Source organism: Zosterops lateralis (assembly GCF_965231275.1).
Source record: "Zosterops lateralis genome assembly, chromosome: 7".
Classification (NCBI taxonomy): domain Eukaryota; kingdom Metazoa; phylum Chordata; class Aves; order Passeriformes; family Zosteropidae; genus Zosterops; species Zosterops lateralis.
Genome location: NC_139767.1, coordinates 32,634,507 through 33,211,222, shown reverse-complemented (window position 1 = coordinate 33,211,222; position 576,716 = coordinate 32,634,507). Strand labels below are relative to the sequence as shown.

Sequence of the window (576,716 nt, the reverse complement as noted above, 5' to 3'; positions counted from 1 at the left end):
ACTGCAGAATTACACTGATATACTTACACAACAATATTGCACCAAACATAAAAATGTTTCATATCTGATCTATCCTTTATCAGGTGACTTAACTGCTGCTGGTTTATGGCCTTGAGGTATGTGAATCTTTTTTCTCAATATCTCTTTTCTCTCTAATATCTGACTTGCAATCTCAATTTCTCTAAGAAAAGGAAAGAAACTAAATTGTATTTTACAGTTAACTAGTAATTAGGTGATTTTTTTACAAGTAAATAAAGCATTTTTTTGATTAGAAATGAGCATGTAGCACTTAGGATGTTGTATAAATGACAGAGAACTGGATCCCTGACATACTAATTAGATGCCATTTTAAACACTGAACATTGAAATGCTGTGTCCACCTTCCTTTTAGTCCTTCAGCACACCATAGCAATTTTGAATTTATTTTTTTTTTTAAAGTCTTCCTACTCCCTTCCTTCCCTTCAGCAAGTTTGGCAGCCTGATTACCACCACAGAAACCAGCATGTGCGAGCTCTGTGCTATATTAGCAGAGATTTTTGACAAGTTGTTTATTTTATTTTTCTAAACGTGGGAGAGGAATGTTTGTTACAGTCCTTATACATGGGAGGTTAACAGAGAACACGAGACACAGTGATCAGCCAGAACTAAACACATTTGCAAGCTCATATTGTAAATACCCTTTTTGAAGAGATGCTGTTTGGGGTAACTAATTGCTCAGGATTTTCTAGGAGGAAGATGATCAGCACAAGCACCTCCCAGGCAGGCAGCAGCGAGCCCCATTAAGGACACACAACTCTGTGTGGAGCTGCTTCAAAGACAGCAGAGATAACTAGACAGATCTGCCTTGGAGGCAGGTTATCAACAAAGGGCTGTCTCCCAGACAAGTACCTGTTCTTGTCTGCCTGGAAAGTGAGTTATGAGCCTTTGTACAGCACCTTTCAGGCAAGCAACTCATTCAGGTCTGCCTGGAAGGCAGGTCAGCATGCAGATATGTGCCTAACAGGCACAGAACTGTGCATGTCTGCCTCTCCACACCTTCAAAGATCCCAAGACAAGTCAAGAATTTCATTTTAATGATCTCAGCAGAAAGGCATTATTTTCTGTATGAAATAATTTTCAGTTTAGTTGATGGATGTGTCAAACTGCAGTTTCTTTAACTACACTCTCTTAATGCCAGACGCAAGAACAGAATTGCTTTTTACAAGGTTCTGGTAGTATTCTTGATATAAAAGGAAATGTTGTTTTATAAGATTTGGCAGTGGGTTACTGTAGAGAGCAAAGTGTCCAAAAGAACCAGCAAGAACAGCTGGGAAAATGAGAACTGACAATACACACACCAAGAAATTTTATATACTCTACCCATACAAACACAGTTGGCTTACTGCTCTCCCTGCAAGTAACATCAATGATTGCACTGGAGGTTTAGATAGACTTGACAAAAGGAATAAATGAATTTAAGTGTCATTCATTTCAAAAGGATTATTTTTTTTTTTTAATCTCCATTGAAGAGTGGTTTTAGCCAAGCCATAAGTTTGATCACTTAACTTGAGATGTTTTTAACAAAGATGCAGACCCATAACAGAGGTGTGGTGTATTTGTGCATCCAGGCAGATCTCCATCAGGCATGCTCAAGGCAAGAACTCAAGTTTCCTTCTCTTCTGTATTATCTACATTTCCACTGTTCCCATGGAAGCTGAGATCACACACAGGCTGCAGATCTGGGACAGTGTTGGAAACACCATGGCCATGTGTGCTGGCCCAGGGTGAAACAGGAATCCTGGGCAGAGAGTGGGTAGTGACAGTCTGCAGTGAGAAAGGACAACCTGTGACATGAGTCCATATTTCTAGCAAGGAAAGGCTGGATATCTCTGGGAAAGATCCAGCAGCAGCACTGGGAGGGAAGAGCACTGGTCTGCACAGTGGGCAGTGGTCCATTCCAGCCTAAGGGGGACCTCACAAGGCAGCTTGGAAATTCTGGTTGTTTTAAATTAAAGAGAAGCACAAAAGAAGAGTTCTACAAGACTACAAATTGTGCTGCAAGGTCGAGAGCAGATTGGGCAAATTCCAGGGAGGCAGCATGGCATGTGCAGAAAACACAAAATAAACAACTCTTATTGAAACGAAAACAAAGAATTTGGTTTAATTCAGAGCACCAAGAAGCCACTTCATACCTGCACAATCTTTAAAGACTCAGGATGAGAGACCCTGCACTTGTCTGTTTTGTGTTCTGCAGGACCACCTGGTGTCCCAAATGTCAGCAGGAATCTTAATGAGAATTATTTATCTTTCCCAAGCGATATCCCCACAGGCACCCCAAGAAAGGTCAAATAATCTTTATAGTGGGTTTTCCGTGTCTGAGCTTGATCTTCTGTGTGCAATCTCCAATATATGTAAAATACTTACCCTATAACAGGATCAAGATAAAGATTCTGTGGGTATAAAACCACAAAAAATAAAGATTTATTCATATACTTGGAGTAGACATGAGATTGTTTTGGTCTGCACAGGTCCCTAATCTAACTAGCTTAGTTAGACTTATTTTATATGATACTATCTACTCTGACAGAGCTAGAAATTAATTCTAAAAGCATAATACTGGCATCATTCCATGTTTGTTTGGCATAACAGAATATTCTTTTAAGCTTTCAGACTGTAAACTCTTTGTTTGCTATAATTCACCTATTATTTATTAAACTGTATTAGTTCAGCTCCAAAGAGCCACTGAATACATCTTTACCAACAGCTGTGGATTTAGGCTTCCAAAACACTCTTTTCAATTACAATGTTTTAGAGTAAATTCTAAGTTGCTTTGGTTTTAATTTTTCCAACTTGTGAAATTATCACATAAAAACTTTCAGGTTTAATTAGTGATTGATTGAAGGAACTTTTTAGAAAACTTTCCACATCTCTGTTTGAAGATAAAAGTATCGACTCCCCCTGCCTCAAATGTGAGTTAAAGGTCAAGGATGAGACAATTTTATGTAAAACTGTAGGATCACATGGCCCTGAAAAGTTGGCTGTCTTCTTTACAACACACACTTGAAACTTAAACAGCTTTATGTTTTTATACACATACATATATTCCACTTCAACTTGTCTGGCAAAAATTGAGAACATGAAGGAATTTACCTTCATGCAGCCTCTAATAGCAATAATTCCCAATAGCAGTTTAAAGCTTATAATTGTTCTGATGATACCACCACTACACTGGTGCAGGGACAGATTAACTCAACTGGTGACAGTGGAGTCAGTTCTGACCTGCACCTAAGTGACTGAAATTGAATCTGTCCTTTAATCTAATTTGAACAATGGAATCATGATCAGAGATGTCTTTGCTAACAGAAATGCTCCTGTGGAATTGAAGCACTAAGGAGAACAAAGTGAAGTGTCTAAAGAATGTCAGATTTTGAGTATCTTTATAGGAAAAGACTGGATGCAGAGAAGAGGGACAGAAACCACACAAACAACTTTGGTTGCAGTGATATTGCAGAAGCTGTGGTAATTATACAATCAATTATATTTCTTTCATGGGCTTTGGGATATCTTTGGATTAGTCAGCTCTAAGCACTTTAAAGATATTGTTGGAAATCCATTCTTTAAAGTAACTACAAAATCTTGTGCAGGATAGTGCTCTTCATAAGAGGATATTGTAAAAGTAGGAATATGGAGTGAAAAAAAGTGCTTTTTTGGCAGATGTAACTATGATTGGGAGGGGAAGATGGAACAAATCAAACTGCAATAAGCATTCTGAAGTGTCTGCAATAGTTGTTCCACACAACTGCATGATTCTACATCTCATGTTCCTGTTCATGATTACAATAGCTGAGTATTTTTGACAACTAAAATTCAGTTGGATTACTACAGCAGCATTCCACCTTTATTGTGAAAAAAAAAAAAAAACCAAACACAAAAAAAAAAAAAAAAAAAAAAAAAAAAAAAAAAAACCAAAAAAAACCAAAAAAAACAACACGAGTCTGTGTGAAAATTTAATGCCTATTTAATACTATACATTCCGCTTCTCAGTGACCTAGAAAACTCCAGAAGTGCTGGATTTCCATCAGTGATCCAAGCTGGTAAGCCTGGATCATGAGACATTGTAAAACTGATCCAGCAACCCTCAGTCTCTGAAAAGGCAAAAACATGGGATGTGGGGTAATAAAACACTACACAGACTGACCACCACCTGACAGCATCCGGAAGTGGACAGAGAGCACGAGCGGTTGGTGCTTCGTCGTGAGAAGAGTTTGAAGAGCACAACACTGTTGGCAGGCACCCCACACCCCCAGCAGGTGTTTCCAAATAGGGAAAGGGTTTCAGTTTACCTTTAGACATTTTAGGAAGTTTACCTAGAATTTTCCATGCCCTCCTTTCATGTGCCAGCATGAAAGCATTGGTTGGATTTGGAGAGTGTAACTCAAAATCTCTTCCTGCTCTCATTGGACCGAGAACCAAGTAGCCCACCTGAACTATGGAGTACTAAAGAAGGAGAACAAAGCTTGAGGCTTTTCAAGGTGTTGTAGCAAGTAGACATGTCTCTATACTGTGTTCAGCTTTGCCTTTGTTTTTGTGTTATTTTCTTTCTTTATTAAAACCTTTTTGATTTTTCAAGACACACTCAATCATGCCGTCTTGCTAATTGATTTTAGCCACTTCTCTGCCATGGGCTGGACCCTCAGAGGTTTTAGGAAAACCCATACAACACCTTTATGGGTGGTGCTCCCAGTCCCTTTTCCCTATAAAACTAAGCTGAAAACCCTTCTGCACTGTGTGTTTGAGGCATGGATTCATGTTTGGGGCAAAGTACAGGAGAGTGGGAGAGCCCCTCCTGGCCAGCCAGCCAGAGACCCATAACGAGACCCAATTTACCACAGCTTCATCTAAGGTCTGGTTGCTCACCAAGTCAGAGATTTCCAAATGGATTAACAAAGGATCTCAGCTCCCAAACCATGCACAACAGCTGAAAGTTCTAGACAACATCTTCCCAAACACTAACCAAGCTCTGTCAGGATGGATTTAAAAAGCAGTGAAATAAGGCAGCAGGCAAGGGAGGGCTCTGGCAGCTTTAATGAAGAAAACAGACTCTGCAGAAATACTGCTTCCAAAACATTTTGTTTCTAAGGGCAGGTGTATTGTCCTTGCATTGCTTCAGCCTGACAGAGAAAAGAACATGCCTTGTCATCTTTCTGCTGAATGCAACCACAATCAAAAATTACTTCTGAGGCAGTTAATAACAACTTTGAGAGTATCAGCACAATGGTGTAAAACACCACTTAGACTTGGCAAGTTTAAACGGTTTTGAAATAGCAGGTGAATAATATATTTGGATTTGCCTCTGTGGGCAGCTGGAGCAGAGAAAATTACAGTAAGACAAATTTTTTTGTCAAAAACTTAAAGATAAACAACTCAGTTTTTTTTTGTCAAGAGTAACAGAGTGGGTGTATAAATAAAATGCAGTAGGCAGGATGTCCCTGGTGTTTAACAAGGCCTCTAGCACTCCACCACACAGAAAACTCATTAACACACCGGAGAATCGTGGCACAGATCAATTCAGATGAAGAACAGAGATTGTAAGTGAAGAGATTGCAAGTGAAGAGATAAGTGTCATGCTAAATCTGGCTGGCTGGAATATCAAGAAGGGACTTGTTAGATCCCACATTAATCAACTACCAGCAGTGCAGGGCAGAGCTCCTCCTGCTCCTCCCCTGCCTGGGAACTTGCACTGCAGTAGCAGACTGAGAGCTCAAAATGTGTGCAGGATATTTATTACAATCTGGAAGGTTCAACATCCCACCTGACAGGATTTTAACACATGAAGCCTTAAGTCCACCTCTCAATTAACCTTCCCTCATTTAACATGCTCTGCGCAAGTCCTCATTCTCAAAAAATTCTCTTGCAATATCCCATATTTTGACTACTCCTCAATATTTTCTCCTTAAAATCACTCCCTTAATAAACCTGTATAGACTAAAATGCTGTTTGAAAAATTCTTCAATCAACAGGTATTTTATGGCAGTCACATTCATTAAAAATTGCAATAAAATGACAACTCCATCATCCTGGTTTGTGAAGGACAGCAGTAGTTGTCACAGCCAGCCAAAGTCTGAGACAGACAAAAAATTGACAACATTTTGTCAAATATATTATTATTTGCAGCTCTGTGGACATTTCTAGCCATCAACATCCTGTATTTGTTTCTCTTTGTTAGAGCGGGACTCTCCCTTCTGACGAATGGGATTGAAGCACAGCCTGCACCTGCTTCATCAGGTAAGCACTGCAGAAATATCCTGGTTAATAAAACAGTTAATAACAGTGGTTTGGAAATCTGCACAAGATCTGTGCAGCTTTTGCCTACAACATAGATATATCTTCTCATACGTGTGAGCAATATTGTTTGCAGAAATAAAAAATACATGTGTATGTGTAATGGCTTTGATGGAGAAAGCAAACAGAGTATAATCCTTCAAAAAACACAGCATGTGGCAAGAAGCACCATGGAGTGAGGCAGAAAAATATGAACAGTTGGGGAAAAAAACCCAAAAATTTAGTCCATAGGATACTGCCATATTTCTGCTCTTGAATAAACAAGTGTCTCACTGAAGTCAGTGTGACCTGCAGGCACAGAATGAGGCTGCAAACATTCAAGTACTTCTTTTTAAAAGCCTTTTCGTCTCTGAATGTCTTTTTTTTTTTTTTTTTAACAAGTGAACAATTTTGTGTTATACTCCCTATTTAATGGAAATACATTTGGAAGGCTTCTTGGCTGTGACCAGAGACATTCAGCGTTGCTAATTTAGATTTGTTTCTTTTGTTATCCTCTAAATAACTTGCTCTTTTCATAGGTATAGCTTTTCCAAATTGCCTTCTTCTGAATTCTTCTTTCTTTTTTTTTTTATTTCCTATTAATGCTGTTCTTCAAAAAATAAAGGCAAATTAAAGAAACACCAGCCACTAGACTGCAACTAATCAGTGAGATACTTCATATTTCCAGTCTTTTGAATACTGCTGAATGCTTCCTTACAATGGATATCAGATAACGTTCTCCATGTAGCACGAAGGCAAATTTCAGGCAGAACCTTATCACTGCACATAAAATATTGCCCACTCTTCTGTTTTGCATTCATGCAGCCCCTTTCTTGCTCGCTATTAGCGATTCAGCAAATTGTAAAATAACAGCAATGCTGCTGCACCTTCCTTGAGGAATATGCTCCCCCTAGCACTTGCATAAATATTATCCCAATCAATAACCTAGTAATTAAAGTCACCACCATCTTGGCCTTTTTACAAGCCTCCTTATCTAACAAAAAAAAAAAACTTATTTCTTGCATTACTATTTCCAACTGCCTTCGAAAGAGAATAAGAATCATTCAGCCATTCCTTTGTCCTTAACCCCCAAATTAGCCATTGCTGTAAAGTCACAGAAAATCATTCTGGTTTTCTCTGCAGACACAGCATCATTTTCTTCCTTAGTATGGCTTATTCCTTTTCTCCTTCTTGGTTTATCAAATAACCTAGAAATTCTGACTTTGAGAATACCAGTTTTAGTTTTGTCTCGGGGTTCTTTTTGTTGAAGGGGGTTGATTTTGTTTTGGTTTACCTTCAGTTAAAAAAAAAAATAATAAACTGAGATGCTAAGGACAGGAAAACACTGGCAAGCAAATGAGCGAGTCTGACAAAGAATCAATTGTCTCCACTCCTCAGCTACCAGAACATATCAAGGATGAAATCCTGCCTCCATTAAAGTCAATGGGAGCTTTTTCATTGACTTTTTCTGGTCAGGAATTTCATTGTAGAAATATTGGAGGTGGCAAAAAGGAAGAAACCTGCATGGAGGACAGAGCAGGCTTACCTAGAGACTTCAAAAAGCAGCACTTCTAAGGATTCAAATTCGACTCCAGAACTTTCAAGATCATTTATTTTTTGAATGGTTAAGCAGACAGAATATCCTACTGTGAGAGTAGGATAAGGTTATATTCATAAACTTTAGGAAAAATGCATGACTTTGAGCACAAGTTTCTTCAGCATCTGATGATGAAGGACCACATCCTGCTCTCACCACAAAGGAATTCCTTTGGATCAATGGCATGGCACACACCTGCCCATCCAGCCTTTAATTTCTTCAGCCTTTGCTATCAAACACCTCAACCTCAAGCTAGTTTTATTGCAGCAATATTTTGCTATGGAAATCACAAAAATCTCCAAAACATCATCCAATGGGAAATCAAAAGACTTTCCCCCTCTTTCTCCCAAGTATAAAAAGGAAAATCACATGAAAGAAGTGTTGCTCATTAACAGGCCAAGGCAGATACTGCTGCAACTGGCTGGCAGAGCTGTTTGTCCATTTTTTCCTACAACTTCTGCCCAAACAGAAAGTGCAACCAACATAAACCAGCCCTTTGCCATCCCAGCAGAGGAATGTATGCAGAGATGCAGCCCTGCTGTTGGTACCAGCTGTATTTTGAGAGGGCACGAGTCCCAGCCAAACATGTCTAAGCAGCTGCCCACCCTTAGTGTGTACCCCATGATTAGAGAGATATGACTGCTAATCCAGCCCTGATTTGGGAAGAAGGATTCATATTTGGGCCACCACAAATAACCTTCCAGGACCACGGAGGGAGAGTCAGTCAAGGCTGCTTAATCAGGTAGAGATGATTCATTTGAGTAAACCTGTGCCATGACCTTTCAGGAGTCTCTGAGCTCAGGCAGGATGTCAAATTTTTATGAAGAAAAGAGGTGTAATCAATTAGTGCTCATGATGACCTTTTAATAAGTAAATGATTGAGGCAGACGCTCATTCTGAACAGAATGAGAAATTGGATTTGTATGTGTGTCTAGTGATGAAATCCACCTACATCTATTAGCCCACTCCAGCCAAAATATAACCTCAAAGGAACTTGTAGCCAGGTGGGGGTCAGTGTCTGTTCCAAGGCAATTAGGGAAGGGACAAGAGGACACAGCTTCCAGGCTGAGGCTGGACATCGGGAAGAATTTCATCACATGAAGGGCTGTCAAGCATTAGAAGGGGCTGCCCAGGGGAGTGGTGGAATCCCACCCTGGAGGTGTTCAGGTGGAAACAGCTGGACATGGCATTCAATGCTGTGAAGCCAAGTTGACAAGGTCATCATCTTGTCAACAGGTCAAAGGTTGGACTCAATGACCTCTGAGGTCTTTTCCAGCCTGAATGATCCTGTGACACACACACACACACACACACACACACACACACACACACACACACACGGCTGGAACAGACATGGAATACGGGGGCACAGAATGGGCAAAACCCGCATTGGATTGTCCACCCCACGAGGAGCCAAGGACCGGCCACGCCGGTGGATGCGGGAGCGCCGTTCCCGCGGGAACAAGGCCCCCCCTGGCAGCAGGAGGAGGAGGAGGAGGAGGAGGAGGAGGAGGAGCGGGGGGTTTCCGCGGAGCCGGTGCCGAGCCCGGGGCCGCGACAGGTGCGGCGGCGGCCCCCGGCCGAGAGCAGCCGCCAAGCGCGGCCGGCGGGGACACGGGGCGAGCAGGGGCGATGCGGCACCTGCCGCGCATAAAAGTGATGGAGCGGCGGGGCGGCGGCGGGCGCCATGCGGGGCGGCGGGGGCGCGGCGGGCGCGGGGCAGGCGCGGGGGGTCCCGGGGGGCGCGGGGCGGCGGCGGCGGGCGCGGGGCGGCGGCGGGGGGCGGCGGGCGGCGGCCAACGCGCGGGAGCGGGACCGCACTCACAGCGTCAACGCGGCCTTCGGCGCCCTCCGCCGGCTCATCCCCACCCGCCCGGCCGACCGCCGCCTCTCCAAGGTGGAGACGCTGCGCCTGGCGGCCAGCTACATCTCGCACCTGGCCAACGTGCTGATGCTGCAGCAGCGCCGGCAGGACCCGGCGGCGGCCACCGAGCAGCCCTGCCCGCAGCCCTGCTCACAGCCCGGTCCTCAGCCCTGCTCTCAGCCCTGCTCTCAGCCCTGCTCTCAGCCCGCTGAGCCCCCACAGCCCTGCTCGCCACCAGGTGCCTCCGCGCCCCGCTCCATCTGCACCTTCTGCCTCAGCGACCAGCGGCAGCGGGTAAGGGCCGGGGTTCCGGAGCTCTCTGATGGGGAGGGTGGTTATCGGTGTCCCCCGCAGGTTTGGGATTGAGCCAGCCAAGGGTTCGGTGCTGTCCTTGGTGCCCCCTAACCTGTGCTTTTATTCATGGAACAGCGCCGAGAAAGAGAGAAGCCATCCCCCGGTCCAGCCGTACCCGGGCTCTGAACAGGCTGAGAGTCCCGCAGCGCTCTTGCTCTGGCTGTGCCACTGCCCCGGGTAATATCGCCTCACTCGTGCTGCATGTTTACATTTAGATAGCACAGTCCTAAAAGAGTTACTTTTTCAGCTTACGCACTTTATTTCACATTGCGAGGGGTTTTTTCAGGGTGTTTTGCAAATGAACTTCACTGCCTCTGTTGAGACAGTTGCACCTGGCGCGGCAGCGGCTATTTTAGCTCGAGAAACGTTAAACCTCAGCGAGCCAAACCCTGATCCTGATGCCTCCTAAACCTGATGTCGCATGATGAAACCTGAACTTGCAAATACACAGTGTGCCCTGCCAGGGGAAGCTGCCATGGACACGCCGTGCCCTCCGCCCCCAGCCCAGCGCCGCCGCCCACTCCGGCTGCACTGCTGGGGACAGGGGCTGTGCCGACAGCTGACAGACATGCTGACATGCTGACATGCTGACATGCTGACATGCTTCGGAGGTCTCAACGACGCTGGAAGATTATTTTGAGGTGTTCACAGAAAGTCGGAAAAGTTCCAGTGAAAGCAGCACGGTGGGCTGTGCACAGGGGCAGCAGCACGGGACAGGAGAGGAAAGGGGAGAAGTGCCCTGTAAACGATGCTCTTTTCTTATTAACGCCGCCAGTCGTGCCAGCCCTTTAAATAGCACCGGAGACTCCTAAATCTGTCTGGCACCGAGGGTTTCCCAAGGGCTTTTACCCATCACCCAGGTCGTTCCATAACTGCACATCACTGAGGTTGTTTATCTCCCCTCAGTTTGCTAACTTGTATATTTATTTTTTTCAGAAGTAAGTCTAAAAGGCAAATAAGCATTTTCTATTTTCAGATTTGGAAATTTGTGAAGCAGCAGGCTAAAATCTTAAACCCCAGTAATGCTGGATCCTAAGAAACACAGGGGCAGGTTAATTTTACAATGTTTTTATAGCCATTTATAATACAATTAATTAGGATTTAATTAAAGTTGTTACTTTGGGAGGCACTCTGTAGCCTTTAAGAATTTGGTAACTGTACCACTCCAAGTGCTGCAAGGAAAACTTGTCTCCCTTTTCCTCCCCTGTTGCCATCTGTGCAGTTTTGCTGCTCTGGCCAAACGTGAGGGCTGAAGAAGCAGCACTGAGTTGTTCACTCTCTTTTCTGTACAGTTTTCTCTTCTTGCCCTACGTAAGTGCAAAGCCAATTCTGGCAGTTGTTAAGAAGGACTTTGCAAGAGCAAGATCATGGTGTACTCCTAAACAACTTCATTTCTTAGTTTCCCTTCTCCCCTGCCCAACACACTCTGGTCACTTTTTCTGCAGCACAATGAGGAAGAACCTGCTCTACCTACAGAAATGCAATGAGCTCTTCCTTTGAATTCTAACCAAGAAAAATATCCAAGCAAAGTTCCAGTGAGTCCATATCACATCAGCCTCTTCAGTTATTAAAAGCTACAGGCTGTGTTTTCCTAGATTGAGAGGAGGTTTTTGTTTTTAGAAGGTTTCTATCATTAATCTTTATTTTTTAATGGGGACGTTTCAATTGCTGCCAGATCATGCTCTTTGTTTGCTTTGGCACTGATTTATGAAGCTGGAGCTCTTTACAGCTTTGTACAAAGTGTTTTTTTATTTTTGTGTTGCGTTGGCCTCTGTGTGTGGGTATAGAGTTCTACAGACATATCTTCCTGGATTTTTTTTAATTTATTTGAAAAAAGTTGTCTTTTAAAAAGTTATTTTCTCTACAATTAAAGATGATTTTACAGTTAGGCCCTACATTCTTATGAACACATTAAACCACAGCATCTTTATAGACCTCTTTATAGACAATTAACATTAATTTACTCATTTAGCTGTATCGTTTCATATGATACACTAAAATGGCAAAACACGATGCATTTTCAAACAATTTTATGAAAACTTTGCATTGAGTATGCTCTGAATTTTGAAATTTGTAAGAAAGACAATAAAATTATTTATTTCAAGTTTTCAAAATGCTGTGATTTTATTGCAGTTTTAAGAGTTTTTAGTGTAGGTCTTGGTAAATGAAGTATATTTAAATTTAATAAGATATTTTTATACTTAGTTATTAAAGGAAATGAGTACAAAATGTGAGGTCCACTTTTGTACCACAGTATGAACTGAAATGTCATAATTTGAAACTCTCATGAATAATTTCTACAATCCTATAGGAATTTGGTGTTCTCCTTTTAAATGGGATTTTATCTCCCTAGTTTTGTAAAGGGTTTATACAAAATGCTTTTCAGTGGCAAAAGCAGGAGCAGGCCCTAACAACCTGGCCTTCTCTCCTGTTTAATATGGCTCAGTGTAACATTAAACTCTTCTCTCTTTACTCAGGATAAACCTTTGAATTCAACTGGGCTTGAAGATTTTCTCAGGGTTTCAATTACTACATAATACAGGAATTTCAGTAGCACTGATTGATCGTGGCAGAAATCAGACCCCAGAGCTCTGTGGCTCAAATATTTATGGTATAGACAGATAATGTCTATCCAAAGCAATTATAACAGTGATTGCTCTGAGGAACGTTTATTTATGTGTAATTCTATGTATTTAAATGAGGAAAACTGGGGACAAACCCTTCACTTTGCTGAATTTATTTGTAATGTAAAACTCCTCTAACCCCAAGAGAAAAAAAAAAAAAAAAAAAAAAAAAAAAAAAAAAAAAAAGATACACAATTGAGCTGTTAATCTGTAACGGGTTTTCTATAAATCAAGGGAAAAAGAATTTAATTTCTGGAGACACAGATGAATTGAGGGCTCAGATTGCACATATAAAGAGCTCATCATCATTAGGTGTTTTACTGAGTTTTTACTGTACGAGCTTGTGTGTCTTATCAGTCCTATTTTTATTTTTTTTAATCATGGAGCAGCGTTACTCATGGCATGCACAAATACACAAGTCAAAATCTTGAGGGTGTCTGAGAGCCCTCAAGGAATGATGTGAGTTTTTCCAGAGGTGTCAAACAGCCTCTTGTTCTGCAGGTATTGGGTGTTTGACTTATTTGTGAGTGCATTCTGCTCTGTATGTATGAACAGAGGCATGCCTGATGTCAATCCCAGCTTTTTTTTTCCTGTAAACACTTGGATATTCAATTTACATGATGCATGAATAAAGCAGAAACAGTGAGACACACACCATTTGGTCTCAGATCCTATTAAATTATTGTTAAAATAATCCAAGCATAGTACTTTGTATAAATCATTGTACTTAGCCTGCTACATCACTGGAGAAAAACAGCACCAAGCAAAGTGAATAAATCATGTTGTTTGATTTTACTGGTTAAGTTTAAAGAAGCATTTGAACATAGTTCTTGGTTATTTATGAATTAATCATAATGTAAGTCAAAGTAGTCTCATATGTTAGCTTCTATTTTCACTTCTGTTCTACAAAACAGAAGCTTCCTTTCATGGAAAATCTGCTTCTTTACAAAAATCTGTATTTGTTTGCAAAATGTGATTCTATTTGCTAAAATAAACAGTATTTTTGTTACTAATTTAAACAATAAACTGCAAAGACTAAGATGGAAGTTCTCTTCTATAGCCCTCTCAACATACAAGTGTTTAATACTTTTTTTTACCTTTTTCAAATCTATCTCTCTAAGATTTCAGCAGCATATTGATGTATATGAATGCACCATGTGTGTGCACTGGCAGGAGAGAAGGGAAGAGGGTGGAAAGCTTGGGAAAATGAAAAGTGAGCTCCTCTGCTCAGGGCCTGCACAATATCCTCAGTGCCAAACACAGGAGGAGATGGAGGGAGGGAAAGGATGGGGGAAAATGGAGGCAGAGAAAGGAAGAGGTTGATTCATCAGTGGAAGTTCATCAGGGCAGAAAAGCAGAAGAGCCCAGAGTGTGAGCAGTCCATATTTCTGTGCTTTGGCCTGGTGAACTGTGAGATTGTTGGCACTATACTGGGAGAATATAAACAAAATTTACATAAAACCTAAAGTGACTGCCTAAATAACACCTTCAAAAAGAGAGAATGATGTCTTGATTCATAGGAAGAGCTACAGGATTATACAAGATGAGGAGAAAGAATTTATATAAAATTAGCTAAAATAGACAGCATGCTACACAGGCAAGAGATCTGGGATATCTCTCACACCAGGAATCCTTTGAAGGTTGAAAAAAAAATGTTTTTAATGAACCAACATGAGGATTGTGGGGGAAGAAAAGAAAATTATTACTGGGATAGAAAATACCATAGAATTTCATGAAAGCTTAGTGGGGAAAAAAAGCCATTTCTTAATAGTGAGAAGAACTAAACTGTCTGCTCTGGACGTATTTCTTCAAAAACTTTCTCAAAATTTGAATATACATTCACATCCAGGTAGCCCAGGTTCTTATTTCAAGTGAAATCCTTTAGCTGTTACAACATAATACGAAATCTTAGAAACCTTGAAGATTCATCCCACTTTTGATGCTGTACAACAAGGAACACAGGCTTCCTCAGAAAAAGAAGGAGAAAGAGAAGGCATGCATGAATAAAGAAGAGTAACCAGCAGCCCACCACAGAGGATATTCCCCATGATGCCAAGAAATCTCCCTCTTTACAAGGATTTGACATCTTGATACAAGTAAACTATGGTGCACCAAAGAAAGTGATCCCTGTTTTGGTGACAGATAAAATGTAGCAAAATACTTAAGACATAAGTAGCTTTAGAAAGGCCTTATCTCCTCTCTTTCATTTACTACCTTCACATCACAGTAGTGTTGTGAGGTTTTAATTAAACATTTGGAAATTGCTATGTGTTCTTCCAAAGGAGAAGCCAATACCAATAAGACAATTACACTGAAATGGGTGATGGAACAAGGAGGTGATAAAAGCAATTCTACTTTTTATGGCATCTCTCTCCAACATCTCATTGTATTTCCTTCACATTATTAAAATAAGCCCTACTTTCCAAGCATATGTATGCAGATCATTTTTAAATGCAAAGATTGCAGAAACAGGTAATACTTCCAATGAGACAGTGGAGCTTGGTGGGAAGGGTAGGCATCAGTCAGGCCCAGATAAGATCAGACAGCTGTGCTCTATCCTGAAAGGATGCCATGAAGCTCAGTTTTCCAAGGGAAATAACATCTTTGGTGTGAAAAACAGCAAAATGAAGTCTCCAAACAAATAAGTAGAGAAAACATGAACTCTCAGAACTCATTTTAATCTAAAATACCAGCTCTATATCAAGTGAAAAGATGCAGGATGAGAGAAGGATAGCATCTTTATCAAACAGTAAAAAATAAAGGGCAGGAGGATCATTTCACTCTGTAGTTTCAAATTAATCCTTTATATTAGAAACAAAGGTGATTTTGGCAACAATAATCACTGGAGAGAGCCAGTGGCAGTGAGAGGGTTGGAGCACAGGACACCCAGCACAGGCTGTGGGAAGAGAGGTGGTTAAAGAGACAAGAAAGCCAAGAAGGTGGAAATCCAACAATAGGCTCACAACAGCTGCATGGGATAGTAGAGTCAGGCCTTCCCAAGGGACACACAATGAAAGCACAAGCAGCAAAAATCACAGGTTGCAATAATTGAATCTTTATTTTCTTTTACTTAAGGAAGAAAGCTTCTCACCACAAGCACGGTTAAGCACTGGAACAGGTCACCCAGGGAGGCAGTGGAAGCCTCTTCCTTGGAGAGCCTCAGAACTTGACAGAGGAAGGGCCCAGTTGGGTCTGACTTTGAAGTCAGCCTTGCTTTGAAAATGGAAGATGTATCAAATAACTCAAAGGGTCCTTTTCAATCTAATTTTCCCATGATTTTATGAAATGATGACCTTAGGGCTCTCTGGAAAGAAAGTTTGTAGAATAGAATAAAAAGAAAAATGCAAAGACTTCATAGGAAAAACCCATACTTTTGGTCAGTGCCAGGATCTATTATGCCAGACAAGATGAGGGGCAAGATCCAGGTATGCATATCAAGAGAGGAGCAAAAAAGATTCCTGGAGAAAGTAGGAACTCAACAGGCCTATAAAGAAGATTTACAAAAATAGAAACAGTCAGAGGCAGGGATCTGTTTCTCAGAAGGACCTTCAAGACTCAGAAGGTCTTGAAGGACTCTCAGGTCTGAATTAGTAAAGAGTTTCTAATTATTTTTTTGGATGATGGTTAAATTTACAGGTGACAAATTTGGAGGGCCGATTAGAATCAGGGATTAACTCATAGAAAAATAAAACAAGAAATGCTCTTAAAAATATGTGTTTCAATGTAGAAATGTTGGTAGTACCACACCTGGCAGGAATAATGCACCACACAAACATATGATAGAAAATGACAAGCGGGAAATTATTTTTGAAGTGTTTCATATCACAGACATGACAAGGCTTTGCAGGAAAAGCAAACCCCACACTGGATGCAAATTTAGCCAAGATTCCCTTTGACAATATTTTCTATGATTCTTAGAACTTCCCTGAATTTTGTCTGAAACATCTGGCTGGGTGGAAAATCTGTCAGAAGTTGTAACTTAGAAGAATATTGAAAGTAGAGAAGTACATAGTCTTAACTACTGTGTGTGTGCAAACGAAATGATGGAGAGGGACTTGAGATTGTGAATGCCAAACTAGGTAACAGTGAAAGAGGATATCTGTATCTTATTAACTAATAAATGTCTCCCAAAGACACCAGCAGCAGTGTAAAAAGAAATTACGAGACCCTGAAGTTTTCAAGGGTAACATTTAAAGAACCTGCGGTGCTGCTAGTGATTGGAGCCGGAGAATATACTAAATACATGAGTATACAACAATTAGAGTATCAGAAATGCACAATAGAAATTCATGGTAAGAGGTATAAAAAAAGAGGAAAGAGGGAAAGAGGCACCAGGCTGCAGGGAGCAAGGCCCTACTGTGTGTTGTTTTGTTACCACTGCAACCGATTATTTTTATTTGCCACACTGCTCAAAGAAAACCTGAGTGGAAAAGACAGGCTTTAATAACAGGTGCTGTGAAAGATAACAGTGTAAGTGAGAGTTTCTGGCTGATGTAAGAGGCAGTCTCTGGAACGCTCAGTATCTCCAGCAGTGTGAAACACCAACCCTGGAGCAGCCAAGCATAGGTCAGGCCCACTGAAGCACAAGCAGTGGCCAGCAAGACAGACCCGAAGAGAAACGGCCAAGAGCAGCAACCCACAACATTCCTGCACCGCACAAAACAGAGCTGAAACCAGCCAGGGGCAGGAGGAAAATCAAAGACCACTTTTCTGCTACATAAAACATGTTAGTGCTTATTTTAGCCTCTGCAATGAGGTGGAGCAGAAACAAAATGTACGTTATGGGGAGCCTCTGCATTCCAGCAAATGCCGCAACATTGCCATGTTCTCCATCACACCAGACAATCCTTTGGCACATGGCAGCTGTCACCAACATATTGTAAATTAGCAGATCCTCTTCTCTGCAGGAATTGTTTCTCTCTGCCATCTTGGTGGGTTTGCCTCTCCTCAACTGGCCCAGTTTTCCCCAGGATGGGAAATACACAGGAAAATTTACTTGAAGTATCACTACTGTTAGGAAAACACTGTTGCTCTTGAAATGTTTTAATTAAGATGGTTAAACTGCTTAATTAAAACTATTTACAGGGCTATTCTCATTTCTATAATGGACTTTAGAGATCTTATGGCCTCAAACACTGCAAAGGGGTCCAAAAGTCTCCATAAGGTAAATAAGAATTAGTGAATTTATTTTCACTGGCATTATTTATAGTTAGTGATCTTCTCATGTTGGCTCAATTATCATCTGATTCTAAAAGGCTAATAATTTCACTCCATTACCCTCCAGATTTTCTTCTCCTTCACAAGTAGTTTAACAGATTAAAAAAAAAATATTAGGAGTCAAAGTAATGCAGAAAATCAAAGCTGTTAAAATACAAGGTTAGGAAATTGCTGAACCACTGATTCAGAATTCGTTGCTCACCACCTCCATCTGGTGATAGTTTCTGTCTGTACCAGCAGAAACAGATCAAATCTTGTAGGTACCACTGCTCCTGGACTGAGAAAACAGCTTAAAATATATCAGAAGCATTTTCAAAGCATGCATTAGACAGTTGGTTCTGGTGGGTAAGGCTCTGGTTCCTTTTGCCAGCTCTGTTAATCTCTTACTCTACCACAGGCAAAGACAATACCTTCTAAACTGTATTGATGGCAATTGCTGGAACTTACCTCTCAATATCCAAACTCATCTGATTTTCAACAAGATTTGGGTCTTTGAAAACAAAACTAAGGCTTTATGGGGGAAAATTTGCTAGGATACAGGTGGTGAATAAAAATCACAATGCATACAAAGATCAATATCTACACACACACAAACCCCCTTCTGTGCAGGTACTTCCAGATCAACCATTACCTGAACAACACAAGAACTGACCAGTGTGGAAAGGAGCAGAAACATCTTTGTGTATTCCAAATTGAGAAAATGATCAAAAGAATGCAGAATTATTTGAAGGGGTGGACATAAGCTAGAGAATTGATGAGCAGAGAATATGTGTTTGCTACCAGCTTACTTCCACAAAGACCCTGACAGATTATCTTTCTCCATCCCTGCTGAACAAGACCAGCCATGCACAGGGAGAAGGTGCTGGGAAAGACACTCTGCTCAGTGTTTTTGTTCCTTTTTCCACTCCCAAGACATAGAATTGAAATGCACATTTCAATAACTTAGCTGAAAACAGCACATTCTGCAATTTCCACTCAGCTGGTCCCCAACACACAACTGCTGCTCCACAACCAAATGTGGGCAGAGCAGCTGAGCCACACACAGGCCTGGGAGAGAAAGGAAGAGCTTAGGAGCCTGGAAAGAAAATGAAAATCTCAGTGCTGACCAAGGAAAATAACAAAAATCCCTTCTGTTTGGCTACTTGATGACATATGGTACATGGTTTGAGCTTCCTTGTGAATCCCTGTCAAGTCAACTACCAAGCAGAATTGGAATATTATAGCAGATAATGTCCCAAGCCCAATCTTTTTTCAGGACTGGTACTCCATTATGCTCCCACTTTAGGAGGAAATGAAACCTACAGCCCACTTTGCCTCAATACAAAAGGATAGGTTTCTAATAACTCTGTGTCACCTTGGAAAATTAAAATAGTGCCTCTTGTTCTGATTGTATATGAAAGTATGGCTAAAACAAATTTCATGGCACTGATTAAGTGTCTTGTTCACTAAACTTCCCAATCCCATTATGGATCTTTCTATATTGGTGTTTGCGGAGGCTGCACGGTGAGTAAGAAAAATCAGATTTCAGGTGCTCACAAGCATGACAAATAGGCACTGAAGTGGCCTTGAGCACTGTGATGTAGTAACAGAGAGGAAATTGAAGCATTCAATATTCTGAGGTGCCTGAGCCCTCTGCAGATGGCTCTTGGACTGTTGTTTGGAATCTAGCAAAAAGAAATCATCTAGTTTTGTGAGGGCTTGTTGTTTGTTTTGCTTTGACACTGACAAAATAAATAATTTTAATGCAGGCAGCATAATATGAGTAACAATAATACACACACTAACTTGCAGCTCTTACTTTAGGTGCTCATCTCTAAAAACCAATGCAAGATTTAGCAAGTCCTTCATACAGTAACAAATCTTCAGTTCCAGGAGGCTACTGTACATTTCTGTGTTAATTAGGAGCTTTGCGGAATTTAATTCAAGGTTGCTGACAGAAAAGCTTGTGATGAGGAGTATTTTAAACCCATGACTGACAGTAACAGCAGTGCTGCAGTCTATTGCCTTAGTTGGACTATGTGTTCTGCCCATCTTCATACCTCACCATTTCATTAAACAACTTGATGCATAGGAGCTCATGAAAAAAATATATTTCTGCATGTTAAGCTTTGTATCATTCTGGATTTTATAATTGGATGTATAATTAAAATGCAGAAATTCAATTTTATGCTTTTATTTTGGGGCCTGTTTCTATCTGGCAAGTAGACATGTGGAAAAAGATGAATTCATAGTTGAATAGATGATCTGAAAATATTTATATATTATATAATCCATTTAGACACTCACTTTCAGTGAATGCAGACAATATCTGATAACTAAGTGTCGTTAGCACATGCACAGAGATAAATTTTAGTGTTATACTGCACTGAATTTATCAAGGTTTAATATTTTTAAATTAAGAGCTTCACTGTTTTAGATTTTCATATATATGGAGGTGCTGCAATTCTGAAATAAATTTTAGTATTAAAAAAGTCACAAAATAATAGAATAGTGATATTTCCTCTTTACTTTGTCAGGCACAGCAATTTTGAGTCCCAGCAAAAATTTCTGATTTGTTAACACAAACCTCCCTGATCTTCCAACAAAAATAATTCTCTATCTTCAAATAAAATTAACTCAGATTAGCTTGTAGGTTTAATCAAACATGTAGAACACAGATCAGAGCAACAAATTGGCTATTAGTCAGTAATATGCACAGGTGTGACCCTGCAAAGGTCAACAGCCAGGCACTTTGTGCAAGTATGGAAAGTTAAAAATAGCCTGTGCAAGTGTAGTTTATATAAATTGGTGATGTGCAGTAGCCTTTGAAGGCAAGTAAGAGTGAAAAAGTGTATTTAATTACCTAAAATTTAATTGACCTGTACAGGAGAAAAATATGAAATATGAACAATCCAGCAGCTTCATGAAAGAAATGAAGTGGTACTTTATAAGACTATTAGAATTTCTATTGATTTTGTGAATAATCGTGTCCTTGATTATTTTATCTCTCTTTCCACACATTCAGCCATCCCCTGCAAATGAAATTTAATTATTGTTTAGACAGAATCTGAGCACATCCTCAAGCAAAATAGTACAACCAGCAATGGCACAACAATTCGACAGCTCCCTGCAGCAGTACACAGAATCCATCCCGAATTGGATTGTGTCCCAGCGTGCTGCAAAACTACACTTTGCTGCCTCTCCTTGTATCATCAGACAAAGCCAAGTCAGCCAAAGGATGAAATTAGGTGGCTGTTGGTGGAATTCCTGTTTCTCCCAAATCCAGCATTAGGACCAAGCCAGATTCCTCGCTGGTGGCCCTCTCCTTCAGGAGCACAGAGGGAGGGGAGGTCTGTGTCCCTCCCCATCAAAGAAGAACTGAATTAACTGCCAGAAGAAAAGGAGAATGTGGAGGATCAGTGGCTTGGTAGCAACCAGGACACCCCAACATCACAGGGCTTGTGCAATGCAGGTCACAACACTCAGCTGATGTTTCAGACTGGCTGAAGACTCAGGCCAGTATCACAGCACCAGTTATGCCAAGATCTGGTCCAAAATGGGAAAACCCACTTAATTTTGAGATATTCTTCATGCCTCCTTTCAGGGGAAGAAGAGTTCTTTCAAAGGCACCAAACACTGTGCCCAGCCATGACATTTCTGTAAAGGTTGCAGGAATACAAACAAGAGCTGGACTCAGCAGCTGCCTGTCCTCTACGCAGCTCTGGATGCCAGCATAGAAGACTGATTTAAAATTGCATGATGTGGTACATTTAAAATGTACATCAAAAACCTGAATTTATACAGGCTGGATTCATCCCTAATTTTATGAGTACATCTTGTCACATTTTCCAGGCAGCTTAACCTTTTGAAACTACTACCTATTAGTGGCCAAAACCATCTTTTAGGTTTAGAAGGGCTTTAAATTCAAAATATACTTGGCACTTCTGTTTCAAGTAAAGATTATAAGCTGGTAAAAAAGAGTCTCATACTGAGCTAAACCCATCCTCGAATGGTGTTATAAATATGCAGAGGCTACAGGGAATAAAAACAAAAAAAGACCTTTCTTTCTGCAAAGAAAGCTGCTTCCTTCTCAGGATCAAATGGGATCCAAGAGAAAATGGTGAAAACTGTAAAAAAATTACAGAGAAGGAGAGAGTCTGCAGCAAAATATAGAAATATTCTTTTGTAATATGTAAGAGAACAAGGAAATAACCATCACTTTATAGCTCTAGATTGAGACACTCAAGTTAATCTCTGAATACTCACCAAGATAACCATACTCAAGGTCTGAGTAAAGATATCAAACTGCAATGAGGCTGAGGAATGGATGTTTCTGAACCCAAAGGGAAAGCAAAGCTTGATGTTCTCAATTTGAACATGTCCAACAGTCACCATTAATAAAGTCTGATAGCATGTTTTCTCTGACAAACCTAATTCAGGCTTGAAAAGAGAAAATACAAGAGTGTGTGTTTTGAAAGGTTGAACGGAGTCACTTGGGAACTACAAATTCACAAGTACGACCTCAGTAGTTTGTGAGTCTTTAGAACACACTTTGAAAGGTTTGATATCATGCAGATAAATGGAGATAAAAAGGATGGTCCTGTACACTGACCAGAAGAGCTTTTACTTGTACATTTTCTCAAGAGAGAAAATACAAAGGGGAAAAAAGAAAAAGAGGAAAAAAGAAAACCAGAACAAGACTCTACTCATATTTGTAGGCAAATGAGCATATGCAAGTGGAAGCCAGAGCCCTGGTGTTTTGTGTAATATTCCATGTGCAGCTGTGAATGCTTGCACTAATGCCAGTTAATCTGCAGAGCTACAGGCTGAGGGAAGGCAGTGTTGGCCACAGCGCTGGAGTCATCTACTACTCTTCAAACACTGAAACCCAATCCTTCACATCCTCCTGGGCTCCACCAGAAGGGAGCAGATGGAGCCTCACTAAGCTGCTCGTTCAAACACAAATGCATAATAAAGCAGTAAACATTAGGGCTTTGACACCATACCAAAGCACAGGAACAGCAACAGCTTTACTAAAAGTGCTTCTCACTTAAACCTTTCTCTGATGCTTCCAGTAGAATGAGAGTTCATGGCTTCTACCAGGACTAGCAACAACTGAGTAAACCTGGTTTATATTAAAATATAATTAAAACTAAAGAAAAGATCCTTTGCAATGGCATGGTCTGACTCTGCTTTTATTTGATGCGCCAATTTCAAGCAGCTCTGCAATTTATTGTTTGCATCCTTGCAATGAAGGCTCACTCCTGACATCCTGCACTAAGAGAATGCCTTTCAGCCTGCTTTTGGTTTGGTTTTTTTGGAAAGGTCTGACAATGTTCTCTTTCATTCCTACTCCAGATGAAATATGGATTTTTTTTTTTCTCTTTCCAGCAGTCTGAGCTTTAGAGAACAAACAAAATGAAGATGAAAAGTTCTTCCTGCTCAGCTTTTTAAAGGTTTTCCTGCTTTAATTTTCTTTCTTTCTTTTTTTTTTTTTTTTTTTTTAATTCATTGAAATCTTAGGGTCAGTAGTAAATGTGCCATTCAAGCATCTCTTTTTCCTGAATCCATGGCAGAAACCATCCATCCCTTTGGGATAAACAAGCTGAAAGAAGACTTTCTTTTGTTCTCTTTCCCATGACTGAAGTGAAATTGCTTGCACCACTGGATTATAACTTCATTTTAAAAGAGTTCTCTTAATAAATTCAAGGTAGGATTCAGGCTACACAGAAAGATAGACAGGACAGAAAAGTATAAGGAATCCACAAGAAGAATAAACCTCAAAAGAGTTTTCTCCTACTTTGTGGATATCTTACTCTAATTCTGACATCCTTCCTCCTCACAGAACAGTTCTGACTGCAAACCTTTCCAAACCATCTCTTTTGAGTTGAGGAACATTTTCACACCATTTTGTGATCTGATGCATTCCAGCCACTCACATGTGGCCTTACTGTTTTGTCAGGATGCATTCCTGTCTCACCTTATTAAAACACCTTGAGAATAATATGTGTTCCAATACAGTTGGGCAAAGGAGAGAATGTGAAACAAAGTCTTGATTCTGAATTCCCTGACCAATCTTGTCATTCAAATAGAAATAAAGAGTATGGAATAAATCCAAAGAGGAGAAAGAGAACACAGTTTTCTGTGCTCATTCAAAGGATAATGATGTCCTAGGGGAGACAATAAAAGAAAATGAAATTGTATGAAGGACACCTCCAGTACATCTAGTGAACCTTGTAGGAAAACACAACAACAAAATCAATAATAAAATACTATTTGTGAGGATGCTAAATAAAGCAAGCTAGGAACAAGACCTTTGAAATGCATATATTGTAAACAGAGTTCTAATTCTTCAAATAATTATTCATAATCCAGGTTGAAATTCAATAAGGATATTTACCCAGTGCTTACCTCTTCTTTTGTGCAACCTAAAAATGATCAGGGAAAGAGAAGCATGACAAAGCTCTTCAGCATAGTGCACACCATGTACTGTTCTGCTCAAAACAATGCCTGCACTTGCCCAAAAGTTGTGTGAGTGTTTGAGGAAGATCATCCATGTGCTGTTTTGTTCTGCATGGATGGTTACTCCTGTTAAACCTTGATTTTTATGTAAGAGGAACAGCAAAATGAAAGTGCAGAATGCCAGAGTCTCATGCTGCCATTTCATGAATATACTGGCTACATTAAGTGCAGCAGCATCCCAAAATCAGCCTTTTGTATCAGGTATAATAGTGTATTTTATATATTCTACTCATTTAAAAGAGATAATCAGATTTTCATCAGATTATAACAATTATCTCTTTGTGAAATGAAGCACAATGAAAACAGTCTAAATGGATTTTGGAAAGAGTGGGATGGAGTCATAGAGTGAACTGGAGTTATGCTTGACAGAATGGCAGGAAAGAATCTACAGATTTGCTGTAAAATATATGTATTAAAAAGAAAAGAAACCAACAAACCAACCAGAATGGACACATACTTCTATCCCAATACTTCAGCACATAAAACAATATTCATTAATGATCACAATACACTCCTCTCAGTTTTAAGAGACAAGTTCCTAAATACTTATGCAGTGCTTTGAACTCTGAAAGTCTTTTAATTGAACGAGACCTGCACATTTCAGCAGTACTTAAATGTTTTCAGGTAATCCAGAATTCATCTGAAAGTTCAAAGAGGTTCATGTATAAAGTATTGGCATTTCAAGTGACCAACTCTTAACCTGTCAAATGATATATCTTAAAAACTACAGCAAAAAATCTCTTTTTAGAATACTTTGGTCTGGTCATATCAATAGCAGTAGAGCTTGGCAAACACAGAGGCTGTGGTTGAAGTTCATGTCAATATAGTACAAGGTCCAGGAAAGACTTGCTGTCTCACTAAAAGCTTTTCTAAAGATTTAACTAGAAAAATGCTAATGCTATTGTAAGATTTCTCTGCACTGCACCCACATTCACCTTGCAAGAGCTTCCCGTACGCTGTCAAAGGTATTAAACATAAATGTAAGTAATGAATATAAAACAAAAAGCGCTTTTGCACTACTGCAATAAGCACAACATTTACATTTCAGGAACTGCTGAATGATAACAATCATAACTCTGAAATTATTTACTACAAAATTTGGGCCACTAAACTCTAAATATACAATTCTCAAGTACAGAAAAAGTTCAAGGAGAAAACTCCTTGGTTCTTACCCTTGCATTATATATTATGAATTAAAAATTAGCTGTATCCAAGTCTTAGAACATTTAATAATTACATTTCTATCTTCTATTTTTCCCTTGAGGTTTTCTTCATTACACAGGTGCACAACTGAGTAGGGATGCTCTGACTGACCTCTCTGTTCTCTTAAAAGTCCAAGATGAATTCCCACTTACTATAAATGATCAAAGTTTTATAGACTAATGACAGTTTAAAATACTTTTTCCCCCACTTTTACTGCAGTCCTGTCATTAAGACTAACAATCTAAAGTAGCTAAGAGAATGAGTAAGCAAGATGATTTACACAGATGATAGTGCAATGGTAAGAAGTGGGGAAAGATCCTTTCAGACTTTTTTTTTGTAGCTGAAGCATTAAAAAGATTTACACCAAGGTCTTTAAGTGAAAAGAGAGCATTGCCAAAGAGGTCTGGCAAGCTCTTCTATCAATAAAATACTCTGCCCCATAAATTTAACCAAACTCTCAGCTTAAAACCTGATTAGCACTTCAAGGAGTTGCCTTGTTACCAGAGAAGCCCACCAGCCCAGTATCTGATAAAAATCAGACAAGATAGCAACACTTTTTCCCCATCATGGCATCTCTCATACTTTTTATCTTCCCATGATGCCACATACCAAAGTTGAGGAAATATTTAGCATGAGAAAGCACAGGCTCTAATACAGAACAAAGTCATATTGAAATTATTTAGGGCTGGGCACAGCAGTAAAACCTTGTATGTTTTCTGTACCTGGCTGATCTGTACTTTTATAGCAAGACTTACAAAAATCATGGCATAAGGTTTCACTTCTTTCAGAATGTTCTTCAGTAAGAGGTCAATTTAGAACAAGCTTGTATCTTTTTCACAATCCAAGTCCTACTATTTTTGTTCATCAGAAATAGCCTGAATCAGACCTGAGTTCAGGTCTAGGGCAGGTTCAGATCAAAGCCCAATTTTATGACTGTACCAGTACATGCATTTGACATTTGAAAGCAGCAGTATTTGATACAGTTCACAACAAAATTTAAAGACAAAATCACAGAAAGAAAAAAGGAGGTTTGCTGTTGCTCAGTATAACAGAATGTTATTTGTTTGGTGCTAAAAATGGATTTAAGGTTGTAAGCCATGAGTGTTTTGACAGTCCTTGCTCCAGATCAGCTGTTCGTGACATTTCCATCAACTATCAACTTGGATTGCAGCCCATCCTGATCTAGAAAACAGGTGCCATCTAGTTTTGGACTTCACCCAGAAAGAGTTGGGAAGATACTCATATGTCCTCACCCTCACCCTGAAAGTCTGAATAAAGTGATAAGTTTTATATAAGGAACTCCAACAGTCAGATTGTAGCAGAAAGAAAAGCAAGGGTCCAAAGGGGTGGACAAGCAAAAGGGTCCGTTGTTTGCTTGGCCTTTTTATGGCACAGCAATGCAGACATCTCTGCTGAGGGCAGCAGGTTGCCCCCATTCAGACATCTCTGAGCCAAATTCTTTAACCTCCAAACAGATACAAACACATAGAATTGTACTGGGATGGAAGCCAGGTTTGCCTACTGACCAATCTACACATCCTGTGCAATTCTACTCTGAAACTGAATCAGGACACAGCCTTGGATAACTGGTCCATCATAGCAGTGCTGAGTTTCTATGGAAAAGTTTGATAAGCAGCTGGATATCATTCAGGAATTGTTGTGCTCCTTTAGCTAAACAAGGATGGAAGAGAAAGCCACCAAAAAGGGAGGAACCTTCCATAACCAACACCTTTCCCAGATCACTGCTGTGATTTGACAGGCAGCCAGAAGTGTCAGGAATTTAAACAATTCTGGTTACACAAAGGTTACAATCTTGCTGGCAGCATTTACAAACACAGAAAGAGGCAGATCCCATTCCTCTTTCTGCTCTGCCTTTCCTCAACCAAACTTTGAGCACTTGTAGGTCCAGTTTCCAATTCTCCAATTTCCAATTCTCACCCAGGTCTCAGACTACATATTATCAACACTCAGTGTCACAAAATCCAGGCATTGGCATAGTAAAACAGCACCAAAAACATTAATAGGGAGCCAACATGCATCAAAGGAAAGTCAGCCTACAAGTCATACTCCTAATCTTTTATCTGCATCAAAGAATTTACTCCTCTATCCAACCACAGATATTACCTACTCCTGTCTAAAATATAGTTAGTGTTTCTAATGATATTCTGATTGAGATGAGGAAAAAAACACTGAAGGTTACTCATGAAAGTGCTTGCCAGTGTTCCTCATTGGTCAGAATTATAAGTTTTACCAAATAAATTCACTGTTTCAAATTATAGGAGAACCTGTGCCAGCATTGCATTTATTAATTCAAAATCACACATTCACATGTGCACAGGAAGCTCCAAAAATGGATATGTCCTAAACAAGAAACAGGACAGAATGTGACCTTCATGGCAACAAGTATTCAACTGAACACAGAGATTTTAAGCTGTTTTAGGAAAATGCTTGTTTCACATTCACCAGCTTGCAGAAGGATTCCTCTTCTCCAAATGCAAATACATCAGCTCTCCAAAGCAGATGGCAGGAGTGACCATAAACAGAATTATTTTACTTTCTGGTCAACATCCAGTTGTCAGGATTTTTATTTAGGTTCCTTTTCCACTGAAATGAAGGAAGAGCTGCATCGATTTCTTTGTTCACATATAAAAATACTTAGAAAAATTAGCAGGAAACTCTCATAGAAACACAGTATCTTCCCTCCCACTCCCTGCCTTAGCATCTTGTACAGCAGCCTGGGAAACCAAAACAGGTCATGCATTGAAAAACAGTTTTCAGAACAATTCATTAAAAGCACTGAAGAATCCATGTTGTTTTCATGTTCTCCCCAGATGATGTGTTGACTGCACATCATGTATGCAAGCCCTCATTCCTTACAGCCCTGGTCCCAAGAGAGAGTTGAAAGTGAGAAGACATGTTACTCAGCCAAGTATGAGAAGTTAGAAACGTTCAGAGGGGATTACAAATGTCATTTTTCCCACTGAATCTCTTTCATGCCAAGTCCTGTTTGCTGCACACATTCTCATCACCATCCCCTTTGGCTGCACAATTGTAGAGCCATCTCAATTTCAAGTATCTTCCTTGAGGGAAATGTAGAATATTTCTCTTGTTTTCAGTATGTTGGGAAAGACATGAAACTTACCTCTCACTTGAAATACAACTTTTACATCCTCCATAGAGGAGTTGTGTAGAATTGTGATTAATAGCACTTGTTTCACCCACTTCCATTACAGTTTTTTTTACTCCAAACAATTTTCTTTTTGTTTTGTTCGACTTTGTATTTCAATTACTGGGTTTTCTCCTACAGTATATGAATTTAAAGAAATGATGAAATTTTGTGACACTGTTGCAGAGGCCTGTTGTCAGTAGATGGCAGCATGTGGCTGCTTAGAGCACAGACTCTGCCAAAATTCTTACAGGGGAAACAAACTCTCAGACAGAAACAGTTGAGTCTTTGTAAACCCCTATTCCTACATATCTTTCTCAGCAAAATACTGCAGTCCTGTCTCTTACAAAATCCTTCAGGGCCTGAGTCAAACTGTGAAGCTTTCCTTGATTCTTAGTTTGGTGTTTGGTTGAGATTTTTTTTCCCCCAAACAGAAGTGCAGCAGAAATTAAAAGATTTCTGCAAAGCAGAGATAATCTGGATAAAGTCTCTTGGTACAGATACTCAAAAAGGTTTGTAAATTTGGAATTCCAGTCCTGTATCTGAAGTTCAAGACATCAGTTCTATCAACAAAACCAATTCTTGTATCCCTGCCTCTTCACAGTTCTTGACTACACAGGGTACTTTCCTGCTCTCAAACAATACACACACATATATAATATATTTTCTCTTTTTTTTTACCTGTATAAAAGGATGCAGCAGTGTATCCAGGAGAGTACACCTAACAAAATTTAAAACAATGCACTCCAAAATTTCACTCCTCTCCCGACTGGTTTTCATATGATAATTTAAATGGAAACAAATCCCAATTTAGTACCATGTACATATTTCATTCATTCTAAATTCCTAATTCTTTACATTCCCAAAACCAAAATGGGCTTGAGAAAATGTACACAGCTATTTGCACTTGCAATCGACAGTTTGCTTCTCTGAGTAAGTAACTATATTAAATGCTGTGGGCAACATAAAAAAAAAATGTATTTCAGTGTGCATGGTTTATTTCAATTTATGTGATGTGGTTCTTTCAGGTCAGGAAGTTTAAGGTGTATTTGTAACAGAGCTTTCACAGTGGATAGAAATCTCCTGTCTCCTACCTAGATATATCCATTTCACTTTCTGACAATATAGAAGCTTAACAATGTATTTTTCTGATAATTTTATAAAAGTGCTAAGAATCCACAAACAGCTCATGCATCCCCTGTGTCGTGTTGGTTCTACAGCCAGAATGACTTGGTCATTTCAAAACAAATGCTAAAGAAACAAGAACCTCTTTTAGGTTGCTGCTGTGCTTTTCTTACCTGACATTATTTCATTAGCCTTATCCTGTCCCTCAGAAGCAGCTAAAATTCCACTTTTTCCTCGCTGCAAGTAGGAGCTGATTCAGCACTGTGGGGAAAGAAAACCCTTTTGTCAAACAACATAGGGCTTTTAAATTACAACATATCACACAATTGATCTTAATAAAACAAGGCCTCAGAAGGGCCTTCTGACATGAGAGCTCATAGATGTTTTTAAAGCAGCAAGTCCATTTGTTCTGGGCCTGTGAGGGCAGTGGAGATGTCTCCCATGCCAGAGGCAGGATGGCTGGAGTGCCCAGCACTGATGGAAGCACTGCCTGTGGATCCTGTGCTGCTGAGGATGCTCATGTGCTGGAGCCACAGGCTCCCTTGTTGGGAAAGATGGAACAGGAAGGACTTATGGATATGATTGTCTGGTAAGAAATACTGCAGATGTAAAACCTTGTGAGTGAAATAGAAATGAAAGCCAGGTTTGAGATGTAGGCATGGGAGGCAGGAAAATGGTGATGAGCTGGAGATGGGTTGAAGGACAGGAAAACAAAAGGACTCAGGATTGTAGCCCCTTTCCACCCTGCCAAGGCATCAGGGAGAAAACAGATAAGAAAGTATTCTTTAGAGTTTAGAATATAAAACGACATGGTAATAGAGTAGTTCTTATAGGCTGCATGCAAAGTTTGTAGGTTTTGTATCTTGCACAGGTTGGTCACTGTAAATTAGAATATTCAACACAGAAAGAGATGTAATGTATTGTAACAAGGTGATCGCTCTCTTGGTTTTTACCTCCTCTCTTGTTTCTCCCCTCTCTTCCCCTCTCTCTCTTGCTCCTGCTTTTTCCCCATGCTTTTTCTACCCTCTTTTCCCTTCTCTCTTGCTTACTCTCTTCCCCCTACACTTACCCCGTTTCTACCCCTTAGATCTACCCCATCTCTCTCTCTCCCCTTTCTCTTTTGGGGCTTTGCTTCAGCCCAGGCTGGTGGCTGAAAGCAAAGCCCTCTTTACCCACGACCCTTGTAATATAGCCATTGTGTTTCTAGAATATCTCAGGTCTGCAGTTCCTTGTCCCTGCCATCCACAGATGTTACTACACTTCCTCAAGCCTCTGAGCTCTGGGCACCCAGATCAGGCTCTCCCTACCCAACTCTGCTGCCCCAGGACTCCCAGGGTCTGTCAGGAGGAGTATGTGCTCCCCTAAGCTTTCCCTGGCAGCTCCTCAGATTATTTAATCTCCAAAAGTCCATCTGTCAAGGAACAGAAGTTGAAACCAGCTGCTCATCCATGGAGATTTTTTTTCATCCAATTATTGCCACAGATTATCTCAAAAAGTCCAAATTTCAATATGCCTTTGAAATTCAGTGTGCTTTCAGTTGCAACAGATGAACTACAAAGAAGGCTGCAAAAATCCTTTGTATTGCTGAGCAGTATTAATGGAGTAAAATGATGATGGGATTTAAAAATCCCAAGGTAATGACAATTAAAATGACATCAGTTATAGTGAAGAATGGCAGTAAAAGGTCTGCATCAACCTAATACTGTAAATACAGGGAAAACAGGACATTTTCCACTTCTCCGGGTTCTAATGCTGCCACAATATTTCCTACTTGCAACTACTGCTCTGGAGTTTCTGAGCACACCTTACAACCAATGTGGCAACTGACAACACAATTCCTTATGTCTATGATAAATATTCTTCCCATCCTTTGATTTCTTTTTTATGACCTCTTTTTCCTTATTACCTTACCATTAATCTCTATTTCCTCCCTGACTTCTTTCTCCAGGTGTTTTCTCCTGCATTTCTTCAGATCTTAATAAATTTGATGTGTAATAACACTGGGTGGAGGGAAGGATCTTCTCTGAAGCAATATTTAACAAAGATAAGGTTAAAAGAGGGGCAACAGGATCTAATGTCATTATATATTTAAATAGTGCTAATAGTGCATGAGCAGGCATGCCAGAATTCACCAGCTGTCCCTAAAGGTACAAGCCAGCTTTCTGCCTCCTCACATTATAGCCCAGTTTACCCTCTGCTGGAACATAGCTCAGCACAAATAGATTGTAAAACTTTCTTCACTACAACCAGTCTAATTTATCTGCCTTCAGAAATGTTCAGAGTTTTTCTGTAGAGTTAGAAATCCAAAGGTTACACTCAAAGTTACAGAAAATTAACAGAGCAGAAGTGAAATAGTGGAGTTAAAGCAGAGTGGATGAAGTAGCATAACAGAAGATTCTTCATAGATATCTATATGTATATGGAAGAGATATCTGTATATTTATATGTACAATCTAAATACTATAGATATATATATAGCTATATATATACATATATCTATATAACAAAACTGATATATAAATAATATTTTCTCCATGGACAAACTATGATACCATCAAAATAAGCAGAATTTGGCATAAGTTTGAATGGGAATTCATACAGGGTACATAGCTCTGGACACAGAAACATGCATGAAATTAAGGCACAATTTAGCAGAGGCAATAAGAAAATTGTGCTGTGTCCCCCCTAAAAGAACAGTCATTGAGTTGCAGGTAATGATTTCTGATCAAGACAGTTTCAAATGTTTAGGTTAATTGGCACCTAAATGCAGGTGGAAAAAACAGATCAAAATTCATGAGGAGTCACATTCTCACTCTCTGACCTCACCATTAAGAAATATAGGACCTACAAATGAGAAAGAGAATGAATTTCTAGAGAAGTGTGTGAATAGGAAGAATATATTTAATTTTGGCAATGTTCGTATGGATGTGCAACTTCTAGTGTTTGCAATCAGCTTTTTCAGGCTACAACATGTAACAGTTTTCTTGATTGAGTCTGTGTCAGGAAAGTATTTACTCTTGTCTTGGATACCCTTCTGGGACAAAGTGCTCTCTGGCAGCCTGCTCTGCCTGTATCTCCCAGTTTTCTTTCAGACCTTTAGCAAAAGGAGTTTGGTATCACAAAAAAATTAAATTCTAGTCAGACAAGCTGGTATCCAGTTAAGGTTTTTATCACCCCAGAGAAATTATATGACTGCTCACTTATAAGCCTCCTTTAGCTCCAGATCCCTTATAATTTGTTTAGGTTAATAACATTTATCGTGTACCACACCTTCAGTGAGCTTCCATAGAAGCCTGGTTTGTGTGGCAGAGCTGGAGGTGGAAATGCACTTTACACTTCCTACACTATTTAGCCAACATTACCCCAGCAAGAAGGTTACAGCTGCTCCACATCAAGAACAAAATAACACTTCACTCTTCTGTTTAAGCCTTCATAATTTTACAGTTCAATAAAATGTCTCAGGTTTCAGCCAGTCTCTCATAGTGTATTTTCTGACACTGCCTGCATTAGGCAGCCCTTGTCCTTATGCAAGTTCCTGTACCTACAAAAGTATTTCATTTAACTGTTTATAAAACAACTTTTCAGTTCTGACACTGACAGAAAAGTTTCAAATACAGCACCTGTCCCTCTTGTGCTTTCCCTGCAGTCACCAACACTTAGGAAAAATGAAGCCACATCTCAAAAATGAGGCCTGGATTACAAAGAGGTAATGCAGCTGCAGAAGCCAGTGGTGATGCACTGAGCTTCAAAAGCACAAAAGGTCTGAAGATTATTTTTAATAACCTGGCCTCAGCTTGAAGGAGAAGTAGGAATTTAAAAGGAAAAAAAAAGATGAGGCATGAGATAATCAGCTTAGATAAACCAAAGGCATGATTTGATGCAGCTTGTTCTGCAGTCAAATTATTGGGTACACGACACTCACACTCTGGGCCACTTTAGGCAACTTCAGGCACAGAGAGATTTAGGAAGCAGGGGACACACCATGTAAGAGTACAAACCAGTTCATTACTGTCCAATACACAAAAAACAATTGCTAGCTCATTATGAGCTACCAATCCAATCCTTAAGAAGTTCTCTGCTCCAGAGGTGACTCCAGATGACTGCTCCAAACAGCGTTTGCCAGCCAGGAGGATCATGTGAGGAGGCTTTTCTTTACTTGTCCTTGGGACAGGTTGAACCTTGGTGCTGCAGAGCTGCCATCTTAGATCTTGTTTGCTTCTTAGAACGATGTATTTTTCTATTTTTTTTTATTTTCCTTTCGAATCCTTGAGCTGCCAATTATGCCCTTCTCACCAACCTTATCTCTGCAGTTTCACCTTGTTTCTTTGCAGAGCTCTATTCTGTGTAGGCTTTTCCAGCTCCTGCCATCAGGTCAGCAGGTTTCTCAGAAGTCTGAGCTGGGGCTGCACAAACATTGCTGGATCTTGGATCACAGACAGCTGAACCACTGGGAGGAGGGTTACACGGACAACAGGCTATTCTGGAAAACTATTGGCATTCTCTTATGAAGAGCCATCGCTTTTATTGTCAGATCACGTTGCTGCGAGGGAGCAGAGAGCAGCAACACACACTTAATAAAATAAAAGAACCTCTTTGCATCTCATTCAACTCTGACACGGCAGTGAGAGCAGCAGAGGATTCACACAAAAGCAGACAGAAGTACATAACAGACCTCTTCATTTGCACTGAGAAGTTAAGCAACAATAAGCCTACTTAGGCCTGCAGATGGTTCAGTGCCTATAATGCCTGGCTTGGGTTTTAATGCAGAAATATCAAAAGCTGTTAGTGGCAGTGCTGAATGACCTCCTGCCTACAGTCAGTGATTTGCTTTTAATACTGAACACGATCTACAGAGTGACTGATCATATTTTGAGTCTCATTAGGCAGTCACAAATGGAAGGGAAGAGGCACTAGCTAACTCTCTCTGCCCTGCTGAGCAATAGCAGGATAAAGCACTGCCAGCCCTGACAGATAAGAACCTGCACACTCTGGGAATGCAGCAGCAAGGAAAGTTTGGTGTGCGCAAACAGGCCAGGCAACGTGTGCCAGATGTGACACTGCAGGAAGATCACAGGAAACAAAAAAGTCATCATGGATATAACAACCTTATGTGTGGCACTCTGTCTCTCTTGTGAGATGAAGAAATTTCCATATCCTACCAGGCAATCACATCTAAACGGCATGACCCCACTGCTTTGTTCAGTTGAACAGCTAAATAAGTATTTTCCATCTTTTCTCAGATGGAAGGCTCTTAAATTGTTCCAATATTCCAACACAGTAAATGTAAGTCAACTTATAAATAGTTTGTTATCCAAGCGATTCTTCTTAACCCCTAAAAAGAAATCTATAAACCTCTGGATGACAGGCCAGACAAACAGAGCAGACATAACCTCCTCACTGTAACTATTTTTTCTCTTTTTAATGTCCCAGCCCACCCATCTACTCCTTACATAAGGGTTGTCTTGCAAAATCCATTCTGTTAAGCACTTCGATTCTATCCTGAATATTGGTTGAAAATTAACTATGGTAAGTGTTTCTAGAAAACTGTCACAAATGTGGAAATTGCAATTACTGAACAAGGATCCCTGGTAACTTCAAAGCTTTTGGAAGAAGAAGTCTGGGTATGTCAGATTTCACCTGTCTATATTTATGTCCACTATTGCCCTGAAACGACTGGAGCATAATTACTGATGAGAAAGAACAGCATATACCTGTTTATACCAATGGGATTGACTCCTAGAATGAATTTTGAAAACACTACTGGAAAATTTTACTTGCTACACTTAGATATTTGCAATCTGGCTATAATGTGCCTGATGTGATGTGAGAATAAGGAGAGAATTATGTGATGGCACAAAATCCCATCCTTTTATAAATTACTTAATCCCACAAATCCTGTTTTCCTTAATTCATTACCTTATTAATGACATTGGCTGGCTGAAAAGTTACAGTAGCACTTGCATCCACTAATCATCAGATCTAAGAAGTCTGTTAAGGTTTTAATTTTGGGAACACTTCTGAAGAATGTCTTCTGATTTGAAAAACTTAACTTTTCTCATCCACCTAGATATTTTCTTGTCTTCTTCCCTCCTGATCCCACACTCAAAAGAAAAGAAAAATTGATCTGTCAAATCTTTCTTTCTATAACTCTGGAAACTTTTAAAATTGGCAGAGGCTTTCATGGGTCTTTTCAACTTAGTTTTACAACCATAAAAAATTGACAGATCTCTGCAAGAAAAATGAAAGCATGATGGATTTGTCAAAGACTCAGTGGATAAAAATGAATGCAACAAGACATATATATGCCTCTTTCTGCTGTAAGTGAAAGGAAAGCTCTTCCGAGTCACCAGCAGGAACACTCTGTTCCTCACCCCCCAGCCACACCAAGTTTACAGCTTTGTCTCCCCGTCAGCAGAGGGAGGATGTCTCCTGTTCAGTCCAGCAGCACCAGGCCTGGTGATATTGATGATACCCCAAGATGCAATTTTGGACTCCTGTACTCTCAAGGCTAACCTAGGCTGATTTCTACCACACTTTCCAGAACTGAGGAGACTTGCTCTGTTCCAGTTCTCTCAAAGGTTATGTGACTTTCCCTGCTGTATTACAATTTACATACAGGTATCCATGCCCTGAGCTGGATTCAAAAGTATGAGGTCAGCAGAGAACAAACTGTGGTGTGACCTTATACAGGAATTCAGCAGGTGCCTCAAAATTCACTGCTGCTCTCCTTAGATAACCCAACTGGCCCCACTGCACCATTTCTAGACATCCTGCCCTTCTTGAGATGGGTTTCAGGGCAAGAGGCAAAGCTAAACAGCACTGGCTGGAATACATGGCAAACTTAATTGCAAACTCCTGCCCCTGCCCTGAGTTTCTGGTCAAATAAAGAACCAAAACAATTTCTCCAAGCCAGGCTTCTTCAAACCCACTCTTTTTTTAATTTATTTTTTTTCAAGCACCTGGTCTCCAGAGATCACCGACATCTTAAAAAATATCCCAGCAAATGAAAACCAAAATACAACAACATAAACTACCTTGTTCCAGGGAAGACTCCTGAGACCGTCTGCTTTATTCCAGTGCTGAACAAACAGAGCACCTTTGCAGCAGCTATGCCAGCTCTTCAAAACAACTGTGCCAGAAACTAAAGTTTGCCTTTTTCACACTCTTCATCCAGGGAAGACAGGGAAACTGTTTCTCCAGAAGTTCAAAGCATTGCTTCCAAGTTCCTCAGTAGTCCTGGTCTGGGTTCCAAAGAAAAAGAGGCTTGTGTTGGTTTCCCCACTCCTGAACAAACCTTCCAAAGGCAACCCCCTTCTCCCCCAACAGCTCTGACCCCACCTGGGCCACAAGTGAAAGAGAAGGTGGAAAAATTAAGCTTACTCTCCACCTCAGATTCCTGGTGACAAGATTACAGGCAGCATCTGGGAAACCCAAATTCCTTCAAAGTGGCCTGACATGAGGAAAGCTCAAAAACTTCCCCATTTCCTTGGGATACAAAACCAGCTTGTGAATAATTGCTTTGGTTTTGTGGAAGACGATAAGGAAAATAAAAAAATTGTGTCAATTTTCAAAACCAACCAATTATGTATTTAACCCAAGAGCTCGTGCATTTGTCAACCTGCTCTAATTGTTCTGATAACAGAAGGCACATTGTGGATGTTTTATGAGCAATTTTATCTCTCAAGGCACCAAAGGCCACTGAGACGTGCTGTGCTTTAGCCTGGGTAGATTTAGAACAATAAAAAAGGAGTAACATGATCTGACATCTGCTGATAAACAATGTGAAAAGAGATGTAGAGCACAACGTCTTCATTGGTGATTCAAGCCACTTATGTTGGAAATTATGTAAATAAAGACATTCTTATTTTGGCCAATTTGGCCAGAAAAATGGTGGGTTTAAAAACCACATGGGGCCTGTATGTTTCTATCTCTGAAAAAGTTCACTTGGGCACGTTATCATCCCTTTAGGCTATTTATATTCCTACCTTGCTGAAAATCTATTAAAAATATTATATTGGCATTGTCTTTTAAAACTAGCCAGAGTTCATCTTGATATTAGTAACTCTACATGTTTAATACAGATATTTTCTTATCACTCCTTATATGAAAGGCGACAATTTAAAAAATGTACCTTTTATATAAAAATTATGACTTGTAATAAAATGAAAGGGAAATGGATTTGAAAGCATCTGCTGAAAAGTTTTTTTTTTCAGTACTAAATGAATGCAACAGCAAATTTAATCTCTAATCACAGACAAAATTTTAGCACAGCTCTGAGGCGTTCTGTTCCCATATTATAAAGTTGGATTAATTTATTTTTTTTTAATAGAATTACACAGCAAGTATTTTTGTCATAATGCAGATTTGCATCTTTTTTTCTGTTGGTTAAATATAAAGCACATGGTACACATTTATGGTTTATACATATTTTATGGGAAAAGAAATAGTTAAGAAATTAGATTCTCAAGAAAAACCCTGAAAACAAAACCAAAGCTTAAAACTAAAGCAGTTTTAGGACTTAGAACCTTAGAGGTAAATTACACAGGGTAGCCACAGCATAAATGAATCTCACATGAGGGTTCATTATAAACGAGAAAATGTTCCTTTGCAAGAAATTAACTGATTAAATAATGTATCAATTTCTGATGAGCAAAACATATTAAAAATTTTTAAGGTAGGAAAAAAAACGCAAGGGTGTTAATGCAGTCACTCTGCCCTCAAATGCTGTGATTGCTCTCTTTGAATGTTTAGTTCTGCAATAACTCTAGCTAATATGACTTTTAAAAACAATTTTATCCAATAGCTCTCTTTAACCAGTTACAGACAACCAATTTTCCTTGAAAGCAGATTTTCATCATTACTTCTCTTTAATGTACCTTCCAAAATCTTTCCCATTTTCTTATTTTGACATTTCTAAAATAGTTTATAAACTTTGGAAGTTTAACTTGGGTTCTTAATGTCTCAGTGCCAAGTGTGTTGGGACTATGAAGATAAAAAACATCTTAGCATTTAAAGATAAGCACAGACCACCAAAATAAGGTAAAATATTGGCAATCAAAGTTAAAGGATCTGTTAGAGGTCAGAAAGTGTAATAAACTGAGAGTCATAAAAGATCACCTGAAAAAGTAGCCAGGACTCATCAGCCTCACCCAAAAGTACATGGAAAGGAAAAAACCCAAGGGATTCTCTCTTTGGAAGGAAATCAATCTCCCTCTAATTAATCTCCTACTTTAGCTTTCAATGTGAATGAATATCCTGAATCTTAGGGCAAATATTACTAATCAAAGGGCAGGAGAAAATGGAAGTTGCAACACCCTGGGTAAAATGGAACTCCAAAGACAAGTAGAGATGTGGAAGTGGACAATTCTCACTCCTGAACTCTGAAATAACCAACATGGGAAACTGCAAGGCAGAGAAAGGAGATCAGTAATAAAGCTGTGAAATCAGGAATGATATAAATGTAGAACAGCAAATGCAAATCTAATTCCTAAGAATATGAAGAGAAACACAGTATCAGCAAATATGAGTTTTAGAAATATGCAAAGCTGTTGGAAGCAACCTGAAGGAAGACAAAAAAGGCTTAGAAACACAGAAAAATAGAATAAATTCATCTGGGTTTTGGTTTGTTTTACAGTGGGTGGTTTTTTTTTTTTTCCAGAAAGGTAGATTTTTCTAGGATGACAAATATTTAATTACCTGCCTTTGATTAGGTTACTAATTTTATAGACAAAAGAAATAGAGTCATTTATCAGCACTTCATTCAAAATATGATTGGATGTCATGGAGGGAAATAAATAGGCTGGAGAGGGTGATCAGGAAAAAGTTGTGAATAGAGTAAGGTTTGGTTTAACAGACTGTGTTCAAGGTCTGGGAGGAAATAACTAATAGGGTTTTTCAAAGATTGATCTTTGGGACCACTGGTATTCAATAAATTAATTAGTTATTCAATATATTAATTAGCAATTCCAGCATTGCTATTGAAATATGCTGCTCACACAGAAACAGCAGCCACTCAGTAGTGTGAAGGATCTGCAAAACACATTGGAACAACTGGAACAATCCAGAGAAAATATAATGGAGATGCATTCTAGACAAGGAAAATCCAGTCACATCATGTATCAAATACTCTTTTCAACAGAGACAAACTCAGCACTAATGACGTTCCACAAGACTCCAGCATCTAAATTCAAATGCTCACCCACACGAAAAAAAAACCAAATAGATTTATTCCAATGGAAACAGACAAAAGAAAAGTTTTACTAGACTAATACAGGAAATGGAGTGCTATTTCCTGAGAGACTGCTTGGCTCACAGGATTAATAAAATTTGAGAGGGAATCTGTACCTCATAAATTTTTGGGGCTGCACGATATAATTAGGAAGAAGAGCTCATTAACATAAAGCAGTTGACTGTAAAAGGATCCAGCTATCAAATACAGTAAATTTCAAAATTAGAGGTTAGGAAGAGGTTTTCAAATGCCAGAGGTGTGAATTTTTGGAGCGTGAAACTCCCCTACTCCTAACTGGCTAATTTAAAGGCAGATCTTGAAGAGTTTCTAAAAAACCCACATTTCACTGTCTGCAGTTAAGGGAGATGGACTGAATGACACGGGCAGCTCTTTCCACTCCACTGTTCACAGTAGCTGGAAACAGAGAGAGGAGTTTTAGGACTAAGAGAAGTAAAAGTTGATGTCAATGCTTTGAATTAACACAGAGGAATGAGATTTGAGACTTGAATTGAGGCTGAAAACGGATTGGTTTGATGCTAACTATGGGCATCAAACTTGTTTGTGCAGACAAATTACTTGATAAAGGAATAAAAATTACTACTGACTTTTTGCACAAGCATTAGAGATCATCTGTTAATCAGGTATTTTCCACTGTCTTGTAGCAGCCAAGATGGTTTAGCAGGATCCTGAGCTTTTAGTTTATTTTTTCCACAGCTGGTTCATCAATCCATTTCTAGAGAGATCAGGATTATTTCCTGCAGTATACAACCATTATTTCCAGAGATGAACCAACTATTAGTTATTGTGCCTTAAAATTAGACCAGAAAATTTGCCCATCCCCATTTAAATGATCTTTGAAGATCATGCTAACACAGCAAAGCAAGAGAATGCAAAGCACAGGCCTTCAATTCTCTTCTTAGCCAGCACTACTGTGACTTTTCTGGCAAGTAATGCAAATAACAATAATACTTAGCACTTACTGTGCATGATCCTTCTCATCTTCAGAGCGCTTTACAATTATTTACTGCTACTTAATCTGGAAAAAAGTATGATTTCAGGCCGGCTTCTGGTAGCTTGGGTGACAAAGCTAATGCCATTTGAATCAACACCGTTTGTATTTAATTGGATAGAACTGCAGTAACTTTAGATTCAACACTATTGTTCCATTAAAAGCCAATTACAGAAATTGAGCTTTCCGTGAATTTATAGAGAACATGGGTTTTTTATTATTATTATTCTTTTTATTTTAATTTATTTTACTTTGTTTTGTTTTGGTTTTATTTATTTTAATTATTTTTATTTTAAAATGTATTTTTTCTTTTACTTTATTTATTTTATTTATTTTTATTTATTTATTTTAATTATTTTTATTTTTAAATTTATATTTTATTTTATTTTATTTATTTAAATTATTTTTATTTTTAATTTTATATTTTATTTTATTTTATTTTATTAGTACAGATGAGGTCCATCTAAATCCTCCATCCGAATTCAGCCCTCCCAATTCTGACTCACTCTGGGCTTTAGGAGCCTCTGGAGCCGCTGCCCAAAGCGATCCGCCACCGGCGGGGCCGCGGTACCGCCCGCGGGCGGCAGAGGGCGCCCGAGACGCGTCCATTCGCCACGGCAAAAACCGCAATTTCGGCACCGCCGAAAGTTCCATTTGTCACTATTAAACATAAACGGATAGCAGCGTTAGACTGTTTGCCGTCCACGCAACTTGTTTGGATTTGAAATTCCGCTGCGGGTAAATCCTAACGTGTTTTATTCTGATCGTCCTGTATTAAACTGGATATCAAATAGTGGCACTAAAGTAACGTCAGGGCGATCACAAGTGTAGAGTGGGCGGAGAAAGGATCGAAAGCATCCCCAAGGAGAAGGTTGATGTGAAGCTCAACATGACCCAGTAATGAGCTCTGGCAGCCCAGAAATTCTCCTGTGTCCTGGGCTGTCTCAAAAGAAGCGTGAGCAGCAGGTCGAGCGAGGGAATCCTACCCCCTTCCACTCAAAGGACATGGACCTGTTGGAGCAAGTCCAGAGAAGGTCACAAAGATGCTCTGAGAACTGCTCTGGAGCCAGGCTGGGAGAGCTGAGGGTGTTTCGGCTGGAGAAGGCTCTGGGGAGACCTCAGAGCCCCTGACAGCATCTAAAGGGTCTCCAAGAGAGCTGGAGAGGGACTTCAGACAATGATGGAGTGACAGGACAAGGGGGAATGGCTTCAAACTGACAGAGAGCAGAGTTAGAGATTAGGAAGAAATTCTTCCCTGTGAGGGTGGGAAGGCCCTGGCACAGGCTGCTCAGAGAAAATGTGGCTGCCTCATCCCTGGAAGTGTTTGAGGCAGGTTGGATGGGGCTTGGAGCAACCTGGGATAGTGAAAGGTGTTCCTGCCCAAGGCAGGAGATAGAACAAGATGAACTTTAAGGTCTATTCCGACATAAATCATTCTGAGAGTCTATGATTCTATGAAAAAGAACTTTTGAATACTGCTACAAGAAGCAACTACATGAATACCACTATTATTCATTGGTGACCATCACTATTCCAGATTTCCCTGAATCTTTGAATCTACTGCAAATGAACTCATTTTAAGTTGTTCCCTTTATAAGTAGATTCTTTTGCTATAGATAAAGCATTTTGTCTAAACTCAAATGAGTGATTCTGACTTATGGCTCAATCACAAGATACTTTTTACAAGACACCTTGCAGCAGAGCTAGGAAGGGAACTAGTGGAATGTAAGCAAACAACCACAATCACTATCTGGTAAAATCATGGCTGCTTTCAAGTACCACAAGAGGCATTTCAAAGCTGTTTCGATTGCCAAGGACTTTAGCTGTTGAACGTACAAGGGTTGTTGACCCTAACCCTAACCCTAACCTGAACACAGACGTCGTAAGAAGATGAGGCAGAAAATTAAGAGGAAAGTAATCTGCAAATGACAGGCAGGGTTTGGAAACTGAAACCACTGCTTGCACTTCAGCCCAGTGGCAGAGAGCTCATATATCACATCATGGAATTACTGATGGGCAAACACAGGCACTGCCAGACCCGACACAGGTGTACCTGCTGTACCCGACACAGGTGTACCTGCTGTACCCGACACAGGTGTACCTGCTGGACCTGACAGAGGTGTAACCTGCTGTACCTGACACAGGTGTAACCTGCTATACCTGACACAGGTGTAACCTGCTGGACCTGACACAGGTGTAACCTGCTGTACCCGACACAGGTGTACCTGCTATACCTGACACAGGTGTATCTGCTGTACCTGACACAGGTGTAACCTGCTGTACCCGACACAGGTGTACCTGCTGGACCTGACAGAGGTGTAACCTGCTGTACCTGACACAGGTGTAACCTGCTATACCTGACACAGGTGTAACCTGCTGTACCCGACACAGGTGTACCTGCTGGACCTGACAGAGGTGTAACCTGCTGTACCTGACACAGGTGTAACCTGCTATACCTGACACAGGTGTAACCTGCTGTACCCGACACAGGTGTACCTGCTATACCTGACACAGGTGTATCTGCTGTACCTGACACAGGTGTACCTGCTGGACCTGACACAGGTGTAACCTGCTGTACCCGACACAGGTGTACCTCTGTACCTGACACAGGTGTACCTGCTATACCTGACACAGGTGTATCTGCTGTACCTGACACAGGTGTACCTGCTGTGGCTTCAGCCCAGGCTCTGTGTGTGGTACATGTGCCACACCTGGCTGGGGTCACCATGCCCCAGCCTCCCGCACCCAAAACTTCATTCTCCCTTTTGAGGTTGCCACCTTACCCGGATGTCACTCCTGCAGCTCAAAAAACACAGGGACAACTGCTTCAGCCCGCTCACGGCTATCTCAACAACGGATCTGGCGAGTATTCATTAAATTGTGTTATTAAATGGAAATTACCCCAGGGGCTTCTTTGGAGGTCGGTCCTGCAGGCCTCGGGGCTCCCCACAGGCTCGGACACCATCACAGACCCCGCGGCCCTGCACAAGGAGCCCACTTGAACATGACCCTGTGACACCAGCCCCAGGTGACACGTGTGGGGTGTCCCCAGGACGGGCTTCAGTGTCCCCGGGGCGGGCTCAGTGTCCCCAGGACGGGTTTCAGTGTCCCCGGGATAGGTTCAGTGTCCCCGGGGCAGTCTGAGTATCCCCAGGGCGGGCTCAGTGTCCCCGGGACAGTCTGAGTGTCCCCGGGCCGTCCCGCCGTGTCTGCCCACAACTGGGAAGCACAAACACGTCGGGTTTCCCCACAAGGACCGTGGCTGCCCAGCCATCCGTAGGTGCCGGGGGGCAGATCCAAAGAAAGGAGCTGTGCCCTATAAAGCCGGGAGCGGGGCATGGCCGTCGAGTCTCTCCACCTGCCTCTGTTCCCTCCAGCGGCGGGGCCGGGCAGCCCAGGGCGGCTCCCAGAGGCGCCCCCGGGCTCGGCGGGGCGGCCGCGGGCGGAGGAGGGGCCGCCGCCTCTTTAAACTTGCCGTGAGGGCCGGGCCGCCCCGCCCGGGGCAGCGGGGTCCGCTCGGCGCCCGGCGGGGACGCGCCGCCCCCCGGCACCGCTCCGCTCTCAGCCGGGCGGGTCCCTCCGGCGGCGGGGCTCTGAGGGGACCCGGGCTGTGAGGGGGCCCGGCCCTGGGCTGTGAGGGGGCGGCTCTGAGGGGCCCGGCCCCGGGCTGTGAGGAGCCCGGCCGTGCCCCGCGGGGGGAGCCGGGCAGCGCCGCCGCCTCTCTCTCTCCCTCGCTCCCTCCCTCCCTCAGCCCGCCTCCCGCCCGCCATGGCCGCCCGCCGAGCCGAGCGGCGCCGAGCCGAGCTCCGCGGCAGTGCCGGGCTCTGGCCGCTGCCTGGCGGCGCCCCGTGAGCGGGGACAGCGGGCGGCGTGTCCCTGCGCTCGGTCCTGCCCCCCTCGCCCCGCGTCCTCCTCCCGGAGCGGCGATGAGCGAGACCCGCGCCGGGGGAGTCGCCGCCTAGACCGGCAGCCAGGATGGTGCCCCTGCAGCCCCTGCCCCTCGTCGTGGTCCAGGGCGTGCTCCAGCTCGTAAGTGTCGGTCCCCGCGGCCCCCGGACTCTCAGGGCGGGTTTGGGGGACAGCGATGCTTTTGCTCCGGGGAGCGCGGCGGGTGCGGTCCGCTCTGGAGCCGAGTTCCGAACAGCCCCCCAAATCTACCTCCCACAGCCCCCCTAACATATTCCTGGTTTCTTTTTCCTTTTTTATTTTTAAATTTTTTTAATTTTTTTTTTTAATCTTATTTTATTTTGATGAGGGGGGTTTGCTTGTGTTCGCCCCGTTTGGGGATGCGGGACTCCGGGGGCCCGGGAGATGCTCCAGGAGCCGCCGCGGAGCTGGAAAACAGGAATGGGAGGGATGTGTGTGTGTGTGTGTGTGTACACCGAGCATCGCCGAGACTGCCCGCTCGGAAAGTTTTCTGCTGCCTTTAAGCGCCTTTTTTTTCGCGTCCAAGCCATAGCTGGGTGTGCAGGTAGAGCCTCCTGCGCTCGGGAAGCTCCCCCGTTAGTTTCGGCTTTGCTGCAGGTGTTTCCTTAATTTTTATCAGAATCCGCGGGACGCGCCGGTGTTAATGCTGAATATTCCGCTGCATGCGGTGGGGGAATGCGGGGCCTGACGTGGCGGCAAGGTGAGATGTAGAGTGCGAATTTGGGAGCTCTGAAAGGGAGGGAAAAGCGAGATGTGCGGGCGAGGAGCTCAACTTCTCCCGTGCCTCGCTCCATGGTAGGAAACAAATGAATTGATGCTCGTGTTCGTGAGGCGGGAGAGGTCATAAAGAGGGGGAAAAAAAAAAAAAAAAGTATTTGCAAAAGGGTTTGGCCATCTTCGCTTTTATTTCTGAAAGATTTTAACTGAGCTCTCTGTTTTGTGGGGAGTTTTGGTGTTGCTCTGGTAAAATACCTCACCAGCAAAAGTTCTGCCTCTGTTCTTCCCCAGCTGCCTTTGGACGCGAAAGTTTGTCACGAAGCAGTCAATAGGGAGTGTGTAATAAACCTTGAAGGGATTAAACACCCTCCTTAAGAACTGGAGTCTAGTATTACAGCGTGAGGTGATTGATTAGTTTTTGAGGAAGCTTATGCCAAATTCTAATCCGGTTTTGGATTGTGCTTGTCGTGTAATGTTTTTTGCTCCAGCACTTTATCATAGCAATGAAGTAGCGAGCTGCAGCCCTGCGATAAGGCGCGCATTTCTTTCACACTCCCATCCTTTTGGACAATAAAAGGCTGTTTACATTCTTCACATTCTTGCAGCCCAGTTTCCAACTAAACAACGCGCAGGGGTGAGAGATGGGAAAGGAGAGCAGCGAATGGATTACAAAGTTGCTGAGCTGAAGGGAACTAAATAAAAACTCCATCCTCACACCTGCAGCCTCTCTCACTCACTCTCTCCCTCTTTTTTTTTTTTTTTTTTTTTTTTTTTTGAATTTTTAAAAATTTTTAAGAGCTACCAAAGGGATCAATTGAAACTTGTACCTTCAGGGATGGGGTTTGTTATGCAGTGTTTTATGGATGATGTTGGGAAGTTGCTTGCTGTGAGTGGAGCAGAGTTGCTGCCTTTAATCAAACAAAAATCATAAACAGCCACTGCAGGTTCTCAGGTGGATGTGGCACTCAGTTCACCCAGGAGGATTCATTTTTTTTTTCTGCATTCTTTAGGTACAAACCAACAAGGTTTTGGAGTCAATTAGTTTTATGGCTTATATCAGTTCATTTGAATAATAAAGTAAAGCAAAATGACAACATGTGAGATTTTTGAGGCATTTTAAGTGCACCTTTTAATGCTGACCTATTGCTAAAAAGTTGTGTAAATGCATTTTGGCGTGCTCTTACCAGAACATCTGGTTAAAGTTACAGCTTATAAGTTAAGGAATATTTGATGTTGGTGGTAATGCATTGAATGCAGGTCTGTGCCACTCTTTGTTCTCCAGGCAGAATTTGGAGGGACTGGTGGTTTCCTGGAATCTGATTAGCAGGTTTAGAAGAGAGGCGTTGGTATTACTGATTCTTGACTTTTTCTTTCCTTCCTTAACTAAAAATCGATGTGGATAATATTAATACTACAGTGAAGACTCAGCATTTCAGCCAAAGGAAAAAAAAAAAAAATCCTGGATTTCAGTGTTGCAATACAGCAGCATTTTAGCAAGCCAGAAATGCTACTATCAAACCCTTCCTGATGGGGCAATCTTAATTTTTAATAAAATCAGAGGTCTTGGAGTGGGAAATATTTTGGCACTGCATTTCAGTGAAGGGAGAAGTGCTTTTTATTTTAATAGGTTGAACTTCAAATGCTGTCTTGCCTTTGAAATACCGAAGTGTGCTGTCTACTTACCTACTTCTTAAAGATGCATAAATCAGGATGAAATCCATGTGAAACTTCACAAATCTGAGGAGATTATGGCAGAGTGTCTCACTGAATTTCTGAAGGCAGTGTTAGATGATTCTTTTTTTGCTGTATCTAACATTGTTCAGTCAGAAGTTCGTGTTTAGGACTTTTAAGATGTATTTTTGTAACATGCTTCTAGATTATTATTTGGATTAATAGATGGGGGTACCAGTATGCATGCAGCAATAGCACATACATATTTCCTATAATATAGTTCATATTTGGATATATTAAGCATTATTGAGTCAGGTTCAGGTGCTAACTTGCTCCTATATAAATACATTAATTTTTAAAGCCAGGTTTACCTTCTGTTGACAATATGGAACAAAACAACAATTTGCAATGTACAGTCAGTGCATGTCTGGGCTATTATTGATAAGAAGATGAAAAATTGCTGTGTTGTGCTATCATTAATAGGTACTCTTGCTTTACTATTAATTTTCAGTGAGCTTTTCCAATTGTCACATAATTGCTGAATGCCCTGTTAGTTATCTCCTCGGAAGCAATGGAGTTCTGCATGTTGAGAATTGAAGTGAGTGAAGCATAAGGATAATACAGTTTACACAATCCCTGCTAGTGTTTTGTTAAGTCAGCTTTGAATGTTTCTAAGGGGGGGTGGGGGAATTTCTACTTCCCTGTGAATATGAGTTTGTAGTTTAAAAAAAAAAATATTCTTGGGGAAAAAAAAAAAAAAAAGCTGTCACTATTCCTTTGTCTAGGCAAGGTGCAGTTACACACAATCCCAGGCAGGACCTGTAGTTCAGGCACTGTAACTCTTGGTTTATTCTGGCATCTCTGTGATCTGAAATGAAGAAAGGACCACAGCAGCATTTTCCAGTCCTTATACTCAAAGTTGCTTCAGTGTTCTATCAATAAACTCTCTTCTAACATTAGCATTGGGCAGAGTTGTTACTGCATTACAAATCTAGGAATCAATCATTTTACAAACCCTTAAAAGCAGTTGATGTTTTTTCCCCAACACTGTTTATATAGATCAGAAATAATGAGGAAGAAAAGAGGACAGAGGTTGTTAATTTAAGATTTTTCTCCACCAAGTTTGAAGTATAGCATTTGACATGAGTGAAATTCAATGACAGATTGTTTGTCTTGGAATTTCAAGGGCTGAAATTAGCTACAACCAAAACAGTTTTTGACAATAAAACAAGATTTTTACAGAGGTTTGGGGTTTTTTTAAATAGAATTTAAAGTTCTTAGCAACTGGAGCTTGAAAGAATATTTGCTATAGTACAAGACACTGCTTCATAAGAAGAAATATATTAAAAGCTGAGCTAAAGCTGCCTTTCCATTTAAAATATGCATATCCTGTGAGGTGTAGAAACACAGAGATCTGGCTACTTTAATTTTGTCTACTTCCTTCTGGCTACTTTAATTTTGTCCCCATAGCCTTGCAAATGTGGTGCAGGTAGCATGCCCTTGCAGTGAGAATCAGAAATAGGCACCATGCGAGACTCTCAGCACCATTTCAGAAAGGTAAATGCTTCCCTCTGGTCATCTTGAAGTGCAGAGATGAAATTCCATCCCCTTTTAATTTCAGGGAGAACTTTGTCATAAAATGTATTGGACCCAACCTTTAATTTGGCTTCCTTTGGTTTTTCGGAGGGTTTTTTTTATGCTGTAGGCATTATAAGCCTATGTCTCCTTGTGTAATAAAGTAATGTAGGTAACTCAAGAATTGCAGGTAATTTGGAGCTAAAGACAGATCAACAAATGCTGGTTTCAGCAGATTGAGAATTTATTACCCTGAGTAAGGAGCTGTGCCTTAAGGTGGATGGGGCCAGGTTTAGTTTACACAGGAGGTTCACAACTCAACCTGTCTTTACATCACATTTTCTGACCTAGTTCCATCAAACTGGTAACTGATATTTCTCAGTTTATTTGCAGGTTGACCAGGGCACAGAAAGATTACAGATCCTGTTTAAAATGTGTACAGCAAGACTTGTTTGATGTCCAGTAGGCCACAAGATACCCCAGGCTTTCCTAGCCCAGGGCACATAAAATCCAAGTCTCAAACTTTCCATCTGTAAAACACAAGGAATTTTTTCTGCCATTGTAAAGCACTTTGAGAGCTGTCAGAGCTGTGCTGTAAGTGTAACAGACAGGGAAATGAAATGGAAAGATGGTGAAGCCCCACCAGTGAAGCCCCAGTGCTAAAATAGGACACTCTCATCACTCTCACCTTTCTGGTTTTCCTCCTGTGCTTTGGTTTCTACAAGAAGGGAACTCAGGGATGGGAGCTGAAAGGGAGCAGCAGAAACCACTCACTGACCTGGACATTGAGAGCATCACAGAGGTGCAACTCTGTTCTGGGTACATGAAATTCCTGTACTGTTAAAACTTTTACCCTTAATCAACACTTTACAAACAAAGCTGTACAAGAAGCAAAAGCTGCTTGGGAAATCTGCGTTTGAGCAAGTTGCTTGTGGTCTGTGGGTGAGGTATTGATCTTAATTTGGTCCAAGTGTTGAATAAGACAACGATAATTCTTGGGCAATTCTGGTAAAGAGCTGCAGTAAGGAAAGATCAGTGCTACTCTGTGCTGAATGGTTTTAAGGCAAAAGCTGAGATTCCATAGGTGAGGGTTGCATCAGAAACAGAGCGAGCTGTTCGGGTGCTCAGAGAAGCCTGTTGTACCTTTGGATCTTTCACACCTATTTGTCAATGTATCAAAACCACAGACAGCGACCAGAAAACGTAGGTTTTTTTGGGTTCGTACTATGCACTTAACAGACGGTCCATTTGCCCTGCTAGTCTGTCTTTTCCTGATTTCTGCTCACTTTAACACACTGCTTCACTGTACCTGTTATAAAGCACAAACACGGGCTGTAAAGTCTTTGCTGGATCAAATCTAGCCGAATTGGAAAACAGGAAAGTAGAAGTTCCCATTCATGTGGCTAATATAAATTCATCCTGAACTTGACTTCCAGAACCACCCTATTTTGAGGCAGCTTTGGCCTTTCACTTCTAGTCTTAAATATGTTCATGTTTATTTCACTGACCCCATTCATCCTTCCCATTATGTTTCCATTCACTCAATTTCCCAGTGGTTTTGTAGCTATAGTTTGTGTGGTGTGTTTAGATACTTAAAGGATCAATCTGAGTGAAAATAAGGGATGGACCTGCTAGGCAGTTTTTGCTTCCAGCAGAGCATTGCAGGTCAGGACTTGGAAAACAATGTTAATCCCTTTCCTGTGGGGAATCTCCTTGTGGGCTGGTGTTCTGGTGTTCTGCTCTAAGATCAGTTGTAGTTAACACAGAGGTTCAAGGAAACAAATTAGGGATGGGGAGGAGATGACAGGCTATGAGGTTGGGGCAGCAGTTAAGACTGAGTAGTTTTGTCTTTGCAGCAGGGATTTCAGAGCTGGTGTGATGCTCTGCTCTCTCTGGAATGGCAGTGCTTACTGTAAATATAGAATTGGAACTATTGACTGTAATTTAAGGTAGATTTAAAGAGCTGTAAGAGCTGTACTTCTTGAGATAGGTTTTCTCTTTGTTCCAAATGACTGGTAGTAATAGAAGCTATTATTAGGTGGGAAGTGAAAATGAAAGAATAGGGAGAAATAAAAAAATAAAGTGAAGAATCTAATGTCTCTAAAATCAGGTTTTATGTGAATTGGGGCCAATTATGGTTATTGTATCATTACAGTATAGATTTGAGGCTACTCCAGAAGCCCTCATTCTGCTTCTCCAGATCCAGCATGTTTGGTTTATATTTACCATCAGTTGTGAATTTCTTGACATTATAGTACTTGTTTTAGGTGATGACCAGGTATTTCTAATACCATCAATCACCAGAATAAACACAACCTTAATTTCTTACCCATTATCTAGGAAAATAAAACACTATGCATAGAAGTGCTTCTATATTTGTTCTGCTATTAAGTAGATTTAAGGGGTTTTAACGGAGAAGGAGCTGGCTGTGCTTGAGGCTGACCTGGAGGAAAAAAAGCCCTGGGACTTTGCTGAGGGAATAAGAGGTGAATATGAGAGAAAAATGATGGTTGTAAAAAAGCCCCATGGGCAGGTGGAGTCAGCCTGAGAAGTTACTGCAGGCAGAGAAGGACAGACAGACTGACAATGACCAGGAATATTCCCACAATAACAGAGCTCTACTTGTGCATGAAACCCAGGTGGGTGAAATATGGGACCTTGAAGTTTTTTGTCCTTCAGTGCTGCCTGTTTCTCTTCTCCTTGCAAGCACCTGGTGGTTGAGTCTGTTGTTCATAACATGTTTGAAAAGTTGGAATTTCTGTTCCCAGTGGGAATTTAAAGGTCTCATTTGCAGTGGTTTGTTCTCAATCTTTTGGCTGTAGGTGTTACTTGTGAGTGTTTCTCTGCCATTGGGAGCCTAAACCCAGGCAAGGTGTTCCCAGGTTGAATTTTCTCCTTACCCCAATCACTTGGGTGGTTCCTAGAAGAAAACTTCTGAAATTGTAGTACAGGAATAGGCACATAACAATAATTTTATAGTGCACTGTAATTGGAGTTCATGGCACTTTACAGTCAAGATGTGTTTACATGTGTATCATCATTATTTTGGGAAACTAAAGAAATAAAACAGAGCTTAGAGGCAATTTTTTTATCTTCACCGCAGTAGACCAGAAGAATATTCTGCATAGTTGACTCTCTTCTTCCCTGGCCCATCTGCACACAAAGGCAAAGAGCTGCTGAATATGATCTTGACTGGCTGACAACAGGGGCAATTTTGGAGTGATGTCGTTTGGATCGAGGCAGGAGTGAAGCCCGGTCCTTCAGTTTCTGGAGCAAAAACAGAGAGCCAGGGAGAGGGTTAAAGCCTTCGGTGTTTTCCGCTCATTAAACTAACAAAATGCAAATCAGCTTGGTGGAAAGGTTCGCAGTGGATAATGTTACTGTGGCACCACTGACTTATCGGGTGTATTAACCTGGGCCACTTTAAAGTAGGTGATTGAAGCACCTCAGTCTTACTTTGAAACCAATTCAATATTGCCCATTGACTACTTTCAGTTCTGTCACCATTCCAGGCAAGGAAAAGACCGATGCTAAACTCCTTGTGGGGTTGGGACAAATCCCGTGGCACAGCTGCTGTTGTGTGCCAGCCTCTGCTGCCGCCCTCTGCTGAGCTCTGTGTCGATTTCCAGACATCTAATTACTCTTCCAGTGCTGGAAACATCCATTTTTTGAGTTAATTCTGAGTCAAACTGCACTGTCTTTTGTGCTGAATGACAAATCCATCAGTCTTCTTTGCCTTCCCCTGGCTTGGGTCTGCTCACTGCTGTGAAGAAGTTTCTGACCCTCCAGGGAGCTTTTCTAAGCTGCATTCTGCTGTGAGCTGCCTGCTTGCTCCCTCTGTTTCTCTCTCCCTCTGTGCTCCATCTTCCCGAAGTTTTTTTCCAAGCAGAGGATGCTCAGTTCCTCTGGGAGAACCAGCAGCTTCCTTGCTTTCCTCTTCCTCCTGGAGATGCCCCTCGATCCAAAGTGCAGCAGCCCAAGAGCAGGTAGAACAACTGGCTTCCTTTCTGTTACTCAGCTTCATTTTTTAAAAATAAATATTTTTTTAAAACTTTAGAAACATTTTATTAATTTTTTTTTTAAGGAAACAAATTGTTAGAGCTACTTTTTTAAAATCCAGTGGTTATCCATTCACCACTTGCTGATGGCTTCTGTCCAAGCTCTCTGGTAGCAAATCAATCCAAAGGTTTATCAGCTTTGGGTCTTAGGTTGTATAATGTATTTCCAGAGTGTTTCCATTTCAAATTGTCAATTTTTAAACTCATTTGTCACGATTCCAAGTCTTGAGTGGGTATCCACTTCTAAAGCACATGATTGGAATATGATGTGAGAATTGGTTTTTAAGGGACAAGTCTTACGGAACTGTAGGTGTTGTAGATTCTGGCCTAAAAAGCATATTTTTCCCCTCTGTATAGGGACACCCTCTGCCTGTGAAGGTCTTATGGTGGCTCTGAGCTGTGTTGTGTGAAACTTTGATCCAAGAGATGCAACCAGCTGCATTTCTACCACATTACCATCCTGGGGCACAGAAGGTTTTTAGTTTCTTTATGCTTTCTCTCCTTCCCCCTGGAACCCATAATCCCAGATTTTAATTTTTTTTTTCATCAGTTTTGGTGAAATCATAGTTCTTAAAGAGTGGGAAAGCCATTCTCATCCATCTCACTCTCCAAGTCTTTTCTCATTTTTCTTCTGACTAAAATTCAGTATCCAGTTTCTGGCACCAAGCAAAGCTAGCTTAAAATAATAACAATGTGTTGAGTGTCTGACAGGGGAATAAATGCATTGTAGAGTTAGGACCTATTTGATTTAAATTAAATAAAATGCCTCTAAATGTAAGGATGAACAAACATGACATGCCTCATACTCAGATCCATTTTATGGTGTTCACCCCATAATCCTCTCATTCAGACATGTGTGACCTGTGTGTTATCAGCAATGGGCAGCCTAACACAGCAGTAACCAGGGAATTTAAACTCCATAATTTATTCAACAAAACCTCTTTGTGAGTATTGGATGGGATCTGTTACTCTGCTTGCGTAGACTGAGAGTTCAATGATGCTGTTTTTAATACTTGATGTTGAACAATGGAGGAGAGAATAAATTTAAAATAGCAAACTTTGTATCTGTGCTGACTAAGGACACCATTCTGCAGAAATTTGCCTTTTGGTGAGTTTGCAGTATTCTTTCAATGAACAGCACAGTTACATTTTTGGAAGAATAAGAAGATTAATATGGGGACAAATATAAATATAATGACTATTGTATTTTTCTCGTGTTTTGGTGGATTAGATTGTCTTGTTCATCCAGAGTAACTGCTAGATTTATTTTTAATTTTTTTCAATAACTACAAGGGAGATGGAACTTTGTTCTGTTCAGATGTTGAAACTGTAGTCCTGATAATACAGCTCAGTAGTCATTGACTGACTTGTCCTACACCAGTGAAATCCTTCTGTGCTTTCAGGGAGTATTGGCATAAACTCAGTCTGTGATCAGTTATTAATAAAGCCCTATGTCCCTATTCCTGTCTCATCCACTGCAATTATCTAACAGAAATTTAATTATCCTTGGGATCATCAGCTTTGATCCAACTGAAGTGCACAGAATGGTTGAACAGTTCTTGCAGTGATAGGCAACAGCATCATAGGGAGCTTGATTTTCTTAGGAAATGGGCTAAAATAGAATTTGAAACAGAAACAGGTTTGAAAGCCAAAACACACCTGCAGAGCAATCAGAAGTTCACCAGGATTTCCAGGGGTGGCCACATTATGGTGTTTTGGACAGACATATAGAGACTGTAATGGAAACATGGGCTGTTGTGAAGTTTGTTTGGTTCTGACTCATCCTCAAAATACTCACCTGGAAAGGGACCAGTGATCAATTTTAGTGGGGCAAGAAAACCTACATAAATTCAGCTGGTTTGTTTGTGTTATTTTCCTCGTTTCTTCCATTTGAGGATTGCATCTTGACTAAATGTGGTCAGGAGTTTTCTACACACGCTTCTGGAAAATTCAGTCATTAAAAGATAATGCAGAGGTTATCGATATCATGACTTTGAATTAAACACCTGCAGATTGTGTCTGGTACCTGAGAATGAGATTCAGCCAGCACCTCACACAGGAGGAAAGATCCAGATCAGGGATTGCAGGGATGCCTGCTTCCACTTGGACTAGCAGACTTTTTAAAGGTAGCTGGGTGGTTTAAGGTAGGATAGAACAGCTTTTAGTGACTAATGAATAAACAGGTGGTATCTCCATTCCCTCTGCACAAATAAGTCAGTGCTTATCCCCTGGGTAGGAAGGCAGAAGGGAAAATGAGCTTGGATCTCTCAAGACAGTATCAAATTTATCAGGAGAGTCAGTATTCTACAGCAGAGTGCTCAGTCCCTGCCTGAACAGGACTGAAACTTGCTTGGATCTACCTTGAAGAGACACAATAGGTGCAAATGTGTTCATTTATTTGGGTGGGAGGTGGAATATGTACAAATTCAGTGAGAGCAGGAAAGTAGCTTTCCCTGCACCTACCTGAGGATATTCTTGCTGCTGCAGAGACACTAAAAAATAAAATGTGGTAGAAGCATCAATGCAAGCATTTTTCCCTCTTTTCGCAACCTTTAGTCAAAGGTGTGGGAAAACCACATCCTGGATCCGTCAACAGAAATCAGGGCAGGAATGTATCCTGGGTTGTATCCTGGGAAAGCCCATCCATGGATTAGCAGCTTGGATGCCTGGTGAAATGTGCTCTTAAACAAACTGAAAGGAATTTCCAGCCTTAAAATGTAAGGACCACTTGGTTAGTGTGTCTTATTGTGTGATTTTAGAGATTATAGATTTAGGCACTGGTTATGAAACTGGGCAGGAACTGCATTTGTTGTCTGTCCAACTCTCCCTGCTTTTGTTGTTCTCCTTATCAGATGGATACCTGGAAAACTACCCAATACCTTTCTTGATGTAGGATTGCTGATGATAAACACTTGCTAGTATTCTTCCTTAGTGGTTTTTAGAAAGTCCCATGATAATCCCTAGGAAATCTCACGGCTGATGCTATCATATTCTTTAGTTTTTCCTAATACTATGCACAAAGTTTTCTCAATTCCTTCCCTTTATGCTTAGCTATCTTCTTTTCTATCACTCTTGAGACACTTTGTTCAGGATGAATTATTTGCTTGTTCCTGGGCTCCTTTTCCTCCAAGATCTGCAGCATTAGCACTGTGAGTCACAGCAAGTTTTGCCTCTTTATTGATCTTTTCCTCTGATTCTGAGTGTTTAGAGTAATTTACCTTTTTTTTTTTTTTTTTTTTTTTTTTTTTTTTTTTTTTTTTTCTTCCTCTTTCCCTGTTGGTCTTCACAGAACCTCTTACTGGAAAGATATGTGCTGACCCAATTTGCTTAGACAGTATCTTTAAACCCTAACACAGAGGAGTCTTGGAGAATGTGGCAACTTCTCAGATGAAGAAGATAGGCTCGATTCAGGAGGAAGACATCATATTCTGAATAATTCTCTTGGAATATTTTTTTTCCACTTCAAATTATGATGCTTTCACTGCCTTTTTTTTTTTGGTTTGTTTTGTTTTATGGGCATGTGATGTAGCCAGGTTGAGTTTTTCCTGGACATCTGCAGCCACAGCCCCTGAGGATGGGACACTGTGTTGTTCTGTGGGTATTCTGAAGATGTGAACTACGTGACTGTGTTAGCACCATGCATGAGCTCACAGGCACAGCCACAAAAAGGAGGGTGAATACAGCTGGGAGGTTGTGGTCAGCTCAGAGCTTAGGGAGAACATTCTTGTATCTACCAGAAACATTCCCAGTCTCTCCCATGAAGTATTTCCATTGCAAGCTCTTCAGGGGTGTCAGTGCTCTGAGTTAAATTGATAGTGTCTGAAAAGAAAAATACCAGCAGGATATACAGATAAACAGATTGTACACCTAAGTACTTTGCTCAGTCCTTAATTTCTTATTAAAGGAATATCCCATGAATTCCCAAGGGACACATTTCTTTGCAAGCAGTGAAAACCTTTGTTGCTGTCAGTGTGTAAGGAAAGCTTCTGTTGAAAGATGCTATTAAAGAATCACATGTTCCGTTGATATAAACCTGATATTGCTTCAAATTTCCTATTACTGAAAGAAATACATTTAGAGTAGTCTGTAAAATAGTCCTTTTGCCTGGAACCACCACCTTTTCTCATACAAGTCATCATCTTTAATAGATAAGCTTTCCATTAAGAGCTAGAGAAGGTGCTAGTTTTTCTTTCAGCAGTTAGAAATAAGAACAATAAATGTGTGGGGGAAATGCATCAATTTGGTTTAGGAACATCAAAGTGTGTTCCTATCTGAAATATAGACAAATCAGTTCAGAGAAGGCTCCAAGTGTAGAATTATTGACCCTGGAGGATGAGATACAGAATAACCTTCCTAGGCTGTACTTTGTCAATTTTAAGTAGCGTTTGCAAGGTGAATAGTTTAACAGTCTCACCCCCCACCCCCTCAGCAAAATATTAATAGTAGATTGCATCACAGCTTTTTCTAAAAGTTTTTTTCCCCTTTATAAATTATACTGCTGTAGGAGTATATTAATGTTCTATAGATCTATTAATCTTCTGTAAGATAATATTAATAAATCCAAATGATTGATGTAATTCATAAAAGCCCATAATTGTCTCTTTCTTTCTGATCTGGTTGCTAATTTCATGATTCTGGGGCCATCTGGTTGAACCCTCTCTGTGGTGTATCAGAATTCTGAAAGCAGTGGGGTCTGTGGGTGCCACATCCAAGTGAAAGATTAAACCAAGAGATCACAGGGTTAAAAATCACTTTAAAAATCTCCTTAAATATAAATACAAATCTCCTAAATTAACATTTGAGATTAAATTTTTCTTTCACATGTTGCTAAGTGTATGTCTGCTCCATGGTATTTTGAAACCAATCAGGCAAAAAAATATTCTGTTTTATTCAAAATGCTTTTGAGCTATCTACTCCAGAAATGCACTGTCTTCCTGACAACTCAAATAGGAAGCAGGTTCTGGATGTATTGCTAAGCATCCTGTGACATATTCAGTATCTATATGTGAGACAACATCCTGGGAAGCTACCAGGTGAATTCTGTCCTTTAAGTTTACCACACAATACAAATATGACTTTTTTCAAGAAATGTGTACATTAGAAACAAGGGGGAAATATTGCTGAATTCAATTAAATGCCAATCAAAGCCTTGAAATCATATAATCACCTTTGGTCCAACATCAACACTGTCCACAATACATTTTGAAAATAACTTTTTTAATGAAATCTGAAGCAAACAAGATTGTTTAAATCATCTTTGGGAAGATTATTTTCCATGGGGGAGTTTTTCTATTATGCTGTGATTTCCAGCAACTACGTCAAATCTCTTCAGCAGTGATGGTGATTATGGACAGAGTGATTCAAGGTCCATCTGTGACTTCAGTCTGCAGTCTTGCATGAGAACAAGACCCCCCCTTGCTCCTGAAGTCTGCTTAGAGTGTGACTCATTAAACACTGCCTTCTGAGCCTCAGTCCAACTGCTTCTCACTCAGTTGCCTCCTCATCAAGGCAGCAACATCCCAACTTGGAGGCAGAAGTGCTTGGGAGGCTGTGTCAAAAACCTGGACAAAGTAGGTGATGCTCCTCTGCTCTCTCCTCACCCACAGATCTAGTTTTTTGATAAATATTTGGCAACCAGTTTAGTCAACCATGGTAAATTTAGTAAATCCATGGTAAATCTACTCTGTCTATTCCCAGTCATCATCTTCCCCTTCCTTACCATGTCAGACTTTAGAAAGGATGTGCTCCATGATTTCCCTGGGGGCTGAAGTGAGTCTGAGCAGCTGGTAATCTCCTAGGTTGTTTTTTAGCCTTTTTGAAAACAGTTGGGCTCTTTCCTGGTTGTCAGGATCCTCTCCCAGTCCTCAAAACCTTTCAAACCCAATAGTGAACAGCCTCACAATAACAGCAGCTGGCTCTTTCAGCACACTTGAATGGCACCCACCCTCTGGGCAGTGTTTGGGTTCAGGTTGCTCAGGGGACCCCAATTCCCTGCTCTTCTCTGACTGATTGTGTAGGGACTGTGTAGGGAACAGTATAAAACTTCAGAGGACTTGAATTAGATGTGCAAGAGCCAAATGGATTCCTTAGAGTTCAATTTGATATCACTGAGACAGGCATTGTTGGTTTTGTTTAGTGATGGGTGCTAAATGATCATCAAGCCAAAATTTAAATAATCATCTGCATACTTTTCATTCACATTTTTTGTCTCTAATTTAGCTAGAAGGATGTGGATGGTTCACTTCAGGTCTCTTTAGGAGATCTAAGCTTTACTTAGAGGGCAGGTCTTGAGTTTGGGCTTCTACTATCAACAGAGAATTGCCCCACAGAGGCAGAAATGTTCCTTGTGGACAAGGATCCAGGGTGGGGCAGAAATGGGCACTTGGTGACTCTGGGGCAGTCCTGTAAGAGCTGCCTCATTCCCCACCTTTCCCTACAGTTTGAATGTGGGATAGTGTTCCACATTAGCAGTGTATGAGATTCAACAAAAATTTGGAGAACAGCATTAGTGTGGGTTAGCCTCATTTTTTTTTCTGACTGAAAACTCAATGGCTTCTTAAAATACTGATTATTAAATTCTTTGCTGTGTTACATTTTAGCAATGCCTACAGATACAGAAATAATACATGCTTAAGGAAGAAGATGTGTAATGCTGTGAGTCTCATCCTTCTGAATTCAGTCAGAGTTTTATGGAGAGCAAACACAGAGGTAAAACTCCAGCCTGGTCTTTGACCAACAACTTTTGCTCCTGCAAAAGTGATTCACATTTTAGTTAGTGTCCTACACATTGAGGGCTTGTAGAAAAATAATTTTAGAAAATTTAGATAGGCAAATGAACCTCAAAGCAGTTATAACACCTGAAAAATTTATCAGATGTAGGGATGTTTTTCAGCTGTGGAAAGAAATTATCATTAACCACAGTTGAGCACTTGCAGTTTTCTGCCATACAGGAACTTCGTTCTCCCCTCAGTCTGTGAGCTGATGTAGTGACAAGCTGCAGAGAGATGACAGATTTCGCTAAGGATTTGGAGTCTGAACACCTGTGCAGTGTCATGCATTTAAAAATAGAATCTGACAGCAAAACACATCAACCTTCTAATGTCCAAATGGAAACCATGGGTGTTTTTTCTTCAGCTTTTATCCAGAGAAATCACTTTCAGTCATCACTGGCCAAGTGAAAATACAAAGCAAGGCTGTTTTGTTGTGGTCCAAAATAAACAGGAACGAGTCAGAATGGTAAGCACAGGTGCACAGAAAATACTCAGTAATGCCCATTTCTTCTCAGTGCTGTTGTGCATCTTATTAATGGTCCAGAAAGATTTCCTCAGGAAACCCTTGGAGGTGGGTTAGGAGAGAGCTGCCAACCAAAGCTGCTTTGCCTACCTTGACTTCTGCATGAGTCACTCAACACTCCAATGAATGCATCAGAAAAAAAAACAAACAACCAACACTTTTTTTTTATTATTTCCTGTAATCTTCTCTCTGGGAGCAAAAGCAGCATTAAGCAAGGGCAAAAAGATAAACAGAGGCTTGCTTGATTGCAGGGTTAGATGTGTGCATTCTGCTCTCCTCTGGAGGAGCCTGCGTCACTGGCGGTGGTGGAAGGGAACATCTCTGCTGCCCATCTCCCTTAATAGTATCCTTGAGACGTTAATCAAATCGAAAAGCACATAATCCTTTTTTTTTTTTTTTACAGAGGGAACGAGGTTTCCCAGTCTGCCAGAGCCTCTGAGCCCTCTGCCAGGCTGCTCTGCTCTGCTCTAAGGCTGAACATAATTATTGGGCAGCACCATGGGCTGCCCAGGAACCCAGTCCATCCCATTTTTCCCATTGTGTGATGCTAACCTTTCAGCAAGTGTTCTTTCTTCAGCAAAACCTTTGTTTTCAGAGATGGTTTTTCTTCATCTTGGGTGCAATCATTTTGAGAAGTGGTTTTGGCCTCTTTTCTATTGCAGTCCTATTAGCTGTGTTTAAAAGGACATTTATTCAGTGCTTTGGGACAAGATTTTTATGTGTTTGTGTGATGGGGAATTAAAGAGGGTCCATATTTAGCTCTTCTGTGCTCTCATTTATGGATGAGAAAGACAGAAATGTACTTTAAACTCAGACAAGAATTAGCATTTTGGATGACAAAAGCTATCACACATGAATGGGTTGCTTCCTAAAATCAATGAAATAAATTAGACTCCCTGTTTAGGAGCATCTGGCACCCTTAGAACCTAGTTCATATAATGATGTCTCTGTTTGTTAAAAAGAATTATGTAACAATATGGTTGATTTATTTCAAGATGATTGGCTTAGCAATTTAATTGGACTATGCAGTATACCAGAGCACAAAAAAAAAAAAAATTAATTAGCTCATTTGTTTGTGGATGACTGCAAGCCCTGCACATCAGGCTCAGCTCCTTTGGAGGTGAGCAGTCATTTGATCCTGCGAGGAGCCTACCCCTGTCAGCTTCCACGGAAACCATGCTCACAGCCAGGGAACAGCAGCACCACACTGCTGTTCAGGTGTTGTCAGAGCCCACAGAAACCTTCCTTGGACTCCAAGGAGTTCTCTGTGACTCCTGGCAGGCTCAGGAACCTTCCTGGAGAAACAGTAAGGCAAAAATGTGCCTTGAAGAGTAAAACTCGTTTTTCTCCCTCTGTGGCCTCTCTTTTCTCTTGATCTGATATTCCACCTTCCAGCTCCCAAATACTGTTGACATCCCAGAAAATTAGCGCGCTGCATCCAGGTTTTATATTCATCCTGGTGCAAAGTTTTATGCCCTCTATTTCCAGGATGGCTACTCAGACATGAAAACCAGGCATTTGCAACACCATTTGACTCCTCCATGAGGTCACCACCTCCCACCTGAGACAGAACAGTACTATTATTGTTATCATCATTATCATTATGGTTATTATTTTTGTTATAAGAATAAAAAGAAACCTCTTAGTAATATAAGAGTAACATTTATTGTAATGTGTTCAAATTACTTAATATCCAAGTAGTATTTTCAGAATAGCACTTGACGGTGGTTCAAATAACTTTCAAGATCTCTCCATTTTATTTCAGTTCCAGATGCAGCCAAGAGATTGCTGACTTGTGGGCAAATTTCACTTAAGTGTTTATTAACTTGTTTCTATACTCCAATTTTATACCAATTTAAATAAAGCTAGAGGTGTGGATGTTGATTTCTCTTGTGTTGTTAAGTTAAAACGCTCTGTCCCACATGTTTTCCTTTTTCCATTACTATAATTGAACAGCGAACTCCCCACTTCTCTCCCACCCCACAAAGCACACAAAAAACAAGGAAAAACCTAAATTCAAATCAGAATAAGGATTTGACTTAAAACATAAAAGGAGAAATAGGGCTGAAATTCCATAGTTATCGCACCCTGTAGTTCCTAGATAGAGCTGCACATCTGGTGTGCGAGATAATGCGCTGTTTAGAGACCATGGTAGAGCACACAAAATTGGAAATGCTTTTCAAGTCTTAACACTACGTTTCTTCACTACTGGGAGCAAGTAAGGCCCTGCTTTTCACTCTTTTTGTAGGTTGTGTGATTTGATTCCCTCTGTTTTTTTGCTCTGTAAATAATATATGCATGAAGGAAATCAGGAAAGGAGTGGTTCTGTAAGAAGTGTTTTGTGCAGAACAGCTGAGAAGGTTTTTTATCAATTCTCAGACCAGATACCAAAGTTTCATTGTGATTAAAAGAAATAAGAAATGCTCAGTTGAGGACATGGGTGGAGCAATAAAAACAGCATGTATCCTGTTCATTTATTTACCACATAATATAAATCATTAAAGCCAAAGGCAAAGATGGTTTGCCATTCTCTATAACAGAGGATATTCTCAGGGCTACAATTCACTTTTGCTACAATCACACCTCTCAGTCATTTGCGTGTTCCTAGGCTGTAGCTATCAGACAAAAGTTAAACCTGCAGCCAACATGTTCTCCTGTTACTTCCTGCTGAAACTTGTGCATGTCTGCATGGGTCTGATTTCTGGCAAGGAATATTTTCCTTGTGCAGTCATCCAAAATGCAAGAGTATTTTACAAAAGAAATACTCAGGTGTAGTGCATTAACTTTGGACTTACTGTACAGGAAATCAAATATATCTCTAAATGTAGAACATCAGATCTGATCTGACCTTTTAGTACTTCCACACAGCGGTGGGAGCATCACAGCCCGGCCATGAGGCCAGGGAAGCAGCATCCCAAACCAGAGAAGAGCAAACTGGGAGTGTAGTGACCCTTCCTCTCCCTCCAGCCTGTTTATCCCATGTAGTGACTGGAGAGGGAGAAAAGCAGCCGAGTTGGATGTTGTTGGCACTCCAGAGAAGACATCTCCTCCCAAGTATTGAGCAGCAATGATCTGCACATCAGAAGTTTTTAGACATTTTGATCCATATTCAGCTGTCAGAATTTTTGCACAATTTTGAGCAATGTCAAACCAAAGCTTATCTCATAAGACATACAACTTATCTGCACTAATGAGGTGTTGCACTGTGCTGGCTGGACAGAGATCTGCTGAGATCCTTCTTTTCTGGAGCATCATGTGGAAATAGTGACTCTGTTCAGTGAAGTAACATAATCAACCTCCTTGTTCCCCGAAGGTGGGTGATAACAATCCTTGTTTCTCACTGAGCGCAGCCATCCTGCTCTCCTCCACAGGAGAAGCTACTATGGGAGCTGGCAGGTTCCCAGCCTTGGTAAAATGGTAAATAAATCTGAGGAAACCAGATCTATTTACCAGTTTCTGAACCAAAATCTGTAGCAGAGTACCTTACCTCACTCTGGTGAATTTGATGGTTGTGACTGGTCCAGATTAGGTTTGTACCAGTGGGTGATCCAGGCACACAGGGAAGTGGCACAGGGCTCTGCTCTGTTTATCCTTATCCCTGCAGTCTCACAGGCAGGTAGGACAGGCACACAAAGCCTTCCTGAAATGGTTCATCACAAGAACTGGCACTCCTGTAGGTGTCAGAAGCTGTGGTGTAATTTGAGGTAACAAGTTTATTGGCCTGATCATGGAGACTCAGAGACTTATAAAATCACATTTTTATTACTGATTCAGTCACGCACATACATATTTATAGCTTTGTAATTGATCACATAGGGCAACACATTAAATTTTAATACAGGGAATTACTTCCTGTCCCTGTAGAACCACCTTTTGTATCCACAGGAGACAGTTTAAAGCATTTACAGCAGTTGCTTTTATGTCTGTCATACACTTATTACCAGCTTTGGTCTAGGCAGTTAAATTTAGATTTGTTTCCTTCTTTGATCTCCACAATCTGTGGGAAAACACGCATTAGGAACAAGAAGGATTGCGTGACTTTTGAAGGCTGGCATCACTTACACATCTCCACTTCTTGTAGCTTCCCTTTATCAGCTCACGTCTCACATCTCTTGTTCTAAAAACTTGCTCTTCCTACCCCCTGAACGCTTAGGGTTTGAGATTACTTGTTGACACTCATTCCCAAACCTATTCATGACCAGTGCTTAGGTTTCTTATACAGACTCAGAATTTGACAATTTAATGAAAAACACCTCATTTTGTCCTGTTCAGTCAGCGTGTGAATTAAGCAGTGACTGTAAGTCTTACTAGCAATTTTGGGTCCTTCTGAACTGGTTTATTCAACTTTTAAAATAGTACTGAGATCTGACTACTTGGTAATTTTCAGAGTAAATCTTATATTAGCAAAGTCTGTTTTGGAAGCAAATTCATTATTTGTCAGGGAGGTCAAGACTGAAAAAAAGAAATAACCCCAAAAGAAATCTGAAAACTGAAGTTTTCAAGGAACACTTTGGTTTTGTTACTCTGCATGGTCAAGTCCTGGAGCAGGGAAAAGTCAAAGGGGTTATTAGGGGAATGTGGATAGGAGTGTCCATGGAACCTTCCTGGCTGAAGATGTCCCTGCCCATGGCTGGGGTTTGGAACAAGATGGTTTTTAAAATCACTTCCAATCCAAACCATGTGATTCTATGATTATCTAAACTTTTGAGGAGGGGAAAAAAGTCTGTAAGTGTCTCTAAGTGAAGACAGACAAGCCAATAGAGCTGAGATTTCTGACTGGGCTTGTCTAAACTGACCTCAGGTTCTGGCTTTTGGAGGTTTTGCAGGTTTGGGATTCAGCTGGCTGGATCCACTGATATTTGCATTCCAGTTTGCATTATTTGTGCTAGCACAGGAAAGATTTTTTTCAGATTATGCTTTTATACAGCCTTTCCTGTAAATCACCACTAGTGTGCTTCTGAAGAGAACACTTCCCCCTGCCCTTTTTCTAGGATTGTACATTTTCTGGGGTATGTGTTTCAGACACTTGTGCCTTAAAAGCCTCATGCTACAGTGCCATCCCCTCACCCCCAGCACCCCTGGATGATTTATCTGCTGTCAGGGCTTGTTTCACCAACTACAAGCATCCTGCTAGTACAGTTCTTTTACCCAACCTGGAAATGTTATTTTTTATATGCCAATTGGAATACATCAAATGCATAGTGAAATGAGGCCAAATTAACACTGGGGGTTATGTACACTGTAATTCACACTAAAAGAAAGATTGGAAGATGTAAAGATGTGTTGAATTTGCTCCCTTCTTGTTTGATACAGATGTGGAGCAAATAGGTTTGAAATTATATTTTTGCATGCAAATGACAGCAATTTGTATTAACTCCTATTGTGCTAGAATGTAACATTTTCATCTGATCTAAGCCTTTCTGTCTTCAGATCCTCTTTCTGATCTTACAGTGCATTTACAAAGATCTTAAATATTAATTATCTTGGTAAATTCCTGCAAGGGAACAAACCAGGCACATGTTGTGACATTCTTCCAGGCGATCTAGGTGTCAAACTCATCTCCCTTTGTTAAACACAAGTAATGGATTTATTCTATCAGGGCAGATGACTGACCAACTTCTGATTAGGCCCTGTTCAAACTTACATGATGACTGGATTTTGAATTTGAACCTTGTCGTTTTCAAAGTGTCTTAAACCTGTCATTTTGTTTTTTCCAAAAAGGAATTCTGATTTTCCTATTCTTGGGGACATAAAAAAATGGCTGAATAAATGAAAAGGGATTAAAATTGGGTTTAAATAGGACCTTACAGTATGAAGTCACTGTTAGTACAGCATTATGAAGAACACAATGGCTGCAGGCGTGGCTGGCTCATGGCAGGCAAAAGCTAATATTGTTTCACCTTAAAACTTAATAATCAGGCAGCCTCAGTCAATGATTTTCTCTTCTTTAAGAGAGTAATTCATTTAGGAAAGCAGCATGCATGCCTGTGTGTAGGCAGCAGTGGAATACCTCCAAATGCCCGAGTGTGCTACCTCAAGCTAAGTGCTTTGAAAAGGAAAAAGAATTTTAATTTAATTTAGAAAACTGCTGTGGCCTTCCACGCATTGAGCGGGGAGGACACCAGCTGTGAGCAGGCGTGGGGACAGGCAGCTCCAGCACAGCCCCAGCTTCCACACCGGCTGCATGGTGGGGAGGAGGACAACCCTGAGCCTGGCCTTCATCCCAAACCTGTGCTGCCCTCTGGAGCACCTGGGGAAAGGCGGTGACAAAGGGCTCCCCCAGCAGGGGACAGGTTTTGGTGCAGCCCTGGGCTGGTGCTGTGACACTGCCAGGCTTTTCCTGGGCCTCCATCTTACTGAAAAGATTCAGTGGAGGAGCTTCTCCCCAGTGTGTGACCCTCACATCCCTGGGCTGCATTCTCAAAGCCCTGTGGTTTGCCCTGCTGTGCTCCTTGGACAGCCTGACCCACAACAGCAGGCACTGTTTGAGCATTCATGGGTTCCCCTGTGCCTCTGTGTCAGCACCAATCCAGCTCCTGCACTTCCCACCTGTTTCTGTCACAAAGCTTTGAAGCAGAAATATTTTTCTTAGGGAGATGCCACGAATGCACTGAGCAGCTCCCAGAGCTCGGGTCTGACTGTGCTGCTCAGGGTGCATTAATGACACAGCCCGTGTGGGCAGCAGGGCTTCCAGGAAAAACATCATCCCTGAAGAAAACAAAAGTGTTCTCTGGAAGAGAGCTTTTAACCTGATTGATTGGTCAATCTCCCGTCCCTGCCCAGCTGATGGACTCTTGGATACATCCACACACTTCCTTCAAACAGCAGGAAGATTGAGGAGGAATTCAGGAGTCACTGGATAACCCCAGTTAGCTGGTTCTGTAGCAGGAGCTTGCCCAGGAACTTGGGGTGACCACAGCTTTCCTGAGATGTCAGTGCTGAAAGCTCTTAGGGTAGCTCTTCTCCACTGGGAGCTTTCCACACTGAGCTCTGTGATGACCCTGCCTGAGCCAAGAGTGGTGCCAAAAATCACCTTTTATTGCTTTAAACAGAGTGTTGTTTCCTTCCTAGCCCAGCTGAGGGTCAGGAAAGAAGTGCACACTCTGACAAGATGCACTAAACTGTGAAAGCTGGGGCAAAGTCCAGAAACTTGGGCTTTATTTCTGGTCACTCTCCCCTGGCTGAGTTGTCTCCCATTAAAGGCACTGGAAACACAGACGCTGTTCTCCAGGAATGGGATCTTTATCTCCAGCAGGTTGTTAGAAAACGCAGCCTTGCAGTGAAGCAACACAAAAATCTTACGCTTGATTTGAATAATGGTGTTCGTTGCCTATTAAAAATGTAACTTCTTACTTTAAAAAAAGATTAATTAAAATGTACAAGAATGCAATTCAGTTACATTTAATGCTTCAGCCCAGTGCTCACTTTCCATCACTCATTCCCAGAAGTAGTATTCAGGGAAGCACAGCATTCCCAGTTCTGCCATTAAAAGCACAAATGACTATCAAACCTGTTCTTTTCAAAACCCTGGCTCAAGTATACCATTGTTAGATTTTTCATAACGTATTACTTCGGTCATTACTGTTTTGCAAGATAATTGTATCAGTGATCTAACTTTTGACAGGATCCAAAGTGGCTGAAAATAGTTCACTGCAGCACCTTTGTCTTTTAAAGGCCATTTGGGGCTTGTTATTTTAATCCTTGTGCAGCCTGATTTATCACTTCAAACATCTGTCAGCTGTGCTTTGTCTTGAAATTGATAGTGATAGTGTTACTGATTTTTCAAGAGCAGCTGGTAGAGGTTCATTAGTTAAGCTCTCAAAGGGAGTAGATAACTGTAATATTTTTCTTTGTTAATCATCTCTTACGCATTGTAATAATACAGAGCTTGAAATCTGCTAGAAATGCATGGCTTCTCTCTGTTTCTAGCTCGTCAGAAGCATCCTTTCATTCTTTTAATCTGGTTCGATTATTAAAACTCTCCTCTTCATAATGCAGTAAAAAATTGAATAATTGCACATGAGTGAGGGGAGAGAGAAAACCCAGCCTTTGCTGTGTCGCATTTAGCACTGAGGGAGGTCAGCGGGGTCTCAGAGTTCACATCCAAACATGAAACAACTCCAGAGAGGAGATTAAGGGCTCTTCCATAATTGATTTTTAATTTAAACTTTACAAGGCATAAAGAAACCTCATGACAACTTCAGCAAATTCAGGTTCGTATCTAACAGATACAGCAGTTTTCTGTTCACCCGCTTTCCCCGCCACACAAAACAGCCTCCATGGTTAACTACGATTCTCAAAACATTTCCCTTCACTGAAATCTTTTCCAGCCAGGCTCCAGCTGAGCATCACGGTGATTCCTGCCCAGAGCTTCCAGGGACATGAGCATCTGGGAAGTCTCCTGCAGCTGAGAGCGGACCGGCAGCGCTCACACACAGATAATTACCGCTCGAAATTAGTATTTTAATGAACTGATCCCGCCAAACGTAACGCGAAATCTCCCAGGCACTGAAGGAAATAAGCAGGAGGGGAAATGATTAAGTGTAAAGTTCAGCAGACGGCTGGTCTGGCCAGCAGGTGCCGGCTTGGCAGAGGGCTCAGTGTCCCTGCTTCCCTTTGTGGGGTTGGGGTTTGGTTCTGAAAGCTGCTGTGGGTTTTAGGGACAGGGTTTAGTGGGACTTGGCAGTGCCAGAGCAGTGGTTGGACTCGATGATCTTTACAGTCTTTTCCAATATAAATGACTCCAGGAGCTGCACCTGCGAGCAGCACTTCAGTGTAGATGGAAAACACCTGGCACATCTCACAGGGTTTCCAGGTGAATAGGATTGTCTTCTAAATGTCTGCTAAAAATAACCAAATGCCAGATCTCCGCCCTAAAAAGTCAGTACATGTGTCCATAGTACCAGTGAAGCTCAGTGCAAAAAATAGATTGTGAGAATTCAGCCTGAATTTCAAGAAAATGCACAGAGTGACTGAAAAAGCCACTTGGGAATCAGTGGGGATTATTTGGTGCTAATATAATAATAATAGAAGTTTTCTGTATCTACTCTATCTCCATATTTTTATACAAGATTTTTTCAGACCCTTCACAGAAAGGTTTGCATTTCTGTTACTTTCCCCACCCTTCCAGAATGCCTCAAATATAGTGAAGAACTAAAACTACTTAGTGGTATCTGAGAAAAAAAATTAAAAGTTGCTTCCCAACAAACACACAAATAAGAGACTAATTTTTATCTCAGAGCTCTCTAATTTAGATTTAAGGCAGGGGGTGGGGAACCCAAAGAGTCGAAGTCTTCAAGAAGAGAATTGGTGCACATTTTTTTGGCAAGAAACATTTCTCAGAACAAATTTTCTGTTCTCTCAGCAAAAAGGTAGATCAATTCAATGCATGGATATAATTTAAAAGCAATCTATGCTCTGAGCAATTTATCCGATTGCGGCTGGAGGGAACACTTCAGATAACCTAAAACTACTTGTCAGGGTTGTGAAAAAGGCACATTTTTGCAATAGGAAATCTTTGCAGGCTTTATTTTTAATTTTCACTCTTTTCTTCTGCTGCTTCTTCCCCCCAGTTTTGTTTCTTTACTGAAGTGCTGTTTTAGTAAAATAGTATTTTGCTTGCCTGCACAAATTGGAGAATTTAAAGTGCTGGGGTTTTTTTCCCTGTAAAATATTATACTGAGTTTGAAGTGTCAATTTTGTTTAAAAAACAATGAGATTATATCTGGGATTGGAAATTTCTCCCAACATACCCCTTTTACATTTGTATTTTTGTTTGTGAGTTATTTGGATTTGTGGGTTATCATCTTATATTCTCATTAAACCAAAGATTTCTAGCTGTACCTTTGCTGGCCTTTAGGTGGATGCAGGGGTAGGGGAAATATGTGGAGCACCAGGAGTGGCTGGGGGAGCCCAGGGGGCTCAGCCTGGAGAAAAGGAGGCTCTGGGGACCAGAGTTTTTGCTCCCAGGGAACCAGCAACAGGATGAGAGGTCATGACCTTAGAGGTCTTAGCTGTGCCAGGGGAGGTTCAGGTTGGACATTAGGAGGAATTTTTTCACAGAAATGGTGATTAGACACTGGAATGGGCTGCCCAGGGAGGTGGTGGAGTTACCATCCTTGGAAGTGTTTAAGGAAAGCTGGATGTGCGGTGCCATGGTCTGATTGAGATGGTGGTGTTCACTCATAGGTTGTTCTCAGTGATCTCAGAGGTCTTTTCCAGCCTTAATGATTCAATGATTCTGTTTATGAGCAGAAAATGTAATGGGCTGCAAGGTTCAATCACGAAGGCTTTCTTTTCTGCTGAAGCATCTTTTCATTGTGTTTTTAACTACACGAGGCTGGGTGAAATTGTTAAAATAATCCAATTTTGTTAGTTATTAAACTGGGATTTCTGACTACCCTTAATGAAAGAAATTTTGCAATATCATTTAAAGATTTCTAAATTGTAACCTCCCTGACTTGTCTGGTTGAGAAGTCTGAGTACTCTGCCCCTGTCCAGCTGGAGATCAGCACTCCCGGCTCTGCTGTTTCCCCCATAATGGGTATCTTTGCTGGATTTGGCACACTGAACCCCACAATCCCTCTGTATTATTCCCTTCAAAATGAAACAGAAATCAAGCAATTGAACTCTGAATTTGTGACTTAATTTCATCTTTGCACCAGAGTGTTTTGAAGAGTCAGTCATTGCCTCAGAAGAGAGAAAACCAGGCTAGTCTTTATTTACTTACAGTTTAGCTGGGAGGAGGCTGTAGAGCCTAGAAAGGCTTTTTAGGTGCCTGAGGAGTGGGGGCACCCTCAGTTATGAGGTTCAGCCTCTCTTCTGAATAGTCACATCCCACGCCCCCACCATCTCAGTGCTTGGTGGATTATAGAATCACAGAAGGGTTTGGGTTAAAAGGGATCTTAAAGCCCATCTCATTCCATGGATGGGCGGGCAGGGACACTTTCCACCAGACCAGATTGCTCCAAGACACATCCAGCTCAGCCTTTCATTGCAAAGCAGCTCCACAGCATCCTGAAAAACAAGGCTGTGACTGGATGGAACAAACATGGCACTCTTCTACAGCCCTGCTGAAAGATGTTGTTTAACTCCCAAATTCCTCGCAGCATTCCTGACAGCAGCCACATCTGCAGCCATAAAACCCTCCACAGCCTCTGTCTTTGAAAAAAAAATTAATAACCAGTAAAGTTCAAGCTCAGCTTGTTGTGATGAATTATTAGAGCCCATCATCATTTTCTTGGGGGAAAAAAAAAGACTAAAAGACTATAATGGAACAAAATTTTATAGTTTTTTTCCATTTAATTGATGATGGGCTGAGTTTTTATTAATATTTCTGGGCTCCAGTGTAAGATGCTGAAAAAGCTAATATGAGATCATTGTATCTGGTTAATGTGGGTGCTTTGCAAAATTGATAAGCCCTGTCAAGACATAAATTATTTAAAATTTGATAAATGTGTTGAAATCACTGAATTTTCAAACCGATAAAGCAGAGTTATTTCTCTTCCCCACCACACACACCCCCCCTTCAAACTGGGGCTTTTGTGCAGCCAGTCAGTGGGGCCACATTATCTCATGGCCCCTGAGGCTCCAAAATCAGCACAGGGAACCCAGAGAGGTGTCACCCATGGGACACTTGGCTATGGAAGCAGCAGGGAATGAGGAAACCACTGGAATCCTCACCCAGTAAGAATTTTTCACTGGTGAATCTGGGGGCTACAGGAGTGGTTGTATCCCTCCTCTCTACCAGTGGGATAAAAAGCTCCCAGTGAGCAGCAGAATGGTGCTTCAGAGCTGTTTATTCCAACAGACCAATTCATTTCAGCTAATTGCTGAGAGTTTTTAAATGATTCCTGGCAGGGGTGAAGCTAAAGGAATGATTGCCTGTGATTGATGAATAACCTGGATAAAATTCCCAAAGCACCAGAACTATTAACTCTTGCGTGGGGACACCTGCTTTTATTTAGTGCCTTGCCCACAGAGAAAGGCACTGGAGTGAGCTCCAAATGAACCCAAATTTGGGCAAATAGAGAAAACAGAGCATTTACTGATACCAGTGTCTCATCAGTGTCAGCTCATTTCTCAAAAACAGCTCACGGGGAATGTTATTTAACCCTGTGCTTCTCTGCCATGGGCAGGATCGTGCATGGAAGGGGGAGATTTTGAAGAGCAATCACCATATTTTAGAGGAGGGCACAGGAAAAACCACAGGTTTGAGGTTTAAAACTCCATAAATATAAACCACACCACACTGGTTTGAGCTGTTCTCACATTTACACAGCGAAAGAAAACAGTGAGACGCACTGTGGATGGGGCCAAGATTGTGTTTCTTACTGGAAAATATCTACAGGCTAACAGAAATTTTAGGGTAACTGGGTGCCATTTTACAGTCTCTGTAATAGGGGAAAAGATTAGGTGATTTCTGTTTGGAAATTGATGGTTTGGAGGGGAATGGGAATGGGAAAACACCGGTGCAGCAGAGGAGAACTCCAGCAATAGCCATCTGTTTAAATGGATACACTCACTTCCCTAAGCTGGTATTTTTCAAATACCCTACCAGCAATATTTTTCACTATAGCGATGCATTATAGTGAAATGGAAAGATGCTGAGGAAGTAGTTTTTTTTCCAGCATGTGCTGCATTCTTTTAATACAGATTTTTTTTATTGCCCGGAAATTGCTAACCAATGTGAATAAACAGCTGAACAAAGCCATCGGCCCTTCCTCACTAACAGCAAAATGCAGCCAGTGAGGGAAGGGAAAACCAAGTGTTAGAGCTGAGTTCTCTTATATTGCAGAAAGCTTTATTCAAAACAGGAAAAAATTCTGCATGCCACAAAGGTTTTACATTACAAAAGCACAAATTCACGTTATTCACGTCTCTGAACAGTGTCCCCTCATTCTGCTGCTGCAGTGGGCACTGAGCAGAACCAGGCAGTTCTTAGTTAAGCACCTTTTTTACTGAATATTTGCAAAACACCACCAATTTACCACCCCGAGCCACGAGTTCCCTTCCCCACAGCCCTCTGAGCTGACAGCTCTGTCAGCTCCTGAATCTCACCCCTGTAATGAAATCAGTGGAACAAGACAGCACTAGGATGGAGCAGAGTCAAGAATTAAGGTTGTGCAAGACTGGAGAATCCCACAGCCTTTTGCAAAATGCTTCAAAAAAGAGGAGGAAAAAAATGCTCAAGCAAAGTGTAAGGTACAGCTTTCTGCAGTGCCTGGGGATTGCTGCCTGGGCCTTAAACAGGAGTATTGCATCCTTATAGTTCGATTTATCAATGATTTCACGTTGCTGTGTTATGAAAGCTGTTTTGTTGCCACATGAAATAGCCCAGGTCACTAGCTTCAGGGGTGTGTTTCATTATCCCATGAGTAAACCTCACTTGGTGTAACACATACATAAATAAAAGCAGCAGTAGTCTAGCAAGGTGCAATTCTGTGATTTCACCATCATGGTCTTGAAATACTTGTGCCCTGATACGTTATTGATGTGGCAAACCCGCCTGGCTTTAGCATTTGTTAATGTTTCCCACCCTTCAGCCATCCCCAACCCTGTACCCACATATTTCTTCTTTTGCTGTCAGAGCCTTCAGCAAGGCACCCCTGGGAGAGCAGCACTCTGCCATCTCATCTGGTGTGAGAGCCCCCAGAAGAGACATACACTGAGCACAAAGCTCAGTGTCCTCTGGATCTCCTCATAAAAAGCCAAACAGCCATTGCACAGATTTCAATAAGCATTGCAGAAGACAAGTAGCCCAGAAGGATGTTTGAGGGTGTTCATGTGCCCTTGACAGAGGACAGTCAGAGCTGGGTGCAGACACCAGCAGAGCCAGAATCCCCTGTGAACCAACAGCTTCCTTTCCATATATTTCACCTTAAAATATCCTTTTCCCTCTGACTCAGTTACTAACAGCAATACCAGCTGTAGGTGCCCATGGTTTGAGTGGTCATTAGCATTTTAAACAGCATTTAATTTAGCCATGCAAATGAGGAAAGTTTCTGGTATTCCAGCCCTGCCAGGCCCCTGGGCCCAGCTGTAATCTAGAAATGCACCAGAAAAGCCTCTTTTTTGTGCTTCTCAAGGCCTCAGGTCAGGTTTGGGATGGGTGAACGTGTGAGCAGAGTCACTTCTCTGCAGCAGGGGAGTGATTTCCCTGGCAGTGGGGATGGCCAGCATTCTCAGCATCACACAGCTGATCCTGGCTGAAACCTGACAGGCTTCAGAGTGGCTGAAGAACCACACATAAACATGACAGAGCTTCACCAGGAACTTTCCATCACAGCAGAAGTGATGTTTCCCCCAGCATCATTATGACAGCGCTATTTGGGCTGGTGCAGATCAGCATCTGTCACTGTTTCCATTAGAATCTCCTATTTCCCCGGGTTCGTAGCTCAGCCATAAAAAAAATATAAGATAGAGGCAGAAAGTTGACGTACAAGGTCTTGGGCTGAGAGTGATCACTGTTGTCTTTTCTTCCCCCGCTTTTAATCTGAAGAAGGAAATAACGTATTTCTGCAGAGATACACCTGGCCCACTGCATTTCCACCCAGCCATGGATTTATTTCTAGTAAAAAATAAATGATAGGACAAGTGGAATGGCCTTAAGCCGAAGGAGGGCAGGTTTAGATTAGTTATTGAGAAGAAATTCTTTACTATGAGGGCGATGAGGCGCTGGAACAGGTTCCTGGTAGTGTTCAAGGCCTGGTTGGAAGGTGTCCCTGCCCATGGCAGGGGGTTTGGAACTGAATGATCTTTAAGATCCCTTCCAAGCCAAACCCTTCTGTGATTGTATGATTTAGCAGTAGTGATGGTCACCTTTCAACATTCAAGCTGTGAATGTTGCTGCTGTTCCACATTTCATTTTAATTACTGCATTAGGGGTGATCAGGAAGGACATGTGGTAGTGGGTTTGGGCTCTGGTTTGGAGCCTATTGCTACAGAACAGGCCCCAGTGCAGATTAAAGGCTTTGGAGTTTCTAATCTTTGCCAGATGATGAAATGAAAAATTGCAATTTATAGAAATAACAGCTGGATATTGTGAAAACAGAACCCTGTGAGGAACCAGAGGTGTAGGAGACCCTTTGGGATCAGGAGGGAAAAGCAAGCCCAGCATTGAAATGTCCTTCATGAGACAGGAAGCACAAAATTCCACCCCACACACTCCACATCTGTGCTCCGTGTTTTGGCTGCTTTAGACAAACTTCCACCATGAAATGTTACTGCTGGAGAGTGAAAACTCCCCATCCCTGCATTAGTTTTACTGGGATCCACCACCTGGATCCTGGCACTGTTGGATCAGTGATGAAGCAACACCAGCATTTTGCAGGAGGAAGGGCCAGCAGCAGTTGGTCACCAGGGACACAGGTGGGACAACAGTGTCCTTCCTACCTCCCATTTTAAGCATCTCTTTTTTCTCTTCACACATTTTGTAGGAATAGTTGCAGCTGAAAAAGTTTTTCTTTTGTACATTAGTACGATGGTGTAAGGCAGCTCTAAACAGAACAGACCCTAAAAACACCTTCTCCAAAGCTTCTGCTCAATATTTAAAGGACCTAAAAAGTCAGATGATCATTTCTGTCCTGTTGAAACACAGATTTTGCTTCTGTCCTCTGGATCATACACTCAAGTTCTTCATTTCCAACAGGACTTATCTGCCAGAGAGAAGATGAAGAACACACTTGGGAAAACTGTGTCTGCACTGAGTTGGGAATTTTACTGAGACCTGTGTGTTTGACTCTGGCCATTCTGTCACTACCAGGAGGAGGTTTTGCTTTCTGATTGCAGACTCAGCTTGGCCTTATCACAGGTCTTGAAACTGAGCTGTGCTGTGTGGCTGGGAATGCTCAGCACTTCTGGAAAGCTGGGCCTTGCTAAGCATAGGCAGATGAAACCAGCACACCAAAATGGGGCCATGTTCACTGTGTCAAACTAAGGGCACAAACTGGCAGACCAAGTTTGGAGCAAATGGAAAAAGCAACACTAGAAAAGACAAATGTACAATAAATGGCTTAGAAGACAGTTACACCAGCAGAACAGGAGTTTAAGCCTAAACCAGCTAGTAGGTTGTGGGGAGAAAAAGGAAGGGACTGGAAAATAGTGCTGTTCTATTTCACTCCATCTTAGAGCAGAGGGCCCACTTTGGTCTTCAGGGTTTTCACCTTCCTCAGTCAGATATTCATCTAACAAATCTGTGAGCATGAGGCATCTGCCTGCTCTTGCACATCACAGCCATCAACCTGTCCAGAGGTTTATCCATTTGTCCCTGTGGATGGCTCCTGTTGAGATTTTTGCTTCTTTAACCTATTTTGAGTAAAATCCTTGAACTTTCATAGGGTGTCTCCTTGATTTTTCAGCCTTCTGATATTGTTTGCATATTTTTGCTGGAGATTCCCACACATGTACCATGAACAAAGTAGATTGTTTACATTCCTTTCTGTGATGGACTTCTGAATTGACCACTGGGGTCGGAGGGGTCTTCGCCTCATCTCCCAATCCTTAATTGAATTCCAAATCCTATTTAAACCCCCAATCATAATAAATTTCCCTTCTTTTCCTCACTTCAGCCTGATGGTGAATGTGGTTCGTGTCGTAAACTGCGACAATAGGGCAGTAGAAATTACTCATTACAGTGGTCCTGGTGACTGATTCTCACCCTGTGGGTATAAAAATAAATATGAATGTGTCTTTATGTGTCTTGGCTGTTTAATTTCCACCCTTGACACTGCTCTCCCTCTCTGTTCCGGAGCAGGTGTTCTGTGACACCGGTCGGGTGGCACAAGCCGCGGACGTGCTGGACTGGGAAGACAAGGATGCTGCAGAGACACTGGTGGACAACGTGGTCCATTCCAGGATCATCAACCCTTTACGCCTCTTTGTTAAGCCATCTCCAGTGCTGAAACACGGCCAGGTGTCCTACTCGGACAGCATAGAAAACTTTTGGGATTGGTTGTCCAACATCACGGAGGTTCAGGAATCTCTGGCACGAACTAAGCGCAGGCCTATCGTAAAAACTGGGAAATTCAAGAAAATGTTTGGATGGGGCGACTTCCACTCCAACATCAAAACTGTAAAGCTGAACCTCCTGATCACGGGGAAAATCGTGGATCACGGCAATGGCACCTTCAGCGTTTATTTCCGACACAACTCCACGGGTCTGGGGAATGTTTCTGTCAGCCTGGTGCCGCCTTCCAAAGTGGTCGAGTTCGAACCTTCCCCGCAGTCCACGCTGGAGACCAAGGAGTCCAAGTCCTTCAACTGCCGCATCGAGTACGAGAAAACAGACCGTGCTAAAAAAACTGCCTTGTGCAACTTTGACCCTTCCAAGATCTGCTACCAAGAGCAGACCCAAAGCCATGTCTCCTGGTTGTGTTCCAAACCCTTCAAAGTCATCTGCATTTACATCGCTTTCTACAGCGTCGATTACAAACTGGTGCAGAAGGTCTGTCCCGACTACAACTACCACAGCGAGACGCCGTACCTGTCCTCTGGCTGACCCCAACTGGGGGATCACTCATAAAAACGAGCATTCCCATCACCAACCTTTTGGAGAAGAATATGTTTTCCTATCAGGTTAAAAAGTCTCTACAAACTGTAGCTGTGTTTGTGCTGTATCGTAACCTATCCAGCTGTTTATGTAAAACAATTGTTTTCGTTCGAGGCCGTTGCGTTTTAGCTCTCCCGTCGTTTGTAAGGGAACTGCCAGGCTGGCATGTGACAAAAATCAAACAAAGTTATGTCTGGAATGAACATTGATCTTAAAAGTCACTTTTTTTAAACAACTCCATGGCAGAGAGGTTGTTTTTTACTTGAATTGGACAAAACATAGCAGGTCCTATTTCTCATTAAGAACTTTGGGTGACAATAGAAAGGAGAAATGATAAAGCAGCCTCAAAGCTGTTCATACTTCAAATAAACATCTGTCCCACTGATTTCTTAAAGAATGTTACACAGAGGGCTCAGGTAGTCAAGTCCAAATACTAAGAGGAAGTGCTAATTCTTTGAAAAAAAAAATCTGCATTATTATGAGTTGTAGTAGCTGTAGGTGTTCATTGAAGTGAAGAGTGAGTAGTTCTTCCTTCAGATCTCCTACCCATGGATATGCAATGATGTAATTAGACCTCGATGAGCTTTAGTTTATTTGAGCCCACTGGTGTGCACATGTGGTGTACATTCCTTCCTCCCATGCCCACCACTGGGTTTGAGTCCTCTCACACAAGCACACCCCAGTATTAGTTTTGCAGCAGCTCAGAATCTATAAATACCTGGGAAAAAGATAATCTCTGTTTAAGTCAACTTGGTCTAGTGGAAGGTGCCCCTGCCCATGGCAGGAGGGATTGAAACTGGATGATCTTTAAGATTCCTTCCAACCCAGACCATTCTATAATTCTCTGAACTGTAACAGGGGCTGGCTTCCAGGCAAAGGAAGGAATTCTTTTGCTATCCAGCCTCTGAGCATTAAAGTGCAGCAAGGAAAACACATCACAGCACAAGGATGATACCTGAACAAGCACCTTTCTCCTTCTTGGCACCAGTTGTTCCTTTAGCACTGCACTGCACACCTTAAGTCAAAGTATCAGCCATGACAGAGAGAACAACAAAAAATCTATGCACCTTCACCTCATAAAGCAGGTTTGAAACTGTTAATATAAACACTCAGCCAGGCTTTCCCCTAGTGCAGAAGCAGCTCCCTGCACTGCAGTCATAGCAAGGGAGGATCCAGCTGGGGTTGCACTTCACCAGGTGTTGTCCCACTGCAGGCAGGAGTGGTTGGCTCTGGCCACAGGTTCCAGCATCATCCCCTGTGCTTTCACTGGGTATTGATCTGCTGCTGCTGCTGCTGCCAGTTTGCTCTCCTGCTCCATGTCACAGGCCCTGTGGAAGGAGCTGGCTGAGGAAGTGCTGATTGCCTCCAGTCAGACTCACACACAGGGCTTGAGAAGTTACACACAGCTGAAATAAAGCCCTATTGAAATACTCTGTTTGGTGATGTGCACACAGACAAGTGATGTGGCAGCTCAGAAGGACTCACTCGTGAGATTAATTCTGATTTCCTTGGTAAAGACTCACACAAAAAATTACTCTGTTAAAAATATACAGTAAAAGTAAACTGGGTGATTTATTTTTCTCTTTAGGTGACAAATTTAAATGTGTGGTTTAGTTTGATCAATAATCTAAATGTTTTCCTTCATCTTATTTCACACAGAGTCTCTCCTGTTCTATAATGATGTTTTTTAGTTTGCCTATTCCTGTCAATCCCAACAAGTTGGTCTACTTTGTATTCTGTATAGCCTGTCCTCGCCCCAGCTGTACATGAGCTTGGATTTATTGCTAAGAGTTCAGTGGTTGGTGCTTTTGTAACTTAGCTGTAAGCCATGATTTTATTGCCATGTGTTTTTACTCAGCACTGTAGGCAATTAAAAGAAAACCCTACATGCTATTTATTGTAGAGTATGTGCAAACCATGTATGTATATACACCTAAATATGTGTACATATACAGAACATATGTGTACATGTATTTGTATGTAAATAAAGAGAGTTTATTAAATCTGGCACTTGCTTGTGGCCTATTTGATTTTAAATGTTGCATGTATGAAGACACAAAGGTAAAACTAAGCACAGCAACATCTCACTGAACATTTTGTCCAGCTGGAATTTGTTTTTCCTAGGAGATATTTAAATGTGTGCTTTAGTGAAATGTGTACAAGCCTAGGCAGAGTAGGTTCAGCAGCATTCCATGATATTTGAAAAATGAAGCACATGTTTTGACGAAGACAATCATTAACTGTTTATTAATTGCACAAGGTACATTAAAAGTGAAGGACTGGACAACATTCCCAAGCAGGAACACACTGGGAGAGAGGGCAGCTCGCTGCTGATTCAGCCCTTGCTCAGCTCCTCATCAAAAGGGGAGCTGGGTTCTTCTCCCCCCTGGCTGTGGCACTTCCCAGGCTGAGGGAAGTCAAAACCATGGGAGAAACTCACCCCAGTCTCCTCCCATCCAGCCCTGGCACAAGGAAGGAGCCTGGCAGCAGAGGGAGGAAGCCCTGATACCAAACCCAACAAGTTCCCACCGCTCTTCTTCCAACCACAATACTTTATGAATCAGCTTAAAAGTGGGTGGTTGGTTTTTCTTTTAGAGCAGTTTTGAAAACATCATGGCAAAAAAAAAAAAAAAGTTACATTCTTACTGCAGTCAAAGTCTGATTAAGAAGAAATTATTTACACCCAGCAGGGTCAGCAAAATACAATGCAATGATGACAGGCTTGATTAGGTCAAATGTCATGCTGCCCATGTAAACAAAACTAAATGTGATTTCATTTCACACAGAACAGGCCATGTTTTCAAAAACATTTTCCTGTGTAGCAGGTGACTGTTTCAGACAAGTTTCAAATTGTTACTATTATGGCTCTTAGTCAAAGGATTTTGAAACAAAAACTTGAATGATTAAATGCCATTTTTAAAAAGTGCCTTGAGTGGGCCACTACAATTTATGACTGCAGCAACTTAAACTTTAGGATTTTAATGTACAGCCTTTATTTAATCTCAATCTCCACAGGATAGTTTTGCATACATTTATATCAATGCAAATGTCATAGAATCATGGAATATCCTGAGGTGGAAGGGTCCCATAGGGATCATTGAGTCCAGCTCCTGGCCCCGTACAGGACACCCCAAAAATCCCACCCTGTGCCTGAAACACTTCCTGAACATTGGCAGGTTTGGGGCTGTGACATATCAATTATATAAACTTATTGCTAAATACATTTCCTATTGTTCTCCCCATCCAGTGAACACACATTAAAAAATTCCAATAACAGGCTCATTCATGACAAACGTACAAAACCTCAGCTTTTTTCTTTAGCCATCCCTCTGTGCAGAGCTGCAGGAACCAGGCACATCCAGTTGTTTTACTCATTCCAGCCTAAAGAAGAAAGTAACAGTTTGGGAGTTTTCTTCTCTTCCCCCTGAAGAATTTTGTCCTCTGTCTCTTCAGATTTCTAATCTCCCTGTAGCCCTCACCAGTGGTCACATCCTGGTCTAAAACTCTCAGTGCCCAGGGCTCCAACATCATCCTGCTGTGAGTTCTTCAGCCTCGTCATCAGCTCCCCAGTGCCAGGACCATGTGGCAGTGCCCAGGCTCTCACCAGGAGCAGCAGGAGAGAACAGCAGAGAGCTGAGCACTGTGTGCCATGAGCTCCCTGGGGTTCTACATTTGCTTTTTAGGGTGAATTTACCGAGTAGTGGCAAATGAACAAACCCCTGGATGATCCTGATGCAAATGGAAAGACTCTCACAGCAACCAAGCAAAGGGTGTTCTGTGCAGATCAGCATCCTGTGCTGCTTTTCTTTCCAAATTGTAATTCAAGGACATTAGAATTTGCTATTTGTTTTATGCTCTGTTGACCAGCATAATCTGGATAATGTTTTATTTATAGTATAATAATGATTCGTCATTAGCACTGTCTCTATTCAAATTTGCACAGTCGAAAAGACAATAACAAGCTGCTCTACACTAAGTAGCTCAATGAAACACACATCAATCAAGTAGATTTTTAGCTGTAGGGTGTCTAGTTTGAAAAACCAGACTTTGCCATTCCCACCTCTCCCTCGTGAGCACCTCCTGCACGCGTCCATCGGGAGCAGTGTCCTTTGTTTTGGAGTAACAAATCAAGTGGGTTTACAGAAGAGGAGCTGAATTATCATGAAATATCCTACTTGATGTCAAACCATCCCTCCCTTGGGGGGTTGTTGAGCTTGGGGCTGCAAAACCTGTTCAGATCTGCAGCCAGGAATGATGGGAACTGAACAGAGGCCACAGGACACAGCTGAGGCTGCTGCCACCAACTCCATGGCACAGCTCTCCAGCCCCAAATCCCAGAGGGTTGTCAGTCAGAAGCAAGCCCAGAGCTGTTGGTATTCTCAAGCAAGAACCCCAGCCATGGAGACTGAATTTTGAAAGGGAAAAAAAAAAAAATCACACAAAAAAAGCTTTTTCCAAAGATGTAATTCAGTCTCCAACTCAGCACAAATCCAGCACCAGCTGCAGCCCAATTAAAAAGCAATCACAGTCATGGGAAAACAGTTTAGTTGGAGAAGAAAGAAAATCCTACCTGCATAAACAGTGGTGGGATTCTAAAATAGACTCCAAAAGAAATATCAGCACCTTCCTATTCCGCAGTAATAGAACAGTGTCTCTTGCACTGCTCTCTGCTTTTGTCCTCAAGCCAGAACAGAGGGGAAGGAGAAAAAAAAAAAAAAAAAAAAAAAAAAAAAAACCTCCATTGCTTCAGGGACTCAGGGACTTTTAAATGTGTTTTCTTCATTTTATGGAAAGTGCACACTGAGATCAGCTCAGCTGATCAGAGGAGGGTGCTGATAACACCCAGGTCGTGGGTTGGACCCCATATGGACAATTCACTGAAGAGCTGGACTCAGTGATCCTTCTGGCTCCCTTCCAGCTCAGAATGTTCTGACATTCCTCACCCAGACATGAGGAGCTGAGCTCTACCGAGGGCTCAGAGGTGATGAGAAAGTCCAAAGCTCAACCTCCTTTCCCAGGCACCAGGAAAGGAGCGAGGTGGGAAGCACAGAGCTGGCACTTGGGGACACCATGGTCTCTTTGGGCTTGTCAGGAGGCCAGACCTGGAACTCCCCCCCAGAGCTGGGCCATGGCACCACAGGACAGGGCCTGATGGCAGGAGTGGAGCAGCTGCCCCTGGGACACCTTCTCACACACCCCAGTGCTCTCCTTGTCTCTCATGTAAACCATCCTTGGAAAATAAGGCAGCTTTTTTCCAGCCTGATCCCAGACCAGTCCTCACCCTGCTCACCTGCCCTTGGCAGCCCTACATTTCTGCCCCCTCGGATGCAAATCCCATTTCCTTGTTCTCTTGCCTCATTCCCAGACAGTGCGTGGCTCTTTCATCATTAGGACCCAATTAAGCCTTGGCTACCTTATCTCAACAGCTCCAAATAAGCTGGTGATCTGCCTGAAAGGTGATATATTATAATTGGTTCCAAATTGACAGGAAAGAGAATGTGTAAGACGAGACTCAGAGGTTATTTGAATTAGCCCCGAAGTTAAAAAAGGCCAAAAAAAAACACCCCCACCTAAAGCTACCAAGATGTTTGCTTTGAACTTCTAGTCGTTGCTTCTCAGCAAACAAGACTTTGCATCTGTTGTGCTGGAGGTCCTGCTTGGAGCAACCTGCTCTAGGGAAGGAGTCCCTGTCCTTGGCAGGGGGTGGAATGAGAGGGTCTTGAAGATTCCTTCCAACCCAAACCAGCCCATGGTTGAAATGATAAACACCTAAACGAGAGAAACATCCCAACGATGAGGTTTTAGATGGCTGGAGAGCACTTACATCTCAAAAGCCCCCAGTGAAATGCAACTCACACTGAACTGTGCTGGAGAATTAAAAAAAAAAAAATAAATCAGTTCAGGTTTTCAAAACACATCACGTTCATTTAATTTGGCCTGTAGAACATGTTCTGGCTTAGCAGGAGAACTGCTCTGAGAGGAGCTGTCAGTCCCCTCTAAGCCAACAATACTTAAAAGAAGAAGTTGTGGGACTGAGTGTCTGAAGCAGGTGATGCTGAGGCACAGCTAACCTGGGAGCACAGAACATTTAACACAGATTTCTGAGCAGGTAAACTAAAGGATTAAAAACTATTTCAAGTTGCCATATTGAAGATGATAAGCAAGCCTATTTATTATATAGTACTTAGAGCTACTTAATTCCAATCCACTTCTCATGTCAGATATATTTAACTGAGGCGTTTCTGACTTCAGTCGGGGAAGATTTGGATTAGCCAAAGTACCCGGGGAAAACAAGATGCCTGCTCACCCCTCCTTCTTGAAGGCAATGCCACACAGGGAGATTGATCTGCCCCGAGGGAATAACCTCTCTCTTCCACTTCCATCACTTGGTTTTAAAGTAAAAAATACTACAAATACCAGACCTACAGTCTTTTGTCACAGCCAAGCACAGCCTGAGTGCTCCAAGCAAAAACAGCAGCACAGATGAAGGGTGTGCAAGGCTGCCCAGACCCTCGAGGTCAGCCAGGCTCATCAGTGTCCACACATTAAGGGATATTTATATTTGACAAAAAGAGGGGAGAGAAAAATCTATTTTGAGTCACCACCTCCGTTATCTTTAAAACAAGCACAGCCCCTTATTTAAAATGTGAGTATTGAATTGTGTTGCCAGAAGCAGATTAATTGCAGCTTCCAGGAAAAAAAAAAAAAAACAACTCTGAGCTTATTTCACAGTGACTTTATTCCCACTTGAATTAAGTTCCTTATGCTACATCAACTCATTTGAATTTTTTGAATTGGTTTTGCATAGTATCATTTACTGATGTACTATCTTTAATTACATAACACACATACACTCTCCAACTGCATTATTAATGAAAGTGTTTTTAATTAAATGGCTCTCAGCATAATATTCAGTCATTAATTTCACATGCTCAGGATGTGGAGAGATTCTATTCCGATGGTCTGGGGAAGCTCTGTACTTTAGATGAGGGATACTTGCAAAGCGATAGTTTCTGAGAGAAGTTGGAATCATTATGAGCACAGAATTACCTCCTCAGCAGCTGCTGCTGCAGTTCTGCTCTGCTGGGCATTATCTGTTCTTCAGCTCAAGTGCTCCTTTTGCTCTGCCACACTTCACCACTGGTAATTTGAAAATGCCTCTCCCTGGACTCGGGGAGATTCCAGGGTGAATAATCTCCGAGTTATCTTCCAGGAACAATTTACACTTAGACAATGGCACTAAGGCTGCACCCACTGCAATAAAAAGCTTCGCACCCTCCTCCCCAATTACTGTCGCCCACCTGTCTCCACTCTTAACCTTTCAGTGCTCTCAGAAGTGACAAAGAACATTCACACTCCTGGGACAGGAATTTTTTGTCCCCACATGGAGACACAGCCACACTGGCACATCACACAGTCATTGCTCTGAGCATCCTTCACGCTCACCTGCTGCAAAAATTGCCAATTATGGCCAAGAGGCACAAAACCAGCATTTTTTTAATATTCTTTTTTCCTGCAAACTAGCACAAATTTACCATTGCTTCACGCAGAGACGGCAGGAAAAGCTCTTTTCTAGTCCAGAAGGCCCACCAAGACAGTCCTGTACAAACTTTTCCCTTCCTCAAAGTCTGCAGGAAGGATTAATTTTCACCTCAGTTTATGTCTTCTATTTATTGATGAAAAAGAAATTCCATTTAAAATTAAAAGAATTCCTAGGACAATATTTTTCAGGAAGACTTTGGAAGTCTTGGAATTATTTTTTTTTTCTTTTTCTAGAAGAGCTCAAAGGGACTTGAGAGAAACAAGACTGCACACTATAATACCTGTTTCATCTGTGAATTACATGGCAAGTTCTGTCCATCCTCCACAAAAGCAACTGCACATAAAACTGGTTTTGGATAGGATTCTTTGTGGGACTCACCATTTAATTCGCCTCTAGTTTAGATAGTCCTGGACTTTTGATAAAGTAATTATCTTAAAAAAATCTTCTAATTTCTTAGGCTTAAAGGCCTTTTCCTCAGTGCTGATGCACACAAGGAGGGGAGTGGCTCCTGCCCATACCATTCTCCCAAAAGCACAACACCCTGGGCCCATCTCACTCACCAGCCCCATCTCCTGCTGTCACTCACTCTGTCCTCCCTGAGCTCAAGGCTGGCTCTCCCTGCCCTGCTCCTTCAAAAGAAAAAAAGGTGAACACAAAAAACGTTACTCTGTCAAAAAGATCCTAAACCTCCAGCACATTTCCAGTGGATTTTTGAGAAATTACTAATATTTTTATATGACAAAATTAATGATAATATCTGCCCACGTTCCCAGCGCTTCGTGTCTACATAAAACATTGTGCCATAATGAAGATAATTGAAAGTATGACTTCCATCAATATTTAATTAGCACTTGGTGCTAAGTCATTATTTTGGTGCAATTAATTTGGCATCTTGCTGTATGGCCTGCACAGATTCCCTCAGAGGGTTGTTTTATTGGTGGGACATAAGTGACATAAGACACGTGCAGCTTCCCAAGGCATTCCAGGGGACTGTGAAATATGGAGAATATGACTGACATTTTAATCTACTGCAGGATACAAGAGCTCAGTAAAGCTCACAACCTGCATGTGCATTTGGCTAAGGCATTTCTGCAATAAGGGCAATATTCTGCTAAACCAACATTTCTAGAAAACAAACTGTGCCATCACACCAGCCTCTTCCACGTGTCTTTGTTCAAATCCCTTTTCCAGGCTGCAAAGGACATAAATGATGTCAGCACACAGCTCTGGGGGCAAGGACCAAGGAAAGATTCTCTTCTCTTCCAAACGATTTCTGCAGTTCCTCCCAAAAGCAGTGAGAGCAGCTCTGCCCCCACCCACCCAGGAACAGGTTACTGAGCCCAGCACTCAAAGCACAGCCCAGAATCTCTCCCTTACCGTCATTTCCCTTCACCTGCTCCCAGCAGCTGGTACCCAGGAGAGGGGGACAAAATAAATTCTGCAAGGTGCAAATGGGAAAGAATACATGGCCTACCATGTGAAAGTGACACCAAGTCCTTCCAGCTCAAATTCACTGGAAATAAAAGCACTCATCACTCTCTGCTCATCGATTATTTGATGAATCTTCTGTTCCCAATACTGGACAAAGATGTAAAAGAAGATCACAACATAAGCAAACTCCAATTCCCTCATTGTTCTACTCACTCCTATTGCCCTGATGGAAGACACTGAGGTGGGCAACACAAGTGCCCTCCTTCATTTCACCCCCAGTTTCACTATTGAAGCCAAACTTGCTGAATAAAGGGTTTTTACAACCCCATACACGAGTCCCAGCTGCGGGCAGGTGAGCAGTGGTGCCTCGGCTCCACCCCGCCAGCCACGCTCTTGGGAAGAAAAGCAGGTAAAGATTACAAAGCTACGACAGCACTGCTGATGGTTCTGTGGTAAGAATCTCTACACACAGCAAAATAAAGCTTATTTTTATTACTGATGCTGTCCCAGTGGCACTGAACATTGCTGAGCCAGCCCAAAGTTCCATTCTCGCTTCTAAAAAACGAAGAAAAATATTCACGCCAGATGAAAATATTCATCTTTGTAATTCATGCAAAAACAGAAACCAGGTTTATTGTTAAAGACAATCTCAGTGCAGTAGCAGCTTCCCCAACATATTTTTATCCAGGGGAATCAGGAACAAATGTTTAGTTTGATCTCTGCAAACAAGCAACAAGATTATGGATTCTTTTGACAGCACTGACAAAGTAAACACAACAACTGTTCGCAGAATGACTACAACTAGGAGTGTAGATGTGAGTATTTATTACACAAAGTGGCTCCAAATTCAAAATGCTCTTTGTTTTACACCACATGGAGCACCCTCAACAGCTGATTATTTAAAAAACCCTGGTCCTTTAAAACTTTCTCCTATAAAGTGATAAAATACCTGCACTTTTTACCTCTGCTTCTTCTAACTGCCCAGATTATTCCAATACCTTATTGGAAAACTGCAGCCTCCTGCTGAGTGTGTCCCTGGGTTACCAAATCAACACATTCTGAACACCCTTACTATTTTTTTTTTTAGCTTAATTCTTCCATAAAGCCAGTTTTATACTCTGCTTAACTACTTCAATTACAATTTGTGCAGAATATTCAGAGGCGAATCTAACTGGGGCACACTGCCCCAGTAAACACCACATATATAACGGGGGGGGGGGGGCAAAACAACTAGAATGAAGTTTTTATTGATTTAAAAAGTAGCTGAAACTGCCAACACTCCATTTCTCTGATGAAGTGTATCTAAAGATTTCTAGAGCTACCCAGAGATGTTAATTGCAGACATAGAGACCTCACCACTCTTGCAGGCTCCCAGAGCTGGGGCAGGTTTGGGGTTTGTTTAATGAGTCAAATGTTGGATACCTGCAGAGCAGCATGGAAACCTGAGCTCCTATGCAGACAAAAAAAAAAAAAAAAAAAAAAAAGGAGTGCTTTTAAAAATCTCATGCTACTGATTTTAAACACAAAAAAATGTATGATTATTTATCTGGATAAATCCCTCCATGTGCACATGGTAAAACAAAATTAATGACAACCTAAAGGGGGCATATAGAGACTCTAAAAATGAAATAAACAAACCAAACCCAACCTCTGAAGAGCAGATGCCCCCCAGGATTTACTCAGTTTTGCCAAATTGCAGCTGTAAATGTTTCCCAAAGCTGATGCAGATGAGTTGAGCTCCTGACAATAACTTTGTACCCCTACATTTCCCACCTATCCACTAAAGAGAAAACATCTTTACAGGAAAGACTGAAGCCTTGGGTTATGCCCAAATTATTTATTTGGAAAGACCATATAAAACTCCCTAATGCATCCATCTTTTTCTCCCTGTTCAAGTGGAAATACAAAGCTGAAAAATCTGAAAAACCGCAGCACCCCAAAGAAATAACACACAAACCAGCCTCACCCACATACACAAATCTGTATTTTTTTAGAAACACTGGAGATTGAACATGCAAATTATAAGAATGTATTAATTATCATTAATCATTCCTTCACAAAGACTAGAACTAATTGGAGAAATAATTTGAGAAAATTGAAGTACATGACAGAAAGCATTAAGATTCATTAAGTTTCAATTCTCTGGTCTGTCAGCTTGTCAGAAGTAGATCCCTGGTATTCCAGCACTACTGGTAAAACACTGAGTATTTTCCTAATCTAGTACACAATTTAACCCCTTTTATAGTTTGTTCTGAGATTAACTACATCTGACACCACACATTTTTTTGCTAAAGGCACTGTCACAAGGAAATTTGCATCTCCATTTCTTTAAATCAGTAAAATTGAACTTGCTCAGATTTCACTCTAAAGCATTTGCAGGTTCACTAGGTGTTTTGTATTTATTTACATTATTTGAGAGATGCCAGCACACAATCAAAAAACCCACAAGAGATGAACAGCAAGGCATTTGAAGAAAAAGCTGCATTCAAAAAATATCCACCCTGCTCCATACCCACGCCTCAAATTCAGCTTGACTGGAACAGCCAATAAATATACAAATGTTTTATGTCCCTTATTTGTGGTCCTGCAATAATCCTCCTTGTTTGAGTTGAGTTGGTACAAACTCTTGATCCAGCACAAGAACCCCCAGTCCTGCTGAGGGGGAGGAATGAGGGCCTGGTAGTGTAAGAACTCCCTGTTTTTATCTGGCAAGAGCAGCCCATCTGCAGGAGGTGACAGGGACAAGATACGCCATTCCATTGACCTTTTATCTCCATTTAAAAACATACGGTGTGGGCTTTACAAAAACCACCACAGCTCTTAATCTAGAGATGGCACAAGTACCAGAGGCAAGATTAAGTCTTTGCTGGAGGCAAACATTTTAGTTGCACACTTCAGTAGCAAGTAGGTGGTTTGTTTTAAAGTTTCAAGACTCAATAAACACAGCTGGGGTAGAAAATTGTGTACGTAACACATGGAATTCATTTCAAAGCTGACTGAAAAGTCACCAACTTAAAAATTGGAAAATATAAATAGCTTATGTGGCAATTAAGGTTAAAATAGGTCAGCCTGGAGTTAGAGCTTCTATGCTTAAGATTTTACCCTATTAGAATGTTTTTGCATAGGCTTCAAAATTTACCTTTTTTAACTGAAATGGCTCAGTCAACTGTGCAGGGAGAAACGTGGGAAGTCAAAAACTGTAACTGCTTAAAATGCAGCACTGGTTGTCTCCATTCTGATCAGCAGCACCAAGTCTGACATGGTGTAATTTATTTTCTGCATGACTATCACTGCCAACGCATGAAACATGCATAAGTTGGGCAAAGCAGAGATTTCCACTCATTATACACCTACCCTTGATCGAAACACGGCACCTGCACGAAAATATTGTTATGCTCCAAACTCCGCTAAGAGTGCAAGACAAAAGTTGCTGTCAGTAACATTTTCAGAGAAGGATGATGATCACCAGGTATTGCTGCAGCTCTGAGGCTCCTTCAGAACATTTTAACCAGGAGCTGGAAACACTCCTGGTACTTTCTCTAGAAGCCAAGGCCAGGAAAACTCTGCACAAAGTTGGTTTCTTTTTTCCTTCCTGAGTCTCAAAATCACAAGCTTGTTTCTGTTCTTTATACTTGACTCATGAGAAGTCTGATTTTACACTTAGAGCACCAACTTCACCTCCTGTCTAAATTATAACTTATTGACACCCCCTGGAATGCCATTCCAAAGCACTCAAGAATTCTCTCAACTGAGCCTGGGATGGGTTTTTTTCTTGGTGCAGTGCATGTAATGGAAAAAGCAAATCCTTTGCATCTCACATCTGAAATGCTTCACTTGACTCCTTGTATTTTTTTTCAAACTTTCTCGGAGAGAACAAAAAAGGAATCTTCAAAATTGACAACAAAATACATGTTCTTCTAGTGGAAAACTGCCAAGAAGTTTGCAGAAAAATAAACTGTTCAAGACTAATTTTAAGTGGCAATTAATAGCATTTCCTGTTAGCACACTATCACAATGTTAAGTGCAAAGTTATTTGTGTGTAATGGAAGCAGCTGCACCATTAATCTAATTTACTTAATAAACATGGCAAATAAAATTTGTAGTGCAAAAAGTAATATTCTACCTTGAATAGTAATTGTAACTGAAGCCATCTAAAACACAGAAAACCATTAATACTATGAAGTTTAGAGCAGTGGCACAAAGACTCACTTTAATCAACTTTAATTTCTCACCTGACTGCTCAGGCTGCATTTAAATACTTCAACATCAAACCATCCCTTCAAGGCAGGGCAGGAAATTCTGTACAGCAAGAGATAGTTTTTATTCTATCAGCCTCTATAACCACTGAGATTCAATATTTGAGCCTCTCCCTTTTTAAATAAAGAGGACATACACAGGACTGCACCAACACTGTAAAATACTTTCAGCTCAAAGGAGGGAAAAGCTTTCTTCATGTGCTCAGTTTCCACACAAAAAACTGGAATTTGCTACAGAAAGAAAACAGGTGGTTTTTTAAATCAATGCTCATTGAATCAATTTTGCTAAATAACAAAGACAACTTTTTATGATGACAAGAAAAACAACTGGGAAGAAAACCATCTTCAGAAAGGAAAAAACTATAGCCTTCTAAAAAAAGAAATAATTAAGTTTAATATTCTTTTTTTTTATCTGGAATTTGAAGCTCAGATCAGACATTTGGATTGCATAAATAGTTCTGGTACCACTGACAGTGGTAACCAGTCCTGTTCCCCTCAGAGGTTACTGACTTGTGTGTGGGGATGTGAGTTATGCCATTATTGACATAAACCCCACAAGGAACCTCACACTGGGATCATTGTGGAGTTAATTAAGGGATGTATATTTTAAGCACACCTGGAGAATTTTGCATGTACCTACCCAGACACACCCTTTTTATAAAATAACTTACCTTGACATCATCATGTGCAGGAGTTCAGCGTGTCCAAAGCCACACACACAGAGCAGCCTATCAACAGCCCCACATGTCACTGTAAAGTATTTATAACCACATGAAACCCCTGCACTCCCCATACAGATTCCTCTTACTGCTCCTGTAACAAATGCCAACAGCATTCCTGCTGGATGTGCTCATTAGCAGCCTTTACTCTTTGGCAGACAAAGGATGATGGGTTTTGATCGTGGGTGGAAGAAAGAAAGCAGATTTCAAACCCACCAATCCCATTTTCATTATCACAGCATCAACTGTTCTTGTCCTGACAGAGTCTGTGTGAAGGGAAACACTTCTCAGGTAGGCAAGTTAAGCTCACCAGAGCTTTAAAGTGTCAAAACAGAAAAATAACCAAGTTAATGGAGATCAGAGCAAGGCTGCAAGATGATCCTCCCCAAAAGAGGTTCCCAAAAGCACAGCAGCATATTTGACACTAGACTGGCAGTGCTGGTAAAATCCCTTTCTCAAAGCAAAGGTAGCCACTGGGAACAAATGCAAGTACAGACAACAAATAAAGACAGACACACTGTGTATAAGTAACAACTTTATTGTAACTTGATGTGCTGAAACGCAAAAATATTTTCAGCAACAAGGTACAAAAAGTATTTCACCATTAACATCAGCTGATAAAAAAAGGCTGGATGGTTTGATACGACTGTTTACATATCTGAATTCTCTTTATCATTTCCACCCCAAAACAGGTCCAAGTCATTTCACTGGTTTAACTTCTAAAATAGGACTCATTGATCTTAAGCCTTCAAAAACCAGGTTACAAATACAGTGAAGTTCCTTGCAAAACACTTGAAATAGTGAATTCCCTTTACAAACATAGTCCATTTACTGTAAGCAGAAGCCAAGATATGAGACTAAGTGTCTTGGCTAGCCTAGGAGCTAAGCTCTGCACTAAACACGCTACTGACACCAGACAAAGAGGACAGGTAACATTCCATTTGTCAATTACAAAAGAAAAAAAAAATTAAATCAATTGAGCTTAGGAATTTTAATCAACTGGAAATTCAACAATAATTCAGGTAGCAGTACCTCACATTTGCAATTCACTGCCTTCTATGAAACACAGTTTCAAATACTGTACATGGCTTTTATTCTCCCAAAGGAGAAGCCTTGCTGTGAGGATTTAAAAGGAACACAATCTCTGTGTAGGTCTTCTACTGATCTCCTGTGCAAAGGTGAATTTTATACTAAACACTCAATGTTTAGAAAGACATCAGAACTAGAGTAACCTTGTGTCCATGATTATTACACTTTGACACACACTTATCTTGTAACAGCAAATATTATCACAATATCACAAAAATATACCATTACTCAACTTGTATCTGTAATACTTATTCCACTTGTTTGTGTAGTTTGTACCTCGGTGAAATTGAATTTAGGAAGCAAGAATCAACATGCAACAGAGGTCAAATGCAACTTGAACTTTTCCATCCCAATTGTATAGCAAAGAGTATTCTTCTTCACCTTTAAAAATATGTTTTACAAAGGCCTTGCACCCTGTTAAATCATCCCTTCATTGCAAGAGTTTCCTAAAAAGGCACAGTGTGTTCATACTTCTGCATGCAGTAAATGGACTAGGAAATAAGGTTTATTTATTGAAGCAACTTCCACCCAAAGCATCTCCTTAGGAGAGGTCTGAATGGAGAAAAAAAAATAATATATATATAATACATAATAGCATTTTAACAGCAAATTGAGTCCTTATTTTTAGAAAGTCACCCTTGACAAAAAAACACCACACAGTCACACACACACACACGCACACACACACAGGACACATGCAGGGTTCTCCCCAGAAAAGCATGGAAGTGGTGGTTCACATCTATCTGAGAGAGTAGTGTTGGCAAGCCAAAACATGGCACCTTCATACGGCATATTCCTAACCTGGAGGGAAAACTAGGAAAAAAAAAAACAACCCAAGATTTCAGCCTGGAAAAACCTGACCATTGATTATTGGATCGTTCCTGATCTGCTGCACTTCCAACTGAGGCTTTAAGGGCAAGTTCTTGACATGTGGGGAATGGAACTGAGCTACTGAATCCAAGGGGGAAGGTTGTAATTACCAATGTCCAGTTCCAGTGAGAACACTGCACGTAGGTAATTAAAGAGGTGAATAATTAGTGCACTCACTTAAGAGTACAGCAACTGCTTTTACCTTTTCCTCAAGATCTGACAGAACTTGAAAACATAAATAAATAAAGTCCAATCTGAATAGATGGATCAGCAGAGGGCTCTTTCCTGGTAGTGTTAACACATGGTTCACACTGCCTGGCTCAAGGAGAGGACACTCTATGAGGCAGGTGATATTACAGCACAGTGCCTGACATGTTTTTGGTACAAAGTGTGCTATCAGGCTTAAAAAAATAATAATGCCTAGAAATCCTTTAAGTTTTCCATCTGATTACTGTAAGTTGTTACTTTAGAACAGGCTGGCCTGGGCAATCATTACAGCATGAAATATTCAAGTCACTTTGCACGTGGGCGCTGTGAGTTTTACAGGGATGAGGATGAGGAGCTGTAGTCCCAACACATTTCACAGTGCAGCAAAAACATCATGATTTTGGAATAAACACCTTCACCTCCCTGTTGTGGAGAATGCTCATGAGACCATATCTTAGATGAATATTTAAAATTCGATAAAGCTCTATAAATATGTAATTTGATGCCTTGCATATTATTAGAATTTCTGATTTTACACTTTAGCCATTGTAAAGATTTAGTTAGAGGGTAAGAAAAAAATCATGTTTAGAGGTTTTAGTCTTCTAAATTGGACTGGGCATTTTTTTCCAATTTACCTTTGTAAATGGTTTACTAGATGCCAAAGTATAAAATGATATATTCTTTCCTCTAAAAACTTTGTTCAGAGCAAGTCAGATGAATCTCAGTGAAATGAGGATGGAGAAATGATCTGAAATTCTTCCTCTCTCCTCCCTGCATGACTTTTTTTAATAGGCAAACTCAAACCCTCACGCAAAGACATTTATAAATTAGGTGAGATCTCCTCCCATTCCCCACTGCAAAACCCAAGTCTTCCCCCCCCAAAAAAAAGAAATACAGCATATTATCACTATTACAGTAAACTCAATGCAATAACTCAGGGAACATTTAGAGTGTGCACTACTGCAGACTTTTCCTCCCAATTGTAAACAAAGCTATCAAACACTGAGGATGTTGATATTAAAGCTAAGGTTCATATAATAAAGAACTGGCCCGTGACAAGCAGTTTACAAATGTTTCATCCTTTTCACATTATGCAGAATTTCAATACCATCCACAATGCTAGTACAATAACTGAAATGCAAGACTGAGCAAGTCTCTGCTTGCAGATACCATCTGACATTTCAGGGAAATACTCCTCGATGTGTGCACAGCCTCCCCAGGTGTTGGTGGGAGCCACGCACGTACGTCAAGATGGGAAAAATCCCCTCAAAGTTTTTACCATTCACATGCCTTTTTCAAATAAGCGAAAATATTCTGTTACTTAAATATGAAAGCTCGCAATAGCCACCTTCAATTGAGTCTTAAAAAGACATGCCTTTCTTTTCTAACAAAACTAAATCCCATGTGGCTGTGGGCATCTTAAAATGTATCTAAAAAGTTAAGCCACAATTACCTGTACCTCATTAATTCATCAAAAGCAAAATATATATGTACCACACAACATACAAAAGTTACACATGAAAAGTGCATATTCAAAATCCATTTGGCCCATTTCCTCAATTTACATTTGGTCATTCTACGCATCCTTGACTTTTCTATGCAGCCATACACCGGGATATATTTTTTCCATATACAACACTATTCCTTTTCACATTGAACTCTTTCACCTCTCGTTCAGTTCTGCATTAAATGTAAACTAATGATGGACCGTAAAGAAACACGAGCAAAAGGTTTATTCTGTGTTTCTTTTCACCACTTGGACAGCTTTGACACACACACAATAAGCATTACAAACTGTAATGAAAATACATTTTTGGGCCAAACCATTGCATATTTGCCCCCACAATGAAAAATAAATTATGTTCAAAGCAGTATATTGCCATAAATAGCCTGTAGGCATTTGCTGAAGGTAAACAGGCTCTCCCTATATTTAGCACTTGCCTAGGGTACATGATGTGCCTCTGGTTCAAGTGCTTTTAATGAGAGGCCAGTCAAAACCTTCCAGTTAGCACAGGACCAAACTATAATCTTTTCTCTTTTTTTTTTCTTCTGAAAATAATGGAAGATCCCTTTCAAAAATTAATCTTCAGTTATCAACTTTACTGCATTATGGAGCTAGTGCAATCCTGCAGAGCCTAGTCAAAAAGACAAGGCACATTAAAAAATAATAATAAAAAAAATCAAGATACATTAGACTATATGGACTAGAGAGTCATTGAAGATAATTTAAGGCCTTTCAGTGAATTAGAGTAATCAGTCTAATTTAAAGCTGAGGATTAAACCATAAATTATCCATCTGAAAAGCAAACAATAGGCTTTTTCAGCTTCTGTTCTGTGGACAAGGATAACAAAAACTCTTGTTATGGTTTGTGAAAACACCTCTGGACAAAGAGGAGTGGAGTCAGTCCAATTTCTCTAGAGTTCATGGAAGATCTCAGGACTGTTTTAGCCGTTTGCGTGGAATGCCAAACTGTGGACACTGTGCAGACGCCAGAGCGCGAAAGGCCTCGGCTACTAAGTGAGGGTGGGAGTGGATCATGGACTTCCAGCCTGCAGTTTCCATTATGTCTGTTGCTTGGCTGAAAACAGAAGCATTGAGAACAGTCACACAATTTTACAAACCAAATGCACAGAGGAGAAGAGCAGGCAAGGCAGAAGTGCTGCAGAAGGGCAGTGAAATATTGTGGAACAGACTGTGGATGCCAGTGAGGGTGCCAACAAACAGAAGCAGCAATTTGGGTATAGAAATATGATCAGATTTGGGACAAAAGGTACTTGGTTCTGCTCTACTCAGTATCAGCCAGACCTCAGCTAGAGAACTGTGTCAGAATAACCACCTGAAATTGCTCAGGAGAAACAATAAAGAGGAAAACTAGAAGAAAATGAGGTCTAGTGCAGAGTCAAAAAGCAAGGGAAGACATGATAATCTCATTACATAAAAGGGCATGCTCGATTTGGGGAGAGAGAAGGATGACAAGATGAATCAGCTAAAACTGCAGCAAAAATGATGTAGTTCGTCTCCTAGAAAGAGCCATGAAGGCAGCTTAGCTGGCTGGCTCCAGACCCCTTCACTGGGAGCCTGCAGCCTCAGTACCAGTGGAGCACACTGAGAATATTCACTCTTTATTCAATGAAGATGATGAGCCACATTCAAAATAGCTTTCAATGGCCACTGTTGATTTTTAACTAACACAAAAGCAACAATGGATTTCAGCAATATCATATTGACACTCAGGAGATTGAAGAGGAGATTATATATTTACTCAATGTATGTACTTAATTTTTTGTGAAATAATATAGAAAAAAGGCAAAAAAATCACTTTGCACATGAAGAATGGTATATTAGTTGGGCTGCATGTCCACTGACACAGGATAAATCTGTAATTTGGAACTAATATGCATCGATCCCAAGTTCCCATTGCTCTGCATTTTCAAAAGCCTTTCATGAGCACCCTCACGTTGCTTCAGGAACATTATCAAGCATGAAGTTATCAGCTGACCTCTACAGTACATGATCTCTAAAACACCTTTGGCAGATTTCTGATGCAAGCTTTAATCTGCTGCTGCAAGTCAGTGAAGGTAAGCGCCTTGAGAAACAATACCAAAGTTCAGACTCCCTGGTGCCCAGAGTCAGTAAATTAAGCCAGGCCCTCTTGTATTATTTCCCTGAATTACTGTGGATGTTTTAGCTGAAGCAAAGATGACCAGCATGTTAACCAGCAAACATTCAAGACAGAAGTCAACTCAGGAACTTCCAAATCACTTGAGAAGAAATACATCAAGTAGTTACAGTTATGATTCTGAACTTATCTTTATTACTGGCATTTTACTATTTACCTTTCACCACCCACTTTTCCACATCATGCTCAATCATTATGCCTGTGAAGCCTTTTTTGTTTCAAGGAGAAAATTATTTTAAAAATAATTTAAACTAAGTGGTATAACACAGCCTTTAAGTCCACTGATGGTAAGAAGTAAGTGCTCCATTGCCCTTGACACTGTTTGAGCCTACCACCAGCTGCTCTGCAGCTGGCTGCCTTCCACTCTGTGATTCACCTGAGCTGCTGCAATCACTGCCAGAGCCTGAGCCACACAGTCTCAGCCTATTTCCAGTGTAGGCAGGAGCCCTCAGAGTCAGAGGGACCTGACTGACGAGTTGTGTGGCCTCCAGAGCACTTGTGCTGGCATGTGGGAAGGTGCACGAACACGTCCCCAAAGGCAAAGAGAGCAACTGCCCTCTTTTCTGTGGAAATACTGCAGGCTCAGACTGACCCAAGCAAGTCTCAAAAGCACACTAGGGTTATCACTCCTCCAGGCACAAACCTGGGTACTCCTGAGAATGGTTTTCTCTATAAAGGCTGCTTCCATCATTTCACAGCACTATGCCCCTGGGAGAGGGAATGAAAACCAGCTATTGTCAGGATCTCACATTGGAGAGCAGTTAACATTCCCTGTCATTTAAAGGAGGAGTCACAATCGTAACTGGGGTAGCATCTGCTGAATCCTACTTTACTTACAGTCAGTGACAGGCCTCAGTAGTGTGGAAATGAAGCAACAGTTCTTAAGATCTGCAGTCTACTTAGCAGTGTTTGTACAGAACATCGTGGGGCAGGGAAACTTACTTGCTATTCCAGTTTTTCCCATCTTTACACCCAAGTTGTCTAAGAACACTGCACCTGCAAGAGAGAAGCGTGCTAATATTGAAAAAGCCCACAAAGTATAAACACAAACATATTTAGAGTCTCATTAAATATTACTTGCCTGTTAATAAAGTCTATTGCTTGTGCTTTTAGCTGTTCAGCGCTGTGCAAATCTGCGAGGATAAGAATGTCAGCAACATTTTCTACCGAGAGGTTACTACAGAGTGCTTCCTCACACATCACCTTCAGCCGTTCCAGTGCATACTGGAGAGAGAGAAAAACTGCACTAATCATTCCTCAAACTCATTCTCATTCCTTCTGTCCTCATCTCTACAGTTCTTAGAGACACTTCCAGCCAGGCTTGGTGCCTCCCAAGTGTAACATCAAACTGCTTCCCCACAGGTACTGCAAAGCACAACGGGCTGCACTGAGCAGGTCTCAAATGTAACTTGGCACAAACTCATTGCAGACCTTGCTGACAGAGTTTTTATCACAACAACAAAAATAACTCATTGAGAAGTTTTCATTTCACTTCTTCTTGGTGAGGGAGGAGAAGCAAGGAAGCAAATCAGCATCAAATGGGTTCACATCGCTAAGTGAGGGGCAAGAACTGATACAAGGGGTTTCATCAAACTACATTGTTGAAAACAAATCTAAGTTTAGCCCCAATCCATTCTCTGATTTTCCTGATACCTTTGATACAGCCTACAAGAAATTTGATGGAAAATAACTGTATTCCCATATTATATTCTGCATGAATAAACTGTGTTTCTTTTTTGAAGGAAGTCAGTCTGAACAGGTTTCATTTTTATTTTCTGGTATTGCAGACAATCACATAACTCTACCTTACAAAAGTCTCCACATTTATCAATTATGGCCTAAATCAAGGCCAGCATTCAAAAAAAAAAAAAAAAAAAAACAAAACAAAACAAAACAAAACAAAACAAAACAAAACAAAACAAAAAAAAAAAAAAAAAAAAAAAAAAAAAACACACTTTAATTGTTGGGCTGCTGTAAGTCCCTTCATCTCAAAAATCACAGTAGAAAAAATATTTCAAAGAACAACAATTTTAAGTGTAGACAAGATCTCCACAAAGAGATGAATGATCAGAACTATTACGTTTGTTGGGAATACAAAAAGATTAAAGTTCTAAAGTAGCAGTACTTTGGGGAAGCACAATTAATTTAAGAACATGGATAAATCTTCTTGAAGGATACAAAGATCTAGCATACATTTTATTCAAAACCCAGTTTTCCAAATCATATTAATCATCTCCAATTTCTAAAAAAACCCTGATACTAAACTGATACCTGAAACACTTCTCTTTAAAAAAAAGATTTATCAGCCTTCTACTGCTAAAAAAGTATTCTTTCCTATTTTCCTTTATTTCTGATGAGAACTGCTTCTCATGTTTTAAAAAAGCAAAATATATATCAAACAATCTGAAAATAAGATTTATTTTTTTAAATCAACATTCCCCAAGCAAACACCAGGTTTAGGAACTTTGGAGTCATTTACTTACTTTGTCTGCAGCTGCCAACAAATTGTCAGCCATTTTTTCAAGGTTTGGTGCTTTTCCTGTGTAAATGAATCTCATCATTTCTTTAAAAACTTCAGGGTCTACATCATTTATTTCTACACGATTCTGGTAAAAAAGAAGAATCAATAAAAATCTTGGGAATTTAGCTACAATTTCAAAGTGAATATTAAAATAAATATCATATGCATGAACACTACAAGTTTTTGTTCACTATTCATCATACAAAATCCTTACAGATTTAAGGTAACATTCAACAATGTTAAGCCAAAAGCAATCAAAAAATCTCTTAAAAGTTAGGTAAAAATCAGCTGGAAAAGCTTCAGCAATAAAAAGTAATTGCATTTTTTTTCCCTAGAAATGCATAAGAGTCTGTCACACAGACTGTACATAAAAATCAGGAGAGTTGACAAGTTCAGGAATAGTTAAAAAATGCTTCTGAGTTTCCAGCACAAAGACAATATGTTTGGAATATCAGAAGTCAGAGCAGCAGACAAAACAAATTGAGCCATTCTTGGCTCAACTTAAACAGAGTCAACACAGCCCAGGTTTTGTTGTGAGAATCCACTGAAATGACATCACACAGCTGAAGATTGCCCTAATACAACAGTGGCATTGCAAGCTTGACCAATCCTATTACAGTATCCCCTATAAGCAACTAATGAAGTAGGAAATGATGTCAAAGATGCAGAAGCAAACACCAGATTTCTGAATGGGGTATAAAACTCCCAGTCACAGGAGATGAACATGGTCTGGTTTTCTATCAGTATTTAGGAGCACTGGAAATCCACTGCTAACATGAAGGCCAAGGCCTGGCATGGCACATCACTCAAATTGTGACCTGTCTGGATTTCTGTCAGTTCAGGAACCTCAATAAAATGCTCCCAATATTCCAATTCCACCTGTGGCAGTTTCCAAACTGGAGAGGTGCTGGGAAGGAAAGTGACCCTCAGTTGTACCACAGCACCACGTTCCCCTCCTGTATTGGTGTACACAAGTGGCATCCTGCAGTTTTCCTGACCAAATGATGATCATCTATCATAACCCTTTTGTGAGGTGATCAATTCCTCACCTTTTCATGGATCCTGCTTATAACCAATCCATTTTTGATAATTCTTCTTCAAGAAAGACACAAACAGCTCCTTGCTGTGGGAGACATCAAGTGCATAAAAGCAGAAGCAGAGCTCTGCTGATTAAGTAACCACCCATCAAAACACTTACACAGGTCAAGTGCCTGCAGAAGCTGTGAATGAAAAGAAGTGTTCCACTGCCTGAAGGCTTAATTCCAGTCATAATTCACCTCTTGTTTCTTGGTTACCATAAAAAACACTTCAATACTCCACAGCAAAACCTTAGTAAAGTCAATCAGCTGATAGGATACAAACTGAGGCAAAAAGGGGGCAGAGATTACCAGGTCAATCACACCAGTAGCTAATGTTTAAAAACATTATCTAGGGCAGGTGCAAGTACCTGAAAAAATCCAAGTCCTCCAGCACTTTTCCATTCTTTCTACATAAATTCCCTCAGAATTCACCAGGAGAGGTGCAGGAACTGTCCCTCCTGCCTTCATGCACCATAAGAACCCTCATTCTCCTCAATCTGCTCTACTTCAAGTTTTTCTCAATGTTTTCCTCTTTCACAAGGTACAAATATTTACATGTAACATTTTCAGTGAAGCTTACCTTTTTGCTTTCCTCCATTTCATGTTCAAACATTGCATTGAAAACTGGAGATCGTGCTGTATCAGGAAAAGTAAATATTAAATATAATCACATTTTAAACTTATAGCGATTTAAATTACAAAATAATAGCAATACAAAAGTAGAAAGTACCTGCAAGGACAGATTTATGAGCTTTGAATTCTTGTCCTCCTACATAAAAACTGCAATCTGTAAATCTTGTTGTTTCCCAGAGATTCCCTAAATCTTCTGCTAGTCGACATTCAGGTACCTTCAAAGTGTTTGTATTAGACTGTCCTGATATATTTACTGAGTCTTGGACCACGCTTACCTAACAGAAAATCACAGCAAGACAACTCCTTCATTACTGAATGCCAACAATAATTAAATCACAGTACCTATTGCTAGAATTCCAACAATTCCAAAGCAAATCAAAAAAACAGTGGCATTAGGCCAGAACCATAAACTAATGCTTTACAGTTTACTTTTAAGTAACATAAAACAAATAGGGCTTACTTAGAGACTCTAATATTGTGTACTTATCCAACCAAAACAAAAAGAGAGAGCACAATACTACATGCCACCTGACACAAATGCCAAAGTAAGTAAGGACAGATACAGTTCTTGGAAAACCAGTGGGAACAAAAACAGGTTAATGCCATTTCAGAGTTAAATTAACAGTTCAACACTTCACGCATCTGAGTAAAATATACACAATATAAAATTCTATACAGATCATCAGAAACACATGGTCACAGAAAAGTTTCATAAGAACAATCCACAGAATTTTTCAATAAGATATCCCTTATTGTACTGACAGTCAAGTTTATACATAACCTGCAGTCTGATAATGCAAACTAAGTGCAAGTAACAGCTCCTTCATTATTTCATTTTACTTAATCCAGGAAGGAATCACAAGTAATTGTTTTCCAAACAAGATTAAAAGCCATTATTTTCAAAATACAAGGTGTAGTAGGTAAATTCAATAATGAAATGCACGCTCACAAGATGTAATTTCTGTACAGAACCAGTTAAAAAAACTGGAATATGTGAATTTGAAGTGAAGATTCTGCCATTATTCCCCATGTTTAAGTCTTTCATACAGGAATTAAACAGGACAGCAGCATTCTGCTGCTTTTTCAGTTACCTTCACATACTAAGTCTTTATAATCAGTGTGTTAGGAAAACAGAAGAGCTAAGCAGATTTTGCTTCTCTTGTCTGAGGGCACAGACCTGAGAATAAAACCTTTTTAACAAGCCATACTACAGGATCTTGATCACTCCATCTCATAAATACAGAAAATTAGGATTAGATCTTAAGAGAAAATGCTGATACTGTTCGGATCAGGGCTTTGGTTGATTTCCAAAGGCATCTGAAATAAATCTGGCAGAAAGCAAAATCAGCACAGCTCAGCTTCACAGAAAGTTGAGGCACTGCAAGCCAAACTCCAGACCAGAAGAGGAGGAGGATGATCCAATTATGACAGCAGCTTGGGGACTTGAATCACTGCCTAATTCCCTGTATCATCTCATACCCCCCTGTGAATACAAGAAATTTCTTTATATTCTTCCACCTTAAAAAAAAAAAAAAAAACAACCCAAAGCACAGCAAAATTTCCCTTTCACAGTTACACTGTACATTTACAACACAGAAAAAAAAATCTATAGAGCTATTTCCCAGTTTTCATACACACAATGACTTCAGGAGATATACATACACACAAAGGAAGTTTTAGCTTAGCCAAGTTCATCTTCTGTTGCCAGAGGAGAGTTCTGCTTTTCCAGAGCCTTGACTCAAAGTTCATGGTCCCAGTTGTCCACACAGCATCCTCCTGTTAGCTACAGACAGTGCCTAGAGAAAGTCATCTACACACTCTTAATGTGCACTTAAACTCATCTCTGACCTTCCAAACTTCTGTTTTGTAATGGTCTCTAATACATATTGAGAGTTGTGCAACACAACAATTTGCTATATGTCATTTTTTGGAGATATAACCCAAGCAAAGTTTTAATTCAAATCTCCCCCACCTGAGTGACCTCGCTTTGTATCGTCCTTTAAAGATTCTAAACATAAAGGATTACAGGGGTCTGATATGTGATATCTGACTTGTCCCAGATGGCACACCATAAATCAAGTGAATCCTTTTATTATTTATAATTTATTTAAATAAAGCTGAAATCCAATCAAGTTCATCCCACATAACTATTGAAAACTTGTCAATTTAAACAAGTTCTGTGTGATGACACTTCACAAGGATCATGTCGTGATTTTCTTGGTTTTCAATCTGTGGTGATCTAATGGTAAGAGTGATATAAATGACTCAGACTACTAAGAGATCCGTGAAAGCAGAGAATATGCTATTCCATTAGCAAATGGAACATCTGCAAGGCTTCAGTACTTCTAGATTATATGGAAAGGGAGAATTGAGTGAAACAGAGATCAGTGTGCCCAATAAACTGAGGTTGTATTTAATCACTAGGTCACTTGCTGGTGGCAGCACCAGATTTTACAAAGTATTAAATTTAACAGCCCTTTGGGTCCAATCCAAGGGCATATCCAGCTGATCTGGAGAATCTCTGGCAACAAAGAATGACCATCTTTGCCGCCAAAGACAACCAAATAATCTTCCTGCAAGCCAACAGGAAGAAGGGCTAACCAACAGTCAGTAATCAGTGACCTGCACTAACTACCTGCTAGATCTGACAAGCTTTATCAAGACAAATGAAATAAATATAGGCTTAAGAAGTGGAAAGTCAGTTTTCCAAACAGGAAACAAGTAGGAAGGCAAACATGGAAATTAAAGCTTAACAGTAAAGTCTTAAAAGGACAAAAACTTCAGGCTTGTCTACAGAAACAGGTCCTTCAAACAACACCTGTCATTTTTAAGGACAGCTGAAGAGCTGGTATCACACATCCAAATAAAGAAATTCCTAAAATATTTGGATTTCCAAGTTTTTCCTTCACCCTGAAACAAGCCAGAAGTTATTTTAACATGCTCACTGTGAACAACTAAATGTTTTACTTCCTTCCACATTTATAATCAGAGTAGGTCCAACATTTCACCAAAGCAACTCACATTAAAACATTTTGTATGGAAACACAGCTAAATTCAGTGATTAGCATCAAAATTTAAATAACAGTATTTCTCTGTGGAAATTCAGTACATCTTCTACTTATACTTTTTAAACAAACTTAATCTCTAAAATTAGAGAGCAATCTATTCCAAAACCACATGCTACTTTTAAGAGCTGCTCATTTACATCAAAGTGTTCATTAGGAGGACAACTTAAGAAGAGAAAATACACTAAAGTATCTTTACAGAACCATAAAACATTTGTTATATCTGCTTTTATCACCCAAATAATTGTATTCATAACAAATTTATCATGCAGCTAATTTAACTTGTCTAAGTGAAAATAAGATGCACTGTATTTGCAATATCTAGTCTCAAGGGCCACATTTCAATTATTCTTCCAACCCAGCATAATGACATATAATTAAATTGTAATCTTGCCAAGACAATTTTACACATTTCCTGTAAATACACAGATCAAAGCAAATTTATTAGCAGTTAGAGCATCTATCATCCTCCTAAGTCACTAATCACTTTATGGCAGCCCAGATAACCAGCCAATGTATATTCAACATACACTCCACTTACACTGCTACTTTCTCTACTTTCCATTTTTAACACTGAATAAGCTTTTTACTGAAATTTAATAGGAAAATTTAGGTTATGAACATAAATGATATTATAGAAGAAGAGACTCACAATACACCATGAAGTTAAATTTATACCACAGCTCTCAAAATTAATTTTCAGTATCAAGCACACCTTCTGCAAGACACTTGTATTTGCTCAGAAAACAAAGTGTAACAATTAGTCAAAAAATAAAGCATTTAATTTACTAGAAAGACCTGTTCATTGATTAGCCATCAATTAGGATATTAAAGGAATACAGATTCTGACAATCAGTTGGGTTTTGTTTTATAATGTGAACCAGTATGTGAACATTTCCTTCTGCTTATCCAGTGAAAACCAATCCTCTAATTCCAAACACAACTTCTGTAAATAAAAGTGACCTCAGTAAAAGAGCATTTCTATAGACAGCTCACACAGGCCACCTCTGCCACAAACAATTCTACAGTCAATTCTGATATAACTGTGGCAAATTCATTGAGAAGTCCAACAGTTTACAAATTATCAATTTAATATTCTACACTTCAGTGTACAAGCACCAAAAAACAGAACAAAATGCAATGCAGACAAAGCAATGTATATTTACAGTTTTCAGAAGACAATTTTAGAGTATGTTACTGTTCAAATCAACATAAATCTCTATTTATTAGAGCAGGAAACATTTTATTTAAAATGTTATTACTTAAAAATTAATACCCACCTCACAAAATAATGTAAGCTTATCATCTGGTAGAAGACCATTAGCTTCATCTAGTAAAAAATCTCTTCGGATAAATTTCTTAAACCCCCAGTCCTTGCCTTGAACAAATCGATACGCTCTTTGGCTTTCTGATAAAAAATTGTGTACAAATACAGCAAGTTAAAGGAAAATATTAACAAATAACACCTAATTCCACATAAAGACTAAGTGCTAATAAAAAAAAAAAAAAATCAGTTTCACACATTTGGATCCCTTGTCACGTTTCCAGAAAACACAGGACTGATTAAAGACTTTTAAATATTGTAATAGAGTTATTTTATAAAACACTTGACAGAATTTAGTGGAGCACAATTTATAATTTAAACCATCTCATCTCCTTAGATCTCTCAGGCACAAGGAGTTTTGCAGTGAGTGTTTAAGAATGCCAATGTGTCAAAACAGGAATTGTTCAGAGGGAAGCACCATTACAATGAATTTGTCACCACAAACCCATCCTGACAACGCTCTGCAGTTGTCATAACAATCTGGTTTGACTTCTTCCTGAAATGGAAAATCTTGTTTCACAGGTTGAAATTAGTTTGAGTTACAGTAAAAGCATTAAAACAGCAAAACAGAAATGGAAGCTTTCAACTACTAAACTGTTTGTTGGTCCTAAAAGATATTAAATATATTTACCTTTTGGCCCTAGTTATAATAATTTTTTTAAAATCCATCAGATTTGCTGTGATAACTTTTTTCTGATGCTCACAGCCAAAAAAAAAATTCCCACAGTCATCTCAGTGCAAACACATGTAAATTCAGTAAGATCACACATTTTACATGGCTGGTTGACTGAAAAGTGGCCACTTGTTGCCCAAATTAAACCACAGGAAAGAGCACCATATACTTTAAGTAAAATATGGGAAAGAGGTTATTTGGGAATGGCTTTGAGAATCTAAGTAGAATAAAGCACATTCTGAATTAAATTTAGAAAGACTGCTCAAAATGAAGACAGCAAGAAAACTGAAATAAGAGCAGAGGAGGATGTGGGGAGGGATCTCGCGAAGAGTTCTTTGAGAAAGAACTTTTCTTTCATTCCAAAAAAGCTGGGTAAGAAACACGTCACCATCTCATTTGCTGTATGTAGAGATACCTCAGCCTTCCAGAGAGCACTTTAGAAGTTTAAATTAGAAGTTTGTAATAAAAGCAAAGTGTTTTTCATGACAGAATCTGTTAAAATACCATCCCTTCTACAGCCTCCAACATAAAGCCAGACTTCCCTACACTATTGACCTTGGCAGCACCACTGGAACAGGCCTGAGCATGTACCACAGAAAACACACACTTGTCACGCACCGCCCTCACCTCCAAGAGCTGGAAAAATTATATTCAGAGCAGTTCTTCACTAAGATTTTATTAAGCAAAATAACCTGTAGAGATTTTCACTGTATTTTCAGAATGTATTGAATAGAGTCACCCAGGAGCTGACACTGCAGGAGGTGTGAGGTCTCTATCCCTGTCACCTCATCACACTCCTGTACCAACAACCCCTCACCCATGCAGAGCACAGCAGCAGAGGGAAATGCACTTGCTCAAGTGCAGTGTGGCCTTTGAGGGCAACAGAACAAACACACAGCACTGTTCACATCTGAAAATCTGTATATCAAGGAAGAAAATCACGTTTTTAAAAAACATTGTCTAGCTTTTTTCAGCATCTGGATTAGTGTTTTCACACTTACCAACTTTTAACCTCATTACGTTGAATTTAAAAAAAAATAGGAAATCATGTTCCCAAAAGCATTGAAAATTTTTTTCTCTAGATTCAGCCAATTCTTTATTCTTTTTTTCTATCAGACTTTACTCTTTGCAGCAACAACCAATGTTAACCCCCAAAATTAAAAACCAAAACAGAGCAGCACCAAAGTCCAAATGTATTTTTTTTCTAATTAAGTTAAAATGTTAGTTTGCTATCTGTTTCATACACAGCTTCATCCCTTGAAGCAGCAGCCTATGCATGAATTATCAATTTACAAGGGATATTGGAAGAAGGGTATCATTTCCCTGTCCCAGTAAATACACAGCATCTACAGAAGCAGATGGCAAATGGCTGGAGAGTCCAAGAAATAAGGCTTCCATTGGTAATTTCCCAAAGTGAAAAGATATTTATAACTCCTGTGGTGCCAAACACACCACAGCTACTATTGCAGAAGCTGAAGACACACCCACTCATAGGATTCTTAGCACTGCAGTGGATGATGAACCAGCAGAGAGCTGATGGCTCAGGATCTGGGGGTTTGCTACAGACCCACTGGGTCAGGAACAAACAGGACACTGGAGATTGGGGTCCTGGGGGATAACAAATCAACAAGAACCTACAATGAACCCCCAAGACAAAAAAGGGCCAGCAGGACCTGGCTAAAGATTAAAATAGATTGCCCAGAAAAGCTGTGGAGTCTCCATCCTTGGGGATCTCAAAGCATCACCAGTCCCAAGCAAACTGTCCCTGTTTGGGGTTTGGGGCCAGCCAGCCTCCAGAGCTCCTGTGCAAACTCAACAATTCTGTCCTTCCAGGATTACCTCCAAACAGTTTTTGATGCAGTTTCACATTCTATTACAAATACCAATCCTCTCCTGGACTGTGTCAAGTCCAAATGATTCTCCAAATGTACACAAATGGAGCTTTGCTCAAATAAGCTCCAGAAGAAGGGAGTTTGCAGGGATTGAAGAAACCATCACCATCAATAAAACATATATATTTACTTTCCTTCCAAAGAGTCCAATAATTTAATTTTTACATTTGAACCCAGCTCTCTGGATTTAAATTGAAAATTACAAGTGGGCTTAGATACTCAAGGAGAAATAGTGTGAATTTTGGGTATAAACACTGCAGAACTACAGACATTTTGTAAGAAATGCAGAACTTGCAACAAAACAGGACCTGAAACATCCCTTAACTCCTGGAGTAGAAGAAGGGAAGAAAAATAGATATTCTTCATATACAGGACTTGTAGCAGAACAAATTCAATGCAGATCAGCATTAAATTATTCACTTCCACAAGAATTCCAGCTTCCCCAAAAAGCATTTCCAGTGAAGGTTGTGCTCAAAAGTTTGAAACAAAGAGCCTTCCATACATTTTTCATATCAATGCAACAATTAAATCAAATCACCAGTTATTTCAAAGTCTTCTAATTCCTTGGGTACATGGCACATACTTTAAAAGTGATTACAGTACAAATCAGCTGAAATGGACCAAAATATTGTAATGGATGCCAAAAAAATCAACCATGTCTGCTTATCCAATTTAGCAATGGAAATCAAACATTTCCACTGCAGCTACAAACAAGTAAATACACCTCTACTAACAGGAAACAAGAATAATCTGCTGGAAAAACTAAGTGACAAGGACCTGGAGTGACAGCAGTTGGCAATGTGCTGTAATTTATACTGCTCAGGATAGAATTAACATAGCTCAGTGATCAGAAATGTGTGAAACATGAACAGGATTTTGTAATTAAGTTCCTGAAAGGAAATTAAAAAAAGGTATTTTAAAAGTTTATCTCAATATTAAATTCTGCTCTCAACTGAAAAAAATTACATTGCTGATGTTCTTACAAAACCACAGTGATATTCCCTTACCCATTGCTTTTGTTTCTTCTCTTTTAGCATTGAGTAGGGAAAATTTGAATTTTGCTCTGACTTCACTTTTTGGACAACTGACTAAAAGCAAATACAATGACAAGTAGTCTTTGCTTTCATCATCTAATCCCTTTGGATTCACTCTCAGGCACCTGAAAAAAATGAGAGAAATTGTAATTTTTAAATGGCACCCAAAATAAATTCAGAAATACTTTTACAAGACACAATAATAAGCGCTACTGAAATAAATGGTTTCCTTTCTGATTGCTGACATTTTGAAATTAGAACCAATCCATACCTACAGTAACCCTTCAAGAAGCATCCAAATTTCAATATTTATTTGTAATTTAACTTTACAATTTTTGTGAGCAAAATAACCCCAGAACAAAATCAAAGCACTTGCTCAAATAAAGACCTTACCACTTCATTTTGTCATTTGGCCCTGATGAAAATGTAGAACTCTTTAAAACTTCACCCATTTCTTCACGGCAAAAACTGAAGTTATTAATGGTCCACATGTATGAAAATTTTACTACTTTAACCTGAACAAAAGATCAGAAAATGTTGAGAAAATTTAACTTACATATCAAGCATTGACTGTGAGAACTACTTAGTTCAGCTATATTTTTTCAATATGTCAATCATTTCAATTTAGGGTCTTTTAATGATTATTATGACAATAATGAAAATAAAGCCATTGGAATTTATGTAGATTACCTGTGTGTAACACCAGCTTTCAGCCACAGGTCCACTGGACATCTCCCCAGGAGGAGGTGGGGTGGGAACCCTTGACATTGCCACTTATTGCAGGTTTATAGGATCAAGAGAGCAATCCAAGCTTCAGTAATTTTCCTAAAAAAAAAAAAGTAATTAATACATTTCATTCACCCTTTTTAGGTGTGGGAAATACAAAAACTCATTTTACTGTGTTTACTAAATGATGTATCTGAAAATTAAACCTGAAAAGAGGACAATGGTTCTGCTGGGTGTTACACATCAACAACCACTGGTGCTCAAAACCTGCAGGCTGAGCCCTCACACAATAATTTACAAAAATAAGCACCTCTGCATCACACACCACCACTAATGACAATATTTCAACACTCCTTTAGCAAATTACCACTTTGGCCACTCCAGAAGTGTTATAACTTTCTTCAGGCTCTCCCCCTTTGATTTGCAGAGTACATAGAGCACTCAGTTATTAGTGCACTGCCTTAGTTTTTCACCCAGACATAATTCACAAGAACACTCAGCCACCTGGGACTAGAAGAGGTTCACACAACCCTGAGATTTCTGAATGGAGGGTAAAGAATCAAACCTGCATTTCAAGCAGTATTTTTTTTTCTCACAGATGCTTTCTATCTTTAACACCAACAGATACAGCTGAAGAACTATAATCACCACAACCACGTGTGTGATTCCCCTTGAAGGACAAAGCCAGAAAACAGTTTCAGTCAACTCCCAACAACAAATAAAGTGATTTTGTTATGAACTACCACCACCTAACAGAGCACTACAGCTCCTCCTGCCCATCAGGAGCTGAGTCACTGCCCAGATCACTCACACCTGGTACACAGCAGTAATTGGGCCTGGCTAATGAGAGAAAGGTGGGCAATGAGGGCTCCTGGCTGCCTCTCCTTTAAGGGAGGGTCTGCTGTCAGCTGTGGACAGATCCCTGTCACAAGCACAGCCTATCACTTAAACCATTTCATTAAATTGCTCAAAAGTGAAACGAACTCTAATCAAATCAGAAAAAAAAATAAATCAATTATTTCTGTCACAAAAACATTTTCCCTTAGTAGAGAAAGTTTCTTTCAACATATCCTGCTATCGCTTAAAGGCAACCATCATGCTGCAACATTTGTCTGCTGCACTGTACAGCTCTTTTTAGCTGAGACAGAACAGCACTAATTGTGTTCCTCAAAAGATGTGATTGCACATCACTAATCATGAAGGAACTCTCCAGGGATGGAGCAACGCTTCAAAACAAGGTTTTATGCAAACATTGGTAAAAAGATACTGCAAGAGCACACAGAATTCAGTCAAGATGTGAACAAGTTCATTATTCCCATGGGAAGAATTCTGCTCTGTGAAATGCTGTGATCCTCAGTGGATGCTTTCCCCTCTGCCTTTCTGGTACTGCTTCTCACTCATGGTATGAAGCAGCCCTTCCACATCAAAGTCTGCTGACAGATGATTGCTGTGAATCACAGAAGTCTAAGACCTTGAAAAGAAAGCTAATTTTCAATTTTTACCAGATGAAGAAGGAGATGCCTTATAATCATATCCCTTAATGAATCTCTACCAAGAGATCTACTATGACAGGGCAAAAACAAAACACTGAATAGATAGGTCTCCTGTAAGATATGAATCCCTGAGACATTGAAAACTAATCAAAAATATAATTCAGCTGTCTTTAACAAATGAGTTTTCCCCAAATAAAACTTATATTTGCAGCAACATTCAGTACTTCATTAGTACTTTCCATAAATGAAAAACAAACATCATCCCTAAATTTAAGATAACCAAACTTATTTCCTTCTTATTTTTTTAAGCAGGAAACACATATATTTGTGCATGCTGTGTTTACATAGTTTTTGATTACTTGTTTACAATTGGTTTTGATTCTCTGTACAGAACAACCCAGAATAAAATTCCTGGGAAGGATACACATGAACTTTTGCTTTCATAAGCAAATATTAGCACTTATACGATTATTTCTGGAATCACATCCTATCCTCATGATGACAATTGAAGCTGTTCCCCAAATGCATTGGATTTTGACACAGAACCATATCCTGAAAAGGGTTAGAATAGCTTACCTCAGCCTTACTGAATCTGCTTGCTGCTCCTCCAGATTCTCCAAAGCTAAAAGCAAGAAATACAGCCCATCCCTTATTCTGTCATTTGCATGAGATGCACAGGACTCTCTCATCTGTACCTCAATTCTTCAGCCCATTAGACCAGTCAGCTCCCAGTAACCATGAAGGAGCAGCAGATCTGAGCCAAAATTTGCTCTGAAGGGGTTTCTAAATTGGAAAAGCCTGAAAATAACTGCTGTACACAATCTCTTTTAAGAAAGTGTTCAGTGACCTTGGGCCAGCTACCAGTAGTTATCTGCCCACTCCTGTCTCACAGCTAAATCAGCTTGATTCACTGAGAATTTAACTCTAAGCAAAGGTAGTTATTTGCAATTACTTTCAGGTCCATCTGTTGCCTCGTGTCTGTACCTGTTCTACCCAAGGCATCTGTGCTTCAGAGGCTGCTTCCACCTGCTGCATGGCCCTTATTTAAGGAAGGCCTGATTTTACCTAAGTACACTTCTCAGGTCCTTCTGAACAGCCTCAGCTTTTTCTAAAGTTTCCCCTTTACTGAACTAACACCAGACAACTGATTTTCATGATGCCCTCTCTGAGGACAACTCTCTGAGGAACAGATTTACACCTCACTTTTTTTTTGCATGGCTCTACTAAGCCAATCACATTTTTAGACTGAGAAAACTGGCAGAAAGCAGTAACTTTAAATCCTTCATACTGAGAGTCTGTGTTGAGGAGCTGTCTGTATTTTTTAGTATGCCTGAGCACACAAGAAAAACAAAGGACCTACCAAGACAAACTGAATAATGGGAGAATGAATAAACAGAGCTTCTGATGCTCTGTGTAAACATGTACCAAAAGACAAGGTACAAAAGAAGGATGGAAATGGTTTAGCAGTACTGCCCTTCCCTTTACTTAATCAATTAATTGGGATTTGGGTGGGGTCATGGGGATATTTACCAGAGCTTTCAAGATGCTGTCCTGAAGTGTAGAGGTGTTTGGAGAAGGACTTTTGACTGACAGCCAGACCACACTGAGTGGCCACCAATGGTCACCAAAGTGGACCCTGCACAGGCAGCCTGAAGGTAAGAACAGAAATACAACTCCACACTCATCACCCTTTGTGCACTCTGCAGGGAGCAGACTAAATACTACTCTGAAGAAAATGTTTATGAATCATTGATTAGCCACTGTCATCAGCTCTGACAAAATGGTTTTCCAAGTACCAACCCCTCATCACAGCCTATTAGACCAATTGGTTCGGAACAGAGAGAGGTGGAGTTCACAAAACCAGTCGGAGAACGACTGGGTGGAACTAAATCAGTGAAGTGCAGGAAGACAGGTCTGCTATCTGCAGGATGGAACAACTTAGAGGGACAATTTTCATGCTAGAACCTGCATTTATTACTCTGCAGGCTATCATGAACAAAGCAGCAGAAATGATGGAGCATTATCAGACAATAGCTCCAAGTTTTCAGGCAATGCTGTGCCTGTCTGGACATGGCCCAACAAACCAGTCTGTGTGGCCGTTCTGCCAGGCAGAAATGTCTGACCATCAGGGCAAACAACCTTTAATGGATGGGGTAAAAGAAGTTTCTGGTTTTCAAAAGGAAGATGAGATGTATTTTTAAAGGGTGTCAAGTTCCTTTGTTTGGGGTTTTTTCTAATGAAGTTATATACTCATACTGAATGTTGTACAATCAATGCTGATTTAATTCAGAGTTTGTGTTGTCTTCCTTAAAAAAAGAAGAAAAGGTCAAAAGTTCTTTGCTTGTACTTCCAGACCCCAAATATGATGGGCTTATCACTTCTTCTACTGCTTCATCTGATAATTGCTCAGCAAATAGACCAGAGTCTGTTAAATGAGGATCTTCAAGGAGCTGATCCTCCTACAGTGAGCAAGCAGGCAGAAATAAAATGAAAAAAAGGGGATTTCTCAAAGCACATTTTATTTATGAATTAACTGAAGTGCTGTCCTAGTCAAACAAATACTTCTACTAAAAGTATAAAGGCATCTGAAATTGATCATTGTTAATTAATCACCTGCACACACAGTGTCAAGAAACCACAGGCTACCTTCCAAAAAATGTTATTTGTGCAGGTTTTCATCAAAAGCTGGATCAGATCTCCATTTTCCCGGATCTTAAGATCCAAAGTGACTTCCTACACCAATAACATGATTCTCAAAAATATTATCTTGTTACCTCCTCTCTGAAATGGAGTATTTATCAACATTATTCTAAACAAAGTTACTTTTCAACCTCTCCGAGCTAGACAAGAGCACATTCCCAGCCTCTTACATCTTGTGCTGGAATTATCTCAACTGAAAGAGTGACCAGCTGATTAAGAAAACACCACATACATAGGAACACACAAAGAAAAATTTTCTGTGCCCCCAATAATAACCCCACAAAACACTTGATAAAGCTGTTTGAAGAGAAGAGCTGCTGCCCTGTTAGGAGGATGCTGGGCCAGCTCTCCCCTTAGGAGCAGCCAGTGGTTTCCCTTGGAATTTGTGAGGGATTGCAGGCAGCACATTGCTGGCAGGAATGGCTGAACCAATTGTCTCCTGCAGGGTACCCAACACACCCCAAAGTCAAATCCAGCCTGCCAGAATCCAACCCAAGGATCGTTCCCAAAGCAAACCAGTGACCCTGTCCTGCTCCCTCGAGAATGAGAATTGTGAACTCAGTGATCAGTTCCTGCTGAGCCTCTTCCTTCCAGCATCTCTTTTTTCCAGGGCTCAGCCTCCAGGATCACAGTGGTTCCCACCAACAAATTCCAACTGCATGTACTTCATATTCCACTCAGATGGTGACAGTTTTTTCCTGAACAGGGCTCAACATTGCACAAAATGCAAAGCTGTTATGAATTAACTTTTTGTCCCCTCTCTGGAAACGCTGATATTTCATCACAGGCTGAAATAAAGATTCTGAAGTTGAACATAACTCCAACTTTTTATTCCTAGTAAATACATAATTTAGAAACCAAATGTAGTTTGTGAAATTTTGAGGGTTTGGCTTAAAAAAAAAATAAATCTGAAGTAAATCCTTCATTCAATAATTTCAACTCCCAAAAACCCATTCAAAATAAACATGGTGTAGTTCCAGAGATACTTGTTTAATTTCCTCTTATTAAATGATTACCAGTGAGTAAAGTATTACTTAGTATTATATAATTCATATGCAAGTATTATATATAAAACTACCAATATTTGTTAAAGGAATCAGTTTTATTTTTCAAATTACAGAGAAGGCAAAATCTTGGGAAAAACACCATCTTCTCACTTCCTGGCTGAGAAAGAATACATTTATGAATATAAAAATAAAGGAAACAAACAAACCCGATCAAAACAGTTATGTCTGAAGTGAAAGATATTCTAAGGCCAAAGACACAGTTATTTCTGCATTGCTCCACCTGGAGCAGTTCTAGGCAGCATCAGCTTATGGAGGCCAAACTATCTAAGAGTGAAAAAAGCCATGTCCCTTTCCCATTGATCACAGAAGGATTTGTGCAACAGCCACCCACCACCTGGGTCACACTTATTTGGTGGCATGAAACACCCATGGCTTGATTTTCTTTTTTTCTGTTTAAGATTTTGTGTTATAAGCCAATTAAGCTTACAGAAATTCCTACAATTTTTACTAGTAAGTAGAAAAAAAAAAAAGAACTTTGCAATAAATAGGATTGTTCCCTTAATTAGGAGGATTTCCAACCCTTCACAATTGATCTTTTTGAAAGATTTGCTGTTATATTTCCTAAACAGCCAACTATTAAACTAAGTTTCCTGCTGGATGATCCACAACACAATAACAGATGTCTGAAAGGTCTATTAAGCTCAGGCAGTTTTCCAATTTGTTCAGTTATTACCTCCTCTGAAAACACACTCAAGATATACCTACAAAAATTTAAATACAGTGTTTAGCATTTATTGATTTTAATCCCCATCCATCACTGCATCATTTGAGTGAAGAGAATTACTCATACTTACACGATTGCAATAACATATCCATTCCCTAAGTTAGAAAACTTACAGGCTAAGGAGGTACTACACTTTACATTATCTGCAGGACTTTTAACATGAAAATTTTCTCCTTTTTGGGGCAAAAGAAGGAAGCAGCAGTTGGGCTACACACAGGAAACTCCTATGACACTGAAGAGGCAGCCTGTAACAGTTAGAAAGGTTTGAGGCTTTTTTAGAACATGATATTAAAAAATGCTTATTTAAGTATATGTTTGCTCTGGAACCACGCAATAGCAACCAAATTTATACAAACCCAAGCTTTGGGGTTTAAATCAGCAGCTCTGGCTGCTCCTGTGTGCTTCATGCTTAGCATCTCACTCACCCCTGCCATGCCACAGCTCTGCTGGAAGCCTGTGCCCTGCCAGGAGACACAACCAGCAGCCACACCACAAGCCAATTCATGACTCTCTCCACACTTTTCCAGTGAGAAAAAAAATACTACCATGGACTGGGCTGTGACAGCTGAGAAACTCCTGCCCAGGGACAGTAAACTCCAGCAGAGAGAGGGCAGGCAGCTGGAGTCACAGACATCTCAAAATAGCTACAACTAAGACTCCAGAATTTAAAAGCACAGCCTCATGGTGGTTCCAGCAAAAAAGCCCCAGCAAGGCAAAACCCAGCACATGGGAAATGCCCAACTCTTCAGAAGGATGATGGTGTACCTATGACTGATGAGACTGTAGTCAGCAGCTCAAAATTAGCAAGATAATACCATTAGTTGTAAAAACTGTAAAGTTGTGTACATGCTGTTTTCAGGCTTTTCTCTAAATTTTCTTTCCTATCCTAAGGCTTTGAAAAATAAAGTTGAATTTTACCTCAGCTGTGAGAAAGCCCAAATGCTCAGCAGAGCTGGAGCTAAAACTGTCTAGTTTACATCAGCCAAGCTCACTGATAAAAATCCCTCAGCATTAGCCTTGCATTATTGTTCTGTAATACAGGAAACCCACTGTGCTCTGTATTAGATGTCCCAGACCATTCCCTACAGCACTCATCTATGCATTTCCCTGGAGAAGAAATGCAAGATTATTTCTTACAGCATTTTTCATTTTCATTGCCCAGTCTAGTTTTACAGGACCCAAAAGAGGGGTATTTCCACCACGATTCCTCTTGGGAAACTATTCTATTTGAATAATCTATTGCTGTCGGGGTTTGTTTCCTGGTATACAGCCAAAGTGATCTTTTCCCCTCCTTAGTTTCACTCCATTACTCTTACTCCAACAAATCATTGCCATGTGAAAGTATATTAAATGAAGACATTTCTTCCCTAAATGCTTCAGTTACACACAATCAAGAGTCCACCAAATGGAAAATGCTTATTTTAACTTTCTTCCTTGCACTTGGAACAGGAGTTTCTATAAGCCAACAGAAAGTTGATTTCAATTGTAAAAAAAAAATATCTTTCTTTAACAGATCCACAGCTAGTCTAGGGTGCTTTGGGTTGTTTTGGTTTTCTTTTTTTTAAAAATCCATATGATTCGTGAAAAGCACTGGCCTGTACTCTGGAAATAGATGCTTTCGTTTGCTGCAAAGGAGCTGTACCAAGCAGCAAAACCTACTCATTAACTTCCACAGACCGGCATCACCTGCAAAGTTCACATCAAATTGGTACAACAGCTCTCAGCAGGCAAAAGCTCATACTCACAGATGTTGCCAGGAGGGGGTTGATCAGTCATTTGTTGCCCTGTTACCTCTCACGGCAAAGCAGTGGTCACATTTGGGCAACAGCAGCATCTTGGAGATTCTGAGAGTCACAGCTCATTTCAGGCCTCTGTGCCTGAGTGTCAGACCTTGTGCAAAAAACAACTGGTACTTTAAAGCTAGGAAATTGAGGAAAAAAGCCTAAAACTCAATTCTGCCAGAGGATCTAACTGCATTTGATGCTAATTTACCCCAACAGTCTCTTGAAATTGAACTAATCCACAAGAGCTGATAGACACATCCTAGGAAAGACAGGCAGGTCAAGAGGCAGAGCTGCACACACACTTGCTCTGGTGAATATGAAGCAGTAATCTCTAAAAGCCATCAATGCAAGCAAAACTTGACATCTCAGGATTGGACTGCAGCTAAACTGGTTTAGACCCACAGTGATAAAGAAAATCCTAAAAGTTCATAAAATAGCTTGACTTGGAAGGATGATTGAGTCCAGCTCACAAATCAGTCCAACAGAAACAGGATTCTAAAATTCAAAGACAAGTAGATGACTTCTACCATTCTTTTCTTCAAAAAACATCCAGGTTTTGCTTATACTTCAGGATTCAAGAGCCATTCTGATATAATCTAAGACCCCTTTTTCCACTACAAAAACAACCCAAAGCTTGGCAGTTTCCTGTAAGTTTCCCCAGTTACTCAGTCTTAGTTGCTCAAGACAGAAGAGAATTTCCCAAGTAAGTAGCAAGGCAGAGAGGCTGGCACAGGCCTGTCGGGGTGGCCTGGCTGTGGAGTAAATAGATTTGGTTTCATCTTTGGGTGCTGTCAAACAAGGCAGACCAGAAGCAGATCTGAGTCTGCTGCTTTTTGCCTCCGTCCACAGCAGACACAACCACACTGTGAATCATCCTGATGAGGTGGCCTCACACACACGGAGCAGAAAAGTGCTCCCCCACAGCAGAGAAACAAACAGCAGAAAAAAAAAAAAAAAAAAAGCAATTTACTACCAGGAAATCAAGAAGTCAGCCAACACCAAGTGCCGAGCCCCTCTTTACAAGTGACTCTGGAAACCTCTGAAAGCTCAGACACTGTAATTTATGAGTAACCCAGACTAACACTGGATGATGTTACTGCCATATATCTTTCCCTTCAGCACTCAGTGAGCAGAGGCTCACACTTGTTGGAGGGGATGGCACATTTCCAAACACAACTGCTATTTAATCATTAAAAATGATGCCTGGCCTGTAAAACAATATTCAAAACCACTGACTACAGAATAAAGGTGGATTTTGTTTGATTAGTTATTAATATAACTAATCATAGAAACTAACTCTGGGTATAAAGTTTGCCACACACAAATTTTGAGCAGATTATTGTCCTATGGAAGCTTTTCTTTCATTCTAGTTATAGCATGCTTTCCTTCTCTCTTCCCTTTTTCTCTTTTTTTCTTAAAAGGGAAAACCCCCACTTCAGCAGAATGTTACTAAATAAGCCTTTTTTTGTCATAAGCAAGACAGGAACTCCCCTAATCACAAGTCTCTCATGAGATGCAACAGTATTAATTCAAATCTTTCAGATTTATTTACTGTATTTTTTACCCTGGATCAACCACCTGCCCAGTGGATTTTGCAAAACTCACATAAAATGTATTTATGCAAACTTCTTCAGTATAAGAAGTTTTAGTTTCTTAGAAGCTCTATCATCCATTGTAACACAAATACTATTCTGCTGCCATTTTTAATTTAAATTTGCTCACTATATGCACAAAAATAAACAAAACAAAAAAACATCTACCTTGACATATTCTGCAGAGATCAGAAAAATCCACTGAAAATAGATTTCATACATTTTATTCCTCTGAAACCACCATAAGCCAAGTGCCAGACCCAAGAGTGAGATCACACCCACTTGGACAGTCAGTACAGCAAAGCATTACATTAACCTGCAATCACACCAATCAGCCAGAGATTTCTGACAACTTCGTCCTCAGAATAACATTTTCAGAAATTAAATAATACGACTTTAAATAACTTTGTATAGATTCTATGAAGAACTTTCCAAATTTATGAAAAAAAACATCCAAAAAGAGGCATAAATCCATATGTACACAAATAATTGCTGCAATTAACTTTGCACACAGCACAGGCACATTAGTTAAAATGACTGTTTTGTCCTGTTACAAGAACAGTTACTCAACTTGGTATGTAAATACCAGTGTGCCCACTGGTACATCTGATACTTACAACAAGAAGCTAAAATTTAAAATTTTCATTATATATTGCTCCATCACTGAAGCAAACTATATTAACTGCTCGTTACATAAACTCGTTACAAAACAGTTCTGGTTTTATCTTCAAGAGTTTTAAATACAAACAAGCAACTCTGAAATTAATCTCAGTTAACAAGGAATCTATCTGGTTTAAAATTTCAGAAAAATTGCCACTAAAGAGGGATAGTTTTGTTGCTGAGGTAATGTCTACAGATGAAGTAATTCAGAGCCCTATTGTCTTCTGTGAAGACAGTCAACATATGTCTCCTCTAAAGAATTTAGAGAAATTATTAGCTAATCTGAATTACCAGATTAATTTTTTAAGCGCTTGAAACAACAAATAACTCGTGTTCAGATTTTACTTCAACTTAACCCAGTGATTTTTAACTTAAACTCTGTGTACTGAAATTATCTGTCCTTCACAGGCTACAGGCCACGCTAATGGAGAAAGCAGATTCATCAATTAGAAACCGAATATGAATAAAGAAAGCCAGGAAAATGAAAGTTTTTGTGAACTTTTCCAAAGCAAAAGTCAACATGGAACAGAGAACTAGAAAGTAGGACACCAGAGGAGAAAGTTATTACCACCTATTCCTCAGGCCAGAGTTCTGCACCTTACACCTTATTTCAGTTGTTCACTGATGGAACCACCCCAAACCCTTTTAGAGACACCCAGTCTAATTAATTTGCTCAACATTCAGTACACGAGAAAACAAGGCATTTGAAATAAATCAAGTGCAAGTCATCGCTCCCCATTTCCTTCATCTCCACTCGAAGCCCTGCTCATGAACCGATTTTGCAAAAGACTTGACCAACTGGTAAGTGAGCTCCTGGGAGGGGACGAACATTAAAGGAACCAGCAGGAAGGAGGCCAAGAGAAAGCTTGGCTCCCGAGTTTCACCCAGTGATCCTTCCCACTGAACAACAATACGAGGTTCCCACCCCATGAACTTTGGAAGTTTCCCAACTGCTGGAGACATTTACTCCACCAGCAGCAGCAATGCCTAATGCCAAGAGCTACTCTGTTGCATTCTCCCTGGCACACAATTGCTTTTCCTTTCTGTAAAGCACACAGGTAAATTACACATCAAGTGATACTTCACCCTTGAACTACTTAAGAATTCAAATCACAATATAGTGCAAGGAGCAAATGCCACATGAACTGAGCTGATGCAGACTGTTAAAATTAAAAGTAGAATGTGTAAAAATTTTCACCAAAAAAAATGAAGCAGTAAATGGCTTCTGGGAGATGCAAGGCAGCATCAAGGATAAGGAATCTAATTCAGGGAATTTGGACATGTGAGCTCTCTGGATTATTCCATGCCAACGACTTTCTGAATCAGCTGAAAGAGTATCTGACTTTCCACTACATTTCCCAAATGCTATATGCAAACACTCATCACAACAACGTTGACAGATACATGCATGGCTGCAAAGTGATTCCTTGTACAAAACATAAAAAAAACCCCTGTAGCTGATCAAGAATAATTTTAAACCAGGCCACCAAAAAACACGTTGGAAAGCTATTAAATTTGGATAAAATGGAACCAACAGGGTTGAGGTTTATAGCTGAGGGGTTTTAGGTTAAGCTCTTTCCAGTACTGAACATACACTCCTGCCAAAATTCCACCACACAAGTTGAATAGCTAAAACATCACCAAAACCTCACATTTATGCAAAACACACACTCTGTAACACAGTTACACACACTTCTTAGGACCCCCACTGAACTAAGGCAAGCCACTGTCTCCTCTCAATTAAAAACTACAACATCCAAATTGCCACCACTAAAATACCTCCACTTCTCACAGAGCTGCAACAAATCTCCACTGAGTACCAAGCACAAACTGAATGAGAGATTCCCTGCTTTGATTTGAAGGGACAATTCTACAGGAAGGTTTTTGATATGAGTTGGACAAGAAGCAACAGAACGTCACAGGAACATGAACTGGAAATTTTCTCAAGAAATCAAAGGAAGGATTGTCTTTTGTGAATATGCATGTATTTTATAGAGGGGAAAGAGAATCATGGAATGGTTTGGGTTTGAAGGAAACTTGAAGATCAATCCATTCTAACCCCCGTTCCATGAGCAGGGACATCTTCTATTATCTCAGGTTGCTCCAAGCCCCATCCAACCTGGCCTTGGACACTTCCAGGATGGGGCAGCCACAGCTTCTCTGGGCAACTTGTGCCAGTGCCAAGAGCCAAGGTACAAGAGGCTCTTTGAGACCACAGGCATCAGTCAAGCACTGAGGCAATGCCTTCTATTTCATCCTAAAAAATGCAGGACAAAATGCACAGTCTTCATGCTTTGACTGCAGCACAGTATTTTGAAGATCTCAGGATTTTATGACTACAAGTATCAGGTTGCTGCTTCTGGGAAGTGTAACAATCTCACTTAAGACTTCCTTAGTTTCCACCAGGTTTGGCTAAATACACAGGAAGCAGACTGCTTTTGACAAGGAGACAGAAATGCCCATAAGGAGCATATGAACCTGTCACAAAAACTGTGAGAAAAAAACCCACCAAAAATATCCGCTTGTCATCAACAGGAAAATATAACAAAATATAACAAAAAAAGAAAAAAAAAAAGCAGGCTGAGGTAGTTTTGTAAGGCAAGACACACAGAAGCCTACGCTTGGGCACACCACAGAGCCTGGAAACATTCAACAGGACAAATTTCTCATTACCACCTACGAGGCCATGAGATGCAAAGAGAATAAAAGTGAACAGATGTGAAGAGATTGTATATGAAAGGCTGGAAAAACAACCATTGCAGACAGAAAACCTGGGGAGAATGAATGAAGATGAGATTTACGTGCAAGTCAACTGTTTCCTACTGCTGTCCTCAGTTATTTCTCCTCCACTCTAACTAACGTTGATAATGACAACTGGTTTCATTCTTTCTCCTGTATATTAAGTTTAGATCCTTTCAAAGGCACAAAAATCAACAGAGAAACACAACCTATTAAAAAAAAAAGAAAATAAAGGGGAAAAAAAAGTACTTTTATGTGATTTTAACTGAACATGCAAAACTGCAAAAAGCATGCACTCACAATTGAAATCAGTGACTAGGGCCAGAAAGAAAATTTGGTGGCTTTTCAAATTCATTTTATATTTGTCTATAGCATACACAAGTTTTTAACAGCAACAAGTAGCTTGTGCCGCCTATGCAAGTACAGAATGTAATTCTTTATTTTCACTGACAGTTCAAAAGCAGGCTGCAAAGTACCAAAGTTAAAAGTTTGGCAGAAAGCTGTTTCAAGGAATATAACACCAGGGATATTTCTGGATATTTAAAATCTCAGATTTCCAGATGAGACTTTCTGCTGATGTACCAAAGCCTGAAATCCTGCACCAAGTCTGCAGCTTTATATACAAAGGCAGATTATTTAAAAATTACTTTCCCTTTCCTGAGTAAATATCCCCTGACAGAGCGAGGGGGAAATACCATGTAACAGACACACACTGGAAATCCTTCACAAACATTTATGGTTGTCCTGGCCACACATCCCAGAAGGCCCAGAGAGAGAAGCCAGGTTAAATACTTTCAGAAGTGACAGTAACTGCTAAGTACCCCTCTAAAAATGGATATTTCCAGAAATAATGAAACTTTTAGTAAAAAAAACAGAAAAGGAGGCTTATTTTTCTTTCAATAACCTCTTTTGCTTATGGTTAAAACAAAATGCCTTGGCAGTCATACAAATCGTTCAGCTCAAAACCACTGTGGTAAAAATTCCTGTAACCATATGGGATATCTATCAAATTGCTTTCTGCAGAGCTGATAAGAATAAGGAAGGACCCTGCCTGACTCTGTCACAGATTGTTCTTCCTGGCAGGAGGTTCGAGACAATCCTTTTTGTTCAAACACTATTTTTACGACTCTTAACACTTCTCTAGAAAAGAAATTAAGAACACAGCCACAAAGCAAAGCCACGCTTTTAAACAGATTGCTGATTTCAGTCTCCTGCAGTCACAAAAACACCGAGAGCTCGCCGACACCGCTCCCGCTGCTCCCTTTGTTTTGCCGTTTCCCGTTCTTTGCGGCCTTTCTCACCTAGTTCTGCCCTCCAACAGCCTCAGTGTGATGCAAATCCCCCCAGACTCCCGGGAATTTCAGCAGACGACATCATCAGGTGAGCCCCGAGCCTGAGTCAACTCCACTTCCTGACCACGTCTAAGATGGAGCGCGCCGCCGGCGAGCCCACGGCAGCTTTCCTCGCTCACCATCCACTCCCTGCCACAAACTTCGCCGCAGCCCAAACCTCCCAAACAAAACAACCTCCCAACCAACCCGTTCCCCCCATCTTTTTTATTTATTTTTTTTTTTTTTGGCTTTCTCACACGGCGTGAACTTCCCAAAACAAACTGCACTTGGTGGTGGGTGGGGGGGGGCGGGTAATGAGGGAATGAGGGCAGGGGCGGTAAACACGGCGCTGTTCTCCCCGCGGCCGAGCGGCGGGCAGGGCTCACCCCGGGCCTGCAGGAGCCCCAGGCGGGGATCGCAGGATCTCTGGATTCCCAGGATCTCTGGATTCCCAGGATCGCTGGATCCCCGGACGGCGCAGAGCCCACACCGCCCGCCCCGCGGCCTCACCCCGGCCCGGCCCTCCCGCAGCACCCCCCAGCGCTGCCCCCCGGGCCCGAGGGCACAACAAAGGCTTTTCCCCCCACCACACCCCGCACACCCCCGGCCCGGCCCGGCCCGGCCCGGCACGTACCGGATCGCGGCGCTGGCGGGGCGGCTCGGCGGGGCTCATTCCGCCGGGGCGGGGACGCTCTGACGGTCACCGGCGCCCGGCGGGAGGCGAAGGCGGCGAGCCCGAGCGGCGGCGGAGCCGCATCGCTGCCCGCGCCGAGTCCCCGCTGCTCCCGGCCGTGCCCGCCCCGCTCTCCCCGGCACCTCCCGGCGGCTCCCGCACGGCCCCGCTCCCGCTCCCGCCGCACTTCCGGGAGGCGGCGGTCACGCGGGCCCGGGACGCGCCGCTTCCATCCGGGAACGCGCGCGGGGCGGGGCCGGGATGTGGGGGAGCGATCCCGGGGAGCGCAGCGCCTCACCGGGACACACTGAGCTGTCCCAGAGCCATCCCAGAGCCCCCAGAGCACGTCCAGATGGTTCTGGAATGTCTCCGCTGAGGGAGACTCCTCACCCTCCCCTGTTTCCAGAAGGGAATCCTTACCCCGCGCTCAGGTGGAATTTCCTGAGCCTTCCTGTAGCCTCATGTTGGCGGTGTAGAAGGATGAGGCGCCCCTCCTGAGGGGCCGGGACAAAGGGGTTGTTCAGCCCGGAGAGGAGAAGCTTTGGGATGACCTCACTGCGGCCTCGCTGTACTTGGAGGGAAGTTACTGGAAAGATGAGGCAAGGCTGTTTACAGAGCACGTAGTGACAGGGAAAGGGGAAATGGGTTCAGAGGGAAGCAGTGGGGTTAGATCAGATTTTAGGGGCAAAAAAAATTGAAGGTGGTGAGGCCCTGGCACAGGTTTCCCTGAGAAGCTGCGGCTGCCCCATCCCCGCAGGTGTCCAAGGCCGGGTTGGATGGGGAATGGAGCGACCTGGGGTAGGGAAGGGTGTTCGTGTCTGTGGCAGGGGTAGAGCAAGGTGATCATCAAGGTCACCTTCTAACCCAAACTATTCTATGGTGCTGTTGCTTGGCAGCACCAAGAAGACTTTGGTGTCATCCTCTTGGCACCCCCCTGTAGGTATTTATACACATTAATGGGGTCCCCTCTCTGCTCTCTCTTCTCAAGGCTTAACAGGCCCAGCTCCCTCAGCCTTTCCTCATGAGAGAAATGTTCCAGTCCCCATTTTATCCTCATTGCCCTGCTCTGGACCTCTGCTCAAAAGAGTCAGCAGGGCTCCTCTGAAGACTCCTTATTAACTTATTTTTTTGTTTTGTTTTGTTTTCTGGATGATGTTGACCTGAAATTGACACTCACCAGCTCCATCTCCTCCCCAGCAATGGCTCTGGAAGATGAACCAGTCCTCAGTGACTGCTCCCCCACTCACAGGGCTGGTGTTGGGCTCTCAGCTCCTCACCCTGCCCTCAGATCTGCTCCTGCCTGGCACAAACATGGCCTTCAATATCTTCACAGCCCCTGACCAGGATTTTTCTGCTCCCTCCACAAGTGTTCCCCACCCAGCAGTTCTGAGAGCTGTTGGTCAGATCTACTTCCTTTAGAACCAGGTGAATTTCTCTATATCACTTGAGTAGTTGCTTCTAAAAATAAGTGGTGTGATAATTTGTAAATTACATGCACAGTACTGTGAAATTCCCCGTGGAGGTCTGAAAATAAAACTTAAGCAATATGTTTTGCTTTGTTTTTCAAACAAACAGGGCTTTAAAGAAAACATCCAGTATGGAGGCAATTAAGACCCAGTGACACCTTAATTGCTTCTCCTGAGAATGAGCGCTAAGAATACACACACAGAGCATTATGCTGTGTAAGGATACCCAGGCTAGCAAGGTCTCAAAATCGATACAACTGCATTAGTGAGGCTCAGAGCCCCAGATAATTCATCCTGCAGAGAAAAACTGCACTGACAGGGCCATACTGCCTTTGGTGGTACTAGTTCTCTCATGAACCTGTTCAGCACTGCACTGTATTTTCAGATGTCTCAGCACTTTTTGTTTATTTGGAGTCTTTTTCACACCAGCCCTTGTAGGAAATAGCTTTACATCCACAGCCAGTGCTTACTCCATTTAGTGAGCAGGATTACTGCAGGGGGACCAGGCTGCTCTTATGTGGCCCACTACTTAGAGGAAAACACACTATACATTTGTCATTTGTGAGAAAACACAAGGACAGCACAGAATATTCACAGGATGTTTGGTCTTGTGATCTGAGCAGTTGAGTGAAGACACTGCTGCAACTGGGAAGTGAAAGGTGACCATTTTTTTCACAGGGCAGGATTCAGTCACTCTTACTGAAAATGAGAGATGCATTCCTAGTTGTAACTGAAGAGTCTGAAATGGGAATGTTAGGATTTAAATAGAGTAACTTGGCACATAAGAAAATCAGTGAGTCAAGTGAATCTTTGTATCTCGTAACCATCATCTCCCTTAAATCCCACTGTAGAGAAAGTCTGCAAAGATGAATCATTAGCAGGAGTTGAGGAAAACATGCATATTTGCCGGCAGTCAAAAGGTGAGATTACAGCTCATGCATCCCTTGGGCTGCAAAGTTCCTTTGCTCACCCTCAGATATACAATGTTGTGGGGGGTGTGGGCACATGCCACAGCAGGGTGTGTAAGTGGTGGCCGAGCAGAGCAACTGCCACCTGCCAGATTTGGAGTTTCCACTTGGTTTTAGCAACAGTTTAACTTATTTTCCTGTAATTTTCATCCACTGCTTAGTCCTGTTTCCTGGTATTCCCCCTCAGATCCCCATTTTTGCACCCTTTCAGTGCTAAATTAAAGTGCCCCACGTAGTGCTGGCCTGTTGTGTAACATTCAGGTGAAATTCTGTCACATCAGGAGGCATCGGTGTGATTTGCATTTTGGCAGCACTTAGTGGGTTAATCGAGGTAAGTGATCCTTCATGCCAAATGTTTTTCTAAACAGAGAGTTTGTAATCAAATTATGACAGAAATGGTAGAGAACAACAAGGCAGGGTGAAGTGATTAAGCACACTTCTAACAAAGATTTTGGCAGAGACCAGAGGGAGGACAAAACTTTCCTGGGTCCAGAGTGAATGCCCTGGATCAAGAAGCTTCCTCAGGCCAGGCAGGAGGACTCACAGGAATACACTCTTACAATATACACCATTTTCTGGCAGGACCTTGGTGGTATTGATACTTTCCAAAAATTTTCACAGAAAGATGCTATGCTGCATTATTTTCCTAAATAAAATCCAATAGTAAATGTATTTAATTTCCAAATTACAGCCTGGGAAACTGTATTCCTAAAGACACCTGAAGAATGGCTGTTGTAGTGGAAGCACAATGGCTGTAGTAGTTGTTTTTAGTTGTACACACACCCAGCTGTACTGACTCCTCTATTTAGACTTCCCATCACTTCTCATTATGTAAAAGCTCTCATTGCACACATTGTGTTAGGAAGGGTTGTTTAATGTGAAAGACCTCTAAAATAATTTTACTTAAGAATGCTGCTAGAAAGATTAGGAAAGCATATTAACATAAATAAAAGCTACACAAGGATTAGTATGCAAAGATTTTAAGTGTTCCAGTCTGGACAGGCAATACAACATAATCAAGTTTCGGGCTGTTGGGACTTTCACCTTAGATTAACGCTTCAAAATACAAATTCTGTCTGCTGTAATGTTAAACATCATATTTCCGTGCTTCTATGTGAAATAGAGAATTTATTCTAGGTTGTTGATGAGATTTCTTCAGCCTTGTTTTGTGATACGAGGTGAGCTGAATTCAGCTGCTGCACATGGTGCTGTTAACTCTCAGGGCCTGTAAATAGATTGGTTTTAGTATTACTCCCACAGGTTTAAGGGAAGTACTTGCATATGTAAACATGAATTGAAGTGATTTGCAAAATGCAGTTGTGAGTGGAAGCCATTCTCTCCCAATAAGTAGCCACATTTCAATGGTGAAATTATATATCCTAATTACACACTCCTTATAAATCTCTGAGATATTTCTGCTGAAAGGAGCCATTTGTACACATGCATGTAAGCACATTGCTGCAGTAAGTCCACAACAGGATTATGTCACTAAAAAACATATATGAAATAAATTAAAGACAGGAATATTAATTTAATCTGTTTTCTTAATCAGTGTAATTATTTTATTAGCATATTCTAGAAAAATCCATTGCAAGCAACCCAAGAGAGGGCAACTATTATATGCTTTCTGTTTTCTTTTCCTGTCTGTTGTCCAAATGTGAGCACTTTCTGGAGGAATCATGATAAATCTGTAGCATCTTATTTCATTCAACCCTATTTACTTTTAACAGAGCCAGCAGACAACACTGCAAATGTGCTGCCAAGATGTATGGGTGACATTGCATTAAGTAAATGCAAAGGCAGATCTAGCTGATATAAATCACTATTTTATGGGCAGTTTTAAGAGTGAAAAATTTCAGCAGGAAAATTTTTTGTCTTTTTATAATATAGGGGCTTCAGAATTGAATTGTTTTTTGGAATTTAAAGTTTCAGGGCATTAAGATACTATTCAATTTAGAGTGACTTTCTCACCTTAAATTATTTTGATCTTTTTCTGGACTTCCTTTCTGAAAAAAAAAAAAAAAAAAAAAAAAAAAAAAAAAAAAAAAAAGAATAAAACTGTTAAGCCACGACAAACAACTAATTTCCTACAAGGTGGTGATACAGTCCTGAAATTATTCAGTAATGTTTCAACAGAAATGGGTCTTCACTTGAAAAGGTCAGTATTTTGAAGCCAGCACTCTTCACTGTGAAATATATGCTGGTTTTAGCAGGAAGGTTTTAGCAAAGATGCAGTTTCTCCTGAGAGAGGAGGGTGACACTGGAGGAGTGAAGTGTTGCTGCCAGTGGCTGCAGCACAGAGCCTGACAGTGAGGGTGAGTCACAGCCAAGTCTCTGTTTTTCCTGAGTCAGTGTGAGTTTTGATCTATCTTTCACCGCAGATAAAAACCACCAAGCTACTGTAACCACCAAGTCTTCTCCGTTCATACTTTGTGTAAACAAACACTGATTTTAGCAGAGGCTTGAACTTTGCAGAGACTTCCAAACTTTGCCTGAGCTCAGCAGCTGCTGGGTGTGAGCTTCCCTTTCTTCTTCCATTAAAACAAATAAATAAACACTGAAAAGATTATCATTTGAAATAGGAAAATATTTCAGTTTTCTAACTTTCACAAGACAGGCAGATGTTTCCTAAATAGTTTCAGTCAGTTTTTCAACACATTTTATTTCAAGAGGTGCTTATATGTTATTAGGGTTAAAAAAGAATTATTAAATAGAATTTGCTTTGTATCGTCATGTTCCTTTCCATCAGTTTCTGTGTTTGCTCTATTCACTGTTCTGCCTTAAAATAGAGAGTAAGGACTTTAAAGCAGGTATCCTATCTTCCTGAGGGTATTTCTTTAATTCATAATGGCAGAAAACTTCCTGGAAACTGGTTGCAGCACTGCATGACAATAATTTTTCTGCAGAATGATGAGCTGCAAATCACTGACCATCTTTGTTTTATTCCTCCTCAGTATTTTTCTAATGTAGTATCATCAGTTCCTTGTAAAAAAAAAAAAAAAACCATATGCACCTCAGCAAATCTTCTGATCTTATTCTTAGTTTTTCTTCATTCATATTTGCCAGAACTCCACAGCCATGATGGCTGTGTAACCATGTGCTGTGTCACAGGCTTTTTGTCCTTTACTCTCCCTTCACTGCCACTGCTGGGTCACTGAGGGTCACGAGTGAGATGGCAAACCAGGGGTATTAATTGATCTGCTCAGTAAGTCACAAACCTAACAGCCACAACTGGGTGTGCTAACATTTTTTATAATAGCTTCTTCAAGGAAAGATGATTTTTTAATTTTTATTTCTTAGTAAAATTAACAGTCTCTTTTCAGATCTTGCTAAAGGATGAGAAAACCTCTTTAAATTTCTTTGCAAGTAAGCATTCCTCTCCTTTCCAAAAAAAAATAAAAAAAGTAAAGTCGAACCCTGTGGTTTTAAATGTTATGCCAGATTTGTCCTTCTGTACTTCCTTCTGCTCTCCAAACAGCACTGAAACACGAAGGGGCTTCCCTTCTGCAGACTTTAGAGAATGTGGAAACTTCTTTTAGTACCAGAAAGCAACAATAAAGAGCAAATGTTGCTTTGTGGCTTATACTCATAAATTTGATAGTGAAGCCAAATGCAGTCTTTTCCTCATTTCAATATCGAGTAGCTTTTAAAATGTCTTTAAAAGTAACTTCTATAGAGAGAAGAACAAACACGAAGTTCTGAATTTTATGAAAGCTCCAAACACCATCATTTATAAATGGAGATATGCACAGCATGTGAACACGATTCAGTTGGCTCAGAGAGCCTATGAACAGACTCTCAGAAGAATCCCCAGTTTCTTCACTGAATGAAGATCAAGCTTCTAAGGCACATTTAGAGGAAAACCCACACCTCATTTCAGTTCTGTCAGAAAGATAAGTGGTTTTGAACTTTATTACCCTTTTTTAGTTGTGAGGGTCTGTGGTGTTGCCTCATGAAACAGACTCCTGGTTCCCAGTTGATAAACAAAATCCTTAATTATGCTGCTCACAAGAGTACATTTCAATATTAATATTCCCCAAATTCTCTTGAGTTTCATGACAGGACTTGGTGTAATTGTCTCTATGCATGGTAAAACCCCCCATATTCCTTCTAACATAGCATTTTATAGGACTGAGCTCTTCTGCCATACTTTGCAAACCAAACTTTTTTAGCATGGAGCACTAAATACATAACTTTTAATAATGACTGAAATAAAGCAGCATTGTCATTTCAGTAAATGCCCGTTTTTAGACCTGCCAAATATGCATAACAGGCAATTGGATATTTACTGATTGTTGCACAATAATTTACCCATGGATTTATGAGTTACACATGAAATTGCCTGTTTTGTTCAGTTCTGCATATTCCACCAAAACATCCTGTATTTTCTTATTCTTTTTTTCGCTATTGCACAATTTTTTGGGTAGGAAATCATACACTGGGGAAAAAATGGATTGGAGGGGAAATATTAAGTTTAAAGCTCATGCCTTTAGGTTTCACATGTGGTTTGGCCTCTGTTAATTCAGGAAGTTAATTAATCCCTAATGAAACATGCTTTTACTGTGTATCAAACTGCATTTTTGTTTGATAATAAATTATTTTTCATAATTTTTTTCTGGGCAATGAAAGCATTCTACTGGCTGTTTTTCCTAATTTTTCAATTTCACCATCCCCACAAAAGACGTAATTTACACAACTTTATTCACCACTACTATCTATAATTAATCTGGTCATATGGTTTTACTAAAATTTAATTAATTAGAGTGTAAGACTGTGACTATTCTCCAACAATACCTTCAGTTGTCAAAATAACATAAACATAATGCAGTAAGTTTGAGTTTTTGTAGGAAAATCTCCCAAGCAGAATGATTCCTGAATTTTACTGAAAATATATGGGGTCACTGAATTTCATCTTTAAGAAATACTAGAGATTTGCATAAGATATTCCCCATTCCCTGTGAATAGATGTGAGGACAAATGGCATATTCTGAATACCAGAAAAAATCACCAAACAACTTGCAGGATTATTGGAAGGATCCCAATGCAAATGCTAAATACCAAGCTGGGAACACAGAACAGCCCCGTGGTGATTTCTAACAGAATTATGCCAGATATTGGAAATTTTGTTGAAGCCAACCTTTTCATTTTAAGACAATACAGGTGTTTCTGGCTTGTTTTTTATTTCTTTTGGCATCTATTAAGATTTAACACCTTTTTACCTATCAGTGTGTGCTGTAAGTGCTGTAGTTCTCATTAGCACAGATTTTTCACTATTGATGTTTTCATCCAGTTCGTTTCTCCTTGCTGGCAAGCATTTAATGTCTCTAGACATATTATGATTCATAAGATGAATAGTTTCCCCTTACTCTGGGATTCAAGGGACCGGCATGGAAGCATCCTATTCCTAGAGCAAAATCTCAGATGAATAATGTAGTATGACAAGTGTATTACTCACTGATGGAGATCTGCTGGAGTCTCTTCAGCAACTTAAAACTGCTGGTCAGGAAGAGGTAGATTGAGGCAGATAGAGGTCTTCTGAGTCAGATTATGTAGTGGTAAAACACAGCTAGAACCATTTTGCAATAGTGTAATTGGATGCAAAGTTCATTTGAGATTTCAGCTTTCAACTGCTTTACCAAATTTACATAAAACAAATGCTAATTAGAGATGAATATTATGCAGCAAACTCCTGTGCACATTATGCTTAGGTTGAAATTCCACTTAAGATGAAAGTAGCTTCCTTCTTTTTAAAAAAGAAGTTTATTGACACCTTCAATTTGGAAAGATGTGATATTTTCATATTTATATGTGGGTTCATTCTGTATCTCTTCATGAAAAAAGAATTTTCCATAGTTTTCCCAAGCATAAAAATTTAATCTTGGGATTTTAATCCCAAGATTAAAAGCACAACTTTCTTGTAACCCGGAATTCAGGTGCCTAATTGCTCTCAACTCTTTCTTATTTTATACTTTGAATACTTAAAATTAAACACTTGAGATTTAGAAGCAGATATTTTAATATCTGTGGCTGTTTTATGCCTGAGTATCTCTATTAAATTCAACAGAATTATTCACAGTGGTACAGAAGGTGACTCAGTAATGGTCATATCCAAAAACCAGGAATTCACTGTGGAACAACTGCAAGATATTGTGCATTAATTCAGAAAATATAAATAGTAGCTCCCTAGTGAGTCTTGGTGAAAAAGACCAGATAGGTACAAATCCAAACAGATATATTGCATTTCAGTTGTTCAGCAATCAAAAACTGGAATGTCCTTTGAATTTTAGCATTTCAAGGTGTATCTGCTTTCAGAAGCATATAAGGTAGATAATTAAAAAGGAAGAAGTTAAATATGATCATCCTGGATAACTATCGAACTCTCTTTGAGTGCCAACAAAACTTGAAGTGTGTTATCTCAAAGCCATTGACAGCCATGGCTGCAACTCTAAAAAATCTCTTCTAAGAACACAAGGATCAGATTTGTCATCTAAACCACCTGTTTGGCCCTGCAGGTTTTAAGATCAGAGAAGATGACAGCAGCTTCTCCTCAAAATGAAGGGATTCACGGGAAGCTGTGATCTCGTGGAATACCTTGAGGCTTTTCTCTGAGTCATCACTCCCTGATGGCAATTTTAAGGTCACTCCTGAATACGGACAATTTATTCTGGAGACAAGAAACAATACTTGGCAAGAAAGAAACAGAGATCAATTGGTACAATGCATGACTCTAGTCCAGTTAATCAAAGTGCCTTTGAAATACTTTTGATTCGTAGCTTTGGTATTTTGTTGTTTTAGAAATCAGTTCTAATTTTTCATCCAGTACTTTAGGAAGGATTCTGAATTCCATAACATCTGGATGGAGAATGATTTCGTTTTAGTGCTTTGATCAGTCTTTGTTGACAAAGCTTCATCAACCATTACTGAGATTATTTAGTTTTTATTTCAAAAATTTTATGCAAGGAAGACCTTTCACAAAATGTTAATTCCTTGGAGTTACAGGCTAACTCAGAAACCGAGACAGAGAGGGAAATTTCCAACTGTTAATCTCAGTTAATATCACCTCCACTTGCTTCTGGTTCCTTGGCTGCTCATGTGCAAGGAGGTGGATGGCTCTTATCTCTAAACTGTGTGCACCTTGTCTCAAATGCTTTTACCAAAGCTTGGGAATTTGGCTCTTTTCTACCTGAATGAACAATCTCAAGAGGAGCTTAAGAAACTGGTTCATGAAAGTTCCTCATCAGTGGCAAACATATTTACTTATGAGAAACATGGGTGGTGATATTGTGTTTTTGTTTTATTTAAAAAGATAAGTCTATCAATATTTTTCTTTGCAATAAATGGAAAGCTGTTTTCCATTCAGCTGGCCTCTTTATCAGAGAATTAGTTATTGAATGGTCAATATTACTTGTTCTCCTCTCTGCACATTGGCTAATAGCGTGCAAATACACAGCAGGGCTTTGAGAGCAATGCAAGAAGAGAGGGAATTTGTGCAAACTCATTTGCACAGATAAGGGAAGCCTCTGAGGACTTGAGCCCAGGGCTTCATGGTACAGAACTGCCAGGATGAGTCCTGGGAGCAGTTTGGGACAATGCTGAAAATGAAAAAAACTTGTGCTCCTGACCTTACAACATTTTATTCATAGCAAAGTTGCAGTTGTAGAGTATGGCTTGCTGGTTGAAAAAGCCTTAATTAGCTCTTTTGAGTCTTAAACAACTTTAGAAGTGCAGGCCCTGTTTGTAACTATTGCTGACGTGGTGCCTCACCTGAAAGAAAGAAATTACCGTGGTGTTAGTGCTACTCATGAAGATAAGGCTGAAGTCAACTTCAGCAATTATGGCTGAAAACCTGCAGCATTTGAAGCCTTTTCAATTCCTGTGCTGTAAAGAGTCTTTCATGCAAGTAATAAATTGGATGGCACTTAGATGAGGAATACAAGTTGAAAGACAGAGGAGTGTAGACCAGACAGTACAAATCTAAATGCACGGCTCAGGCGTTTGCCACAGTTCTGGGATTTCTGTGAGCAGCAGATAAAGAACAATTTGACTGTAAAGCTCGAGCTGTTACTGTTCAGCATTCCCAAGATGAAATTTGATGTCACTGAGCAGATTTATGGCATTCACAACATGGCAGGAAATGCCATTAACAAGGCACAACTGTAACACCTACAGAAAATGGTGATGAAGAAAAAATGAAGATAAAATTGTTTTTCTTTTTCATTTTTCTTATACTTTTATTTCTGTACTTTCCCATTGTGAAGCAAGGACATTAAATGATTGACACTGTTACTAGGGATAATGCCTGAAATACTGGAATAAGTATTTAGTGTCTGGTGAGAACTGTGACCTGAGACAGCAAGAGGCTTTAGAGTGAAAAGGATCAAAACCTTAATAGCCATTAATGCACAACAATTACAAAAGTTCAAGGTAAAGGAACAGGGAAGCAGAGCAGGCAGGCACTGTCTGAGAGAGCAGACATTGCCTCTTAAGGCAGTGAAAACACACCAAAAGCAGGAACTAAAACACTTAGCCCAAAATACTACTGAGTGTTTTGTGGGCAGAGGAAATATCCCAGTGTTTGTTCCCTAAAGAAAATGGAAACTGCAGCACGTGCAAGAACCCACAGAGGCTACCAAGAAACACAAGTTGTGAGACAAGATTCTCAATTGGACACTTTTTCTGCAGAAAGTGACTTCCTGGATGTTCTTTTGCCACTTTGCTTTAAGACCAAGTTGGGTTCTGGCTGACCAGCAGAGCCACAATCTCTCCCCAGCAACACTGATAAGCAACTGGTGTGTGACCATGAGAAGAGAACTTCATCATTGCAAGACCAGTGGACTGACTATCAAATTCATCACAAGATGATCCATTGTTGCCTGAATTTTTAATCAACTGGCACAGAAATACCTTCTCTTCTAAGAAAACTGCCTACCGAAACAGCTGAGTAAATCTCAGATGAGCCATTAACTTGATTTATCATAGAAATGTTTCACCATTTTTTCTAAAATGTAATTGAGTTCAATTTTTTCTGCGTTCCTCTTTTACATTGCAGTGACTTCTAAAATGTTTCCTAATGAAAAACCAAAATGAAATAATTCTATAACCTAGACACAGAATATTTCTTCTAAAATGTATTGACTTCTCTCATTACCTGCCATTTTTGACACTTACCCAGACAAAATGTAACTCAAATTCACAAATAATTTGGATTCTCTTCAGTATTTTGGCAAATAAAAAAGTATTTGGCCAAAGGAATCAAGGAACTCGTGCCACAATAATGAGAAAGTGTGCACTGATATTGAGTAGCAGGCAGAATTCACTGCTCTGGAATAAGGAAATGGTTCCACTTTCCACATGAGAGACAGGACAAAGCCCGAGTTTACAAATCTGTGCAGGAGAACCAGAGAGTTTGCACGTCCTCTGTTTGGCAATTTTGTGAATACAAAGCTTTCTGTGAATTCCTGTGTTACGTTCACACCTCACATTTTTACAAACCCCAGTCTTTGTTCTAACAGAATCTCACAAGTGACACAATTACAGACATAGACTAACAAACATTAAAACTGACAGAACATGGAATGTTCTCAGTTCAGTGGATTGGATATAAGTTAAAAGCGAAGAACACAGCACATGTTTCTGCACTTAAAAAGCTTCCCCCAGAATCTTCTTTCAGGGACAGCTTGAAAAGACAAATTGTACTGGAATTTTCCAATCTGTCACAGTAGAGGAAAGCTTCTGAGCTGTAGAGAGATGCCTGCAAATTAAAAATATATCATTTCATCTGAGAATGTATAAACCTTTCTAGTTCAGTTGGGTTTCTTCTCTCCCTCTGAGTATCTGACAAGATGCACATAAAATTGAAAAAGAACACTCTTTTCTGATCAAGTGATTCCTATAAACACAACTTCCTTTGTGGCTGCCTGTTCAAGGCTCATCAATGATCATCTGTAGAGCTGTATTTTCATATGAACTTTGTTTTAGCATGATGTCATGGGTCATAACCTTTACAGTTTGGTAAAGTTCTTAAAAATTATAATTTAGAGTTCATTTTCTTCTTGCAGTTCTTCTTGTTGGGAACTACATCAACTGCAGGTTGTATTTTCTTTTCCTCAAGGAAGGTTCATACATATTTTTCAGTTAAGCATTTTGATTAAATGAATCATGAAGGTTTTCTGTGAAGTCAGTCACGACATTCATGTTTTACAAATGGAGAAGATGAGGAACAGAGAAGGAAAGTGACTTTTATGGTGATACCGTAAGTGGCAAGCTGGGAGAAAGAAGAAATTGGAGATCTTTGCTGCCAAACCCATTCTATTGAATGGAGACCACTCCCTACTACTACTTATTTTTCCATAATTTGCTTTTTTAAAGTCATTATCCTGGTGGGTTTGCAGATAGTATAAGTGATGTATTAAGTCACCTTTATCTCTGTCATACAATTTTAGTGCAAAATAGTAAAAGGTGATACTCTGGCAGTGTTTTTGAAAATTTATTTTTAAAAAAGCAGATCTTAATTATGACTCTTTAAAATTTTCAAGAATTAGAAGAGAGTTCAAGGAATAGACTTGTAAATTACAGGGAATTGTAAAAAACATTGAAAGAAGTAGTTGTAAAAGTGAGAGTGTAGAAAGTCTGTGATGCCTCAAGGAAAAGGAAATATGTAGTGGATTTGAGGGTGTAGTAAATTAGGATTTTGAACTCCAGTTGCCCAGTCAGAAAAGTCTTGTGTTCCATCTGCAAACCATTGTCTCACATAAATTTAATTTGCCAGTTAAGGTGCTCTGTTTTCATGTCATGGTATAAAACCTTTCTATGCATCATTGTTGTTCTGGATAATTCAACAGGAGTGCAGTTTGCATCTGTGGCTGGTGTGGAAAAGTTTACATGGCAAAGTGTTTTGATCCTTCACAGATCTGGTTTTGATGTTTGCAGTCACAACCTGAGCCAGAAGGAACAGTAATGACCAATCTGGAAACAATCCCAATGTCATCACTTCTTCTGCTGTGGTAAAAGACTCACCAGACGTGATTCTGTTTTCATTCTCTCTCTGGCTCATTTCTTTGACCTGTCACTGAACAGGGTCATTCTCTGATTGTGTTTAAAGATTTAGACAGAAGAACCACCTCCTGAGCTCTTACACCATCTGCCCTTGGACAGACCCAGCTGTTTCTTTTAAAAATACACCCTTGTAAATTTTACACCTCAGCTTGCTGACCCCTTACCAGCAGGTTATGTTGAGGAACCCCACATCTGTTAGTCTTAAGGCTGGGAGGTGAGCTGGGTTGTGCAGAAAAGCTGCATAAAACCAGTTCAGACACTAAATAATAACAATTTTCAGCCTAGAGTAAGATTTCTATGCCTGAATTATGAGCCTCCTGTAATAGAAACTGTAAGGAAAATTCAAACAGGCTATTAATTGCAGCAGTGCCAATATATTAAGATGAGTAAGATTTTCTAAAGGTATATACTAAGCAATTTCAGTTCTTTTTACTTGGTTCATTAGGAGGAAATTCTTTGCGGATGCATTTCCAATAAATGTGTGTGCTGATTTAAGAGCTCCTGTATTGGAGTCAGTCACCCCTGCCAAGGCTCAGAAAACACCACGTTCCTAAAGCCAGCAGGGTTGTGCTGTGGTTACATGCTCCTCTCTGCCTTTGGCTTTCTCTAATCTTCATCTGACCTGTGGTAAATTCATGCTGACTGTTCTCACCCTCAAGGAAATGAAGTAAGATTAAGGTTTCTAAGAGTATAAAGTTCTGAAAATGAGTATCATGGTCCTGAAGCCTCTTGGCTGTTTTAGGAAATGGTACAAGTTCACTGGTCATGATATTTTTTTCAGTTGACAGAAGTGGAAAGGCTGAAACTTGTCTTTTGAGAAGGGCAGTTTCAGTGATTCTTGGCCAAGGAAGGATTCCCTCCCTTGGGGAATTCAGCCTGAAATTTCAAACACAGAGGGAGAGAATCAATCCAGCATTATCCATGGCATGGTGACTCTGTCACACAGCAAGAGAAGAAAGCTGGCTCAAGTCCTTTCTCTGACTCAGGTCAAGGATTTGAGTCTCATTTGAGATCTTTCGTCATAGCACTCACTTCACCTGGTCCATTTGGTTTTTAAAAAATATTTATATGCACTAGAAAGGTTCTTTGGAAAGACACTGAAAAAAATAAAATAAGGATGGCCTTCTAATTAATAAAAAAAATTCTCTGAGTCAGAACTCTTTTATCCAGATCTCATTCTTCAGGAGTGGATTGTGTGAAGTTCATAATATAAGTGTGTAAATACGTTGGCCACAAATCAATGTGAGAACTAGAGAAACTTTAGTGTAAAAGTGAGAACTCTAAGCACATTTACAAAGGACACACAGCAGAGTTCTACGCTGAAGCAAGAACTGCATCTACAAAAGTCATTCTTGTCATTGAGAGAAGAGAACAATTCTGTTTCTATAAAGAATCATCTGCACTGGGCTCCTTCTAGCTGTGCAGGGGATAGTAAGGTTATTTTATTCCATTACTGGTTCTCCTCTGTTTTTCCTGTGCCCAGCCTCTGTGTATGCTGCTGTGAACACACATTTGTGTTATATCACTGTAGAAGTGCTTGCCGTTGTGTATCTGGATGCTGAGGTGTATATGGGGAACAAGCACCTCTGCCAGAAACAACTGAGTCAAAAAATATCTATCAGCTTAAATAGTCCCTTATTTTTTCCTGAATATTCATATTCTCATGGGAAGTATTTCCACACACTTCCTTTAAAGGAATGAAGTGTTTGGAAAGCCTAAAGGGACAAAAACATCATTTCCTCTGACTAAGCATCCCTAAAATGTTAAACATATTATTCAGAATACATGAAAATATCTGTTACTTCATTTGACTTGCTCAAATAAAAATTGGTTTTCTTCTGGCCTCTTCTTTCCTTAGCTTCTCTCAAAAAGATATTTCCATTCAGAGACAAGTTGCAAAAGAAATTAAGGAATCTCATCAAGGAAATAAAATCGACTTTATAACAGATGAAACTGGACTGTCACAAAAGAAAGAAAATTATTTCTTTTCATATTCTTCAGTATTTAATGCATATTTTTATTGAGGTAAATCCAGAAAAATTCTTATTTCTGTCTGTCCAGGAGCACATTCAAGACAGTAACTTCTCACTGTTTTCAGCTGCAAGGTACCTGCAATAGCACTTTGAGCTCCAGGTGGCTTTTCCCAAGATGTCTAAGGACTGGGAAATAAAAACTGTGCTCTGTAGGTACCAGGCTGCCAGGATCAGTGAAGCCGCTCCAAAATACACTTTCAGCTGAGGCTCTGGCCTGTGAGAGGCAGTGGTGTCCATCTGTACCAGAGCACTGTCAGGAGGGTTTTACACTGGCACCAGCAGAAAGCACCTCTGCTTTCTTTTCTCTGCTCTGAAACTCTTTTTCTTAACTGCTTTTCATTACAGTTCTCTCTGGAAAAATACCAGTAATTTAAAGGTTAATAGAATGCTGATGTCACTGTAATTAGAGCAGAGGAAAAACATTTCTGTAATTACTGCTAATGCTTTCCTGCTGTTCAGCCAATAAGATATGGCCCCCAATCTGAGATGGAAGGTGGGAGTAGAGATCTGTGCGAGCGAGAACTTGTGACAGGGTGATCAGACTGGTGCAGAAATGATGCCTGAGTCACTGTGAGCATGTTGGAAATTGGTCATTAAGCAACCCACCTGGAAAAAATAGAAGTCAAAGTGTCAAGGATGAGGATGTCATAAAAATGCAGTTCGTGGCACTGGCTAGCTAGAAAAATTCAGGACATGCACTTAATCAAAATTCATGTTTTGATTTCACTACACAGCATTACAAATAATCCCATTAGTGTAGGAGTTCTACGTTTTCCAAAATAGCTGTGATGCTGCAGAGCTGACCACGCACAGGAGCCTGTGGGAGTGACCCCTGGGACTGGCAGTCAGTCGCACCCGGATCATTATCCCTAAAGTTGGTTTGTTCTGTGCCTGGTCACTCCCCATGGAGTGAGTCTGTGCCTAGAGGTGCACGGTGAGCTCTCTGCTCTGCCTCCCGAGATGGGGAATGGCATTTCAGAGCTCACTGGGATAGCTGTGAGCAAGCAGAGCAGCTCAGCTTGGGAGGTGTTCTGTTCTGCTGATGGGAGACCTCTCAAAATTAAATTTATAGTTATTCAAATTTATGCATTGTCAAAAGACCATAAAAAAAGAATAATTGCTGCATTGTAGTTGTTTCAGGAAATGTCAAGAAATTCTTTTTCTCGTTTTCCAGCAGAAGTTCAAAATTGGTGGGTTTTTACTAGAAGAAGCATTTGTTTGCGTGCACCTAAGACCTTAAGAAAAAACCTCTACAAATAAGGCATCATGTGAGTTTTGCTAACTTTAATGGAATTGCATTTGCTCAATTGCTAATGAAATTCTACACTCTGATGGATGCTCTGATGAAGACACACCAAATTCCTTCTCTAACCCTCCTGGCAAGGCACTGGGCTCAGGCTAATTAGCTCTGTCCCTCAGAGCTGCTCCATCCAGTAGCATCCTGTGTCCTGTAGTATTTTACAGTGCAGAACTGCCCTGACAAACTCATCAACAAAGATTAAATTCTGCTGTTGCTCTTTCTACTATCACGTATTTCCCAGATTTCCTTTGGCAGACTTGTCATTAAGTCACCTCATTGTCTCTACGTGTCACAGTGGTGTGGATTTTAAGAAAAAAAAAAAAAAAAAAAAAAAAAAAAAAGTTTATAAAAAAGTAGCTATGTGTTTCAGAGCAGAGCTGGCATCCCCCAGAGGAGCCTGGGATGAGAGAAGCAGCACGTGCAGGTGAAGGTCAGAAACACCGGAGGGGAGTTGGAGAATGTGATAATAGACAGGAGCAGATAACAGGAGGAGTTTCACTGCACCGAAACGAGCAGCGCAGATTAGGAGGAAGATAAATAGGCCTTTGAAACTTCAAATCTTCCCCTTTCCAATTTAACATATGAAAGTGAATTAGATCTGAATGCTTGTGGGGATCTAAAACTGAGAAATAGCCAAGGTTCTTTTCTGACTTCTTTTCAATGTTCCAGCAGCTCCGTTTTCACTTTGAAACACAAGTGGCAAGCCAAGTGCTCTGAATTGGAGCTGTACAGCTCCAAAAGGCACGGCCTCCAGAGAGAATCATTACAACAGCAACTGCTCCTTTCTTGTACCATCTCTGCAGTGATCAGGACTCTTGTACAGGCTCTGAATGTTGTACCAAACTGCTCCTAAGTGATTTTGGTGATTTGGAATTGCAAATAAGTTATAGTTCAGCTATAGTACCTCAAATGTAATACTGAAACTGCATCCTTGAGTATATATCTCTGTGCTACTTTTCAGTGGACTAAATTATCTGGCTTTTAGCTGGTACTGTGTATGTATTCTGCATTCAATTGTGATCATTGTGAAAAGCTGAAAGACCTGAGATCTTCATGATCACAGGCTTAGGACAGGCTTTCATACAGGCCAATTTGATTAATAAGAATTAAAGCCTGAAGGCTTAGCATAAATTTGTTATCTCTAATTCTTTTCAAGCTGTTTTCACTGTTCATGACATGAAGTCTGGACCAAATAGGTTAGACATTTCAAACAAAACCAGAAACTGGAGGAATGGATCTCTTTTATAGAGCCAAGAGTTCTTGAAAATTCAGGTAATAAATGCATAGGCGTATGAAGGATATAATTTGTATCTTGGATTTTCAGACAACAGGAATCCTCCCCTTCAGTTAACTGTAATTGCAGTGATTAAATGCAAATATTAAATTAATTTCTTTAATACAGTGGGAAGATCACTGTTCAAGCAGTGGCTCATCCCCTCACTTTTAGGTTCAGTTTCCAGCTTTTTCTAGCTGTCACTTCTATTTAGACTGCATCAGGCTAAATTGAAACTAATCACAGACATGCAGTGTGGCAAATCTGCTTGACCAGAAATTTCTCTTCACTCTTCTGGTAGGATTAGATCCTAACACTGTGTTGATTCAGCCAGGCTTTTCCTCTGATCAACAGAGTGACTAATGGACCTGACTGTGGTGTTTGTCTCAAGGGCAAAGCGGACCAGGCAGGCAGGAACTGAAGCTGTCATGTTGGACAGTGTTTGTATTGCTGGGACACTTAGGGAAGCTGTGCCCATGCAGAGGTGCTGCTGGAGGGGAGCATTTCCAGAGGACCTGTGCTTTGCTCAGGCTCATGGAAAGTAGTTGGCTTCTTCAAGCTCCAGAGGAGCATCCCTTGGATGTGGAGAATGCTTATTTAGACTGTTAGGGACAGTTTGCCAGTGAGGTGGAAGCCATGTTATGGTGTCAAAGAGCTCTTAGGCCTTTTTGAATCCTTTTTAAACATGTATTCCTTCTCCTCTTCTTACTGCTGTTGTCCTCTGCTCCTTGTTCCCCTTGCTCCCATGACCTGAGATTGGTGAAGACACAGTGATAATACACAGCAACCAATTCTTTCTCAGAAAAACATGCACATGTCCTGTCCTCTTCACCAGATATTTAATTTTCATTTGTTACAGTATGGGAAACAGTGGTATACAGAAACCATATTGACTGACATAAGCTTCTCAAAGGAAAATCTGATATGGATTTCATGCACATATTGATGGAAAAGAGCATTTCATTTTTTCAGATAGCTAATGGCATGGAACATTCAAGGACATTTAAAACAATGAGATAGTTTTGTAAAAAAATACGTGAATTAATTCACCAAATATCTTTAAAACCAATAAGTGCTTGTTCTGGTTTTGGCTGGGATCGAGTTCATTTTTTTCATTGCTTATCCTCAGAATCTGTGAATAACATTTTTACTTCATTTTTAAATGCCCACACTGTATTGCATGATTACTTCAGTAACTTCATGTGCAGTTGTTTTTTATTGAGGGGCAATTTGCCCACAGCAGTTTTGGCACTTTCAAAGTGAGTAAGAATAGTAATAAGGCAATAGTTCTGCTATTGCAATTAAAGGTGAAAATTATGCCTTTTAAATTTGCAAATACTTTCAGTAGATACTGGACATAAACTTACAGCTATATAATCACTCCAAGAATCTACACCAACTTTCAAAGGTCAAAGCACTAGAATAAAGAAGGAAAATGAGATGCAATGTACCAGTTTCTGTAATTGCTACTTTCATAAGAGTGCTATCAACAGCTATTGTAATAGTATAGTAATGAAGAGAATTATCAACACAGACAAAAAGATTCTGTACCTTCTATTGTAATATCAAATTCATTTTCATAAGTATCTTTGCATGCACACTTGCCAAATGCAATAGTGAATCCAGCTGAAATGGTTTTCTCCTTTACTTTTTCCCTTATGTCTAAGTACCTAAGGAAAAATGTGTTTTCATTTGTTTCTGTCTTAGCACAATAGTATTTTTCATTACAAACTCACAAAGAACCCTAAAACCACAACAAACCAGGAATACAACAGAAAGAAGAGAAAAAATTAGCAGAAAATGTGGGATAAAAACCCGTTAATAACACTTCTGCTATTAAGTGAGGCCTTCTACGCCTTTAAACTTGCACTGTTTCCTTTGCCAAATGGCTGCTCTTTTTGCATGTGCTGGCTTTTGCTTCTCCAGATAAAAAAATTCTGCCCTAGTGGTATTAATAGTGCAGACAAATGGTTTAATCGCAGGAAGGGACAAGAACTTTTCTTGTAATTGGATATAAGAGAACCTTGGTTGAAAGTTTAGCTTGTGGCCATTTATAACCTTTCTATTTCCAGCTGAAACCTGAATCCTTGTTCTTTACATGGACAATGCTGCTTTCTGATAATACTGCCCTATAACTGAGAGGAGGGGTTGAGTGTTGAGTGTGTAATTATGGGTCAGTATCAGGCCTCTAAATTTCTCAGGGAAACATTCACTTCTGTCAAATTCTTTGCTGCAAATACTGAATATGCAGCTCTACAGATCCCCTGACATGACTTAGCTGGCTAACAGTGACCCATAGTCCACACTTCAGGAACAATTACCCAAAACCAAAGAGCATTATGAAAGGCAAACTGTAGTAGGGATTTCCATCACAGCTGTGTTATGTTGTTCAGTACTGTAGTATCATGCTGTTTCTAGCCCCCAGTTTGAGAGAATTTTCTTGTCTATAAAATAGCAGTAGAAATGTCAAGTACAACCACTGTACTTGGAAGAACCATTTTACTCCACACCATGAGTGTTACACTGAGAAAAAAAAAGGTGACGAGCCATTTCATATTTTTCTAGGCACCAGTGGATATTTGTTTCCACACTTTCCACTGCAGAAAAATGTTTTTTTCCTAGTATACATGGGCTTGTATCTGACTATTACAAAATAGTTTTTGAATTTATGTTCCTGGTGTGCTTATTTATTATATTGCAAAGGTTCAGTCTGTGTCATGACATTGCAGCCTCTGTCTCCTCAGTTTAGTGCAGCTAAGAAGGGGCAATTAGGCTGAGGAAATAAGCGTGTGTTTCTCGTGAAACTGCAGCAGCTTGAAGTGCCCTCTGTTCACAGTCTCTTAACTAATAAGTTTTAATTTAGGGAGGTTGTATTGGGTGACCAGCATGAGCTTATATTGTATGGAAGTGTCCTTGTTTGTACAGGTTGTGTTGTGTAAATATGCTCTGGTTTTAAGATGAGATCGAAAGTATCAACCTGTGATCAGATCCTGTGAAATGGTTTCATGTTATTTAGTTACAGATTTTGGTATTTGCAGTGCATTGTTTGTATTTTGCCTATGGCACAGCATGAAGTAAGAGAGCTTATTGCAGAACCTAAGTATAGTGCACATGAAACTTGTCTGGGCCTTAATTTCAGTAACAATTCTTTGGGCCTTAATTTCAGTAACAATTCACATAAACCATGTGATTACTTTTCCAATGCAAAGTTGTACTCTTTCACCCAAATGAGTTTTGTACTTGAATTGAAACTGTTCCTCAAGACAAGATTTGCTTTAACCATCACTTTCATTCTCTACTTGCGTGTGTTGGGGCTATGTTTTTTGCAATGGCACCTGGCTACCTCTCTCACTAGGCGTTTAACCTTTTTCTTTTTTTTTTTTTTTAAATAGATGTGTGAGAAGGCCTTCTGTGAGCTACCAGAGCTTGTATTCAAATCTCAATGAGTTCCCAGTCGTACTCTGCAAGATTAATTCAAGTCAATAGAGGATTTAGAAGTGAAAGGGGAGAAAAATCAGGTCAGCAAGAAATATGAATAGACTGATTAAATCAGTGGGAAATGCTGTGCTAAAAGACAGAGGATTCCAATTCCATTTATTATAAACTGGGAAGCTGAGATAATAGCAAGGAAGGACAGTATTGCTTGAGAATTGGGTTGAATTGGCAGAGTACATCCAAACATTCTCCTTCCAACAGAATGACTGATTGTGTAATCTGACTTGGTACAAGTGCTCGGTCTTTCTGCTTTTTAATAGGAGGATTGTGAATGTAACTCCTGAGGAAAAGATCAGTGGTGTTTCCTTCCACCAAGTGAATGAAGTAACCAAGAATGCATTTGATACTGTGTGGTTTTATGGTTTAAAATGGTGGTGTCAAAATGTGGGTGGACCTAGTTGATCACGTCCTATTCAGAAAGGTCAGGATGAAGTCCTGATCCAGTGATCCCTTCCAGAGTTCTTAGCACTAGTTACACACAACTATCAGTACATTCCAGAGTATGGTTTGCTGTCCTGTAAGTCCTAGCTTTTACTGTAGTAAAAACATTTCCCACTGCACTGAAAATGGATGCAGGCAAGAAGGACTGTGTCTTGGATACTCTAGGAAAAGTTAATTTTGAAAGAAAAATCCTAGCTTTCCTTAAAACCTATTTATAAGAGAAGCATCCAGTGTTGCTAAAATGTGCTGTTGTGTGGGTTTTGGATCATGAGAGGGAGATGTTCCCTGGGATTTTGTCATCTCCAAATGAGATAAATATTTTAGGCCTGTGATTGACTTGTTATGGACATGTAAAAAATCACAAACACAACAGAACCTCAAACTTCACTGGGGAATCCAGTCACTTGTTCTGTATAAATATTCAGTGGTAGGAGATGAGACAGAATTTCTCACTATGGCATTATGCATGCACCCAGCATGATGGCATTTTAATTCTCTTCTTAGATGGTGCAGTGCTGTCACCCCATAAAACTAGAAATGAAAAAGTCTGTGCCAGCCTGCACATTCCCCATGCTACACAGAAGAAAAGCCATCTGAAATAACTGAGGGCTCAGAGGGGGCAGAGAATGTCTGGATTAAAGTTTGATGACAAAGGTACACGTACCCTGAAGATATGACTCTTATCATTGCCATCTGACACTTCAGAGTGCTGCTCAGCAGAGTGTGAATTGATGACATGCTGTTTATTTCTCCTTATGCTAAATCCCTGTGTGGGCAGGGCTTGTGTGTGTATATATATATATATATATGTATGTATGTATTTTTATATATTCAGATATATATGTGTGTGTATAAAAGTGGGCTCAGCCATCATCATTACCTGGAAGTGAATGTAGAGCCATCAAAGATTCAGAAATTCTTAGCCCAGGTTTGTGTAAAGCTTCTTTATGTGCAGAGACCCTCCCCAAGCAAGTTAAAGGCACCGATTATAAGTTCCCACTGAGTGGTTTCCTGAAGTTAAATAAACTGCAGTAAACTGTGTCAAGTTTCCCATTTTTCCCTCAGTAGGTGAGCTCAAAAATATCTTCACCATGTTTTCTAACAGCCTTCCCAAATCCTTCATGAGTCCAATTTCCTGATGTCAGAACAGGACTGGGATCTGCAGCCACATCAAAGTTAACTTGTGGGATTTTGCTTTGCTTTTCATAGTTATGGATGCTAAGCTTCAATAATGTGCTTAGTGCTGTAAGAGGCAGCAAAAATGACACTCGGTGGCCCAAGGAGTGTGCAATCTAGTGACAGACAGACAGTGCAGAGTGTGCTGGGAGACCTGGGGAACATGCTTCTGAGAGAAATGGTACTTCTTGAAATAATGGTTGGGTGCCTGACAACATTTACATTAACACTGGTGGGTATTCATGGCTTCAAGAATGATGAGAGTTTAGGGAAGGGATTTGTCTTCAGCAGATTTTATTCTGCCACATGCAGAGGGATCAGATCAGTCGACCATTGATGCTAGAGTCATATACGTTCCTTCCTTGTTTTTTTTTTCCCTCATGTGGTGTTTGAGACTGCTTTTTGATCTGTGCCCCTTACATTCTGCACTCTGACTAACAGGCTGCTCACAAATGCAGAGGAGTTTACGTCCTGCCAAATGTGTAATTACTGCAGTACTCCAGGCACCTCACTGCATACTAAGGAAGTTTCACTGGCCTTACATTGATGTCAGATATTGCTGTACCGAAAAAATCATCTCCAAGAAAATAAGCTTCTTTAGTCTATGATTTTTAGTAAGTCCTTCAAAGTAAAATTGATATATTTGGGCTCGTACTTCCTTTTCCTTAGTTATGTGGATATGTGTAGGATTAAAACTTCTTTCTGTATTAGTGATCTCCTCTCTTCTGGTTAAATAAGTGTATTTATTGAAGGGACAATTCTAATAGTAGCAAAAAGTGTCTGAAGACAAAAAGTGAGGAACTTTTAAGCATACTAACAATGCAAATTACTAAGCTGTTTTGGGGCTGATTTTAGAACAGAATACACATGAGAAAATAATTTGTCATATGCTTAACTTGTATTTGGAATAGATTAATGAGCATGGTGTCTAAAATCTGGGTCATGCAGTAAAAGTGAAAAAAAAATTGACACACAGCCCAAGTGAAGTCAATGAAATTCTCAAGTTAGGAACTGGAATAGGCCTTAAGAGAAAACAAGAGGATCTTTAGGGTAAAGCTGATGGATATGACACACTTCCCTTTGCTCTAATTCTTTTGCCCTGCTTGAGCTTTTGTTCCACGTATAGATCCCAGGCTTGCTTGTATTTTAGCCTTCGATTCTAGAAGCAGCTGAAGGCTCATTGTTTCCCATTGCAGATATGTGAGAAATCAGTTCTCAGCACACAGTAAGTTAATTGTGATTAGTCTAAAGCAAATGCATCTCCCCATTATAGTAGTGATGCAGTCTGCCACTAAGCCTGACAGGAGTCATCCAGTCCAGGCTCTAACAAAGGAATGTATTGTTGTGTAAGTGGCAAATTAGCAGATCTATAGCTTTACTCAGACAGCAGTAATTGCTGTAGTCATGATTTGTCACGATTAGTTTGTGAATATTAATTATCAGCTTCTCAATCTATTTCCTCTAAAATAGGCACTAACCACTGATGATGACCAATTTCTGATGGGCTGGTTTGGGTTACCACTTTTTCTCATGTTACTGTCATTGCCTCAGGCCTCACCTGCACTGGGTGGCTTGACAGAAACACTCTTGTTCTTTCCCAAGAGCTTCTGTAACTCGCCTGTTCCTGGTTCAGAGTCCTCACAGAGACTGGTTTTACCTGCAGATGTTGTGCAGTGTTGTAAAGAGTGTTTCCTTGTCTCCTCTTCAATGGGTGAGTGGGAGCTCATTCACAGTGTGCTGGTGGAATGCCTCCCTGGGCTTGTGAAATCCTTAGCACCAGTGCGCTTGTTCCTCCCCATCAAATTTTGTTTCACAAACTCAGTGATTGCTTTAAACTTGTGTATTGGCTTCTCTTTAAAAGAAAAAAAAAAAAAAGAAAAAAAAAAGCAGCGCCTGTACAGTTGTCTTTTTGTTTCATGCTAAGCTACACTTTCTTGTGATTTTTGACTTGCTTTTTAGCAGAATTGGAAATTCTTTGGAGACTGTGGTTTCTGCTTAGCTCTAGAAGCAGCGAATTGAATTTAATTAGAGGTGAGTGCTATCTGATGATGTGACAGGCAGGCTTTGCCCAACACCACCGACAGCACAACTTCCCCAGCTCCAAAACAGGTTGGGCAGAGGTCAGGGGACACTTTTTCCCCAGCATCCACACGCCTCAGCTTGTTGCATTTCACCTGGCTGTGCCTGTGAGTGTCTCAGCAGAGTTTGCAGGTGAGGACTTGTTGGAGCTCTCCCTGCGCTCTGCGGATTTTCCGTGGTTTCCACACTCCTGCACATCCAGCACCAACAGCCCCTTTGTCAGCAGAGGCCAGAGAGAAAATATAGAGTGGGAACAGAGCTGGTGGCTCAGCTGTACAGAAATCAATCACCAGGGTCAGCCCTTGGCAGGGGCTGTGAGCGCTGATAAGGCAGCAGCATCCTCAGCTGCAGCAGACGTGCCTCATTTCAGCGCATCTCAGCTGATACCCAGAGTGGGGCACTTCAGGCTTCCCGTGACTGCATTGCTGATTCACTACGAGAGTGCCCTGGGTTATGTGGAAAGGGGAAGTCCGAGGCTGTCAGAAGAAAAGGAGGAGTCTTCATGTTTGGAAAGTGGCAGGGAGGACAGATTTTGAGATGTGGTAATAGAAAATAGAAAGAAAAAAATGCTGCCTGCTGTGACAAAATGTGGATCTTCACTGTTCTCAGTTTGTGAGCCTTCATTTGAGAAGAAATTGAGAGATGGGATTTGCAAAGTGGCTTATATATAGATTGTGGTTTTACTAAATACATGCTATTGTTGACCAAGCTTTCTTATGTCATCTGAAAAAATAAACAAATTTCAATCTGTAACAAACCAAATTCAACATAAGATCAGATCACTGCAGCTGCTACAACTTTGCCAGGTATATTCACAGAGTCTAGAGCTGGTGCTTTAAAAAATGCCTATTTTGTGGTTTCCTTTCATCTTGAAAATCAACAGGATAATAAAGATAGCAAGCACTTTTCTAAAGTAATTGTTGACGTCTAAATGGCACAGAGGCAGGCATTCCATAATTAGCTAGAGAAACACATATATCTTTATGTTTTGACTCTTTAAAGTGTTTTATTACAGTTTGACAGCCGTATTGGGATGCTGAGTAAAGGTGTTTACACCCTCAGCCTTCATGGCCACACCAAAGCAGGAACCAGCAGGAGGTCCAAGAGCTTAAGGTGTTGCAAGTGAAGGCAAGTAGTTTACAGCTGAGTTGTTTGTTTGCTGTGAACATTTTATTTTCCTTAATTCAGAGATCATAAAATGGTACTGCAGGTAAAATATTTGATGTGTATAAAAGATTAGGTTGGAGACTGCAGTGTGGGTCAGTCTGAAACATAACTACAGAAAAAGATATGGCTGGATGTGGCAGTAATAATTTCTTCTTCTTGGATTCTGGTGATCCTTACAAACTTGCCTGGACATTTTGTGGGAAAGAAAAGAGCTCTGTTGATGTGAAACCTCTAGGATCATGTCTCAGAGCTTCCCAGATCACCTGGAGCCGCAGTGGATAATGAATGGGTTATTATCTTCTCCTCTCCCTTGTCATTGATTTGCAGCCTCTGCCTGTCCCTATGAAAAAAAACAACCTCAGAGTCTCACTTTGCTTTTTACTCCGCCCCAGAGTGGAGCAAAGTGGACAGTGCAAGTTGTTATCTGAGTGTGTTTTGTTTAACCAGTTGGTGTTAGAGGAGATTCAAGCACCCCAGTAAAGCTTCCATCTGACTACCCCTCACAGTTTAAGGAATCCCGTTTAAATGATCCATAAGCTACCACCATTCTGTACAGTTTCCAGCAACAAGTAGGTAGAACTGTTAGTGTGGCTGCTATTCTATTACATATCCTGCAGGGCAGCTGGTCCCTGAATTTTTTGGAGGCTGTGCAGATGGAACTAGAAAAGTTGGAACAGCTTCTGTGCCCAGAGGAGCAGCCAAACTTTTGATGTCCAAAACCTCTCTGTCCCCACCATTAAATTTCTACAGTGGTTTCCAGAATCCCAAATTGAGCACTGAGACTCTCTGCTGCATAACTGTCTCCACTGAAAATCCAATTGATGCTGGAAAGTGCATGTGCAATGTACTATATACCTGAAAGAAATGTGTCTATGAGAGAGACAGTTGTAAGCTTTGCCTTTTGAAAAGCCATTATCAGGAGAAATGAAGGGTGCTGATTTTACAGCATTAAGAGATGGGGCTGAATGGAGGGAAAGCAGCACGGCACGAACCTGTGAAAAGCTGGAAAGTTTACAAAGGACTGATCCCCCAGCTCCTAGCGACAGCAGCTGTGCTGTGACACACAGACTGATGTACCAGTTGTCTGATCCATAGGTTTCACTTCTAGGACTATTATTTCTTGGCAGCCAACCTAACGTAATTACGTATGTTTTCCTGCAACAAGCAAACACTTTATGTGGCTGAGGAAACAGCTGCACTACACTGAAGAGCTCATTTGCATAAATAGGAAAGTATAGTCGCAGAATTGCAAAATTACATATTGTGTAGGGTTACGTGGTAATGTCAAGGATTATAAACACCAATAGGGATTATAAATACCTATAATGCCCTTTTATTTAAAAAGAATTAATATTTAGCCATTTTGAACATTGAAAGACACTTTGTCATCTGACTATTTGAAAGTGTGACTATTTAGTCTAAAAATAACTTGGAATGTGACTCTGAATTGGAGATCTTTGCATCTTTCCTTATACTCTGGTTTGAGCTGCTCTTCAGAGATGGAGAGGCAGAGAGACACCGTCAAAAAGGATTGCCAAGCCAGATAAAATTTGCCTCATTTTATTTGAACTTAATCTAGGCTTCTTTTTTGTAAATTCATAGATAAGTTTCAGAAGGAACCTGGTAAAACTTCTTGTGTATGAACTACGTAATACAGGAACTAAACTCAGGCTGCAAGGAACATGACCAGGGGTATTCACTGACTCATAACATGGAGTGTTTCCTAGTGACAGCACAAGCATTTGTGCAGATGTGTGTCTAAAAGAACAGATTTGGTGGAGTAAAACATAAAAGCCCCTTGTTTCAGCCCCTCACCTGCTTCACTTTGTGACCATACAAGTGCTCGTGCTGTACAAGAAAGATGCAAAATCAGAAAAGGAAAGCTAAAAATGTGGAGGGTATGGACACAGCACCAGCCCTAAATGATATGTGGAATTACAGGCTCACACTGGGACAGCTCAGTTCCTGCTCTGTATAGGGGCAGCTTGGCAGGAAACCTTGTGAAGAGAGCACATCTTAGGTGGTGTTTAGCCCAGTGCTTTAGAAGAGATTTGTCACCCATTCTGTGTTAGCATAAGGCAGGGAGGCTGTAAACTGGACACACTTTGCACTGGGACAGACACCCCTGAGAACAGAGTTCCACGGGCTGCTGGGGCCATCTCAGCCCTCTCTGCCTCTGCCCCCAGAGCCCCTGTGCTCACAGCACAGTCAGCACATTGCAGTGCTGACACAGTGAAATGGGTCCAACCAAAGCGCTTGGGACCAGCCCCAGAGTGATGTGTTGTTTTGATTCCTTGGGTGGTTTTATGCAGGTTTGATTGACGTGGTTGGTTTCGGCTGATGGATTCAGTTGTGCAATTTGTTCAGCTTTTAATGAAGTAAGAGCAGAAAAATGCTCCAAGTGTCATGATAGCATGATGAGATGAGCTCTAACTCATCTTCTCATGATATTTCAAAATATGTTGCTACATTTTTCCTCCAGCTGTTTATTCTGCCCATCTGCTGGATGTTGCATTTCTTGCTGGCAATAGAAAATCTGGTCTCAGTGCCCAGAGGGTGATGAGTTTTTTTCTGGGTTGGTTTTTGCTCACAGTTTTAATGTTAAGACTTGGCACTGAAGCAGCTCATGAACATGAACATGGACTACTGAATTATCATTTCTCCAGAACCTGCTGCATTTCTCAGAGCCTGCTGATCTCCAAGAGGAAGCCCTTCTTGGTTTCATTCTTTTCCTTCCACCAGCCTTTGTGAACAGATCAACATTAACCAGAAAGAAAATTAACATTGTTTTGGCCAAAGCAGCGTGGGCTCAGGGGCTTGAGAGCACAGTGAGAAGCAGAAGGAGAAGGAGGAAGAGGGAGGGTACCAGCCCTCCTGTGGGCAAGCTGTCAAATTAACCTGTTGGGATTACTGATTCCACAACATGACACCACTGTTACCTCCAGAAAGAAGATGGAAACCCAAATCCAGAGGGTGGGGATGTCTTAAGCTCTCAGGGTCATCTTTAGCTTTTCTGGCAGCAGATTGTTGTAGATACAGAATGATTGGTTTGAATCAGCACTTTGGGCCTGAAGAAGATAAACTATGGACTATGTAGCCAATACATCCTTGTTACTTTGGGAAGAAGGCATTGGACTGTTACCAAAAATTCGGTAAAAAACCAAACACCTTAACACCAATGTAGCATTGAGAAGCAGGCATTCTTTATTTGTTCCAGATGCACAACTCCTCCAAAATATCATAGAAATATTCATAGAATGCCTGTCCTCTCTAATATCATTCTCTGAGCACAAAAATCACACAGTTGGAAGAACATAAGAGCGGTGCAGGAATGCATAGTTTGAGGGGAATAGGAACTTTTTTAACTGGCTTTGCTATTAAGAAAGGGCAAGGGTGAACATCCACATCGGCTCACATTCCTCAGCTCTGGGCCATGCCCTCCCACCCATATATTCCTTACCTCTTTCATCACCAGTGATGCACAGGAAGCTGATTCATCTGAAGTTTCCTGTGGCAAGAAAAAAAAAGAGTTTAAGGTGTGATGGAGATGCTCCTTCATTAGCATGTGAGTATGTGATAAGCCAACATTTCCTCTAAGCACTGCTGATACCTCTGAGACAACAGCAAGTGGATGAGACAATCCATGGGGCTTTTGATTATTTCCTTAAACCCGAACTGATTTTCTCACCATGTGGTTAAAACGGGAGGTTACTGGGTTGATTTGGAAACCTGCAAAGCATCGTCCAGGTTTGGTTTTGTGCTGAAGCAGAAATACTGGAACCAGTAGGAATTTATAATAAGCTAAAAATAGCTGTTGTGGAAAGTAAGAGACCAGTAAAAAGATGTGGAATTAAAGAGGACAAGTGATAAATACAAGAAATGTGAGTTGGAGTCACATGTATGGAAGGTATATCAAATAGCCCTAAGCATAATGCCAGTCAGTTAGTGTAGACTAATCAAATGTACATATAATGAGGAAAGGTGAGTGAAGTTGTAGCAATATTTTTGTTGCTCAGAGGAGCAGAAATCTGTATCAATATGCCTCCTGGGTACTCTTACAGCTCTTATAAGCTTCAGGGGAAGTGTCTCCAGCTTCAGAAGAGGATGTTTGTGCTTTTCAGGCGATCTTGCTGAGATGAATAAACAAATAGGGCCAGGAAATGGTCTTTTTTGAATTTAAACAGGTGTATTATTCAGTATGGGAGGACTGTGAGAATTGATGGAGCCCTGTGGACTTGCTATAAAGACTGGATGATGAAAGAATGTAACACATGTGAGAAGAGAAGCTGGAAAGGCATGTCAGTTAAAAGTGAGGCTGGAAATGCAACAGGACTCTGTCTTGTTCTCCAAGTTGTTTGAAATTCTCAGGCATAAGCCTCTTAACACTTGCTGGAAGAAGACATGCTAAAGATTACCAGCCTGGAGGTATTAGGGTATGCAAGGCATTAGGAATGATAATTACCATGACCTCATACATAAATAATCATTTAATAACACAGCTGATTTCTGGAGACTTAACAGGGTGCTGTCAGTGTAGAAAACACAAAAAGGAAACTTCTTGAAGCAAGAGATGCCTTCAGTCTAAGAACTATAAAGGAAAGAAGCTTTGAAAAACAAAAAAGCAAACATTATCATGTTCCATAAAAAGGCAGTGAAGCTGAGCAAGAGATGCTGCACAAGAACCTGTCGGCAGGTTTTCAGGTTTGCAATGTGAAATGCTCATGATAAGCTCCTAGAGAGAGCAGGCCAGGGCTGGATGATACTGCAAAATATCAGCTCCCACTAGACCAGCAGGTTTTTGATACCTTTTCAGATCAGCTGTTTTCCAGTTAGCTGAAATAGGAACATAAAGCCTAATTTATATAAATTTGTGTTTGAAAAGTGGGACTTCATCCATACAATTACTTAAAATGTCTGATTTGTTATCTTGTTTATTACTCTGTTGTCCAAAATCTCATCAATTTTATGGTTAGCATCAACTCTGGCAGTGTTTCCTGAACCAAATAAAACTGCACAACAACTTTATGGTGTAAGATGTGTAATAGCTTATAATTCATTGTGCAGTTTGACAATAATTATTCATAGAGTTAGCATTTGCAACGTGATAGCCTATTTTAACAATGCTGCAAAAAATGTTCTCAAATAAACATTTCTGTAACTAAGCAATTCTAATGGATTTAGATCATGTATGGTAAGTGCTTTTAATTTTTAATTTAAATGTACCTCCTGTTGGAATACCTCTGAAACCATTAATAGAAAGTCAATGAAAAGTCACGAATGCTATTAATTGTGAGCAGGAGACTATTTTTAGTCTTTGTTCCCCATGATCATAGAAGACTTGTTCTTAAAAAAACTTGGTTTTGAGAATGAGTCCTAGATCTGTGCTACAGATTTCTACAGGCAGAGATACTTTTAAAGGGGCAGATCATGTCCAGTTAAGACAAGAATTGAATATAAAATTTTAATACTTAATTGCAGTATGTCGATTTTGATTTTTAATATGTAACTTTTCTCAGTTACATAGAAAGATTTAAGCAATGAACTACTGATTATTACAGACATTAACATCCTGCACTAAATTTTTTCCCCTTTCCTCACCCAACATTTAAGAAGTGTCCTTCTGAGGGCAGTACTTAGCTAGAAATGAATTATCCAAAGCTGTGGGTTAGTTTGTGGGGATAATTGCTTTTGTTATTTACACAAAAGAAAATGATTGTGTAAACACATTCTCACACTATCATGGGAGGAGTTGCAATTAAATGAATTAAGTTTGTTAGATCCAGAATTATGAAATTTGGGCCACATCTAGTGCTAATAATTTCATAATTTGTTTCCATAAACTCTTAACTGAGAAGCCACCAGGAGGGTTGGTGACTCTGCTGTTTAAATCATTTTGTTTCAGGTCTCAAGCCATTCATGTCTGTTTAACACTTTACAAGAATTCCCCTGAGTTTCCTTGCAGGATACTGAAGTTTTTGAGGAACTTACATCGTATTGTAGGAGGACTTTTTTTTTTTTTTTTCTGAGGACACGATTTTGTGTTGAAGTGTAACTTCTTTATAGTTCCCATTGTTCACTGAATTTTCCAATTAATGTCCACAACAACTGAAGCCTGTGAGAATTCCTGTGAATTACAATGTTATGTGGAGCTACAGCAGATATGAAGGTGCTGTGTCAGAAAATATGAAGCACTTTCCCCTAGTATACACCTACAATTGCATTTTAAAACTTGAAAGAGAAGTTGAAATTGAGGTTTTCTTACAGCTTTTTTCTAATATGTGTTTTTCAATCTCCTCTCTTCTTGCCTGAGGATCGATAATATGTATTGTGCCCAGAGGGTACATTTGTTTGTTACAGAACATCTCATGAGCCATCATTTCCAAGCTGCTGGACTGCAAAGCCAAGCTGAGTAGATTCTTAGTTTTCTTTTTAAATGTCACTGACTTCATTTCAGGTTTGTAGAGGGTTTTTTTCCTACTATCTTGACAGTGAGCTTTCTCTTTGTAAGTGTCTCTTCATTCTTTTATTATTTCAGTATAACTTACAGTTTTGCACATAAAAATTGAAGGGCTATGCTCCTCTCACTTCTTCCAGATACAGAACTCCTGTGCTGTGATTCGGAGTACTCAGAGGAAGGCTGTTAAATAAATGACTGAAGGGGCTGGATGACTTCAGATGTGATCAGTGGCTTGTGAGTGACTCTGAAAACCTGACAATTGCTTCAGCTCCCACTGGCTTGAGGGAGGCTGGGTCAGAGTCTGCAAAAAGCAGCAGGATGAAGTCTCTGCACTCCTTCAAAATGTGGCAGGACCACCATTGTAACCATTCAGTAGGAAGTGGGCAGTTGAATAATCCTCCCTGTCCTCAGAACCCAAGTGACAGCTGGAAGAGCCTCAGCTTTGCCTGATTGCATGTAAGCCTTTCTCTCCAGGACAATTGAAGCACCTTAAAGGAGGACAGAGGGGTCCCTAAAGAGACCATCAGCAGAAAGTCCCTGGAATTTTTGCAGCCCTGTTTAGATGAGTCACACCAAATAGTTCCCAAAGCAGGTACTGTGTTCACATCTCACCTTTCTCTGCAGATTGCATACCATGATAGTGCAACTTGGTTCATAGTTACACCAAATTCTTTATCCTGTGTTTCACTGGAGCAGAAATAGATTAGAGGCAACCTACAAATCACAGAGAGCAGCAGAGGGAGTTCCAACATAGAAAAGATCAGAAGGCCTCTTCCTCCTCCTCCTCCATCAGGTATCAGGCACAATACAAGAACTCTTGAAATGGTATTTGTTGGTGGTTATTACTAAATAAGTCATCACTAATATTTAATCAGTTTTTAAAGTCATGAATGAGACTATTAATGTCAATAATAGATCATTCATTCATTTCAGAAGTACTAAATCAATTTTTCTGGTATTAAGCCTGCAGATGAGCAAATGCTAAACCAGCTGTAAAATACATCACTACAAAGTGTCAATTGGAATTCTAACCAGGATCCTTTGTCTTAACTGCTATTCGTAATTGATAACAGGGGAAAATTAATGGCACTCTTGACTCTAATCCAAATTCTCCTCAATTTGAGATGGCTGCATGATCTGACACAGCTGGAAGAGGAAGGGAAGAAGTTAAGTGATAAGGTGGGAAACTCCAACACTGTTCTGCTCGTCCCAGGTTTCTGGTTTTTCAGATCTGCTTTAGAAGGTCCTGTCCCCTGCTCTTTGCATGGGATTTTTCTAACCATGAAGGGCAGAATCCTTCACCAGTGAGTGAAAGGGGGAAGAAAGGTTTCTGAGAGTGAAAAATCCTTGCAATGCTAATACAAAGCTAAACTGATCCTTGTACTGAAAATAGTAAATGAGTCAATACACAAACTCTGACTTTTATCCTTTCCATCCTGGATAATGGATCCTTTTTTGAGAAATATCTTACCTTTGAATCCTGCTTAATTTAAACTCCAAGCTGTATTAAACCTTTCTAAAATACCACTCAAGACAGCTGGATTTTGTTGGTGGGTGAGGGAAAAGAGAGTTGCTTATCTGAAGACACATCCTAAGTACAAACTGTTTGAGTGAAGCAAATGGAGCTGAGTAGATCCCACTTTAGAAGCAAGTCTAGTTATCAATTTCCTGTACCACTTACCCTGAGAGAACTCTTGTTTTCTTTCAGTCCATCCTGAAATCACAATAACAGCTCGACATCCAGTGTAGAACTTAGCTGTTAATTCCCAGGGGCTGGAAAACCACTTCTCTTTAGACTTTAGAGGGACTGCTGAAATAGTTGATACATCTCTTTGGCACCTGAACTTGAATTCCTACAGCGTTCATTGACAGCAGCCTAAGACTGTGGAGTTCACTCCAGTCAGGTCTTGGATCTCAGTGTCAACAATGTTTAATTTTTAGATTGAGTTTGTGTTTAAAAGGCAGAAAATCACAATTGAATTCTTGCATTCAGGCTTGTCCAGTAAAGTGCTTTCTAATATCTATACATCATATTTGCTGTATTTATAGTATCTATCCATTTATGAACATGGCATCCCAAATAGTTCTATTTCTTCTAACTTCTGAAATTACTTGAGATACTTTAATAGGGTTTTGCCTTTTTTCTTAGTTTTAAGTAGGAACAGTTGCTGAGAAAACATCCAAAATCAGAAAAGCAAAAATTATTTTGTCATGAACCAGCATAATTTCAATTTAAGCTGATATTTGAGCATTATCACTTTTGATTGGGACCTTTTTTAATAGAAATAACAGAAAATAAGATCTATGATAAATTCATCCAGTTAATTTTTTCATATTTGGAAAAAAGATATTGAAGCAAACAGGATTATCTCTGTCCTTTAATAACTTCTGTGGAAATGAGTTAAAACTACTTTAGGATATTTAGCATTTAAAAGAGTTTTTAGTCTTATAGGAATACTAAAATACAACCAGTTTCATGCTCTTGTTTGGGAAGTTTTTGACCTCTATGTGTTAACTAGATGCAAAAACCTTTCTATGCCCTTGCATCTGAAACAGTTTTCTTTCAAACATGTATTGCAGTGTAACAACTCAAGAGTAAGTGGGGAAGGGAGCAAGATAAGCAAGAAATTAATTTCTTGGAATGGTTGTAGAATAACCTAAATAATTAGCTAGGTAGAAAAATTACTATTGATTTGAGCAAGTCTGGCTTTGGACAGATGTAGGCAGCTGCCTGAGGAAGAAAATCACAGCCTTGAGCTGCAGAAATGAATTTTGCTGTAGGCATGACTCGGATTGGCTCAGCAGTGGTAGAAGGACAGCTCCTTGTGTTGTGCTTGGCTGGCAAGGTTTTGGAACTGGGATGTTACAAGGGTGGCTTTTGTGAGAAGCTGCCAGAGGCTTCTCCCATGTCTGATGGAGCCGATGCCGCCGGCTCCAGGGTGGGCCCATTGCTGGCCCAGGCTGAGCCCAGCAGCAGCAGCAGCAGCAATGCCTTGGGATAATGTGTTCAGTGAGAGGGAAAAATGTGCAATGCAGCCAGAGGGAGAGGAGCGAGAGCAACCTTTTCCCACAACAAACTGCATGTGCTACCTCTTGACTCACCTGTCAGATCACAAGTTCTGCAAAGAACTCAGAGAAATGCCCATTCTTTACAATTGTTCAGTCTTAGGGAAACCATTCCTTGATGCTGTACAGAAAACTCACCAAAGATGAGATCTGGGAGTACAAATCCCTTGGTATCCACAAGTGAGAAGCCTGTTCACCATGAATCAGGGTAGAGATTTTAAGGCTGGGTCTGTTTCTGTTGCAGATCTGTTCTTACAGCTAAGCTCACACAGGGAACTTGTTGCAGTAGATCATCCTCTCTGTTAACATCTTTAGTCCTGTTCTGTTGTACATAAGAGTATGCAGTTCAAAACTGCTCGTTTTTATTATTGTAGGTGAGGAATGAAATAAGTTCACATTGGAGGTGTTCTTTCATCTTTCTGTTTTGACTCTCCAAGATGAGTCAGAGGACCTTAGCTATACTTAAATCAGATCTGCTTTGTGAATGCATTTGGACCATCCATTAGAGAGGAAGACTCCATAAAGGAGGCTGACAAACTAGCCAGGCATCTGATTAGGCACAGAATAATTTCAATGGCTAATCAAACGAATGAATCCTTACTTGATTACACTTCAGTTTTGTATCAGCTAATCATGAAACCAGAAAATACACTAATGGATGCTAGTTTCTGACAGCACCTGTTCACAGGTACAATTGCTGTAATTTGGGAAGAAGAAGGGAGGGGGCAGCACTAATTTTCTAATCAAGAGCTGAGACAAATATCAAGCTCTAATATTTTTAAGCAATAGTTTGTTTTTCTCTAGAAGAAAACTGGAGCTTTTCCAGGACTTGGAGACAAGTCAGCAGTGGGATGCTGGGATCAGTCCCCCACATCTCCTGGTGCACATTGTTTTATGTGTATACGTTGATCCTCAGTAGATCTTCTCTACAACATGGTGAAAAGAGACCTTCTTGGGACATTCTTTAAAAAATGAGACAATACAACCTTTCCCTCACCCCTCAGGTCTCTTTTCCTACTGACTGCTCAGCAGATATTAGCAGGGACAAGGATGGTCCCTGCAGAAAAACAGAAAAAGTTTGTTGTATGTATGTGTTTGCACAGGCTCACATTCTTTTAGTCCTCCTGGTGTCTCAGGAAATTTGGTCTCAGATATAAAAGCCACAAATTATCATATGGGGGAGATCCTTCTGAATTCTCTCCACCAAGGTCTTTGACTGAAAATGTATTAAAAGCTGTAGGAACTATTGCTTGGAGGAAATCTCATTGTGCTCTGTGATTGTAGAGAAAGCAGCAGTCCCTGGCCCAGCAAGCCTACTGTGTCAAACTGTATGTTTTCTCTTCATATAAAAAGGTAACAAAAGGGAAATATTGGAGCAAGAAAAGGAGATAAAGAACATCGGGTTCTGCTTTTAATATAGCCTGGACCTGTCAGTCCTTTGTTGTATGCAGAGAGGAATTTTGGTACCGAGTTATGAGCAAGATCTGACATCTACATTCACAATGAATCCCACAAGGCAAAGCCATTCTTGAAGCTTTTATTGTCACACTTCCTCTGGTGAAGTATCTCACAAGGAACAGACTGAAAATAAGACTGAGCCTGAATCCTGAGAAGTGGGTCCTGCTTTACAGAAGTCACCCTTCAGTTGCTGTGCAGTGTTACTGTCACCAGTGTCAGGAGAGCTCTGGGACTTGGGGCTTGTTTGCATTAGGCTGAAACTATTGCTAACAGAGCACAGTCCTCACAGGTAGGGCTTTAAAACCTCTGCCAATCAATACTGTCCAGTTCTTTGAAGAACTCTTAATTTAATGCTGCTTACCTGCACAGTAAATGTCTCTGAAGTCTAAGCAGAGAAAATAGAGAGACCGAGGGCAGCTGGATTAGCAGCATTAAGACATGGTCAATCTACTGCTTGCATTTTAATAGCTTTTGCAAAAGTGGAACACTGGGTTTGCTGCTGTGTGAATCAGTGTAGATCCACTGAAATTGCCAGAACTGTGCTGATTTGTACAGGCTGAGGACTGCTCCCAAGACTTCCAGCAGCAGCTGTTTCAAACAGTTGTGTTTGATGTGTCCTTTGAAATACAAAACCAACAGATAGATTGAATCTAAATTATCAGTGCTGATTAATATGGGTGATATGTCATGAATATCTCCTAAACACCATTCAGCTTCATTTCCTCATTGACTTAAAATACACTCATCCTGGATCTTTAACTTTTCATACAAGAGCCTAAGTTGCAAAAAAAGTCTTGGAAAAGATATTTCTTTTAAATATTTCATTTAAAAGGTATAGTGTTACCATTTGTCATTTCATTATTCATATAATATCTGTACCTGAAAATAATACTATTAATAATAGTAATTATAATAATAATCCTGAACAAACAAGCAAAAATGCACCATCTGAAGTGCTTGAAGTTATTAGAGGGTGAAAACTCAGTAGCTAGAATCACATCTGGTGGTGTTATTTAGGATTTTTTCCTACATCTCAGTTTAAAAGAGGGGAATGAAGGGTCCATCCTACAGTGAACTGAGCACTTTTTCAGACCTGCTGAGTGAACTTCTGGCCCATTTCAAAGACATTAAAGATTTCCAGGTACCTCAGAATAGATACTTGGTGTTTCTCAGGATCTCTACACCATACAAACAGAACAATAACTGTGTTCACTACCACAAACAGGGTTTTTTTATTTTTATTTTTACCTCTAACATGAGTTAGAGGTTAAGAAAATACGGATAATTTTTCCTATTGAAAAAGTAGTGATATTCTGGAGGAATTCCAGAGGTCTAGGAAGGAAAATATTTCTTTTCATGCTGTCATAGCTCATAGTCCTCCATTCATATCCCTGGCCTACTTATTCTTCAAGTGTGGTCTTTTGCCTCTTTTTTCACCTGAGGGAACACAACGTTCTGTTCTGTGCAGATCATGGCCTTGTGCATCCTGAGCTCCACACTTCCTCCCTGCTCTCCTCCCTGTCCTTTTCACCTCTGGATATCTCTTGGCATGGTGCTCTGGTCCTTGTCCCAGTACCAATCATCCGGTTTCCTCCAGAACTCCCTCATCCTCCAATACCAGGGATGATCTTTGAGGTCATTGCTGTCTCTCTGTTTCATTGAGTCTCCTCCATTCGTTTCAGGAGAGACTGGAGAAATAATTTTTCAGCTCGTTTTCCTAGAGATTCCTGAAACAACAAGGAAAGAAAGCAGAAAGGTAACTTATAAGTATTTATTGACACTGTTTACCTTCTCTCTCTTTATTTTCTTGTCTATTAACAGAGAAATGGGAAGCAACAGGAGAAGGGAATGAGTGCTAGTTGCAGATTCAAAAGGAATATGAAGTCCATGAGCACCCTCTGTTCCATATTTGCTCCATGCAGAGCAAATAGTCCACTGGCATGCTGACTGAATAATTAGCTTTACACAGTACCTAGCAAATGGTGGTCATGGACCAGAACCCCCTGTGCTTGCTGCACTGTTAGCAGAAGGAAAAAAAATTAGAAGAGAGTCACCACTACCAGAGTTTAAATCCAAGCTATAAGACAGGAGACACCAGATGGAGATGGACAGATGGTGAAGTGCAAAGCAACTCCTAAACAGTTGATAAGCATGAAGGCAAACAGTATCAGCACACCAGCTGCCTAACATTTGTCCATTAGAGATGTCAGGCCAAGGAATGGGATGGGAATGGTTCTGAAGGATAATGGGATAGCTCTGTGGATGCTTGGGGAAAAAAAATCCATCCCAAGTGGAGATACCAGCAGGGAATAGTTTGCCTGGAATCAGTGCTAACATCCAGTGGAGTCAGGAGTTGTTTGCAGTGAGGAGTAGGCTGTGGAGGGCATGAGAGAGAGAACAAGCATTTTACCAAGAAGTGAGACCTGTGAGAGGCAAAAAGAGAAGGGTACCAGGCTCACACTGAGAAGCTTGAAGAATTTTTTTGTAGATGAAATGAGGCAAAAGTTGCACTTGCAATAAAACAAAAAGAATAAAATTGCTGAAGCTGTAAGTCTGCATGATTTTTAACATCTCTTTAGAAAGAAAAGGCAGTTTCACAGTTCTTGTATAGAAAGGATCAAGGCTTTGACACATCTCAGGCTCCCTTCTCATATTTGAGTGACAGGCAAAACACATCACAAGAGGCAGGAAAAGGAGTAGCAGGGTCACATGTAGTGGAGTAAGGGGGCTAGCAGCAATATTTTAGTCATCCTTATTGTGACATAATAGTTAAATATTTGCAAGGAGATGCCAGGGAGAAAGGCCAAGATGCTGTTTTGGGTGGTTAGAGACAAGCACAAGCTGGAGAGGTGGATATCTGTGCTACATGGATGGCAGTCCATGTAAAGGCATCATTTGAGTCTTGCTCACAGCTCTAAGTACCCAAAGAGAAAGAAAAAGGGACCTTGGCTGGGTGTTGGACAACCCTTTGAAAATTTTGGAGCTCCAAGAAGCAGACCCTTTAAAGAATACCCTGAGTGAACAGAAGGCAGTGAGGGATGTTGGCACTGGGCAAGATTTCATGAAACGTGGTAACTTTCATTGTAATTGGCTAAAAAAGTCACGGAACTCCCTTGATGCTTAATGACTCCACTGGGAGAACCTGGCCTTTCACAGATGATGTGGGTTGGTTTTTGTTGGTTTTTTAATCCTCCGTGGCATTTTCCCTTTTTTATGAGTGACTGCATAGCAGTTAGTCCATTTAGCTGCAGCTGCTCACCCTTCTCCGAGGTGTTTTGAGAGTGGAGTAGATTAGGGATTTAAACACAGGTGAAAGCAGCATTGCCTGGAATGAGCAGAAATGTAATATTTATAACACAAGCATATTGGTCTTTGGGTGGATAAGTGGTTCATAAAATTCAGTGCAGCATGATGCAAAGTAATGTAGCCAATTACTAAAAGAATAAGCACGAAGATTGCAGTCTAAATAGGGACACAACAAGGAATTCATTGTAAGGAAAGAACCCAGAATGGACTGCAGATAATAGAGTAAACCATTAGCACTCCTTCCTTGTAACAATAACAGAAATGAAGAAGAGCAAGCATGTTTTTGAAATGTACTCTGGCAGTGTGGTGTATAAAGCTGCAGGAATTATTCTGGCCTGCTGCTGGTCTTATTAGAAAACAGTGCTCAGCTCCAGCCATTTGAATACAGGGAGAGATGGAAAAGGTGCTGCAGGGGCAGTCTGAGATTATTTAATACTAAGGCATGATTTATAAAGAAAGTTTTGATTTATTTTTCCTCTGTACCTAAGGGAAGGGAAAATTCTTATGCAAGTATGCAAGATCCTAAAGTATTGGGAATGGATCAATGCTGAATAAAGGGGCCATACACAAACTTTAAATAAGAGACCTTCAATTAATGTTAGGGAAGAAGATACAAGCAGATTTTCAAACAGAAGACAGAGCTTTATGAAAATGGTGATAAAGAAAATAACTTTATCTCAGGTCAGATGAAAAATATTTGAGGAAATGACTATAAAATTATAGAAGCGATTATTAAAATTCTTCCTCTTATTTTTTGAAAGAATAAATCCTGAGCCAAGTATTAGTTCTTATATTTATTACACACTGATGAAGAAATCCCTATGCAATAGAGACAGACAAAGAGATCTCTGTCAGCTGAGCACTTAAGACAGCAATTTCACAGGGACAGTTTACTCTCAGCTACTTAAAAAAAAAATAAAATAGTTAGCCTATCTCTCAAAGGAAGCAAGAATATAAAAATCTTCAACAAAATATCAGGTTCCAAATTTATTACAGCTATACATGTTCCAGTATAAGCACCTGGATTTCCATGTATGGATTTCTCTTCTGAAAATTAATCAGGTAAGAGCTCTTCTCTTGAGTTCTAATAGGGAAAATTGTCCAGAATACAGAGCCTGAAGACCTGAATAAATTTAAATATACATGACACTTCTGAGCTGTCATTTTTTCAGTTTATTCCCTCAGGCAGAACTTGCTGGTAGGCTTATACAAATACCTTCAGCTGACCAGATTAATTAGATTTTGTTTGTTTCCAGACCTGCACTTTGCTCAGATTACCTTCTTTATTGGTTTACATTGGACCTGAACATCCTCTGGCAAGAAGAAAGGGCAGGAAAATGTAGATATGGACACCTTTCCCATGTTGAGGAATGGTGCAGCTCCATCCATACCACTGCTATACCTTGCCCCTGGCCCAGCTCTGAGCCTTTTTCTAGTTAAGTAAATTCAATGGAGGACAGAGAAAGGTGTTCTGAAAAGGTGAAGGAGAATGTGGGAGGTGGTGTGTATCACCTCAGAGTTTCCAATAGAACCCAATAGTACAGAATCCGACTTCCCTAAATTCCTTTAGCAATGGGATGGCTCTCCTTCCTTCTGGCCAAAGGTACTGCCAGATAAATACAGCAACAAACCAGTGACTGACAGATCCTACCACGAGTGAGGAGAGACAAGCCAGTGGTATCAATAAATGTTAGGGGAAATGATACAAGACCACTTTGAGTAAAATGTGATTGATAACAGAGATTGAATAGATCTTTAAAGGACAGTTTTTGTCAGGAGAACATATTCTAGATTTTAATTTAATGAGCTGGTATCAATGGTTTGCATCTGCTGGTGTGAATTTAGGGTGAATGTAAGAAAATCAAAAGTATTACTCTGAAGTGAATCCACCAGAGAGGAGCTGACACAAACTCTGTGAAGTCTTCCCATGTGTTATATCCCATTCACTTCAGTGGAAGCCTCATGAAGAAAGGTCTGTAAGAATCATCTTGACATAACTCCTTAAATGCTCTCAAACTTTCCCTCTCAAGTTGGTAAAAGTTTTGTTTGAGTCACTGACTGCATTATTTAGTCTGTGGGTTTAGATGCAGCAAAAGAAATAGATTTTAGTGCTTGTATTATAATAATAGTTAAATGTGTGTTTGCTCATCAACCCCCAGACATTGTAGCATGGGACTGTGCCATGTGCACTCAGTGTTTCCCAAAGATAGTTGTGGTGACAGTGAACTTGCTTGGGCGTACTTTGAATGGCTGTGCACAGCAGTCTCATAGCCTTGGAACCTGTTGCCATTTATTTTATTGCTAATGCAGCAGACAGTTTTTCTGAGAACAAGGTTGGTTGCTAAAGCTTAAAAATTATATTAAGATGCATTATTAAAAAAGCAGACTGGGAATCTCTATTTATGGAAGAATAATGTTGGGTACCTGTTAGCACCTTTATGTCTGGATTTTTGTCTGGTTGTCTGGATTTGGACTATAATGTCTGCAGAACAGCAGCAGATCAAATATGTGATTGGAGAATCACATCCCCATGGGTTGGGCTTTAAATGAAACTACAACTCTCTAAATATTTTTGTAGCTTGGAAGTACCACCATAAATTTTTAATTTAATTTTTTTAAACCCATAAACCCTTTTTGCTACTATTGGTAGCTGCAGATGCCTACTTGCAAGTGAAATGCAACATTTCAGCATTTGGCTTCTCCTCAGCCCTGAATAACTGCCTTACAATCTTCTCCTCTTTGTTGACACTGCCAGAAGTGGGACCATTTACACTAATCTTTTGTTTGCTTGGAGTGGTTGTATTTCCCAGCCAAGAGCTTCCACAAGAGCAGCCAAGTTAAGCTCCTGCTGTTGAGGGGAGCTTCCTTACCTCCTTGGCAGGAAGGTTGTCTGGATGTAGCTCCAGAGAGCAAGGCACACATCCTGTGTGTGTGTGATCCCAAAGGATTGCCAGCGAATCAGGTGCTGCCTGAAAAGCTGCTGCCTTTCACTTTTCCTTTGGGATTGGGATATTGGCATGAATGAGTCTCTCAGAGTCTTCGTGACACTGGGCAGGTGGAGTGAACTTTTCTGTGAGATTATTAATCAAATGCTCTTAGTGACAATTGCTTACAGCACATGTTTTTTCTTAAGGACATTTACAGATTTATATATTTAAAAAAAAACAAACTTTGCCATTTTTGGGGGGGATTCACTACAAAGCAGCTGTGGTATGCTGTGTACTCATACATATGACATTTTTATATTCTCCTGGTCTTTTAACAGCTTTATGAAGGATATAGACAACATAATGAAATGTGAAATATACACTAAAACTACTTCTTCCCATGCAGTAAGATAATAAGATGTTACATTACTCACAGGTCCAATTTTAAATTTAAATACAACTTCATTTAATTTTACTTTGCAATCAGGTAAATTAATGAGAGAGAATCAAAACAATATGCTGTAATTACATTTGAAAATTATTCCTTCTGTCCTTCAAGAGTGTTCTTTCTGTTAAAGATATTGAAATTTGGTGTCTAAATATAAAATGCAGTAACATCTGGTTCTAATTGCTGGTTTAAATAATATAGACATTTAGGCAGATATTTCATGCTTTTGAAAGGAGGCTTTTAGTAGGATGTTCTGAGTCAAAGGTTAGAAAAAATTTCATGCCACTAAAAATAGCTGATATTCCATTTGTGTTCTAGATCCAAAGCATCTTTTACATAAAAGATTTTTTTGGCTAAAATATAGTTACTTTAACTTATTTTGTTTGGAAAAAAACCCCAAGGTTTTTATGCCTTTTACATCTGCTCTTCATTGGTGAGTGTGAACATAGTGCAGAAAAATGTTGGAACAGTTTATTTCTAGACCCAGAAATTGTTACCTCATCCTCAAGATCTCTGATTTTCAGCACAGAATCTTGTCCTTCCAAAATTACATATTAGAAATCTTCTATTTGCTTGTACCTTGCCACTTATTTTCCCAAGAAAATAAATCAGACATCAATGCTAAAGTGATTTTGGTGTCAAGCCACATAATCATATTGACTGCAAAGGTGCTTTAATTGGGCTTTAATAGAGAAATTAATTTAAGCAACATGCAGAACTCTCAAAATGTTGAGAACCACCTCAAATTTGAAAACTCTCAAGACTGAATTCATCTCATCTATAGAACTACTTTTCCTGCTTTTAGCATGGGAGGGCTTGGCTGAAAAAGTGGGTTCATGTTTTGCTGTGAAGGGATTGAATTTTGTGGCCATTCTGACCTTTCCAAGGCATGTGTTAGTTTGCTTCCAATCTGTTCAGCCACCTGGATAAAAGACTTACAAATTCAGCCTCATAGAGCCCACATGATTCATTGTCCCAGGCAGCACCATTTATTAGTATTCTTGAAAGAATCTCCTCCCTCCCCATCCCACTGACCCCAGGCCACCTTCATGCAAGCCTGCACTTCATTTATTGTCAGAAATTCTGAGGAACAAATCTAAGCAAAACAAGTTATGACCCGATCTCTCCCTGCTGCATAACTTTTCTACTTAGGCACGGGGACAAATTGGAAAACTAGAGGAATTATGGAATGCAGTAGTAGTGCCTCATGCACTAAAAAGTCATAAACTGATCAAAGGCTGAAAATATTAGAGCCATGGTAAAGAAATAAATGCACTGATCCAGATGGTACATGCACTTCAGCTCACTGTCCTTGAACACTGTGAGACTTCTCACTCTCTACTATGGAAAACTCTCCCAAGCCTCTGTGGCAGCAGCTCAGATCAAGAATGATTTTTCTTTTCATAGCCAAAATGTACCATCTGGCATCTACACATTGGGCATTCAAGGGAGAAGCTTATACTGTCTAACATGAAAATCCTGACATGAAATATTCACACCTTTCCTATCTGGGCCACCCATGCTCCAGTTCTGTGTAGGGTTTGCCTGGAATACCAGTCAGGAAATCTCTTTTTCCTGTTGCCTGGAGGAGGAGGTTGGAGATGGCTTTAGAGTTGTAAATGCAGTTGATGTGGTGTTGGTGCAGATTACTAAGAAACCTCTGTTAGAATTTGTAATTGTGCTGAACTTTAATACAGCAGTGGATACACAAGGAAAGAGCTTGTGAGGGAATCAGAACAATGTCTTGCATACCACTGTTACCACTTGATAGTTTCTAAGAATTTTCCAAAGGCTGTAACTTGCCAGGCCAAACACCTTCTGAGGACTGCAGTTCTAGTGAAGGTCCTTCACATCTTCAGGCCTCTGAGTAAAACCTGGATTATTAGAGAAGATAGAAAAAAATCCCAAACCCACCCTTCTTTTGCTTCCACACATTGTTTAACAGGACACCAGCAGGTGTATGATAGTTTTATATCTTCCTTTAGAATGTAAAATGCTTCTTCTTTAGCCAGAAGCAGGACCAAGAGATACAAGAATAAGTACCCTGTTCCTGTAGCTTGGGCCATTTCTCTGTCCTGATCATCTAAATTCAGAGAAATGAGATGGCCTCTTCTTAGGAGATATGAACTCATTATGCTTTCTGCCTTGCTAAATTTCCTGGGGAATCTGGTAAATGATATATTTTGTTTCTTCTGTTTCTTCTGTAAAATAAAACATAACTTTGAAAAAAGGAGAAGAAATCATAAATTGCAGGTAGCGATAACTAAATAAATAAAATCAATTTTTAAGTGCTCAGCCACCTCTTCTTATGTTTGTTTTTAATACACTTTATTTGAAATCTAATTGCTTAGGTGGTAGTACTCCTGTGGTTATTATTAGTTACCTGACAGTCATTCACATCCTGCTTTATTTTTAATGCTTGTTGTGTTACATTCTGCTAATACTATATTGTTTCAATTGTGGGGTTTTTTTCTACTTCTTCACAGAGAATATAAATTATTTTATTGCTTCACTGGGTACTAGGAAGGTCTTTTATGATTGCTGAAAATCTGTGTACAGAGCAGAAAATGGCACTGCATGTTTCAAACCAGTGATTTCAGTCGCTGAGGCTGTGGTAATGAATGTTGGTGTTTGAGTGCTCTGATAAAGATAACATCACTGCTGCAGGATGCACAAATCATCATGTATTCCCATGCTGTGGCATGAAGGAAGCATCCAGTGTCTTTCTGGGGTTTTTATTTCTATTTTATTTGCTTGAGAAAAGTACAGAGAATCCTGTACTTAAGGGCCATATTGGTTTAGATCCCTAAAACTTTGACAGCAGCAAAATGAAGTGCTTAAACCCCATTAAAGCCACTGAAATCTAAGCTCATGCCAAACTTCACTGCACTAATGTCTTGGATTGGTGACTTTGTGAATAAATTGGAGATGCTTAAATTTACACTCAGTTGTCCATTTCCTTCTCGCTGCCTTGAGCTTTCTGTGCTAATATTTTGGTTCTTCACATGACCCACTCTAATTTTCTTGATATCCAAGCCTCTGTGAAGACCTAGACATCATTCAGGAGGTATTTCAGGACAGTTTTAAGTTCATTCTTTCATAAGTCATTTAAGCTCCAGTGTAATTTTTATTAAATGCTTCCATCCCATTGAACACATTGCAATTTTAAGCACAGTTAAGTTAAGCAGTGTTGGTTAATGCTTTCCTGAGCTGGGGATTTAAGTGGTGGATAAACATCTCCTGGGAGCAGCTTCTGTCACTTACCATTCCTGGAGCCCAGTGGCCCACTCCTTCCTCTGCTCTGTTTACCACCATTCACCCATCAGAGGAGCAGTTGGGTTCATTTCTATATCTAGTTTAAGTCCAAGGCACCTGAATTTGTTAAGCAGTTTAAATGGTGGCTAATTCACTTGCTTTGATGGAAGCAAAGGCAGAAAATCTTTTTGAAGTGTTTAAACGGACCTATTTGCAATGAGGAATTGGCTCGTCTTGCCCAAATTAGAAGCTGAGTATTAGTTTTCTTCCATTTTGTTAAACCACATTTCTGCAACAGAAAAAAATTGTTAATGCTTGAACACCTCCATGCCTGTCCTGGCAAGAAGTTCAGAAGGTGATGACCTTGGACAGGGAGGTGATGGTGCAGGCTGGGATCAACACAGGCTGTACAGCTGTGCCTGGCAGGAGATGTATGGTCATAACTTCAGAATTTTCTACCTTGCAAGGAGTAATAAATGCTCTGATACTGGCTGATCAATATGTCAGTGCTTTGGGGACTGAAAGTAAATCTGTATTTTGTATTTCCAAGAGACTGAGTGCTGGATGCCAGATTTCTTTTCTGTCTGGTTGGTTTCTGCAGAACCATGCCTGCAGTGAAGCCTTGCACAGTGAAGTTTCCCTACACTCCCAAGACATGTTTTGATCTAAGGATTTCAATTTCTCAAATTAAGACTTGAGCACCATGTGAGTTTCTCGCTGTGAGGAACTTTATTAGCTGCTTTGAGTAGGTCAAGATTCAAATACCGCTTTTCATGTTATTTCATCTATTTGACCTTCCACAACTCATGTTCTAAAGAAAAGTCTTTCCAAATACATCTTTCAAGTGTAGTAATGTTTGTATCAAATTAATCTGAAGCTTCTGTTGCCCTGGAGGCTGACTGAAATGTGGGTCAAGTCTGACATCAAGTGGTCAGACACACTCCATTCCCAGTGGGACTATTAACACAGTGCTGCTCCTGGTGTCTTGTAAGAACCTGGGGCTTCACTTTTTTTCTCCATGTTTTTTTCTTCTGTTAACAGGCTTTCTCAGTGCTCTTCCTTCTCTGGTTTCCACCAAGGTCATGGAGTGTCACTGCTGACAGACACATGAGGAATCACATTAGTCTTGCATTAGATATTGCAGCTGCTGAATCTGTCAGCAGAATGATGGGATCGTGTAAATAAAGCCTCGTTGACTTGGCACTGCACATGAGACCTTTATTCACTCTGCCTTGTTTACCCAATATATTCTAACAGGATCTAGGTCTTTTAAAAAGCAATCCCAGCTCTTTTGAGGCACCAACTCCTCCACCTGTGCAGATTTCTGTCTTGTCAATAACTGCAAGGACATTTATCAATCACACATTTCTTCTTCTTGTTTAAACACATTGCAAACACCATTTCCATTCACTGCTCCTCACTCTGAAGAAGCTTAATAAAATTGTTCATGCCATGATATAGGAGAGGAAGTGGGGGTAGAGACCAGAGAGAATTTAAATCTTTGAGTTGAAACCTTTAAGTTTTCCCAGGTCTTGGGTTCAGTCCTCTGGCACACTGAGATATGACCTCCATGTTTTAATGGTATTTGTACCCACACTGACCCAGGAATACAAGGTTCAAATTCAGCTCCTCGTGCTCTCTTCCTCCAGGATGAGAAGGGATCCTTCAGTATCCAGAGGGACATTTTTCATCTCCATTTCCAAAGATCAGGAGACACAGTTTTTGTCTTTTCAGACAACAAAAGACAGGTCATAAGCTGTACAATATAAAATTTTTATCTGTGCAATTGATTCATTTGCAAGTGGAACGTTGGTGTGTTTCTATACCCTCTGCACAAAACAAACATCACAAAGGTCAGCGTTTTTGTATACCTTGTAACTGAGTCAGCAATGCAAATACAAACTTTCCATTTCTCCCATAAATGCCACAGCTTGATAAGATAAAACACCGTGTTTGTGCCTCTGGGCTTCTCAACTACCAGTTTGCACCTGGACACCTTTGTTTAAATTAATCTCAGAGGTAAAATCTTCAGTGTCTTTTTTTTTCTGCTGCAAATTTTGGTTTCTAGTCTGGAGCAGTAGTTTCACAGGGATCTTAAGCTGCCATAGACCAGTACTGATGGAAAATACAGCCCTTCCCCTGGTTCAGCATGGTTATTTTTGCAGTTCCACAGTGTATTGGACTGGGGAATTGTTATAGAAAAACAAAACTAAACAAACTCTACAAAAAACTACAAACAAAACCCCCTGCCAAGATTTCTGCACATCTGATTCAGAGATCCATTGTAATTTTTTAATTCAGTGCTTAATGATGGGTTAATGCTATGTGAGCAGAGCTCCCTGTTTGAACTGTTTCTTACAGTAAAAAGTTTTTCTGTGAGGTAAAGGATGACCTTTCATGTTCCCAGTGTTATCTGGGCAACTCAGGTCATTGAGGAGAAGAGCAATGTGGTTTAAAAGTTCTAAAGTGCCCTTACCTGGGAATGGTTCAGAAATGAAATTAAGTAAATGATTGAGCTCTGTACTTAAAAAGCAGTTCTGTAACTTTTTTTTTCTCAATAGCCTCTACTTTTATGTATTTGGATATGTTTCAGTTGCTATCAATCTAATTTTGAGTTCATTATCTTTAGTCTTCTATAGTTCCACTGGCTAGATGAAATTATGTTGAATATGCTAAATTTTAAATGCCTGCTTGTACATTCATGGATTCATCCTAGTAAAAATTAATGTCTACGATAATTATTATAATTTAGAATAGTTTCTGCTTACACAGTGTGTGACTTGTACTAAATCACACTATCACTGGAGTCCCAAACCACACTGAGCAGTGCCAGCATTAGTCTTAGGATCCATACAACAGTCAGAAGTTGGAATCCTTTGCTTCAAAGAGCTGGCGTTTTAGAGAAAATGGGGAGGATACAAGATTCATGCAGATGACCACAGAAAACAGACCTCAAAGTATCTCCCCAAACACATTTTCAGATCGATTTCCAAGTCTGAACCCCCAAGGGACATGAATGTCACAGCTGCAAATTCAGTTCTGGGTAAAAAAAAGTTCAGAGTAAACCTCCTTTCTTTTACATATCTATTATGGCTACTAATTCTAATATAATATTTCTACAGTCATGCAATAGGCATTTCAACCAGAGCTTTTCTATTGAGTAAAATTTAGTCTCTGCAGCAAATGCACTGAATGGTTCTGTGGAGTATCTGAAAAGGACATTTTTGCCAAGCACCTATTGATGCTAAACTGATGGGTGCATGGAGGGTCACCACAGAAAATCAGCTCAGTGCCAAATAGCAGAACTATGGCAAGCTACATCTTACAGGCTTTGCAAGGAATTTTGGCCAGAGTTCACAATTGTAGAGTTTATTGCAGCTCATGCAAAGTGTAAGGCAATTTTAGACAAATCTGGGCATTTTTATACTGAACAGACTATTCAGCATAAGTGTGTACATCTTTCAGCAAAACAAATCATTCTCTTGTTTAAAAACAAAAACAAAATGCTACATATGTTTCAGAACTATACTTGCCATTCTTTATTTTAAAGTCCTACACAAATGGCTTGTTCTGCTCTGATTAGCTTATTAGTTAATGTTGGATATGAAAGGCAGTTTTGGGGCATTGTCTGTCAACTTAGTGGAAATTAGGACAGTGAGTGCCTTCAATAGTCTTTGTTCATTAAACCATATCTCTGCAGATGTTCAGTGGTTTTTATTACTTTTGCTGTTCTGAAGCATTCTCATTTTTTTTCAGCTAATGAGAAATGTTTGACTTTATATATTGTTCATGGAAACAAGGTTCAAAAGAGTGAGGTTTGTTACTCAAAGACTGCCACCTTTCCTCTGCATTTATTACACCCATAGGTGTTAATGCACATTTACAAGCCCTCCGAGAGTAAGATGAGCAAGTTAAACAATCTGTAGAAATTTTTGCTCTCAGGAGAGCCCTGAGAGCGTCTTCTTGCAAGCCAAGAAAATATTGGCCCCATGGGGAATTTAGCTGTAGCCAGCTGTGCTTTTTGTCTGAAGAAAGGTTCAAACATGGGTTCCTGCTGCCAGATTTTAGCTTGAATTATTATAGATGTTCACCAAAGTCAGCATGTCCTGCGTCTGCAGACAACTAATGAAAGGACAGGTTCTGTCTGTTGGCTTAAACCTCTGATTTTCTGGAGTCAGAGCTAACAGAATGGGATCTGGATGCTGTTTGTAAATAAAAAGAGTTTTCTTGGTGGGAAAATCAACAGCCAGCTCTGACTGGCACTGTGCTCTCATCACCTACAGAAATGCTGTATTTATTTAGAAGTTAAGCAAAGGCTTTTGTATGTATTTCAAATGTAGTTTGCATTAATGGGCCTGGCTAGGGATGACAAATGAGAGCTCTATTTGATTAGCCAAGGAAATTTACTTTATCTGCTTCTTTTTCACAAGCTTCCTGTTGAATTGATCAACAAGGTGCAAGTGCTGCTCCTTAAGACTAATTTTTTTCTTCAAATCGTGCACATCATTAGTCAGCAGGATGGATGGAAAGGCAGTGAGGTAGTTGTTTGTGCTTCTAAATAGATATTCATTATGCATGTAACTATTTTGTTAGGATTCTTGATCTCCTTCTAACTCCAGGTTGTGTTTTTGACTTAAGCAACTTTCAATTTGGTTAGAAATTTGCATATGCATATGCACTGCTCTTTCTGGATAATATAATCTGCAAATGTGTATGAAATTTAGAAGTCCATTTTCATCAGCCTAATCCATTTTGAACCAGCCTTATCTCAAAAGTACAGATAATAACCAACAAGAAAAAGAATAAAAATATAATACCTTTGAAATATGTAGCTGTTTATGAAAGGAAGGCTCATATTTTTATCTTGCTGCCTACTACCCTGTAGTGTCTGTACTTACATATAACAATGTATTGCAGTGAAAATTAAGATAACACTCCAGTGTGTAAAAATATTACTTGGTAGTAATAGAGCTGGCTGCTGGTACAATATGCTCTTTGTGGAAACATAAAATAGACATAGGTTGATAGTACAAAGAAAGGGGCAGTTGCAGTAGCTCAGTATATTAAAAATGATAGCATATCAGATATGGCAATTACACTAGCCATCAATCTTCAATAGTTTGTGAAGAATGCTGCTAAAATGCAGTGAAGCTTTATAAGATTTGTGATCACAGAGTGTAAAATATAACAGATGCTACAATATTTAGATGCCTGCTGGCATTTACTTTTACCCTACACAGCTCATTTCAGTTATATGAAAATTTTATGTGCTCTGTAACCTCACTGAAATAGGAACATATTTATAAAGCAACCACAACGGAACAGAGCATTTTCAATATACACACAACTTGATCTGCTTAATAAGACAAAAAAGGGAAAAAATTACCAGTTAAATTAAATTACTAATAGTTTATTATTAAATCACTGTTAATGCAGCAGTTTTGATACACGTGATGCCTTCAGATCTGGACTCTCTGCCAGGGACGTGTCACTCAGAACTGGTTGGAGACTCCATGCAGCCTTTTGCTCAGCGCGGGCTGGAGCCTTGTGGGGGTGATCACTGCAAGGCAAAGCTAATGAAATGAGACAGGGAAAGAAAGTTCTTGCAGCTTTCAGCTGGGATGCACAGTGGACAGCTTCCTCTGCAAAATGTGAATCTTACGTAAGAGCTGCCAAGGTTGCTGCAATCTCTTGCGAGACTGAACATTACTGGAGGACTGTGAAATCAGGGCCTAGATGTGCTTGGTAATTAATACTGCCTCTTGGAAGGATGCCCAGCAGCACCTCCTGGTATCAAGCTGTGGAAGTTGCCATGCTTCTGCTCCTGTGGATGGCTGTGTTTCGTTGCATCACATCTCTACATTATTTACCTTTTCCTGGCTTCCCCTGAGGCAGCTGGGTCAGGAACATTTAATAGCTGAGTATTTGTGATGTGATTCTGCTAATCAGTGAACTGGCTGTTCTGAAAAATAAATGCATTAACTCGAGGAGTGCTCCCAAGGCTTGACCTTGTAGATGTCTGACACAGTATTTGAGTAGGAAGAAGAATTCACTCAACCCAGACTTCCAAAGGAACACTAAGACTCACAAAAGCATTTGAACTGGCAGTTTGTCCATATGGCATTTGGCTTGGTTCCTTTGCAGTTTAGGGTTCCATGAACTGGTTTCCCATGTGGTGACCTGGCAAGTCTACAAGTGTTGGGCATGTAGGACACCAAGAGGCTTTGGCTGTTTGTCAGGGAGGGATTATAACACAGCCTGGGTTAAAAAAGGCACAGTAACTCTTGTGTAGCAGTAAATTGCTCCTTTTTATCAAGAGAATTTTGATATTGTCGAGAGGAGTGTGGCTCTTTCTGAGGTTAGTGTCTGAAATGTTTCTTAATCCAAAAATTTGACCCTTCACCGGCACTGCTTATGACATGTAGACCATTTCTATTTTATCTCTTGCAGCAGCTTACTCTTTACAATTCCTGTTTACAGATCAGATCCCTTGTCACACTGGGAACCAAAATATTCTTTCTTCCTCTAGTAGCCCATAAAATGTAATACAGCAGGGAGCTCATCACTTCGGGTGAGTCACCTGGAAACAAGACACGCTGGGGCCATGGAGGATATTTCTCCTGTGAACTCGAGTTCCTTGAGCTTTAAAGAGCCTCAACAGAGACTCTTCCCCTCTACACAAGTGTGAGGTACTTCATTGCAACTTGACAACACACACAGTAACCAAGCTACACAATTGTTATTTGTTCAGGCTGTGTGTTGTGTGAATCAAAGCAGGATCTTGGAGTGGTGTCTCAAGAGCGGTGAAAAACAATTTTGTGGTGAAATTTCCCATCTATATCCCCTGCTCTACCCATACAAACAGCACAAGCATTTAGCCATACCTATATCTACTACATCTAAGGTCTGGCTTTCCTTTGCAAAGCAAACAGTTGTTTTCCAGCCTCAAAAACCGTGTTAGGAAGTCAGCAAGCACTATAATTCCATTTTGGGCTTCTGCAAATGAACCGTGTCCAGATCAAAGTCAGAAAGTTGATCAATTTCCCTTTGAGAAGACTTAAGTTGATTCTGTATCTATCAGAAAATATATAGGCAGGATATTCATTACAGCAATTTGGAAATGTAATCTAAGTTTATTTGAAAATACAGGTATTTAACAGTTGTTTGTGGCTCAGATATATCAGACTTAGGTCTGAAATTTGTGAAGTCTTTGATGTAAATGAACATGGACTGTAGATAAGCAAACCAACTCAGAGAACTTTCATCTGTACTGTTTCTTGATGAATTAAAATATTCTCAGATTATATGAAATACATGCAAATGTGGGTGTTTTTAATAGCCAGAGAATCAAAGTCAATATCTGAACTCATTTCATCTCAGCTGGCTTATGAAAAATACAATTATGCACAGAGATATAACATAGGTCAGAGCTGTCAATTGCCACTCAGCCATCTCTGGTGGCTGCAGTGTGTGTGACGGCTGTGGTGCAACCTGGTTGGAGTGGGAACAGCTCTGCCTGTGGTTTCTAGAGGCCACTGTGGCTTCAGGCTTGTGGGATGTCATCTCTGCCCTTCCCATGGCTGCTGTCCCTGGTGCTCCATCCAAGCGGTGATTTGCCCAGGTGGCACTGGCAGTGGCAGCAGATGGCATGGCAGGTGCTGGGCACAGAACCTGGACAAGCATTTTGATTTTCCCCCCAGGTGCCCCAGTTCCTTCACCAGAGCTTAGTCCAGTAAAGGTGGAGAAGAACTTGCCCTCTACACTATCCCAGCTCCAGGGGAATTCTCATCAAGTGGTGTCCCTGTCACCCTGACCCAGCTGTCTCCTGCCTGCTCAAAATACCACACACAACTCATCCAACTCATCAGCTTCCCTACTGCAACCAGCTACAACTAGTTTTATGTTTAGAAACTATCAGTAGTTGCTGTATGGATAACTGGCTATAACATACGAGTCTTATTATTACTCATTTTTAGGATCCCTCAGTCTGATGGAGTGAGATATCCATCTCTCCAGTCCTCAGGTTTCTTCCATCTCCCCAGTCCAGCCCCAAAGCCTCAGGATCTTCACTCAGTGTAGCCATTTCCTCACCTCTGCAAACATCTGCCTTGGTAGCTGTGCCCCAAGACAGGCAGAGCTGTCAGGGAGCTAATGCAGGATGTAGTGCTCTCCTTCTGGATCTGCCAGGCTGGTCCCCTGAGCACCTTCCCATTGACATCCCTGGGTTTCATACGAGGCCTTTATTCAGATAATATGCTGGAGTAAATTTGTTTCTCAGAGGTCACGTCCCAGGAGGCACAGTTTGCCCTGCTTCACATTCCATGACAAATCCATTCTGAATCCTTTTATTATTAATAATAGACAGCAAATTCTGATCTCAGGGTTCCTGAGGTAGAGTCAGTGATATCTGTGTAATTTAAATCAAACCTGCTCTTGCAGGTCTAAGTGAGTTCTAAAGATTGTATCAATGCAATTTCCCTGTGCAGCTGGGCAAGCCAGAGCATAATTAGAGATAAGAGCTGAGAGCCTTACAAGTGCAAGAGGTGTAACTAACCTTTGCTAATGAAGGATATCATGCAAATAGTATTTGATATTTGTGTGTATCTGACGCTACAACTGAACAAGGAGTAGCTGCCTGGTGTTTAATGATGGCTTCTGTGATCGTACAGGCATTTCTTATTGAAAATGTGATTGTGAGGAGTATTGCACAGATTCAAGGGAAAAAAGACTCTGCCTGTTGAATAACAGCAAACCCGCCCTCTCTTTAAGTCATCTCAACCTTTCCCACTCAGAAAAGTGGCATAATATCTAGAATAATAACAACTTCCTCCACAAACACAGTGGTGGAACAGAGAATCTTGTTCTTTTTATAAATTTCCTATGAGGCTGTGCATGCTCCCAAAATGCAAGTCAGTGGAAATTAGCAATTGTTTCCTAAAGACAATTTTATCCCAAAGTCCCTGAGAATAAGGGACTGTGACTGTGTCTGCCATTGTTCCAAACCAGCTCTCTGCTGCAACAACTCCAGTAATTTGAAAACTTCAAAACCTTTGTAAAATGCCTGTAGTTCTTTTTTAAGCTTTCTGAAGAGGGCACAAGGACTAATGCAAGTCTGCCTTAGGAGGCTTTGCTGCTAGTAGGAAAGCTGACTTGGTGAAGTTGGGCTGTGTTAGTGCTGAGGATTTTGATGAGATTGTTAATAGCATCCCTGTGATTCCAAAGGCCTTTGTAAAATCATTGTTACTCTCATCATACTGCAGATGTGGACGTGATTTGCATGAGTTAATGTGTACTTGAAGGTGTAAGATACAGAGTGTATTGCACATGTAGTTTGAACCATCAGCTGGCTCTGAAGCATTTCCCCAAGTTTCTATCTTCCAGTGATTATTGGTAGGATGGTGCTGTGCTAGGCCAAGGAGGAGGTATAAATAACTAACAAGCTGCTTGACACCTTTTTTTGACAGCTGTATGAGAGTAATTCACTTTGGAAAGGACCTCAGGAGGCCTCCAAGCTCCTGCTCGAAGTGGGATCAGCTCTGGGGTCAGATCAGTCTGCTCAGGGCTTCATACAACTGTTTACCAAGACCCCCAAGCCTGGTCCTCAGCCAATATTGTGTCTGGGGATTATTTGTGCTTGTCTGTGTTGAATTTTGTAGGGTTCCCTTTGTCATATTCCTTTGGCTTATCTTATTCCTGGATGGTAATGCTGCTGTATATGATCTGAATTTTTCTAGTTTTTATAAACATCTTTTAATTTATCTATCTCCTTTGTACTTTGCTAATTCTTCAGATGAAATCAGTTCATTGTTGCCAGAATTTTTCATTTCATCCCAAAGTTATGGGTTGTGTCCTGAAATGTGGGCATGAGATAAAGTTTGGAGAAGTGTTGGGTCTATGTGAGCAGGAGAAAGTCAGACCCTTAAAATTAGCATTGTGAGGCTGGATACAAATGTGTTCTTTGCACATTTCTTGGCTTTCCTGACTGCTGTCAAAAAGTAAGCTTCAATTTGAGCCCACCAAAATAAAGAAAAGTGAATTAATGACAAAGTAGCTAATGAGAAATGCCAGAGTTTCTAATAAATGTTAACAGAGAGGTTTAGCTTGATTTATTTTCTGATTTTTATTGAAAAATTCATATAATCAAAGAAGACTGCTTAAATTTGCTGTGCTTTTTGTGTATCATTAGTGGAATTTTGAGCATAGATCCACCTGCTCAAATCATTAACTCTGTGTGTGGAGAAATAACCCTCAAACACCCCACACATCCTCCACCACAGCAGTGCTTTAGGCAGGGCAGTTTGTCACCACCAAGAAATGGAAAGTCAGAAGATGATCCCACTCTGACCTTTTGTCTTTCTCATCCGTGGGTGCACAAGTAACAGCAGGCTGAAGAATCCAATCAGATTTAATTGCACTGATTGGTGTTATCAACCATTTCCAGCAGCCCTAAAATATTTGGACTTTTTGTCTTCTACATGTGCCAGCAGCCATGTTACACACCAGCGATGCTGCAGCCTCAACATGCCAAGCAGTCCAACATAGCCAGCAGTAAATTATTTAAAAAGCTTTCCTGAGCCCCTCTTTAGATCGAGGATACATCTGTGGACTGTCTCTTGGCCTTTTGAGGCCAAAAAAGCACAACCTAACCAAGAGAAAAGGAGGCCAAGTAAACTCTGAATTTGTTGTGAAATTGCATCATAAACCTGTTGGGTTTTTTTTCCTCAGCTCTAACAGACCTAAGTAGTTCTGGAAGCTGTACCCTCATATGCTACAGAAGTACTATTTCAGTAGCAGACTTGTTTGCCACTGAGAAAATTGTTAAGAAATCATATAACAACCACTGCTGATCCCTAAAGGGGATTGCTTCTCCCACTAGCTATTATCTAAATTGGATGTTTTCTGGAAAGACGAGCTGAATAAATAAAATAATGCCAGCAAGACTGGAGTACTAAGATGCAAAGATTCAGACTCTTCCATTTTAATGTTAGTGTAACTCCACTGAACTCAGTAGAGTTATTCTGGCTTTAAACCTAAGCCCTGGGGCCCAAAATGCTGCAGGGAAAGAAGCTGTCTGCTCCCATTTGAACAAGGGGAGGGCCACAGCATGGCTTTATTTATATAAACTGCCTACCAGATGGAGAGAAACCCTGGGGAAAGGCAGGCACTCCCTGTCCCATCCCTTCTGAAATGTAGGACAGGGGAGAAAGCTCCATTTGAGAAAAGCATCCACCTAATGTCTTCCTTTAGCACCTTGGCAGTCACTATATGGATTTGGGGATTGTTTGCTTAGTGGAAATAAACTCTCTAAGAGGGGAAGTAGATTTCAGACCAGGGAGCATAACCCCCATGACTCAAAGAGTCTTTGCACTGCTGGGCCTGTGCTGAAGGCCCTTCTGCAGTAGGGATTCATGATGGAAAGAGCAGAAGCAGAGCAAGGTCCAGCCCTCTGGCTGCTCCGTGCAGTGAACCATGACATCCCAGCTTGGTGAGGGCATAGAGTGTGAGAGCTGGCCTGGGATGGGACCGTTTCTCTGGGAGTGTCCCAGTCCCTGCACTGGGAGTCAGCAGGACAGGCAGGGAGGAGAAAGCTCCATGCTCAGTTTTGGGCCCCTCTCTCCAAGGAAGATGTTGGGGTGCTGGAGTGAGTCCAGAGAAGAGCAATGGATCTGGAGCTCAAGGCTCATGAGGAGCAGCTGAGGGAGCTGGTAGGGCTCAACCAGGAGAAAAGGAGGCTCAGGAGGGACCTTCTCACTCTCTACAACTCCCTGACAGGAGGGATGTAGTGAGGTGGGTGTCAGTATCTTCTCCCAGGGAACAAATAACAGGATGAGAGGAAATGACCTGAAGTTGCACCAGATGAGCTTTAGATCAGTTATTATCGCATGAAATGGGTTGTAAACCATTGGAATAGGCTGCTCAGGGAAGTGATGGAGTCATCAGCCCTGGAAGTGTTAAAAATGTGTAGGTGTGGCTCTTGAGGGCCTGGTTTAATGGCGAGCATGGTGGTGGAGCTGGGTTTGACAGCTGGGCTGGATGATCTTGAAGCTCTTTTCCAACATTAACACTTCCATGACTCTGCTCTGAAGTTTTCAGAGCTGCAGTTCTGGTGCTTCACCCTCACAGCTCTGGGTTTGGGATCAGGGTAACACATGGCTCTTGCAGCTGCCTGACCACGTTTCCTTTGCTCTTGTTCCCACAACTTCAGCAGAGGTCAGCAGAGAATTTTATATCTGATACAAATGTGGCTGCTTACTGAATTCTAATACAAAACTGTTAGGGGTTTATTTCTATTTGGTTTTCTTCCCATCAACTCATCTGTCTAGGATCTCCATTTCTGGAAAGAGGCAGAGTGAAGAATTTAGTCTAATACACCATTTAAATTCCATAAACAAGACAAAAATCTAGTAGCAGACTTGAGAATATATATTGCAGCAATAAAACTTCCCTGAAAGAATTGCAGCAGCAGCTAGAGAATGCTAATAAAGCTTTCTTTGCCTGTGAAGCAACACTCACAGGCCTAGGTTGGCTTGATTTTCATTTAATAAAAACACTACATTAATATAATCATGATTATATTGTGAAGAGGAAACACTCTGGAAACTTTTTGATTCTCTTCATTAATTACTTCTCTCTCCAGCAGTACGACTGCACCAAAGAGATAAAAGGAGAGTGACTGATATTGAGTTTCATTTTTAAAGAACAAAGTGAAGTTTTAATTGGGTTTAATATGTAAGCACACAGGTAAAATATGAGCTAAAAATATTTGTGAATTTAAAAAAAAAGCAATTGCAAACTGCTGCTTTCTGATCAGGCCTGTCCCAACCCATATGCAGACCACCTACAAGGTGCAATTAACTGATTTGATAATTGTACAGGGCAGTTTGAGATGCTCAGAGAAGTGGCTTGAGATGGACAGTGCTCTCTGGTCTGTATATCTTGGCCAGGTTTTCAGCTGGCATTTATCTTTCAAAGACAGGATCTAAAAATTGCTTTTAAAAATGAGATTTTTTATGTCTGTGAGTTCAGAATGTATAGGTTTGTAGGGAGCAGAGGAGTAATGTCAGCTCCTGCCTGGGGCTCCTGAGATCACAGAGGCTGGGGTGTAGGGCTAAAGCCAGCTGCAAATGTAGGGATAGCCAGAATTTTAGTCTCACCTTCCACCTACATGGTGAAACAAGTCACAGCAAAAATAATGTAGAAGCTGGAGAGCCAGCGCTGAAAGCAACACATACAGAAAAAAATGAAAGGAAAACAAAGTTCTTCAGTATGAAAAAGACTTTTCCCTATACTCCTCTTGGGGCACTTTATGGCTGAGAATATGTGGGATACAGTATGGGAAACCCTTGGAGGCCCAGTCAAGGTGATCAGGATCTGCATGTGGACCATTCATGGAGTGAGTTGCTGGAGGAGGCTGCAAGGCAGATGTCATTGTCCTGTCAGCCTCAGGTGACACTTCCACACAGTGAGTGGAAACTGCATCTCAGCAAGGGTAAAAGCCAGCCTGGAGGTTCTGCTGCACCTCTCACACCTCCTGCTCTGGGCCAGGCTGCAGCTTCTCATGGGCTGAGCTGTGCCCCAGGTCACAGCAGCATCATCTGCCTCCAGGCACAGGTATCTGTCAGAACTTCTGACTTCTTTGTGTCTTGGAAATGAGAAAACACAAAGAGGTTACTCAGGAAACAGAACTCAGCATATGGCAGGAACTCATAGTGACTGTGTCAAATAACTGTCTTGCATTCTATTGCTTCAACTTTACTCAAAAATAAGTTATAAAAAAAAAAAGGTATTAAGGCACAACAAATATGAGGAACTTAACGCTTCCTTCAATGAGCCTGATATTGATGCTACATGTCTTGCTCCAGTTAAAGGCAATAGCAGTAGCTTGCCAAAATGTTTTATCTTCTCTTTATTTTATATTTCAGGCTGTTGGTGTGTGTAGTATTAATTGTGGTAAGTTAGCAGAGAGAAACCAGCTAATCCATGTGAGAAGATTGCTTCCTTTTGGTGCCTTGTCTGCCTCCTTACTGGCAGTTTCATGCTTAAGCCACTGATTCATTTTTTACCTCTCTCTTGCCAGCAATTATATTTCATTGGTGACTGTTGTGGCATAGAGTTGGAGGCAAGGGCTGCTGCTTTATCTGAGAAGCAATATTTCATGCTGTATATCACTTCTCAATGTATAGCATCTGGAAATCTAGTAATTTCTCATTTAATTTCCAGCATAATTTACTATGCTGGAGGAATAGTCCTGACAGCTGCTGAGAATGGTATGTGGTATGTTTTGTATCTAAAGTGTCTTGCCTTGCTTCTGTGCCCTCTCTCAAGTAAGGCAAACACAGATTGCATTTCTGAGCCAATTCTGTAGTTCTTGGTCACTTCATTTTATAGCTTTGCCAAAATAGCAATGACTTACTGTTTTCCAGGGAAAAAAAAAAAAGTAAGCACAGAGCAATGTAGCTTCTATCAATGCAAATCTATAGTTTTGGGGGCTTTTAAGTCACTGAAACAAAACACTAAAATTAGTATCTGCAAAAATACTCTCACTTTGGCTCTTTGGCAGCAAACTTAAAACTACCAATTGTTATAGGTAACTAGCTGATATGTTAAATGGTATTGGCACCATGTAACACTTCTGTATTATAAAATGGTGCTGTGTGCAGTTATGGACTGTGTTAAGTTGGAAAGCCTCATAGTAGGAATTTGCTCTTTTACAATTAAGGAGTAAAAATTACAGTTAAACTTGTGAAATAGGAGGTTAAAAAGATTACCAAGTTACAACACTCCTCTGGGTGTGTTAGAGCAGCTGAAATATGCAGTGGTGATGAAATCTTGGCTGACCTGGAGAACTGCTAACCAAAAGCCCTTTGTGAATTGGGAATGGTACTGCAAAACATTTCTGACTAAACAATATCTGTACATGTGTTTGTACACACAGTGTTTATGACACATTGATCAGCTTCTCTGTTTAGCTCCTCTCTACCACTGTTTAGAGACAAGTAGTGTCTCTAAAGATTAAAAATCCTGTTATTGAATACAATTTTTAGATCCCATCTCTGACAATTGAAAACTTGGGTGAGATTAGATAGTACTGCTCACTGCTCCCTGGCACTGGAAGTCCATTTTATTTCGAACAGGTTTTCATTGCCCTTCTCTTCCCCCCTCCAGCAACTGGAAGCTTGTTTGGAAATCTGTAATTGTTTTGGCTTAAGACAGATTTTGTGCAAGGTGCCAGGCTTGGGACCCTGCTCAAAACTGAGCAAACTGCTGAATTATATGTGTCTTTGTGATAATAAGGTATTAATCCCCAAACTCCCTTGCTGCAAAGCTGAACATCTCAGAATCCAGCCTGCAAGGCGTGATGTGATGCGCAGCCTTGTGCACCCAGCACAGGAGGCGGCAACTGGTGGCTGTTAAACACTGCTCATATCTTTGAATCCTGGCACTCTGCACTCTCCTAAAGGGAAAGGTATCCATGGGCTTTTGGTGTCTTTTAGCTGACACATTTCAGTGTATTTTGTGATGTTTTCCAGCCCATGGAAGCACATCTCTCTCTGCAGAATGTGTCCTTATCCGCCTAAGTGATCCAAGCCTCCAGGATTTTGCTCACTGTCCATCCTGTTCAGGGAAGCATTGCAGATAAGAGCAGGACTGAGGTCTGGGGAGTTGCCATCACAGTCAGGTTTTTATTTCAGGAGAAAATTCACTTGCCATAAAATTAGAAAATCCCAGCTGAAAATGCAACAGAGATTTTTCCCTATCCATCCTCCCTTCACTTCCAAGAAGTAAGTTTCATGGCTTCTTGGCATTGTTGGAGCCTGTCAGGCAAATTTCTCTTACTGGGACACTGGGGATGGACCCAGGACTGACATATTTCCTGACCCATATTTTGGGAAGCCTCACATTTCTGGTTCAGGGTGTCTGGCTCTGCCGTGGTTTCAGAGAATTTAAGAGCTCTTGAATACATTTGGAAACATTGAAACAATGTGAAGTTTTGATGGTCAAAAGATGAAATTTCTGAATTTTAATTTCTTGTATAGTGGTGTCTCTCACTCCTCACTCCCTTGCTCATGCACAGTGAGTTGCTGCTTCTTCCTCCTGAGTCCTGGGAGTCCCTGGAGGCAGTGTCAGGGCAGAGTAATTTCTCAGGTTTTGCCAAAGTTGCAGCACCACGTTTTCCCCAGATCACTTGGATTTTAATGTACTGCCTTTCTGCTCCTGCTGCCATTACTTGTATAGAAATGATATGTTCAAGCATCCATAGCCCACAAATGCCCACACCAGACCCTGTGAGCACTCTCCTAAATCTGTTATGTAATAAAACCCCAAATTAGTGACCCCAAGAAGCCCTGAAAGCAATGTTCAGCTTTTCAATAAGCACTGCTGTGAGCAAGGCACACAACTCTGGCCTGTTTGCTCCCAAAACATTGAGGTGCACAACAGCAAAATTCCACCATGCAGAGCCAGATCCTTACAGGCACCCTGGTCTCTGTGTCTACCCTGTGGTAGCACTGCTCTCTTCAGCCAGCAAAGAAGCATAAGGCAATTTAAAGTAGATTTTCTTCTAGGGATGAGCTAAGTTCGTCATAAGCACAGCTTTGCTCTATTTGGCATGTCAGCAGTTTGTTGTGGTGATTTTAATATCATGCCGTTCACTTCCCTGTTAAGCTGGTGTAACGTAGCCTTGATTTTTGCAGGAAATGTCCTTTTGCCTTCTGGTGCAATTAAGAACATCACTAGGTAGATTTGGCCTTTTCTGTCAATGGCTGTGATTTGTATTTGTCATAGATTCCACTGTTTTTGTGATGGAAAGACACACCCTGTAGCATTTAGAGAAATAAATTGGAACCTCTCTTTCCTGTATGTGAAAACTCAGAATAACCCAGCTCTTGCTTTTCCTCTGTGGGAGATGGGAGAATGGCCATAGGAACTGCACATCTTAAGTCCCAGAGCCTGGGTGGGGCATTCCCTGCCTCATTTTGCTCTTCCCAGCTCTTGTCCTGGGAATATTCAGACACTGTGGCAGCAAATACACTGAGAGTAATTCAGGAGATGGATGGTGAGGCAGTAAGCAAATTGCTGCAGTAACATGTACACTATTTTCAAAGCATCCTGAATGGTCTATTAGGTGTAAAATTGGATTAGAGAGAGCAATTAAAATGGTAAACCTGTAAGAAACAGTTGTATATTGTTGCTTTAAAACTAGAATTGACCACTTCAATACTATGTGTGGGCCACATCTCTTGGCTTTTATTGAGCCTAGAGGAATTTTAAAATATTTCATTAGCATTAAACCTGATAGATCCTTTCCATTAAGCAAGGTGAAGCAAGTATAATGTAATATAGCTGGTGGCATTATAGTGGTGTGAATGCTAAAATATATAAGATGCTTCAGCTGGGGGCTCATTGTGCCCAGTTCATATTTTGAAAAGGTTTGGAAGCTTCTCATTAAAGATAATGAGAGTTGCCAGGTGTCCAGCAGCTCATGAAATGAAGGACTGAGTCCAAGTTATTTCAGTGATATCTTGTAAATGGATTTCTGTTGTCTTTCACACAGATTTCCAGTAAATAAACTAATACTGATTAACCAGATACTCTGGTTAGCTCTGATACTCTAATCCATATATTTGAATAAGCTCAGATATGTGGGATAATGCATTAAATGTGATTATATTTACTATGAATATACTATAGTTCATATAGGGGTGAGTTATGATCTTTTAAAGTTTACTTGATGAGAACAGCTTTTATCTCACAATTAATGGCTCTTGAACATAAATTCATCTGAACACTAAATCTAAATTAGCTGTTGTTTGAGGTGATTACATGGCTTAATTTTTTTTTCTTTCAACTGGACCATGCATTTCCCAGCAGCTTAGTTTGCTGATGTTTGATTTGTGGTGATACAGATCACATACAAGCTGGCTTGTTGTTTTTAATGAACTGGATGTGTTGTATAATAGAATTGCTAGGTTTGTGTTAAATTGCAGCTTTGGGACTCATTATTGTGAGATGTTATCTGCTTTGAACTGGCTTATTTTATCACAAAGAAAGAAATTGAATTTGCTTAAGATGGCAAATGCAGCAATGGATGGGTTTGTTGGTGAGTGTTTTGGGGCACCCTGTTGAGCTGATATGTATTTTATCTGATCTAATTCACATTCTGCCCAGAAGATGCATACACACCCACACATATGTTGGACTCCATATTAAAAAAAAAAAAAAAAAAAAAAAAAACACTAAAACAAACAACAAGTATTGCTGGATGGTTAAATGCTGCTTTTTAGCCATTGGGGTTTGACCATTTCAACTGTAAATTCATGGGATCCTTTTCTTCAGGCATTTTTGTTCCAATTTTCTTTACTGTGCATGCAGAAGCTAATGATGCATTTCTGCCTGCACATATTCAGCTTTTGCATGCACACATTTCAGCTCTTGCACAGAAACACTTTGCAGGCATTGAAGTTTAAGTAAGTGCAGCAGGATTAATTGTGTAAAACCCAGAAAATTGTGTTTCCTTTGACAGCTGCAGGTTTGGAAGATGAAGCCTCTGTGTGTCATTCTTGGCATTTCCATTCCTTTGCAAAACACTTTGAGCTTTCAGCCTAATGTAAGGATGATATATAGGAAAATGAAATAATTCTCTTTACTGCGGTAATTTTAGCTGTTTTCTGCAACGATGTATAAAAACACTGATTTGCATTGAGAGAGGTATAGGCACCTGAAAAATGCTTCTACTCAAACAGTTTAAATCAATGAGAAAAGGGGCTCAGTTCAGAGGTGATTTTAAGGAAACACTGAGAGAATATAAACTGTTATAAACTGGAGTGGTAAAACTTTCATCTGGCTTCTGCTGAGCTGCCTGTTAGAGCAGTGCCAGCTTCACTGAGTTTGTTTGGTGTGTGATATGTTAACATGTAATAAATAAACGTGTTAACATATAATAAATGAATATGTTAACATGTAATAAATATGTGATGCCTGTGCTGTGGAGGGGCATCTGGAGTTCCCTTTTTGTGCCTGCACATCTACCCAGAGCACATGTCCTGGGTTCTGGGACCACTGCCATGGCAATTTCAATTTTTTGTGTAGAGGCATTTGAACCACTGCAGTTACAGTCAGAGTTTTATGACAAATAAGGGGTTTTTTTGATAGCTCTGGGGACTCAGATGTAAAATATCACATCACAGGTTGTTCTTTGCAATGCAGCAGAACTACCCTCCCTCCAAAAGAAAGCCAATGAGCAGCAATAAATATTTTTCTTTCATAGTGGGCTTAGTAACTCATTTTAAATAGTTCTTCTAAATTCTCTGTGATCCAGCATCACGTGCTGTAGAGGTGAAAGAATTACTAGCTATTTGCACTTTGCATTAATGTTTAGGGTGGATTGTAATGACAAAGCAGATATTGAACTCTGCAGTTAATTTGCTTTTGTTGAAATAACCTTTTAATTATTCTTCCCTTAAACAGATGGTTTTTGCATACTGATGACTGCTCTGTCTCATTCCTACCCTGTATGCTGCTTTATGCCCTTTCTCACTTCATCTTGACCCCCATTATTTAACAGATGGGATAGTATATACCTCAGAATATGATTTTTTTTCCATCATTTTCCTCTCCTGGCTTTAGAAAGTTCAATTTTTGCATGACCTTGGCTCTGAAGGCCTTGATTTACATTGCATTAACAGCTTTATAGAGTTTCTTTATAGTTCACTCTATGGCTGAAAAACAGGACAGTTTTACTGACAGAATTTACTGTTCATTTTTTCCCAATTGTTTTTGGCATATGCTCATGTTTTGGTTTTTACATCACTGTTACTAGTAATTACCTTGCTTCCATTATTTTTTCTTTAATAGAGGATAAATGAGTGTGTGGTATTTTTCTTTAGGAGAGGCTGAGTGTATTGGAGATATCTCTTACGATGGGGAGAATACTGCAGGCATGATTAATGGCATCATCATTGTAACATAATTTAGTTAGGAGGACTTATACAACTGATAAAGTGTCATGTACTTCCACTAAACTGCAATCTAAGTGAACTGTATTTCAGGTTTTTATATCCTCATTTCTGTCTTCTGTAAAGATATTACTGTAAGATTCATACAAGCATCTTTATAGGCTCATGCTGTAAGCAGCGAAAGTTCAATCAGTTCTTCTTGCAGGAATCACAGTTTCTATAAAAAATGAGTAATTATAATTCAAAAAAGAGCATAAATTAGTTCACTTGATGCATTCGTCACAAACTGAAGTTATGACTAGATGAAGTCTTTTGTAGAATAAGGAGAAATTTAGTTTAAAATAAAGAAATCTGTCCTTGAAAGATGAGAGAGAAATCAGGTATTTACAGCAGTGCCTACAAAATCTTACATTGTAAGTACTCTATAGACCACATTTATAAATTAATCAGAGAAAATCAATATATAAGTTGGAGACTAATAAAAGACCTTTCCTTAGTAATTAAGAACATCTCTGTCCCCATCTACTCAATCCACCTCCTTGGGCCAGTTGAGATATTGCATTTTAATTTCATCCCTGTGTGTTTTTATATGAAATTATCAATTTTTTATTAAATAATTTCAAAACCTATTCACATAAAAAGAACATTTTTTCTTGATTTTCACTGATAACTATTTCTTTTCTGCTGGAGTGCTTTGTTTAGCTGAACTTCCCATTTTTTGAGCCTTGCATGTTGGAGGGGGGTTGTGTATTTAATTTCATCTTTCTTTATGTTTGAACCTGTTTCTCTTCCGCCAGCAAAGACAAGCAGGTTTTGCACTGGAGTCCCTTTGCAGGACTCGAGCACAAGATGAGTCCAGCATTTCTTTTCCCCATCTCCATCAGCTGGCAATCCTTATCTTCTTATCACCCCACTCTCTGTTTTGTCCAATTCTGATCACTTCCCTTTTTTCTGACCTGGTTATGTGCATTAATTTTCTTTTCCTTGTCTATCCGTGGTCGGTTGTACTTGTAGACTCTGACATTTCAGATGGAGTTGCTTTGCCCAGTGTGCAGCATGGTTGGACCTCTGTCTTTGTGACAGCCTTTATGGGCAGCAAAAAAAACCAGTAAATAGAGTCTCCACTAAATTATTGATTTTCAATACAGATTCTCGTCCTGGCACTCCAAGCAGGGTGCTAGTGAACAAATATTTCTTGTGCATATTAATTAGGGAAGGATGAACAAAAAAGAGAAATAAAAGATCACCCAAATACTTGTGCAGGATATTATCTGATCATTTTTGTATGGAAGCAGCTCTGTAAAAGCTATGGTTCATACTATTTCATCATCCTTCCACTGAAAATTTGAATGGGCTTAAAATTAAGATCCCCTTACATAATGGAAGTCGTAATGAAGGATATGGTTCATAAATTTCAATTGTTAAATTGTCTCAGTGGGAAAGGTGGCTTGACATTCCCATATTTTAAGGGTTTAAAATCCACATTTAACAACAATGGTAAAGGGTTTAATTATCAGCTTATATTAAGACTTGAATATGAGAGACATTTCAACTGTTCTCTGTGTGAGCCATAAGCTTTCAAGTGAAGATTTCTCTTCCCTTCCAAGACTTACATTCTGCTGGTATTTTTATGGAGTGCCTGTTTGTAAATACTACTCCTTATGGATAAACTTAGCCTAAAAAATAATATAAATTTAAAAAGACAGGAAAGCCGATTTAATATTCTTTTTAATGTTCGCATATACACAAAATATTTTCCAGGACCACAAAGCACGTAGGGCTTTTTGAAGTATTTAGGGAGGCAACTTAATGGCTCTTAGGCAAACCAGTAGTGCTCAGAGTTTGTTCCTTTCCACTCCAACAGAAGGAGCTTTCTGTGGTGCCTCAGGGCTCGGTGAGTTAAAGATGGAAACATCCATAATGGAACAAATGTTGCACTTTCCTGTTATTCAACACAAGGTTGAAGTTTGTATTTACCCTACTATGGTAAAAATCTCCCTGTATGGCTCTTCCACTTTTGGGGCATGGGGTCTGTGCTTTTCCCTAGGTTTGAAAGGCACTGATCACCTCAGTGTTGTTGTTGTTGTAATAAAAATAAATAGTAATGACAATAATAAAAGAAAAGTGATATTGTGTTTGTAAGCACCGCTGCAACAGAGGTGGTGAATGATGGCCGTGTTTAGCCAGACTGCTGATGCAGGAATACAGAAACTGGAAAGATATCAACCAGACTGATTTAAGACTTGGAGAGAGCACAGAGCTGCGAGATTGATAGCACGGAAAGGAATCTCTTGGTTGAGGTCCATGGCCTGCATCAGAGCTTTGGGGATTGATAGCACTCAGCACTATCAATCTCACAGCAGCAAATGGGATGACTACTCTCCATGAAGGATGGGCCATATTAAATACCCTGACATCCATTAGATTGAGAACTGCAAAATGAGTAAGGACGAGTGCATGTTTGTGGAGATAATACAGTGCTGATTTCTGTGCAGTTTGTTTTGCTGCAGAAACATCCTCGCTGGCTGTTCCGAGCTCAGCTCCTGGAAGTTGCAAGTCATGCTGGAAATAATAAGAAGAATAAAAATGCACAGGAGGTAGCAAATATGTAAGGGAGAATGACTTCTTAAAATTTAAGATTTAGTTTAATGGGGCTTTGAGAAACCTTGTCTAGAAGAAGGTGTCCCTGCCCATGGCACGGGGTTGGAACAGGATGATCTGTGAGGTCCCTTCAAACACAAACCATTCTAGGCTTGTATGATTCTGTGAAAGCTAAAGTGCAAAAATTAAGCAACATAGCTCATTGTGATGAGTTTAGTATTTTTGATTTCTGTTTTATTGAAATTTTTGTATAGTACATCATGGCCTTTTTTGTGCTGAATCTTCTCTTCGTAAACTGGTGGCAAAAAAATTTCCTTTCTTGTATCTTATGCTTTGATTCTCCTTGTGTTATGAAGCTCATGAAACTGAAAGCTTGAGGTAGACCTGTCTGGCTTCAGGTCTATGGAATTATCTGCATGAATTGGCTTGCTTTTATTATTTAATATTTTTATTTAATACAGCCTCCTTCAAGAATCTCATCCTGTATCATATTATTCCATCAGAAGAGTGTCATTTACTCACTCTGGCATTTCAAGGGATGTGGAAACTGCTTTTTTCCCCATGTGAACACAGCTCCCTTAGCAAACATTGCTGCTCAGAACACTGGGAGGTGCATTGATAAGTGAAAATAACCATCTCTTGTGTGAAATGATTCAGCAATCCAGAGACAAAGGCATTAAAGGACACAACACAGACAGTAAAAGCTGTTGTTGCCTCCCAACCGTAGAGAAATCTGTGAATAGTAGAGGACCACCCCTGAAATTTGGGAGTTGTTTTCTCCTCTAAATCCTTACAATTTTCTATTTTGTTCAGATGTTCAGCATAAAATTAGGGAAGTGTAGTATCAAACCTCTGTAAAGCAAAATGATTTTTAGAAGTTTTGTTCAGAAGTCTGTGGAGAAAAAGAAAATACTTTAACCTAAATTTATCTTCTGTAGTGTCTGGAGGCAAATAGAAATATTAATAGAGGGAAACAAGTATCCAATTGCAGTTGCTGGAGGGAATTTCCAACTTTGAATAATGTGGTACTAGATTTTAGTGTTCACACGTGACATTATGTCTGTGCCCCCTTTTTATATTTTTTTAAACTTTTTTAGTAATTTCCTCAAGTTTTACTTTAAAAGGCCTGAGAATTGCTTATCTTACAGATTTGTTAGGCTTGACTTTGATGGCAGGACTTGACTTCTCTTAAACACTTCTGGAAGATAAGAGGGATTTAAAATCTGGTGCACCTGAATCAAGGAAAATTCTGATATTCAGTGATTCGGGGAAGAACTAAAATTAAAGTATGGTCTTTACAGACTATCTCTTTTGTCTGAGAAACCAGGATTTCCCGCAGGAGTGATAAGCACTCTTAGATCACGCTAAATAAATCTGTTTTCTGTTTGGGCTTACTGTGTTATACAGACAGACTTCTGATTGGAAAATGTATTTTTAAAAATAGTCAATTTTGAATGTTTTGCAACATTTGAATGACTTTTATAGGCTTGCTGATAGCTAGAGGCAATTTCAAGTGTGCCCATGTCCATGAAATAGTCATGTCTCCCCCAGGGAAAAGTTTCTGGGGAGGGCTAACTGCAGCTCTAACCATTTAATAAGAAAAATAAACTGTTGCTCTCCTAGTCCTTAAGGAAGACTTGAGGTAATCACATTTAGATTCTTAGAAGACTTTTTGTAGTAGCCCAGAAGGGTTTTTAAAGTCAAAAGTGAAAACTAAATATAGCTGGAGCAATTCTAGTGGTTGTGTGTCACAAACTCAGATTTTAGTAGGGATGTTGTGGCAAAGTTTATGCCAAAACACAAATGTTGAATTAGTGTCAGACAGGTTGAAATGATAGTCCTGTGCAGAGGGAGGCTGAGCTGACAAGGGCAGAATATCCCCTTAATCTATACTGAATTTCCAAGTAATAACACTAACTAAAAATAGCTGAATGTGCAAAGAAGAAAGTCCCACGTGCACAGCACAGCTCATTGGGGAAAACATTGACATGATGGGACCTACCAATGACAAATGAAATTCAGCCCAGGTAAATGAATAAACAATGAAACCAAAAGCCATTCACAAACTGGAAAATGTGCTGATACCTAGACAAATAAAGCAATCTGGGTGTTTCTGCATTAAAATAATCCCTAAAGTATTCATCCCAATGTCTACTGGCAATGAAAAACAAATCAGGCAGTGGAGTGAATTGAATTACCCATCCTGTGCCCTATAAATCATAAGGAAACCCAAGCACTTTTATTGCTCCATATGGTAGAGTTGGGCATTGTCTAGAGTACTGTTTATAACTCTGCTCACATCAAAGCAGGAAAGTTAAAATTCCTGGAGAAGGTGGATCCAAAACAACCCAGAAAAAGGAAACTGTTAACCTAATCCTTAACAGAGAAAAATAGAATGGCATTCAAGTTCACAACATCCAAAGGGAAAAGAACAAAAAATACTCAAAATAATTCTAGGATCTTCTGGTCAATGAAGGAAATTTGTGCCTGAAAATACCGGAGAAAGGAAAACTGGGTGGGTGTTTAGGCAAAATTCCACATCCAAACAAATTGCACATTTAATTATATGTGTTATTCCAGTCAGAGGTGAGCTGATGGAAGTAGCACTACCTGGAGCTCTCATGCATGCCCAAATTCTGCCAGAGAGGAGGATTTTTTTGGATGAGGCAGGGAGCTGGATGCTACACAGCGAGGGATGGGTATAGTGTTGGCTCCAACATCAGTGTTATTAAAGAGGTTATCAGATCTCAGTCATCAGCAGTGATGCTGCAAGAGTTATGAATAAATGAATTAGAACAGGGTCATTTGTGAAATTAATGCTGATTTTGTCTATAAAATTATTTTTCTGCCCCTTGGGTTTCTCCATAGCAGTGTCCAACTTTACACCATATGTTGGCACAGCACTAAAAACTGGAGGTGGCTGAATTGTGGTGAGCATTGAGCTGGATCTGCTGCCTGCTGCAGCTTCCTGTGTTCATAATTCCAGGGATCCCCTCTCCCAGGCACAGCCCTGCTCTGCATGGGGAACAGTGCAGAGCACGTCCCAACCCATTCACCTCTCCACCTTTAAAGAGGCAGGTGGCCTTTTTCTTAAAGCACTCTCCAGGCATCCACTGTTTGGGTTCCTCTCTGGTTCAGCTCTGTATCTGAGGGAGGCAGGGCTGGTGGAGTCTGCTGATTGCAGCTTGCCTCAGGACTGCTGAGTTTGCCTTTTTGAAGTTATAACCTCAGATTTAGGAACTCGCAGGCTAAAATAGCTCATCAAAATATGCAGATGGGAAAGGGATTACCCTCCCTTCCTGCTGCATGGAGTGAAATTTGTAAAGTCTCCAGTTTTCTTTTTATGGAAGCATTTGGCTTATATGCATCTGTTAGAACTGGAATGAATTTTAAACATGTTTCCACGGAGCATAATTAAACATATTAGAGCCTCGATGAACTGTATTGTCCTATGCCAAACTGAAGACTGCAAGGAATAAAAGGAATTAAATGGATGTCAGAGTGAAATGAAGTTAACATTGAAAACCTCCATTAAGATCAATAAAAATTTGTTGTCGTTCGGTGTATTTAACAAGGTTCTGGAGATGTAAAATGAAGTGTCTCATTGGTTAAAATTAAAACACTGAATTGCTGCTAGGAGATCACAGGTAATATAGCTACCTGAGAATATATCACAATCCTAGCAGCAGCCTGATAATTAAACTTTTGTCTCAAGTGCAAAACCTCTTTCATGTAATAGGATCCTGGAACTTGTGTAGGTGAAATGATGAATGGAAGCAGATATTTTAATTCTTTATTTTTAGACACCGTGGTAAAGAAACCAACGTTAAAGCTCAATTCAGTGTATTGCTGTTTATTCCCAAAAGTAATATCTGTTTGGTTTTGCATCAATAAACGCATTAATCAGAAGCAGAAAAATAGAAAACATTAGTCAATGATCCAATAAAATTCTATAATATGAACCTAGTAATGAATAAAAGTTGATAGATGAATGAAGATAGTGATAACTGATAGAAAATGTAGCCTTCCAGTACACTGCTTATGGTGTTTGAATGAGTTTCAGAATTTAAGTATGAAAAATTATTCTAACCTACCCTATTTTTAAGGGTCCTCTGGAACTCTTACTATATAAATTTATAGAACAGTACTTAAACATTAGATGGTTTTATACAATTTTTTTTTTCTTACATGAGGGAAAACCCCTGAGTAAAATAACGCACCCTACATCTGGGAAAAGTATGGGAATATTTCCCCACCTTTATTAAAGATTCCAGGAATCCTTTTGCAATACAACATATCTGGAATTATCATATTAAATGTCATTTTAATGTTAAGGTGTTAATAAAGATGTTCCTGTCCTCTTTGACTTCTTCTCATGTACTTTGCTGACTTGATTTTGCTGTGTAGTCTCCTCAGATATTTTAATTCCACAGAAGATCAAGAGGTGTTAACAGGAGTATTTAATTCTAGGGGGTGATTTGCCTGATTCTTTTGCTTCCCTGTACTGCTTCAAATCTTCATGAAAACAGAACTGCAACCAAGAAACCAGAAGGTTTGTGGTTTAAAACATGTAAAACTAGCACCCAATTTGCTTTAATGTTTGAGGGAAGCCTTGATGTGAACTGCAGGGTGTCGAGCTGTGTAACAGGCTTGGATGTCACTGCACTGGAAGGGTGTTTCCTTGCTTCTAGGGGGTTTTTCATGTGTCCACCCGTCTGCTTTTATTCAATGATATTTTAGTTTAATCCTCTGGAAAAACAAAGCCTGGTGCAGTCCCCCTGTTTCAGTGAGCACCTGCTGACAACTTTTGAACACATTGTCCAACCAAAGCTGACAAAGAAATCGGCAAGTGCTCGTTTGTGAAAATAGGTGGGTAAGAAACGAGTGGAGACCCAGTCATTCTGAAAAGAGATTTGACTGTAAGACATTGAAATGCTTGTACTGGATCACACATCTGTCCCAGTTACAAGAAGACTTTTGGAGTAAATCTGAAATAAAAATGCACACACGGCCAGGCTTTCTTATTTCTGATGGCAATGATGCATTTTGTGGATGTAGAGACTTATTGGCTTTCCCTTTGCATCTATGCACATCTAAAAAGATGCAATCTCTTTATATTCAAGCAAACAAGACATTGTGGTGTGCTAAGGAGAATAAAATCTGCCCTGTAAGACTGAAACCTGTTTTACATGTTCTGACTCAAAATAATGACAAAAATCTCTTTAAATCAAACCCTCTCACTTAAAAAAAAAGATGCTGATCCAGTTCCTCCATCTCCTGTAAAATCTGACACACACACACACATCTCTTATTTTAAAATAAAAGATGCTGATCCAGTTCCTCCATCTCCTGTAAAATCTGACACAGACACACACATCTCTTATTTTAAAATAAAAGATGCTGATCCAGTTCCTCCATCTCCTGTAAAATCTGACACACACACACACGTCTCTTATTTTAAATTTTGACAAGTGTTTCGTAAGCATGAATTTTTAGACTACTGGAGCATAAGATCTTCTGGTGGATTTTGTCACCAACACATGTTCTCCTAAAACTATACTAGTCCTGAAAAGCTGATGCAAGGAGTTTACACTTCCCAGAAAAATCAGATGAAAAATTTACACTGTATTCAGCGTAACTCCATTGACTTCCATGGATTTTCTGTTGATTTATGTGAGAATGAATGAAATTAGAAAGGGCCCAGTAGAATAAGTTGTAGTTTACACAAAAAGGATTTATTGCAAGGACTTATCATAAGAATTTTTCAACGTAATTTATAAACTGTTTACTGACTGTAGCTGACCTTCAAAATTGCTATTAAATATTCACTCTAAAGACTACTCTGTGTATTTAACTAAAGCCTCAGTTTAGAAAGGTTGCCAGTACATTTCTACCTCATGTCTATGTTTTTCTCCTGATTTCAATGTAAGACAAAATTAATAGCTAGAAAAGGCACATCTTTTCCATTTGGAATTGACAACAAAAACTCCAATATTTTTGGATGAATAATCTTATTTTATGACTCTAAATGTCCACAGTATTAGTGTGTTGGATTATGAATATTTCATTCTTTCCTGTTTCTGTGATGTGTCCTCATGTCTCTAAGAATTCATCCTGCCTACATTTATTGAAGTACATAAGGCACTGTTAGTTTGTGTGACACCTGTGTGGCTGAAGTCTTCACCTTCTTCCATGTGCTGGAGTAGAATATCCTCTCTGCAGTGTTATTAGCAAAAAAGTTTCCTTTGACTGTGTTCCAGCCAGAGTGTGACACTGCTGCGCTTTTGTAGGGTACAAACACCCTTTGAAACAATGCTAGGAGGTGTTAAGCTAATCCTTTTCAATGATGTCTTTTTACAGCCTAATCGAGATAAACCCGAGGAGGGAAAGAGAGGTTTGCAAGATGGATCTGCGCCCCGTGTGGTTTTTCAAATGGATTAAAAGTCCATTTTATTAACAGAGTGCAGTGTAGTATGAAATAAACCTGAGAGCATATGGGTTTGCCCTGCCGGAGAGCCATAGGTTGGAACTCTGCTGGGATTTTCCCAGTCCCAGCTCCCTCTGCCAGGAAACTTCAGCAATGCTGGGCCAACATTTGAACCTCTCCTGCTGATCTGAGGCTGGTGGCAGTGAGGTGTTTGGGACAGTGGTGCCTGAGCCCAAACTGGTTATCCAAGGCTGGGAAGGGTGAAGTTGGGAGGGCTCCACTGGAGGTGGTACATGGCTTCGGGGGAGCCTGAGTCTTTACCAGTGGCCATTTCCTCTCTGCTCACCTGGATATTTGGTGTTCTTCAGGTCCACCTCTGTGATCACTGTGGATAATCTTTGGGTGGAGTGAAAGTTATCTGCAAAATAAGCTCTGTTAGGGAAAATTTTCATATACTTTTTTCCCAGTTGATAGAATAGATTTCTCTCCTGAAGAAAAAAATCAGAGTTTGATCTCAAGAGCTGCAAATGCAACTGCAAGGTAAGGATAAGTTCTGTTTGAACTACCAGCGTCCTGGGACATTTTCTGGCGCTCAGCCTTTCTCTTGAGCCTCTGATCTTTCCTCTGCAGCTGCCAGGACCATGAGGGATAGGTTTTGCTTTCTATGAATTGAATTGCCAAAATACAGCTTCTACAAAAGCCAGCCAACACCGTCTTCTACTCAGAGCAGGGGAGTGCTGACATGGACATCCATTCCAGCTCTTCAAAACATTCTTGCCCATGCTACAAACAGCCAAAAGATTTCCTCACATGCACCACATAAAATATCCCACGTAGTTGCCTGGATTTCCATTGTATTTCTTAATATTTCCTCCAAGAGCTTAAAAAACATTTTAAATTAAGTCAGTTGCAGCTGCTCTGTCAGGAATTCACTAAGCACTGCAGCCACCGAAGCAATTAAAAAAATGGCACAGAAGGTAATTAAAAGCCTTACTGATTCTTGCTATTAGACTGACATTTTAAATGCCTCTAGATGTTTTATTGTGCCAATAACCTATTTCCCTAGTCTCGAAGAGAAATACAACTGACATCAGTAATTTAGTAAAGTATTCTACAGGTATCATAATGTTCCAACTAGAAATCTATATTAAATCACTGTGGTTTTCCATTCTGCACAGTCCTCACCGCTCAGCTTAATGAAACAGTGGTTATTTGTTAATGAATATTAGAGCTTAGTCCCTCATTCTCATTCCCTGGAGTGAGCTGTGTAATATTTGTATTACTTGTGCACAAAGAGATGCTTTCTGGTTATCAGGAGCATGTGGGCTGCAGGGAGTTGGGCAGAGATTGTCCTTTTCCTGTGCAAGAGCAGAGCAGAAATCCTGGTTTGTTGTACAGGGCTGCACAAGTCGCCTTTCCCTGCCCCAAGGAGCTTTACTAAGGAGTAGTGCTGAACAGTTTGTGACTGGCTGCTGTCCACAAGCTCTGCAAGGACAGAGTGGGGCTTCCCAGTCCTTCTCTGTCCTCAAGTCCTGTGTTTGCAGACAGATTAACAGAAGGAGGTTCCTCCCAGAGACTTGTGTCAGTCCCCATGGCCAGAAAAGTCAGGCTGCTTTAGTATAATCCTTAATATAACTCCACCCTCAGTATAGCCCTTTGTCTGTCCAGCAAGGGAAGCTGGAAGGATATTAAGCATTTTTCTAGCTTGTCATTCAAGGGTCAAGAAGAGACCTTAAAAGGATACAGGGAAAAGATTTCATTACCAAATTTTTCCTGATAGCCTCAAAATGTGAACATGCAAATCCTTTTCATTGTGCCAGTGAACTACTATTCTTCATCCCTGATAGGAAGTTATAGGAAAAACCCATGACAGAGAGGAGGATAACTGGAGGTTGCTTAATTTTTTCACCTTGATTTATTTTGTAGATCTCACATGAACATAAAATCAAACCAGAATTCAAGTATATTGCACTTATCTGTAAAGCATGGAGAAGTTAGACTTTAGGAAACAGCATTGTGTTATAGGTGTTGTTATGTCTCAGGGTTTGACAGAAATTATTCTGATGTGTAAGCACGAGGAGCAGCATTAATGCTGAGCTTTCGGCTTTTATTCCATTTTTTCTCTCCTGGGTCACCCTAATGCTGTGTAAATAGGGGTGCTTTGGAAAGGATCTCAGCAATAAACAAACCCACACATATCCCTGTGACTCAGGAGAAAGCCCACACAGGCTTGCTCACAGTGACCTCTGTGGAGCCTTCTGATGGAAACCCTCCTGATCCACATCCCTACAGTCTGCATCAACAGGAATGTAAAACGGCAAAACTCTCTTGGCACTAATCTCCAAAGCCACATCTAATTCTTGTTTTTAATGAGGCATTGAATTATTCTGTGCAGTGAGATGCCTGTCAGTTTGGAGCACAGCTCCGTGCGTGCTGTTGTGCCACCAGAGATAAACAATCAGTGGGACTGATCAGGCAGGCAATCACTTAAACAAATCTGGGGGGGGGGGAGGGAAAAAATGCACATGCACTGCTCAAGATGAAACAGATATTTTGATAAAGTTGCATATTGAAAATATCTACTGTGTGAATACAGTGACTGGCAGTAACTAATTAATAGTGAGTTAGTTTTTTCATAAATGCTGTATTTCCTAGAGTTGCAATGGGAGGAAAGTCTAAGAACCACAACATGAAGATCCATGGTCAGTTCCTCATTTTGCCACAGGCTTGGACCTGGTCTCCATGTAGTTAGAAGGCTTCAAAGACCCACCACAAACCACAACCCAACTGCAGTCTCCCTGTCCCTGCTGCCAAGACATCCTGCTTGTATTTGCCATCACAACCATGAGCACCACAACAAAACAGAGAATAGAGGTTTGCTGGTGCCCCAGGAAATGGTTCAAGCATTGCTGATGATGTCTGCATTGCTGTGGAGAAATCTTTGCCATGATCTCATACCAGTAAGCCAGTAGTGATTCAAGCACTTTGGTCACACAGATCTGCTCTGTTGTTCATTAAGTCAGTGGGTTTCTATTGAGTTTGAAGGGCAGCAAATAAACAAATCAGACAATTTATCACCTATTTTCACTGCATCCTGGTTTAACTGTTGCTATTTAAGGCCACATGATGGATATATTGATTTCTGCATCTGCCTACATCCCAGCCAACCATCACTTCCTTTGGGTTTATTTTCAAAGGAGTTCTCGGCTGTTTTCCAAAATCTCTTTTTTTAAATAAATAGTCTGTCAAAAAAAATTTCATTAAATATCAGAATTTTATTTTTAAAAACCCAATCCTTGTTTTCTACTTGGGCTAGAGTGTGTTGAGTGCCTTTTAACAAGACAGAGTTCCTTTTTGGCAAAACCCTGCTAAGCTGGACTGCTGTGCTGTCATCTTTGCGTACAGAAAAGATCACTCTGAGAAATTCTGATTCTGTTTGAGCTCCATGCCATGCCAGAACAGCACATCTGAAGTCACTGCCCAGCTGCTAGTGATGGCTCTTGGTGCCAGAAGTTGTCCCCCTTCAGCCTCCTGGCTGAGCTGCTCATGAGACTCCTCCAAATGAATCATTTAGCACGGGCAGCCTCAGCAATGACAGGTTCTCATCAAGCCAGAGGGACAGCACAGGGATCCAGCAGAGAACACGTGTCCACAGCTCGGGGGAGTGTGGCTTTACAGGCAGCAAAATCCTCTGGAGCTGCAAAGCTCTTGAAAAGGTTTCTCCATCTAACATGAAAGCCTGGTGTAAAGTCTGATGCCTTAAAGCATAAGAACATTTTAATTAGGAAACATCTAGTTAAGCTTAACTGGGCAGTAAGCTAAGAGTGTTTGGGTGGGAAATGTTTAGGTGGGATTGGGAAGTGGGGAGGTAGTTCACTGGCAGCAGTGTGATTTGTGATTAAGGTTATCTGCAGTATCTAACCTTTCAGTAAATGCCAGCTGCATAATGGCTGTCAGTTTTCTCTCTCAGATATTACGTTGCAGAAGGTTCTATCTGACCATAAGAATCTATTTAATAAGACTCTAATGGGAAATGACCAGTTTCTGAGTATTACAGATTAAAAGTGACAATGCTAATTGACTGCAGAGGTATCTACATGAAGAGGGACCAGAAAAATCATTTAAGTCTAAATGAAATTGGACTGATTTGATATTTGAAAAAGCATTACATTCCTCTTGTGTTTGGCAGTGTGGATTAATTGCTCCCTGTGTCAGGTTCCTATGTAGCAATAGGCTGACATTGGTGGGGAACAGGAACTTGGGGGATTTAGAAATACATTCATTTACAAAAATTAGAAGTACATGGAAAGGTCTGTATTGTATGTAATTTTTATGGATGGGAATGAAATTATATTTTGTATCTGTAGTTCCTGACTGCTGGTGAAATAAATCAGGGGCACAAGCACATTTCTGTTCTGAGGTAGCAAATTTAATTACCTCTTTTTTCTTAGCTGTTAAAAAAGCATTTTGCAAATAGAACAGGGAAATAGAAAATCACAGTGTCATTTTATGAGGAGAAATTGATAGGAATCATAACAACAGGAAAATTATCACATGTGACATACACTTATCTCAAAAATTACTTAAAATCATTAGGTATCAGGTAAATGCATGTGCTTAATTTCTGTATACTTTGCTGTGCACAAATCCTTACTTTCAATCAGAGGCTGCAGTACAAATTCATTTTTCTGCATGATTTTTTACAGGTCTAACAAGGGAACAATTAGCCTTGATTCCAAGTAACATGTTATGTTCATATAAAAAGCAGCATTTTCATGTGTATGCACATAAAGAGTTTTTTAGGAACGAGATATCAGACACCCTTTAAAAGTCCAAAGATACTGAGAAAAAGTCTTTTTCTCAGTATCTTTGAGAGCCATATAGACCCACGCTAGTATTCTCTTCTAGCATGGCTCTATGTGCTTCAGTAAATAAGATAATTCTCTTTATCTTTGTGAAGATAAAGAAAAGAATTAGGGGTTCAATACATTCTGTCACTGCCTCTCCCCAAAAATTAATCAAGTTAAATGTTTTGTTTAATAAAGCTGAATATTAGCCTCCTTGAGAGATTTTATATTATATTTTATTTTATTATTTATTTTATTTTATTTTTAATGAGTGGTTTGGTTCTCTGCTTATTTTTGAAACCTACAAGAACACAGGGAAAACTGCTCATGAATTCCATGAAGAATTCAGAGTTAATAGGGAAAACAGTTAAGTATGTGCTTAAATTCAGTGTGTGAGCAATTCTGTTGAAGTTGGAGGAACATGTGGCATGGTTCAAACTTAATGAATCCATAAGTCTTTGCAAAATCATCTGCTTAGTGTCTCTGGTGGAAGATAAAGAAGGAGAGAAGCATGGTAATTTTACAGGAATATGCACTGAAATATGCTCTGCTTTTCACTGACCCTGCTGTATCCCCAGCTTCTACCTGGGAGTGTGTGCAATGTGCTCTGTGGGACACTGTGCCAGCGCTAGGAAGGAAATAAGGATGGGAAACAAACAAAAATAATTCTAAATTCTTTGAAATACAGCAATTGGGTTATTGTGCTATCTTCAGATTAAAGTCCAGGTAATTTATTTTTAAGGTAAATTTTTTAATGTTCTGCTTATATAATGCATAGGATTTAGGCAAAAATGAAGGCTTTTCCTAAAGTTCAGAATACAGGATATGTATACTTTTATGCAAGAATTAATAAACCTTTCCTATAGCTGCTGCAATGTAAAATAATCATCCACAGCTACTTACACAGCATGGAGTTGGGAAACATAGCAAAATAATCAGCATGAAAGTGAACCATAGAATGTGCTGAACGTAAATATATGGCCTAATTCTCCCTTTGTGTCAGTTTTAGGCCAATATAGCTGTTGCAATATAAATAAAAACACAGCAGTAATTTCAGTGATTTCAGTGCAGCTGGTCCTTAGATAAGTGAAAATGTTTAGGCTTTCATAATGCAATCCTTAGTTTGAAATGAAATGTACAGTGTTTCTCTTGGCTTTGATTTGTTACAATTAAAAATGCATCGGGATGGTGCTAAAGAAAAAAAAAAAGTGTGTGAATATTTATGTGAATACTGTAACTTTGGTTCAGTTTGATCATAATAGCCTTTGAGGTCTTTCTGTTCCACAAACTCAGAGCTTTTCGAAGCTGGTCTGCATAATTTGAATACAGATATCATATAGCTGCATATTTATATGTTATTCAACACTCATATTTGAAGCCATATCTCTGCACTCAGCTCACTGGTAACTTGGCTGAGCACAGCTTAAATATCAAACCTCAGTGTGAGGCTTCTCATGAGGAATCTGTGAACTGCCACTCGCTCACTCTGGATTTGGGAAGGAACATCTTTGAAACCTGGCAGGGCTAACAAGGAACGGAGTTGATTCATACATGCTCTGCAAAGGTCAGAACTCACCATGTTTTATCACAGAGTAATGCACTCATTCACTGGTGGATAACTTGGTGGACAGAGTTGTTTGGGTTTCTCTCTTCAAGTGCTCTGTTGCCATCACACAGTTTCTTTACCATGTCCTTAAATCCTGGCTTGCCTGGGATGGAGCTGTAAATTGTGTTCCATGTGACATTTTATGGTGAGCAGTAGCAGGCAGAGGTGCTGCAGAACAAAACCTGAGCCCCTCATCTCTATGCTCTGGTTAACTTTAGCACCTTGGCACCAGTTTAGATCAAAACAAGGTGTGCAAGCTCACCTGCTCTCTGCTGGACAAGGTGCTGCACATCTGGAATCAGCTGGGCGAATCTGCTCCCCTCCATGCCAGTCACACCCAGATAATCCCCAAGCTAAATCCTGGAATTTCTCTCTCAGTTTAAAGCAGAGATCAGTGGTTCTTGCATGTCTTGTTAAGCTTTAGTGTTAGCACAAGATATAATTGTTGAAACAAAAATAGACCAGCATGGGAGGGAATACCCATATGGAAGTACAAGGCATGGTTCCTCAAAGTTGTATTTATTAAGCTTTGTAAAGACTTTTAAAAAATGGCAGAGAAAAATCTTGAAATATTTTGCTTTCAAGAGTTTTAGTAATTTTTTTAAAGTAATATCTTAAACTCAATGTAAATCAGAGATGATATTTTATGTTTGTCACTCTCCACATAGTGAAAGAGCAAGGAGAGGATGAATGCAAAGGTAAGAGAGGCTGCTTTTTCTGGAGATCACCACTATGGAGAGAAAATTATGTCTACACATATTGCACAATTAGGTCCAGCAGACAGCATACAGATAAATACTTTTTAATACCAAAACCACAATAAAAAATAGCTCTCGTGGGTTTTCTCCAGCTTTCTTTTTTTATTCAGTTTCGATAGGAAAAATGTACATATCCATTAAAAACATTGTCTATTTTTTATTTTTTGAACATCAATATTGTGCCAGAATAATTTTTAACCTAACTGTAGAATCCATCACCGTTGATAGATATAAGAATGGCTTCCATTTTTTTTTTCTTTCCAACAACTTACCATTTTGACATGTAAAGAAGAGTCATTTTATAAAATTCTAAACTTTTACAAAGGTAAGAAATGGCAAAATAATAACAACATTTGTCTTCTGTCAAGAAATATTGACATGGTATTACTACAGCAAAATTGGTTTGTGTTGTGAAGTGTGTCTCATAGATAAATCAGATCTGAGACTTTTTAAAGCTAACTAAATTGTACTTTGGTGCTGATATATATAAGAATATCAAGACACATGATAGTGACTTTTTTTACCAAAGTGGGCTAAGAGGCAGTTTAGTTTAGAAAAAAAAATGAACACAAAACAAAACATTTCCTGCTCTTCATCTGCCTTCACTTTTACTGCACTTCTCTCTAACAGGATCCAATATGTCAGTAAGTGGGCAGTGCATGCCTCAGCCTCACATAGGAACAAGCAGAGCTGAGGTAACTCACACACAGATTTATGGAAAGATGCCTTTTCCCTGTCAGATTAAATAGTTATCATTCCAGCATTGTGCTGTGAAAACTTTTCTATTTCCACAAGATTTAAATATGTGTGAGACACTCCAAAATCTTACAGGCTCAGGATGTTCAGCAGGCTGAGCTGAAAACCTCTGCAGTCCTTGTACAGCTCAGTGCAGGACTCGCAGAAGGTTTGGGGAGTGCTGCTCCTCGTGGCTGTGCTTTGCTGGGAAATGTTGAGCTGACATCTGGCAGAGCATCTTCTTGCTTCAGGGCATCCTCCACACCGTCAGAGGAGGTGCTGGGCCACTGCCAAATGCATGGCTTGAACTGGTTCCTTCGTGCCTTGCTCTGCAGAACACCAATGGCTTTCCCCTGTGAACTTGAGAGGAACAGCAGCAAACAATTAGCAGTTCTTCAGTCCTAGAAAATATCCATCTGCTCTTGGCACAACTGTTTGTCAACATATAAATAGCTGCACTGCCAGCAAAAGGAGCAATTTTCTGCATCTGGCTCGTGCTTCCCTTCCTCCCTGTGCAAGTGGCATTTGCAGTTCAGTAAAAGAATTAATATTTTCATAAAAACATCCGTTCCTACTGCATAAGTTTAAAAGGAATAATAATTTCAGAAAATATATGGAAACATGGAGGTATCTTGAAATTTTTGCCTTGTTTTTTTGGCACTGGACTACCATACTCTGAGAGGTGCAAAGAACATATCTGATGGGTTGTGTTTGATTTTGCATTGTGTAATTAGCTACCTGCTGGAGTTTCTCACAGCTTTTCCATTTGCTCCTGTAAGGACTAATCCTAACTAAGAAAGAAATGAGTCATTCTGTGGCCAGTGGAACTTATGAAGCTTTGTTTCCAGCAGCTCCCTCCCATGTGGTTTCTCTAGTGTCTAATAGTTTGGTTGAGTTCACCCTGCAGGTTCTCCCACAGTAAGATACCCAGATTAGCTCCCTTTCATTTGACTTCCAATTTTCACAGAGCAAGGAGAAATTTACTTTAGAATTAACATAATGTGGAAATATATTTCATTTCTTTAAGAAAGAAAGAAAGAAAGAAAGAAAGAAAGAAATCAAAACACTGATGCTTTAGAGAAGCCACAAAACTGCATTTTACTTTTTCCCAATTAGCTAATGATCATAAATGCTGCCAGCTGTGTAATGGACACAGTGGTGGTGTTTACACATCTGGAGTTGCCCTTGATCCCACCCCTGGGCTTTCTGAAACACTGCAGTATTTTTGAGTATTTTGAAGAGGCAAATAACTCGTAATTTCCTCAAATATCAACAGATGCTGAGTGGGAAAACTACTGCTTTCTCCAGAATCTTTGCTGTTTAGGTTGTGCGTTTTCAGTGTAGAGGATTCTTAGAGTTCCAAGTCAAGGTCTGGAAGCTGTCATACCTGTGACAGGCAAGGCAGGCATCCAGCCTGGATCTCTTTGGGGGAAATTTTGGGGTGGCCCAAATTCTACCAGTGAAGGCAGAAGAGACATTTCCATCTGGCATCCTCCTTTCCTTCCAGAATTCTGTTCAATGGAGTGACCAGGAAAGTGAAAGCTACTCTGTCTGTCAGTGCTGGATCAATGATCCCTGAGGCTCATAATCTAATCAATGTAAACCACAGTGAGTGACTGGCAGGTCTGGTTTAGTGAGCTCAGTGCTGCTTACGTGTTTGGGCTCTTGAAGGGTTTAACCTGTGGGGTTTGATCCTCTGAAGCAGAATTGTGAGTCTGGTTTTTGTTTAAATCTAAACTTCCTGGCTTCCCATTTTCCTGTGCTCAAAGTGCATTTGGGAGAACAGGCAGAGTGGGTGGCTTTGTTTTGACTTGGTTTTTAATACACTTATTAAAAATGTCCCTGGAAATGTTCAAGGCTAGGTTGGATGGGGCCCTGAACAATGTAATCTAGTGGGAGGTTTCCTGCCCATGACAGTGGGCTTGGAATGAGTTGATTTTACAGTCCCTCCCAACCCAAACCATCCTGGGATTCTGTGATACCTGTACTACTGATTTATTGATGGAAAACTCTTGTAGAAATAAGAGTGATGAGGCTCCAGGGAGTTCTCAGACTCCAATCCAGGCTGAACTGGAATTCTCTCTTGAACAGTCAGGTGTTCTTGGCATAAATGTTGATATATCCCACCTGGCCAAACTCTGATCTTACACCCATTTCATTCACTTTCAAACCCCCTGACTACTGTATTTTCTCTGTTATAAATTAGCATTTCTCAGACATTGCCATCCTAAGAATTAAATGTTCTTGTAAAGCAGTTTGGGAACTGAATGTTTCTGCCTCATGTGATGACATCAGAGATGTGTAAATTCTTAGGAAAATGCCAGTACTGGATGTGCTTCATCTTGGTATCCTGACAGTCAAAATTGCACCAGATCCTGGTCCAAGGAGCACAAGACTGATGCATTGCCAGTGTCTTAATAAAGGAAGCTGTACAAAAATAGAAATAAAACCAAACAAACAGAAAAAGAAACATTTAGTGCCTGATAATGACATTTTGCATTAGTCACTAAGAGCTTAGTGCCTTGAAATACTGTGCCCAGGCTTTGCTTCTAGAAGTTGAGGCACATATAAATAGCACAGCAAATCATGCTGGTGTGGTGAGTACTCAGAGCTGTTGTAAGATTTCTCAGGTGATGTCAGGAGTTTCTTTTCAGGAGGTTATAAGTAGCATGAATTAAATAGATTTTTGTGGCTCTTACCACTTTTTAATTTTCCATAAGACAACTCCCCTTTAATTTGTCATTCAGACCAGCAGAGCACGGTGCAGTTGTTGTGCATATGCTGTGAACAAGCTACACACACACAAAATTCTTCTGTACAGACCAGAGTGGAAGCAGAACACTACAGATAACATCATTAGCAAACAATACCAAACAAAAATGACATTCTTTTTAAAGCTAAATAGTGAGTGTTTAAGGGATTTTTAATTTACTGCGTTTTATTTACTTTTGATGGAGTTTCCTTAGGGATATTTAGGATTTCCAGAAAATAAATAGCAATACTGTGTGCATTCTAAAACAAAAATCTCTTGTGCTCTGCTGAGAGAATAGACCTAGTTCAGTACATGTACACTTCCAGAATAAACAAAAACCCCATGGACTTTTGTTAATAGACTAGGTATAAATCTGGGCTTGGTGAAAACTTCAGGAGTTGTGAAATGCTGAGAACCACACAGATCCAAACCAGCTACAGTTTGGAGCTCTGTCCAGCCCCAGCACAAGCCCTGTCTGCTGGGGGCTGGTGTGACAATGTGGTGGTTCTCGTGCCAGGACATTGCAGTTCCAGTGTCTGGACACAGAGATGATGACAAGGATCCCTTTCTACTAAAACCCTGCACGGGAATCTAAGCCCGGAGTAATTCAGGCATTGTTAACCTAAATATGCCACCTCATGTTTCATTCAGGCTTACTCCAGCACAGATGTCTCTCGCTGATTGCAGCTGAAATGAAGACAAATCAGGCTTATTATATATTTAAGGGTTGTGAATATTTTTATTTTTGGGTTTTCAGTGGGCCTGATTCTAAAGTGGTAGCCATTTCCACCGGAGTAAATTGGGAGCAATCACCTTGCTCTTCGTCATCAGTCACTGTGCAGTTAAACCAGGCTCTCATTCGCTGGAGGAAAAGGTGCCTAAGCTCTGAGCAATCAGCACAACACAGGGAAATATTCAGCAGAACTGGGGCTGAAACACGAGTCCACCCATCTCTAAGTGCCCCAACAGGAGCCTGCAGAAAGTGGCTGCTGTCACTTCTTGCTTTGTCTCTCTCTTCTCCTGTTTATATAAAAACCTGAACCGGGGTGAGAGTTTCACTTCACCCAGGAGACAAACTTGGTGTCAAGTCACCATGAAATGGGAGATTTGTGGTTTAATCCCACTGGAGAGATCAGGCGTTGAAGCAGATACCTGTGATACAAACGAGTTAAGCTGCTGGAAAGGCACAAAGCAGGCAGGCTGTAACTATTCAGCTTGCAAAATGTGTGATGGGGATATGGCAAAAATCTGTAAAATCACCAGTGGCACTGAGAGGGTGAGCAGGGACTTTCCCAAACAAGAGCAGATTTAAAACAAACAAAAGGAGATTTATTTCCCCGCCCCCTCCCACCAAACCTGTGATTTAAATTTGATGCTCCTTGCCTGAAGAGGCTGTGGATGTTGAAGGTTTAAGAGAGTTTGGGGAAGACCTGACAACTGCACAAAAGAGAAATCTGTTAAGGAGTAGGGAGGGAATCTGGAGAACTTATCCTTTGTACAGAAAGTGCAGGAGTTGTGGGTTAGTGGAAGCTGCAGTCGTGTTCAGGGGAGGGGATGGATGCTCCTACCCGTGCAATGAGCTGCACAGAAAGAACTGCTCTGCTCCTGCTCCTGCTCTGCTCCTGCTCTGCTCTGCTCCAGGAGCAGAGCAGTTCTGTGTGCAGTTCAGGTGGTGCCAGGGCTGCTGCCAGAGGCAGAGCAGAGAGCTGGAACACCCTTGGCCTCAGCACTGCAGCTGGTTTTGCAGGGATAAGGGACCTGGGATGCTGAGATGGAAAATCCTCCAGGTTACACACAGAGAGCTGCCATGTGCCAGGCCAACATGAAGTCTCATGCACTTCTCAGCTGCTCACAAGCAAAACTTCCCATATTTGTACATCCCACACCACCTGCAGAAGAGTTTACAGGCCTGGGATACCCTCAACTATAGACAAGTTTACCCCTAAGCCTTTTATAGATCCATCCCTAGAAAACACTTCAAGGTCATCACCCAAAACCACCAGAATAAAAGATGATGGCTGAAACCTGTCTTACCCACTGGAACCATACTACTCTGACAATTATTGCCTTAATGTTTTAATTTTTAGAAATATTCAGAAGCATTGAGAAAGACTAGGTTTACCTTTGGTAATATTTGCTTTTTATATATAAAGTTCCTAGCAAAAATAAATCCTGAAAAACATAAGACTTTAAAGATATTTTTGTCAGATCATGGTAAGAACAACCTTGATGTGGTTTGCCAAGCTTTGAATTATAATATATGTTATCAGTAACCCAAGTTGTTATAATTTACTTCTGACATTAAGATCTTGCTTTTGGGCATATAGTTGCAAATGTATCCTATTCACTTCCTTACTTTCTAAATGCCCTTCATGTTTCAGTAAGACAATCCAATCAAAACTAAAGACCAAATGCACTGTAAAACAAATCAAGCATACAAACAATTCTTAAGCCTTCCTCTTACACATTTGCTGGCTTGCCCAAGGCTCCTAAACTTCATAAGCTGTGTAATCATGAAGTACACAAAAGTTTTCAAAGGAAACATTTATACCATTTGTTTTTGTATGTTGTTCAGGTTGGAATTTGTAACAAGGGAATCACAAAGATAAGAATTTATCATAAATCTAACCATGCTGGTCTAAGACTCGCTGGTACTGAGCATTCTCACTCAAAATGGTTTGGTCTTTTCCAATTTTCTTAAGTTACAACTCAAAATGTTAAGTTTTATAATGACAGCACTTTGGGGGTGACTAATTGTGTTAAGAGATGTTCAACCTCTGATGAAATAAAAGTCCCCCATGAGGAGAAATACTTTACTTTAATGATGGTCATAGTGCCAATTTTCAAAGCCATAAAAGTCACTGATTCTGCCTTTAGCCTTAGGCTGAATCCCTTATTCTGCACGTGCTTTCCATCAAAACCATTTCATGATTTGCTCATGAGGGCAGAATATGTGTGGCTTTGCCTTTTTCCTCTCTTTAGAACAAAGCATAAAAGTTTTTTTAGCAAGGACCCATAAAAAAAGCACTTGTAAATCTATGGCAGGAGTTTGGTCTTCATTAAAATTCGATATTAACCTGTGCTCCAGAGGCACTGGGCCACTCAAAGCCCCTTTGCAGCACTGTGGCAGCACAAAGGCACAAACCAGCCCCTGTTTTGGCAGTGGCTGCCTGGGGTTGCAGGGTATCCAAATTATCCCATTCATTTCATCTGGCAACTGCAACAACCACTGGGGATTTTGCAATCCCACCTTTAATGACCTTAACACGGGAAGGAGCAGCAGCTCAGAGATTTCCAGAACAGGATCTGTGTTCAGGGAGTCTGTGGACATCTGCTTGCAAATCCCTTTTAAATCTCTGGTAGAAATCACCCCTGTAAAAAAAAAACCACCAAAAGGAAGGCTCATGTACTAACAAACAGTTACCAGCGGATGGGGCTGAGGGAAGCACAGGAATCCAAACCAACTTCCCCGGGCTGGGGTTTAAACTGATAAAGAAGAGGATTAGATTTTCCTGGTGAGATACCCATCTCCCTGTCCTCCTCAGCTGCCATAATTAAATGAGTTTCAGTAACTGTGACATAAGATCAGATCCCAAGAGCTCCTGCCAAAGAGCACTTATAAGGCATGAATTAAATAAAGGTTGAAATACTTTTAACCAATCAGCCGGTTTCTCACGGAGAGCCAGGAGCTTCTTCATTTAGGAACCTGACATTTTGTTCAAGTTCTGCTGAGCAGAACAGATCACACCAGTTAACGTGGTAATGAAGAAGTGATGGTGGTATTTGCACTTGACTCCAACGTCAGCATAAATTCTGTTCCTCGTCCAGATCAGTCCGACTTCCCTGAAATAAAGCATATTTCAGCCTCATTAACCGATTTAAGATCTCAAATGAAATGAGATCAATTTAACTTAAATCCATCATAACCAGGCTTGCTTGAAGAATTAGTTTCTCTGGGTCCATAAGGATACTCCCAGTAACTGTTTCTGCAAGGTCGTCTATTCTGAGCTTTTTAGGTCCAGTCCAGTTACACACAAAATTTTAATTGCAAATACTCAAATTACATATAGAAATTTCTGCTTTCTTTAGTGTTACTGCCTCCATGAAAACTTGCTCTATTCCTTGGAGCATTAGAGTTCAGGTAATAAATGAATTTTATACGTTATCATTTAACCACCAACACAGAATTGGGTCAATAAACAGTTTTAGAAATAATTACTGCAACTTTCAAATAGCCTTTATCTCAAACTATAAATTCCAGTTCTGCTCATACTGCACAGTTAAAAACTACGCTTAAGTATTTTAACTTTTTAACAAGGTGGCCACCAAAAATGGACATCTGAGAAATAAAATTTTGTAATGAAAACCTTGAAAGGAGACTACATTTGCTAAGTTACTGGTTGTGAGAAATGTGACACGGTTTTCAAAGTTCAGCCTGTTGGGATTAGCCAAATAGGTGTCGTTTCTTCATAAATTAATTAATTTTTCTCTCAGCACTAATACAATCAAATGTTAAATTCAAAATAACCTGTCTCTGAGGGGTCACCTTTATGTGACACCTCTGTACTGATGTCATCAAAATTAATAGGAAAAATTGCCTTAAGCTTAATTGGTATTTTAATGCCTACATTTTTAAATTACTTGAACAATTTTTTAATTAAACTGGAGCATTAAAAATGAAGCTGCTCTTTATTTTTTGCTGTTTTCTTAATTTTAAAATATTGCGAGGGTAATTGCAATCCACATGGAAGAGTGTTTTTTGTAAAATAAGAATAAAAAATCTTGTACTTGATACTAGCTGTTAATTATAAGAAGGAAACAACTGGGGGGAAAAATATGTTGGGAAGGTCAAAGGCCAGCCATGATTTCACCTGAATGATTGAACATACCAATTGTTTCCCAAATGTTTAGATTGTAATCTCATGGTGGATTTGTATTGCTTTCACTGAGTATATCTTTAATATCTACAGGGACAGATACTGTTCTGGTTGTTAAAACATTTTTGGAAACTTGCATCTTCCATCACCATTGTCACAAGTTAAAGGTCCAGAGACCTTAAGCTGATGGTTCAAACTCATCTTGCCAAAGCAACAGAGTGAAAAAATATGTCTGGCTTTTTACTGCTCATTTTAAAGAAAATAAAGTCGATGATGAGATTTTTCAATACCAATAAAGTCATTCTTTCCCTCAGCTTGCAATGTTTGTGGACCTCTATTTAACAGATAGCTTCTGACATCTTTCTAATCTATGGATCATTTATTGTGTAGATGTATTTTAGCATCTACCCTGTTCTCGTATCCACATTCAGCACCCTGAAATTTGATAAAACACAGAGTTGTGTTCACCGAGCAGTTTCACAGTTAGGGATGGCAGTGTGTCATTGAGCCTAAATTAATGTACCAATTCATTAAACACTTTCAAGCTGTATGTCCATACTTGTATGCTCAGTGATCACAGTAAAATGCATTTTGGGCTCCAGTATAACCAACCTAAGTCACCTCAGCTCCCAGCTCACTCAAACCTAACCCATGCCAAGCTGTGGTCACTGGAAATTAGATAACTTTCCACTGGTTGTTTTAATTTGATCTCATTTTCTTTCAGAGGCACCAGTGCCAGTTCCAAGTGACTCCACCTTGGCTTTTTCAGCTTTCTATCACCAAAAGCAAGGCCAGAGTCAGCCCCTGGCTCTCTCCCATGTGTTGAACCACTTTTGGCATCATGCAGCTCTTCACACAAAGAGCCAGTGGCTCCCAGCACAGCACCAAGGCTGCAGGAGGTTTGCCCATTTTTAATTCTGACTACTTTTAAACTTGGTATTTGCTTAAAGAAAAACACGCTGCTAGTGCCAATTAGATACTGGATCATCCTTCTTCTTCTGTCAGAAATTTCTTTTTCTTTTACTTCCAAGAGCCCAGCTTCTAAAGCACAATAGCACACATCTAATTAAATGGGTTGCTTGTGAGAATGAGCTCTGAAATTATAAATATCCTCTGAGTTTGTAAGCAAATAAAATTCTTCAGAGAAATTTGCACTCTCCTATTTTTAAAAATCACCTGTCTGGTGATGCAGCACATGCCACACCAGTCTCTGCAGGGAAAATCCACTGAGGCAGATTGTTCCATCCTTCACACCCTGGAGCCAGGCCACTGTCCCCTCCCTGGACAGGGGACACATGCCAGAGCCACTTGCTCCTCTTATATTTTCAGAAACGGGAGAAATTCTGCTGCCTTCATTACTGTGGTCGACACAGCAATGGTTGTTTTGCTTGTCCGTGCTACTGTTTGGTTTTTCCCCCCTGTTCTTTACCCAACAAAATAACCTGGGCAGCTGGAGGAAGGGCTTTTCTTTTCCTCCCAATTAATTACACAGCAAGTCCATGGTCTCTGAAGTTGTTGCTGTGAACACTGATAAAACCTGAAGAGCTTTAGAACATGTAACTTGCTGCAACCACTTTTTTTGGCTGTTCAAATGTGAATACCCTATCAAGTCAGCAATTACTTTAAACCTTTATTGTGAGTCAATGCAAAATAAAGAGAATATTTTGCCATAATTATTTTTTATAAGACCCTGCCACAAGATCCTGCTCCACATACAAATTCACCTATTCTGGCTGGGTTTTAGAGCATTCCTGGAAGTGCTGCTCCACATGTTTTTACCATTATCTAAGATGCTGGTGAGGTTCCATGATAAGGTTAGAATTTAGGAGGGAAGGGAACATCCACCAGAGATGCTCCTGCCCAAGCCGTGCCTGGCAGTACTGGCAGAATTTTCCCTTTTACTTCTTTTTGCATTTGTAAAAATATGGCTCTTTAACATGCTGGAAAAAAAGGGTTCTGCACTTAAAAATGCCACAGGAGTGAAGATTAAGAAAGCAAGTGCAGACACCCAGCTGTTGAAAGCACAAGCAGTATGAAATTGGGGGTGGGGGACAAAATTAGCATTCTCCTCACGTGCTCACCGCCTGCTCTAATCACAATGCAGGCATTATCAGCCAGCATTGAATCTTTGTATTATTTCCAAGTTTCCCCTATTGTCAGTCATTGTGACAAAGTGCAGGACAATCTGACACAATGATGAATCACTCCAGACATTGAGTTTTCACATGGCTGTCAGATGATCTCAGTAGGCTGTGTCACCTGAAAATGCCACAAGACTAAACCCATGCTGTACTTCAGAACAAAAATGGAGTTTGGTATAAACTCCACTGATTCAGGGCATAAACATGGGAGCCTGGAGGGGCTGGCTCAGCTTTCTCTTCTGCAGGGAACCTCAGCATTTTCATCCAGAGTGAATGAAACCAGAATCAGGGCTCAAGATATGTTAACAGCACTTGCATGCAAACCAGGAAGGCAGGTTTGTTGTCTGGGGGGTTACAATAAATTCCTGCATGGATGGGTCTGTTCTGTGGTTCTTTTAAAAGACTTGTTCAATACATAATGCCCGTCGAAGTAGAGGGCATTTATCCTAATAGTTTCAGGTGCATATATAAAAGTGAGTTTCTTTTTCCTGCATGGCAAAGTTATCTAGCAGGCTTTTTATTTTCTCTGTGGGCCAGGTAAGATGTAGCTGCACTGATAACTGATTGATATATAGTCAAATGCAAATATGCTTGTTTAAGTACATGCCTCGCCTTCATGTGTATTTGCTTGTCGGTGCTATTGTGAGCCCAGCCCAGAAGAACATTGCTCTTTCCCACATTATTATTCACAAAGGCAGCTTTCTGAGTTATTTCTGCTCCTGTACAATATTCATGATAGCAATTTGATACCTTAGCAGTTTCAAGGTTATCAAGTGATTGAAAATCCTGCTGCTTACTTCAAGGTGTAACATATAAACTGTACTGCCATCCATTCTAGTAATATAATAGTTTTTCTTAATGCCTTTCATGAACTCCTGATTTAAAGTGTAAGCTGACTTCAGAAAGGGCTTATCAGCCCCAGACTTCGCTGGGCTGCTGAATTTGGCCCTGTGAGTTTGTGTCTCTGCATGTAGCACTTGAGCAGGCAATATTTAACCTCTGGCAGGGATATTGATACATCAGCTCCAGTGTGAGGATGCTGAAGCACAGCCATAATGAGGAACAAAGAAGTGGTTATTTATCTCATGTGTTGGAGGGCTGGTGCTCTGTGGGTTATGAATCTTGGGGGCAGGAATTGCAGATTGCAGATCACGGGGATTAACTTTGTACCAACGAGCAGCTTCGGAGCCGCCGGGTATGGGAGAGTTTGTTAATGGTGAACAAATAAGTGCCACTGGACACGTTATGAGGACACTGAAGAAAAGCCCATCATTTCTCAACCTGTTTTGGAGGCTCCCAGCCACCCACTGAATTTTGGCTGCTGATGTGGTTTGGGTGGTTTCTGATTGGTAGATTGTGCTGCTTGATGGAGTTTACATGGTGGCATCTGCTTAAGTAACAGATGTCTGTGCCACTAAGGTGCTATGTTCTCACTTTTTATACAGAAAGAAATTGCTTCTCAAAGAGTTTTTATTGTCTTTATGCAAATTAAAATACAAAATTCCTCTCCTTTAAGGATCTTCATTATAACAAGAACCTTAAATAATCATAAATACATATGCAGCCTCATAAAATCTTCTGCTCTTTGGATATCAAGGAAGTTCCTTCTGCGCTGCCAATTGTGCATGAAATTAATTCTTATTTCAGCTACCAGTATGAAGATGCTAGCTTTTATTCAGTGAAGCCCCACTGGATTTCTAAACAAATAGTGCAGAATAGTTGTTTGTGCCAAAATATTTCAAGGAGGAAATTCTGCATTCTGTATCTTATGCAGTGCTGAAGAGTAAGATAGAGCTCTGTACTTATTCCCTAGGAGGCTGGTGATAGAAATATATAAGTTTTTTATCTTTCCTTTGTCAATTTCCTTTAGTAGGCAAATGCATGATGTCTTTACGGATTCTTTTTTTTCAACCAGGGATTGAAATCTGTGAAGGACTCATGCCTAGAAAAATTTCCACATATTCCAGCCTGCTGTGAGCTGAGTGTTAAAGTCCTTACATTTCTGGTTCATCTCACACTATAACTTTGTGTCAGATATGACTTAGTGCCTTGCACAACTCTAAGATTCCCCACCTTTCCTGTTTATTTCCAGTGACAGAGAGGGATGAAGGACCTTTATCTTTTGCTTCACCTGAGTGTGGATGAGGTAAGATGCACCTGCAGGCAGGATGAAAGGACTGGCTGCTCAGGGAGGGAGGCCATGGCCCCAACCTGTGTGCCAAGGAGTGAAACCAGTCTCAAGGATGGGTATTTGGAGATTTCCTCCCATGGGCTACACAGCTCAGGACAAAAGGAAGGCAAGGGGAATGTGATAACACCAGAGCATCTACCAGCCTCTTCCAGGTCCTCTAAAAATGCATGGAGTGCAGTCAGCTTTGAAAAGCACCTGCCTGTCACCTTATCACTCTCAGGCAAAACGAATTTCCCCACAAGGACTCCTGAGGTCAGCCTTGGCTGCCAATCCAGACATCAATTGGGTGCCCCCATCCTTCCCTGCCACCCCCAAAACTGGGCCAAGCTGGGTCCAGGGTGCTGCCTAGGAGGGTGTGTAGCCACACACCTTTTCTTCTCTCCTCTGGGCTCAGCAATCACCAAACCTCTGGTAAAATATTATTGCAGAGGGGAGCCTGCATCGTGCTTTCTCTCATCGTGTGCTTGTGCTTTTATAGTATGCTGTTTTGAGGGGAAATAAATTGAAAAAGAAAGTGAAGGGAACAAAAAGATTATTCTTGTTTTTACCGACCTGTGGGATTTGATGCTGTAGGAGCCAGAAGAGTGTCTGTTCAATGTTTCAATGGGTAAACTTAATTTTAAATAGATATTTCTGATATGACCCTATCCTAGTAATGTTTTTTTCACATGTCTGGCCAGTAGACTGAGTAAGGAGGTGGTGGATGTGCAGTGGATTATTAACCTGGTGGCAACAACATTAGTAACAGAGAAGGGTGCTTTATTCTACTGCTTGCACTTGCACCTGTTTCACAAACGTTACCAAGATAATCACATTCTTCCTGCATCTGCTTTGCTTTAGCTCACACAGATAATTCAAGGGTAATGCACCTTGTCTAAGCTAATTCTAAATACATGCCTCAAACACAAAAAAAAGTGCTTGGTGGGTATTTTGACCCAATGCACTACATCAAAGTAACCAAGTAAGCTGTAAATGCTTTGAATAAGATTGGACAAAAATTGGCATTTGTCCAGCCATGTGTCTGGCTGGCAGTTCTTTGAGTTTTAAACTTCCTCTGTATGTGAATTTATATGAAATGACACTGCAACCTGTAAGTTATTCAGGTGCTCCAGTGAGAGCTGTGCTGAAGAATAAAATATACCATGAACAGTGTGCTCTCAGGTCTAAGATGAGTCATGGAACTGAGATCTGACCTTTCCAGATAACTTGCAGGCTAACAAAATTGCCAGTATGGGATGACACCTTGGAAATTATGTACCTGATGTGGAGGAACTCAGAGCCCTGTGGGTCCAGCTCACTGGGAATTTACCTTGTGGATCCAGACATTAAATGCTGAAAATTGGAATCATGCTGATGACTGTTGAAAGTGAAGTTCAATGAAATTAAGCCCAATTACATATTTAGTAAAAAATGTACTTAATTAAAGCAGAATGTTTGAATCACAGAAATGCTTGGGTTTGAAAGGACCTCAAAACTCATCTTGTTCCACCTCCTGCCATGGGTGGTTCCACTAGACCAGGTTGCTCCAAGCTCCATCCAATCTGGCCTTGGACACTTCCAGGCTGAACAGCCCCAACTGTCTCAGCCTGATTGAAAATCAACAAGAGGTCAGAGCCCTGGAGGAAGCCTCACCTCCTGGTTGACTCTTGTCACACACTGCAGATATTAAACCTTGGTTTGTACAGTTAAGAAATATCAGTGACCATTAGGTCAGCAGCTCCTGTGAGGTTCTGTGATCAGGTAATAATCTGATGTGTCAGAAGCTTGAAATTACTCCATTGGAGCCAGGAAAAAAGATAACTTATGAAGGCATCATTAGCATTTTCCTTTTCCAGCTTCACACGGATTTCTTGGAGGGAATACGCTGAAAATCCTGCCTTAGCACTTGGAACTGAGTGGAGTCTCCTTCCCAGCACTGGCTACCACCTGTCATCCCCTAAACACTGTGCCATATGGTTCCAGAGGGCTGCTACTACTTTGGACACCATTCATGAGCTTGCTTTCTTCTAATCATAGCCCATTTTTAAGTGTTACTACTGCCAGTGAGCAGTATGATAAATCCATTTCAAAAATAGATTGTTAGCACAATTCCTGTTTGCAAATACATGTGTAACAGATATAATTGGTAAAGTTTAACTTGTGTTTGACTCATGTTAAAGTGCCTGTAAACATAAAAGGACAAGTAAAAATGAGGATTTTTTTGACCAACACCTGAGGTTGTACTGATAGCAGAGACAACTCTGAGTCCCTCCTAAAATCAAACAAACTCATATATAGAAGATTAACATTTGAAAACACAAGACGGCAAAGAGGGATTTGAAACATGTCTTTATTTCTCACCTTTCAATGCTAAAATACAGACCTGGGCATTTGAAAGCAAAGGCAACAGAATATGAGTAAAGAAAAAAAGTGAATTTATGTCCAATGGAAGAATTATTTAGTGATATATAAGGTGATTTATGAGCTATCTTCTTGTTGCACAAGCAAACAGTCACAAGTCAGTTGTGCAAGTTTGACCTGAAAAGGGTCCCTGCTTGACCTTGGGGGTCTGCATCAAATACAAGATGTTTGTCCCAGGGTTGAGAACTGCTGCAACACTAAAAACACATCCTGGATTTGATCATTTGTCTCACAAATATTGTAGCAGTGAGTTTTGTGGACTAATTTCTATTTTAACCCAGTATAAGTGTGAGTTAATTTATACCTATTTTATTTTCTCACTTGTTCATGTCACTGATTTTGTGTTCCTGCCTTTCTGCTTCAGTTGTTTTGCTGCGCTTTTTTTAACTCAAGATTTCTGTAACTTTATAACTATTGTAATTCCTCACAAAAATTCAATAGAAACCCATCAGTACTTAATAATTTCAGTTAAAAGCAATATGTGATAGGAAAACTCTGGAAATATTTGAGTATGCTTGGTGGCATTTAGAAATTTTAACCAAATGTAATCTTGCCTGCAACCCTTGGTCCCTTATGTGGGAATTCCACCTGGCCCCAGGAACAAGGGGGCAAACCAGGACAAAAAGCTGGATCCTTCTGCTGCTCATAGAAAAGAGTTTTTTAAATGGCTTGTGGAAACACTCACAAAAAACACTGCCCTGTCATTGGGAATAATAGGCAACAAATTGATACAGTCATGAGGGAACTGAAAATGAGAAGTATAGGAAACAGCAATTAAGTAATTTCAAGCCTAAATCATAACAGCACAAGAGAAACTCCCCAGATGCCTCTGCAGCCTTTCAAATAATCACTGGGTAAGTTTTGCCAGGAAAAAAAAAAAAAAAAAAAAAATATATATATATATATATATATATATATATATATATATAAAAAGAAGAAGGAAAAATCTGTGCACAGGCTCAGGAAAACATGGAACAGCAAAATCAAATTAACGAGGGGAAACTCCCAATGGATGGAAGAGGAAAAGACACAAGAGGACTGCACAGTGCATGAGGACAGTGGCACAGGACATGGCTTTGCAGGGAGCAGCCTTGCAGGAGCTCTGTGGCCACCAGCCCTGTCCCCAAGCCCTGCTCAGTCCCTCTAGGGACCTCTTCACTTTCAGCCTGGGATTTCCATCCGTGGTAGAGGAGATTCACCTTCACTGGCTGATTCAGGGGCCAGGAGGGATCTCCTGTGGGAAGCTCCACCAGGATCCTGCTGTACCCCTGCTCCCTGGAGCCTCTCCCCAGGTTTATGGTGCATGGATCTGGTTCCCTCATGTCAAAGCACAGCCAGGGAGCCAAAGCACCCTGAAATCCCCACACCTGCACAGTCCAGCCTGGCTGATGTGGGCAGCCTGGCAGCCAGGGAAATGTCCTGAGTGAAAACTGACCAGCACTAACTCCCCTTGTCTGACTCTCTGCTGGTGAGTTCACCTTCTGGCCACCATAAGCACTTCCCTCTGCTCCCCAGGCCTCTAAATCTGTGCAATTACTCAGATCCATCCTTCTAAGAAATCGTGCAAGGGAAATAATTTGGTTGTCCTTGAAGAATCCTCCAGGATAATTTAGAATGGAAGCCCTGAATCTCCCTCTCTGATGACGAAGAAAACACTTGGGTTTAACAGGCTTGATGTGGCTTGTGGTTTTTCTCATGATGGCCTGAGCTGAAGCCCTAACACTGCTCTGTGCAGCCACATTTTCTGCCAAGCAACATCCTCCTCATGGATCTTGTGAATTTGTGAGTTTTGCCCTGAAATCTTAAACATGTTTCCAAGCTAATTCCATGACTAATGAAGGCTCTGGCTGGGGCTTAGGGACTGCAAATACCTCATATCTGTTGATGCAATGTCCAGCATGGTGACAAAATGTTGTTTGTCCTTTTTGAACTGTGAAGTTACTTTTTATATTCCCGGGAAGCAGCATGTTTTGGAGAAAAGCTGGATTTGCAGACACATGCTGACAATCTGGGCAGGGTCCATGGACAAGGTGCACACTCTCTGAAGGAATGGAACTCCTTACACAGGCATATTGTTTTGTATTCAATGTGAAATAAGATGTGCCAGAAATGTGTCTTTTCAGGACTAGTAAAACAATGACACAGTGGAGGGATTGAGCATCTGTTTATCTTTACCAGCAAAAGCAGAAAGCCATGCAAATTATTAACAAAAAAACCCAAAAGAACCAAATAAGAGGAAAGTAACTATATGAAGTCCCAAATCTTAGCTCCAGGTAGAGCAATCATCTGTATGCCTATTTCTTCCCATTTGCATGATTAATTGACATCTTGTTAACTGCTCCTCAGGGACACTGCAAATCAGCACGGAACAAAACAAGCAATTCACTACAGAGAAGAGGGTCTCTAATTGTGAGTTATACTGGAATCAAAACTGAGTTCTCAAAAATGTATTTCAGGAGTCAACCTATGTCACTCTCCAGTAAATTGGAGATTGGAAACTTTCTGATTTGCTGCTGGAGAGTGTAGGGGGCAGCCAAGCTGTGCTGGAAATGCTGCTCTGACTTAGGAACTGTAGGTGTGATGTTGTGAGGACAGCTGTGATTAATGAATTGGTGGCTGTGGGAACTTTCTGACACCCAGGATGTCAGAAAACCCCTTTTGCTGACCCAGAGACAGGGCTCTTGAGAGGCACTTTAAAGACTTTTATTCCATTTTCAGTTTCGTGAGAAGGGCAAGATGGTACAGATGTTACAATTTACACCATCAAAATCAGAAGACAAACTATTTCCTAATTACAATACATTATGAGGGTTTTCTGGCCTATCAGCTTTTGCCATACAATGCTGCTAATGCTTCTAAACTAATCATCTATTAAAATACTCCACATGGGTCTTGCTACAATACATCTTTCATAGTTCCATTTCTCTAAAATATCTCGCCTATTTGCAAGGTCATTCTTTGAAACTTGTTTCTAGTTCAATTTCTCTCTCAGCAACATCTGTCCTGTTCCATGGCCTTTCTAATTTAGCATACTTTATCTCAAAGTTTGCATCCAGATACACAAAACTATGTGAGCCTTCTATGTCAGGCTTTAAGAATTCTCCACAAATCCATTTCCCACCCCAGGAGAGTTTGCAGCAGGGTCCCATGGCTCCCTGCACCCCTTGCAGAGGGGCTGGTGCCTTTCTGTGCTTGGCCAGGAGATCAACAAGCACTTAATGCAATCCCAGCAGTGGTATTACAAGATTTTTCTCCCTGTTGCAGCCTGACAGTTCCACTGGGAATTCTGGACTAAATAGCTTCTTTTTTTCTTTTTTTTTTTTTTTTTTTTCATGCACCAGAGAGTAATTTAATTTGCTTTCTCTCCTGCTTGTTTTGTGTTTCCACGGCAGAAAGGACAAGGACTGATAAAGGGAGAAAGCTGCAGCAGTGATTTTCCATTTTATTTATGGTGACGCTGTGTAGCCAAATGTAAAAATAGATCTTGATGCTGACAATTTTGTCCCTTCTTGATCCCAGGCTAGCACTTTGGAGCTCTGTCCTCCACCCTCTGTGAGGAGCAGTGCCTGAGCAGAGGGATCAGGCAAAGGCCTGCATGTGTGGGTGTCTCTCAAGAAAAGAGAAAACAAAAGAGTGAACAGTTTATTTATCTTGGAGGAGACATCCTGGGCTAAATCTTGCACTCCTGAAACTGAAGTCGAAGGAATGAGTCCTGAGAATGGTGAGAGAGAGGGCTGGGAACTGGAGACATAGCAAAATCCTCTCCCAAGGAGAGTGTGAGAAATATCATTTTAGATGACAACAGAAATACCTGGCTTCTCTTACAATCTTTTCCAACTAGTACCCAGTTTGCATGACAGGTGAGCACTGAATCATGCTGTGTGAGACTTTTTGATCCATAAAAATCTTACTGAAGGAGACAATGAACATTTCAAAATCAATGGCCTGAACCACCAGCAAGCAATGAGTGGTGGTGACTGCCCAGTTGAAAGAAGGAAGAACGTAGTGGGGTGGAACCTGAGCAAGTACAGACTCAGTGATACCATTAACTTTTCTTTTGAAAGACACTCCTGCAGAGATCCACCTCTTATTCACTGCCCTGCCTGGTGAGACATCATATTTTATTAGAAGAAAACAAAATAATTTAAAGACCTTGTTAGTAAATATTGAATGAGAACAATCAAATGACAATGGAGACAGAGAAAGGCCACGATTTCTTTTTATTTAACTCAGAGAAAGTGTTCCCAAACCACAGAGAGAAACAACATGGAAGTGTCTTTTCAAAGGGCAACAGTATTTAATGGCATGAATACATCAGCTTTGCTTTTTAAATTTTCTTTTTTTCCATTGTGTTTTCTTGCAGGAAGCAGTGGCAACACCCATGTTCATTATTACTGAGGGTGCAGTTCTAAAACTGGGCTAAACTTGTGATGTCCTCGAGGGACTGCAGAGCCAAGTGACTTTGATGGATCACAGTTGCACTTGAAACCGAGCAGGGAAAGATTAGTGTGTCTCAGGCAGAGAGATTCCACTCACCTGATTTTTTTCTGTTCTGATGAGATAATTTTTCTAATTAACCTTGATAACACTTCCAGACACAAAGGCCTATCCACACGTAGATGGAAATACATTTTCAAATGGACATTTCACTCCTACCTGTGTTTCCTAGTAGTGAATAGAGAAATTTAACACCTTTGTTGCCAACGGATTTGTTTGGGTAACTAAAGCCGAGCCTCTTTAGCAGAAACAGAAGAGAGCTTCTGCCTTGCCCCCAAGAGCCTTTGGCAGGAATTGAGGCCTCCATAGGCACTGAGGTGTCTTGTGTACCCTGATGGAATAAAGGCAGCAGTATGAATTTCGGCGCAACCTCAGTGTCAGGTGTCAATTTCTATTTATTCCTCTTTTGATGCTTATCAAGGAAGTCAGTGATGCTGTCCTTTTCTGAGCAGGGTCTGGACAACCCTAGAAATGTTTTGAAAGCCAAAGCATGCCAGAATGGGGTCCTTTGGAAATTCTCAGTGTCTGACCTTTGTCCCTCACACCCATCCCAAATAGGAAGAGGAAGGACCATCTTATAATCCCACTGAATTCACATGAAAATCATCCTGGAAGTGAAATGAACCATTCCCTCTGCTCTCACCTACTTTGTTCAGTTTTAAAAGTGTCCAGCAAGAAGTTTTTCAAAGCTTTCCTGACCCCTTGCTCTTGTCTGACTTTACACCAACACTGATTTTCTACTCTGTAGAGCTGGAAACACAGATCTCTGCTTCCCTGAAGGACCTGTGACACCTGTGAGAAAGAGCAATAACTCCCTGACCATTCTTTCACCACATCCTTTGAACCTGCTGCAGATGAGGTGAGGCAAGTGCTGCTCTGAAAGGCTTTCCCAGAGCACTTGCTGCAGGTCAGGTTTTTCTCTGACACCTGAAAGATGCTAAAGCCTGCTGAGAATGCATTATTAAAAAATCAAACATGCTATCTAGGCTCAAATGCAATGAAACTGAATATATTCCTAGCTATTCATCCTATTTCCAAGTCTCTGAATATGTTGTTACCAATAGAGCAGTGTTTAAAGGGGGCTGCAACCTCATTTCCTAAACCTCCATGCAGGCAGAGCAACAGAGAATCTCTAACACAGGTAAGAACCTGCACTTCCCCCAGCAGCTGGCAATTTAGATTTATGAACAAGTTTTAGGAGGATATTTGGCACCAGATAAACAGAGTTCAAGAGAGAGCCCATGTATATGTGAGGTTTAGGGCTGCAATTTTAAGGATATCACAACTCTTTTTTCTTTCCTCAGAGGCTGTGCTGGTGCCACATCACCTCTCTGCCTTTCCCCTTCTCACAGAGAGGCTGCTCCCATTTTTCCTGCAGCTGGGTTTATACAAAGCCAATACTTACCTGTCTTGTTTCATGTGATTTTATAGGTCTCTTAACATCTGGTAAAAAATGCAGTTGCTGTGGGTGAGCATGACTTTAGTGGGCAGAAGTGATCTTTTTGTTGAATTGGATTTCTCTAGCTGTAGTAAGTTATTTTGTGTTTTCTGTCTCAAATAAGTCAATTACACAGTCCTTTTCTGAGCCAGTTTTACAAAGATTGTAAAATGAAAGTGCTTTGTAACTAAAACATGCCAATATTCAGAAATTACTTATTTAAACCCCAGCTGTGCCATTGACCTGAACAGGCTGATGAAGAGGTTTCACTCACCCAAGCCTCCAAGACAATCTTCATGACGGTTCACAAAATATTTTGCAAAAAATTTCAGACTTGATCCTATGTATGGATATATATTTTGCAGACATACTTTGATGAGAGATTTTGTTTCACTTTGCTTATTTCTGAGGCACTCAATCTTTTGACCTCATCAGCCTTTGCCATCGCTTTTAAAGGACACAGGCAGAGAAAGAACAGATGGAAATAAAGATAATTGCTTACTTTGAACACTGAGAGAAATGCACAATGCCTATAAGGTCTCATCCAAAGTTAATGGAAAGACTATCAATCTGTTGTACTTACACTGTGTTCACAGGCTCTGAGCAGCTTTTGGGAATGGAGCCTGATGACTGCAGGGGGTGAGGAGACACATTTTTCCCCATCTCACTGAGGCAGAGGTTTTTGTGCTTCCCAAGGTCACACACACCAATGGAGCAGGGACTGGAGCTGGGTATTTCAAGTTCTTTGGTCACCTTATGGTGACCAGATCCCTCCTCACCTGCAGCACAGCATCCCCATAGCACTGAGCAGTCCCAAAGCTCCTCCAGCATCCCCCAGCCCACACAGTGCTCTGCAGCTCTCTGGTGTTGGTTATCAAGTTCCCTGTCCAGGAAAGGGGATTTTGCACAACAGCTTAGGATGTGGAGTGTAGCCCTGGTTCCGTGCTTGAGGTGTTTTGGTTTTCTGAAATTCTTTTCCCAGGGAATTTTCTGTAAACAGAAGAGATGTTTTTGTAACTGTACCTGTGTTTTTCATTCCTTTTCCTAGGAGGGACTTCCTCTTGATGTCCCTCTGGTCTGACCAATGTGGTTGAAGAGGTTTCCCTTGTTTCACCAATCAATTTGGTCTGTGTAGAATAGTATAAAAGGGAGACATCCCAAAAATAAAGGAGTCATTTTCAGCCTTCTGAATCTTGGAGTCTGTCCTTGTAGTGTAAAACAGCATCAGTGGAGGGCTGGGATGTGATGAAGACCCTTCTGGTTTGGGCTAATCACAGCTAAATTTGTCTCTGCCACTGCCATGCAGTACATGAGGAGTACAGTTTTGTGTGGGATACATGTACAAAAATAACATGGGTGGTATTTTGAACTAAGTATGTACTGCATGCAGTGCTGATGTCATTTCTAGGAGCTACATAAAGATAGCATGAAGGGCTTAGCCATGAGGATAGAAATAGTAGGCAGAATTCAGAAATTGTAAAGAACTTAAAAAGAACATCTGAGAAGATGAACCTTTTGATAGGATTTAGGCTGCCTATGGGATTCTGGAGCTTTAATCAACAAAAGCAGCTTATTCTATCAGTGTCATGAGCAACAGCAAAAAAGGCATCATCAGCGAGGAACGCTGCAGAAAACAATTTTGTTGGTTTAAAAACTTGTTTAGAGCAATCTGAGGCTCCCCCCTTAGTCTGGTCACCATCTGGATGGATTTTGCCTTGGAAAGCCTGTTTTGAACTTGAAGCAAGCAAACATTTGTTCACATGGTGGGAAAGAAAAGATTGAAGCAATGTGCCAGAACTGGAAAAGCCACCCATGCATATCAGTACATTTACCTAGAGCAAAATAAGCTCTTTGTTTTTGGGACATTGTCTTTAGTCCCCTTGTAAAGGTCTCCTTGACCATCCTGTGTGGTGGAAAGTCAGGGAAAGATACTGATTTTTCCTGTATGTGACATTTATTTCTGTAACACGCTTTTGATCCATTACCACACTCTCATACATTACAGGCTGTGGTCGATAATTTTTATGTTCTCTAATATTATTTTTAGTCACCCCAAAAGAAGTTTGCAGTGGGTAAATTCCCTGGGGAGGAGGTGCCCCCCGGCTGGGAGCCCTTCCCAGCCCTGGAGCAGAGCCTGGAGCACTCCAGGGGTTCTGGGGAGTTTGCAGGAGCAGCAAGGTGGCAGTGCCAGATGGTGTCACCTCTGCCTGGCTGGGATGCCAGAAACAGAGCCAGACATCTTGGACAGCTGGACCCAAAGCCCTCAGCTGGTGCTAGAGCCCTGTCCAAGCCCCATAAAGAGGGATAGATGGTAAATTCCATAATGGGAAAGCAGAAATGTTTTATTTTCCTTGTCCTTTATGGTTAGCTGTCATGAATTTGGGTGGCATCGCTTTTTGGATGGACCCCAGACAATTCTGTCTCTGCAGCACATTCACTCACAAACACTCATTAAATGAGCTGGCAGGTCAGGTCATGGTTGTTTCCCATTTCAAACTATTTAGCACCTCTGGCCATTTCTTTGGTAACTGATATAACTCAACAACAACAACAACAACAACAACAACAACAACAACCCAAAAAAAAAAAAAAAAAAAAAACAAACACAAAAAGAAAAAAAAAAAAAAAACAGTGACTGCTAATGCATATCCAACCCAGAAAGCAACTAAACTTCCATGTTCTTTAGCATTCCCAGCTGTCAGCCTTTACTAAACCTCTGGACCTGCCTCAGCCCAAGCACAAAGGTAAGAGGAAGTTTGTATTTCATGCCTCTTCTTTTCGTGGCTTTGAGTGTGGTGTAAGTAACCCCTCCCATAAAGTCAGCTAATGTGACCCTTCATCTCAGACATGTACATTTACAAATCTAAAACCCATGGGTTGCCACATTTGTATGAATCCAAATATGGGGTAAAAAGTTTGAATATTTTGGAAGGAGGTGATATATGCCCCACAAAGGACACTGATAAATTTGCTTATTTGTGCACCATTGCTGCTCTGGCAGAATGACAGCTCTGTTGCCTGACTAACATCAAGTAGTGTAAGTTGCTAGTGTACATTTTCACAGTCCAATGTTCATTTTTAAGTGCAAATACTTTTCCTTAAAGACAATTTTTTTTTTTCTTTTAAAGTTACCTTGATGCAAACTACAACTCAGTGTTAAAATTAAAAGCAAAAGTTTAAAATAAATGTGTTAAAATGCTTTAAATTCCAGTAAAATATTTCTGAAATTTTTAGAGCTAATTGAGGGCACCTAAGGCACGTACTGCCTTCCCACCATCATTGCAGAGTCTGAGAGCTGAATTATTAAGAAAGCTCTTTTGCTGGATTTCTGACAAATCACTTTAATGTGCCAAAATTGATTTGGCATGAAATCGTCAATAGACCCTCCAGAATACTAATAGCATTAAAGGCAGGGGCCAGGACTGACAAACTTGCTTGGCTGGAGTTGGGTTCATAAATTAGCAGTGAGGTGTCCAAATTAAAGTCCTCTGCTCCCAGCTGTGCTGTGTGTCTGTCCATCCAGCTGAGGGGATTTCAGCAAGTGACAAATGGGGGAGCTGGGAATACTGGAGATGAGGAAAAGAGTTTATTTAATAGTTTTGCTTCTCACCTCAAATCTTTGTCTACAACCCTCAGATGCTGTACGTAACCACCCCAGACAGTAGCTAAACTACTATAATTTTGTCTCTTTTTTTTCCCCCTTTTTTTTGTTACAATTCCCCAGATCTTGACTCTGAACCACACATCTTCCTTTTCATCCATTGAGAATACCAGCACAGCCCAGTGCTCAGGGCAGAGAGCACAGAGCTGACAGGTGAACATCACTCACCTCCTCTCCCAGCCCCACTTGAACACTCCTCATGGCCTTGGATGAACTTTTCCCAAGCTTCCACTTTCTCATGTGTAGGACAGGAGTGAGAGTGCTTATTTTCCATGTATGCTGTGAAAATCTCTTGTTGTATTCACCTACTTGCCTTGAAGCACACATTTACTGTAGGATCTTTGGTGTGTAGAGCAATCTTCCCCCAGCTAGTTGTGTTTGTGGAATTGAAGAGTGCAAAGCAGCATTTGGACCAGGTCTTTAGGCAATAAATACATATGTGCTATCTCTGTAACATTTAGGGACGGAAGCCTCAAGTGACATAAATCTGCTCGCTTTGACTGTAATGAATTTGAAATAATTTCCTGTGGTGGAGGTATTGATTCAGTTCAGCTGAGGTCCAGGTCTCTGCCATTTCAGCAGCAGCATTTCCTAAAACAATTGGGAAAATCACAGTACAGGAGGAGCTCTGCAGCCAAGCAACAACTCAAGGGAGCTAAAACTGTCATAGCTGATTAACAGAAATGAAAGCTGCTCAGAAACAAATCTGAGTATGAATTTGGAGCACAAGAATAAATTGAGAAGGGGATTCTCTTTGTACTTCTTTTAGTAGGTCAGGCAGTTTATCCACTAAGATGCCTTTGAAGCTGCCAGCAAGAAAGGCATCGCTGGAAAGATGAAACGAGCCAGTGAGTGAAGTCATCTGTGTGTCCTAAACGCTGCTATTCTGAGTGAATTGGTTGCATGGTGAATAACAGAAGTGTGAGCCAAAGATAGCCCATTACCCTTTCCAAAGAGAAGGTGAGAAAGGGATTACCTCTAGGAGGGGATGAGTGAGGGTAAACTGCAGCTTTAGTGCGACAACGGGTGAGACACCTGAAGGCTGAGCTGCTGCTTGGCTCGCACAGCTGTGCAAACACTTCTGCTGCTCTGCAGATGTCCTGGGTTGTAGTATGGGATGTACACAAAGTATTTATTCTATCACCATCTTCATGAACTCTTGAAACCAGGTGGGGCAGTGTTTTCCCAAGCCCCTGCCTTTGGGGTGTCTTCTGCTAATGGCCCATCAAAGCCTGGCCCATGACTCACAGGTAACTCCCTCCAGGGGTTATCTCTGTTTAATGGGCCATCAAGGACCCACTTCACAACTCATCATCCCATTGTGAGATGCTCCGCCCAGGGGGAGGAGCCAAGCATTCCCACCTGGATATAATCTGGGATTTGGGACACTACAAGCAGCCCTGACCCACTGGATTCCCAGAGGACCAGAGCTATCAGACCTTTCTACAGGATCACTGCTTCAGGAACAGCACCTCACCTGGACTGCTTCCACCACCCTGCTCAGGTTGTATTCTGACTCTGTCAGTGGTCCTTTGTGTTATTGCATTTATTTTATTTTATTTTTACCTTTTTACCTTTCTTCTTATTAAATAATATCTCTGACTTGGAGCCTCTCATTCGTTTTGCTTTCAAACCACAACAGCAGAGAACACCAAAGCACTGAACACAAACTCACAGCAAGGTGCTCTCGTCCTGGTGCCACTCATTTAATGCTGGGGTGGGTCAGGTGAGAGTTTGGGATCATGTCACGGTGCCTTGGTGAATGGCTGCTCACAGAACCGTGAATTCAGTGGGAGTTCTACATTGATTTTAATAGAATGTGGCTTAGAAAGCAGATAAAGACACAGGAACTGATCAGTAGAATACAGGGGAAGGACTGCAACTCCTGCAGAAGTCAATGAAAAAAAAGGTTTTTTCCCAGTAACATACAGAAAGGTATTTGAGAAAAAGAAATGTGCATTAAGAGCAAAGGAAATGGAGTGTTTGTTTTTTCTGCCCCCTGGCTGTTTGAAGATACTGACAGTAGAAAAAAAATGGACTTTTTAAAGCTGTCTCTGTTTTTAGTACAGAAGGGCAATGTAGGATTTTTATCCCAAAGTGTGCAGAAGTAAAAGAGATATTAGGATGCTGCAGTCCTGCTCTTGCTCATCAAAGAAGAGTTTTGGAATGTGATGCCATCCTCTGCCTCCAGCATCCAACCTTGTACCTAAGGAATCACTCACCCTTCACTGAGGATCAGTTAGATATAAGAAGTGGAGGATAAAGGAAAGCAGTCACAGGATATAGCACATACTAGGAAGTTAAAGTGTGAAGACACTACTTACTTTGCCCATAATTTTCCATACCTATAGGTGGAAAACCAATAAAAGGGGCTTTTTGTCACAATGCTGTATTATGTTGTATTTATTGTTTTTTTCCAGCCTAAAGTGCTTTGTGTGTAAGATTAAAAAGCTGCAAGTCTCAGGCCATCTGGCCAACCAAATGGATTTCATGTACAGGATCACTGCCAGATGTATGCCAGTTGTAAGTTTAATTTTTGAACATATAAAGTGCCTGGGGCTCTGTCTGTTATTCAGAGGAAATCATGTTCCAGTTTTCCAAAAGAATCCAGATACAGCTCAAGTCTAGGACTGTGGTCCATTCTCCTTCACCTGGTTTAAGGGCATATTCTTCATTTTTCATAAAAAGAAAACGATGTCAGGAGAATTTTGGAGATATCTTTTGTGTTAGATATATTTGATCACATCTGTCTGACCTTATGGAATGGTAGGAAACACAGCAATAAGTTTTCTTAAGGAGTTTCACTGAAATTGTCCAATTAAGAGGTAAAATTCAGTACTTTAGACTAATTTGCACTTCTATTTATTTGTGATCAACTTGGAGAATTAATGTTTTCAAGTATATAATAGCTTATGATACCTTAAAAGTAATATTTAATTGATTTGATTTATTTTAAATTGGGAACTAATGGAAGATGAGATATATTTTTAGCTTTACAAACTCTAAGAAGAATAACATGCATTTAATTTTTTATTTTGCAGATGTTGTCACATAAGAAAATCTGTAGCATGCCTGGGATAGATATTGTGAAAATTAGGAAAGGTCTGAGCACAGATAGCTCTGGGCTTTGCAAAAAGTTCTTGAAGATTTTGTTCAAAACACACCAGTCAAAATCCAGAGCAGAACAAGATTTGAGAGGTGGAAGACAGTGATTTGTGGGTCTGGCTCTCCTCCTGCCCACATAAGTGTATTTCTTCACAGCTGAAATCCTGAATTACTTGTATTACTTTCTCCTAAGCAGACCTGAAGGCCCAATGAATCAGAGATAAATGTTTGGAGAGGGAAGACTGACTTATTTGTCAGGGCACAGTTATTCTTTGCTGCAAGGTGAAAGCTGGTGAAAGCCAAACACCCACAGCACCAGGGGCTGCTGTAGGGAGTCTCAGGGCCTTTGAGAGGCACCAGACTTGGGACAGCCCAGTGCACCACTCTGGCTGGGTTTGGCAATTTTCATCACAGCCCAGTCAAAATATATGAGGGCAAAAAAAGGTTCAAATATTTGGTAGAGTGGTGGCCACACTCTGCCAAGAAGAGGAGCCTACAACAGGAATTTCTTTGCAAATGTCTCTAAATCTAAAATTAAATCTCAGTCTTCCCAAGAAAGGGCTGCATTAGCTTTGAAATCAGCAGGTCTAATTGCAATCATGCTCCTGGAGATTGATGAGAAGCTTTGGTGAGCAGTTTAGGTTATCCTGTTGAAAGGGCTCCATGACTTTTTGCATGCACCTTTCCAATGAAGGGCCATAAAAGAAAATCTGGCACTGTTATTTGTAGTCTATTTTATTCCTAAAAGTAATTTTTCCTGTGATGTGAGCCCCTTTTTTTTCTCCCACAGACTCATTTAGGGGGTGGGAATCAGAGGAACCAAACAAATAGCAGATTTCATAAAGTAAGGAACAGCAAATTGAGCAAAAGGAGGATTATGAGGACTAAATCTTTTGTTCAAAGAGTGATTAAAAAGCATTAAGTTGGATGAAGTCAATCTAGAGCTTAACTGAATGAACCTTCTGCTCTGTTTTTCTTCTGTTTGGTTTTACATGTATTAAGAAATTAAAGGAGTGGGAGAGACCTCTTGAGGATTGCTGAGGCTGGGGCTTTTTAGAAAATAGCAGTTGAGCAAAATCAGTTGGATGTAAGCTCTGTTTCCTGGTTTCCAGGCAATGTAAATTGTCCTGGCCAGCTGTGTCCAAGAGCAGCAAGAATAAGGTCAGGCTCCTTTCCAGCAGAGGACTTAATTCACACCCAAATGTGTGTGCTGTGGGGATTCCTCCAGGCAATGAAATTCTGAGATTTGTGTCTTCCTCTCACCATGGCTTAAGTGAAAACTGTTCCCTGCCCAAAAGCAAATACAGCTGCAGCCCATTGCTGAAATAGGGAAGACATCAGGGTAATTGCTATTTGCTGTACATTCAGAATACTTTTTAAAATTTTTCCTTTTTTGTGGATTTAAGATTAAATCTGCACAAGATGAGAGCATCCAGCTTTCGGGGTAGTTTGCTTCAAAAAAGGGTGCATTTTGAGAAGCACAGCTCCCTTGCAGGAAAGAGCAAAAGTATGAAGTAGGAGTTGTCAGTGGATGCTGTACTGCAGCCATGGATGTTCATCAAAAGAGACTAAAAGCAACAAATAGTCAGATTTCTGTACTCTGCTCATGTGTGGCCTTTGGAAAGCTCTGAGCCTTGTTTCCACACTGTGCTTGTACAGAAAGATCAAGGGTGGGGACAGAGTGCAGCTGTAGACATAAGCAAAGTTGGTATATTTGTTTTTTCATAGTGTTTCTGTATTTACAGACTTAATTGTCCTCCCCTTAGTCTGGTTTTAAGTGAATTGCTGGTCTGATTTAAAGCTGATTGCTAATTTCAAAATCATCTGTCTCCAGCCATTTTCCATCATGGACTCTTTGGTCTGTACATTTTTGTGTCATCCCAGTTTGGCCTGACAACATTTCCTTGATCTGAAATATTTTTATTTCTGGTCTTTGATGTCCTAATGATCATGGCAATTTCCATCTTCACTTCTGGGAAATGCTGCTCTTGGACAGCAGCTGTGTCCCATTGCTCTGCAATGTGGAGTGACAGCTCATAACAGAGCAATGCAAAACTCTCCCAGTGCCAGCAACATTAAACTGAGTTGTGCTGGGCAAAAAAAAATTACCCTGAAGCCTTTTGCTCCCCTTGGATCTTACTTTCTCCCTTGATTCACACTTCTCTTTCTAATGAAGACCAGAAGAAGGGCTGTTCCCCAGGAGGCACTTCCTTCCAACAGATTTTTTTTTTTTTTTTTTTTTTTTTTTTTTTTTTTTTTTTTTTTTTTTTTTTTTTTTTTTTTTTTTTTTTTTTTTTTTTTACTGTTCTATCACCTTTCTTATTCTCTGACTATGTGAAAACATATCCTTCTTCCCCAGAGTGAGCTAACAAGTGCTCTAGTGGCACAAGTCTAGGGCAGGAGGTACTGAATTCTCAGTCTGGTACTGCCCAGAGACTGAGCTTAGTTCTTGCACAACTCAGGGCCTGACTGTCTTCTCTCCCCTCTTCTTCCCCTCTGACCATTCTCTGAACCTTCCCCCAAAAATCACTATTATTCCCATGGAAATTTGCTTAATCAATCAGCTAACAAAGAGTTCCATGTGGTTCTAGCCAAGAAAGTTAAAAAACTGAAAAAGGACTTGGAGAAGTCTGTTAACTCCAACCATAGAGGATACACATATTTTTGTAGGCTTTTTTCCTTTTCTCTCAAGTACAGTGAATTATCATGGAATCATAATGTCCTCCCAGGATTGCTTTTCCAAGGGATGATGATGTATAAATCATGAAAACTAGACATGGAAAATATTGAGCAGGTCTCCTGGTCCAGCCATCTGCCAGGAGAAGATTGTTCCCTGCAGAATTTTCCCCATTGCTCTGCTGTAGCAAAGTACCACAGAGATGCTTTATCTGCAAAACAGCTCCACGCCTATTTATAGTCCTGCAGAACTCATTATCTTTAGTTACAGAGAAATTATTTTACTCCCCTGTTACAGAATAGAGTCCTTCTGTCCATAGCATTGCATGTTTGCCCACATCCCCAAAACCACAAGTATAAAACTTCACATGGGCTTGCAGTTTGATAATTAAATCAGAAATACATCTTATCCTCTGCCACCATGTAAACTTCCCTTGCATAACACATTGATAAACAACCAGCTACCACTTGATTACTCCCCCGTGAATAATAGGCAGCTCAGCAAAATGTTCCTGTGAGTTTGAAGCAGAGAAGGAGCATTTCATTACCAGATCCTCTCCCTCTTTGCCAGAAGCTACCAAACAATAAAATGGAAAGGAGAGCTATAGCTTGTGACATCTGTCAGTGTAAGTAGCCTTTGGTTCAACCTGGGCCGTTATAAATATTATATTTGAAGTATTAGCAAGAGCAGATTGGATTGCAGCAGGTCCAGAATGAGGCAGCCTGAAGGCTGGCAATAAAACTGGAAGAAATGAAATGCTTTGGCATAGGTATCTCCTGCTTTGCATTGTAAAAGGAATGAAGAGGAAAGAGGGAAACCTTTCAGTCTGGTTCAGCTCATCTGGAACATTTATTTAGAAAGGCCATTTTTGCCACCCTGCCAAATATGGACCATGCCTGCCTGGGCAAACAGACACAGACAGCATCCTCACAACATCTGTTTAATTGCCCTCAGCACCCTTCTGTGCTTTTCTGGATGTATTGCTCTATGTTTAGGTATGTTTACATCATCACTGGATGTGGGCTCAGCCCTCACTTCAGGCCAGAGCTGGGAGTGCAGGTTCAATTTGCCCAGGCTTCAAGGGTAAACCCAGTCACACTCTGAGAGACAGAGCTGGGAGACATTCTATGAAAATATATTTACTAACTCCTCTTGGTTTCACACAGTGTGAGCTCCTCAATTGCCATTTCGTTTTTGCTCTCATATTTAGAGATAGGAACGATTTTAGAAATCTGGCTCAAGTCTTTGGATCTTGGTCCCCCACCTGTATTATGGAGAGAAAATTATTTCTCTTGCCTAAAATTTTGAGAAGATAAGAAACTTCTGGCCAAGGCCATGAGTGCCCCAACTAAACACCAAAATTCATTATGTACATTGAAATCCTTCAAGCGAAAAAAGAAAATCAAAGGAGTGTGAATTCCATTCTGTTACTTTAATTTTAGGTGTTACTTGTAAACAAAACTTTTTAGCAAAAAGTTTAATTATTTAGGTTCATAGTGTTACTTTAAAAAAAGAAAAATCCTTTAACATTTTTCCTCCAGCAATGAGACAACAGAGCGGGTAAAAGTTATTGAAGTCATGGACATTTCCACACCACTGAATAAACCCTCTGCCTTGGAGTACATGGGGGATTAGGAAAGCAAGATGCCAGAAATTGGCCCAGACTATATTTCCCTAGAGGCATAGAGAGATATTGAGGGAAATCACTACCAGTCCACTACATGTGATTAAGAAATTGGGATTTTTTTTTTCTCATTTTAAGAATGCAACAGACTGGATGGGAGCCACCAGAGAAAGCTGATGGCAAGAATGGAGAGAAATCATTCCAGTCAATACTTCAGAAGTGTGGACTTGCATTGTTTGCTCCACAACATTTTCATTATAGTGGAAATGCTCATCTAAAGGAGAATTGACTTAATCATCTTAGGCAGAAAGATGGTATGAACAAATATTGGCTGATGAGAAGCTCAACATGACTCAGCAATGAGCATTTCCAGCCCAGGAAGCCAACAGAGCAAGGAGATTCTGCTCCTCTGTCCTGCTCTCTAGACACCCCATCTGGAGCTCTGCATCCAGCTCTGGGGCTCCCAATACAAAAGAGGCACAAAATCTCTTGGAACAAGTCCAGGGAAGAGCCAGGAAGATGCTCTGAGAGCTGGAGCCTCTCTGCTCTGGAGACACACTGAGAGACTTGGGGTTGTTTAGCCTGGAGAAATGGCTCCAGGGAGACTTCAGAGCCCCTTCCAGTATTTAACAGGGCTCCAAGAGAGGGACTTTGGACAAGGACATGGAGTGACAGGACAAGCTTTAAATGACTTTAAACTGAAAGAGGGCAGGGTTAGATTAGATAGTATGGAGAAATTCTTTCTTGTGAGGCTGTTGAGGCCCTGGCACAGGCTACCCAGAGAAGCTGTGGATGCTCCAACCCTGGAAGTGTCCAAGGCTAGGCTGGACAGGGATTTTTGCCGCCTGGCCTAGTGGAAGGTGTCCCTGCCCCTGGCAGGGAGTTGGAATTGAATGATCTTTATGGTCCCTTTGAACCCAAACTATTCTACAAATCTATGAAGTGTATCTTTAATCACCCTCTTGTTACTCTTTGGAAGGACTTTCCTCCCATTTCAAGTTGAAGATTGGCCTAAACTGAAGAGCACTTGGCACAAAAAGGCACTTGAAGTTTTCTGCTTAAGGACATGCAGTTGCACAGGCTCTTTGAGCAGCTTTAAATAGGTGCCGTGAAGGGCCAGTGGAGAGGCTGCATTATCATCAGCTTTCACCTGAGGGCAAACCAAAACACTCTGGCTGACCTTAGATGGATCAGAAACACTGGCTATCAAGCAGATGGCTGTAAAATATCCCTGAGTGCTCAGCTGCTGTTAACCACTTCTGGTGTCGTGCCTGCCTTACAAAGCATACCAAGGCTGAGCTCTGTTTGTGGGACTACGACAGGACAAACCAGTCCCATGCCCTACACTGCAATTATCAATGCCCATCCAAGGACTGGGGATTATTTTTCATCACCACCCTGACTCTTCTGGGCTGTCATTTTGCTGTTTTGAAACAGCTCAATCGTGACCCGTGTGGGTGCCAGCAAATGACCCCCTCAGAGGTGTGTCCTGCACCTCTGTAAGAGCAGGGTGACATCCCATCTTCTCAGGTGACACAAATGTGTGGTGTGACATTTCCCTGCCCTGCCTGCTGCCGTAGCTTGATGGGCTCTTGCCCAAAAAGGTGGGGCCATGAGCAACCTGCACTTGAGCACCATCCTGCTGGGATGTTGTCCTGTGCCAAGAAAACACGTCTAGCCACACAGCCTCTTGCTGTCCCTTTGCTACAGATAGCTCTTATTTGGGGACATATTTGTGTCCCCTGAGCAGTGCAGGGTGTGTACAGTCCTTTCCTTCCCCTGACTTCTCCTTTCACACTCAATACTGCAATTTGTGCCTTGGCTCCCTTCCTAATGACTGTATTATTAGCTCTATTTTCATCTGCTCTCAGCTCTTTATTTCGCAGAGAATTATTTTGGCTGCTCTACATACCACAAATTGAGTAGCTGAACCAAGTCCACAAGCCCTAACAGAGAAAGCACGTGGAGCAGGGCTCTGTAGGACCACCATCACTGTCACCCTCACATGTGCCACTGCTCCTGCCCAGGCCAGCATCCCGAGTGCCACCCTGCTGTGCCTCTGAACATGGCACAGTGAAGAGCAGGGTGACCATATGGCCTGGGGCAGCTGGGCCACCTGAGTCTCCATTTGTGACACCTAGTTTGTGCTTCCTAAGGCACAGAAGGTGTTTAATATGTTATCTGTCACTTTAGGGGTTATTCCAGCCTTAATTACCAAGCGGAAGCGGTGCACAAAAGCTGTCCTCTTGAATGTGCTCCCTGCAGGAACAGAGGCTTGGTCCCTCACTCAGAGTGCTTTTCCATTTGTGACCAGGACATCTGAGCAAAGCAGCATTCCAGGTGGCTGGTCCTGCTGTTTGCCATCTCCCCATTCTCCCCTCAGCAGCATTCCAGGTGGCTGGTTTGTCATCTCTCCCCATTGTCCCCTCAGCAACCTATCAGCTCTGTGGGCTTTGGGTACAGCTGATGGAAATGTGAGTTGTAAAGGTGTGGGAGAAGTGTACAAAGCCCTCAGTGGGTTTGTGGAGGGGAAAAGGTCCAGTTTTCTCCTGGTCTTCTGTCAGCCTCAGGCCACAGAGTTCTCTTATTTAGGTATGAAGTGGACAGAGTTATCCTGAGCTCACTTCTCACAGACTGGGTTTTGGAAAGGCCTTGTTTATACGTGTGGGTTCCCAAAATATGTCTCTGGAGATCCCTCACTGTGACCAGCACCAGGTATGAGCTCTGCAGCCTGCAAATGCATAGGAGCTTGCTGCTTCCTACTGCCCACCAGCAGCTACAATGGGAATTTCCATCTGCTCTGTGCAGATTGCGTCTGGATGGAGAGAATGAACTGAGGAACGCAGAACTTCTGCTATCCTGGGACCAAAGGCTTCTCAAAAGTTCTATTTCCTTCTGGCTTGCTGGAAATTTTTGAGGGAAAAAGGGAAGGAAGTGTATTAGGAGATTCTCCAAAACCAAACAAAACAGAAACACCTCGTTGCCTGGGGAGAAGCAAGGATGAGCTGGGTGGATAGAAGCAGAAATTATCTTTATTTAGTTCTTCTCTTCCCACTAAATAAAGCCAAAAGCTGGAAAAATTAAACAACAGTTTTGGAAGAGGAAGGAGCTCAGGTTATGTGTGTGTTGTTACAAGAAACTATCACCTTAAAAGAGTTTTCTATATAATTTTACCCCCGTCCCAGGCAATCCATTGTTTTAGTAGCAAACTGGGATTGCTGGTAGACAATAGACCACTTTCCAGCAGAAAGAACTCTGTGAAAGCTGCACACAGTTTTTAATGTTTAATGACACAAAATCAATTGGAAGTGGTTGCTGACTTCCACAATCAATTTTAGGAGATCTCTCAGAGAGCTGGAGAAAGTGGGAGAGTTTCCATTAGCCCTGGAAATCTCATCAGCAATAGGAAAATGGTGATAAACAACCCTGCACTCCAATAAACGTATTAATAAACTTGTCCTCACTCATTTCTCATGTCTCTGTAAGAGGATAGAGTTTTGTCACCAGGAAGGTCACATTTTGGTCTCAATTCCATTCCATCTGTTTGTGCAAATAAAGCACAAACACTCAAACATCCCAGTGGTTGTGAGTGCCTTGAGAGAGCCATGGCTCACATGAGCTGTCCTGGGTGTAGGAATATCTGAGGGGCAGGAATCAGAGAGGGTTAATTCCCCTTCCTCTTGGCTCTGCCCCACTGTGAAAGGCACCTTTGCCAAAACAAAGTGTGAGAAGATTCTGCCCTCTAGATGAGTGGGAAGGGGCTCCATGGGGAAACATGGAGCTCCCAGTCCTGGGTGGAGCCAAATTCCCCCAAACACTGGTGGGTGGCCACACTCAAGGGCTGTTTGGTCAATGAGAAGGTTCCTGCTGATTTTGATGGGCTTTATGCTGTTTGCCAAAGTTAATGTTGCATGGCATGAAGTGCCCCTTTTTCTGCCCTTGTTTTGCTCAGACTGGGGGAGTGTGATGCCTCCTGCTAGCTGGAATCTGGGGGGCTGGGGAGGAAAAGGTTATTTTTTTGTGTTTTTAAAGAACACCAGGACTAGGCACAGTTAGGAACAGCCCTGACTTAATCTCAGTGCAAAACAAGAGGCTGTTTTCATGTGTTGCAGGTTTGCCCCAGGACTCCAGCTGAGTGAAGTCAAGGCAGGGTTTGTAATGCACAATTTAATCAGTGAATTTGTAGATCTCAAAAGGCGTGCTTAATTTAATATTGTTTCTAATGGCTATTGTCTTCATGCTTGCCTGTTTCCCCGGTGTTTTTCCCTTTTGTAATTACTTGAATGGGCATTTCCAGGTGCACTGCATATATTAGCAAGCATTTTCATTTTAGTAATGAGTGAGATGCTTTCAGTGTTTATTTCTTCATTGCCCTAATACTTACTTTATTAAAGATCCTGATTCTTCTAAAGGAGAAAAATAAGCATTTACCACTCCTTTCTACCTCATTTACCTCTTCTACCTTATGATCCCCTCAATAAAAGAGGATTTAAATTACTTATTGGCCAGGCTTAGACCAGATTTACACTATCAGAGAAAAATAAAGCAGAAAGGAGATGCTTGGTCAGTCATAGAATGGTTTGGGTTTGAAGGAACTTTCAAGATCATCTCATTCCAAGGCCCTGCCATGGGCAGGGACATCTTCAAATATTCCAGGTTGCTCAGGGTCCCATCCAACTTGGTCTCAAATGCTTAATGCCTCTCCTTACCCCTTATTGGGATGAGAACTGAGCACTTGCTGAACTCAAAGCCATTCCCCTGAATATCAGGACTTCAGAGCTGTTTCAAGCTCTGTAAAGGGCATCTGCAGTGCCCTTTTCCTGGCCTCATTATCATCATTTAGGGTTAATGTGCATTTCTGCACTCCTTGTGTGCAGCCTGGGAATTCAAGGGGTGCAGGAGACCGAGCCTTGCCTGGCCACCCCAGGCTGCTGATTAAAGCTGCAGCAGGACTCCAGCATCAGCTGACAGCCTTCACCCAGCACTGAGCAGCATTTATTATACATGCACAACAGCCCTTTGCCACATGCTAGTCTAATTTCCAGATTAGCTGTTTATTAGCATTATTACAAACATGGCTCTTCATCTTCTATTAAATGGCACTGCAGCCGCCGCGCTCCCGCACGAAGCCTGTGAGGAAGCACTTGCTTCACTAAATTACCCTGCAAATGTCAAACTTGCTCTGTGTTATTAGCTGTACATCTTACATCCTCTTTATTAGGATTTTGTGTCTTAAGGGTGCCCCATGGCGTATGGGTTTTTTTAAAATACAAACTGGTGTCATTTTTGCTGTTTAAAAGAACGTTTAATTAAACTGGATTCGTCACTTGCATGGGGGAAGTTAAAGGAAATCTAAATAGAAGGCAAATGATTACATGTTATTAAGCAGAGTGACTGCTCCAGAGCCCAAACTCTTTCAACACAACATCAAACTAAACTTATTTCATGTGCACAGGTTAGCTCTGGCCTGCTAGGGCATCATATTTTGGGAGCAGAAGAATGGTCATGGGCACTGAACAGCTTTTAACAAAATGTGTGTTTCAGGGTGGAAACCTTGCTTAAGTTAGACTTAAATATGCTAATGACAGAAATCAAAGCTTCACACTGATTCTGGGTAACCTTTTAAAAATTACCATTTCTATAGTGTCAGATGCAAATGAGAAGATCATCTTTGTTTATTATTTCACTAGCTGTAAATTAACAAGGCGCCCCAATGCGTGTAAAAATAAAATTGGAAGTATTTTTTGGGCTTGAGTCGTTGGTCACATCATGGCTTTTTAATGTTCTTTAGGAAAACAAAAGGAATTATAATTAGAACTCCATTACACAATTTCCTATTCCCTACTCCTTTTATGTTAACGCTGTTGGTACAATTAGATTTTTTTAAGGCGCCCACTCACCAAATTTCCTTTCCAGGCATTCTAAGCTTGTTTTTTTGAATGTCTGCTGTTCTCCAAGTCCATTCCTAAAACTCACCGTGGCTGTGAGCCTACAAAGCTTTGTTCCCAGCTGCTTTGGTGGTCTTGACCATCCTCTGGAGAAAGGCCAAGTGCTCAGGTGTGCACAACTGCATGGCCCTTGCTGAGTGTCCAGCCCTCTTCCCCCTGGGCACAAAGATGTCCAATGACCAGAATAAACACCTATGTCCTAAAAATGGTAATTTAACCCCTCTGCTCAGCATTCCCCATGGTGGGTGTGGGCAGCTCTGCTCACTGTCCTCAGTGCTCCTGGCATGGCCCCAGAGAACCTTGCTCACAGCAGCTACAGCCTGAGCTGGGCTCCTCCCAGGGCTTGGGCTGCAAGTGCTGCCTCAGAGCATGTCCCTGGTTAATAAACAGAGCAGTTTTTGTCTGTGTGTTAGGCCAGACATGTCCCCCTACCTCTATCTAGGTCAGCAAAAGCCTTGGGAAGCACAGGGAGGAAAAAAAAAAAAAAAAAAAAAAAGAGAGACTTTCCTATTTTTAGGTTGTTTTAGTTGCTTCTTTTCATGTTTTCATAATAGCTGAGAGGAAACTCGTCCCTGAGAGTGCCACTTCCCCTCTCACACCTGTTGTGGGAAGACCTGGAATTCTCAGCCTCTCCTGCACCACAGCCCAGTCACAGCATCAGCTTTTTGTTGCTCCTGTGGTTCTCTCTCAAGCTCATAATTCTTGTCTCCTCTGTATGTTTCTTTTTATGTCTGCAAAAGAAACTGACCCACTCCATGCATTATCACTGGGATCATCCTGCCACTTATCCATGAAAAACTGAATTACAGCAAGAAAATTGAAACAAATGAAGCATCCTTGGAACACAAATGGGAGTGTGGTTGTCCAGAGGTTGAGCTTCCAACTTCTGGGCTTTGAAACTGACTCTTAAATGGAGACTCTGTTTGTTTTTGTTTATTAACACAATCTCCCCTTGGGGCACACCAGTATGGCTGTGTCTCTGGGGTGAGCTGGAGCCAATCTAATCAATGCAGGGATGTAATTAACGATGTTGGAAGGGTTGCTGTGGACAGATGGGAGCTGAAAAGGCTGAGCCTGTTGTGAGACAGACTTTTATGTGTATTGGCCTGGGAGTCCAAAGCAATGTGTGATGAATGACCTTACACAGGGATAAGCCATTTGAACACTAAACCATGGCATCTGTGGCCCTTCCTTGCACACAGGGCAGTTGTACCCTCTCCATAAATCATCCCAGAATGAGGTTTCCCTCAGTAATACAGGTTAACCTTTCCTGCTGTAGTGGTTAGCTGCCCAAGAGTTCAAATCTGCTGCTCAGCCCACTTGGCCTGAGGTTCACCTGCAAGGTAAGAAACTCCAGATTTCTTTGGCCATCATCCTTTGCCTTCCAGCAGAGCCCAGTTTCTTCCTTAGGGTAAGTGCTGTCTTCAGGCACAGCCTCAGAACCTCTGCAAGGCAAGAGGAAGAGTAGCCAGGACCTGTAGGACACAAAAATATTTTAAAGACTGTGCTGAAAACCTTGTCTCTGGCAGAGTACAAGATTTTAGTTGTACTTTTTTTCAATCCTGTTTTTTTACCCTCCCAGACCATTACCTGGTGCAGCATTACAGCAGCCCATGAGTACCTGAGTATTTATCTCACAGTTTGCCCTCTGCCCTGGCAGCACATCCATCTGAGCAGCACTTCACCTCACATATTTCTGGAAAGATCCCAGCCCCAGTAATAGCTCCTGATGGAAATATTCTGTGTCTGCTGACTCTCAAGATTTATCAGGCTTTTTTTTCAGAAAGCTATAATTTCAGGCACTCTTAGCACCTGCTCAACGTGGCAAAATCCAGGAGTCCCTGGTTTTTTACACACGTAGAGCAAAAAGCCTTTTATTCAGAATTTAAGAGCATTACACTAATGCACCACTGCCTGTGTCTTCCCTGGGATTTAATGCAGGATATCAGAGCTCATGCTCCTGTGGGCTGTGCAAGCACTGCTTTCAGTGGCCTAATGCCAGTTATTGTTAGGAAAAAGGGGTTTAGTGTGTCAAATGGGTAACAACACTTCTGTGTCACAATGTATTTTATAGCACTTCCAGTGGTGGTTGTTTCAGCATGGGCTACAACAAGCTCTAAATGGTTGGACTATCATGATTATTTATTTAGTATTTCTCCAGCTGTGGTCACCGGTATGGACCCAGCAGTGACTGTCCTATGCATCCCATATGTACAGGGCAAGCACATGGGATAATTTGCCTCAGTAAACTTGCACCTGTTTCAGCTCAGGGATGTCCTGCACTGGACACTGGGTGATCCTCCCCAAAACACTTCTCATCCACTACATTCATGTCTTCTTTTGAACCCAGGTAAAAGTTTAACATCTGTTCCTCTTCTGGAAGTCCCAGAGGTCATCCAGCTGCCATGGCTCAACTCATCTTTCAGGATTTCTAGGTCTGAGCAACAGCATCCATGGGGCAACTGTTGTCAACAAACTCACCCACGATCACTGATCCAAATTTGGATCAAATCCTTACAATCCTCTTCTCTAAACAATGCTCTGTTCTTCACATTGAAATAAAAATTGTTATTTATACAACAGATGCACCCAAAACACCCTCCAAGATGAAGACTAAATTGTGGTAGGCACTATTAAAAAAAAAAAAAAGCAGCAATCCCCCAAAGACCTATTTAATAAGAGACTGATATTTTAGTTCTCCTGGGAAGACTGGTCACAGTGAATGTTTAAAATCTATTCAGGGAAAGTCGTTGGGCTTTCACTCCTTGCAGCTCTTGATGGCACACAGAAAGCACTAAACACAAAAGCTGTGTGCGACTTTGCAACTCCAGCCTCAGGTAGAAAATCTGTGCAGGTCTTGCCAGGTACATCCAAGGACTCCTAAGCAGAAATTTCTCCCCGAATCAGGAAAATGGTGTGCCAGGCATTTCTCTTCACTTAGAACACCCACCCCAGAGTGGAAATGTGATCACAACAGGTTCCACAGAGAGGAGCCATCCCAAACCCTTGCAGAAAAGTGTATTTCTGACTGTCTGCTGCTGCACTGTCTTTATGGATGTGCCCAAAACCATTGCTTTTAGAGCAGTCCTGGTCCCAGGCTTGCCTCGGTGCACTTTGAAGCAGTTTGTTCTAAGCCAGTCATGTTCACTGTCCTAATCTGACATGAAGCCTGATGGAAAAACCTGTGATCGATTATAGCAGCGGGACAAAGAGATATGAGAGGAAAGCAATGCAAAAGAACAGATATCAATCACTGGCTCACAACGAGCCCAAAGAAGGTAGCTGGTGATATTCCTGAATTTGAAGGCAGTGTAGCACATCTTTCTGCTGTTGTAGGTAAACACTCCCAGCTGCAGACTGTTTGTCTTACAGACAGACCGATTTGGTAAGAAAAGTGGATTTTGAAGTATGGATTTTGTTGGAAGGGGACAAAATAAACTATTGGTTTGTTACCTTGAAAATGGTGTAGCATGTAATGGGTGTTTGCAGCAGTTTCACAGCTGCTTATTACTCTTCGTTTTAAGCTTCTGGGTGTTGAGGGATTTTTGTTTAGATTTACACTTTTTAATTGATTGAATGTGAAATATATGATGGAACAAATTTGTATTGAATAAGAAATAGCAGACACAATCAACAAACTTTAATGTTGAGTTAGCTTTTTTTCTCAGTGCTGGACAAGATCATACTTCAAAGCAAATTAAAAATGTGAAGCCAAATCCTGATTGCAATGCAGGCAACAGAAATCTTCCTGTCAGCCTCAATAAAAGCAGGTGTAAGTTTTCAGTATTAGTCCAGTCCATCCAATTCACATGTCTTTCTGTCTTTATCTAATCTAATACATGGTTGTGAGATAAATTACAGAAGGGTATGATAAATTGCATTGCTATTCATTTTTGGCAAGATCACCTATACACTGGCCACTAATTCATCTCCGCCAGGATCCACTGTAACACACGGGATCCTTGAAACAGCCTCCAAAGACTGTCATTTCATTTTCTTTTAAGGAAACAAAGAGATTATATCTGCTGGCAAATAGCCTACTTACTCTCACCAAAATAAATGATACCTCGCTGTGACCTCTGTAAAATCATGGTTATAAAAGTATCAAAAGGTATTTATAGCATTAAGAGTCACGAAGATATTAGGTCCCTCTATTCTGTTTGAGTAGAAAACTGTGATATGTTTTAGACTGAGGGATTTCAAAATGGGAAAGGATGACATAGTTTAGATTTAGGGATTTCAAAGAGTGTTTATTGTATTTAATTTTGTTTTCATTGGGTTTTGGTGTTCTTTGTCCAGATAATATAAACAAAACACACAACATTGGGTAAGAAATCTACAATACAATATAACAATTTTATTCAGGTCCTGTTTTAGAGCTGTTCACCACTCTTGAACAAAGCACCATCCTGATTCACACCAGCACCACACACTCACACGTCTCTGTTGGGTACCATTCACATCCATCTGTGAGTTCCAACAGCAATTTGTTTCCCATTAAACAAAAAAGGGGAAACATCTTCTTTCCCCTTAGACCCAGCAGATCCATCCCTGCCTTCCACACCAGGACACTGCCACACAGAGCTGCTGCCAAGCCCATCCATGGTAGACACCCTTCGTCCCACCACCAGCGTGAGCTTCACCCTGAGCCAACCCCATGTGCCAGCCCAATGTCCCACCACTCTCCTGCCAAGGAAGAGGGAAAGCTGATTACAATTTTGGCTGGAGACTTGTCAGTGCCTGTGCCCCTGCTCAGTACCAGCCCAGGAAATTGTTTTCTGCTCCTCAGCATTTGACTGCCAACTTCCTCCCCATCATCCTGCCACAAATCACTGGGAAACGGTGCCGTGGACAATCCAACAGCTGCTGAATTTCACCCAGGAGACCACTTACCACTGAGGTGCAGCAAAGTGATTTTGCATATCAAGATTTTAAAGAAATTTAGGGCATTGTGAGATGAAGGGCTTTATTGATGTGAAAAGAAAATTATCATATTTACTTCAGAATCCGTTATCCACACCTGGAAACTGCACTTAAAAACAGAGCATGTATTGGAGGAAGACGTGAAAACCTGGCCTGGTGAGAGGTAAAATTTTCTTGATTATTTCAGGGAGATGAAGGCTTCATCCTGCACTATTTAGGAACTGTTGAGGCATAATGGCTACGTCCAGCTAATTGGATGCATCACTATAGGCACTTGAGTAATGTGATAGACAGATGCATTCAGCTAGAGAGATATCCCTTGGTGCAGAGAGCTGAAGTCAATTAGGGAGTTAAATTGTGAAAGATTTGACCTGATGTCATTTGTATCTCGAGTCATAATTAACACTTAAAGTTCAACTCTATAGCAATTTCCTTTTAATAACACTTAAAACCTATATAGAGCTGAAAGAATTGCGCAGACGTGATGAAGGATGACTCGAGTGCACGCCTGAATTTCTGCATCAGTAATTAATCCTCAAAACACCTTTGTGAGGCTTATGGGGAGAATCATTTCTCTCCAGTTTCTCCTTTGAAGAGAAGCAGGGTTTACCCAATGGCTCCCCAAAGTCTCTGGCACCTGGAGATAAGGACAGAAGCTCTTTCAGGTGCTAAACCAGCAAAGACTCAGCTCAGCCCAGCTCCCGTCTTTTTGTCTTGCTGAATTTTTTAATTTTACCACAATCTTTAGAAATATCATGGACAAATTACTTGTCAAATGGCCTGGGCTTTCCAATTAAAATCTGTGCAAATGCAGAACCTAAAAAATCTGTCACAAACACAGCTTCTGCCTCAAAGGTTTTCATATGGATGAAATATGAATCTCACTGGGGGAAGAAACACTCTCTGAGAGTGAGACCTTGTAAGATGGGATTCAGCTCGCTGCAGATTTTTATGGTCAAGTTATAACTGCCCGTAAAGCAGGGGCAAAATGGAAGTGCTGACAAAACTTTTAAACTGCAACAGTGGAAATGGCGCCGCAATAATTTATAATCTACAGGCAGCTTTGGATTTATTATCACAATGACAAATGCACTGTCATTGTTAATAGGATATTTCCCAGCAAGGACTTCTTGTTATGCAAGCCAGGTTCACTATGTCATGCAGCATGATAGCAATAAAGTCTACAAGAATTTGTAATGAACTTCAATTACTAATAGATTATGGTTAATGGGAAATATGTGCAGTAAAGATATGGGTTTTTATATGCACCTTCTGGTACTCTACAAGGCAATGATTTATGCTACAATTTCTGTTAACATTCTCCAGTATGAAAAAAAAAAGCCCAAATTGGTGGAAAGCCACTCCATCCATAACAAATATTTAAGATAATTTTGCACATCATGTAAATGAAGATGTAAAATTAGATATTAATCCATTTCATTTTAGCATTTGTATTTTTATTAAAAATGAAGACTCTGCCCTACTGTGTAATGACATTAAAAATCCTATCATGGGCTGCAAGCATGAATTACCCCAGTGCAGGAATGGCGACAGCAGCCGAGCTGTGAGTGCATTTGTTCAATTTGCTGTGGTAATTAACGGAGCAGTGAGAATATTTTTCTATGTATGATTTAAAGTAACAGCCCTGAAGCTGCTTGGGCAGACGTGTTTGATGTGGAGGGATATGTTCATGAAGCCTGGGCTCTCTGGAGGGGCTCGGCCTTCTCCTCCCCCATTGTGGATCCCCCCCAGCCTCAGGCATGGCTCCAAAGCTGTGCCTCACTCATGGACATGGGCTCTTCCCTTCCCTGCACAGCAAACCTCCCACGGGAATTCCTTTGGGAAATAACCACCTGACACAGCATCAGAGCCACAAGCTCACACTTACTTATCAGAGGGACACAGGCCCAGGTGTTTGCCTGTTGTTTCAAAAGACTCCCTCCTCTTCCTCCTCCTCCCTCCCTCCTCCCAGCTTTTTTCTCCTGTACCTGCATTAGAATCTGTATATTCCAGGTTTATGTGCTCGTGAAATGAAAAGAAAAAAGGAAGTCTCCCAAATTTAAAAACAAGCACTGCTCAGAGCCATCTTTGAGAAAAACACAGAATGCAATATTAAGGATTGCATTTACCCAGGGTCACATTTCATATCTAAAATATATATTTAGCCAGAAAGGGGCACCCATGGATGAAGAGCTTTCAGGATCATTTCTGGTATAGTTTTAATACAGGTATCCTGAAGCCAAACCTGACCCAATCATATTGTGCTGGTTTAATACCACTGTTCTCAATGAACCTCTGTAGAAAGCCTACAGATTAATTTTTTAAGGGTTCAAGCCAGGAAAATATGGAATTGGAGTTTGACCTTTTTGCAAGGTTTTTAGTGAGAGCATAAAGGGAAGTGGCTTCAAACTGACAGAGGGCAGGTGTAGATTAGGGATAAAAAAATAAATTCCTAAGGGTGATGAGGCCCCAGACTGCTGTGCAAATCCCAGTCCATGGACAAACTATACTTCCAAACCCTGCTGTGGAATAGCCACACTGTACAATTAAGGGTGATTCTCACATGAAAATATGGTTCTCCACTCTATCAGGAATTTGTTTGAGAGATTTATAAAATGTCCTCAGTTTTTTATGGTAAAATGAGCATAAAATTGTGCTTCCCCACATTCATTTCCTTCTAAATAATAGTTAAAGTACTTGCTTCTTGAAAATGTATGTGTTATAAATTTAAAATTAAAACTAATTTATCCCTTAGGGGTGCTCTGCTCATTCAGTTTTCCCCCAGCCCCTTAACACAGACTTTTGCAAGATACAGAATGGAGTTTACTGTATTTTTCCCTCCCAGTTTTAATGAAATTCTCCTCAGAAGCAAAACACAGGAAGGAGGTCTCCATGCATGCACATTGAATATTTTGTGTGTATGTGTGTGGTCAAATCGTCCTCCGTTCTGTCCAGATCAGCTCTGCTGCTCTCTCCCACATTTTCAAAACAAACCTCCTTCTGCTAAAACCTCTTTTTCTCATTTTGTGGTGGGTTTGTTTGGTTTTTTTTTGTTTTTGGTTTGCTTCTTTAAAAGTCTGATAAACAATAAAACAGCAGGATCTGCAAGGGCATCTTATTGCTGGGTTTTGTTGCTGGATTAGTGTTTTTTTGGTTTTGTTCTGGCATTTCTGTGGCTCCCCGAGACATCTCACCCCTGACAGGGTTGATGTGGCAATGTTCAGCAGTCACCTGCTTTGCAAGCACCATTTAGAAAAGGTCACTGACAGCCCAAAAGAGCCACGAAAATAAATGTAACTTTAATTTGTTTCCCATTAGAAATGCGTGCAGCAATCTGTTCTAATGAGAGATTTGCTTTCTTTCCTGGCCACAGCAGCTCACAGACACACTGAGGTCTTCTAATGCAGGAGTCTGTGCTCAGAACTGGGTAAAGTGATAATAGTTTTAGTTCTGTCCAACAGAAGATTATCATGGAAACATTCTAAAATCCACCAGAATTAACATTTGAGCACTAGGAGAAGTTTGTGTTTCAAATAACTAGCCCTAAAATAAATATAAACAGCTATTACGCCCAATATGATCTCTCGAAATCGCTTCAAATCATTAATAATCTATATTGTATCAGAAATGTGTGTGCAAAAATAAAACATAAATCCTTGCAGCTAAACTATTACCTCAAGTAAACCATTTCAAGACTGAATCAAATTATTTCAATGGCAGAAATCGCACCTGTCTCAGGGGATAAATCGAGTATTCAGGCTGTTAAATCCATTCAAGCGACTCTATTGTATCCCACTATGTATTGTGCCTTGTAGAGAGAAAACAGTTCTGAAAACTATAAAATCATTTAGCAAAACAAATGCATCAACCACAACAGCCGCACATGGAGAAGGGGCTGAGGAGGTGGAACCCCTTCTTGCTGAATTCCCTGTGTAGTGAACAGATTTACCTGATACAATGCCATTGAAAAAAAAAATTAAAAATGCTACTGGAACCAGTCATTTTGGTATCAAAGTTTATTTTTATATTTTCCTTGTTACAAAGCTCACAGGCCACTTCTGGGCCTCGTTGCTGGGACCAGGAGTATTTTTTGGTTAATAAAAAATACAAAAAAAGCTCTGTGTGACTGCAGCAGCTAATCCCTAACAAAGACTTGGCATCACGGCTCACCACTGAAATCCACCTTTCCAGGACAATTGTTACCAACCCTGTGCCTCAACCATCTTCCCTTGATTCCCTCTTGTAGTGCCACTATGGACCTGGCACACAAATGGCTCTGCAGATACCTCATCATAAAATACAGAAAGAGGAAGCAGTGCCATTAAATGGAGATCCTGCAGAAGCAGGAGCAGGAAACCACTAAACATGCAGGTGTGAGGCTACTTTCACAGTGGCTGCAGGTATGAGATCTTCAAGTCACCAGCTCAAGAAATCCCATCAAAGATCCACCCAATGGTTGGTCATTCTGAGCCTGCACTCCTGCCAGCTGCACCAAGAAACTGCAATCTGCTTATTTAGTCTGTAGAGAGTTTTTAAATGAGGATGGTGGAAGCACATGTAGTTCTGGATTATTCCTTAGGAAAGGGTTAGGTTTCTGCAGTGGATAGTCTGAGTTGTGGCTGATTACACAACATCTGTATGATACAGCACAATTTACTGCCTAGTGAGTTACACATTCATAGATTAGTGTAGAATTAATCAAATATTAAAGCTTGCTTATAACAACAGATGTTAATACTGATTTCTTAACAAGCTCTAAAAATTATTATTAGCGCAGAAGCAAATTAAGCCATTTATAAAAAATGTAAAAATGCATTTCAGCTGTTAACAGTTTGTATCTCTTTGCCTTGGATCAGGCAGAAGACATTAACTCATGGATCAATCACTATTACACCCAGGTTGTTATTGAAAAACACCTTCCCATCTCTGATTTCACTGCATCCAGGCTTTCTTAACTCTTCCATTAGCTGACGCTTCAGTTCAGGAGGGGCAGTTTTAGCAAAGTCAAGTGTTTCTGTCAGGAAATCCAGCAAGAGCTCCCCATCTTTGTCTCCTTCAGTAAAGCAGCTCGTTATGTCCAAGTGGGATGGGAGCTCATAGAGCTGGTACTTCAGCCCAGCTGCATCCAGCATCCTTGGCAAATTAGCAGAGGAAACAAAAGTGCAAAGATCTTGCAAAGGGAAGGAAGACCCGTATTTCTTCCACAGCGTTTCCCAGCCGCTCTTTCCTAAGAGATAAACCACCAGAAAAATACTCAGAGTTCAGGAAAAACACCATTTGGAAGCAGTTTTGATTGTCTGAGGTTTTTAGCAGTTGTCAAGATCATTGCAAGTGGGATCTTTCCAGAGCTGGGAGGTGTCCTGGGCCATGGTGGAGTTGGGTGTCCCCCTGCTTCTGTTCCTCAGGTTTGGGGGCTGCAGGAGTGGGTGAGCACCTACCCTGGTGCTCCTCCTGGAGCTGAGGCCAGAGCAGTTCACTCTTGTGTACCTCTTCTCAAAAGACATTTTATAAAGCAAACCAGCTGAGTAAGTAGAAAAGTCCCCATATACATCTTCACATCTTTATTTTCCCCCAGCCTGGATCTCTGATTTGGTGCTTCTACTATAAGTCATTTGTAAAAGGATTACTCAGGATGACTGGACAGGCTGAAAATAACTTTGAGCCTAATGAGCAGCTCTTGAAAGTTACAACAATAATTCTCCCTAGGTACTAAAACCAGTTACTGGTGGTTTTGCGGTTGCTTTATCTGCAAACAGTTACTTATAGTCAAATAAACAGTTTGGCGTTTAGAAGAGAGGCTGCAATATTTTCTTTCACCTGGTGTAAATTGAATGCAGAGCACTAATTGCAGGAAATGTGCTGGTGTCAGTGTTGTGTGACTCAGTGCCATCTCGGAGCCGAGCAATTATCCCCTACCTGAACGCAGCATTATTATAATGGCTCTCGGAAGGCTCAGCATATGGCACTGCTTTTGTTTGCAAGGCGGTGTCAACAGACCCGCAGCCCCTGCAGGTCCTGTTCTCCCGGGGCAGGGGGGATTGCAACCTCCTCCACTGACCCCAGCCCTGTCCTACCAACCCTGCTCCCGGGCTGCCTTTTAATTAACTCACCCTGATGTGTTTGCGTTGGAGATGACATTACCTCTTGTGAAACGAGCTTTGTTCTGGTGATCTTTCAGTAACTCCTTTTGCTTCAGTGCTCATTTTCATGGCACTTTCTTCCCCTCTCTGTTCTTCTTGTTTTCCTCAAGGTTTTTCCCTTCCTTTCCTCTCTGCTATTCTGAGCCCTGCTCCTCTCTTCCACTTTTTTGTTGCCCCCAGCAATTTCTGCTCCATCAGAAAACACGGAGTCATCTGGCCCAGAGAGCACTTCAAATACTTTTCATGAACTCAGAACTTTAATCATTTTAATTTTGAATGGGCACACATTATTTCCTATATTCACATTTTATGAATATCCAAAGGGACAGGTTAAGCAACTGGAAAAAAGTTTTAATTAGCTATATGCAGGTAATCAGCAATAGGCTGATATTATTTCTCATTCAACCAAAGAACATGAACAGGTTTTAAAATATAATTTTAAATACATCTTTCTTGTTGTAAACTGCTTGAAAACACTTCAAACCAAAAACATTTGGGGAAAAATATAGCTGAATAAATTTGGGTCAGAAGTGTCACTTCATAGTGGATCCTTCATGAACAAAATAAAAGGAACTTCATCACGTTTGCAGTCGTGGGCAAATTCAATTAGAAATTAAGCTTAAACCTCTGAACAAATAATGCTTAACATACCTTTCAGAGTTGTTAGATGTGACTGTTTACACAGCTGAAATTTCCGTAGCTTTTGAGGCAAATTAAAGGCTTTCTAGAGTCAAATTAGACTCCACTATGGCACTGTCTCTGGCACACCTTTCCCACAGTATTAAAAGGTTGTAGTTTATTCTGCTCCAACATTTTCCTGCTGGATTGACCACAGAGCATCTCTATGAGATCTGAAACAGCCTGAGAACACTGTTTTGTACCCAAAATGATGATATTAAGGAAATGGGCAGTTTGAAAAGAAAATGAACCATATGTGCTCCAACACCTGCTGTATGGCACTTCTGAGCCCTGCCGTGGCTGTTTGCTTAATGCCACAAGGCTCTGGGAGAGAGAAAATGCAGTGCCCAGCCTGGAAAGCCTTTCCCAGCAAACAGCAGAGGCTGAAGGGGCTCCTGTGAGTGAGAGCTGTGGAATGGAGCCTCTCCTGTACAGAGGCTGCAGGACCTCTGCTGCCATCCATAACTGGACAGGATGGGGAAGGGCAGAGAAGGAGGTTTTGTGCCCATGATATGGGGGGTTTTGGCTCATAAATTCTTGGTGTTTACAACCCACACAGACATGACAGTGTGCAGGTTTCAGGGGATGTCTGTTCACCTCCATGGCCTGTGCTGCACACAGGAACCCCAAAGGTCCTCACAGCCCTTCCCTGACTGAGCAGCTCTCACCTGACACCAGGATAATGAGGAGCTTGGCCTGTGATTCCAGGAGGCTGTGGAAATACCGGAGAGTTGCAGGGACATCTTTCACATAATAGAGCATCTGGAAAAAGCAGAGATGCTTAGAGACATACAGTGCTATGCTGGTGACTGTTGTAACTGGTACCACGGTTAAAATGAACCAAATGGGGGCAATCCTGATAGAAAGGGAGGGACGATGAGGCACATTAGGAAGGTGTGGGCAGTGGGCTCACACTGCAGGCTCAGGGCTCTCATGCCCTGCCTGCTCTCTGGCACTGCAAGGACCCAGCTCATGTTCATGCATTAACTTGAGATAAAGAGATTTGCCTTTCTTCAGTGAAAGCTCCAGTGAACTTGGAAATACAAAGGCAATTTCATGGAGAGGACAAGGAGCTTTTGAAGACACTAGCTAAAATATATTCTTAGTTGACTGCCACCCACAGCCTGGTTAATAGGACTACTGTGCTCAAAGCTGCTTTTCATTTTTGCAGTTCATTTATGCTAAAGCACTTCAAATTACTGGGAAGTAAACTCACCTTTCTTCCCCTACGAGTGGATAATGAGGTCACATACTTCATGCATACTTTTAACAGCTGAGTGTTTGACAACATTTACTTTCCAGAGACTCTTACCTGGATCATGTGAATGAAGTCCCATTTTTTAGTCTTCTTTTCTGCATTCATTCGACTTTCATATTCATTAGCTGTCTCCTTATGCCAGGTAAACTTTATGTTCTCGAGGTTTGATGCCTGAGTCACACGCTCTGAAATAGAGGAGAAGGCAGGACAGGGTTATCTCAATTGCAAATATGGGGCTGATATCCACTCAGAGCTTTAATACATCCAAAAGCCATATTTAGGTAGAGAGTTTACCAGTTTAACATAACAGTGGAGTATCTAAAAACCTTGAGCCAATATGTGAGGAGAAGGCTGTAGAGGGCTGTATAGGACAAAATCTTAAGAGAATCTGATGCTTTCCTTTTGCTCCCTTGTTTGGGCTACTCTGGTTTACCTGAGCTAAAAAAAAAAAAAAAAAAAAAAAAAAAAAAAAAAGTAATTTCTTCCCCATGACTGGCTGAAACTGAATTAAAAGATGTTGACTGGGATGAATTGTTACAAGGCCACCAGCAGCACATTTCATGGTGAATAGAAGGACTGATGGGACCAGCACTCATGTGCCACACAAAACCCACATGGCTGAGCAGGAGTCAGGCCATGGTGGAGCATTTTCCCCAAATAAAATCAGATGCTCAAGGATGGATCAAAGGGGTTTCTTGAGAAGAGAAGCACAATTGAAAGGTTGAGAAGGGCAGAAAAAGTGAATGTCTTCTTCTAAATTTGTGTAACTGGGGTGGAAGGAGAGGAGAGGGAAGGAGCTTTGTTCCTAAAGCAAGGACCCATCTCTTGACATTCAGCTGCCTCTGTTTTGAAACAATTTTTCAGAAGCCCACAGTTCTGACCAGCTGCTTCAGGCAAAAGGGATTAAAGTGTTTTAAAGCAAAGAGCTTTAAAGAGTGACACATGGTGTGTCTTCAGACCTCAATTCAATGCACATCAGCAGCCGAGGAAAACAGAAATTTGCAGAAGTGGATTCAAGGAATAAGTTACACTGAGGGCCTGGCTCATGGCTGCATTTCCTTTGTTTTTATGGGAGCAAAACTGAGAGATAATTTCATAACATAGGGGATGCTGGAATACTAATGTCCATCTGCTGGCATATGGAGCTCATCTCATCTCATCTCATCTCACTGCGTTGCTGCCTGGCGCTCGGGATTGCTCCAGGACAGAGCAGGCCCTGATTCAGTTCCTGTGCTTCACTGGAGTTTGCATCAATTTTAAACTTACATGGCCCAAAGGCAGGCTGAGCCTTAGCTACAGAACACATGTTCAGAACAGCACAGTTTGCTAAGACCAGTGCCTTTACACCACTAATGACAATGTTTCTTCTTTTGGGCTCTGACTTGGGCACATCCCCGTCGGGCAGATGAGAAATGCTCCATCAGGGCTTATCTCCTCTCTTCTGTGGCTGGAAATGGGCCACCCCTTTCAGATGCTGCCACTGTTACTCTGTTAACTCCCATTTATCAGTCCCTGGCCCCAGCACTGGCAGTTCAGATTTGATTTGCTGTTCTAAACTCAGAAGCAGCTCCTGTCTCCTCACCAATAATCTGGGGCAATCTGGTTCAGTTTAATCATTGGTCTGTCTGCAAGGAGGAGCTGGGAACAAAGTGGAATTGTTTTCCAGGCTGGCCTTCAAAGTCCAAATTCTAGGAAATGCAAATTCATTATGGAATTATGGTAAATTGCTTCTCCCCTGGGCTCACCCCAGATTCTTTTCCCAGCCAGAAGCTGGGTGTGTACCTGATGGGTGCCATTAAAACTGGGCTGCCTGCAGGGGTGATGCAGCTCAGTGCTGGGGCCACCAGCACTCCAACCATGGCCACCAAGGAATCCCAAGCTGAAGGAAAGCCACAGCCTGTCCATGAGGCTTTGAGGAAAGCCTCCATCACATGCCACAGCCCAAGAGAAACCTGAGCTTGTCATCACTGCACATCCCAGCAGGGAGTTTCTCTCGTGAGCTTGGCTTCTCCTTCCCACAGAGAAAGCATTTGGTGAGGCAGAAAACATAACTACTGAATCCTCAGAGGTGCAGATAATGTTTCTAATTCTCTACAGAAAATCTTAGGCCTCAGAAACCTAATTAATGGTAGCTACTGGGGACATGATTAATTACCAAATAAGAGAGTTTAAAGAAAGAAATTCAGATGAATATTTAATTTTTAGTTTAGCATAAAACTTAAAATAAGGACAACATTTTATATTTTCTTTAACTTTCTTCTGGAAAGAAACTCACTGCAGCAGGATAGGACTGCCAGTTAATTGGTGGTAGATGGTGGGACCACAGGGAAGATTCAGAGCAAATCCAGTCCAGTGTAGCCCAGACAGGGCAGAAATTCTTTGTTGAAGTGCACAACTGTCTTATAAACAGAGAAGATGCTGTGTTGCCCACCTTTCACTATTTCAACCTGTAGTAACATAAAGACTCTGGGGATTTTGCACAAGGCATCTTTTAAAAGATCAGGTCTGTGTTAAATTGAGAAAGATACAAAAAATTATTTTTTTTCTGGAAGCCTTTGGTGCTTCCAGTGATCCTGAGCTACCTCACTGCAGGGAGAAAGGGAGTGTTGCTTTTTCTTCCCCTTTGACTTCCACAAGCTCATTCACACTGGGAATTTTTAAGGACTTAAGCAGGAGAAAGTCTAGAGATTTACAGCGTGGTTTTACAGCCTGGTATTTACTATGGTCTGGAGCGTTTCCAGCAAGAGACTCAGCTGATGAGGTTCATTCATTGCTGTCACATCCATGCAGCAGCTTCTCCCTGGCCAGGTGTGCTCTGCTCAGGGCTGGTGTCACCTCCCTGGACACCACCATCACCTGCCAGGTGAATCCTGGTGGGGGCTAATCCAGTGACAGTCAAACTGTTGCTATTTAATGCTCACTTTGTAGGGTAACTTGATCAAACTAACACCCAGTTCTCCTCGGAAAATGCTTTGCTTTCCTCCCTGAATGCTGCTTAGACCTTTGGGCTGGGGGAAGGAAAGAAGCTCTGAGCCCCAGAGCACACGGCAAAAGTCTTTCCCATCACTCCTGCTTTCCTTTCCGTGTTTTCTAATTCAAAGCCTGGTAACTAATTTAGTGCCCCACTGTGAGGTTTAGTTATTTGTTGGAAATTATTTTTAAGATGTGAGAGAATTACCATGAGACACTAAAATTTTCCCTTTGATGCTGAGGAAGGATCCTGATTCCACACAAGTTGAAGTAGAAAAACTTTCTGAAATGCATGGATTTCACTCCATTCCCTACAATCAAACATCACTTTCCCACCTTGTTTAGCTTTTAAAGTCTGTCCAGCCAAGTATTTGCCATGCAGAGTTCTTTGCAGTGTGAGAGACCAAAATTTTAATGACAGTGAACATTGTTGAGAAGCAATGCTGGCAAAAAAAGCATGAAATTTTGAATTTAACTTTTAAAAGATAGTTCTGCAAGAAGACATTTGAACATAGGGTCAACCACATTTCAAATTTTTAATGCATGTAAAAAAATTAATGTAAATTTAATTTATTAAATGTAAAAATACCTTGGTACTTGGAGATTTGGTCAGCACTTGGCTCTATCACATCATTGTTGATGGTGACCCCAGGATATCTGGCTTGTATTTTTGAGAGGATCTGCAAGTCCATCTCACCTAAAGAAGCAGGAGATACAAAACAGAGAATGAAAACAAAGCTGAGGCAAAGGAATTCTCCACCACCCTTGCGTGCCCAACTTGGCAGTTTGATTTCTGCCAAGGTCCAAGCAGCTGCTTTGCATTCTCAGTAGGTTGTAACTGAATATTGAGCTCTAGGCTTTGAGAAAAATGTAAATATTAGTCCCAGCTCTCTCCATTTCTCCTTTGACTGGCACCACCAGGGCCAAGGGAAAAGCAGACACAGTCATGCTTGACCTCTTTTTTTCTGGACATGGTCTAACCTTGAGTAGGAGATCCTACATGACTCTCACAGTGCCAGTTCTGATGATTCCAAGTCACCAGCAAACTTGGCAGGATTTCTTTGGAGTCAGTAGGAGCAATTTTAGCCAGGCACCTCACTGGTTACAAGGTCATGGGGGGAGGGAAAAGGAATATGTATTTGCACTGGAATCAGAGACAATATTCATATCTGTCTTTAGTGCCCTGTGACTTTTCCCAAAAGAATGAATAGAGCACATACCATTTGTGTTTATCTAACCCTTGTTTACAGAATACCCCAGAGATGACTGTATTTCATGTTTTAAGGAAGAGTTCTCTCTAAACACTGCTCATGTCAGCTGTAATTATCTGGTCGACGGAGGTACAGGTAGATCTAAGGTTTCAAAATTTAAAAATAGCTCCATCATTCTCAGCCATCTCACCCCATCTGCAATGTAGGAAACTCAGGGGGTGATATTTCTGACTGAGGCATGGGTCCAGGGACAATATCCCACTGGCTTGGCTCAACTTTCTCCAATCCCTGCTTATTGTACTTGGATAGATTTTAAGTGGAAAAAATAACAGCAGAACAAATTAAGATAAGAAAGAGTGAAACAGAGGGTAACTGCAGTGAATAACAGATCCAGGGGTCACGTTACAAGTAAATATTGAGCTTTGTCCTGGAAGACTTACTTGTGCTTGCACAAAACTCCATGTTATAAATTTCCCTACAAATGAGCAAAGTTTTGTACTGAATGGAAGGCCACCCAGCAAAGTTATGGAATGGAAGACCACCCTGATGGCCAGACAGGCCCTTGCTGAGGGGCTGTGGAAGGAGTCCTGCACAGCCTCTGCCCACCCTCATCCTTTTCAGAGTCCCTGGACTCCCACCACTTCAGCATTAGCTCCATCGTGCAGAACATTTGAGGAGCAAAAGGAAAACGCTGAGCACTAAATTGCTCATTAGTGCCCAGAGGATATAATATACAAAGTGAGAAAGAATTCCATTCTTCAATTTACATGTCTTTCTTAAAGCAACCAGCAACACCAACATTCACATGGCATCTCTGGAAGCACGTTCTTTGAGGGAGGGAAAATGAATTTCTGAGGTGGCAGAAAGAGCTGCAGCTTGGCTATTGCTGCAAGCCCTGTGCTCTGGAGTCTGCCATGGTAAAATGTGGGAACACAGAATTTTGTAATGAACTACTGCAATAGTTTGATATTTTTTTGGTTGCTTTATCAGCTTTCCATAAAATGATTTAGTCCTTTGAAAAGGTTGTTGCAGGTCCTGATTAAAAAGAAAAGTTAAAAATTTAATTTTGTATTTCTATATGCAGGTTAATATGTTCCCTTCCGCTCTTGTGCGGCCAAATCACCCTTGTCCTGTTTTTAACCAAAAAACCCACCCCTTTGATTCATAATTTAATCCACAGCCTTAACTGACTTTCACTTAGCTCTTTTATATGCAAACAAGTGTCCCGAGGCATTTTACAGTCAGATCGGTGGCAGCTTGCATTATCAACAATTTGGCAATTAGGCTATCCGAATTATTTAAACTCTCCAACACAATTACCTTTTAAAGGCTACCACTATGTTCGCCATTAAGTTTCTAATTAAACATTTTACGTAACGGGATAGTTTATAGCCCAGTTGCTACTTTATAGCAGCGCTGATGACTTTTATGGTGTTTAAAGGTACAGAGTGCGGCGCGCTGGAGTGTGAATTTAATAAGGCAGCGGCTGCAGCGAAGGCAGGAGCGGTGCTCGGGCGGTGTAATGGGAGAGGATGCTGCAGTTAATGGCTTCTTGTCTCCCAAGGTGGAAAAGGGGAGAGGAAATGCTTTCCTTCCGTGCGTCCTCCCTGGGAAGAGCAGGGCAGGGCAGTGGCTCCATCACTGACCTCCCACACCAGCCAGGATGGGCTGGAGGGATTTGGGAATCGGCTCCTTCCTGATCTCATAAGGACCCATGGTTAGAGCAAACCAGTGGGCAGATGGGGTTGGGTGGTTTGGAGATTTTTTGCATCACAAACTGAGCTTTGCCTACCCATTGTTGATTGATGGCAAACTAGTCTGTCTCTGGCCAGTGACTGAAGGACTTCACTAAATAAAGTGTTCCTGTTAAAAACTAACTTTCTTTCTTTCTTTCTTTCTTTCTTTCTTTCTTTCTTTCTTTCTTTCTTTCTTTCTTTCTTTCTTTCTTTCTTTCTTTCTTTCTTTCTTTCTTTCTTTCTTTCTTTCCTTCCTTCCTTCCTTCCTTCCTTCCTTCCTTCCTTCCTTCCTTCCTTCCTTCCTTCCTTCCTTCCTTCCTCCCTTCCCTTTCTCTCTCTATCTCTCTCTTCCTCTCTCTTCCTCTCTTCCTTCCTTCCCTTCCTTTCTTTCTATTTTCAGAAGAATGGTTTCCTTTGGGGAGCAATGTTCCTGCTCTGTCACACTGTCTGTTTTATAACTAATGCCCACCATTTTCATACAATTACTCTGTGGAGGAGAGACTGACAAAACTGAGCTTAGTCTTTGGCGAAGATATGAGTACAGCATTTAAACTAGATTAACTGTTCATATAAAATTTAAGTGTGGTGACTTAATGGGCAGAGAAGGAAACATAGGTTTTAATTATGGGGGCACTTAGCCAAGAATTTAATGAAAATAAGCCACTTGATCTTACTGGTATTGTTTTTCCACTCAGTCAACTTAAGATAAAGCAGCAAAGGATCATTTTTTGGGATTTCTTTTGGTTTTCTTCTGGATCTTATGCTCAGTTCCAGTGTTTTGGGGGACAGCAGTACATTGGTGCTGGTCAGCAAACACTTACAGGAAAAGCAGAGCTCAGCTATGGCTCTCACATATCAGTGATGAGAGTTATCACCTCAATAAATAGTTACAGGGAAAAAGAGTTGCAGTTCAGGTAAAAACACAGTATTCTGAGGAACCTAAGACATTAGGTTGTTTGGAGTTTGGATGGGGTTTTTTGTTGTTTGTTTTTTGGGAATTTTGGGGGTTTCGTTGTTGTTGGGGTTTTTATTTTGTTTTGTTTAGTTGGTTGGTTTGGTTTAGGTTGTTGTGTAGAAACTCTATGGAGCAGTTCAAGCTTCTCTCTGCCTTTGAGGAGTGATGGTGTAGAAGGCGAGTCTTTTGTGGAGGACATAAAGGAATCAGAGTGGGGGAGGCACAAGCTGTTTTCAGATGATGTGGTCACACACCAACTAACACCACCTGTCCCCTGGAACTGACTTATCAAGGAAAGACTTATTTCCCATTCTGCTCCTCTCACAATTTTTAGTCCTTTATTCTTAAAAAAGAAAAAAAAAAAAAAAAAGAAAAAGGAAAAAACATATCACTATTGAAGTCCATACATACCTGCTCCACCACCAACACTTAGAACATTGATTGTAGACTTCCCATTTCCAATACTGAAAAACATTATTTAAACATTTTAGGAGAGCTGCCCAGTAGAAAGGGTGCCATGCATAATGTGAGACACTGGAGATCCCATTAAGACTAAAATTTGCAGGGCAAAACCCAAATGCACTGTGTGTGTACTCAGGCATGCCTGTGAGCAGACAGGACAGATCAGATTCATAACTCTTCCCTTTGGATATTCATAATTTCCAGTTATTTTGGCAATTTTTAGAGGTGGCATTTTGCTTTTATTACGAGGGAATAAAAGCAGAAGCAAGTACACGCCTTCTCTGTGTCTGTGCTCACAGGAACACAGAACCCTCTGCAGGTTAAAAATTATTTGTAGAAGTTTTTCATTATGCAAAATGGAGAGGGAGAGGGAAGAACATAATGCTGCCTAAAATCCCTGAGTGAGGCTTTGGCAGAGCCATGAAACTCTGAGCCCTGAGAAGAGGCTCCCCAGAGCCAGGATTTGATTCTGGCTGTCTGCTCCCAAGCCAGCCTGCAAAGTGAGGGGTCCAGCAAAGGACACGCTGGCAGGCAAAGCAAGAGCACGATCCAGCCATCCTAGACAAACCCAAAAAATTACCTGAAAAAGACTACTTTTAAAAACCTGCTTTCAATCAACTATGGATGCTAGAATGTAGTATCTGTTAGTGTGTTTCAGAGCTGATTCAGGGCCAGCTGTGTTTGTGTGCAAGGAAACAATGCAGCCTTATCTCCTCCTCGCTCGGCAGCCTCCATCCCGGAGAGCCACCATCCATCCATCCATCCAGCCCTGTGCGCAAACAGCATCCTGCAGCCAAGCCCTATCACAGGCCCACAGACAGGGCAGGGAACAGCAATCTGCCTCTCCCAGGCAGCCCCCCGAGGCCAGCAGCACCGTGGGACAGTGGCTGTCCTTCAGCCCAGGGGTGTCACCTCGCTGTTACCTCGCTATCACGTCCGGCAGCTGCCTCTCCACGAAGTCCTGCATGCTCTGGTGCTCAGTCGACCTCTCCAGGAAGAGGCGGAAGGACCGGAGGTATCTGTCGGGATCAGCGACCAAACTCCTCATGGGTGATGCCATGCTGGGTGTCAGGAGGGGACAGGCTGCTCCCTGCAGCTCTTCTCTCAGGGCTAGAGAAGGAATGAAAAGTGCTGGAGAGGAAAATCCAGCCCACACCCGGACTTTGCTCCACGTCCCCGGCCCTGCTGCTGTCCCGGAGTGTTGCACAATCTTGCAATAGAAGCAGCAAAGGGTAATTTATCATCTTTAATCTGTGCAGAGCAACTGCCAGCATTTTTTAACTGTGCTGACACAGGGCTCTGTTTAAACACAGTGAAAGGGTCTTTAGATGGTTCTTAAATACAAAAAAACCCCAACAAACCCAAAACCCCTCTCTTTTGTGAAGACATGGAGAGGCTCCAAAGGCTGGGTCTGGATTAGAAGAAAGTGCAACACTCATCTCCAGAGACACTGGCAGATGTCTCTATCTGGTTTTTTAATCTTTTGATGTCCTTAAAGGGAATGCTGATGGTAGGGTGAAAACAATAAAAAACCTCATAAATGCACTTTATTTTTCTGGTTCTTCTGAAGATAATGGTACAATTCCCATGGGTTAAGTAGCTAATTCACCAAAGCCACGAGAGTTACTGGAATAGATGTTGTGCTAAGCCAGGCTTACAGGGAATCAGGAGTGGGGAAGGCAAAGCCTGTTACCAGGGAAGTGTCAGACTGTACCTTAAAAGATGCACAAAACTGTCTTTATCCATCCTCTCTTAAACTACAATTTAAATTCATCATATCTTGTCCTACCTGGCAAGGAGAAAGAGAAACCCTCCTCATCCTCATGACCCCCATGTTTAAAGACATGCCAACATTTCCTTGGTGTCTCTTACCATCCCTTCTGGCTTTTCTGCAGAGTTACATCCCAGCCACCTCTTGTTTTTTTTTTAACAGTTCCCTTTGAACTGTCTCCAAACCCCAGTGATGCTGAAGTGAAGCACAAAACCCTCCTGGCTGCTGATTTTCCTGGCTCCCAGCACAGCCGGGATGGCTTCCCTGGCTCCACTGAGACCCTGCACCCGCTGCCTTCACTCACCAGCACGAGCACTGGAATTCAGATCATGGGCTTGTTCCAGACTGCTTCTCTCATCCCTTTGAATTATAAATCTGGCCTCTGTTGTGCTCAAGTCCCTCCCAGCTGCACATCAAATAACACAGTCTGGTCCCTCCTTCAAACCCTAAAGAGAAACAAAACCAACAGGCTCAGGTCCATATTTGCCATCACCTCCCTTTTTGGCAGTGACCTTCTGACAAATTTTCTAACTGTGCAACCAGTTTTCCACCCACCCAATCAAGGCTGTCTCATCAAGGCCACATCTTCCTCACTTGATTATGAGAATGTCATACACAGTGGTGCCGTCTCCTTCTCCCCTGTACACCAGCAGAAAGATAGGCTTGGAATGATTTCTTTCTGATATATCCACATTGCCTGACCATCATCTTATTCTCTTTCTGCTGCATGGAGGACTATTTCTAGGAACTATTTCTAGGGACTATTTCTAGGAACTATTTCTAGGGACAGCCATCATGCTGAACAGCTGCCCAGCTCCCTCTCCTGCCCCCTTTTCAAAAACAACATCAGCTGAGCTGTTTGGCTTTTCCCATTTTTCTTCTCTGCCTGTGACAAAGGTGACATCCAAGTTGTGGCATGTTTTGGTTTTGCAGCCCAAGGGCCAAATCTCCTCACATCCCAAAGGTTCCTGCAGGAAGGGCCATGGTGAAGCTTGGTGACAATTCGCCTCCTCCAGCTTGTGCTGCTACCAGAGCCACAGGCAATGGCTGAGAATTCAAAATCAATTAGCAATTAGCAATTTCTCTCTTTGGGGCAGTCCCAAAGACCACTGGTGACCTCTGGAGCAGGTCCCAAGGTTGATTTCCCACCCATGCTGCCTCCAAGGCAGACTGGCTTTGGTACACTACCTGCTCCCCACCTGCTCAGACAGCAAGGATACTTTCAAGTGAAAAAATAGCAAAGTTGAGCATTTTAAAGAGCAGTAATGAAAAATGAGCTGGTACAACACTGGTGATAACTAGATGGGAAAGTTTTAAAAACTCTGTCAGCCTCTTACTGAAAACCCCTCCTTGACCCAGATGAGCAGCACCCAAACACCCAACCAACATCTGAATTAACCTGGGAATCCAAGTGGGAATTTTTCCAGAGATGGTAAGGAAGAAAACTCCAAGAAGTACCTTCAATGAGAATCACTCACTGCTAACCCACCCTGAAAACACAATGGTGTATTCTGTGTTTAACCATTCCTTTGCTATGCCTGACTCATTGCTTTTTATTTTCAGTGCATAAGGAGGCTTTGCAACTAATATATTTTTTGCCATATATATTTGCCAAAATATATTAGTTTGCCACTAATATATTTTTTACTACTTTCAATCTTGGAAAAAATATTTTGCAGTTTATAAGAGGAGATTTAGATAATCGACCCTTTTTTCTGTGCCTCCCTCTACTTCCCATGATTTAATTTGCCAACATCCCCTGCTCAGCAGTCTCTAATGAGCAGCTGAGATTCATTTTCATGTAGGGTGCAGTTCAAGGAATTTGTCTAATTTCTTTCATTACACTTTTGGCTGTTGGAATTTGCCCCATTTATTTCATTCTGTGGGTTTTTTTGCTGCTTGAATTGCAGACAGTTAACTTTAAAAATGAGTAAAGAGAAGGAAGGAAGGGATTGTTTTCTGAATTAAGCGGATAGAAACTTGTAAGGGTCGGAGCTGTCCCTCTGCCTCTCCAGGCACACGAGGTTACAGCTCTGTAGAGCATTGAGGATGGGTTGTCCCCATTGTCCCCAGTGTCCCCCAGGACAGGCCTGGCACGGCCACCCTGCTGCGGGAACATCCAGGCACACAGAGCCTCTACCCCGGTGTTAATTAGAGTAAGGGTGATTAATGAAGCCCCGCCAGTGGGATGTAGAACCTGCAGCTCCTGACAAATTGGAAATAATTGTCTCGGTGTGTGGCACGTGGCGATTTGCAGTTTGCCTGTAGAACCCACCCATTATAGATAACTTTGCTTTTTTAGCTGGTTTTCTCCCCAGCAGATATCCCTTACTTTGCAGAGCTTAAGCAATGGGAAGCGTTTTCCAAGTTGTGTGCACCCTCTGCAGCCCTGTTAGGAGTGGTTTTATCCCGAGGAACATAAGCATGGATAAAACCATTGACCTGTGTCTGATATCACATTGTGATTTGGTGTTCAGGGCATCACACATTTCTTCTCTGTGTGCCTCAAATTATTCTTTGTTTCTCCATGTTTAGCAAGAAGGAATTTTTTTAAAGTTAAATGAAGAAGTTTTCCCTCTGGAGTTAGATAGAGAAATGAACTGTTCAAGGAGAAATGAGCTGTTCACATGACAAAAGTCATATAAAATAACACCAGTAATATTAATAACGATGCTTTCAAAGGCACAGTTACAGGGAGAATGGCTGCAGCTTGACATTTAGCTGAGAGTTTACTCAAATGAAGATTTCGTATCAACAGTTAAAATTGTTCAACCAGAACCACTGTGTGCAAAGGCAACACCCACTGCAATTTTTTCTCTCTCTGTTCACAGCACCATTTCCTCACCAGTCTGAGGGAATGAGACACAAAGCTCCTTACCAAGGATCTCACTAGGAGCAGCAATGCCACAGTGTTTAGTACCTGCCATATTACATGATTTTGTGCTTCAAAGAGTAATGCCAAATCCACACAGGCAGAAAGGGGAGACCAGCAACAGTTTTGCCCTTTCAAATCAACAGTCATGACTTGCTTGCCCATGTCAGGGAACTTAGAACTAGGTGGTCTTTCAGGTCCTTTTGAATGAAAACATTCTGTGGTTGTTTAATTCTATGACTTAATTTTCAAGGGGTGTTTTGAGGAAAATGAAACCCTGGATCAGCCACAGATCAAGCCAGCTTCCACTGGCTTGCAGTGTCCCCGCAAATGTCCCTTCTGCAGCCACTGCTCCCACCCAGGGAACCCTGTCCTGGCTCTGTATTGGTGATAAGCACTACTGTTCAAACACAGCTGAACAGCAAGGTCAGTGGTGTTTGGTTTTCTCTGCAGTTCCAGGAATCTGTATTAATTGGTATCACCAAAGCTGTGCAAGCTGGTCTAAAGAAAATAAACTCGGTGCATCTGGCCCACACTTTTTTCCCCTCTGTAGAGCATTGAGGATGGGTTTTCCAAGTGCCAGTTGCCATTTAATAGGCAAGCCTAAGCTCAGAGAGCCAAAAATAAAGATTATATGCACCTGGTGCTTTTAAGCGCATTGTGAAAATAAAAGATGCTGCTGTTAATTTGCTTCTTTAATTCCCCCTAGGGACACATTTGGTGAGATTTAAGTGAAATCCCAACCATTTCAGTGTGGTGTGTGCTCAGTGCTGCCCTGGTGCAGGGACCCTGGGGATCTGGGGATGCTGCACCCCTGCCTGGCCCTGAGCCAGAGGCTGTGACCCAGCAGAGGAGGACAAGGGCCAGGATGGAGCCCAGAATGGTTCTGTAAAGTGACACTATGCAGAGAAACCGGCCACACACAGACCTGGCAGATCTATGGGTTTGTTCATTAAGGTGGTTGTACACTATTTGACATTGTAGGACCATCACAGAATCATAGAATAGTTGTGTTAGAAGGGACCTTAAAGACCATTTCATCCCAAACCCTGTCATGGGCAGAGACACTTTCCATTAGACCAGGCTGCTCCAAGCCCCATCCAGCCTGGCCTCGAGCCCTTCCAGGGATGGGGCAGCCACAGATTCTTTATATTTATTTATGAAAAATCACCTTCCTGTTCCATTCTACCATGTGCCCTCCTATATACAGCACTGTCCTAGATAGCAGGAGGCTGAGTTATTGAAAGGAAATCCCAGAAACCCTGAAGGCATTAATATTTGGGAAATAATCACTATAACATATTAAATATCTCTCTGTCATGGCAGCTCAAGGGACAATTCACAGCTCTGGAGATACTTGGCCAACTGTGAGGTAGAATAATACTAAAATACAAAGTTGTGAGTAAGATAAGTCCCCCTGGGAACCTGACAAGGACACAAGCAGTTGTCACTGGCCCCTTAGGTGAGTCAAGAGCTGGGAACAGCCAACATCTGCAGATTATTTCCTTCTCTGGAGTACATCTGTGTGGGTTTGGGCTGAAAATTTATACTCTGGGAAGAAAGAGAAAGGAGTTAAAGGTTGTGGTCTTGGTCCAGATGAATCACTGAAATCTTTTCCTCCAGGTATGCTCCAAGTGATGCTGGGAGACAGCCCTTGGTGGAAGGGATCATGCCCTGCTCCAGGCTCCCAGGATGCTCACCAGACATGCCCAGCAGCAGCAGCACAGGATTTCCTGTAGGCTGTGCTGATCCACAAGCTCCATCAGCCTCATCAGTCCTATGGCAAAAGTGGAAATAGCAGAAAAAATTTATCAACTGGTGATTTATAAGAGCTGTGGTAACTGGTGAATCTGTTGATGCTTTCAGAAATCAAAAGTCCTATCTAAGTTAGCAAAACCCAGGGTACGAACAGGGTAGTGGGACTGGCTGCTGTCTACATGTGAAGACAGGAGATTAAGGCTGTGCAATGATGATTTTATCTCAGAAGGGATGGGAGTGCTGGAATAGACCATCCCTCACATGAGTGGCTGCAGTGATCCTCCCCTGGGGGATGATCCATTCCTTTGGAGCAGGGACCAGAGGCTGGAGTCACAGCTGAGAAAAGCTAAGCTTGAGAGATGGATCCATGTGTAATGTCCCCCCCTGCCCTAATATAACACAGGAGTACAGAGTGTGTGGGTATACGAAACTGGAAAGATGCAGAAGGAACGGGAAAGGCTGCACAGGAACCATCTAATTTCTACCCTGTAACCAGATTTCAATGCATTTGGAGATGGTCCAAATATCTGAGCCCAAAGATCCAGGAGTTTATTGGGCTTACCTCTGGATCTGATGTAATCAGACATGGCCAGCCTGATAAAAGCAGAAGCGAGACATTGCTTAATGTCTGAAGAATTATTTCTGCTGTCTCCTAATAAAGCACACTGATGTAAGCTGGGGATGATAATAGGAGCTCTGCGCTGGGCTAGCAAAATCTCATTTTTCAGGACAACTGAACTGTCAGTGCCAAAGAACAGACAGGTTATTGCTCATGCTCCTCCAAGGTTACTTTTATTAAAATGGAAATTTCCCAAGCTTTGCATGCACACATACATGGCCAGGGGGGCAGACTTCCCTGTGAGGGGGAGAGGGGCCTTGCCACAGCCTCTCCTCCCTCCTGCAGCTCCTTAGGGCAGCCCTAACAAATGGGGGTGCCCTGGGGGGACTGAGCACAGCTGTCTCTGCCCTGGGTCTGTGTCTGAACCAGCCCCATCCTCACCACAGCTTTGGGGTGAGCTTGGCACCTGCAGCAGCCTGGGGTGGGTGCAGTGCTCTCCCCCACAGCTGCACCCCATGAATATCCTGTATTATCACCTCTGGGTGAAGATTTGCTGTCCCTCCTCAAACCCAGCACAGGAACCATCATCTTCAAACTGAGCCTTGCACATTTTGGGCTGACACAGCTCTGCACACCAGAGGGGTGCAGCTCCCCAACCCCTCTCACTGCAAGGAGGGAAGAGGAAGAGGGAATATTTCATTTGGAAGGACCCTACAAAGATGACCTAATCCAACTGCCTGACCACCTCAGGGCTGGCTGGAAGTTAAAGCATCTTGTTCAGGACATTATCCAAATGCTTTTTAAACAGATGATAATAAAAGAAAAAAAAAAGGGGAGAAAAGAGCAAAAAATTAATACCTGGCTGTATTTCACTTTTTGTTGTCATAATACACTGAGAAACTACAACAGGCAAACCCTGAACGTGGCTGCTGAAAAACGATTTGTTCAACAAATGTGTCTTTTTATCTTCCCCAGTACATCTGAGGAACAGATTAAATTTTCACAAACGTGTGCCTTAGTTAAAATAATTTTGCTTTTCCCGTTCCTGAAGTTAATTGAACCAAAAATTGTTTGTGAAAATATCTCATTATGGAGCACTCCAAATTTCTGGCTTGCAATTAGTGAAACAAATCAGTGCTCTATTCCCAGACTGGAAAAATAAATAAATAAATAAATAAAAATTAGAGCATTTCAATTAGAAATTGAAACTGAAATTCTTAATTAAATTGATCTCAGAAATAAATTCAAATTGAAAAAAAAATAAATTGGTAAGGGGATTTCATTACTGTGCCTGGTTTTGGAGGTGGTCAAGGATGGTCACACTTTCACCAACAGATGCTCCACACCAGGAACTGGTAGAAGAAAATGCTGCTGGAAATCATCCAGAGTGTGCAGCTCCTGTCCTGGGAAGCCACAAGCAGCCATGGACAAGACACAAAACCCCCAGCTTCTTGCTAGCCTTGAATGCGACTCATTTTTTTCCTGGGGACTGCAATCTCTGCCAAGAAACCTTTTTCTGTGCTGGAGAAGCATGAAGGACTCAGCAAAGACCTGGCTCAGGTTATTGATATTATGGGAAAGCAGAGTTATGCCAGGGAAGAGGAGATGGCCTTTTTTGTGTGTGTGCCACTTTTGCTGCTGATTCAGGTTTTCTGCACATTTTAGGAAGCAATATTCATTCATTATGAAAAAAACCCCCAATTCTTAAGGCATTTTACCCATACATGGGAATTATTATTTTCTCTTTTGAAGGTGCAGTGATATGAGGAGAGAACTGACAGAAATACCCAACAACCTATACATGAAAAATAACAACTTGGGCATTTTTTTTCAGACACTGTCATGAGGGGCTGGTCCCAGGCTGACTCAGTGGAGCTTCAGACCCATGGATGACAAAAGCATGAAGTGAGACAAAAGTCATGCAGCTCAATACCTGCTCATGTTTTAAGTTAATTTTCACTTGTAACAGCAATAGCTGCTTTTTCCAGAACAAATATTACTGGCTCAAAAGATCCCTGTCTTTCCTATATCTGTGCAATATCCACTTCCCATTGGCACATTCCCCACGTTACTAATTTCCCCCTTTCCTCCTCCTCTCGCTGTTCCCTCAAGAGCTGGTGCCACAAAGAAGATCTGAGCAAGCCACACTTGAAAAGCAATCAACCAAAATGAGAAGGGCTTTTTTCTGGGCTGTGTTTGGAGAGGCATCACCCCCCTGAGCACAGGGCACTGCTCTGACATGGCAGTGCAGGGGGAGCAGTTCCTGCTGTCACAGCATCATTTGACAACTGAATATTCCGCTTGGAACTCCTTGGCGTGGCTCATATGCCTCCTAAATCTCTCTGCTTGAAGTGTAACATTTTCATGCCCTTCACATCTCCTCCTGTGGGAACTTCTGTTAAGCTTTGGAAAGGGTTTGGGCACACTCACTCCCCCTCCGATGGCAGTAGCTGCTTACTGCTCTCATAATCAAAATCTTTGCATGGAATTGTCTGTATTAGAAACACTTCAGGTGTTTGTTAAGTCACCACTCATCCCAAAACCCCACATGTAAATTAGCCTGACCTGGTGAAAAGTATCCTTCAGACAAAATTTATTCCCTTCAGGCCTGTGGGATCCTGGGCTGGATGGCAGTGCCAGCCCAGGGGTGGCACCCCCCTGGTGTCTGTAAGTGCAGAGCCCCTGCACCCCTTTGGGCATTACATTGCCATGGCATCCTTTATATCTAAAATGCTCCATATTTCTTCTTCCGAAGAGATTCTGCTTCCTGGGACAGAAGAGAGCACCCTGGAAATGGGGTTTTGCACCCAGCACCTCCACACCATCACTTGTCTTTCCTTTTTTTTCTTTGCCCTTTTATCTTCTTTTTTTTCTGTACAACCCACAAGTTTTTATCCCTTCTGCCCCCTTAATGGCAGTGGTGGGATGGTGTCACAGGTTACTGATGGGATGTTCTCAGGGAAACTGTGGGGCCCCAGGCCTCCCCTTGGGGCATAGATGGGAGATGAAGTTCAGCTCATGCTGTTTTTATTTTTCTCAGACCTAACAATGGGTCAGAGGTGGAGGAATAAGAAAAATAAAGATCAAGTGATCCTGCAAACAGCATGGCTGGCCGGGGGGGGGCTGCTCTGCCATGACCTTGGCTTCTCCAGCAGGACCACAGAAACAGCCTGACAGGTTTGCAAACTGCAATTAACAATGATTCCACCTTTTTTTTTTTTTTTTTTTTTTCTAATGACAGATGTTATGACTAGTTACTGTCATGTGCAGTTAGACCTTGGGACTTTGCCATTCCAAGAGGAAAGTGAGATGGTCTATAATCCATCAGGGTCTGGTATCGTCAGAGCATCACAGAATTGTTTGAATTAGAAGGGACCTTAAAGACCATCTTGTTCCAACCCCCTGCCATGGGCAGGGACACCTTCCACTGTCCCAGGTTGCTCCAAGCTCCATCCAGCCTGGCCTTGGACACTTCCAGGGATGGGGCAGCCACAGCTTCTCTGGGCACCCTGTGCTGAGACCTCACCACCCTCACAGAAAATAATTTCTTCCTAACGTCTAATCTAAGCCTGCCCTCTTTTAGTTTAAAACCATTCCCCCTTTCTTTATCACCACCTGCTGATACAAAAAGTTGCTCTCCAAAGCCATGCAGAAGCTTGGCTTTGAACACAGCCATGCTTTAATTTATACTACATTTTTTTTTCTTTACTGCAGTTTGAACTTATATATTAATTTTGGAGCTGAGCATACCACCTGCTGCCAAAAGACATTGCAAATGTGGAATTTCACAGTGAAACATCAGTACAAAACACTGCTTCCTTGCTGGTACTTATCAGTGGAGGTACATGGATCATGCAAAAGCCCTTGACATAGTGCTGTAACATTGCTCGAGTGAAAATGTACAAGAGCTTTTCATGGATAGTGCTGTCATTTGATTTTTTTTTAATTACAACTTAATTTGAAGCCAACAGGAGCCTTGACTGGAAGCTCCTGCCTGCAGAGTCCATTTGTGCTTCAGCAAGAGATGCTGAAAAGGCCATCTTGAAGCTTCCCTAGAAATGCTGTGGATTTCCCCCCCTCTGTGAAAAGCCATTCCCAAAGAAATGACAGTCGTCTCCTCAAGCCTTAGACTGAAGGTGTATTTATTTGCTGTGAAGGCAGATGTGAAGAATTGTGTCTGAAGAGGAATGTTTAGAAGGCTGTGTGTGGGATGGAAGGGGCAGTGGGGGATGCCTGCAGGGAGCCTGGCTGTAGCTTGCACTGGGAGGAGGCAGCTCTGTCCCTGATGGTCCCTGATTGCATCCTTTGAGCTCCTTCCCCTCTTACAGCCCCAGCAACTACCAGTCCTGGCCTGGTGTCTTCTCCTGCCCTCCTAATCTCTTTCCATGATCCCTGCTCTCCCTTCCCTTTCTGCCCTGTAGCCCTGCAACTGCTGCTGGAAATAATATATTTTTAATACCATTTCTATCTGTCCCCTCAATAAAGCTGGTGCCATTGTAGGCAGTTCCCAAGTGTCACTGCTTCTTTCAAATTCACATCCTCCTGCAAGATACAGACACATCCAACCCAGCCTGCTCACCCTCTCCTTTGTGCAGACTTTATATTGCAAGTTATTTAAACTCCCAGCTATTTTCCTGATTAAATAAACCTGGGACCAGTTACTCTAGAGGCATCAGGCTTTTATTAGAAACCTCCATTGCCATCTTGTTATTTTGATCCCTACTCACCTCTCATCTTCCCACAGACAAAAGCCTCTGAGTTCCTTTGTATAAAGGTGCATTCATGCTTTTATTGAGCAGGAATCCTCTTTGCAATCTCTACCCTGGGATGAGCCTGCTCTGCAGATCATATTTGGTGTTTCACTAGGGTTTGATTTTGTCTCTGCTCTGACAACCCCTGGCAAAGTTAATGACAAAAGAAGTCAGGATTTGCTCCTGATTTCAGTAGTAGGAGTCACCTCCTGGCCATGCTCTGGGTGCTTGTCTTCCTGTTGCAGCCACATTCAGATTCCAAGGGAACTGGGAAGAGTGGGGGAAGGCAGCAGGGAATACCTTTCAAATTAGGATACACAAGGATAGGTACAGTACATGAAAAAGTAAAGAGGACTGGAATTGGTTACAGTGTGTCACTTATGGCAAAAATAATTGGAAAAATACAGTCATGCTATAGTTAATGAGTTTTACAACTCAGAGCTCAGTGGAGAGACCTGGGCTGTGGATGTGCCTCCTGGCTCTGCAGTGCTGCTGGTAATGCAGGGTTAAAGGTCCAGCCTCCAGCCTTGAGGCACAAAAATGCAAATGTGGTCCACTTTTGGCTTCCCAGAGGCAGACATCTGCTTTAAAGGGAGCTTAATATAAAATTTTGGAGCCACTTTCCAGACAGAGGATTTACAGCATGGGAACAAGCAAAAAAAGTTGTGAAGAGGATTATTGCTGTTGTTGTTATTTACTATTAAAATTAATTACTATTAATTATACAATTAATAATTGTGGGATTTTTCTTTTTTCCCTTGGTGTTATTTCTTGCAATTTTCACCAAGGATTTTCTCACTCCAGAGCAAGGAAGTGGGATCTTTTGCAGTCATTCCAAACCAGGGGCACATCTGTGTCTCAGGTCCCTGCAGCTGGGGAGGTGTAGGTCTGCCATCCAACACACATCCTGAGCTGCTGGGGTGACAGTGACATGATATCATCATGAAAAGCCTTGATAAAAATGTGCCTTTTTTTTTTTTTTTTTTTTTTTTTTTTTTTTTTTCTCCCATTAATCAACTCTGTTTGAGTTGGATGTGCCAGCTTTCCTGAAGAAGTAACCTGCCAGACACCCAAATATTGGCTGTTTAATTCTCCTGATGTTAATGGAGAGAGTGCCCGTAATTACACGTGGCCTCCTGTAAGTTTTCAGCTTTTGTGATGAAGTAGGAGACACAGCATTATGGCACTTACAGCTATTGATTAGTTAAGCTAATGGACTGAGACTGATTGAATCTATTGCCACAGCCAGGGGATTCTGTGTCTTGTTTCTTTTATGAACTCAATAGAAAACACCTCTCAAACTGCAGGGTGGAGAGCTGGAAGGACCTGGGAGGGTCCAACCACACAGTGAGATCTTCATCTCCATGTGGCACCACATCCAAATGTCTTGAGACCAAAGATGCTGTGTTAATCCCTGTCCCAATGGTGTACTTCTCATTTGGGATCTAATACAGATTTTTTGTGGGCTTTGCAATCATCTGCAAGGGATGGAAATTTTAATAAAGTGTAGAAATATATGAGGTACAATAAATGCCTGAGGGACACTGAGGCAATGGCAATGAGGGTTCATTCCTCTAACAGGGTTCAATCCTGGGCTCCCTAGGCACCTTCCCTTGAACAATCCCACAAAGTCTCTCACAATCACACACGTTTGGAATGATTTCGTGTTGATCTTCAATTTGATGGCCAGTGCTGAAGGCCAAAGTTTACCAGGCTTACCTGCACCTGAATTTCCTGGTCATTACCATAGTACACCAAATCCAGCCTTCAAACTGTTTATTTTTGTCAGGCATCCAGCCCAAATTTATCTCCTAAAATTCTGTACCTCCTGGAGTGCAAAGGGGAAGAGAGAAGGCACTTCCCTCAACCCAGACTAAAGGCTGATCAGCACCTTGTCCCTCCGTGGAGACATCAAAGCCACTTTTCTTTGCAGGGCTGCCAACACTGTCCCCACAGTCCACTCAGGCTTCTGGGGACAGCTTTGCTCTGTGCCATTCCCCTGCTCCAAGTGGAGGCACACAGTGAGTGTCAGACAGCATGGAGACTACTTCTGTCAACAGCTTCCAGGGGTTATTATTAGATTGGGAATTTAGCTGACAACTACACTGAGGCAACCAGTTTGACTTGCACAGCTGCTGGCTTGTTGGTGTGCAATATTTTCATTATGTGCCAAGGGTGGTGTAACTTCAGCACGGTGCAGAACATATGGATTGGAAACTGCCTGTCTCAATCATTCAATATGTAGGTAAAAATCCCAAAGACTTCAAAATAAAGACTAGTCAGAAAGATGAATTTCCCAGCTCAGGAAAAAATATTTGGGACATAGCACAGCAATTAGGCATTAGATATGTCACTGGAGGATTGGCTCACATTTTTGTTTCCTCTGCTGTACCCACCTTGTGTCAAAAGGATGTTTATAAAGAATGAGCAATTATTTAATGGACTGACTAGAGTGTCCAATAAGTTGTTTAGAAGTGCTATGATCATCCATGTGCAATAGCAGTTGAGTCACATACTTATAACATCCCTCAGCCATTTAACAAGACATAAATCAGTTAGACAAAATGCACTCCTGTTACAAACAGGGAACATCAGGTCCATGGCCAAGGCCCCCAGGCTCCCCCTGCCTGTCCATGTTTGGGGATGTTGGTGGCGCTGGGGGTATCAGCCTCTCTCCTGCTGTCCACTCTAGGTGGACACAGGTGTCCCACAGGTCCCATGAGAGCACCCTGGGTATGTCTCTGTTGTCCCCAGGCACCTTGAGCAGCCCAGGCCACCCTGCAGCCTCCCTTGTCACTTCCCAGGAGACACAGTTTGGTCACCTCTCCCTCCAGGAACTGCTGGAGCTCAAAGACACAACCCATCACCATAAAAGAACAGTAGTGAAAACTGATTTTGTGATGCTTTGCTGTTCCCTGCAGGTGGAGATGTGGCCATCCATCAGCAGGGCAATGCTGACCTCTGCTGCCGGGAACCAAAATTAAGGAAAAGTACGTGCGGCAGCACCGACAGGGCCAGGAGGCTTTGATGGAATGGGTACAACCCCACCCAGGTGTCTGGGTCTGCATCTCCAGGCTTTGCAAACGAGATGCTATAAAATCCAGCCGGGTGAAGAGCTGGAGCCAATCCTTTCGTGATGGCTTGGCAGAGACAGGGGCAGTGTCCCCATACCTGGAAGCCAGAGCTGATGTGTCCACCCCAACCAGCACAGGGGGCCTTACAAGTCTGGCTGCAAAAACTTCATCAGTGGCTTTGCTCTGCTGGCTGGGAAGCACCTGGAGAGAGGAGGTCACAGAGACAGAAGTGATCCTTCCCTTTCTCAGGCAACAATCAGGGTTTTCACAGTTAGAAAATATTAGCTTGCTAAAACATAGTTATAAAAATACAGGTTGTTCCTCCCAATTGTACCTGGGGTCCAGCAACAAGGAGTGCTCAGAGAAGACCAGACCTGGAGGCATTTTCTAGGGTCTTCCTCAAGGGTCAGTCACAAAGCTTAATATCCTCACCCTGGATAGGATCCTGGCAGAAGAGGCACAGGGGAACAGGTGAGGAGCTGCTCTGCTCCAGCATGAGATGGGTCTGTGGTGCCACAGTGATACACCCAGGTGAGAAGGGCAAGGGGAATGTTAAGATATATCAGTTGGTAGAGGTACTTCCCATGGAGATAAGGAAGGGTATAGTCATTTCTGAGTTATTTGAGAGCAATTTAGTCAACCTGGCTCACAGAGGAGCTTCCCCACAGATATTGACACCAGCATGACCCTCCCCCAGGCACTGTGAGTGTTCCCAGGATTTCCCCCCCTCAAGTTGTTCCTCCTGCAGACCTGCAGGTCTCCCCTGAGCTTGTTATGATGGACACAGTGAGCAGGGTTGAATCCATAATGGCTTTGTACTCTGGTTTTACACAATTCATGGAAAGTGCAGTGCCCAGCCTAGGAAGATCTTTTGTAAGGTCTCAGGGTGAAAAGTTAATGGAAGCAGCTCTCTCCTGCTTTCCTTGCAGGGAAAATTTAGAGGAGCTCTGCAGCCTCCCAAGCACTCCCAGAGATCCATCCTGAGTCCCTCAGCTCCAGTTAGAGAATAAGGGAATAACATGGGGTAGATGTTTTTGGATTCGGATCCACCAAATTTGGCAGGAAGAGAGAAGTCAAAGGTCCAGGGGAGGGATAACTGAAGCAGTGGCATCACAAACCTATTGCAACTCTAACAAGTTTTCATTTGCTGATCACAGCTGCCGGGAGAAACACCAAGGGCCTTCAGCTAGAAAAACTTTGTAATCACACAAAAATGTAAAACTTTCCATCTGTCACTGACTGCTGCACAGGTGACCCAGAGCAAGGCATTTGCACTTCCTGAGCAGCCAAGGTGTAAAGACAAAGCTCATAAGCTCATGTGTTAACTCAAAACCATTGGGGACAGTTTGCCATCAGTCAGGTCTGCTGCTTTCTGCACCAGGTGTTTTATTTATTGCTGCTGCTAATCCACAGCTGGGCAAACAGAGACACACGGGAGTCAAGTGAATGTTTCCTGTAGGGAAAAGGGAAAGTCAGGGGCTCAGCAAATGGTCACCAGCTCTCCAGCACACGGACAAAGCCAGCAGCACTCCACCCGGAGTGATCTCTGGCTGAAGGGTGAGCCCTGTAACCCTCTGCTGCTCCTCGTCACAGGCAGAATTATGTGTGTTTGTGGTCAAGGTGGTCTATCCTGGGACGTGTATTTCTTAGTCATTGTCACAAGGGCTAATTTATCTTTGGTAATTAGTTTCTGTGCCTTGGAGCAGTGAAGCGCAAATAAGCATTTAACATTGATCTATTGCAGCACTTCCCTGGGTAAATAGATGGCTCTGGCGTTGGCTGGTGCTGATGCATCAGTGTCTTTTACGATCAGAGAAGTCACTCAAGCATCAGCTCAGCCACGAGCCAAAAAGCATGTCTGAGCTTTTAAACCCAACTCAGGGAATGTGTCTTCTCTGACCTGCTCGTGCTCTGGAAGACAAGAGCAGCATATCCCCCCCTGCCTGCTCTGAGGCACAACCCAAAGTGCCCCAAAGAGGAGATCAAACCAAAGAACACAGAAAACTGGGGCCAGCAGAAATGTCCTTTCCTGTTTTGAACCTCCTGATGGCTTGGGTTCAGGTCTCACAGCCACTACACCACCTGCATGTCCAGCTCAGGACCACAGTCTGCCCTAATTAACCTGCTGCCAGTTTTCAGGCAATTACATGTGATTTATATGTGTTTTACATTTAGATGAGCACCTACTCTAATCCAAGATCATCCATGGGAACATCAGGGAAACAAAATACATATTATTGGCTGGTTTAGCCCCAGGGCTAAATGTCTGGCCAAAAAAAAAAAAGGAGCAAAGGAACCATGCTTTTGTTAAAAGAAACTATACCGAGACATTAATTAAAAAGAATGGATGTAGTAGATTTTAGTCTACATGGAATAGAAACAGAAATAATAACTAAGAAAAGAATTGTTATACACTAAGTAAACTGGTGGACTACAAAATCCCCATTAATCTAGAAATAAATTATAGACAGTAAAATCTGTCACAGCTAGTATAGTTTTTCACTTAAGTAGATGTGTTGTTATTATTATTTGATGGGGACGTGCTTTTTTCTGTGATACCTAATTATTTCTCTGGAAAAGTTGTATGTCCATCTTTATGACTGTGAAATTAAAAACAAGCCGTAAAGTTCTCATTTTGATTGAGACACTCTTCCATAATATGAAAAGAAATATTCATTCAGTGCCCACCACCCTGATGCACTAGGCTGGATACACTGCCTTTCCCACTACCATATTGAACAAAGTGCAAGTTAAAAACCATTCCTTCCTGCCACAAGCAGCAGGAGAAGCATGAGCGGCTCTCAGTGCTCAAAAATTATCCCAATTCTTTGTCTGAGGTATGAAACCAGGCTGCACAACTTCAAAGTGGTTAATTTTATCCTGACCCCAGAACCGTGTAGCAGCTGGAAAATAATTTCTCCCCAGCTATTAGCTTCATTGTCCTCATTAAAGGTCTCTTTTTTGCTGGTTAAATTGGAGATGGGGAAGACTCAGAGTTGCTATTCATGATGACTTTACTGAATCATTTTATAGCAGTGGACAAGTTGTAGTGGCCAATATTTAAAATTTGGGTATTTCAGTTTATCAGCTTAAATCCTAACATTCAGGCATGTTTTCTTTTTTTCAAGGCTGCAAAAATACTTACTGGCATGATGAAAATCAGATCACTAATATGAGTTACTAAAACAGGTAGGAGATAGGTAGATAATTTTGGGTGTCCTCATTTGGAGATGGTATCCCACTTTAGGACCAGTTCTAACTGCAGATAAACAGGAGATCACAGTTATAAAAGAACCATCACATCATAAATACATGATTTTTAAAATATTATCAATCCTTCTGACCTTTTTTTCCTCCCTCTGGATTTGTTTTAGCCTGACAACTTCTGCTTTGGTTGAACTTTCACACATCTTTTTCCCTTTCTGGCACTTTCTTTCTTGAGATCTCCAAAGCACAGGGAAAAGCAGCAATGAAATGTCACAGTTGGACTTCCAAGCCCATGGTATAAAGAGAGTCACAATTAAACAAAACCAATTGAGGGCCTGGTGCATTGATGAATAAAACATGTTTTGATAAAAGAATGTGCCTGAGTGCAAAGTATCATTATAACATAGTGGGAAAAAGATTCTTTCCTCATTCCAAATTTCTCAGAGACCGAAGAGTATTTTTAGACTATTACTGACATTACCATCAAGGTGTTCACCAAGGTAGTTACCCACCTCAAAAATACAGGTTATCAAATGAAACTCCATTTCCAAGTGTTTCAAACATGGGATTTTCTCAGCTGCAAATTCAAAGGGAAGCAGATGCCCAGGAGCCTTATTATAATTTGAGGAGTTATTAAAGAATGGGATCATCAGGAATGAGCACAATGGCAGATCAGGTTGAAAAGTACAAACCACTTTTTTTTTTTTTTTTTTTTTTTTTTTTTTTTTTTTTTTTTTTTTTTTTTTTTTTTTTTTTTTTTTTTTTTTTTTCTCCTGACAAGTCAAATATCAAAATAAATTCACTTCAGGCACATTCACATCAGTTTTCATCAGCTTCCTTGCAGGACTTTTATTGGCACAAATGATCACAGGAAGCAAACTTCACGCTGAAACTGTTCTGCCCACCTCGGAAGGGTAAGTTCATTAGGAGGGTTTAATTGGATGAAGGCATTATCTCCTTTGAGAGGTCTTTTTCATGTCACCATTTAATAATGTTCACTCTATTCAAGCCAACTCAGGAGTGCAACTTTTCAGTGTCACTCTGAATAGGCAAAACTCCACCCTTTTGTGTCAAGTATTTTTATTTCCATTGTAATGAAACAACTGTCCGTTACTAAATGATCAAAAGAAGATAAATGTTACAGCAGAGGACAGAAAATGAGGTGCAGGAGGTTCAAAGGACACATTAAATCTGCTGATGTGACCTGCTTTTGCTCAGTTAACTCACCTGAGAGGATCTCAGCTCAGATGTACAAGGCAGCCTGGTGCAATGCTTTGTGCCAGAGCCCTGCAGCACCTGGGACCAATTTCTGCCTTTAACCAAGAGCTTTAGTCGCTTTTGGGGCATTGTGAGGCCCTCAGCACACTGATCAGTGAATGACAGCCTGCAGGAGAGATGCAGGAAAACACATCTTTTATCAGCATCTAAAAGCATTGCCTCCTGTTGGAGTCTTTTGACACCATCTCTACTTAGGGCTGAGACGATTTAGAGCATTTGCATTTGCTGTCGAAGGGGAAAAAAAGAAAAGAAAGACGTCCCCTGCCTGTCAGAGGGGTGTCCCTCCATCTCTGCATCCCAGCAGGGACATCTGAGCCCTGATGGGAGTGATGGGGCTTGCACAGGTGAGGAGAGGTTTGGTGCAGGCTCAGTGCATCGAGGACATTTCAGCTGAACAAAACACATTTCTTTCCAAAGAGCAAAAAAAGCAAGCAAGAAAAAAACCCCTTTGGTCTGTTCTGCATTCAGTCCTGATCCACACACGCTGCAAGAACTTGAAATGCAATTAATAATGTCAGGCCCTTTTACACTTTCAGAGAAGTTATTTATTATTACCATTGTATTGGCATGACACTTATCACCTCAGTAATAAACCTCTCGCTTGCAGTAATGGATCCAGCCTCATGACCTGCCTGCAAGGAAAGGAAGGGTTTAAAGATGGAAAATTGGTTCCAAGCAAGATGAAGTGATCATGGCCAGCCTGGGAAAGCCCATGGCAGGGCCCTGTGCAAATACAGATACCCTGGGAACAGAGGAGGCCCTTAATTACAAACGTGAGCTTTCCTTTGCATTCTCAGACTTGAATCTTTCTCTATTCAATAGCCAAATGAGATATTTTGAACAGCAGATTATCTCTGAAATAATTTCTAGCCTGATTTTGGAATCATAAGGTGACTGTTTTGCAGTCATTGTGGTTATGAAAGTTGGCCAGATGATCCTCACACTAGAGGAAATTATATAACAAAAAAGAGATATCTTTCACCAAGATAAAAAGTGACTGTGCAGAGGTATTGAAATGGATTTATTTGTTGGCTATTTTTGCAAAACACATGGAAAGAAATTAGGGAAATGAATGAGGAAAGGTAAGGAGGAGGGATGAGTGCCCAGACGCAGCCTTCAGCACAGGAGGTCCCTGACTGACAGGTTTGCAAAGGCAGAGGAGGGTGGGGGAAGTATAAGAAAAATAGAGAATATTGACTGTTTTCTATATTCCTTACTTTCCTTCCTTCCTTTGAAAGTACAGGATTCTGGTCAAGGAGGAGTTTTTGTCTAAGCCTCAATGAAATTTTATATATTCCGACACTTTCCAGGGACTGACACAGAAATAAACAAGGCTCCAGTACCAGTAGAAAGGCTAATTATGTTCAGAAGCAATTTGTGGCCAAGAGATGGAACAGGAAGATTTATTTAAATTCCCACCAAAACAAGAATGATTTTGGGGACTGTATTTGCTGGGTGTTGGGGGAGTAAAATACAGCTCTCCCATACAGCAAAGCAAGAATTTCCTCTCCAATTAACCCCTTTACCTGGCCTGGGACTGTAGGTTATATTAATGCCTTCAGTTTAAAATTTTCAAAGCATCAGAAATCATAAACATTAAGCAGTGGCCCAGGGATAATTTACACCAAGTGCAGAGAAGGCAGGCTCTGGGCAGAGCTCGTTGTTTTAAGACATTTGTAATGGGGGTGAGAAGCTCACAGTAAAACACCTGGAGGAGTTTTGTGTCACCTGAGACTCTGGAGCAAGAAATTTGCCTTAACATTTGGCAAGAATTGCAGGTGAGCCAGGACTGAGGCTGCCCATGGTCCTGCATCTTCTGAGCACAGGAGGAAAGTTTTCTTGAATTTGGTTGCTTTGGGATGAGGCTGTGATGGGGAGATGCTCTGCCAGAGAAAGGAGCAAGGAATGACAAGGCCTTGGAGACAAGCTGTAAGCATTAAATAAGCTTAGGAAGAGTGTCTAGATCAAAACTGATATTTTTGACATTATTGTTTTTTATAACCTGGCACAAGGGGGTAAGATTGGGTGAATAATTTTTAGCCTGAAGTTTGTTCATGGGTGAGTTTTTTTGATTCTCCAGTGTTAATTCTGCTTTGTGTTGCATCATAGGAGTCACAAGGATTTCTTTGTATCCCAGAGTAGATAACAAATTCATAGAATTGGATAATGATCTAGAGTTGATAGTAAACAATGGAGAAAGTTTATGAGTTAAATTTATTAAACCTGTTGAACTTTTTTCTGAATTCCATCAAACATCTTCTTTCCCCAAATAACAAGTGACATGATCTGCACAAGCGTGACAAAACAAAATCAGCATTTATCTACATGGAAACCTCTGTAAATCAGGATCTTGTGAACTCTTTGTGCACCACTGAAAATGTGCTAGACCTTCTTCCAGAAATAATAAAATCAAAACATTTCCCTTCTGGATGAGCATTTTTGATACTTTTTAAAGTAAACCTACTCTTAGTGAGGGAAACACTGCAAAGTGTCTGCAAAAGTGAGGGGCTGGTTTTGTCAGAGGGAGGCAAATGGCAAAGTGCCCATGGAGTTAAATTCTAAAGAAAACAGCCACTGAAGCAATGAGCTGTAATCTTCCTTAATCCATAATATCAGCTGTTGACAGATACATCCAGAGTGATTAATAGGATGCTAAAAAATGTTAACAAAGCAAGAGGGACTTAGAGACGGCTCTGAAAATTTCCTTATCACATTTATAAATTCACGAGAGGTACCACCATTACAGTGGATGACAAAACATATGTTTTCTCTGGCAATTTGCTGCCAGGTCTAATCGAACATGCCATCAGAAGTGGGGAGTGGAAATGAAACTCCTGTTCTGCTCTTCCCTGCTCCTTCTCAGAGATGAGAAGAAAAGCCCCACTGGGATCCTGCCATCTCACATGTTCCCCAAACCCTCCTCAGGCACCAGATCCTTCCAGCTGGAGCTTCTACTCCAAACATTTATCTCGGAGGGATTTGTTTCTTTCTTTCTTTATTTGTTGTTAACAAGGAATTAAAGGAGAGTGGGGGATGAAAGACATATTCTCTGCCTAAGAGGACTTTCACCATTTAGCAAGATTTAAGTTTCTGTTGATACTTCAGTAAGGGAGGGGAGTGACTACAAGGAGCAATGCTCAAAAATAAAGATATTTTTTAGACTTGGATTAGATGTTCATCCTCAGTCTGGAGGAGGATATGACCTTGAAAAAAAGAATATTTAAAAAGCAGGATGATAAACACCTTTCTAGAGCTGTATCCAGGAGGTTATTATTCCTACAAAGGCCTTTGTAAGCTCCAAAAAGGTGAGCACAATCCTACATGCTTGATATAAGCCTCAACAGATTTCTGTGGGAAAATGGGGAGGGAAAAATGTTCAGCCTCTTTATTTTACCTACCCCCTCCCCCCCTATTGAGATTAAATATAATCTTTTCAGTATATGCTCCAGTATTTTACTGAGCTTGTTTTTAGTGAGATTATTCAGAAATCAGCTATTAGATTTTGCAGTTCCTATGCTACCTTCACCAGCCTGATGATATTCATCAGTAGAGAAGCCTTAACACTTCAAAGGCAAACCACTCAGCCCCCAAGACTGTGTACTGGTCCCGTAAAACTAAAATTATCCATCCTTGGCATTGTAAAGGCTTGTTCTCTGTAGCTCCTTCCCAGGGCACTGTAACACAATCAGAGCTGTGCACTGAAATAGGCATATTCTGAATGGAAAATGACGAAAAAATCTGCAACTGCTCCATGTGAAACTGTAGAGTTTGGGCTTTGCAGGCATTGATTCTACTGCAGAGAACACAGGGCAGCTTACTGCATGGCTGTCCACAAAAGCATTCTCCCTGGGCTGGAACAAACTCGTGCTGATGGAGCATCACAGTTCCCTCTGGGAGACATGGGCTGGCTCCTCAGCAACTGGGGACTGCCATGAAACTCATTATGGAGTAGGGCTCCTCCTGCACTGAGCTCAGCAGGGTTGATTTGGCTCAAAGCTAAGGCTGAAGGAGCTTCTCACTCCTGCCATCCCCTTCCTGGTGTTTCCTTCCCTGGGAGCTGGGGTCACTCCTGTGTCCCTTCCTGGTGTTTCCCTCCCTGGGAACTGTCACTCCTGAGTCCCCTCCTGGTGTTCCCCTCCCTGGGAGTTGTCACTCCTGGGTCCCCTCCTGGTGTTCCCCTCCCTGGGAACTGGGGTCACTCCTGGGTCCCCTCCTGGTGTTCCCTCCCTGGGAACTGGGGTCACTCCTGGGTCCCCTCTTGGTGTTCCCCTCCCTGGGAGCTGGGGTCACTCCTGGATCCCTGTCCACAGACCTGAGCTCCAGCAGCAGCTGAGCTGCAGCCGTTGAGTGTGAAAAAACAAAACCAACCCAAAAGCAGATTTTGTGCATCCCCTGTGGCAGCTGTGCTGTGCCATCGTGACTTTTTTACAAACCAGAGCCCAGAATCAGAGTCAGAGCCTGAGACTGCAGCAGAAAACAGTGTGGTCCCCAACTGCTGGGATTGGGATGCGATGAGCCAGCAAAGAAAGCTGAACACATTTGTCTGCCTGACTTTGGTTCTGCTGCTTCAGCTCAGCATTTCCAGTGTTTTGGGAGGTGGATTTATTCTGCTGGCTGCTGCAGCCCTCTCGTGGCCACACTCCTGGTGTTGGGCAAGCACAGCCTGAAATTCTGCATGGGAGGAGAGTGTCTTTTAGAAAGCAGAATAAATAGTTAATTAAACAACATGTTCACCAAAGAATAAATATATCAACAGATGGGACACTTAGGATGCTATTTATTCCACATGTACAAGCAGAGTTGGTGATAAACTACTTGCTTTTGAAGAATCAAAGGAAAAATTACATACAAAGCATTGATCAGCTGTGTTTTTAATGGGGTGCCCTGTTTCATCTCCCCAGCCTGTCACTGTCTGCTTTGAAGTGCTCCCTTTTTTTGAGCATTTGTGCATTGATTTACAATGGTGTGGGTAAATTTTGTGCTCACAGATGGGTCTTGCTGAGTATGTGCTTACTGGAAATGTAAGTTCCTGCACAGGAAACTCCAAAGAGGGGTGAAAACATTTTGGGCTGGGGAAGATCTGGGTAAACCTGTATTGTACCAAATTTCTGCAAAGACTAACAAGTAAATTCTTCTTTGAAGTTAAGAAGCAAACCTGGTTTCTGGTACCTTTTGTTTTTCCTTTTATTCTACCAGGTAGAGACAGAGAGATCACTGCTGGTTGGAAATAAACCATGAGAATTCATAGTGGAAGGAGAACACTGATGGGAGCAGTGCTGAGAGCCTGCCCAACAGCCCAGCTCTTCACTCCCTGCGCAGTCCTGGGAGCCAGCACCAGCAAAGGAGATGCCTATGGAATCAACAATGGGATGGATCAAAGGGAAAAGCTTGTGCACAGGTATGGGGTGCTCTGGAGGAGGTTGTCCAGTCTTGACTGATGTTTCTGGAACTGACAGCAATAGTATTTGCAGGCCAGGGTGCCTCAGTCCTGCCAGGGACTTGATATTATGCTACTGTTTTCCCATCATTTTGCTCATTTTTCCTGTTACAGGAAAAATGGCTGCATTTCAAAAATATATGATAAAACCCAAATCTAAAACCTAAAAAAACACCCAAACCCCCCCAAAGGACAGAGTGGAGACACAAAGACTCCATGGGCTCATTACCTTTTCAGGGCAATGCTGCCCCTGCGTTCAGGTGGATGGGGCTGGGACAGTTTTAGCAGGACCAGCAGGACTCTGGGTGACAATGACATGGAATGTCTTGCAAGCTGGTGTGACAACCCATGTGTTCATGGTGCTGGAAGAAGCCATTTGATCCATACCACACATCAACCTGAGCCCCTCCAGGTGCACACAGGTGTCTTACCCAGCTTAGGCATGGACAAACCAGACCTAGAGATGAGTTCTGTGCCTGCAGGTATCGCCCACCTGAGCTGCTGTTTTCCCCCCTCAGAGGCTGCTCACACTGCAGGCAACTTTCCCTGTGTGCTCAGCACCATGGAGCCAAAAGCAGACCCAAACCTCACTGCCATCCTGTGTGGCATCTCCCTTTGGAGCTGCCTGCCCTGGCAGCATCTCCTTCAGCCCTCTGAACAACTCAGGGCCCTGGGGAAATACTCTTAACTTACCTACATTAAGGTTTTAACCACATAGACCACATTTCAGTGCTGTTGGTGCTGTTTTGCTGTGCTGCAGTGATAATGCTCCAAGAGAGCCAAGCTGCCTCCCAGGGCTGCAGCACCAGGACAAGCTGCAGCTCTCTCCCAGCTCTTCCACATCCTCAGACCCATCTTTCTCACTTACAAGAAACCCTTAATGCTTCCATAAAATAGTACTTTGCATATTTTTTTGGTTTTAACTCAGTGACCTCTTTGCTCTTCATCTTCACGTGCAGAACCAGATGTGACTTTTTTTTGTTGTTGTTTCAAGATTGCTTTTATTTTACATGGAGACAAACAGTAGTAAGAAAGTAACAAAATTAATGCCTGCCTGAAAGAGCACAGGGCAAGTATCATCCTGGGCTCCAAAATACTCTCCAAACAAAAAGGCTGATAAATTTTTAAGACATGTCTATATTGTGAGACGCTGAGAGACTTGGGGCAGTAAATGCCTATGCTGATAAAACCATGTGAAATAGCCTAGTGCAGAGCAACTCACAGCTCTGTGTGCAGTGACATTACCTGGGTGCAAAGCAGCAGGGCCATCTGGCTGGTTTTGTCCTGGCACACATGGAAGCAGTGGGTCTGTACCTGGCCAGCACAGGGGCTGCCACCTCCTCCCAGCTGCAAAAGGAGCTGCAGAATCTTCTGTGGGTGTGTAAACACTCTGCCTACACAGAAAAGTGGAGGTCCCAGTGTTAAAAAACGAGTCCAGACAGGATGCAGGCTCTAGGAGTCCACGACGATCATGCTGAGGTTGTTGCTGAAGATGATCCTGCCCTCCCTGGTGCTGCTGCACTCGGGCTGGCACAGAGCCTCCTGCAGCCGCCGCCGCAGCGCTGCCGGGGCCGTGCCCAGGAAGTTTTTTGTCCCCGTCAGGAAATCCATCATGCGGCCCCCGGCCGCGTCCCCCTCGCTGAAGCACTCGGTGATGTCCCAGCCCGACGGGAACTCGAAGACGCGGTGCTCCAGCCCCAGCCGCCGCAGCGCCGCGGTGATGCCGCCGCAGGTGATGTAGTGGCCGCTGTCGGTGGCGGGCAGGCAGTCCCTGTGCCTCTGCCACAGCCGGGCCCAGCCGCTGCTGTCTAACGGGACACCGGGGAAAGTTACTTTGGCAGGCAAACACCGCCTGATCAACTATGAAAAGAACTGGGAAAGTTCCCTCTCTGCCGGCCCAGCCCTTGGCAGGACAGGAGAACTTCCCTTTACATGAGTCTGGTTACAAATATCTGTGCTTCATAAAACCATAGTTCCCTTCAGTCCTCCCTCCAAAACTGTCCTGGGTAAAGGAAACTCCAAGGAGATGTCTGTCTCCAGCACTGAATTTGTCCAGAATGAAGGGTAAAACCCCCAAACTGTCCTGCTTAAAGGAAACTCCAAAGGCATGTCTGTCTCTAGCACTGAATTCGCCCAGAAGGAAGGGTAAACCCCCCAAACTGTCCTGGGTAAAGGAAACTCCTAGGAGATGTGCCTCTAGCACTGAACTTGCCCAGAATGAAGGGTAAAACCCTAAACTGTCCTGTTTAAAGGAAACTCCTATAAGATGTGCCTCTAGCACTGAATTTGCCCAGAAAGGAAGGGTAAAACCCTAAACTGTCCTGTTTAAAGGAAACTCCCAGGAGATGTGCCTCTAGCACTGAAGGATTGACCCTCATTCATGGACAGCCACACTTCTGTCTGCTACATGGATTCCATAAGCAGGGAAGCAAGAGCACAAAGGCTGTGCCTTAGTGGCCCCATCAGACACTGAGGCCCAAGGCTAAGCCCAAGATTGCATTCTCCATATGAAATCCAGCATTTTTGATTTTTTTTAGTTATGTACTACAGTATAAGCACCACTGATATCCCCAGATAAATATTTATGGCTCTCAAACTTCAAAGCTCTTCAAAACTTCAGCAATGGAGAAAAAAAAAATAAAAATACAAGGTGTCCCTTACCTGATAAAATTATGATCAGGAGTTTACCGTGATGGTCAAGGCAGCTGTGGAAAAACTTGATAGTATTGGGAATATCCTCCACACGATACAGCATCTAGAAGAGACAGTGACACACAGCCATTATTCCTCCTCCACAGTGCAATGACCCTCCAAAGGCATAAACCCTTTCTTTAGAGGTGTTTTAAATTCTGTTCCAGATGCTTCCCAGCCTTTCTTGATTCCACATGCTCATTTAGGGACACCTCACAGCACTGAGCATTGCCAGCTTTGGTGTTTGTAGAGCTGCTGCAGAATTGCTATGGGGGAGCTGTGCTCAGCTCTGGTCCTAAAATCAAACATACAGCAGAACTGAAGGGGGTAGTTAAATCCAATAGTCCTGTGTTAATGTCCATTACCTGGATCATATGGATGAAGTCAAATTTCTTATGCGTGCCTTTCTCCTTCACCTGCTGTTCATACTCCAAGGAAGTGAGCTGGTGCCAAATAAAAGAAACATTCTGCAGGTCTGGAGCTTGATTCACCAGCTCTGTTGCAAAAAGTAGAAGAAAATCATGAATTTCATAAAATAGCAGAAAAACTCATAATTCAAATGGATGGTCCTTGCTCTAACCCAGGCAGCAGGTGTAGCCTTACCTTTGTAAGCTGCCACATGCTGTGGGTTGGGCTCCACAATCTCATTGTCAATAGAGACCCCTGGGTGCACAGCCTGCAGTATCCTGATAATTTTCAAATCCTGCTCACCTAGTCAATAAACACAAATTCACTACTTCAGAAAGCAGGTAAATGCGATGGAAGGATGCCAGTGCCACCACTCCTGCCAGGGAACCCCCCAGCAGAAGTGAGGAAGGTTCTGCTTTGTGGCTCCTGCAGTGGCACAACCTGGTGATGCTCTTACCATGGTATTGCACTGCTCAAGCTGACACAGAGGTACAGAGGAGCCTGAGAACAAGGCAGTGACAAGAAGCAGCACAGAAACCTGCTAATGACAACCCCCTGGCTGGTGAGACAGACAGGTCAACAATCACAGCTCACTGTTTACAAAAATAACCATGAAACATCCGTTTTCAACAAGGCCCCAAAGCTTTAATGGGTGCAGGGAGGCAGCTGACACAGCTGTGTAACCCCAGCATGTGTGGGGTGGCTTTGGGGCTGTCACAGGGACACAGTGGCTGCTGTGACAGCCCCAAGACCTGGGGATCTGCATCACAAGAGAAGAGACCCACTGGCATGCAGTATCCTGAATCCTCCCTCTTTGGGGCTTGTCCACATGGTCTTAGCCCAGGGCATCAAATAACTGATGGTTATCTTGGAAATACAGGCAGATACTCATATATCTGTGTGGAAGTGCCCTGCAAATTTAGCTGTTGGTGCTCCTCTGCTGCTGTGTAAGGTCTGGAGGAGCAAGCAGCAGTCTGTACTCCTGTTCTAGGAAATTTCCAGCCTCTTCTGAGGTGATACAGGTCACGCTGCTTATTCCCCAGAAATGCCATGCATGATATGCCAAGTGTATGAGTCCCCCTGGCTCGCTCAAAACTATGTAAATAAACAGCAGATGCGACCACCTTGATGGGACCTCTGCAAGAATCCTGTCTGTAGCTGATGGTGGGGCCTAAAAATAGTCCTGGCCTTGCAAATGTCACACAAGAGGCCTTGATAGGAGATCCTGCATCCTCCCTGCTCTCTCAGCTGATGCCCCAGCCACTGGAAGAGCTGCCCTCTTTGGCAGGGGCTGCAGTACACAGAATTCAAGGAGGGAAATATCAGCCATGCCAGCACTACAGAGACATCAGAGGAAGGATGAGTGTTTTGAAATTAGAGAGAAAACACCCCAGGCCCGTGAGGAATGCAGTGGAGGGAGGGCTGGGCCAGCCAAAGGCTCAAGGAAAGAGGCTGTGGCTGCATCCATTGAAGGCAGGTGCAGACAACAATCCTGCTGACAGGAAGGAAGATCCCAACAGCAGCAGCTGAATCATTTGTGACAGTCCTAGATTCCAGTTTTTAAGCGCCTGGTTTGGGGAGCACCAGCTCTTAGAGCTTCCTTGGGGCAGGGCCAGAGGCAGAGCATCACTGCTCCGTGCCCTGGAGCCACTGATGGAGGCAAATGGGTCTATCAATAGCAGGTGGATTTCTTAAAAGCTGCTTAGGTTTGGGGTCTTTTTCACTCCACCTGTGTAAAATTCCTTCATCCACTGTTTGCAAGAGCAGGTAATAACATCTTCAACCACGGTGTCTGTATAAACAAGCAGTAAAATGTAGCACTCTAAGGCAGGACTTTCTCTGCTGCAGCTTGCCCTACCAGCAACAACCCTTCAGCACGGACCACAGCAAGGCTGGGACAGGACTGGAACCTCTCTGCAACTGGAAAGTTCCAGCCCAGGGCTAAACCAGCCATGAGAAAACGTGGGGAGAGTGAGAAAACGTGATTTGGACCACACCAGAGGCTTTCAGGATGTGGAGTCGGCCACTAATCCCCATTAATATTTTCATCAACTAAAGTAATTCTGGAGGCTCTGTGAAACCAGAGTCCACCTCTGAAAAGGTCAGGGATCAGATATAACCTTTTACTCGGTGCCATCCCAGCTCACTCCCTGCCCAGCCCCAGCAGCTCAGCTCTTGCAGCCATGGGCAAGCTGGGGGGGTGCAGGTCTGGCCCCCTGTCCTGGCTTCTGTGAGGAGCACTCACCCAGGAAACACAGGAAATTTTAGAGGGTTTATTTTTCCATTAAAACCTCCTCTGAAGAGGACATAAGGAAAATTAAGGACGATGCTAAAAGTTCATTTCCCCCTTGTGCTTTTGTGGAGTCAGAATTTCTGTTTTATATTACTTAATGAAAATAGAGGGTAATTGAGAACTGAATCATTTCTTCCTGCTTGGTTTCTCATATGCTTCAGCATATTCCCAGTTGGGGAAAACAATCAAATGCTAATTTTCTCTTACTCAGGAAAACAAACCAAAAAAAAAGTGAGAAAAATGCTTTCATTTGGAAGTATTAGCACTTAAAATTCAGCTGAAAATACTTTTCAAAGCAGAAGTAAACTCTGACAAATCAAACCACTGCTTCTTTTCTCTACTCTTTATTTTCTCCCAGTTTCCCTAGGAGCAAAGTTGGCTGTTTCACCACTTTTTTTGTTTTGTTGTTTTGGCGTTTTTTAAACACAACTGCATTTAGAAGAACTTTAAAGCTATTTTTCCAAAGGATAGGTTTGTCCCTGGGGAAAAATATCATTTGCAGTTAAACCCTACTTATCACTGGGTAAAAACACAGCAGTAACAAAGAAACGTGTCTTGAAAAAGCTGATGCATGCTAATAGTTGTGGCCAGGTGGTTTTGCACAACTGAGAGCAGGGCATTGCCCAGCCTTGGCCTCTGAAAAGCAAAGCAAAAGGAGACATCCCTTCAGGGGGCATCGTCTAAGGCAGGATTTTGGGTGGAAAGAACCTCTCCAATGTCTCTAATTCTCTCCAACAAGGTTTGAAGGTGTTCCTGTACCTAACCAGAAGGAGGAGTTCTCACTTTGAGGCGAAGTCAGGTGAGAGTCACCAAGAGGCAGAAACTAAGATAAAATCACAGATTTCTCACTGGCCAGAAAGATCTGAGCAGCAGTGTTTCAGAAGGGAGGTGGAGAGGGAAGGAAGGGAAGGAAGGGAAGGAGCACTCCTCTTATCCCAACTCCACTCTTCCTTCTGCCCTTCTGTGCTTCAATGGGCAATGCTGTCATTAATGTCTGAGTAATCCTCACTGCCCAATTTTTCAGTTTCTCCTCCTGCTCCCCACAGGCCCCCCCATGCCCCATCCCCACACTCTCACCTGTGCCACTCCCAACTCCCAGAACGTTGATGGTCGATTTTCCAGGGCCAAGACTGGAAGGAAAAATACACATTATTTAACCACACTGTACCTATCACACAACTTCATGTTTTCAGTCTTATAGCTTGGACGACACGTCAGCTTGGAAATTTTCATGTTCTGCACATGAATCAGGACAGAAATTTGATCATCCCTTTTGAACCTGGTGATAACCAGCATGGCAGGAGCCTGCCCAGACCAGCCAGATCATATTTCAAAGTACAGTAGGCACCATGGTGTAGAGTTTCTCACCCTTTCCCCACGAGATTTCTTCAGGCTGGCACTGGGCAAAAAAGCCTCTGGGAACCCCAGGGCAGAGGGGCTGTACCTGACTGGGATGGCACTGCTGGGGAAGCAGGGACAAGGTGAGCTGGGGAAAACCTCAGCACCCTCAGGAGAGAATACTGGATAAAAACATCCAGAAAAAGCAAAACCATTTGGCTATCCACTGGAAATCATCTCTTATCAATGTTAATCTTGGATTGAAATTGGGAGGAGGGTCTGAATCTTCAACAATTTTTACCTTTTAAAAATTGCTTATTCAAAGACTCCAGTTACAGTCTTAAAGACTTCCTACAGAATATTTAACAACAACCATGCTCTGCCATGATTTATGGCCTTACTCTGCTCTCAGGCACAGACTGTGCCGAGGGATTGAGCTTCCCAAACACACTCAGGAGACACCTCAGTAATGATTCCACAGGAGTGGGATGAGGAGCAAGTCCTGAAGGATGTGAGCAAGTCCAGGAGCCTTAGCCCTAATGAGGGTCAAGATCCTTTGACAAACCCAAAGTCAACATCATAGAAAGGCACAATGTTTTTCCATTATTTAAATTCACAATTAAAATTTCTTAATGTAATCTTTAATGCTTATTATTTTATGGGTTATTATATATATATGATCTGTAGAATAAAATTTTATCTGCCTAAACTTTTTTCTCACTGGAGAAAAATACAGTTTCTATAACATCCAAAAATTACCCAGACTTGAAAGGACTTTCCTGTGCTTTGGATCTAGGCTGTTCTGAAGCTGTCTGCAGTTATCCAGCCTTAAGATATTACATCAATACTTTACAAAACTGATTATCATTTGGTTCTTAAGCAAAACAAATCGACTTAGGATAGAAATAAGGAGGTCTTAGGGGATTGGGAAAACCACGAATTAACCACTAGGAGAGAATTAGAGACGTGTTTCTGTTTGGATGGATGTGATGAAGTCCCAAAAGCAGGGAGAGAGCACAACAGAGCTTTCTTTTAGAAAAAAACAACCAAACAACTGAAAAAACCCAACTTTAATCCTTGGAAAATCAGCTAATGAAAAGAGATGGACATGAGAATGAGGTCTTGAGTCTTTCCTTTACATAAGCTGAGAGGCAGTGCAGTGTATTAATTGAAACAGTACATACTCTGGAGTCATTAAACAGAATATCCCAAAAGCCACTATTAGGGGACATAAAACTGAAAAGCATTTAAAGTCCATTCCTGTCCCCAAAAATCCTTAAATGTTTTTGCTGACTCCCAGGATAAGAGATGGCTTTCCCATCTCGGGGGAAGTGCTCCTCACCCAGCCACGATGTTGGGCATTTGCTCCTTGTTGAACTCATCCATGCACTGGTGCTCAGTTGAGTGATCCAAGAATGTCTTAAAGGCCTCCACATACTCCTCAGCCGTGAGGCTTCTCATGGAAGGGATCATGTAGAGCTCTTGGGAAACAAATATGGATTGCATGTTAGAGGCTCTGAGGCATGAGAAGGGTCAAAGCACTTACCTCGTGGGAGAAACCCAACCTAACCCAACAGGAGCCAAAAATCTGGGAAAACAATGCAGAGGATGCACTTTGTTGTTCACACTCAGGGTTCAAAAATTATTCAACATCAGCATGTTTGCAAAGTGACCCACCATTACAGGACAGCCTGAGAAAAATGTCTCCAAAACGTTTAGCCAGATGTGGGGCACTCTGTTTGCAAGAAGGGATGGAACTGGAGGGGTTTTCTGGAAGGCTAAAGAAAAGGTGAAGGGAATGGGTCCAAAGCTGAGGGCCATCACTGGTGCCCATGCTGGACAGTGTGACTGAGATGGGCAGCTCTTGGGACACTGCCCAGGAGGGGTGATGCAACACAAACACTGCCACCTGCAGCTGAAGCAAAAACATCCAACCTTGCACATCTCATTTGTGACTCTCCACAGCACGGGACTGAAATGGGCTGCCAGGGAGGTGAATTCCCTGCTGGGACCTGCAGCTCATGGCCAGGAGGGCAGCTGATGGCAAAACATTTCACCTGAAGGGTCTCATGTTCAAATGTGGGTGACTGACACCAAGATCTCTCCCTCTGAGCCAAAACCCAGGAATACTCAAGGGGTTCCAAGCAATTACTGCAAAATCTCTCTTTCCTGCTGTCCCATCCCAAAGACAGGGCTGTTGCCAGGGCACAGGCTCTGGCCAGCTGCCCAGGGCTGGGGAGCAATGGCAGAACTAAGACTTGAGGCTCATGAGAGGATGCCCTGCAGTGCTGGGTGTGTCTCAGACAATGCCCTGCAGTAGAAAGGCACTCGTAGTGCAGCCCCCACCTGAGAGATCAATGCTCAATGAAAAGGCATCATTCAGTGGGAAAAAAAAATCAGGTATTCCTCTTAAACGAAATGAAGATGAATGACAGGACTCAGCAGAACATCTTCATTCTCATTTTTGCCTTTCAAGGAGTTGCATTTTTATCACCTGCTTTTAGTCACCACTAATAAGAGAACCATGGATGTCTCATCCAGGACACTGCAATCTCAAATTGAATGTCCCTGCTGTTTCCAAAACCACATGTCCTTGGCAGCTGTGTTCCTGGTCCAGCCCTATTGAAGGTAAAAACATCAGTCTATCCTCAACACATGTATCTTCAACACATAAACACAACAATGTTCTCTCCTTTGAACTCTACCCTAACACAAACCTTGAATCACCCAAATTGCAGTCAGTTTACCATCCTGCTTCTTTGTAATTTTCTTTTTTCTTTTCTTTTTTTTTTTTTTTTAACAATCTCTATCTCCAAAAGAATGAAAACATGTTTGTAATGATAGCAATCTGAGTGGGCATTTTACTTTAATCTTTTTTTTCTTTTTTTTTTTCTCCCAAATACCTGAATTATCGTGTGGAGTTGTCAGAATCTCTGCTTCAAAGTTCATGCTGGGGAAACTATTCCTGTAAGGAAAGTATAGCACTTCAGTTATTTGAAGAACCTGTATGCTTTTTTGAAGCTGCACTGGAAATGCAGAACAAAGGGAAGGTGCTCCAGGACAAACTTTCCTCTCCTGACAAAGGGAAGGTGCTCCAGGACAAACTTTCCTCTCCTGATAATCCATAATTTATTTTGTTCTTTTTTACTAGAGAAAGCCAAAACTTCTTTGTAGCTGATAGCAGTCATAGAATCCTTGAATCCTAGAGTCAATAGAAGAGTTTGGGTTGGAAGGGACCTCAAAACTCATCTTGTGCCAACCCCGTGCCTTGGGCAGGGACACCTTCCACTATCCCAGGTTGCTCCAAGCCCTGTCCAAGCTGGCCTTGGACACTTCCAGGGACAGAGCATCCACAACTGGCCACTGCTCCCGTGTTTGATACGTGTTGTGGAAGTTTTGATACCCCTGCAGAACCATCCACCAGTCAATGCAGCTGAAGACACCAGACTGATACTTTCTTTTCTCAATTTTCCTTTAACAACATGCCTCATGCATTAAACAGGGGTGAGGTGCCACTTGCAAAAGGAAGGGATGGATTTAAACCAGAGCAAGGACCTCAATTCTGCAAAGACAGGCTTGGGGTGAGGCTGTCTGTGCAAAGGGAAGAGTCACCTCCTGGGTAACCACATCGAGATGCACAGCAAGTCTTTGGGGTGATATCCCTATAATGTGTTATATGTGATATAACGTGTTTAGACACACCAAGGCCTTGCTGTTAGAAAATGCCTCAAAGGACAAGCAGTCTGAGATAGCAGGCCCCAGCCCAACAGTCTCCTCTGCCAAGGAAAAAAAATCCCAAGTGAAGAAAAAAACAAGGCAGGAGATGGAGAAATAAAGAAGGGAGTCATGTAGTGGGGCTTTGAGAGACAAGTGTGTAATGGCTGTGCTGGCCATGTGGCAAGGGAGTGGCAAATAATCCACTGCTTCTGTCAATGAAGGCAAGAAATGACTGAGATGTCCCAGAAGCCTCAGAGACTCCGGGGCATTTCCAGAGTCCTGCAAGAGCAGCTGATTTCATCTGAGTTCAGTGCCAAAGTCGTGTAATTCACGTCCATGGGGTATGTCAAAGGTCTCTCTTCCACCACCTTGACCTCACCTCTCCCCAGCAAAGACCTCTCAGAAACTCATCAGGAAGAAGCCAGAACTCAGCCCACCTCCCCAATCTCCAGCTTGGCTGCAGGCCAGTCCCTCCAATTTCCACTCAACCCTCCAACCTCTTCCATCTCTGCCCATCAAAACAGAGGGCTGTTCTGTCCCCTCAGCTGGGTGAGCCCAGCAAGGTGGTTTTCAGAGTAAACCTCCCACTGAAATGCCAAAGGGTGACGTGGCATTTCCTGTGCAGGGAGGAACAGCCTGGGACACAAACTCCATTTCTGACAGGTCAAGTGTTTCCAGCCATGCCAGGAGACCTGGACAGACTTCAGCACAAGCATTCACCAGCACAGATGATGCCAAGATCTCTCCACTGACATTTTTGCTATTTCTCCCCAGGCAGGGGTTAGATTCTGAGACTAACACTTGCTGCTGGGAAGGTGAAACAGGAACAAACTATAAGATCTGGTTAAAATCCCGACCAGATCTAAAAATTTGCAAATAACATTTTGGGCTGGTCCTGCCCACCCCAGGACCCCAATACCCAACAGCAGGACCAAGGCAGGGCCTGCCAGGGATCAGGATGGCTGCAGGCAGCTGCTCCTGCCACAGCTCCCGGCTAAGACTGAGCTTGCAAGGTTAAACCTCCTCCCTCCATGGACAGAGCTGGGGGCATTATGGGCAGCAGGTGCAAGGAAGTCACATTATTCCTTTAGGTGATGCAGCCTCTTTAAGTCGAAAAAGTTTTCTCTAGGAACAAAAATTGTCAGAATATCTTCATAACTCATAAACTTCATTATTCCTAAACTTAGGCTATGGAGGAGCTAAAGATCTCCCCCTTAGCCCCCATCCTTCCCAGGAGTCGGCCACATCTGCTGCTCCTCCCACCTCCCACACTCCCATCTGCGACACAGAGATGGGGAAACACCATCCCGCTCCCTGCCAAGCCCCACATACCTCTTCACCTCGGGATGCGGCTCCATGGCGGGCTGTGGATGCTGTGCCGGGACACGGGGCCGATGATCCGGCGGGTCCCTTCCCGCCCAGAGCGGTTCCGTGCCCGGGGCTGGGGCTCAGCCCGTGCCCTGGGGCAGCATGTCCGGCCCCGGGGGCTCTGCCGGACCTGGCGGGGCAGGGACAGGGGAAACCCGAGCCGGGCGGTGTCCTGGTGCCTGCGGGGACAGGCACAGAACGGGACACGGTGAGACTTCCCGACTTTTGGAGCCCGGCTGAGAGATGTGGCCGGCGCCGGGCAGACCGGGAGCCTTTTCCGTCCTCTTTTTAATGCGCTGTGAGCTTTGTTCTCGCCTTCCTGCTGGGCGCTCCTGCATCCCTGCGCTCTGCCTGATGGAGGGGGATGCGCTGGGAGATCCCTGCCCTCCCCGGGGAGAACAGGAGTTCCCCGGCTGCCCGGAGACCTGAGCAAGCGATTTTTCCGCCTGTGACTCAGGGGAAATGGGAGATAGGGACAGCCCCTGGCACCCCCTGTCCTGCCCAGGGAAGGGATGGAGGAATGGACAGCCAGGACGGGGCCAGCCAGCCCACCCTGCTCACACTCTGCTTGTTAAACCGCAGGGATTAGAAAGCAAGGAAACATTTTTTGGGCACAGCTATCCAGGGCAGAGGTGGCTGGAGGTCCCCAGGGAAGGATAACACAGCAGAAGGTGCAGTGGCCACAGAAAATCCTGGATGCTCCCTGCACTTGCCTTTGGATTTTTTTCCCTACACACACCCACAGGACTGATCTTCCTTTTGCCTAAAATCTAATAACAGGAATGTAAAAAATAAAGGATTTAAAGACTTTATATTTCCAAGTGAGGTCCACTGGTGGGAAGAGCAGCATTAGGATCCCCATCACTCCCATTCCCTGAAGACAACAACTAGAACAGATGGAGCAGATGACAGAAAAAGCCCCACACCTTGCTGAGATCCCCAGAAAACTTCCTGCCCCGCACAGATCCCCCAGACCAGGGACCTCAGGTGGATAGGCTTCACCACCAAGTGACCTGCCTTGGTTTAAGCTGGATTTTAAGTTATCCACCTCAAGGCAGGTCCACCTTAACAACTGCATTGTTACTCCTCAACCAAATATTCAAAATATTCTAGGTGAGGAAAGACCAGAACCTCTTTGCTTTGGCTCCTGGTGCCGTGTGACCACCTGGGCAGTGATTTTACATCAGTTAATCCAATCCTCAGAGGTGCCACCCCCCAGACACCGACAGTGGACACACCTGGAATGTCCCAGCAGCAGCCTGGTGTCCCCCAGCCACCTCTGCCTTGTCCCAGCTAAACCCCTCTGTGCCAAAGCCAGGCATGGACACCCCGCAGGTCTCAGCAAGAAAGCCATACCTCCCAGGAGCTGTGGAGAAATGTCCAGCAGGCAGGAGCTGCAAACCCTGGGGAACCTCCTTGTACATCCACGGGGCTCTGCTCCCCCTCCCTGTGTCCCTGTGCCCCCCCAGGCAGGCACATGCCACCCTGAGCCGGCATTAGCCTGCGACAGCAGCCTTTGTTCCCGGGGCCTGGAACAAGGGCACATTGTGGGGCAGCTGCCCAGGGCTGGCTCGGGAGGATGTTCCCTCTGCCAGAGGCCTTTGGGGCTGTTCTGCCCGGCTCGTGACCAAATCCGCTCTCTGTTTTCAGCACCGGCTGGAAAAGCTGATTTTTGGTCAGGGAGGTGATGGCTAAAGCCAGAGCTGGGGCTGCAGGGAGAGGAAAACAAAGCGGCTGTTTTTCCTCCCACCCTCTCCCAAGGTCAGTTTTAGGTTGATCCTGCAGAAATAGGTCATTCACTCTCCCCAGGGCAGGCCTGGCTGAGGTTGGTGTTGCCCCTGAGCCCCTCTCAGTGCTCCAGCTCCATCAGCCCATCACAACCAGCTTGGACCTGCATCTCCAGGCAGGAAAGCCTGGGTATGGACATCAAATTCCAATGAATTTACCTTCCACATTGCAATCAGCTTTTAGGCTGATGATGGTCAGGAAGGTCCTTGGCATTTTTAGAAGGTTTGGGACTAAATGATTTTTAAAATCCCTTCCAACCCAAACCAGTGTATGATTCCATGTTTACTACTTTGTTTTTTGAGACCTTTCCAAATCCACCTAGAACAATCAATTAAAACTCAGGTAATGTAACTCTGATTTTCTCTCTACTGTAGCAGTTTCCTGTTTTAATGAAAATGTTTTCATCAGTTAGATATTTTCCATTTCCTAGACTAATTGTCTCAAGTTCAGTAGTTTCTGTACTCTCCTAAGTGAAATATTTCATGCAAACATGTAAACTCCATCAAGTAAATTCTGGTAGAGAGAAGGATAACCAGCAATTCTGTAGCACCTGTTTTCCTGATAGTTAACAACAAGATTTCTCATTAAAGGAAGAAATTTTGTTTTTCTTTAATCCTTTAATCTTGGGCAGCAGTAGATTTTGGAGTTTGAGCAACAGTATTTTTTAAAAAAATATGTGTATCTAGGCAATTTTCCAATGGGAAAAAGAACATAATTTCTGATAAATACTGAAAAAAAAAAAAAAGTAGTGCAGAAGAAGAACCCATCCCTCCCTGGGGGCAGCAGTCCTCACTGCTGCTGGGCTCCAGACATATTTCTGTTCAACCTCCCAAAAAAACCTGAAGAATATATGTCTTGGAGATTTTTTTTTTTTTTAATCACAACCTTTCCTGCCTCTTTATCAAAGCCTGGATCCTGGTACAGCTCTTCCAGACCTTTTGAAAGGACCCTTTTCAACCTGTTTGAGTAGAGGTCATAACTCATGTAGTTGTAATTACAGAGCCAAGGTAAGGGCAGAAGGAAAGTCTGATGTGGCTGCTTGCAAAAAAGGCTCTTTGATTCAAGGTGAAGACCAGCTTTGCTCTACAACCCAGCCAGTATTCAAAAAATAATATCTCTGAGAGCAAAGACAGATATGGTAAAATGTGCCTTTTACCCCTCAAAAACTCACACATCTTCAGCCAGGAAAACACACTCAGAATTTCAATTTCTCTGGCTGTACCTGTGCTGCTCCCATAGTGTGTGCTGGGAGTCCAACATCAGCAGGATTAAACACTCCAAAACAGGAGCATTTGCAAATCCTGCTGCACCAAAACATGAGGAATTGCCAGCAAAAGAGATTTTGTCCCTAGCTCAAAGTTAGCAGTGCAAATAGTAAGGCTGGAGACTGGTCCCTGAGAGGTTTTTTGTGGTTCAAGAGGATGAATTGAGAGGGACAGGGAATGAAGGATCAGAATTTAAATTATTTGTACTTACCTGCTCTTAAGACAAGGCTGAGCCCAGCCATCACACCACATCTGAACAGAAGGGATCTGAACACTCTGAGCAGCCAAAACACCCCAGGAAAAGCCACTCTGCTGGGCAAAAATATGTTACAAAACTGGAATATCTCTGTGAATGTACATGGGAGGATGAGTCACATTTCTGTGGGTAAGCGGAGAGAAGAAGCAGTGGGTGAGTGAGCATGAGCCCAGTGGGTGATGTTCACCTTTCACAGACTTTGCATGTTGTTCTGTGAACACAGAACACTGTTGTTCTGTCCCACTCTTAAAAAGAGCTAAATTACCTTATCTGTGAAAGCTGGGTCAAAACTTCTTTTCCACTGGCGTTGAGTTCTGCCATCTCTCAAACCCTGAAGAGTATTTACAAAAATATATCAAATTTAGCGATGTGCATGTCTGTCATCGAGCAGACTGCAGGAACAGAGGAGAGTTTGGTGCCTCCAAACCGAGGCACCACAGATTTATTTTACCAAAAGCCACTAGATGGGGATGCAAGGACACTTTTGTGCTCTCGGTTATGCTTTGATCCCATCACGTTGAGCTCGAGCTGGCCTTTCCCATTCTCAGGGGCTGCTGGTGTCCTTCCTTTTTCTCTTTAGGAGCTGACAGAGGTCATTTGGAAACTTATCGCTGGCTGAGCTCTCATCCTGTAGGGATCAGGCCTCAGGCAGCAGTTACGGTGCAATTGCTTCTTGCTGAATATTATTCTCTGCACCAAGACTTAGGAAGAGTAAAGGATTTGCCTTTCAGTTTGTGGATTAGTCTTCTTTTGTAGGCTGTGGAAAGAAAAGGTACTTTAGATTGAACATAGGGGGGAAAATGGTATTCAGCAAACTGGTAATCTCTGAAAATGTCCATACTTTGGAGCAGCTACTGTGGGAAAAAAGCCAGGAGATTTCCTCAGGCTCAGTCAAATCTCTGGGTAATTTTTTGGTTTTTTTGTTTCTCCTCTTTTGAAATCCACAGTTGTCCTAAGAATAAGCAAGATAAAATGAGGAAAGTTGTTTTGGCAGAGGTGTGGGCAGGATCAGCCCTGCTCTCCAGCACTCCGCAGAGGTGCCCCAGGAGCACTTTTAGGCTGCAGGAGTCCGTGCAGTGCATCAGAAATGTTATGGGAGTGAGGAGGGCTCCAGTCCTACAGTAATTGTCAGCTCTGACCTCCAGTAACCTTGGCAGTGAGCACCCACTCTTACTATTTTATCTCAAGTGTCAGGATATTTGGTGTTTATATTAATTCCCAACTCCTGAAGTCAGGTGAAATGTGAAAAAACTTCCTTTTCTAGCAAATATTTGACAGCAAAATTCCGGCCTTGGGAGTATGTTAAGGTACCCAGAATGCACTTTAGGCTTCAAAACACAGAAAATGCTTTGAAAGAAATCCAAAAATTGATTCATTTCAGAGCAATTTCATGAATGCATTCAGTTGTTGGCAGGGAGGGAGAGTGGGTGTCAGGGTATCTTTGGAAGTCTGAGAAAAAGGCTCTGGTAAATACCCTGAAAGCAAATTAATCTTGTATCATAATGATCAATTCAGGAAAGTGGCAGAACAATTCGAATATTATCAAAATAAATGTCTTTCCTACTCCATGTGCTTGAAATGTGGAGCAAATGCTGCCAGTTCATGGCAATCAGTGTTTTAAGGGTTGGGAGAATAGAAGCTCTGGGGACTGTTTGGTGTTTTCAGTTGCATCCCCACTAATTGCTAAAACCAGCTAGTTCTGCTTCATTAGGCAGGAACAGAAGGGCAGTTGCTTTTCCTGGGCCAGAGGGTGAGGAGGTTGCAGGGCTGAAGGAGCACAGGGATGGCAGCAGGGGCTGTGTCCCTGCCCTCTCTGCCTGGGGACACCACAGGCCACCAGGACCTCAGGTGCTGCCAGAGGCTTCAGCAGGCACTGCAGGTCCCAGCTATTCCTCTTCCGTGCTTTTCCTCTCTGCTTAGCAGTCTCCTCATGGTGACAACAAAATGTCTGTTTTCCAGGAGCCCATTTGAGCTTTATGGATTAGCCATGGTAGGCACTTGCAGCCCTCCATAAAGCACGCTGACACGCTCTCTGGTGTATTCCCAACCTGACTGAAAAATTGATCAAAGCTGATAGAGTTACAGGGCCCTGTGTCCCTCTGCAATCTGCTGTTGTGCTGCTCAGCCCTTACAGAGGCAGCAAAGCCAAACCCTGTCTGAAAAATGCACCTCCATCCTGCCCTTGGCTCTGCACCCTGACAAGGGCCATGTGCCTGAGGTGGATGATGTGCAGGATGTTTCCCACCTCCTCCCCCAGCTGCTGCTGGTTCTCCTGCAGCCAAGCTCCCCCTGGCATTGTGGATATCCCCAAAATGCAGCAGGGAGTGCCAGCAGGGTCCTGTCCTGCCATGAGGCACTGACACCATGTGGAGTGTGACCAGGGCTGGCACATTCCCACCCCAGTGAGGGCATGGCCTCGTGTGCCTCCTGCATCCCCTGTCCCATCTGCTCCAGCAGCAGCTCCTGGGAGAGATTGCTTAAATTACAGGAAATTTCAGCAAACTCATTAAATGTGGGCATAGGTCTGCTGGAGAAGATGGGAGGTCATGCAGCAGAGTGGCTGGGAGGTTTTACCACAAGACCTCATCAAAGTCTTTTTCCTTTTCCTCCCTTTCTCCCTACAGCTTTTGCTTTTGCATATGGAGAATGTCAGTCCCTTGAAGCAAAGTCTGTGCCCCATTTCATCCCAAAATCTCCTGGGTTTTGGGAGGGCAGCTGGGTGTTGGGTGTGCTGTCTCCCCCTAGGCACCCTCTGGTGCCCCAGTCCTACGGAAACACTTCCTCCTTCTGTTTATTAATTACAGTTTGATTTCTGCTGGCATGCCAGATGACACTGGATAGCAAATCCTATATCTGATTCAAAGAGCTTCCAAATGAGGGGTCAGGGGGGATACAAAGGATGTTAAAATAACTGACAAGGGATCAGAAGTGGATGAGATAACAGAGGAGATAAGACACTTTCCTCCAGTCTGTAATGTGCAACCACAGCCAAAACACTCCTCACCATGCTGTAAATGATCCCCACCCCTGTGCACTGCCAAATTCAGTTTGATAAGCTGATCAATAAACATGCACAGATGAATGCCAGGACAGGATAGGCAGGGAAGGAGCTTCAGGGCTCTGTGCTGCCTTCAAGTCACACAGCCAACAGCAAAAAGGAGAGATACTTGGCTTTTCAGCCCTTTGGAGTCATACTACCACTGAATTGTTTTGGTTGAAAAACCCTTTAAGATCATCAAGTCCAGTGGCTGACCCAGCACTGCCAAGGCCACCATAAAACCATGTCCCCAAGCACCACATCTCTTAATGCCACCAGGGATGGTGACTTACAGCCTCCAACTGCTTTATTTAAATAAGGCTTTTAAGTTATGCCAAAATATTATCATATGGTTTTATCAGTCAAAAAAAAATGTACAGTAATGACTAGTTTCAGCATAGGGAACAAAGAGGTAATTTTACAGTTGTAAATGTTCATGTGGATAGATACACAGGATATTCAAGAAAAAAAATGGGGTTATTTTACTGCAAGCATCAAGCACAGACAACCTTCTGTCACCTTGCAAAGTGCTGGCTGTTGTTGTTTCTAAGCTGTGTGCTGTTGTAACACACCTCAGCAGTTTATTTATGTTTACCTGAATACTGACAAAAATAAAAGGATCCTCTCAGTGCTGTTTCTTTCCCTGCCATTCCCTCCAGCTATGACCAATTTCTGGTGGGTTTCTCCCCATGTTCTCCAACCTGCACAGATCCAGAGCAGAGCAGAGCCAGCTCTGCAGGTTCCCTGTCACTGTCGTGGGGTGACCTTGGCAATAGAGGGGTGCAGGATCAGCCCCAGCACCTCTTGGAGGCAGCTCCAGCTGCCTGCACAGGTAAAAGTGGGCAGCATGAACCCTGAACAACATTAAGGTATTTAATATCTTTTCAGACAAGGATGCTATTTTAAGTTATCATTACAGCCACTGTAATTTTTATTGCACAAAGTCCTTGGTGGCCACCGAGGTGATGACAGGTCCTGATGGCCCCAGCTCCCCCATCTATCTTTGCTCTCTCCTGTGGCTACAGAATCTCATTTCCTGTCCCCCACAGCCAGATTTTAACCAGTTACCCTGAAAGGGTCTGATTGCTGAGGCAGGGGCTGGCCCACAGCTCCAGGCAGGTGTGAGGAGTCACAAAGGACCAGCATCTCATTGCATTAACCTCAACGTGTCAAGACCACAACTGCTTCAAAAATCCCAGGGAACGGCAGCAAATGAAGCACCTCTGGTGAAAGCTGGACCTCTCTGAGCTCTGTGGCTCGTGTCATCATCCCATCCTGGCCCAGCCCTGCAGTCCATGCTGCACATCTCGTGTTTGCCCACCTTGGAGAGGACATTTCTCTCAAAGTGAATGTCCTTGACTGCTTGCACTCACCCATTCCCCAGAGGGTGTATCCTAAACAACACTGCAGAGGCTCCTGGAGGTCTCTCCTGCAGCTTTTATGTTTTTCTAAGAGTGAGGAGGGAAGAAGCTTGGTCAGCTCTGGCACATTCCCATCTGCAGGATTCAGTGGGATTCCGAGCTGTTAGCAAACCTAACCCAGACCTAAGGTTTCCATCTCTTTTCCTTCCTCTCCCTACATGGTACAAATGTGAGAGAGCTTTCCTAAAGCAACAAAGATACTTTTGATCTTGATTACTAGCATCAGCTACAGGGAGAAAATTAGAATTCAGGATTTGTTATCAACACTTCAATTATTCAGTGTTATCAAGTTGTCACCAGGCCTTTAATTATTTTTCAGTTCATATCTAATTTCCCACACTATGATTGCTTTAGCAATGTTAAGGTAGATCTGCAACTGTAATGGGAAATGTCCAAGTCCTTTATGATGCTGGGGACTGGAAATGACAACGTTAATAAAATTCACACATCTCCTGTGCCACAAGCCCTCATCAATATAGTGTTGATCTGCAGCTGACATGCTATTTAATTATGCTCTTTTGGTACCAATAAACACTTAATAATATATTCAAAGTGAGTAAACAGGATATAACACTGACTGTGATTCTGCATCTATTTAAAGATTGGGCATGGGACCATAAAATCTCACTTTCAAAGCCTTTCAGTGTTTGACTTTGCTTTTTGGACACTGGGAAGATGGTTCTGTGCAGGGGATGTGCACCCAAGCCGTTGGTGTGTACAGCCAAGACAGGAGTTGTATTACAGAGATTCGCAGAGGATTCAGCAGTGATTAACACCAATTATGCAGATAGTTATCGCTGTGTGCAGAGATCATTTGTTTTAACACACCAGGCAATTTTGACTCATCAAAACATTATGCAAAGAAGGAAGCTGATTACAATGATAGAGCTGGTGCAGAAGCCCTCACAGACCTCACCAGAGGCAACTTGCCAAGTTTCTCACCCAGTCCAAGGCACGAAAACAGTGGGATTATTACACCTGCTGTGGATCCCTGTCCAGGGAAAGCCCCAGGAGCTCTTCCTGCTGCTGTGCAATCAATAACTCTGGATCTCTGAGGGAAGACAACAAAACAGCCGTTTTCTCCTCTTTTCCCCCAAAAGGCTGGTAGCAGTCAGGGCCCTTTGGCTCTGACGTGCAGGTGACTGGGGACACAGCAAGTGAGCAGCCTGTTCCTTCAGGCAGCTCCTCAGACCAGTAGCCAAACCTCCCTCAGCACCATCCCCAGATGTCCTTCACCAGGCCCAGGACTCCCAGAAAAATGGGCAAAGACTGTGTGTTGTTGTACACAATCCTGGTCACAGCCAAATTAGGAGCTTGTGTCCAACCCTGCCCTGTTTTACACTGCGTTTGAGCATCCTGAATTTAAAACACAGAGAGAAAACCTCGAACAGCTCAGCATGATCCAGCCTGGTGTCTCCCAGTCACCACCACGATTTTCCTCTTTCAGCTGGTGTTTGGGTGTGTGTGAGGTTTACAGGTGCCTGTCCACTGTGTGCCCACTGCTGCTCAGACACTGTTTGCCATGATTTGCTTTCTGTCTAAGGACACTTCCTGCCCAGAACTAATTATCAGATGCAGGAAATCACCTTTCTCACCAGCACTTCCATTCCCATCCTCCGGCACCTTCTGCAAATAAATTTTACATATTTGAGATTCAAATTCATGTTGGAACACCAGTGCTAATCTCTCCAAAATGGGGAATTGAACAGTTGAATTGGTGCCCAAGTGCTCAAGACTATTTCATATTTTATGCTGTTCCTCCCTCCACTAACTGAGTTAGTGCCACACATATTTACATCCCCAAAAGCACCATGATGCTCTGAAGATGTGCCAATCTGGCATCTCGACTCACAACTGGCTCCTCCTCCCCAAAAAATACCTGTGCTGCACAGATGTGGATGATTAGTGCCCGAACCAGAACTAACTTCTCAGAAAATTGTACTTATTACAGGACAAATTGAGTCTGCTCTGGCAGAAGCCAGAATAATTGCTCAAGGGAGCATGGGGCTTATCCAGCAGTTAATTCATTATTTGTACCTGCCCAGAGCCAGGATGGAAACAGCAGGAAAAGGCAGCAGCAAACAAGGTACAAACTCCAGTAACTCAAAACCAATTTGCTCACTTAAAGGCTTATTGCCATCACGGCAAGGGGGCCAAACACCTTCACAAGCCCTCATGGCTGGCAAAATAGAGGAGGAAGAAGCTTCATCCTGTAGTTCTGTGATAGGCTGTACAGACTCGGATGCCACTAATGCTGTATTTTGGGTTTTGCCATATCTTTGCATGCACCAAAAAGTCAGAGTTAAGAGAGGAAATGCATTTTAAGTCAGGGCAGATCCCATTTTCATGGCAATGCCAGGATAAGTCAGCCAGCACCCAGAAGCAGCAGCTGTGGCTGGTCTTGCCATGTGTCAAGATTGATGCTTTAGAAAGAAATAGAAGGTTGGAAAAGGTGTTAAAACCCAACAGTACCACAAGGGGTGCAGACACTGAGCTCTGCCATTGTTCTGGTGGTGCTGATCACAGCAGGGCTGGCTTCCCTGCCTGCTCCTTAGGACACCCCTCTGCTGCTCTCAGGGCAGCTCCTGGAGGGACTGGGGCTCCTCCTCAGCTGCTTGGGGTGACCCCACAGTGGCCACTGGCTGCTTTGTGATACCTCTGTGCCCCCAGGAGGCTGCTCTGACCCACCTTATCCCATGGCCACGTAATGATCCCATGGCCACATTCCATGGTGCCAGGGCTTCACTTCTTCAAGAGTCTCTGGAAGATGTGGGAAGTCAATTTAAAAAAAACAACCAACAGCAACAACTGAGCCATCCATTCATCAGGGCACACAAACAAGCTCAGGCATGCTGGCCCTGTGTGAGTCCAGCCTGGCCTCGAGACAAAGCAAAGCTGCTCTTACCTTTAACGGCCCTGACAAATTGGAATAGGATGTGTCTCTATTGAATGTGGATATTCCCCCACTGCTTTTTCTTGTAGTCTTGACTGGCGCAGGGAATCACCATGAATCTTCATTTGCTTTGCTGCATTCACACTGGGTTTAAATTCCTAACACTAAATCCCCGCGGCAGGGGGTTGGAACTGGATGATCGTTAAGGTCCCTTCCAACACAAACCACCCTGTGATTCTGTGATTCTATGAAATAGACACTCTTTTGGCTAATGATCCTCGAGATCTTAATGCATTAGCTCTGTCAGGTCTATTATTGCTTAATACTTTTAGAGAATTTAATTATTTATTAATGGGGAACAGTAAGAACACTGCCAACTCTCTAATTCCCATGACAAGGAATAGAGAACTGCCAGGTGAGGGAGGCAATGGCCAGGGATAAGCACAGGGAGGTCTCAGAGCAGATAAGGACACTGTGGGTGGGGCAGTCACATTTGCTGCTGTGACAGTTTTTAATTTCAGTTGAGAGAATGTGTTAGTTAAAATAATCTTGGGCAGATTTGTATTAATTTTTCTGTGCTATTACACAGCCATTTTTGCTGAAGCAAAAATAATTAACTGGTCGTCCCCCTTGTTTGTAGATAGTGAAGATATCGTAATTTTTCTATTCCTTAAAAATGAATACTTCCCACATGGAAAAGCAGTTTCCATAACATGTTTGACTCAGCAAGGGCACTTGTTTTGCGCCCTATTGACACGGCCTCCTTCCACCAGTTTCCAAACAGAACAGAAGAAAAAGCAACATGAATTCATGGAATGCAGTGTTCAGAAAAAAGAAAACTAGAGAGAAAAGAATAATAAATCCAGTCACACAAACCACCCCCTCACCCTCATCACTGGCTGCAGCACAGAAAGGCCACTCCAGACAACACTAACATGAAGTGTTGCCCTGGTGTGCAAGAAGGGTTTCTCTACTTTACCCTCTACTTGGAGAGCAGCTGGATGTATCCACAAGGAACAGGAAAATCCCCATCTCAGCAACAGCTCTGTGCACGAGGAGTGATTGAACACAACAGGTATGGGGAGGGAATGCTTCCAGGACTGTCACAGAATCACAGAGCTTGGAAAACACCTCCAAGATCATCCAGTGCTGCTGCTAACCCAGCCCCACCAGCTCACCACGAAACCATAAACTCAGGTGCCACATCCACACACCTTTTGCACACTTCCAGATATGGTGACCCCATCACTTCCCTGCACAGGCTGTTCCAGTGCCCGACCCCTCTTTTGTTGAAGACATTTTTCCTAATATCCAATTTAAACCTCACATTCCTTGGGCATTCCTTGTCCTTGGACTACAGGAACGAGAAAGGATTTCACCTCCCCATAATTCTTCTTTATAGCAGGAGGGTGTCAGTTTGTTGTCTTGGTAGCAGGAGGGAATATCACAGCCAGGCATTTTTCTGTCTCGAGGGGTGATTCACGAGGGGACACATAAGCCATGGCAGCTGAGCTGTCCCTGTCCTGCTGAGGGGACAAGCAGGGGTCATGGCTCCAGCCCTGCAGCCCACTCTCACAGGGATGGCCCAGGAAGGGGCTGAGGGGCCAGCACAGCTCTACAAGGCACCCAACATTTATTTCCTCTACTCATCTGCAGATTCTCCCCTTCCCTGCCTTGGCTTTTCCATCTCCCCAGGGTATTTTCTGCTCCCAGGCTGATGTTCATCCCTGGGCCTCTCACATGGAGAAATGGGTGATGTGGGGGAGCTGCTGACACAGTGGGGGTCTCACTGACAGGACACATCACCTTCACAAGAGAATTCAGATGTTTCCCCTCTCTCCTGCTGGCAGAGCCACCCTGGGCCAGCCCCAGGTGACAGCAGAGAAACACAAACCAGCTCTGTATTTCTGCAGCCAAGCTCTGCTTTCAGCTGGGCAGCAAATGCTTCCTTAGGAAAGGAGGACAGAAGGGACTTCACACCATCACCGTGGTGAAATTGGCCATTTGGTGAAGCAATTTGGGTGCGTGGCCCCACATTCAGGGCCAGCACCAGCACTTCAGCTCCCCCTATGGCGCTGCGATAAATGGAGCTGTCAGGGCAGAGCACACCCATCCATCCTCATTCCAGCACCTATTTAATATTCATCATGTTACAGGAGGGACATTTTTATGTCGGGAAAAACACAAATGCTCTCCCAAAATGACTCAAGGGCAATAAAGAATAAATTGTCTTTAAACCTGTATAAGGGATGCTGAAGCCACAGACAAGGCATAAAATAATATGGAGGTGGAAAGTGCTTTTTCCTTATTAGGTTTATCAAAGTAAAGCTAGACTGGTAAGCTTGCTCTATCAAGCAAATGGATGTGGCAAAAAAAAAAAAGGAAATGAAAATTCTGATCCATATTCATTGTTTCAGTGTCAGCAAGGGAGAAAAGCTCTGCTTTAATTTTTTTTTTTTTTTTTTTTTTTTTTTTTTTTTTTTTTTTTTTTGCCTCAGAAAGCTGATCCAAAGTTTTACATAAAAGAAGGTAAGCAAATCTGATAAGAAAATGAAAGATAATTAATAGAAACAAAGCACGCAGCAGACAGCGTCTAATATTAAACAAAATGTGAAACACAGAACATGCTTGACTGCACCAAGCCACAGATCCAGGCATTGACAGCATCTTAATAGGGATTTCTTTCCCAAACCTCCCAGCACTGGCCCAGCATCACTGCTGTCCCTGGCCCATGGCTGGCAGCAGGGCTTATCTTCAAACATAATAGATTTTTCTTTCTTGTTTAAGTTTTAACACAGCTCTGAAAGCAGTACCCAAGCAGTCACACCCATGGAACTGCTGCACCCGTGAAATAAAGCCCGGCTGATTCCAGGTTAAGAAGAAGCTTGTGCCTTGAACAGCAGAAGTTTAAGGGAGGACCAGTGACAGAATAGAATAGATTGGAAAAGTCCTTTAAGATCATCAACCTCAACCTCTCCTCCAGCAGTAAACCAGATCCCCAAGTGCCACATCTACGTGGGTTTTGAAATACCTCCAGGAATGGGACTCAAGTACTGTCCTGGGCAGTGTGTTCCTATGCTTGACCACCCTTTTGGTGAAGAGATTTTCCCTGACATCCAACCCAAACCTCTCCTGGTGCATCTTGAGGCTGTTTCCTCTTGTCACTTGCTACCCAGAGAGCCTGGTCCTCACCTGGCTCCAACCTCCTGTCAGGGAGTTGTAGAGAGGGAGAAGGACTCCCCTGAGCATCCTGTATTTTCCATTTCTACAGATTTATAAATTAACATGTTTGTCTCTGTAAAATGACAGGACAGACAAGTTTCAAGTCATTCCCACATGGTGCAGCTGAGATTCAGGAGGGACCTGGTCCTACAGGCACCACTGCATCCCCTGTGCTCTTGGGCTGCACCATTCTCCATTTCGCTTCAAATTTCACAGCATTTGGCTTCTGCCACCCTCCCTCCCTCCAAATCCACTTTCTAGGGTTCACTTGATTAGGTGAGACAGGCAGTTTTCTGGTTTTTGATTTTCAGGGACTGTAGAAGAGATAGAAGAGATGTAGATAGAAGAGATCCAGGAAAATCATTGCAGATGGCAGCTCTTCATTTCTAAATCATGCTCTGCTGGTACATCAAAAATCCTGCACAACTTTGCAATATTGAAGAGGTGGGGGGTTTGTTGGTTTCAGGGGTTTTTTGGTCAGTGATGATTCATGCATGCAGAGGAGTGACAAAGGAACAGGTGTTTGATCTCTTTGGCCTTTCTACATCCCACTGAGGGCAATGAACAGATCTGTTCTTTCCCCAACATCTGTCTTCAGTCCCACAGGTTCACCAGCAGACTTTTATGCACATAATCTACTCCTGCAGAAAACACAGAATTACTGGAGAGCAGTTTATGTAAATATACTCTCTCCTCAGAAGAGAACACTGTTTCTAATGACAAATTGAGTGAAATCTCACTTGGCATGAAGCAAATAAAGTAGTAAATATTTCAAGTTACCACTCTGCAGCAATGGAGACTTGCACTTAAAATTAATTGCTGTGGATCTGCCGTATCATAAAAAGAAACAGACTGACAACACCACCGCGATGTGACACATCTGCATTACAGCTTTTCATCTCAATTCTGTCTTCAACAGGCTCCATCAGCTGCTTGAATTCGGGATATGAAGTGATATTTTCAGCCCATCTCTACTGGAGAAGCAGCAATCTCCTGACGCTTCCCAGCAATGAGAAACCTGCCTGAATGTCACTGCTGTCACTGCAGAGCAGGGCCGTCAGGCAGGGGGCACAGCTTATAGAGATGTATGTGTCTGATGCTCCTCTGCTGAGCCCATCAGGCACAGCCCCGTGCAATACAAACCAGAGCTACGACTGGACTGAGTTATAAAAGCCCATTTTCTCTGCTCCAGGACTGTCAGACACTGGGAGATTAAGTGGTTTACCCAGTTAAAAAGGTGGTGTGGGGCCATTAGAGAAAACAAGAGATCTCTGTACATTGCTCTGGTATGACCTGGCTCTGCTGTGACTCCCCCTGGCAGTCCCTCAGCATCTTTGTCACTGCGAGGGATGGCTCATACACAGTGTCAAGGGTTCAGCAAATGTCCTTACATCTCTCAAAACAAACACTTCACTTGTTCTTCAGCTGTGCTACAACACCTACAAGTTCTGTGTAGTGTATGTTGGAAGAAAAGCCCTCTGTCTCAGTGCAATCCCTTCTCCAAAGTCCTACTTTCAATTGCTTGCAGGACAAGGCTTCTGTTTCATCTGAGGAAAGATTTAAAACACCCACCATTAACAGGAAAAACACAGATGTCGACTGACACAAATGCTTTTCTCAAAGCACAGATTACCATAAATTGAATCTCTTTTGCAACCCATCAGTGAAACATCTCCAGATTTCCATCCTCGGGTACACCCCAAGTACTTCACTTAGATAAATTTGGATATACTTGGTGTACCCAGCGCACACAAGCCAAGAAGCTCGACCCTTCCACTACAGAAGAGCAGCCACAGACAATGAATGTTTCTCAGGGAACGTTTGTATCTTTCACTGGTCTGACCTGTCAATTGCTGGGATGTTCATCTAATCCAGTCACTGAGCTAAATTGACTTGTAATGTAGAAAGCAAAAGCAAATTGCGTAATTAAATCACTTAATTTGCCACATGAGGTGTTTCAGGATCAATGCACTCATATTCACAAAGCTCAGTGAGGGTGGAAAACTCTAAGGAGGCAGCAGATAACAACGTCTGAATGGCCTGATCATCTCTAAATGAAGTCAATAAGAATCGTTTACTGACTTCAGATCAGATACATCCCCCCTCTGCCCCCTCAGTTATGAGTTTGCCTGATGCTACAACAGGGACAGAGAAGCAGAACTAACTGTATATGAATTCCTGCTAAACCTGAGCTCCAGAGCAGTTACCAAAGCTTGTTTGCCATGGAGAGAGGAAATGTCACATCATTCCTTGGCCCTATCCTGCTGGGCAATGGCAGCATCCTGGATACACCATTTCTGGGCTGCACTCATCTGCTCACACACTTCTGCAAGAAAAGCTACTTGAAGCCTGCTGACATGGGGTAGGAGCTAGATTGCACCCCAAAATATAAAATTATCAATGCCATCTTCCTCATCTGCAAAATGAATGCTGGGTGCTCCACTTCACCCCGTGCTGCTGAAATATTCTTCACTGTTATTATGTCTGAGGAGTTTTTTCCAAATGTCATGTTGGCATGTGACAACTCCAACACTCATGACATACAGGTGAACTTTCATGAAGCAGAGGAGAATAGTAACATTTTTTCTTACTGGAGGAAACTGAATCTGATTTTTCATTCCATCAAAACATCTCTTCACAGACAGAATAAATCCTGTAAATTGCTTTAACCTCTGTATCTGCCTACAGCCCATCATGATTGTAACAAAACATGTAATCAAAGCAAATGAGCATAATTACCAATGTCTGCAAATATGGGGGTTTAGGTTATTTTCTCAGACATTTCATATGTGACCATTTTACCACTGGTTTTCATTTAAAAATAGGAATAAACTCTATTAGATTGTGGGATGAAAGGGCACACATTAAAAATTCAGGCAGAAAGCATCCCATTGCTGTGATTACTGTTATAACTATTCATTCAAATCCACTCTTCTCTCCCCAAATGTAAATATAACCAGATCACAAAGCGTGGCTAAGTAATAACCTGTTCCAAGGCAGAGTGGGGTCCCTTGCAATCAGATTTCACAGCAAGACACTTCCTTCATTTCTACCAGGCAGGAACAAGGAATGATGTGTGCAGTTCCATTTATCCACTGGCGGCTCATGCAAATGCCTCGGGTTTTTTACACTCACATTTCCAGCCCTGCTTATCCTGATGGGTCAAAGAGATTTCTCTAAGGCAACCCCACTGTTGTACAACTTCCACAAGCAGTAACAACTCCCTGACACGTCCCACCCCATCCGTGCAGCTGCACTGGGCGGTGCTGGCAGGAAAGGCCAGGAGGAATTACCTGGGACTTCCTTAATCTTCCACGTCTGACAGGAGCAGGAGGCACAGCCCGTCAGGAGCATTAGGGATCAGGCCTTGTGACATCTCAATAGTTTAATGGCATGGCTGGTGGCACAAGTCATGTCAGCACTAAGTGACAGTAACAGAGTCACCTGCCCGGTCGTGGCTCCGGGAATCAAGGAGCGCATCCATATGGATGGCACGTAACAGCCCGGGCTCAGATAGATCTTCACAGAGGTGATATAAATCAAGCTCCTGTCCAGGACAGGTGCATGTCACAGCTGTAAGATGTGGAAGTTCATTCATTTAAATTACATTTTAAACCAGACAGAACCATAATCTGTCCTGAGGCACGTTAATACATCAGGTAGCCTGACTCATCTTTCAGAAGGTCCTGAGTGAGGTAATTTTTTTCTGCATTATGACCTCCCAATTGAAAACAAGATTTAAAATTATATTTAAACTACATTTCTCCTTCCACTCACAAGTGCATTTAAACTATATTTCTCCTTCCACTCACAAGTGCAAATTACATTATACGTTTAGAAAAAAATACAATTAGAGGCCTGGAGCACATCTGCTATGAAGAAAGGCTAAAAGAATTGAGGTTATTCAGGCTGGAGAAGAGAAGGCTCCAAGCAGACTTGGGAGCCACTTTCAGTGCCTAAAGGGGCTCCAAGGGAGCTGGAGAGTGACTTTGGACAAAGGCATGGATTGATAGGACAATGGGGAATGGCTTTGAAGAAGGTAAATTTAGATTAGGTTATCAGGAAGAAATTCTTCACCCACAGGTCCTTTCACTCATGATCACACAACACATACGTGTGCCTGAGCTAAGAGTAGAGGAATTCCTTCCTGAGGGACCAAGACCTCTCTCCCATCTTCAGCAGGGGACAGCACTAGCCCCAGCTACTTCAGCAAAAAGTTTAGAAATCCCAAATAGGTAAGAATTGGGAGTAATCCCTTCTCCATGGACTCATTTTGGACAATGAAAGGCAGGAATTGACTCCAGTGCTCCCACAGGAGGCTGGGAATCCCCTCCCAGCAGGATATCCAGGGCTCTTCCAAAGAGGAATACCCTTGGTATCTGTGTAAGCGACCGATTCCTGGTTTTGCACTGTGCTGCATTCTCAGCCTCATGGACCCTGCAGGGCCACTGGTTCAATTTCACAGCTTAATTCAATCTCAAATTATCAAATACATGCAATTACCTCATGACATTTGAATCACCGTGCTGTCCAAGCTGGATGAGGAGCAGACACAGATTCCCATACAGATGGGGCACAGCCAGCAGCCACTGCCTGCAACAGCAGCCCCACGAGCCTTCCCTGAGGCTTTACTTTCTTTTATTTTTACCAAGTGAAACAGGTGCACACATTTCCTGGGCATTTCTGAACAATTCCCTAAAGGACACCACTGAACTGCAACAGCTGTGCAGCAGATTTTGTCTTGTCTCCATGCTCCAACCCTGTGGCTCCACCAGCAGAGCTCAGCCCCAGCAGGGACTGTGGCCAGTCTCTCTTGGCCAGAAGGTGCCCAAGTGGGGACACAGAGTGGGAGAGGGGCACCAAACTGGACCACATCCCCAGATCCACCTCCTCAACACTGCAGTGTTGCCCTGGAGCTCCTCTCCTCTCCCAGGATCTGCCATCTCCTGCAGTGGACACAGAATCATTGAGTCACAGAACAGTTTGGGTCACACGGGTGACCCCTTAAAGGTCTGCCCCCCTGCTGTGGGCAGGGACACCTTCCACTATCCCAGGTTTGTCCAAACCCCATCCAGCCTGGCCTCGAACACTTCCAGGGGCAGCCACAGCTTCTCTGGACAACCTGTGTCAAGTCCTCACCACCCTGACAGGGAAGAATTTCTTCCTGATCCCTCATCTAACCCTATCCTCTGTTTGAAGCCATTCCCCCTTGTCCTGTCACTCCATGCCTCTGTCCAAAGCCCCTCTCCAGCTCTCTTGGTACTCCCTTTAGGCACTGGCAGGTGCTCTGAGGTCTCCCCAGAGCCTTCTCTTCATCACAGTTTGGACTGTAATTTACCCTGATGCTGAGGGCAATGACCACATGTTCCAGCTGTCATTTTTTCTATTATTACACCAACTTTCCCACTCCAATGCCTTGCTGAACAACATGCTTAATTGAGTTCATTCTTTCATTATTCAGTGAGTACCACTCTGTTGACATGGTATCCCACAGACAAAATATATTAAGATCTGTCAGTGTTGTTCCTAAAGGCGCCAGACCTTTATTCCCCTTGTAATTCTTTCTCTGCAGATGTTACTCCATGGTTCACTACAGGGCACTGTTGAAAAAAGATTAGGACCCCAACGTTACCAGGAAACACCAGATCCTGCTTTGTATTCCATAAACAGTTGTAGCTCTAAGGTGGAAAGCTGGGTGGGTGGGATCCCAATCTAGGGAAGGAAACCTATCTACAACTGAATCATTTTTTCAATAAAACCATAACATTCAAACCACTTTACAAAGCTGTGAATAGTAACACGACAAGGTGAGCGATGCCTTCTGCCCCAGCCAAACCCATTTGTTGTGATGACCCAGGTACCTTTGGATGGGGAAGGATCACACAGGTGCTGGGCTGGTAACAACTCTTCTTTTTCTCTTCTCATTATTGGAATAAGCAGCAGCCCTGAGTTAAAAATAAGACCAAGGATTCTCCAGACCTGCAATTATTCTCTCGACTTGTACTTGTCTGTACTCTTTCTCTCACTAATCACTGCAGCACAAAATGATGCCAGAGGAGTTCGAAATCCAAGGCCAATCTCAGACTCAGTAAATGACTAATAACACAAGTTGTTTACACACATTTAATTCAACATACCAGAAGCAATCTTCTCACTCTCTTTAGCATTTTATTTGCTTATAAATACAAGTCAATACCACAAGATGGCACTTTCTTACTTGCAACACACACTATTATAAACACTTACCCTCTTCAAATGTTCCCAGAATTTTACGACATGTAACTTCTCAGTGGTTCTGAAACATTTAAAAAAGCAAGACCTTCTACAAACTGCATTTGTGTTTGATGTATATTAAATGAGGTCAGGTAATTAAATTCAAAAAAAGGAATTTATAAATATTTCAGATAAGAAAATTTAAATACAAAAGCAGAGTTTGTTTTAATTAAACTGAATAACAATTTAAACTGGCCATAATGTATCTACATGGTTTAATTTAATTTAAAATCCTTTTTAAACAATCAAATCCTCTAGCCATTCATCAAAACACCTATCTACTCAGCTCTTTAGAAAATATTCTTGGTTAAGAAACCACCTTTGCTTTTTCATAACAATCCTTATTCTGTCCTGTAGGTGGAAATGAAGCAAAATCATATTCCAGACTAGAAAACAGGATAAGAAGGAAGAAACTTTAAAAAACCTGATAACTTCAGACACTTCAACTCATTCTTCCTTGCAGTTCTCAAAATACATGATCTGGTTTTAAAGTCTTTGAACGAAATGTAAACACTAGAAAACTCATTGTTGAAGTATGTGAAGAATAAAGAACCCTGCACTAATATAGTGCATAATGATGCTGTGTCAAACTTGTCATTTACAGTAAATGTCACAATTTCCTTGGGATTGTCATGCCTTTTTTTTAACTAATTCCTTTTGATGTCTGTAGATTCTCTCTTTCTTTTTTTGTTATTCCCATTGTTCAACAGGAAGGGATGTAGTTTCTGGTCTCTTCAGAAAAGTTGCAGAAGATCCAAGTTTTTTTTTTACCCCATTTATTTCTTTTTAATAAAGAGGTGGCAAAATTTTCAGCTTGCAATACTTCTGTTCTGCCCAGGATATTATACATCAGGAGATTCCTCAAAAAACTGAGAAGTCGGAGAGTTCCAAAAAAGAAAGCAGTTAAGGCAGTCGATGTCTACATTTGGATTTCTGGTTTATGTTACATATCAATGTCTCCATCATAGGCCAGGGTTAGAGGCTTCTGCTGTGGTGGAGGGCTTTGATGCTGCTTCGTTTTTTTGCTGCAAGAAAAGCATTTCACAAGACAAAATTACAAAAATATAACAAGCTCAGAAACATCATCAACCCCCAAACTTCCATTTAAAAAATCAACTTTCCACATGCACTGGCTACTGAATGCTGTAACTGGGTGGCACCACATGGCCCCTGTGGTGTGGTAAGGACACACAGCCTGCCAGGAAAGGGCAGCCAGCTGTGCTCCCCATCTGCAGAGGAAATAAAGCACATTCATCTCCTGTCTCCTCTCACGGCTGACAAAACAAGGAACACCTCGCAGAAAAATTGGAACATGAGCTGTCTGGGAGTGGGATATTCTCGTTTTTCTTTGGCATGGTACTTGAAGCAACAATTATTATTATTGAGAAACGCATTTCCTCAGCAGCCTCCATGTGATGGAGAAGTGTGTAATGTTATTTAAAAAATCCTCTGTATCCTCTGCTGTGAAGCCAAAGAGAAATGGAGCTACATGGCTTGGAAAATAAGCAGCTCCTAAGGTGTTATTTGACCTTTTAACCCAAGAGAGAGAATGAGAGAAAGACCAAGAGGGTGAAAGGGAATAAACTGTTGGATGGAAGAAGGCAGTGATACTGTCAGGCCATGGCTGTGACTCTCTGGTTGCCTGCCCTGACTGCACAGAGCTTGGGCCAGCTTGCACCATGAATGTTTCTAAGTTCAGGCCAAATCCTTGGGATTTGCAGGACACCTGGATGCCTCCCACTTCTCCCTTTCTGTGCTCCAGAGGCATCAGTGGCAGTGCCTTTCCAAACCCTCACAGCAGGGAGAGCAAGGTGAGCTCCGTCAGGCTGGGCTCATCTCCCCTGCCCGAGCGAGGCTCTGCTGGAGGAGGGCAGACACCCCTCACCCCCTGAAAACCCAACAGCCCCTGGACTAAAGGGGCAGACCTGGTACCCTGTCCTTAACAATGAGCAGCTTTAGACACAGGACATGTTTTCAACTGATCTATTCACTGCAAAAACCTATTTAGGGATTTTCTGAGCTGTAGCGAACAGCCAAAAAACCACAATTAACACCAAGAGACCCAATCTCCCATGAACTCTTCTGCCATCTCTGAATCAATTTATCTTTATGAAATGCACAGCCCTGGCAGCAGCAAGCTCACAAGGTAATAATGCACTGAGTGAAAAATAATATCTTATGTTTATTTTAAAAGACCATTTCATCAGACGCCTCCTACTTCTTTTATTGTGGGAGATAAAAATTCCATAGCACCCTTTTCTCCCCCATTCATGATTTCATAGATCTCTATTGTATTCCCACATCAAACATTATTTTTCAACTGAATGTCCCTATTCTATTTAGTCCTTCCTTGAGCAGAAGCCAGCTCCTTGTTCCAATCACTCTCCTTGCCTTTCTTCAGTCTTACTTTATCTTTTTTTGAAGAATACAATAAAACCCCTTTTTAATCCCAGAAGAAGTCTGAATAAATACAAGGGCCTATTGATAACCAAAAATAATTCTTTCCCTGAATTGGCCACCAAACTTCTTCACAATAATGGCTGTTAACATTTACAAACTGGAGAGTTTTAATTACTCTGAGGAAAGGGCCAAATGAAGGCACTTCGGTAGTGGAACCTCCATCCTTTTCTGAAGCCTTGAGCATTAAATGCCTGCAATGCAGTGTTGTGATATATTTTGGATTGTTTAAATAAAAGCAAACTAGCTTTTATTTAAGGACATAATACCTGCCATACTCACCACATCAGGTAGGATGTAAAAATCAGGAAAACGATGATGAAGAACCCTCCAGCTGATACTCCATATACCCATATCTTCAGTTTACCATCTGTTGGAGGATGAGGAAAAAGGACAGAGGTAGAAGAGGAGAGAATAAAAAAACTTTAAAATACTCAAAGTTTTAAGAGATCAATTAAAGAGAAATTAATAGCATCACTGATGGGGAACACAGCAGGGACTGGCTGAGAGTAATTTGTAATCATGTTTTTGATAGCAAGGAAGATTTCTGAAAAAAGCCCTAATTTTAAAGCCAAATTTTAAATGGAAAGGGGCAGAGGCACAGGGTAATTAGGATACATTCCCTCCAGAGCCCAGTGGCTGCCTGGCAGAGGCAGTTCAATGCTGAGCTGACCCAGACAGAAACAGGCAACACCTGATGTGTTTAGCTGAGGGCTGAAAAGGGATGGGATTGTTCTCCATGAAGACCTGGGGGTGAGTTGGGGTAAACACCAGCAAGCACGAGTGGAAAAGCTGCTTAAAACTGGGAAATACTTGGGCAACAAATGGGAACAAATTCAGCTTAGAGTAAAAACAAGAACGGGCTTTGTAACAGTAAGAGGGATAAAGCTGGGAAAGAGCTTTCTGGTTGGGCCACAGGAGCAGCAGACAAAACTGGCTTCAAGACAAGGTAGGGCTGTGGATTGGGCTTTTTGGGCTGCAGTGACCCAGGAGCCCTGCAGGAACCCCTCCATGCACATGTGGGCTTGAGTCTTTTCAAACATCCCCTTGTCTCAGAACACAACACTTGGACAGGTCCTTAATTACAAGCTTTGCATTAATAATAACAGCAATTTTTGAAAGATCAATATTTCTACTCCTCACTCTGTTTCTGGCTGGACAAGCTTTCCTTGTAGGGAGCAGCTTTGGTACTTTTCCACACAGCAGCAGTCTGAGCTGATTCACATCAACAGAGCTGCAAATACACACTGGAGGCAGGAACAGGAACCTGTGCTGTGCCCACAGACACGGTTTGACAGAGGCCATTTCAAATTCAGTCAAGTGAGAGGGACAATCACTGAGCCTGGTTTTCATTTTATGTTTGAATGACAAATTTTTTCAAAGGGAAACACATTTAATCAGATCCCATTCTTTCTCATTTTTTCTTCCAGACTCTGTGGAAAAGCTGAGTACCTCTCAGATTTTTCCTGCTCCTTAAAACACTTGCAGACTATCTCCCATGTGAGAAGAGCTCTGTTCATCAGGCCTGGCTTGGTTTGTTTGAGTTACTTTGCTGAAGTCTAGGTAGGAAATTTGTTGCCCTCTCATCTGGAGGTGGCCAAGAAATATTTAGCAGTCCTGCAAAGGGGCTGTCACAGCCCCATGAAGGCGTCACAGCTTGTCTGCTGTGAAGGCAGCTCTGCTCTCCATCCCCAGCAGAAAGGCACTGGACCATGTCATCTGACAATTTGAACAGTGCTATTTAAAGTTGCCTCTCAAATTGAAGAAAAGTTTCTGAACCTGAACTCTAGCCCCTCAGAGCGTGCCTAAGAGAGGAAAAACACAGCCTAATTTGAAATCAGTTCTGTGCATTCCTGTAGAGTGTTTAGAAGAACAAAAACATTAGCGTCATTAAATCATAATAAAATTAGTGTTCCAAACAGTAAATGCAAACCAGAGATTAGCTGGAGAAGGCACAGGTACTTTCATTCACCAGCACAATGTCAAGGACTGTGGTGCTGCAGGGTGTTAAATGCCATCCATACAGGCAGCTCTCAGCACAGACCTGCTATCAAGAGCAGAATGGGGAGGTAACTCTGCTTTCCTGACTCAGCCAGCAGCAACCGCTGCAAATCCCCAGACTACTGAGCCCGAGAGCCTCTTTGAGGGGAGCAATTACACATTTTGTCGTGAAGTTAGACAAAGGGGAGTGATTTGAAGAGCACCAGCCTTGAGCTGGGGTCTGAAGAGCACATACAGATTGAAGAGCTAACTGCAGGATGCCACAGGGTTGGTGATACACTTAGCACACATGGAGCACCTTTATTCCTTTCCCATATATTGTTTCTATAACATTTCTGCCCTAAAATTAAGCAACATCATGTTCTGTAAAAGTGCCTCAATCACTATTTCTGTTGCACACCTTGGGTGAGAGTTGGCTCACAGGTGCTGCAGTGAGGTAATGCCCTCCAGAAACTTTTAGTGCTGCAGACTCAAATGCTGATTTAAAAAGAGAGGACTGCAGAATCCACCTACACCTCCCTCCCTTTTTCTAACCCCATAAAGTCACCAGCTAAAGAGATGACACACCCAAGTAAGACAACCTACAGAGGACCAGGGATGTTGACAAAAAGGCAATTAACCCCAAACCTGTGACTCAAACTGCTGGTGAACTGCATGGGTGAACTGGATGAAGGGTTTGATCAAAAAGCAGCCAACTTTAAAAGGCTTTGGACTGAGCTCTGTGAGCCCAGAGACTGTCAACGCAAAGGTTAACCACTGTCTGCAAATCAAATATGTAAATGTAACATTCAAAGTGTGATCACATATATCAGACAGAATTATGGCTCCCTCAATCCCCTAACAGAACCTTTTGCTGCATGTTTTCTAAAGTCTCATGTTCATTAGGAACTAATTGCAAACAAATGCAGTGTCAGGTACCTGAAGAGGGGGAAGAATTGCACTGCCAGTATTTTATAATACAAGGAGAACAGATATATTTCAGTAAAACCTGATGTGCCTGACACATTTGCTTCCCATTTTTAAAGTCCTATTTGCATTTCAGAAATTTGTTTTGAAGGAATTCATCTTCAAAACAACAGTCAAAATGGGAATCAGATCGTAGAGCAATGGACCAGTCTGGGCACATGCAGTCTGAGGTTCCAATCAGGAAGGATTTTATGCTGTGGATGTCAAAGATCCACTTGGGATGAGCTGCTTGGGCACAGCAGCTTGTCTGCCTTTGTGGGATGCTTTTAATGTTGTAACTTCAACCTTCAAGACTAAACTGTAGACTTTCTGCCCTGTTCTTTTCATAAATTTTTGAAATATGGCAAGAAACAACCAATGTTTTCTTTAATGAAATCTTAAGCACTTTCTGCTCTGAAACTTCTGAAGCAACAGTGATCAATATCTCTCCTAGTCCAAACATATTACTTCTAGAAACATCATCAGATAATAGTTCTAAACATCCCCCCAAATCACAGATGAGCATACTTTTGCAAAACATTATTGCTTCATTCTGTCTTTGCTATCTCTCAACATAAGAGATTGTGATTCCTCTGTAGAGGCACAAAGGCATGAAAGGCAGCTCACGAACTGGAAACTGGGAGGTCGCTCTGCAGCTCCCAGACACAATCTCTGATGTTATCACCTACAAAGCTTGTACCCTTCTTCTACAGAAACCTCCTAAACACAATCTATTCCATTCATATTTAAGTTTTTCACCTGGATTAAAAGGCTGAATAGACCATCCTTTGAAAATGTCATGCATTTTGGAGTTGACAGGTTTATTTTTTCCGGCAATGGTTTTAACATCAGCTTTCTTATCTTCTAAACCTGGTACCTTCACGCAGTAATCCAGGAACCCATTTGATCTCATTACTTCTGTGTATCCCCGCTCACAGCCGCAGACTCCTCTCTGGGAGATAAAAGGGAATTCAGCATTAAACCAAACAGTGCCCTCTCACAGAACAGTGCACACTGTAGGGAAAGCTTGAACAAACTGCAAGGTGTAACCTGCACACGCAAATTCGCCACCACCAAACCAAACCAGCCAGGAACTGGTGCCTGCAAGCCCATTTCAGTTCAAAAAAAGCCCAAATATATTTGGGGAATTGGTTGAAAAAGAGTCAGTAATTACAGAGAAGTCCAACATATAAACATTTTCATCCAATAGGCTTAATAACAGGAATCTGTGGCAAAGTCCTCTTGTCAGTGACAATTTTCCCACTAACCCTGCTGGGCAATAGAACACACAAACCAAAACCAATCCCCCTTCAAACCCAAACCCCCCTCACATGTTTCCACTCCAGTATTTCACAGGGCTATCTAAAATGAAGCTTTCTTATGACCAAATATTCATTACCCTGGATCAGACAAAGCAGTTTCTTCAAGAAGTCTGTGGTTTGCTAAATAGATACTCAGTTTTCTGGATTTCTATTTTAAAATGGCTTTTTAATATTGTTTTCCTTTGCTAATTGTTTAAATCTATAATATCTGTCTGCAGGTCTGATAGTCTTGATCTGAACAGGTGATTGATGCTCCTTTACCTCCTCTTTTACAGAAGTTTTAAACAGTCCCTTTTCTAAAGAACAGTACAAAACCACTCAATTAAAATTAAAGAAAGAGGTGTAATTTTAAAATTAAAACCAAAACCCCTCCACAGAACAAACCCAAACTTGCATACTCCACATCACTCCAATACTCCAATACTCCATCACTCGTTTGTGCAGGTTCATGGTTTCCTTTCAGGATGAAATTCCCACAACATCCTCGAGGTGGTACCACGGACAAACGAAACTATTTTCTAGGTCCTGGAATGCAATCTAAGATGCAATCTAACTGATTAAATCTCGCGGAGTTGATTTCCCAGCCCTGTTCTGCAGCGAGCAGTTACCTGTGTGCAGTAGGAGAAGGGTTTTCTGCATGCCGGGCTGCAGTGCTGGACTTCGGCAGGTTTAGTCCGAAGAGGACACCCCCCTGGAAAAGAAAATACTGAGTGCTTTCAAGGGCACGCTTCAAAATGTTTTTGCTTTAGATCACCACAGTGTAAGAAGTGCTTGCCTGCTTATTTTATATAGTTAAATACTAGTCTATTAAGCACATTAGCATAATATCTGTAGGCATCACATTAATTAATTTGCGTTAACAAGGCAGGGAATTATTATCATACCCATCTTGTTAATGGAGAACAGAGATATACAGATTTAAGCAATTTGCCACTGGCCACATAGGAAGTTGGGGACAGAATATGGAATTAGATGCAGATCTTCTGTGTCCTCATTAATGGCTTATCTACATAAAAAGACATAATCCACATAACGCCCTTGCCCATCCTCACTTGGGGAAAGCCTGTGCTTCTATAGGAATAAAAACATGTTAATGAGTTCTTAAATACTTGGCAACCTTTGCACATAAGACTTTTGTTATTATCCTAACTAGTCATTATAAATAGAACTAGACATGAACATCTGCATTTTCCTTTCTGCTCTCTCCTCATTTACCCTGTGCATATTGAAAGAGATCCCATGGATAATGCAGCCCTACTGCCTTTGTCAATCTCTCACGGAGCTTCAAAGTTCTGACCATGAATCTCCCTTTTCATCCTGCACAGGCTGAATTTGTAGGTCACGGCAACAGCAGGAATCTCACAGTTTGAGTGGTTTGAGACTCCTGTGTTTTGAAAAGCAGAGGAGGTACAGAAGATGGGGTCTCTACCATGTGTGTGATGTTCTCTTCTGCTCTTCACAGCCACAGGAGGGTTGAACTGAGGGCTGTGCAAGCCAGCCCAGGCAGCCCTTTAGTACATGTGCACTCGTTTCTTCTCGTGACCATCCCGACACCAAGGGCAATTAGCCCAAATACTCCTGTGCAATGCATTTGTGATGTTGATCTGACAGCAAGGCTGCTGAGCTCCCACCTGTCTTTCCTACACACAAAAAATCCAAACTGAAATTCTGGAAGAGCGAGGAAGGATGCCCAACCCCCTCTGAGCAACAAATGCAGCAGCAGCAAAGCCTCTGTGGAGACATTTCATTCACAGGTGTGCGAGGCCATCTGGGGACATACCTGTGACATTCACTCCGTCCGAGCGCTGACACCACACCGTGCGCACGTTGTCCCGCCAAGGGCTGGTCTGCCACAGGTACTCGTAACACTTCCCTCCTGCAACACCAACACCAGTTACCCTTCACCCTGCAGCAAACCCAGAAGAAATTCCTGCCGGGCAGGAAGCAGTGCCATGGCTGAGCTACCTGAGCAAGGCCGAGTCTCCACGTCCTGCCCGGAGCAGCTCTCCCGGTTCTCTGCCGATGGCACCAGGAACGCCCTGGACCGAGACTGGCGCCCGTTCGTCTCAAAGCTCCTGCCACTGATGCAGGTGAGCTCACAGGAGCTCCACTCTGACCACTCTGTCAGGTGGCAGTCGCCTGCACGTTGAAACAAGAGATCACAGGTTTTCAAAAAGAATTAGGCTTAAAGGGGAAGGCTAAGCTAAGCATACAACAGCTTTAATAGTGAAATATCCTTAGGATATCTCTCAGTAGTACACAGTATTTGGATTTTCTGCTTCATGGGGTATCTCATTTTCTCAAAAAACAAAGGAAGACTTTCTCAGGTGGTCTAGAAACAGCAGACTGAGCATTTACCTGATGTGCTGAAGCACAGATTTGTACTACAAGGTCTGACAGTACTCAGAACTACAGGAGCATGTCCACCTCAGACAGCTACCACAGGCAGAAAATTCACTGTGACCTTCCAAAGCCTTTACCTGGGCAAGGCACAGAGCAGGGTAACTGCAGCACACTTTCTTTCGATGGCAGCTCACCACATAATGCATTTTCCACTGGTTTGGATGCAGCAGAAACTGATGCATCATGCACTACACACGTGAGGTTGCGGACTTGCAATCCATCTCCACACTGTCCACCCTGTGGGATGATGAAAGGGAACAGAGGAACACATCAATGACTTTAGCAGGTGACAGAAGAAACACAGTTGATTCTGTATGAAAATCTTCCAAGATACAAATTTAGTCTGCAACAGTACCCCCAGTTATGAGAAGACAGATGGAGATGTCCTCTATACATCTCTCCACAGAAGCTCAGGGGCAGGGCCACACATCAGACTGTGTCATTATCAAAGGTGTGGAAGAAGATACATTCATAAAGCATTAATACCATCTTTGAGGTCTGCCTTTCATGCCTTTTATTCAAATTAATGAATTTACTGATTCTTAATTAATGCCAAGTTAAATGAGCACAGACATTTTGGGCTCTTCTTAAGAAGCCAAGAGCAGGGCTTGCCCATAAGGAACAGACATTTCTTCTACCCTCCTTTGATTATACAGCCCAAGAAGAGCACTCTCATGATTTAAACCCTGCAAGAGCAAAAATCCTTACTGCACTGTGGGCTGTGTCATGTTCTAAAGGCAGTGACCAGATTTGGAGTAGACAGAGATCACCAATTCATGTCAGACACTCTACCAAAACACCCAAGCCAGCCATCACCTATCAGCACTAAACCCCATTTGAACAAGAAAACAGAGGCTCCATCTGAGCCACTTCATGCTCAGCATCCCAGCCCTCAAATACCCAGACATACACCAAACTACTGAAGATGACATCCTTTAGTGGAAAATCAATATTCCTTGGCTAAAGTTATGATCAAGGGCTGAGGATGCTCTGAGAGATGAAGCACTGAGGCTATTTCTAGAGGGTGGAATTGTTTCATTCTCATCAGATGAAGAGCTGAGATGCTGTTGAGGTGCCTCATGTCTGCATGATGCCTCATGAAGGCACGCCTGAAGCCTCGTGGAAAAGGCACTTTAGAAAAATTCAGTAAACAAAACTCAAGAAGAAGGAAGAAACATTGCCTTTATATAACCAAGGGAAACGCTCCTTCGGATTTCTTGGCAGTGGATTCTTTTAAAATAATGGACTTTATCTGCAGAACAGAACGACTCCTACCGAGTGCATTCATCCAGCAGCAGGTTTGCTAGCAGGAATCTCGAGGATGCCTCTCCTGCACACACCTGGCAGCTTTTGCATTCTCTCCTTCCCTTCTGCTGCAGATCCACAATAAAATGGAAGTAAGAGCGTAACTTGCTGGATTTAGAGCAGCTGCTATTCTAAAGCATCTTAAAGAAATGTAGATTTATTACATGCAGCCAGATTCCAAGTTTTTAACACGGTGTTTCACTTTAGTCAGTGTGTAACTTGCTGTCCTAAATTACTGTTTCACTGCTGAAACTTCTGTTGTGGTCTGAGATTAATGGTGTGTGAAAAACTCGTGCAGCTGTCCACTGGGTTAGAGTGCTTAGAAATGGCTGGTGGGAACAGAAGATGAAGGGAGGATATTCTTGGGGGAAATGGGCACTAATCAAACTGCAGTATTTCCAGTCAAAGAATGACTAAATGACTGGAGAAGACAAGTTTTCAAAAATATACTTCTTCTACAAACAGTATCAATATATCAATACAAACAAATTGTATCTTCTACAAACATATCAATATATAAATAATTAGAACAATACTGAGAAATAAATAAGTCAGAACAATAACTTTTTTCAGAACAAGAGTTTCCACTATAAAAGGCCATGGGCAACACTCTTCATTTTTTTATCACACTATATTTGAGCTACATTCATATTTTCTAATGTCTAGAATAAAATAAAATAAAAAAAAACCCAAACCAACACAACAAACAGACCAAAAACCTAAGAATTTTTGAAACAATCTCAAAGAGGAAGATTTGCTCTTTAACAGTGGCTCCCAGTTTCTTTCAAGACCAGCAATGGGTTTTTATAATCAATTGAACACATTTAAAATGTCACCCTGTCACTTACAGTAGGAGATGCTTTTTGGTATATTTGAAAAGGTCTTAAGCAATGCAGGAGCACAGCATTAACTTCCTTATCATCTTCAAAATTATTCATGTCCCAAAAATTATACATTTGAAGATCTAATTATCAGGTGTGGAACCAGAGGAAGTTTGTGCCACCAATGGCACACTGAGGGTGCAGGAATAGCTGCTAATCAGAGGAGCCCTGCCAAGGAAACCATCACATATTCAAAACTCAGGGGATCAATTCCTTGTTGTAAATGCTCTTCTTTGGAAGGTGTGATCCTCTGAGGTTTGCCTAGAACCAGGATTTGCTTCTTCAGTCATGATCTCCTTGGTGGAAACATGTGGGAATTTGAATTCCACGAGGGATTCCTGCCATTTGTCTGCAAAAATTCCCATGCTGACCCTACTGAGGATGCAGAACTCGTGCTGGGTTTCCTAAATTCAGGATATATGTGCCCCTGCACCAGCACCTGCATGGAGCCTCCACCTCTCACCCTGATGGGAAAATAGGGAGAAGGTTTACACCTCCTGTGTTGGACAGTCAGGAATCTGTGGAATTCAGTAACACACTAATGTAAGGCAGCGTCTCCAGGAGCCTTCCCTCACATCTGGTACTTCCCACATATCACACTCTAATAAGACAGGAGGTAACAGCTCTAATGAGATGCTTCACCCAGATGTGCCTTCAAGAGAAGTTCTCCCTTCTTGGCTTTTACTGGGGTTCATGTGTTCACAATTATTTCAGGTAAAGAGTTGATTGGGCAATGCCTTCACAGGTTGATGAGCATTTAATCAGGTAAAAGTCTCTCTAATGAGGGAGTGTTGTGTGATAACATTTAAGGGAATGCTTTTAAAACCGTTAAAAAGGAAAAGTTCTTAGTCTTTTTAGGAATGTCAGCCAGCTCGTGTCTGATAATGCCTGGCTATTCCACTTATATTCCCTTAATGTAAAAAATGAACCATGTCGGACATTGCTAATTTTTTTCTTTTTTTTTTAAGCTCATCAGGGTAAACCACTTCAACTCTGGGAGGAAAATAATTATGTCCTGTAACCCTTTAAAATTGGATGCACTGACCAGTTCCTAAGTTCTGCACCCCTCTGAATGCAGGGGAAAGGCCCCATGCTGCCACAGGTGTGCCTGGGATATGTGCAATTACTTGGGGAGCTTCCACACTGTGACAATCAGCAACACAGAACACTTAGCAGGCTCTGTTCCTAACCACGAAGACACCTCTAATTATTCACATGAAGTCAACTTAGCATAAAATAGTCCTCCTACAGCCAGGATTTGCAGTCTCAGTTATAATACGAGGAAAAAATATTTTAGCCTTATAATTAATTGTCCCGTTTCTATTATTACAGGAGGACACTCTCCCACTGTGCATTCTGGCCTTACCATAGGAAGCTTTACCTTTTTTCACAAAGCATCCTTGAAAACAGGACTTCTGAAAGCTTTCTTTAGAACGAAGGCTTAAGCTTCTTTTCCGGTAAAGCACAGGAATAAATCACCCTGTATTTATGAACTACAGTTAATTCCTAAGCACCTCATTAAAGAGAAGTGAGCATGAATAGAATGGCTTCTCTCCAAAACAAAGCAAAAGGGAGAGAAACTGTTCTGTGGTAATTGAAGGAGAGAAGCAGGCTCTAACTCACTGAATGCAGGGATGGTATCTGGGTTACAGAACGCTGTGATTACTCGCTCTGAGCTGAAATTTAGCTGAATTTGGGATGGGCACACTTTAATCTGCACAATGTGTTATTTATCTGGAGTAAGCCACAGCCTTAATTCAGCTTCCCTACTAATTGTTCTAGCAGCTGTGTTAGTTCCTATGGTTGCAGGTCTCTTCCCTGATGTTTAACAGAATCTGCTTATGTTAGCTGGACAAAATATCAGCTGATGCTATTATTTTGTTCTTTTTATGTTATACATATGTTGTATACATTTTATACATGCTGAGTACAGCACATACAAGGACCACATTCACATCACTAGTTGCAATGAGTTGCTGATTAGAGAAAACACAAATATACTTCTGTTCCTCTGATCTTGGACTGTCACAATCCAGATTTCATTTGTGAAAATTCTGGGTATTTATGGTACCACTCACATATTCACTACACGTCCCTCCACCACACTGAGAAACCACGTGGGTATTGAAGGCACTGGCAGAGCAGAAATCACAAGGGATGAGTGTCTTTATGTGCATTATTGGCTTCAATCTCCTACACGATATGATGTGGAGAAGGATCTGGGATAGGTCTTGTCCCCTGGGACCAGACAGGGCTCGTTTCCACCACACTTCTACCTCCATCTCACCAAAGCCAGATTTAAGCAGGCTGATAAACTTCACTGTGAAAGATTCACCTCTGCTTAAACTGGGTTACCAACTAATACGTTTTAATATTGGAAATGTGATCTAACAGATAAGGAGAGAAGAAAAAGCACAGAGGGGAAGAAAAAGTCAATTCAAGCCTGATGGAAGTCACTGCCAGTGAAAAAATGATGGTCCCAGCACTGAGCAGAGGTGGCAGGCGTAAGGACAGCACATGGGAACTAAATCCAGACATTTTTAGATCATTAAAAAGATAGCCAGGGCAAGGAGAAAGTAGAAACCAGCCCTTCATACAATAACTCACACTATTGTACCAGAGACCTGGGGGGGAAGACCTGCTATACAGTCCTTCAAAAAAACAGGAAATAAAAAAAAGATTAAAAAAGGCTAAGCTGCCTTGGTATCTAGTGTATCTGTTTTCTTGTTAGAGATATTTTATGTAATTATATTATAGGTCACCATGACTATGCCCAGTCAAACACATTTCACTCCATAAATCCCCTGCAGTAATTCTATGAGCTCACAGTACCTGAACCCATATCACTTGTTATGAATGGCTGGTGATGGTTGGAAGATGAGGGGCAGGGGTTCACCGCTCCTGAACTTCCCCCTCTTCCCTCCAGACCTCCCCCAGCCACAGAGACACGTCCAGCCACAACCGGCAATTAATCCCACAACGTGACGATGGATTTTTGCCGCTGACCCCAGGCACGAGGAAGCTCTGGAGAGGCTGGAATAAGCCCTACCTGGATGGTGCAGGGAGACCAGGGCCCCAGCAGCCAGCTGTAGCAGGGCTTCACCGGGCAGCTCCTGTGCTGAGTGAGCTGCTCCGGGCAGGGTCTGCCCTCACCCGCCGCCTGCAGCACCACCGAGCGCCCACGCACCATCTGGCCTAGGACACACAGCACACAGCCCAGCAGAGATGCAGCCAGAGAGAGAGAGAGAAAAGAAAGAAAAAAAAGAAAGAAAGACAGATTTTGTAATTTATCAGCAGTCCTAGTTCATTTCCCAGCGCTAAAATCTGTTAAAAAAAGCAATTAATTGGGAAGACTGTTTGGTTAATAGGGATGCGATTGCTAAGTTTAAGAATTGCAGTCACTAATATTTTCAAGCACACTTTTTAAACACGGTTTTGTGTGTTTTCCAAATACAGTATTTGTTTATCCGACATATTTAAATACTTGACTAGATACTGATTATTAAATATGACAGGAAAATAATTCCTATGGCAGCAGCATTTCTACCATTACACATTCAATATGTTTCCAGAGATTTTTAACAAATGAAATTTTCTTTTTATGAGCAATTATGTGGACCTAATTTGAAAACTGCAAACACTGTAGTGGTTATTACCGTCCATAACCACTTCTACCATTTCCATTAAAAACCTATTTATTATTGGTGAAAACTTCTTCAGCCACTGAATGGAAAAAGCAATTATGGTACTACTTTTGAACTAATAAAACTGAATATATTCATTAAAGTTACAGCAATTCCATTTCTGCCTCCTTTGCTGTCCATTTATGTCCAGGAATGTTTTCACTCAAAATGTTTCAATTAGAATTCCATCTCCAATTAAAAAGAAAAGTGGAAAAGAAAAAGCCCTTATGCAGTGGGATGCAGAAGATTGTGCTGAGGATAAAATTTCTGCTCTGTCTTTCAATATGTGTGGACTTGAGTTAAAAACTGAAAGGTCTGGGCAGTAAGGGCAGACAAATACAACAAGGCAGAGGCGAGTGGTAATTGCTAAGCCAGTGCAAAGGAAGAGATAAGGTGTTGTGGTGGAGCTTTCCCTTTTGGATCACCGCCCTTCAGCTGCTTTTGTGAGCAGAGGGGAGTCTGCTGGGGGAGCAAACACCCTGCAAAACAGAGAGACTGCAATACTCAGCCAGATCCCTCTCCCAGCTATTTATGCACATGATTTTTAATTAAGGATACTGCAGGTGTAAGGCACATCTCTGATACCTGTCATCATGACAATCCACAGAGCAAGGTTTCCAAAAACGTTTTAGCAAATAAAAACTAAAAGCAGACACATCTGGAAAAGGCACTGATGGATACCTTAGCAAGCTCTCTTACCTTTATTTCCTTGCTCTGACCCACTGAATTCCATTTTTAAACCCATTAAAACCAATTTTAAGACTTCTTCCTTTTCCAATTTTAATCCCTAGACCTGGGGAGTTTGTAACAGAGGTGATGATAAAAGCTGCTCCCCACATGACTGTGCATTCAGCCATCACAGAATCACATACATTAGGAGGTGGAAAAACTCCTACCAGCTAAGAGGAAAGGAAGAAGGAAAGGAAAAAGAAAACAGAAAGAAAAAAGAAAAGGAGAAGGAAGAGAGGGATGGGAGAGGAGAGGAAGGGAAAGGGAAAAAGGAAAAGGAGAAAAGGAGAAAAAAAGGAGAAGAAAAGGAGAAAAGGGGAAAAGGGGAAAAGGGGAAAAGGGGAAAAGGAGAAAAGGAGAAAAGGAGAAAAGGAGAAAAGGAGAAAAGGAGAAAAGGAGAAAAGGAGAAAAGGAGAAAAGGAGAAAAGGAGAAAAGGAGAAGGAAAACTCTTGTGGTCCACTGGGAGTTCAGAGCAAGGGAAGAGAATCTCCCAGCCTGCTGTTGGATGAACAACACAACAGCTCTCCCCAGCCCAACTAGCCAAAATTAGCTGTTCCTTCATCTCCATCCAGAGACCAAATTTGCCAAATTTGTGTTAATGCTGAATGCAGAGTATTGGTGAGCAGTGGAAAAGGCTCTTTGGGAAGCAGTGGGAAGCCTGTGGCTGCAGGGCTCTGGGGCACTCTGACAAGCACCAGCTCCCTGCATGGAGTTAAGGAAAAGGAGATCTCCTAAGGTTAAAAGATCCGATTTCATTAGGAGGGACTTGAAAGCCTGAAGCATTCACCAAGCTGTTTTAATTAACTAAATAATTTCCTTTTGTACACTCTGTTTAACATGTTTCTAGCAATATGTAAATGGGAAGATCATTGAACAGAAAGAGGAATTAACAACCTTTCTTTCCATTTTGGTTTCCTACAGTTGGTTATCCAAACTATTGGAACTCACTACAGTCCCAGAGGTCAGCTGGGGCCTGACTCAGTCTATCACTTTCTTTTAACATGGTGAATGAATAACTGAATGAATAACTGAAGAAAGAAATTTTATTGAAACCTTTCTTTGCACAATGATTGCAGTGAGTTTCTTAAGGCTCTAATTTTTAATTTTTTTTACTCCAAAAACATTATCTAGGTACTCGATTACCACTCAAGTACCAGAAAAACTCAATTTTTTATTTTTAAATACCTTGTCTTTTGCTGCCTATGCAGACCAGAATCTCACTGCATCTGAAATTATTTTGTTTCCAGTACAGACTCTAGAAAAGTTAAAGCAATCCTAGTTATTTCTTTAATTTTCCTTTGAATTGTTCTCTAATTTCCCAGTGAAGTTTGAGTAGCAGGAGAGAAAACATCACAAGGAGTTCTTCACAAAGCAACACCAAAAATGTGTTCCCAAACTGGTGATGATCCAGGGAAGAATACCACAACTGAATTTTTCCATTGTGTCCCTTCACTTCTATCCCACAGGTCACTCTGGTGTTGGGATTCACATCTCCACAGCTCACTACAGTCCCTGGGGGTCTGAGGACTGAGTAAGATACAGCAACATGTTCAGCCCTGGAAAATCCTGTAATTTATCTGATAAAGTCAGCTTTGTAAATGGCAAAGCAGAGCTGTAGGTGGTTTTATACAATTTAGCACTCCTGTTAGAGAACTTGGGAGAAGCCATGTGGGATTGGAAAACGTTTATGTAGAAAAATTCAGCATCCTCATGTATTCATTTGCCTTAACAAAGGAAATTCAATTTGCTGGGGATTATCCTTACCAAACATCTTTCCTGTAACTTGGATTCAGGCCACAGAAGCATCATCCATTAAAGCAGCTCTATACATCTTTTCATAGCACTACAGCAACTGATGGAAGGAACCCTTATATATAACCCAGTGTCAGCCTAAAGCCCTATTCAGCATCCTGAGCAGACTCTGCCCAGAACTACAGCTGCAACAGGCAAACATCAGTTACACATCTCCGCAGGCTCAGCACAGGCAGGAAAGAGAGATCTGCTTTATTCATCACCGTTCATAAAAATCAATATATTCGCCTTTGGCTGCTGTGTACCAGAGCTGTGTTAGATGTCAGTGTCACATGTAGAGCAGCACCACTTCATGTTTAAATGCATTATTCCATAAAATAAAACCTGAGTAAAGGTACCACCCATTAAAATATATCACATCAAACTGTTACTGGAAGAAAAGGACAGAATAAAATTGTTAGCAACAATGCTTGAGTAAAAAACACATGAAAACACACTAAATTTTTACTTGAATTATATTTAAATTACGTTTCTCTTTCAAGTCCTTTATGGCACTTCTGCAAGCCCTTCACACACTCTCCAAAAAAAAAAGCCAGAAAAGCAAAATATTGTTGTGGGCTGATCCAGTAATGCTCCCTTCGACTTGCTGTGAATTATTTCTGCCCACCGAGCACCTAAGCCCTGCATTTTAGCTGTACCAAACAGTGGGCAATTACTTACTGGCAAAGGGAAGCAGTTAGGAGTGTTTACTACAGCCAATTCCCACAGCTTGTTTATTGTCATCCTGTGTTTTTTCCTATCTGATTTGAGGCTTCATCCTACTCCTGTGAATGCCCATGAGAAACTCAGGGTGACTTCAAAGGTGTCACAGTCCATGACCCTCCTGGCTGGAAACCCTCGCTGTGTTCCTCTGAAGCACCACCTGTGGATGAGTGCACAAGTCAAGTCTTCTCTGTTATTGCCATCATCCAGGAGGATTTACAATCCACTGGCACTCAGTGAAGCAGCTGAAGTGACACTGTTTGTGCTATTGGAAGCACACAAGGGCCACTGGCACAGGGCTGCTGCCAAGGTCTCTCCACCAGGGATGTTTGGTGCCACAGTGGCTCCAGCTGATACAGCAAAAGTCACATCAGGACCGAGGCTGCAGGAAAATAAACCATGTACTTGGAATAACCTAGATGCAGAGTACTTTCACTGATACTCCTGCTTTGGCATGAGGTTCAGAAGGCTCTTGGGTCCCTGCAAAGTTGTTCAAGTGGTTAAGAGAAGGACTGAGCAAAACTTGGCTTCTTTATGACACAGTTTGTAAGACAGTTCTCCCAGCTGCTTAGCTGATGTAGGTTCAGAGTATCTCCAGCTTTTAAATCCATGTTAAGCAACAGCAGTAGTAGAGTGGCCTGTACAAGGCAGCTCTCCAGGCAGCAGTACAGCAGAGTTATGATCTTTGAGGATCAGGGATGACCCATAAACCGAGCTGAGCTTGGGCTTGTCTGTGTGGTTCAAGCAGCCTCAATGAGGATTGGCACCGAAAGCCAGGACACTCACTGGAAAATCTCTTTCAGAAAGGCAGAAATGCTTCCAGTTTTCCTCTGATTTAGGACTTGAAGTAACTCCTTGTACTCACTGGCAGCTCTTTAAACAGTCTTTGGAACTTGCACAAGCATTTCAAGATCCAAATACAAGACACATCTTCACTCCAGTAACTCTTTTTGCAAACTATGCAATATAAGAGTTCAGGATGAAAAAACCTTCAGGTACTATATAGGGCGAGCTGCTCCTTGAGCATGCTAAAAGCCATAAAAACATTACAACCTGCTTTTGCACTGTACTCTGTTTAACTTAGTAAGTGATTGAACACTCAAAAAATTAAATTAAGTTTATTCAGCAACACAAGCATTAACACTCCAAAATGGATTTTAAAGAAAAAAAAATTCGGAATTAATAGTACTCCCAGTGTGTTGTTGTTAAAACACTGCCCATGAATTATTCATTTCTGTTAAGAAAGCACTACTTCACAAACGGGCTAAAAGCTCAGCAAAGAAAGAACAGCACTAATCCAAATATTAAGCTTTTTCTGTAACACGCTTTGATCTCTGGAATCCATCTGAAGGAATCATTTTATGGAAGTTAAGAGCTTTTTTCTTTTTGACCTTAAGTGAATTTGATTCAAATATACATTATGGCTTTTGAATCTTAAAGACCATTAGCTGTAGATCTCATGCACATCAGAAGCCTGGGAAATAAAGTCCCAAGCTTATTGAGAATAAAACCTTCAATGCATTTCATCATGTCAATACTCAAAGGGTATTTTAAATCACATAAGTTGAAAAAGGTCCTAATCCTTCCACTTTTTGTATGCTGGTGAGTACTACTGGCTATCAAACTTGCTGAAGGTACTGGGGTCATGTAAGTGTTAAGGGACCTGTGGATGCAAGATGGAGACAGAGGCATACACTAAATCATGGAAAACAGTCTTTGTGTGTTTTCTTCATGGGATAAAATTGCGTTACGAAAAATTACTTCACCAGAGAATTTGTATTTATTTATTAATCTCTTCAGAATCTCGTAACACTCCCAAACTCTTTGCTAGCTTTACATACTCCCCATCTCTAGGGTTAACAGTTGCTGTGACTGAATTCTGAGAGTTTGAATTAATTAATAAATAATCCTCCAGACACCTACCTGACCACTCATTCCCTCAGTTGCATTTTTCACTTTAGAGTACTTTGAAAACAGCCTCCTTTGCTCTAAACAGCCACCACCTCAGGACCTCCAGAGCATCCAAAACCACCTCTGAAGGATTGGGGTTTATATCCCCGAGCTCTGTACCCCTACTCAGGGGCTGCCTGAGCCCATTTGGGACTGTGGGTGCAGCCTGTGCTGCATGGCTGAGGTTTGGGGGGTCGGGAGGGCAGGCAGGGACTCACCACCGGCGCCGCATGTGTGGGAGCACTGGGACCAGGCTGACCACGGTGAGAGCTGGCAGTCCACGGCACACCCCACCACGCAGCGGCTGCTCGTGGGCACAGGCTTCTCCAGGTGCAGCTGTGACAGGGAAAACACAGGCATCAGCTTCCCCAGGCCCCAGCCACCTCCTGCCACAGCCAAGCACACAAACAAGAGCTGGCAGCAGCTCTGTGGTGTTTATGGGGAGCTTTCCTGATGGTGCAATGGATGAATGCGGTTTCAGTGTCAAAAACATCCTTCAGTGTTTGGGTCTCATTCCTAGGTTTCTAACAGCAGGACAGTCTCCCTGGTCCCCAGCTTTGGGATGGTGCAGGATTGGTAGCCATGCCCCATGTGTACAAGTCAAGGAGTGACACCACCCACTGACACCCCTCTGTTTCCCAAAGGCCCCAGCGCCATACAAAACTCTTCCACTGTTTATGGGGAATGTCTTAGCGTGGATCAGCAGGCACCACCAGCTTTCTAGAAGCACAGGGCCCTGTGTGTGTGTCCCAGCCCTGCTCACCTGCTGGCAGAGCTGCATGCTGACCGTGGCCCCATCACTGCGCCGGCAGCTCAGGAGGCGGCGCCGCTCCCCGTGGCCACAGGTGGCATTGGCACCCAGCTGGCACCCGCTCCAGCCTGCAGACACAAAGCAAAGGGTGCACTGCTGCATGTCACCTTTACACAGAATCATACAGTCACAGAATGGCTTGGAAAGGACCTTAAAGACTGTAGATCCAATCCCCTGCTGTGGCAGGGACACCTTCCCTCCTAGACCAGGTACCTCAAAGCCCCATCCAGCCTGGCTTTGAAGCCCTGAACATGGGTGTTACCTTCACCTACAGCAGCACTTCCCCATGTCAGGGCATCCCACACCCAAAAACAAGCTCCCACAAAAGAAAAGTTGTTCTCAAAGCCAGGCAAGTCTCAGAGGAGACACATTCTCTTCACAGTCTGATACCGTATCCCATTACAACACCGGTACATCAGAGTGCACATGCTGAACACTGATAAAGGCTATCAGTTCAATCCAGTTGGCACAGGTACAAGACTGTATTGTCTGAAGTAAAATTCCACTTTGATAAAGCAGCTGGGAAAGTTTCTGAAGGGGAACTCTGATTTAACCAGAGGCAAAGCTATCCATTATTTAAAACGAAACTCTCATGGCTCATGAAATAAAAGCAGTATTTCTAGCGGAAGAAAATTAATATCTCATTACGTGTCTGAAACTACATTGGTCAGAATACAACTAAACTGAAATAAGCTTTAAAACACCATTTAAAATAAACAAAAAGCATAACAGAAGCCACTAAAATTTCCATACACCACCAATAAATAAGAAGGATGAGAAGAAAACCTATTACTTTGTGTTTTCCACCTTTGATAAACATGAACACATAAATGTTCTGCATTTCTGAAATGCAATGATAAAAAAGGCATCATCCTGCTGCCTGTGTTTCTAGGGCTTTTATTACAAACAGGCTGAGTTTATATTCATAAATTTTATCTTGCTTTGTTCTCCCTTCCCACCAGCCCCCAAACTCCTCTTAGATCTCTCCTCTGCATGCCTTTCTCATTTATTTCAGCTGGTCAAAACAAAAGGAATTTTTCGGTTTTGTTTTAGTCATTTGTTTGCAACAGAACCAATTGCTTCTAAGGTCTTAAATAATGCATTTTGCTCCGAATATCCTACGCTCACCCATATAACTCATATTGCCTTCAAAGCAGACTTCTGTTGGTATTACTGGCTTCACCAGAGCCACACAGATGATGTACTCTTTTAATTGGAATTTTGTAATTAATTCTGTTGATAATCCATTGAAAATCCCATTTAGCATGCTTTATTTCCAATATACTTGCAACAACAACTTAAATAGAAAAATTGTGCATTTGTCCACTAATGTGTAAAATGTAGGTGTGTAATCAACTTTATTGAAACCAATGATGTCAAGGCTTTAACCAACACCTCAAACAAACATAACTAAAAACAGATACTAAGGGTATATTGAAAATCTGTACCTACCTGTTAGGTTGTACTGGTACTGGAAGCAATTTTGATTAAGAATACATGGCTTCATTTGTGAAACTTCAGGGCAGGGCTTTGAACTGACAGGATACCTCAGCACTTGTCGGGTTCGGGTTTGCATAATATTGGGGTCACACACCTGGACAGAGAAGGGATGGACAGTACAGAGACCCCAGTAAATCACACAGACATCACTGACTCCAGAAAAGTCACACAGACACCACAGACCAGGGCTGCTCATGCACATCCACGGCCACATGGAGTTAGGATACAATCCCACTCCTGTTCTAACAATACTAAAAAGCAGATGAAATAAAAGAAATGTGGTTCAAAGTTAAGAACACAGTATTACTAAAAGTCATCCTTTATCCACCCTGATTTGGCTATTTTAGCCTTCCTATACTATTTTTTCCATGTTTTTTTGGGTAAGGAACCTTGGGGACAACGGGATAAAGACTGACCCCACTTTGCTGTGCACTGCTTTGCACCTCCTTCCAAGACTTCCAGTAAAACGCCTCAGTACTGAATAATGGGACAGATTTTGCCACAATTAATGTGTTTTTAAGTAATAGCTGATGTTAAAGCAAAGCCCTCATTTCAAAGAAGGACATTTGTAACTGCATATCAGTTATGATGCTGACAAGACGAGGTGACTTTTCAGAGTATGTGATACCAATACTGATGTCCGGCTGCCTGTAAACCAGGATTTGCTTGTTTATATTTTCACAGGAATAGGAACCAACCGAGGCAGGTTTTCATTCCTGTTTGTGCATCACAGGCATGAAAACTGTTTGTTTTTAGCAGTTCTCAATCCTCACTCTCACAGCACTGCAGCATGGAGCTATTTTCCCACAAACCAGCAACGGGAATGGGTGAGTGGAAGTGGTCACAGCAAACCTAATGAAAATAAATCCCTTATTAAAGGTATTCACTGCCATTTATTGAACAAGATGACCCATTTAATTCCTAACAGTTTCTCATTAGGATTGCTCAGGAACAGCAAAGAAAACAAAACAAGCAACAACAAAAAAAAAGCAATGCATGTAAAAATACATTTTCATAAATGCTTGGGGATTTAAAACATGATTTTTCAATACAGTACTATAATTACAAAAAACAACCAACAGTTTAAAACCATGGGCTTACTACCATGCAACAAACAGTCTGCAAACACTGAACCCTGCACAGGTGGAAGTATGGATAATTCCTTATTGTGAATATTAAAGGGAAATGCAATGGCCTTGCAGCATAAATCTGCATCTCAGACTGCTGTAAACTGGATTAGCTGCACAGATGACAGCAAAACTGAACAGAATAAATATCAGGAAAAATGGGAAAAAAGTCTGGTCCAGTCTTAAAATACATTGTCAGGGCCTATTCTGCTTATGTTTACACTACATGAAGGAAAATCTATTACATTTTTATTGCTGACACACACCTTGTCAAATCATTTTAAATGGTAATCTTATTTGAATACCCTTGGTCAGCTAAAACACCCAATTGTTTCTAATTATCTGAAAATTAAACCTATGCTAAGTGTTTACCAATAGTTTACTGCCTTTTTCACAACTAATCTGATTGTTCATTCTCACAAATAACACTAATAACTTAAATGATTTGCCAATAAAGCAAAATGGCTCAGGAAAACAATCAAAGCATGTATCTCAGTAGCTATTTCCAATTAATGTTTCTCTGAATTATGTTACCAAGGGGAAAAAAAATCAATAGATGCTGTGACAGAAGCTGTCTGTGTCAGTTCAGAAATACCAGCTTTTGCTCTTTTTAAAATAAAAACTTGCAGACAGAAAATATGCCTCATTTGTAGATAAGTAAATTCTTTTAATAAAATAGCATTTTTCTCCTGTCTAGCATGGCCCCCGTTGTGCTTGATTATAGGACACTGCTGCAGCCCAGTGCTGCAATAGAGCCCCAGAGTTTTCCTGGCTGGCAGGACCATTTTCCCTGTCAGATATCCTCCTGGTAGGCAGCAGACCAAGCTAACAAGTCAAAAATCTATCTGGTGTTTGCCAGGATCCAAACAAACAAATGGTTTACTGATGCTCTGAAGCCAGAATTCTCACTGTGCTGATGAGCCATGGTGCTCAGAAGCCAGAGCTGATGCAATAAGCCCCTCACTTCTACTAGTTTTGAATAATAAGGAATCTCTGTAGGAAAAGCATTCATTTAATCAAGCTGAGGACATGGGAAACATGCAAAAGTTCAAAGTCGGCAAACTGTAACTAATATCCTGTAATATTATTTGTTGAATTTCTCTTAACGTCAATTGAGAAGTCAATTTAGTTTTATAATTGATTTTCTGCCCTTGCTCTTTCAAGTTAACCATGTAAAAAACTGAGCCAAATATATATGGAACTGAGTAAGCAGCAGGAGGGAATGACTTGCAAAGAAAAAGATGAAAGCTGGAATTTTCAAAGGAGCAAGAGGGAGCTGAGTATCCAGCTACCCTGAAATCTCAATGGGCTTGGGTGCACAGCTCCTGCAGGACCCCTCCGAAAACCCAGGCTGGAAGAAATATTTATGACATGGCAAAGGTTGAGGAATGGATTGGCAGATTCGGTGTCATTAGGGGATGTGAACAGAGAAAATAATGAAGAGAGATTGTTTCAGTGGGGAGATGCTGAGGGCACCAACAAGCAATGCCAACAGGGCATGTCTAGTCCTGAATGTGGATCTTAGAAAACACTGAGAACAAAACCAATCTCCACCAATGGCAAATCACAGGTTTAGGAGGCAGGACAGAAATGGAAATAAGCAACTTAGAGAAAAGGCAGAAAAAGAAAGAAATATTTAAATACCTAAAGTAAGAAATTACCATGGAATTAATCAAGATTTGAGCAAGATAACAGGTTGATTCTAAATATTCTCACAAATGACGAAAATGACAAAAATAATTTGACTGCTCAAGTAATTTTCCATACAAAACAGTGAAGGTGCCATTCAGGTACATGGATCAAGACTGGATCTGCCCTAGGGATCCAAGTTTCTAATCACAAGCATGTAGGAATCTACAGCTCCTGGGGTTTTAAACAAACAAAGCCCATTGTGCATCAGCAATGCTTTACTGAATATCTTCATTTACAACTCCTCTCTTCCCACTGAGTGGATGCCACACTTCCAAGGACATTATTTTACTTTCTACTGCTCTGTTAGTAATCAGTGCTTTCACTGATGACAGATGAAGGTTTTTAAATTATTTTTTACGTTAAGTCAGCCATTACCTCCTGTAAGGCTTTTGCAACTGGTTTGTGCTCAGCATCAGCCAACATTTCCACAGTGGAAGCACAAGAAAAAAAAGGTGCCTACAACAGGTGTGTTCAGGAGTGGGAGTTCAGGAGTTTGATTTGCATTTCTGAGATAATCTCTTTATGCTCATGATACTTATTTTTATGCCTGTGGTTATAAATTCCTTAACTGGTTTCCATAGTTGGGAGAATTTGGAATGTAACCATGGGATAGAAATGGATGGAACAGCAAACGTTCCCTATTCTGGGAAACTGAAACCCACATCTGACACCATCCAGACTAGAAATAAAGATTTATGGATCAAAGAAGGACAATGATTATGGGTGCCCACTGGCCATAAATAATAAAAGAGGAAACAAGTCCTAAGAAATGAAGGCAGCTGTGGTGCACAGAGGTAGAAGGTCAGAGGCCTGGAGAATTCTGTGTATCTTCAAGATCATGTGAAAATCAGTTTGGCTGTTAAATTTCCCAAACTATGTTGCTTGTTGATGTTGAAAGATTCCTTGTTGATGACTGTAGGCAATGAAGTGTGTAATTCTGGCATATGCATCCTTTGGTGATAGAAACAGAATTAATTTCTGGATGAAAATAATAATGGGCTGCCACCTCAGGTGGCACATCAATAGCCTACAGCAGTAGGATGCCATACACAGACAGTAGGTTCCTTTATGGGTGTAACTGTACTGTCCCAGCCTACTTTATAGTATTAAATTTCACCATTTCCATTATTCTTTTCCATAAAGTATGAAAAAGTTGAGCTAGAGCCACAGATCTACAGGCCAGATTATATAAACCACTACAGAAACAAAATATTCTGAAGCAATGAGAGGTCCATAAAATGTTAAGGCAGGAATAAATCAAGGTTTTTCTCAAAGGACCGCTTAGAAATTACAACAGCCATCATCTTGATTCTATGGGGGAATTGCTGGCACTATTGACTACTGCATTTTTTCATACTTCTTTTAGCCAAAGCTATTTACCATGACCACTTGTCACTATTTAAAGCTAACATATAAAGTGAGGGACAAAAAACATACAAAAAAGGATGCACCCAGCCTTTGGTTCTGACAGTCGCAGAACTGACAAAGCACTGAAAGTTTGTTCTGGAAGAGAAGGGTATTAAATAAAATAAAGTTGCAAGGTTATGAAGCTAAGTTGCAGTGTTAAGAGCTGTTAACATGTCACACGTTAATATACACTATTAGACCCTCTTTGGGATGGAATTTAAGAGCTGTCCATTGATCCAGGCTTTCATATGCATCATAATTGTACAGCACATAGGCTGTAACCCATTACAGGGCCCTTTAAGCTGTTTAATTTATCAAGCAGATTGTATAATGCATCCTGCACTATAAATAGCTGCCTGCATTATCCTCAACCGGCTATTCATAAGGAAACATACAACCTCAAAATAAGGTAAATGCAAAGGCAGCAACCGTATTTGACTGTTTTTAACAGAGCAATGAACCATTACATTGTTCAGCGTGGATGTTTTGTAACAATTTAACAAGCCATTCACAATAACACCGGTAGTCTTTTGAAATGAAAATGTATTTGCATAAATTTTCTTTTTCAGATGCATCCAGGTTCTGAAACCTCACTTGCCTCCACACAGAACCATTACTTTTAAAAAAGTGATTGTTAGCAAAGATTAATAAAAATAAAACAACTAATCTAAAAAATACAGCCGTTACCCACTTTTTTTTGACAAAGCCACACAAAAACATCCAAGTCACAGCTATGCATAAGGAGCAGTTCATGTTCTTCCAAAAAGCCTTGACTGGCATAATTCTCTTGCTTGATTTGAATAAATTATCTCTTGGGTTAGAAGGACAACTCTGTGCAAGCCTCACTCTTCAGCACATCCTTCACACTGCAGGTCCTCTGCCAAACTTACGTGCCAAACCCAGAGAGGCTGGGGAGTTTCCTCTGGAGATATCCAAAAGCTGTCTGAGGACACAATTCTGAGGAACGTGCTCTGGGTAATCCTGCTTGCAAAGAAAGGACTGGATGACCTCCAGTGGTCCTTTCCAACCTTCCCCATTCCGTGTTCAGATACCAGTTGTGCTGGAGACTCCTGTAATCCACAAAGTGACTCCCAGCATCTACAGGAGTCTGCAATTTCTCTTCCAGTTGGCATTTCCAAACTGTAACAACTCCAACTTGCATCGACAAAGAGAGTCCCTGCAGCCCTGAGAGCTCGCTGTATCACTTGGTGACACTTTTAATCTGGTCAGTTGTGGGTATATCCCGCTCCCCCCGCGGATTCCAGGGAATAGTAACTCAATTGTCGCGAGTCCTGAGCGCGGCACATCGCCATTGATCCATGAGGAAAACGCTCGCTGAAATGGAGACAGCTGCTCTCACTCACTACACACACAACCTCCTATAATTAACTAATTTCAGACCTCTTGGAATTAGCTGCTAGAAATGCCAACAGCTGAGGCAAGCAAGGAGGCCACTCCAATCCACAACGGGGGCTGCGACAGCCATCCGCCGACAGAGAGCTAACGAAATAGATTTGAGGTAATTATTTCAGGGACTTGTAGCACCACTCGCATATTAACTCTTTTTAAGAATGCTTTGATGAATTCAATTGAAGTCAATTAATTACATTTCCAAGTCAGATGAATACAAAGTCGAGACGCCGCAGGAAGAGTGTGTTATTCCATCACTGAATATGTAACAGAGATGACAGGATTTCAGTTCCCAGATTGCTTAGCTGGGTCTTTGAGCAATCAAGTGATGATGTCTAACTGAACAGGCTATTGTCCCTGGAACAAATATGAAATCTCTTAAGCAAAATGCAAGTCAACCTAATTTCCTTGTGGGTTTTTGTTGGTTTGGTGGGGCTTTTTTTGCTTTTAACTAGGAAGCTTCAAGCTGGTATTTTAAATGGCTTTAAAGCTTGGTATTTAAGTCACTTGGATGTTACTTAGGGAAAAAGAACAAAACATTGTAAGCCAAAAAATAGTCTTCAACCACAGGGAAAACCATTTTGAATTTACTTCACTCAATAGAAAAAGCAAGAATAATAGGGAAGATTTAGATCAGTAACTATGCATTTCTTGAATCCAGTACGGAGACAAAACCTCAAAGCAACCTTGAGGCATTGTATTTCTGACAGCTTCATTTCTGACCATTAGATGAAATATTAAAATTTACCTTTGTGTAGCAGTGTTAAATAGCACCATAATCAAGATGCAAAATATGTAATTCAGTTGAAAAACACACATAAAAGAATTGTGGGAGCATCTGAAATTATAAAAGACCACAAAAGTGTTTAAAAGCAAAAAGGAAATGCAGCCAAAAAAGGTAGAACAAATACAATGTTTTAGCAGAAAAAGTATTGAAGAAAATACTTTCCATTGACAAAGCAGTCGCCACCTTTATGACTCATTGATTTCAACACGATTCAAGATCATTTACCATCCTGAAAGTGGAAATTCACATGGGAAGAATATTGCTACAAGATAAAACCAAGTAATACCCTAGAAAGTATCCAGAGTACAATGACATATTGACAAAAGGTACAAGGGATAATCTAAAAGGCCTTTTTATATTCAGCTGATAAGAGTTAGTTATTCTGCTATCAGGATGAATTTATTATCAACAATGTAAAACATGAGCAGAACACCAAAGCGACTGGGAAAGAATTCTCACCTAACCAACATCTTAGGTAAATATCTCAAATCAAAAAGCTCCTCAGGCAAAGATGAGGCTGAAATTGTGATTGTTCATTTCTTAAAAGCTAGAATTTGTCAAGTTTCATAAATCCTCTTTATCTCCAGCAAGCCAAACATGACCAGAGCTACAGGGAAGACCTCCTGGAATGGTCGTTGGCAGCTGCCTCATGAGAGTGCTATGACTAAAAGAGTGCCATCTATTGTGGTTTGAAATGACAATGTGCTTGAAATAGAGCAGCCAGGATGCACAGTTTTGCTTTTTCATTGCAATGCAATGTAATCTTTCAAAATTTTTTAAATTTTTGAGTCCACTGACTCGTAGCTGTCCTAAGTGACCACCTCTCCTAGTGGCTCAGGAGATGGAAGGTTCTTTAATCATCCTTGCTGGCAATGCCTCACTCCAGCCACCACAATTCCCTCAATCCCTGCCCCCCACACACAAAGATAAACCAGTGACAGCACAGTCATTCTGCACTAACACCAAGCCCAGCATTTGCCTTGGAGATGTGCAGCACGTGCAGCCTGGGAGAGGATGTGCTGTGTGGCTCCCTCTCAAAACCCAACACCAACAGCCAGAGTAGCTGTAAAAGGGTGACAGCACTGCTGTAAACTCATCAAAGAGAGGGTTTTATCTGCTCATAAAACTTCATGCTGTTTACTGCCTCATATCTGGACAGAACTATTGAAACACATGCTCCGCCAGCACACAGTCATCTCAGTTTCACAACAAAGCATTGCAGAACAGCTTGTGAAAACATATTGTTCAGTTAATTGCATTGGCATGCAGATGCCCTCACATTTATGAATCAACATCCACCATGGCAAAGGGATGTACAAGGAGACACAGGGACTGTGGCATGTGGCCCTGCGCCTGCCAAGAGATGTGCTGCCTGATGGAGTGCAGCCCACGAGCTCTGGGCTTCCCTTTCCTCTTTCTGTGGGCTACAGAGACTTCACTATTGACAAAAAAAAAGGAGCCTTCAGGCAAAAAGTTTGCATGTCTTAAGGATGTGAGGGTGCTTAAAGCTTCAAGCAGTCCTTCATAACTAACTGACTGCCACCAAGGCACCTGAGAAACCCTCAACAGCCTCAAGGATCTGTACATCAGTTCACTGAGTGGGAAAATGAAGAAAATCCATGCCTGAAAAAGTCAATGGCAAAGAAACAGCCCAACCACGGTGGGACTCTGCAAGGTATCCAAGCATTTGTATGGGTTGCAAGAGTGTTATACTTCATCAAAGCCATGCTGCTCGGGAGGAGGTGAAGGCAGGAAATGAAACACAAGATTTTATTTGACGTGTTCTTACCGAGTATATTGATACGCTACACAAAATATTATGGAAGGAAATTACCTGTGTCAGCACTAGTATAAATACCTGTCCAATAACCACTCAACTTTCGGTAATAGCCCTGTTAACATGGGGGCAATGAATATATGTTTGTCACTTAAATACATCAAGCAAGTCTATTAAAAAACCCCTCTGAGATTAAACCTGGCACCTATTTCAACACTGATCAGGGAGAAACAATAGATCTGAAACCACGTGGTTTGAGGCCAGAGGCTTTTCATAATACAGAATTTGCAACTTCTTTCCATCTTCCACACTTAGGAAAACACAGAGCACTTTGCAGTGGCTTAAATCCCTGCCTAATTCACAAAGTTTTGAGTATTTCATGACGTGACAAATTGTTCAGGCACCTCGCTGTCATACCCTTCTGCTGCTGTTGCCTCAAATCTTCCCCCAAGGGTTTGAGGAGGAGGAGACACTGGACAGAAATAGTGTGTGCTGGGAGGGGAGAGCTGTCATTCCCTCAGGACTAAGACCTGTCCAGAAGAGTGTCACCCGCAGGGTTTACCAGCAGGCTGTTACAGCAGTCATGCACCACTGACAGAGGTCTCCCCTGCAAACATTTCCTAAGGCATTCAGCCCTCACTGCAACTGGAATAGTGTCCCTTCACCCACTCAGCTTGTGTGAGCCTTCTCCCATAGCAGATCAAGAGGAAGGATGTGTTGAATCAACTGTCACAGTAATAACTATGTGTTTCACTAACCAACTTCCTATAGCTCTGTCTCTGTAGAGACATAAATATCTCCAGATTCAACCACGCTGGCAGGACCCATTAAGCCTGACATCCCTCAGAAAATAATTTACTTTCCTAGAAAATAACTAGGCCATGAAATAGTTGAAGGACAAGTGAAGACTGCTACATGAGGAACACTGCCAGGGACACGGGCAGGAGAGCCTACCTGTGGACACGGGCTCCACTGTCCCCAGTCAGACACTGCACACTCACTGGGACAGTACAAGCTACACTTCTGCACTGTCTCTGGGACTTCAGCCTCATTACACAGAGTGTTGGGCACAGTCTCCACACCGTAGTCCTCAGCAGTGCTCACACACCTACACAGAAAACACACATTTTAATTAGAGTATCACACACAAGCTAGATATCAACAAATCTCCTCAACCCCATACCGGACATAGACGTGACAACAGCTACAAGCAGCATGGCTGGTCAAAAAGTAGAATTAGTATTTTAATGCAAATAGAAATCAGCTATGAGCACAACATGCTTTTATTACTTCATACAGAGGGATTTTAACTTTGATCAGCTGACAAAGGAGCAAACAGAAAGTGACAACCAGCGAGAACAAATCTTAGTGCTCCTGCTAGTGACATCTGAACATTTGGAAATAACTCAGCATTTCCCCATGCCTGGGGAATGAATATTCAGTAATAATGAATGCCACTCTGGTGCGTGCAGTGCTATTACTTGGGGAAAATGTTAGCAAATCAAAATATGGAGGCTTTGCACCTCAGGGAGCTTTATGTATACATGGCATTTAGGTTGAAGAATACTAATTTAAATATCATGCTGTGTTCCTGAAAAACATTCCAAGGCTGCATCTCTGAATTGCTTCTTCTGTAAACCATGGCACATAAACATGTTTCTTTTCATTTGAAATACACTGGACTCAGCAACACACTCACTGTCAGATGGCCAGATATTGCAGCTTTATGCAAGGACATATCAACTCTTTTTGATCTGGAATTCCTGAGCTTTTGTCTTCACGCACCTGACTTTCCTCGTTTGTATTCCTTCTCCACAGTGGAGGGAATTCTGTTCGCTGTTGATTTCACATGGAGACCACGGTCCTACTTCCCAAGAATACTGATTGCACGCGCTGTAGCATGGGACTGCCTCGTGCACCTGACAGGAGAAAAGAACCAAACTCTTCAGTTGAACTGTCCAGGTTGGTATGTCTGCAGAAATGCCTCAGCCAAGCCCACAAAAAGACACACCAAAAAATATCCTGGCTTACACTCCTCATGCCAAGGCTGTTGCAATGGCTTTAAGTTCATTTACTCATCATTGACTTGCCAAGGGATTTTTAAGTATATAATGAACAGCAGTATGCATGCAGCATCTTCGAAAGCAGGATAAATAACAGCTATTTCCTGCAGCCAGAAGAGGAACTCCATTACAATTTCATTTGCTCTGCCTGCTCTCAGTATAATCTATCACATGTCATTCACCAACATTGTATGTATCGCATCCTTTTGTGTTTCAGAAGAAACAAACTTAAAATCAGCACTCATTTACCTTTGCTTCTAACACAGTCTTGTAAGCCATTTACCATAAAAGAATGAAATTTCATGCATCCTACAAATTTCATTTTTATACACAAAACCAGTAAACGCTTTTTTGCCTGCAAGTGACTTATCTCCAACATATCTCCTAATCAAACACGACAGTGTGTTCACCTGAACTATGGTATCTACGTAGGGAGAAAAATACAGCCAAAAGCTTGATAAAAGGTGCCAGATATTCAGGCTGTTAAAAGCAGCACACTGAGATATAGCACTTCAGCAGATTTTTAGGTTTAAATAAATGAATGCATCAACAGTTCTATTACAGTGATGAATAAAAGTTATTTATTTTGAATCTGGTTTGTCTGCAGAAGCTGATTTGAAGATACAGTATTCCCTGTTGCTTTGCATGAAGCATAATGTGCCACCCTGGAAAAATACAACACACGTAAAATTTCTTCTTCCACACACCAAAACCTCCTCAGCTGTGCTGCTGTGGAGCCATTTCATTCTCACTATTAGAATAATTATAAATCAATAGCCTTTTTCCCAACTACCCCCAAAAAGATTCAGCCACATGTTTAATAATTTACAGCTTCATTTTAAAACATCAAATTATGACTAGACATGTTGTGGCCACAAGAAAAAAGAAATCCTCTTTGTAACATTTCAGAGCTGGGAAGACAAGAAAATTGAGATACCAGTCTAAAACCAAAACTGGTGTCCCATCAGAAAATCACCTTCATTTCAAATGGAAGGAAGAAAACTTTCAAAGGCAAACTCCTCTGAAACAGAAAATAATTTTAACTGTGGGTCTGCCTTTACAGTGTGCATAGGTTTAGCAGAGAAGGAAGAATAACAGATGATGAAAAGTGCCAAATATGTGAAGGTGAAAAGACAGGAAAGAGGGAAATCAAAGTCTGAACTGGTGAGGGCAAGGACAATATGAACTAATAAGAGCATCACATTTCACACAAAGGAGGGGAAAGGGAAGGGAACAAAGGGGGCAAAGGCAGTCACACCATTAGCACCATTTCCCCTGCATATTATTAAGCACAAATTACAGACCGGGATGTGGCTTTGAGCAAACTGAACTAGTGGAAGGTGCCCCTGCCCATTATGGGGGAGTTGCAAACCAGATGATCTTTAAGGTCCATTTGAGCTGAAAGCACTCTCTGGTTCTTTGTATCCAGGTGATGTGCTGCTGACCTGTGCAGTACTTCCAATTTGGTCAGGATCCCCAGCTTACACTCCCCACCAAAAACCTGAATTATAATTGTCACAAGGCACTGGCATTTGGCCTAACTCCAGAATGTACAGGTGTCTGTGCATTGTACAAAATGCACACAGAGCTGAGCTGCTCACTCTGAGCAAGCAGCACCACAAGCACTGTTAATTAGCCGAGCAGCCAGACTCGTTATCATTAACTAGTGTACATGGGAGCACAGAAGAGCAGCACTCACCAAGCCTGGGCTCAGCACCAGCCAGCAGGGAGCCCATGGATGCTGGGACACAGCTGAGGCCACCATCCTGCCCCACCACCCTGTCACCTCCCCTGTCACCTCCCTCCTGCAGCCACATCCCTGCACGCACCAGGGACAACAGCAATCCCTCTTCAGGCACTGCAAAGCCTTTGTGCTCCCCACACACATCCATCCAGGAGATGGATGTAGAGTCAGGGAGTATTTATTAGTCTCCCTGCTCCACAGGGGGAAGGAAAAACCACAGGCTGCCTATGTTGCCTGACAAAACACCCTGCCATCCACAGGAAGGAGGGAAACAGGTGCTTGAGGCATGATCAGTTTTTTCCTCATCACAGAGGGAATGAGCAAAGAGCCAAACCTGGAGAAAACTGGCTGCCAGGGGCCAGCCCGGGGAGAAGGTACATCACAGGGCAGTGTCAAGGATGGTGAAACTTACTTATTAAGTTAATTAAGAGCTGTGTGGTCTGTTCTTGCTGTTTAGACTCCTGGAGAGGAAGCTGAGGTTGGGAGCAGGCAGGAGGTGCTGCCTCCCTCCCTCCCACTCTCCACAGGCACAGCAGGGCAGCCAGGGCAGGCCAGCACAAACAGCAGCTTTGGGGATTGAAGATTCTTTTCCTTGCTCTATTAAATAACCCTTCCTCAGGTTATATACCTGAGTATACCACTGTAAATCCTGCAGGTTCACAGCACTGCCAGCCCTGCTGCCTGAAGCCAGGATGAGGCCAAGAGCTTGGGAATCCCATCTCGTTTTCCTCAGTGACCTCTGACTGCTCTGCCTTAACATCTGTTAAACCTCAGACCTCTGCTAACCAGCAAAGCCCACCTGTGGATAGCAGCAAAGGCTTAACATCAGGCATTTACCAAAAATGTGTTCTACTGGTCAAAACCTCCTGTGGCATGTACCTGCTGCAGTAACTGTGTAGGAAAATCAGACAGAGCTGGGCAGGCACAGGATACCACACGAACTAAAATCCATCTGAACAATCCTGTGAGCCAAAACAGAAATCCCACAGGCACTGACACAACTACACATCATGTGAAGTGATACTTCAAATGTACTCTTTAAAAAGCAGGGAGGATCACAATAACAAAGCCATTAATACATCAGGCCACTTCTAGCCTGATGGCTGATTGTGTCAAACCAGTTCGATTATGTGTGAAGTGCCATCAGCTCTCTTCCTCCTCCAAAAGACAGGCAGACAAACAGACAGACATCCCACTTTGTGCTGGAGGAGGGAGGACACACAGCACTGTATATTATATACACTGTATGTAATATACTGAAGTATATTCATACCTATACTTCAGATGCCTGGTGATGTGCTGCTGAACTGTGCAGTACTTCCTCTTTGGTCAGGATCCCCAGCTTACACTCCCCACCAAAAACCTGAATTATAATAGTCACAAATAAGCTGTTTTCCTAAGTTGTTGTGCTGACACCACGGCACATTGTTCCTGTGAACAAGCTCTCCCCTCTTCCCTGCATCAGTGCTGAGCAATGCCACCTCTGGCAGCACCTCTGGGACACTGGGGAGATGTAAATAAGCACCTGCATCACCGGGAGGGACAGATTTCTTCAGAACAAGTTACAACAGGCACCTGTCGATGCCATTAAGCTTTAAAGTAGGAGTCTCAAGGAGATGCAAAATTTCCATGGGTGGAACTCTGTGGGAATGAGTTCAGGAAGCTGTGAATGCAATTTGTAACTCCATCTTTGCATTTAAAAACCACAGTGATGTGGCATGTGGTCCTTTCCTCCACAGGAGAATGTTTTCTTCCCATTTTCTCTCCTGGCTTGCCATAATTTGTTTTCAATCACTTCCATCACCTTCGATTCCTCTTTTTTTTTTTTTTTTTTTTAGATTCGGGGGAAAACCTACAACAAACCTTAAAGCCTTCCATTCCTGTTTTTGCTAGGGGCTGTGCTACTTAAGGAGGTTTAAATAGACATGCTCTTGATTTTTTCATTTTCAAAAGGTTTTGACTAAGCATTGCTGTTCTGTGGGTCCCATGAAACAAAGGACCCCAAGTTCACTTCTCACCTCTGGGTCCATGGGAACACCCCTGTCCTAAAGCTGAAGAGAGGCTGGGATGGGATGTGGTGTCCTCACTCCCTCATTCCTCACCAACCTGGGAACCCAAAGCACCCAGCCCTGGAAGGGTTTGGGATGTGCTCTCATGGATCCCTGGCTGTAACAGAGTACATCCAACCTGCAAATTACACATGGGCTAGGTCTCCTGGCCCCCAGCAATTTTGCCATCCACTACCTCTGCTGCAGATACAGAAGTCCCTGGTAAAGCTATGGCATTTCTCTTCCCAAGCACAAAGACAACAGTTCCTTTGAAAGTAATCTGCTTAATGCTCACCTTCCCCAAGCTTATACAGACCTGGTATGACAGTGCATTTACAAACCCCTTCACACTGAGCCCCCCACCCATGTATGGAGCTGTAGTGCCACAATCCATGCCCTGAAGGACAAAAATGAAATTAATTCCATGCAATAGGCAGAGGAACCCATTGTTCTGCATGGAGGGAGAAAGATGCTGGAACTGCAGGCACTTGACCTGCAAGGAGCTGCAGAGATGCAGGGTGACCATCCTGGCTTCATCCCTCACTGCCTCAAGAAATAAACAGAGTCTTCTGGCATTTTAGCACATTAACTGCTCCCCTCAATTTTTGTTCATATTTACATGCTGGGTTTTGGGCTCAATGAACCAAGGGCTGAAATTATGCCAGCCTGAAGCCAAGGGGAGTTTTGCTGCTGCCTTTCACAGGATCACTGTATCACTCTCTGTAGTCAGAATTAACCTGGAACACTGCTTTAACACCTGAATCCCAAAATCAAGTTGATGGGCACAGCTCTCAATAAATTATAGGGAAGAAGACAAAAGCTACTTTTAAAGAGACAAACTGCTAAAGCCTACCCTAATAAAATAACCCAGTTCCCATTCACTCAAATGCAAATCCTAAACCCTTGCTAAAGCATTATTGATGTGGACAGTTACTTCAACAAGACATACAAATATTAATCTATTTATTTTCTCTTTTAATAGCTGACACTTGCATTTTAATGACAAATCCAAGTATCTAACCACCAAGGAGCTTTGGTGTGATTTATAATGTCTCTAACTTACTTAAGTGTAGGTTTGCAATGGACTTATAGAAATAAATGCACTTGCTCAACTGATGTGATTCATGAAAAGAAATTCATACCTATACTTCAGGTAGCCTGTCTGATAAGCACCTGCAGAATAAACTAGAATGAGGTTCAACACTTCTGAAAATCATGGTGACTTCATATTTCAGTGAACATCAAGATTTATTGTCCCTCAAGGTAAATATTGACTCTGGTTTTCCCTCAGTCGATATTTTAGCTTTCATGACAGTAAATCTTGGTGTTCACTTCAACTAAGTCAATATCTGCTTATTATATTAGAACAACCAAACTGATCACTGTAGCAGTTGCCTGAGACCCTGAGGACTACCTCTGTGCTATTCATTTCTAATACAAATGGGTTAAATTCATTGCTAACGTAAGTTCATTTCACATGGCTGCCCTTACGTCAAGGTTACATTAGACCTAATACATTGAAACAGAACCTAAGAAACAACAACCCATTTTCAAACTATGGAGACCACCATGTGTAATGCTAAAGGTAGAGAAGATTTCATATGGGAAAGAGAGCTTGCTCTGGATTGCAAAGACACTTGCTGGTAAGGGTGGTTTTAACCCTACTGACACTGAACAGCAACTTGCTCACTTTTTAATCCTTTTTGCATAACCACTTGTATGCTTTCTCTGCATATCCAGGCTGCAAGACGAGGCAGCAGCTGGATGTTCTTCTCCTCTTAGAGCTTATGGCCACCAGCTGGTGACATGTGGGCCACAGCCAGCACTTCTGCAACCAGCCTGACACAAATGGATCCACAGTATGGTGGGAAATACATCTGAAAAAATGTCCATTTATTGATATAATCAATTTGACTTCCACATACAAATTTGACTTCCACATTGACTCCACCTCACTCATCCAAATCTTTTCTTTGGTTGAAAGACATCCATATATTAACTGAATAACTTTTATAATGTTCCAATACTGCTTTCACATTCTGTTTAATCCTAACCAGATAATTTCTAACAATGAATTTCTTTTATTTAGTTCTTTAAAACAGAAATAAAAATTGAGTACTTGCTTTGTTAATTACTTAACTGCGTGTTTGATTTGGCAGATCTAAGCACGCACTTAAAAGCTTTACTGAATTAACTGTATATCTGAAGGACAAGTACTTGCACATTAACAAACACTACATCACAGAAATTATCTCATTAAAATTTCAACATTAAATAGTTCTCTTTAAAATAAAATTGATTTTATTTCAAGCTAGTTTATATATTGATCACGATTGCCAGAAATATGCTAACCACTCACCAGCATTAAACCTGGTTGAACAGTTAATTTTCAAGCAAATTAGATTTTGCAAAGGAGCAGCTTCACTGATGAATACTTGTCTTTAGGTATTTGGATGCTGCAGCAAATAGCCACCAAAACTTTTGAAAAAAAATTGCTCAAAATGACTTAGAGCACAAAAGTTTGAATAGATCTGTGGTAAGACTTCTAAATTATGGGAATTCCTGAATTTTGTATGCCTTCAGTGGATCTCTGCACAAATACTTGTGAAACAAATTCAGCAGTTTTAGTTTCCATTTACACCAAAATCAAAGGAGTTTGTGTTTCTTACCTCCTTTGTGGTGCAGAGAAAAGAAAATCAATTAGAGCTTTGCTAACGTTCTGTGAAGCCTTCACCGGGGCTGAACAAAAAAAAAAAAACCACCTGAAATTGTCTAAGACTTTGTATCTGGCAAAAGGATGGGATCCATTTTATTCTAAATTCAGAGCCAGGGCAGTAATTCCAACAGCACAGACACAGAGTAGCTCCAGTTCCCTGTGGGCAGCGTGGAAGCTCCTACACAAACAGACCCCTCACCCCCACTCCACTACTTCAAAAACTGCTGAAAAATTATTTTCTCTGAAAAGAGTGAAAGCACTTTTCAAGCCTCTGAAGTTTCCCCTGCTCTTGATTATCTATTTATAGCCCGATCCACAAAACTGCTCAACTTTAATCCTAATTTACACATGAGACAACTGAGGATGAAGAGTTGAGTGATTTACTAAAGGGTGGCAAGGAAGCCCTCAGGGAGTGGGGGACTCAGTCTGGAAATGTCCAGTTTCTTGCACTAACTAGATGATATCTCAGCTTAAAATCAGATCCTGGAAAGTTCTGATAAAGACATTTCAGGATGAAGCCATCAGAAAAATCAGCACTGTAAAATTCTGGCTGCAAAATGAGGGAAAGAGGAGAAATTAGGAAAGCAGCAGGGTATTCTTGCTATAAAGACATCTGGATGCTCCATTTTCCCTCACCATGGCCTTTAGATGCTTTTACTTCACCTCTTTTTTTCCTGGACTTCACAAAATGCTCCTAGTAAATCCCTCACTTTCTTCTAATGAATAATTAAATATTCAAAGTCAGACACTGATTTATTTCAAATTCTTAAGTGCAATGAGTGGAAAATGCCTTGTTTAGAAAGTTAATTGAGGCGAGCTCTGTCGAACCCCAGTCATTACATCTCACTCTGACAGAACCACCATGTTGCTCAGCAAGGTTTATTAATTCAGATTTATGAGTGATAAGTGGTTTTATTTTCTGTGAGATTGTTGCAGGCACTAGAAACACCAAATTGTAACACGGTAAAGCATGAGTGCTCTTTCTCAGAGATTAAAATACCAAGTTGGCATCATTCAACATGAGTAAATAAGGAAAAAAAATATGCAGCTCCTGGCCCAAAACCTGCCTTCGTGGTTTACTCATGGTTCTGCTGTCAGTACAACCTCTGAGGAGCAGGATACAGCATAAAATATAACCTTGCACATATTGGGTATTTATTTCTACCTGAAATACTCAAGCAAGGCAATTTAGTCTCAGAGTTATCAAAAAAACCTGAGGCATTAAAGTGGGAATGGGGGCTTATGAGAATACAATCACAAATGGCCAGTTCTTGTGCCTCTGCTTTTTATTTTACATTTTAATTATGTTTTGTTCCTATCAAGAAAGTATTGAATCCAGGTAAGATACTAACAAATGCCATCTTACTATGTTGTCAAACACAGGGGTTTAAAACAAGGCAGAAACTCATTAGTGAGAGTTTCAATGCATTTTTGCAGATTTCAGAAGTTGTAGGTGTGCTGCTGCCTCCTTGTCACAAAGCCAGGCAAGCACAGAAAATTTAAGTAGATACAAATAAATCAATATCCCTTGTTTCTGAAACAGCACATTTTGCTGCAGCTGAAGTTTCAGGGGTAACAAACAAATGTGGCACCTCTCTGGATGAATCTCTTATGTTATAATAATGTTGGATCCAGTTTTAAAGAGAGGAAGAGAAAAAAAAGCTGATTGATGAAGAGAACATCAAAGCCCTTTTTTACTAGATGAGAACGACAAGATGAAGACAGATTGCAACACCAACCTGAGCCTTTGTAGATGTCCATGTTAGCAGGGCATGACAAGCAGAAAGGAAAGAAAATTATATATTCATTAGTTTGGCTGCTGCACGATAATATTGAAAAAAAAAAAAAAAAAGGCAAAAAAAAAAAAGGCAAAAAAAAAGGCAGAAAATCTGCTTAAAATAGAATTGCCACAATGTAATGTTGCATTCAATCCTTTGATTTCCCCATCTTTAAAAAAAAAAATTACCTCAAGCAGAAATCAAGCATTTCTTTGTGAGTGAATGAAAAGCACTACTATGCTGAAGAATAAAGCAGAGTTCATTCAGCTCCATCCAGCAATCCTCTGGAGCTCATCCCTCTGTGTCACAATCAAAAGTTTAGGCTAATAAAAAATTTTTTTTGAAAATCTGTGAAAATCTATGAACCTGAAATCTGGTGAGACACCCCACAATTACGTACTATCAGTCATAACAGACCAGAAAGGCTTTAAATATTAATTGGGTGGCTCTGTCATTAATAAAGCCTGCAGCTGCCATGTGTCTGTCCTCTCCTCTGAGTGAAACACCCAAGGAAGCCCCCAGAAAGGGGTGGCAGGAGCCAGCCCAGCCTGGGGACAGGGGGCTCTGGAGCCTGTCACCACCAGCAGCACCGTTCCCTGCTCAGCCAGACAGAGCTCCCGACCACATCACTGCTCCAGCAGGTCACAAACCTGCCCCGGCGGGATATGAGCAAGTAATTACTCGATCCAGAAGCCAAGTCGTCTGTCACACAAAATGAAATAAACGCCATCACCAAACACAAACAGTCCCGCTGAAGCACTTTCTTCGTAGGCATCTGGACAATAGGCAATTTAAAGAAAAGACCATGAGAGCTTCCTGCTAAGTTAAAAATGATGCCTCGGAGACAAAGCTCAGCCCAAGCCTTTCTTTTAGGAGATTTTAAATCATTTCAAGGTCTAAGAGCTTCCAATTGATATTCTATCAGTTTATTTTCATGTCTTAAGTGAGAATGAATTAACGCGACAGGAGCGGTCACGTCTGTCCTTACTGTAGTATGATCTTGAACTGACAATTTTTCCACACGAGATTTAAAACCAGTTAACTGACAAGAACAATTTGATTGATAGCACTATAGACAAGAGACAGAAGAGACTGTGAAGTGTCAGGCAGTTGAAAGTTATGTTTTTTGAAACACCCTTGTGTGAGGCTACACCAAAGGCTGGAAGCAGAGAGAACTGCAAACTGCTCCTGAGGCTTCCCGCAGTCACAGCAAGAAACAGTCCAGTTTATGTTCCTGAAAAGCAGGAATAGAAATGCAAACCAGCTCACAAACTGATTGTTTCGTTAGCATGAGACTGCAGCTCTCCCCTCAGTCCTCTCAGCAGCAGGTCTCATTCCTCCTCAGCAGCTTCCAGGCAGAACTGGATGCTCCCAGGGAGAGCAGGACAGGCGCTGATGGATGAGTGATAGATCCCACGGCTCCAGAGTTCAGAGAGATCACCCATACCCTGATTAGTAACTGGAGCTGGATAAATTTTCCTAGAGGAGCAAGATAATGCAGAAGGCAGGGGATGTGACAGCCTGTTGCATGGTCTGTTTGTGGGAGCAGCCCTGCTGCCAGGACAGGCAGATGTTTGTACCACGTTTAGACACGACAATAACTCGAGTGATTCTCTCCCTGTAATTAGGTAAGGCAAAGGCAGATCCCCCAGCAGTGCTGCACAGAGCCAGCCTTGGGACCAGGCACACAAATCCACAGATGTGAAGGCAGCTAAAGCCACACCGCTGCACACTTAAAAATCCTGCCATTGTTACAATCTGACAGCTTTTATTGCTATTTCTTGCAGGTGGACCCAGACAGAAAAGATTTAGGTTCAGAAGAGCCATGTTTTTCTTCCCCGAATGCATACGTTCAAGGAAAGTGATGTGCTGCAGAGAGAAACCATCTCTCTGATGACTCCATGACTGCTTCTACCTGAAAGAACATCCATATTTAATAAACTAAAGGCTCCCTTGAGCCAGAAGTTAAATTCTACCCAGCCTACTTCAAACATCAGAGTGCACATACACTGTCCCCAAGCCAAAAGAGAAGAGGGAATTGCTTGTGAGCCACTACCTTGTGGGGTAGCTGATGTCCCTGTAGTTCTGGGTATCTTTCTTCTCTGTTGCCATTCTGTTCTTTCAGGGCAGGGAATATGTATTTTCAGATTCCTACATCTCTATCACTGACCTGTAGTTTGAGGTTAAATGCTTTACATGGACCTGCACAAACCCACACAAATCAATGCAAAGACTTCTGCTGAATTCTACTGGGACGTGCTGTACCAAGCAAGAAACATCTGAGCATTTATAGGTGCTTCACTAAAATTTAGGGAAAAAAAGTATTGATCATGGTGAATTTTTGCTGCAGTATGTATTTATTTAAAGTGGACATCGATACTGCCTATACATTGCTGATTAATGAGAAGCTATATAAAAAGTAAATAAATGGGCTCTTGAATAAATCTGACAAGGAACACAATCCTAGGGGTGTGCAAGGTGGGGAGGGAGTTGGACTACATAATATTTAAAGTCCCTTATTACCCAAACCATTGTATGATTCTGTGAGGGAACAAAGAGAATAATTCTTCATGCATCCAGCACATAGCTATATTTTCTAGTTTTAAGGAGTTTATGAGTGCCTGACTACAGAAACCCAACCAGAACACTGAACTCCTGAGTCAGTACCAGAGGGCACTGTACCCTATAATAAGCAGCACCAATGCACCAAGCCCTGCTCTGTAGCACCATTCAGTGTGGGGGTGCTGGAATAGTATCATAAGTTCTTAGTTGTAGGTTTGATGTAAATTGGACTTTAACCCTAGCCAGGTAAAGCTACTGTCTTGGAATGTGCTTATCAGAGGTTGATAAGAGTTGCCAAGACAACCCTAATCCTCTGCCCTGGGTTTCGATAGTCCTATTGTGTTTTCCCCCATCCCATTGTACTTCTCCCCCACATGTCCACCATCCCCCAGGCCCCAAAACCTTCAGGAGAGGTGTCTGACAGGGATTGGTGGGTCTCACAGGACCACATCCCAAATTCACCTGATTTGTTAATGTTGTGTATTGCATTTTGACCTTACCCACCTGGTTTTGTGTGATTGGTCTCTGTAACTGGTGTCCACCCCTGAGATTTGGGGGAACAAAAACCCCCTGTAACCGAGGCCCAGGGTCACTCCCCAGAGGCACAGGCCTGGAACCAGGGGCTGCTCCCTGAGTTACCCGAATAAAACCTTTTCTCCCTGAGCCTGGAGTGTCCCCTCTTTCTAACCACGGCCGAGACAGCTAAGGCAAAGGGGCTGCGGAGCCAAAAACCCACGCGAAGGTACTGTTGGGTGTATCACAGCTAGCAGGGTGGCCCAGCTGACGCTGAGCTGACCTGAGAGACAGATACGCGAAGCAACAGATTGGCGCGCCAACTGTGGGGCCTGCAGACGCCTTTTGACCCGCTGTGCCGTGGGAGCTGACACGGAGGCCTGAGGAAGACTCGGACCCTGTGACCCAGAGACCTTCTGAGAGGACGTCGCCTTGTCGTGTCCCGAGGTCTTCAGCATTTCACGGAGCCACTGGGGTTGCTAAAAAAGCACCCCTGGTGGAAGAAGGGAACAGCTCCTGCCCAGAGGAGTCCCTTCAGGCTCGTGGTTGCCCCAGCAACGTCTCCAGTGTCCCGAGGGCTTGGTGAGTATATTTCCTCTAAGGGAGGGAAGGATACCCACCACAGAGGCTTGGGAAGCCTCAGGGAACCCTAGGAGGGACGGGACAGGGGGGGACCGGGGGTCCACCCGAAGGAAGCCCTTACCCCTAGGAAAGGACGCCCACAGGGATTTGGGGGGTGGTTTTGCTGGGAAGGGGTGGTGGAAAAGGATAACAGCTAGTCGGAATGGGAAACGGACTAAACACCACCCAGAAAGAGGTTTTTAAAAGTTTAATTGGAGTTTTAATTGTTGCCAAAATTAAATACTCAAAAAAGGAACTGAAAAAGTTTATTAGGTATTTGTTTTTGCATTTTCCGAATGTTAATTCGGACCAAGTGAACAGCATTTGGTTCTGGGAAAATGCTTCTAAAAAGTTGGAAAAATTAGGGAAGTCAGGAGACGTCCTGGCTGCAAAATTTGCATTCTGGCCGTGGCAAATAAAAGCTGCCTTAGAAGAGATCACAGGAATGCAAGATAACAAAGTTGCATTCTCTCACTGCCGTCCCTCAGTCCCTTCCCCCCATACCCCTCCCCCTGCCTCTCCCAAGTCCCCCCAACCCCCCCGGTCCCATCCCCCTGCCTCCCCGAAATCTCCTAAACCCCCCAGGTCTCCCCTTCTCCCCTCCCCGAAATCACCCAAGCCCCCCAAGTCTCCTAAAACCCCCAAAACCCCCCCAGGTATTTTAAAAAATGCTCCGGCCCCCCGGGGATCCCCCTCTCCGAGCATTTTGAGAATTCCTGGGTCCCCCGCCCCCCGCAGCCACGGCCGGGCTGTTCGGGGCTCCCGGGGCAGTCTGGCTGGCCAGAACGCCCAAACCCCCCCCACTACCCCCCCGATTTCCCCAGCCAACAAACCCAGAGTCCGTTTCTCATTCGCCGAGGAAAACCGCCAGTCCCCAAATACCCCGGGTGGGTCCGGCAGCAAAAACGGCTGTGAGAAACCCCCGAAGGGAGACACAGAGACCCCCCCCTCCCCAGAGAACAAAGGAAAAGGCCTCCATAATGGCGGCAGCCACGAGGTGCAGCCTCTTGGCGCCCTTCCCCCTTCTTGTTCCCAGAATCCCTTTCAGCCCCCTCCTACTGGCCCCTCCCTGTACCCGCCCCCTTTTTCCTCACAAGGCTTGCCTCCGCCCCTTCCCCCGCCCCTCCCCACGCCCCTTCCCACGCCCCTTCCCCCGCCCCTTCCCCCGCCCCTTCCCACGCCCCCTCAGAGCCAGGGGTGGGGTTTACCCAACTCCTACTGTGAGGGCACCGCCCCAACTCCGCCCAGAACCTTCCCCCTGCCCGCCCCGCCCCCGGAGTGGGCGGTTCCTTCCTCCGGGAAGACTCCTTATCCACCCCACCCCCTTTTTCCTCAGCCTGCTTTTCCGGAACCGATTTATCCCGAGCCTTGTGGTCCCGAAAAAGCCCTGCACCCCCCACCTCCCCCACCCCTGCCCCTGGGACCGGGAAGGGATCATGGCGCGACCTCAACAGCGTGGGGCTCGCCGCTGCCCCCGGGGCTGTCGGCTGCCCCTCCCCCGCCGGCACTGCCGGCCCCCCCTCCCCCGTCGGGGCTGCCGACTGCCCCTCCCCTGCCCGGGCTGCCGGCGCCCTTCCCGGAACCGCAGCCGCCCGTTCCCCTCCCCCCACCGAATGCCGGCGCTGCAGCCGCTTTTGCCGGGTTCCCGGGACAGTGGCTGAAAAGACCGGACTCCGTGGCCCCCCCTCCCTTTCTCCCCCCGCCGCAGCAGCACCCCACAGCGCCGTGGAGCCCCTTCCCTCCCCCCCACGGCGCGAGCGAGGCGCCGCCCCTGCCCCAGCCCGCCCCCCCGCAGCCACCTCCCACAGGGGGAGCCCCACCGGCACCGCCCCCGCCCTACCCCCCACTCGGGAACACGGTGTCCCCGACTGCACCTTTCTTGGGAAATGCTTTTCCAAGCTTTCAACGGCCACAGCCGCCCGTGCCACAGGCAGGCTGGGAGCAACCCCCAGCTTACAACTGGGAACCTGAGGCAGTGGCTGGAGTCCGAGAGAGAGAGAAGCAGGAGCTCGGGGATGCCAATGCAGATGGGGTACCCACAGTTACTCCGGTGACATACCGAAGGAGCAGGGGGCAAGGAACCACGGTAGCCACCTGGAAAGCGTTGTCACAGACGCTTGTTAAAGACCTCATGAAGGCATTAAAGGAATATGGGCGACATAGTCCTTATTTCGAAGGCTTGGTGGAATCACAGTTGTACCTTTTGATTTGAAGCAGATTTTCAAGTGCCTCTCAAGCAAAATGGAGTTTGAGCTATGGGAGGTCACTTGGAGAAAACTGCTGAAAGCTGCATTGCCAGGTTTGCTAGAGGACCCAACCACAGCAACTGATAATGCAGGCAATCCTATTACCCTAAACCACCTGTTAGGGGAAGGGGATTGGAAAGCAGCCGCAGACCAGGCTACCAACATTCCCCAAAATGTCCTTGAGTTTGTAGCTAATCAAGCATGCAAAGCCTTTCTGAAAATGCGGCCCGATGGCCCCTCACAATATTACTTAGACATTTTTCAGGAACCACAAGAACCCTATGTCAAATTTGTGGAGCGACTTGCTTCAGCTGTGGAACAGCAATTTAATGGAGAGGAGGCACAGAAACAAGTGATTCAGCAGTTGGCTTTCTCTCATGCGAACGAGGAGTGCACTGCTGCAATAAATCTGATACCCAGAGAACCAGGCTCGACACCTCCTCTCAAGGAGATGCTACAAGCCGTCAATGCCGTCGTCCCACGCTGTAGAAAACCAGCCCTTAGAGAGGGGAAAACGCGCCATACACTTGCCATCGAATTCCCACCGGACTCTGACTCCAGCAGCGAATGTGATTCAGATATCTCCACTCCAGACCAGTGACACAAATAAAAGAAAAAGGGGGAGGTGTGGGGGTGCTGGAATAGTATCATAAGTTCTTAGTTGTAGGTTTGATGTAAATTGGACTTTAACCCTAGCCAGGTAAAGCTACTGTCTTGGAATGTGCTTATCAGAGGTTGATAAGAGTTGCCAAGACAACCCTAATCCTCTGCCCTGGGTTTCGATAGTCCTATTGTGTTTTCCCCCATCCCATTGTACTTCTCCCCCACATGTCCACCATCCCCCAGGCCCCAAAACCTTCAGGAGAGGTGTCTGACAGGGATTGGTGGGTCTCACAGGACCACATCCCAAATTCACCTGATTTGTTAATGTTGTGTATTGCATTTTGACCTTACCCACCTGGTTTTGTGTGATTGGTCTCTGTAACTGGTGTCCACCCCTGAGATTTGGGGGAACAAAAACCCCCTGTAACCGAGGCCCAGGGTCACTCCCCAGAGGCACAGGCCTGGAACCAGGGGCTGCTCCCTGAGTTACCCGAATAAAACCTTTTCTCCCTGAGCCTGGAGTGTCCCCTCTTTCTAACCACGGCCGAGACAGCTAAGGCAAAGGGGCTGCGGAGCCAAAAACCCACGCGAAGGTACTGTTGGGTGTATCACAGCTAGCAGGGCGGCCCAGCTGGCGCTGAGCTGACCTGAGAGACAGATACGCGAAGCAACAATTCAGGGTGGGTATGTCAGGGCAGGAGTGATTCAGCAGATCTCACACCTCTGCCATTCCCTGGAGCATCACCTTCACGCACCCATGATTCTGGAAATAATGGAGTGAAAAAGCCCGTATCCCAAAACAGTCAGTAAAAAGGAAGAAATAGAAAGCAAATGCATATGGAGACTACCCAACCCAGCTGTGCTTTGCAGTGTGTCCTACACATGAACCACTCCACCTGAAACCTTTTAGAGAATTAAATAATGCAACATAGCAAATAGCATGTGGTATAAATTAGAGGACACAGTAAGTTAAAGATTATGCAAATGGTCTAAAAGAAAGTATGCACTCAGTCCACTGCAGATGAGAAAGTAAGGAAAATTAACAAGGCAGAGACTGATGTTGAATAGCAGATCTGAAAGGAATTGAAGAGTCAAAGAAATAAGGAGAAACACCATTATCGATCACAGGAGCCACACAGAGAAGGCCCAGCACTATAAAAAAGTCAATTTGCAGCAGAGGGAATGGCAGAAAATGGAAGATCACCAACAGGGTGAAGACAAAGACAGGTGATGAACTTTTTGTGATAGGCATTGACTCAGAAAGTTTGGTAATAAGGAAGGTAAACTTGAAGAGACCCTTGAAATAACTTCTATGTCAATGGGGTTATTTAAGAATGACAGGGACAAGATGCCCACCATCTTCAGAAGATGCAATACAAGAGAGCTGGAGGAAGAAATGAGGAAAACAGTGAATTGCACAGCAGTCATACAAACTTGTATCCTTGAGAAAATATTTTTCTACAGACATCATGTATAAGCAGCATAAAATAACAAGGACATGAGTAGCAGGCAGCATGGGTTTGTCAAGAACAAACTGTGTGAAATCATTCTAATGTTCTCCAGTAACAGGATAAGAGATGCTGTGGATAGGGATGAAATGGCAGGTATTATGTCGACCTTAGTAAGCCTTTCACAAACCTTCAGGCTAAGGAAATATGGTTTGGATTAATCTAATACTCTGCAGTACAATGCTGGAAAATCACATTCAGAATAGTAAAGTTAACTGGCAAGAAACCACACACATGGCTTTGCAGAGGTTTATGTTCTGTATCCAGTCATACTCCTTGTTTTCATTAATGTAGGGCTGATGGACTGAAAATTATTCTTACTGACTGTGGATGGTGCCAAGGTGAGAGGGACAGCCAGGCAACTGGAGGACAGGAAAAGAATTCAAGATGTACTTTATGAATTGGTGACATGGAATGAAAAAATAGATTGAAAGAGAAGTACAGAAGTACAGTGACCAGAGAGTGACCAGACAACAGAGAGAACGCCGGATGAGAAACAAACAGTCCCTCAATGGTACCACTATCCTGGATCCAGAAACTGCAGAGAACCATAAAGAGAATGTGATTCAGTAGTGTAGTAAAATGATGAGACTAATGCACAGTTTGTAAAACACTTCAGCTGTGGCGCAGATTCAGCTCAGGAAGCACATCCAGGCTTAGGTATCCAACTTCACCAGAAATCTGAAGGATTTGAACCAACTGGGGAACAACTGAGGACAGTAACACTATAAAGACCAGAATCCAGTTGCCAAGGTGAGTGGTGGCATTTCCTCTGTTGCTTTACAGGCAAACATTTAAAACACCAATATAATTAGTTACCATCTCTATGATGGCAGGTCTGTCAACAAAGCACGGTATCACTGTCAGATAAAATAGCAATGCTTAGCCATAAAAAGAAATAACTCTGCTGTATCACACCAGATGCAGAGTAGCAAAAAGACACCTGAGAGAGCTTTAAAGAGATCTTCCAGCAGCTTGAAACCATCTATCTGCAGCATCACTGAGCTCTATGCTGGCTTATTCACTGCTGCCTTGAATAAATCACAGATTGCCAGACTCAGTTCTGGAAACCAGGGGCTGTCTAACATCTCATAGAGGAATAGGGGGAAGGAACCTCCATTATATTAAATATTAACAACACTGTTGTTGTAACACTGCCTAGAGTCCTAGCTCCTCGTTGTAAAAGTTGCATTTATAATGACAGAGCAGTTAAAGGAAACCCAGGAAAATAATTCAAAGTCTGGAACACTTGCCTAAAAGTAGCAAAATGAAGGAACCTGCTTCGGTTCAGATGAGAGATGAGAAAAAGGAGATTCCATTATTTTGGAGAATATACAGAGAGAATTTTTCTTAGAAGACCTCTTTTTAAGCTAGCAGGTAAAGATATATGTTCCCAAGGCTGAGAGCTGTAGTTAGACAAACTCATCCTAGAATTATAAACAAAGAGGGAACTTTTTAAGTTTGAAGGAACTTAATTACTGGACCAGTTTATCCAGGGTTATTCCTCCTGCAGCCAAAGAGTTATTCCCAGCCAAAGAGTGTGCCTTTCCACAAACCTCCCCAGGCAGGCAGGGATTTGACTGCAGACAAGGACTTATCCTGTCCAAGAGGTCAAAGCAGACCCTTGTCGTCATCATCATCATCATCATCATCATGTACCTCTGGTCATACAATCTCTGCATGAGGATCTCTACAGAAGACTTCTAAATCACATATTAATCATCCAGTGAGCACCACATTTATTAAGCCACACCACATACTTTAAATATAAATTGCACGTTGAAGTTGAAGGGATTCTTGCATGGATTTCACGTACATTTTGAGAGGCTCTCCAGAAACCACAGTTCTACATTATAGATCAGAGGCACACTGGAGTTCAGCCAGTTCATGTATCATCCCATAAATGTTGATCCCCCAAAGATGACAATATTTTATTTACTGCATCAGCTCTAGCTACTAAATTTTAAGCAAGACAGGAGCTGGAATTCAGCAGGAGAATACAGTTCTTACCTAGGTCATGATGGCACCAATGGCATCAGGATGGAGCAGGAAGACAAAAAAAAAGCAATTATTTAAATAAAGCAAACACTGCCTTGCCTGCATCTATCCATCAATGAATTCTGCCATTTCTCAACTGCAACTCTGGGGTAGGTAAAATAGATGGAAGACTTGGAGATGTAAATTGGAGTCTCCTGTCTCTGGATAGAGGCTTCCAGATCTTTGGTTTGCCTCTGAGACAGCTGCTCCTGCTGGTTTTTATTACTAAGACCCCTTAGCAGTGCACCTCTGACCTTCCTGCAGATCAGTGTGTAGTACCTGGCACATGGACAAATATATGCATGTATGCATAGATATCACCAGGAATAAACAGGAGCTGATTGACAGGAAAGTGAAAAGAAAGAAAACAGAGAGAGAATGACTGGTAAAGAAGGGCAAATATTTACTGTGCAGAAGTGCATTACAGGGGAAACAAGAAAAAGAGGAGAAATGTGGTAACAAGGAATACCGGCAGTGACACTGTGAAGGATAAAGGCAAAGAAAAGACAAAGAAAAACACTAAAGGAAGAGGCTCTCTGTGTTTCACAAAGGCTTGACAAAGTATAGCACAAAGCAAAATATGTCTGAGGCAGGACAGAGGCACACAGAGAAACAATGACAAAGTTATTTGCAACAGGGAATACATGGAACCCTGCTGGGCTAGACTTGGGTCATCTCTGTGGTTTGGCTAGTCCTGTAACAGCTTCTGATCATGTGAAACATGCAATAGATAGAAAAGTTGGAAAAGCAGCGATACTTAAAAGGCTAATGCCTGTATATCTACTGACAGCTTGATAGTGCCCTCAGTGCCATCATTTGCTCTATTGGCAACACTTGTGTGGTTATTTTCAGCTTATTTCACAAAGCCAACTTTGAAGATCTTTGCTTTCAGCAAGCAGTGCAGGTGTAAGAATCAAGCTCCATTCAGTTTGTACCAAAGCCTCTCCCACAGTTGCACACCAGTGTGTGTCCAGACACACACACTTCAGAGAATTATGGAATGAGAGAATAGGAGGTTGGATGGGATCTCAGGGATTTCATGCCAAAAGCACAGTCTACACAACAGAGCCCAGCATCATGAAAGTGTCCAACACTGGGGAAACTACCACCTCCCTGGGGAGATTATTCCAATGGATTGTTCTCACTGTGAAAAAATTTCCTTGTGTCCAGCTGGAAGGAGTAACCTTTCTCCCTACCTGTTGCCTTTTCCACAGGATTCCTTGCAAAAAGGGAGCCTCCAGCTTCTTTACAGCCACCCTTTAAATACTGGGACATGGAACAAGCCACATTTCACTGCCTTTTCATTTAGACTTAGACACGAACACTCCACAGCAAGGAAAGTAACTCCTCACTCAAAGAGCCATTTCAAAATACTTGAGCATGGCAGTAAATTCCTCTCAGTGTTTATTATAGTGACATCAGACAGTTTGCAAATGACATTTTTAATTGCCCAATGTTAGCAAGTCCAAGCTGTGAAGGACCAGCACAGAGCACATTGCTTCAGATGGACAGAGAAATACAGCCTGCTAGAGATCACCAAAAAATCCACTGCATTTGGAATAAATCATAGTTTAGGTTGGATTTTTGGTTGATTTGGTTTGTTGGGGTTTTTTTCAGATTATGTAATAGAACAATTGAGCTGCCTTCTGTTGCCTTCTATATCAACAAAATCTATCAGAGAAGGAAAAGCACCAAACAATTCCTTTCTTTTGCACCACAGAAATGAGGAAAAAAAAAGTAATCAACTGTTATTTGTGCTTGTACATGTTTAGACATGGAAATATTTTTCTTAATAAAAACAAAAGACATTGCAATTTTGAGGAAAACAGAAACCTGAAGCAGCATTTTCCCCTTCTAAATACAGTGGAAGATGCTTCTCAAGGACAATGCCTGACTTTCTAACTCAGACAACTGCTGGACACCAACAAAAACAAATCATATTTCTCACTGTGATGGTCAGCACAACAGGATATTCAAAATAAACAACCCAAACCACAAAATTTATGCCTCTCTGTGCCTGCCTGGCTTCCTCAAGCACTGGACAGAGGTCTCTGGAGCAGGATGTGCTCCTGTTAAACACAAGGAATGTGAGCAGGGAGATGTGGTGCACTGCCAGCCAGAGGGCTCTTTGTAAATATCTCTGACATGAGATTCCCCACACAAAAGGCAAAAGGATTTATTTTCCTCACTCATCCAGACAAAACGATTATGGCTGCACCTGAGCAATGCAGAGAGAAACCAAAGCAGCTAAAGGAAAAAGCCTAATGGAACATTGGGCAGGACCTGCACAGTTCACACAGGCAAAAGACATCAGTGATATCCCTTCTGCTAGCACTTGGGACTTTCCAAAGTTCCTAATTCTAAAATCAGGAACACATATTTATAAATCCCTTCTCTCCAGTGGGGAATGCCATTAAAGCCACCCAGCACTGCTGGAGCCCCCTACAGCAGCAACCCAGAGGTGTTGGGACATACAGAAGTGCATGAGGGACCACAGCATTCACCTGAGAGAAAGGCACCCCAACACTCCTCCCTGCCTACTGGAAAACTCACTTGGATGCTTTCCAAAGATGACAGACTTGCTGCTTTTTGCATTCCTGGAATCAACAAGACACATCACCAGCAGGAAGGGCCAGGGCAGAGAAAAGCTGGTAACAGACACTATTGTAATGGCTATGCTTTAAAGACCTCCTGGGGATGAGGTGAGATGCCACAGTGGGTAAAATACACCTTTCCTTGGAGAACAATTATGGGAGGCTTAAAAAAAATTAGGTGAAGTACTGAAGGAAGCCCCTGATGGTGTACACAAGGGCAGCTCTGAAACAGAGAACAAACCAAGATACAGTGAGGCAAGATTATCTTTGCTCAGTACAGTACTATGTGCAGACTTCTTCAGAGCACATCTACTTACAGCAAATGACATTTTCAACAATTCTAATGATAAGAACACATGCCTTTGTTGGGAATTACCCCCCTCAGACTGAATGCTTAAAGAAGCTTATCTTGTTTTATCCCAGAGCAATGTGATACTAAGCATTCTGACCTTTTTCTGCGATACTATCTCTTTTGGATTGTTTTCTTTGTTTTCATTGCACCACAAGCATGCCAGAAGTGCAGACACAGCAGCAGCAGACAAGGGATGTAAGCACATCTCCAGTGAGGTCGTGTTCTCCATCAGGCTGGCACAGCAGCAGAGATGTGAGTGCTGCTCTGATATGGCAGAAATAACAGGACCATGAACGTGGTTATTCATCTTCTCCCTGGCTCACTCCATCAGCAGAATTACACACAGCAATAATCCACACCCAGACCTCTGGTAGGACCTCAAGAACTCGAGAAATTCTTATAGGAAGAATAATTTTGGTCCTGTGTCCTCGGCTCTTTCCCCCTGCAAAGGGCACTGTGGCATTGGTTGATTAGCTAGGAAGACTTTTCCTTATAGCCAGCCTCTATCTCCACTCTTAATTCCAGCCCATTACCTTTGCTATACCCCTGAGCACCACATTGTGTAACCAGTGTCTTTCTCTGATATTTACACCCTTTATGTGTTTGGGAACTGCTACGGACCCCCCCCAGACACTGCTCAGCCTCAGAAGCCTTTTCACACCAGTTTTTGGCTCTTCCACCTTCCCCAGCAGTGGGATGGCACAGCTGCAGCCCAAACTCCCATTGAGGAGCAGCCTGGGCAGCACAGGGGGGCTGGATGGCCCCAGCCCACACAAGCCCCAGAAATCTTTAGCTTAAGCACACACAGGTTGAGTCCAGACTTTGATGGAAAAGGGGAACACACCATTCAAACATCACACTGCTTGCTCTCCCCTGGCTTATTGGCCCATTTACTGTGCTCTTCCCAGGCATTAAAAGGGAAGGAAAGCTCTCTATGTATGTTTATTACGCAATTCAGTTTTATATCACCATATTTAATTTGTTTACACTGAACTCTGCTGCCTTAGCAAAGAACCATTGAGAGGAGTCTTAGGGGATTACATTCAGTATTTTCTCTTAATTAGGCCAGACTGGCTCCTAAGACACTCTGCACTGCTTTTATCTGCATCCTCCCACAAACTGGAACTGGATCTCAATATTGCATAAATGTTTTTACTCCTCTGTGAGATAAAGCTAAGGAGATTAGACTGGTCACTTTCTCTCAGGTTCTTGCCGATTATTACCCATGACCTCACTGCCCTCATGTACATGTCCCTTATCTCCCTCCAACACTTCCTGCTTTTGAATGCTTCTGATTATGTGATAGAGCCTGAAAAATGGCCAGGGCCTCCCTCTGTGATTTGCTCTTTCTGAAAATACTCATTTGCTCACTCTTCCCTTCACCTGTTCCTTTTTCAATAGACCATTTGGGACAAAAATCTGAAAGCATTTATTGCAATTGGGCTGTTTTTCCAGAATCATTTGGTCTGCCAACTATTGAGATTCATGGCAGCACTGGATTTCAGAGACCTGGAGGCAAGGGAATGTCCAAGATTTCCTAGAAGTCATGAGAAATCCAGGGACTAACCTCTACTGCCTGACCCAGCTCTCCCTCAGGCTGCAGCACATTTCTCTGCAGAGATTATGGCTATTTAATATGGACATCAAGAACAGGGTGAGGCTATAAATCACCTCAATCTTTAATCATACTTTCAAAACAAGCAGTGGGAATCTAAGTGTCAATGGGGCTTCACCCTGCAGACACCTTAAATCCCAAAACACCGCCATCCTGCCTGGGCTCCCACATCAGGCAGGTCAGCTGGCTGATGGGTATTTTATTCATGTTAAATCTTTATTCAAAACATTCAGCCTTGTATATGTAGGGCATGGAAGTTCCTGCAGGAGAAGTAGGTCGGTGAGCTGGCCCTCAGTTCAGTGGGAGGTAACTTCTGAGAGCAGATATCATAATGCCAGGGAAATTATGGCTGTTCCAGGACAACACAAGGCCCTGGCAGAGCCTGCCAAGATCAGCTGGGGGAGATCCCAGCCTCTGGCACAGTGCAGTGGAGCTGTCAGGAAATGATTCATAACAGCAGGCAAGGACTGGGAGAGCTCAGTTTCCAATTCAGCCCAGGATCCCTGTGCATCAAGTGTTTTCCTGAATTATTTATTTGGTTCAACAGGTGATCTTTGGTCTTTAGATTATCTTATTCCACTCAGCCACCTCTCTAATGTATTTTTTTTTCATCTTCTGCCCAACTTTCCCTATGAAAATTAATTTTCTCTCTACTTCCTTTGCTCAGCCATGTGCTGAATCCCGGATGACTGTCCTTTCTTAGAAGAATATATAATAGGTGTCCATTTCCCCAGTGGCAACATCTAATAAATGCACAGCTTAGAATCACAAGTACTAGAGATAAAACATTCTTGAATAATGCCAATATAACTTTCCAACTAGTTCAATAGCAGTATTAGTTCCAGTATGACAATGTCTTATTTTCAAGCAGTTATTTATAAGGCTTTCATCAAGTTACCTGGGACTTTTTTTTTTTTTACTATGCATAGCTCCATCCTCCTTAATATTCAGTGTAAAACATCTCTGAAATCAGAGCTGAAAAACCTCCTGGCTAATCTGATGTTTCGAGTGTCAGTACAATTTCCAGAAAGTACAAGGATCACCGAGGTCGAAAGAATCATTTCAACTTACACCTCAATGTTCATTCAGAATGAGTTTTGAGATACCCTTTGGGGAAAAGATGTTCTAGCTCCAGTTTCAATAAATGTAACTTTGAATTTGGGTGACCACTCACAATTACTTGAGCTCCTGCTTTAGCAGTTTAAATGACCATCACCACGCCACTGGATTCTGCTCTTTGTTGTGGTTTACACCCCCTTTCCCATTCTGCCTGTGAACAGGAGCACACACACCACCAGCAATACATCCCCAGGAGAACACAGCTCACAGCTGAAGGCTGGTGGGTCCATAAACCCTCTCTAGATACTCACATACAGCAGATCATTAATACACTCCAAGGGTTGCAACTTCAGAGGCTGAAGGGAGCAGCTCCAAAACCGGCACATGGGCTAAAACTCACTTTTATTTTGATTTTCACTGTGGGAACTACAGGAGCCAGTAATTACCAACTCATGTGAAGCATCATTTGTTTTGTAACTGCTAAGTTATCACCCTGAGAGGGCTCCTGCCTGTGCAGCCGTCCAGGAGACACCCACCGTAAGCGCCGCTAATTGGCCGGTGTCAGAAATGTGCTCCGTCGGCGTTTCCTTATAAAATCCATCAGCGTGTCAGCCAGGAGCTCAGCCCTCAGAGAGGAGAAAGAATGGGAAAGGCATTTATGAGCTTGACAGGATTTTAGAGTAGAAGTTAAGGGAAGAGATGATGGTTTGGGAGAGACACACCAGAGGACTACCGACTGCTGCAGGTCCAAGACAATTATATTGGGGTCAGCCACCACCGAGGCTCCTGTCTGAGGTGCAGCGCTGCACTAATGGAAGGCACTCACTTTCCAGACATCACTATGACATATTTGAACACAGAAGAAATTGGTCAAGCTGTATTTGGATGCTTCAGTGAGGATTTTTCTATTTCCTGCTGACTTTCTGTGAAAAATGAATTCAGACATAAAAAGCGCTTACTACATTTGCAAAGTTTTGTAAGTTGCCAATAAATGAGAGCTGTGTTTGGGTGTGCAAATTTTTCTGCCAGGTGTTATGTCTCTGCCAAAAGATCAGAGGTTCAGTAATGCAAAAAATACAAGAAAAAGCAGCAACTCTTATTAAAATTAGGATATGTGGCCAATAAAGGCAGCACTGTGTTTCTTAAACAAATCAGAATTAAACAGCTCAAAAAATTGGATTTGGCCACAGCCACGGACAAAACCTTTAAAGTAGTAATCTAGACTTGAGGACCCATCTTTAACAAGCAATAAACTTACATAAAAAGGTTCATACATTTATGCAAGAAACTGCATAACAGAGATCAAGCCACCTCTGCAAGTAAAGGAGCGTGCCATCAAATTTATTTTCCAAATCAGTTTCATGCTAAGCTACAATCTCATTTACCTAAAAATAATGAAAGAGGAAGGGAAAAAACACCCAAAATTATTATTAAAATGAACAGAACAGAACATTTACCAGATGTTCAGGCTCTACACCTACCCTTTATCCTTCCTGACGTCTGACACTTCTTTTCATTTTAAAAGTGCGTTAATAAGATCATGAATCACAACGATAAAACAGGTGGCATTAAAACCCTCAATTTAGGCTGCTAGTTAAGGCATGTTATAGGCACTCACCTCCTTCCATTGACTATGTAAGGATGTCAGCCTCCCAGCTTTAAAGATTAATGGGAATACCTCTACAGTGTCTGTTTTTTCCCTATTTTTCTTTAACCTTCAACTTATCCTACTCTAGAAGCTCAACCATTCCCATTTCTCCTTCCCCTGTCATGCTCCAATCCCGACTTTAACCAGTCCCACACATTCCTGCTGTCAGTGATGAGTTCAGTGAGGTCATTGCTTCTACCAGAGCTGGAAGGTGCACAGAGAAATTCACATGAGAGGCAAAATACTCAGCTACCCCCCACTTTGTCCACCTCATCCTTACCTGAGCAATACACAAAGCAAAGTCAGAAGTTGCTAAACTGCCCCACTATGGGTAATTACTCACTTGTGTAAACAATATTGCTGCCTGCCCTTTCCAACCCCTCCTTGGTGTATTCCTACAGGAATAAGCAGCCAGCCCTATGCCAGTGGTAAACTGGGTGCTTTGTTTAATGGCATATGACATTCCTGGATTCATCCTGAAAAACTGGGAAATGCCACACCAAGTAACTGAGGAGGGTCATCAATATTTAGGTTTATGGCAAATGAAGGAAGAAGGGGAGCAGAAAGAGGAACCAAGAGATGAAAAACCACACACGGAGTGGGAGAAAGGACCATGTACTTGTGGTACTTCAACACATGGACAAGACCAGCCAAGCCATCAGTGAAAACAACATGGAAATAAAGAACTATTAAAAAATTTTCAGGAAGAATGGCCAGATCAGAGCAGCTTTTGCCAAGTGAGAAACAGGCCAAGAGAGGACACAGGGAAGAGGACATCATGGAAAGAACTCAACAAAACCAGGGGTGTCACGAATTGTCAGACTAGTATCAGCAGGGACATCACCTTAAAATGGCATGTGGAAGAAAGGAAGGTCAGGCTTTAAGGAACCAGAGAGAGAAGTTTTTTCCATGCACTGAAGCAGTATGGGACACCCCCCAAGGTGCACAGGGACAAGGGGACCAAATGGGTGCCGTGGGAGGCAGCACAACCCCACAGCACATCCAGAGACACAACAGAGGCTCACCCTGGAGGGAGACAGAGGCGAGGACGAGCTCACAGTGATGCAGTCGAGGAGAGGTAGAGCCTGTGGGGCCATGCAGGAGCGCTGCCATCCCTGCGAGACACGATCCTACATCAAATATTCCCTCAGACAAAGCGCCAGGGCCGGCAGCGCTCCCGGGCTCCCCACGCTGAGATGTGCTCTGAGCCTCGCGGGGCCACCAGGGCATTCCTCTGTTCCAGGGAAGGTTTGAGTTCACGCTCCTTCCACTCTCAACACGGATTACAAAGCCACAGTGGAGAACCCACAGCAACGGAATTACAAGCTGGGTGAAGTGAAAACGAACTGCTGCATGCAAAGATACCACCTCTGAGGCATGAGAGTGAAATTGTATGCAAATATTTCTTGCTTCTTCCAAGGATCAGCCAAACTGGCAGAGTTGGAGCCTGTTCTCATATTTTTTTATTTATTCTTTTAACCTATTCTATTAGAAAATCACTCCTGACTTCCAATGGTGTGAGATATTGTGGAATCAGATCTAAAACACGTTAATGCCACGAGAATAATGATTACAAATCCTGGAGGCACTTTGTATGCTATACAGGTACACCCCAGATTACAGCCACCTTGAATCTGAATTTGTTTTCTGATTTTGATGCTTTTACTTGTGCTTTCCGGTATATATTCCACTATATTTTTACTGCAATATTTCAGTAACTCCTTTTAACAAATTATCTTTCTTTTTTTTTTTTTTTTTTTAATTTATGGAAGACTTCTTTTTTAATTAAAGCTCTTAAAACTTGCTGCCAAGGACTTTGAAATCCAAGGATTTGATTTAAGCAACCAGAAAAAGGCATTCACGACCACATTAGGATCCTGGTTTCTTCTTTTCAACACCAAAGCTCAATTATATCTCTGTAATAGTTATGCTGAATATTAAAGGGAGCGATTATTATGGGACATTTTAACTATCTGAACATTAAAAATCTAAAAGCACTAATCATAATTCTTTTGCCATATTAAAACATCATGAGTAAAGCAGGAGCTGTACTAAAGCAATAGTCATTAATCAGTATTTAAAATAAGCTTGTTGCCAAATTATCTCTTAGGCTTAATTTCCTTGAGCAGTATCATCCCACAGAGAGAAGCCTGGAGTATAAACTGTCATTACTGCTCTTCATGAGACTGGGCCACCACTGGCAATTGCTCACCTGTATTAGCTGGTCCCCATGACACTGCCAGAACCTTACAGAAGTGCAAATGTCACATTAAATACCTACCTGCCCTCTGAGGCAGCCCATGGCTGCTCAGTAATGGAGGCAAAATTGAAGGAGTTATTTTGCCCTAACTCTGCAGGTTGAAAATCTGAATTTGGTGGCAGCAGCAGAGCTGGATCCAAGGGAGGGCCCAGAGGGCTGACAGAGCCAGTGGGAGTTCTGGGAGGCAAGGCTGAAAGGAGGGGAAAAATTGTATTTTAGAGGCTGTTGATCTGGGGCAGCTGAAGGAAGGGAGCCTCCATTCTTCAGGCACCAGGGAATTCCAGTTCTGGCTCCTGCAGGGACACTCCTGCCTGACCTTCATGCAACACCAGCTTTGTCCCCCATGCCCAAGCAGCTGGTCCCTGCTCCCACAGGCACAGGGAAAGCCCCAGACACTGGGGAATGACCGTCATCTATGTCTGCAGCTTGCCCAGCAGTCTCATGTTCCCACTTTTCTCCACACTCCATGCCAATGAATAATCTGGCAAGAAAACACGTAATAAAACATAATCAATCTAACCATTCTAATAAAAAAAGCTTCTCTGAGACTTAGAGAGTGCAGTGTTATAAGGCAGAGCATATGGTCATGACACAGGTCTGTGCCAGTCTGGGCCAAACTTCCTGAAATTATGAGCTAAGTGCCAGTAGCAAAATTTCCCACCTGCTGGCAATGATGAACTTCTTCCCTCCCTCCTCCTCCTAGCTGGAAACATTCCCTGAGGATGTACTTCCATCTGCAAAGGCAAAAGCCGTGCATCCCTGCCTGCTGGAGAACTCCAGAGTGGGAGTGCCATCAGCAGGCACAAAGTGCCATCCAAAACTGCTGTCCCAGGCTGGGCAGACAGGCAAGAGCACGGGCCCTACTCACCACCCAGATGTAGTGCTCCTGCCAGAGCACCTCACTGATGATTTGTGTTTGTGAGGTGTTAAAAGCCTCAGGTTCAAACAAGGAACAAAAAAAAAAAAAAAAGCTGGTCTCTAATGCAAAGATGTTACATCCCATTTTATATATACTGCACCAAGGAATAACTGTATCGAGAGCAGGAGTTAGCTGTCTCTTTGCTATGCCTTTCATAAGTTTGCTCCTTCCACTTATGCTCCTTTTTATGGGGCACAGGGGAGCTATCCCTCAGCCTGCCTGCTCTTCTTTCTCCCTCCCTCGTCCACAGCTAATTTTATCTCCCCCATGGCTTCAACTTTCATTTTCAACCAGCACTTAGGCTGTCATAGCTGAAGCGTTCCTCTCCAGTCAACACATTATTTTAGCTCATCTCTCTCTCACTTCAGTTGTCCCCACTTCGCTCCATCAACGACCCCACTGAGGAGCACTCACGCTGAACTTCTGTTATACCTTTCTTTATGCCACCCTCCTGGAATACTTAGCTGGAATTAATATGAAATATCCTTCCTTTCCCCAGCTCTCGGTACTTTCTCGAGATCCACTGCTGCTGCAAGCCTCACCTCTCCCTCCCAAAACCACTCAGACACAACATCTTGGTTGCAGGACTCTTGGTAATACTGGCTGCTACTTATTGCACTTTTTCTTTCAAAAAATAACCTGGCAAAAATAGCATCATAATCCTATTGTGTCTACTATTACCCTGAATGACCAAACAAGCTCTGCAGTATCACCTTTTTCACTGCTCTTTCATCCTTTCCCATTGTCTTGTGGTTTATTATGTTTTTTACATTTGGTTTAATACTGATAGGCTTTCCCACTTTTGGGAAAGAAATCTGCCTTCTGTGTGCATACAGCAACTACATCAGTGAAGACATTACCATAAAAGTGATAAGAAATAGTGCTAAGAGCTAGTTCTACTTTAATCCATTTATCCCACTGTGTCTTCCAGTAGTCAAAATGAAGATATGTCCATGGGACCCAGCAAAGAATCAAATTAACATACCACAATAAGACATGAAATAGTTACAACTGCAATTGCTTAAGGATAATTCAGCCTATTATCCCCTTCTGTGTTATGGTGAAGTGTCTGGGCTGTGGGTAAGAGATGATGCACATTAATAAAAAGTGGATTTTATGTGACTAACAGAAGAATGCCTCACTAATTTTGAAGAGTCACAAAGAATAAAAGGACTTTCAAATTAAAAAAAAAATAAGGTAGTTGTCCAGGGAATTTGGATATTTGTACTGGGACCAAAACAATGCTACTTTTAATAAAGCTGCCATCATTGCAGATCATATAAACAGCCATTTTTTAGCCCAAAGCACCAGACAAACAATGAGCCCAACCTGGCAGTCATTACTTAGGCTTCACACTCATTAATTTTTATCTAAACTATCCTGAGCTGATCAGATTCTCATGTCCTGTTTGGTAAGGATCTGAGTGCATTTTATCAGGGTATATCCATTAGCTTTGCAAAATAGTTTAATGTTTCTCTAATAGTCAATATAAACAACTTTGCAATACACAGGTTCTCCCTTCTAAAGGAGAGAATATTCCTCTGAAAATGGCTTTCACCAGTTGATTAAAGAAGAAATAAGTCCTACAAAGCACCTTTAAAGTGAGGAATAAAAAAAAGAAGTGCAACTCTTAGGTTGCACATTGATGATTTAGAAAGCACTTTCATAATCATGGTCTCTCCTATCTCAAACTCGTTATCCAATCTGGAGCACTCACTTCAGGAATGCCACAGCTATTTAGCAGTGAAGCCCTGCCCGGGTGTAGCCAGAATTTAATGTATGAGTGTCTTTATTGAAACCCATCACTATCAAATGACTGGACTGGCGAATGACAGTCTGAGGTAGAAGACCAGAGGTGAAATGAATATGCAGACAGGACCACCAAGCCAGCTGCAGATATTTTGTCATTTAAGTGTATTTGGGACAGACAGACAGGTGAGACAGAACAGAGACACCTCCACTGACAGTGTCCATTCTATTCCACTCTGACACCACATATTCCCAAATGAGTCCATCAAGCCTGACCTTTCAACATTCTACAGCTTGGGGATAAAGTGGGGAAAAAAAAATGACACTGGCATTTTCCAACAGGGAAAAAGTTCTTTTTCCCAGATTTGCACTATTGATAACAGAAAGACCTTTCTGAAAACTGTCCATCAGGATCTGTCTTTATTATCTTTGAACTCACAGCTACCATCCCCAAAGATAAAAGTTTCCAGCAAACAGGACAAACTAACAACTAAAAGTTCTTCTTAAACTTTTCTACGCTCTCTCTTATAAATTTATATATATTTATATTTGCTTGTTGTATTCAGTAACTGCATCTAGGCCACTAACACGTGCAGTTGATTTTTCCACACTACCTCTGAGAGAAAAATTCTCATCAATAATTTTCTCAATGACCTGCTGGCCAACATGACACATACCTATTTATTTTTCATGTGAACAAATATTCACGGATAACATTTAATTACAAGGTGAAAAACATCAATCACTCGTTAAACACCTCTGCATTTCCCATGTGGCACTTGCAGTTGAATACTCAAGCTTGTGTTTAAGGCTGAAGACTGGAAAGATTAAACACAGAATGAGTGAATGCACGACCTAAAGGGCAGTGCCAGAGGAGGAGGGCACCTTCAGCTTCTGCAAAGCTGTGCAACCAAAGTGCTCTACTGATTTCTGCACATGTCAACAGGATTTAAGTCATCTCAGTATCTTATATTTCCTGAAAATATAAGATACTGAGAATATTTAGAAGGAAATGTATTTCCTTCCAACTGATCACTGGAAGTTCTCACGGAATTTGTGGCATAAATTAGTGTTTAGGTCAATCAAAACAAGTACACAGTGTATGTTCAGCTTAGCTCATCATTCCTTTTTTTCTCCAGTATCTTCCCTGTATCTGTAGACATACTAATACATACATATTGTAAGTCAACATTTATACTAAAATACTTCTTTAGTTGTTCTGTTGAAAAATCTAAACTCTCCTAGAACATTACAATTCACGCAGCAGGAAGCAAATACAGATGTTTGTGTTTCCTGCTGAGAAGCAGCACCATGCAACTCTGTAAGGCTTCAAATAAAGATGATATGCAGCTACCTCAAGTTTCTTCTTATAGACATATAAATCAGAAGGGACTTACCTGATGTCATGCAGATTCACCAGAGTGAGAGGTAAATGAGAGTCAGTGAATTAAATTATTGAAGAAGTTTATCACAACCAGGCTGTAATTGTCATGGGATCAGAAAGCACACTGGGATGGTTCCACTGTGATAATACTGTTGAGCAACACACCACAGACCTCCAGAGGGAGATTTTAATATGAAAACAGTGTTATTGGACCACTATTTTTAAAAAAGACTTCTCATTTATTGCAGAACAAACGCTGCTAATAAAAGTCCTAGAATCAGATATTCCCAAAAGCAGTCACTGACAGTTTCATTCAGCCACTGAAACAAGGTGCTATTACAGATTTTCTTTTCTTCCTAGGGAAGAGAAATGAAAGAGCTGGTTATAAAAATAAATTTGAAGCATGTGATTATATGACAATTCCAAATTAAAGTATTCACCAGCATTTGCAGAACCCTTAGAAAAGACAGGCTGGCATTTTCAGTCACAGCTCTTGGCTTCAAAAGGGCAACTTGTGCACAGTGAGGGACCCAACCGGGAAGTCACTGATCATGAGGCTGAAAGATTTGCCAGGGGAAGGGGACTGGAGGTTTTCAGTCAGAGAAGCTGGCACTTGCAGGGATCCACATCTCAGTAAGAAATAAAAACTCACAGGCAGCGTGCCCAGCGCTCTCTTGCTGAGGAGATCAGAACACATCCTGCAGGGATGATGGAGAGGAGGTGAGGGAAGCACCAAAGGGAAGCCCACCCTTAGGGTCTGGAAATGGCAGAGGAGGCAGCGAGGGGCAACTGCCACAGCCCAGACAAGGGAGCTCTTCTGAAGTTGTTAAAAGTGGTGATGAAAGGTGACAAATGCTGCGTGAAGAGATAATCTGCACAGGGGCAGAGCTGCCACACGCTGAGGCTGCAGCAGCTGGAGTGCAGACCAAAGGCAGTAGGTAACTCCAAATTTCATGAATACATGCTCCAATTCTCATTGATGTCAATGATGATAACCAAACAGAAAGTATTAAGGTTGAGACGAACACAAAGCTCAAGAAAAAAAAAAAAAAAAAAAAAGTCCAGAAATTAAGTGATTTCCATTCAAACTAGTGAATGAGCTGGCATACAAAATTTCATGTGTGGTGGCAAGTTTAATAAATCTAACAAGACACAAACAATATCATACAATCAGAAATAATGTCATATCTATATTTAATAAGGAAAGAAAGTTATCAGAGCAACTAAAAGCCCTTTCTTCTATGCCTGGCAGCAGCAAAGCCTTAGAACAAGTATTATGGAAAGAATAATCCAAGCCAGTGAAGTTAAAAGAGTTTGGGGTGGAATACCACATGGATTTAACACAGGTAAGGCACACTGATGTGACATCTTTCTCAGAGAAAAAAACCCCCTCAATTTCCAGAGAAAGGAAATGAAATTGATCTTGGCAGTCTGATTTTGGGAAAGCTTTAACGTTGTGTCACCTGGGAAGTTATTAGTTAAATTGAAGAAGATGGGGGATTAGTACAGAAATTTTAAATTGGCCTGAAACAGCTAGAGGTAGGACAGCAACAGGAGCATGAAATGGGGAACGTCAGGCTGGAGGGAAGTTATTAGCATCACTGCTGAGGGACTGCTCTGACAGCCAGCCTTGGATAATATTTCACCAATTATACTGGCACACAAATAGCTACGGCCCTGTTAAAATTTTACTGAGGAGAGAAACTAAATGACATTTTTATACAAGAGGAGAGGGACAGTGTGGAGCAAGATCCACATGGAGCTGGACTGGAACGTTGAGGCTGCAGTCCAGGAGAACAGAGCATGGATCACATTTCTGGAGAGTAAAAACACCCCAAAAATCAGCCTTGGGAAACTACAGGAGGGAATCACAAGATGAAACACTATGTGATGTGGCTGGGAAATAAACCAGATAAAAATGCAATTCAGGAAGGTTTTACTTTAGAATTTCCCTAGAAGGTGGAATGCAATTACCAGTGTTTTACAAAGCCCTGCTAAGACCCTCTCTAGTCTGGTGTGTACAAATTTGGACACTGAATTTCCCAAACTCAAACACAGAGAAATGCAGAAGAAAAACAACATGGCAATTTTGAGAATGAAGTTCACATTTTGCAAGGAGTGGCCAAAAGGTTTCAGTATGTCTAGAGACAGGAAGCTGCAAGGGATCTCTCTCTTATCATTAGAAAATAGAGATGTTTTTTCCTATAAAGAAAATACCAGACAGCAGAGCTTTTAGCACTAATGGAAACTTCAGCAAAGATGAGACAGAAGAAAATACCCATCCATTCAGCCTGGGAATAATTTTCAACAGGAGAGGATGGGCCAGGCTTTCAGGAGTAATGCAGATCATCTGCCCAATGCCAAGGCAAAACTTAATAAACTGGAAAATACAGTTGCCTGCAGTTCCTGTGGCTGTGCTAAGTCCTGTGTCCTGTGAAAATACCACGAGTGTTTCATGTGTGAACCTGGAACAGGCAGTGTGACACCTCTCCTCTCCCTCGCCTGATCACACATTAATTTTCCTGCAAACCTTCAATTACACAAGTGAACCAATAGACAATTATCCTAATGAAACCTCGAATTAAATGCAAATTAAATTCGAGACCACTGAAAAAGTGATCTTTGATTGCAAGTAGGTAATGAATAGGGTTTTGTCTTTAAGCAGCTCTTAATGGGTTTTTGGTAGTTCTGGGGTATCAAAGGGAAGATAAATTGGCTTAAGCAATGACTAATGTAAAGCTACTAAGATAAACATTCATTTTTTACAGTTTGTTACAAAATATAATTTAAAAAACCCACATTGAACCAACAGATTTATTCTTAGTAACTGCTTTTAGATGAAAAATGCCTCTTTTTTTTTTCCAACCCATGCTGTTTGCAACAGCTTCAATTTTGGAACCAAGCAAGGCTGTGTGGAATCATCACAGAAGTGGCCCACTTTGGTTTCCATACAAGCCATTAGGACTTTTAATCAATTGAATTTAATGGAAATAGGAAAAGGTCTATTATTTAACAGAAAAATTTACCTCCCAGCAAATTAGGAAGGATGGGTTAAATTCCATGATTTAGTTACCCTTATACACATCAAACATAATAACAAAGCCAGTAATGGTTTCATACAGTAAAACGGAAAAGTGGAATTTTACACAGTGCAAGTAATACAATATAAGTAAAAAGAACTGAAAATAAACAAGTCTTTTCCCCCCAAAGCACAATGGAGGGACAGAACTCTAACAGAAGGAATTTAAACTGAGGAAACAGAAAGCACAGACCTCTGACAATACTTCTATTTTACTTTAAATAGAATGACATTATCTCAGGTTGTTCTGGCCTCACCTGGCTCTGCTGTAAACAATTTCTGGGAAGAGTGCTCTTTTCCCCTGGATGCTTGCAATACAATGCTGAGAGCATGTCATATTTGTGTGACTCTCAGACATGGTCCAGATATCTGTTTTTTTCCCATTTGCAACACATGAACCCTTTTTTAAAAAAACAAATGTTCCTCATTTCACCATTTAAATGATACTCCAACAATGTTGCAAATACTATTGGACACATTTCAGGGAAGCATGTGGAGACTGATTGTTTCTTTCATTATTAACTCCATTGATAAACATTAGCTCAAGCCAAAAAAATTATCTTTTGATTGTTTAAATCAAATATCATCTGTTGCAAATTCTGCAGATTGGATCACAATCCAGCAAAACCATGAAAATTTCTGGTATGTGAAATGATTGACTGTTCTATGGGGGAGGTCACTTTTTAGGGCTTTGCATCTAACTTGGATGCCAGGTCTCACCTTCACTGAAAAGAAAGAAAAAAGGGAAATACTGTTTAAATTTATACTGCTTTATTTAAAAAAAGCTGAACCAATTCCAAATGTCTTAAAAGTTAACTGGAATTTGCCTTTATTTAATTAAATGATAAGAACTGGGCCAAACACATTAGCTTGGAACAGCACAGTAGTTAGAAAAACACTGGGTGCAAAACAGGCCATAAAACTGGTGTTTGCATCTGCTGCCACGCCAAATGCCAGGGATTTCTGGGAATGCTCCAGGAGTGAGGAGCTGCCACAAAGTGCCAGCACATCCACCAGGCATGTGGAGCAGCTGGAATACACATCCCACCACCCAGCAAGGGCTGACCACCAGTTTGGGCACACAGGATTTGAGGGGAGTACAAATGGAGGTGGAACACGAGCCATGCAGAGCCTGGATCCACACCCAAACTCCTCACAGTGGATTTTCCAGCACATCCTTTTGGTACAGGATGCTGTGGGAGGAATTGCTGCCCTAAGCTGTTCTGAATGAAGGTGAAGTAACTCCCTTAAACACCATTAGGAACTGAAAAAAAAGTGTCTCATCCTCAGTTTTAAACCAATGTCTGTCAGGCACTGATTATTCTCTGGATTTAATCACAAAATAATTTTCATTCGGGTGTAGAGAAATCAGGTGCATAGTTTCAGCATCACCAGACTAAAAGAGATCGGACTAAAATAAAAGAGATCTGACTAAAATAAATGTTTTACTCCAAAACAAATAAATATTTTAGTGTTATCAGAAGGACTTCAGAAATCATCTGTGTTCCCTTCCCTTGCCAAGCTCTCAGGCACCCTGATATGCTACATTATTATGACAGGTTGAAAACACAGAAATCAAGTTCAAAAAGATATTTATTCTAGCTCTAGCTGGGATTAATTTCTGAGGTTAGCATGCAGATATGACCCAAATACAACTTGTACTTTGAATTTGCTATATGATAAGTAACTAGGCTGAAATGTTGCTGTTTGCATTCAACTCCTGTGAGGATTCTTATTATGCAAAAGCCAAGACGTGAGAACGCTGATGAAAATCTGCAAGTCATTTATCAAACACTGACCTGAAATGAATATTAAGAAAAACCTCTTTTATATGCAAATGTTTAATCCAACTGAGTTTAATCATGACTTTCCTTTCTCAGGCCCGATGAGTTGTGCATGTTCTGTGCACTGTAAGATATAATCTTACACATCTCACTCTCAGAAAAGCCAGTTGGTTTGTCAGTGGTTGCTCTGGGAACATGCAGAATAGAAAATTAATCTTTTCTCACTGCTTTACTCACCTGTGAGACTCTATAAAGCCTGTTTTGTCTGCCCACCTGCTGATCACTGGAGTAGTGTGCCCTGTGAATGGACCAAGTACTTCCATTCTCTCAACAAGACAAACTCAAAGCATAATTGATTTCTCCAAAGGGTTTTCTAGTGAATATCTATTGTTACTCCACTTGCTAAAGTACTCACTGGTTTGTATTCCAACAAACACAAATCTGTTTATTATTTACTGCTCAACTTCACAGCCAAGCTACAAACTAGGGAAAAGCAACATGAAAAAAAAAAAACAAAAAACAGTGGTGTTCACAAAATCTGAAATGCTGGCTACAAAGTGACAGAAAGAAAAATCCACATTCCACATGGCCACTTGAGAGTACACAGAACTGAAATTAAAGAAACAGACTGGCTTTATTTTAAGAAATGTTGAAAATCTGCACATTGATAAAGAGCCATATGATGCAAGTAGTGACCATTATTTATTTCCAATAAAACCCAAAACCAACTGAGGGGCCTCAGGAATGTCCAACCACTGCAGCTGCAGGACCTGGAGCACGGACTGAGGAGCAAAGATCTTCTAATACTGAATGAAAAACATGATCTCCATGTATGAAATAGAACACCGTACAACAGCATCAACAAACAGACACTAATTCTTTTCAGTTAAATATATATATATATATGTATAAATATATATATATAAATAATAAGACATTACAAAAGTAGACATGACTACATCTTCATTCCTTTTCAAAGTCTTGCTTAGAAGAGGCTGCTAAACCTTTTCCACCTTATTCTTTTTGCTCAGACTCTTCAGAACAAGAATGAAGAACCTTTATGCCTGGTAGTTAATTAGAAAGTTCATGAACCTCATAATGTCACATAGAGAAGGAAAAATTCTCACTTTTACTTAGTGAAGTAATTATTTAAAATTCAAAGTAATAATTTATATCTAACTTATAAGAGCATAAAGGACATTTAAACTTAACAGTTATTGGAATTTGAATATAGACTGACCAGAAAAGCTGACAGATATTATTTGCTTTGGCATTTCTAAGAGCCAAAGTTCACAGTAACTTATATTTGTCCAGTTCTCAAAGTCCTACAGAACAGCCTGGATAAAAATCTTTCTGACTACCCAAAAGATGTCTAAAGGTTTTTATCTAATGCGATATACAACATTTTCTACCTGATCTTAGAGCAAATCACTTTAATGTTTTTTATAAATTATTCTAAAATACTATTTCAAAGAAAAGGGTTTAAAAAAAAAAAATGAACAAATTTTTGTTAAAGAAACAATGAAGCCCGTTCAGTGACAACACTGTAATTTCATATGAAGTTATGTAGGAAAAGAATTAAAAGTCAGGTTAAGAGCAGTTGAGTGTTTGGCTACACCTCACACAGAGGAAAGGGGGGGTTCCTGGAAGGACCCCACTGGTCTCAAACAGGGCTGGCAGCCGGGGCTCAGGGAGGGCTCTTCCCATCCATCCCACCAGAATCCACACGGATCACAAATGAATCCACAGCCCAACAGAGGGCAGCTGACTCACAGCTAAAGGGAACCCTCATTCCTGCCAAAACCCACGGCAAAACCGAGCCAGCAGGGAGAGCCAAGCTGACCTCAAAACCTTTTACCTGAAAACCATAATGCCAGGATTGGACAAGGCTTTGCTAGGGAAACTAGCATGTCTTTTCAAATAATAAAGATATTTGAGAAAGAAGGATACAAACCTATGGAAGTTCAAAGCAGATGTCAAGCCAGGCACCCCTGCTATCACTACAAAAATTCAATTTTGTACAGTATATTCATTCTTCCATAGTAATTCATACAGAGCATGAAAAAGTTAGTTTTTAAATTGTATGCTGGTTACGACTTTAATTACGGAAAAAAGCACAGCAGCAACCTACCAACAACAACAAAAAAATCCCCAAACGACCCAACTAAAACAAAACACTAAAACTGGATGTTCTACTGTTTTGACAAGAGCATGTGGTCCACCACTATAACCAAATTAATCCTCCATTAAAAATCTACATAACCATTTTAAGCCTGCTTTTTAAATTATTAATGTGTAGCTAACATCTGTTCAATGTGAAATCACAAATGAGTCGCATCCCTTTTAAAATTAATCTGTAACTCTAAAAAACATGCAGACTACATTTGCCATCAAACTGTAACTGATGCTGGAGAAACTTTATTAAGTGTACTAATATTTAATTATCTTTGGCTCTGAGTTTGAGCTCCAAAGTCAATCTGGCACCACCACGGACCATATCTATTAATGAATACAAGGGCTCAAAATATGCTCCTTTCATAAAAGGATGCAAGTTACAATATGGGAAACAGCTGACTCAAAAATAATATAAATTATAGACGGATTAAAAGCCCTCATAACTTTTAATTAAGCAATAAATCACAACAAACTGCATGGGACTGCTGATTTATGCAATCCTCCAGTGAGAAGCAGTAAATAAAATTAGAATGGACAGAATATACATCTTATTGGAGAAGAAGAATCTATCCTTTGGCATTTCATTCATACATAAAAATCTGCTCACCTTTGGTTTCTCTAGTGGTGGCTATAGCCTGCAACACACTTACTTATAACTCAAAAACGTGTCATGATTCATAGATAATGAGGAAGGATTAGCTGAATTTATGCAAGCTCATGTTTACAACTCTCTTCTAGTAGCCCTGCTAAAACAAGGACTTCAGGAGGTGGGGAGAGCCCCAGACTGCTGTACAGGGGAGATGCCTTCAATTTTTCCTTTCTCTCCCCAAACCCACATGAATGTGACTAAAGCTATTTCCACTTTGGTTAAAGAGCCCTTGCAAACAGCCCTCCCTGACTCTGGAGCTGTATTTGACAACCACTCAGAAAGCTGTAATTGGGCCTTGAAATCTGAAATCTTTGAGTGGTTTATATTCCAGCCAGCAATCTGGTAATGCTGATGATCTTGATGCTGTCACTTAAAGAAGATGCAAAATTCATGTATTCAGCTTGTGGTCCAAGTGCACACATTTAACTGACGGCAAACCCGGCACAATCCTTCCAGTCATGGGGGGGGACATCAAGAGGAGGACAGAAGGTCATCTGCACTTTTATTCTGCTGTCTTGGAGGAAGAAACCAATTAAACCACATAAAAAGAAAATGAAGTCCATTTCTGAATCTATCAATCAGCTACAGAGCATAAAACAAAGCGAACTCAACAAACTATTTGGTTATAATTTCTGAGCAACGGCCACAAGAAACGTCTGCAGCAGAAAAAATATTAACACTTGTTAAGTATTAATCAATGAGAACTGCTCTAGACAGAACAACAGAGCAATATTAAATACTTTAGAAGAGGCAAGCCCAGGGTTATTTTCATGACCATCATGCAAGAGGCACCTGTGAGTTCCTGGCTGCTCAAGAGCTCTGACAGATGAATTCACACAGCATACATCTTCATGTCCTTTCTCCCTCTCTGAGCAGTAACTTCATTTCCAATTATTCTCTCTTATTCATAAAGGAGAGTCAGAAAAGTAGAAATTTTCTGCTCTGAATGCTCGGGGTATATTCACAGCATGCAGGTGAGTCAGATCATGTTTAACAAACTCCTGTTCCTCCTAGGAATAAAGGCATCCACTGCACTGGGCTCAGCTTTAAATTTGGAACACACATAATCTGCTATATATTTATGAGAAAATTCAGTCCTTCTGAAGACATGGCTCTCCACTGACAAAATGAAAGAAGTGACCAAAATCTTCATTAACAACCAACAGCCTCACAGTGGTTTCTGATGGTAACAAATGCTAAATCAGGCCAGCACCAGCACCTCATTTACCAACTCAGCCCAACCTCTGTTCATGCTGGATGCTCTGCACCGTGATTCAGATTTACACAGCAGCTCCCTACACTGGACACATCTCACCTGCCTCCTGCTCAACATACTCTTGTCCATCTTGTTGCATTCACACTTCAAAAAGTTTTGAAGTTTTTATGTGGCAGGTTCTTAGAACTAGAGATTACTTTCATGACTTGGCGTAGAATCTATTTCAAAAGAAATTTCCACATTTGTGAATTTCGTTATAGGAAACAAATTTTTTGGAATCAACATGATCATATTTTGGAAATTAATTTTTGAAAGGAGTTATGAAAGAGAGTAAAAAAAAAAGAAAAACATGTGAAAAATCTTCATTTAACTTGCCAAAAGTAAGAGAAGGGGTACTTCTGTGTAACTGACTCTCTCTGAAGACTGAATCACCTGTGATAAAATGCAAGACGCCAAATAACTGTTTCTCACATCTTCTACCGTATGAAAAGGTGAAGATGTACCAACATTTTTTGTTCTGAATATCCTTGGGTTTATTCCAAGTAGAACAGAAGCTAGGTCCTCACTTTTAACTGTTATTCAGCATCTCCCCTTTCTTAACAACTGCAAACCTGAAACTGAGAACAAATCGCAGAACTTCGTAGAAAAGAAATAAAAAACTTCCTAAAAGGAGGAAAGAGAGAGGAAAAAAACCAAACCAAGAATAAAACCGCTGCCAAGGAATAACCAAGGCATCAATCCTTCTTGTTCTCCTGCTCCTAGGAAAAAGACAAGCAAGAGTAAGTTCAGCCTCAGTGTTAGATGCTGTCACGCTGATTTATGGCACGTGCCATTTGCAGGTCCTCCAACATGACATATTGTCCACAAGAGATTCAGCACAAACCACACTCCTTTCCTTAAAAAATAAAAGTATTGCCTAAACCAATTGAACTTCAGTTCCTTAGGTGAAATGTTAATACTTTCTTCACTGGGCCACCCAGCTTTCTCTGGCTGATTTTCCATGTAATTCCATCTCCTCTGCAAGAAATCAACAGGACAGAGCACTTTGGGTATAATTCCTGTCTGTCCCTATACTTTATAACAAGCTACCATATTAAACAATAAATATTCCTTTCAGCAACAAACATGGCAACTCTATTTGAATCAAATTATTATGGATACACAGCCAGTTCCAGACACTCAAACATAAAAATTTCATTTAATATAAAAAGTTCATACTTTGGTATGTGTTTCATTAAAAACTTGGTAGGGCTATAGGAGGCAGAAAAAATGTAGTTTAATTAATTAGCACGGACTTCTAATTTTTGTGGATCTGAAAGTAATGCCAAGAAGGAGATTGGCATTGTAACATATTTAACTTCACAAAGTGCAAATGTTTCTCACAATTACAGAAAGCAGCATTACACCATACATCAAGTTGTTCTTTTATTAAAGAGAAGTCTGAAGAAGCTATCTAGGAAAAAAAAAAAAAGCCAATGAAAAATACTTTTAAGGGAGTTGCTAAACAGCTCCATTACTAAAGCTAAAGCTTTTTATGAGTGGCAATTGTGAAGATATGTTTATATGACTCTTTACTCAACAGAAAACCTGCAAGAGGAATGAAAATCAAGTGTGGATAGCTATTGAAGCTGAATATAAAATTAATACATGCTGGGAGTTAGAGTAGACACTACAGGGTTATTATCCTGGAGGAGAACATGGGAACTGGTTCTATTTCCCATGGGAGTGAAGCAACACCCACCCACATGGGGGACTCACTCCAGGCAGGTGAGATACTGCTCAGGCTGCACAGATTTGGCTGCTACTTCTGCTCATTTAACAAACTAAATTGCAGTTTAGTACCAAAACTTCCAGTCACAGCAAGAAAAGTGTAAAAGGGAAACAGGAGGTTCTTGCTATTTCCTGACACTGAAAATTCTCCCACATTAGTGAAGCAGGCAAAAAAACTTGTCATTTTTATGATACTGTAAAACTGCACTAGAATCAGAGGACAGATGTGTTTTATGCTGTAATTCCCTCCTTTAAGGTTGAGTGGGAGGAAATCAGACCTTCTGAAGGGAAAACTGAGATTAAGGATTGGATTTTTTTCTTCCAGAAGTTAAGTTGCACTTGAAACAAGTGAGTGCTGATAGAGCCAGAGAAAAACATAAGACATGATCTCCTGCATGGCACAGGAAGGGATCTGACACAGCTGATGGACTGACACAGGAATAGGCTCAGGAATGAGCTACTGGCACCTGAAATCCATGAGGAAGAGATTCTGAGAGCCTCAAAAAGTTCAATGGCTTTTCTGAAAATTAGAAATCTGTATTATAAAAGAAGTGATTTGAGCAGGAGCTATTTATAGTTAGAACATTAATAATGATATCCTTGAAGACCAATTCCTAATGCTGGAAGGAGAAGGTTATACATGCAACTCATCAGCCAGGGACTAGATGGGAGCTAATTGAGTGACAGCAGTGGAAGATGCTGGGTTCAAACTTAACTTTTAATACAAGAGTCAGAAAGTTTTGAAAATGCTGAACTGTTTTCTCTGAAGTGCAAGTGGACCTAAAGCAGCCACTTTCTATGAAAAAGTTCCAGAAATTCACACATCTCCACCCCTGTTTCTGAGTGATCTGGTCTGTAAGCACACCACCACCCTCCTTTTCCTTTCCTTAAACTCCTCTATGCAATTTCAGGAGAAGTACTTGCAATTCTAATGTGCAAAGTGTCTGTATTTCTCATATTCTACAGTGAACACCAGAAAATGTCATTAAGAATAAAATATTCATGTTAATGAAAGCAGTAAGTTTACATTCTAAATACACTACATTTTTCTCCTGCTATGCCTGCCATTACAAATACTCCCAATCCTTTAAAAATGTTTGCTTAAACATATACAGCATATACAGAGGGAATAAACTACTTGCTATGATATTTGTCCTTTAGCAGTATTGGCTAAGAGAGAGAGGGGGAGGAAAGAGAAGGAGGGAAAAACCTTGACAAGAATATGTATGAGAGCAATCAATAAAAAAATAATCCCTGGAATTCATGAGTCTTGAAAATAATATGCATTTTCTCACAGTAATCCTAAAAAACCTATAAAAGAATATTCAAGCAATAAACCCCCCTTAACTCATATTTAACCTTTCATCATGTAGAACTACATATTAAATAGCAACTGCACGCTGTGTAAGTGCATTCAAAGAAGAGCAAGGCAGAGAAAAATGTAAATTTTTCTACACCGCTTTTAACATGCACAGCACAGCTAAGAACATCTGCCAGCTGACCCCCTAATCCAATCGGCTGCTCAGAAGCAATCACAGCCCCAGATAAGAGCTGCACAGCCCCTACATGCAAAGCCCTTTTTTTTTTAAAGAGATGGAGCTAAATATGGTTAGCCAGCTCTTCAACCATTTTCAAACAGAGGTACAAGGCGAAAGTAATTCGGCGTATTACATGGAGCTGCATGAAAATACTGTCATCTCTTCCCCCAAATGTTGTAATTTATCCTTTAATTTCACAGGGCAGCAACACAGGCAGAGTTTAGGGCTGAAGGGACTATATCAAATCGAGTGATTTTATCAGAGCACCATCCAGCCCATGCAAATGTTTGGCAACTCTATTAGAAAATAGCCTGGAATAAAATCTTGAAGGGCTCGACCTCGTCCATTGCCTACAACGAGAAGAATAAATACAAAAAAGCTGAATAAATTCTCCTAACTTGGAGTTTACTTCTCACATCTCTTGCAAAAAGAGTGGGCTGCTTGAGAGGCTCTATAGGCAGATGAACACATCCAAAGGAATGGCTTCAAGATATTTCAGAAGAGCCAAACTTCCTGTGGAATAAGGAGCACAAACCATATGGAATATCATGCAGTAATGGGACATGCCATTATTTCTGTATAAAATCAAATTTCTGTTAAAATATTCTATCCTTGATACACAAGCAAGCTGCACTACAGTGACTGGACAAACTCTTGGGGGTCTTTTACAACACAGTTAACGTGATTCAAATAACTACTTATATTCATAAAATAAAATGTTTTGAGTGTAGAAGTTGTCCCTCTGTCCAAAACAGTAACTTTACTAAATATCTGTACATGGTGGGAAATGGTAAGAAAGACTTGCTAGAAGAGTGTTTCAAGTAACACTATAGTTAGATTTATGTCAGATATCTGAAAAACACTGAAGAAAAGGATATACAGAGGTCTGCCAAAAAGCCTATACAGCACCCTGTACAAAAAGAGGGTGAAAAGATTATCTGGCTTAAGAAAAAGACACAAACTGACAGAGGATTTAATTATAAGACACTGGAAAAATGGAGAGTTCTCCAAAGTAATTGATTAAGCAATAGCAAGACCCAACTTCAGAAACAATAATCGAAACCGAAATAACAAAAGATACTGGAGAAAATAAAATGGAAATCATAAGTGAAATCTACTAGCACCTGGAGGAATTCATTATTTGTTCCAAGTTATCTAAAATCTTACCAAACGCATAAAACACAATATAACACAGTAGCCACTGAAAAGTAAAACTCAGCACAATGGTGATACAGTTTTTCCCTACCTGACGCCAAACAAAAGCCAGTATTTACTGCAGGTATTTAATCCAGATTATACAAAATAATTAGGATGTCACATTTTTATATATAATGAACCTGTAGAGCTTTGCTCTAGGATTTAAAAGCTGCCCAGACCAGAGGGAACAGCAGCAGACAATCTGCCTGACAGTGGATTAATGATATGTGTCCAGCTTAGCTAAGCAGCAGTGCCATCAGCTAATTTACTTCACCATCCGGGTAGGCAACTCGTGCATCCTGCAATGTGCCCAGGGACCTCACTGTGTTAAATCTGGGCTGGAAGTCCAAGCCCAGTGGGTGCACAGCAAAACTCCTTCTGTAGCTCACAAAGTATTGAGAAGCATTCAAGAAGGCAATGAACAGAATCACAGGCAAAATATGTGCATTTCTGTGCATGTCTAAGTGTACATATATACATACTTTACCTATTAGCACAACAATTTCTTACCCTAAAAGCTCTGAAATATATAGAATTGGATTCAATCCTTTAAATCTGAATCTAAAGAAGATAAGCCATTTGTGTGCCAAACCAGTTAGAAACAGCTTCTGTTTTATCCTAAAAAAACTCATGAGGAAAGAAACAAAAGCTCCAAAAAGCAACCAACCAAAAAAAAACACCTTTAAAAACAAGAAGCCACAAACCTAAAGAAACAAACCTGAACACAATTCTACATTATTTCTACTACAGCCTGCAAGAGAAAGCCTCTAATGAATTCAGTTGGTTTTAGATCATGACGTTGTGTTCCTGGTAAAGAGCCAAAAAGCACCAACCACGTTTATATTAATACCAGCCGTGGCACTTTGCAACCACTGTGCACCAATAAACTGTACAAAGACATAACTTCCAAGTTTGAACAATTTCTTCCCTTTAATATCCTCTGAAAGGCTTTTGAAACTGGCAACTCTAATGTGTGTGGGAATAGGCAACACATGATAGCAATAAGTTTGCTATTAATGGAAGGAGTCTGCTGTGTCTATGGGTAACAAACCCCAGTATCTTTTCATTACAAAGGAGCTTATTGTTACCTATCAGTTACTGTGGGATTTCACTTTGCCTCTCTGGTGATCTGTCTGATCTATTAAGAAAAGCACTGAGCTATGGACAACATACACGTTATAGCAGTTTTATATTTCTGTAGTCCCTGCTGCTTCTGTTAGCCTACTTCCGATGAATTTCAAACAGAAATAAGGAAAAAGAAGAAGGAAAAAAAAAAATCCAAGGAGTATTTACCAAGTTTCTCACAGGAAAATAAAATTAACTGTGAGGAAAATGAGGCAAGTTCATAATCAGGAGCTGGAAGTGGTGCTGAATTCCAGGACATGACTGCTGCAGCAATAGTTGTCCAGAAAAACAACTGAATCCAGCAGCTCTAGCACCTACCAAATAAATCTTTGTGTGATACCACTGAAGTACTTCTACATGTCACATATTTTATACATATACATATTCATATTATTCATAACATATATATGAACTTCCTTCAGCATGACTGTTTCTGTCCTATTAATTAATTTTCATGGCTGAATCTGAAATATAGGGCAGACAAAACTAAATAGTACTTCATCAGTGTTAATTAGTGCTGAGAATTAATCAGCAAATGTAGGAAATCACTATGCACTTTGCAGAAATGCATACAGCATTAAGTAGCATTTAAATAGATGCTGATCTTCATTTAAGAGTAGCAATTGAAAAATTATTTTCCTGTGCTGGGATACTTCAATATTGAACATACAGAGATTAATGTTCAAGGGAACCTGTGTTGTGTGTGAAGGGAAATGTTGCTAAAAATAGCAATTTTTATTTTACAAACGTTTCTACAGCAACCAGAGTCTCAGAAAGAATTAAAATTTTTAAAACATCCATGACACCTGAGTTCTCTGATGTCTACACACTGTCCAGGTGGGACTATTAATCCGAGGCTTCCTGTGCTCTGGGAGATAACAATTTCTTCATATAAGAAACACAGTGTTTTCAGGTCAAATTCTGCTGATACATGAGCACCTCTCCCTCATTCCTTGAGAAGGTCAAGGATTGCCTACAAAACATGACCCAAGGTGTGGTCCCAGAGATAACTCCTATCTCTAACTTCTCCACCAGCACAGTAACTCTGGATCCTGACTGAAAACAGAGCACAGAGAGATTTCTGCTGGCTATTGGAACCTTGCTCACCTGATTCCTGAGATCCAGCTTGGGGCAGGGACGACCTCCATTGTAGGGCTTCTCCTTGAGCCACTTGGATCGGACTCTCACTCCTGGTCCACAGGAGGAGCTGCAGGGAGACCAACTGGACCAGTCGCTTAATTTGCAATCAAACGGGCAAGGGACTGTGCAAGGCTCCTCAATGTAACCTAATCCAAAAGTTGAAGAAAGGTTTTAATCACCCCAACCAACCAACCAACCAACCAACCAACCAACCAACCAACTCCCATCCCTTGATGTAACCTGTGCAACCAACACAAAACAAGAACTTCTTAAGGAGAAGACATTTGGCAGATTGACAACATCGTCCCAGTCCAGGTTATGGCATTATTTGTGAAGAACAGCAGAGACTAAATTTAATTTCTGTTTGGTTTAGTCCAGTGAAGGCAGTGATAAAATGGAATTATGTAAAGAACACACACTGGCAAAAGTACCTGTTGTGAAGCTGGTGGTCACCAATATGTAGTAATTACCTTCCTTTTTAGACTGTGGCCGTGACAAATTCTGGAGAATTAACTCCTTCTGCATTACCCTGGCCATCTCCAGAGCTGGCACAGGCAGGAGACAGACACAAGCTCTCTCCCCAGCAAAGGGAATCACAGGATGGTGGAGGCAACAGAGCTCTTCTCTTGGCAGCTCCCATCACATGTGTGAGAGACCTGCCTGCCAGTCCACTGCGGGACTTCTTCTTGGGAGAAGCAGATGAAACCTGCTTCCCACATCTCAAGATCCTTGCTTATTCTGGGCTTCAAAAATGGCATTTTGAAGTTTTACTTTCACCTTAAACTGGTTTAATATGAAAGTCCTCACAAGATCATAATCTCTTAAAATCACAAGACCAGACATCTGCAGGACCAGCACCTTGTGAATAAAACCTCAACAGATTCCTCCAAAAGGCACAACCCCACAGCTGTTTTAGGAGCTGGCATATGGGAAGAGAGAATTTGCAGAGCCCAGCAGTGGCCTTTGAGCTCTTGGTGTGCAGAACAGCAGTGGAGGGTGGCCAAACCCTGGGGGTCTCCAGGGAATTAGTGGCACCAGTCCTGGGTTGGCAGTGTGGAATAATTCCTGTACCTTCCTGCTTACCATGCAGCATTCATTCTCCCCCGGTTCCTATTATCTGTTTGTCATGTCTGTATGTATTATTTTAATTTAAACAAAAAAGAGATTTCATGTTAGATCATGAAAGCCAGTGCCTGCTCAGATCAGCCTTTATTAGAGGCAGCTTCATCCCTCTGACAGTTCTGGCAATGATGGGTATGGAAATAACTTCATCCTTACCATTGCTCTGATGTTTCTCATTTTTATGCCTATTATTTCTGTTTGGTTTTCATCATGTGAACACTCCCTCTTGATTCCTCACCTACAGAATACCAAATTAACTCATTTCGTGACTCTTTTAGGAAGGGTTTCCCCATCTACCCAGGTGACAGTCACTGCAGAACGGAGGGAAAAAACACTCAAACAACAAAACTCAACCCAGAAGCAGCTGCTGTCCAAAACCTCCAAACGACAACCCCAGACAACCGTGAAACACCAAGGCTGAGGCACAGAGATTATTCTGGTTCAGAACTGGATTTACTGGCTGAACCATGCCCAAGCCTGCTGCTAACTCCAAACCAGAACTGTGTTACAGCCTGGGCATCAACCACAGCAGCAATTCACTGCCTCCCTCCTGCTCTTCACACTGAAGTCAGTATCAATAAAGGTTTCAGGCTTATTTAGGCATCCATCTGTTGGAAAATATCTTCCTTCTAGAGGTACAAGAAATACTGGTGTTGCTTTTGTAAACAGTGCCTTAAAAAATGGCAGCAGCAACAGCTCCTTCAGCTCGGTGCTGCTCTATTTCTCCTCTCCTGATTCCCTATGATGGTGCTGCTCCTGGTTTCTTTACAGCAGCCACCCCACAGCCTGACAGCTGCAATCATTTCCCTGCGTAACTCACGCTGTAACTCTTCCCCAGAGCTGCAGACCTGTGCCCATACAGCGTGCTCTGATTTCCTCTGCTGCTCTCTCTGATCTCTGACTGTTGTGGTGCCTCTTCATTTGCAGCTCTGAAGTCACTGGAACTGGGTATCTTAATTATTTCTGACTGAATCCATTCTGGCAGTATTGGAATGTTTGAGCTATTTCAACTTTGTATGCTCTGTATGCTCACCTCAGTGAGATGACACCCATACACACACATATACAAGTATTTCTAAAACACACTCATTTTTTCCCCCAAAATAAAACTCCCAAATATCCCACTGATATTCTGTTCCATCTGCTTAGGTTGCCACTCAAAGCAATTCATAATACATTATGATAAGTAAAGGAAATTTTCTCATGATAGATTTATGAGAAGCATTTCTTAGGCAGTTCTCCAAAGAGTTCTGTTCCACCACCGTATGAAATATCATCTTTCCTTGGGCTGTGTGACAGCCTGGGTAATTAACTCTCAACAGAAACAAAGAAAGTGCCTTGTTTCAAAGTAGGATTAGTCAGAGGGGTTATCAACTTATCAGAGAAGGCAAAATGGGCTAAGTTTTTAGACAGCTCAAGATCTACATCTATAATAAAAAGAAATACAAGGCAAGAAAAAGAAATAGGCTACCAAAAAAAAAAAAAAAGGAAGATGAAGGAAAAGTTATAATAAACAATATTTCTTTTATAATGAAAGAAGATTTTACAATGAACATGGCAGAATACTGGCACAGGGTGCCCAGAGAAGCTGTGGATGCCCCATCCCTGGAAGTGTTCAAGGCCAGATTGGATGGGGCTTGGAGCAACCTGGTTTAGTTCACTGGATTCACATGATGACCTTTACAAGATTTCTTCCAACACAGACTGTTCTGTGAAGACTGAAGAACCTCTTGTATTCCATTCCCAGGGAGTGCTGTGAGTCATCCCCCAGTGAACCACAGAATTTCCAAAGACATCCCATTGCTAAGAGGCTGCTCATTCTTTTTTGAGTTTCCTCACCCATATTTCTTAATTACATTAAATATAATCAAACTGGCCAGCTGCTGAGCACTACACTTCCATACTGACCAGAGGAAGCTGATTCTCCATATTGAACAATGTTACAAAAAATCAAGATGGGAACATAACTTTCCTTGAAGCTCTCCTCACAGACTGCCATTACTCTTCTATCACTCACTTAAGGTTGATCCTACACTAAGGTATTTTTCATACAGCAAAGATCTTATTCAACCAAAATTTTCCTCCAAAAATGTTCCTGTGCTGCACCCTCTCTGCTCAGACAGAGAATGCCTTTATGGCTATCTTTTTATGATGAGTAGTAAATAACATTGTACTCAGCTCATCCATTGCCTGTGAGACCAGGGTATTTTTTTTTTTTCCTGTAGGAGCCAAGCAATAACTTGCTGTTGTCAGGGGACTAAGAAGACCCACAATAATCCTAGTTTTGGCATGCCTAAAAAACTTTGGCATGATGCACAATACTGAACAGACTAAAAACCCCAAGGGCAATATGCTATTAAAACAATCTATTAATAAAGAATTCTACATTCAAGCTACTACCCAGAGAAATATTCTTACCATAACAGAATATGAATAAAGTAAATAACATTTTTGAGCCACTGTTGCTCAGCTTGGGAGACCAACTCAAGGCTGAGTTTACACAGCTGGCTTTGTCAGTGTCATCCTTAAATTTCTCTCTCATCCATCACATCCCCCATTTTTCTCCCCTCTGCAGAACTTGGTACCAAACAATTGTTATATTTCCAAAACTTTCCACAGGAAAAGATGTTCTTGTCTACTTTCCAGCTGTGTTCAGCCTGCTTTCCACTTGTTCTTAGATTTCTTTATGCTTCCTTTAACCTCCTTTTTAAAATTACTATTATTATTCCTCAAAATCTCAAACACTGTTAAAATAAAGCTCATTAAATACAGACAGAGCAGATGAGAGCCTCTGTCCTACCTGGGCCAACAGCAGGCTCCTGATCACCACAGAGCTGGAGCTGCACACACAGATGTCACAGGAGGTAGTGACAAGAACACCAGGTTATTTAAATGGGCACTTTGAAAGATGCTACTGGGAAATGGCAGGAAAAATTCATGTGGATGACCAAATAACCCTTTTCTGCATTTAAGTGTTATTGTTTTTCTACTGAGACACTGTCAACGTAGTGGGATGAACAAATGCATTTACCTAGGCTGCACAGCTCATTTTGCTATGATTTATTCATTAAGAACAAAGTGCTTGTTGCTTAACAAGCCACAAATGGAGTCTCTAAAGTGTCTCTAAGAAACAAAGCACCCACAGATCACACAGGATGTCCTGGGAAGGCTCAGACACACAGTGTAGCAGCCCTGACTCACCTCAATTCTCCTGTGCAGCCCAGACACAAAGCAACAGCAGATGGATAAAGTGAGGACCATAGTCTGTCATGGAATCACAGAAGCTTTGGGTTGAAAGGGATCTCAAAACTCATTTTCTTCCATTCCCCTGCCATGGGCAGGGACACCTTCCACTATCCCAGGTTGTCCCAATTGCCATCCAACCTGGCCTTGGACACATCCAGGGAAATGGGGCAGCCACAGCTTCTCTGGGTAACTTGTGCCAGCATCAGAGAGGCACAAATACAGGGTGCAAAAACTATTATTGCCCCATTTTTGCTGTGCCACCCAGCAGAGCCATGGCAAGAGGAGGCAGCTGGGTGATGAGCTGGGGGTATCAGTGATGCCACATGGGGTTGTGCTGGGAGAAGGAGAACATCAGTGGGTTCACAAGCAAACATCAGGGATGCTTCCACCTGACTGTTGCACTTCCAGAAGATAAATCTGCTGTGGGTGTAAGGTCTGCACACAGCGTTAAACAACAGTGCCAGCAGCATTCCAAGAGGCTGGCTTAAAAGTGATGCGAAAATAAACATTTCTCCAGCAGCTTTGGAAACAGATGCACCTCTAATTGAATTGGCTTTAAACTCATTTGTTTCCTCTCTAACATATTTCATGGTTTCAATTAACAAACTTCTAGCAGTTCTACCCTTGTTAGTAAACCTTGAGGTGCTTCATAAAACTCAAGGTCATTACTGTGAGAGGGACAATTCTGTGCATCACCACAGCTGCCACTGGTAATAACACTGCTAATTTCCCTTGGAGTCTGGGACAGGAGAGATCACCCTTTAACAAACTAGGGAGCAGCAGAGTGGACAGTGACACAGGAGAAATGTTTCTAATTACACAGACCAAAGGTAGAGGGGGAAAAAAATGATTCATTTTGCAATTAATATTTACATTCACTTGGTTACTGACTGTGAAATATCACAAAATAACACCAGTAAATCCAAGCAGTGCTAAAAATGTAATAGCTAAAGGCTTTATAAGGAAGACCTGGTGGACCACAGCATTTGGTGGGCCAAATTCTGCTCAGCTGAAACTCTGGGATCTCCTGTAAGGCAAATCTCTTGCATCACCTGAAGTTAAATCTCAGCATGGAGTACAGACTGCAGCTCACAGACTTAACCTCACCAGGTGATCATATTTTTATGGCTGAGGCTTTCCCAATGTGCCAAGAATAAGGCAGCCACTGGCCATGGGCCACATAGCACAACCAAAGGCTGCAGAAGCTTGTGAGCTGCAAAGGGAGTACATCATCCCAAATAATCCCTGTTCAAAATCTAAATCCTACTCCAAGGGAGAAAATTATTAACTGAAAGGAACTAAACATAGTAAGTCTGGGAGACTTAAGTTGCTAAAAACTTGAGTTGCAGCCGAAAAGGATTTAATCTTGCCATAGAACAAATCTGTTTAATCTTCTTTTTTTTGTATAGTACACAAGGATTTGAGAGATTTTATGCATTATTAGTTGGCTGAGAAATTTAGGAGATAATCTAATTTACATTCAGTAAATGCACAGCCAAAAAAACCCAGCAAAAATAACTTCCACATCAAATATTTTGCAAGGCTCAAATAATGGATCCTTAGCTAATCTATTCCCACTTTCTCAACAAAAGATGTACACACGCACGTTATCTCGTAGCAGACTGATTAGAGATTCTAAATAGACCAGAGAGGACTTGTAAAAAAGGCTGGTAAGTTTAACTCAACATTATTGTTATTGAAATTCATCCAAAGGTTGGTTTTATTGCTCAATTTCATAGTCTCTATAAATCCCGAGGAGGCAGTTGGGTTGATGCTGACTTTGCATTATGATTTCTAATTTCTTTTGATTCTGCATTACAGTTCTCTTCCTTACGGAACTTGCAAACAGACATTTGGTGTTAGATACAAGCCCTGGTAGTTGATATATTTAATCTTTTAACTCAATAAGGAAATCTCCATTAATTAGCACTTTCCTTGTAACAGATTGCAGAACAAGCTGAGAACTCTTCCGGGGAAGGAGCCTCGTCTGCTGCCTTCTGAGTGCAAATAAATAAAGCAAATAAATAGGACTTCACAGTGTACATTCCTCTCACAGGGAACACCTGATACAGGAGGGCAGAAATCCACTACACAGGTCTGTCCAGGCTCCAAAACCAACTGTGGGAATGATGCTTCCTTCTCCCAGGGCTGCTCTCCCATGGTGAAGGGCTGGTCTGGCTGCTTGGCAGCTCTGACATCTTAACAAAGTCCTTACTCAAATAAAAAACCATCCACTGGGATCAATAGCAGTTAGGGGAGTAGCTCAGCTGTGTTTTTCTGTATACTTTGCTCATCACTCTGCCACTGGGAAAATCATCTGTTTTCTTCAAATAAAACGGAGTAGCTTTTTATTTTTTCTTAGCAGTGTTGGAATCCTCTATATATCAGGAAAAAACCTCAGCCTCCTGTATTTTATTATGGATTGTTTACCATATATATTTTTTCAGACTATTCAATTCATAGTACGAGCATGTTTTTAAAACAAACCCAAGACTGTGTTTATTTTCTACTATTATTATGATATTTATACATGAAAACAACTATTTTTTTAAAGCCTGAACACAATTAAACTGTCCACAGACCATCGAATTCCCTTTCCTCCAACACCTGACTTCTCTCAGAGGCCTGATGGCACAGCAGCTCTGAAAATAGATGTGCACTGCACAGTGCTCTGAAGATCAATACAGACTTGGGCAATTTGGGGCAGGCAGGAAGCATCTCCCAGAGCCAAGGGTCCATCACTGGGAGAAAGCTGCTGCCAAATGTCACTGAAAGTATCTACCCCCCTCAGTAAATCATAAATGACCTGTAGGTCAGTGGTTTCAGGCTCTGCTGGAGCACACCAAGAAACTCAATTTCAGACTTTGGGGCCCTCTATGGAGAGCATCTTTCTGCCACTTTCTGAATCCACAACATTGGGCACTGTCAACACAATATGCCACCTCATTTCTGCTGCCAAGCTGTGACCCCAAGACACAGGAAAGCCTCATTTAGACAACTTGCCTTGGACAACAATGTTATGGCTTCCATTTGACACAAGGGGACACGCTGATGCATCTCCCTGCATCCTGAAAATTAGCATGTATTCTGCATTACAATATTGCTTTTATTTCAGACAAAATAAACCAGCAGATGACTCTGCAGAAGACAGGAACACTAATTAGATCAGTGAGCAATTAATATTATCAAGAGGGCTCACAGCAGCATGATTTATTTTTTTCTTCTTTAAATGTACATTCCTAGTTCTTTAATTTACAAACTCCAGGGTTTTTTCCCAGTGTGAGGGCCTCTGTTCATGAGCAGGTTCTGTAAAGGCAGGGGAAGGTTGTGAGCCAGCTGTGACCTCCACTGTCCCCTCCCCAATGTCACAGGAGGTGAATGACACAGTGACCCCTTCCCTTCCACATGAGTCTATGGAGTGACACAGTGACCCCCAAATCAATACATTTAAATCAATTCTCTGCCTCAATTCCTTCTCCCATCGACCCTAAATGAGAAGCCAAACTGCACACTTTAATTATACAGGTGCTGTTTTAAGGATGCCACTAACCATTACCAGCACCAGGGAGATCCATGAGTGCTTTCCCAAAATCCAGGTACCTACTGCCAGGTCCCATCTGCTTGCATAAGGAGTCTCACTCCACCTATTAGAGGTCACCTTGCTGCAGAAGCATCTGACCTTCCTGAACAAAGCTGTGCTATAAAAAACATCTGACGAAAACACGATTTTAAGAAAGGGAACAGTCCTGGTTTTCCACAGCTCAGGCACAGGGAGAGCAGAGACTCATTTATATGATGGAAAACCTTGAGAGGGAAACAGGACATTTTTGTGACACTAGCAGGCCCCAGCACAGAGTATTGATGTACTGAATTTCTGATAGACTTTTGTTTCAATTCTGCAGTGTGACTTTGAGCTCCTTGGTTGTGTAGTTCAATCTCCTGTGCTGGAGGACTTTAGTGAATTCAGCAGCAGAAGGCAAAGAAATCCTGTTAAATAACACTGTTTTTAGTGGTCACTCCCCCATGTTACCAAATACAAATGAGAGCCAAGATTTCACAGTGGGAATCCCTGTCTACAGTGAGGGATATGTGAGGATTTGCAAACCAGGCTCTCAGTAATTTAATTTACACCATCCTCATTTGCAAACCTTGGAGGACAGAGAGCTATTAAAGTGTATTTCAGGCCCAGGCAGAGGCTAAGGTAGGATAAATTCTCTACTACTCGTCAGTATCACAGGGATAATCCTTAGAACAGACCGAGCTGAAGTTTAAGTTTAATTAAGTTGCTTCTGAAAATCTTCAGAATGCTTCAGACATTAAACCCTTTAATGCCCACTGAACTCCACTACAATACCTACAATGTCCAGCTGCTACAGGGCCCCCCAACAGTGGCAAAGATATGGAATTGTCACTGTCCACTCAAAAATTATCTATCATCCATTTATTTGCCTGAAAGTCCTACTCATCAGAGCTGTATAAAAGGTTAAAAAACGCTGCAAAAAAACCCATGTAAGACATGAGAGAAATCCTATGAACCACCACCACATCACCTCCCAGTGCAGACACACATCTCAGAGGGATCAGGAAGTTCTCCATGAGCAGCACAAGCACAGAGGCCTTAGGACTAGAATATGTAATTCCTGAACAGGATTAGACTAAAAGGGTATTTCTTCACACTTCCAATATAGCATATTAAATGGAATGACATGGAAAGAGACATAGGGAGAGAAAAATGTTAATTCTAGGTCTATCTTCATATGGTAACATTTTATTAGAGCCTTGCCTCATAACAGGCTGTATTTGTGACAAATGTGTTATTAAGGCTGAAGAGATGGGCCACATTTCAAGGAAATTCTCTTTCCACAGCCTGCTGCAGAAATCAGGGCAGGAGATCACCCAGTGCATTAACCTGCTATCACAGCTCTCCTAAAGCTCCCATAGACTATTTCTACACTGAGTTACAATTTCTACACTAAAAACATTACTGAGTCCCATGGAAGAGCTTTAATCAATCTGTAAAAAACAATAACAACAACAAAAAAAAAACCCTTAACTAAGCCTAAAAATAGGAATAGAAGGGATGGACATGAGCAAGGGTGGGCAGAGGTGGTCCAGCAAGAGGCAGTGAATGTCAAAATGAGAAAGTCTGTTTGAGGTCAGTAAAAAGCCATTCCTTCCTAAAGTCTAGCACTGCCACCTCTTCAAAGGGGTCATTTTATGGAATGCAGCAAAAAGCATAAAAGAAATTTGGGCAAGAAGATAAGCAGTAAAGATGTGTATTTAAAGCCAAGGAGTAACAACAGACATCACTCTGACTAAATGCAGCTCTTAGAGAGGATGCTGCTCCAAAAGCCAAGTTTCTAAATATTCTTTCTTAGAATGCATGCTTCCTTTCTGTAAGAAGATAAAGACCTAGAAGAATGTGCATTTCTGTGTACTAACGCCTCAGGGGAAGTCTTACCTTGCTTTAAATAAGCCTCTTTGATAGCCAGTTTGACCCATTCAGAAATAACTTTTTTGATGGCTGTTTATCTTTGATTCTGTTGCCAGCAAAACACAGAGAACTCAATGTCTGAACAGTTGTCCTGTGATCCAATTTCATTTGGTAAGTCTTTTAACATCCACAAAGGAAGAACCATGGCCAAATTTTCTTATGGGGAACAGATTTTGAAAAAAAAAAAAAAGAAAAAAAAAAAACAAACAAAGGAAAAGATAAGGAATAAATCAACATTCTTTGAGCACTGTTACGGGAGAAATATGTAAAAATCCTGTAGTCAAACAAGAAATGGAGGCCAGGTCCCTCCCAGGCTCTGTGTCTGTTACAGCTCCCCTGGCAGCCACAGCTGTAATTAAAAGTGTCACCACGCACCCAAGGAGACATGTAGGAATGTCAGAGAGGGTCCAGAGCAGAACCCAGCCAGGATTTCAGAGCTAAATTTAGAAGCTATTTAGCTGTGAAAGAGCAGAAAACAGTCAAAGGTGGCAGTGGCTTCAGAGAGTCCTGAAGTGGGGACTCGAGGGCAGGACAGTAGTCCTGTGATCCAGCTTTAATTCCCATGCCAGGGGATGGGATAGACAGAAAATAAGGTGAAATTTTAGCTGAAACTTCCTTCTCTATCAGTCTTTGAAAAGCTTTATAGTAGCAATACAGCCATTAATGAAATCCAGTCATGTAATAAAAAGGCCACAGAGAGGGACTGAGCTGGTTTTGGCTGGAGTAGAGTTAATTCTCTTCACAGTTTCTGGTGTGGGGCTGTGTTTTGGATTTGTGCTGCAGTGTTGATAAAACAGGGATGTCTTTGTTATCTCCAGGAATTGATTACACAGAGCCTAGCTGGGTTCTGAAATCAACAGGTTGTACTAAAAACTGAAATTTCAATATAAAATGTCACTCAGGCTAAGAATGAAACTGAACTTTGAAATATTTTCAAAAACACCAGGCAACAACTGTTCAGAAAAGTTTCTATTCCTGAAGGTTTTCAAAACCAGGCATTTCTACAATCTCACTCCTCAAAAAAAAAAATTATTAGATGTACAAAAATGTATACCACAGTAATTACTAAAATTGATACACTTCCAAAAATAAACAGGCATCTATTCAAGGTTGCATTTTCAACCTTTTTTTTTTCTTCCCAGAACTGCCACCTTATAGGAGCAGCAAGTTTGCTTTCAGACCAGGACAAACCTGACTCATATTTCTTTAACCTACTCTACTTAAGGCTTTTTGAGCTACACAAATAAAAATCTGCAGAATTCTTATTAAAATCTAGGAATTGAAAACAGCTGATTTTCCCCTAAAATGGGGGGAGTCAATCCCAGCATTTTCATTTTAGGATGGGTTTGTCCACCAGCAACTGGAGCTCACAGAAGGAGACACTGCACTGTTGAGAGTAAGGAGGTGTTTGAGCACCCCTGCCGTGCCCATCATAAATTCAGAGATAATTAAGGCTTTTTAAGGTGAGTGCAGGTTGCAGCTGAGTGATTTAAACCCAAGATCTATTTGTCTGCCGTGCCTTTTTCTTCCAGGTTCCTGTTGTTGCGAGCACAGCAGAATTAGAATAGGATAAGCAACTCTCCATAAATTCCTGCTTTCCATAAATTGCCTGCTGGATCAAAAGCAGAAGCTCCACGCAAGAGCACAGAAATCTCCAGCCTTTGATTTGGAACAGATGAGGCACCCTATGTTCCTCTAAGATTAAAAAAAACCCTGTTGGCATCGCACACAAGAAAGAGAAGCAAAGGGACAACGGGAAATCATTCAAAACAAAGGAGATGGAAATTCAAAAATAGTATGAGCAGCTCAGATGACAGATTGAGAAGTGGAGGAACTGCAATTAAAAGGACAATTTCATGGCCAAAGAGGATGCTCCAGACACGAGTTAGCAAATGGAGACCCTCTGGACTAGCAGTGAGCTCAACACAATATAAGCAGTCTTCTGATGGGAAGGAAAATTAAGGCAAACTACCAGTTATAATTTTGTAATGTAGTTAGAGGTAGTTACCTCTACCCATGATTTCACAGGTGCATTTCTAATTTAAAGGAAGAAAAACACGGGTGAACCAAATCTGGGAAAAAAAATCACTACCTCAACTGGAAAATGCAGATCACTTTGTTTCTCAAGCTTATTGAATGGGTGATCAAAGAAAAAGAGCACACCATCAAAATAAAGCAGTTTATCACAAAAGTCAGCCATGAAAAAAAAAAAAAAAAGGTGTACGTTTTTCCTGGAGAAAAGATTTGGTAAAGAAAGGAATAAAATTCAGAAAAACCTGTTATTTGTATTTTTAAGCTTGATAACCATGAGGTACACACAATTAAACAGCAGTAAGGATGGTCAGTGATCTGCATGCCCACTACAGCTGACCCAAAGTGTTGACACCAGGCTTGCCCAGCTCTGGTGGGTCAGGGCAGAGGTCTGTCCCTCCAGCCCAGGCTTTAGGTCCTGATAGAAGAAACTGTAGACCCCAGGCAGGTAGATAGAGAATTTCCAAAAAGAAATAGCTGGAATGTTTCTGTCTTGACTCTTCCTGGACCCTGGGATACTCTGCTTGCAGTAACTACACCAGTGGGGAGAAAATACCCATTTCCAGTTGGGAAGGTATGCTTAAAGGGTTAATGTATTTGCAGATAACAGGCTCAGGACAGGAAGAGTCTAAACTTCTAGGAAACACAGATGAACAGACTAAATTGGGGTTTTGTTTAGGTTCCCCTCTTGCCCTCCAAGTTGCAAATGCAGAATCACTCAGAGAAGTCAGTGCAAGAGCAGGGCCTCAGAACCAGAACCCTTCAGAGCAGTTTATTTCTATACCAGACTCAAGTGAACTGCACATTCACTTGACAACTTGATACACTCACACAATAGGTGACACTGACCAAGTGAAATAAACCCTACTCAAGTCTCAGTTCACAAGGTTTCAGTCAGGGAAAATAAAAATCACTTCAGCAAGAAGGCAAAAGCCCAGAATTTGCTCTCCAGAAAAACTACAAACTGACCTATTCTGTTCTACACATTTTTATTATCTTACGCCATGTACTCAGGGGATTATCAAATCTGGGACAAATTTACTCCTACTCTTGAGGCACAATTTACATCCCTACATCTCTCTTTCTACATTTTGCAGTTCTTCAAAACGACCCATTCAAAGAACTGAGGTCTAAGTCTTAAAACTCACTTCTGTTCTGGTTCAAGGGAAAGGAAAAGCAGGAAACAAAGAGAAGTCAGAAGACCTGAAAGGAGTAAAAAAGGAACCTGCTTATCCCCACCTCATAAAGCAAGAACAATGCCCAGATATCACAGTGGTTGGCATCCAGTATATAAGACAATGGATTAATTAGCCATAATCATGGTCAGCCAGCAAATGTTAAAAGGTCACCTGATACTAATTGTGAGCAAGATAAACTGAGCTGTTTAAAAAACACACTGTCATGAATAATTTCTCAGGGCTTAGCAATTCTGCATGCTCCTGTAAATTGCTCTTCTCCATTATGGTTGAAAAGCATTCTGCTAATTATTAATTGGATAATGATTTGTTTCTATCACTAATTCAATAAGGTGTTCAGAAGTGCATTTTGAAAGTTCCCAGCTCTAGAGATCATAAATATCCGATTTGTCTTTGTGTAACCTTGGAATGCAGGTCCCAGGTGATAGAAGTGGAACCTATGGAGCTTCTGCCCATTTTTAGTCACTCTATGCCCAAAGTCACCAACCACCCTGATGTGGGCTTTGTGCCAGGGCAGTGCCACAATCATTTTTGTTCACATAAAAAGCTCAAGACAAGAAAGTGAACAATATTCCCCTGGAGCTACCACTCCCTACTACCTCCCTAAGAGAAACCAGACCATTAAAAATGCCACATAAATATCACTGACAGAAAACAGGCTTCAAGGTTATTTTAGAGAAGCCCCACGCAGAGACAACCTTCCCTTTTTAATAGTGATAAAAACCCTGAGTTTCTTAAAAGAGCAAGTCATGCCACAGGCAAACCCACCTTCCAAAAGCCAGCAGCTCCCTTTTTGCAGAAGAAAAGGTAATGTGGGGGAAAGGTATACTACTCCTCCTTCATGGGCCACAGAGGCATAATCAATTGGTACAAAAGCACATTGTTGAAACACAAACCATGGAAAGCTGCTTTATGAACCCGTGCAGCCAGCTGGAACAGCCATCAACAGCTGCAAGAGGAATTCACTCCAGGACTGAATCACTTCATTAAGGTGGAGGTTTTTTTCCTTTTATTACACTCAATTCATGCTGCTGATCCCATCATGAAGACCCTCCAGAGAGCTGATTTTTCTGCTCTGTTATACTCTCAGGAATATTCCTGGTGCCCACTGTATGACTTAATCTCCTCCTGAGACATCATTCCTCCCCCTCCCATCACATCAGCAGTCTTCCATCCTGCTCTGTGGTGTCCCAAGACTTCTGGCTGTAAGTCAGAGAGCAGCAGTGGTTTGTGGGCAGCCCAGCTAGAGATTTTGCTCCTAAAATAAAACCTCATGTCTGTGATAAGTGATAGGACAAGGGGGAATGGCTTCAAATGCACAGAGGTCAGGGTTAGATTTGATATTAGGAAGAAATCCTTAATCCTGAGGGTGGTGAAGTTCTAGCACAAGTTTCCCACAGAAGCTGTGGCTGCCCCATCCCTGGAAGTATTCAAGGCCAGGTTGGATAGGGCTTGGAGCAACATGGAATGGGGCTTGAAGCTGAAATGAGATGATATTTAAGGCCACTTTCAACTTAAACCATTCAATTAACTGCGTATCATGGAAATTGGGAAAAAACACCCAAATGGAATGACACATCCTGCTCTCCCTGATTTTAATTCTGCCCTCTTTCTGATATAGGCTACTTGATTATACAAGAAATATAAGTGGACAGCACCCCAGGAAGCAGGGATATGAAAATATACTCCATGAATTTATGAAAATATGTTTTTTGAATTTGAGCTTAACGCTGGCACATACTTGAAAGGAGGAGACCACTGGCTGCCAAAGCCATGTGTGCCTGGTATGAGGGACAGCAGGTGATATCACAGGCATTTTGTAATTAAATATAATTATCTCTAGCAAATTGCAAATTCCTTCATTGAAAACAACCATGCAAACCTCTAAACATAATGAAAGAGAATAAAAATTTCTAAACAAGACAAAGTGGACGTAGGAGATATCTTCAAACAAAATGCTGATAGAAATAAATATACCTCCTCTGAAGCTTATATTTTTATGGGATTTTCAGGGAAATAAAAGAAATGCCTTTGGTATCTTGGCAGTGTAGCCAACCTTAGCCTTCTTGTGCTTCATTTCCATTGCATAAATGCCAGCAGACCCTTACACTGAGGAAAAACTCAGTATTAAAGAGCAATAAGAAGATACTCGAAGAACTGTGTTCAACACCCATGGCAAACTTGAGAGAGCTACTCCAGCAAGCACACACCTGGGATAAACCCCACAATGAACCACGGAGGGCTGTTCACATGAGTTGTGGGCTGTTTTACACCTCCTTACCTGAACTGCTACAGCGAGATGGATCCACCAGTCTGCCAGTCTTGTCGTAGCAGGCAATGGCTCGCAGCCGCACGCCCTGGCCACACTCCCTGGCCACTCCCTGGGATGGCATTCCCAGCTGCAGCTGGGGTGGACCCCCTCTGATAATGCAGTCAGACCAATTTCCATGGGGCTGGGAGGTGAACACCTCGCAGGGGCACGGCTCTGTTTCAACTTGAGGATAAACTTCTGTGTTCTGGCATTTGTCTCGCTTTCTGCTTCGCCCTGTTGCGAGCACAGAAATCTGCGCGTTAGCTCGACATCTGCTGCTCTTGATAACAACACGTCATATTATTTATACTTGCATGAATTCAACACATTAGAACCAAGACAATCTGAATGTTAATATTCAGGGATGTTTCTGAAGCATCTAATAGCTGCTGCCAGTGCTCTGGCATGCAAGGACAAGGTACTTATCTCCAGGGGCAACCAGAGAACTTGGAAATACTCTTCTGATGGGTAGATCAAGGAGTGAAATACAGAGTCTTACTCAAGGAATGCTCTGCCCAGAAACTTTGTAATTTCATATAATATCATCTTCCTCTAATTATCTGATGGAAATAAATTGATTGTTTTATCTCTATTTGTTCCCAATCAATGGTTGCCAGGACAACTTCCAGAGGATCCTACATTAGCTACAAGTTCTTTGAGATTTCTTTACAAATTAGTTAAAGATGAGCTGTGCACACAAACCATGCTTTGAAGAAAACAGAAAAAGATAATCCTCGGTAAATTATTAGCGCTGGAAAGAATTTCAATGGCTGTGTTTACTTTCATGTTTTCCTTTGCTCTGTTCCTTCAACAGGTTTTAAAAGAAAGCTCTTTCAGGAGTTTTAGGAAGCAGTAGCAGCATCCAAATAAACCCAGAGTACGGCTCTCTGCAACTGCACTCTCCACACCCTCCTCCTGCAGGACTCCAAGGCATGAGAAGGGGTCCCCCACACAAGAAGAAATGCAAAAAGGAGAGTTCAGGCTCTCTGCATTTCAACAACTGCTCAAGGGAACAAATGTCAGTACACAGCCTCTACAGATAAAAATCAATGCTTTTCTTGGCACAGGCCAGCCAGTGTGCCATGGAACAATCTTGATGCTGGCTGAGCTCAGGAATGTCTTTGCACTTGGCGTCCCCACAGAAGGGAGAATTCATCTTTAGCAACAAACTGCATCTGTATCCCATCCTCAAAACATTCCTTGGGGATCTTGGATGCACTAAAAACACTTCTGGAGAAGGTTTTTAAAGCTTTAATCCCAGAGGAAATGTTTTCTCTTCATTGCACACAAATAAGATACAAAAGCCAAAAGATATGTTATATAACTCAATAACCCCCTTTGAAGTCTGGAACCAAGAGCCATTTCACCACACACAAGAGGGGTCTCATCAATGCCTATTTCCATACCAATATGTTCCTCTAAAGGAAAGGCCCCTGACTGTAGACCCTTAATATCACCATCCTTCAAGCCCCAGCTCTTTCAAAATTGGATTGCTAGTGTTCTGGGGAATATAGAATTAGCCAGCACACAGGGATACAAAAAAAGAAATAATCAATTAGTGCCAGCATCTTTATAGTTTGGTAGATAAATCTATGTTTATATTTTTATGTACATATTTATGAGGAAATACAGGTACAACTCTCCATACTTCAAGACAAGTCTTTTTTAGAAGACTTTGACTGGATTGGGAGTTCTCCAATGACATTTCCAGCCTTTTCTGTTTGAGAAGCCATGAGGAGCCACAAACTCTGTCTGTTCAGTTGTGTGTTCTGCATTGTATTAGTAAACATGGGAATTTGGGATTTGCCATGTTTTGCCATCATGACACGAAGCACAACAGACTGAGGTAAGGATGCTAATAATCTCACACTTATGTGACTGGTTTTTTTCCAACTTGCCCTGCCATCTGTTTTGTTGGAATTTTCCTTCTAAATGAAGTTGCTATGAAAGCCCTATTTTAAGGGGAAAAGTGACATTGATCCCATACTCTTCACAAAGAAATATTTTTAGAATTAGTGGTATTTTTATCATCTTCGCAGACTGCTTTAAAAATCGCTGCTAAAAATACAATCTCCAAAAACTTCTGAAGACGTAAACCCATCAATTAAATAGTATTTTCTTTTAAAATTAGAGTTCTGAATATTAACAGACATTATATATATAAAATATTATCAGGCAATATATACTATACATAAAAATTATATGAAACATTAAAAATACAGAAAGGGCTTTGTATCCATAATACAGTGAATTAAGTGACTATATTAATTAACAGAAGACTCACCTAAAAACTGTATTTTCATGATAATGACTTTGAATTTTGATATGTTCCGTAATAAGTCTTTCACTTAAGTAATGACTAATTTTATATGTAGAGTCAATGATGAATTACAAAGTAAAATGAATTATACTATTAAAAATTGAGTGGAGGGCAAGCAAATACTTAGCAAACAATTAGAAAATTTCCACTAAATGACATTATTAATGAACTCTTACAACGAAGCCAAAGCATTCACTTGAGCATAGACACACGCAGTTGATGAACAAGAGGTGCAATTCATGCACAGAGAGGTGAAATGCAAATGGATAAAGGACTCTTAACATCACAAAATGCTCTTGAAATCAGCATTTTCCTTAAATCTTTGGACCAAGTTCCTGCGGATGAGATTTTTTCAAGACTTTTGTCTACCTCTGTTTTTCAGAAGTATTTATGCAAATACAACTTGGTGCCTGTCTCACTGACTGCCCCTTTTGAGAGGGAGCCAAACCAAACCCAGTGCCTGATTTGGCTGTCCCTTGCTGCTCTCTGGGGTGTTGTCACATCTCTGGGACACTCACTGCATGTTCACCACCTGCTTTTCAGGACACCTTCACTGGGCACAGGCTGAGACCAGGAGCTCCATCCTGGCAGGAAAAATGGAACCCAGCAAGGCTGGATGGGGAGACACTGGTGGTGGTTGGTCACAAATGCAGTGCAGGTGAGGAGACAAATCAGCATTACAAACCATTTTTGGTCCACTTACCTGAACAGATCTCCATCTGATATGAACAGAGTAAGAATGGAGATAGGTAGGGCTGTACTGTTTTGTAACTTGCACAACGTTCATAAAGAAAAATCAGATTTTAAAACTACCTGTAAGTAATTATTCATTTTTTTTACATATTTTTTTAAGATCAGGCACCTATTATTTTTGCTGGGGATCAAGCATTTCTCTTACTATAAACATACAGGCACTGGTATAGAGAACGTTTTTGAATATGCTCTTTGCCAGAAACTACAGAGCATTGTATAATACTGGGGGGTTTTGTGAAAAAGAAATCTTTATCCTCTAATGAGCCACATTGATGAACAGCAGCTTGAAACCAATATAAATGCATGCTGTAATTGTTAGTTAGTAAAACACACAGAATATTGCAGCAGTTACAAATGGAGTAAGAAGACACCCATGCAGTCAAGGACAAGTGAATCTAGGAGGTAGGAGCAGTGGGGGTCACCACATTTTGCTGCTCTTCAGATCCCAGCTTTTATCTCAGCAGATATTCTTACAGCAACTTTAGCACTCTACTCGAAGTCAAAATCTTTGAAGTTTCACCCTTATTGAAGGAGCAAACCCAAGCCAGGTACATATTAGCTCTCAAACACAACACAGGAACATGAAAAGATGTGAGCGTTGAGAAGAACAATAACAGCAAATTTCTTATAAACCCTGTAAGAACAGTATAATTCATTTTTATTTGATTTAAGTATGCATGTGGGGGAAGACAACTCCCAGCAAAACACACAGTTCCAAACTATTCATGTTAAGGATTTTTAAAGCTTTTCAGTTTGGTCAGCATTCAAATAACATAATAATAAACCTCGACAGCAAATAAGGAAGACTGCTCTATGAAATGGTTTGAACTGGTGAGTTTAATGAATACATATAAAAGATCAAACAAAGCTGTTTTAATGGTACTGGGTTTTCTTTTTCATGGTATTAATTTGCCCTGTTGGACTGGGGCATACTGCTGAGCGCAAAACTCCCAGTTTTAAACTTCCTCCAGAAAATCACACTGATTTGTACTCTTGTATATGTATTTTCTGCATGCTTCCCAGATTAGGTCAGATAAACTTGCACAGAGACTGGTCACTATTTCATTTGGTTTATATCTAAAACCTTTCCATCAGTGAGCTTTTCTGCTCTCGTACTGGAATGTGTATAAGGTTGGCAATGATCAATCCTGGATTTTTCCCACCACTCCAACACTCCAGAGGCATTATTCCCAATCAGACAAATACCATAAAAGATTATACCTGTGAGTGACCTCCTCCTGCTCCTGGTTGTGCCACAGTCAGAGGAGCAGGCTGTGAATTTAGACCAGGGGGTGAAAGTGCAGTCATCCTTGCAGGGAACGAGGCACTCCTGGACGAGGGCTGGCATCGCCCCTGCCCACCGCACACAGTCACCGACGGCAGCAGAGCCACCCTGCTCCAACAGGCATGTCACAGCTGCAAGCAATGGGACAAAAATCTTTATGTTCTTATAGATCTATATATCAGTCAGTCCTGGTGTTCTACATGAGATTCACCCCCCTGGATAAAGAGAATAAAGTTTATTTGGTTTTAGGGCACTGTTCATTTGTCACTGTGTGCCCACCGAACACAGTCACTGATGGCGGCAGAACCACCCTGCTCCAACAGGCATGTCACAGCTGCAAGCAATGGCACAGAAATCTTTATGTTCTTATATATATATATATATATAGTGTTACCCTCTGGGCAGTCAGCCCTGGTGTTCTATGTGAGATTCACCCCTCTGGATTAACAGAATAAAGCTGATTTGGTTTTAGGGCACTGTTCATTTGTCACTGTGTGCCCACCGCACACAGTCACCAACAGCGGCAGAGCTACCCTGCTCTGACAGGCACATCAATGGGACAAAAATCTTTATGTTCTTATATATATAGATATTGTATTACACTCTGGGCAGTCAGGCCTGGTGTTCTATGTGAGATTCACCTCCTGGATTAAGAGAACAAAGTTGATTTGGTTTTAGGGCATTGTTCATTTGTCACTGCGCGCCCACCGAACACAGTCACCGATGGCAGTAGAGCCACCGTGCTCTGACAGGCAAGTCACAGCTGCAAGCAATGGGACAAAAATCTTTATGTTCATATATATACATATAATGTCACACTCTGGGCAGTTCCAGAGTGAGATTCACCCCTCTGGATTAACAGAATAAAGCTGATTTAGTTTTAGGGCATTGTTCATTTGTTATTGTGTGCCCACCGCGCACAGTCACCAACGGCGGCAGAGCTACCCTGCTCCGACAGGCAAGTCACAGCTGCAAGCAATGGAACAAAAAACTTTATGTTCTTATATATATAGATATTGTATTGCACTCTGGGCAGTCAGCCCTGGTGTTCTATGTGAGATTCGCCCTCTTGGATTAACAGAATAAAGCTGATTTGGTTTTAGGGCATTGTTCATTTGTCACTCAGTGATGTGCTGGAAGCTTCACAAAACCATAAAGACATGTCCGTATTTGATCAGTGTGTTATCTAAATGATGATATAAACTCAATATTCTCAAGGAGGCAGTCATTTTAAAGGTTGTGGGGACACTTTAACCAATGATACATTGTATACCCAAGCAAGAAAACAGGTAACACTGTGGCCATGTGCCAGAAAACATATTTGGTCCAGGCCAGGATTCACAAGGCGTGATGCACTTGCTACTCATGGAATTGAAACTGCTTTGAAACGGTTAAAAAAGCCCCTAAAAACTATAAAAGAAAGTTTCCTTCTCCAAAACAGTAATTTTTTCCATATTTCAGATGAAGGGAATGACTGAATAGATGCTACAGCTAAATGCTTCTTGCAATATAAGTACCAGGTGTAAGCAGCAAGTCTGACTCCTCCATATCGAGCTCCCTAAATATTGTGATACCTCTTATACTCTCCCACTTTGTCTGTTGTCCTTTTTTAGAACTAATAATTAATTTTTCACAGTGGATATTGGTACTGTATAGCCATGACAGAGAACAAAAGTATTTAATGTATGAATCTGAGTCACAGGAAGCCTAGGATAAAACCTGCTAAAATTCAGTGAATTAATAGTAAGTAATTATAATAAATAAAAATAGCCTGCACATCATGTAGTCTTTCATTTCATTAATAATAATTAATTCTCACAAAACCTCCAAGATTGTAGGCTATTTATATCCTCCAGTGTAGGTTAAACAAAGCAAAGATAGGTCATGACTTGATTAAGGTAATAAACTCAGGAACAGAGTAATGAACTGAATTTGCTGTGAGAGTTTAGTCATGTTGAGCGCTCTGATTCTAGGCAAGTCCACACATTGTATCATAAAGCTACTAGGGATGAAATTATTTAATCCAGATTTTATTATTTAACTTTAACAACCTGTGATATTATTTTATGACAATTGCTAAATAATTCAGGTATTTGAGGCTGTATATATTTTCCTTGTTACCAGCATTTAATGTGAGTAAGAGTGCATGAAAAGTAAAAAGAACTCTGTTTTCTTACAGTTAAAAGATTTACTGGGGTGTAACTCTGCAATGAATACACATGAATTTTTGGGTTTTAACTACACTACTATATGGGAGAAAGGAATGGGTTGGCAATCACCTGGAAATGAAAAAACACCTTATTAAAATGTAATTAGATTCTGTGGAAAAAAAATCAGCATTTTGAAGAGCATGCAAAAGACAAGCAATTGTTAAAAGTCTCTTTAGTCTCAAGTGACAGCAAATCAGCATATTAATAACCACCTCTAAATTGCTGATCCTTGCCTTTCACTTGCAATCCTGTGACCCTTCCCAGCTCCAGCCGTCAGAGTGGGAGACCTCCCCCTCTTCAATCACAGGACAGAGGTCACTGCTCTGGAGTAATTGCCCTCCTCAGCAAGGTTAAACAAGTGACAGACTCTGGTGCCCAAGGTCTGGGTGGCCTCACCGCCTGCAGCAAGGACACCCCAGGTTTGGCAACACAGCTCTGGCCAAGGGGGTGCAGAGCATCTCCTCAGCATCACCTGGCAGGGACATGGACACGGTCCTGCACTGCCAGCCCCAGGCAGCAGGAACTGTGACTGCAGGGCAAACCACCCCTCTGCAGCCTTCACTGAGAGCTGGCAGAAAAGCACAGCTCATTCCTGACATTTATTAATGGTGTCAGTGCAAGTGATGGAAGCTCTAGGTATGGATGTTAAACCAGACACCCCATTGCTGCGATCAAGTATTATCCAACCGCCCGATCTGCTGCACAAATGGCCACAATTTTAATACAAATAATTCACCAAGTTCACTGAGCCTATGTGGATGCTAAAATAGATGGAAACATCACAGAATCAGAATCATTAGCTTGGAAGAGACTTCCAAGATCATCAAGTCCAACCCAATCCTGTATATATAAGGGCATATGAAATCAGGGCAAATATTTGACAGAGATTGTGGAGCTTAAAGCAATTATTGATAACAGAAACATGAGAGAGTAAAGTTAAATTAAAATAACAAATAATAGAGTGGATTAGATATGTATAAGCATGCAGACAAGAAGGGGCTGAAAAGAGTATTTAATGTATACTCTGGTAAGAGACATAACACCAAAAGGAGAGAAGGAGGAGGATCTCCTGTGACTCTTGTTACACGGTTAAAACCTGGCTTGAGCCAACCTGCATGAACTGCTAAAATAAATGGAATGATAAAGCAAAAGTCCATTAGGGCATTTTAACAGACTGGGAAGGGGCAGGCAGAAAGCAGCAGAGATGATGGACCCAACTCCAGTGGTTCCATCAGGAACCAATCCCTGCATTTCTGCTTCCTGCAAACTTCCCAGTTTACTTAGCTTTAACTTCTAAGAAAAAAATATTTTCATATACAGGCACTTCTGAAAAGAGAATGAGAAGAATTTGTTTTCAGTGAACCTTCAGGAAAGTAAAATTATTTATCCTCAGTGGTCTCAAACTACTGATTGGTTTGGCTCATATGTGGTTTATGCTGCATAAAAAATATTTCCCCTTAATCCTCAGTTCTGTCACAATGGTTTTAAATAAACTCATACCACAAAGCTATTTCTGCTATGTCAACATCTCTTTTGTTTTTTCAAGTGGGATACCTCGAGAGAGCAAATGCAGTCCATTTGCAGTCCTATGCACTGAGAAGAAAAAAGAGTAAAAATCCCTCCTAGGCATAATGTGTGAATTCCACCATCTCTGCAGCATTTAAAATGGACACAAACATATGAATAAAACAGCTAATAATAGGACACTGCCAGATAAAGGCTTTCAAATTATAATATTGATTCCCACGAAGAGAGGAAATGCAGGACTTCCTTCTGAACTCCCACTATTCTTTTTTATTACTACCAGTCAATCCCACCAAACTGGAATTAAACACTTGGGGCCAAACTGTGGGATGACATTTTAATGCAGTTTCACTGATATAAAAAGAACGGCTGTCACAAAAAAAAAATTAAAAACCAAAACACTTTCTCTTGTAATGATAAACATGAGATCATGAATTAAACTGAAAGGTAGCCAGGTTTAAGGGGGTGGAAAAACCGACTTTTTTTCAGGGAAGGGCTGGAATTGTTTAGCAGACTGTGTGGATGCACCTGTGAAACGATTAATACGAGCAATGAAAATAGCTGAAGATGCAACTGCTTTGCTTCAAGGCTTAAGTCAAGTGTTAAATGCAGAGCTTGGGGAGCAAATTTCCCTTTCTGCAGCCACAGGGCCCCTCCAGGAGGCTGAGCAAGGACTGCTAAGGGGATATTCAGTGTGACAGTCTCTGTCTCTGCCTTTGCGTTCCCACCCACAGGAGCGGGTCTGTGTGCCAGCATCTCAGCATATGGCACACACAGGCAGATGGGAGCTACATTCTGTAACTACATTTCTCCTAAATTGAAAGTAAATAACAGACACTTCTCCTATAAACTTTTAGATGGTGAAATCAAATGTTTGTACACTGTCAGACTGCAGAGGCACCAAAGGCATCCTTGGATGATGTGACATCATCACCAAAGAAGTGTGTCAGCATCAAACTGAGGGAACTCAGGTGCTCTCAGGTGCTCATGCCTGACTTAAGAGCATTGGAGATGATCCTAATGAAAGGAATTGTATTGAGAACGAAATATTACAGGCACAGCATTGCCTCCAATAAGGAAACATAACATAAATTTAATTCCTCTTAAGTAAAAATCCAATTACAGACAGCCTCTGTAATCATATTCATTTACCAAAGTTACAATCAATTCTCCTTTAAAAATGCATTCCAGCAGATTCCAAAGGGTAAAAAGCTAAAGACTGAGAGTATCAACTATGAACCAGTAAAATTATATTGTACTGTGACACTTTCAATTTGAGAAAAGTAAATTAGTGTTTTCAAAACTCTGGAATTAAATGTCATTAGAACATCTGAAAAAAATGACTGATAATTCCAGGAATGTACACTCAGGCCAAACACTAAAACTAAAGCTATGCAGTAGTGCAAATCAAATGACTGGAATTAGTACAGGAACAATAGGATGAGCTATGAGGCTAGACAAGAGCTTTAATGCCAAGAGGTGTAGGCAAAATAAGGTCATAATCTTCCCTGTGTTCAAATTCTAGGAATGGTTGAAAAATTAAAGCCAGCATGTAAAGTCAAAGAAATTATTTTAATACAGCTGTTTACCCTCTTGTTCAGAAAGATCTTCACTTCTGCTCCATAGTTATTCTTGCTATCCCTCAATGTAATGAGATAACACATCATTTCTTACACACATTACTGCTGGTGAGTGAAAATAATGAAAGAGAAGTTTAAGGTAAATGAAAAAGAAGTTAAGGGATAATATATTAGAAAACTAAAGAATAAAATAACTATAAGGGTCTAGATTTGCTCACTGTAAGTATAGTCCCATAACTCACGATGACCTCATTTATTTTCTATATTGATGCTCCTTCATACTTACAACAAGTTTCTTCAGAATCCCAGATGGAACATTTCCACTATTATTGGTATGTTAATGCAACCCCTAATTATAGCAGGCCAGAAGCAGACATAATAGAAGACATAAGATAAGGCTCTGCTGAGACTCAGGTTGAAATTTAAAGTCCTGATTCTATAAGGACATAAATATACACTTAACTCCATCCTGTGGCAGCCCCCTTGGATGCAGCAGCACTCATGAACTGTGTCCAAAGTCTGCACTTACAGAAACACACCATAACCTAACCATTAAAAGTCTGAGGAAAAAAAAACCAAAGGATGCCAGGAAGGACATCACAGACACAAATCTTGTACAAATAACTGAGGAAGAGCTGGGACAACTAGTTATTCAGCAGGAAAACTGTCTCTGAGGTCACCAGTTCCCCATTTTGTAATTATTAATGATATTGACAGTAGTGCTAAAGGGCTGACAAATGCCACGGAGCAAACAGAGCACTGAGTAAACACAGATCCGACCAAAAGGCTCGATAAACAAACAAGGGGAGCCCGGGATGAGCTTGGCATGCAATAAAGATGGTAAATACCAACTGAAAAGATAAAGGAAAGCCACTGAAATAATTTGCATGCAAAGGGGTCACGGAAAAAATGGGCAGAGAAGTTGGGTGGAGAGCATTAGCACGGAGAAGAGATTGTAGCGGGAAAGGGGAGAAGTTTGGGATGGAATTGGAAGGGAGGGAAAAACAGTATGCAAAACTGTGAACATCCTTCTCAAGCTAAAAGTCCATGTTGTAGCTGCTCTTTAGGCCGGTTTCTCTCTGCAGCCTTTCCACAGTAAGACATGCATGGGATTAATGTAGGCACAGAAGCCTCAGAAGGAGTCCCAGCAAGGTGGGAGGGCACCTCCAGTACCATTTAATGCCTTCAACTGGACTCACCCTTGTTCCATCTAAAATAACTCCTCAGAGTGCAATTTTTCTTTGATACTCATGGATGAGGTGATCAATTATTTGGTTTGGAATGCCAAAGATACCAAGATCTGAATTGCTGTAAGAGCTGAGCTGCACATGTCAATTTTGCCAAGCCATGTGATTTGAGGCTTAACTTTTCCTCATCTGTGAACCAAAACTGCCCACTGTTTGAGGAGGAGCAGGAGAGAAGTACATTGCTGTAAAGTCCATTCCTCCTCCCACCCACACACTGAATGCAGAACACAGGATTGATATATTAATGTTGAGCACTATTTTCAAACAAAATTTTCTTATTCTAAGTGGTTCACACTGCCTGCCCAGGAAGGCAAAATAATATGAGCTTTTAATGTTTCAAATTCACTTTGTCCAGAGAATAACTGCAATCTGAGTGCTTCTACATTATGCAATCAGTCTAAAGAATCTTTCACAATTTTTCCCTTTCCCCCCTGGCCTTATTATAGGTTTTGAATTGCTTTTACTTTCATTTTCTATTAAAAAGAAAATCAATGGAAGTGAATTAGATGATTAATGATAGAAATTATGCTCCTTTCAGCAAACATAAAATACAAAAACATGTTAATTTTTTTCCTCCTTCTGTGGCCCACAATTACCAAAATTACTTGAGTTCAATTTCTTTGTGGCGCCTATCATCAAGTTATATTTAGGATGAATTATTTATTGCACAACTTGAAAATAAGACTAAGCCATCCTGCTATAAATACACACATTGAGATGACACTAATCACACAGAATCAAACATGCCAAATAACACCAGAGAGAGAGAAAATGAAAAACAAACACAACATTACAGTATTTCTAGTAACTTCAGTAGGAAAATGACTTAGCTGATTAAGCAAGCACTGACTCTGTCTGCAGTGAAGAAGAGATACTAAACCCAGAACACACTCACATATTCCCAACTGCCCCAACATTAGATTTAAAATATGATGGTCCAAGGTAACACCTCAAGATTTGAGTCCACCTTTCCTCCTCAGCTCCCCATTCCCAGCTCTTCCCATTTTGGTATTCTAAACTCACTCTGCTCTTGCCCCCTCACTCTAAAGCTACTGGGACACACACAGGCCCTTCAACAGCTCTTCAACTCACTCTAATCTATATTCCCCTCATGGAAACTCCACTCAAAGTTTTCTGAAATACCAATGGGTTTTGTATATACAGTCCTGCATAAAACTTTTCACTCTATCACTTTTCTACCGTAAAAAAACAGGTAAGAATACTAAATGCTTTGAGGTCTGAAGTCTGGCTACTCATCTCCAGTCTAAAACTGATAATGCAACTGAAATTACTTTGACTGCAGCTAATAAAAACACATACTCAAATATTTCACGTTATCTAAATTAAGTATCTTTCAGCAATCATACAATATTGTTCAGCTCATGAGAGAAAAATAAAGATACTGCACTTGAGATTCAAGGGTCAGCACAGTCTAAGTACAGTAAAGACACTGGACTTAGATTAAATATAAGAGGGGCAGAAAGAAATTGTGAAAAATTTCCCTCCCACAGCCTTGAAAAATGAAATGTTTTAGGGTTTTCAGGAGATTTACCCAGGGGAAAAGTAAGTACGCAGATTGGAATTCCAGTAAGAGCAAAGTCACACTCTGATGTGTGGGAGTTCCATACATATATACATAATACATGAATTATCCATCCAGAATAGTTTTCCCTACTTTTTCCCAAACATTCCTACTCTGCGGGGGAAAAGCGTTCTTTTGGAAACCCTATGTCAGGGCACCCATTCTTTGGCAAAGAAAAATAAATAAATAAATAAATAAAAAATACAAAACGAAACTAAAAAAGACACCCAAATTCCCGAGAAGAGACTGACAGTCCAAGAAGGCTGCATTTCTGCATTTCTAAAGTGGGCATACAAAAGACCCTGATTTCCATAAGTATTAGGAGTGGTATTTCCCCTGGGTCATGCTAAATGAACTTTTTTGTGTGTGAATGAAGCAGATCTAATAGCTTTGCTTCTTAAAAATAATAAAAATAATTACATCCATCTTCCCTTAGGTTTGCTGTTCAGACCATTCTCACTGCCAGCACATTCCTTTTTACGACTCTTTTGAAGCTAATAGATCTAAAGGGACTATTTGTTTTTTCCTTCTAGTCTCTTAAAAACAAGGCAGAAGATCAGAGAAGATGCAAAGGGAGAGATCTTACAGGACATTGTGATTTTCATGCAGTGATCTTCTCTTCCTTTCTTACAGGCAGAATAAAAGAGAGACATTTCTTTGGCTGCTGCTACTCATTTTAAATTTGCACTATATTGTTATAATTGGGGGGGGAGGTTATAAAGCAGATTGCATTCCTGCTGAAACAATGGGAAAACACACAGTTATTTCAACTGGAAAACAACAGATCCAATTATATTTTCTTTTTAATGATTCTTCTACAAACAAAGCATTTGTTTGCAAGCATTTGTTTCTAAAGAAATTACAAATCCAAACACCGACTGATCACAATAGGATCATTCATGTGTAGCAGATACAACGTTTGAACACAAAGTTCTCTATCATGATTCCTTTACCATTGGTTCAGATCGTATAATTGATGGTTAACTTAACTGAAAAAAAAGCAATCAAATACAATTTAAAAAAATTAATACAATAGAACATAAATTACATCAGACCCAGAAATAGTTTCCATCCTGCTGAAAGGTTATTGGTATTAGTAATCTTCATTCCAGGCAACCACAGGCTGGGACACTGCACTATGCTGCATTTTCTTTTATTACAGTCTTTCCAGTACAAATCATTTTAATCTTGGCTATAATAAATCACCAGTTAGACTCTCAGCTTATACCCTCTTTTCACCTGTGAAGTTTTGTTCATCTTTGTTGGAGCTCAAAGCAGTTTCTCTCATAAAATTGCTCTCTGTGTGAATCTTTCTTGATGCAGAAGGTTTCTGCCAACTGTCATTACAAGATCAGAGGTTCAAATTGAGGAGCACTTAAAGCAGGGGAAGGTCATCTCTGGAAATTAAGTTGGAATAAAATTTTCTAGAAGTGGAGGTGGCTATTCACACTGTGCCACTGCAACAACAGCAGACTCACATTTACCTCGCATGCCCATTTGAGAGCAGCTGAGCCACAAGGATTTATCATCAGCTTCCACCTCCTGTAAGAGCAGAATTATCCTCCACAGCCCTGCCCACACACACAGCAGCAGGGGCTGTTCTCCCCTGTGGAGAGGCAGGACCCAACCAGGCAGGGAGGGCATCCCTGAGGAGCATCAGCCACCCACACCTGGGGCTGCCTCAGTGACACAAAGCCCAGAGGAACATCTGACCCTTCCTTCCCTGCAGAGGGAACAAAGTCTGTCTCCTACCACGACCCTTAAAACCAAGGGAACTTAACCAGAGGGACTTCCAAAATTTCCCAAAGTGGTAATTATTTCTTCCACTTTAGAATAAGTTATTAAGGAAATAAAATTCAATGCAAAACCACCTCAATACTTTGAAAATCCATCAAGATTCACATCACACTTCCTTTTCAGAAACGAGAACTGATATTTGGAATTTTAAGTGTGTATTTCAAAGAAACAGTAAATAGCAGCTTTTTAATTCATCAGAAGCCCAGAGGAAAGGGAACTTTCCATACAAATGTGCTGTATTTGGGAGACCAACTCTTGCTGTTGCTATAATGAAAGTATAAATACAGCATAGCAGGAATTCATAGTAATTTGTTTCTATGAGAAAGTTTGACATGGCACAGGCAAATAAATTCAGATTGTACAGCTACACAGAAGTGAGACATTCTCTGAGCTACTGCACTGGCATTTTGCCTTTCCTCCATCACTCACTGCATCAGACCTTTTGTCTCAATTTCTCTCTAAACCTTTGTCTTGTCCTGTCTGAAGGCCCACGCTCCAGGGTTATATCTTATCAGTTAATTAACTTTTAGAATGGAAATGCAGTAAAAAATGACTATATAAACTTTTGCTCGTATATATCAAAGCCAATGTCAACCAGTGTGGTTCCTGTGTACCTAATCCAGGAGACTTATAATAAAATCTCATCTTCCATTTACAGCCTGAGGCAATAGTAGGTCTTGCAGAGAGAAATGTGAAGTGATGAGGTTTAGTAGAGCAATAACGTTGCTCAACAGTTTAAATATTGGTCTAGCTACTGAACTTTATGCCAGGAGGTTCTGGCATTACATTATTAAATGCCAATATTTTATCCACGGTTTTCACTTACTTGGAATAATGCATAATTCATTTCAGAAAAAAACCACCCTTGCAATTTAAGATATTTTTTCTTCCCCTAACCCCCCCAAAAAAACCCCTTAAATGTAACTTTTCAACAGATCAAGGCAGCACTAATAGGGAAATATGGAGACTGTTTGTGTATAATATATGAGTTCTTCACTGCAACTTAATGAACAATTTGGCAAAAACATCCTAGAAGCAATGAAAACCACTGCCTTCATTCAGGCCTGTAAGGTCAGTGCCAACAAGGAATAAAAGAGAAATTGATTAAGCTGGAAAGTTTGCATCAACAAATAAGGAAGAGGAAGATTCTCAGAGGCAACTTCGATTTTTATTTTACTGACTCTTCACCTCACATCAGCAGATCTCACTGATGTATGCAGTGGAAAGGATGAAACACAGAAAAAGAACAAAGAATCTGAATGGGAACTGTAGCCTGACAGGCTGGGAGCATCAACAGCCCCTTGCTCAACTCCAAGCACACCTCTTCCATCCAGAAAGGATCACAGCCTCAAGCTCCTGACTACTGTCATTCCAGAAAAGTTGCATGATCTGGCATCAAGATATATATATATGTGTGTATATATATATATATATACACACATACATATATACAAACACATCTTAACATTTACTTCCATTCTTGATTTTTTAAAATTAATTTTTAGGGCTATTTTTAAATGGATTTATTAAGATGCTTTCTAAAGAAAGTTTTACCAAGACGGGTTTTTAAAAGTCAAGAAAACTTCTTATCATTTTGTTTCAATAAAATGCAGGAGAACACACTGCAGATTACCATATCAGTACTCTTGATTTACTCACGTTTTCAATGTGAAGACAGGCAATTCCCATATATAACTTTATTCCAAAGCTGTGACCTTGACTTCCACCAAAAGTTCAATTGTATGGGTATTGGTTTTCAGGCAAGACGAAGGAAGAAAGGAATTCTCACAGATAAGATAATAAACTGTCAGCTACAGTTTATGAAATACAACTGTTTCAAATAGATGATCTGATTTAATATATGTTGACTGTCAATTCAAAAATTATGACTAGGTCATTACGTAGCACAGTGAGTACAGAGCTTGAATTACTTGTTTGTCTCATAAAGCATTAGGTGTGAGAACCAAAGACATCCTCACAGCCTTCCATGTAAGGTTCCAAAGTAACAGAATAATCCTAAATTAAATTAAATACCACATATTGAAGGTGTATGGTTAACATATACAAATTTGGACTTGGTCTAAAGGTAAAGAAAAGGTATTGAAAAGTACTATTGATAGAGTTACTGATTACATCAAGATGAAAAAAAAATGTTTTCTCTAGTTGTTGAAAACAATAAAGGAATGCATAAAATGGCCATTTTAGCTACTAACCCACTGTCCTAGGTACTCAGACAACTGTAAAAATACAGTGGAGTTTCAAAAGTCCACCCCAAACCACATTATCTCCTGGGAGTGATGAGAATTGTATACTTGTATAAATTACATACACAGCATGTATTTTCTTTCTTTTTCTCGACTTCGTAAATACAGTTTTTCTAATAAAAGGAAAAAAAGATGAGCTACCAACACTGACGTGTCTATCAATAAATGAGAAGTCTTGATGAAATTCCCATGTTTTCCAACACAGTAAATACACAAAAACCCCCTGAGATTCATATGGTGCTTTGAACAGTATCCTACACTGTCCAATATAACAGTTTGTTTCACATTGTTACATAAAATTATTCTAAAAAACATAAGCGTTCACTGGAAGTAGGGACACAGGTTACATCTAAGTTAAAAGATGTAAGATTGATAGTTCTCTCATAGCAAAAGCATGAGCAAAGATTGTGAAGAAGTGAGGAATTGTTTAACTCTCTAATGTTTCAAATGCTTATCTGCCTTTCTATTGTATATGTTTAAAATGCAGTTTAATTCACTTTCCATTACAGCTACGGTGTGAGTCTTCAGCAACAACCTCAAACAAACACATTATATAGAATCAGCTCCCAAAATCAAATTATTCTTTATCAACTTAAAATCTGCTACACCTACAAAAAAACACAGAATAAACAGCAAACAACAGTCACCAGTATTAACTCTTCTCAGAGTAACTTACATGAGGAAATAAAAAAGTGGGACCCGATTTTTGTCCCCCACAGGCTGCCCAATGTACCCACAGAGGCAGGTGAGACACCCAAACCCCTCTCCCAAATTGTGATGGCTCCTCCATCATCATCTCACCACAGTTCACCTTAGATAACTACAGTGTCACAATATAAATATATTTAACTAAAAAACAGACTAAAATGTTTACACAGTTATCACATTAACATGGATTTTGGGGTGAAACCCTGTTGTAGCCAATATTTAAGAGGTAAATTCATGGGACTGGAATGGTAACATAAGGGGGTACATACAGCACTCCTGTAAGGGAGTAAATGATGGTGAAATGCATTTTATCTTTAAATTTCACATCTTTTCCATCTTTGAAACAGTTTACAGAGAATGACTGGTAAAATTTGGTCTGCCAGGGTGAAGACAGAGTAAATTCCACTCAGCACAGAGCATAAGCCATGAGCAGGAGCCAGTGGGGAACAGCTGGGATGGGCAGGTAGACAAATATATTCATATCAACATATTTGCATTAAAACTAAGTAAGGCAAGCTGGAAAGCTGGGCTGGCAGGGAAAAGAAAACTCAAGGAAGGTGCAGCTCAGAAAAAAAAAAAAAGAGAAAAGCCAAAGTGAAAGCTCTCCTATGAGGAAATGGGCACAACCGCAATGGGGATAATCTGGAGTATGAGAGATCAGCTGAGCTCAGTCAAAAGCTATTCACTGCCCTTGGAACTACAACAGCAACAAAAAAGGTGAAAATTAGGTCAGGTTCCTGTGGATTAGCAGAAGGCTGCAGCACAAGCATGCAAAATCAGAATTAGCAACAGGCATCAAAGGCAACAAAGGATCCTCCTGCAAATTTCCTGGCAAAAACCAAACACCCTCCACTTTGCCAACCACCCCTCAAGACCTGGCCCAGGCTCTTCCCACCCTCCACAGGCCAGGGCAGCTGCACTCCTGGGAGTGGATTTCCTTACAGGGAAAAGGCTACCAAGGATAAACCAGCAATTTCAGAAGTGTCTGTTCTAATGAATCCTGGCTCTACCAAACTTAGAGAAACCGATCTTGACGCGTCAGAGGTGAACATCAGCTAATTTTTGATTTGCACAAAAAGACTGGAATAATAGTCATCCAATGGAGCAGCTGTACCAAAAAAAGAAGAAAAAAAAATAAAAATACATCAACTTTCTTTCTGTACTAGGTTGATGGACACAGTGAAACAAAAAAGGCCAATGGCCTTATTTCAAAAATAGTTTGTTTCCTTGAGGACAAAAATCCTAAAAATGCTCAGCACCGTGAATCCTAAATGACTTCCTTAGTAATTAAATTATACTGCATCAAAAAGCACATGCCTCCAGCAGTTTGATTCGGATGTGCACACTCTAACCAGGAGTAACTGGGTAAGGGAAGGTTGGGTGGAGTTGACATAAAAACACACAGAATGCTTAGCACTAAAGCAAACCTCTGGAATGGAATAGAGCCTTTTGCTTTATGATCATCTCTGACTATTCACCACTGGTTTATTACTGACTTTTGTTATTGTATCTGAATACAATTTGATTTTATGAGATCTTAAATATTACCTTTATAAACATTTCATGGGATGTTGACTCTCTATCTGCAAATTGCTTATTTGCTTATTGTATCTGCTCATTGATGCCACTGCAATAGCTTATTTTTGCATTAGCTTCTTTGTTGAGTCTAGTTTATCTTCTGAGAAAACCCTGAAATTTTTAATAAGAAATCTTAAAAAAAAAAAAAAAAGATGTAACTGTACCTGGTAAAGACATTTTCCCTTATAGTGTTCTGTTTGCAGCACAATTCAATCAGAGTGTTTATGCCAGTTAACTGAGATTTCAAGAAAGTACTTTGTTTATCATTTAATCAATATGATTTGAGCAACGTTGAAAGATTTTTAAATAGTAAGCTAAATCCTGTTCACTCCTCCTGCAACTTTACCCAAGTTTCAGACTTGTGCTCAATAAAGACTCTCCACACATCATTTCTTTTGCTTCTGCCATTCTGACTGTGCAAACTCAACACCAATAAAAACCTGTGGCTGACTTCCATCTATGGAACACATTAACTCATTTGCAAGTAATGGAAGATGACGATGACTGCACTGGGAGAAAATACAACAGGATCATTGGGCTCCCCTCATCAACCTATTTGACAGCTGTACTCGTGTACCCATCACTTACTCCACTGCAAGCCTGAACATTTACATTCCACAAAGCATATAATCAAATTTTATTCAAATACAGCCCAAGAACTAAGTGTATTTAACTTCTGGAAACACATTAAGTGATTATTTCATTCATAGTAAAAATGTAATACTTGTAAAACTACAGAACCAACTGCAAATTGCTAATATGCGTCATTATTATTAAGTCTGCCCCTTGGAAACACCAGCAATTAGGGTCAAATGAAACTCCATAATCCTTCTAAATTTCTTTCATGCTTGCCTCCAGTATTTACAGTTACCTGTGAAATTCATCTAATAAGGAAAGACAGGCATCTTTGAAAGGCTTGAGATAAGACAATTTGAGCAGACACATTTTGCTCTGTTTCTCATCAAAGCATTTAAAATTACAAAGTTTATGCTTTTATATCAGATTTGCAGAGTATTAACATTTAAATAAGTTTTAAAAAGGGGCCAGATATATAATCTAAACCCAAAAATTAATAAAATGCAGCCATCTTCCTCTAAAGGCTACAATTAATCACTGTGATGAACAGAGAGGAAGCAATCCATCTCACCATGCCATAGAGCTGATGTAGCTCTTCTTTTCACACACCACACAAGTTAATTATTACGAGCAGTTGTGCTTAGATTAGAGGAAAATTTATACTCATGAAACTAGGCACTGAAGGTATCTATTTGTCTCAAAGCACAAATTTGCCCGTTTGTTTGGAAGTTTGCTCACCTGTAACTACATCAGCAACGTGGCCCCGCACAAAACCCATCCCATCTCACAGGACTGAGGTCTGCACTGCTTTTTGTGTGCTCCACTGGGTAAACATTTCAAAAAGGTACTGAAAAATCAAAAGGTGCTGAAAAGTCAAAGCAACTCCTCACAAACAGGGAAGCTCTGAGCTGTCCCACAGATTCTCTACTGTGCCCTGAACAGGGGAAGTCTGTGACCCCATCCCATGTTCTGGGGGTTGGAATGCAACAGAAGAGATAATCCCCCAAACGCCCTCAAGAGTTCATGTCTGCAGGAGCTGCTCACTTCTGCAGGCCCGTTTATGCTGGATTTTCTCAAATGCTGTTAAGTGCCTATTATGAAGATGCCCTCCAGGAGCAGAGGGAATAAATAAGCAGCAGCAAAGGCCCGTGGTCAGTGAGGGCAGTGACTGTGCAAGGCCACGTGTCCCAAGAGCCCCGGCACGTCCCGCATCCCTCGAGGCTGTGCTGATCCCTTTCACCCTGAATTAAACACAGGCTGCAAGAGATGGCCTTGGACATTTTAATAGCTTGCTAAGATCCCCTCACAGAGGGAATGCATACTGCAGACTCTACATCATATTGCAAATTCACAAAGACGCGTTGTGTTGTTTTCCTCTTGTCACTGATCATGCAATTTTTACCTTAAAAACACACAAAGAGTACCAAGGTGGCAAGAAACAACCAGTTTCAGGCATCTCCTCTGCCTACACAGAGGACTGAGATAAAAACTAAGATACAGAAAGTTTGTATCTAAAAGACAGTAGGAAAGAGATAACTCGGAGAAATTTCCATCACCTTGGGGCACATCAAAGAAAACAAATATATGATTGCAGGGCTGAAACTTCAGTGCACTGTCAAAAAGAAACAATAGTACTGACCTGAATTGATCAGAAAAGCGGTAAAAAGTAACATTTGCTACAAGGCTTCACATCCAAGATCCAAATTTAACGCTACAAAATACCTTGCTTCAGAAGAACTCTATCAAATACCAGAATATATTATTCAAAACTTTCCTTATTTCACAAAGCCAATATCAGCAATCCTTTAATAAATGATGCAAGCACCTGGCAAAACCAGCAGCTGCCAGCAAAAAAATTGACTTTAGAAAAATCTTTGTTAGAAGGTGACATATTTTTCATTACTATCTATTGCCATCAAGGTATAGAGATGGCTTTTTCTTCTGTAGTAATTTTATTCCAGGGGAATTCCAATCTTTTGGATGAAATTTCACTTGATTTATTATAAATAAAGAAGACGGAATCTTCTCCTGAGTCTTTTCAGAAGCAAATTGATGACGATAAGGGAAGTGGAGAAGGGTTGTTTCCAACAGGAAAAATGTTTGGAAGTATTACTACTGCAATCATCAGACTCGGTTTAGAAAGTGCTAAACACACCACTCAGAATTTTTAATACTTCTGAACACATTTAGAAACTGTGCAAGCACAAAAGAGCACCACTGCACACCCAAAGCAAATGTAATATCAACCAGTTCACAGGCACCTGCTGTATCCTCACAAGTGCAAGCACTTCATAAGCATCCCTGTCACTTCCAGTTATTCTTCTGTCACTTTAGTGCACCTGTTTGAAAGACAGATGCTGGGAATTTTGAAAGACAGTTTGATTCAAGGTTATTCATTTATTCCAAAATTGAAAACTCGCGTTTAAAACCTCTATTGCAGACATAAAGCAATTGAGTAACATTAATATACAAATTCACAGTCAACAAACATGACATCAGGATTCCTTTTTTACATTTATAGCATGACACTTCTAAAAAAAAAATCTTGTGCTTGAAGATTTATAGTAAGCCATATTGATGAGCTCTGCCATTTAGAATGCTAATATTTATGGTAAGTATTAGTTCTTAATTATTGAAAGAAACTTTACTCAATAATTTCATTATGAAGTGCTTTCTAAGTAATGCAGAAAAAGAGAAAATGCAAACTGAAACTTCTATCGTGTTCCTCTGAAGGAAAATCCCCAGACAGGTCAAACCTCAGGAGTCTGACAATGAACAATATATGCAATAAATCAAACTCTGCATTCCTTTCAACATCTCCATTTTCCTTTCACCAACAGTTGGGTTTGTTTGTTGATTTGTTTTTCTGTCTGTTGGTTTGGGTTTTTGTTTAGGTTTTTTTGGGGGGGAGGTTGTTTGCTTGTTTGGGTTTGTTGTTTTGGTTTTTTTTCCCAGGAGGTAAGATGTGGAAGTACAAACAATTGACAGAGTCCTTGAATGTTTCATTGATTTAAGCAGGATTGGCATTTCAACCCAGTGCTGTCTATTTCTCAAATTAAACCCCTTTGGTTCTACCACACTGTAAGAATAAACAACTGGTCTTCATCCTTCCAATTAATGGCTCTGGAATGTCTCACAGGCTGATAATCCACTTGACTGAGACCATTAAGGACAAGAAAAAGGTTATCTGGGTAAAGACTGTGAGAATAACATCTCTGGTGTTTTCCTGACAACTAAGAGTATAAAAGCTTTGTAACAAACTAGCTTATTTTTGGTCATGCTTCAACCTTTCCTATTTAAAATGCCTATTTGAACAAAAGTTCTCCTTAAGGCCATTTTCAAGACAACCTGGATCTTATCCTGCTCAGCTCAGATGAATTTTTAACAATTTCCCTACGAACCACAGTGGCCTTGGCATGAATTGTCTTTGGAGTTATAAACAGCACAACTGACATACAGGAAATTAAAATTTTATAAAAGCAAAAGTAGATCTAAATCAGTACTGAATGAACCTGCCTCCACATGGAGAGGTGAACAAGAGGGATGTGAACATGTTGTATAAAATAGCAAACAAAAAAGGAGACCAATCAGGACACAAATACCTCAAGAACAAAGGATGATTCAATTAAATTGAAAAATCATCAAAAAACTACAAGAGTTTGCTCACTGCAGGGTTACCCCATTGAACTGAGGTATGCCAGACACACACCAAACCCAGCAACACTTACATGAGCTCATTTAAAATACTAAGGATTAGAAACCCACATGTTTCAGGCTGTAAGTGAAGAAAACAGAGTTTTAGGATGAAATGGCTATTTCTGATAAAGAGCACACACAAGACAGTGTGAACAGTCTGCCTACAACCACCCATGGCCACAGAGGAGATTTCTGCTCTGGTCTGTACCCTCCTCTGCACAAACCATGATGTGTCACCACCCAGGTCAACTGCTCACAGAATACAAATTTCTCAAGATTAGTGTGCAAAGTCTGAATCAACTGCTCATCACTAGGATTTTAAATCACTGGAAGCCAGTGGTAAAAACAAGTCATAATTGCAAGGGTCTGTCTCCGGTGTGAGGGAGCGATTGCTCTTCATTATATCTCTCATTATGCCTTTCATCCTCCTGAGTAAGTCTCAGCAGAGTTTGGATCTCCTTGGACCTCTTTCATCTACTATACTCTGTTTAATGACAATCCATCATTTAAAAAAGGACCCCAAAAACGACTTTCGCCAACGATGGTTGCTTAGATCATACAGACTCCACACTAGATAAAAGAAATCTTGGGAGGACCAAAGAGAGCTGAACTTAATCAGAGGGATGAAAGACAAAATGAAAATCTATCTACCCTTACATTTTAAAAAGGAGTTTCCTTCAGATAAGACGATCCTGACTCTCTCCCTCTGTGCCTGTTAAATATGGTGTGAGCACTGTCAGATCCTGTGGGACTTTTATGACTGAGATGCTCCAGCAATTCCTGTAAATTGTACACATTTGGATGGTGCTGTCTGAGGTGACCGGGCCACTTCCTATTGATCTAAAACCCTTTTCCCCCCCTTCTTCCCTCCTTCCTCCTAATCAAGGCAGAAATACATAGCCTGGCAAGCTTTGATGTCCCTCTGCTTTACTTCTCATTATTTTGATCTTTTAACAATCCCTCCTGTTGGTACATGCCCTTAGCATGCATTTTCAGGGTGCGTGCCTTCTGGCTTCAAAAGACAGCTCCACTTGATTAAGGCTTTTTATTCCTTTCCCCCAGAAAACAAATGCTCAGTGTGGTACTAAGAGGCTGATATTTGTTTTGTTTATCAGATAGGAACAGTATATAGTTAAGCCAGAGAGCCTGCTTATCCCCTTCTACAGAGTGGAATATACTGTCCTGGTTTTGAAGGAAATCAAATACACGGAATTTATCTGATGCAGTCTTCATCATCTTTATTTTACAGAAAGTCTACAGATCATTGAGTTGCCTTTAGATAAAATGCTGCACTGTAGATTGCTGTCAGGACAAATTCTCTAAGAGTCTCCTCAATTTTTATGTTGCTGGCATAAGGCTACAGTGACAGAAATGACTCGGAGTCTCTCCTGCTATTAGTTCACGTCTATAAAGTAATGTCATGCCAATTCTCCTTCTGCCTATGAAATACTCTTAGACTCTACCTGAGGTGGAAGCTGGGCAGACCCAGGCTGAAATATAGTTTTAAGTGTCCTCTGATGCCTGTTGACATCCCCCATTAAAAACAGGAGGGCAGTCCACCATCACTCTTCTGTGAACAACCTGTCACTGGCAAACCAGTATCAATCTTTCTTCCCCTTGTCCTATCAACTCACACCAAAAGAAAGAAAAATTGGTCTAGGGGAACACATTACCTGGAAGATCAGTGGGATGTAATACAATATGAAGACAGATTTCCATGCCCCACTGCAGTGCCCAGCTGCAGATTCCAGCTGTGCACATTTGCATAGACACCTCTGCTAAGTACCAGGTTTTAAGAAATTGGCCAAGGATGATCTCTGTGAAAACAGGTGAATTTATTTCTGATAAATTAAACTACAGGAATATCAAAGGCAGAGCTGAAATGCTCAGAGAGATTGATCTAATACCTCACATAGCCTCATTTGTACCCTCCCCTCCCTTCCTGCTCACAGTCAATTCTAATGCTACAAAACTGAAATTAATCCCATGGAAAACCTCTCTGGGAGAGGGTATCTTCCTCATTCCACTACATATATGTATGTATGATATTAGTAAGGCATTTTTGTCTCCCCCTCTATTTTTCCTTGTTTCCCCCTTTGTGAAACACTGCCACACTTTTCTGCATGAAGCAAATCTATTATTAAATCTACAGTTAAAAACAGACCCAAGCTTCTAGGTAAACTGACAGAAATCTGACACAAGCAATCTGGAGTCCCACATCCATACTGCAGTCATCATTCTCTCCGTCTCCTGTGCAGATACACACAGCTTACCAAGAATGAAGATTAATTTTAAATGCAAAACCAAGGGTAAAGTTTCATTAAGCTCAAGAGATTTTAATTTGTTCAGTGCTATTCACTAGAGGTAGACTCCTAAATACTTAATTTCTTTCTGTTAATGAAATTTGGGTATTCTATTGAATATACTGGCAAACCATGAACTGAAATTACCCAAGAAAAAGTTTTGGTGTTTTTATCTGACCTCAATTGTTTGTCATTACTTATAGTGGCAGAAGGTGTTATAGAACAAAAATAAAAAGGAGGATTGCCTGTTAAATATATTCTGTTTTATGAAACAGAAGAATAAATTTCAGGAACTTGGAGATGAGAAGGAAAATGTAAGCAAAACATGATTTTATGATGAGTGCTTTTCTACAACAGGATAATGCCACTGATATAAGTCTGAATTCCAGACTTTCCTCTACAGTATTGCTGCTCACCTTTCTACAAGTGCAAGTGCTGCATTTGACTTTTTTTTTCTTTAACGAAAATTTCACTTTTCTGATTTCAGAGCATACTCAGATTTATCCAACACGTATTTCTGGTCTGCCCTTCCACGTACTCACGATTTGTAATTACTCAGATGTGTTACAGATGTGCTCTCTAGTTCATCATCCACACTGTTAGTGACAGCACTGATGACAGTCCAGAGTGCACATGCCCTGTGGGAAGCTGTCAGGATCTGATCAGAAGCCATCTGAAACAGCCTTCCTGGCTGACAGCAAATAGCTGATAACAGAGCTTGGAATAGGTTTTTTCAACAAGTTGCACAACCACCTCGCCCTGCATTTCTCTAGGTCACACTTTTATCCTGCACTTGGGAAGGTGTCACATGGGACTGGACTCCATGTCCTCCTGAAGTTAAGAGAATATTATCTGTGCTGCTTTTCACTTACCTCATTGCCTGACCTCCAGCTCACTGCCTTATCAAGGAAAGAAATCAGATTATCAAAAACAAAAATTGTGAATCAATTCTGCTTTGGTTGTTTCTTGCCATCTTGGTACTCTTTGTGTGTTTTTAAGCTAAAAATGGCATTATCAGTGACAAGAGGAAAACAACGCAATGCATCTTTGTGAATTTGCAGTATGATGTAGAGTAATTGTAACTGTGAAGTGCTGGTGAAGTCCTGGGCAGACTTGGCTGATAACAGACCAAGGCTCTTCACTCTGGGAAGGTAATCCCTCTCCTGAGCCTCAGTGCCATCTTAGACAAGCTCTGCTTCATGTTCTTTTCAAATGTATCACAAACAAGACTCAGCTCTTTTCTTTACCCTGGTAATTACTTTTCCCCTCAATTATTTGCTCCCAATGCCACCAGCTGCCAGGCAGGTGTCTCCAGACCAGCACTATGGCTGAGATCACTCAAGTTCAGCTTGCTGTGCTCTGTCTGTGTCCCTGTAACCACCTGTTACACCCTAGATGAGAACCACCAGGAAAAACACTGACCAACAAATGAACACCCAGCATCACTCAGAGTAAGGCTCAAGGTGCCATTGCCCCACCTGTCCTACCTCCTCCCTAATACTGGAGGGAGCTGCTGATGACAGGTAAGCTGCTGTCAGCTGGACAGATTGACACAGGACTGCCCCAAGAGCCCTGCTCAGAAAACATCACCAGTGAACTGAAGCAGTTGACTCTCTGCCACATTTGCTATTGTAATTGCATTCTTTGTAAACTTCAGGTTATCACATTGCCTTCAACCTGTAAATTGCCACAAAATTCTAATACGTACCTCCTGAAATTGGTAATTCCATGCAAAAGCATTCTGCAACTCAAATCATAATGATGTGTTAATTTAGCTAATCAGCAGTTATATTAACTATCTACAAAACAGAAAATAACTGTTGGGTGACTTATCTTATAAACAAAAAAAAAAGGCAACGCTGGCACTTTTTTGATGGCATCTCTCATTATAAAGAAGTTACCATAAAATAATTGCAGGAAAAACAACAACAGTATATATGGCCATTACTGATGGATAATACATGAGATAATACAGCTAAAGGATGCCTGTTTGAAATATTTGTGTAGATAAAATCTTAATAGGCTATATCTAAACTCATCCTATTCATGCTTATTATAATCATTAACTTGGTCACTATTAGACTTATGATGACAGTACTGCCTATGTTTTATATAAGATTTCACTGGAACTATCATTGCATTTAGACACACTCAAGAAACTTAGATAGCAGATTGTTACCATTTTTTTCTTACGATGATATCAGTCTAAAAGCAGTCTCATCTGCAAAGTCCCTACAGCTATCAGAAAGCTCCAGAGCAAGAACCAGAAACCTGCAATGAAGGAGACAGGAATCTTAAATTGCCCAAGTCTGGTGCTGCCTGCATCCCACGTTTTCACTGTCAATTCATACATCAACTTTTCAACTGTAACAGATTATATTTAACACTAACCATCTTAGCAAAGTCCATGTGGTGTGAATTTACAACCCAGTTAAAGTAGGAAAGGAAATACATCCTGTGTGGTCTGACAGTAGAGCAACCAAAAGAAATACACTCCAGAGATGCTCGATGGGGCTGTCCAGGATTGATCCACCCCGTGACCTCCGCTGAGACAGGGAGAGTTCTGTTCTCCAAAGCAAAGGAGTAGCTTCTTATTACTGCATTGGTGACTCTGCATTGTTGTTTTCTTGTACATAAATCAATAAACTAGCTCTAAAAATATTTCCTGCTCTGTGTCACAGCATTTCTGTATTCTTGAGATGGGGAGCTACAGCTCTGAGAAGGACTTACTGTCTCATTAAGAGTGGGAAATATGGTCAAACACTCCAAATGAATCAAAGCAAAGTGGCAGGAGCAGGAGAAATAAGACATGGCATTTTCTATTGCTGCAGCTTCTCCTCGCTTTTGGAAAGTAACTCGTTTTTTCATAATCATGTTGTCAGTGTATTTCCAGGACTGATTTTTAAAGCAGAGTCTCATTAGACCCGTCTGGTCTTTAATACGTGTCTGTTTACACCAATAGCATATGAAGCAACCTTCAAAGACACTTAAAACAGGCTTTCCATCCACTAATTAAACTTTAACAATTTCTTCTAATGAGCAACACATTTTTCCCCAAAAATTGTGTATCTCCCAGGTGGTTCTTCATGTCAGCACTGAAAGGAGAGGTCATTCCTGAAGGATCCTCCATCACAAACATCTGAGACCTGGAAAGCCACCAAACAACACCTGAAGAAGCAGCAATTCTCATGAAATCATGGAATGGTCTGAATTCAAAACCATCCAGCTCATCTCATTCCATCCTTGCCATGGGCAGAGACACCTTCCACTATCCCAGGCTGCTCCAAGCCTCATCCAAGTGCTCGGTGGCCCTGAACACTTCAGAGATCGGGGCATCCACAACTTCTCTGGGCATCCTGTGCCAGGACCTACCCACTCTCACAGTTAAGACTTTCTTCCAACTCTACTTTTTGTCAGTTTAAAGCCATTCCCCCTTGCCCTACTATTCCATGCCTTCTCCAGCTCTCCTTCAGGGCACTGTAAGGGGCTCCAACATCTCCCTGGAATCTTCTCTTCTCCAGGCTGAACAACCTCAGCTCTCACCCTGTTTTACTTGAGTGCCCTGTCCTGGAGGCTTTTTGCCAATAATGCCTCAACTAAGTTTAAATAACAACCATATTTATTAGTTCTAAAGGCTACCTTTCTTTTTCCTATAGCACTGCTTCCCGAAAAAGTTAGTCCACTGAAGCTGATATAAAAAATGAAAGTCTATTGTAATTAGTGTAATATCTTTCCAAGATAATACCATAAAAACTGCAGCCTCAGACAGCTGTCCTCTCTTTGGCTATCCTGCTTATTATTCACAGACAAACTCTGATATCTTCTGTATATTACGCAGTACATTTACATGCAATTTCAGTGAAAACACTCAGGGAACAGGATCTCTAAGTATCTACCTCTAAGAATCTAGCCAAGAGAAAGAATGAAGCTTGAAAGTCATTTCAGACCTCATTTTCCCTCAGTACAGTCATTGTCCTAAATAGGTACACATAAACACATACTGTTTTTCTTTAGAAATAATTTATATGAATTCAATGTTCTTACATAATTGGCTAGATATGACAGTCACTGAAAACTAAAATCCTCTTTTTTATACTACAGTCAGGGTATGGACAGAGAAAAAAATCTAAAAAATGGATGCTCCAAGGGAGAGAGAGACTGATTATCTTCAGAGGTAAAAGGGTAATTGCTGCCACATGGTAAAAAAGGAACCAGGCAAATTCATATGAATACTCTTTGGAGAAGAAGCACTTACTGGCTAAAGATGCTGTACATTATGTAAGGCAATTACTGTGTGGAGTGGTGGCGATACCTCGAATGCAAGCTCCTTCACAGGATGCCTGAATACTGCAGGAAGGCAGCATCTCTCTCTTACACCTGGGATTCTTCCACTGCTGGCACAGATTCCACTGAAAACACCCACAGATTCACAGTATCATACAAGGTAATTTAGGACAGAAGGGACCTCTGATGATCCAATGCCTGCTCTAAGCAGGATCGACCTCAAAGTTAGAAAAGGCTGTTCAAGACCTTCTTTTGAGAGTTGAGAGTTCAGCATCTCCAAGCAATCTACAGCCTCTCTGGGGAACCTGGGAATTTCTCTCACTCCAGCCTATGATTTATATTCTGTTAATTCACTGTGCCCCTCTGGGAAGTGTGGCTCCATCTCCTGTGTGAACTCTACACTAGACACTCTTGTGGGCTGAACAAACCCAAATCCCCAACCTCACCTCACATGGTAGTTCAAAAGCAAGTCCAAAACTCTCTTCCAGTGAAGAATGACAGGATCAGAAGTCTTCCAGTGTTGACATTTACAAGTTGAAGAGCCCCTGCAAGGCATGTAAGCAAACACCTCCCCTGCCCAAAGGGCTGCTCCCTGACAACACAGAGCACTCTGCACACTCCTGAGGAGTTCAAGTAGCAGCAAGGAGAGGCATTAACAAAACCTTTTTGAAAGTTTCCCATACCAAACACTTCTACATATAAGATACAGAATTGCTGAAAACTCAGCAGCTTCTTTTCCAGACACGGAATGGTCAGAGTTAGCAGCTGGGCTTCAGCTCCCTTCTCTGTGGAGATTACTGCTCTTGTTAATACAAAATATCTTTAAAAATTTTCTTCCATGGGTTTCATCTGAGATCTCATTTTCCTGAGACCCTGCTCATCTTTAATAATACCCAGCAGAGTGGTTCTATCACTACATGTAATTAGGAAAACCAAAGCTGTTACAAAAGCCACAGTTAATTACAAAAAGTGATCGTGGCACTGAAACGATTTTTGCTTAAACTCACCAAGGTAGGTTTTTCACAATTACCCTAGAACAGCACATAGCCTAGGTAATTATGGAGGGCTCTCCACAGAGTAAAAGTAAGTGTGATACTTTTCTATTATACTTCTAATTCTGTCAGAGTAAGATTAACACAAAGATCATGCACATACTAAACAAAGATTATCATCCCTTCACACAGACTGAACAACACAATTTACAGATTTGATAGCCTTGTGGAAAGGTTTGTGGTCAAAACCTAAAGATATTTACTCCTTTGAGTTTTAGTTTAAAACACATTTCTTCTTTCAGATACATCCCACATACTGTCAGGGCTTTTCTTTCTTTTCCTTTGTTTCCAGATTATATAAGAAATTCATTTCATCTTTAAAGAATAGCTTCTACCTTTGTGAAGGAGTAAATTATTATGTCAAGTTTCCTCAGTTAGCATACCCGTATAGCAATTTTTTTCAATAAAAATAACCTTTTGTTAAAGGTTTCATTGTATTTCCCAGGAGACTGATAACAGCCACATCTCCAGCCATCTGCAGGCACCACTACATGATGCATATGATGCATACTCTGAACATTCTTCTCAACACTTCTGTTCAGACAATGAGACCACTAATTTCTAAGTGCTTAATTACGCCAAGGGCAAGAGCCCAAAGCCTTTACCCATGCTGAACTTCTTCAACAGTCTTAATGAAAATCAGGCCTCAGGCAAATCATTAGTAAAATTCAAAATCATGAGGAAATTATCCTTTCCATTTTTAGCACAAAGAATGGATTACTTCATAAAGGCCTATAGATAATTCATTTAAAGCTCACACACTTCAGCTTTAGGCAGAAGATCAGGTTAAGATATTTGAACATCAAGCACACATACTCCGAGCTATTGTGTTAGCGGCACTTTAATGTATAATGGAAGCAGTTCCCAAAACACTTTATTTCATAAAGTACTTCGGTTAGTTTCCAAATTATCTGCTGCAAAAGAGCAAAGACCCTGCTGCAATGGCATCTCCAACCCCTCAGGCACTGGAGGCTGGAGGAGGAGGACTCTTACCCCGGGACTGCAGCCCGTGCCCACAGTCCTCGCCGGGCCCCTGCCGCACCGACTCTGGCACCAGCACACACGGGCTCCAGCCGTGGCTCTTCCACCTGCAGCAGGAATAGACAACAGTGAAATGCTTAAAACTGGAAAGCAGGGAACAGGTCTGAGCACAAACTCTCTGGAGAACCAATCATAATACGCTGTGGGGACTTTGGAGTCACAAAGCTGTGATTACCCCTGATACAAGCATCGGGAACTGGAATTCAGATGGCAGGTTCACCTTCTAGGAAACCACATCCTTGTCCAACAATGTTCCCCTTTCTCATTTTTGCAGGGCATGTTTCAAAGTTAGGTAACATACACAGGAAATAGCTCCAGTGGGCTTTGTCACCAGGCTCTCCTTCTGCTCTCATACAACTGATGTTGTTCTCAGTCTGCATTCCATGCTCCCAGGTGTGCTAGCCATGGGAAGCAGCTTCCCCTGGCACCACGCAGAACAGAGTGTTGTGTTCCCTGCCTGGCGCTGCCTTCAGCTCCACACTCTGCTCCAGGACCATCTCCTGTGGGATGTGCAGGCTGGAGATTCATATGCAAAGGAATAATGCTTTTCTGTTTACTAACACTGCACAACAGATGGGCCACAGAATCTTAATGAAGAGCAGTGAGTAACTGCTCTATTGTATTATTTGTCTAATCAGAACTTTTTAAGTGTGTACAATTCATAGGAGTGAGAGTACCAGGGGAAAAGACAAGAGTTTCTGCAATAAGCATGCAATTATGATTAAGGCACTCTAGGGCTTGTGGTCCCAAAATAGCTTACATTGATTTTTAGATACAATGAGGGGGGAAGTTCCCAGTAACAGTTTCCTTACACATATCACACCATGAGGTTACTATTTCTAGGAGCTGTGCCTGTTGGTGCCTGCTCTGATAATGGCAGATCCACTGAAATCTCCAGTTTAAACTCTACTTTTACACATTTTGCAAGGTGCATTATTTATTTTAAACTCTGCATTTTCCACTATTATGTTATTTTCTGGTGAAAATTGTGCAGGGCAAGAGTCATTTCTGGAGAAGTGGACACCCACTAGAGATTGATTCCAAGCTAACAGTTTTTACCTATACACTGGACAGATGGGAACATCTTCACATTCCCTTTCCTCGTACAAGGTGTCTGGACATGCCTGTCCCCCATTGGCAGAATCCTGGAGGATAATCCTGTAGCGGGACTGCTTAACTGCAGTGGCATTGCCTGGAAAGCAAAAAAAAAGTCTTTCAGACATGGTTGTCACTCCAAGTTAAGTGATTTAGTGCCTTGGTTAGAAACATGCTCTGTGTTTCATTTATATTTTGAAACTGTGAGCACTCTGTAACATTACTTCCTTTAAAATCACCAGCAGTTCAGCAGGACAGCTGCTGGAAGGATGATAAATCAACAGCCTAAGAAATGCATCAAAAATATCTATTTAACAGAACACCAAATCAAGTAAGAAAATAAATAAATAAATAAGAAAATAAACACGTTAACTGGGGAAAAGAATAAAAACCAACCAAACGAACTGTCATAATGGAAGATTTTGTTTCTGAGAACACATTCTGGTGGTCTCAGGCTGCTACCCGTAACCCATCTTTATAGCTCTAGAAATCAGAGATGATAACTTGCTGATAGGAAAACCATTGCAACCAACAGAGGCTAACTCTCTACTTAACCTGAGCTGATGCAAGATCAATCCATCTAGAAATACAGTTCACAAAATCCATGGTAGACGATGCAGCAGGAAAGACAAAACCAAGATTTATCTATTTGTCTCTACAGCTAAAGCAAACACAATCCTTGGCTGTGTGAGTGGTAAGAACAAACAGCTAGTTTAACCACTGCACATGGCATTCATCCTTCTCTGGCTACTGTATTCACACTTCAAAAACAGGTGCTAGAAAAGTAAAAAGGGATCTCAGGAGAACTCCTTAAAGGATTACAGACCAGGTAAAAAGCTTTAAATAATGGACTTCATCAAATTTGTCTGAAAGAGGAAAGCAGTGTGTCAGTAAGCCCACTATGAGTACTCTTTTTCCAGCTCAGAATAGGAGCAAAGCTGCAGCAACAAAATTACAATGTAGTAGAGTAGAAGGAAAACTTAGAAGTCACACCATGAACACAAAGTACAACTACAGATCCAAGAAAAATGAAAAATGTTGGCTTTAAAAATATCAAGCCATAAAAGTCTCCACTGGTAGATGTGCACCACTGTGAGATCACTGCCAACGGACACTGGACTGGCAGGAGGCTGCTGGCCATGACTGCTGCCCTGGGGCAGGAAAAGCACAATCAGAGACATCCCTCTCCTGCTTCTTTCACAGCCACTACCTGAGGCAGCTCTACAACTTCCTACAGTCTCTTTTCACATGCCTGATTTGGTGCCTGTAAAGCCTCACAAAGAGCCTTTCCTTAAAAATTTAGCCCACATCATCACTCCTGGAAATTAAACTGTTTTATCTTCTGTCCACTACATGTTTATCCCTGTCACCTAATGCATACTCTTTACAACACGGTAAAGGTTTGCATCCATTATTCTGAGTCTTCTCCTCTCTAAACTAAGCAAATCCAGCCCTTTGTAGGTCCAATTCAATTCCCTCTGTTGCTCATTTTCTCACAACATCGTGCCCAGGGACCTGCAGCCTCCCCAGGGCACAGTTCAGTGACTCCTCGGGGCTCTTAGATACAACACCCCAGGAGTTTGAAAAGCCTGGTAGGAGTTTTAGCATTTTTAACTGCTGACTTTCATTCTTTTTGTAGTTCATTGTATCTCCAGAAGTGCCTGAGGCCACAAAGACTATTTAGGGAGTAGAGCACTTGACACACAGAAGAGACCAGGAAAGCTGGGACTCCTCTGCTGGGAGAGAAGGATCTTATCAGTGTGTATCAATAACAGGCAGTAAAGGAGACACAGACAGCCTATTTACACTGTGATATCCACTGTGAGATTTTTCAAGCAGCTGAGTACCCATTTAAGAGTGATTTAATTTAAGCCACTGTTCCTCAGCTTCCTGATAAAAGTTTAATGTGTCAAAAATCCACCATTTCCCTTAATTAGAAGAGCTGCGATGTTAAAAAAAAGAGGAGATTAAATTTATTGCAGACAATTTGTTCTCAATAAATCCTTACTGGCCAGTTTATTACAATCTGATTCTTGAAATGTTTATATCTTGAGTAACAACTTGTTCTTGTGGCTTTCTACATAATGAATTTAGGATGAGCAATCTACAATTTTCTCGACCTTTCTTTTTGGAGGTGCAGGGGAGAGTTTTGGTTTGGTTTGCCTGGTGTTACAGAGTTTTAGTTCTTTAAGACCTTATTTCTCACCCATGAGGCAGTCAATTGATGCTCTGGCATTACTCTACTACTTCCTTCTTCTTCACACAACCTCACTGACATGGGAGTAGCTACTCAATAGAAACACTCCTTAGTACATTCTTCTCCTGGCTGCAGACAGGAAACATTGGCAGCACCTGCACATTCCCCATGTTGTGCTTCCCCCATTTCTCAGAAAGTACATTCATCTTCCCCTTATTTTTAGTCCATTTATGCAATTTTCACTAATATCCTCTCGCTCAGTTTGCATCCTTGCATTATTGATTTCCAATCTTTGTGAAACAATGTGACAATCCAAAAGGAAACAAGGTCCTGAACAGCTCTGACAGTAAGATTAAAAAGAGCTTCTCTGGATGTGTGTGGTGCTCTTCTTCATGGTTTGAGCCTTGAACTTGCAAATCCCATACAGACCTACACATACCTTGCTCCTCAGTGCTACTGACTTGCTATTAGCACAGTTTGAGAATAGAAATTGGAGTCCAGGAGGGCTTCAGCCCTTTGGACAGGCTCTCTTGGAGCTTCCAGGTCTTCTGTACTCCTGTCTGCATAGAATAAGTTCCCAAGAGGTGAAGATACCAATTCCTGCAGTTCTTTGAAGTCTATATACACTTTTTTTTTTCCCTAATGTCTTGTGATATTGCCATCTTTCCCTTCCAAGAATCATGAACTCTATCACTTTGTGATGATTTTCATTCAAATTATCTACCACCATTAGAATCTTACTCATTCCCTTCCTATTAATCAGTACCAAATCTAAATGAGCTTCCCACAGTAATTTTCTCCACCTCAAGAAACTAAATTATCCTCAACATTTATTGCACCTTACTCAAACCCCATTTTCAAAATTGAATTTCCTCACTGGCTTTTCTATAGCATTCCTTACAAATGTTAATGAGCATAATTTTTATATTTCAGTTAAAATTGCTATAGCCTGATTTTTCCAGAGTACTAGCACTGTGGAGGACTGTCCTTTTAAAGCCAAACTGATTTCCAGCATGGCTATGAATGTTTGCCCTCCTGAAAAAAAGTAAAGCCTCAAGATCTAAGGACCACCTTAACTTCTCTGTCCTTGACTCTGTAACTCAGATAATGCTGTTTGAGAATTTCAGGGATGCCTTTTACTCTCCTGTGCCACCAGCCTCTATTCTCCTCCCTCACAGCACCATACAATTCCTACCATCCCACTCTTAGTCCTCCCTGCATCTTGCATCCTCCCTTTCTCTGTCTTTCACCCCCAGGGGCTTCCATGCCCAGGGCTCACAGAGCTGCACCACCATTCTTAGGCAAAATCCCTTTTCATTCCTGGAAGATGTGCTGTGTCAGGTCCAGCTTCCACAGAAAACATTCAGCTTCCCACTCTGCTCCTGACCAGATGGAAAGCCAGAGTCTGGTCAACACATGACTCTGCTCACACAAAAAAGAACGAAAAATTTTCAGAGATTTTAGTCATCAAAATCAGTGTTGCCTCTGATACCTTTGTAGAGATAAGAGATCTTAAATCTTTTGCTTAGACCAGCTCTGGTTGTGTGTTTATGAGTACTGGAAGTGACAGATCATGGACTGTCTGACACAAGGTAGAGGTTGTTGGAATTTCTTATTGTAGCACACCATGCATTTTTCTCCACTTTTACCCCATCTCCCTTCAAATCTGATTTAAGGCATGGGGAAAAAACAGGGCAGCTACTATCTAACATATCATGTAAACCTGTTTACAGAATTAAGTAACTGTGAAATTTCTAACCTTCCTCCTGGAAAACCAATGCCCAGAAGAGAAGGTACTTGCAGGTACCATCTATTTTCAGAAGGAAAATTAAAAATGTTATTTATTGTTAGTTGTTTGCTTTTTCTAATCTCCCTGTTTTAAATCTGAGCTGACAGACCAGGGAGTACCTCATCCATGCTGAAAGCTGTTACCTCTCCAGGCCACCTTCACCCACAGAAAAGCAGGTGACAGAGGAGAATCCACCTGCTGCTCATTCAGCCCATTTCAAATCCTGAAACCACCCTACAGATTCCTTGACTCTTTTTCCAATCCATCCTCAAAGCCCAGGTAAAACAGATACATTACAGAAGACTGCAGCAGACAGTTGCCACCTTTAAGTATCTGCAATGGCAGAGAATCAATAACTTGCAACAACCTCCCTGCTCTGCCTCCCCAACAGGTGCTGGGATTCAGTGGCACTTCCTCTGTGAATTATGTTGTCTGTCCATCTGTTGCTGCCCTAAGTTCAGTGCTGTCTGCACCTCTGAGGCAGGAGATAATCTTCTGCCACAAGACAGACGGTTGTCTGATGACATTTAAATGTAGGGAAAATGTCAGCTTTTTTATTGTGAGATGGTAAACTCGGATGTATTTCCTCAGATAAACTACAAACAGCTCAACTGTAAAGTAAAGGTAAAGTTCTGTGTAAAGCTGATTTAGTGATTCCATGTTTGTCTAAGTTCTGATCTTATGCTGGTACACAATTAATTTTAAATCTGCCAGGCAATACCTGTTCCCATTTGATCTGATTAGTAATTCACCATCTGTATATTGCTTTCATTAAATACAACTTTTCTATAAAAACAACCACAACACCCCTAACAACTCACGTAGGTATAGTGGCTTTGAAATTTCATTATCATGGTGAGGTTTTAATTGTGCAATGCAAATTAAAAATAAAAAAAAAATCTTGCAATGCGGCCATATCAATAACAGATTTAGCAGAAAACAAACTCCCTCATCTAAGAAGTTTTAATTTAGAATTATATTAAAATGATAACACTGCCAAGGAGGTTAAATAATTAATTTCTTCTCATTTTAATTGTAGACTATTATTTAATAAACAAAGTAATTTACCAGGTAATTTATTCTACTCCTTCATAGGCAGCTCATTTAAAGTCTAAAAATAAATTGCTAATTAAAACAGGATTCACTGTTTTAGAAAGCAACTCATTTTTCCTGTAAAATCTAACAAGGACTATGCTAAAGCATCTACTGATAATCTTTGAAGGGCAAGGAAACTACCAACAATAATGAAATATTCTGATAACTTAGCAGACTTTCATCTCAACAATTAACGAAACACAAATTTGTCAGAAAACTCAACACTAGAAGATTATAAAAAGAAACTTGGTTGTACACTTGTTGTGCCTCAAAGTTAACCAACAAGATCAAAGAGATGTTTGGCCCTTGAAAAGCCACAAAGCACAGGAGGTACTTGCACAACCCTGTACATACACCCAGGTTGATCAAGAAAATGACATTCCACATGTAAGCAGCTCCATGTACAGCCATACAGCACAGGGGCCTTGGAGTTCTGACTCTGAGGGCAGAAACCCAGAAGGATTTTTTTCCAGCCAAAGAGAATTCACATCTCCAAAGCGGCTCATGAGGATCCCACCCACCCAAGAACATCAACTCAAGAGTCAAGGGCCAAAGTCCTCAGGTCCAAAACTCACGCAGATTAACGCCCTAAAAATTATTAGACTGGTGTGAACTCCATCTGCCACACATTTCTAGGCCAGTGCTCCAATTTTTCCCCCAAATTTTGACTTCTTAAAGGCTTACCAGGCTGACAGGCCGTGGGACAGGGTGTCCACTCACTGAACAGTGTAACAACACAGTCCTTCCTGCAGGGGAGGAGACACGGCCGCACCGCCTCGGGCCGGAGGGACTCCGGGCACCTATGGACCCAAACACGGATAAAACAAAATAACTTAAAACTGTGGAGAAAGATTTTATTCCTAAGACTTTCACAGGGCTGTGAGCACGCTGCCATGGCAAAGACAGAACTCTTGGAAAGAGCAAGTCTTATTTTTCTTTTCATTCATGCAACCCAGCTGAATTTAGTACATTTCAAGGATGAAAAAACGAGTATTTTTTTAAAAAATGGTGAGCTTGGCTCGATGACTACAGACTAAATGTTTTGATGTCTGTGACATCAAAATCACAAAGCTTATGGGAGTAAAACAGATATATTTATTACCAAAGAAAGTGAGTACTTATGTTTATAAAGTAGTCCTGTTTTAGCACAATACACAAACAGCCTTCAAACCACCTGTCTGTAAGGGCTGATGACATATTCCTCAACTTTCAACCTCCAAGGAACACAAAAATAGTTTCAAGTGTAATGCAGTATGAAGAGCTCTGTGATTTTTTTCATTCATTTTTAACTCCTACATGGAAAACATGTCATACATGTTCTAATAAAAGTTTCAGACATAGTTAGTATATGAGGACTTGAAGAGCAGAAAAGGGACAATTTTAGGGGATCAGTCAGATCTTGCATAACAAGTGGGTGAACAGGAAGGGAATTACTCCTTATTAATTTCTGTTAAAAAGATCACTTAACAACACTTAGTAATGCATGCAACCCAAAATGACCCATTTGAAGGAGGAATGTGCCACTAATCCATACAACTAAAAAAAAAGTTAAAACCACGATTCAGCTATTTTAGTGTTTACTTACCCCCTTCAGTTCCATTTCCCCTTACATCACCTCAGAAGTGGAGGGGGCAAACAACTATTTTAGGCATTACATAGCTTAGTATGTATATGTTTAATTAGGTAAATAATGTTAATATATGTTTAATTGGGTAAAGTTCAAGCATATCAATGCATTTGAGACATACCAGATTTCTTCCTTTTTATTTAATTAACGCCATTAACCTCAAAAATTTTAATTAACTTCACTGAAATCAGCACAGTCTGCTTACACAAACAGCATTGTTTTGAGAGTTACAATAGGAAAGGAAACTCAGTTCTAAATCTCTAGACTCATTAATGGTGTGAAAATAATTAGCAATGTCTTGATTTTTCGATATTAAGGAAAACATCTGTGCTACTTATTTTCCTCATTTAGTAAAGCAAAGCAAAATTTGGGATATTTCTACTGCAGAATATGTAATTTTGTTGTGTTGCTATCACATTATGGAAGTTATATAAACCAAGTGAACAATATAGATCACACATATGGTGCTGCCTTATTGGAGTGTAAATATAATGCAAAATCTATTTACTTTTTCTATTTTATTAGAGCACTACTAATAACGTGTTGCTGAACATTATATTCAAATGTATTTTATATTTTCCTCACACCTGTCCTTCAGGGAAAATATTTGCAGGAAACTGTAAATTAGAGTAACAGAGGAGCTACAGCAAAAAATCTCCACCACTGAAAGCACATTTTTTGCTTGGATTTACATGAAAAGTTAAAATGGGCTGGATATTTGGTTTCTTTACCTGTTACAACAGTGATGGAGTAGTACCCGGGGAGTTAGTCCTGAAATGAAATTATTTCAATGCTGCAGAAAATGCATCTATACCACACATATTTAATTTATAAACACTAACAAGCTTTCTTGTAATACCTTTTGGGGGTGACCTGGCCAGAGCTGCTCTTCCTGCAGGAGACTTTCCTGGTCTGGATGCCCACCCCACAGGCAGAGTCCCCACTCCAGGTGGTGTTGAGGGCAGTGCCCAGCACGTCCTGGGAGCAGGAGCTCCAGGGAGATGTTTCCCAGAAGAAATGCACACACGGGTGCTCGTTGCAGGCGCGCTGCTCCTGCAGGGCTCGCTCAGGGGGACAGGCTTTTCCACCTGCAAAGGGTCAACAGAACACCAGATCCTCATCTCAAGGCGTGTGGCAAAACGAAGATGTAGAAGAGAAAATTTTTTAAAAGTCTTGTTTGCACAATATCTTCTCTTTTCCCACCCCTCATAAAAAAAAATAAATAAATAAAGCTTAAATAAAGCTGTTGACCTTTATGGCTGTAATAACGACCTTCTAAAATATTGTTTCCTCATTAAACTAGTCTTGCATAAAATTGTATTCCAATGCATAATGGAAACAGAAATAGGAAAAGGATATTTCTGAGTTACTTTATCAATAACTCCTACACACAGCCAAGTTAATTCCATTTAAATGCCTGTATCACTCAGCAAACATGCAATCAGGTTTAAAGACAAATTAAGCATTGTTTTTATGTTCATTCTCCTTGCTAATCTCCCAAGAAGGAACATCTCTCTCTCATATTTGGACTCTATTCACACATTGCCTTCAAGATTTGAGCAGCAGAGGAAGCTGAACTGTAATGACAGCAGAATGCATCAAATGACACCCACATCTGCAAAACTAGGAGGGGGGAAACTTAAAATACATGTTTTGAGTATGAAGCCTTCACTTCTCTGAAGCACCATCCTTCAAACTCATGTCCATAGATTTTGCTGAACTGCTGCACTTTGTCAGCAACTGGTGACAAAGCCCCAAAGTACAGGAGTTTGAAGAGCCTCCCCAGAAGCTGTTAACACTCTAGCCAGCAGCCTGAATTTATCCTGTAATAAGTAATGCAGTGAAATTTAACAGTAAGCACTGTCATTTTAGGAAGAAAGAAGTAAAAATTACTAAAATCAAAACCATTCTCCTCCAAGAGGGAGAACCCAGACAACTTGGGACACAGCCAAAGTGCTGAAGGTTTTGAAAGAACTGAAGTGTTGGAGACAGATACCACAAGGTTCAGAGCACATTTACACCCTACTAAAATCACCAGGAGATGAAGGGATGTCAAAGGGATGCCTATTGCCTTGCAGGACTGACCCTCCTGAAAAAAGGTAAGGCTCCAAATGGTCACAATGAATAGCAGTGAGAAAAGCGGAAGAGAGAAACTGCCTAACCCACTGGATAATCATGTCACATTACCATTCATCTTTTCATGAAAATGGACTGTTCCACACAGTGCTCAGTCTCAGAAACGTTTAGGATGATGATGAAGTAGAAAATGCCCCAGGTAGCTTATTTCCTGAAGAATTTGACTTGGCAGGAAAAATACAAACCAGTTATTTTTCTTGTGTGTTTGAGACCCATCTTAAAAATAAATAATTGTAACAAGCAAATGGCAAAATGCTAGATCCATTTGTAAGGGGAAAAAACCCCAACTAAATAATATACCCAACTCGAATTTTGAACTTCTCAGGGAAAAATTAAGAGTGTTTTTTTTTCAATACTATGTTAGTTACAATATGTTAATGAAGCTCTCCTAAACGAGGCAGATTTAATTCAACATTGTAAGAAATGGCCCGTCCAAACTTGCCTGCAGCACTGCAAGCAGGAGATGCTGTTTTCATAGAGAGCACAAAGGCCTGGCCACTTTCTGCATTTCATTGACAACTTTTGTACAAAGAAAGCAGGACAACATGCCTCTGCCTGGCCACTCCAGTAGCCATTTACAGATTTTTTTATGATGTTCAGCAGTTCCTATAATTCATTTTACACCTGCTGGGAGTGCCTGCTCCATGATCTCCTCTTGCACCAAGTTTCAGACACTTGCTGTGTAAAGGATTATCTTTTAAAATCTGATTTAAATCAAGTCTGCCAGGTTTCATCAACAGCTTCCTGATTATCATATTCTGGGAAGAGATAATGAGTTTGGAGAAAATGACCCAAAATTTTCATAAGTCCTCCAACAGCAGAGCCACAGCTGACACTTCCTCCACTGACAGAGGCCAAACAAAGTGGCTTTGGCAAAGTTACCAGAGCCTGTAAAAGTCAGGTGCCCAGCTGTGAGCTGGGTATGAAAAAGGTAGAGAAAGCAGGTAATTTAAAATTGCCTTAATATTGCAGTGATAATGGTATTAACTCTACTTCCACTCTCCCAAATTTCAATCACTATCTGCACACACATGTGCGACTCTGCACAGCAAATTGTTACACCATTGCTACAGATACACAGAAAAAGTCAGGAAGTTTGATTTAGTTAATAGTTGAATAATAGTTAATTATTCCTTCCTGAGAAACTTCAAGTATTCAATTTAGAGTACACCCTTTTTAGGTTAGTGCCTTTTAGGCTGAGATGACTGTGCTTCTGTACTCCCACAATTCACTCCTTCACAATTTCTCTCTTGTAATTCCATGTTTTATCTCTTATTTGGATTACTACTTCCATGGAAAATATAAGACCAACTGCATTTTCATTTTAATTATTCTCTAGCTCACAGACTTCTTTAGTAGTAGTTATTATCATTCAATCAACAATTATTTTCATCCTGAAGGGTCCCAATTTTCTTCACAAGTGCTTATGAGGATGTTTATGTGAATACAGACCTTTCACATGAGTAAAGGTTTGCAAGATCAAGTCCTTACATTAGCCCAGAAACCATGGGTGGCTTAAATGATAATTTACAAAATAGCACTTAACAGAGCTTGTCCTGGACTAGATTTGCATCTAAAAGTGTTTTGCTGCTGCATTAACTGCACCTAGTTTTGGCACTCGCAGGTATTTTGTGTCAACAAGGCTTTAGTCTGTTGGATCTCTTCACATCTTATGAATTTTTATGCACTTGATCCAAGACCTTTCAAATCCTGTGTGATAAACCAACACATAAATTAATTACCATATCACCATACTGTATTAAAAGACTTCTAATACCAAATAGTTTGTTTAAACAGCTGTATCACTGACATTAACATGTAAAAGAACAGATACATGACATGTCCATGAAGATCCAGAAGAAATGGCATATATTTATCAAGAGCTATTTACTTACTACAACAAGCAGGTCAACACATTCCAGGTCTTACATTTAAAAAAAAAAAAAAAAAAAAAAAATCAAGTCCTTTTCCATTTCCTCATTTTTCATAGCTCACTGGTTTTAAATCATTACTGATATGGTCCCATGTAAAGACACTTGTGTGATGACTCTGTCATGCAGCAATTTTAATGGGAAAGAATGAAGCTCTCCAGAACCAAATTCACACCCAGACAGGCCCTCAACCAACAGCAAGCCAGAGGCTGAAGTGAACAGTCTTAAACTGTGACAGAGTTTCTCCAAGTGACACGTGAACTCCAGCCCATCAAGATCTGTCAGTCTCTAGGCAGAGACAAGCATTCAGTATTACCCCCAAGGAACTGGGATTAGTTCTGATCTAAACACAGTTTGGCTGAGGAAAGAAAGTCAATGCATTAAAGGAGCAGTGATTATCCAGGAACGTTCAGCACTCACCCTCAGCTGGAAGGGCCAGGATGGACCTGCTCCTGCTCTGAGTGCCCTCGGCGTTTTTGCTGGAGCAGGAGTGGGAGCAGGGGGACCACGGGGACCACTCGCTGACCACACAGTCCCTGGCACAAGGGACTTCACACGCCACCACCTCAGGATGGGGAAGCTCTGAGCACAGGTGATGTGGCACTTCTTCACCTGGAGCAAATGAAACAAGACAGACATGGAGGGAGGCACAGCTTGGTTCAATACCCACAGCCTGCACCAGACAGAATGACTTCTTGTCAAATGTCCACCTGCCTGTGCAGGAATAAGCTACAGAACAGCGTGTGGTGAGGCTGCAGGCTGCAAAGTGTAATACTTGAACAACCACCTTAAAAATTTATTCAGGAAAGCAAAGAAGAAAAAAACTTGTTTCAAGCTCAATGTATGACATCTTGGCTGCAGTTCACTCTCTGAAGCAGGTAAGTAAAAGGAATGAGACAGTATCATCAACAGAAAGTTGTAATATATCAGCAAAACTAATGACAGTTGCCCCATATTTTCCAGCAATCTCTACCTACAGAACCTGTTTTCCACAGTACAAATTGTGCAGGTCCCCAAAGAAGTCAGATTTCTTTTTCCTGTAGGCCAGAGAAGTATGTGGCAGATGTTTTGGTCCTTTCCCTTCAACCTCACTAGAATGAGCCACTCTTATTTCTGATTCTTGCTTGTCACTCAAAAGCTAGGAGACCTAAAATTATGAATCTGTTGGGCCACCACCAGGCAAAAGAGAAATACTTTCTGCTGCAGATGAACTAAGGGACCTGGACCAAAGCAGACCTCTTGATGAGAAGCATCTTTCCAAAAAGAAGGAAGCCCTTTCAACAAGAAGGGACAGTGGGAAAAAACCTACCAACCAAAAGAACTACAGCCAGAATGAGCAGCAAAAAAAAGCACATGAGGGATGTGATGTGGAATACAATGCAGGGAACGAAATATTGTTTTTTAAAGGAAAATAAAGTAAACTATTTTTTTTTAATAAGAACTTTGTTTAATTACATAGAATTTAAAAAAAACATCATAATTCACAAAAATTCATAAAATATAACTCTTTTAGTACTAAATTACACCCAATGTCTTACAAATGTATTTTAAGCGATGAACAGTCATGACTGACTTTGCTACACTGTTCTATTATTTAGTATTTCTGGATCCTCAGGAAACTTCAGCTACATATCTCAAGTTTCTAGAAGCTCAACTATTTATAAACAAAAGGGCTGCACCATGTGTTACCTCCTCTTTTGCCCTTATAATAGTTACAAACCTCTCCTTCAAGGTTTCTTTAATTGTGAACCTAGGGAAAAAAAAACATAATGACTATCCAGGCTTAATTATACATAAGAAAAAAAAATTATAATGGCGGAAAGTGCCTCTTTCACCTCATGCTCCAGGAACAGGCTCCATAACAAGGCAGCCCAGGAAGCAATTATAACTGGGAGGGTAGAAAACTGTGCTGCTTTTACAAGAGCCCACATCTACAAGTAAGTAAATAAGAGAGGCAAGCTGTGAGCACATAAAGCTGTCAACAGCACAGCGCTATTATCTGCAGATGCATCCCTAAATGAAGACAGGCTCATCGCCTTCGAGGCACAGATAAAACTTTTCAAGCGTATTATGAGAAGGAACAGCACATCCAGCAGGCAATCAGACTGCAAAATATGGTTAAAAATACTTTGGGTTTATACTCCCTTTCCTTTGTGCTCACCTGGAAAGGCTTGGTGTGCCCAGTCTTTCCACCACTCCCCTACACAGAGCCCCCATCCATCAGCATCCCAAGGAAAACCAAGCTGAACCTGCTTTGACCAGCCCCTGTATCACCACCGCTGCTTTGGATGCTCACCTAATGCTGAGAACTACCTTCAGGAAAAAAAACCAATGTGAAAACAGCAAATAAATCTGTAAGCCTTATTCCAGCTGTCTTCCCGAGTCACTTAAGCGTCAAAATCCCCGCTAACGTTTTGACAGCTTGTCTGTACGGCAGCAGGGAACGCTGGGCGGCCTGGGCAGGCTGATTTTAGGAGTCAGTGGTACAGTAGCATCAAGAGATTACATGCTTGGGTGAAGCAGGGTGAAACACCTGTCCTCCTCTCCCATCAGTCCCAGGGAAGCACGTGGACAGGCAGGGACAGGCTGCAGAACCAGACGGGATGAGATGGGACACTGGGTGTCCTGACAGTGCCAGCCCCACCCCTCCATCCACAGCACAGCTTATCTGTTACCTCAGGACTTTATGGCCAGAAAGGGCCATGATGTTCACCAAATTCTGAATTTAGCCCAGTTTTTTCCACCAATCAGACTGTGTTCCAGATCTAAGCATCAGAGAAGAACTACTTGCTGAAAGCCAAGAGAGCCTTTCCACTGATTTAATCAGACTTTAAAAAACCCAACCCACGCCTCTCAGAAAATGCTTTAAACACTTGGGGCCCCTTTGGGGTAGCTTTTTCCACCCATAAGCTCATATGTCACATTGTGGGGTGAACACCCTGTGGGGAAAGGAGGCAAATACACTTTCAACTTCTTCTTTCCACGATTTTTCACACTGGATTTACAGCAGGTGACAGCAACAGCAACACTGCAAACAGAGGCTGCAATTCACAGTTCCTGGGCAAAGAAAGGAAGCTTTGTGCTTTGTTAGAAAGACTTTACCACTGGGTTCATGAAGGTACAATTCAACACTCACTTTGATTTACTTTATAGCTCCATTCGCCGTGTTCAGGTTTAATTACTGCCTTCTATTACTGCAGAAGGGGAATTTCTTCTGTACCAGCTGCCTGGCAGAGAATTCTCAGAAAACTACTGTATACTAAAAAGGGAGGTAATAATCTTTCATTTTCCATGAAAAATACTAGAACAGGATATAGCTGAAGTGTGCTTTATGCATTGTCGCAGATTTAAAGGGAATATTAAATTCTCAAGAGCTTCCAAACTGTCCACTCAGTACCTTGAAGGTGTAATTCTTATCTCACATATGGCTGAATAATCTTTCTAGATTTTCCATAATCTTTACATGCATAAGAGTGTTCCGTGGGGGCAGATGGTGGATCCACCCAAATGCACTGAGGGAGTGCCAGAAGGGCTCACCACACCACTCTCCATCTCTGACCAGAAGTCCCGGCTATCCAGGGAAGTCCCAGAGGTCACTTGGTGACTGGAGGTTGGCAAACGAGACACCCAGCTACAAGAAGGGCTGGAAGGAGGATATAAGGAATTTCAGACCTGCAGCTTGACCTCAGTACCAGGAAAAGCCATGGAGTAGATCATCTCAAATGTAACCACACAGCATGTACAGCAAAACTAAGGGATCATTCCTGGCCAACACGCATTTAGGAAAAGCAGGTCCTGCTTAACCAACCTGATCTCCTTTTATGACAAAGTGACTCAATGGATGAGGGAACAGCTGTGGATGTATCTATCTGGACCTCAGCAAAGCCTTTGACACCACTTCTCACAGAACTCTCCTGGAGAAACTGGCTGCTCATGGCTTGGACTGGTGCAGTTTGATGGGTAAAAACCTGGTTGGACATCCAGTCCCAGGGAGTGATGGTGACTGGAGTTCCATCCAGCTGGGGCTGTCACCAGTGGTGCTCTCCAGGGCCCAGACCTGTTTAATGTCTTGACTGATGAACTGGACAAGGGGATCGAGGCACTCTCAGCAAGTTCATAGACAACATCAAAGTGGGCGGGAGTGTGGATCTGCTGGAGGGCAGGAAGGCTCTGCAGGGGGATCTGGACAGGCTGGATCAAAGGGCTGAGGCCAGTTGTGTGGTTTAACAAGAGCTGGGTCCTGCACTTGGATCACAAAACCCCCAGGCATCTCTCCAGGCTGGAAGGTGCCCAGTGGAAAAGCACCTGTGGGCGCAGAGCACAATCAGACACCATCACCTGGGAGCACAACCCACACGATCCAGCTTCTGATCTGCCTGAGGTGTAGGAATTGAAACAGCACCCTCAGCATCCCAACTGATCCCCCTCACACGCTCTTTATTTCATGCCTTCAGCACTGATTGTTCTCAGCCTTGCTGAATGCTTGCTTTCCTAAAAGAAGCTGTAGTTAAGAAAAATGTTACAGTTTTCTATTCGAAATGCTTTATTGCAAGCATCCTGACCAACTCTAATGGCGTTTTTTTAAACTGATTGCCTTTTACTTGAATAGTTTAGTGACTATAAAGCTAAATACTCAAGATATACCCAACAGATAGCATTTTATAGGAAAGATTTAATCCTTTTTCTTTCATGTCAGGGTGTAATAATTACAAAACAGAAGACAAGCACGGCATTTTTGTAAATATACTTGCTAACAAAGTAGCTCATTACCTAATGTACTGGTCCCCCAATTGAATTCTTTAACAAGGTAAGAGAGAAGCATCATTCTGAGTGCAATTTTTCATTCACCTAAAAGCAAACTAAATTCTTCCCAACAAGAGAAACAAAATAAAGAATGACCTAAAACCCTCCTTGAGCTGAAGAAATTGGGTTTTCCAGAAATTTAATTTTTTTTCACTGTCTTTTGCATTCTAGAAGGAGAAGCCACTCCCAGAGTCCTGAGTAATGCAGTCCATGGTGAGGCACTGAACCAACAGGAATGTTTTGTTTGGAACCAGTCCAATAATAAACTGCACCTGTCTGTTTTTACACCCTGCCTTGCAGCTCTGGTGCACTGTCTCATTCGTCCCAGTGACCTGTTGTGCCCATCTCCCGTGACACAGTTTTTAATTACTCCTGCCAAAGACATCCCTCCTGGCTCAGAAAAAAGGGAATGTCCACTGGACAGGAGACAACTTAGGCAGCAAAAATAAAAATCCCAACAGGCAGCAGGAATCGAAAGATCAACTCAATAACAAACCAAGTGTTCTCCTTTTGACATTCAATAATATAATACCATGCTCATTTTTTAGAAAGAAAAATTGCAAAGTCACTTTGAAGTTTTCAGGTTTGAACATGTTTGGTGCCTCAAGTGACCTCCATGATGGGAAAAGGCCCAAGACAAAGGAATTGCATTTTTCAGACTGTTCTGCACTGTTACCTAGAAGTTCAGAAAATTTATTTTTGGCACAAGTGACTGCTTCAAAAATGCTGCATATTTAATGACAATTACCAGTTTGCCATCAATATTTCTCCTTGTAGCATTTCAAATTATTCAGTGGAAATAATGAAGCTGTCATCTAAAATACTATATGTATCGTAAAATTTTACGTCCCACTTAAATCTCAGAAAAGAATGACAATAAACTTTGATTAAATACTTGCCTGTAACAGAGTAAGATGTCAACAGGCAGCAGTAAATTCGGAGGGTTTCCTATTGACTGCGTGCCAGTTTGCTGAGAGCAACTGCATGCAGAGAAACTGTGCTGGCAGGATCCTGGCCTGGGCACCTCATCAACTAAGGAATATGCTACATTTAAACAATATTTTGCAATAACAATCAAATTATAATAGTAGAAATTTCTTATAACCCTCCTGAATGTCTTCATCTCATCACAACATCACAGATTTACTTTTTTCCCCATGTTGCATAACCAGCTTTAGAGGAGAAACATCCAGGGCTTGCCGTGCTCAGTCATCTCCACAGATGAATGTCACACTCCACTGAAATCCTGGCTCCTGGCTGACTTTGCTTAATGCCAGTCAACAGGTAAGAACGTGGGAGAAGAGAGGTGTCAGTTTGTCAGGGAAAGCAGTGGTGTATGGAATAAATTTAATTGCACTGGTCCATCACTATTATCAGAGCCCCACAAAAGGGAAGAGGATGCAAAAGAGATGAAGAGGAAGGGAGGTCGAGAGCGTGAAAGAAGGTGAAGCTGTGAAATAGAACAAGCCACTCACGACAGACAGGAGGAAACAAACACAAATAAACCAGGACATTCTTTGAGGAAGGAAAAAAAAAAAAAACATAAGAGATGAGACAATCCTTAAGGTTTTGACTCAAAAGACTTGGTTAAATGCCACTACAAAAACATTTTAAATCAACATAATGCACAATGGAGAGAAAGGGAATAACAATGGAGGAGTACAAGGAAAAAGTAAAGACAAGAAGTACAAAAAAGGAACAGAGGCAACGATAATGAAAATGGAAAAGTAATGTATGTCTGGAAATATGTGACAAAATCTCCATAAAATCAAAAGTCTCACCCAAATCCCTGCATAATAGGCCATAGTCCTATCCCTTACCTATGTCCAAGTGATCATTACAGAGATTATGAGAATAAGATGATGATGAGTATAGAAAAAAAGCAGTATCTCTTTTTCTTCCCTATACATCCTCTACTGCAATTTGGACTGTTTATCCACAATTCTTTTCTCTCTTTATGTAAATGCACTTAAGAAAACTCATTTGTGACTCCAAGGAAGCTCCACAGAAGCTCAGCACAGGAGAGGCACATCAGTGAGCAGCTGCCAGGCCTGCAGAGAAGGTCCCAGAACAACTCAGTGCAGCATCTCCACACTCAAGGTTAGAACAACCAACACACCTGCAGGAGATTACCCACGGAGAGATCAGCTCAGCTGTGTCTCCTACCCCACACAAGAAAGACAAGTTGTCATTTAAAGGAATTTGCTGCACCCTCACCTGCTGAGCTTGGGCAGAGAAGCAGAATTAGCTCTACTTCGTGGCTGTTTGCACAATCCCTCCTGAATGGAAGAGAAATTGCTCAAGTGGCAGCTGAAAGTAAACATGGGTTCACTGTTTCTGTTCACAGAAATTCAGGCTGCTGTTCCTAATAATTAATATAGCGCAGCAATCTGAAAACTTAAAGTACAGGAACATAACATAATCCATATTAGTGTTCTGCAGGATTTTTTTTTCCTCTGTTTCTTTCCAATCTTTTCAATTTTTCTCTCCATTATCCCTCCTCCTTGTAAATGAGGGAATCTACGCAGGTGGGTTGATCAAGACTGATTGCAATTAAGATTTATTGTTGAAATTGCTGCTGTGGTATAATTGAAACAGGTGTCCTTCTATTTCCTTCTCTGTACTGCTTTGTTCCAAATGCTAAACAACACAAAATATTGTAGAAACCAATTACACAAATAATTCCAACATATTAAAATATTACAAAATATACATCTACTTTCAAAACTTTGAGGAAAAAGGTATTAGTGGACTTGTTCATTCCAATGGGGTACAGAATACACTTCATCTTATATCTCTGCACGGGGGCAGAATAATTTTAGTGGAAGAATTCAGGCATTTTAGTTCAGAAAAAAAGCAGGTGGCATTTTATACCCAATACATCACACTCATGAATTTCCAAATATCTTATTTTTGATAAAACTTAAGGTGCCATCTTTGATCTCAACTCAAAACTTGAAAAAAAAAAAATTATAAGGGGCTTATTACAAAGGGAAAAACTAGTTGTGCTCTCACTCAGTCACTGACCCCAAAAATAAAACTTTTATTAAGACATGGAAAAATGCAAAGCTTTTGTACCTTCTGGTTTGATCATGATGATTTTTCTTCAGATTATGCTACTCTTAATAATGACATGCCTTGCTCATTTCCTCAAAGCATGAGAAACCTATCACTGCTTGTTATCCAAGTGATATTCCCAAAGTAAATTGGCAATTTGCAATGTATTGGGAATAGCAGACCCTTTTCCTATTGTAGCCCTAGAAACCACTCCAAAAGTGAGTTGGCATTAACACAGGACACTGAAAATTCATAAACAATAGAGCAGCAGATGAGTTTGATCTAAGCTGGCAAAAGTCTTGTTTTCAGATACAGTGAATACTAATGATAATAAATAATTGGAAATACCATCTGGACTCTTTAAAAAACATCTTTCTCCAAGTCTGCAATTGAATCTCTACAAAAAGAGGATCAATGCAAAAGAAAATGAAAACAGTAAATTAAAATTAGATTTATGCCAACTACTTAAAACTAAGAGCTCATTTAGAAGCAGTTAACACAAAAATGTGTTCTAGTTCAGCTGCAGAGTCTGGCCTAAGCTCATAAAGCAACTCTGAGAGCTCCCACTATCCATCAGGAAATGTTCAGAATATGCAGGACCAGATACTAGGCTATTTTTTATTTTTATTATTACTACTATCTTTTTCAATTTTGTCTCTAATTGATTCACAAATCTCAGAACTGAGCTTTTAAAAATTGCAGTAAAGAAAATACACCCAGTACCACAGATGATCCTCAGTCAATGGTCCAGATGAATGTCTGAGATCTGTTCCTGACCAAAACAATACAAAGCCAAGCAAGCCACGACCTTTGGTTCTCGAGGAGAACTTCCCACTCTACACTCAGGTTCAGCCAAGTAGCAACTGTGCATGTAAAGTGCATTAGACATTTTTCAGCTGGGTTAAGTTACTTCTGGCTAATGTACCCTGACCTCTGCTTGAACCATTTTTACATAATAAAGCTGTGAATTTTAGACAGAGTGTTTAATTCCCACCGTATTTTGCATAGATCATTTAGTACTTAAAATGGGGATAAATCAAATGTAGGAAACACAATATTAACAATATTTTCTGTGTGCTTCCACTTTGCCTACGAGGTGGAACTTTAATTACACCATTAATAACAAAGCCTGCATTCTCAGTCAGTAGTGCATCATTCCTCTAGTGCCATTTAAACTGCATTTGGTCTCTAAACTGCTCCACCCTCTGGAACTGGTTCACTGATCATACTGGAATAGCAGCCTCATCCTGCTCACATCTCAGCTACCACAGCATCAACAGAAGAATTTAAAGGCAGGAACCACTTATCATGACCTAAAATGGTTTATTTCGAAAAGTTTCCTGATATCTTCTCTCTCCAGAAAGTTCCTATAGATTTAAAGATAACAAAACAAAACCAAAACAAATCCATGAGTGCTTTTCCCAATTATTCAGCATCCAAAACACATTAAAAAAAAAAAAAAAAACCAGGGGTATGTGCATCAATAGCTGCTTGGTTTTCCCAAATTGAGTGACAGAGCTAAAACCTGAAGGCTGTATGAAAAGATGTCCAAGAAAAGGTTATTGCCAATGCTTTTGTAGTGCCCTCATGGTGCACCCTGGGCTCACAGAAGGAGAAGAGAGGGAGGTGACAGAGGACAACAAAAAGGAAGGGAAGGGAAGGAAACCCAGGAGAAAGAACTGCCTTTGTTGTCAGAATTTCACCAACCTGGGGCTGTCTCAGAGGGCAGAAGGACCATGTGCTGCGGTGGGAGCTCAGACAAATGATCTTTGCTGGGTTCAGTGCCAGCAGCTGCCCTCCCACACTGACCTGGTCCTTATTTGCTCCAAAGCAGAAAAGACAAAAAAAAATGAACCCCAAAGGGTCCAGATTGATACCAACCAGGTATCCTCAACAGTTTTTCCAGCTCCTTTGGAGAGCTGCTATTTTAACTTTACTACCAGATTAGAGAAAAATACAGAATCAGTAAATGGAATCAGACGAGCACACCTCACCCCATTTTTAATCACCCTGAAGTGTCGAAGCTGTCAGGAGACATTTGGACATGCTTTTCACATATAAGAATAGAAACCCAAAAAGCGAAGAATATATGGCTAAAATTTGGTTTTCCACCACTAAATTTCTTTGTGTGAAAAAAGCAATAACCTCTCTGCAACTTAGAAAATATTTTTGTTCTGATTATTCAGCTATTAAAATAGGAAAGTGTCGTTTTATGACAATTGCTTTCGGCAGGAGATATTTTACACTTATATTTGCAAGGAATAGGAATATAAGGAAAAACAATATTAAAACCTTCAGCGTTAATCTGTATTTTCAAAGCTAAGCACATTTTGACAAACTTTCTAATAGACACTGTTCAAAATTCATAACATATATGAGCATGATTACATTATTCTAATTTATTTTCTCTCCTCTCATGCACAGCAATAAAATTTTACCTTTGAACTTATATTTATTACAACTTTCACTCTATGGAGGGCATGCAGGCACAGAAATATAATAAAGCTCTGCTAATTCCATACATTATTGAAACCCTAACAGTGGAAATGGTATCTTAGTGTCTTCATGCATACTTAAAATTTCAATCCAAAACCTATTTCATTAAAAGGGATGGTTAAGCAACAGTATGTGTTTTTATACATTTGTAAATTACTGTAGCAGAATTATATCTTATATATTCAGGAAAAAAATTATATAATACCAATGTTTGTTTAGGTGTTGTAAGCAAAATCTTGATAAATGCTAAATAATTGAGAGCTCCATCCATCAGACTTCTAAACACTATAAAAATCCAGAGGGGAAATGCCAGAGAATAACCTTTGCTCACCCATGGGCTGCTGTAAATTGTGTCTAATTCCAGCAGTAAAAATCCCACTGACTTCCCCAAAATGTGAAGTGTACAGGTATGCAGGATCACTTTGAACTTAACAAAGCACAGAAGGAATTTAGACCAGGAGGATCAGGGGTCACCCCTAAAACAACAATACCTGGCCAAGGAAAACATCTAAAAACAAGACTAACATACAAGAGAAACTGGGGACATCTCTTAACTTGCTGGACAGAACAGCAACTGATCCAGCAATCCAGGTGAGGGAGGAGCTCCTGCAGTCGAGTAGATGACAAAGTGTAAAAGCTGACTCAAACTGCAAGTGCAATATTGGCAGGAGCTCCTCTCTCCTCACAAAGGTCACTGTGCACATTAGCTCCAGCTCCATTGATTAGCAGCCGAGATAGCGGCGCTCGCACACTCCTCACAGTCATCAGCCAAAGAGACAAGAGGGTGACTTTCTGCATACCATGTCCTCATCAGATTCCTGGTAATTGTTCAGTCACAGATAAGGCACAAATAGGGAAAAAAGTAGCAGAATAGAGTCCTCTGAAAATATTAACAGAAACAACAACCTTTGTGTTTGGCACTCAGGCATCAAAAATGATAGCTATTATTACAGATGTATTTACAGGGCTGGGATTCAGAAGAATTACATTTTGCTTCTCTGGAAACACAGCCATGTGTTTGACATCTAAACCCACAGGAACAGGTTTCTTCACCAGTTTGCAGAATGTCTGCAGGACCTGAAGACACGCTGCCAGAAATGGTGCAAAGGGCTCCCAAATTCATGGGGTCCTCCTGGAGGCAGATGGCACCAACTCTGAATTTCAGATCAAGTTTAAGCTACTGAGCCATTCTGTGCCACAGCAAACCCAGACAAGTCAAACCTCACCTTTTCATGAATTCCCAGCACCAAAGAACAATGCAAGGAGCAGTTCACCACAGCAAACCATGATGGTGTCTCTCTCCTACACAAAGGTGAACCTTCAGTATCAGCTATCCCAGCTACAGAGCCAGAATTCAACAAAATCCTCAGACATGGGATCTCAACCATGTCTAGTTTAGTGAAGAATACTCACTTTTAAAAAGTAAAAAGAAAGGTTTTTCTCTGAAACCAGATAAGCAGAGTAAAACTTTTACCTGGTCTCAAGCAGTTAGTTGGAACATATTCCATTACAGACTTTAAGTCACCTCACTGGCAACATAACCTCCCAACATATTGAAAACCAGCAGGAAATGTTGAATTAATACATATATGCTAACAAGCACTCCTACAGCCATGAATGTTTAATCCAGCTTTTCACTAGCTGACACAGTCTCCCATGGCTGCTCTGTGGTTTTGAAGCTTTGAGACAAGGGAAGAACTAGAAGGCAAGGGCTGTAGAGCAGGGAACCACAGAAAATCAGAGGGAAAAGCCTCTGGAGAAAAGCCCAGAGCAAAACAATCACAGCAAAAGAGGCAAGGTGAAATGTTAACAGCTGGAGTGGGATGGAAGAGGAAGAGAAGGGTAGGAAAATGAGGACCCAGGAAGTCAGTCTCTCTCTTCAGCAGTTGTGGGGCTACATCTGGATGATGTGCAGAATACTTCTCAGCAATATATAGGATTTTAACACTTGTGTGCTGTGTATAAAAAGAGATGCAAACAGAGTGAGTTTTCAGACTGTGCAATGCTGGCTGACTGCACAGGGTAACTTATTACACACTGGGAAAAAGGAAGTTCTACATACCTTTGGGGTCTTACCAATACATCTTAATGTTCTGGACCATGACAAATGATTGGATAACAGCTCTTACTCCCCTTGTCATCATCCATCTTCTTAGGAGGCTTATTTCTTCAAATCCTGATGATGAACCTCTGTAGTCACTTATCTGAGCAGTGAAAATTTATTGCCTTTACTAGAAAATGAAATTCTCTTCCAGGAGAACTGCACTGGACACAAAAGGGCAAATTTCCACCCTGGAGTATACGGATGCATTTTTTTTCTCCTTAGTGGAAACAATATACATTTATCCAGTGTCAGGATTTGGACCAAAGGGTATCTCCTATGTTAATAAGAATGGCTAATTTCCAATTAAATAAGCTTACAGATCATAGAGATGCCCTAATGAGAAAAAAAAAAAAGATGAGGCCACAAACTAATCCTGCTTTCACTGCACATATTTAATAGGGCTGCCAAGGCAAAGTCTCCAAAATACTTACTAATTACACTGGACTGCCTCCAGCTGCTGTCACTGCCAGGGAATGGGCAAACTTTGCAACAAACCAACCCAACAAGAGTTCAGAGACGATATTATTATTTTGGGAAAGCCTTGAAGGGGTCAAGAAACAAGAGAATAAAGTAGTTCAGGGCTGATTTGGACAGAAAATAGTCTGCGGAGTTCATAAGCAGCTGCAGAAAAATATTTTGGCACAACTGGGAGCAGCTCCCAAACTGGCAAGGTGCAAAAGTGCAGAGTAGATACTGCACAGCATCATGTTGGAATTAAACAAACCCTGTCCCCAGCAGTCACAGAACCTGTAGTGCAGACTGGAGTGTAAAAAGAAGAAAAGCCATAGGGCAGAAGTCTCTAAACTCTGCTCAAATAATCCATAAATGCTGTCTTTTTTTGTGTGTTCAGTGGCAAGAGATGGTACCCCAAGGGTGACTTCTCCCAACACAGGGAAAGCCCAAACACCAAAGGATGACTGGAAGAGCTGAAGGCACATCACTAAGAACATCAAGCTCCTACTTCTGTCAATCAATAATGACAACCAGCAAATCTGTGCAGGTAGCATGGGACCCTCAGGAGAAACACTCCCAGGAACAGGCTCTGCAGCCTTCTCATCAAACTGCAGTTGAGCCATTAAGAGCTCGAGTCAGGAACCTCCACTGCAGCTTTACAGTGCAAGAAGGGTTGGAAGAACTGCAGGTGCCCAGAGTGACACCATAAATATTGATCACAGTGCTCATTCCACTTCATTAGCCATGGAGCACACAATGGTTCCCAAGGGATAGGAAAAGGCAGGACCAATTTTAATCACACTGCAATACTAAAACACAAACCTTGTGGAATATTATTTTAATTACTGCTGCTTATTCATGCCAATTTCAGCCTATTAAAAAAAAAAAAAAAAGTGTTTCTGGACAGTCAAAACTCTGGGCTGGCAGGAAAGCACATCCACGCTACATGAATCAGCTCTGGGTAATGATACCCAAGAGAGCTCTGCAAGGAGCAAAAAGCAGTTTTTCAGCCCAGCACCTCACCCTGGCCCCTCAAAAACACAGGTCATTAACCAGCAGAACTTTTGCTGCTGCAGCTGTGGTGCTTCTGAGCCACAAACTGGTGTCTGGCAATGAAGGGGCCCTATAAACTCAGTACCTTATTCAGACTGACTGACTGTGGTGTGCTGCCCCTGGCTGGGCACCAGGTGCCCACCAAAGCCACTCTGTCCCTGTGCTCCTCAGCTGGGCACGGGGAGAGATTATCATGGATTAGCATGGAAGGTTCATGAGGTGACTTAAGGGCAAGGAGGGATCACTCACCAGTTACAGGCAAAACAGACTCCACTCAGGGAGATCAGTTTAATTACCAGGATAATGACAAATAAACTCAAATCTTAAAATACCTTCCCCCCATCCAGGCTTCACTTTAATCCCAATTTTCTCCTCCAGAAGCCACCCCTGTAGCTCACTTGCTACCAAAACCTTGCCACTCAAAGCCAACACACCTACATAGTACAGTACATAAATCCTAAACCATTTAACCTTCAAAAATATGTGTCTGGGAACCTTGCCAGAGAATATTTGAAAGGGATTACAGTAAATGTATTAGTTGTCACTTAAAATTAAAATATGGATTTCAATTGAAACTCTATAGAAGGGGGACTTTTCCCCCCAAAATCCGTTAGTTAGCAACCATGCTGAACGAAGGGGAAATTGTACAGTCAGCTCAGGCTACACAGGGCAACCTGATATATTTTAAAAGCCACATTTTTATCTGCTGAAATAAAACATTTTACTTTTTTATTTTTCTACTTTAATCAGAATATAACCTCATTAAATGACAGTGTGTGAAAAGAACATATAAACTAGAAAGAAAATATAAAAACTTTCTGAATAATTTAATGTTTATTGCTTTTAGACTTTGATATTCTGGTCTTTACTACTTAAATGCAGTTTAAATGTATTACTTGCCACGGCCTTTACGTTAAACCCAGTAAGTCTGCAATTTGTGATAAAACTCCTTATCTCCCTCTTTCTGAACCTCCGCAGAGATCCAAGGTTAATTTGCAGATAATATTACTTCATGAAATAATTATCTTAGCCTATAGTACTTAAAATAGCTGAATTCCAGAAAGCTGGTTTAGCAAATGAAGCTGTTAGGGCAGCAGGATTGAGGCTGCTCCCACGGGCACACACATCCCCACCTGGCAGCACCTTCAGTGGGGGGCACAGTCTGGGTACCCCACGCCTGGAGCAGCCGCTCCCATGGGAATTCAGGACGAGGATGCTCCATGAAAGTCAGGGATCCAGCCCCATCCAACCTCCCCCTCCAAGCCCCCAAATGCCAATGGCAAGGCAGCTTCTGCTTTCCTCTTCACAACCTCAGCACTTGCTGAAAAATTACTCTCTCCGGCCATTCTTTCTCATCCTGCTAATTTTTCCAAGCATCCTCCTATTAAACTACACAAATATATCCATTTAGTAAACATCCCATTAACCAGGTCAGCATGCAGTGTTCACAACTTATTATGGAGCAGCACCAAATCAGTCACAGAAGCAATTATGCCATTTTAGAGCAGACAACTCACTTTAATCTTCATATGGGGCCAGGGATGTACATGCCAATGTTCATTCACAGGACTCATTCATTTCCAAGTATTGTATTCCATTTGTTTCACCATCACTTACACGGCACTCGTGTCTTTTGATTTGTAAGTTTTGTGGGCTGTCAGAAAATATGAGTTCAGTGCTCCACCCTTCATGTCAGGGATTTTTAAATTAAATTTTAGAGTATCTACATACTTCTAGTGCCTAGGGGCAGTGGGAGAAGCTGGGCTAAACATTTAGAATTAAGACATAAACTGTTACCAATAGGTAAGGCTTTATAAAGCCTTACTCACAGGTAACAATAAACAAGCATTAAAAAAAAAGAAAAAAAAATAAATACCCAACAACAAACATTAAAGAATTGAAGATCTTTCCAGAACTATTTAAAATAGGTGGTTGTAGAGAAGAGAAATCAGAGCTAAGAATCTGGGATGCTACAGTTACAACACAAGGGGAAAAAATGCCTGTTAAAATCCCAGCTTTATTCAAAGACATGCATTTATTGAAGCGCCTTGGGAAAACGGGATGCCATATAATATTAACAAACAAGAACATGCTCTGTCAACCACATGCAGCACCACAGACATTTTGAAGACCTAAATAAATAATGTATTAGAAAACCTAGCCTAGGCTGAATTAATTCAGACTCCAATGATACAAATGAACAGCAGTAGTGGAATTATTTCCCTGGGACTTTAGTCATATATAGCATTAAAAGTAAAGGCCTTAAGATACTTATTGATAGGCAAGAAAGTGCTATCCTTAGATCTATGCATGCCCAGGGAGCACTCTGCCCAACTGAGTCTCAGAGTTTCCAAGAGAGTTACCAAACCACTCTGCTTTATTTGCAGACACCATGAAACAGAACAAAACACCCTCTTGGCTCTGGTCCCCTTTGACACAGCACTAAGTGCACAACAAACTGTGCTGACTTGGTATTAAACTTGGGAAATGCACTGAAACAGGGGCAGGGGAGTGATGGGAATTCTGCATCTGGTAACAAAAAAATGGAATTTGAACTTACAGGATCCCCTTGGTTTTCACAATATATTATGGGCAGCCAGGGCTCACCTCCCTGCTTCAAGCACTTAGGGAGCCTTTTTTACAGAGCTGCCCAACACTGATTAAGTTCATGAGGACTTGGCAGTTCTGCTGGATTTTCAGTACCAAAATGATGTGGTTGTTTATGTCACAACCACCTTTGCCAGTAATGAATGGAAACAAGCCCCAGATCAGGGGACAGACATAGGTACAGCACCAGAGGAGATGTGGAAAGGGGCCAGGTGAATCTCAAACCAGCTGGAAGGGACTTTGTCCCTCCAGCAAAGCACCCCGGGCTCACCCAGACCCAGCAAATTCCCTGCTCCCTTGCTAATGGCAGATAAGGATTCTCCCTCCTTCCAGAAAAGTCACTTTACAACCACCTCACTCCAGATGCAGTGCCTGAATCCCCACGGACCACACTGGCCACAAGACCACCACAAGAACTTTGTGGGGTTATTTTTTCCTTCCCAGGAATATGAAAGGAAAAGTCAGCATTGTCTGTGTGCAACTGCCCCAGTCCACGTGGGTGTGTTGGCCCATTTTTACCAGTTTTTTTCTCTTTCTAGTCTTGATAATTATGAGGTCAACGTGAGGGTTCATTGGTGATAACACCATCATGCAACTGATGGCAAACTATAAACCTTAGCTGTCAGATAGGAGCTGGGCAAATTCATGCTTACAGTCCATGTCTCCACAGGAATTTTTTAATAAAGCATCTATTTTAGGAACCATGACAAAAGGTGACACTAAAATTACACAGTAGGGGAAGACTATGCTTCAAATTGTAAAATGCATCCCAACAATCCAGGATGATTCAGTTTCTAAGGAAACTCCACCTCATATATATATATATCTATATGTGTGTGTTCTCTCCACAAACTTGGCTCTGCCATTTACAAGCTGCCTAAAGATACAAACTGAACAAGCTGCTTATTTAGAAAGGGACCATGAAATATCTTATCCTGTTACTTGTTTAACTCTCCTAAACAAAGGCAGTACCTAATTTGAGGCAATTACAGCCATACTTCACAAAGACAGAAAGAAAAACACCGTACAATGGAATTTTAAATTGTTCTCAATCTCCTCACAGAGCTAATCTTTCTCAACTCACTAATTCACATTCACTCCAGCACTTCACAGAAGCTCCCATTTACTAAATACGAGATTCAATTCACAGATAAACAATTCAATAATGTATCTACACTTAAAATAATAGCTTGGCTTCAAAGTTTGGGGGGGAATTAAGAGTTTTCCCTCTTTGTAGCTGTTCTTAGCATCATTTCTTGTCACAACTTCAGAGCTGAAGTTGTGTAATCAAGGTCCTCTGAACTCGTGTTTCCACACAAGGCAGGATCTATGTGGGGATTGAATCCTGTCCCACAGAACTCACTGAACTCAGTGGGAAATCTGCCAACAGGGGAATGCTGAAAAGCATTTGGGAGCCACATCTTACAGCTGTTTTGCCTGCTCTCCAACTTCTCTACTACTTGAGATGTTTTTCTCTTTCCATTACTACCACCTGACTAATCACAAATTGCTGCCTAATGAAGAGTGCTGGCATTACAATACTTAATTAGAATTAAGAGGAAGATTTACTTGAAAAACCTGACCGACCAATACGCCCCAGAGCCAATCTCAGTAGTGCAGAACTACCCCAAAATTTCCACATTCCAAATTCTTAATTAAAAGTTTGTCAAAACTTCCTTATTTTACGGGGGGAGCCTTTCCCCTCCAGCATCCATTAACCTCAAAACAAGTGACTAAATTGTTTTTAAATCAGCTCTACTTCATAAACAGCTTGATAAAAAGAAACTCAAAGAAAGTACAAGACTTATCTTTCATTTCCACTCAACAGCCTTCAGAACTACTATACAAAGGTGGTTCTCGCAATCGCTCCCGTCCAGCACACTGAAGGAATTTCAGCTACAGAAAAAAGCTTTCTGTAGGGCCACCCAGCAGGGATGGATTAAATTACACAAAAAAAGCCCTGCTTTTCTCCCTCCACCAAAGGGCTGTGGTCAGAGATCACCGTGAGAAGCTGCCTATTGAAGTTACTTGAATTGTTCCTGATGTAAGCCTTGGGAGAAGGTTGGTGCTGATACCCAGAGCACAGAGCCAGGTGCAGCTCCTGCCTGGGGAACAGGGAGCACTGAGACCTCCTGGCTGTTTCCAGCCCTTCCTCCTCATCCCTCCTCTCCCTCACCCCAGACTCCAATCCCTCCTGCAGCCCCCAGCCCCACTTCTTACAGACATTCACTACCAGCCTCTTGTCTGCAGAATCAGGTTTAGTTTATTTCTACTTCATACAGAACTTAACTGGCTTATTTTGAAATGTTTTTTTTTTTTCTTTCATGAGTCATATCATGTGATTCGCACTCCATCCCACTAAATCTCATACATAGAATGCAATAAAACACAGCCAGTCACTTCTTTACCCTAATGATCTTCTATTTAATTTAAGGCTTTTGTACTGTTCTGACTATTTCTCTTAGGAAATACAAGTCTTGGCTAAAATAGTTTTGAAATGTGAATTGGGCAATCTTCTCTCTATTATGAATTTGAAAAATATCACATGTGCCAAATACTATTTTCTGGCTTGATTCAGCCTGGAAACCTAAGAAAATCAGAATTTGCCACTGTACAGTTCATTCATCAGCTGAACACCAGAAATTTTAGAAATATTTTATTAATGTAAGCAAAATGCCTTAGAGACTCCACTTGGGATGAAGAGGATAAAACGATGACATAACCACTGCTTATATTCCCCAAGAAGCTGCGAGTTTTAAAGTCTTAACATAAATGTTCCCAAATCATGGCCAAGGAGTGTGTTATGCCCTCTATCATATCTACAGGTGAAAAACCCTTCAGTAAAAAGGCCAGGAAATCCTTAAGCCCCTTTGGAACCCACTTAATCCAAGAAAACAGAGCCCTCACTCTCACATCTTCCACCTGCTCCTCCTGGTACCTTCAGCCACATTTGGGTCACAGATGCAGAATTTTGTCATTAGTAATACTTTTCAAACAGATCCTTCCAAACTCCTTCCTCCTCCATCCACTTAGTTAATTTTAGAACTTGTCAGCAGCCCACCTTTGTAACACAGTTCTAGAACAATCCTGTTTTGCTTGCATCTTTTACTGAATCAGAGTTCCCTACGAAATGCAATAACCCTCCAAAAAGAATATAAACTACATGTATGTGAAGTTCAGCTTAGTTTAAAGAAAACAGCCAAGCAGGTATTTTATGCCTCATTTCACTGAGGAAACAGGAATTCCTGTTGGTACTTACAGGTATTTTTCTAGTTTCGTACTGAAACAACTTGGGGGTTTTGTCTACAACAGGGACAAAGCCAAATAAAATTATTATACAATTTCTTTTCCAGACTTAAAAAAAATCATCTGCAAATACTTCAGCAGTTACAAAATACAATACAAGAACCTTATTTCAGTCTCACAATCAAAAGGTTAGAAAGCATCAAACTCAATAAAGGCTTCCTAGACATTAAAAGCAGCTTACAAAAAAAAGATTTTAAATTATACATATGCACTAACCTGGAATATAAATGCTAATCCTTCCATGAAGTTTCTCCAAAGCACTTGCACCAAAGTAACAGACCTACAGGTCACACACATCCCTCTGCTCTTTGGGTAACCTTTACCACAAGCTCAGATCAACGTAGGTCAAACTGATTCCTTAACATTTAAAACAGAAAGGGCAATACAGATCTTACCATATTAACTGATGTTTATATTTTCCTTAATGTTGTAGCTCCCATTTCTGAGAGGCCTACCACAACCCTTTGTTCCTAACCTACAAGTGCTTGAAGCTCAGGTTAATTTTTAAAAAACATCAGCACCTGTTGCTCCCTCTCACAGAGCAAGTGGGAGCTGGGTATTTGAAAATCCACCTCCTCTCTGCTGAAATAGCCATAGGGAAGAAGCAGCCTTTGCCCTCATAATTTTAGCACTGCTCTGAAGTCATGTAAAACATCTTTTGGAGACAGAGGGTATCAAAAAGGAGCACTAGATACTGAAAAGAATCGTGGTTTTGCATAGCAATTCATTCGAGGGCATTCTGCACTGACCACAAGCTCACACTTAGCCGGCACAGAAAAAAAGAATAAGTTCACAGGTGGCTGTAATATCTAATACTGACAGCACAGGAAGGATGAAAGCTGGCTTTATTCCTGATAACTCCACTGCATCTCCATCAGCCAAATATGAGGAGCTAAAATTACCACTGGATACCAACCGTAGCTGCCTTCTGGGTGACTGACAAGACACACCAGCTTTTTCAAATCAGCATTTGAAAAAGCACAGCTACAGCTTAGCTGGAAATCATACAACATTTTTGCATTCAAAGATAAAGAAAATAAATCAGAGTATGCTTGAGTTTAACCTCACAATTTCAGCCCACAGCTTTTCACCTGTCCAGCATTAGATATTTCAGTCTGTACTTTAGAGAAATATTTCTGATTGTAAGACAGTTATTTACACACACGTAGCTACTACAAGAATCATTTATAGACTCTTCCATTTCTGTCTTCCTTGGCTGGTGAGCTACATGTTTGCTATAATCTTGAATGAAGTAAAACTGTTAAAGTGTGACTAAGTAGAGAAAGCTCTAACCTTCCAGCAGCTTACCTTAAAATTAACCTGAAGCTGATCCTCTGCTTCTTTTGCAGACATCAATTTCAGCAGAGAGTTCAAGGACAGTAAATTATCCTGAACATGGCAGTGTCTGTCCTCACATTGCTTGTGCACCAGTCCTCGAGCAGGGCACAATCTGCATTTTGAGTTTTTAAATGTTTCCAGCAGGAGACATCAAATATTTGGCATGGTACCAGCTGCTGGGAGGTTTGGCTTGATGGAGGTAACTAAATCCACTCCACCTGGCTCATTAACAACCAGCCTGCTCAGAGAGAACATCAATCTTTATGACTACAAGAAACACAGGTCCCAAATCTACTGAACAACTCACACACCATACTTCAGGACTCCTCAAATGCTCATAATACTCAGCCCTGCTATTATACTGCAACATCCTTCTTCCTCCGTGGCTGCTAAATGAGAAATATGGATCTTACCTAATTTCTAGAAAGCTTTGCATGCTGCCTTTTAGAATCTGTGTTTCTAAAAGTCAGGAAAACACACTGGTTTGAGATCAGCAGCTCCAGTGTTGGGGTATGGTGAGAGACACCCAGGAACTAAGAGGAAAGAACTTATTTCAGACTTATTTTCAGTAAACTGAACATGGTAAATCTTTTCTCTGAGAAATTAAACAGAATATGCAACTTAATTTTATACCATCAATCCACTGCAAAATGAAAAATCATGAACGCTACCCAGGGAAGAACTTGGCTTTGCTGAGATTGGACTCTAGGAGGTCTTCTCCTACCTAAGTGATTCTATGACTCGTGTTAAAACAGGACTGGTTTAGGTTTCAGGTGGCTGCTTCCCTCAAGCCCTGCAGGAGGAAGAAAAGCAGCTGTCCTGTGCCCTTGCAGACCCCTCCTCCTGCAAGATTCAGGCTCAACTGGTGGGGATGCTCACAGCCCTCGGGATGCTCCACACAGAGCAGAGCAAGGATCACAGACACTCCTGGGGACCACAGGACACACTGAGACTGACCTGGAATCACAGACAGGCAGCTGAGCACACCACTGGTGATATTCTATCCCCAAAGAGTCTTCAGCTTCTCCAAGGGCAGAGCTTCACTGTCAACCCCTGGCAGAATGCAATATTGGATCTTAAACTAACACTGCTTTGATTACCTTACTTCCCTTTACTACTTGCTTCAATTCCAACAGGATTTCAGTGTCTGCTCTGGCAATTGAGTTGTGTGAATAATGGATTTCTGTTTGGGCACTGAACCAAAAAAAAAAAAAGAAGAGAAAAAAGGAAAGGGAAAAGGAAGAAAAGACTAATGCTTAAAGCAGAATTGAAGAGAGACTGGGGGAGCATTTAGGAAAAAAGTAATTTCAAGGTTAGACAAAATGATTGCTTAATCTGAAAGTAGTATTTTGCTTTTGCTAACAATCTATTAAAAATATTTTTTTGTTGTTTTAAGACTATTTCATTTACCCAAAAAAACGCCAAAACATTAATCATTTAATCTAAAAAATGCTGAAAGCAAGCACTTTGTCTCTGAAATACTATTCCCTAGTTTTACAAATAAAACTGCCAGATGGAACAGAAACTTGGAAACAGGTGTACTTCAACCCAAATGTACTTTTTCAGTGAACTTATTAATGCTGAAAAACAAAAATCCTCTTATCTTCTTGGCAAGCACCAGGTTCTAGATTCCAATTGCTTAGAACCAAAGAGATGGCACAAGGAAAAAAAAACAAAACTGCTGTGCTGAAGTTCCTCTCAGCAGCACTGCCAGAACCCCTCTGTGTTTTACTCCCAAGCTGCCACTTTGGCAGATGCTCCATAGGAGGGAGGTTCACTCCTCCAGCCAGGAGTCCTGAGACCTGCCAGGTGTAATTCACTGATCAGCTGAGACTGGGAAGGAGGCACAGACATCCCCAGGGACCTCAGAGCACCAGGTGAGACAGAAGGTGCTGAGGATGGAGTTTTTCTGACAGGTCCCAGGACCAATCCTCTGGGTGCTACAAGGGGAGAGAGTCAGCAGCATCCTGAGCCCCTCTGGGCTCTGCTCCTGTGGCTCAGCACCTGCATCTCCCTGGCACTGCCTGAACTGTGCAGGAGTAAGGAACAGAGAGATTATTCAGCACAGTTATAAAGACTGTCCTTACAATGAAGACACCATTTATAACAAGTTTGGATTGCTACGTTGGATGGGGCCCTGAGCAACCTTGTGGCATCCCTGCCCATGGCAAAGGGGGTTGGAATGAGGTGATCTTTAAAGTCCCTTCCAATTCAAACCATTCTCTGATTCTATGAATTTTAACTGCCACAAACCAAAGAAACCCTGACACCCAAGCTGACTGTACAGAGAGGAAAATACTCAGCTTTTGAGCTGTGCTCAGATTTGTTATCCAGTAGAGTAGAAGAGCCTGAATCCAGCAAAATCACACAACTCTTGCATTAATCCCTGTTGTTGATCTAACAATTTTCTGATTAAAACTATTAAGCCTTTGGGTATGACTTATTTCATATATTTGATTACTCAGACACCATGCTGTTCACTGTCACAGAGAAATCCTCTTTGCTACTAATAGTTCTTCTGGTAGGAATCTGAACAAGCAGAAGCAAATTAATAAATGATGACATGGGAATTCCAGCAAAATAGACTGATGACTTGTGGGGATGATTCTGAATAATAACATTTTACGACCTACTCAAGAGCACTTGCTAATAGGCAAAAATTCGCTTATGGCATTGTCAGAAACATTTTATAAAGTGCTTGGAAAATGAATTGTTACTTTTATGAGTCATACTTGTTATTTCATCAGTTTATTGTTATAGTTGCTTTTACGTATGTGTTCTCAGGTTGTACTCCTTATCATAATGACTACTCTGCACAAGCTGCACCATGGGCATTTCTAAAAACAAGGTCTGGCTCAACATTTGTCTTGCTTCAATCTCATTTTCTATTATCAGTGCAGCCTAAAACAGATATGGGAAAATGACAATAAAAAGGGTGCCCAAATTCCCTCATCAGACTGAACCCAACATGTTTATATATTTCTTAACACCCAAATCAAACAACTGTGAAATTACTTCTGAAGGACAAGTACTTCTGTCTGGACTGAAGTTCTAGCTGCTGACCCTGAGCCAAGCCCTGCTGTTTGAATGTCCCCTGACTCACCATACTCAAAGTGCTTGTACTACCTAAAAAAACAAAAGAAGCCAAGGACGTGAAATATTATTTTGGTCACTCTCTTCAAAAAAAGAAACACAATACGCTTTGGCTACTGCACAACTGCATCTGAAAATTAAAGAGTTTTGACCATGTTTATGTTTTATGAACTGGAAAGTTTTCAGAGAGTTCCTTTCATCTGGTCAATGCACAATTATGTTTGTCCGTGCTAATCAAGGCTGCCCAAAATCAAATGTCAGACACTTGCAGCTTTCTGCCCAAGAACACATTACAAACAGGTAATTATTCAATTCTTTGCTGAACAACCAAAAACAATCACTCTGAAAAAAGTCACAAATAATTCCTGAGGTGTCTGTAAATATAAAAAAAAAAGCTTTCAAATAAATTCTTTTATCTGAATTATAGATCAATGTAGCCAATGACACACACAATCCAATTTTTAGTACAATCATCAATTTTCCTCTACTGCTCTTTTGGCTTCACAGACTTTCCCAAACATATCCATTGACCTTCACCAGCTAAATAAAAAACACCATCCTGAAAAATTTTGTTTAGAAGTGTACAGAAGAACTCTTTCCTACTCTATGCATTACTTTACATTGTGTTTCTACACATTATTTAATTTAATTTGACTTATTACACTACTGCCTTTTGTTGATACAGAAGAGAAGCACTCAAGGGATATGGACCAGACACTACGAGTATCTTGCACTTGTTCAGTAACTTATTAACAGAGATTAGAGACATTCCTAGGTGGGAGCAGACACCTAATAATGACAAAGTAATGAGATTACTATTGTCTTCTCATTACTCCTCATCCATGCTAAAGTACTGCAAATCACGAATTACAGACTCCAGCTACTACATAAAACCCTGCTGTCCATAGTCTACGCTCTGTGGAACCACTTCATTATTACAGATTAATCTATTTAAGAGACAAAAAGCCATTTCTGTGCCTCTAGGCTTGAGCACAAGTGTTACATCACTGAAGTTCAACGAAGCCCTTACACACAGGTGTTGTTTTGACAGGGAAGCCTTCAGAGAAACCCCACAAATCAGAGCTTGACCCATCTGTGACTCACACCCAAGCTGTCCAAGCTCCAGCAGTTTGTTACCTGGGCCAGTGTAACAATCTCACCAGAAAGGATGACTTTTTAACATGGAAAGAAAGGACACTACAAGGGATTCAAAGGTGAGGCTTTAGTTTAGGAAAGAGGGTTTTTGGCCTCTGCCCTGCTCACCTCTCTCATGGCACAGGCCAGCACCATGGACAGTACACGGGAGAGAGAAAATGGTGACCAAAAGCTCCTTTTGGCAAGTCAGTGTTACACAGCTGAGCACAGGCCACAAAGGGCATGGGCTCAGCCAGGGAGGATGGAGGGGTGAAGGTAGGAAAGGACAAGAAGCCTGATGGCAAACTCTTCTGCAGCACAGCTGGCAGCAGCAGCACGGAAGCTGCTTGTGAGGAGAAGTGAGCACCACAGCACAAAGTCTGGCATTTACATGGAAGTGAAGGTGTCCTGCCAGCAGGGATACAGAGACAACCCAAAGTACCCTAATCAACTCACCCCAGGCCCAAATGAACTGTTAAGATTATGATATGCTGGATTTTGGCATTTAACAGGGTCAAAAAAAAAAAAAAAAAAAAGGTTTTTTTCATCCCTTCAGGCATTCAGTAGGAATAGTGAGCAATAATGCCAAGCATGGATGACAGAATGACTGGATAAATCATTGGATTTTAGAGCTGAATTCTACAAAAGACGCCTAAGTAAATGAAAATAGAAGCACACAATACAGCTTTCAGCAGGGCCATTGCTTGCACAGAATACTGAACACGGGTACAATGGACACAGGCCTTATGCTATTTCACCTGTAAATGACACATTTCAGTTTAACACAATTCCCTTCTGACCTCCCACTGCCAACTAACCAGCTATTCCAGGTAAAACACATTAAGCAAAGCTGACACTTACTCCAACTTTTATGCAAAAAAATAAAGCAGACTAGTTTTTGCAAAGGAAATCTAGGTAAGAGAACATTACAGAGGGAAAGAAAATAAGGTTATGAACAAAGCAACTACTTTAGTGAATTGAGAGAAGAAACAATTTGACTCTTTTTCCAACTTCAACTTTAGGGACTCTTCCAGACTTCTCATACTCAATCAAGACTTCAGAAAGTCTTCAGAGTAGTATTAAGCAGTGATTCTAACCTGCCCGGTAACCTGGATATTTCCTGGTGAAACCTTCTCAGTTTTAAGTGGACACTGATCACATCTAGTGACAATGTTTGCCTCAGGCTGGCGGGGTGGGAAGAGTGTCCCAATGTTTGGGGTTTTTTTGTAACTAGAACATGCATAGAATAATTGAAATAAAAAGGGTATTGTGAGACTTCCAATACCTTGTTGAACAATTGAGTGAAGAAGAGACACTTCAAAGGCCTGGCTCCTGAAGGACCATTGCCACAGAGAACAGTTTGATCAGAGATGAATGAGCAGCTGCCACAGAACACACTTTCTGTCCCCAGCTCCAGTTGGTGCACAGAGATGGATGCTGGCACAGTTTAACAGTGTTAAGCACATGGAGCTCCTCAACAATGCCAGCCCCCATCTGCACACATCCTGCTGGCCTGGACCTACAGTGATCATCACACATCAGCACAGACCACTCATGCAAAATTCAGAGTGAGCTCTTTGCTCTCCTCGACATTCTGCCTGTGTCATTTTGTACCGGTTGAAGATTTACTTTTTCCCCCATTCTCACAAACTAACAAGAAAACCAGAGAGATTTAAATATATTTCAGGAGAATCCATGCCCTCCAAGCAAAGCAGCCATTATTTCTTTCTGCCAGGTTCTAATGCCTTGTAAACAACCCACTATATTGACCACTTACCAATTAACCACTTGTTACCATCCTGAAATTGTTTCCTGTGATCAGTCTCAGCTAAAAAAACTACATAAAAGAGGAATTCTCCATTTCAGATACAGTCTCAGGCTCTAAAGCTGCACAATTTTACCACTTTTGAGATGATAGCAGAGTTTTGCTGTGACTAAGGACTGCAAAATTGTGCCCCATGTAATTGAATCTAAAGATCTGACAACAGTGACCTTATCAAGAAATGAAACTTTTGGCTGAGGTTCAAACCATACACAAGAAATAACATCTCGCTGGCTGTTTGTAAACGTCACATAGAAATGTACTTATTCATTATTAGCAACTTGTACACTGAACACACTGCAGGTCTAAACTGCTGCCAAGGGAAGGATTACTCAGTGCAATCATTTCATTTACATCTTAGTCTTGTATTAATTTTGGCAGCACAACAACCGAGCATCCCTGGTCGTGACTGTAACAGTGTTATCCCAATGAGAGAATTATTCAGACCACAGGCTAAAAACTGAGGATAGAAGTAGTTCTGGGAGCTGGATTGATATTCTGAATGCCCACAGAGCTGCTGACCTCAGTGAGAGCCCTGATTTAGTCCTAATATCCCACTTTTGTGGTAATAAGGCCAGCAATGACAACACACAACCTGCACTGGTGAACCATCCCCTTTTGGATAAAATGGAACAGAAGGCTCCAGGCAAAATCCTGAGCTCTACCAGCCCCAGGCTTTCAAGAATAACAGAGTCTACTCAAAAATCTGAAAGTTTCATAAAAAACTCAGTGAGGAGCCATTGTACATAATCACAATTGCTCTGCAACAAAACATCATTTTAGGAGGCACAAAAAACCAGGGGGGTTTTAGGAGCACAGCCCAGCTCACCTCTCCTGCTCCTGCAGACAGCCTTGAGGACACGGTGCCCAGGCCCACACTTCCCCCGGTCGGTGACACACGGCCCCTCTGCCACCAGCCACTCGTGGCACCGCGCGTCCTCGCACGGGATGGACTCCACCAAGTGGGGACAACCCGCCAGGGTGCCCACGGGATCCACAACCACCTGCCTCTGCCTCATCCTGAAGCCTGGAAAAAGCAGAGCTGAATCAACTGGACAACAGAAAAAAATATTCATGCAGTAATCTAGTAGCAAGAGGACTCCATGGGGCATCTGGAGCTTAAAGACAAACAAGAAAACAATATTTACAAACTGGATTGATTGGGACTGTAAGTGCCCAAGCATGCAAAATCTAACAGTGTGCAAAGAATTCCAGCAACCCACATTTTTCACATTTCTTTTCCCCTTTCATCAACATTAGATAGAAACACACACATCAGAATATAGAAATGCAGCAGTGATGCATACATTAATGTTAGAACAGCATTAAGATAAAAAGAGAGGAACAGTTAAGGAACTGAAGATACAAATGACATCTATATTCTGCCTGGGAATCCACTAACGAAAGGATTTGTTTTGAGACACAGCAGAGCAGTTTACTAAGAAATTAGTATTCTGTTTTATGAAGGTGTAAGGTTTTCTGATACATAATGCATATCAGACCACTTTGAAATGACATCCTATTAAACTGGAAGATTCAAATGTAAAGTGGAAGAAAAAGGTTACAGAAATAATCATAGAATTGATTACATAATCTACCTCCTTCTGAATAAAACCAAAAGTCATGTTGCTATATACAATGCAGAACTAATACACAAGTATCTTTCAGCAAGTTCTGTTATGTAAATGACACAGAATTATAAGAAAAAGGTGGAAAAAATACATGGGGGGTTTTCCTCTGACAATCTTGGAGCAGGCCAAATATACAGAATTAGTAGAGGCCACATGGAAATGCTTTGGTCACGAAACAGAAAACTAAAAATGAAACATCCCAGAAAATATAACAGATCAAGCTCCCACAGTTCTCAAATGAGCAAAAGAAATCATTCAAAATAATTTAAACATAAAATGCTTTTGCAGATATTATTTTCTATTATTTCTCTTTTTGTTTGAAAATTTTTGACCAGTTGAAATAATTTCACATACTTAAGTGGTTTTCAGAAAAGCCTCATTTCCAAACAATAATATCCATTCCCTGCCATGCACTCCAAGAGCAACTTTGCAACTCAGGGCCTCAGGAAAGGCTCAGTGAGTAATCTCCACATGGCACAGCAACAAACATGTACAGCAGACAATTAAAATCCAGGGGAGGCTGATTTGCACTTGCACATCCTTCTTCCAGGAATTTAAACCAAACCCACAACCATGAGAACAACCTCTTGGGTCCACCTGAGTCCAGATTTCATGGCTGTGGGATGCACCTCCATCCTGATACCTTGCCCTGGAATCCAGGGATGCAGCAGGACTTCCAGGGGGGATCAGAGGGGCAGCCTGGCAGCTGCCAGCCCAAGAGATCATCCTGCACAAGTCCAGCGCAGGACAAAAGCACCTGAATCAGCCTGCAAAAAAAAAAAAATCTTCCTTTTTCGTCTCACATGAATTACGGCAAAAAGCTTTTAAAGATCAGATTCCATTACACACATCCAAGAGCTTCATCCTGTGTTAGATTAACTTTGTTAAAAAACACATTAGGCTCCCAGTATCCAACGTGACACCTCTGTTTTTGCATTCTTTTTGGAACATTGCTCTCCCTGCTCACCTCTCCCTCCGTGGCGGTGCTGGCAGCTCTCGGGCAGGCAGGGCCCCCACGGGGACCACAAGGACACGGCGCACTCGGCCGGGCACGGCAGGTGACACACCTGGGAGGTGACAGGGGCAGGGCCCTGGCAAAGCTTCCCATCCACTGGTCTGGCAACTAAGAGGGGAAAAAAAAAAAAAAAAAAAATCAAAGTTGTAACTCCTGCCAACCTTAGTTTTCCAGAATGCACCAAAATCCAGTGATTTTTTTCAGGGTCTTATCTCCCCAGGGCAAAAAGTTAATCCTGTGTTCAGAAAGGCACTTAAAAGTTTTATCTAAATCACCCATATTCAGCAAGCTAGATAAAACTAAGCTTAGTTGTAATTAGGTGCTTAAAAACTAGATTGAGTGCTGATTTCCAGCAGTGCTGGAGTAACAAACCAGGATCTAATCCCACATTTATGGCCAAGGAGACCTCTTTAGACAGGACTGAAGAGGAAGATACCTAAAAGAAGGGAATCCAAAAAGCTCCCACCGCAGCTGGTGAGTCAAACCCAAGCACAGGGGACTCTCCCCATTCCCCTGTCCTTTGCCATCTCTGGATTATGGATACAGTGTCCAGACCTTGGAATTTTCTATTTCCAATAAAACTGAGCAGAGCTCTCAGGTTCTTCTATATAGACACAAGCATGAAGCATCTTCCCTGCCCAGGAGGAGAGACATTTACCTGAGCTGCCTGCACCCATGATCTTCAATCCTCTTTATCCCAGAAATGGGATAAAATCCCAAACCCTGCCAAGCACCAGTTTAGTTGATACTGACAATGGATTTGTAAAGTTGACTCTCTTTGTATTTTCATTTATCGTAAGAGATTTCTAGATTCAATTAACTTCTTTCACCTTTTTATTTGGGGCAGAGAGAGGAAGAAAAAGAAATGGAAAGAAAGACTCTTAAATCTGTCCTCTGAGTCACTATATGATATTGCATTTTAATTACATTATGGGTTGAATTTGGCTGTCTCTTTAGATAAATCAATATCAAAGCAGTCTTTCAAAACGCAAAGGCTTGTTTGAGTTTACTTTGCCATGGCATTACCAAGACTTCATTAATTTTTATAACTACTGATTTTGTTTTATCCTCATTTTTATTTTTCATGTCTGTTTTTCTTTGCTTCCATGCATGGAATTTATTTCAAAAGAATTTGTAAAAACATGCCCAATATATGAGTAATCTTTCCTTTTTCTGATATTACACCATTTTCTTTAAAATGAATCATTTGAAGAAAAACACATCTTTTTTTTTTTTTTAGACACAAGACTTTAGCTCTCAGTATCTCAAATTCTGACTTGCACATCCTGAAGCTGAGTTTAGACCCATCAGTCTGAAGTGATATTCAGACCAGTATCAGTGCTTATGATCCCAACTCATCAGAATAACAGGATTAAACAACAGTGTGATTTAATTCTAAGCCGAAAAGTAATACACTGGTAAAAAAGACCATTTTCTGATTGTTTTCTGAGACCCTGTAAGGCCTTTGACATGTTCATTTAAAGATTAGAATGAGGTGGCATAAATCCAATTCATCTGAATACTCACATAAAGAGACCTTTTCTAGAGACCTTGCAAGTGAAGTGACAGAATGAGATAAGTATTAAAATTTTAAGGATAAGAGTATTTATTTTACCAAGAAGTCTCATGCATGGCTTAGCCTGCCTCTCAGCACCAGGCTTTGCAAAATTGTATCAATTTTCTGAGACATCACTTGGAGAAACCAAAGGAAATAAAACTGAGTACAATTGGCCAACCCAAGGAATAAAGTCCAGTCCTGCTTTGCTCTAACTCAAGGTGTCATTGCCAGGAAAGGCTCTTCCCTCCTCACTGATTTTTAGGCAGTTTCTATACTGAATTTAACTATTTAAATGTTGAAGCCTAGATAGAGCTGGATGGTTCTCCTTACTTGAAAACCAACCAGTGCACCCAATGGTATTTTAAACTGATTTTGGATTTTAAAAAATCCAGAAAAATTGATTGCAAAAAGTTAAAAGGGCTACCACCCAACCTACATTCATGGATGACTTCTTCCCATTCTGATGGAAATCCCTGCCTTCCTCTCCCTGCCAACCACTCTCCTGCTCCTCTTCCTCCCTTGGGCTGATGCCCTATTTATTTCTAGCACTGGCAGCTCTTTTCCCAGGACCTACATCCTATTTGGCACTGGAATAAGACTGCTTGTTTGCTCCCTTCCTTAAGTAGTTCTTTGCATTCTAAAGAAGGTAAATCAGAAAATACCATTCTGATCAAATATCCAAATACATTCCAAGTCTCTGCCAGCTTATACTCCTCACTCTACACTGACTGCAATCCTCCAGTCAGTCTTCAGGAATAAGAGCAGAACAAAACACCCAAGCTGTAATGATAAATGCATATACAATACCATCCTTTTCCAGCACCTGGCAGGTAGAGAGACAGTTTCCACCCAGAGTGACAGGATGAACCAGCAGGGTCCTCTTTAAAACAGAATTTCATTCCTTCTTCAGCCATTTGATTAAAACCTCTGATTTCCATGTGGTTTATTTCAAAGCTTGATGTGATTCTCTATCGTCATTCTTTTACACTCCAACTTTTTTTTTTTTTTTTTTTTTTTTTTTTTTTTTTTTTTTTTTTTTTTTTTTTTAATAAAGGAACTATGATAAGGGGGACTTTTTCTGTGAACCTTTTAAATGCCAAAATTCTCACACATTGCAGCCTCCAAATGGCACAGGTAGCCTGGCTGGGGATGCACTATTCAGGAAAAAAATCCTGACATTATGCCTATGATAAATGAACACAACTGCCAGGAATGTCTCTAGGAATGGGCCAACCTTCTGATTTCATTCAATAATTGACTCTGTAGTGGCATTTTCATGCATTCATATAGAAAAAGTGCTTTTTGCGTAATTATTTTCCTTGGAACAACATTAGCCACGTTTTTGGAGGGAAGTGAAAGGCAGAAGCCAGGGAAGCAAAAAGTGGGAGGGGGAGGAAACATCTCTGATTCAAGTAGCAGCTTATTTATGACACTTGTTCGTACCTTTTAAAATCCTGTGTTCTTCCCAACCTATAGGATAAACTTGAAAAAGCAATCTAGTACTAATCTGGGAGCCTCCAAAACATTGCACATTTCTATAGCTGTTATATTGAATCTATCCTTTCTAAATGCAACTGCAGCTGTTGCCAGCACCAATGTCTTGCCTCAAGTTTGAATTTTACTATTTGCTGTTATTTTCAGGTTATTGCTACCAGCAGGAGATAATAAATTGGGTTCTAAAGTGTCTTGTTTCCCTATATATTTTTACTGAGGTAATGATTTGGAGGAAGAGTGGAGGAGGAAATCAGCTCTGATATGATTATTTCCATAATGTAATTTTAAGCCAATAAATAAATTATCTTTGAATAGAGTCGTGTGGACAGACACTTGCACATCCCCACACTATGTTAAAAGCAATGCTGACCAGACAGAGGCAGAAATGCACAGGATGGCATTTTGCTTGCAGGGGGTCTTGTCAAATACGGTTTTTCAACTCCTCAGGAGGTAAATATTACTTTTTTCCTGGATTTTAACTACATTTCCCTTTTACAATGAAAACACAAGTATTTTTCATACTAAAACCAAAATGAGAGTTTTCTTAAATATCACTAATATATCTGGAATTCACACAAAGATTATCAGGTCTGCCTTTTACATATTTTAGGTAATACTCAATTCTCAAGGAAATAAATCCAATTGTTTACCATATGGCAAAACTAATCCAAATTAAAGTTTGCCAGGATATAAGGCAGGTCCGAGAAAGGGATGGCATATCCTTGTGAAATCTCTTACTGCCTTTGCTGAGACTTATAAACCAAAGACACTTGGATCAATACAAAGGGAAATTACTTGAGAAAACCACAAAGGAGCGAGTTATGTTATAAAAACACCTTCATGTGTAAAACACAATAGGGATAAGTAATTTCTCTAACCTGAAAGACATTTTTATAGGAAAAACAAAACACTGCACAAGGGAGAAGTGGTGAATGCAATCTGACCAGCCTGGAAATGGCACCAGCCCCAGTCCCCTGCATCCCTCCATTAAGGGTCTAATGCACCCCATGGCTGATGGAAAAGGTTCCTTTATGCTCTGAGGAAGAATCAATTAGTTTTGAAGCCACTAAGCACAAAGTTGGAGGCCTATTTTCAATTAAAATCTATTTAATAGAGAAAGAACAATGTATGAATAGAAGGCTAATCACAGCATGAAAGAGGGTTAATAGTGGATTGCCAAGAGCAACAATGGCTTAATGTATTTCAGAACAATAAAAATCCTCATAATTTTATTAAAGTGACATAGACAAAAAGTATCCCTGTGTCCTCCCTCTGCTGCTCAAGAGGACTGTGATCTCAGCTGGGATACTGCATTGTTTTGCTACAGCAGAATTTGTGCAGATTAACAACAGACTCTACATATCTGGCAAAAGTTCAGAGTGAACACGGGGCTCCCCACCAGCAGCCACACGACTGAGCAGATCAGAGGTGACAATTCATTAAGAGTGTCCAGGAAAAACAGCACAGGCAACAGGGATGCTGGAATGACATCAAAGTCAATGATGGGAAGGAAAAAAGGATTCTGTGGGATATTTGAGCGTTTGGCTGTTATCCAAAAAAAGCTGGAAGTTGCTGGAGCAGACCACCAGAGAGGGTGAGAGAAGAAACAAGGAAAACAGGGAAGAAAAACTACAAAATGGGGCAGAAAATCCATAAAAACTTCATGAAAGCCTCATAAGAGGGGGAGCTTTGCTCACTGCTGAGTTCAGCACCCATTCTACAGGAAGGAGAAACCTCTTCTGTGAATGGCACCAGAAAAGCACCTCTGTGGATGTGCCTGGGACATCAGGGTGTGGCCCAAAGCTGAGCTGGTGACACAGCCAGCACAGATCCTGGGAGCAGCCAGGCTGCTCCACACAGAGCTGGCCCTGGCACACAAACTTCTTTTCTCACCAGTATCTCCTGTTCCAGACACCTCTGGCTTCGTTCTCTCTCCCCAGTGTCCCAGTTTGTGGCATAGCCTTGTACACACAAATCCTTTTAATTTTTCATCTCACTCCATGGTATTGTGTGAACACAATGCAGCTCCCCAGCAGCGGGACAAAATTACATAGAACAAACCATCACTGTCTTGAATGGAATTAATCCAGTTTCAGTGGCAGGAAAAAATTATAAAAATACAGATGCAATTAAAATGTTAGCTTTCAAAGATAAAAGGCTGGACTAAAACCTAGTATCAGATGGGAACTATCTGGGCAGCATATTATTTGCTGCATACCACAGCCAGCTAAACAAATTAAAGCCTTTATAAAGGGATAACTATTCACGGTCATAACAAATAGCATGTTGACCAAAAAAAAAGGCCTATTATTTATAAGGCACCTCTTAAAAGGCTTACTTCTTTCACTGTCAAAGTCTTTTTAAACATTACTCACTTCATTTTAGTTTAATTAGTTTTAAGATATTATATAACTGAAAACATTACACCTCTCTCTGAAAGACATTAGGGAAAATGTTTTTTTTCCTAAATAGATTCAAACTCAAATTTTTGAAATGCACATTTAAGCACCACTGTCAAGCACTACAACAATCTGAATAAAATCATTTCCTCTCCTTCTTCTACAGGGTTTCCCCTGAAGAAGCCAGCTGTTACATATTTATTTTTCCATTATGTGAGTTGTATCTCATAAATTCTGCTCAGCATTTGGTGAGCTTACAGATCAATAACTTGGCATCCCAGTAATATAAATCTGATACAGACTTCCCTGAATATATTTCACACTTCAGAGGTGTATTTCTCATCTTTTCAAGCCAGTACAGCCACCCCAGTGATAAATAACTAGTTGAGGATGAGAGGGATCCTTGTGGGGGAGAGGTTCCACCTGAGAATCTGGTTTCTGTGATTCAGGTCAGTTAAGCCCTAGGCTGGATGCTCCTGTTGCTGTACCAGAAGCAGCTCAACAAAGCTTTTTTCACACCACTGCTGACCATCATTTCTCTCCCCCCTACAGTCCTAGTCAAGTTTTCTCATTACTAATATATTCTAACCTATTCCTTTGCAATTTCATAAACCAGACAAGGAAAACAGGATTTAAACATCAAAGTCCTAAAATTCTAATTTCCATAGAGTAAATTAATCTTCTCGTTTCTGCAGTTTCACCAGCATAAATTTAAAAAATAAAAAAAATAAATAAAAAGTGCATTTCAAACAGGGCTCACACTCCACACAGGATTCCTACTCACTCCAACAGTACATAACCTGCATCAACTCCTATGGGCAGCTTATTTCCATCAACCAGTCCTTTGCCTATAAATATGCAGGATGGCAACAGCCATAAACAACAACCTGCACGACCAACTTCCAGTTCCTAAAGAGTCTGACCTGGTGCTCCACAAGACCCCTGGCACCCAAGGGGATGGTGGCACTTCCAAAGTGGACTTTCTGCTAGTACTGTCCTCTTCCTGAAAATACTTCCAGAGGTTACTGAACAGATGCCACATGCACCAATTTGAAACACTAATCCCCCCAGGAGACACACTTTGGAAGGTCATGATTCAGAGCAGAACAAAGAACTTGCAGGGGAAAAATTGTAGCATCCTCGTTAGGAAACAGCACATACAGAGCAAAGGAAGTAAACCAGCAAATTTTGGAGCTAAAAAATACAATAGGGCAGAAAGAAAAGGATGAGAATATATAGAGAACATACATGAAAGAAAGGACTCCTCAAATTAATCTCTGTGCAAGTCCGAAGAGGTACCAATATCTGAAAAAGAAAACATGGTGCCAAAATATTTCCCATGTGGGAATCAAGAAGAGTCTGAAAAATTCACTCATCAGAAAAGAAAGGAATAGACATTTTTGTCTATCAGCATCAGGGAGAAAGCTCGATATTTTGAGGAAAACAAGAACACATAAAGGCCATAAAACAATCATTTTGAGACTTGTAGAAGTAGGACTTAGATAAAAGTGCAAGGGACCAGTTTCAGCTTCAGACCATTTTGTGATTCTGTCAGTAAAGGGGCTTGTAAGACAAAACTACATAAGGGAATACACACAGGGATGGATCAGAGAGTAACCATTAGACCTGAACAGGTACTTGAGTATTTTCCAAATCCTCAGCTGTAAACAGACTAAAGGAGGTTTTGCTGCTACAGCTGGCAACACACAAGTTTATAAAAAAAAAAAAAAATCCAATCTGATGTGAAATGAACAAGGTGGATTTGCATCCTAAAAATAAAGCAAAAATTAGTAGAGGCTGGGGAACTGCAGTGGAGTAAGTCAGACAAGGTACTGTGTCTACTAACAGGTGAGGGTTGAATCTCTCTCAAAGGAAAGAGGAATATAAAAATAATAGAGACTTCTGTAAGAAATAGTTTTGCAGGGTAACACCAAAAGCTATCCAAAAATAATGAAGGCACATCTATGTCACATACCTGCTACTGAAATTAAAGCTCAAATAAAAATAAATATATGGAGACGAATATGATAGAGAAACTCATTAAGCAAAAAAAAAAAACTTTAAAAAGCTTTAGAATCTTGTACAGGCATGAGAATTTTATGTGGATTTTCAGATGTAAAATAACAAAAATTAAGAATATAGGAACCTGGAATGATTTCTGGTGAGCAGGTAATAAAAGATACATTTTATTAGCCAAATTTACTATGCTGAGTAAACAATAAAGAGGATTCAAGGAAGCAAAGGAATATTTCACAAAGGTCTTTTCAGTCCTATAATTACCACTTAAGCAGACAGGCTCCAAAAACACTTAAAGAAAATTCTGAAAGCAAGAGGTAAATTGGATCTCATTCAAACAAGCAAAAAAGGAAAAATGCCAAGGCACAAATTTTAAGAAAGAATGACAGGGCAGACAGAACCCTAGTTAAAAAACTACAGAAAATATGGAAAAAGCAGCAATCCCAGTCACTAGAGACAGCAGGTAACTAGTTCAGAGAAGAGAAGAAATACTTCTGGAGTATTTTATAAAGACTGCCATCTCCCAGACTACTGAGAAAGAGATACAGCTTCCAGATAAATCCAAAAAGCAAAATTAATTAGAAAACAGAAGAATACTCCCTGGCATTCAGAAAAGAAAGTAAAAAAAATCCTGAGGTAGAAGATTAAATTTAGGAACTATAAATGTTTATTAACTGTTTGAACATAAATACTGACACCAGTCCCAGATTCTAACAGGAATTTACATTCCGATATCACTGGAAGAATTTATTGTGATTGAGAGTTGTACTGCCAAACAAGGAGAGATTTCATAAACAGATTGTTGCATAATATTTTTCCCTACCTTTTCCAGATGGCTTTTTTGTTGGTACACTGGGGATTTCTAGTTAGTGATATTTACCCAGACCCATTAAAATTTATTATGGAAAAATACATTTCAGATAAAATTTCATAAAACCCCAAAAATCTTCTCTCTTTTTGTAAGCTCACTTACAGAAGACAAGAAAGCATTTGTGTCCTGTGGTATCAGTGTCTGGCTTTGAAAGTAAGTTAATGATGTGCATTTCTACTTTTCTTAAAAGAGTTTTCATATGAGTGAACAGATTTACTTTCAGAAAGAGGTACATAGAAGGGCAGTTACCACCATTCCTACAGTTTTTTCCAGAAATAGGATGTCGATGCACAGGGATCAGGAAGTATCCAGAGCTGAAGGGCAGAAAGGGCTGCACCATAAGTAGCTCACTTGCATATTCTGTGCTACTTTTTGTGCAAAATGTGTCTCCTCTTTAAATCCAACATCATTTCAAACTGCAGATTTGCCTCTTCTATCTCTGGAATTACTAGATTACAACCTCTGTGAAAATTAGGCATTATAAATTTAAACATGTTAAAATTCAGTGAGATATTTCAAAACAGCAGGATCTGTTTAAAGATAACCATATTAAAGTTCAGCCTAAATTAACAAAGGCCTCACAAGTGAGGAGGGATGTGGACTCCTTGGACAGAACAGTCAGCATTAAAACCAGCACAGTCTCTTCACTTATGTTACCTGCACACACAGGAACACAGACCTCTGAACTACACAACACTTTAGACAATTACCAATGTAAATTTAGCTGTAACAGCCTCAGAATGCAGGAATATTTACAAGGACTTCAAAGACTGCAAGATATTCTCTTTCCAAATACTCATATTAATAGTATGAACTTCCTCCTCAAGGCTTAAAAAACATATAATTTCACTTGGATCAAGACAGGGATTTCTTAGTTAGGTCACCTCTTGGGGGAGAAAAAAAATGAAATCTTATCAAAGCATTTCTTAGAGTAATACCTGAGTGAGAGTCTTCCATTTTCAGTATCTTCAAGCTGGAACCTTATAATCAAAATACAGGAAAATTTCAGTAGACTTAACCTTCTGAAACAACGGAACAACTGATATATAGGGACTCAAGGAAACAGGTGCTCCCTTTCCAAACACACACATTTTAATAAAAGAAGAAATAGATGGGAAGACTAAGCAAATAAAAAATGGGAGATGGTATCCCTGGGGGATAAAAGAGCTTTGAGCAGTATGCATAAACACATCACAGATGGTACCTGTCTCCAACTAGGATTCAACATATTTTATCCCAGAATGCTGCTGGAGAGACCACGGGACAAAATCTTCTTTCACATATGTCATTGGGCCCAGCTCCAAATTCTCTTTGGAAGTAACCAGAAGAATAACAACTGTGATGGATGGTAATATCCCATTAGACTCGCTTGTCTGATTCCTGAATGATCCCTTTAAGGACACTCAAGAGGTGAAGAAAGAAAAATTACTGTGCTTTCCATGGCAGCAATTAGACACTATATTTGCTTATACATAGAGGATTAACTTCCTCATCTTCTCTTCATCACTGAAAAATTGGTACAGTAAAAGATGACATGCCTTAGTGATGAATAAAAGTATTCTGCCAGTTCTGATTGCTGGAAGAAAAAAAGGCAAAAAATATGTAATTCCTTATTTATTCAAAGAACAAAAATTAGTCAGCTAGTAAATGAGACACACTGAATATTACTGGACGAGGAGGGATAATAGGGAAGGCTTTCCCTGTTTCCATTTGCATATGATTGTGCTGACAGTAGATGGGATTTTCACTTTCCAGGCACTACTGTACATCTGCACTACTGCTTGGAAATTACAATAATAGTTTATACCTTGTACAATTGCTCTGCACATCCTGTTTTTTTCAGCTGCCTATATGATTTTTTTTTTTTTAAGATTAGAACTGTAAATAGAAGGAAGAGGTTATCCCACGGTTTCAAGATTTCTAAGTTGAGGAGAGGGCTTGCAGCTTTCAAGCTGAACTGAACTTTGAGCTCGGGAAAATGCTGCAGGTGGCTCACACACTGGATACATAGCACCACTCTGGTCAGGAGATAAGTAAATGCTCAAGGCATTCAGAGGCACTCTTGTAGTTTTCCTGAGAAATTCACAATTCTGACAAAGAATAAAGTGTGAATGAAGTCAGTTCAAGCTCTCTGCTCACCAACCTGCCTCGCGGTGGCTGCAAGAACACAGGAGTGCTCAGAAGGATGAATAAAGTCAATAAATGCCACACACCTTTCATCAACAGCACTTTTCTAACTCTGAAAGTCCCCTGGATCACATACTTGTGTGGAACAAGAGAGAGGGGTTGTGTTGAGAGAGCAAAGTAGTGCCAGATGTCTGGGAGAGGTGAATCAGCCCTGTGCATTTGCTGAATAGAGATTAGAACAGGTCTGGTTTTCTCTAACCCCAGAGTGTGTGAGGGATGCTGGGACACACACTGGGCATCCAGGAAACACTTGCTTCTCCTCTGTAAGTAAATAAATCTAAGATACAATATTGTGTTGTTATTATCTTACATCTCTGCTCCAAAAATACATTCTGCAAGAGCACCACATTGAGTAAATAAAACAGCCTATGATGAATTATTCACTGTGAATCTGTAACTACTTATTATTCTTCTAAAGGAAATATAACTCACCTCCAGAGTCCAAAACCCATCTGTCTGCTCAAAAGTTGCGACAATATTATTTTTGCTTTCCCCTTCAAATCACAAGAAAGATTGTGTATCAATCTGAAGCAGAGGCTAAAGCCATATCCGGAATGGTGTGTGACAACCTGTTTTATATTCTAAACTAAGACTACACTACAGATAAGTGCATTCAGCTACCAGGGGGCTAGGTTCCCTGATATATGACACAGGAAGAAAAGTCAACTCCAAGCATAATTTAGTTCCTTCATCCTTTGTAACTCTCCCAGTGCAGGTGAGCAACAGAACTGGCAGCAATTCATCCCAGGAGGTTGTGGCTCCTGGCAGTTCCCTCAGTGCTGAGCAGCACCTCCCTGTGTGAACATGGAGACAAGGAGGGCACCAGCAAGACAAAGGCTACCAATGACTTTATCCTTTATTACTTCTTTCTCCCTGTTTCTCCTACTCAGATCTGCTCAGGCCAGCACTCCAGAGTGACCCTGCACACGCACCCTCCTTGGGCCGGTGTGTCCCCAGCTCCACGACGATCTGGGCACAGTAGACCACCCGGGTTTGGATCCCACCTCCACACAGCCCTGCCTGCTTCTGCTGGTGAGGGTCCTGCTGGTCATGGAGCAGAGACACTTGGCAAGCTTTCCATTCAGAAGTCCTCCAGGCAAACCTTTGGGAATAGAAAGAGAACAGGTGAAATGAAAAGCATTTTATTGGATGACTAAATACAATTTGTTTAATCTTTATAGCAGATTTTAAGCTTTATAGCAGCACTTTCCTATCCAAAACAGGGAATGTTTGGAAACATTTTGAGTGTTAAATTTACATAGGTTAAGTATGTGCTATTTGTCTGGAGCACTTGTGTAAAACTTTTGACAGAGCACCAATCTCCAAAGCATTCTGAGACACTAAATCATCCTGACAGCACCTTTGAGCACAGTGTAAAAAATGAGCAAAGATTAAGAGGTTTGATTAAGTGTGAACAGTAGCTTTCAAACATGTGTCTCAAAGCACTAAACCACCCCTCTCTGCCAAGAGCTGGACACCTCACTCTGAAATACCCTTAACAGCTGAAATCCTGCATAAGTGGATGGAGCTCCAAGCACTTGCAGCTTTTCCACAGGGGGCACCTTTCTAAGTGCTTAAGGTACTGCCAGTTCCTTCAAGGGATTGGCTAAAGCATCTCAGTTAATTCCACTTTCCACAAGTTGTGATACAAAAAATACTTTCATTCTATATTCCATTCACACCTAAAGAGCATTAAAGATTTTCAAGGAATTTAAGGCTTTTATTCAGGCAGGTGAATGCTGTACAGACAACAGTTGTCAGTGTGTGCCAGCTGAAATGCCAGGAAGAACTTATTAAAACCACAGGGAAAACAGTGCTGTGTATCTGTGAAAAGCAGGATTTATCTCCCCATCATGACTGAAAATGTAGAGCATATTTCTAACACAACTGTTTCCACAGGCAGAGTTCTCTTTGATTCACAGGTCACAGTATGAGGGGAGTAAATAAGAGCCCAAAGTCTTCCCAAGCTTCCCAAACACAAATCTTAGGCAATATTGTTTTTATAACCAATCTGTTCACACTTGTGCTGCTTTATGCCTCCACTCCTCAAAATTTCCTTGTTTACTTTTACCATGGAATCTTTGGGGTTTGTGTAATGTAAACTACGTAAAATAATTTCTTTCCTTTACTCTCAAGACAAATGCTCTCTCCTTTTACAGCAGATCCACAGTTGTTAAAACTACATATGTTCCTTAACTGCTGACTGATCACTGTAAACTCAAACTCAGTGGGGTGTCTCTGCAGAAAAAACCTTCCACATCATAATTCTGTGTGTTCTCCACAGTGAGCAGTATCTGCTCCTGACTACAGCTATGGCAAGCAAACCTCAAAACTATATGAAAAATAAACACACTGATTTGAGCACACATCAATGTTCTCTTAACTTATTTTGTGAATGATTCTTTTTTCATTAGCCCCAAAGCACTTCCAAATTTTGTAATGTATTCATGTAAAATATCTGTGAATACTGCCAATTACTTGCGTTTACAGGTACTGTTCAGATGAGCTGTCATGCTCTCTAAAATAACTCACAGCATCTTGTGCAAATCTGGATACACTCACAGTGTTCATTACCCCCAAAGAAAATAATAAAGAATACACTTTTCACATGACAAGTATCAAACACATTACTCCCACAATTTATAAAGCACAGCCATGAATTCTTCTTCTCGTTAGTTCCTTCTGGGAATTCCTAATCCCATTTCTTGGGCCTGCAGTGTTAAATGAAACCACAAAGGCAATGAGAAGTGCTCTTCATCAAACACCAGGTGAAGAGGATTCCTCCTCCACATCCCTTCAGAACTCTGTGCTTTTCAGGTCAACTTTTGAAATTAAAATCTTAAATATAGAACGCACGCATCTTCCCGCAGCCATGGAAATAGTTGTTTTAAGAAAGTATCTCTTAAAACAAAAATTGACTAAGGCAAAACTCATTATCAATATCTGGCTTAGGAAGTCAGCTGTGAACTCTGGATCCTAAAGACTCATTTCCAGAGGTGTGAGCATCTGCTTCTCCTATTCAGCGTGAGCTGCGGGAGTTAACACCTATGAAAATTAGGCCATCGGTGATTAAAATTATGCAAAATAACTAAATCTGAGCTCAGAGAGATAATTAAACTTCATCAGCTCCTGACTCTTAAAAAAAAAAAAATCCCTTTATATATTCTCCCAGAGTAACTTGTGTGTGAGCAGTGTGCAAGGACAGCTCTCGGCGCTCCGCCAGCACTGTGGGCTCTGAGCCCCAGCCCTGTCTGCTCTTACCTGCACTGTGTCCTCAGCTGTCCAGTGCTCCAAAAACAAATCCTGACCTCCAGGAATTAAAAGGCACATATTTCCATAGCATTAACAAGCCCACCAGAAAGCCAAAGGACTGAAGGGTAGTGTTGCTACCACTCTCCAAGTATAAATCCAGAGTCTTCTACATAGTTCACTGCACTTCCTCTCCAGTCCTTACTACGTCATGCTAATGCCTTATCTTTAATTTGGGCAAAATAAAGCTCATTTACAAAGTGATACCATCACATCAATATCTCAGCAACAGGCCTTTTAAAAAGAATCAAGTCTTAAAACACTCCCATTTTCCATCATTTAACTTCTGAAAAGCTTTGAATTTCCAACAAAGCAAAGGGAGTTTTTGCTATATCCCTGTCTCGTAACGTAGCAACCACAACCAAAATGAATGATATGAAGACATCATCATAATTCTTGAAAATCTATCTATTCCCAGTGAGCATGAAAGCGACACATCAAGGATAAAAAAGATACAATACATTGTTTTAAAACTGATGACTCGGTGACAGTTATGAAACAAACAAGGGCTCGATATCTTCCCGATTTATAGTAACCTCTTGGTCTCTTCAGTCTATAGGACTTACGCTCTTAGTGTTTACACAAGTTTTATACCTGTATATATCCATTCACTTTAATTGAACTATCCCAACTTTATACCACAATAAAAGAAAGTAGAATCACCTCCTATGCGTTTAAGCTTTTTAAGCACTTAATCCTTTCAGAACAAATAACCAAAGGAAAAACAAAGCACAAAGCTCTGGAGTCTTACATGCAGTTAAAGTGTTTTATTTTCTTGCATTTAGGCTATTGATTATAGATGTTATTGTAAACTTCAGTCATAAAATTAAAAGCCCTTCGCATTTAACTGCAAATTTACACCTGTGTCACCTACCTGTGACGGGACCTTTAACTTGTAGCTTTGCCATGGGCACAGAGGTTTTATTTAACTGAGCAGTTCTGAAGCTTAAAGTATTTTTGTCATCTCTGGATCCTTTTAGGAGACTGAGATATAACTTCACCCACCTCTCTCTGTGGAGTACAACTCTTCAGTGCTACCTCTTTAGCTGCTGATGGTTTATGTCAGCCCACACAACCTTCATTCAGTCATGGGGTGCTCTTTGTCACTGCATTAAAAAACAGCCTCTAGAAAAATCATAAAATCACAGATTGCTTTGGGCTGGAAGGAATCTTGAAGATCACCTCATTCCAACCCCCTGCCATGGGCAGGGACACCTTTCACTATTCCAGGTTGCTCCAAGCCCTGTCCAACCCGGCCTTGAACACTTTCAGGGCTGGAGCAGCCACAACTTTGCTGGGGGCAAGCTGTGCCAGCAACTTATCACCCTCACAATGAAGAATTTCTTCCTAATATTCTTCTAAGTACAATATTAATTTCCTCCTAATTCCATTCTTTCTGCTCAGCAACTTGTTCTGGTCTATGTCCTACCCCATTTTCTTTGCCGTGGCTGAAGCATGCTTTGAAAAATTCTTGCCCTAAAAATAAAGGTAAAGGAAAAACTACTTGTTTCCAAACCAACCTAAAAAAAAAACAAAAAAAAAGAAACTTTCTAGGAAGTGGGAAAGTAAACAGAAGGCTCACCTTAAAGGATTTAAAACCTAATCTGATTAGGCAAACAGGAAAAAAGAAGGAGTGGTTTGTGTTGAGACCAGATGGAGAGCCTCTTTTATTTCTGCTACTGAAGCTCCTTAAATTCATCATCTTCTTTTAAGGGGAAGAAAGAAAAGATCATTACTTGGTAAGCCTCAGCAAACCACAGATGAAGTGGCATATATTTAAGGCGGAAAAAAAGCATAATCTTTCTAGGTATTACCCTACAAATGTGGTCAAATAAGGAGAATAGGAGCACCTAAGATTTCTTGTATTAATTCACAGAGATTAACCCTACATCTCTCTATGTCTGGAAAGCTGCTGCTTTCCAACCTGAGCTATTTCCAGTAGCTCAGTCACCAACTCCCAAGGACCAACACCAAATCACCAGGCTGCAAACTGAAATATGGACCAACAGCAACCTTTACTAGCTGCTGAAACCTAAATAACATACATTTTTTACTTCTGTTCAGTCATACAAAATCCTGGTCCCCACAGCCTTACATCCAGCAGACACACAGCACATACTGCAAGATTATGGATTTTCATTCTCGCCTCTTTATACTGAGTGAATCAATCAAAGTCTACTAAGCAGGCACTGCTGTAAAATTCTTCTGCACAGTGTGAGAAGGTCATAGCCTGCCACCTGCATTTTGAGATATTACATCCCCAGAAATAACAATTAACTAAATACCAGAGTTGTACTTTTTAATATTTTCAGCTAAGTGGCTCAATTAACCTGCAAGTTTAATGTTATTTTTCTGAGCCAGCACATTAGAGTTCATCCTCACTCAGGCAGATATTGCCCCGGAGGTGTTGCCTGGAGGTAGGGAGGCAGAACAGGATGGGGAAGGTTTCAGAGTTCACAGGCTCATGAAAACCTGGGCAGAGCAGCAACACACTGAAAGAACAACTGATTTTTTTTCTACAGAGAGAGAGAGGCACCTACAAAAATTATCAGTGGTTTGCAGGTTCTCACCTTTTGGGCTCTCCTGGCTCTACACAACCACTTGCCCTTCAATACAGTGCAATGTCAAAAAGGGGAAGTGAGAAACCAGGGACAGACCCACGTCTGTTCACTCCCTGATTAACTTCCAGCCAGTCTCCCCCAATCAGGTGTCACCTGCACCCACGCTCCTGTACAAAATCAGCAAGACAATGTGTTAATCTATTGTCTTTGAAATTGATGTGCACTTGGGCAGGAGCAAAAATCACTCTGTAAGAGCCTTTCCACAGGATGTAATCAAGCAACAGAATATTTTTTTATACTTCCTCTCTTCTGCTAGCAGGGTGCATAAAAATGATCAGCATTTGATTTTGAATGAGCCCAGTGATACAGAGACACTTTTACAGGTGATGCCTTCCTAAGAAATGTATCTTGCAAAGGCTTTATAGAAGGTTTTGGCAAAAGCCCTAGAAACTCATGACTTGAGCGCTGAACAGCTCTCCCATTAAACATGCTCATTCACAGACAAGGAGATTATTCTACATGCATATAAAACTCTATCAAGCCCAAAGCATTTTACAGTCATTCTCAGAACATGTCACATGAAAAATCAAGCAATATTTTATTTTCTTTGCAAATCACACTATCAAGCATAATGGCATGGGCTTGCAGACCAGAAAGGTGAGATCCTCTCCTTCACACCACAAACCAAGCAAGCTCTCAGAGATTGCAAAGTTTCCCATTTCAAGAAGCACACAGATGGAAGCTGAGGAAAGTCCAAGCTATTACCTCCAATCAGTTCCCATCTTCCTCAAGCAAGACTGGGATTTTTTTATGGGGACATGAAGAGGAATCATTAAATCTTACGTAAAAATTACAATTTCAAAGCCAATAAAAGCTCAGCCGTGGAGACCTGACCAGACTCTGCACAGCTGATGAAATTCTATGAAACAGCAATCAGTACAAAAGCCATTTCAGAGAACAAGAGCAACTACTCTCAGTTTTTAAAATATGAAAATTTAAACTGTAATGGGTGTAATTCAAATTTATTTCTACATATAACTGTAATAATTGTAATAGGAATAATGAAAATAGCAACAATTAGAAGAGTATTAGTAACAATAAATTATACCACTAATCACAGCTAACAATGACCAAATCAATGATCTCTCAGACACAGAGAAAGCACCACACAAAACCCTCCTCACGTACAAACTGAGCAGGGGGGATCTGCAGGGGCTTCTTCACTTCCAAAACCTGGGGGAGTGTGGGGAATTGTAAAGGTAAGAAGACTTTTTGAAGTTAGAGTTTTTAGGCCTGGCTAAGATAGAGTTTAAGAATGTAGAAAAATATGCTTAGCAAGACAGTTTAAGCCCAATAATGGAGCATTGTGTATTGTTAACAGAAAGCACACAAGCAAGCATTATTTGAAGCAGGTGTATGTGAGCTTTCAGTGATTGGCTAGAACAATTGTTTGTAAGCTTCAGCAATATGCTATGGGCTGGAAAACTTTAAAATGCCCTGTAACAAAGAGACCTTTGGCTGCCCGTGGTAGATGAGAGCATGTACCATCTCCTATATCTCATCCTGTAGCCAAGACTGGTGCCTGAATAAAGCTCCTGACGCATCACCCAGCGGTCCCGTCCCCTTTGTGAAAAACACCAGCACAACAGGGGAGAAGCTGTGTCCATACCTGGGGCAGGGCTGCAGCGGTGCCTTCCCTCCTCCACTGCAGGCTTCCCTCTCCTCCAGCTCGGGGCAGGGTCTCCCGGCACCCAGGGCCACGCTGAGCACGCCGCGGTGCCGGGTGCGCAGCCCCGGGGCCAGGCTGCCCCAGCCGCAGCTGCGCCGGCACGGGCTCCACGGGGACCACTCGGACGTGCTGCAGTCCTTGGGGATGACACACGACCTGGAGGTCACTGGGACAGGGTCTTGCAGGCAGAGGCTGCGGTAAGAACACAGTACAACAGCTGAGGAGGTCTTGCTTAATGAACTGCTCTTTCAAGCCAAACTTGCCAAGAAGAAATCCACCATCAAGCAGAAGATCTACATAGACATCAGTGCAAATAAGAGAAGTTCTAATGCAGGGCACATAACACATTTCCAACGAGCTCTGGGTGCAAATCTGTATGCTGAGTACCTTGTAAATAATGTATCTCATTTATGTCGAGTTAAAACAGGTGCACAAGACATTATATTCACTCCTGTGTAGCTGGTTTGTCCTGTATGGAAAACAAAATCCAAGCCCAAGAGATATACTGCCAATGGTAACCATTCCAGCATCCCACACACAGGACTAGATGTCCTCCATCCATCCATCCATCCATCCATCCATCCATCCATCCATCCACCCACTCATCCTGCTGAGCAACTCTACTCTTTTAAAAAATATATAACCCGACACTAATAAGAAAGGTCTCAGCTCCATGAGGCTGTTATCAAACATGCGCTGCCAAACAATGCCAGAGGGTTTTCCAACCTGTCAAACCACCAGAGACTCAGGAATGCTGCAGCTGGGGCTGGACTTTGGGACTCAACTGCTCCTGCTGATCAGGACATGATCTCATTCATTCTGAAACATGTCAAGACACTGCCCTAGGCCAAATACAAAGGGAAACTGAATTCTAAGGGCTACCAACTGATGAGATTTAGTATCAAGATACAAAATCCCAGAGTAACATTTTGAAGAGTTCTAAAGCTACAACATCTTTTGACTTCTGCAGAGTGTTATATGGACGATGCAAACTGGCCTTTGAAATTATGACCACACCTGATAAACTCAGTGTGAACTCTAATTTTTCTTCTCCAGCCTCCAGCTGCTCATGGTCAAGCTTTTGCCAGCTGTAAGGAGCAAACACAGGCACACTTAAAAGGTGTGAAATTCAGAGCTGCTGCCAGGGAAGCAGCCATTACCTCTCCTGCTATTCCTCACAGCACAGTTTGGCCAACCTACCTCCCACTAAAGAAAACAGACTGGGGCAATGATGTCAGGATTGCTGGGCAGCCTCATGGGGGGAGCAGAGGAGATAGAAGGCATCCACTCCCTTCTCCAGCCTAGAAACTCTTTTCACATAGGTCATCAGGAATATTCCCACTGAAACACGTCAAGTTTGACTAGACCCTCAACCACCAGCAAAATAAGAGCATTTAGTGGCTTCTATTTGAACTTCGAAGTAAACAAAAAAAAAACCTGTAACAATTTTTTTGTCTCAATTTTTTCACCCAGAATAAAACTCAGTAATCTCACAGGTGCTGTGAGGATTTTACTGAGGTTTATTTAAACAACTTCAACAAGTACAAACAGCCTGTGATGTAGCGCCCCCAAACTGAAACTATTCTTGCTTACAATTGAAAAACATCTCTCATTTGTCTATTACAAGTCAAATGGAACTGATTACAAAGTTGTCTCTGGTACAAAACATCAGTTCTATCAAAACAAGGCTCTGGAAAGTAATAATCATTATATATGCACTTATTAACCATGGGATTATAAATGGGGTTTTGGAACATTAGATTAGGTGCAGTCATGTGAATGGTGACTTTATTTCCTTTTTAGTATCTTTTCAACAGGGAAGCCATCCATGCCAAAACATTAACAAGGAAGATTAAAACCTGATTTTAAGTAGATAAAGTAGCAGCATATAAAAGACACTGCCTTAACAGATGGTACCAGAAAAGTTAAGTTTATCTTAAGAGCACATTAGTTCTTAGATAATTTCGGGGGGGGAAGGGGGTAATTGATCTTACTTTTTAAAGTGATCAAAACTCCTTATTCAGATACAGTGTAAATAGCAAAACCCGCTTTTGGGGTTGCACCACTGCAAAGAGATTTTAGTCCCACCTGATCTTTACTGAAACACCAAATAAAATGTAGCCTTTAAAAATCTGGACTGGAGGCTTGGTTCAAACGATCTTTGCTAGTCCCAGTTCTTAGCCAGGCAATACCTCCAACACCTCCTTTAAGGGATTCTCCAAACCTGCACCAACACTCTGGCTGGGAAAGCCAGGAACCACCTTTGCACTGGCAAAAGCCTTTCCCAGAGGCTGAATAGCTCTTTCTTTCCCTGAAAATCCCCCCACTGCTCCTGCTATAAAAGGCAAGATGCTAACTTTGTTGACCTCAAGGTGAATGAGACATGGAGCTGGCAATTTCCATCCTGTTCAAGTATGCTTTTGAGGGAGAATTACAAGCAACCGCTGAACAGAAAGAAAATTAATTAACTTGTATCTACTCACTCAGAGCCTCCAAGTCAAATTAATTGTGACACCAAGCAACACAAAGACAAATGTAAAAACACTCTTTTGCATGAAATTCAGACACAGCCTTTCATGTCGCAGATGTATTTAGGACGATCTAATACAGATAAAGCCCAGACCTGTGAGACACTCACTGATCTGAACCTGCAAACCAGACACAGATTTGTGCTGCTGTGGCTGTGTCCAAACCAGCAGGGACAGGAAGGAGGTCTTGGGGACAAGAGGCATTATATCAACCCTGGTTTTAAACTGATTTTCAGCATATTAATGTCTCAAGTTAGATCTTCTACTTCAGGGTCGAGCTGGTAACTGTGATATAGTAGAGTACTTACACAACTGATGGGTTTTCAGTGTGTTACATGCTTGGATTGACACTGTAAAACCACAGGCATTGTTTCCCAGCCCACGCTGCGGTGCCTGCGGTGTGGGATGGATCCATTAGTGAGCAGCAGCAGCAGCACAGCACGGAGCCCAGCTCAGTCAAGTGGCACTGTGCCCTCTGAGCCTCTTGTGTGCAGAAGGGCAATAAACCACTAATTAAAGAAACACAAAACACTAAACCAAAGGAAACTTACTCGTGTCTCTTTCACACTCCCAGTCCTGGAGCAGAACAGCACAGGAGGAGGGAAAGCAGCTTGGGTACCACCCTGAGTGTGCAGCTCCCGATCCCCGTGGCTGTGTCACTTCAGGCTGCTGCCCATGGAGCAGGACCACTCGTCTCCTCCATCTCCAGCCACACACACACCCAGGAGACACAGGAATTGTGCAGCCCCGAGTTGAACCACACCACCCTCCTGCTCTGGACAAAAAGCAACTCACCAAAAATAGCTAATTTTTCAACAGCTCAGTGCCTGTGCTATATGCCCTGCAGTCATAGAGCCATCACATCCACCACATGGGAATGAGTGGGAATAGGTCCAGCAGCTGGAAAAAGCAGCAACACCACCCAAGAGCCATGCACCAGTAAATCAGGTTGGGCACAGCACAGGAGTCACCCCTGCTTTCCCATCCCAACTGTAGTAAGGCATTCAGAACCACAGGTGAATGCATTTCCTTACATTACAGGATGAGACAGGCGGTGATTGTCAAACCTTTCACGCTGAAAGGATCATCTGCAGAGTAACTGGGCACACAAGGAAGGTGTCACCATAGCCATGCTGCTGGCACAGAGACAGCACCAGGAGGACTGGGTACCATGTCCACAGCCAGGCTCTCCCTCAGCAGCTCAGGAAGGCTCCTGGGAAATGTCATGCCTGACCAGGGAGCTCATGCTCAAAGCCACATGCTGCAGAGCAAGATAATCCTGGAATGAGCTAAATTATCAACCCATTTCCATTTTTTTTTCTTTTTTAGCAGTGTCTCCTATTCTGTAATCAAAGACCCAGCCCTGTAGGCTGCTAGAATACACACCACCTGCTCTTTGCACTTGGCCAATAATATTAAGATCTCATAATGGACAAAGTCTTGCCATGCTTGCAACAGCATCAAAATACTTACTTCCCTTAGAAACTGGCAATCAGTGTTAACAGGCACACTTCTGAGAATTCCTAATGCATTTTTAGGGTCTTCAAGAGCTGCCAGGGCTGTTTCGGATACCATATATTCAACCTGTGCAGCAGAGGTTTCTTTGGCAGAAGAAATATCAGCCCTTTCTGCACCAGGGTGGTGAAGATGGTGAATATTTCCCTGCCATACAACAGACCTAAGGGAAAGGGAACTGGGAGACCTCTAACCCAAACATCAATAAAGATGTCAAATTTTGGTGTTTCCAGAACTTAACACACCAGATCCTCTGTTTTAATTAAAAATAAGTGCTGGCTTCCTTTTGCACAACCTTGGCAGACTCTGAGATCTTGGGGCTACAGAGGCAGCTGCCTCCCAGCACAGTTTGGGAACAGGAGAAAAAGCACAGTTATTATTGGACGCCTCTCCTAAAATCATCAAACCATGGGATCGTTGAGTTGAGAAAAGATCTCTAAGATCATTGAGTCCAAGTATTAACCCAGCCCTGCCAGGTCCACCACTAAACCATATCCCCAGGTGACACATCCACACACCTTTGGAACCATCCCCTGAGCAGCCTATTACAACACCTGACCAATAAAATGGAAATTAAAAATGCCATTGCTCCTCCTTTGTTTCTTGTGCTTTTAAATAAAAGCAAAAGAAATGAGAGACAAAACTTTTGAAAAGAACATTAGAAAATAAAACATCCTTCTTCTCCAACAGCTCAGGGATTTGCTTTCAAGCCTGAGCACTGAGGCTTGATTCCTACATCTGCCAGGAGGAATGTGAACATGGAATTCCTCTCCCACATCGGAATCACAACCATCAAATAGCATTTTACAGCACAGCATTTTCACCTCCGGACTGTAGAATTTTGTATTCATCCAGAGAACAGAAGAATGTCAACACTGAAACTGCAAATATTTTTTTTCCTAAAAATGTACAACAGCAAAGTGGCTAAGCACAATCCACTAGGAAATGGATAATGGAAATTTAAATTACAGAGGCAAACAAAAGAGCTGAATGCTGCTCCACCTCCGCCTTGACAGATGGGTTGTCCCTTGACTGAGTTTGACCTGAATTTTCACTTACAAAGTAAAGTAAACAGAAACCCAAATCCAGCTCTATTATATCACTGTTGTCATTTAACACATAGAATGAAGAGTTTAAGAAATATGTACATAAAATACTCCTAATCCAAATAATAACAACAAAAAATGCCTTATAACTGTTTGCTCCTGACTTGAACTTCTCAGGATGGTTAGCTGAGCGCACACATCAGGTTAGAAAATCAGGTTAAATTTATTTAGAATTTCAATGTCTAACCATGCACATTTATTTTACTAAATGGCATCTTAGTGTCTAACCTAAACAACCTTTTATTTTTAAAAAAAGAAAAAAGAAAGAAAGGAAGGAAGGAACTCAAGTGCCTTTGTCTCATTATTCTCTAGATTTTTACAACTGTGACAAGTCAGAAAGACAAAAAGAGTAGAATTTCTTTCACATTCATTTCTTGCCCCTTTTTCACAGGTTTTTTTTTTTTTTTTAAACTGTATGAAAGTGCTTATGTTTGAATCTGTTATTGGATGTAAGGCTTAATGCACAACTGAAACATTTTTCTGAAAAGAAACCTGAATTCTATCTGAAACAGTATGAAAAAAAAATCCAACCTTTTAAATAAAGAAACTCTTTAAAAGGTTCAAATTGAATCCATAGCTACGGATGCTGTTTTGATGTTATACCTTTTATTTTCATGAATATAATGTTTCTACACCAAAACAGTTTCTGAGCAAAAGTGGACCTGTCTCGAAGCCTACTGATGTTTGGCTGTTCAATTGTTGTCATTTCAGGTGTTTTCGAAAAGGTCTGTCCCTCTCTTTCCTCTTCCTTTGTCCCTTTTCCTTTGCTTTTGAGAAATGTGGAAGCTCCAGACTGAAAAGATATTTTATCAAAAACATCCCCATCTCTGTAGCACATGCAGGCTTTCACATGCTTATGCTCCTCTCCAAGTAAGAGAGAGTTATTTACAGCCCTGCTGTCAGACACCAGTAAATTAAATAACCATGGTAATAAATTAGGCATCTTTGCCATTTCATTATAAATTAGGTGGCAGGATGAGGACGCGGCCCCTCTGCTCTGGTGGCCCTTGGTGGTGGTTTATCTGACCATTCCTGTTACCTGCAAGAACTGGGCAATGGTGGAAGGCAGAGCCCTGGCAGACCAGCAGCTCAGAGCCCACAGTTAAGGCACATCTTGGGATATTCCTGTCCCTTGCCTCAGTTTTCCAGAAGTTTAGTTTACAGTGGTGATTGCTTAGAAATGGGAAACATCAGCCAGGAAAACGCAGGAGCACAAATAAGGCACTTCTTTCCTGGTTTACAGCAGACACCTGGCTGCCTGCCAGCCCCCACTACAGGGTTATGCAAATGCATTTACTCTTCTTTATCAGTAGCCAAAATACCACTGCTGGTGTAAAGCAACATCTGTAAGACTGGGTCTGCTCTTCAGAAGAACAGCAGCAAATCTGCTGCACAACAAAACGAGGAGGACACTACCAGGGGGTGCCTAAAGGGAGTCACTGTCAGGAGTATTTGATATCTGTGACACTCCAGCCCTGGAACTAAACACGGATTGCATTTTGGGCTGGATTTTCAGCTTTGAATTTTAGGTGTAAAAGGAGAAGGGAAAAGTGTGTGAGTGTCTGGATGCTGTAACATGACATGACCTTTTCTCCTCTACTCAATCAATGGGCTTTGCTCTTGCATTTAGAGTAAGAGTAAAGGATGGGTCAGGCCCAGCTCTGCAGTAAATCTGAGACACAAGCTCAGCAGAAAAAGGCTGCCAGGAGGTGGCTAATGGAGCTGTACACTCCCAAAAAGGGGGCCAGATCAGCAAAAAACCCAGAAAGGCACAAGAAAGAAGACAGCTCGATCAGGGATAGTCACTAAAACTAAAACTCTCAGCACTCTGTGCACTGGCACCCAGAAATTCAATGTATAACACAGAAGAGGAAACACTTAGAGAAAGTTTCCATTTCCATTCTTAGAGCAAAGAGAGCAGTGAGTGTGTGAGGGCAGAGCAAGTGAAATTTTAACAAAATCAGGATCCCCCTCCCAGAGCCTCTGATAAGGAATGAGATACAAGAGGCAGGAGAAAGTTAACAAGTGTTAACAGACATAAACCTGCTGCTGGTCACACTGTGGAATAAATCAAAAGTGAATCCATTAAAGTCAAGCAGCTACATGAGCATAAAATCTGTATATTTAGAATCAGCATACATTAAGAGACAAGGAATAAAGTCGAGATGTTAGAAACTGCTGGAACATTTCACAAAGCTTGACTTTTTTCCAACTGATAAAAAAATACTTCATAGTTGGCTATGGGTGTAATAGGAGTGGGTAAGAAAAAGGGTTAGAATTCGTATTTTCACCTTTGTGTGTGTGCAAGATCACTGCAGAAATAAATAGGGGTAGAGAATTGTATGTAAAATAACCCCTTATCTCTGCCATTTGAGTTTGTGCAGGTGCCAGCAGCTATGGATTACTGAGAAACAGATTGATTTCTGCAAAATTCAAGAGCAGGATTTTTCAAGAACTTCCAATTTCCTTGAAAAACAGAGCACAGTAAGATCACCAGAAATTCTGACTTTTGCAGAAGCCAATCAATTTATCAGTCATCTGTAGCTACTGGCACCTACCCAAATTCAACCTGAAGTCAAACAGCAGAGCTCAGCTTAAATTTAAATGTGAGAAATAGAAAGAATAAATCTTTTCATTATTTGCTGCATAATACTGTAACCTTCACACTCAAATTACAGCAAAGTAACCTATATAGACAAAGAGAAATCATTAGATAAGGACAGAAATCAACAACCTCTATCAAAGATGGGCATACCAGTCACCCATCCTGTACCAGTACCCAAGAGTTATACCCAGACAGGAAGGCTCCTCAATAAGGACAATCCCAGGTTTACTCACTGATTTCTTTCCAAAATATACCTTCTAGCATATTCACAAGGCCAAACTTTTCAGACTTATTTCATCCTGTATTGATCTGTAAGAATGAAGGAGTTTAAGCAGATGCAATCTTAGCCTCTTATACCAAATATATGCAGTACATGACTGAGAATGAAACCTCCCTCACCAACAGCCAGGACCCAGCAACAGCACAAAGTGATATATAATTCCATTTCCTCAAAACAACAACAACAAAACAAGACCTAGAAGAGAATTATTAAAAATATAAAAATAATTAAACAGTCGCAAATCACAGAAGAATGCAAAATCTTCAACATATGCTAGAAAGGAATTAAACCAAGAAGAGGTTCATAAAGAAAACACATAAAAAATTCCATTTCAAACTCAAGAACAGGACTCGTGATGCTGCTGGGCAGAACCAGTGCTCCATCACACAAATCCAGTGGGGATGACATGGAGCAGGAATCAGCCTTACCTCAGCTCGGCGTGTTTGCCATCACTCCTGACACACCTGACCTGCCTGGTTTGGTAGCCGATCTCCACCTCCCCGGCACGGTGCTGGGGACGAGAGCCGGCAAATCCAGATGTGCTTTGCTCTCCAGAGTCCGACCCCAACTCCAGCATAGTCCTCCCCGCCAGCTCCGCGTCTTTAGGATGGGGCAGCCGGCATTCACCCCACGGGCCCAGGCGGAGGCTGTAGGTGTGCTCCTCCTCTCCGAGGGGACAGGCAGGAGCCGCACAGGCTCTGGACTCCGTCAGGCTGGGGCACGGGGCTCCGCCGTAGAGCGGAGGGGCAATGATGGCCCGTGTGCGGTGCTGCAGGCTGCGGGCACAGCCTGTGCCACACGGGGACCAGCCAGAGAACTGTGACACCACGCAGTCCCGAGGGCAGGGCACCAGGCAGGCCTGCTCCGCGGGCGGCTGAGGGCTGAAGTGCTCGCAGATCTCGCTGGACACCACGGTCCGGTTCAGTTTCTGCAGGCAGCGGACGCTGCGGCGCTGCAGCCCGTGCTGTGCCGTGACACAGAGCTCGGCTCCCACCTCAGCACCCGCGGCCGAGGCCAGCCCGCACCTGTCCCATCCCGAAACCTCCCACTCGAACAGCTCCAGGTGCCAGTCGCAGACTTTAAAGCACCTCCGCTGGCTCTCGGGCTTGTCCTGCTGGTCGCAGTTGGCGTGGAATGTGGTCCAGCCCTCGGCGTGGGTGCACCAGACGGCGCGGCTGCGAAGGCCCCCCGAGCCACAGTCTCCGATGCAGCGGCCCCAGTGACCTGCAAGAGAGAAACGCTGGTGAGAAATGCCACAAAATAAATGCTCCCCCACAGATCTGTGCTGACACCCAGCACAGCATCGCACAACCACAAGGCCAGAAAGTCATAACGGTTTTGGTTGGAAGGCGCCATAAAAGCTCATCTCATTCCAAACCTTTGCCATAGGCAGGGACACCTTCCACTATCCCAGGCTGCTCCAAGCCCTGTCCAACCTGGCCTTGGACACTTCCAGGGATGGGGCAGCCACAGCTTCTCTGGGCACCCTAATCACTCTCTGGTTGGGAAAGATGGGACAGGAAGGACTTGTGGATATGACTGTCTGGTAAGAAATACTGCAGATGTAAAACCTGTGAGTGAAATAGAAATGAAAGCCAGCTTTGACATGTAGGCATGGGAGGTAGGAAAACGGTGATGAGCTGGAGATGGGTTGAAGGACAGAAAACAAATGGACTCAGGAATGTAGCCTTTCCACCCTGCCAAGGCATCAGGGAACAAGTACATAAAAAAGTAATCTTTAGAGTTTAGAATATAGGATGATATGGTAATATAGTAGTTCTTATAGGCTGCATGCAAAGTTTGTAGGTTTTGTATCTTGCGCCACTTGGTCACTGTAAATTAGAATATTCATCACAAAAGGAGATATAATGGATTGTAACAAGGTGCTCTCTCTCTTGCTCTTTTCCTCCACGCTCTTGCTCTTTCCGCCCCCTGTTGCTTGCTCTCTTCCCCCTGCTCTTACCCTGCTTCTACCCCTTAGCTCTCTTCTACCCTCTCTCTCTCTTCCCTTTCTCTTTTGGGGCTTCCCTTCAGCCCAGGCTGGTGGCTGAAGGCAAAGCCCTCTTTACCCACAACCCTTGCAATAAAACCACGTGTTTCTAGAATATCTCAGGTCTGCAGAGTTCCTTGTCCCTGCCGTCCACGGATGCTACTACACCCCTGATTAAAGAATTCCTTCCTAACATCTCACCTAAATCTTGCCTCTTTGAATTTTAATGTTCCCCCTTCTCCTCTCTTTATCTGTGTTAAAAAATATAAATCATATATAAAATATAAGCCATATCCTGCCATGTATTAAAAAGCAAATAACTACCAGCTGGCCCCTAAAATTGGTTAAATGCCTCCTAAAGGCTGCGAGTCGCTTCTCCCAGTGTACTCGCATCACTGAATCACTTGGAGAAATCTGAGGAAAAAAGAAAATGCCTCACAGTGCTTCAAATTAAAGGCAAGCCTTTAATTTCTGCGGCAGTAAAATTCATCCCAAATGAATATTTAATTTCATTTGTACAAATTAATATAAAAATGATCATAAAAGAACAATCATCTAATAGGAAAAGAAAGTCAAGTTAGATAAGAGGAAAACAGTCTTTAATAGAGCAATTAGTCAACAGAATAAACTGCAACCGGGAAGCAGCAGAATCATCATCCAAAAGGGATAAAACAGCGAGGATAAATACATGAAAATAATCACCCTCAAGGTACACTGAGTAAATCGTTTCCACTTGCAGCACGTGGCATTAGGAGAGGTGGCAAAGCCATCGTTCTGGAGGAGAAATAAAACCAAAATAAAACCCAGCAATGTCATTTTGAGTTCTGGAGCACATGAACATGCCTATGTAATCATATGAATCTTACTTGAGGATGTGCAAGTGAAAGCAATCAGACAAGGCTAAATAGAATGATTTGTCTGTGAAAATATTATTCAATAAAAAGCCACCAAATCAAAAAAATAATAACAGCTATAAAGTATAAAATTGCTGGCAAACTAAAGAGCAAAGGTAGGGAAAGCACTCAGGCCGAATCTTAACTATTAAAGGGATTTTGATGATCATCTCAAGGGGGTGTTATCTCATTCCTAAGTTTAAAAACTTTCCAATACCTCATAAAAGAGCCATTTTGTTCAGTACAAACATTGCATATGTAATTCTTGCCTGGAAATACACTGCAACTGGCCTATCTTTTCTACTTTCTCAAGGCAGGAAATGAACTTGCAGCAAATAAGTTGATTTATATTGAGCAATGCTACTGCAGTCAATATTTTTAAATATTGATTTTAAAACTACCGGAGTCAGTTACATGTTCACACTACAAAACCAAACACACACAAAAACCAAAACCAGTCCCATAACAGCTCCAATTATAATCCCAGGTATTTTGTTCAGGCAATGGTGGTTTTGTTGGCAATCCCATTTTTCTTTCTCTGTGAATGGAGGAGTTGATCCTCCAGAGACAAGGGCTTGACATCGCGTAATGAAAAATTAAGGTAAATAAATAAAAACTCCTGATCTTTTTTATTCTTAGGAAAGGAGGGAAAGCAGATAGGAACTGGATATAACTAAACTTCTTTTCCAATAGATCCCATGTTCCTCCTGCCCCATCCTTCAAGCCAGGGCTTCAGCTCAGGCACCTTCAGCAGTGGTGGGGCAAGAAGGGATTGCAGAGTCTTCGAGGTTTAGACAGCTCCAGCTCTTGCTGAATCCCTCAGGCTATGTGCAAAAATCTTTGTCCTTTTTACGCCTCTGTTTCACACCAAAAGACATCAGCCCAAGGTAAGGACTCAGCCATGACAGGTATCTTGAATGGGAAAAAGGAGCATCAAACTCTAGTGTGCTCTACAAGCTGTCCTACTCTAATTACAGGCTTTCAACAGAATCTGGTGTGCTTAAAAAACTAAGTTAAAAAAAAATAAGTAATCTTTAAATATGCTTTTGAAGTTCAGTTACAGAGAAGAGACCCATTGATAACTTAAACATCCATCCTTGGTACTTCACCTTGATCTAACAGAATATTCTTTTCTAATGCCACCAAGATTTGAAACCAGACACCAGATTATGTAAATACTGTCATCTAAAGATAATAGTCAAAATTCAGACCTCAACTCCTGGGTGGCTTTTTATTAACAGAGAAAAGTACCAATGATTAAGCATTAAAACCTAATTGTATCATGAACTTATTTATTTCTGTGCAGCACTTCAGCAAAGGCAGTTTAGTTTTTTGAGATGTGGAAGTTTCCATACAGGAGAAGTTTCATTTTCACCAGTTTTATTTAAAGAAAAAAAAATTTAAAAATTATTTCCCCTTAGCATTGAACAGAACAGTATTTTTTACACATCAATAGGACCTTGAAACACCAAGAACCAATCAAGGATTTACTATTTCTTAAGATAGTGAATTGCATTAAAAATAGCATTAAACCCCTCAATGGAGGAATGCCAAACAGTTGGAGCAGATAAAATCACTCATCAAACCCACCACTGATCTCTCCCTACTGCACAGAACTCCTCTCTTTAGTACTTTTTATACACTCCTGGTGCTGCTCATGAACTGCTCTACTCATGAACAGCAGAATGATCACTCCTCACAGGAGTGAGACACTCAGCTGAAGCCAGAAGCAAGAACTGGCCATTATTTAAAGTCAGATGTGAATTTAGAATGAAAAATTACAAAAAAAAAAAAAAAAGCCCACAAGCAAGAACTTGTAAGTAATTACACTGTCGTTGGACACATTACAATTTGCAATTATTCCCTGGCAAACATGCTAAAAACAAAGACTGCTCTTGGCATACCAGAAAAAGAAGCATGAAAAAGAAAGCCAAAAATCAGATGCAAAACCCATTACTATAGATTTTTTTTCACTTCCTGACAATCTCCTCAGGACGTGGCAGTAAACTTATCCACAATGTTTCCCTGCTAAGTTAAATATCCTGTTCAGTAGCTTAAATGAGGAGAAAGCTGTAAATACTTCCTAGTCAATAGTCCACTTTGTAATTAGAATTTAATTATTTTTAGAAGGCTCATATTAAATTTACACTTTTCTCAAAATATATCTGAGTCAATTAAAAGAAACATCTCAGCACACTGTGAATTATAATAATAACTGTGTTATAAACCCACTGGAATTTAGGCATCAGAAGCCTGAACTTCAGAAATGTGCTCTAAAACTCCCCATCTAGAATGGAAGGCCACTGGTAATTGAAGAAGACAACTAAACAAAAGGAAATTAATTTAACAGTGATCTGTCTATAGGAAGTACAATAATATGAAGATAAAGGATTGATAAGTCTGTCTCTAATGTGTTGTAACCTAATCAGATGTTTGATCACAGCAGGACATGGATGGGAGAAAGAAACTGTGGATTTACATGGAAAGAGGGAGGCTCCAAGGTGGGTGTAAGTAAAAACCTCACTGCTGTGAGGATAACCCTGGGAAAAGGCTGCCCCAAAGGACTACAAAACCTCATCCTTGCAGGTTTCCAAGATCTCACCAAACAAACCCTGAGGAACCTGGTGTGCTTTCAACGCTGAACCTGCTCTGTGACAAGGTTCAACCAGATGACCTCCTGCGGTCCTCTTCAACCTGGGTTTCTCTATGTAGGAGCATTTAACTGAAAGCAAGGCTTCCACCAGCAGGATGCCAAAAAAAAAAAAAGGTTTTCACTAATAAAGAACACTGAGATTTGCTAAGTACCAATAAACACACAGCAGCATGAATAACTTCCTCAGTCAGCCAAGCCAAAGTGAAGTTCAACCAAATCACTATTTCCAAAAATGAGAAGTGAAACAAAACTTGCTGGGCTCACACAAAAATCGTAACAGATAGATGAGGTGTCTTTGTTTATGAACAACTGTGAACAAAGACATCCCACTGTTTCTTTCAGGTCATCTGTAACACTAAAAGCAATGACATGAAAGGGATTAGTAAGTCAAGACAATCTATTAAAGCCAAATTACACATTGTTCTGTTTCTCATCTTTTATCAGCCAGAAAGAGCTGTACTATCACCTCATACAGCTTCTCTAACCCCTTTCAAAACATGCAATAACACAGCAACTGGAGTTGATTTGATGCACTGTGCACTGATTTGTTTTTCCTGCCAACTAGACCTACCTACAATTGCACCATAATTGTGTCTGAAAAGGATGCAGTGACATCTGCTCTCTGACACACAGGTCACACACACATAAGGCAAGAAGGCTATACAGGCAATAATTACACTTTACAGACAAAATAAAACACCACTGAACACCAAACTCAGAAGAGGAATCCCAATAAAAGCTGCTTAGTAAGTATGTTATTACTTCATAAGAATTGCCAGAATAATTAAGCTCTGTTTATTGTGACATTTTAGCTTAATTGAAACCATTTCACCATCGAAGAATTCATTCAATAATAAGCATCTCCCACAATGACTCTGTCCCTGTTGCTATGCTCTGATTTGCAAACTTAGCAGAAGATGAGTAATCAGTAAAATAGAATATTGTGTTAGTAATTTGTATCAGATAATAGATATGCTCCAGTGAAGGAACACTGAAAAAATTAATGGACAACCATTGGAATAGTCCTATTTACTACCCATTTTTACCTTCTCTTTCAGTTTAATTATCAAATTTAGGAGCGATTGTTCAAGACCTTAACAACTTGCTTTTGAACAGAATCTCCTAATTCTTATCCATCATAACAAAGACATACAACTTCATTTACTGAGGAGTAACTCCACCAGACGTGACATAACTCCCCAAAATCCCTGCAGCATTCACTTTAATTGAATACTTCTGCTTGAAATGTTCCAGAATCCCTCTGAATGTCATCCTTCCACCAGAGCAAGGTTATGGGAAGTGCCAAGCTCCAGCTCAGCCCATGAATTCTGAGAACAGGTAACAACTGACTCGGAGAACACATGAACCTATTTCTAAAGGCACTACAGCTAATTAATCTTCACTGTTAGTAAGAGACAAAAAATAAATTCCACTGAGTGCGTTTCATCAGAATAACTGGTTGTTTTATGAGGAGGTTTTATGAGATTTATGTAATTTTAATGCAATTTTATGAGAATTATGCATGTTTTATGAGATCTGGACGTATATTTATTTCTCAAAAGCCTAAACTATTGAAGATCATACAAACTACAACACAGCTCCTCACCAATGTTTTTTTTCTTGGCGTGATACAAAGGCATTGTGGTTCTTGGCACATCATGCCAAGAAAAGCAATTCTAAAGATTTAGATAAGGATCCTACAGCCACATCTTTTCTTGCAGACTAAACAGGCTAAAATCTTTGGAGTCTAAGACACCAGATCTGGTCTGTTTCAGTATTTCATAATACAAAGAAATGTTAGTATTGCTGCAGTTGGCTGAACTGCCCATTCCCTCACTTTCTAAAAGAGCCCTCCTGCCTCTTTGCCCTGCATCTACTGCCACATCTCAGCCAAAATATAGATTATTTTTCTAGCCTGTTCTTAAGTCTCTCAATTATTTTCCTATTTATTATTAACAGCAATTCATTAAATCCCTTTGTACTATAATCTGTATGAAGGATTCTATACAAAAGACTATTGTTCTATCTGCAGTGTGTCACACAGGGCATAAAAAATTCCTCTGATTCCTGGAATTAATTTTAAATATCTGCAGCACTTTTTTAAACTTTCATGACCTACACAAATGAGCAATTCAGCAGCTTAGTTATTCATCTTATTTCAGATCTGAATAAATGTGAAATTTAGTGACTTACAGCCATGCAGCAGTTTGTTCCAATTTTACATTTCAGGTTTTTCCCTTATTATCCATATGCTGCAACACTCAAGACACACTCCAGCAAGAAAGACGTTCTGCAGCAGAATGTAATGAACACTGCTGTTTATGGAAATACAGAGATTTACTAACCCCTTGGCACTGGAAGGCAGGGCTTCCCAATATTAAGAACTAATGTAAACGGTATTAGCTGAGCTACTCAATCATGTGCCCACACCCCAGAGACAGCCCAGGGAAAAATATTCTTTCCTTTCAACTCTCAATTAAAGAATAGAAAAATAAAAAATACCCTCACACATCTCAAAACATTTCTGCCATATTCATCCAACACATTCTGAGGGTCTGTGAGAACAGATTTCTGCTCTTGACAGCAGTGAATATTAGGAGACCATAATGTATATAAGCTTCTGTACTGAAAAACAAAAAGAATAAATAGATCTTATCAACAGATTACAACTCTAAATTGTTTACTGCATGTGAGATTAAAACCACCTCAGTACTGGAATTATAAATAGCTATAATCAAACTCTGGCCTTTTTGGAATTCCAAACATCTATGGAAACCGATTCTTTTTAAAACATAATAGCCTTTGTAAGGTGTTTGTAAATGTAACCTTAAGAGCAAAAGAAATGTTTCTTCAGTCACTCCATCTTGACTCTGGGGCTTGTAATCCCCAACAGGAACTGTTATTTCTCAGTGGGGCAAAAAAAAAAATCCAAAACCAAAATCAACACAAGACAGGTTACAGAGCACCTCCTGTAACACAAACAGCGGTTTACCAGTGGGGGCCATGGGGAAATCATGGGCATTGCTGGACACATTGTTAGCCCCCAGTTACACTTTAATCTTTTCTCAAGTCCACAGGAAATCTCAGATCACTTCAAGCAAAATGAAACAAGAAGTTGAGGAGGTCCACTCTGATATCTGCAGAGAAGTAGAAAGAAGAGAGAGATATTTGTGAATGGGGTTTATTTCTTACTTGGCTCCAGGAACTGCGTGATTCAGAAGTCTCTCCAGTTGGATACAGCTCCCTACACCACTGCTTTCATACCAGCAGGATTCACACAGAGGTTTTCCTGCTTCTCCCACACACTGCCCTCTCCTTGCTGCCCTTCACACAGGCAGTCACTCTGAGATATTCTTCAAGTATGGAAAGCTTAGGTGTCACCTCAGTCCATGTTCTGCTAACAGCCCAGCTGGGATTCACTCAGCTCTGTAGAATCCACCTCATCTGCATCTTCACAAGGAACCTCAGCAAACACCACCAAGATCATAAAATCACGGAATGCTTTGAGTTGATAGGGGCCATAAACACAATCTCAATTCCAATTTCCTTTCCACTAGACCAGGTAACACCAAGCCCTGTCCAACCTGGCCTGGAACACTTCCAGGGAAATGGGGCAGCCACATTTTCTCTGAACTGCCTGTGCCAGGGCCTCCCCACCCTCACAGGGAAGAACCCATGAAGACAGGGAAGACTGTCACTCATGGACTCCTGAGGAAACCAAGATAAGAAACTTTCTGTCAAAGGTTCACTGCTCTGAGACAAGGCTTTGGTGGGACAGCTGGGGGGAGGCACTGGCACCAGTTCAACATGTCCTTATTCGAGCTCCAAGACACACAGAGGATTCTTATTTTAGTTCTGTAATAATTCATTACCCAGCAAACACCAAAGATCCAGCCCAACCTCTCTTCCAAATTGTGGCAACTGCAGTTTCTAATTTTCTTGGCCTTTCATGAAGCCTAAATTATGTTTGTTCATTGAAATAACAGCAAAATTAAAATCTGTTTCAGAGAAAAAAGTTGTGAAATAATACAGCAATCTGCACACCTGCAAAACCTTTCTGAAGTATCCAAATTTACTTCACAAGCACATTATCACAGAAATACATGCATCCCCCTCCAGACATCATTTTAAGGGAGAACTATAATTTTTCTGCTCAGCTTCATCCTATTTCCAAGTTACATATTTCATAACCCACCACAGCCCAGAAGCCCACATACATTTTCAGCTGCTGCAGCCAGCAGTATGTGATGGTAAAGGAATCAAAACCCAGAGCTGCTCATGGAGGTGCTACCAAGTCTGGCTGGGGTGAGACAGAGGAGCTGCTTTAGGTGTCCTTCAGCCTCCTGCAGAGCTGATGTACCTACAGATGTGTCCTGGGCAAGTTCTCCAGGTGAGACCTCTGGTGAGTCCCACTTGGAGCAGCCCCTGTCCCCTTGCTCTGGAGCAGAAGTGGGGCTGCCCACAGCGCCTGGAACAAGGAAAGGTGAAACACAGACATCGTGTACTTCTACAGAAATACCTTCTCAACCATATGGGCCACTGATTATTCCTAATAAACATTATAGAAGAGTTATACAATACAACGGGCAGGAGCCCCATGGAGCCCAATAGCTGCTAATTAGTATTTCTGCAAAGATGGAGAACACCTATAATAACAATTCCCTGGCAACAGCATAATTAATTCATGTGAAATGTTCTATTTTTAAACATGTGCATTATCAATTCTATAAAAACTGGACCGAGGTTATTGTAGAACTGTACAAATTGCTTTTACTGGGCATTTTCACTTTATTTACCGTCCATATTTAATTATCCCCTTTCAATTATTAATCATTAAATTTCCATTTACTCTAGATATTCCATATTCTCGAGGAAAAGAGTTTTTAAAAAGCACAACTCGCTGTGTTGTGTGGAAATAGCTGTGCAGGAATAAACCAAATGAGTAGCTATGCCTAAACATGGAATATAAGTGTTCTCCAGCATTAAATCAGTTTGATTGTGCCACAGACACTGGGAGCACTGGCTGCTGACAGGAGGGTGGCTGAGCAATCTGAGAGGGACAAAGAGCTCCAGTTTCCAGTGCATAGCAGGGTGAAAGTTTTGAGATGCCAGTGGTTTTCCCTTCAGGGAAGAAGGACAGGCACACACTAAAAAAAAAAAAACAAACCAACCCAAAACCATCTCCCACCCTCCCCCCCGCTCCCCGCAAAAAAAAAAAAAAATCTAAATCCAGTTCAAGTTCACAAAGTTCAATTTGGAGAGGGGGGAAATTAATTAATGTAATAGGAAAGCAAGAAAAAAGAAAATAATGTCCTAATTGAAATAACTCCCATCACATCATAAATTCTGCTTCTTGACAGCAGAACAGAATACTAAAATGCTTCAGTTTGCACTCGGGGAACATGATTACATTGCCTCATTCAGGCTTGCAGGTGTTAAGATAAGAAAAATCTTGGGAATCTTGTGCCAAGAATTACAAAATATAACCAAGTACATTGTATCTGGATGAGTGTGTGAAGAAAGAAAAATCTCCATCCCATCTGGAGACAGATTTTGCCAGGCATCATTCCAAACGACTGCACATGCAGGTAAGTGAGAGCTAAATATGGTCAGATTAAGATCTGAACATCAGGCCACACTGAGATCCAGGGGCTGTATTAACCCATGAAATTTTCTACAAGTTTTAATTTTAATTTAATTTTTTTTCCTTTTCCAGCTGAGATTAATTCCAAAGGAGCAAAAGCCAGTAATGCTCCAAGGACAAAGAGAGAAGAGAGTACCATTGTTTGGGCCATAAATTGTATCAGACCCTTACCAGGAGCCCAAGAGTTTCAAGCCCTGCAAGGTGTTAACCCACACTCCAGGCTGGGAACAAGCACGTTTAGGGGAAGGGGCAGAGTTTGGGATGCTCTTTTTCAATATTTGCACTTCTGAAATAAAGAAAACTGAAAGAAGAACATCAGTTCCAGTAAGTTAAAGATGGAAGTGTGTTCAAACATCAAACTGCACCCTGCAGTACTCAGGAGTCAGCCTTAGCAGACTGGTAGATCTTCACTCCCTCTTTGGCAGGTGTTTTGCTCACACTATCCTGAATTTATAGTGGGTTTGCATTTCTGAATGGCCTTCATCTATCACTGAAATCCTAACAGATGGACACCTTTACTTACATTTCCACAGCTTCAGCACAAGGGATAAAACCATCTCCTCTGAGACGTTTAGGCAGCTGATAATACCTAATCCTGAGGCTGCTTTTCCTAGCACAGCCTCACATTTCTCTCAAAAACCACTACCAGATGTGGCAGGCAGCTTTCAGCTTTTCTGTTTGCTGAGCAGAGATGAACAATCTTGAACTTGGAAAGCTGGTCACTGTTCCCATAAAAGATCTCACGCCCTGACTTTTTGAAATAAAAGAACGGTGACATGGGAAAATATCAGTTACAGATGCACATATGCTGTAGGTGTATTTCACATCCAAACAAAGGCATCTGCTATCACAATGTCAGGCCACACTTTGCAACTGGAACATTTTTTAGAAACAGACGTTCTTACACATAAGTAATCATTTAACAAGGCCTCCGAAAACGAAGCCCTTAATAGATTTAATTAACAGGTTAATGATGTGCATAGCATGCGTGCTCTCAAAAGCAAAGATTTTCACATTAAGCTTGTTTCTGTTTCACAGAAGCAGCTTTCTGTAGAATATCTGTGCTAATGTAATTACACATCTGGCACTTCTGCTGCTTTCAATTGCAGAGATATTTACAAACAGTGCTAGTAATTTGCACAAGAGCACCTATCTGTTCTACTGTTTTACACTGCAAATAAAGATATTTGCATGAAGATCCAGCTGCAAAGAGTCCTCTTCTGTACTCCTGAGCGGTTCTATTGAATGTATAAAATGATCTTTTAGCCTGCACAATAAATCTAACACACTGATGTCATGACTGCCTGAGATACCTGCATAAACTAAGCCTGCCTTGGGTTTACCTTGATATAAAGGGGTCAAGTAAAAATGTTTAGATAATTTTAAGTTAAACATCAGCCCCGGTAATCATCTCTGGTTCCCTGTGCCACCACACGGCAAAACTAATGTTTTAAAATATAATTTCTTGGTGATGTTCATTCATCATCCTCGCTGTAACTGGGAAATGATGGAAAACCAGGCCAGAATAATGGAAATCCCACATTATCTCTACCAGCATTGTCAAGATAATGCAGTGGTTATTAATTTAAATACGCCTCCAAGAACTAGCACAACTTCAAACACGATTCAAGAAGATAAAAAGCCATTCCTGCCTCAAGCTGCTTTCAGTTCAATTTAGGTCACATTTAGGTTCATCAGATAGCACCTGAAATCCCTCAACTTACTAAATATTGACAGAAGATGTTGCTGCCCCAGTGTTTAATCAAAGGAGAGGATGAGCCCAAAAATCCTGACTGAAAGGAGATGCTATCAAAGGAACCTTCCAAGACCTGCTAAAGCTCAGCAATGGCAGAAAAGATAAGCCAAGAAAAATATCCCTTTCCCCTTCATATCTTAAGACACATCTGATTAAGAAAAATCATAAATTATTTAATAAAAGGAAAAAGATATATGTGTGAATGTGCATAATGCACATAACTGATGTCAAATATTTAAGTACACACAGACAGACATATAAATATGTGCTGTGAGATATTAATATCCCAATTATCCCATTCTGCTCACATTTTGGACTCAATCTGTGTTTTCCTGCTCAGTCTGTATCCAGCACACCAGAAGCATATGTAAAATGTCACGATTACCATACCATGGGTTCTGAAATATCGGAGCCAGCTCCCAACCCTTCCCTCAGGAGACACTTCCACTGCCTTGGAGGTCATGATGGAGGCTGGGGACACTTCTGAAGATCAGATTATCACAGGCAATGGACAGAACACTGAAATCTGGTAACCTAATTATTCCCAAATCCCCTGAGAGTAACGCAGACAGGCAGAATGAGGAGTGATTTTGGGCAACAGGGCAATAAAAACACTTAGCTAATAATCCTGAACCACAGATTTCAAGTGGCTTTTAGTTTTGCTGTTTTATATGAGTAAGCTGTCTCCATATGAACCAGCTCATTAGCATGCCCCAGCTGGTTCATTAACCAGTACATGAAGATTCAGTATCACCACAGGAAAACAAGAAACTGCTACAGAAAGAAATTCCTTAAGAAACGGGGAGGGCTATCAGGGCTTTTCCAGAAGGAAATCCAGCTCTTGGGTCTTCTCTCCTGGTTTAAAGAATTGCAAAGTTCAGAGTAGAGTTTGTGTAACTATCCACCAGCCACAGGAAACCTGTCTGCACCCACAGCAGATGGGGAACACTCAGCTGTAGACAAATCAGACTGGTACTTCTGCGAAATAAGAAAAATTGGCTTTCCCACTAAGGATACTGACATAACTGCTCTTAATTGAGTTTTAATTCCACTAGGAATTCTTTAATTCAATGAAGCCACTTGGAAACAGTATTCTATTATAAATGTCTATTCCTTTCTTACGATTCCCATAATAAACTTTATTCAGAATATTCTGAGGTAAGTAAAGCCAATTTGATTTGGGATCCTTTGAACAGTAAGCCATATATTTTACATATACAAAGAGAAATGACTGGTCAAATGCAGAAATCAATGAAGAAAAGGGAGCTAAGAAAATGCAATCCATATTCATTACATGTTTAAAACATTTACAGTCTGCCCTATCTGAAGTTTAGAAATTCAAGATATTCATCATCTTTGAAAATTGATCTTAAATGACTTGTATTCCTTCTGCGATGATGCAGAAAGATTTTTAGTTTATATCTAATCTTGATACTGCTCTGCACACATAGAAAGGGTGTTCCAAAAAGTATAAACTAAAAGCAAAACCAGGCTGTATATGGCTAGTAATCTGCATAAACTTTAGGTCTTTTTAAAACAAACAAAAATTCCAATTTCTTTAAACAATATTTACTGTTCACAGGATGTGTGTTTTTAAAATCCTTTCTTAAAGCTGTTATGCTAATTTTGAACTGTTTCTACTTTAATGCCTTAAGAACAGAGAAAACACCTCCTGACCTCTGAGCTTGCTCACTCTAAGGCATTGCTGCATTGTAGGCTGCATTGTCATAGGTTCTTTTACCCAAAGACCAGTTAGTTGTCCCCTCACTCTTCCCAAACCACTCCACTGCACCATATTCCCATTATTCCACGTATTCTAACTTAAACCAATAAAACACTCTTGACAGGTAAACTTAGCAACTAAATACTCTTCCACGTTCATTTTTACTCATGCAAAAACAGTATTAATGATTACTCAGTCACCATTTCCATTTATCTAAATTTGCCTGGTTATAAAAGTTGCTGCCCAAAGATTTTTTCCCCTGATAATGACGGATGTGTGATCACACACCATATCCACAGACAGCCTTATTTATTTCCACAAGCCATCAGTCTGCACCAGACTATGAAAGCAGAAGCTTCCCACCATGTGTCCAGAAAGCCTCACACAAACTTTGCAATAAAAAGAGAATAAAATAGTGTGTGCACTCCTACATTGCCCTGTATCTTCCTGGCCCTTCAGAACAGCTTCCCGCAGGATCCTAGAGAAGAAACCATCAACATGAGCATCATATTTCTCCTGGGAGAAGACTCCAGATGCTCCCACCTCCCCAGGCAACACCCCCAGCCTTAGGATGTATGGGAGCAAGGGAAAGGTGTACAAGGTGGGAACTGTGTAACAACTTCACCTGCATGACTCTTCTCCTCCACAATGATGAGATCTGGACGAACAATGATGACCCTCTTACAGCTTCAGCCACACTGCCATTAATTAACTGGATTTATTTATCTCTTCCTCCTTAAGCAAGAGCAAGAGGAGAAAAAATTTGCCTTGCAACACTTTGACTCATATTAGAGATGGACTCTCCTCCTCAGTCCATATAGATCTGTGTGCTTTTATTCCTGAAACTGCAGCCCCAAATCCTACCAGGACTGCAGTGAAGAGGTTCCCCCAGACCAGCCCAGGCAGGGCACTGTGCCAGAACACTGGCAAACACACAAGTGTCTGCTGGAATGCAACAGATTCAAATCCTGAGTCTTGGGAATAAATCAGCCTCAGTAAGTAGAAATAAAGATGTTTTGCACCAGCCCTCACAGTCTTTACATATATTAGGTGCTGCAATGCCTTGGAAAAACAAGTCACCATGGCTCCCTGACTACAAAGTTCAGAGTCTTGGGTATTGCAACAGACCTTAATCTTTTCAAGTAATTCATTTCATTTCACATGTAATAGCTGAAGAACACTATGCATAACAAAGAGACTTATGATACAAACTGATTTATTTTTTTTTCAATACCAACTAATAAGAACATTTTACAAATTCTTCCTTAGATTAAGGATGTACTAAAGCCCTTCTCAAGTTTCATATGTGAATAAAACCATCCATAACAAGAAGTCTGTAGGGCTTTCTATATTCATAATTTATGGGGAAAAAACAGATTTTCCCTATCAAAATTTTGGTGAGGCTTGAAAACACCTTTTTACAGTCACCCTAAAAAACCCTCCAAAATCATGCAATTATAATGAAATTGCTTATACAAGCTACATTAAAATATTAACTCAGCATCAAGAATATAGATAAAGGGCATGCAGCAGTAACAACAGCATGCGCCATCAGGCCAACAGGGATTACAGCATTCAACAGCTGGACCATTAGAACAGGACACTGGGTGCCAATCACACTGATAAAAAATAAGGGGGGGGTTACTGATCACCATGCCCCAGGGAAGAGGAAGAACAGCTGCTATTTCCTGCAGAATCCATCATATTTCCTCTCTTCAGGGAATTCATGCCCTAGACAAATAAATTGGTTGGACAGGCACAAGAATTCGGTTTTTTCCAGTCTATTTTTGCGTATGTGTTTGCCAGCTCAAGGAGAAAAACACTTCTGCAGCAAGACAAAACATCTCTCCCTGCAACATCCATGTTTTTCACTCAGGGGGTTTGCAGTGTCAGGATCAGTGGACACTTGACAGAAGCATCCATGGCATCATCTTCCAAAGGGAAACAGGGACAAACTGGTCTCCGTTTTGTCAATTTGAGGTGAGCACAGTCCACATTCCTACTCTGTTTTTCATTTAACTCTGCCCTACATTTTGGATGCCTAATAATTAATTGCTAAGTTTCATTGATGAACCTCAGTTTGCCCAGAAACATTTTGAATTTCCAAATGGGTATCAGGCTGTTATATAATTTCCTTTAGGAAATCACAGCAAAGAATTCTGTATTGACTCAGACTCGCTTCCCACTGATGCCTAATCCATATTGCAATAATAATGTAAATTATCTCTGAGGAGTGGTTAGCTGTTGTGGTCAGATCACATTGCAGGCAGACAAGCTCAACCAATACACAAACTGTGAGGGAGAATGGTAAATGTGCTGATTATGTAAATGGAATTGTTTGAAGTCAAAGATGCGGGCCTGTATTTCACTGATAAAATGTGTAAAATAGGAAAAAAACACTGTGTAAGCAATTAAATTTAACTTTCTAATCAATAAAAGGCAAACTGGGACCTAAATCCACTTTATGGGATTTAGGAATCAAAGTCTTCCTGCAACTCAAAGACAGCTGTGATGCCCATTTGACTAGAGGGGAACTTACTGTAAGACAAAAATGTCACATTCTATCTTGATGCCACACACAAGAGAGTCATGTGTCATTAGATTAAGATAATTTGGTTTAATGATGCTCCTGATCTTTAGTTCTGGCTGGCATTCTCTGTAAATAAAGCTGTGCTCTAAACACTTTTGATGGCAGCATCTCACAGGAGTCTGACAGATGAGCTCACCTGTCCTTGGATTCATTTTTTTTTTGTGGGTTCAGTATTTCTCCAAGGACTCCAGAGATGGGAAGCATATTGTGCTTTAAACTTGCACCTCATTTCAAACATTTCCATGTTGGCAGAACTTGGGTTGGTATCAACGTGTCCAGAGCTGCAACGCATCGATTCTCCCACCTTGTCCTGTGAGAGGCCACACAAAACCAAACGTGGTGGCTCAACACAGAGTCAGAGCACAGCTTTGATTTCACTGCTGGCTGCCAAATACAGAGTCCATTCTTCTTTCTCTCCTCAGTCATTCATTTCGTAAAATCAGAGTTTGGGTTGGAAGGATTTTAAAGACCATCTCATCCAACCTCTGCCATGGGACACTTTTCACTACATCAGGTTGCTCCAGCCTCGTCTAAAACACTTCCAGGGTCATCCACAACTCCTCTGGCAACCTGTCCCAGTGCCTCACCACCCTCACAGGGAAGAAATGTCATTTCCCTATGTTGCCACTGAAACATGGCACAATCTGCCACCAAACATGAACTCCTCTGCTTCACAGAACTCAAAAAATTCAGCAGTTTCTACAAGCTTCTTCTTTACCACTGCCTGTGAACTGCTGTTCTGTATTTTTCCTGCCATGAACTGCAGCTTTATTCATTTCTCTGCTTTTTAAAGCACTGTGCAGGGTTCACAGTCTTACTGAAACAACAAATACCCTTCCTGGTGACATTCCCACATATGAAAAACAGCTGGGAACTACATGCAACACATGTATATAAACACACTCAGGGGTGTCTACTGATACAGGAGTAACTAAAAGAAAAATTTGCAACACACAGCTGAGGCTGCAATGGTCAGGCTTCAGTCTGAAAAGCACCAAACGACTGCCATCTGCAAGGCCTCTGATAATTCACTAATTAATGATCAAGATTGCATTTGCTTCAGCATAATTCTGTGCTTTTATATGGATATCTTATTTGATTATAATTATCACAGACTGGGGAAGTTTATTAGGGCAAATCATTTCTTAATGCAATTAAAACCCCAGGGGAACAATACAAAGTAATTTTTATTGGTGATGAGAGCTTATAACCATAAGGGAGCCCACTTATTGATCACAATTATTCCAAATTATAAAATTAAAACAAATTGCATGAATTTTCCAGTAGTTTTTTTGTTAATACCTGAGTTAAAACAACCAATTTGCGTTAAAAGTGGCAGAACGAGCTGATCTTTGGGCTCCTCTGTCTCCTCTGTATTCACCTGTTTGGGGAAGGGATTATGCAGCCTTTTTCTCCTCCTGGATGAAATCACCCAGTCCCAAAATAGCTCTCTGGGCTATTGCCTCTGCTTCCCAACCCTGTTAACACAACACCTCTAATTCTTTCCCTTCCACAACACTGTGACACTTCCCATTAAAATGAGCCCAAAAACCATTTCTCCACAGCACAAATAATTATTTATTCTTTCACCCAAAGGTATTAACATGGAGATTGGAGGGTAAAAACAATAAGAAGTCTCTATGAATGGATTCTATGTACATACACCTTATTCTGTTCTTTTATACATTTTTAGAATACCTCCACCTCGGTGCTGGTAAAACAAATTACTCTCTTTCCCATTCTGTCACTCTCTCTCTCTCTATTGTCATCCTAAAGGTGTTCCTTTTCTTTCTCTGCCCAGACAAGAGCCTTTCAGGGTTTAGTATGCTCCTTACTCCAAGACCTGCTTAAGAAAAGCAATACACAGCACACTGATGGGTGCCACAATGTGATTTATTTCCATTGCACAGTTCCGCACAGTTTCCCCTGAGAACCCAAGTAATCACTGTGAGAACATCTCATCACTGCCACTGGTTTAGCCCCATTTGCTCCCCCTTAAGAGAGCCTTTTGATTTACCATCTTGAACTTAACCAAGATAATATTACAGCACATTCCAAATTCCACTATAGTATTCTGAAAAAATGTCCAATTTAGAGAAATAATGTTTAGGTAGTCAATCCACACTGGATGGCTGTCTGCACAGCTGTTTCCAAGCAATATAGACAACATCCTACTACTTCTTACACCACACTATTTAAGCATTTTGTAGTTCTGATGAATGAGACTCAGCATCTGATATGCCATACAAAAATTGGAAAGAAACTACTCAAAAAAAAAAAAAAAAAAGTTCTAAAGAAGATATTTTACATTTTCTTAGCAAAACCAGACCTAAGAAAATAATCTGTAGAGGAAGAAAAGGCAGATCAAGGAAATACCAGCCAGTATTATCAAAGTGAATAACCTTTCTCCAGGCAGCTACACCCTTCTGCTGGGATATTTACACCAGGACAGGCTTTCCACCAGCAGGTACAAGCAGGGGCACCCAGAGCCAGGATACTGACTCCAGGAAAAGCCTTACACCAGCAGGTCCACCCAGGGGGCACCCAGAGGCAGGACATTTACTCCAGGAAAAGCCCTACACCAGCAGGTAGGTCCACCCAGGGGCACCCAGAGCCAGGACACCTTCACTGCCATCAGCCACCTCACAGGAACCAAGGAGAGCCACAAAGGCACAGTGGAAAAAGGCTGACTTCTATATAAATCAGCTTCCTCTGATTGTTCCTATGAATTACACAAGAGAAATATCAGAAGAGGCACCTGTGACTGGCACTGAACAATTTTCCTAAGTGTGCTTAATAGCACAGAATACAGGCATTTCTTCCTGTGTCAGTATTCCACTGCAAAAGCTTTTCTCCCAAGGCTTAGAGAAATCCTTCCTCCTCTAATCCTGTTTTCCAGTGACAACTTAAGAATTGAAATGGCAATAATTTCCCATCTCCAGTGCTAATTCACAAAATGCCAAACCTTTTTTCCCCTCTGCTGTTCTACTCATCTAGCAGGGCTCCGTATCCTCATGGAACATGAGTTTGAACTGTTCAGCTCAGTGAGGGATAGCATGGATGGGTAGAGAAGGATTGGGAACCACTTCTTAAATTATATGTTTGCTGATTTTTAATTTCTACTCTTAGGAAGGAATAATAAAATCATCTTGGATCAAGGCCAGTTAGCTCAAGTGCTCAATGCTTAAACTCTCCAGCCCCACTGGACACCCAAGACTGGGCAACTTGTGTCACAGTAGTTTATAGTCATTTGCAATATACCGAATTACTATTAATTTCAAATACCTATTTTTAAAAAAAAGCTTCCTCTAATAAACCAGCACTGCCTGTGTTTGTCAATTTATTTGCAGCAGCTCATAACGCCCACTGAGCCTTGCACTGGCAGCAGCATCTGGATTAACCACTGTGGTGCTGTTAATCACATTTGTCAATTATGAACTGCAGCAATTAGAATGCTGCTTGATCTTTAAACATTTCAGAACTAATAAATTAGTGATATATATATATATTTATATATATGAAGAGGCCTAAGAACAGGATACACACTGGCTTCTCTCTTCAAGTATCAGATAATTCTGCACAGCAGACACTTTAAGGGCAGGTTAAGTACTTTTCTTTTTTTTTAACATGACTGGTGCCAGTTCTGCAGCAGAATACTATTTCATCCCAAAATGGAACACTGTATAGTCTGAGTCAATGCCTGTGAAAGTCACTGGAATGCTTAGATATGTTTGTTCTGTATTTTTACAATAAAAAAGAAAAAGAAAATTTTGTGACTCAGTGTCAATTATACACTAACACCTCAGGCATTTTCCTTCTGGTTTGATACTCAACTCCACAAATATAAGTTCAAAGGGAAGAGTTTTTCTAAGCCCACATTTGGGCATATCATGTCTTCTCTATGAAATGGAAATCACCTTGTAGTAGTGGTTAGTGTAGAAACAAAAATGAACCACTGTTTTCAAAGGGCAAAATATTATATTTAAATGTCCTCTATAGAAATTTGGGGATTTGCAGCCTCCTACAGCCCTGCAATTTCACTCCTATTACAGATCTTCTGTGAATTGGCTTAAACAAGAGTGCAGATGGAGGAAGAATCACACATAACTAATTTTTATTGACTAGATGTCAGGACTTAGAGACAAGCCTATGACAGACACTGGTGGTATTTTTGTAAGAACAAAACACTGCTGCTGGGAGGGTGGGGTGGGTATGAACATGCACTGACTGGTCACAAAGGGCCCTCAAGGGAAGAGCCCTCAGTGGTAAACTGAGAGCAATTGGCTTCTCCAGCAGCAAACTGGGAGCACCCAGGTCATGGCCACACGTGGACCTTCTGCCCAGAGAAGCTCCTCTTTTCACTATACAGACACAGCTGAGGGTAAAGATAATCTTTACATAAAGCTCTGGATTTTCCCACTCTTTATGTAGGAATTTAAGTCACTTTTCAGAAAGTATTTTGTAGGTATTACCCCAGAAATTCTCACTTTCAGGAGGCATATCCCATTAATTACCTGGAATGTTTTTAAGCCCTGAGAAGTTGATACCAAAACAATCTGTTGAGCCACTAAATGGTGAAAACTGGGCAGGTTCATGGGGATAGATGGGGAAAGACTTAATTCAGTACAAGGTGGTAAACCAGGTTAAAAAAGAAAAGGAGAAGCATGCACATGCCTTCCATTGTGAACAGCTTTCTGAGCTCCTTGAATCTGACTTTAAATTGTGATTTTCACTTCTGCAATCTTGCTACTACCCATCCACATCAAGCATTAAGCTTCTAATTAAATAGCACAGATTTTATCCACAGTTCTGCCCTAGGAGTGCTATTCTCAGTCTCTCTGCCCCTCAGAAAAAGTCCACCAACATTCAACTGTTTTTCTTCTACCCCAATCTTCCAAGAAATATTCTACCAGCAGAGATCAACTGGATGCACCAGTAGAGCAAAACCCCTGATTCTCCATCTTAAATTGATTCTTTTCTCCTTCATACATATAATCTCTTAAGCCCTACATTCAATATTTTTGCACAGCCTATAATGTGTTCCTAAGACACACACAGCAGCTCCAAACTCATTCCCTGCTCTTCTCCATGAAATGCAGTTCAGTACAGAGGAACAAACACCTCATTTTCACTGGAGACCCAGGGAAGGAGATCCCACGTGGCCATGGCTGCAGGGGCTGCCTGGAAAGTGAAAACTGCCTCAACAGGGAACTTTAACCATCCACATCTTTTGTGTTTCCACACTCCAGCCCCTCAGCTGGAGAAAGTACAGGTTTGCTTCTAATCTGAGACAGAAAAACCTAGAAAATATTTATGGCAAAGCAATACTTGTATTGCTCAACTAAATTTATAGTTATAATAAATAAAGAGATCATAAAATATTCAGCCTTTTTTTGACTACTGTTTAACCTTTTCTGTCCAGTGTATAGTGGGGAATAGCAGCACCCCCAAAAAGGCTGATACACTTTTTTAAAGTTCATTTTCCTCTGATTTCACTCAATTCCAAATTCTCCTGCAATGACAGGTGTCACAAGAGGAAACAGGAACTTTTTTTTTAATTGGTCCTCTCAGCCTAGAGGAATTGTCAGAGTGCAGGGAGGTTTTTTCCTGACAGCATTTTTATGTACAATACTTTCATCATTTAAGGAGATCTGGAATGTTGTGAGGATCATTATCAGATGACGAAGAACGTTAGGCAAAGCTTTTTATCTTGGTTGCTATTAAGTGCCCTTTTATTGCTGTATCAATCAACTAAATGATTTCCAAAGTCTGGTGTAAAATAGCATGTTGGTGGAGCAGGCAAAGCTGACAGTGGGTGAAACTGTAATCTGTTTACATCTTTGGACTTGATGGCTGATGCTGCTGGTGAGGCATTTCCTAAATCTTTCATTATTGTAATGACTGGAAGACAAAAATGAAAATGAGTAAGAGGTTGTCTGGTGTGCAGGAGACTCCTTGAAAGCTTTGAAAACCAAAAACAGAGCCCATAAAAACAGTACTAAAAGAACTTTATATGTTTGTACTGTAGGTATAGGGAAGCAAAAGAGGGAAACAAGAACAACTTTGGAAATAAATGAAGCAGAACTGTGATGATGCAGATGGGGGGGAAGCAAAAGGAAGATGGAAGGATAATTTCCCATAAGGTTTTCATAATTTAGGTGAAAAAAAAAACCCCAAAACTTGGATTTTGAGTTAAGAACTTCAGACTTCAAATTCAACACACATAATTATGGTTTTCCATGCTAATAACAAGGCCCAACTCTGTTCCCGTCAACCACTTCAGTGCTTCTGTCATGGCTGCAAGATGAAGCACAATCAGCTGCTTTTATTAGAAATGGTTGCTTTCTTCCCCAAAAACTGAATGTTCAGCAAAAACTAACAAAATGCTAATTATTAATACACTCCATGAAACATTACAGTACAGGGGAAAAAAAAAAAAAAGACCCAGTAAGCCAGGTGCATTTCTTTAACTAAATGCATCATGCAAAACTCTGAATTTATAAATGCGCAAGTGTATTGGCTCTGGCTGAGATGCAGCACTTCGAAAGTTTCAAAGCAGCAGCTTGAAACAGATGGGTCACTGGTTATAAAAGTTTGCTACAGATGGAGAATTACTACAAATATTTTACCACTTCACACTTGGATCAAAACTTTGCATAAAATACAAATGATTTTCTCTCACAACATTGCTCTGTTCTTAGACAGAGACACTGCTTCAATTATTTCGCATGGCAGAGAACTTTAATTTTCCAAAGAAATGCCCTGCATATACTAAAAATACACAACATCTGTTCAAAGCTTTCCTTTCCATGAAGGGAAGAACATCCAGGATCTTCCACCCTCTGCTCTCATATTTGCCACCACACTTGTGTGAGCTCCAGCCCCTCCTAACAGCAAGAGTTTGCAGAAGCTTAAAGCAGCTGCTACAGCTCAAGTGGAAATAATCTCCTGCTGTTGCAGGACTGGTCCTAGAGCCAGAGCTCCTCACTCCACAGCAGCAGAGTGCAGAGCTGGAGATGTCTGTGAAGGCTTCACCATCAGTCCCACAGCTGGAACAAGGTCTGCCCTGTGGGATAACCCCACCTCAGAATGGGGAAGCCTTTGCTGCTGCCATTCTGGAGCTGCATTTCTCCAAATGCTGCTCCCTTGATCTAAAGCTCTGAGCAGGATGATTGGGAGCCCTGAAGCGTGCAAAGCCCAGCTGTTCCTCACAATGCAGGAAAAGCCCTCCTTAGACTATTTTACAAGCCACCATTTTTTATCTCTTTCCATCCTATATATCAGAGGCTACACACTGCTTTTCATCAACTGCCTTTTATTAAGCCTACCACCAGTTTTATCAGTAAATTTTACTGTATATCAAAGTTTTCTGTACTCCACTGTACAGCTATTTCGTATCTGATTTTATCTTTGACTAGATGGGTTGTTCAGAAAATTTCCGACAGGACACCTGGCTTTACAAATGAATTAACAAATAGCAATAGCTTTGGAAGATCATGGGTAAAACAGTAAAATGAGGCTCAGAGGTTCAGTCATTTTAGTGCTCCTAAAGGCAGCTCATTCTCACCAGGCAGTGGTTCAACAGACTGTTCATACCCCTCTGAAGTATGAAGGACTAAATGCCTGCCTTTATTTCCTGGGCTTAAATGTCATGGGAACAGAGTCAGAAATGTGTGTGCTTTCATTATTAAATTTTTGCAAAATTACTGAGCTACAGGTTATTTCAAAAGAAACTGCTCCCCAGCAGGTGCATCCTGCTGTAGCCATCTCCATCGCCTCCTTACATTTGTGATAAAACAATTTTACAAGAGCTTGTAACACTGTAATATTTGTATTAAAACACCTGGAGTACACAGCACACTCTACTCTCCTGAAAGGTCAAAAACTGAAATTTTCAAAGTTAAATTTTACTGTCTGTCAACTGCCAATTATTCCACAACCTGAAAGGGCTCAGCATGAGTAAATTCAGAGTAAATTCAGAGGTGTACTGCTATCAGAGGTGGGGTGACACACAGAGGTTCTGTCTCCCTCACTCCTCCAAGTAAAGAAAAATGGGAATTCCCAGAGTCTGAGAGTAACATTAACCTCCTGAACCACATGGAACAACACCCAGCCATCCATCCCCAGCAGGGCACGAGGTGAGATGGGCTCTAACACCACAAAAGTCCCATAAAATATGCAAAAAAAAAAAAAAAAAAAAAAAAAAAAAAAAAAAAAAAAAAAAAAAAAATTCCACTGTAATATATGAATGCCCAACACTGATGGCAGTAAATCAGTAAACATCATTTAAAATTGTCAAGCTTTAACAACATTCATCCCCTGAAAGTACTTTTCAAAGCCATGTTTGCACAGATTAACCAGGGCAAGGGTACAATGATGCACTGGTGAACTTGCAGTGGGATGAGTAAACACAGCAACAGAGTCTAAATATGAAAATACTTTCCACAGTACTGTTTGAATTAGAGTAATTAGGTGCTTTTTTAATGTATCTTGTCAAACTTTGGCTCAGGCTAACATACAACTGTGGCCTTGTTAAAAGTTAATTCATTCACCACAGATTTCAGCTTCGAAGGAGGAAGAGTCGAAAGTTTCAGCTTAATAATTCATTTGCAATTTTTAAATACTGCATATATAATATCAATATTTCAGCACTTTAATCATTGGGAAACTGAACACATGCTTAATTTGAAGCTACAGAAGGAATGATGTGAGGCAGGCTGTGGCTGGCACCTCAGACCTACCCTTGGAAAACATTTCACTTGCAGACAGGGCTATCCAGACCTGTTGTTATGAAATGCTCACAGACTGGGTTTGCAGCCTGCCTTCTACTCACAAGCTGCATGAAACAACCCGTGAGACATTTAAAGACGTATTTGTGAGACTGGGCTGGTAAAAAAATAGGGTTTTAATGAAATATTCTCAAAGTCACTGCACTTTAGGAATGCATTTTTCTTGCTTTATGAAATAAAGGTAGCACACATATTCTGTGTGTAACTGCACAGATCTGGGCTCCCAGGTACTGAAATCCTTTGGGTCATAAAAGGCAGTTTTGGTAAATGCCAGTGAAGGCTTCCCCAAGATAAGAGTTTTAGCACACCCTGGGCATCTCCCTCTGCCCATCCAGGGGAGCTTTGAGTATAAAACTGCTGACAGATGGCAATGCTTTACTTTATAAAGTTATTCCAGTTATTAAAAATGTGAATTTTTCCACTTCATTTCTGCTGATGCAAATCCATTAGAAACCTTGATATACAAAAGAAGCCCACTTCTTGTGGCAATTTAAGTGTGACTGCTCAACATTTGTCACAGACATAACAAGTGTTATCTGGGCTTCATCCAATCTCAATCAGACTTGCTCGAAGAACTGCACTTCAACCCACACTGCAGCTCTTCTTTAAACAAAAACATAAAGATTCAGGAAAACAGAAAGTTCACATGTTCCCACGACACCATTGTATCTTATTCCCCATTAATTGCCCTGAGGGGATAACATCAGTTAACCAGCACCCACGTGTGAGCAAAGTGTCAAATTGAGGCTTTTTAATATAAATGTGCTTTAAATAGTATCTTCACATTTATGTGTCTATTCTATGACATACAATGCACAGAAAAGAAATTTGCTTTATTACAATAGTGCTACACATCAGTCACAAATTATTAACCAGTATTTTCTGACAATTCAGTCTGTTTCAATTATTTATTATTTGGCATATGCTTTACATTTTTTCTTAGATTGTACTTCTCCTGTCTTGTCAATAGGAATTCATATTTGCCATTCAATTTACATAATGTGTAGGCTTTCCTGAATCATCAAAATAAGCTGAAGTAGTAGGGAAGTGACTTACATTAATATCAACAACTCCTATTTTTCATTCCTAGTGACATCTATGCAGAAGCCAAAATATTCAAAAATAATACCAAAAAAGAACAGAGAAAGAAAGGCCAGAGGGCAGCATGATAGGAAAAACATCTGGCATCAGGTAAAAGAGGGTAAGAAAATGGTAATTAATAGAGAAGAGGGTTTTCCTTGGAGCACACACAGAGGAATGTGCTCACCAGCACCGTATCCTGCCACTGGGGCTCCTAAACATGATTTAATTTGGAACACAGGGCACGTCTGCTGATCAGCTAAGGAATCCTAATCCAGCTCCAAACAGCTGCCAAGAACAGACACTGCAGCCACAGGGCCAGAAAATAGAACTTTATAGTTTAAGAACCAGCCAAAGCACTGGGTGGCAGCTGAAACAGGTGATTCAGCCCAAAGAGGTGTCTCATTGTCACTCACACCCAGCTGAAATTATGCAGATGATCACCACAGGGAAAGCCAACAAAGTAAAAAGTCCTTTATCAACCACTTCTCTGAATGACATGCTGAACCTCATCACTCCTACCCCAATTTTAGTGTAAGGAATATATTTAGGTAGAGAAAGACAAGTTCAATTCTGGTAGGAAAAAGAAAAGCTTATTTTATGCTTTTCCAAATTTATAAGGAAATAATTTCTTATGCAATGATAAAAGGCACAGTTATCCTGAAGTGTAAAGCAGTACCAGACACAGCATATCTTCACTGGCAAGGAGAGTGTGTTCCACTTTTCTGCACAACTCATTACTGACAAAACCCCAAGAAAATCTTTATAATGTTCTGCTTCTCATTTCATGAATTTTTACAGCTAATGTGCTTTCAGTCAAGAATAATGTAGTGATTAGAACAGAGCAGGGTAAGAATATCTGGCAATGTAATACCTATAGAATTTAATGAATTTCTCTCAGCCTAGAAGAAATTTATTGATCACCAATTTTTTTTTCTAGCTTTAGATCAATTTTTACATCATTTAGCATAAAGTTTCTAGAATTAATTCATGAGAAGGTACAGATAACAAGCTTTAAAGGTAACAAGATATTGATTTGTGCAACTTTCTATGCTAATTTTAGGATTTGATCACAGCTAATTTAATTTGACTGGTGCTTTTTTACTTTTAGATATCTACAAAATAACTTGAGGATGAAGATTCCCTTTGACAATAACTTCAGAAGACTCCATCAGAAAATAAAATCAGGAAAACTTCCAGGGTTCTGTACTCACTTGTGCACACACAACTCAGGTATGAATTCACACACCAGCTTGTTTAGTGGCAAAAAATATTACCTGGAGTAAAGTGCCAAGACATGAGGCCAGGGAGGTCTCAGCATGGAGCCACCTTTTGATTAAGAGTCTCCACTGAAATGATAATTTTAAAAATACCAGGAGTAAAAGATGTATTTTGCCTGGGCAGTGTTTAGCACTATCTCACGTCGAATCGCTTTGTGTGTTAAGCACTTTGTGCCAAATTAATGCAATTTCCACACTGAAATAGTTTAAGGCATGATTTTACTCACTGGAGCTTTCACATTCCTTGGCACTTCCTCTGTGTATCCTGGGACATCACAGCACTGGACAAGCCTCTGGGACAGGAATTTATTAAAAGCAGAACTCCTGATCTAGGGTAACTGTTTGGCAGCCAAATTAAATAAAATCTAGAAACCATCTGTTTTAGAAACTTTAATGATTAATTTTAGGAAGATGTTCTAAAAATGAGATTATTTTTGGCATAGCATTTATTTGTAAGACATATCACTAGCAAACCAGCATTTTTCATACCAGGCTTATAACTACATTTTCCAGTTATCCATCTGGGCCCTTTTCAATTCAGTGGTTTAATTAAAACTCAATGGTATTATCAATCTGTTGCATTTTTCATTTTGATGGTTATTACATTTACAGTACAGCAGGAGTACAAATTAGAGTAAGAAGATAAATCTCATCTTGAAATTTCATTTCTCTATCTTCAGTAACTTTCCTTGTCATAATATTTTCTAGTTCATTCACGTTCATAAAACAGTTTTAATGATCTAATTTTTTTTATTACAATAAGGGAAAACAGGAAAAAAATATTTTTCAATAGCTTGACACATCTCACAGGGTATCTCTCATCATTCATTCCATCAGTCTGGTCAACAGATGGGCATTACACAGCAAGGTTGGGAAAAGGTCCATGACGGGGCTGATATTAAGTTTTCTTTTCACCTCTTAAACATGTAATTTGGCAGCAGGCAGCCAAGCACATATTTAAGGAACAGAACCAGAGACAGACATGTAGGGAAAATTTAACAGATTCCCCAAAGAAGAGAATGGGGAAACAAAAATTGCAACGTTGCAAGTTGCCAGTAGATTCAATTAATATTAAAGAAGAGCAAAGCTGTGCTTCCAAACTACCTACACAGTCCTGGAGGACTTCAGTTTTAGGATGCAATATCCAGGGCTTTAAGAAGCCTATTTATCATCTTTCCTTTGGCTTTGTCCAGCACGCCCAGTGCATCCTCTGTTTCCTGGGGAGACAATTCCCCTTTTCATTTCCAGCTCCAAGTCTTGCACAGCAGAGCTCCTACAATGCCAGTGCTGCTTGCCTGGCTCTGGAAATGGCAGGGCATTTGGAGCAACACAGTTAAAGACTTATTAAACCAAATTTTAGAGCTGGCTTTGGTATTTGTGATTACTACTGAGGTTATACAAAATAGGAAAAAAAAAAATCTCAGGGTCCCACGTTCAGTGATACTGAAGGCTTCAGATTTTCAGGATGAAACATTTCAAATACTGCCTATGATACGTAACATGAGAACCACTAAGAGTAAAGGGAAAAAAAGGAAAAGAATATTCACCCTGTATCACTAGCTGATAGGCAGCAATCTTAAAACCTTGCAAAAATACAAGGCATAATTCAGTTAAAAAGTACAAACTGTAAGGAAGAGGAATATGATTTATTATCCCAAAGGATACAGTTAGCAAAACCTCTCTTTCAGCCTTGCCATAGCAGGGCAGCAATGAATTAAATTCTAGGCCTTGCTGCTCTAAGATGGTTGGATGTCAGAAGTACAAATTGTTTCACGAGTAGTTCAGACATTCATGGCACAGCTCATCAGGGCTATGAAGGTTATTATCCCTCATAATGGTGCAGCTCAGGGCTCCCATCTCCAGCTCAGGGCTTCTTAATACTCCGGGCTGCCAGAAGTGGAAGGGGACACAAAAAGTCTCTATATTCTCCCCACTTTTACAGAGCATGACAGGCATCCAGTGTGGGCAGTGCTGGGGACAAGGGCAACCACTGGGGCACTCTGGGCTGGCCACTCCTGCTGCTCCCTTGGACTCATTTGAAAAAAGGGAAAACCAAGGTTTGCTGAAGGTCAGTAAGAAACACACCTTTATCCTCACATACATCATCTTCTGGCCTTACACCAACAAAGAAACTACTAAGAAGCATTTGTCTGATTAATGTTTTCCAGCAATCAACCTGTCTGCTGGGACACCATTTGTCAGAAGTTGTGCCTGGATTTGTGGTGTTCATCATTTTGTTTCCGCAGACCTCACACTAAGTCAGTGGAAATTCCTGCTGACTCAAACGTTGGACCAGAGCCAGTATATTCACAAAAAGAAGTGGTTATACAGCTTAAGGGAGGGAAAATTATTTAGCTGCTTGGTCAAATGATATTCCATCTTAGATACTGATCTTGATTACTGAAGGAGAACAAAGAACAACATGGTAAACTCTGACAGGCATCATAAAATCACGAAGCCCAAAAAACAGCCTGTATCATAACAAGGAACGTCATCTAAGGCTCAAAGTGTGGCTTTTCCTTTTACTGTCAGCAGAGGGTTCATTTGGCTGAGTTCTTATAACAGCAGTGTTTTAAAAAATAAAGTTTAGATAACACTACTTTTCAAGAAACACACGCAAATAGCAATTTTGCAGCTGATCAGTTTTGACACACCTGGCTATCAAAATGTTCAGCCTTCAATGAAAAGCCTATAGTTAGTTGAGAGGAGCTACCCAAAGTATGTCTTCAAGCTGACATTCCCAACAAGGATTTTAAAAGCACCTTGGCAGTACCGACTGTACCCATCACCCCCAGCCAACACCCACGGGACATCTCACTCCACACACACAAAGTGTCACTCACTTCACCCAACTCATGTACATTTAACTTTGAAAAAATGCTAAAAAACCAAAATAGAAATTAATCTTAAATGCACACATAACTGCTCCAGGGTCATATGGTGGGAGCACTGACTAGTTGTCTTTCTGTATGAGGTATTCAGAGGCATGAAAAGGACTTGGCACTCAACTTGCATTAACTTTTGATATGAGTCAGACACCCAATTATCCTTCGTGCTGTTGAAAAATCCACCCTCGTCTCTAATTCTTGTATTTGCATAGGAGTTGACACTTATTAAAACATCATTAGGTATCCAGTCAAAACAACATAACACTTCAAAAAATTACTGGTAGTCACTCTTAATTGCCTGTAAAATATTTCTTTAAAAACTCAGTAATTGGATTCAATATTTCAGATATCTCTTCCACAGATTTTGGGATTGGATATTTACCAGGAGAGCCTCAGCTACTGGTATTTGCACCAGAAAGAATAGAAGGAAACCAAAATACAGTAGTAGCCGAAGCTTTATGAGTAGTCCTGACTTAATTGCAAAAGTGTAAGTAAAAGAACTGAAGTGCCTATCAACTCAATATCTATTTACACTGTTGTTAAAAGGGTGATGTCTATACACTTGGAACAATTTTGAGGCCAAACCAAATTGAACAAAATCTTTACAAGAGATGTAAATGATCATTGCAAAGTACTTTATCAGAAAGCTAGAAAGAAGCACAAGCTCGTGAAAAAGGATCACAGAAATCCAAACATGCAAAACACAAAATTGTAAATAAAAAACAAAAAATTAATACAGATGAGCCTTTATAGCTTACCACACAATGTAAAGAAAAAGATGAGAAAGCTGGATGATTAGACAGAAAAGCTGGTTAGAATCAAGGCTAAGAAACAGATGTGGTTTCAAGAACATCAGGAGCTAAAGGAATGATGCCAGCAATATGATGAAGTGCCTCCTGGGTGCTGTGAAGTCGCCATTAGACAAGCTCACCCCATCCTGTCGGACATTGAGTGATCCATTCCCTGCCCTGGATCGAATGCTTTGGTTCCAGTGTGCCCTGAAGGACACCCAAGTGGCCAGAACACACAGATATAAAGTATTCCTGAGCAGTGCCCCAACTGCAGCCTGTGCTCCATCCCAGGCACACACATTTCTGGTTGGAAACCCCAGACAGCTCTGCACCAAAAGCTTTTAAAAAACATATTTTATTCCTATGTTTCTGGTGTGGTCATGTTTCAAACAGTCTTGTCAATGCACAGAGTGCAGCACTGGAAGATGCTGTGAGAGTTTCAGTACCACACTTCCTTCCCATCAGCAACAACTCTGAGCACAGAACTGTGCTGCACTGTGAATGTGGAGAATAAAAAGGGAAGAAAAGGTAAATTGGCAACAGATCAATAACCTGCCAAGAAATGATCTGTTTCTTTAATAAGCTAGAAATATAAACTGATATCCAGAATAATATTTTGCTTTGAAATTGAGTGAGAGACCGGAGATTACATCAACTGAACTAAACAAAATACCAAAAATTTATCTGAGTGCTCTATCACGCTGAAATTACTGCAGACAAACTGCCTATTTACCCAGAGGAAGCCAGCTATGGACATGAGTAAGTATTTCTTCTTTGTTAAAATGAAAATAGTATTTGGTCTCTTAAAGCGAGGTATAATACAGCACAAACTGCAAGTGTTTTCTCATCTACTCTTGAATCCCTTTGTAAATGGAAAGGCCACTTAGCAAATAACAGAAATGAAGGCAGCTGCAAAGTGAATAGAGATAAGTGGGGAGATGAGCAGCCACAGCTGTATCACACTGCTTAGTACATTAAGTTAAGGTAATCCCAAGGCTGGGATTTAAATATCATCTGCAGAAAAAGCAGTTCCAAGAACAGCTCCAAGATGTAGTTTATCAGAATTCTGTATGGCACAGGGAGTGCCCAAAATTGCCAAAAAAAGTGCCTGTCCAGCACTGAAGAGGATGACCATGAACCATCAGCCAGATTAAACAGCAACCAAAGAATTACACAGAATTCTGAAACAAAGACAGGAATCTGCTTGAAAAGTATTTTAAAAGGCATGGTTTTTCTTCTTATAGCAAAGGAGAGAGCAGTGGGAGGGAGATACCACAGGGCACAACACCCACATCATCTGTAGGAGGTAACCCTCCCCACAAACAGGAGCTGGGATAGTGATTAGAAACTTTTGGGGATTATAACTTGAAAGGTGTTTCTAAAATTATATTAAACCTCTTGCACTGCAGCTCAGCTGGTGCATTACTAATATTGGCCCTGAACATACAGTTCACTGCTTGCTGGTTAATTACGTCCCATTAATAAATCAATGAGGGGCTTTGATCCTGATTTGATTCATGTTAGATTATTTGAGCAGCTCCTCGCTGCAGCAGGAAGGTGTCACAGCCTTCCCTGCCTGTCTTTCTGACAAATTGAGAAACAATACACTTCACAAAATTTGTACTTGCAAACATTTTATCGCTAATTCAGCCCCCTGAAGGAAATTACTGATCAATCTGAGGACTGACCAGGGAGAAAAGTATTGCCCATGATTTTAGAGGAAGCAAAACATCTTTGCATGAGCACAAATAATGCCATGTTGACTTCGGGGAAGCCTAACCACTCCTCAGATATATAAAAATCCACTATGGTTTTAGGCAGCTGATGCATTTTAATATCAAGTTTATTATTTCTTCCATCAAAGAATTTACGTAAGAATAAACAGAGGCCTGCCAAAACTATTAAAACCACAGATTCTTTCTGTTTCAGTCTGTTCATTGAATTGTTCTCCATCCAAAGCAGACAGGCACCCACAACAGCACAAAGAACACCTGGCAGGTCACAGTGCAGGACACCTGCTACAACAGCAGCAGTTGGCACCTCCCAATTTGTTACCCTGGATTTTATTGTTAGTTTCCTGCTGTAAATTCTGTTTTCCTGCAATTCCTAAGCCTAGGTGAACTATATACCATTTACCAGAGTTTAACTCTCTGCTGACTGGTCCCCATAAGCAACATTTGTTGTCACAGCTACGAATTCAGAGAAATGGGAAAAACAACCCAACGGAAAGTATCGTAAAAGAAAAGTGACAATTACATTTCCTTTTATTGATGACCCTGTGCACAGTAAGGTGCTGGCAAACATCCTTTTCCCACTCCATCACAACCCCGGGCATGGTGTGTCCTACACGACCACTAACCTTCATTTCACCTTTTTTTTTTTCTCTTTCCCTGATGGATGCAAAGCTGCACAGGGACAGGACAGGTCCACACAAAAGCAGGCAGGAAACAGGGCTTGGGTTGGCAGAGGCAAGAGAGAGAAAAGAGATCCCAGCTCTGGGCCACTCTCACTCTTTCCCTTTCTTTAAAAGTATCAAGAAGCGAAGTGGTTATATTAAAATTAGGAAGGATGCCCCCCTGCCCTCAGTATCCTTCCAAGGAGCCACTAAAGCCTTTTGGGAGAGAACTCTTTCTGGAAACAAGATCCACAGGAGTTTATATGCTTGAGAAGGTGGAGCCTGATCTGAGCAGAGAGAAGGTGACTGGCAAAAGGTATTTCCTGGAAGGTAAATGTATTTATTCATTCTATAGCCTTTCTACCTTCTGTTAAATTTATGAGCTTTTATGCTCTGTTATATTTTCAGCATTCAGCTCAAAAAACCACAGTCACGGCACAGAACGAAAAAATCCCATAAAGTCAAAAAGCATAAAGAGAGATTTAACTGCCTCCTCTTAATTTTTTTTTTTCAGCTCTGGGATAAATCTTTGATGCAGACTGAGTGTCTCATCTACTCTCCAGCAGGGGAGGAGGAAATGCACACCTGGAACACCTCCTGAAACTGCTGCACAGCTCCTGGGCTCTCACCATAGCTCAGTGCAAACACATTCCAAGACCAGGGCTCAAAGATGCCAGGGATGGTGTTAATTCCCTGCCCACCCCACCAGGATCTCTCTCCACAGCAACAGGAACAGGATTCCTCTGGAGCCTCTACACAGCCTGTGCTGCTGCCACCCATAAATTCCCACGAGTTCTCTACCCAAACACATCAGCTCTGTCTGATCTGTCTTCAGTAGCTGCAAAATGCTGAGCTCTAATATATGACAGCAAGCGGGTCTAAATCATTTCACTTTTGAGCTGTCACACACACACACAAAGCTTTGGATGAGGCCAGACGAGTCTGCCAAACATAATCTGCCACAAAATCTTCTCAAATTAGAAAGAAAAAAAAAAAAAAAAAAAAGCAAACAACCTACTTCATTTAGCTTTGGATGTTTTCCTCCTCTCCCAAAACTGTGAGCTATAAATTTCCCCATTAACACAACTTCTAACAACCAGTAACAGCACTGGTAGCAGGCAGCTGTCACCACCATGCCTGTTACAGCTTTACAGACAACTCACAGAAAAAGCCGGAACAGTACATGGGGCTTTGGTTTTGCATCAGAAGAATACAACACTGAAACATAATTATTATACTTAGAAAAAATACACAGGAGCTACCCAGAAGATATTTTATCTACAATCCCACCTGGTTTCCAAGTGAAAGGCAATCATCCAGCTTTAAGGAAGAGACTCCAGGAATGGTCACAATAAACAGGAGAAAATGAAGCTGTAAAAATTAAGCTTTAGAAGTTTGTAATCTTCCTCCAGGAGACCAAACTTCATCCTTCCTTACTCCCATAATTTTAGTCTAAACAGCTGTGATAGTTGCAATGACTCCTTTACCTACACCTGAAGCTATGCCAATTTTAAGAATATACATTTCTCTGGAGATTTTTTATATATGTAGAATAAAGTACCTAGGAATATACATATCACTTGGGTTGGAGAAGAAACCAGAAAACAATGTCAATATCTCATTTCAATATCACAAAGCAAAATTCAGGGAGCTTTTCAGAAAGTCAATTCCTGCTCTTCGAAAGGAAGAAACCTGGAAAAGGAATTTCAATTTCCAAAAATCCATTCTTATCCTCCTCATCACCTGCATGTGGAATCATTTCACTTGGTGGTGTTATATGGGAAATTCTGCTACTCTCATTTCTGAACAGAATTACTGAAATACTGATTAACCATAAGATTTTAAACCGAAAGCATGTTTTAAACAAGATGGACTACAAGAGTAACCCAAAAGACTGGATTCTTTTGGGTTTTCCCATTTAACTTTTTTGATCTTCTCCTCACAAGAACTTCTCAGAACTCTTGGGTGCTGTGTACAGTCCAGTTCAGCTCCTTTCTCACTGACTGAGAATGGAGTTGGGCCAAGAGCACCTCAGGTGTATGGTGCTAATGCAGAGATGCTTCCACTGCTGTGCAGCAAATGGGAAGCAACGTTTGAGTGTTCCTGACTCTTCTGATGTCACCCAGCAATACAGACAATGGCATGAAATGCACAGTCCTCGGGGTTGGCAGAACAGATGGAGCCTTAACCTTTACAGGAGACTCTGGTTACACAGCTTCTGCATCTTAAATAATTTATAGGATCTGATCATATGGGAGCTTCAGCTGTGGAAACAGACGATGCTGAAACAAGATCTGATCCAATCTGTTCATCTGCCACTGTTCAAAACCTGGGGAAGGTGAACAGGTTGCCCTGGAGCCCACAGTGCTCACAGGCGTGGGATTTCCAGCCCCACACACTTGTTTATTCCTGTTTATTGCTTTCAACACAACCCAGCATCAGCCTGTGGTACACCATATTTGCTCTAGCTAATCAACTTTAATCCAATTTTGCTCTAAAACCAAGCAACTTTTCCTCAAATTACAGTTCAGGTGCACTGCAGGTGAAGATGCAAGTTAGGCAATCACTGTACACTAACAGACAAATATTTAGGCAAAAAATAGTAGTTTGCTCTTAGGGTAGAATATTTACAGATGGGTACAGTGGTTCTATGGGATTGAAATGGTAAACAGGACCTCAATTGTAGACTGAGGAAAGTCTAACTTGAGAGCAGCATTTGTGCTGACCCCCAGGGTAGGCAATGGTGGCACAGGGACACTTGGGGGGCTGTGGACACATCATAGAGCAGAGCAGCCACATAAATGTGCACATCTGCACTTCCACAGAGCAACAGAGCAGGGAGAGGCAAGTGAGGAAGCAGCACAAGGACATTACCCAGGTCAGAAAAGCACACAGCAGCCCATTTTTAGCATGCCTTTATCAAACAGCTGGGGCAGTCTGAAAGCTCCTCAAAACCATTTAGGAGAAACCTATTAAAGCAAACCAGCCCCAGTTCAGATGACTTTAAAATTCCAAGCTAAATTCTGCTTTATAAAAGCTGATTCATGAACAGACCAAATATTGCTGTTCTGGGATGCACAACAAAGAGCAGGGCAGATGGTCTGGGGTGGCAGCAGCTTCACTCATCCGATTTTAATCCATCACCACAGCCCTGTCAGAGCCTCAGTCACGTGTGTTTCACTTAACTCACTTTTGGGTTCATGCAAGGCATCCAGGAAAAGCTCACTGAACAAGATGTACAGCTCATATTTACTACTCAACCCTGCCAGCATTGCTGCTTTTTTAAACAAGATTGGAGAAATAAATTTACTCTTGGCTGTGAGAACCTCTGCCAGCTTTTCTATCCTAACTGTGTTTTAATCCGATCAGCCCTTAAACTTTTCAAAAAACGGTATTTAATGAAAACAAACAGATGTACAACTGCCAAACGTCACTGGGAGACTGTTAACATGTGTCATCACCAAGTTTTAATAGCAAAACTAAAAAAAAACCCTAAAGATTGAGAGTTATGACAGGGAAATATGGTTGCTATAGAAGTCCAGCTTCCACAAGACACCTCTCCCAGCAGAGAGGAGTTCCCACGCACAGCCCCAGCAGGTGCCTGTGCTGGAGTTGGCGTGCACACTTCAGCCCCCAGCTCCCACAGCCCCCTCCTGCCCTCCCACAGCTGCCTCTCAGACTGCTGATTCAACAGAAAATCCTCCCAAATATACGGGGAAATATCATTTCTTTCACATCAGGCTTCAAATCAACTCCTCCAGCAGCGTGATCTGACCTGAGCCCCTGCAGAGTGGGGATATGGGTGGGAACCTGTGCCCAGGGGAGGACACATCTCCCTGTGCCAGCATTCCAAGCTGCAACCTCCTCCATAAATACACCCACCTGAACAGGTTCCAAGTCACCAGCCAAGGCAGCTTCTCCAGAGAGAAGATAATTCCACTTTGCAGCACGCTCAAAAATACCCCCATAAGCATTATGATCCCTATTTCTAAGAATAAAGCTGAAAAAAATGGTTTCTCCCTCTACTTCCCACAGGAAAGCAAAGCAAAGAGCCTGTCTAAACTTTCTTCCCTTTTCTTAATGAAACTTTTATTGATTTTTCATCCTTGTGAATCATTGCCTTGGAGCAAGTTCTTTTAGCCGCAGGTTCTCACATTTAATTTGTATGTATGCTTAAGGGAAAGTTTATCAACAGAGTCTCCAGAAAGATACTAGAAGGGTTTTATGAAAAAGCTATGAAATTTTACATGTGGCATTTACCAGCCTAGTTTAACAAGGAAAAAAAAAAATCCAGAATAATGCATGACATTAACAATCTGCAGATTCCTGTGACATCCTATGGCACCTTCATGCAGCTGTCAGTGCACAAAGCATAATAAATTTAAATAAATTTGTTCTGATAAAGAGTAAAAATAAAAAACCACCAGACATTCATTCAGATATGTGGATCTTCCACATGTTAACAGCTACCCAAAGATAAGGAGAACAGACCACATGTGTGTCCATAGGATAACAGGACATTTTGTGCTCTAAAAAGTGTATTTGAGTTGGGCAGAAAGAAAGAAACTGCTAGGATTTAGTGAATAAATAAATGAAAAATCCATCAGCAATACATTAACAGACAAGACAGCTTTGCCAATACCAAAGACATAAAAAGGAACAAATCTCTGATAATTTATTCTTAAGCTAAAATTTTCCAGCTGCTTCAATTGCTATTTACATGGGAAAAAAAAAAACAACTAAAATGCTACAGACCTTTTAGTTCTCATTCATGCAAAATACATTCATTTTACTGTTCTAAGGAGGGAACAGATTTATGGGCCAACAAGCAGCATACAGGGCACAGTAATTCAAGTAACTATTACTCAGGTCTGTCTGTAAGAAAAGGAGGTATCCTTTGCATAAAAGTTAATCTTTTGCATTGTGACTAATATTGTCTAAATGGCACTGTCCACAAGTAAAGTATTGGCTAGAATTGGTTCCACAAGAGCTGAAAATAAGGATCTTTCACAAAGTATCTAGGCTGCTAGGGGAAAAAATAATCAAGACCTATAAAACTTTTAGAAAAAAAAGTTAAGAAGTTGAATCATCTGTCATTTTATCAGTCCGACACCTGCTGTCTTTGAGAGGTGAAGCAAAAGGAGAGCTTGATGGAAATCTTTTCCCCATTCTCTCACGTGTCTTGGCACTGAAGTATCAACTCACTGGTACTATCCTAATGATGATAACACAATTGTCCTTAACTACTTCCCGAATTACCTGATTAGGGGAAGGAATTCAATAGTGTTTCCTAGGTAGTATCAATGAATACCCACCAGCAGACATCCACAACAGAGCCTGCAGTGCAAGGTAGGGGAGGGGGAAGAGAAACCACTGCTGGTCACAGGAATGACTCTGAACAAACTGAGCCAGTCAGACTCCCAGGCTGGATTGTGCCAAGGGAAGAGAAGTCCTTGAAGTGCACAGGAACAAGCACAGGATAAAGCCAGATGAGATTACTTATGCAGGATGCTTGCTCCACTGAAAGAGAAGTGGCAGCACCAGGCGCAAAAAGGAGCACCAGGATTTCATAAAGAGAAATAGACTGAAAAAACCCCATGTTTGTTGATCATGACAATTAGGTCTTCTATTCCAAAAAGGTTTAAGAACTGTAAAAAGTTACTGGGATAAGGAAGGGCTAAGGAAATTTTTTAACTCTCACTGAACAGGCTATACCAAAACACTGAGAGTAAAAGAAAGAACATTTATAAAATCCTTCATGAAGCAAACATGAAAAGGTTGCCCAGCTGCAAGATAACTGAGTAATGTAACCTTTCAAGGCAGCAGCAAAAAGCGATTAGACCATCCCTTGGATTGAAAGTGATTGATCATGCTGCTGGTATTGGAATTGAAGTTGACTATAATGCTTTTTATGTAATTGCTTTATTGAATGTAGCATAGCTTTATTTGGCAATATAGTCAGAACACTGCAAGTTTTTACTCTGCAAGTTCTTTAGCTCCTGATACAGCACAGACACACAGTTACAATGCATTTATCCCAATGACATTGGATTAAATGGGACATTCTAAGGTTGCCTCCTGACCTTTCAGTTAAGGTCTACAGGGAATCTTCTGCCTGCAGAATCATCTAGTTGATTTGAGTACCAGCAGCTTTCCATCCTCTACATCTGTTCGCTGGTTTATTACATAAACTATATAAAAAAAAACTTAAATCTGATTTGAGGCCCTGTGTGCTGTAATAATTAAATCATTCTGAAGACTTTGAAAGCTGGCTCATCCATTAAAAAAAAAAAAAAATCAATCAAGGACGAGTAAATCATAGTGAAGAAGAGTAGGTAAAACTTTCTTTTTTATATTGGAGCACATTGAAGTATCTATGGGAAAAGCAATGGGGGTGAGGAGGTGTTTGATATTAAACTTCGTTTTTATCTAAAAAGAACAGCTTCAAAATTTAAATGTAACTGCATAGAATTACCTTTTCTCACCTGCTTTTCAATTTCTTTGATTTACTATCCCCTGGTATCACTCCCTGCTCTTTGAAGAGAGTCCTGGCAAAGGTCAGCAGTCAATTAACCATCAATAAATACCCAACACGAGAGTGACAATTTTGGGCTGCCTGAGCTGCCATTACTAAACCAAGCAGCATGTTCGAAAGCTCGTAACAAAAGGCATAAAGTACTTTGGAGTGTTCTGAACATAAATATAATGTTACCTTTAAAGCAGTAAGTATGAAAAATATCAAAGGAGGTATGTAATACCAAGTTTTATCATCTATTGCACACGTATATTGATTTAACCGAGACACGCTCACTTATCTACAAAGCAAAAAATTGGGTTTTAAGTACTGTACTTTGCAAGACCCTTAGGGCACAATAACATTACTGTCATCATTTACTCCGACTTCCCTGTCTCTCATTTGATCCGTCCCCAGTCTTTTCAAAACATTGCAGCTCTGTTTCTATTTCTGCCACCACACCAGTGCCCTTGGCTGGATGGCAACACTGTAATTACACACGGGTGACATAAAACACAGGCAAAAATTAATGCATAAACACACACACAGAGGCACTGACATCCACACAACATATTTAAGACTCAGACATACAGATAATTTTCCCAGTGCTGTGCCAAGCAAGGATGTACTCAGGGGGCTGGGGAAGGTTGTTTTGCACACTTTCTCATGTTTGAAATTGTTTGGGGACAATCCTAAAAGCAACATCATCTTGGCATTTTGCAGAGGAATACAGAAGATAGAGGATTGATATTTCCTTAAGAGAAAAGTGGGATCAATAACAGTTAAAACTTTGGATAAACCCTCATTATCAGATTCCTACAAGTTCAAAACGAATCCAAGTGAGTCTCCTGCTAAATGCAGACACAACCTCCAATCTGCAGAATCACAAATTTTTACACTAACAATGTTTTAAATCAAGATACAGCTACACAGTGGTTATGAAATATTTAATGCCAATTGAAAACCAGATGTACTGAATTTGTTAGCTGGAAGTACTGAAGTTTAGACAAGTTGTTCTAGTGATACACCATATGCATTTAACACACAGAGCTGCAATTCACTGAAATTAATTTTCGCTTCTGCTTTGATACAGCATTATTTTATTAATGCAACCAAGAATATTAAGGGAATGACAATAAAAGTATGAGTGCTACCTTATGAGCACTACAGTTAATAACAGAACTTCCAGAAAGTTTCTGGTGTTTAATCACTAAAGCCTCCTTTTAATCCTTGTCTGTAAAAACTCTAATTCTCTACCCTATCCAGACAGCTGCTTCAAAGCTCTGCAGCTAATACACATCTAAATTTACTGAATGCATAGAAAATTAAAACTACAGAAGTATTTTTTTCTCTATACAGTGTCTCCACTGTGAAGATCTTCAACAGATAGAAAAAAAGGGCTTATTTTGCTTAATGGCAGATGAGTGATATAAATGCAACTAATGGGTCAAAAGATGTTAAAGATGTCACAAGTGCTGAAGTTTTCCCTTCAGCAGCTTCAAACCTGTGAAAGTTATGATTATAAATGTCATCATGTAGAGAAATAAAACGTGCCTCACATGTAGGTGGATATTATTACACTATTGAAATCTGAAGGTCTTTGGATCTCAGGGGTGACAGAATAAACCCCAAAAGACACCACGCAGTGAAAAATTTCAGGTGGTAACACAATAAACACCAGATATCCCCTGGATTTAACCACATGGGTGGCACGCCCAGCCATGTTTCATATTTCTATCGACTTACAATAAAGTCCTGACAAAGACTTAAAGAAATACCTACCTCGCACATTTAATTTTTAAGCATATTGAAAATATAATGCTTTAAATGTCAGAATTTTTCAGAGTCATACAGCGCGAACTATTCTTGCAAACGAAGCGTAGGAACACTTTTAAAGCTGCTGTTGACTAAGCCAGGGAATATGAACCTTTCATTACCACTTAATTCTGTACAGGGTACAAACACAACCCCGAGCTCGCTCGCAGTCACTCGGGTTGTGCTGGTGACATCAGCCCCTCCTCAAAGCCCAAAATCTGACAGCACTGCTCTACAGAGCCACAAAGAGCTTTTAAATAGATCCTGGGAAAAGAATACAAGAGCCAAGCACCACATATATTGCTTAAGGTAACTCAGGGAGGTTTTGCTTGTCCTGTCCCCAGGATCAGCTGGGTACCAGGGCACACACACTCAGCAGCCTTGGAGGCGCTGGGCTGGCTCCTCTTTGAACATATGCCCTTTCAAGTGAAATTAATCACTCTCTTTATCACTCCTGCAGCATCTGGAGCCATAATCATTACCCAACTGCTGGGAAAGAAATGAAACCACTAATCGCACGGGGAGCAGGGCTTAGCGTTCAGAGCAGGAAAGTTTTTATTAAGTTCTCATTTGAAAAGTGATTTTTCATGGCTGGCCTTCCAGGACATGCCACACAAAAGCTGGGTCTGCTTCAGCAGCTGTCTACAACTCACCCCCAGCATACAGAACCAATGTATTTAGAACCACCATAATGAGGGTTTAACATGCTTTTCCAAACTTAGCTCTGTAATCCTAAATCACTATTACACGCAAGTACTACACAGAGACACGTTCAACCACGAGCTTTAAAAGATCTCTGGAAGAAGGAACTGCAGAATTCTGCACAGAGGCAGAGACCAGGCAGTGTCATCAAGAGTAAGCACCAGGCAGTGCCTGTGGAATCACACCCTGCACTCAGACTGGTCTCAGCCTAGGCAAACTGAAGCTCTGACATTCAAACCTCCTGCATTAAGTGGCCATTTCATCATATCCATCCATTAGCTGAGGGTGATTGAATTAAACTATGTCAAGACTATGGAAATAACCTGGATTACCATGAAATATCCCTTCTAACTTCTCTACTTCGTGTTCCTGGCTTTTGCTATTCAAATTTTCTGAAACTAAGAATATAAGGAAATTCTTATTTCTTTTTGGAAAGAAAAGAATAAATAATAAATGAAAAAAATTTAAAAATAATAATGGCAGGATTATTCTCAAAAAGAGAAGAAGAAAAAAAATCCATGGAGTAAGGGTATCAGAGGGCAGACTTCCCAAACCTCATGAAGAATCCCTAGAAAGAGTCAGCAGCACAACTTGCATACTGAGAACAACGATGTGTATTTTAGGGATTTCTAATACAATTTTGTGTTATTTTCACCCACAACTGTGCTCTACACAAGAGCTGAATGAGGATGTGATTACCCTTATACTGAAATCATTCAACTAAGTGGCCAAGTAAAACCCTTAAGATATACTTATTTAAAAAAACCCTGCAGGGTTCTGAACAAGGGCAGCAGAATAATTAAATCTAGTACTCCACTAAAACAGGCTGAAAATGTGATCATCCATTTTTAATGCTCTGCCTATACATAACAACAGAAATCTTTCCAACAGCTGCATTCAATTTAAAAAATATTAACCCCAAGGAAAAACTACAAAAACATCCCCATCTGTTTTTCTTGCCACTCACTGTGCTTCTTTTGTGACTGAAATATGTACAACAATACAGTCCAATGAAGTTGAATGAAAGTACCACAATTCCAATAATAAACTATCTTTTTATTTTTTTTTAATGAAAAATTTAAAAGAAACCACTTTTGCAGATTTTCCCCTGTGACCCCCAGCTCTGTTCCCATAGTAACTATTGAGGAAAGAAAAGGATAAGAAGCCTAACATACTTTTCCCAATACCAACAAAAAACCAGAAAAAAAGCACCTTATTCTCAAAAACTATTATTCTCAAGAAGAGAAGAGGGACATTAAAAGATTAGTGTGAATCTCCTGTGTAATCTAGTTTAAACCACCACCTACTGAACATCTGATGCTGGTTGACAAAGATGTTTGGTAAAGCAGGCAGGCTTCCTATAAAAGAACTGCTGAAATAGTTTTGCAAGCCCAACAATAACAAAATGACCAGGCACAGGCTGCAAAAGCTCCCCCTCAAAGGCAGCCAGCCCACAGCCAGGCTCAGCACTCGCCTCTGCCAAGGAGCTTGTACTCAAGCACATCAAGAGTTAATTCCAGCATTTATTTCAGCATTTATTTCAGTTCCTCCTCTGCTTGCCTTTTTAATTGGACTGGTGTACTCTGTGCTGCCTGTACTGCTTGCTGGAGTGCTTTTCTAGGAAAATATAATAAGCCAAGGATTCCTTCTTTAAGCAGCATCACCAAGAACCTCCCTCTGCTGTCTACAGCTCCCCACAGGAATCTAGAGCTAATAAACAAGCCAAGTTCTAGAGGCAAGGGAAAACAGCACCAGTTTAAGTATTTCTGTATCTCTAACCAGCACCTCAAACTCCTCCAGGAGCTATTCCAACATCTCTGATGCTGGCTGGTACTCTCTGTGTCACAAGTCCTTCAGCCATGTCCCATCCATGGAGCTTTCTGCCCAGTGGGATAAGGACAGGACCCAGGTGTGTGTGCCAGGGCTGCCATGGCACTTATCCAACCCAGCAGCAGACCTCAAGCACCTGGAGGAAAGACCAGGCTGGAAAATGATGTTCCAACATAAGGAAGCTTCTCCAGCTTTTCTGGAACTCTTCTGGTGTACATTTGTCTTGTTCTCTGCCAAACTGTCCAGTATTTCCTGGCTGAGGGCACAAGGTCTCCACCAACTTTGAAATGTCTCACACAACTAAAGCATGAATTGACCAGCCCCTGCAAAGGGTTATAAATTAAGGCAACAGATGCATCTCCACAATTCCAAGACAAACTGGATACAGTTGTTGAGAAAATAAGACCAGATGATGATACCACTATCAGAAGTGGAATAAGATGGGTGAAGTGAAGCAGAACCACATGTAATAAAATTCTGTGATTCATGGAACAGAGGATGGAAATGTGGATAGGAAACGGTAAGGAACAAAGAAGAAAGAAAACCAAATATTTATCAATCCAAAACAGCTGCACTTCTGTCTGAGGAAATGTGAGATTAGCTTTGAGGCCACCCTTAAAGCTTCTCAAATATCAGTGGTTAATATCAACCAGCATATTAAATTTTGCTCCAAATGAAATTTTGCAAAACTACTTCCTTTGAATCTTCAAATGTTTTTTTTTAATGTTTTGTAGAAATAGCAGCATAATTTATACTGTCTCATAAAATATTATTTTTAAGTAATTATTTTAGACAAATTTAGAACTAAAGTACTATTTTTTCTTGAAATCACTTTTTTAATGGCTACATAATGAAACTACGCCAACACATTAAAAACAACTACACTGCTTCAAGAGAAACTGTTCATTACAAAATATTTTTTCAAAAATTATTCTGAGATATTTAAAGCCACACAATTCTAATTCCAAATAAATACAATAAAATATCAGTAGGTGAAATCTTAATTGAGATTTGATATAATTCTGATGAGCAGTGCTAAAAAAAGATTTCATTTGACCAACCAGTTCTAAGAAATAAGTTTACTCACAGGGGTCCAGAAGCTTGGTATCCTCAATTCATAAATACATTAGCAGCAATGACCAAATGAAGAATTACTTGAATTAAAGAGTAGTCTGGCTCAGGACCAGAGGCATAAACTGACCATAAATAAAGTTAAAGTTATCATTTTAGAACAACTTTTCATTATCAGGTTTATGGCAGTGTCCTGGTTAGTGTGAGAACAGAACTTAATAGGTTTTATTTAAAACTACTAATTCCTTCTGCTGTCAATACTACAAGACTGTAATCTATAACCCAGGAGCATCACTTCTGTTCCAACCTCTTAGCATAGTGAGGATCCTTTGAACCATACAAAGTTTGATTAAATCAAAACTACATTTCCACTTGAAAGGTTCAACATTTTAAACTCCGTAAGAACGACCCATAATCAGAATGTTTACCACACAATGAGAAGTTTGAAAACATCAGTCAAACACATCATCAACCTTCCAGACACCACACAAAGATCACTAAAAAGCCATTTGTGCTTCATTCATGAGCTGTTGTCCTATTTAATAAAGAAACCACTTCATTTAGGACTGATAATCAGTCTACATTTTGTAGGGAAAACTTCACTTGTTGCAGAGCTATTTTTGAGCCTCCTTTCAGCAGGTTTGAGCTCCGCTGTCCTTTGAAGACCTGGACTCCTTTTAACATTTGGTGTACGTAGGTAAAAGCTTGTCTTTTAAGACATAAGGTCAAAGGCACTTCCAAACCAGCACTTGACCTTCCTGAAATTACAATCTTGAGAAAGGGCATTTTATGGTGGCATTATCTGAGAACAGAGAACAAAAGACCTTTTTCATCAGAGTCGGGGCTGGCTCACCCACACTCACAGGTGGTTCAAAGGTTCCTTCACATTAGAAGTTGTTCTCTGAAAAGTTCATTTCGTCCCTTTTCCATTATGGATTGTTTCTGAAGGACGACTACAAATCAAAACCCATCTGCTAACCCTATTTTAAGGATGACTTTCAAATACAGGTAGTAACTCCAAATTAAAGTTCTTTTATGTTCACCTTGGGCAGGAGTACTTATGGCTCACACACCTGGCTCCCAAAAGCCCACGAACTCCAGACGTTTAATGGTTTCTTCCTCAGGTAAAAATCTCTCTGCTGTGATCAGAATCATTACAAACCCATTTCCCAGTCTGATACCTCACTTTCAGTGCTCTTCCACTCATATCAGGGAACACATCCCTGCTGGGCTAAATAGCCATCCTGATTCATTTTTTCTAGAGAAGGAAAACTCACTGGGACACAACATCTGCGTTTCTAACAGTGCCCTTCCCTTCCACAGTAGACAGAGGATTATTTCCATGACAGACAGCATTTTTACCATGATTAAAGAACCATTTTCCTTAAAATCACAGCATTTTCATCCTAGGAAAAACCTTTTCTACAGTATTTCTCTCATTAAAAAATAAACCCACATCACTGCTTTAGCTCTGAGAGCTTTTTATGGGTGATGTCTTTCATATCTTGCATTCTGTTTGTATTTTAGAGGAAACAGCACATGTCTGAAGTGTAGTTTATGGAGGAGCTGAAGACACCAACAGTGAAGAGGAGCCAGAAACTTGTCCATGAGCTATAAAAAAAAAGTATCTGGAAAGAGACACTCCAGCACTTTGTAATCTTAATTATCAGCCCCTACCTGTAAAGGACACAAAATATTTGCATGTATCTTACACTTAATTCTGTTCTGATTTTGGAAGTAAATTTTAGAGCTTTACCAAAAAAAACTAAAGGATGCTGTGGACTCGTGTGTGTGTCAATATTCTGTATACAGTTTTAAAATCCTGAATGGCCATCACTAAAACATAGGCATACTGGCATTGCAGAAATTCCAGGCACTCTTAGGACTACTCAAGTGTTGGAGAAAATTAACGTGGTGAAATATTCTAATTGCTAATTGGCAACTGCATTAAATAATATTAATTTACAAGGATTTAGGTCCAATTAAATTTAGCAAGTGCGAGGAAATTATTCAGCTATTTGATGTTGCTGAGTAATTTAGCTGATATGATTATTGCTTTCATGTTTAGAGGCCACTAAATGAGTATCTGACAAGAACTGTCTGGAAACAAGAAGATGCAGGGTACAGATATTAATTTGTAACTTCTAGAAGCCAAAACATCAAAATAAATGGTTTTAGGACAGGCCACAAATTAGCAACGTGCAAGTGATAGCCCCCTGAATAGCTGAGGGAAGAGTATGTGTAAAATTACCTCACACTGCCAAGTTCTCATGTTTTAGAATTACAGAGCCTGGGGTTTTCTGTAGATGCAATGATTTCAGTACAGTTGTTTTCCCCTAGACCAAGACCACCAAGCCCAGCATGAAAATGTACAAATCTTCATTAGACAGTGTCAAGGCTGAAAAAAAGTCTGTATTATAAATTGCAGCAATGATATGATTTTTTTCTTTCCCCCAGCCCCATCCATATTAAAGATGCCTCCCTGGACTCCTGTGTGCTAAGAAAATTTATTTCAGTACATATAAATTCATTTTCATAAAGTCAGGGCTTTCAGTAGCATAATCTTATTTAATTATAAAGCATGACATTTCAATAAGAAGTTGAATTTCTCCCCAGCAGGTAAGTAACTTGCCATGCTTACAACAGACAATTCAAGATTTAAAAACAGAACAGATCATCCCCTTTCCCATTATGGATTGCTCATTTCTCATCAGATTGTTTTATTTAAAAAAATTACAACAGCTGCAGGTTTTCCTTCTACTGAAATGGATCTACTTAGTTTTTATTTTAAAAGTTACTTAATTTTAGGATCACTGTGCTGTTATTCACTTTTTATTATTTTGTATTGGACAAAAGTCCTCAAACTGTGGGATGATTTTTTTACAATTATTGTTCTTATACAAACCACAGACATCAATAGGTCAAGATCTCCACGATCTACATCCCAGAGTTATTTTATTATTAATATCTTGCCACAAGGGGTTGTGTTAACCCTTCTACCTCTCCAGATCCACCTATTCCATTTCAGTCACCACTCCTCTCTTCCCAAAACACTTCCCTTTAATCTTCTGAAAGATTTGTGATTAATCATACCTGAAAAAACTTTTCAGCTAAGGTAGGAAAATGCTCACAAAATCAAGCTCCATACACCACCCTGACAGCAAACTGCCCTTTACTGCCCACTGTGTTATTTCTCAGAACAACTGCAGAAATACAAGGTTCAGGATTTAGAAATGCTGATGCTTTACTACTGCTGCAGAGGAAATAGGGACTTCACTAATAATGCTCAGGTTCTCAGCAAAACAAAATGTTTTCTATTCATTTCAATTATTATTCATTTCTGTTACTATTCATTTCAACCCGGAACTAAACATTTGGGGCTTAGATGTAACTTTTATCCAACTTTCAACAAAATATTTCAATGGGGGGAAAAAAGGGAAGGGGGTAATCTTGGAGAAAATCTTGGTAATATGGGAGAAAAATCTTTTTTTCTCAATCAGGACAATACATTCAGCTGAAATTCACAAGGTATTTTCATTTGGAAAACATATCAGTCAAAGTTGTTTTCTACCTCACGTCGCTCCATAAGCGGAGAAAGTACATCAAAATACTCTTAGGATTTTAAGTTTTTAAGGTGACTCTCGAGAGCTCAGATATTTTTAATCCACTGTGGGAGTCACAAGAACTGACAATTTTCTTGTGCATCTGGAAGAGGAAGCTTTACAACAAGCCCATTGTGGAGCTTTCAGAGCATGGTGCCCACACAAACTTGGGCACCAAATTTTCTTAGTTCTAATTACATCTGCCCCAGATGCCTTTGAAGCATTGAAAGCTCCTTGTTTTCAGCTGGAATCATCAAGTCAAATTAAAGTTTTATGATTTCCAATGCACAGCCCCAAAGACTGACAGTACAACATGCCTTGGAACTGAAGAGAAGACAGCACTGAAGGCTCTAATTTGTCTAAAGAAAACAACTCTACCTTTCAAAGCTTGTTCAAAAATCATGTAAATAACAGTGAATTGGAGAAAAGAGAGTCGCTGTTTATTTCCTCCTCATTTCACATGCTACACAGTGTAAAGAAAAAAAGTCTTTAGAAATGTAGTGTCATGCTGTACTTTACCAGCCCTTCCCCAGATTCCCATACCAGCAGCCAGGCAAGAAGTTTGTGTTGATCCAATCAAGACAGGAGTTCTCCCAGAAAAACTGCTTCATTATTTCACTAATTCAATCTATTACCTTCTTCAGAAATGTAATTAAAAAACAAATAACCAAAATACCAAAGAACCTCTCTCAAACAAACAAACAAAAAAAAAATAATAAAGGAAGGAAATTATTTTTCCATCTCACTTAATCTCTGTGTTGCTCAGTCACAAAAGGCCAAACTTGAAAGGGATCTTGGGCAATGAAATCCCTGGTTCAGTTGGATATTTTTCATTGAGCACTTTAAGTAAACATTTCCCAAATTCACCAAGCTTTCCATTTCACTGAACACTCTCTGCTGTTGTGTGTTGTGCTACAAAACATCCAACACACTTGTCTGGTTCCGTGCAGCTGTACCACCCCATCTCCTACCCACCCACTGCACCACCAAGAGTCTGGTGCTCCCAAAACATCTTCACAGTTCTCCTCACCTTGTACACATTCAACCACTTCATGTATCCAACCTGACTGAGGGACAGAAATAATTCACTAAAGGTACCAATGGAATTATAAATAAATCAACCAAGAGCATGAACTTCTGACTCAGCTCATCCTGAGAGAGGCTGGTGTGCCCCTCGCATACAAAAATTAAAAGAAAATTATTAAATATTTCAAAGAAAGCAACATTAGGATGATAATCCAGCAATAACACTCTTAGATGAAAAGCACTGAGGAATCCCGAATTATGCTCTGGGTGCATAACTGCAACAGACATATAGATTACTAATGTCCAACACGGACCAGCCCCTTCTATTTTTCAGAATAAAAAGAAAAATAGAATACAAGACATTTTCAGACTTTTAAAATTTATTATTGAACTAAAACAGAATAGAGAAAGAACAACCACACCATCCTTTAATAGAGCAAATATCTAGTAGAGAAGCCAATATATCTTTTTCCTACCTGTTTTCCAGACAAAGTGGTGACCTCTCCTGGCTTCCAGATCAGCTGTTTGCAACATTAAGAAAACAAACAAAAGGAAGGGCTTCCCCAGGCTCTGCCATGCCCAATGAGGAGAAACCCAGTTCTGTTGTAGAAGCATAATTCAGATAATTCAGTCTCTTGTATTCTTTGGTCCTAGAATTAACAAAAAAACCAAAAAGAAAAGGTTTGTTAAAATATTTAAACCAGCAAGAGGCTCAGCCTAAGGGTAACCTGGTGGCCACTGCAGATTTACCAATCCCTGTGTGCCAGATTTGATGAGGACAAGTCTGTCTGGTGCTTCACTTGGAAAGAGAGGAAAGAAAAGGAGGAGGAGAATAGAGAGGGGAAGGGCCAGCTCCCAGAGGACCTACAGTCCCACCCTGTAAATGCTTTTAGCAGGCTCTTAAGAAGAAATCTTAAGAGTGCCAATAAATGGCAAGGGATCCAGTGGCAGTGTGTGGTGTGTCCCTTCTTTCCTCTCTTCAGCTGTAGGAGGAATGTTATCATGATCTAGGCAGACTAAACCAAAGGGAGAATGGATTCCATGCATGAAATTCAGCTCCAAACCCAGACATGCCCTGCATTTAATATCCAGGCTTGGAAGTGTTTTAGCTCCAAACCCTGTGTAAACATGGGATACACAAGAGCAACACCAGAACTGCAGCAGGAAAAGCAGGGAAACGGGGGTTGCTTATTAGCACATGATAATAAGGGACCAGATTGAAAGGGAAAACCAGACACTACATAGGCATTTCTATGGAATTTGGGACACTCATACAAGTCCCTTTGGATCTCTGAGCTCCAGGTCAGCAACCAGTTACTTCAGAGAGGTCTCCCTGACTAAGGGATTTTAATTAAGCTCCCCATCACTTCAGACAAATACCAGAGGCATTCACACTGTGAATGAGACAGGAGTGGATCAAGTCCTGCTCCTGCAGCAGTTTTAGACCACACAATTGATTAAAATAATCACTGAGTGGTGCTGGAAGCAAGGAGGAATGTTTCTCTGGGTCTCCCATAAATGCCAGCTTCAGCAAACACCCACATTGTTTATATATTATAGAAAAGCTCCAAACAGTGGAGAAACTCATTAGGATTAGGAAACTCATACAAATAAAGTCATACAAAATAAAATCTTAGAAATTCCAATTCAGTCTAATAATTCCAATCTTTGTGTCTCTCATTCCACAAGATGACCAACTAGACACTTAGGCAGATTTTACATGGGTTTCAAGATATTTTGGATTCATCCATATTCAGGTGGGAACAATTTAGAAACCTCAAAAAACATTTATGGTACTGCCACATCAAACAAGTTTCTAATGGAAATTTATATACTGATTTTTCTGATTCAACAGCTTTTGTATTTATACCATGTATTTATACCCACACTTAAATTCTTCACATAGTTCTACTTATTAGGGATTAATCCTACTTTTATAGGTAAAAATGTCACATCTGTACTTGCATAAGGATGGAGATAAGACCAGTCTTCAAGATTTGTCTTCACGGCCATAATCTTGGTGATTTTCATTAAAATTATCAGTTATTAGAAGTTCAGTCCAGAAAATTCTATTACATTCCTAACCTTATGAAAAGCAACATTGTCATAGCACATAATACACAGCATCGTTCTTGATAAGAAACTGAAGATAAATCTGGAAATTGTACACACTGAATATACAGTTGAGCTTTTAATTCCAGGCTGTATTCAAATTACTTTGAAACAGTTTCTATCATGATAAATTCATGCAATTACATTTAATCAGATATTGACTAGCTACAGTGGGAGACACAATGTAATATCTGTTACCTGGTTTAGCTCATTCTTGCGTTTCAGATGAGCAGCATCTCATGGACAGCCTAAAAACTCACCAACCTGACCAATGAGTAAAGTGGGCAATGGACCACATTTATGCTTTGCCCATGTCTTCTGGGTAAATTTTATTTAGAATTAACATTTAATTCAGAATGCAACCCACCAAGTCCCAACACCCAGGTGATGTAACGCAGACCACAAGTGGCTCCATAGGAAGCACACAAGCTCAGAAATCATGAGCATCATTGAGAAATCCAACGTAGCAGGGAAATTCTGGGGTGTGGGGAGGAAGGGCCCTCAGAAATCCTGCAGTTCAGCATTTTCTACCCATCAGGATGGCTGCTCACCTCACACAGAAGAGCTGAGGAGGAGCGACTCGCCCAGTGCCTCCAGCATCGCAGTCACCGTCTATGACGGTCGGAAAACGGAGTCACCGACTTTCTGCCAAGGGAAGGAGAGGGAATTAGTGACACTGGCTCCAACACCAGTTTTGTGTTTCACATACAAAAACTCAAAACCAGGAGAGAAATTATCAGGATGCTCAGATTTCAGTGCTGGAGGGGAGCCATATGCCGAGCCCTGCACAGACAGCACTCACTGCACTCAGGGCAGCTCTCCAGGGACAGAAAATGCCGTAAGAACAACACAATCTAAACAGGCAGGGGTGTGAAATGGGAGAATCCAAGGAAATCTCAGATAACAGCTGATAAAGACACTGAGATTTTTTAATGAAGCACCAGTGGTGCTCATGAGCTGCTTTTCTCAATGCACTGCCTTGTCTCAGCATTCAAAGGGTCAGCAAACAGCAGCACGTCCCTGGGAGCAGCAGCCTCCTGCCCAAAACAAGGGACCTCACATCAGTTCACTCTTTGGGCAGGACTACAAAGATAACTGGCTGCTGCTCCCTAAGGAGCAAGAACAGAGATTACATTAAGTCAGAAAAACCAGAAATAAATTAAGACACCGTGACATTGATTCTAATCTCCTCCACCCCAGCAGAGCTCAATAGATTCCAATGATTTACACCCCAGCAAAGCACAATAAAAATTTGTCTGTGTATCTAGGTTTGTGTAACACAGTTTGGAACGGTCGCTGTTCTGTCCTGATACGATAAAAAATTATTGCACAGGCAACATATGCTACCTACACAAACATGAATAAATTACATTATGAAGGCCACCAACACTTCACATCAAATTTAGTTACATGATATCTCAGCTCCCAAATGTGTCAGCATGGCTAGCTGTAAACTGGCAAACACAGACAAAAAAAGGAGAGAAAAAAAATGAAATTTATATTTAAAAAATTGATTTCATCGAGACTAGCCATTAAATTCGTGGAATTGCTTAAATAGCATAAAAACCATAAAATAGTTTGGGTTGTAAGGGACTTTAAAGCTCATCTCATTCCAACTCCCTGTCATGGGCAAGGACACCTTTCACTATCCCAGGTTGCTCCAAGCCCTATCCAACCTTGCCTTGGACACCTCCAGGGATGGGGCAGCCACAGCTTCTCTGGGCAACCTGTGCCAGGGCCTCACCACCCTCACATTAACATATTGTCTCCCAAATATGTTCAAGGTATGTGCTTTAGTCTGAAAAAGTATCTCACTCTTCCAAAACTATCTGAATTTAGTCAGTATTCTTTATAATCCAGGCCTGGCCAGTTAATAGTTTGCACTGATGGATTCTCTTGAAATTAAATAATGAGGTATTTGCTGTTTCGATATTTGGAGGATTAGTCACAAGCATCCTTGTCATCTTGTTTGATTTGTATGGAATCTTGTTTAGAAAAACAAGGATATCATGCACTAGTTGTAATGGCTGGGAATATACAGGGAGCCTTGAAAAAGACACGTGCAAGTTTTCTAATGATCATAATAATGCATTTACATTTTCTAATCCACTGCTAATTCTCTTAATGACAGGATTGAATAAAACTAGGTTTGAAAAGCAAACTTATTTTAGAAACCTGGATTTCTGTGGAAAGCATGGCATTCCAGGGACAAAATGTTAGAAATAAGTAAACATGCATACAGCTGACAAGCATCTTATTTCTGAAGTTATCAAAATTTAATTTAATTTTCAATCTCAATGGAATTGAGACAGCCAAATTCCAGTCTAATCCCTGCTTAGCCAGGAAGGGGGAAAAGCCTCTGGGAAACTTTTCCCATTTTCCAGCCACTGCTGAGCAGTCAAAGGCAGGTTTTTCCAAGTGACAGGCACTGTGCTAGTCCAAGACACATCAGAGTCCCCAAAATCATCCAACACTGAAAAATAAAAGGTCCAAATTTGACTCTCCACTCTCACATAATGCACTATTGAAGAAGAGACCAGTTGCTCTTTCTCCAGGTTTTCATGGGACAAGGGGTTTCTCCAGTCCTCTGCTCCATTTCTGTGGTTTAGGCAAGCTCAGCCTGGTTCTGTTCCAACTTGGATTTACAACTTATTTAACACTGAATTTAGAGAAAGATCAATTTAAACTGATCCAAACCTGAGACATGATTTCAGCCTTGTCATACATCAGTTCAATTCCCCCTGACTTCACTGGGAGTTGTGACCTTTCCCATCATGGGTAAATCTGACCTACTTTTTGGTATGAGATGGGAATACTGACAAGGACACCTGGGTAGCTCTCTCCATTTAAAACACATGATGCAATTAGAACAATCCCAAATACTTTGAACAGCAACAACAACAAAAAAAGAGCCGTTACAGAGGATATGTGTGGTTATAAATCATTTGGCAGGTGTCTAGCACAAAGATAAGCATCATTAATCATGAATAAATTTTCTTAATACAAATATAAGCAGTAAGTGTGCGATTGTTTGCCAATTACACACAAACCCATTGTGTGTGATATTCCAAGATAATCTGGATGTTTATACCATACTCATTATCCTCAGATAAAGTCTGCCTTGCCTGCTCAGGAAGCCGTTATCCAAAAAGCTAATTCTATTCTCTCCTAAAGCAGCAGACTGCCTGGCTTGTTGCAGCAAAGGCTGATCACCACAGACAAGAACTGCTGACCATCCCTGGGGAAGGGACTTCCAAAAAACCACTAATGCTGTTGTTACAGGCATGGAGTTTAACAAAATAAAAGTGTTTGGACAATCACATCTGCCAAACTAGAAACAGGCATTCAAATATAAGTACCTATGTGCCCAATCTTCTATTTAATGATGAACATAGTTACATTAAACTTCCCTTACACTTCCATACCTAAAACAAACTCTACATATTTTTTTCCCTCACACATTTGGAGGGAAACAGTCTTCTGGTTAAAGCAGAGATGCCCAAAGTTCAATCCACTTCCAGTTCTATCAGAAACTTCCAGTGTAAAAAGTCACCTAAGGTCATGCTCTGACACTAATACTCAATTCTGCAAGTGCTGCCTGTGATTTCAGCAGAGTGACTTTGCATATATGAGAATGGCGGCTTGATTTTCTATACCTCCACTGCCTCACCTCCAAACCTTAACTGAGAATATTTGTTCTTCTTCCAGGAGCATTTGAGAAAATCCTGGTTAAAAACATACCGAGCAGGTGACAAGATTTGTACATCAGGCTGACAACTGCCTGACAGCACTTCTGTCCTAAGTGGTCACTTATTGAGAATCCAAACATTAATATCCACAGTTCTCTGGTAATTTGCTACAATAACTGAAAGGGTAAATAATTCCTGGAAAAGTATTTGGTGTTCCCACATCTTTAGAGAGAAGATAATTCCAAAC

General features: G+C 41.2%; 6 protein-coding genes across 7 annotated transcripts; 2 read left to right on the top strand and 4 right to left on the bottom strand.

Moving 5' to 3' along the window:
* Nucleotides 1–9,584: 9,584 nt before the first annotated feature.
* On the top strand, nt 9,585–10,266 carry LOC310911418 (basic helix-loop-helix transcription factor scleraxis-like; the record flags this gene model as incomplete). Its single annotated transcript, XM_083864910.1, has 2 exons — nt 9,585–10,055; nt 10,191–10,266. The coding sequence occupies 2 exons, from the start codon at nt 9,585–9,587 to the stop codon at nt 10,239–10,241; spliced, it is 522 nt and encodes a 173-aa protein (XP_083721036.1). The 3' UTR covers nt 10,242–10,266.
* Nucleotides 10,267–45,163: 34,897 nt separating this feature from the next.
* Nucleotides 45,164–79,961, top strand: NXPH2 (neurexophilin 2; the record flags this gene model as incomplete). Its single annotated transcript, XM_083864598.1, has 2 exons — nt 45,164–45,217; nt 77,183–79,961. 2 exons carry the CDS (start codon nt 45,164–45,166, stop codon nt 77,924–77,926), a joined length of 798 nt encoding a protein of 265 aa, XP_083720724.1. The 3' UTR covers nt 77,927–79,961.
* Nucleotides 79,962–92,477: 12,516 nt separating this feature from the next.
* Nucleotides 92,478–125,508, bottom strand: SPOPL (speckle type BTB/POZ protein like). The gene is made up of 11 exons (XM_083865504.1): nt 125,444–125,508; nt 110,684–110,818; nt 110,387–110,508; nt 109,967–110,118; nt 106,351–106,478; nt 102,103–102,280; nt 101,953–102,008; nt 100,256–100,378; nt 98,854–98,996; nt 98,715–98,768; nt 92,478–96,671 (listed from the first exon to the last, which is right to left on the bottom strand). The coding sequence occupies exons 2-11, from the start codon at nt 110,759–110,761 to the stop codon at nt 96,527–96,529; spliced, it is 1,179 nt and encodes a 392-aa protein (XP_083721630.1). The 5' UTR covers nt 110,762–110,818; nt 125,444–125,508; the 3' UTR covers nt 92,478–96,526.
* Nucleotides 125,509–256,053: 130,545 nt separating this feature from the next.
* Nucleotides 256,054–268,597, bottom strand: LOC310911447 (histamine N-methyltransferase-like). Its single transcript, XM_083864952.1, has 6 exons — nt 268,349–268,597; nt 267,375–267,427; nt 263,651–263,758; nt 260,146–260,276; nt 259,502–259,595; nt 256,054–257,242 (listed from the first exon to the last, which is right to left on the bottom strand). The coding sequence occupies exons 1-6, from the start codon at nt 268,483–268,485 to the stop codon at nt 256,887–256,889; spliced, it is 879 nt and encodes a 292-aa protein (XP_083721078.1). The 5' UTR covers nt 268,486–268,597; the 3' UTR covers nt 256,054–256,886.
* A 24,292-nt stretch (nt 268,598–292,889) lies between these two features.
* LOC310911446 (carnosine N-methyltransferase 2-like) lies at nt 292,890–304,161 on the bottom strand. Of its 2 annotated transcripts, XM_083864950.1 has the most exons (8): nt 303,912–304,161; nt 301,766–301,827; nt 300,205–300,343; nt 298,594–298,654; nt 295,427–295,526; nt 295,189–295,319; nt 294,794–294,887; nt 292,890–293,940 (listed from the first exon to the last, which is right to left on the bottom strand). In XM_083864950.1, the coding sequence occupies exons 1-8, from the start codon at nt 303,935–303,937 to the stop codon at nt 293,585–293,587; spliced, it is 969 nt and encodes a 322-aa protein (XP_083721076.1). In that variant the 5' UTR covers nt 303,938–304,161; the 3' UTR covers nt 292,890–293,584. The 2 variants fall into 2 exon arrangements, with proteins under 2 accessions (XP_083721076.1, XP_083721077.1); XM_083864951.1 differs by lacking the exons at nt 292,890–293,940; nt 303,912–304,161 and having other exon boundaries at nt 294,715–294,887; nt 295,427–295,534; nt 298,602–298,654; nt 301,766–302,017.
* A 20,748-nt stretch (nt 304,162–324,909) lies between these two features.
* THSD7B (thrombospondin type 1 domain containing 7B) lies at nt 324,910–573,410 on the bottom strand. Its single transcript, XM_083865429.1, has 28 exons — nt 573,332–573,410; nt 571,145–571,318; nt 520,065–520,860; nt 511,543–511,794; nt 504,936–505,105; nt 493,431–493,586; nt 491,662–491,859; nt 463,987–464,178; nt 460,359–460,587; nt 458,557–458,672; nt 452,756–452,888; nt 451,649–451,743; nt 424,191–424,385; nt 419,867–420,130; nt 404,464–404,642; nt 356,590–356,723; nt 355,759–355,912; nt 346,557–346,698; nt 345,057–345,172; nt 344,512–344,629; nt 338,466–338,611; nt 333,308–333,467; nt 332,793–332,966; nt 332,608–332,703; nt 331,436–331,518; nt 330,265–330,457; nt 326,842–326,929; nt 324,910–325,127 (listed from the first exon to the last, which is right to left on the bottom strand). The coding sequence occupies exons 2-28, from the start codon at nt 571,281–571,283 to the stop codon at nt 325,046–325,048; spliced, it is 4,800 nt and encodes a 1,599-aa protein (XP_083721555.1). The 5' UTR covers nt 571,284–571,318; nt 573,332–573,410; the 3' UTR covers nt 324,910–325,045.
* Between the last annotated feature and the right edge of the window lie 3,306 nt (nt 573,411–576,716).

Bases quoted from the DNA above. Each gene is read 5' to 3' on its own strand.
- SPOPL (XM_083865504.1), bottom strand. From the start codon at position 110,761: ATGTCAAGGGTTCCCACCCCACCTCCTCCTGGGGAGATGTCCAGTGGA. The intron at 102,009-102,102 runs GTACTTTCTACT...TTCCTGATACAG, and splicing joins TCATAAATCTGTCCTTGCAG to CACGATCTCCAGTTTTCAAT. The intron at 96,672-98,714 runs GTAAGTTTCCCT...TTCTGTTTTCAG, and splicing joins GGGAAAAACTGGAATAGCAA to CCAAGCAACAGACATAATGG.
- LOC310911447 (XM_083864952.1), bottom strand. From the start codon at position 268,485: ATGGCATCACCCATGAGGAGTTTGGTCGCTGATCCCGACAGATACCTC. The intron at 263,759-267,374 runs GTATGTATGGAC...CTGCTTCTTTAG, and splicing joins AAGTGTTGGTGGTGGAGCAG to GTGAGATGGACTTGCAGATC. The intron at 257,243-259,501 runs GTGAGAGCTGCT...TTTATCTCTTAG, and splicing joins CCTCATTATCCTGGTGTCAG to GAAAGAGCGGCTGGGAAACG.
- LOC310911446 (XM_083864950.1), bottom strand. From the start codon at position 303,937: ATGGAGCCGCATCCCGAGGTGAAGAG. The intron at 301,828-303,911 runs GTATGTGGGGCT...CTTTCCTTACAG, and splicing joins CCGCATCCCGAGGTGAAGAG to GAATAGTTTCCCCAGCATGA. The intron at 295,527-298,593 runs GTGGGGATGGGG...CTAGGTGAGCAG, and splicing joins GGAGTGGCACAGGTGAGAGT to GATTTGAAAATTATCAGGAT.
- THSD7B (XM_083865429.1), bottom strand. From the start codon at position 571,283: ATGCTTCTACAACAGAACTGGGTTTCTCCTCATTGGGCATGGCAGAGC. The intron at 355,913-356,589 runs GTGCGTGAAGAC...TTTTCTGTGTAG, and splicing joins ATACAAACGAGGAAAGTCAG to GTGTGTGAGCACTGCTGAGG. The intron at 346,699-355,758 runs GTAGGCTCTCCT...TTCTCTGTCCAG, and splicing joins AGTGGAGCCCGTGTCCACAG to GTGTGTGACCCCAATATTAT.